General features: G+C 41.0%; 2 protein-coding genes, 2 long non-coding RNA genes and 26 other non-coding genes across 31 annotated transcripts; 14 read left to right on the forward strand and 16 right to left on the reverse strand.

Annotated features, from left to right (window-relative positions):
* Nucleotides 1-198: 198 nt before the first annotated feature.
* On the reverse strand, nucleotides 199-271 carry TRNAT-UGU (transfer RNA threonine (anticodon UGU)). Its single transcript has one exon. It is a non-coding gene; the product is annotated as a tRNA-Thr (tRNA).
* Nucleotides 272-400: 129 nt separating this feature from the next.
* On the forward strand, nucleotides 401-483 carry TRNAL-UAA (transfer RNA leucine (anticodon UAA)). The gene has a single exon. It is a non-coding gene; the product is annotated as a tRNA-Leu (tRNA).
* Nucleotides 484-628: 145 nt separating this feature from the next.
* Nucleotides 629-701, reverse strand: TRNAT-AGU (transfer RNA threonine (anticodon AGU)). The gene has a single exon. It is a non-coding gene; the product is annotated as a tRNA-Thr (tRNA).
* A 1,806-nt stretch (nucleotides 702-2,507) lies between these two features.
* TRNAL-CAA (transfer RNA leucine (anticodon CAA)) lies at nucleotides 2,508-2,590 on the forward strand. Its single transcript has one exon. It is a non-coding gene; the product is annotated as a tRNA-Leu (tRNA).
* Nucleotides 2,591-2,762: 172 nt separating this feature from the next.
* TRNAT-UGU (transfer RNA threonine (anticodon UGU)) lies at nucleotides 2,763-2,835 on the reverse strand. Its single transcript has one exon. It is a non-coding gene; the product is annotated as a tRNA-Thr (tRNA).
* Nucleotides 2,836-2,964: 129 nt separating this feature from the next.
* On the forward strand, nucleotides 2,965-3,047 carry TRNAL-UAA (transfer RNA leucine (anticodon UAA)). The gene has a single exon. It is a non-coding gene; the product is annotated as a tRNA-Leu (tRNA).
* A 145-nt stretch (nucleotides 3,048-3,192) lies between these two features.
* Nucleotides 3,193-3,265, reverse strand: TRNAT-AGU (transfer RNA threonine (anticodon AGU)). The gene has a single exon. It is a non-coding gene; the product is annotated as a tRNA-Thr (tRNA).
* Nucleotides 3,266-5,082: 1,817 nt separating this feature from the next.
* TRNAL-CAA (transfer RNA leucine (anticodon CAA)) lies at nucleotides 5,083-5,165 on the forward strand. Its single transcript has one exon. It is a non-coding gene; the product is annotated as a tRNA-Leu (tRNA).
* A 172-nt stretch (nucleotides 5,166-5,337) lies between these two features.
* Nucleotides 5,338-5,410, reverse strand: TRNAT-UGU (transfer RNA threonine (anticodon UGU)). The gene has a single exon. It is a non-coding gene; the product is annotated as a tRNA-Thr (tRNA).
* Nucleotides 5,411-5,539: 129 nt separating this feature from the next.
* On the forward strand, nucleotides 5,540-5,622 carry TRNAL-UAA (transfer RNA leucine (anticodon UAA)). The gene has a single exon. It is a non-coding gene; the product is annotated as a tRNA-Leu (tRNA).
* Nucleotides 5,623-5,767: 145 nt separating this feature from the next.
* Nucleotides 5,768-5,840, reverse strand: TRNAT-AGU (transfer RNA threonine (anticodon AGU)). The gene has a single exon. It is a non-coding gene; the product is annotated as a tRNA-Thr (tRNA).
* A 1,823-nt stretch (nucleotides 5,841-7,663) lies between these two features.
* Nucleotides 7,664-7,746, forward strand: TRNAL-CAA (transfer RNA leucine (anticodon CAA)). The gene has a single exon. It is a non-coding gene; the product is annotated as a tRNA-Leu (tRNA).
* Nucleotides 7,747-7,918: 172 nt separating this feature from the next.
* TRNAT-UGU (transfer RNA threonine (anticodon UGU)) lies at nucleotides 7,919-7,991 on the reverse strand. Its single transcript has one exon. It is a non-coding gene; the product is annotated as a tRNA-Thr (tRNA).
* Nucleotides 7,992-8,120: 129 nt separating this feature from the next.
* TRNAL-UAA (transfer RNA leucine (anticodon UAA)) lies at nucleotides 8,121-8,203 on the forward strand. The gene has a single exon. It is a non-coding gene; the product is annotated as a tRNA-Leu (tRNA).
* A 145-nt stretch (nucleotides 8,204-8,348) lies between these two features.
* On the reverse strand, nucleotides 8,349-8,421 carry TRNAT-AGU (transfer RNA threonine (anticodon AGU)). Its single transcript has one exon. It is a non-coding gene; the product is annotated as a tRNA-Thr (tRNA).
* A 1,799-nt stretch (nucleotides 8,422-10,220) lies between these two features.
* Nucleotides 10,221-10,303, forward strand: TRNAL-CAA (transfer RNA leucine (anticodon CAA)). Its single transcript has one exon. It is a non-coding gene; the product is annotated as a tRNA-Leu (tRNA).
* Nucleotides 10,304-10,475: 172 nt separating this feature from the next.
* On the reverse strand, nucleotides 10,476-10,548 carry TRNAT-UGU (transfer RNA threonine (anticodon UGU)). The gene has a single exon. It is a non-coding gene; the product is annotated as a tRNA-Thr (tRNA).
* A 129-nt stretch (nucleotides 10,549-10,677) lies between these two features.
* On the forward strand, nucleotides 10,678-10,760 carry TRNAL-UAA (transfer RNA leucine (anticodon UAA)). Its single transcript has one exon. It is a non-coding gene; the product is annotated as a tRNA-Leu (tRNA).
* Nucleotides 10,761-10,905: 145 nt separating this feature from the next.
* TRNAT-AGU (transfer RNA threonine (anticodon AGU)) lies at nucleotides 10,906-10,978 on the reverse strand. Its single transcript has one exon. It is a non-coding gene; the product is annotated as a tRNA-Thr (tRNA).
* Nucleotides 10,979-12,781: 1,803 nt separating this feature from the next.
* On the forward strand, nucleotides 12,782-12,864 carry TRNAL-CAA (transfer RNA leucine (anticodon CAA)). The gene has a single exon. It is a non-coding gene; the product is annotated as a tRNA-Leu (tRNA).
* A 172-nt stretch (nucleotides 12,865-13,036) lies between these two features.
* Nucleotides 13,037-13,109, reverse strand: TRNAT-UGU (transfer RNA threonine (anticodon UGU)). The gene has a single exon. It is a non-coding gene; the product is annotated as a tRNA-Thr (tRNA).
* Nucleotides 13,110-13,238: 129 nt separating this feature from the next.
* Nucleotides 13,239-13,321, forward strand: TRNAL-UAA (transfer RNA leucine (anticodon UAA)). The gene has a single exon. It is a non-coding gene; the product is annotated as a tRNA-Leu (tRNA).
* Nucleotides 13,322-13,466: 145 nt separating this feature from the next.
* On the reverse strand, nucleotides 13,467-13,539 carry TRNAT-AGU (transfer RNA threonine (anticodon AGU)). The gene has a single exon. It is a non-coding gene; the product is annotated as a tRNA-Thr (tRNA).
* A 1,802-nt stretch (nucleotides 13,540-15,341) lies between these two features.
* TRNAL-CAA (transfer RNA leucine (anticodon CAA)) lies at nucleotides 15,342-15,424 on the forward strand. Its single transcript has one exon. It is a non-coding gene; the product is annotated as a tRNA-Leu (tRNA).
* Nucleotides 15,425-15,596: 172 nt separating this feature from the next.
* TRNAT-UGU (transfer RNA threonine (anticodon UGU)) lies at nucleotides 15,597-15,669 on the reverse strand. Its single transcript has one exon. It is a non-coding gene; the product is annotated as a tRNA-Thr (tRNA).
* A 129-nt stretch (nucleotides 15,670-15,798) lies between these two features.
* TRNAL-UAA (transfer RNA leucine (anticodon UAA)) lies at nucleotides 15,799-15,881 on the forward strand. The gene has a single exon. It is a non-coding gene; the product is annotated as a tRNA-Leu (tRNA).
* Nucleotides 15,882-43,355: 27,474 nt separating this feature from the next.
* On the reverse strand, nucleotides 43,356-280,775 carry RIT2 (Ras like without CAAX 2). 2 transcript variants are annotated; one of them, XM_067545621.1, is made up of 6 exons: nucleotides 280,673-280,775; nucleotides 218,063-218,119; nucleotides 173,806-173,879; nucleotides 146,843-147,034; nucleotides 112,507-112,553; nucleotides 111,974-112,284 (listed from the first exon to the last, which is right to left on the reverse strand). In XM_067545621.1, exons 1-6 carry the CDS (start codon nucleotides 280,773-280,775, stop codon nucleotides 112,263-112,265), a joined length of 495 nt encoding a protein of 164 aa, XP_067401722.1. In that variant the 3' UTR covers nucleotides 111,974-112,262. The 2 variants fall into 2 exon arrangements, with proteins under 2 accessions (XP_067401721.1, XP_067401722.1); XM_067545620.1 differs by lacking the exons at nucleotides 111,974-112,284; nucleotides 112,507-112,553 and adding an exon at nucleotides 43,356-43,583.
* LOC137151261 (uncharacterized) lies at nucleotides 77,723-78,777 on the reverse strand. Its single transcript, XR_010919223.1, has 2 exons — nucleotides 78,599-78,777; nucleotides 77,723-77,993 (listed from the first exon to the last, which is right to left on the reverse strand). It is a non-coding gene; the product is annotated as an uncharacterized lncRNA (long non-coding RNA).
* Nucleotides 280,776-342,117: 61,342 nt separating the features above from the next.
* Nucleotides 342,118-354,299, reverse strand: SYT4 (synaptotagmin 4). Its single transcript, XM_067545623.1, has 4 exons — nucleotides 354,228-354,299; nucleotides 350,496-351,310; nucleotides 348,770-348,890; nucleotides 342,118-345,620 (listed from the first exon to the last, which is right to left on the reverse strand). The coding sequence occupies exons 1-4, from the start codon at nucleotides 354,259-354,261 to the stop codon at nucleotides 345,313-345,315; spliced, it is 1,278 nt and encodes a 425-aa protein (XP_067401724.1). The 5' UTR covers nucleotides 354,262-354,299; the 3' UTR covers nucleotides 342,118-345,312.
* A 64,672-nt stretch (nucleotides 354,300-418,971) lies between these two features.
* Nucleotides 418,972-439,735, forward strand: LOC137151263 (uncharacterized). Its single transcript, XR_010919224.1, has 2 exons — nucleotides 418,972-419,094; nucleotides 437,982-439,735. It is a non-coding gene; the product is annotated as an uncharacterized lncRNA (long non-coding RNA).
* Nucleotides 439,736-556,808: the final 117,073 nt, after the last annotated feature.

Genomic DNA, 556,808 nt, shown 5'->3' on the forward strand with positions numbered 1-556,808 from the left:
AGTGGGTTTAAATCCCACTGCTGGTTGAATTGGGACGTCAGCTCTTCTCCTTTGACCAACTGGTCCGCAAACGGCAGGCTGCGGCTTTTCTTTAAGAGAAGCCCCTTGCCCCTTCCCTGGAGAGAAGGCACGTGACTAAAAGCAAAGCCAGGACCTAGGTGCACGGAAGCAACAGCGCCCCCTAGGAACCTCCCCGCCAGGCCCCAGCGAAAATTGAACTCACGACCCCTGGTTTACAAGACCAATGCTCTAACCGCTGAGCTATGGAGCCAGAACAGCACCTTTCCCTGCGCGGCGCCCCACCAGGGAGGCTGCGCCTGCCATGGTCGTGCACTCTCGGCAGCTCGCTAAGAGGGTTCCCGAGCAGCGGCTGTTTGGCTGGGCAGCGCAGGTCGGCCTCACCAGAATGGCTGAGCGATTAAGGCGTTGGATTTAAGTTCCAATAGACGTTTGTCTGCGTGGGTTCCATCCCCACTTCTGGTAAGGGGGAGAGCGCTCTCCTTCCCCAGGGCTTGAGCTCTAGCCTTTCAGTCCTTTTGCCTCAGAAGAGCCTGCGGAAGGGCAACTCTTTCCACCCACCGGTGCCACTAAAAGGAAGGAAGAACTCCGACCCCTGCGCCTGGCAGCCAGGCTCCAGCGAGATTCGAACTCATGCCCTCTGGTTTACTAGACCAGCGCTCTAACCCCTGAGCTATGAAGCCGGGGGCTGAAGCCCCGCCCACCCGCCTGAATGCAAATGCCACTCGCTGCCAGGACGGGCTGCGGCTGGCCACCAGCCCAAAAAGGCTTGGATCCCCGGAGACAGGCCAAGACGTTCCTTCTGCCTCGAGAGAGCCTCGGGGGGAGCCCCGGGATGTCCGAGCGCTAAAGGTGTCGGGCTCCTGTTCCGCCAGGCGCCCGTCTGCGTGGCATCAGATCTCACTGCGGGCAGCGTGCGGCTCTGCCGGCTCCAGGTGGGCGCCCGTCCTCCTTTTGCTCCTCCCGCCCCGCAGAAGCGCTAGCTCTCTCAGACGAGCCTGTGGCGTCAGCTGAGGCGCCGGACGGCGGCCCAGCCCGGGGCGGTGTGTAATCTCTCGGGGTGAGAGGGCCTGAGCGCGTGCGAGGCTTTTCTCCCGGAGGGAAGAACCTCGCGCTCGCTGACGGTCGGGACGGCTGAGCGGGTAAGCTGTTGAGCCGCCCCGCCTAGGGGCCCGGCTGTCTAGCCGCGTGAATCCGGTTGCCCTGGGCAGCTGCCTTTGGACCGACTGGCAGGCTATTTCAAGCAGCTGCCGTTGCTTCCCTTCAAGCTGCACCCCTCCCGCTTCTCCCCCAAAGCCAAAGCCAAAGCCAAAGCCAAAGCCAAAGTCAACCAACAAGCACCAGCGAGCAAAGCCACCGTCACTGGCCGGGGAAGACCCGTGGCCCCAGAAGCTGCAGATTTGCCTAGGCCCAAGCAAGAGCGGAGCTCGTGCCCCCTTCCTGCCGAGACCACTGCCGCGGAGCGAGGCCAGGCGCCGCATGGTCACGCGCGGGGCCGGACGCGGCGCGGAGAGCCTCGGGTGTTGGGGGCGGAGCCGAGGCCGGAGCGAAGCCGCTTCTCAGCCGGAGCGCACCGCACGTCAGTGGGGAAGCCGGCGCTGAAGCCTCGGGGGAAGAGGCGAGCAGCCAGGTGCCGCCGGCCCTCGAAAGAGGGGCCCTGAGCCGAGACTCTGTCCCTTCCCCCACAGCTCAGCTCCGGGGGGGGCCCTTGCGTGGGATGGCAAAGGTGCCCTCATCGCGGGCTGGAGGTGGCTTCCCTCCTGTGGGCCCCCGGCGGCAGATAGGGGCCACAGGAGAATCCAGACGGCTCCTTTCTTCTTCCCAACTCTTCCGCCGGGGCTCTGCCCCCCTGCCGGCCCACGGGGATTTGGAGCCCGGCTCAACGGCCCTCGCCGCCTCCCTCTCCGTGCTCGGCTCAGATGCGGGCCCATTACGCTCAATGGGTTGACCTGGTGGCCGCAATTCTTGACGGCCGCGCTCTCCCCCCGCCGCACCCCACTCGGGACGCTGCTCCGCACCCCCAAAGGACGGGAAGGAAGGCTTAATAGTCCAGCCGCGGGACAACAAGCGGGCTCAGTCCTCAGCCTCTGGACGACAACTTGCACGCCTGGGGGGCTGACGGCCCTCGCGCCGCTTCCTCGCACCCATCGCCTCACAGCAAGACCCTCCCCGAGGCCACAGCGCTGCACCCAGCCACCGACGGCAGGAGCGCCTTCCACGGGACCAGCGCCACTCTAACCTTGGCTTTGGCTTGACACATTTCCACACACCTCTCTGACAGGGGCTCCAATTTCACCTCCCCCCAACTTCCCGAAAGGGACAGGCAGACGCAGCTTGCCAGGAGAACGGAAAGGGACCACTTGCTCAGCAAGCCTAGGACTGTCTCAGGCCCGCTGAGCCGCAGTCAATCGGCTCTTTGCCTAGAGGGGGAGCGCCGGCACGGGCCCAAGACCATGTGGGCGCAGCGGTGGCGCCCCACCCGCCCCTTCGCCAGGATGGCCGAGCGGTTAAGGCGTTGGACTCAAGTTCCAATGGGTGGGAGCCCGCGTGGGTTCGAATCCCACTTCTGGTAGAGTTGGGACGTCAGCTCTTCTCCTTTGACCAACTGGTCCGCAAACGGCAGGCTGGGGCTTTTCTTTAAGAGAAGCCCCTTGCCCCTTCCCTGGAGAGAAGGCACGTGACTAAAAGCAAAGCCAGGACCTAGGTGCACGGAAACAACAGCGCCCCCGAGGAGCCTCCCCGCCAGGCCCCAGCGAGAATTGAACTCGCGACCCCTGGTTTACAAGACCAATGCTCTAACTGCTGAGCTATGGAGCCGGAGCAGCGCCTCTCCCTGCGCGGAGCCCCACCAGGGAGGCTGCGCCTGCCATGGTCGTGCGCTCTCGGCAGCTCGCTAAGAGGGTTCCCGAGCAGCGGCTGTTTGGCTGGGCAGCGCAGGCCGGCCTCACCAGAATGGCCGAGCGGTTAAGGCGTTGGATTTAAGTTCCAATGGACATTTGTCTGCGTGGGTTCGATCCCCACTTCTGGTAAGGGGGAGCGTGCTCTCCTTCCCCAGGGCTTGCGCTCTAGCCTTTCAGTCCTTTTGCCTCAGAAGAGCCTGCGGAAGCGCAACTCTTTCCACCCACCGGTGCCACTAAAAGGACGGAAGAGCTCCGACCCCTGCGCCTGGAAGCCAGGCTCCAGCGAGATTCGAACTCACGCCCTCTGGTTTACTAGACCAGCGCTCTAACCCCTGAGCTATGAAGCCAGGGGCCGAAGCCCCGCCCACCCGCCTGAATGCAAATGCCACTCGCTGCCAGGACGGGCTGCGGCTGGCCACCAGCCCAAAAAGGCTTGGATCCTCGGAGACAGGCCAAGACGTTCCTTCTGCCTCGAGAGAGCCTCGGGGGAGCCCCGGGATGTCCGAGCGCTAAAGGTGTCGGGCTCCTGTTCCGCCAGGCGCCCGTCTGCGTGGCATCAGATCTCACTGCGGGCAGCGTGCGGCTCTGCCGGCTCCAGGTGGGCGCCCGTCCTCCTTTTGCTCCTCCCGCCCCGCAGAAGCGCTAGCTCTCTCAGACGAGCCTGTGGCGTCAGCTGAGGCGCCGGACGGCGGCCCAGCCCGGGGCGGTGTGTAATCTCTCGGGGTGAGAGGGCCTGAGCGCGTGCGAGGCTTTTCTCCCGGAGGGAAGAACCTCGCGCTCGCTGACGGTCGGGACGGCTGAGCGGGTAAGCTGTTGAGCCGCCCCGCCTAGGGGCCCGGCTGTCTAGCCGCGTGAATCCGGTTGCCCTGGGCAGCTGCCTTTGGACCGACTGGCAGGCTATTTCAAGCAGCTGCCGTTGCTTCCCTTCAAGCTGCACCCCTCCCGCTTCTCCCCCACCCCGCCCCAAAGCCCAAGCCAAAGCCAAAGCCCAAGCCAAAGCCAACCAACAAGCACCAGCGAGCAAAGCCACCGTCACTGGCCGGGGAAGACCCGTGGCCCCAGAAGCTGCAGATTTGCCTAGGCCCAAGCAAGAGCGGAGCTCGTGCCCCCTTCCTGCCGAGACCACTGCCGCGGAGCGAGGCCAGGCGCCGCATGGTCACGCGCGGGGCCGGACGCGGCGCGGAGAGCCTCGGGTGTTGGGGGCGGAGCCGAGGCCGGAGCGAAGCCGCTTCTCAGCCGGAGCGCACCGCACGTCAGTGGGGAAGCCGGCGCTGAAGCCTCGGGGGAAGAGGCGAGCAGCCAGGTGCCGCCGGCCCTCGAAAGAGGGGCCCTGAGCCGAGACTCTGTCCCTTCCCCCACAGCTCAGCTCCGGGGGGGGCCCTTGCGTGGGATGGCAAAGGTGCCCTCATCGCGGGCTGGAGGTGGCTTCCCTCCTGTGGGCCCCCGGCGGCAGATAGGGGCCACAGGAGAATCCAGACGGCTCCTTTCTTCTTCCCAACTCTTCCGCCGGGGCTCTGCCCCCCTGCCGGCCCACGGGGATTTGGAGCCCGGCTCAACGGCCCTCGCCGCCTCCCTCTCCGTGCTCGGCTCAGATGCGGGCCCATTACGCTCAATGGGTTGACCTGGTGGCCGCAATTCTTGACGGCCGCGCTCTCCCCCCCGCCGCACCCCACTCGGGACGCTGCTCCGCACCCCCAAAGGACGGGAAGGAAGGCTTAATAGTCCAGCCGCGGGACAACAAGCGGGCTCAGTCCTCAGCCTCTGGACGACAACTTGCACGCCTGGGGGGCTGACGGCCCTCGCGCCGCTTCCTCGCACCCATCGCCTCACAGCAAGACCCTCCCCGAGGCCACAGCGCTGCACCCAGCCACCGACGGCAGGAGCGCCTTCCACGGGACCAGCGCCACTCTAACCTTGGCTTTGGCTTGACACATTTCCACACACCTCTCTGACAGGGGCTCCAATTTCACCTCCCCCCAACTTCCCGAAAGGGACAGGCAGACGCAGCTTGCCAGGAGAACGGAAAGGGACCACTTGCTCAGCAAGCCTAGGACTGTCTCAGGCCCGCTGAGCCGCAGTCAATCGGCTCTTTGCCTAGAGGGGGAGCGCCGGCACGGGCCCAAGACCATGTGGGCGCAGCGGTGGCGCCCCCACCCGCCCCTTCGCCAGGATGGCCGAGCGGTTAAGGCGTTGGACTCAAGTTCCAATGGGTGGGAGCCCGCGTGGGTTCGAATCCCACTTCTGGTAGAGTTGGGACGTCAGCTCTTCTCCTTTGACCAACTGGTCCGCAAACGGCAGGCTGGGGCTTTTCTTTAAGAGAAGCCCCTTGCCCCTTCCCTGGAGAGAAGGCACGTGACTAAAAGCAAAGCCAGGACCTAGGTGCACGGAAACAACAGCGCCCCCGAGGAGCCTCCCCGCCAGGCCCCAGCGAGAATTGAACTCGCGACCCCTGGTTTACAAGACCAATGCTCTAACTGCTGAGCTATGGAGCCGGAGCAGCGCCTCTCCCTGCGCGGAGCCCCACCAGGGAGGCTGCGCCTGCCATGGTCGTGCGCTCTCGGCAGCTCGCTAAGAGGGTTCCCGAGCAGCGGCTGTTTGGCTGGGCAGCGCAGGCCGGCCTCACCAGAATGGCCGAGCGGTTAAGGCGTTGGATTTAAGTTCCAATGGACATTTGTCTGCGTGGGTTCGATCCCCACTTCTGGTAAGGGGGAGCGTGCTCTCCTTCCCCAGGGCTTGCGCTCTAGCCTTTCAGTCCTTTTGCCTCAGAAGAGCCTGCGGAAGCGCAACTCTTTCCACCCACCGGTGCCACTAAAAGGACGGAAGAGCTCCGACCCCTGCGCCTGGAAGCCAGGCTCCAGCGAGATTCGAACTCACGCCCTCTGGTTTACTAGACCAGCGCTCTAACCCCTGAGCTATGAAGCCGGGGGCCGAAGCCCCGCCCACCCGCCTGAATGCAAATGCCACTCGCTGCCAGGACGGGCTGCGGCTGGCCACCAGCCCAAAAAGGCTTGGATCCCCGGAGACAGGCCAAGACGTTCCTTCTGCCTCGAGAGAGCCTCGGGGGAGCCCCGGGATGTCCGAGCGCTAAAGGTGTCGGGCTCCTGTTCCGCCAGGCGCCCGTCTGCGTGGCATCAGATCTCACTGCGGGCAGCGTGCGGCTCTGCCGGCTCCAGGTGGGCGCCCGTCCTCCTTTTGCTCCTCCCGCCCCGCAGAAGCGCTAGCTCTCTCAGACGAGCCTGTGGCGTCAGCTGAGGCGCCGGACGGCGGCCCAGCCCGGGGCGGTGTGTAATCTCTCGGGGTGAGAGGGCCTGAGCGCGTGCGAGGCTTTTCTCCCGGAGGGAAGAACCTCGCGCTCGCTGACGGTCGGGACGGCTGAGCGGGTAAGCTGTTGAGCCGCCCCGCCTAGGGGCCCGGCTGTCTAGCCGCGTGAATCCGGTTGCCCTGGGCAGCTGCCTTTGGACCGACTGGCAGGCTATTTCAAGCAGCTGCCGTTGCTTCCCTTCAAGCTGCACCCCTCCCGCTTCTCCCCCACCCCGCCCCAAAGCCAAAGCCAAAGCCAAAGCCAAAGCCAAAGCCAAAGCCAACCAACAAGCACCAGCGAGCAAAGCCACCGTCACTGGCCGGGGAAGACCCGTGGCCCCAGAAGCTGCAGATTTGCCTAGGCCCAAGCAAGAGCGGAGCTCGTGCCCCCTTCCTGCCGAGACCACTGCCGCGGAGCGAGGCCAGGCGCCGCATGGTCACGCGCGGGGCCGGACGCGGCGCGGAGAGCCTCGGGTGTTGGGGGCGGAGCCGAGGCCGGAGCGAAGCCGCTTCTCAGCCGGAGCGCACCGCACGTCAGTGGGGAAGCCGGCGCTGAAGCCTCGGGGGAAGAGGCGAGCAGCCAGGTGCCGCCGGCCCTCGAAAGAGGGGCCCTGAGCCGAGACTCTGTCCCTTCCCCCACAGCTCAGCTCCGGGGGGGGCCCTTGCGTGGGATGGCAAAGGTGCCCTCATCGCGGGCTGGAGGTGGCTTCCCTCCTGTGGGCCCCCGGCGGCAGATAGGGGCCACAGGAGAATCCAGACGGCTCCTTTCTTCTTCCCAACTCTTCCGCCGGGGCTCTGCCCCCCTGCCGGCCCACGGGGATTTGGAGCCCGGCTCAACGGCCCTCGCCGCCTCCCTCTCCGTGCTCGGCTCAGATGCGGGCCCATTACGCTCAATGGGTTGACCTGGTGGCCGCAATTCTTGACGGCCGCGCTCTCCCCCCCGCCGCACCCCACTCGGGACGCTGCTCCGCACCCCCAAAGGACGGGAAGGAAGGCTTAATAGTCCAGCCGCGGGACAACAAGCGGGCTCAGTCCTCAGCCTCTGGACGACAACTTGCACGCCTGGGGGGCTGACGGCCCTCGCGCCGCTTCCTCGCACCCATCGCCTCACAGCAAGACCCTCCCCGAGGCCACAGCGCTGCACCCAGCCACCGACGGCAGGAGCGCCTTCCACGGGACCAGCGCCACTCTAACCTTGGCTTTGGCTTGACACATTTCCACACACCTCTCTGACAGGGGCTCCAATTTCACCTCCCCCCAACTTCCCGAAAGGGACAGGCAGACGCAGCTTGCCAGGAGAACGGAAAGGGACCACTTGCTCAGCAAGCCTAGGACTGTCTCAGGCCCGCTGAGCCGCAGTCAATCGGCTCTTTGCCTAGAGGGGGAGCGCCGGCACGGGCCCAAGACCATGTGGGCGCAGCGGTGGCGCCCCCACCCGCCCCTTCGCCAGGATGGCCGAGCGGTTAAGGCGTTGGACTCAAGTTCCAATGGGTGGGAGCCCGCGTGGGTTCGAATCCCACTTCTGGTAGAGTTGGGACGTCAGCTCTTCTCCTTTGACCAACTGGTCCGCAAACGGCAGGCTGGGGCTTTTCTTTAAGAGAAGCCCCTTGCCCCTTCCCTGGAGAGAAGGCACGTGACTAAAAGCAAAGCCAGGACCTAGGTGCACGGAAACAACAGCGCCCCCGAGGAGCCTCCCCGCCAGGCCCCAGCGAGAATTGAACTCGCGACCCCTGGTTTACAAGACCAATGCTCTAACCGCTGAGCTATGGAGCCGGAGCAGCGCCTCTCCCTGCGCGGAGCCCCACCAGGGAGGCTGCGCCTGCCATGGTCGTGCGCTCTCGGCAGCTCGCTAAGAGGGTTCCCGAGCAGCGGCTGTTTGGCTGGGCAGCGCAGGTCGGCCTCACCAGACTGGCCGAGCGGTTAAGGCGTTGGATTTAAGTTCCAATGGACGTTTGTCTGCGTGGGTTCGATCCCCACTTCTGGTAAGGGGGAGCGTGCTCTCCTTCCCCAGGGCTTGCGCTCTAGCCTTTCAGTCCTTTTGCCTCAGAAGAGCCTGCGGAAGCGCAACTCTTTCCACCCACCGGTGCCACTAAAAGGACGGAAGAGCTCCGACCCCTCCGCCTGGCAGCCAGGCTCCAGCGAGATTCGAACTCACGCCCTCTGGTTTACTAGACCAGCGCTCTAACCCCTGAGCTATGAAGCCGGGGGCCGAAGCCCCGCCCACCCGCCTGAATGCAAATGCCACTCGCTGCCAGGACGGGCTGCGGCTGGCCACCAGCCCAAAAGGCTTGGATCCCCGGAGACAGGCCAAGACGTTCCTTCTGCCTCGAGAGAGCCTCGGGGGAGCCCCGGGATGTCCGAGCGCTAAAGGTGTCGGGCTCCTGTTCCGCCAGGCGCCCGTCTGCGTGGCATCAGATCTCACTGCGGGCAGCGTGCGGCTCTGCCGGCTCCAGGTGGGCGCCCGTCCTCCTTTTGCTCCTCCCGCCCCGCAGAAGCGCTAGCTCTCTCAGACGAGCCTGTGGCGTCAGCTGAGGCGCCGGACGGCGGCCCAGCCCGGGGCGGTGTGTAATCTCTCGGGGTGAGAGGGCCTGAGCGCGTGCGAGGCTTTTCTCCCGGAGGGAAGAACCTCGCGCTCGCTGACGGTCGGGACGGCTGAGCGGGTAAGCTGTTGAGCCGCCCCGCCTAGGGGCCCGGCTGTCTAGCCGCGTGAATCCGGTTGCCCTGGGCAGCTGCCTTTGGACCGACTGGCAGGCTATTTCAAGCAGCTGCCGTTGCTTCCCTTCAAGCTGCACCCCTCCCGCTTCTCCCCCACCCCGCCCCAAAGCCAAAGCCAAAGCCAAAGCCAACCAACAAGCACCAGCGAGCAAAGCCACCGTCACTGGCCGGGGAAGACCCGTGGCCCCAGAAGCTGCAGATTTGCCTAGGCCCAAGCAAGAGCGGAGCTCGTGCCCCCTTCCTGCCGAGACCACTGCCGCGGAGCGAGGCCAGGCGCCGCATGGTCACGCGCGGGGCCGGACGCGGCGCGGAGAGCCTCGGGTGTTGGGGGCGGAGCCGAGGCCGGAGCGAAGCCGCTTCTCAGCCGGAGCGCACCGCACGTCAGTGGGGAAGCCGGCGCTGAAGCCTCGGGGGAAGAGGCGAGCAGCCAGGTGCCGCCGGCCCTCGAAAGAGGGGCCCTGAGCCGAGACTCTGTCCCTTCCCCCACAGCTCAGCTCCGGGGGGGGCCCTTGCGTGGGATGGCAAAGGTGCCCTCATCGCGGGCTGGAGGTGGCTTCCCTCCTGTGGGCCCCCGGCGGCAGATAGGGGCCACAGGAGAATCCAGACGGCTCCTTTCTTCTTCCCAACTCTTCCGCCGGGGCTCTGCCCCTGCCGGCCCACGGGGATTTGGAGCCCGGCTCAACGGCCCTCGCCGCCTCCCTCTCCGTGCTCGGCTCAGATGCGGGCCCATTACGCTCAATGGGTTGACCTGGTGGCCGCAATTCTTGACGGCCGCGCTCTCCCCCCGCCGCACCCCACTCGGGACGCTGCTCCGCACCCCCAAAGGACGGGAAGGAAGGCTTAATAGTCCAGCCGCGGGACAACAAGCGGGCTCAGTCCTCAGCCTCTGGACGACAACTTGCACGCCTGGGGGCTGACGGCCCTCGCGCCGCTTCCTCGCACCCATCGCCTCACAGCAAGACCCTCCCCGAGGCCACAGCGCTGCACCCAGCCACCGACGGCAGGAGCGCCTTCCACGGGACCAGCGCCACTCTAACCTTGGCTTTGGCTTGACACATTTCCACACACCTCTCTGACAGGGGCTCCAATTTCACCTCCCCCCAACTTCCCGAAAGGGACAGGCAGACGCAGCTTGCCAGGAGAACGGAAAGGGACCACTTGCTCAGCAAGCCTAGGACTGTCTCAGGCCCGCTGAGCCGCAGTCAATCGGCTCTTTGCCTAGAGGGGGAGCGCCGGCACGGGCCCAAGACCATGTGGGCGCAGCGGTGGCGCCCCACCCGCCCCTTCGCCAGGATGGCCGAGCGGTTAAGGCGTTGGACTCAAGTTCCAATGGGTGGGAGCCCGCGTGGGTTCGAATCCCACTTCTGGTAGAGTTGGGACGTCAGCTCTTCTCCTTTGACCAACTGGTCCGCAAACGGCAGGCTGGGGCTTTTCTTTAAGAGAAGCCCCTTGCCCCTTCCCTGGAGAGAAGGCACGTGACTAAAAGCAAAGCCAGGACCTAGGTGCACGGAAACAACAGCGCCCCCGAGGAGCCTCCCCGCCAGGCCCCAGCGAGAATTGAACTCGCGACCCCTGGTTTACAAGACCAATGCTCTAACTGCTGAGCTATGGAGCCGGAGCAGCGCCTCTCCCTGCGCGGAGCCCCACCAGGGAGGCTGCGCCTGCCATGGTCGTGCGCTCTCGGCAGCTCGCTAAGAGGGTTCCCGAGCAGCGGCTGTTTGGCTGGGCAGCGCAGGCCGGCCTCACCAGAATGGCCGAGCGGTTAAGGCGTTGGATTTAAGTTCCAATGGACATTTGTCTGCGTGGGTTCGATCCCCACTTCTGGTAAGGGGGAGCGTGCTCTCCTTCCCCAGGGCTTGCGCTCTAGCCTTTCAGTCCTTTTGCCTCAGAAGAGCCTGCGGAAGCGCAACTCTTTCCACCCACCGGTGCCACTAAAAGGACGGAAGAGCTCCGACCCCTGCGCCTGGAAGCCAGGCTCCAGCGAGATTCGAACTCACGCCCTCTGGTTTACTAGACCAGCGCTCTAACCCCTGAGCTATGAAGCCGGGGGCCGAAGCCCCGCCCACCCGCCTGAATGCAAATGCCACTCGCTGCCAGGACGGGCTGCGGCTGGCCACCAGCCCAAAAAGGCTTGGATCCCCGGAGACAGGCCAAGACGTTCCTTCTGCCTCGAGAGAGCCTCGGGGGGAGCCCCGGGATGTCCGAGCGCTAAAGGTGTCGGGCTCCTGTTCCGCCAGGCGCCCGTCTGCGTGGCATCAGATCTCACTGCGGGCAGCGTGCGGCTCTGCCGGCTCCAGGTGGGCGCCCGTCCTCCTTTTGCTCCTCCCGCCCCGCAGAAGCGCTAGCTCTCTCAGACGAGCCTGTGGCGTCAGCTGAGGCGCCGGACGGCGGCCCAGCCCGGGGCGGTGTGTAATCTCTCGGGGTGAGAGGGCCTGAGCGCGTGCGAGGCTTTTCTCCCGGAGGGAAGAACCTCGCGCTCGCTGACGGTCGGGACGGCTGAGCGGGTAAGCTGTTGAGCCGCCCCGCCTAGGGGCCCGGCTGTCTAGCCGCGTGAATCCGGTTGCCCTGGGCAGCTGCCTTTGGACCGACTGGCAGGCTATTTCAAGCAGCTGCCGTTGCTTCCCTTCAAGCTGCACCCCTCCCGCTTCTCCCCCACCCCGCCCCAAAGCCAAAGCCAAAGCCAAAGCCAACCAACAAGCACCAGCGAGCAAAGCCACCGTCACTGGCCGGGGAAGACCCGTGGCCCCAGAAGCTGCAGATTTGCCTAGGCCCAAGCAAGAGCGGAGCTCGTGCCCCCTTCCTGCCGAGACCACTGCCGCGGAGCGAGGCCAGGCGCCGCATGGTCACGCGCGGGGCCGGACGCGGCGCGGAGAGCCTCGGGTGTTGGGGGCGGAGCCGAGGCCGGAGCGAAGCCGCTTCTCAGCCGGAGCGCACCGCACGTCAGTGGGGAAGCCGGCGCTGAAGCCTCGGGGGAAGAGGCGAGCAGCCAGGTGCCGCCGGCCCTCGAAAGAGGGGCCCTGAGCCGAGACTCTGTCCCTTCCCCCACAGCTCAGCTCCGGGGGGCCCTTGCGTGGGATGGCAAAGGTGCCCTCATCGCGGGCTGGAGGTGGCTTCCCTCCTGTGGGCCCCCGGCGGCAGATAGGGGCCACAGGAGAATCCAGACGGCTCCTTTCTTCTTCCCAACTCTTCCGCCGGGGCTCTGCCCCCCTGCCGGCCCACGGGGATTTGGAGCCCGGCTCAACGGCCCTCGCCGCCTCCCTCTCCGTGCTCGGCTCAGATGCGGGCCCATTACGCTCAATGGGTTGACCTGGTGGCCGCAATTCTTGACGGCCGCGCTCTCCCCCCCGCCGCACCCCACTCGGGACGCTGCTCCGCACCCCCAAAGGACGGGAAGGAAGGCTTAATAGTCCAGCCGCGGGACAACAAGCGGGCTCAGTCCTCAGCCTCTGGACGACAACTTGCACGCCTGGGGGGCTGACGGCCCTCGCGCCGCTTCCTCGCACCCATCGCCTCACAGCAAGACCCTCCCCGAGGCCACAGCGCTGCACCCAGCCACCGACGGCAGGAGCGCCTTCCACGGGACCAGCGCCACTCTAACCTTGGCTTTGGCTTGACACATTTCCACACACCTCTCTGACAGGGGCTCCAATTTCACCTCCCCCCAACTTCCCGAAAGGGACAGGCAGACGCAGCTTGCCAGGAGAACGGAAAGGGACCACTTGCTCAGCAAGCCTAGGACTGTCTCAGGCCCGCTGAGCCGCAGTCAATCGGCTCTTTGCCTAGAGGGGGAGCGCCGGCACGGGCCCAAGACCATGTGGGCGCAGCGGTGGCGCCCCACCCGCCCCTTCGCCAGGATGGCCGAGCGGTTAAGGCGTTGGACTCAAGTTCCAATGGGTGGGAGCCCGCGTGGGTTCGAATCCCACTTCTGGTAGAGTTGGGACGTCAGCTCTTCTCCTTTGACCAACTGGTCCGCAAACGGCAGGCTGGGGCTTTTCTTTAAGAGAAGCCCCTTGCCCCTTCCCTGGAGAGAAGGCACGTGACTAAAAGCAAAGCCAGGACCTAGGTGCACGGAAACAACAGCGCCCCCGAGGAGCCTCCCCGCCAGGCCCCAGCGAGAATTGAACTCGCGACCCCTGGTTTACAAGACCAATGCTCTAACCGCTGAGCTATGGAGCCGGAGCAGCGCCTCTCCCTGCGCGGAGCCCCACCAGGGAGGCTGCGCCTGCCATGGTCGTGCGCTCTCGGCAGCTCGCTAAGAGGGTTCCCGAGCAGCGGCTGTTTGGCTGGGCAGCGCAGGTCGGCCTCACCAGAATGGCCGAGCGGTTAAGGCGTTGGATTTAAGTTCCAATGGACGTTTGTCTGCGTGGGTTCGATCCCCACTTCTGGTAAGGGGGAGCGTGCTCTCCTTCCCCAGGGCTTGCGCTCTAGCCTTTCAGTCCTTTTGCCTCAGAAGAGCCTGCGGAAGCGCAACTCTTTCCACCCACCGGTGCCACTAAAAGGACGGAAGAGCTCCGACCCCTCCGCCTGGCAGCCAGGCTCCAGCGAGATTCGAACTCACGCCCTCTGGTTTACTAGACCAGCGCTCTAACCCCTGAGCTATGAAGCCGGGGGCCGAAGCCCCGCCCACCCGCCTGAATGCAAATGCCACTCGCTGCCAGGACGGGCTGCGGCTGGCCACCAGCCCAAAAAGGCTTGGATCCCCGGAGACAGGCCAAGACGTTCCTTCTGCCTCGAGAGAGCCTCGGGGGAGCCCCGGGATGTCCGAGCGCTAAAGGTGTCGGGCTCCTGTTCCGCCAGGCGCCCGTCTGCGTGGCATCAGATCTCACTGCGGCCAGCGTGCGGCTCTGCCGGCTCCAGGTGGGCGCCCGTCCTCCTTTTGCTCCTCCCGCCCCGCAGAAGCGCTAGCTCTCTCAGACGAGCCTGTGGCGTCAGCTGAGGCGCCGGACGGCGGCCCAGCCCGGGGCGGTGTGTAATCTCTCGGGGTGAGAGGGCCTGAGCGCGTGCGAGGCTTTTCTCCCGGAGGGAAGAACCTCGCGCTCGCTGACGGTCGGGACGGCTGAGCGGGTAAGCTGTTGAGCCGCCCCGCCTAGGGGCCCGGCTGTCTAGCCGCGTGAATCCGGTTGCCCTGGGCAGCTGCCTTTGGACCGACTGGCAGGCTATTTCAAGCAGCTGCCGTTGCTTCCCTTCAAGCTGCACCCCTCCCGCTTCTCCCCCACCCCGCCCCAAAGCCAAAGCCAAAGCCAAAGCCAACCAACAAGCACCAGCGAGCAAAGCCACCGTCACTGGCCGGGGAAGACCCGTGGCCCCAGAAGCTGCAGATTTGCCTAGGCCCAAGCAAGAGCGGAGCTCGTGCCCCCTTTCTGCCGAGACCACTGCCGCGGAGCGAGGCCAGGCGCCGCATGGTCACGCGCGGGGCCGGACGCGGCGCGGAGAGCCTCGGGTGTTGGGGGCGGAGCCGAGGCCGGAGCGAAGCCGCTTCTCAGCCGGAGCGCACCGCACGTCAGTGGGGAAGCCGGCGCTGAAGCCTCGGGGGAAGAGGCGAGCAGCCAGGTGCCGCCGGCCCTCGAAAGAGGGGCCCTGAGCCGAGACTCTGTCCCTTCCCCCACAGCTCAGCTCCGGGGGGGGCCCTTGCGTGGGATGGCAAAGGTGCCCTCATCGCGGGCTGGAGGTGGCTTCCCTCCTGTGGGCCCCCGGCGGCAGATAGGGGCCACAGGAGAATCCAGACGGCTCCTTTCTTCTTCCCAACTCTTCCGCCGGGGCTCTGCCCCTGCCGGCCCACGGGGATTTGGAGCCCGGCTCAACGGCCCTCGCCGCCTCCCTCTCCGTGCTCGGCTCAGATGCGGGCCCATTACGCTCAATGGGTTGACCTGGTGGCCGCAATTCTTGACGGCCGCGCTCTCCCCCCCGCCGCACCCCACTCGGGACGCTGCTCCGCACCCCCAAAGGACGGGAAGGAAGGCTTAATAGTCCAGCCGCGGGACAACAAGCGGGCTCAGTCCTCAGCCTCTGGACGACAACTTGCACGCCTGGGGGGCTGACGGCCCTCGCGCCGCTTCCTCGCACCCATCGCCTCACAGCAAGACCCTCCCCGAGGCCACAGCGCTGCACCCAGCCACCGACGGCAGGAGCGCCTTCCACGGGACCAGCGCCACTCTAACCTTGGCTTTGGCTTGACACATTTCCACACACCTCTCTGACAGGGGCTCCAATTTCACCTCCCCCCAACTTCCCGAAAGGGACAGGCAGACGCAGCTTGCCAGGAGAACGGAAAGGGACCACTTGCTCAGCAAGCCTAGGACTGTCTCAGGCCCGCTGAGCCGCAGTCAATCGGCTCTTTGCCTAGAGGGGGAGCGCCGGCACGGGCCCAAGACCATGTGGGCGCAGCGGTGGCGCCCCACCCGCCCCTTCGCCAGGATGGCCGAGCGGTTAAGGCGTTGGACTCAAGTTCCAATGGGTGGGAGCCCGCGTGGGTTCGAATCCCACTTCTGGTAGAGTTGGGACGTCAGCTCTTCTCCTTTGACCAACTGGTCCGCAAACGGCAGGCTGGGGCTTTTCTTTAAGAGAAGCCCCTTGCCCCTTCCCTGGAGAGAAGGCACGTGACTAAAAGCAAAGCCAGGACCTAGGTGCACGGAAACAACAGCGCCCCCGAGGAGCCTCCCCGCCAGGCCCCAGCAAGAATTGAACTCGTGACCCCTGGTTTACAAGACCAATGCTCTAACCGCTGAGCTATGGAGCCAGAGCAGCACCTCTCCCTGCGCGGCGCCCCACCAGGGAGGCTGCGCCTGCCATGGTCGTGCGCTCTCGGCAGCTCGCTAAGAGGGTTCCCGAGCAGCGGCTGTTTGGCTGGGCAGCGCAGGTCGGCCTCACCAGAATGGCCGAGCGGTTAAGGCGTTGGATTTAAGTTCCAATGGACGTTTGTCTGCGTGGGTTCGATCCCCACTTCTGGTAAGGGGGAGCGTGCTCTCCTTCCCCAGGGCTTGCGCTCTGTCCTTTTGCCTCAGAAGAGCCTGCGGAAGCGCAACTCTTTCCACCCACCGGTGCCACTAAAAGGAACAAGGAGCTCTGAGCTCTCAGCCAGGCTCCAGCGATATTCAGCTGGGTAATCGAAGTAGTTAGTCCGAGGCCCCGTCTAGCTTTAGCAGCCTGCCCTGTTCTTCTCTGAAGCCCCTCTCGCTCCCAGCAGGAGCAGCAGCAGGTGTCCTCCTCCACAGGCTAGGTCTCTCAGCGTCCCCCTGCTTGCCAGGTATCGTCCTTCAATTCCCTGTCACCACCACAGTGAGCCAGGCAGTCTTCATGTTCACCGTCCCGCTTACCGTGGCTGGTAAGGGAAGCCGATCGAGCCCTCTACTCTGGGGACCCTAGGGCCTGCCGTTCCGGACTTTCCTCTCACCGCTCCCTCCCTCGACTCCTTCCGATTTCTCTCTTCATTTTGGGCGTATCAGCTCCATACCCTCTGCCCAGGGAGTGACTACCCCAGCCAGCAGCAACCCTTTCTCCGCGGCAAGCCGAAGCTTCGTGGCTTTCTTGGCCCCGCCTTCTCCTGCCCAGCTGAGCTTGTTTGCACTCCATGTCTGCTCCCCGGCTGTTCCTACAGGTGCAGCCTATGGCTTCTTAATAGTCCTACCCGGCCGCCTCAGCCCCCTCCAGTCCTGTGTGGCTTGGGCAGCCCAGTGCAGTTAGCCTCGCCTTCCATTCATTCGGAGGCCTCATGAGGGCAGAGATCCTGGGCGAGGCTTGTTCGTTTGGGGGCATGATGCTTGCTTTGGGAGCAAGAGGTCCCCACTTCAAATCCCGGACAAGCCCTGATAAGGGGGTGGGGGGGTTGGAGGATCTGCCGTCTTTCACGGAGCAAGTTTTGCCTTAGGTTTTACTCCACATTCCTGCCAAGCCACGGCTGCCTTACCATCTGAATTAGCTGTCAGCTTCAGCTAGCCCCCGATGGAAGCTATGGCTGCAGAGGGGAAGCCTGGCTATACACCTCCCCCGGGGTGGAAGGAGGGGCTTGAGCCGGCCCCGCAAGGGGACTGGGGCCCTGGGGCGAGAAGGGAGAGCCTGGGCGGGGGCCTCGCCTTCTCCTGGGAGCGGGAGGTTGAGGTGGCGGCTCGGGGTGTCAGACTCTCAGTCACCGATTTGAGCCATTTCACCCAATGGGCTGACCAGGTGGCCGGAATTCTCTCCGGCCGGAGTGCACTTCCCAAACGTTGCCCTGGAGGGTCCGTGCTTCCTGGCGCATGCCACACGGGGGAGGGCGGGGGGCTTAAGTGTCCAGCTGCAGCACAGGGTGGCGAGGCTTTCTAACGGACACCCCTAAAAAGGGGACAGGCTTAAGGGGCGGCGTACGGGGGTTGAGGCTGAGAGGTCCCTGGAGGCCTTCCGTTCACAGGCCAGAGGCACAGGCCCCCATCCCAAAGGCCAGAATGGAGCACCCTGCTCACCCACAGAGGAGAACTCTTGCCCCTTTCTTTAGCTTTCCTTCTACCTGCTCCCCCACTCATTTCTTCTGGGCTCAAAGCACTCCACCCCGGGTGGCGAAGCTGCAGGCACTGGATGATCACCACCCGTAGCCCACTGCACGCAAGGGAATCTTGCCCAGCATGTTGTGGCTCCGTAGGCGTGCCACTGAGAGGGGGTGAAACATGAGAGCTCCAGTCGTCTCTTGTTTTTGGCCCGCGACTGCTGAGGCCTGACCATTGCAGTAAGGGAGAACGCAGCTTGTTGATCTTGAGGTACGATTTTCACTACGGGCGCAAGAGGTCAAGGGTTCAGCTCCCTGACAAGCCCTCCCCAAGGGTGTGTTTGTTGCTCTGCCTTCACATTTGCAGGCTTGCTCTGGCTGCCGGTTCTTTTTTTGGCAACTCCTGGGGAACGTCGCTTTAGCGATAGTTCCCAAGGGATTTGGCAGACTAGGCCACGAGTCTACTTTTGCCTGAGATTTTCTCCCAAAATGGGGTGATGACGTGAGCTTTCTTAGGGTGTCAATTTGGTTTGTCGACTCAGGGTTGTGATGGAGCGACGGCGGAGATGACCTTGGGAAGGTGAAGCTAGGCGCATCAGTTTTCAGCTTTCTGGAGACAGCGGCCTGCTCTTTCTGTCGAGCTTCTGAGGCATGCCGAAAGCTTCCGCCACATGTGTGGCTTGTTGGTCTAGGAGCATGATTCTTGCTTTGGGTGCAAGAGAGCTGGGGTTCAAGTCCCGTACAAACCCTTGCGGCCACTTTCTGTACTGTTGGAGCGTGACTTTGGTGGCGCGTCGTTCTGTAGCACCCTCTTCTTTTGCTTTGCTTTGCGGGCCGGCATGGTCCACTCACCGCTGAACGGCGCCTCCTTGTGGCTCATCCGGGAAGTTGAAGTGGTCAGTCCTGGGTTTTAAAGGCCTACCTGCTTCCGATCAGATTTTGTCATTGTGGGTTCCAACCCCCGGGGTAGGGGGGGGTTGGTTCTCCCTCTCCATCAATTTCAGAGGGAGGCCACACCTCCCGGCTACAGAGGGGTACTCAGCGGCAGCCAGAGCCGTGGTGAACCTGGAAAAGAGCAGGGCCCTTGGGGTGGGATTGAACCTGGTGGGGGTTTTCTGTTATCCATCAGGGATGTGTGGTTAGTAACCAACTGAGACAGGAACATCCCAGAGTAGTGAACGTTTTGAGAGTTCTGTTTGGGGTCAGTGATGATATGGAGAACATGAACTGAGAGAGGCAGCTGTCAGCCTGTGCTGACTGGCTCGACCGGTGGAGTGTAGCCTGATTTTAAGGTTATTAATTTATTGAATAGGGTAATAGGTTTGCCAACTAATCTGATTAAAGGATTATGAGGTTCATATCCTTAATCGGGCTTCAGGTGAATTTTATAAGGACCCCGGGTACAACACAGGAAAAATTCCAGTGATAACCAATATTTGTATAATTTATAAATTTATTAAGATAACATAAAATAATAAATAAATGACTGATATAGAGAAAATAAAATGAATAATCAAATGGATAATGGATTAATACAGTCTTAAATGTAAAGACTTATTTGATATATATATCTATGATATGCTTTAAACTAGTATACTCACACCCTTCCTGGACTTGGTTGAAAGAGATGTCTAATTTCTCAAGTTGGAGTAAGAATGGAATAAGCACTGCTTCAAAGCTAAGAGCAATAAGCTAAGACTAACATTACAACATGACAACTTTAAGAATATAAAATGAAAGAATGACTCTTAACACTAAATAAAACTTCAAGCAGGGTAGCTGACAGTCGACTGCCCCGATGAGCTGGATTTGATCTTTCTTATACCCCCAAGAATATGGATCCTCCTTCCCGGCCCATACTTGGTCTTTCCACCTCCAAACTTTTGGGGTACATATAATCTATTGGCTACTAGGTTCGTACGTATTATTGACTTATTCACATCCTTTTCCAGGTGGTCTTTTATCTCACCTTTGTTATTTCTAGCTTATTGTGGGTTCTGTGGTGTTCTCATAAAGTTTCTTGGGCGTAACCGGGGACAGCCCCTTCCCCTTTTAATGTCTCTTGACTTGTCTAGGGTAAAGGTTATGACCATATATGTCTTATCCTGTTATACATTGATACTTATCTAAGCCAAAGGTTGAATATATATATATACTAACGGTAGCTGTCATCCAGTATGTGGCCTGGAAGGTACTTTGCATTACAGCTAAATAAGATATCTAATTTTATTATTTAATCACACAATCATATCAAAATATATATGAAAAATATCTCTAATAATAATAATGCAAGCAAGCAGGCTAGTTCTATAGGCTACAGGAGCAAGTGGATCTTGACAGTTGCCCAGAAGGTCACAATGCTCAAGACCTAACTTTTGGCTGTGGAAAATTTCCTCAGCCCCATATTTCCCCTGCATCACAAGTACTGCTGAAACTGAACAAAGTGTCTTTCCACTTCTTAGTAGGGTAGTAGGATGGCTATACTGAGGAAAAGAGTGGCTTTTCTGCCAGCGACAGACGGGGGAGTGGGCACGGTGTGCTTTGAAGCCTTTTACATCTCCATCTTTTTGGTTTTTAATTTTCAGTGGGTAGCGAAGCTGGAGGGCAGGACTGGCTAGAGGGGAACAGCGGGGCAGCCAGTCACACAGACTGCAACTGCTTGTTTGGATCTGCCCATCCTTTTTCCAATCCCACTGGATGAAGCATTGGGTCTGGGGTGGTCGGTGGTGACGGAGGGGGCAGGAGATAAGAAGAGCCCCTGCCCCTCTTGTATCCATCCACTTCCGGCTTATGTCCTATGAGCGTTTCAATGGGTGGCTAGGTGGAAGGTGCTCGTGGATCAGTTCAAGCCACAACAGTGCCCCCTCCACAGCAGTAGCAGTGGCTGCAGCAGCGAACTCCCTCCCACTTTGCCTGAGTCCTCATGGTGGTCTATGTACCAGTGGGTGATGCAGGCCAATTTTAGGGATGTTCCTCTGATGGTGAGCAACTGTCCCCAGCACTTACTGATGGAAGCCTTAAAGTATTTGCAAATGGCATGGCTGCCCTTTAAGTATAGGAACATGCGTTGGCGCATCTTCCATGGGAAACTGTCCAGTCAGGCTAATGTGCATGTCCAGCATGTGCAGAATACAGCCTGCCCACGGGCGTTGTATCAGGTTTTGGCACTGTAGAAGACTATGGACCACTTTTTAGTGGATTTTTTTTTATGTGACAGGTGTGGGGATTTCAGGCCATGCAATGGCAGCTGCCAGACTTGCCCAGCCATGATTTTATACAATTGGTTTTTGGCTTGTTCCTGGATGAATGGGGGCATGTCAAGGGGCAACTGTGACACACTGCACCCCCCACCCCCATGTATGCACTTATGGTGTGATTGTTTATCGTTCATGTTCATTCTTATAGTATAATTGTGTATTGTTTAATGCAAAGTGTGTCCTGTAAGATGTTTTTTGGAATGCTCATGGCATACTGAACATTATTGTTACAGTAATATGTTTGTTGCAAGGTTATGTGTATTGTTATTAGGCTTTGCTATGTAATATTCCCAACTATGTGTCTCTGTGGGGCTTGAAGCAGATTCAGGCAAAACCTTCCAAGAGCAGAGAGGCAGTTCATGCCTCATTAAGGCATACATAAAACAAACCAGCTCTTCCAGGAACAATGGACTAACCTAAGCATTGATAAGAGGATGCTCATGAGACTCAAGCATGGATGAACCCGTACAAGGGCATTGTTTGTCACCTGACCCTAAAGAGAGGGATGCAGGAACATGTTGAAAAGGGGAGACATTTTGCTGTTCTCTCTCTCTCTCTGTCTTCCACCTCCTTCTACAAACACTACCAAGCAATTGAAATGCTGACCCAGGGGAGAGCTTGGATTGCAAGGAGGCCAGCCAGCCTGTGGTGAGAATTTTCTAAGACTGTAAGGTTGCTGAAAGTCTTAAGCTTAGTTTAGAATGTGTTTGGCTTTTATTTGCTTTTCATCAAATCTTACCTGCTTTCCTCTGACTTATAATCACTTTAAAACTTTCTGTACTTAATACATTTGTTTGTTTGTTTTATCTAAAGCAGTGCATGTGGTTTAAGGTGTGTTAAGGTTCCATTTGAAGTGACAATGCTGATGAATATCTATTTCTTTGATGAATTGAAAAATAATGAGCTTGCAGTGTGCAGTGGGAAGTGCTGACCATTGTAAGATGGTGAGAATGAAGCACCCAGCTCAACTTGAAAGGAGAACTGTTGCTGCTTTTTTTTTCCCTTCTACCCAGTCTTCCCCTAGTGGATAAATGACTAGATTGAGACTCCCAACACCTACCTGCTATTATCAACTATTCTATTCTTTATAGGTTTTTATAAAGCACTCATCACTGTAGGTTCTGTTCCAGATCTGCCGGATTATGTTTAGCAAGTCTCATCTCCTTTTTGTGCCTCAGTTTCTCTATCTATAAAATGGTGATCATACTGGCCTCCTTTGTAATACAGTCTGAAATCCATGGATGAAAAGTTCTGTATAAAAGTTAAGTAGCAGTAGTACAGGATTTCTGTTAAAATGGTTGATTTAATAATACATTCATAATCTGTTACATGATGGCTATTCCTCCTCTCCCCAATTTGGTATCCTAAGTAAGTGCTGGTTTACTCTCAGTGGAGATGAATATGGGTTACTTTGGGTTTTCAAAGCTCTGTAAGGCATGCCTTATTGGCCTAAACTTCTTGTAGATAACATTTGGAAAGTCAATTTCTGACTGAGCCAGGATGTATCATCCATAACAAAGCTGCTGGACTATACAGCACTACTTAAGGTGATTAATTTATATAACTCTTACAGCAATGTGCTTTTATTTTTTTTTAAATGGTGCATCCTGTAGTGAATGAGTCCTAAGTGTTTGACAGTAGTCATTAAAGATTCACAGATAACACCTTAAACAAGAGTGGATTATAAAAACTAAATGCAGTGAGTCAGATTTGAACTTGTTTAATAATTCTGTCTACCTGACCTTTAAGGACCTGACATAAAATGTTTATGGTCAGCATATGTAGACTTCAAACCAGTCTTGTATTTTGCCTGTGTAGAAATGGGTGTGAAATCAGAAGCTGGGGTGGGAAATTCTGCCCTTGAACATTTAATATTGTCAAAAGCAAGGCCCTTATGGTGGGACCAACTCCTTTCCGTACTGGTGACCAATTACCATTGATTTCACTGGTATTATTTATGCAAGTGAATGCTCTCCCAAAAGCATTCCACACACAATCCCTAACATATGACAATATAGCTCCCCAGCTGGTGTGTATCAGTGTAATTCAATAGCTTTTAATGGGGTTGAGCTAATTTACCCCATCTGATGGGCTGGCCCAAATAATTTATTCCCCCTATACATAAGGCATTCCAGGAAATAAATGCACCCGGAGCACAGTTTATTGAACTCACTAACAAAGCCCTGTATGCTAAATTCAAGAAAAGACTGCAGCGATGTAGACTGACAGACTTTCTAATGTGCTTTTTTTATACATTAAGTAGAACACTGGAATGTTTCAGCGATTTGTCAAGGCAAATTGATGGATTTCTAATGGACAGCAATAAAGGGCATTGTAACAGTTTCAGAAGATATAGCTGTAAGGATATGATTCTTCCTTGATCTTGGAGTCCAGTCCAAAGTTTGAGATTTGCATTCCTTTTCTTGTAAAACTAATGGAAAACAGCTGCAGAAGTGGCTTTCACCTGCTCCCCTCTGTTTCAAATGATCAATGACATTCACATGGCTTTTGAGTAAAAGTTTCAATACACGTAAGTCTAAAAATGCCAATTATTTTTGTGGGGAATTTTGAAAATGTTCTTTTTCCCCCTTAAATTTTCTGTGATTTTTTCTTTCAGTTTTTCTAAGCAAACACATAAAATTGAGGGAGGGGGAAATAGTTTAAAAAAAACATTTTTGCAAGTTTTTTTTTCCCTTTCAAGTACCCCTACCCTCCATTCAACATCCTCCTCTAACATTTTAGCTGATCTTAGTTTTTCGTGATCTTAGCTGACTGTGGACCATTCCTTTGAGAAAAGTGATGGAAGATTCATTGCTTAAGAATTTTATAGCTTGTCAAAGTGCTAGAAAATACACTGTAGGGAGGAATCCTGTACTACCCCTAAGGGATGGAGTAATTGACCTGAACAGGTATGTTTCATTTGAATTTGTATGATCTCATGAATCAGAACCAAAGTAAAGTGAATATAATTGGAATAACACACTACAAGCCAGAGTTCGTGTAGAATAGGTCTTGCTTAATTAAAGATCAGTTTCCATACAACCAAAGTATCTACATTAAAAACATATGTTTTATTCCATTGGGGATGACATCTTTTTAAATGAGCTTTCTCAGTGGATAAATACATTTAGCCTCAGTACTTTGAACTCAAATGTTAATCATATTTCTTCCATGGCCCACAGAAGCTAAACTTCTATTACATCTCAGAACAGCTGCCACCATTCTCCTTTTGGAACTTGTTCCTATGTTTACAAGAGAACAAAACATAGATAAGAATCTTTGACAGAGACTAGTGTTTTGAAAATATGGTGATAATAATCTTGTTGTCCATGCTGGAATTGAATGTTTCTTCTATGATATGTACAATGAAAAACAGCTGCAACAAAAGTGATATGTCTTTGCTGGGTGCCTCATGAGACGTCTTGGGTAATTCCTACGAGTGGTTGCTTTGGTCTGTGATACGAGATGCCTCCTGCTTTGTCCGTTTCACATCTGCATTAATGGCATTGTGATATCAAATAATAAGTTTGCCATGAACATAAATAAGTCACTATCGTGGCTTATAGTAACTACATAGCTCATAGTTTAAAAATTATAGAACAAAAATAGAATACTATTCATAACCAAAGTTGGGGAGCAGATTCCATAACATGGGCCAAATTCTGCTTTAGCTTCTACTGAAGAAAGTAAATGAAAGTAGAGTTTGGTTCTAAGAATGTGTGTTTGCCCTTAATTCTCATGACTAGCCAGAGAAAAAATCTTCCCTTCCTCTTTCAAAAAGGTAATACTCTGACCAACACTGAAAAAAAACACCCTGCATACTTCAGTCCTAGTCAACTACCATTCAGAGCCAAACTTTCCATTCCTGAGAAAACTCATAGAGCTGCTAGCCAAAGACCAACCATAATGTCTTCTAAATGAAACTAATATTCTAGACTCTGGCACAATTTGAACTGGAATTCACATGGAACTGAAACCGATTTTATTAACGGAGCATAAGCAGACATCCATTCTCAGTCTCGTGGGCATACCTGCAGCATTTGACTCTGCTGACCGTGTGATATTACTGTCACACCTGAAAGAAATGGCAGGTGTCCAGGGTAATTTGCCAAAATAGTCTGAGTCTTTCTGAGAGGGATGCACCTAAAGTGTAGTGATGGAAACTGCACTTCCAGTACTACACCCCTCAACTATGGAGTTCAACAAAGATCAGTTCTCTCTTTCCAATCCTTTCCAGCAATATCTGCATACCGCCACTATGTGAGATGGTCATGAAACATGGACTCAAGTGCCAGCAACAAGCAGATGACACAGCCCAACCTATCTTTCACCTCATACAAGCATACCACAACCAACAAGATGGCCCCTTGGATGAGATCAGCTTTTGAATGAATAACAGCTGACTGAAGCTGAATCCAAGGAGAAGGTGAGGCTGGTGGGCAGAGGAAAGCATTTTGAGGAGTTTATGCCCGTGGTGAAGTCTCCTTTAGTTGAAGATACACATCCACAATTGGTCAATTCAGTCCATAGTTTAGGAGCACTATTGGTTCCTTGATGACAATAAGCTCTCACATATCAGCATCCATGAGCAATGCTTTCCACTACTTCTGGTTGGCTAGAAGTTTCTGTCCTATCCTGGCCTCAATTACTCAGGCCTTCAACATCTCTTGGCTAGATTACTTAAACTCAATACACCTAGGTGTGAGGCCTTCAGAGTTTAGGAAACTCCAGCTGGCATAGAATGTTGAGCAGAATCTCCTCAGGAACACAGGCTACCATAAGCTCATCAGACCTGCCCTTCGCTCTCTACACTGGCTTCCTGTAGACTATTCAATCAAGTTCAAGGTCTTGGTCCTACTCTTCAAGGTGCTGCAGGGATTTGGGCCAAGATAATCTGAAAGACCACCATGATGAAGACTCTGGCTGACAACTTCAATTGTCAGGCATAATGGAACTCGCTGACATAACAGTAAAACTCATCTGTGTGGGAGACAGCACTTTCTCAGGGGCCAGTCTGAAACTGGAGTGAACTCCCATAGGAATGAAGGACTGTCACAAATCTCACCACCTTTCATTACAAGTGCAAAGTGCATTTCTTTGACCTTGCTTTATCTAACATAAATTAATAGTTATATGTATGTTTAAAAATAAAAACAGCCCCCCAAAAACAAAAACAAAAACAAACCCCTACCAAAACAAGACTTCTCCACTTGAGGAGATAAGAGAACACATACAGATGTTAGTCATGTCTCTTAAATCATTACTGGAAGTTGCTCAGATACTACAGAGATGAGTGGGTAGAAGAACCTAAATAGAATAGAATAGAATAGAATAGAATAGAATAGAATAGAATAGAATAGAAATTAGTTTCTTGTTCATTCTGGCCTATATTTTCTACCAGAGATAAACATTTATTTTCCTTCAATAAGTAGTTGTCAAGTTCCTCTCAGCTCTATTCATTGTATTGTAACAGCAGCTAAGCCACCAGTCATAGAAATATGAAAGCTAGAGACAGGAATGATCTATTATGTTGGGACTGTTCCTTGCAGACCATAGCCCAGTGCTCCATCTGGTTTAAATATAGATGAAAAGGCTTCCACCTGTTCCTTTGGACGACTATTCCATCATCAAACATATCTTCCCATTTGGAAGCTTGTCAATGTATTTAAATTATATTTTATTTCTCTCTAAATTCATCTTAGTACTCTTGATTAATGCATATCCCCAGAGATCCTCCCCCCCCTGTGGGGCCAAATTATGCAATTTTGGTCCAACTTGTTTTGGTGAGTACTTACCATTGAGGAGTTCCATTAACTTTGATGGGACTACTTTTGTAAGTCGTCACCAGCTGAAGTGTCTGCATCCCAAGCAAGATAGTCCAATGACCAGCTGGGTGAGTGGCCCCATGGTTTCTGCCAGCCTAGTAATCTCAGAGGGGGCCAAAACTATGGCTTCAATTACTCCTATGTGCTTGGATTGCTCCCCCCCCCCTCCCCCCGCCACCATGAGGTTCTGTCCCTACTGAAGAGCAGGGACGAGACACATGGTAGAAGGCTCACTCACTCCACTAGGTCCCAACCGAGGGCCTTAGGGGGGGTTATCAAAGTGTACAGTTCAGTTACTGATCTACCCCAAATTAGGCTTCCCCCTGGGTCACTTCCTACCAGTATGGAGTTCTTCAATTTGGGGTGTGGTCACTGGTTTAGAAGACTCTCCTTGGTCTCTTAGTGTCCTGCTCAAGTGACCGCTTTCTGCTTCCAAAGAGGGCAGACTCGAAATCCCTACAGCTAGAGCAGCCTTCACAAAGCTGTAGCCTCTCCTGACACAGTTCTCAGCATCAGTGCTGTTTCCTTGTGCATCATACAGTTCCTTTCTCTGGGCTACCAGTGTCCTTTTAAACTGTTCCTCCACTTGGAACATGTCCTGTACCTGATGAGATGCATGGCTTCCCTAGCCTGGTATTGCTCTAGCCTCACCCTTAGTTCAGTGTGGAGCTGGAACACTCCATCACATCATCCTTCAGATCCTCATAGATAATTACTACAGGAATTATTTGGCTGCCCTTACATTGAGTAGTACCTTACTCTATGAGTAGTCTTCTTCATTTCAATGAGAATATTTGTAGAGTAAGGAACTCACTGTGAGTGAAAAATGTTGCCTCACATACTTAGAATTTAAGCATTTGCAGTAGAAAGGGGGCAATGATAGGTCATTAGAAGTTGCGGTCCATTTCCATAACATGTATAGTGTCTTTTACAAGAACACATTCCCTCTTTAATCTTTGCTCGTCTCCTGAGGTAAAAATGTGTGCATAATAAAATTCACTATTTTAATTCTTACATGTGTTTTCCTGCTCTGGTTTTAGTTAGGTACATTCCAAAATATATGAATTTAAAGAGGCAGATAAAATGCTGAGTTTGGCAATGTAGTGTATGTTTTCTGATGCCCAATCAGTCAAATAGCTCCTGGGCTGCTATAGGAGGCAAGAAGAATATGGCCATCTCTGAGACTATACATGTTTATTTTCATTCCCCTTCTCTTTAACCTTGGTTCTGATCACTTTGAAACCTTGCTAGCATATTTAAGGCAACAAAAATGTCAAAAACACTTATCATTTTCCTGTAGATTATCTAGTTCTAGTTTCTAGTATCCTGCTTTAAAACTAAACACACCTGCATAAAAAAGTCTAGCAAATGCCAGACATTTATGCTAACAGAGGTCACACATTTCCATAAGAAGAGCAAATGCTGCAGTTTCTGTTTTATGCTCCTGAAACAGAGAGAGATTCTTGCTAGATCCTGCACAGCTGCAGAATTGGATAGGAGGTTTAAAAGGGCAAAGAAGACTTCCCTTGCACTCATACAGCAGCTGGCCAAAAACTTGATGGTTCTGCCTTGACTGCTTCTTCCTAGCACCCTCATAGATTTTACCAGGTGGTGGATGATGAAAGCAGAGTCATGGTTCCATACTTTCCTCTGAACCAGCCATCAGAACTGGCTGGCAACAGGAAATGGGGTGTGATATGTCTTTTTATGGGATGGTGCGTCAGGCATGCTGACCAGACCTGACTCTCAATTGCCTTATTAATGGATTGTTATGAAATGTGCCATGAGATCTGTAGTGACTACAAGTAGTCAAAAGGACCTCAGTTTTACATCACATCCAGAACGCAAGTATTCCACTAGCCCAGTATGCTCTGACCCCAATGTGAAGCGCAGTAGTGACTCAGGAAGACCTACTGAATCACTACTGAACTAAATCAGTATTGTACTGACACCACTGTACTTTCTCCATTACTTAGGTTTTCAACAAAAGTCTTCAGACCTATTCTGAGTGGTTTGGCATATGAATTCTGATAAGAACTTAAGATGGAGTGCCTGCAGCCCAACTGCTTTTACACTAGAATGCCTCATCACCATGATGTCTCATTCTTCCTATCTATTTGATCGGATAGTCACTGTGATTCCTGATAAAGATTTCTTACTGATTAGTGGGGCGTGGATTGAAAAATCCTTAATGGATGAGCAAGAATTTAACCCAATGATTGTCTGCATGTACTAGTTTCTCAGCAAACCCTGGATATGTATCATGACTCCTGTGTTGTACTATCACTAGATCTTACAGCAGCATTGACTTATGCCTTCCTGAAGGCTACCATTGACATACATAGCAAATTCTCCCAGGTTTTGTAGTATTAAATACCTTCCCCTCGCCCCCCCAGGCTCTCATCTGTGTCATCAGAATCAATCCTTCACATATTGAAGAACTCTTCAAAGTACTCCTTTGAACAACTGCCTCTTTAAAGTCATTCCTCTTGTATTCGCTGATGACTTGGATCTCATCCAGTTTTGGTAAAGTCTTAGGAGCATTCAGAGGACACTTTATTAGCTAAACCATTGAGAAAAGCTAACCTCTCACATTTTTACACTAACATCTGGTTTGAAAATGGTAGGAGGAATGAATGTTCTGCATGAACTGGTTGCAAACCAGTAGCTGCTTCTCCAGATTAAAGTGCGTGTTTGTAATACCTTTTAAAACCTTCAGCAGAAAGCTATCATTCCATCATTTAGGTTAGTTATGAGGAACACAAATGGCTTTTGCAGCTACTCTGCCAAAAATATAGAACTGTGAATCCCACTTTTTTTTCTTTCACTTGAGAAAGCTGCTTTTGATTCCTACAGCTGTATTTCACACTGGAAATCAGTAATAAAACGGCACATCAGAAAGAGGCTTGCTTTAATGGGCCAGGATTACTGCTCTCTATAGAACTAACTAAGCTAGTTTTCAATGTAGAGATATCCTGTTCCACTCCTTCCATATCTGGAAGCTCAGTAAAGGCCTGATCCAAAGCCCATTGAAGTCAATGAAAGGCTTTCCCCTGACTTCCATGGGCCTTGAATCTGGCCCTAAATCCTGTTCCTTCCTGTTTAATATCCCCATATCTGCCCTTCCCTCCATCATTAAAACATTTTTAATACTGTGGCTCTCTCTCACCCTGATTACTGAAATTTTCTATTTGCTGTTTCCTCTCCACTTTCCAATCTGGCCAAAACACTGTTGCTAAATCCTCTTACTCTCCTACTGCTCTGACAATGACCCCTTGCTCTTTGAATTCCTCCATTAACCACCCGTATCTCACTGCATCAAAATAAAGCTCCCTTGCTTCCCCTAATATAATATTTCCCTGCCTACAGCTCCACTCCCCTTTTTCTCCATGTCCTTCTGTGATGGGTTCCCTGGGGTGCCACTTAGGACCGGGGTACCTATGTGCCCCTTTAACTCCCTCAACTGGCTTGTCTCCCACAATACTTTGCTAGTGACAAGTGGCAAACCACTCCAGATGCTGTTACCACTCAGCCAAACAGTAGGCGGAGCCTTATGCCCATCTAGATAGCATAAATGCTCTCATAGTCATTCACAAATCTCAAAGAGAAATGTCCCAGCCAGTCTGCCCCAATTCCCTGCCCTGCACCCAAAATTGCCCTGTCCTGCCCTGGTCAGAAGTCTGACCAGTAAATTTATCACCTGGTTCGCTCCCTCCCTCAGTGTGGAGAAGACACACCAACTTTTATTAACTGAGTGGGGATTTTTCAAACACTTCACAGAAACACATGGTTTTAGTTTAGAATATAAAACAGGTTTATTAACAATAGAAAGGTGGATGTTAAGTAAGCATAAAGGGTAGGCATAAGAAATCAGAGCTAGGTGCCAAAGGAAATAAAGATAAACATGCAAACTAGATCTTAAACCTTTAACTCTAGGCAGTATCTAGATTAAGCAATTTCTTCACCCGAGTTGGGTGTTCCCGTTCTCAGTATACAGGCTTCTCTCAAGTCTGGGTCCAGTCTCATAGTGTTCCAGCATTCCCATTGCTTTCAGCATGGATGGGGGAGAAGAAAGGACCAGGCATGCAGCCTCTGTTCCTTATTTTATTTCTTTTGACCATATGACCAGCAGACATTAGTCCAAGCACGTCCGGTACTCACCAGGTTGCTTAATCTTTCCCTGCAAGTGAGTCATAGAGTTGAAGAATCTCTATTGTATAGTCTTGTGCAATAGTCATTGTATTGTAAATCCTTTGTTTACAATGCCTTTGCTGATTGATGGCTGCTGAACCCCTCCTCTGCTGTTACTAGCAGGCTTATATCATATTGTAATAACAGCAACATCTTATAACTGGATACATACTAGCTATATGCATAATTGCACAGCATCTTATGACCATTCATTAGATATTTTACGTGGCCTGCTAAATATGAATTATTACAACTGTACCAAAATGATGAATATAGGGTTTACATTATGCAACTTTGGGGTACCGTGTGTCACATCATCTGAGTCCTCTCACCTTAGTCTTCCCTCATTCCTTTTCCCATTCTCAGATTTGTGATTTCTATAACATTGGCCTCTTCACCTTCCCAGTTTTCATGAACCAATCCCTTTCTTTCCTTCTTCAAACTTATTCCTTAAAACTCATCTCTTCTCATCACAAATAAGCTCCTCACTTTTTGTCTCCTGAATTGTGGTCTTGGGCTTTTTTTCTTTGGGTTATGAAGTTTGTAAGCTCTTTGGGGCAGGGAGAACACTCTGAGCTGTTTTATGTAGCACTCTGTACATTTCATAATGTGAAACATGCAGGATTGTCTGCTAGAAATGGATGAGTATCAAGAGCTACATCTTCCATTGCCCTCGATGGAGCTGCACCCATTTACACCAGCTGAAAGTCTGGTCTCAAACTGATTCTTTTAGATCTGCAGCTGCCTTCAGTGCTGTGAATCAGGAGGTATTGGAGATCATTCTACAGAATCTAGGAGGGGAGGTGAATTCTCTTTGGAGTACCTGTGTTTTTTTCATTCTATAAGAGCTGGGAGCGTTGACTGCTTATGTAACCTCAAAGTTTTCTTTTGGCACATAGCATCAGAGACTAATAGGAGGTTCAGAGAGGAGATGTTGAGTGCAGTGTTTTTGCTATGATAATGGCACCAAACTCCCTGTTGCACTTCTCTTGGCTGATGTAAGGAACAATTTACACAGTGTGTGAATGAGACTGGGTCTAGTTGAAACTCAACATGGTTTGTTACTTGTGTGTTGGGTGATTAAAAAGGGTGAATGGCAAAGATTGTAACAGTCCCCTTACTGAGGGAGAGACCTTGGAGGGGATACAGCAGAGCTATTCCAAAATTTTGTGTAGGTCCCAAGTCTGCTAGCCCTCCCACCTCACCTGCTCAGCACATTCTCCCAGAATAGAGAATTCCATGTATACTCTGTTTGACTTCAGTGCAGCTAACACAGAGCTAGGGCCTTTTCCAATGAATTCAATGAACTTTGGATTAGGCCCTTAAACCGTCCACTCAGTTAATGTGAAAGGTCTGAAAAGACACTGGTGTCTCCCCAACTGGTAAAAATTGTTTGTCAAGTGACATTCCATACAATGGGTTAAACCAAAGTCTTGCTTTGCTTTACCTTCCTGATATCATTCTTTAACTTGCATTCTGTTCTGACTGTGTCTGTGATCAATAATGTTCCTTTCGAGCTTGGTCGCATAGTTGTTGAACCAGTTGAAAGGCTAAAAGCACCGCAGATAAGACAATGCACAACAAAGCACAAGAATGGGAATGTCTCACTGTCACATTAATTATCTAATGACAGAAAATATACGGTAGAAGATGCAACTATTTTGGATGCTCTTGCCTTTATTACCTCTTGGGGAAGAAGTGCAAATCAGGAAATGAGTTTGGTGCTCTCGAGTCAACATTTGTCCTCATTGCATAGCAACCTCATAATTCAGAGCAGTGTAGCAAAATTGGAGCACTCAACTTAAGAAGGCTCAGAACCAGGAGCACAAGGGAACTATAAATCAGGATAGAGGTGCAGGGCAATGCTGCATGGGGTGACTTTCATAGCAGCTACAAGGCAATGCCATTTCCATTACAAATCACTTTACATCCCAAGACGCCCCATGAAATTGAAAAGCCTGTGCAGGTTAAGCTAAAACAATGTTCAAAAGAAGTTGTTTGGATTTGGGCTAAGATAAAGCTCCTATGCAAAAGCCCAAGCTATTTAGTGGAAGGTGGAAATTTTAAATCTGGATTAAAAGACACATTTTGTACTGTGGCTTCATCTGATCATTTATTGGGAGCTAGACTGTACCTCTAGATATAGCTCTGAGCAAGGGTTGGTGTGAATGCTACAATTTCATGGGGTTTTGTGTGCAAGTAACTGCTCAACCACATGAAGAATGGGGTTGGAATCCAGCTCTTAATTTGCACTTCATTTAAATGGACTAAATGGACTTGATTAAGTAACACAGGCAAGGAAGCTGGAGGACTTAGTGATATGGAGATATTCCCCTCTCATATACTGGTATAAATCTAGTCCAAACTGGTAGATTCCCACAGTTACTCTAAATGTTGGGTGACCAGTGTGAAATCAGTGACCAGTGATGGTCTGCTGTTTGCTTTGAACAGACAGGTCTCCTTATCTCAATGTAAGTATTGTAGGTGGCACCAGCTGATACCTTTATTTGTTGTCTTGGCAAAATTGTAGGGCCAGATAGTGACGCTCTTGCTCATGTTGAATTATTCCTTTACTTTATGCCATGAGAAGTGCCACTGAAGTTAATAGGACCACTTGTGGGTCAAATACTACTCCTTGTGAGTAATCTGGCTCACAGTGGTTGTAATACTCTTTCAAACTGGGGACGAAGGCAGGGGAAGGTATTAGTAGCGTAATAAGTACCAATATGGAGATGTTTTCATTACTGACACACATCTTGCACATATTCCATGCATGCCTCTGCACCTGCCCAGATGCAAATGTGGGACACCGTGTGTGACAAAGGGCCAAAATGGAGGGGGGGGGGAGTTATTTAGCAACACTTTCTGTTAATAATCCCAGCTACACAATTCTTTGTTTCTGATATACATTATTTTCACCAATAAATGTGATGGGGCATCAGATTTGTGTGTACTGTAGGTAACTTTGGGGCCAAAAGGAGTGATATCGCACCAAATGAGAGGTAGGATTCTACAAACAGAGCAGGCTTCTGTGTTGCTGACCCAAAGCACTGCCAAGAAGAACACATTTAAAGGAAAACCAAAATTGGGCATATACTTTATCTCGTTTTACAGCTTCCTCCAGAGATGATGACTTCATAGTCAGATACAGCAAGAGATCTGCCAAAGTTGGGAAAGAGGGTAATCAACTCTTAAATATTATATATAATACATTATATTATATATATAAAAGACACCAAGGATCCATTAGAAAAGTCATTATTTATTTTATTTTATTTTATTTTATTATTAACTTCCTTTAATTTTACCCCTGGAAGAATCTGAATTACACCCCAGCTGCATCATGGACTGACAGTGGAGTAAATTATAGTGGCCATCTTCTTGGGATTGTAACCACCACAGGACAATAAAATGACCTGTTTCTTTCTTGAAATCCCCCAGACATGTTTAGGGGAGAAAAAAAGAGTAGTCAGAGATGAGGAAGTATTTTTGACATAGAGCTGCTGTTTTCCAATTCTATCAGTCAGGTCTGACAGCGAAACACAACCTTCTCCAGTGATGGAGGCATAATGACTAATTAGGAAAAGCAGCAGCACCAGTTCTCTTTTTCAGTTATGACTTATGCTAGTTTCACTGCTTATAACCTCCATAAGCTCTGCTCAATTAGCTGAGGTTAAGTATTATAGACCATTGAGAACTCAGGTGATTGTAAATCAGGATGACATTCTCATTATAGAGGGGAAGGATGGCCATATGTTTAAGGGACAGAAGTTGGAGTCAGGTGATCTGTGACATTATGCCACAGACTTGCTGTCTGAATAGTGGGCAAGTCACTTAGGCCCAGTGTTCTAAAGGTATTTAGGATGCAGATAGACTCCTTGTGGGATTTTCAAAAGTGCCATGCAGGGTAGGCATCTATCTCCCATTGAAATACCTATCTCATCTTTAGGGGCCTAAATACGTTTGAAAATCTAGCCCATAAGGCCTGATTCTCAGAGGTGTGAAATCTGTAGCTTCACTGGGTCCAATAACATGGAAAATCAGGTCACATATTCAGGCTCAGTTTTGATATTTGTACCTCAGTGTATCTTCCATGTGGTCATCTATGCATGCAATGACACTCCTCTGCACAGAATACAGCATCTGGGCTATTCACAGAGGTGTCCTCTTATTTATTGTCTCACTGTTTCCTTGGGCTCCCCAAATCTATTTGATGCATCTTCTTGTAGTCTATCAGCTGATACATAGGACCTTGCTACAGCACGTAGCACACGTGTAACTACATGCCACAACGAAAGGCTCTGGCAGAGGTAGGCACCGGGAAAGGCTCCAGCAGTGGGGATGCAGCAGGATACTAGACTGCTGAAAATAGCAGTATAGACAGGTGAGGCACCACTTAGACATGTAGAGTCATGCTGGGTATATAACCTATGGTTCTGGCATATCTGTACTCTACTCGCCTAAGCAGTGCCTGACCATCCACATTGTGATTTAGCTAGCTGAGTGTGCAGAGTTTGTACCCTACATGCTGTCATCAGTGTAGACCTGCCTTTAGATTATATATTACTTGGGGTAGGGACTATGTGTTTGTTTATATATTTGTACATATATCCCAATAAGCCTGGACCTATAAACTCTGTGGCAATACAAATAATTAAACATTATAATAATAATACCTAGTGAGAGAGATGCCTTTAACTGTAGGAGACAGTGAACAAAAACTACAACTTAGCTTCTTGACTGGGTTCATTCCTTCAACACCACAATCCCAGAGCAGAAGCACAGACTTATTATTAAGCTTGGAACGCTGAGATTTTTATCAGTAAATGTCAGTAAACATCGATTTCACCATACACAAACCAATTAAAAATATTTACATTGTTAATAATAAAAATTTACAGACAAACAAAGTAAGAAAAACATTGCTTGAGAGCGTATTAGAGTTTGTTTACTGATATTTAGTTTGTATATTTTGATATGTGATTGTGATCGTTTGTGTTTTAACAGTTATAAAGCATTACGTTTTTGAATCTTAACATCTAAGCCATTAAGTAATTACTGTCTGAGCCCCCTATTGTCTGACCCTTCCCATAATTTCATGCAACTGTGAAAATTTAAATGGATAAAAATAGAAAAAATGCTTTAAAATAAACATTGATATTATCTGTCAAAATTAAAAAAAAAAAAAAAAAATTGAATTCTGCCACACCTATTTATATTGAACCAGATCTACAAAGTGTTTGCTTTACTGGCAAATGCACATGAATAAGACCTGTTGAAGTTGTGGGTGGGTTTTTCATTTTTTTAATAAAACCCCGTAAAATTTCAAAGAAAAATAATGTTAATGAAAATGAAAATCTAACAGGTACATATCCTTTTAATGATCTCGTTAATCATTGGAGCAGGGTCTACAAGGAAGGGGAAAGGTTTCTATCAACAGATGTTTTCAAAGATCATCAGGTAACAGACAACTCTCATTACTTTGTTTCATGGATGTTCTTTGATCTTTATTTTTAACACAATTTCTGCATGCTTTACCTGCAAAATTTATAAATGAAATCCATTTGAAAAAGAGGAAATTGAAAAAAAAATCAGACAAGTCAACGAGACTGTTCTATTTCGTGGCTGCTTTATTAAAATACAAGACCCATCCAAATGATTGATAAAATGATTCACTTGAATGGCCAAGGCTTGTGAATAAACAGTATCCGATTTAATATAATTCTGTAGTTTGTAGAGGACTGGATTGTGCACTACACATGCTGCTCCATACTAAGGCTGTTACAGAGCTGCACCACCTCAGTGAGAGATCTAGGCAGCTTTGTGGCTCCCACAATGCCTCCCTAAGCTCTTTCCTGTGCAGGGGAGTATGGCTGCTGCACTATTTCTTAATCCTCTGTGACCAACCATCTCTGCAGACTGGTGAGGAAGGGAGACGGGGCCTTGGCCCCACTCCTCTGTGCTAGCTAGCAGTGCTTGACTTGTGAATCCTTGCCCTGCCCAACCAACAGGAAGGACTATAAATGTACCAAGGCTGTCCAACATGATGCAAAGGAGGGAGGCCTTTGTGTTCCACCTGGCTTTGTGCACATGCACATACACACAGATACGGAGCACAATCTTGCCTTTAACCTGCAAATGTATATAAATCCTAAAGTCCTTAGCTACTAGTCCTTATAGAGGCAAACTTCTATTGAAGTCAACATCATCCTTTCATACCTGTGCTGGTGCAGAGCCCCATGTAAAGACATGGAGGAGGCAACATGTACATCCCATTTTCTGGAGCTGATGGGGACTGGTTAGGCATTGGGTGCCAGTTAACCCTTCCTATCCGGAGACTAACCAGGGCACAAGAATGCTTTGGCCATATAGTCAAGTGGCAGACACCACTGATTTGTTCAACAATGTACCCTGTATACATACATACACGTATTACATAATTTAAAAACATGCTATGTCTATTTTAAGATGGTGTATGATGTGGAGCTATCAAATAGTGTCGTTAACATAAAAACAGGGATAAACAATGACACCATCAACACATTATAATAACTACTTTGAAATATTTGTCTTTGCTTCTTTTATTTTAATGATTGTATGTCATTTCAAGACATACAACTGGATTTTATTTTTGTGACCTCAAAGCATAACAATAACAATCTATAGAATAAAATAACATCTAACTATAAATTTGTACAGGTATTATTGCAGTGTAACAGTGCTGATGACATTTCTAGTCAACATCATTATCATTTTGTTCATTATGATCTCTGTCAAGAGTGCGTGGGTTACCACAGTCTTCATTGCCTTGGCACGTGCACAGTTCTATGAAGGGAAGACTGTTTTGACTGCAGCCAGTTGATTGTGCAGTGACTTCTACTGCTACCAGCACAAATAAGGTCTTATAGAAGCTAAGACGCCATTGGGCCCTTGAAGAATACTGGAAGCAGTTCAAATTCCACATTTTTCCATCTATGTTGAAGTGATGATCCAATAACTGGTTTACCTATGCATGAAGACATCTAAATCTTTGTTTGTCAAGATGCCCTTTTGAAATGCTCTTCAAAACTGTCCCCACATGGTGGGAGTTTGGCCAGCAACTTGTCCATTTTGATGGCTAGATTGAGATGCAAGCAATTCAGGAACCTGTGGAGCTCCTTTTCTTTCTTGCTCAATTCATACAGTATGGCTACCAACTTCCTTGCTGTAGAAATTGCAGCTTGCTAGTCACTCTTTCACAATTTGGCAAGATCTCTGAAGCATTATGCTCCCATTGCTGTGACAACATTAAACACACGTTTTTTCCAATACCAAATAGGGATGACACAGAGTCACATCCTGTTAAGGCATGTACAGCAGGAAGTATGTTGCAGAAGTCAAGAGTGAGGGCGTCACAAATTGTACACACAAGTATGAAGTGACTCTTTTCAGTTGTGCTGGTAATGGTGCCTGTTTCAATCCACATTACATACATGTTTCATTTTTGTAAAGTACTGAACAGCAAGAACCAAAACATCTGTATGAGGTGACCTAATTATTATGGTTCCTTTGACACCAAGAGAACCAAAATCCATATTGGCACATACAGCATTCACCAGTAGCCTTGTGTCCACTTCCTTTGGAGTATTGTACAAGTCTTGGGCTTCTTGACCGCCTCTACTGGTGATGGACTTTGCTACTTCACCATTGGAAGAGCCTTCAGCAAAAAGGAATGTGTGTGTTGAGTGTGCGCCTACATTATCGGGTGCATTTTGAACCATGTATTCACTGAGCAATTTTATAAATGACTGCTTGTTGGATGCAATGTTTAGAAACCTTTTCCATAAAGAAGGTAGAGGGTGTTCACCAATCACTTGGTATTTATTCCATCCATTAGATCTTGTCTGGCACTATCTTTCTGCAGTTTTCACAGTTACTGTTGTCATATTTGTCAAAGATTTTGATTACAGAATTAACTTTGTCAAATCCTTTTACGATTTGCCTCAAGTACTCAGCAGCTACTTCATCAAAAGTGTGGAATTTGTCTCCAGCCATCATTTCTAAGACAGCCGTGGCAACTCTGATGCAATGAAGAAACCACAATGTACATCAAAGTTGCCACAGCTCATGGATTCTTTCAGCTTGAGTTTCCTAATTTAGCTTTGCTTGTTCTTCTCATTATTCCACCAACATAGAAGAGGACATAGGCATGGGTCCTACTAGGTGACACAACAGCTGACATTGAAACATCATCTCTGCATCTTGCTAAGGACAAATCTTGGCAGAAAGCAATTTCTGGCCTGATAGCTGCTGTGATTGCCCCTCTCTTGCCAGACTTAAATTTGGTCTTTTCTGTCTTGTCAGCAAATGTTTTGAAGCCAGATTTCTTGAATGAGCTGAAGAAGCCACATGTCCCACCAGAATCAAGTGCATCTCTCACAAACCTCTCCATTTGTTCTTCATCGATTTTGAGTAGAGAGTCTTGTACATCTGACGTTACGTGCAGTTCAGTAGATGTATTGATAATATTTATGGATGTGGTAGTGGGTCAAATAGGTTTGTCATATTCTTGATGACATGGCTGGTAAAAGCTATAATATGCTCTTCATCCCTCTTCAGTGCAGAGGCAATGACATTTTTTGTGGAATTTGTCATCACTACTTCTTGTTAGGACACATCTTACTCTTATAGTTTTTGCACATTTACTCAGGACATATCTTGTGAGTTGCCCATTAAAACTTTTATGACAGTTTTCTCTGTTCCCATGTCACTCCAAATTCCATTGAAAGAACCAGGACTCTGACACACAGCAAATTCCCCAGATTCAAAGGCACTATGTATTTCTTCAGGAAGATTTAAGCCATCAAGAATGTAGACTGGTAACCTCCTAGCATAGTTGGATCTGTTTGCAGTAAAGATGTTTGGAAGCATGCCACAGTGTGTGCATAGGTAATGTTTCTATTCACCTTTTTGCTCTGCAAAGTAGTAGAAATAGAAGTAGAATCTACATAACCTGGAGAAAATGAACCCAGAAATTGAATGTAGGAGACTGGGCACACCCCAATGAGTTACAGCATAATCAAGGTCTTTAATGATGTATTGTCATAACTCAGTTTCTTCGTACTCAAACACATTTTTAGTCAGCCAACATCGTGCAGACAATTGCTGGAACTACTTGAGTACTTGCTCCCTACTCACACAATTTAACAAATTAATAAAGTTTCAGAGCACTCATGCTTAAATGCTAGAGTCAAGTCATGCCGAGCATGGCTAAATTGCTTACCAGCAAGCATTTGATCTTCAGTATAAGCTACGTACACATCTCAATCAACAAGAAGTTCTATCGATCCTGTGTCTCCCCAAAATTTCCCAAAACATGCAATAAAACAGCACAGAATGTGAAAACCACCCAGACAAATCACAACGGAACCAAGTTCATTTGGGAGAGTCCATTTCACTTGTTGAGCAACAGCATACAACTGCTGATCCGTGGTGTGTATGGCATGCAGTTGTTCTACAGCTCTTGACATTTCCTTATGTTTCAGCACCATAGGATAGACTAGCCAAGGCAGCTGGTTTGGCATCCACAATAGGTACATAAGAAATTGCTGTGTAGGTGTTCCTCTTTATTGCAAGACTGTGGTTGAAACCAATCCAAAAATGAAATTACCTGAGTGTGAACTATATCAGTGTCATTTGGTATTGGCAGGACATCACAAAGTAGTAGTCTTAAAAGACACTGGCAAAGATCTTGGATAGCATTCATATGTCCTTGACAAGACTTTATTTTATCAAGTACTTTTTTATGGTGAGTCAGTTCTGGACATGTTCTAAATTTTTCAGCTGCTGCACACTGCACGCTTTGATTGCCTGGGGAGAGTAAGTGACTTTTCTTTCCCATACTTCAGTGATATTTCTTGTGATGCTGGACTATCTGTAGATTGTTCTTGAAAACCCACTCTAGCCTTTGAATGAAAGGTATTATTTCCATCAGTGATCTCTACGTTGATGTCTATATTATCTTCTCCTTCCTGGATGAGATTTTCATCAGCATGAAATAGTACAATTCCATTTGAAATGAACACGCCTCCCTGAAGTCTTTCTGCTTCATTTTTTGCAGCACTAGTGATGATGAACTGCCTCAGCTCACCATAACTGATGCATAAATGATATCAATTAAATTACAAAACCCAAACTCACAGTGTAGCTGTGCCACAAGACTTATGTGCAAAGGTGTAAAAAAATTGGAACTGTTAAATACTATGCTCTCCACAACTGACAGGCACTTTCTTTGAATGTCTTCTGAAGGATGTTACTCATTGCTGGTGGAATTATATGCCTTTTTATCTATTAAGCAAAGCACAAATTCCTGCACCAGCTGGGGCACAAAAATAGCAGACCTCTGTAAACTGCAATCACCTGGTTTTGGCTAATATTCAGTGGTTTTATTTTGTCTATTTCAGTCCAAAAGATTGAAGTAGCATTATACAAAACCACTTATTTTTTGAAAGCTGTTCACCAGGGTTACTCACTGGAAAAACATCCACAAAACATTTAGTTGACTTAAATTTCTGCTTCAGATTACTATCTTGGATAACATCAGCTAACGTTATTGTGCTGCATAAAACAATGGTAGACTTGTCTTGTCCATGCTGTGCATGGAATGAAATTGCAGAAACAATTAGTGTTTTTCTAATCTTGCCTGTAATTTGCTTTTGGACTAACTTGCAGTTTCTACATCTGAGGGAAATAGGGCTTTATAATTTTGTAGCAGCTTAACAGTCTTCTCGTCTCTCTCTTCAAGCAACTAATACAATGCAATGTCATAAGGTGACTATATTATTGATATATTGTGTAACTAGATGGTTTTGCTTTAAGATTTGTTTTACTCAAGGAGGAAGAGTGGGATGCTGGTTGATGAACACCATCCTTAGCCATCAAGTCTTGCACAACATGTCATCATCTCCTCTTTGAAGTGCTGCCCTCATTAGATTGGTTACTCTCTCAAATGTTTCTATTTTACAAAGTTTCTTGTCTTTCTTGCGTGTTTTTTTCAAGCAAACAATGCAACAGGACCAAGCAGCAGTGGATATATTTCCTCTGCTGGCCATGGAAGCAGATGAACATGACGCTTTTTGATCGGATTCAGCATCTGTTTTCATTCTTGGCTTCAATACAACTCTGATGTGCCAAATTTGACTTGTTTGTGTATTTCTGAAAGCAACTCCTGTGATAGAGTATTGGTGGCACATTATCTAAAATAGGGTACTTGGCAAATAACACCTTTTTCAAAGTTTGTGGGGAGTCTTTTTCTTTTTGTGTGAGTTCTAAGGGGCTTGTCTCCTCCATATCTTCACATACTGTAACTTCCATGTAGAGGTAAAATTCCCAAAGTATTGTCTTAGCATTACTACGGCCCCTATCACCATTTTTCATTTTGTACAAATATACAGACTTGTGCTAAATTAGATATAAATTAGATCTATGTGTTAATATCAAAACTGCCATTTTTGCTGAGTGAGCACTTTGATTGAAACCCAGTATGGAGTAGTTTATTGTCATCTTTAAACCCTAATACTGGCCTGTGCATAAGTGTCACTGAATTAAAAAGCTAGTTTCTAGAATATTTCAAAGGCTAGTCCTGCACACACAGACAGTTAAAAATTAAAACCTTCTACCAGGCAGACTAGATGCTGCTTTGTATGTACAAAAACTCACAAATGGAGAAGCATTACATTAGGAATTCACAAATATTTATATCTAGCCACTAGGCAGTACAAATTATGGGCATGCAATTTACTGCTACTGGTGCACACCCTTCAGTGTGAGATTGATCAAGTTGCAAATTTCAGCTGAAAATATCGACAACTATTCTAATCACTCGTGAGATACTTTGACACTTAAGAATATGTGATGTGAAAACATTTCTTGTTAGTATATTGCAAAATGTTGATATTCGGTCTTTTTGCCACATGCTGAACAGCTTAATTATTTCTGGGGGAAAAGATACTTGCCCATGGAAAACCAATACAAATATTTTAATAGATTGTTGTTTGGTGCTTTGAACAATAAACCAATAAACACCACATTAAGGTGTTGAAATTAACGTAAATAGTAAAAACATAGTCATGTTGCAGTGTTTCTGGAACTATGCACAACATAACACTTTCTCATTTAGGGAACCATTGTTTCACCTTGCCCACCAGCTTATGGCACCATTTGATAGCTCCACATCATAATTAATCAAAAGGTACATAAAATAAGTTTTCAAATGATATATGATTCAGGTGTGTGTATGATGGGTACATTAAACTCCAAAATATGGCACATTTTGGAGAATTGCTGCATGCCTAAAACACTCTTTCCTGCCCTTGCCCACCCTTGAATACCCCTTGTACTGGGGGATCAAGCAGGGAAAGGTACAAAGTTCACTCTGCTGCCTCTGTACATCACACAAGAGGCCTTCTGTGCCAAGGATGAGAGGGTGAGTAATTGACTGCTATGTGGTACCTTCCCCACTGGCAACACAGACATAAAGGGGCCATAGGGCAACCATAGACTGGGCCTCATAGAAGTTATTCCTGCATAAGGACTGTATGAAAGCAGAGAAAGGACTCCAGAACTGGGCCCTAAAGATGCTGTGTAAATGCTGCCTTAGGAATTGCTACAGATGACTGTGATCAACTCTCTAAAAGTGGCCCACGAGGAAGTGCCCTCAGGTTGTGCTTTCTCTTTTCTTCTTCAAAGATCCTTTCAGCATTCTCCACAGACTCTCCTTCCTCTTCAACTTTTTCTCTGTCAGGGGCAGCGAGGACTCTTTCCTGCGGATTTCCCGCACCAGTCCATGAAAGACATCATCAATGTAGAAGCGCAGGGCAGCTGAGGTCTCAAAGAAGGAGCATGAATACTCTCTGGCCAAGCTCATGCCTTCTTCAGTCGAAACCTACAACGAAAAAAGGCCATTTAAGGTTCATAAATGTTGAGGCCAGAAAGGACCCTTCAGTCATCTAGTCTGACTTGTGTAACACAGGAGTTCCACCCCGGGTGGATATGAACCAGCAATCTTTTAGTTAATAGCCAAATATACTAATAGATTGTGCCACCAAGACTAGGATGCATCACAGAGTGTCCACAAGCTGTCGAAATATAAATATCCTATATGTCTATTGCCTTCATCACCACAGTACCTGAGCAATTCACAACATCCCTGTAAGGCAGGGAAATACTATTACCCTCATTTTACATGGGAAACTGAGGAACAGAAAGACTAAGAAGGTAGCCAAGATCAAACAGGAAATCTGCAGAAGGACAGAGATCTGAACCAAGGTTTCCCAAGCCACAGCCCAGCCCCCTAACCAGTAGACCATCCTTCTTCTGTGGTAGCAAGTACTAAACTGTAAGGGTGAACATTCAGACTCGAATTCAAATTCAAGACCAGGAAACCCAGTTTTTATATTTATTTGTATTTAGATATCATGATTTATTAAAATAATTTTAAATCCATGATAATAAGACAAGAGAGCTGTGTGAGACCCCTGTCAATATCTGACTAAATCCTAGGTTGTGAGAAATATAAATTTCCTTTGACTACCTGAGGGCTAAGCCATGTTTTTGTTCTTCAGCCCAGGCACATTGAATCAGTATTCCAGTTAATTTTTTATTAGAGATATAAACCCTCATGCTTCATATACAAACCAGTTTCTGCCTGGTGTTAGGAAGAAACTTTCTTTATGAGTAGGTTAATTCATCATTTTTCTCTATTGGGCTTTTTGCACTTTCCTCTGAAGCATTTGGTGCTGATCACTGTCAGAAACAATACTCTAGACTAGATGATCATTAGAGTGATCCAGCCTGGAAACTCCTCTGTGGCTGTCACATCCATGCATATACTTTTTTTCGGCGAGTTGATGACTTTCAGACTCATTCACAGAGTTTAAGGCCAGAACTGGCCAACAGATCACTTAATTGGACCCCCGACATAAAACAGGCCATTCAATTTCACCCAGATACCCCTGTGTTCAGCCCAATCATTTGTAACATTAGCAGGATTGTATGTTACTTTAATCTTAATGTGATTACAAATATTGTAAAGCTAAGCAAGTCAGTTGTATGCTAACATAATACTCAATGACACCAAGAAAGAGTGTTATCACTTTACGACTGCTATAATTTCCAAACTTCAGCAAAAGGAGATGGGTAGCAATATGTGCTTTGCCTTTCTCAGGGCAGCTGTGTAAGCAAAGTGCATGATTCAGTATGTCTAATGGGCACCACTGAGAAATTGATTGTGTGAATAAAAGGCTTTTTGGCCTATTTTGTACTTTTTAATCATTCTCTCGTTATGCCTTGCTCTTGTTGAAGGAGGCATTCATTTTTGTTAAATGCAATTCTGAGCAAACCCATAAACAGAGATGTAATTTTATGGAAAATTTTATATATCTTTTACTTAAAATAATAATAATTAAAAACCCTAAAATAGTTATGTTAAAAAAATGTTAAGATTTCAAAGTCAAGCATTCAATGTTGGAAAATGACTGTTCCCATCCCCTTTACTTCTCTGTCCCTGCTTCACCGTCTTCATAGTCTTTTGGTGCCCTCTTCCTCCTTTTCCTCATACTGCCTCCTGCCTGGGGTCCATTAAGACCACAAGAGAGACTCTCTTCTCTCAGTTCTACTGCCTGACACCACAGAAGCCTCCACCAGACAGGGGAACAGTGACAGAAAATGACCTGCTTGGCTGGAGAATGGAGCATGCTTAGTAAGCTCTGTGTGGGTGTTGCATGTTCTGCAGGAAGCTCAGTAGGTATGGCGCATACTTAGCAAAGATTGATTGTTTAGAGAATTTTGCTGCAGGCCTCTAATAAACTCAGTGCAGCAAATTTCAATAGTTTATAACTTGGACAAATTTATTTGGATTTTCACAGAAACACCAAAGTCAGTTTTTGACTCCAGTGTGATCCCCTCCTTTAAAGCCTGGAGGTGTTAAAGCTTCTCAACAAATGGTTAGAAATTTCAATATTGGCATCATTTTTCCCTTATCTTCTATGCAGGCACTCCTGAACTGTTTTTATTGAAACTTTCCAAAATAACTCAGTCTGAGGCAGACACCCAATAATGGAAAATTTCAGCCCAGATGATTATTTTGGCAAAGTGAGAAGCAACTGAAAACAGGGTCTTCAAATAGAAGGTGTGAGCATAACTCTAGAATATCTATATAGTAAATTAACGTATAATTGTCTGTTTGCTGAAGAAATTTTAAACTCCCAGAAATGTGTAGAGGAAAAGTGCAAGATTTTTTATTCCAAATAATAAATCAATCATGGGATTGGATGGTTCTAGAGATTAGTAATAGGATATACTGCTCGGAATAAAGGCACTGGGGCTCAATATGACTGCAGGGGTCAGCCCTGTGTGCATCTAATTGCAGGGGTAGGGACTACATTGTGACATCAAATTCAGCCCAGGTCAGTACTAACCATAGGTTTGTTAACATCTCATAGTTACCTGGAGGCCCATATCATGGGATTAGGGGAATCCTAGAATGTAGATATGGAATTTACTAGAGGTAGCCCTGATCTGTTGTGACATCCTGGGAAGGGTTAAACTTACAGAATATGTTCCCTGAGAGACAAAGCTTGTAACCCCTCTCAGAAGGGTAAACTGTTTAGTTGATGAGCCTGTTATGGTTTGCCAGGGATAAGTCCTGCTCATACTGGACAAAGAATGGGTGGAGGCTTGTGCTATTGCTGGTGAAATATACAGATTCATAGATTCCAAATCCAGAAAGGACAACTGTGATCATCTAGTTTGATATCCTGTGCAATCCACTGATATTACCCAAATTCATTCCTAGAACGTATAAAAAAACATTCAATATTAATTTAAAAAATTGACAGTAATGGAGAATCTACCACAACTCTTGGTAAATTGTTCCAATGGTTAACCACTCTCACTTAAAAAATCACACCTTATTTCCAGTCTGAATTTGTCTAGCTTCAACTTCCAGCCATTGGATCATGTTATATCTTTCTCTGCTAGATTGAAGAGCCCATTATTAAATATTTATTCCCTATGTAGCTACTTCTAGACTGTAATCAAGTCACCTCTTAACTTTCTGTTTGTAAAGCTAAATAGATTGATCTCTTTGGCTCTATCACTGTAAGGCATGTTTTTTAATACTTTGCTCATTCTGCTGGCTTTTCTCTGAACTCAGTCCAATTTCTCAACATCCTTCTTGAATTCTGAATCCTAGAACTGAATATCGTATTGCAGCAGCAATCACATCAGTTCCAAATACAGAAGTAAATAACCTCTCTACTCCTACTCAAGCTACCCCTGTTTATGCATCCAAGGATTGCGTTAGCCCTTTTGGCCACAGGTTCGCACTGGGAGATCATGTTCAGCTGATTATCCATAATGATTGTTAAATCTTTTTCAGAGTTACTGCTTCCTAGGATAGAGTCCACTATCGTGTAAATATGGCTTTTTTTGTTCCTAGATGTATACATTTACATTTAGCCATATTAAAATGCATATTGTTTTGCTTGAGCCCTGCTTACTAAGAAATCTAGATTACTCTGTATAGGTGACCTGGCCCCTTCATTATTTATTATTCCTCCAATTTTTGAGTCATCGGCAAACTTCATCAGTAATGATTTTATATTTTCTTCCAGGTTATTGATCAAAATGTTAAATAGCATAGGGCAAAGAACAGATCTCTGTGGGACCCCTCCAAAAAACACACCCGCCCAATGATAGTTCCCATTTACAAATACATTTTGAAACCTATCAGTTAGCTAGTTTTTAATCCACGTGTGCCATGTTATTTTTATATAATTCTAGTTTTTTTAATCAAAATGTCACGAATCCAAGTCAAATGCCTGACAGCAATCTAAGAATTTGTCTACATGGCAATTAGAAACACTTGTCTGGCCCATGCCAACAGATTCAGGCTCACGGGCTGAGGGACTGTTAAATTGCAGTGTAGATATCTGGGCTGAGGCTCGGACTGAGTTCTGGGACATCCCACCTCTTAGTGTCCAAGAGCCCAGGCTCCAACCTGTGCCCAAATTTCTACACTGCAATTAGCTCAAGCCCTCTGAGCCCAAGTCTGCTGGCATGGGTCAGATGGGGGTTTTTAATTCCAGTGTAGAGATATCCCAACTATATTACCTCCACACTATTCCATTTATCATCCAAACTTGTAATCTCTTTAAAAAAGGCATCAAGTTAGTTTGACAGATCTATTTTCCATAAACCCATGCTGGTTGGTATTAATTATGTTAATTTTTAATTCCTCCTTTAGTTCTTTTATTAATCCAATCCCAAATCAGCCAGTCTGTTATCTTGCCTGGGACTGATGTCAGACTGACAGGCCTAATAATAATTTCCTGGGTTACCTTGTTCACTCTTTTTAAATAATGGCACACAGGAGACTGGAGGAGCAAGTGTGGGGCAATGGACAGAAAAGATGCATAGAGAGAGTTAAGGTGAAGGGCTGTTGCTTGCTTCAAGGGCCTGATCCAAATGAATTTTGGGTGAAGTGTGTACAATCTTTCTATTGATTTAAATTGGGATTGGATCAGGCCCTACGGAAGCAGCCATAGAGCCAGACGGGACAGTCAGCTTGAGCAGCTGAAGAGCAGGACTCAACTGAAGAGACAGTTGAAGGGGTGGGCTGTAGAGTCTAGGGAACATGACGTGTTGGGGTCAGGGGGCTGAGCTTGCTACTGCCTCACCAGTCACATTAGCAAGGAATGTGGCCCTGTGAGTCCATTTGGCATGCATGGGTAGATGGCTTCTGGTGGGGTATATATAGGTTTGCAGCCTCATAAAGCAAAGGGAGCTAAGATGAACTTGGGGAACGTATGCATAGCATGACCTCACACTGAAAGGAAATATTTACTGGCTCCAAACAGCATTTTACAGCATTAAAATTCTGTTTGTGACTTTTGCAAGCCTCCCTCGGAAAATTACAAGAGAGATTAAATGGATCGCTGACAGCATGCGGAGGCAGTGATGGATGAGCTGCCATCTTAATGACAGCCAGCTCTGTACTAAGGTCAAGTCCTGCACAGCCGAAAGGACAGCATGAAACGCCAAGGTTGGGTGCAGATGGGAAGGCACTGGCAATTACCGGGCCCCACTTGATGAAAAACACCGAAGTATATGTACTTTGGGATGGAGGAATGAAGAAACAAAATGGATCAATTTTCTATGTATGCCCTTGGATTGTCAATATTGAGAAAATCTCCTTCAGGATCAGTATGTGCTGTGTTTAACCTTTGCACCTTTGTCAGAAGACAAGCCGCAGCAACTCAAAGTGTGTTTCATTCAGAGAGTTAGCATTAGCAAAAGCAACTAAATCAGCATAGCAGGGCTGTTGGTGGTCTCCAGGCTGGAAAACAATATATCTTCCCTCACACATATCTCCCTGAAAAAATAAGACATTTCTACAGACATACTTATTAGAAGTAGGATCCTTCTATTTGTATGAAAATAACTTCAAGGAATAATTTGGTTTTCAATACTTAAAAACCAAGGAATTTATTTCAATTTTCTTCTGAGCAACAACAAAGTTTTGTTAATTTTTATCATCTGCTGCCAACAGATGGTTACAAAAAGATTTGCATGTAAAAAGAAGGCTGTGAATGTTGCTTATTTAGTCATGTTCAGGAAAAACATAAAACAGCCAAAAAACAAAACAAAACCCCAAAGGTGCATTGAGCTGGATTCTAACTACTGCTAAGGCAGCTTTGCATTTGCTTTAAATGCAGTTTAAACAGCTCTCTTTATTCTTACCTATCTAAACTTTCAAATCCATCATTATAATTATTTATGTATTTAGTATTTGTATTGCAGGACAATGGCCCTGATTGTGCTAGGCACCACACAAACCTTTGCGAAGATGTGATCTAACCTAAAATCGAAACTCTCCCTAATTAATATTATGTTATCACTACTGGGAAGAAAGGATTAGTATGATAGACATGTGAAGAGGAAGAGGGTGATGTATGCCTGGAGAACCAGAGAAGGAAGGGTAGCAGGAACCCAAAGTGAGTGTGTGGGTGAAAATTTGATTGATTGGCATGCCACAAATCTAGAACTAAAATAATCTCTAGGGTTGGAGTAAATTCTCTGGGGCCCATATTCATCAAAGTACTTAAGCACATGTCTAACTTTAAGCATGTGAATAGTCCTATTGATTACACTGGAACTGCTCACCTGCTTAAAGTTGTGTACATACTTAAGAACCTTGTTGAATTAGGGCTTGAAACATCAGGTTGGGCATGTTATGATAAAGTCTGTTCAAAATGCAGTAAACAGCATTGTGCATCACCTACATTGCCTGCTGCTTCACCCACTGCATGGAGCATAATGCAAATGCACCCTTCTTTATAGTATTCATAGCTAAGAGCCATTGAAGGCTTGACTTTCAAACAAAGAATATTTTGTTATACCTTTGCAATGAAAGGCAAAGCACAACAAAATTCTCCCTTTCTCCTCCACCTCCACATGCTGCTCATTTGTTGGGATTCTATCTATTCTGCTGAAGTGCGTATTCAGGGAGAGGATTTACAATGGATTTATATAGAACTGGAGTGCAATGGAATGGCCTTTTTTTCAGAAATAGTTTCCCAGAATAAGAGAGCATTGTAAATGTATGAGATATCAAACTGCCATTATACACATGCTACAGAACACATATTCCATCCTTCTACGTATTATTTGGGCTGCTTTTCAAGAAGAGAAAATTATTTGCTCCAAGTAATGGGGGAGGGTAGTTTAGGGAATACGCTGAGGTGGTTTTTTTCTGAAATGTGTAACTTCATTGTGAGGTTTTATTAATCTCTGAGTTTATTGGGAGGGTTAGTCAGATCCTTTCATTAAGTAGTATCTTCATTAAATTAATGCCATTGAGCTTCCCCCAATGATGGTACAAGGTAAGGCAAAATGTTACACTTGTACAGGATAAGAATTGACAGAAGAAAATTAATGGGAGTTTCACTTTTGTCTTCCCTTTTTATTTCCTTTCCTACAGGCTGGGAAGAGAAAGGGCAAGAAAAGGTGAGAAAAGGATCTTTTCTTAGGCAAGGTCTACACTATAAACTTACATCAGTATAACTACTTCGCTCAGGGGTGTGATAAAAATCCACACCCCTGAGCGACTCAGTTATACTGACATAACTCCTGGTGTAGACAGTGCAATGTTGATGGGAGGCTTCTCCCGTTGACATTACTGTATCTCGCTGAGGTGGATTAACTACACTGACTGAAGAAGCTCTTCTGTCAGTGTAGTAGGATATTCCTTGAAGGCCACAGCAGAGCAGCTGTGCCACTTCTGCATTTTAAGTGTAGACCTGCCCTGAGTCACAGGAACACAGCATAGATAGACCTGTGGCAAACACACCATAAGACGGACATGACAGTCATTGTATGAACATCTTCTGAGTCCCATTCATGGTCCTAAGAGAATACAATCTGCCTTTGTAGCGATTTTGCAATATAAGACTGCAGTTGAAAAAATGCATATGGAGCAGCCAGCGCTTAGAAATATATGTTCCCAGAAAGACAATTAAAAAATTGTAGATGGCCAATGGATTGGAATAGTTGTAACAATGCACTTTGCTAAGTGGGGCACATCAGCCAGATCGCATCTAATACCTTGCATGCTGCACTTGGTATGCACTATAGGTTTCTTTTCAAGCACCTGGCCTTTTATATTCCTAACGGATCTTGGAGCAGGATGTCTTAAGGATCTGCACCCTGTCTTGGTAGCTGTATTCAGCAGGGAAGCTTAGGCTTAATGAACTCAGAGTCAAGCTCACAGGGTCAAAAGCATGGCATTTTCAAAGCTAAGGGCCTTCAGATGTAGGAAGCCACTGCTGAAGAGATGAGGCTGAACCATGTCATGCCAGTTTCAGGGCAAAAATGCAAAACTAATCCTTCTAAGAAACTTGTTGGCAGAATCAGCCCTCTGATTCTCTTTTTATAAAGTTATAAAATTGACATGGGGCAGATAGCGGTATATAACCTTGTCCATAGGCGTGCGCAGCACATTTCATTAGGGTGCGCACCCAGTGAATTTTCATTTTCATCTTTACCAGGGGTGTCAAACTGAATTCCACTGGCGGGCCACATTTGAATTATCCACCAGCGGAATTCTCTCCGTGTCCTAGTGTCCACTGCAAAATCTCGCGGCTCCTTCTTTTTCGGCGGCAGCTCACTGTGACTGTCTGCTGAGAAATCGACTACCCTCTACTCTTTCGGCGGCAGAAACACAGCGAGATGGCACCGCGGGACACATCAAAAAGGTACACGGGCTGGATAAAACACCCCTGCTTTAGGGCACACCCGGCACACCTTGTTCACACGCCTATGACCTCGTCTCTTTCTGTGTTGAGGAATCTTTTGTTAATTCATATATTTGTTTGATGTATAAAAGATATTCTTCCAGTAATATATGCCCTTACCGCAATGATAATTAACAAATGTGTGTCATCATCCAATATAACTGACTGCTTATTCTCCCATAGATAAAAAAGTAGTTTACTCTATACCCCAACCCCCCGACTTCAAACCATCTCACTATCTTCTCTGAGGGATTTACATCAGTGTTGAATAGGAGGTGCCACAGAACAGAACCTGCAGTATTCAGCTCAATGTGAGAGGGCCTCACAGGCAGGAAAACAACTGACTCTACATCCTTTCAGACAGAAAGGAATAGATACATTCAAAAGCAACCTTTTCTATTCCTGGTGCTCAGCAATACTTTGTCAATGATACTAATGGAAGCTCATAGATATATTTAAAAGATCTAGTATGGAGCTTTTATCTCCAGATGAAGATCACCAGAAACTGTCTTTCCCTTTCCTCTAAAATTATTTAAGGTGACACTGTAGCTTTTTTTTCGAGAGAGGAAATAGTAGAGTGGTTAATTTGGTAACATGGCATGGAAGCTTTTTGAGCAATAACTGGGATTCCCTAATAAAGAAAATCCTGCCCTGGGTCAACTCCTTTCCAGAACTGAGCCTTTTCCCTTCCTTTGTGGAAAATTGAGAAATGTCCAATTTCAAAGGCAATCTGCATGGTTACTAGTTTCATTCAAACTGTGCATTAAGTATGTAGTTCTCATACCAACACAGACACTCAAGGGAAAGTGCATAATTTGAATTCACCCATGAGGGACATTTAGAGTTTTCCTTTCTATACACACACACACACACACCATTTTTTTTATAGTTTTTGTGAATATAGTGTTAAAAGCAACAGCTGGTGAATAATGATAAGAGCTCAAAGCCTTAACAGTTGCTGTCAGTAACAATTCAGGACATGTTATCACCCAGTTTATCCCATACAGATATAGAGCTAGGTTATTAAATGACTTAGAAAACTTCAGTTGCCTATGGTAAAGTTTTGATATAGTCAAGTGAAGGAATACCAATGAGTGTACTTTTATGTCTTCTATTTGCTACAGGAGGAAGGGAAGTTAGGTGTCAGTATGTCCATTTCAGGGACTTGACATTTAATGCAGTTATTATTATTTGTATTATGGTAGAAGCTAGTGGCCTCAATTAGTGGGTCTATTGTTCTAGAGGCAGCACAAAAACATATAGTTAGAACTCCTGCCTCAAAAAGCTACAATCTAAATAGACAAGACAAAGGATGAGAGGGAAAGAGAGGCACATGATATTAATGATTTTAAGTTTTGTTACACTTAGTTTAAATTTTGTATCCGGTAGAATTTATTGTCTCTCTTTTTTAATTAGTTTAATTAGAACCTCCAAATCTCCAAATAAAGAACAGGAGAGGATGGAACATGGCCCGCACACGTCAGAATCAAGACAAAAAATGGTTGAAACGCACAGTTCTCGCGCCACATGATGCCATTGACAACAAAGTTCATGGGCGAAGCCTATCAAAGTCATTGGAAAAATTCCAGGTAACTTCTGTTGACTTTGGATCAAGCCCTATGGCTGCAGCTAGATAACGAGTAGTAACTAGTCACTGAACAGGTGGTGTTTCTGAGTAAACAAAATGCAAAAAGAAGAGGCAGTGAGGGAGAGGCATGGATTAGACCATAATGGCAAAAAGATGTTTCAGACATGAGCAGATGAGGTTGTTTGTTCGCAATCCAGAACAGCTGTCCATTTGCATATGAAACATGGGTCCTAATAATGTCCTTGTGGAAAAGAAAGGGTTTGCCATTGGTTTCCCACCTCGACATTTATAGCAATACATTCATTTCTTTGAGATCTGTAGTGGAAAATAAATTACTTTGATCTATATCTATTAGTCAATATTTCCTTAGGTCTGGGGTTCACACTGTACTTTGCAGTCAATAATCTTATGGTGACACCCACAACACTGGAAGAGAAACAGATCAGAACAGCAATACCTCTGGGATGTAGCTTAAATGAAAACTACGCTACAAACCTCTCCACAATAAGATTTGCCAGTTTTCAATTTCCTTCATCTTTGAGGGATTAAGTGTGTCTGATGTTGTCTGTCTTTCTATTTCATTACCAGAGTCGTGTGCTACGTGGTCCTGCCAATCAATAGGATTACTCATAGAAAATGCAAATATTAAACTTGCCCCACCAGGATTAATAGCCTTCTTCTCTTAGGTAATGATCTCTGCCCTTATACTAATTTTCTTGTGCATTACCAAGAATTCATCTGAGATCAGCTGAATGCCATGTGATGAGTTTATTGTTAGACAATAGGGCACAATATGTCTCTTGACCAATTCAGATGCTTTGACTACCTAGCAGCCCAAGTTCATGTATACGTGGCTCTTTGTATGCAAATGGAGAGCTATGAAAGGTTGCAAGTGGAATTGTGTGCACTGTTGCCAGCTCTTGCAATTTCATCAAGAATCTCGTGAAATTGGTGTTTTTGTTAAAGCTCAAGTTCCAGCAGTCAAATGAAAATCTGAAAATTTCATCTTTCATTTAAAAATAATTAAGTTTCTAGTCCTTGTATTTGTTGAGAAAAGCTTGAAAATGTCACCCGAGTTTACTCAAAAGGCTCAGAAATCAGAAAGCACAGATAAAGAACCAAAATGTATTATTTATTTTAAAAAATCTCAGCATTTTTAAGTCAATTTCAGGGTTTGATGGGTGGGGGTAGGGTGGTCTGATTCATGGGTTTTGAACAATGGGGTTGACATATAAAAATAGTACAGAGAAGATACTCCATGAAATATACTAGGGACTTTCCTTTTGCTCTTGCTTTGATGTGGGAGGTGTTCAGATACTATGGGGATGGGTGGCAATATAAGATCTTATATATGAGAGAGATAGAGTCCCTGCCCACCTGACTAGTGGGAACAGTAGGTACATACGCTATACTTCTGCATGCCTGGTCCCACTGACCTGGACCACAAAAGTGATTTAGGAACTTAGACACCTAAGCCCATTGATTTTCAATGAAACTTAGGCTCCTCAGTATCTAGTCACTTTTGAAAATTGGACTGTAGGCTCCTAAACACTTTAGGTTCTTTTGAAACCTTTACTTCAAGATACAATGTGGCCCAAAATTCATATGCACACATTCAGTGGCTGGTTTGAGTAGCTGCAAATCTTGTCTTTGCTGTTCTGAGACTAATGAGCTAGGTTTCTGTCTGAACTAGCTGCAGAGATTTGATGCCAAGTGGCATTTTTCGTTACTGAGACAAAGCAGATGGGGATTTGTACAGTATTATCTGTTGGAAGCAAGAGATGGGGAGGGGAGGAACCTGTGAAAGACAATCCTTTCATTGGTTTACTTTGAGTCAGCATCTGCCAACCTCAACCTTCTGATCTTGTCTCGGGGAGCCACAGTGGCAGCATTTGGGAAGCTCAGATATATACTCAGGGCAATCTGTCAGAAGCTACTTTGTCACTTTTTCCAACACTGGACCACACAGAAATAGAGACTGTGGATTTAAAAAAGGAACTGCCTTATGTATGGGAGAGCCACAGCTAACATAGGAGCAATGCTCAACACCGTGTGCAGCTCTTGCCTTAACTTTTTTATACTGCTACGTTGCAGTCCCAACGCAGGTCACATCCCCCTTATGCAGGGTGCTGCACATACACAGAGGACGAGACAGTCCCTGTGCAAAAGAGCTCACAACAGAGCTATACAAGACAGACAAAAGGCAGAGGCAAAGCATAGGAGAAAGGTTGTGTTGTTATTCCCATTTTTACTGCTGGGGGACTGAGGTGCAGAGAGATTAAAAGACTTGCCCAAGGTCACACAGGAAAAGCTGGAATAGAAGCCAGATCTCCCAAGTCCAGTCCAGTGCCTTAACCACAAGACCCTTCTTTCTAATAATGCTTTATATGCTAATAATAGCTCCTTTTCACCGAGGATCTCAAAGCACTTTGCAAATAACAATTGATTAGGCCTCATATCAATCCTGAGAGGTAGGCTTTATACCATTTTACAGATATGTAGTGGCTTTCCTAATGATAAGTGGACTGGACAAAGCACTGGAAACTGTGCTGAATGAATAACACTGAACTGGCAGGGGTGGAATAAAACATTATTTCTTTTTCTCTTATTAGTTATTATTTGAATTAATGCAATACTTAGATGTTCCATCTCAGATTGGAACATCTTCCTGTACAAACACACAGGATGAGACAGTCCCTGTCCTGGATTGCTTACAATATAGTCAAGATAGAGAAAGGATGGGAGTGGAAATAAATGCACAGGGAAGTGAAGTGACTTGACTAAGGTCCCAGTAGTTTAACTGTAGACATGGAAATAAACCCAGTTTCTTAACTCCCCGCTGGGTGTCAGATCTACCAGGCCACACTGCCTCTGACTTGGATGGGTTTATTTCATTGTTTTCTTGTAATTCAAATCTAGTTGAATGTAGGTTCTCAAGCAGAAATGAGCTTGGTGTCTCTTCCTTGTACATATCATGAAGCAGACAGTTGGTCATAATTTAGCACACATGGGTATTTTTGCTGGAGAGAAGTTGGGCATTATAATAAGAGAGGGTAGGTCAGGACTGAATTTTCCTGGCAAGGGTGTGTCCCGGTAAGTTTGCATCACACCTGTCCAAACTGCTCCTGACTCCAGCCATTTTGGTTAGTCCCACTACTCCCATTAGGCATAAATTCACTCACATCTTTTAAAAGATGAATTTTAAAAGGACAAAGCAATGACTTGAGCAATATAATCTAAATGGCATGCTGCGCTGTGTGATGCTGTTTCCCTGTGCTCTGAGATTCATAAACTCATCGACCAGCCAGTTTGCCTCAGCAATATAATTTCTTTCGTTTGGTGCTAGAAACAAGCCGATCGTTAAGATAATTATCAGAGTCCACTCATCCTTCACAATAACATGACTTGCTGCATAAAAAGTTTATCCTGAATTTATGTAGGGTGAAATTTCCTGTGCAGAAGGCTAGCAAAAAGGCTGCACATTGCTGAAATCCCACTGCATCCAGAGGACTCTGTATGTAGATCTCCACCCCAACCTGCCCTCATCTCTACATGGTGAATATTTTTTTAAATTACTACCTATTTGGGTGCCTATTTTTGGATTCCTAGTTTGAGAAGCCTGGTTTTTAAAGGGGCCTGATTTTCATAGGGCAGGTTCTCAGCACTTTCTGAACAGCAGATCCCTTGAAAAGGTCTCACATCTGGATGCCCCAAAACTGAAGCCTCCCAAAGTTACTAGTAGCCACTATGGGTGGAACTTTCTAATGCACTCATCACTGTCCTCACTCTACTCCCATTAAACGTTTACCATTGACTGCAAAGGGATCAGAGTTAGGCCAAAGATAAGTGCTTTTAAAAATATAGCCATATATTATATACACACACACACACACACACACACAGTGGGGGGTTATTTTTTAACTGCCTTCATTGGGCTTCTGTCCTTTGCTATTATGAAATCACCATCAAAGTCTCTTTAAAAGCAGCGATAGCCATCATGCACAAAAACAAAACCTAACCTCCAAAACAAAGGTTAAAAATAAACATTCATTCAGGGCTGGCTTGTGCTTGAAGGTCTCGTGAATGTGGTAAAAATGACAGAATTAATTAGACTGCAGTGTCATGTTAAGGCTTTTATCAGAAAGTGTTTCATCTCTACTGTGTTTTTTGGGTTTTTTTTGTTTTTGTTTTTTGCTTTTTGTGCTATCTCTGTAATGTGCTCTACAGCGGAGTGCTTTGATTTCCCCTATTTTTATTTCCTTTTAAGATATAGAAAGGTACAGAGCCCAAGGAGAGAAAGAAAAATAGAGTATATCGGATAAACTGATTCATATCTCCAAGGTACATTAGCTGATCTTCGAAGCTAGGGACTTCTGCTAACGTGGCATCCTGAATTTCCTGTTGTAAGTAATTGTGTTTATCAGATGGAACAATCATCAAAAGGCCTTTTATGTACCATTGTTCTATACAAAGCTTGCGGCTTCTTTGTCACTAAAAAGAGAACTCCACAATCAACAGTTTTTATATCACCCCTTAGATTAAGTTCACAAATCTGCGGCTCTGCTTTTTCAGACTTGCAGGTATCTCTGTTGTAGCAACTCATCTCTCTCCTCTCCCATAAGGCAAACACTATAACCTAAATAAGTGAATCTCAATCACTCTTCCTTTGCTTGCAGTAATAACAATACTAATAACAATCCTTTGCTCTTATGTAGTACCTTCCTTCCAAGAACCTCGACACCTTTTAAAGATATGTATTCATAAACCTCAAATCACCTCTGTGCTGTAAGGAACTTTTACTATCTCTGTTTTACAGCTGAGGAAACAAAGCCACAGCAAGGCGAAGTGACATGCACAATCTGTCTATTTTATATAACCCCCTATTCCCATAGTATCTCAGCACCTCATAATCTTTCATGCATTTATCCTCACAACACCCCTTTGAGGAAGGGAAGTGCTAATATCCCCATTTTACAGATTCGTAGATTTCAAGGAACCATTAGATCACCTACTCTGACTTCCTGTATAACATCAGCCATATGATTTCACCTATTTCCCCCTGTCCTGGACCCAATAACTCGTACTTGGCTAAATCATGTGTTCCAGAAAGACACCCAGTCTTCACCTGAAGACCTCAAGAGATCGAGAATCCACCCTTTTTCTTAGTAGTTTGTTCCAGTGATTAATCGTTAAAATCTGTGCCTTATTTCTAATTTGAATTTGCCTGGCTTTATCTTCCAGCTATTGATTCTTGTTCTGTATTTCTCCAGTAGGATAAAGAGACTTTTACTACCCAGTATTTTTTTCCCTGTGAAGATACATATACTTTGTAATCAGCTCACCTCTCAATCCTTTTTTTATCTTTGTTTTTTTTTTTGTCAAGAGGCTGGGGGGGAGAAGCTAAACAGACAGAGATCTTCAAGTCCCTCATTTTGAGATATTTTCTTCAGCCCTCAAATAATTTTTTAATCTCTTTGCTGCATCCTCTCTAATTCTTCAACATCCTTTTTAAAATGTGGACACTAGAACGGAACACAGTATCCCAGTATTGGTCTTACCCATTCCATATACAGAGATAAATCATCTCCCCACCCACCCTACTCTTTACTCCCCTGATTATATATTCAAAGATTCCATTGTTCCTCTTTGCCATAGCATTGTATTGAACATGAGAACATAAGAATGGTCATACTATGTCAGACCAATGGTCCATCTAGCCAGTGCCCTGTTTTATGATAATGGCCAGTGTCAGATGCTTCAGAGGGAATGAACAGAACAGGGAAATTATTGAGTGATCCATCTCCTGTTGTCCACTGACAGCTTCTGTCATTCAGAGATTTAGGGACATCCAGAGCATGGGGTTGCATCCCTGACCATCATGGCTCATAGCTAATGTTGGACCTATCCTCCATGAACCGGGGTCCACAAACTGGGGGTCATGACCCCTCAAGGGGTCACAAAGTTATGAGGGGTGGTTGTGAGCTGTCAGCCCCTGAGCATGCCGGTAAGGGTGGCATGGCATGGAGGGGTTATCGTTTTGGGGGAGGAATCAACATAACCTGAAATATTTTTAAAGGGCATCCAAGCAAAAAAAAGTTTGAGAACCCCTGTCCATGAACTTACTGAATTCTTTTATGAACCCACTTATATTTTTGGCCTTTACAAACTCCCATAACGATGAGTTCCACAGGTTGATTGTGTGAAGAACTTCCTTATGTTTGTTTTGAACCTGTTTCCTATTAATTTAATTGGGTGACCCCTAGTTCTTGTGTTAGGTGAAGGGGTAAATAATATTTCCTTATTCACTTTCTCAATACCATTTATGATTTTATAGACCTCTATCACATCCCCAGTTTTCTAATATGAACAATCCGAGTCTTTTTAATCTTTCCTCACATGGAACCTGTTGCATATCCCTAATCATTTTGGTTGCCCTTCTCTGTACCTTTTCCAATACTAACATCTTTTTTGAGTTGGGGTAACCAGAACTGCATGCAGTATTCAAGATGTGGGCATATCATGGATTTATACAGTGGCATTATGTTTTATTACCTTCCTCTTTCCTAATGTTTCCTAATATTTTGTTAGCTTTTTTTACTTTCATTGGATCTTGATCAGATGTTTTCACAGAACTATCCGCAATGATTCCAAGATCTCTTTCCTGATTGGTAACAGTTAATTTAGATTCCAACATTTTTTATGTATAGTTGGGATTATGTCTTCCAATGTGCATAACTTTGCATTTATCAACACTGAAAGCTCATGTTCAGTTGCATGTCCACTGTGATCCCTAAATCCTTTTCAGAGTCACTGCTTTCCAAGATACAGTCTCCCATTCTGGAGATATACACTGCATTCCTTATTCCTAGATCTACAACTTGCATTTGGCTGTATTAGAAAGCATTATGTTTGAATGGGCCCCAGGTTACCAAATAGTCTAGATTGGTCTGTATAACTGGCCTGTTTTCATCAATCTTTTTTGATTACTAAACAAATTGAGTTTTTTAAGTCTCTCACTGTAAAGCATTCTTCCCAGCCTGCAAATAATTTTTGTGGCTCTTCTCTGCACTCTCCCCAAGTTTTCAATATCTTTTTTTTAAAATGTGGATGCCAGAACTAGATACAGTTTTCCAGAATTGGTTTCACCCATGCCATAATCCGATGCAAAATTACCTCCTTGCTCCCCTGTTTATACAGCCACAGATTTTTCCATAGCAGGTCAGATAGGGACCTGAGGTATAGAGAGACTAAGTGAGTCGCTCAGGTCACACAGAAAAGCTGTAAGAGAGCAGGGAATTGAACCCAGGATTTTTAAAGCACAAACCAGCACACTAACTGCACTCCACTCTTTTACCTACGCATACATGAACAGGTCTATGGCTCAACCAGGGCTAGAACCCTCTTAACTTCCTACCTTGCTTATTCTTCCTTTAATCGAGTCTTCCTCTCTGTGATGAGCTACACTGACACTGCCTGAACATGGGATTGCTTTAAGCTTAGATTTCCAAAACCATTCAACATGTATTCAGTGGAAGCTGCTCTGGGAGACTGAAGGGGTGGGTAGGATTCTAATGGAATATAGGGGCAATGCACCCAGAGTCCAGCTGAATCCCAAAGTGAAGTGCATTTGATGTTGGGTAGAATTTGGCCCATATTTCTTATTGTTACAGTAGTTCCTGGAGGCTCCAAACAAGCTTGGCCTAGCCTTTGTTTACCAACTCACAGAAAGAGACAGCCCCCGCCCTGAAGAACTTACCACCCAACTAGACAAGCCAGTCAAAGGGTGGGTGGGAAAACAAAGGCAGAGAGAGGTGAAGCGACTTGCCCAGAATCACATAGCAAGTCTGTGGTAGAACGGAGAATACAACTCAAGTCCCCCAGCTCCTATCTTAATGCCCTTTCTAATGGACTACACTGCCTTGCCAACTCAACTTTTGCTTTTGTGAACGTATGTCTCTTTTTTGGGATAAACACTGCTCCTTGACTCAAGGATCTTGCTGAGTTTCTTTTTTCTGAGTCATTGCATTGGCTTATATATCCCCTCAAGTACTGGTGCTTCACATACTTGTGGCTGAAAGATAACACAGGGGTCTGGAATGTTTCCCAAGCAGTTATGCATGCTCACAGAGCCTTAGTCACATTTTCCAAAGCACGAGTCGGGAATAACACAAGAGCTGCCATACTGGATCAGATCAATTCTCCACCTAGTCCAATATGCTGTCTTTCAACAGTGGCCAGCTGCTTCAGAAGAAAGTGAAGGAAAGCCTTAAGTAAAAAGTTATGGAATAAAATAATGTTGGGATTACCTCAGACCTTTTCTACTCGGCTTATCCAGAACATCTTGTCCAGTTCTGGAAGAACACTTCATCTAGTTCTCTTGGATCCAAAACACTCAGTTCAACTCTGGATTTCATCACTCAGGTTCCTTTATTTGTCATACAGCAAAGCTATGATGAGTTGATCACACTCAAGCATAGGGGGTGGGTATAAGGTGTACCACACATCCAAAGTTGCATAGACAATCTCTTCCTTTATATAGATTTACACATCACATTGCTTTTGCTATACATTAAATTACACGTTTTTGGATTGGCTTGCTTACTTTCCAGGAACCAATCCTTATTTAGCACGCTCTGTCCATATGCTGTTCAGTGGAACCTGATCATTACATTGCACTTTTATCTTGTCCATTGTCCAGTAGCATCAAGGTGTTGCTATTTATCTTAGCTAGCACAGACATCCTGACTCCAGTATACTGTTTGTCAAGTTCCTATTTACAACTTAACCTTCCATTCACTTTCCCAATTATGCCCACTAAAAAATGAGGCAAATTATTTACATCAAGCCAGGCCTACATTTCCACTCCTTTTCTTTTTTTTTTTTCTTTTTTTTATGTTAGTATCTCATTCCAATCTTCCTGTGCTCTTCTTTTCAAGTTTGTTACCTAACAATGCATGCCTAAAACCTACCCAGTGAGAAAGTTTCTTCCTACCTCCCATTAATTAGTGGCTGCTTTATGCCTTAAAGAAGGAGGGATTATATCCCTTCCAAAACTCTTGGGTTCTTTAAATCCTTATTACATTAGCTCTGAATGGTTCTTCTTGTTTATATAAACGTCCATACTTAATTTGAATCCTGATACATAACTAATGATGATGAGGAGGAGGAAGATTAAAGGGAGGAGGTTGCTGGCAGGTATGAATTCAGCAGATCTTGTAAAATGTTATTCTTGTAAAACAAAACAAAACAAAAAAACAGTGGAAGATGAAAGGAGAACCACTGTGCAATATAAAATCACATTATTGTCATCCAGATTGCAATGAAGATCTCTGCTAACCATCCCCCCACCTACCTCCAACGCTCCTCCCCCCCCCCCCCTTGAGTTTGCACATAGTATATACAGACACTTTTGTAGTCTGATTTTCCGATAAGGGTAGGGCAATGTGCAATGCTTCCATGAGCCAGGCCTGGTGCATATTTCCATTGTCCTCTGGACAAAGCACTAGTGGTGAAAAACAAAAGTTTTAGTACATTAATGCTTGCATGAAATATCCAAATTATGGGCTACATTGTATGTTCAGGCACACCCCTGGGCATAAATTATACCAGCCCAAGTGTTGTGTCTTAGAGACTCTTCTCTCATGGTTTTTATGCCACACTCATCACTGTTGTATCTGAGCAACTTCCAGTAGAGCAGTAAGTGACATCATAAATGTTCTGACATATGCAATTCATTGTCTCTCTCATCCTCTCCCCCGTGGGAAAATTGTGTGTGCCATGGAGTGTTTTGGTTTGTTAGGTGCTCTCTCTCTCTCTCTCTCTTTATGTACTTTTCTTGCTCTTTGTTCATGGCAGAGGTCGAAGAAGTGCACTTTGCACTTGGAGCAGAAGGTGGTGAGATTTCTGATGGTCTATCCTTGGCATGCTCATTCCACAGTCGCAGGCTGGCGCCTGAGGAAGTTCTGTTTCCTGCACACACAAGCTTCACCCTTATTGTAGAAAGCACCTTTGTTCATTGCTTCAGCTGCTCTGGGCAGCAAGTGGGGGGGATGTGTGGAACCAAGACCTGGTCTACACTTACGGTGACATTTGGTGGCAGTCAAGGGGAGATACTCAAGCTACATAGAATAGCTTGCATATCTTCCTTCGACTTCCTAAATTCTAATTAGCACGATGTCCCCACTATGCTGCGCCGATGGGAAATGCTCTCCTGTCAATGCAGCGTTACTTTTTTTCTGAGGGTGGATTTATTTAGTCGACTTCTGGATCAATTGAGCAGGTCTCTACTTCTGCTCAATCGATCCCAGAGAATCAATCCAGTGATGCTGAATTTGCAGCCGTGAGTGAAGACATACCTCAAGGCTCTGAATATTCCCCACCTCTTCCCACCCACTCCTTGCCCAGGAACAGGGTATTCAGTTGAGGAGGTCCATTCACTCATACACCCCAGCATCCAGGGCCAGATAGCTCATGGAGGGCATAAGGGGAGTTTTTATTCCTCTACATGGGCATTGGAAGTCACCACTTACCTCAACTTTTGCAACATTCTTCCTAGAAGCTCACACAGGCTGCTCCTGATCTTTTCCTTATTTGAAACAGCCTATCAAAGAAAATACTCCACTATGCACACTCCCTCTGATGTAACAACATTTGACAGGAACTTTGGGATTTGTACCAGTTTCCACTGCTGCTAAAAGAGATCCATATTAGCACATGAACATGAGCAACTCCAGTAGCAACCTAAACCCAATAAAGGTGATGGAATTGTTGCACTTTTATTATGGGAAACTATTTCATAATGCATGATATAACCTGAGTCAGATCCTGTCATTTATCAAGAGATATGTTGTTATTATACATTGTTAACCAGTAAAGGAACCCTTCATTCAACATTATGAGGAGTGAAACATGATAAATAATAATGGGGGGAAATAAATGTCAAACAATTTACAAATGATATGTTGTGGAAATATGGCACTTTGGCAGTTTCTATTATGAAGATGCATACTGGAGTAATGCTCTGAATCAGATTGCACTTTGCTTATTACAGATAAAATGAGTATAAATGGACAAATCTCAGTTCAGAGCACAGGTACACACTGAATACGCACACACAAGTTTTGGGGCAAGATTCTGGGCTGCATGTGTAGCAGGCATTGCACTGAACTCACAGTCCAGTGAGGCAGATGTAGTGACTTTAAATTCTCCCAATCTTGGTCTATTTGAGTGGCTGGAGAGACCCCGTCTAGTGTAAATTAGCCCAGGAAGCTTGGTTAAATCAGCTTATTGGCCACAGTGCTGCCCAGAATCTCCATGGTTCTGTATGCTGTGGTCCCAACCACAACATGCCCCTCCAGTTCCTCCTTCCACAGCATACCCCTATGTCAGGGCTTGTGAGGGGATCTTTGGGAAGCAGCTTTAAGACTATCTTCTCCAGTGCTTTAGCCTGGGAAATTTTCCCTTGGCCAGATACAGGGCTTTTAAGACCACTTTATGCTGTTTCAGTCCTTTATATGGTGTAAAGGGCTGGACTGGGGGTGACTCTTACTTCAGATATTTAGTCAAAGTATTTGAACTGCTTTACTAGCTAAATAGTGGGGGAGGGGAGCGGGATGAAAAATCAAACATTTCTGGAATCTCAAACGAGATTCAGATTCAGATCTGCTTTAGATTATCCACAAATTGCTTGGCATGCTTATTAGAAATTATGTTGGGTTATATTCTGAAAATATACTCTGCAAACCTGTCTATGTTACAAGTACAGCCTGGTGGAGTTTTCCTCTCACACACTCTCCCTCAAATTCTAAAACGGGGAATATTTGGATTAAAATCCACAGAATACATGCCAAACCAGAAAAAAAGCTGTTTTCCAGTTCTAGTTTCTCTCTAACTAAACTCTCATGAAAATGATCAATTTTGTATGGTTCTGCTTCTGTCAAATTCAATCCCCAACCTTACTCCTTGTTTGGTACCATAGGGATTCATCTTCAGTTGGTATATATTATTCCATTTTTTGTGGACTTCAGTGAATCTGTGCTGATGGATCTAAGGATAAACCATCTGAAGTTCTGGCACCTAATTCCCAACCTTAATCTAAATGTAATCTGAAGCCAAACACCATCTTCTAGCTGAATCTAATTCTAACATTATTGTAAACTTACTGAATAGGAAATAATGTACATGTTATGGAACCGTATCACATAGACAGTAATTGATATATACAGCACCAAGACACTTTAAGTGATACTCACAACAAATAAAATATAAACAAATAAACACAACCAAATCAAAATTTCTTTTTCCAGATCAGGGGCTAAGTAGCTATACATTTCTAAGATGATTATCTCAAAGCAGGGATTCTTCGGTTTGCAAACTGATTTTCTGTATTCCAGTTAGGATTTCTAAGCTACATGTGGAAATCTTTGAGTTGACATCTGATTTGCAGTTGACTGATTTAGGCAGAATTATTCTCCAGTCACCCAGGCTTAGATAGGAATCATTTGTCCCTCTGTCTAATCAGACTGATGGAATGTCAAAGAAAAACAAAACTCACAACATTAAAAGGACACGGTTCAAGGAACTTTATATGTGATAGGGATTTTAAAAAAAATTTCTTTATATTTGAAAGACTAAGATGTTCGTATTATAAATCTAAGTAACCACAGGATCTTGTCTTTACAACCTTAATTCTCCCTTCCCCTTTGTTGCTGCCACTCATTACATCCTTTATATATAGTGATCCTATCAGATCCACTAGATTAGATTGTTACCATTACATGAAGTCCTATTGACCGCACAAGGACTGAAGATCAGGGTTCAATTCCCAGCCCTCCCTTAGCTTTCCAGTGCAATTTTGGGAATAGTACTTAAACTCTCTACGCCTTAGTTCCTCATCTGTAAAATAGGGATAGTAATTCTGCCTTGTCTGTTTGGGCTAGAATCTAAATTGTCTCTGCCCATGTTCACCTCTGTGCCTACACTCAGACTTGTTGATGAGATGCCGTTGGGCAGAACTCAGACTGTGTTATTCAGGGCATGAACTGATTCTTAGCATCTGTAGATGCCTAAGTTGATTCAGTGGGGCCCGGTCTTGTTTGAGGCCTCTAAGTGTAACTTCAATACAACAACAAAGGTTGTCCTGGATTTTGAAAGCAAAAATAATAAGTAAAAACTGATGAAATGTCTGATCCACCCTTCTTGTAGTATCCCTTTAACATAAAATCAAAATATAGATTGAGGTTATGGTACTATCAGAACTGATGGGGGAAGATCATCATGCTTATTGTTTATTTTACAAATGCTTGACATCTGGCCTCTCCTATCTTATAATTATTCCAAACTGCATCTGAATTGATTTTTGAGTGGGTTTTTTGATTACTTGCATGCCCACAGATGATCACATTTTGCCCCAAATAAATAATCTCAATTTTCCAAAGATTTCACCTCACTGCTCTTCATGAAACCTTTGGAAAACCCTATATCCAGAATTGCAAACCATCCTGGATTCCATAGAATGGACTCCTGCATAACTTCCTTACTCTGGATTTAAACTTCCCAGAGTCATTGGAATTTTGGGGAAGGCAGAGGGCCCTGAATGTGATCACAGTATTGCAGTGTGACAGAATAATATGATGTTTCATGGTGACAATACAGTTATATATATATATATATATATACACTGCTTTGCAAACATTAATTGAACCTCACACCAACCAAGTGGGGCAGATAAGTATTATACACATTTTACAGATGGGCAAACTGAAAACTGAGAGGTTAAGTGGCTTATCTAAATTCACATAACAGGTCAAAGGCAGAGTCAGAACAAGAGTCCAGGAGTCCTTGTCCATTCAACTATACTAGTTCTCTAACATCAGGTTCTGATTTTTTTCCTTCCATACAAATCTGCTTTGAAATAATGGGGAAACTATTTCCACTCCTGCTTTACTCTCCCTGAAAAGACTCCAGTAAGGGGGGGGAGGTGACAGTCAGGTCCAGACATCCCAACGCGAGAAAAAAGAATTTGAACCCCAAAGAATAAGCAGTTGAATCAACTGGTTATATACAATGTTATTGTGTATAAATATATGTCAAGAAAGGTCTTTTTTTAATGCTTGTAATGTTCTGAATTTTATTGTCATTATTATATATATCTATATAATATAGATATATATAATGGTTATGAACATATGCATATTTATAAGTACAGGGCCTGGACTTGTTGACCTTTTGAGGTCCCTTCCAGTCCTATGATTCTATGTGTAGTACATTGTAATTGTAACTGAGATGCAACTACACCTCACAAGAGGGGATGAAGTAATCAAGTAGGGAGGGTCACCTTTCATGCTAGTTGTTTACACAAAGTTAACTGAAAGCACCTGGCATTGTACAATCTAGGGAAAGACAATGGTGAACCATTAAAGTTAATGGAAATACACTGAAACTGAAAAGAAAACCCCAGTGTTTGGAAAACTCTGTGTAACCATGAATTTCCACAGTCTGAGGCCTTGTCTACACTACAAAGATTAGTCGACCATAGGTAGATTTACAGCCACCGCATTAATTACTGCAGTGGCTGATCTCCACACATCTTCACCAGGAGCACTTCCCCTGACCTAAGAGGGGCAGTGTGGGGAGCTAAGAGTCCGGTCCCTCAGCTCTGCTGACAGCTCCCTGATGGGAGCTCGACTGCCACATTGGCTCTCGAGCTCCAGGCGGGCTGCCCCCCTCTACTCCCCATTCCCTGCCAGGAGCCAGGGGAAGTTGCCTGGGCTTCTCACCCCCCAGGGAGTGGGGTCTAGCTGCCCTGGATTCTTGTGCCCCTGCTCTACATGGGAACCGAGCATCTAAAATTGACAAGGCTGCCCTGACTCCCAGTGGGGAGTGGGCAGAGAAACCACCCAGGCTTTTGCCCTCTCCATTTAGTCCAGCTGCCCAGGTTTCTCATCCCACTCCCAGCCTGGAACAGGGTCCAGTTTCTCAGCTTTGCAGGGGCAGCTGGGCTCTAGGTGCCCAGCTTTCTTGGCACTTTCATGGCTCCAGCCAAGAGCTGATGTAAGGACCGTAGTGTCTATACTGACCCTGTCTCCCTAACTACACTGACATAAACCCTACACCTCTGGCTGAAGTGGTTTTATTATGTTGGCATTGCAGGGGAGTTACAGCAGTGGGAGGAGCATTTCAGTGTGTACAAAGCTTTTGTCGACAAAACTCTGTAAAGTAGACCAGCCCTGAGAGAAAGGGGGAAAAAAATAATCTGCAAACCCAGTTAAAAGGGAAAAGGATTAAGTAAAGTATATCCAGAAATTGAGGGCCAGTATGTAAGAGAAGTGCTGTCCATGGAACACTGGATCTCCTCTAGGACAGAGGGCACACTGCGAAACTGTTCAGAGGCAACAGGTAACTTTTATTAGAAAAGGGAATTTAACTAATATAAAAATGTAAAGCCTGAGATTGCATTTTTATGTTTATTTTCTGTGTAATGTGTGTGTGTGTTTGCTTTTTCTATTTCATCTTTGAATGTATGATTTTTCTATTAAGTAAACGTTTTGTTAATTTAATCTGGTCTCTGGTTTGCAAACTGTGGAGTTTATCCCAAAGTGAACTGATAATTGGGGGAAAGTTTCATTCCTTTGGGGGTGACGAACAAAGAAAGAAGAAAAGTCTGAGTTGCTAGTAGTTAAGAACTTGGGGAGACAGATTTGGGGGGGATAAAGGACTGGAAGTGGTTTTTGAGGTCACCCTGCAAGGAATAATTAGGATGGTGGAAGTCAGGGTTGAGACTTTTATGCTTGTAAGATGGCTAAATGGGTTCAGAGCTCTGAGCCATGGCACAATAGCATTAAGGCATTCAAAGTTTCAATGCAGACAGTGACAGAACTCTTTACTGGTCTGGGTGGTCCCCAAAAGATCACAGGGGGAAGGAAATCCCAGCCTGAAATCTAGATATATAAGATATGCAGGTACAGAAGTAAAATCCAGAACTTTATACAGTTTATATTTGGATAAGTATTGCTTTTCAGGTCTCAAGATAGATGGTAGATTTGAAAACACAATCCCATAGGAGAAGGATCATAAACAACATCCCATTAAACTGCGGTGCCACCAATTTACAGTCTTCAGTATTATTCATAATCTGTACAGAATGTAAAATTGGGAGTGGGCCACTTGTGAAGAGGAAAATTAATCTAGTGTGAACAAAGAGATGGATGGTTTGGGGCTCACAAGGTAAGAAGCAATCTGCCGTTAATCATGTTAATTTATTGCAAAAGTAAGTATTGTATATCTCGGTTCATTTCTGCAGAGATTATCAGGATATGGGGTTCTGACATGTTCCATTTAATTTGTCCATCCAACACAGATAGATGTTTGAGACATACATGGTGAGTAAAACACAGCCATGTTCTGGGTTTACAAGACCACTGAGCATTAAGGAACTCTGTTTTGGGGCCCAGCAATACTACACAGAGCACCAGAGAGGAAAACCAGAATGGAGTCAAATTTAAACTGGCTGTAAAGAGGAAAATATTCAGTATAATGTATTAGAACACAACCAGGCTCTCTGGTAATTTTAAATGGGTATTTTGTAGGGAAATTCCTTTTTTAAGTGGGACAAACTACAGCTCAGATAAAGGGAAGCTAAAACCCAACAAAAATTTTATCCAAAACACAGATTTAATCATTTCACAGGTTCAAAAATATTTTATTACTATTATTTGTAGTTTATATTGTAATAACCTAGAAGCCCCAGTCTTGGATCAGGACCCCCCTATTTTGCTAAATTCTATACAAACACAGAATAAAAATATGCTCCCTGCCCAAAAGAGCTTACATTCCAATGCAATGAGCTATATAATAAAATAATAATAATAATAATAATGATAATGAACTGACAATTATAATTCTTTCTTTATGGCATAAGGCCATAGACATGCATGTTCTCTTACAAAACAAATAAAATGCAGAATGCCTATCCTAATGAATTTGCAAGCTGTGGCCCACTCCTACAAACACGTATGCACAAGAATAATCAGTGATTGGTATCATTGAGATCAACAGTTTCAAAAAAAGGCTGAATACCAGCAGTGAAAATCACAGCTTTCCTTTTCTGTCCTTCAAGTTTGAAACACTGCAGCTAAATTAATGGCTGTCCACCAATTACTGTAATCAGGGCAGGTTCCCAGTACAGACAGAGTCGAGGTATTTCTTGAGTACCTTTCATATTGGTATCTGGGTATTTCTATTGGCATTGAAATAGAAAGTTAATCAAGAAAATGCTATGCTAAGAGAAAATATGACACTGACATTTACAAAGATCTAGGGAACTAGCTTCCCTCCTGTTCTTTTTACTGTTGTTATTTAGTGCAAAATCCTGAGATGATCACTGAAAATTTATTAAATAAGAATATTTTACGTGTTATTGCTTTTTTGCTTAGATAATCCATTTTCATATGTGCATTGCATGAGTAATGTCACCATTTATCCTACTTATGTCAATTTTTAAACCTGTTTTCTTTTATGTATCACTTACGGGCTCACTTACTAAATTCACTCACTCATTTATTTTACATAAATAAGGGATTTGCAAAGCTCAGCCCAGCACCATACAGCACTCTTCCCTAGTTATGCAGCCTTTTCTCTGCATTTGTTATCCAAGGAATGGGGGAACCAGTCTGGATATTATAAAAACAGCTCCAACTCTACACCTCCAAAGTTACATTATTTTATCATTGTTCATTATTAAGTATAAATTAAGTACCCCAGCTGCAAATATAACGATGGATGTAATAACAAATATATCATCAAAATAATTTTAAGAACTGGTTGAAAAATGTATTATATTTTCCAAGAAACATTTCAACAAAAATGAACGTTTTTCATTTTTGTCAAAAAAGAAAAGAAAAGAAAAAAAAACCCACACTTTTTTAACATAGAATCATAGAAGATTAAGGTTGGAAGGGACCTCAGGAGGTCATCTAGTCCAAACCCCTACTCAAAGCAGGACCAACACCAACTAAATCATCCCAGCCAGGGCTTTGTATATATATATATTTCCCCCAGTTTTTCAGCTTCTGGAAAGCCATTCTTCTTTAAAGAAAGAATTAAGATGAAACATTTTTCATCTTATAATTTATTTTCCTTGCTAATGTCTATCTGTTTGTCTTGTACTGACACCAATATCAATAGTATCTAAGTGAGTTCCAGCTGAATTTGATAGCGGTACTCTTACAACTGCTTACCACTCTTACCACTACTCCAACTGCATCCCACTCTCCTGGTTTTTGTCTTGTTACCCTGACTCCCTCTTTTCTTCAGCATAAATATGAAGCTTCTTTTCTCCTCCAAGCCTTCTCCATAATTCAACCACCCTGTATCTTGGCCTTCTTTCCCTCCTGAATCCCATCCTGGTCTCTTCGCTCTCCCAACCACCATGCCTAAGTACCTCTTGCACGTTTTCCATGCACTCCTGACCACAGCCAATCCAATTATTCACTTGAGTTTAATCATCTGATTAATTTAGTCCTTTTTAAAAATTTCTGTTTGTAAACAGATCCGGAATGAAGTCGTGGGTCATCAGTGTTCACCAGATGGAACCATTAACTTTTAAGCTAATGGTTTGTTCCTCAACTGTTTATTTCAGCAATTAGGTATTTGGTAATCATGATGTGTGACCTTAAATGAAATGGGACTAGATTGTGTCCTATCTAAGTGGTGATGTGCAACTGCTCTATCCTAGTGGGAGTTCCAGGATTGAATCATGCCTCAGATGTCTGTTTATGGGGCAGGAAGAAGATGCTTTTTTCAATCCAGTCAGCTCAATCAAGGTGATTAACAATTAACATGATTGGAGAGCCATGTAGACATGTGCCTTTACTGTAAAAAAGTGTGTGTTTTTACATTGAGATAACTAATTCAAAATGGCTATCTCAATATAAAATTCTAGTGGCAATGAGGAACAGGTACTTATTATTTCAGTGTTACACTGTTATTTCAGTGTTACACTGAAGCTAGCTGAGATCAGCATTATAACCCCACCTGCAGTTGACATCACTTAGCTAAACTACAGTGCCTTCTCTCCACTAATATTTTACAGAGAGAGCTCTCTCTAGTTAACAATCCTGATGTGAAAACACACCTTTTTGCAGTGAAGACAAAGTCACAGTTCAATACCTTCAAAGTCACATGAGCTGGTCATGATACCTAGTCTACCACGTGATCAGCTAACATGACTGAAAAGATATTAGACTGTGTCTACTTGGGCATTAAGCAGCCTTTCCAATTAATTTAAGATATTCTGATTGCGTTATGATTGAATAAAGCACCTTTTTTCCCCTTGAATGTATTTTTCTGTACATCTACACAATTAATAGTGTCAAATTTCTCTACTATTTCTTTTCTCTCCCTTCTCCTGGAAGGATTTATCAAAGTGGAAGGACATGCTAAAAAATACAATCTTCTTTTAATGGAATATTTTTAAATAAAATTTTAAAATCAATGCTTTCATTCTGAAGATCATTTATAGCATTATATTATTGCCCCATTAACAGTTGTCACCATGAGCAGCTGAAGCAGTGTGGTTGCAATACACTCAAGACATGTATTAATTGCCCTAGAAAGCATATTCTGTTTTGTGTTATTGCTTAAATTAAATGTAGTTACCATGACAACTTTTGAATCACATAAAGCCATGGTGGATTCAGCAGCACTAAATTTTCTGCATCACTTACAGAAATGTTAATGGGTAAAATGTACATTGCTTAGGAGTTGCAGTGGTTTATGGTAGAAACAAAAATGAGTATTTTCATGCATTGATTCAGCAGTGCTAATTATTAGAAGGAAACAATTCTGATCAATGTGTTTTCTTTTGTGTGGCTGCTGTTGAAAACTTGATACTTTTCATGATATTAATACATTTCTGACATATGGTGCAGAATAGGATGGATATAATGGGCAGTTCACCATTAGTAGTCAGAACTCCAATCATACACCCACAGAACTCATGGTGGGGAGTTGCTAATGCCAACTGTCACCAATAGAAGTTGTTCATCAATTGCTGTGCAGTGGCTATATTAAGTTCATCTTCTGACATTATGATTTAATATAAAAACTACATTAAAATAATGTTATTAAGGTTGCAAAATAGAGGAAATGCCAGAATTAAGATTGCCTACCCAACCTTATTTCAACCCCCGTTTGCATGTACATATCATACAGTTCTTAATTACACAAACACATATTTTTGTGTGTATGAATCTATAAACACACAGAGAGATGTACACACCCCCATATATCTCAGCTGGAAGATAAGAAATTAGATCTGATCTTGACCATAAGTGAGTTTTAGCAGAACTACTATGTACAGGACAAAAATGTGAATGATGCTAAAGAAAAGATTTTAAGTGGCTTGACCTTTAGTGAAATGGTAAGGGGCACAAGGGTAACAGGTTTATCATATGTGGACGATAAGTGAATATGTTCCCTGTGGATACGTACTCCCAGGAAAGCACTTAAGTCCATAAGTATTCAGATCAGCACTTTTTCATATGCTTAACTTTAAATATAAGTGTGCTACAATACCTGGAATTGAAGCATGCCATTCTGAATAGGGATGATCTCATGAATTGAGGCCCTAATAACCTTCTGGCACCTATGGATGCTGATGCACTAAGGACAAGTAATAACACAGGAGTCAGAAAATCTTGAGAGTTTTAGCAGGACATCCTGCTAATTGCCTAGTTTGGGGTAATGGTGGTGGTGTTTAGGTTGTCCCCTAATCATCCACATATTAAAGAAGACACCTGTAGGTAGAAAGATCATTTGGGCATGGGGATCTGGGGTGAATTAGCCTTCCCACATCTTTATTTTCACTGGATGAAATTCACCACTGTACACATCCCTGGCATTATGTAAACATGTTAAATAATAACAAACATTTTACATGAGTACTTCCTTATTTTCCACGTCACAATTAGTCTTGTGAAAAGTACTTAGTAGAACAATCAAATGTGTCCTGCGGGTAAAAAACAGATTTTAGCTTTTCAATATTATCAGGTTTCTCTGATGAACTTCTAAAGTAATCTAGGAGAGACATGTTCATTAGAGTCTCATTACTTGGCTGGGTAATTGCTGTTCATATCAGCAACACAAATCACAGGCAAAGCTTATTAAACTAACCTTTTAAATATCTCACACGGACAGACTTTATTATACAGTATCTGTAACTAACTCATGCAAATAGTATCAGAGAAATTACTGAATTTAAAAGCCTAGTTAGATTTTTTAGTTCCCTCTGTTTCTATATACAAGATTTTTCTCTGCCATCTGTTTCTGAGTGTCTTCTTCAGTTCAGTGTCTAGTGATTCAAGAGATGGTCTTTCCTTCCTTTCCCATGGAAAATAATTTTATAGCCTAATAGACTTTATTAGGAACTTTATTCTTCCTATTCAGTCTCTATATTTTTTGTTCAGTTTCATCCTATCACTCATTTACTCTTTTTATCCTTATCCATCTATCTACTATACTGAGGCCATCACTATAGAATTTGAACAGTTATCCTTGGAATCACCTAATCAATTCTTCTTCTTCCTTATATCCTTAAAAAATGCATAAGTGGTCATCATGGTTTTGATATACAAAGCCCACAAGATGTGTTTAGCTTTAAGCATCTGTTCAAGTCCATCCCTACTCAGCAAATCACTTAAGCAGGTGCTTAACTTTAAGATCACCATGTGACTTTTTAACACAGTTATCAATATAGTCCTGAGGTTTTCTACCCAAAGCTTTTATGGCTTCAGCAGGAATTTAGGAACTTAAATCCAACAAATGTATAACAAAGACCACATACAGAGAACTTCGGAGGAACCTTTTTCCCCAATGGAATTTCTTACTGTGTGATGGCTACATTTCTAGACACAGTAATGACTTTGGAGTCACACTTATAAATATGCCACTGTTGGACAGCATTTTAATCAATGATGTACAGTCAATGACATACCAAAATGATGTGGAAGGAGAAATTTCGGTAAATAATTGATGAATGTTACCATGACAAGGGCAGAGTTATATTTCTAAGGATGTTAAAGTTAACAAAGCAAAATTGCAGGGCTAATTTTTGAGCGTGGACATCCTGTTTCCTAGAAATTCCCTCGGGTATTGTGGAAACATACAGAAAGGTACAGTCACTTGAAGCTCGACTCATACTATAATTTTAAAAAGGGGGAAAGTAGTTGTTTGAATCTCATTGGCACTTTAATGCCATTTTAAAGCCAATGAAATAATAGATACAATTCCTGATTTCAGGATAAAAAATGTGCATTGCAGTATGGCTATTATGAGTTTAGCAACAGAACTTTGCTAATATATTATTACCATCTCTGATACACAGCTATAAAAGACAATCATTTGAGATTTTCTTTGTCCACATAACATACTTTATTTCTTCTTGGCAAACAACATATGAGACTAACATTCCAGTTCAATTCCTCTAATTTGCCAATTCAATCCTTATTTTTTTTGAAAAAAAAAAAAGTTTAAGTTAATAACACCACCACCAACATTAATAATAATAGGACTGAAATCTGAGAGAGTAGAATATAAGTAAGGCCCTCCATAATGTGGCCCAAGATAATAATAAATTAACAGATAAAAGCTTTCTGTAGCCTTTGAGTTATGGTTGTTTTCCATCTAACTATCTATGTACTTTTATTATCATATGATCACAGAGTATGATCACCTATTAGGTATGCTGCTATGTATTTATACCAAGGGATATTACAGTTTTAAAAAAACCCATCTACAATAATGGAAATTAGTAGATTAAGTCACTGTTCATACAGTTTATATGTGCAAGTGCAGGTGTTAAATATCATATTTCATATTATCCAAACAATCTTAACTAATCCACTCACTGCCCAGTTGCAACCTATAACTCAGTAATCCTCTTTCATTAGGGCATCCTACAGACCTCTCAACCATACTGCATTTTATAGTATGGTCTGCGTTGCTGCAGAATTAGTCTCCTTATCCTGCTTTGTCCCCAACACAGGCAGCTCTCCATTGAGAGGGAGTCACTAGCTGGTGGGGTGGAAACAAAAAAGAAGAGAATTTCCTCTATCATCTCTTGGCCCTCTGCTCCCTTCTTCCCCTCTTCTCCCAAGAGGAGAGAAGCCTCTAACAGAACGAGTCCAGCTGGCCGGGAGCTGATGGTTAATTTTGGTTGGGTGGTAGAAGGAAGGGAGGAATTCGGATGATACATTTTTCAATGGAAGTGTAGGAACAGGAAGAAGTGGGTCTATGGAGAATCCAGCACCTCAGCACCTGCTCTGCTCCCTCCTTTTCTCCCGCCTGCTCCTCTCCACTCACCCCCAGTCTCCTGTGAAAAATATCTGAATCCCAGCTTCTTCCTCCCAAATATCTTTAGTTATTAATATCGATTAACAGGCTGTTTCTTCTTTAAAGAAATAATTAAGATGAAACAGGCTGTTTCTTTCCAAAAATCAAGAGAGGCATGTATAATTTACAGACAAAGAAAAATCAAACAACAAAGCCAAGGAGCACCATGTTAATTTTCTGAAGGAATGCAAAGCAGAACAAATAGCAATGGGTTCAAATCTTCATGCCAGATCCATCACTCCACTCCCCCTCAAAGCTCAGATGCAGAACCAAACTTTGACAATCAGGCCCATCTCTAATGGGAAAAGGCCCTAAAGGTACCATTTAATGATCTGTGGCAAAGGGGAACTGAATTCTCTACTGCACCACACTAGATTTGCTGGGGGAACATGTGGCAAGGGAATTTCATTTGAGTAACTTCTGTGGTTCTTACTATAGAAGACAACCTGGCTATATAATGAAACAAATTATTTGGAAGTAATTGTTGAGTAAATGGATACTAACATTCACAATCCATGGTATTTTCCAACAATTATTTGACCAGCTCTAGCAGTTACCTTGCATAGCCCTTAATTAAAATTTAAAAAGTGAGTGTAAGAGCGAGAGAGAAAATTGAAACCAAAAGCTGACTCTGAGCCATATTTGACGAGATACTGCTGGTACCATCTGCTAATACTGCCCACAGGAACCAGGAAACTACAGAATTTGCTTTATGTGAGGGATTTACCTGCTTTTTAGGAAAGATTAAGATGGGCCAGTTGCAGGAGTGTAAGATTAGCACCCACTTAACTTGGCTTCTAGCTGAGTGTGGGGATAGCACCCAAGGATTCAGAACTCTATTCAAAAGTGTAGATGCTTTATATGAACCACACAAGTCTTGTTAGTCTGCAAAACGAGATAAGAATCCTAATAAGGGCACAGGCTTTCTTCTGAGATTTCCAGCTGTGCCACTAATGATCCTGACCCAGAATACCCAGAGAGCAGCTTTTCTTGCAGTACTACTGCTTCTTCACTGGCCAACAACCTGAAGCAAAAAAAAAATAAAATAAAAAAGTATCCGAACATTTCAGAGCTTCATTAAAGGTGAAGTCCATGTTTAGTTAAAATGGAGAAGGTAGGGTCAGTATTATTTCAAATCAAATTTTTCATATCAGTGTAATATACAGATCCTAATATTGAACTGAATAAAGCAATGGAAAGAGAAACTAACGGCACTCTTTTGATAGACTACAATGAGGTAGAGACTTAAAAAAAAATCCCCATAGCTCTATGTTGTCTGCCATATGAAAAATGTCATAACGTTGAGGATCAAGGATTTAGATGTGGAATATACTGCAGGCTGCAGATGGAATAGTGATATGCTAGGAAGGGACACAAAGCATCTTAGAATGATCTTGGAACACATCAAAACACTGGGCTAAACAGGATAAACAGAATGAAAACAGCTCTAGCCATAGCTGTCAAATGAGTAGGAGAAGTGATTAGAACACAGACTTGAGTAGAATTTTACTTAAACTATGAGATCAACCAAGGGAAAAAAAAGATTCAATCTACATATCTAAGATTAAACCCTGAGTCACATAAAACCCTGCTGAAATCAGTGGGAAATTTTCCTGCTTAAGAACTTACACAAAAGGCACTGCAAGATTTGTCTGTATCAGTATGTGGAAAAAGAGGCTTTACCAAGAAGGTAAAGCAAACAATTAAACCCCAATACACCTAAATACTACTACAGCCCTCAGTACTAATGGTCATTATCTGCCAATGACACTGTTTGAGACCAGTGTCAGAGTTCTAGCTAAACACCATTAGCAACTATACCAAAAAACCTCCCCCATTAGATCTCAGCAGTAAATTCAAGATAAACTGAAAGCCTGGCTTTTATATCCACAGCAAGCCAATCAGCACCTGGTGCCTGGCTTTCAGTTAGATATACAATCATCTTAATCCCACACCTGCATCCACTCATTGGGGGGGAAGGGGGGGGTGGTGGGGTGGTAATATTACTGTTTAATCTTACTGCTCTGTCCCTTTTCTTACAGAGACAGGAATTCAGGCCTATTTTACCCTGTTTAAGCCTATTTTTCCTCAAAACTAAAATGCCGATGGGAGCCCTAGGTAGTCACTCTTCTCAGAGAACAGATAAAATGCATAGTAGGACTAAAACATTACCTTTCAACTTTTCTAGTGCACTTTACACAGAGTAGTTTGGAGAGCTGAGATCTGGGGAAACTGACTAGTAGCTGTTTATAGCAGCAAAGGCAGAGGAGCTCACTGGAACTGAGTTATAGAACAGTTTTCCCCAAGAAAAAGTGAGTAAGATCACCTAAGGTTTCTTTCTTGAAAAAAATGACAAATTATGCAAATGTTAATATCTATTGAGCAGATTTACTAAATAAGTAACCTTTTAGGATTGGAGCCTTGCTGTTGTTTCATATGATTTACATACGAATGAGTCTTTGAGTTCTAAATTATTTCCTATAGAGCCAGACACAAGGCTTCTGTTGAACAAGAAATGACTCTCGGAAATGAAACTATTTACCACACTAATTACTAACATTATGATACCTTAGTCTAGATTGTGTTAATTGGGGGAAATTGTAACCTGGAATTCTATTCTTTGGGCTGAAGTTCTAATTTTAATGGTGGCTGCAAGATTCTTATTCCTTTTACTTCTCAGCCTTTTCTAAAAGATACATAAAATTATATGACAATCTAAGCATTAAGCAGGATAGATAATAACTGACATTTCAGCTCTGCTAATACATAGTTATAAATCAGATAATTTTATATCTCTGCAGATTTATTAATCTGAAAAATCCATTTGAAGCAGTGGGATTTTAATAATGATATTCATATTAAATTACTCTCCAAGGCTAACCCCTAGCTCAAGCTATGTTAAATCTTTTAATTTTTTTTTTATTAGAGAGAAAGGCACATGATAGGAAAAAAAACCCCTAAGAATACCAAATCTATCATGCACTTAATTCTAACAAGTTATGTCTATGCAGAATATAGCCATTTCCAAGGGAAAGTTACACCATTGCTTTTACAAGCTGTCTCTGCTATTCTAAGCTCATCCGATTTTGGCATGAATATTTCATAGCATGCTTTGCAAATTCCAGGTGTGAAATACTGGCCCAACTGAAGTCAATGGGAGATTTGCCATTGAGTTGAATGGGTCCAGGATTTCACTCCAGGAGTTTAATGTTGCATACCTTATTGTTTTGAGTTTACATATAGCCATGAGCAAGGGGTGATATATGAGTTGCTTCAAGCCAGGAGTAACCCAGGGAGACACTGACACCTGTAAATCATAATTCCCCCATCTCCTCCTCCTTTCCAAAGGGTAATAATTTGCTGCTAGCCTACACCAACATTAATCCCCCCTCCTTGCACCTCACACTCAGCCACTTTGTACTGTGATAGGGTAATTAGAGACAAGTTAGGCACCCTTTCCCTGAACATTCCCCATGCTTACTCCATCTCCCTGCTCTGGGAAAGAAATAAGCAGCTGGATAGCCCTGCTTATTTCTAGGCAAAATTCCAAGTAGCCTGTATAGGGATCTAAAGGAAGTTGCTACTAACGCTTATCCTCCTTTTGGAGTGTACTACAAGTCACAGTTAGGGCTGGTTGAAAAATTCCTGTTGAAAGTGTTTTTCAATAAATAATTGGGGTTTTGACTAAGTGATTTATTTTTTTATTTTTTTTTTTGCAATAAGTGTTTGCTTTCCATGGAAAATTTTAATTTTGGCAGAAAAAATGAAAGCCTGAAAACTGAAACTTTTTTTTTTTATTTTCAGCTGAAAACTGAAATATCATGTTTCTGAAATCTAGCTGTAGTGCCTCACAGGAGTTTTAGCATGGGAGACTCATGCTCCCCAATTCCTTTGTGGGTTGTGATATACAGCCAGGCTACATCTCTTATGCTGCACCATAGCCATTCAGCTGCTATGATGTGCAGTCTCTCCTCACAAAGACAGGAGACCCTTGTGCATTCTGGGAAATGTAGTCCCTATAGAGGAGAATGGGAGCATGAACACCCAAACTGCAACTCTACGAGGCATCCTGGTTGCATTTCAGAATCAAAATATTTTTCTTTTCAGCCAAAATATTTCAGGCTTCCATTGTTTGCCGAAAATCAAAATTTTCTTCAGAAAATTTCTCTGAAAAACTACTTTTTGATAGTTTTTGTTGAAATTTTCTATAGAAAAAAAAATTCTGACCAGCTCTAGTCAGTCTAGCCCTAAGAAATTAATTCACATTTTAACTGCATTTTTCCTTATGCAAATGTAATGCTCATAAAAACTGCCAGAATGACAACTCCAGGGATGAAGTCCTCTTTTCACAGGTAAAATATGGTGAATGATACCACAATCTTCCTCCCACTTCCACTCTAATGTGATTCTTGGATCAACCACCCCAAGAGCTGAGAGAGTCGTTCAGTCTCCATAGCCATTTACTCTTTGGCCCCTCTGCCAAGACTGACAGAAGGATATGAATCAATGCCAATTGAAGTGGTAGCTATGCTGATACAGCCATGGACATTGGATTGAAGTATAAAAATAATTTCATATAGGCCACTGAACAGTCATCAAATGGTAACTATTTTGGGGGGCCTGCCCATCTCCCACTGAAGTTAATGGAAGTCTTTTTTCTGTGAAAGCAAGAGTCTTGAGGCAAACATAAGAAAAGGTGGTGCATTCGGCTGAGAGGTAAAGCTACTGTTATTGGGTAGTGGCAGTGAATACATCCAAAAGGTCCAATGAATCATTATATTCACTACCTGGAGATGAATAATGTATTGTTGGGTGTAGTGTTCCCAAAAGGCCAGTCCTCATAAACTTCACATCTATAAACATTCACTAAAACTAGGGCTGCCAAAGTTTTTCAATGTGTTTTTGTACTGCACTGGAACAAAACTGAGACCTTTTAAAAAATTTAGTGAAAAAGCATGAGCGAGAGAGAGAGTCCAGAACAGCGAATAGCCCAATGGTTAGGGTACTCACCTGGGAAAATGCCAGTTTGTTGGTGAAACTGATTGGTTTTGATGAAAATGTTTCTTAGATCCAAGATGGAATTTCTGGTCAAAACCAAAGAGAGCTGGGATGTTGGAGATCGAGCTTCAAGTCCCTGGTTGGACACCACCATCTGTATCTTTAGATGCCTAAATACTTTTGAAATTTGGGCCCTTAGGATCCTCTTCGGTTAACTTTTGAAGATGGGATGTGATGTGGCCATGAGAGAGGCTACTGCGGTCCTTGTATGCATCAGATGAGGTATTTCCAGTAGAAATAAGGATGTGTTAGTACTGTTATACAAGGTCCTGGTGAGACCTCATCTAGAATACTGTGCGCAGTTCTGGTCCCCCATGTTTAAGAAAGATAAATTCAAACTGGAACAGGTTCAGAGATGGCCTACTAGGATGATCCGTGGAATGGAAAACCTGCCTTAAGTTTAGTGCCAATGTTGACACAAGAACTAATGGATATAAACTGGCCATCAGGAAGTTTAGACTTGAAATTAAATGCAGGTTTCTAACCATCAGAGGAGTGAAGTTCTGGAATAGCCTTCCAAGGGGAGCAGTAGGTGCAAAACAAAAAACAAAAAAACCCTAGCTTGTTTCAAAACTGAACTTGATAAATTTATGGAGGGGATGGTATGATGGGACAGCCTACTTTGGCAATTGACTGATCTTTGACTACTGATGGTAGATGTGCCAATGGCCTGTGATGGGACATTTGATGCGGTGGGTTCTGAGTTATTACAGAGAATTCTTTCTTGGGTGTCTGGCTGCTCAGGGTTTAACTCATCGCCATATTTGAGTGGGTGGGTGAGGTTCTGTGGCCTGCATTGTGCAGAATGTCAGACTTGATCTTATTGGTCGCTTCTGACCTTAGAGTCTATGAGTTTGAGATGTTCGTACACATTTTACCCATGATTATTTAAGATATAGTTATGTAACTCACCACTGAGTCTCTTTGCATTGATAGAAGGCGCTGTCAGCTCGGTCATAGTAAAGACCATGCACAGTCACCTTCTTAAGAGGGCACATGTTGTTTTCACAGCACTCTGCTGATATTTTAACCAGTTTCCCACTCTGTTTATCCACAGCAGCAATGTGGTGAGCTAACTATTTTTGTGCCAATAAGAAACTAACCTGACTGACACTGAAGGGGAAAGAAAACAAATGGAGATGCCATGATAACACTACTTATGGGCGGAGTGCTGCTGTCTCTTTGCTGCAAGACAGTCTCCCCAGTGGGAACACCTAAGCCTTAATTCTTTGTCCACTTAATATGCACCTGTACATTGAACAGAAGAGCAGCTAGCTGATGCCATAGTAAATGCACTGCATCTGAAAAAGCACTTTTGACATGTTTGACAGAAATTAGTCATATAAAAGGCATCATTGCTAAACTGTCTGAACATAAAATAAAGTTCACTTAATATTGCTGAATGAGCTGGTCTGATAAGAGTCCTTTAGATGTCCTTATAAGTGGAATCAGGAAAAGAATTATGGGAGTGGGGGGAAATCAGGCACAATGTAATATGCTTTTTTTTTTTTTCAGTGGAGCAGAACCTAGCAGTCCCAATATAGGGTCACAATCTTCATTCCTTGAAGTCCCTCAAAAATCAATGGGTGTTTTACCTGAGTAAGAGATGTCTGATCATACTCATAGTTAAGGCTGCATTGTTGTTTTCTATAATATAATCTAGTGGTTTATAATGCTTCTTGAAGCAACTAGTCCTGGAATCCAGAAGGAGAGAGGCAACTCTTGATTTAATACTAAATAACGCTCAGGATCTGGTCTAAGAGGTTACTGTAGCTGAACTGCTTGGTAATAGTGACCATAATGAAATTAAATTTAACATTCTTGTAGTGGAGATAGTACCAAAAACACCCATCACAGTAACAGTTAACTTCCAAAAGAGGAACTACACAAAAATGAGGACATTTGTTAGGTGGAAATTGAAAGGAGCTGTCACAAGGGTTAAATGCCTGCTAACACCATGGAGACTATTTAAAAACACCACAATGGAGGCTCAGACTAAATGCATACCTCAAATGAGAAAAGACAATAAGAGGACCAAAACAATGCCTCAGTGGCTAACCAGCAGAGTTATAGAGGAAGTTAGAGGCAAAAAGGCATCCTTTAAAATTTGAAATCAAAACCTGGTGAGGTTAATAGGAAGGTGCAGAAAATCTTTCAGGTTAGGTGTAAAAGGTTTAAGGCGGGCCAAGAAAGAATTTGAGAAGCAACTTGCTAAAGATGCCAAAATTAACAGTAAGAATTTCTTTAAGCGCATCATAATCAGGATGCCTGCCAGACAGGCAGTGGGGCCAACAAACAACCAAGCTGTTAAAGCAACACTCAGAGAAGGCAAGGCCATTGCAGAGAAGCAAAATGAATTATTTTCATCAGTCTTCACTGCAGAAGATGTGGGGGAGAGACCCCATCAAAACTATTCTTTTTGAATGACAAATCAACATGTTGCTGTATCATTAGACGAGATTTTAGAACAAATTGATACATTAAACAGAAAGAAGTCAGCAGGACCAGATGGTATTTATCCAAGAGTTCTGAAGGAACTCAAATATGAAATTGCAGAACTCCTAACTGTAGTATGTAACCTATCGCTGACATAAGCCTTTGTACAGATTTTTCTCTTCAGAGGATCTTTAGAGGAGATCCTGATAATTACAGGCTGGTGAGCTTAACTTCGCTACTGGGCAAATTGGTAGAAAGTATAGTGAAAAACATAATCACCAGAGACATAGATAAACACCATTTGTTGGGGAAAAAACAACACAGCTTTTGTAAAGGAAAGTCGTGCCTCACCAATCTATTAGAATTCTTTGAGTGAGTTAACAAGCATGAGGATAAGGTTGATCCAGTCCATATAGTGTTTCTGGATTTTTAGAAAGCCTTTTACAAGGTCCCTCAACATAGGCTATTAAGGAAATTAAACGGTTATGGGATAACAAGGAAGGTTCTAACTGGTTAAAAGATAGGAAACCCAGAGTAGGAATAAATGGTCAGTTTTCACAATGAAGAAATGTAAACAGTGGGGTCCCCCATGGATCTGTATTGGGACCTGAGCTATTCAACATGTTCATTAATGATCTGAAAAAGAGAGTGAACAGTGAAGTGGCAACACTTACACATGATACAAAATTACTCCAGATAGTTAAGTTCAAAGCTGACTGTAAAGAGTTACAAAGGGATCGAACAAAACTGGGTGACTGGGCAACAAAATGGTAGATGATAGATGAAGTTCAACACTGATACATTCAAAGCCATGCACATTGGAAAACAATAATCCCAACTACTCATATTTGATGATAGTTTCTAAATTAGCTGTGACCACTCAAGAAAGAGATCTTGAAGTAATAGTGGATAATTCTCTGAAAACTTCAGCTCAATTTTCATCAGCAGTCAAAAAGGCTAACAGAATGTTAGAAACTTCTAGGAAAGAGATAGACAGACTCAGAACTATGCCAGGAAATCCTCCCACTCAACTATAGAGGCTTTAAGACACAAATGGCCGCTCCATGTGGCCTTGGAGAAAAACTGACAAGAGAAGCCAGTGAAAGACTCCCACTGGTAGGATTGGAAGCAGCCAGAGGAGAGACCTTTGGATAGTCAGAGAACTTCCTACAGTTTTGACTGGACTTTCTATGCCCTGTGCTCATTGGTTGTTTACTCCAACCTTTTCCCTCCCCTTCCCTCATAATCTCTTTAACATCTCTTCTCCCCTCCTCTGCCCCCTGTATCTCTTTCACTTCCCTTTTCTTTCCATGTAATTTATCCCCGCCTAAATAATGCCCCCTCCCCTTCCAAAAAATAAAAATTGTCAAACTAACATTTGCTGCCATCCTATTGTTCACTTTGATGTGTGTTCTACCCCTTCCCACACTCTGTATCTCTCTTGTCTATTTAGATTTTAAACTCTTCAGGGCAGGGACCATCTGCTACTCTGTGTTTGTACACAGTACCTAGCAGAAGGGGTCCTATTTTTGGTTGGCCCTCCAGCACTACCATAACAAACATGATTAATAATTATTTAATTCATGAATAGCTCCATTGCAATCAATATTTTTCTTAACATATGAGTTTTGACCAAGTCACAGTACATTTCTATGTTAGGTTTTTATACCAACACCCATCACAGCAATCTCTGAGCCTCTCTTCTAATAAATAATTCAAAGAAAAGGCATCATAGCTCTTGCACAGGACCTACACAAAAAACTACATAGTGAAGTAGTTTTAATAGTGCTTATGGGAGAACAAGACAACTTTTTGGCCTTCCTCAAGAAATATATCCTTATGTGACCTGTCATTTTCAAAGGAGTCACAAAAGCGACAATATGGTCCAAAGGGCAAATTAGAAAGAACTCCGTTTGACTGACAAAGCAAAATCAGTTTTTGTCTGTCTTACCCACATCAACTTTGAACAATGAGCTCATATAAAGGCCAATATGAGCAAGAACCATGGGAATTTCTAGGCAGTTTCAAAGCTAAAGTAGTGCCTCAAGTTGTGAGGTCTGTACAGCATGAAATAAGTAACGCACTTGCAGAAATTCACTGTTCAGCTATCAAGGAACAAGCTGTGTCTTTGAAATGTGTTTAAGACACATTCCCTTCAAACATCTTGACTTTTCAGCTGTAGTTGCACCTCAAGTCAAAAGTAACTACCTAATGGACTGATCTGCTTGGTTTTCATTTTAGTTTTTGGATGAAACAAATAGCTAGAGCTTTCTCATACAATCAGATAATTTTAGATGTGGGGTTCTAACCTACAGAAATGGATTCCATGCATCCACAATAATCTCTAAACAGGTTAGCCTGGCATTAGCTCGTAGACATCAATGTTGCTATGAACTAGCCTGAAGAAGAACATTCAGGGTATTTAGTTAGCATTCCATTTGCCGCAGAATTTATGTGAACAAACACATTCTCATGTGTACAAAAGGCAATACATACAAAAATAAAAAGATTCTATGCCTTATACAGAAGCAACAACAAACTGGAAAAGCATCAGCAAACTTGGGCAGTGGGTGGCTCAGGGGACTATATTTAGTTACACAAATGCTATACATACTGGAGTAAATGAGATTTTCCTGTGCACATCTGGTGGCAAAATTTGGCCTTAATTAATATAGAGTAATTTGAAAATGCAAATTGCTATATAAATTTTGCTGCCATGCATCTTTTACCTCCTAAATCACCAGTTCAGATGCAACTTAGGTTTGCAGCTTCCAAGTTCTGTTACTTTCTGATGACTGTTTCAATCCAGTTATTACTAATTAACATTTTTATTGCTATGCTGTCCAAAGTCCTCACCCAGCATCAGAATACCATCATATTAGGTGCTGTGCAAGAAGATATGGCTCTGTCCATAAGAGTTGAAAATCTAATTTAAAGCATGACAAGGGAGAATAACAACAACAACGACAACAAAAGATCTGCATGGTAATTATATCCCTACTTCTTCTATGGTCCTAGGGAATGATAACATACTGCTAGCCTGCACCAATGATAAATTAATTCTCACACATGCTATGTTGGCTCAGCTACTCTGACCTGTGGTTGGAGAATAGAGTCAAGGTTCTGACCAATCCCTGCCCACTTGCCTTCCCTCCAAACCCACCTGTTACAAGAAGGAAGGCAGTAGGCAGGTAGCCATGTGAATTACTGTGCACCCAGAGTCCAGGTAGTTTGTGTATAATGGGATTTCATGGATTTTATCATCCATGAGTGGGCATATAGTTTGAGTCACAATCTAGCCAGTTGTCTCTAAGGGGAACAAACAAAATCTCGTTTTGTGGATGGTACTAATGTTTTAATTTTTACATAACATTCCTGCAATCCAGTGGTTAGCAACTGCAATGGAGGTTGCCTAGATCAATGGTTCCCAGCCTGGCCTGTGGGACCCCCTAGGGGGGAGCCAACGATTACAGAGGGTCCATGAGGCTTCAGTAATACTGAGGTCATTTTGCCCCCCCAAGCTCCATGCCAGGCACAGCAACCTCAAGTCCATGCTGGCCGGAGCAGAGGAGCACTGGCTGGTCACAGCCCCCCCAGCTCCATTCTGGCTGGAGTGGAGGAGCAGCCTTGAGCTCTGTGCTGGAGCGAAGAAGCAGCCCCTCCAGCCCCCTACCAGCTGGGTGCCCAGCCAGAGAGGAGAAGCCCTTTGCTGGTGGGGGCCTGGAGCAGTCAGCCTCGGCCAATCCGCCAAGGCCTGCCTCCATTACCCTCAGTTCATGAGAGACGGAAAGAGGCAGGGCCGCACGGGGCGTGCAGTGGCTGGCTGCACTAGGGAAGGCTTAGCTTCTTGCTCATGTAAAATGAATTTATTATTATTATTATTATTTAGGTAATTTAGTGTTATTATCATTATACGTATTTATAGGGGTTATATGTGCTTATGGCCGGTGAGGGACGGGTCGTGGGGACACATGTTTTACCTAGTGTTAACGAGTGGGGCTTTTACTCAGAAAGGTTGGGAACCACTGGCCTAGATAACTGATGCAGTTCAAGATGTTTCTCAGCTTGTAAACAACTTAAATATTGTGTGGCATATAAAAAGGCACCAAAGAGAAGATCAATTCCAAAAAATGAGAAAAACAAAATCCCAATAAAACAAATTAACAAAAATCAAGAAGGGCAAGTTCTACTGGTGACCTTAGTTGACCCCCATTAGAGGATAATTACTACACGATCAATACTCCTTTTGCATAACTATGGACACAACCAATCAATGGAAAGTGATAAAAGTAATCAATAAGCATTAGAGTCTGGCATACAATTGTCCAAGAAGAGGGAGGAAAATATCACCTTTGACTTCTTTGAAAGGACAGACAAAAATTGTGAATCTTCAAAATGGAATTCAGGAAACTTTCATGATGTAACAGACCATTGGTCCATCTAAAATCCTTTCCATACTGCAAGCTGAATTGAGAGATCTGCCTACAAAATGATCACTTCCCGATCAGTAACTTTGTAGATAGATGGGATCACTATGTTGTTGAAAAACTCATTCAGGCAAGCAGAGTTCCTTAGCATTGCTGTTTGGAGGGCTGCATTAGTGAAGAGAAACTTCTCCATTGGGCTGTTTGAGTGAAGTATCAGATGAGATAATTCGTTCTTAGCCAGGGAAAGTGCCTCTTATGTGAAGAGGAGATGCAAATTCCTAAATACAAGGGGTCTTTCTGTGGTGCCCGTGATAGAGGTAAAATTCCAGGGGACTGTTCCAAAGCCCATTGAAGTCAATGAAAAAACTCCCATTCATTGCAATGGGCTTTGGATCAAGCCCCAGAGAAAGACCTAACTATGAAACCTAATGTTGGGTTATTCTCTGATTGTTAATGGAGAACCACTATTGAACTGTCCATATGATTTACACCACATGTGTGAATGTTTCTAGTTTTCACTTCCTTCAGTATGGTTTATAGAGTAATATTAACATTCATTTCTGAGAAGCATGAGTCAGTCATCCGTACAAGACAAAACATATGTTTTCCAGAACTTTGTGCATTCATACACATATCCACACACACAACACCGATGGACATAATCATAGAGACAAAATTTTTGACAAAGTTTTGGATGGAAGTTCAATTTTTATATTGGAAACTCCTGAACATTCCTTGTAATCCAGGCCAGTTATTCTTAGTAGTAAAACCAGACTGGAATCAGAAATAGCCTCCTAAATGAAAAAGGTGGAAGGGCCATTGCTTAAATCATTTAAAATCAGGCTGAAAAACCAACAACATTAGAAATCATGGTTGTGAGAAAACAGCAGGATGTCTGGTAAGTAGTCCCCTATAGGGCCAGATCTCCAGCTGATGTAAATTGGTGTAGCACTACTGACTTCAATGAACATATGGTGATTTACCTAAGCTGAAGACCTAGCTCTGTGGTTGCCAGAACTGGATGAAAAATGGTGAAAACCTTTTGTAAAAAAATCTTCTCAAAACTTTAACATTTTGGAAAAATATTAATCAGTTCTACTAATACCAATACTACTAATTTATTTACTAATCTAAGACTTCTAATATCTGATCCCTATGGATGCTCAGGCTGGCTTGACCTGCCTCATTAACTTAATAATATTACTCTGGTGGTCAATTGTACAATCTTTGTGCATGTTTGCGAGCAATGACCCAGGTGAATAGTCCCAATGGGATTACTTGCATGAGTAAGGGTTGTAGGATTAGGACTTTAATGTTCACTCACGCACACACACACAAATCTTATTCTGTAGATTTGTTCCAATAAATTATATAGCTGTATGGTCAGAGTGGATAATTTTGGTATGGAAGATTTTAGAACATATCAGTTGATTGCTTCCTCCATTTAGTCTTTCAATGGTTAATTTGTTGTTACAAAGCGTCAGTTTACATCTGGACATGAAACTCAGAATGACACCAGTTTCTGAAATATTTTACCCTATGGTACTGATATTGCTCTGTTCCTCCATTACCCACATTATCTAAATTGCCTGAACACGTTTATGCACAGTTAATGGAATGTAGTATAAGGAATATTATTTTGACTAGACATAAATCTAGTTTTAGACCTCGTTCCATGATAAATGTGGTTAATAGCCTACACATAATTTGTTTATATCTCCACACAGGACACAATTTGCAGGCAGTATTGTAGGGGACTGATGGTATCTTTTTCACATTCGATTTAGGCAACCATGGCTTTTGATTAGACTCTGTTAAACTTTTCCACACATGCTGTTCACTGGTTTGGGAGTGATTATGACTACGAATGCTTCCTTTTCCCCAGGGTTGCATGTCTAGTGACCTGTCTTTTTCTTTGAGACGGCCACACTTCATGGCTCTGGTCTTACAAACCTTAATAAGAAAAGTAAAGTTTACTCAGGTGAAGCAACTTCTGGGTAAGCATTGCAGAATCCAGCCAAGTAATAATTCCATATTTGCTTGTCTTAGCTGTGATGTGTAAGTTTTAGTCAATTAATATTTGTAAGAGGCTAGACTGTTCTTTTACATCCAGATCGGTGTAATGGCAATACCAGAGTTACCAAAGGGAAGTAAATGTGACTCAGAGATCATTTTTCACATCAGAACCAAAGCACATTGGTGAGGCAATTTGTGGATGCTTAAATTGTCACTGCAAATGCTGTGTCTCAGTATTTCTGCATCCAAGGATCTCAGTTTAGGACCTTTCATCAGTATTACATTTATGAGAGCACCCTTTCATCTCACAATACCCGGTATAATAACAAACCTTCTTCATCTCAATCTACACTTCAGTACAGTACACTCTTATTTTGCTTCCAGTTCAGCAGAAAGCAGCCATCTTTGAATTTCTATGCAATGAAATAGTTTTGATGCCTTAATGTTTACAGTTTTATATGTGCGGGGAAAAAGTGAGCAAGTAGTCAGTCAAGATGCACAATATTGAGAAAGGTTAAACATCCTTGACACACCGTCATAATTCACCAAATATATCAGGCAATAAAATGCTCTGGTATCTCACTTTTCATGAGAAAACCTGTAATGAGAACAGAAAATAGGACAAATTTGTCTAGTCACTTGACATAGATTGTAACTAGAAAAGGGGAAACCAGTGCAGAATTAACCCATTTTTATAATAATCATACAGCTATAAACTTATGCTTCTCCTTGGCTATATTCTTTCATCTATTTTATTTATTATCCATCTGTGAAGTGTCCCCATACCTGCATGGCTTGGTGAGCAGTAAAGATGGACTGAAACGATAAAGAGATGGTTTGGAAACTCCTACATTTCTCATGTTTTCATAAACTATTTCCATTAAACAGCACAGCAATCCAGTTAATCTTAAACTAATGAAGTAGGGGGATATCAAAGAATTTTGTGTGTGCTTTGGTGTTTGGAAGCTACATTGGGAGATAATGAGGATAAAGTATGTTTGTAGGAGCTTTTTGAAATATTCACAATCTTGCAGACAAAGGCAATTGCTGGAAATTTGATAAATGCAGGCTAAAAATAAGGAACACATTTTTACAGTGAGCATAATTAAGCATTGCAAAAACATATGTGGTGGGCTCTCCATCACTTAAAATCTTAAATCACGACTGGATGTTTTTCCTGAAGATATGCTTTGGCTCAAACACATGACATGGGTGTGATGTAGGAATCACTGGGCGAGGTTCTCCAGTCTGTGTTATACAGATGTTCAGACTAGATGGTCAGAAAGGTCCTTTCTGGCCTAACAATTTATAAATTTATAGAAATGAATTCAGAAATTATGCACCCATCACCTTATCATCCAGCAAATCTCATATCCATAATGACACCTGCAACTAACACTGCTATCTGACAGGTGGCGAGCCGCACGTCATGTTCATTGTACTAAAATGTGTTTGTTCTAGAGTTCCCCATTCTTTTCTTGTCCCTATGCTCTGTTTCTTTATTCAGCCACTTGCTGTAATCTTGACTATAAACTTGTTGGAGCAGAAACTAACTTTTAAATAAATATTTGTACTCCGGCACAATGTGGCCCAGATCCATTTGTAGGTTTGAGGTCTTACCATAATACAAATAATAAACAATAATAATGTAAGGCTCATGTGACTTTGGAGTTTTATTGAAAACATGAAACTCAGACGAGATTCACTGAAAGATTCTCAAACACTTCAAGCAGTCTTGAGCCAGATACAGCCACTTTATACCTTCCCATGGACATCATGCAGAATTAGGTTTGCACGTTTTCATCTACCAAGTTTTCTTTAGAGAGTTTGGATTTATTTGAATCAGAAGATCAAAGCAAAATGTAAGTGTGTGCGCACACATGCAAGGAAAGCTCAGCTAAAAATGAGAATTCTTAGGGAAGAAAGTGCTTAGCCAGCCACAAAACAGGTTCAGTTCAGTTTAAGTTGTGTGCAAAAGTACCTGTCAATTATTTTGTCTGAATCAGTTTCCTCTCGCACAAGGAGTCATGGCGGCTGGGCAAAGCACCATCACTGAAGATGTGTAATAGGTCACATAAGGCATCAGAGGAGGTGAGCTATGGCTTGATTCTGCAACACAGTGAGAACTCCTGCAAGGTGTACTTCACTGACAACCTCAGTTAAAGCCTGTGAGAGCCAAAGGTGATTAGAAGTACCTTGAGGAATCAAGCCCATAATGATATATGATATTACACAACTTGTCATCATCCAAGTCTATATTTTTTGCTCATCTCTCTAACTGTTTATGGAAGCAGATATATCAATTACATATATACAGGAGGTGGGGGCAGCTTTGTGTTACAGCTCAGCTCTGCAGTGCAGATGACCTGGACTTTTACTTTTTTCCCCATTCCAAGGGAAGAAGAACTTAGAAGCACTATGCAGCTTCTTGGGATAAAAGGGATGGCGTACTTGGCATAGCTGCAAGTAACCTTTCTGTGGCTGGCAAAGATAAAGTACAAGAAGGGGGTGAAATATCCAGAGGGGGACATTTTTCCATTCATTTTTTTTTTTAAAGTTTTCTCAGTAAAAATGTCCAGTACAGTTTCTCACCCAGCTTCAACATACTTTGCAAATTCCCCATTGTGAAGGGATGGATAAGGATTTTAACTGTACAGCCTTGAGTAAGGGGCCGTGAATAGTTAGTTGCATTGTCCCACGAGCAGAACGGAGAATGAATGGTCACTAATCCTTGCCCTGTTTTCCCCCTTGCTTCGGCAGAGAAGTAAGTTACTTCACCTCTTTACAGAGAGCAGCTTAATCTCTGTTACTCTGGCTGGGGAGCAGGAGGGTCAGTACCAGAGCTCCTCCCATTCCTCCCCTTTCTCTGCCCTCCTCCCTTCCCTCTTCCTCACAGGGGGGAGTCACAATCGGACTAGAGCCAATCAAGGGTGGTTCCTTTGTGCAGCTAAATATGGTCTGTGACAATCTAGCCCTTCATGATTAATGGAAAGGCCTTATCTGACCTTATATTCCAAATCTTCCATAACTCCACAAATAACTGATCTCCAGGACATAAACAGCTGATTAACTTTACTGGAACGACTGTTGTTTCAGGGCTGCGTACTAGGCATGGGATTTGCCAGCAAAACCTCTCTCAAAGCACTGCTGAGAAACTCTGAATAGCTGCACCACGCAGCATCGAAGCAACCTCTGCCCCATCTTGTCATGGTACATCAAGTTGGCTTTTGTCATGATGTCTGCTAACGGCACATTACGAGATTGGACACGACATCACATAAAGGACAATAGGAGAAGAAGACAAACTTTTGTGACATGTAATGCATTAAAGAATCAATAATACAAGTAACTGATACATTTTCTATCTTCTGGGCTTGGGGAGGAGGATTAGACTCAAAGCTACTCACTTTTACGTGGCAAAGTATGTTTCATACTGGGCTAAAGTGAACGGTGGTGTGTGCAGACCAGCATCTCATTCATTTAAATGGAAGCGTGGTTGCGTGGCATCAGGGCTGGTTTTTGCTTACAGTATTTCTCACTTCTCTTGCCAGCTACTACTAGCAGCACACTACCCCTGATATCAAATGGGACTTGAAGTGATATCTGCTCCCTGCTACATATCAGAAATTTGCAAAGAAATATCACTCTGAATGAGCAGAGTAGTCCCCTCTACCTAGTTGCTCACAGCCCAGAGGACTATCAGGGCAACATTTGTCCACAGAGCATCATCAACCTAGGCCTAACAAAAGTCTGTCTTTTCAGGTGACTCTTTCCCTGGCAGGGGGAACTGAGCCAGGGAAAGAGCAATGGAATTGCATGTGTTATGGTTTCTGAGAAATTCTAAAACCACTTCCTGATTGGCCTCCTCAGTACATACATTCAAATGCAGTAAGGACCTGATTCAAAGCCCACTGAAGTCAAAGGAAGGATTTTAATGAAATGTGTTGTATTGGGTCCTACAATATATTCAAGGGAGCTAGACCTGGTCAGGGAATGGTTTTCGTGTCCCGTGAGAATTTTTGACATTTTGAAAAAAAATTCCCATCCCAAACTGGAGGAAATGTCAAAATCTTAGAAAATATTCATGAACTGAGAATCCCTCCAAATTTTTGGATCAAGTCAATCAAAATGTTTTAAGTTTTGGGTTTTTTTTGTTTTTAATTTGAAAAGGGGAAATTCATCTAAACCGACCCTTTTGTCTGAATAGTTTTGGTTTTGGTGAACTGGCATTTTCTAATTAAAAAATGTTTCATCAGAAAATTCCTGACCAACTCTAATGAAAACTTTTTCAATATACTGCAGAGGAGGGATAGGTATTTGTTCAAACCCACTGATAGTGCCTAGGATGTAATAAAATGTCTTTGTTATGACAAGTTTTTTTTTTTCACCAGTACAGCAACATGAACTCATATGGAGCGAGAGTTTAGTTAAAATTACCACTTCAGGCTAGTTTTCAAAATGTATGAACCAAAAAATACAATCTGACTGATAAAATAATTTTGATCTGTTGTTTCCCTACATCCGCCCCTGTAAAATTTGATCTGTTGTCCCTCCCATTTGCCCCCCTCCACTCCCAGCAGGGTATCCATTAGTGGCACAGCTGGTCAAACTATTTGTTACCAACAATATTCATTACAAACTTAATCCCTTCTGTGATTAGTGAATCATTTGCAAACTGTTTTCTTTGAATTCAACTGATTGTTCACAACAATTGGCCAAATAATCTGGACAAAACATTTTCAGACTGGGTTGTTTGCAAACTGTTTGCTTTTACTATTCTCTGTTCATAACCTCAGTAATGTGGTGTTATTTTTTCTCCCTGATCAGATGATTGAAATGTTTTAAACAGGAGAGTAATAATAGAAAATCACAAATGATGCCTTTTCTAATATGAACTTTCCTATTCTGAGTAGAACCATGCAAAAATGAAGGAAACTTTGGGGATTTGCAACCATTTTCACCAATATTTGGTGGATCTCTGAATCCATGACAACAACAAATAACCTGATCCTCCCAGTTGTAGTGGAATGAACATGATGCAACTAATTGCAAAAATAATTGTAAATACATTTTCACTGTTGTTTTTTTTTTTTCATTATTTAACCAGCTCTTGGTGTGAACAGGTGAGAAGTGAGGCTAAAAGAGTGAGTGCCTTCAGTTACTCAAGAAGTACTAGATACTATGGTGTGGATTACTGATCAGAGCAGGGTTTCTTTATTTCAGTGGTTCCCAACCTTTTTGGCTCGAGTGCCACAAATATCATTTTTACAACCCTGAAGGGCCACCAGTTTATCAACTCATAAAAAATATTGATATATACACCATTAAGGACTGCAAATCGCTACCTGTTTAAAGTAAACATGTGGATGCTACTGTGCTCATTTTTACATTCACTGTTTTACACCTACAAATTACTCACAGTATGTCACACACTCAGAGACTAAGCAGTAGTATAAATGAGTGACTGTCACTACACACTGAAGCACATGGCCTGACAGCTAAGTCACGTTGGGTGACCTGCTAAGTGCAAGCCAATCCAGAAGGCACTGATTTTAGATCCCTGCCACACCTCAAGCGTGGTGGGTCCTGGCTGGTTTGCCAGCAGCCCCTCCCACCCCCCCTCACTGCAACCAGATGGAAGGAGTTCAGCAAGGAGGCTGCCTCCTTACTGAACTCCCGTCCCCCTGGCTGCAGCAAGGAAACCACACGCGTCCTGTAGCCCTGTGCACTCCACCTGGGTCACTAGGCACTGGCTCCATTCTGCAGCCAGGGGGATGGGAGATCAGTTCTCCCCTCTCTCTGGCTCCAGCAGGGACCCCAGCGCCTAAGGACCTAAGCAGAGTGCTTTGCTATGCTCCCTTCTACAGCCAGGGGGAGAGGAATGCTCCCTTCCCTTTGGGTGCAGCAAGGAGTCTGCACTGGTCTTGTAGCCCCACGGCAACGTGCTCGATAGGGGTCCTTAAGCAGCAGCCCCCTTTTACAGCCAGCAGGAGGGGAACGGCTGGCCAATTTGAAAGACCCACGGGCCACAGGTTAGGAACCACTGCTTTATTTTATGGAATGGTGTGGTTGTTAGTCAGTGTATCCTTCTACTGTGAAAAATAGTTCCTTGTCAAAGGATAAGGGAAAAGAATAAAGAGCGTACAGGAAAATAGAAGGAATTTCCCCAAACATCATTATTATGTCCATATTTTCCCCATTTTTTTAAAAAGGTCCCTAGGATTCTTTGAAAAGTTTTCCCTCCTTCTCTTCCCAAGGAGCTTAGCTGTTCTTACAGTGGTTTGTGGCTGAAGAACATCTGTTAATCACTTTCTAAGTGCAAAAAAAGACAAAGAAAAGCCACCCCGATGACGGAACTGTTCCCACATGAGCTTTTGCAAAAGAAAGTGAGTTGAAAGTGTCTAGAGGGAAACACAAGGCAGCTGAAAGAGGGATTGCAGCACAGGGCAATTTAGGGAGCAATCTTATATTAGCACCTATTGGCACCAACAATGGTTAAAAGCCCACTGTGCTAGGTTCTTTGTATGTACACATCATAAGAATTAGTCCCTGTCCTGGAGCACTTACCAGCGAAATCGATAAAGGATGGGAGAGTAAGGAACTATTACAACAACTGTTTTACAGCTGTTGAACTGAGACTGCTTAAATGAGCTACCCAAGGTTACAAAGGGAGCTTATGGCAGAGCTGGGAATTGAACCTGTATCTTCTGAGTCTGAGGCTAGATCTATATTGTTCAGACTATGGGCGTGTGAATAGCAGTACAGACCAAAGTGCTGCCCCATGTGGACAATGATGGCACAAACTAAATGGTTTCTAGTTCACAATAATGTGGTTCTGTTTGAAGAGGACTATGTTAGTACAAACTCAGAACGTTTAAGTTTGTGCTTGTAGTGTCCACATGGGGGAGTTACAGTGCCTCACTTTGGTCTGAAGTGCTATTCATGCCCTTGTATTCTGAACTGCAGGATAATGTAGACAAGCTTTTAAATAAGTGGCTTAGCCACAAAAACAGCTGTGCTCTCTACAGCAACTTTTTCTCCTCTGGACTTTTCCTCTTTCCTCTTTCTCAGCAGCCTCTCTTCACCTCCACCAAACTCCCTCTATTGTATTTGCCTGTGCACATTGGATGAATGTTTTTTCTCCTTCCACTTAACATAAGGAATCAGACTCTTCCCTGGTATCAACCCATTGTAAACAATGGAGTCCAGCCAAGGATGTTCTTGGTCCAGTGACAAGAGCCCAGATATGCATCATTGACAGTTGTTAAATGAGTGGCTTTTTGATAATCAGTGTCCTTATCTGGATTCTAATTAGAGTTATAACTGAAAGGAATAAACTTAACTCATCATAAAACTCAATCATCCAAGCACTCCTTGTGAAGCTGCAAAATAGATGTGAATATTTATGTTAAGGTTTCAGCGTAAGCTTTGATCAGAGACTGTGGGCACTTTCAGCAGCTCATTTTCACCTTTAAAAAGAACCATTTATTTTATTACTTTTTAAATTCAGTGGTGGTGAAAGATGTAAGATTGACAGTCCCGAAGATAGAAGCTCTTGAGCCTGATTCTCCTCTCACAAAAAATAAATCTTAATCAGGAATAGTTCCAGTAAAGCTAGTGGAATTATCCCAGCATGAAAAGAGAAGAGAATGATGCTGTGTGTAGTAAAAACAATGAGAGTCCTGTAGCACTTTAAAGACTAACAAATTTAATTTCTGCAGGCATACGCTTTCGTGGGCTGTAACCCACTTCATCAGATGTAAGGAATAGAAATTAGATAGGAGATATATATATACATATCCAAGGGTAAGGAACAACAATGGGGAAGGTAGATATAAGCAAAGTCTATTCAGTTAGAGTAGTTAAGGCCTATTCACAACCATTGATTAGAAGGTGACAATGTGTGAACAGTGACAATTACTTCTTATAATGAGATAACCATTTCAAGTCCCTATTTAGACCCAGTTTGATTGTGTCAAGTTTGTAGATGAGTTCCAGCTCTGCAGTTTCTCGCTGAAGTCTGTTTCTGAAGTTTTTTGTAGAAGTATGGCACCTTTCAAGTCAGTTACAGAGTGTCCTGGGAGACTGAAGTGCTCTCCAATTGGTTTATGGATGTTACTATTTTTATGTCTGATTTCTATCCATTTATTCTTTTACTTAGTGACAGTCCGGTTTGGCCAATGTACGTGGCAGAGGGGCATTGCTGGCACATGATGGCATATAGTACATTAGTAGATGTGCAGGTGAATGAACTCCTATGATGTGGCTGATGTGGTTAGGACCAGTGATGGTGTCACTAGAGTCGATGTGTGGACAGAGCTGGCAACAGGGTTTGTTGCAGGGGTAGGTTCCTGGGTTAGTGTTCTTGTATGGTGTACGGTTGCTGGTGAGTATTTGCTTCAGGTTAGGGGGCTGTCTGTAAGCAAGGATAGGTCTGCCTCCCACAGCTTGAGCAAGTGAGGGATCATCTGCTAGGATAGGTTGTAGATCCTTAATGATGTGTTGGAGAGATTTTAGTTGGGGACTGTAGGTGCTGGCCAGTGATGTTCTGTTGTTTTCTTTGTTCCCCCAAATATCCAGTACTGCATGAGCAGTAGCAGTAAAACTTTCCTCATCCTGCAGCTGGCCAGAGTGTCTCAATACTATCCTTATGGGAACATCTCTTGGGGGTGGGAGACTGGGACAACCTCTTTGCTCAAAATTTTTTTGCCCTTTTTGGTGCATCTGACAAGAAAAAATCTTGTGAGGGTGGTTTGTATTAGGCAGGCATCTGCACACAAGAAAATGGATTAGCACCTACAATTCATTTCATGTTGGACAACAAAGAGCTGTCAAATCAATTATTCAGATTAGATTTACGTGGCACAAGGTCCCATTTCCAATCCCTTAAACCCTCCCATTGTCTTAGCAAGAGATTCTTAATGAACAAGCATTTTACTTTCTTTTTCTCTCTTTCAGTCTTTTTTTTCTGCCTCATATAGCCTCCTTCATCTTTTATCAGATTTTCTGGTATACAAAATATACTTTCATTCTTTGACAAAGAAAGAAAGAAAGAAAGAAAGAAAAAGAAAGAAAGATTTGCAATGGAAATAGTTATTTAGGGACTGATCCAATGCACATTTAACTCAATGGAAATATTCTCATTTACTTCAGTAGGCTTTGGATCAAGCTCTGTATGGTGAGAACAGACACAAATAAATCTGAATTTATTATAGCACTTTGGAAACAAAGTATTGTTCCCAATCTAATGCTGGAGTAGAAGCACAGTGAACAAATCAGAATAGGATTCACAGGTAAGACATAAGAAACAAGTGGGAATGTGTAACTGATCATTGTAAGCAATTTGGGGTGGATCGAGCAATCATTTGCTATCAGACATAGGACATGATGCAAGTCAATGGAAATATTTCCATTTAGTCAATGTGCTTGGATCAGATCTATAATGCTTAGTTCCACTGAAATCAGTGGGACCATTCATGGTTAGAGCTGTTTGGAAGACAGTGTTTTGTTCCCACAGAAAATTTAAAACAAACTAACAAAAAAATTGCTTTCATTTCCATTGAAATTTGCCATGGAAAATTCCAACATTTCATATATAATGAAATTTGATCTGAAATGTTTCATTCTGGTGGTATTTAAGTTTTTTGACAAAATATTAATTTTTTTGAGAGCAAGCAGACACTTTTTTGGGGGAAAAAAAAACATTGTGTCAAATGACCAATGTCCTGTTGAAAAAGTTGCAATAAAAATTTTACAACCAGCCCTACTCATGGTAGTAGGCACTGTGCTGGGAGTAAGTGTGTTTCAAGATTGAGCTCTAAAAGAAGAAAGCATTTGGGGAAGAGGGAGCAATCACTTGATATTTTTATGAACAAGATTATATGATAGAGTTGCCTATGATAGTGAGAGACTGCATTTGATAACTCAGGAGGTCCCTTCCAGTCCGATGTCCTACGTTCCTCATAGGAGCATTGTTCTATAGCTTTTAAAATGATCACTATGCTTTCTGACTAATTCCCTGGCCCCCTGTACCCTGAAAAGGGAGTGTTTTTTTCCAAACTCAGCTGTGTTTATCTACCAGTTATCCTGCATAGATACCTTTTGTCTGTAAGCACCTAGAGATACCAAAGGATCCAGCAGCATGTCTTGCAGATTCATGGCTATCAAGAGGCATTACCAGGATTTTCAATTTGCTTTTCAATTTTACCTTTTTCCACATTATGCACCTAAATAATTGAAAAAGTTTTGTGAATTACACATCCCAATGAAACTCCTGTACACAATAATCATTTAATTATTCAAGTCTTTCTGCTGTTGTTATCGTTAATGCAGTAATTGGAATTTCTTTTCTGCTGTGTATGCTCTGATTATATTCCTAAAAGAAGGGAAATCTTTTCTTTTCTTTTTCAGCTTGTGTCGTGTTTAAATTTTCTTGGTAATAGGAGCATACAATTGTCCAGAAGGCAAAATCTCCAGTTCATTCAGGGAAAAAAAACATATTTGGATAGTCTAAATCAGAGTCAGAAATGTTACTGCTCCATAGGTTCTGGGGAATAGTGAATGTAGTTTCACTTTTGTTTTTCAGCCCTGTCTTCTGCAGTGCTGGTGTACAATCATAAGATACAACTAAAAATCAACATTTGTCAACAAGTGCTAAACTGTTAGCTTATGACCACAATCATACTCCCTTGATCCATGTTCACAAGATCCTCATCAAGTGTTAACATCTCCACTTAAAAGGAAGGGGGTTTCAGACACTTCCACGGTAATGTTCCCTCTCTCCTTATACCCCTTAGAAGGCACTATATAGGTGCAGTCAAGAGCAAAGAGAAAAATCCATTTGCAGGGTGCTACAAATTTTATTGGTTCTACAAAACCCAAGATCTATGTTACATATTCTTAAACACCATCTACCGGCACCCAAACATTTCTGATTTGTCAGTGTGGCTTCAGGAAAGACAATAGACATGGTGTTTGCAGCTCATCAACTACAGGAGAAATGCCTGGAATAGAACTCCCACCTGTACGTGACTTTCATTGACCTGCCAAAGCGTTTGATACAGTCAGTTGGGATGCCTTTGGAAGATCATGGCAAAATCTGGTTGCCCGGATAAATTCATCTCAATGGTTTGGCATACTCACTCGTATTATGGATAATGGTGAGTCATCTGCACCGTTCCTAGTCACCAACGGAGTCAGTGTGTTGGCCCCAACTCTATTCAGTATGATGATTTCTACCATGATTCTAGATGCTTTTTATGACTGTGACACCAGGACTGGCATTCAGACACCAGATTGATGGCAAGCTTTTCAATCTGAGGAGACTACAGGAAAAGATAAAGGTTCAGGAAGTGACTGTTCATGATCTTCTGTTTGCTGACAACTGACCCCGATTGCCAAATCTGAGTCTGACATGAGCAGAGCATGGACTATTTCTCTTCAGCTTGTGACAGTTTTGGTCTCACAATCAACATCAAGACGACAGATGTGATGCACCATCCTGCACCAAGGAAGCCTTATGTAAAGCTTACTATCACAGTGAATGGCCAGATTCTCCAGGCAGTGGACAAGTTCACCTACCTCGGCAATACATTGTCACGTGCAGTTCACATCGATGATTAAACCAATGCCAGAACTGCCAAAGCAAGTGTAGCCTTTGGCAGCCTACATGCAAATGTGCGGGAGCACAGAGGCATTAGTCAACAAACAAAAATGAAGGTCAACAAAGCCATCAGATTGCCAGCTTTGATGTATCCATGTGAAACCTGGATGGTGTACAGATGCCATGTTATGAAGCTGATCACTTTCACATGAGCTGTTTGAGGAAACTGATGAGGATAAGATGGCAACACAAGTTTCCAGATACTGAGGTTCTCATACAGGCGGGTATTCTAAGCATCTATACTCTGCTGATGAAATGACAGATAAGATGGGCTGGCCATGTCACCAGAATTTCAGATGAGTAACTGCCAAAGAACTTTTATGGTGAGCTAAAAGAGGGAAAACACTTTCAAGGAGGCCAGAAGAAACATCTCAAAGACTCCCTCAGTTATCCTTGAGGACTTTCAACCTTGACCCAGAGTTTTGGTAAGATCTCACTCAAGATTATTCTGCCTGGCAAAGTTTCATCCATACTGGAGCCACAATCTATGAGCAGAGAACTACTGAGACAGAGCAAGTGCTAGCCTCGTAAATCTCCTAACAGCAGCATGTCCGCTGTTAATCAAGTAACCCATAGTGGCATCTTTTGTTCAGTGTGCCGCAGACAGTACAAAGCTCAAATTGGCCTGATCAGCCTCTCACGTGTTCATAGAAACCAAACCAATCAGTGATGTCATAGTCATCTTCGTACTTGAAGGATGAACAGCAGCAGCAGCAGCAACATTTGTAGAGCACTGCTGTGACACAGTCATCAGTGCTGGGCAAAGCAGTCAGGAAATGGGAAAGTCATAAAAGAAAAGGTTAAAGCAAGAAACATTCAGATAATTTTCCAGCAAAGAATAGGCAGGAAAGATTATACAGCCCCAGGCCCACAGTTATTTCCTATTCAAACTGTAGGTGGAAAATGTATTGTCTCAGATACTACTGTGTAGTAACCATTAGCAACACTGACCATTAAAGGAAGTCAATGTGTTCAGAATATATTGCTACATAATTCAGGCATTGTTTCATGACAATCATTTAAGGCAGATGTCTTTATTAGATACGGACAGGCTACCCAATCAAACATTAATCAAGACATTCATTACTTTTTCTCCATGTACCTCTCTTGCTACAATAGCAGCAATTATAGCTGCATATGAAGCATTTCTGCTAAAAACTATAAAATGAAATCCTATCATACCTATGTAATGGATAAGAAACAAAATTATACTTGACATTTAAAAATAGTGGGAGCAAATATATTAAGAACACTCAAATTATCATGAGATTCTGCTCATTTGTGAAAACTAAGACGTTAATGCAAATACAAGGGGAAATTACCTTTCCAGAGGCACATGATGTAGCCTTCAACTATCAGTAATCTAGGAGGAAGGCACTTTTGTTTGCTCAGATACTCTAAAACCCATGCTTTTATCGTATTATTGCTGTGTTGCTGCCTGACCTTAAGCTGTAGTTTTTCTTCCTCATCTCTGGACTCTTGCTACGCACAATCCAACACCCTCCCTTCCTTAAATCATAAACGGTAAAGCCAAACTCTGCCCCGAGGGTCGTCAAATCCTGATGTCTTCAAAAAAAGGAGTTGTGTTCACATTTTAGAGGGCAGATAATAGTCCTCCATCTCTGAGCTTGATTATAACTTGAATTTTATGAACATGCAGGGGAAGGAGGAGTAAAAATCCCCCCTTAAATTCCTGTTTAGGCAATCTGGCCCTATGTCTACTTGCTCTCCACCCCCTACTCCACAGGATTAGGGATTGGTGAGGTGTGTGGGAAATGGGTGAAGCCAAAGTCCCCCTTCGGAATGCACCAAAGCAGTAGAGCCACTGCAGGTGGTGTCACACTAAGCAGCAAATTACTTCCTCCCTGGAGCAAGGGGGAAGCTGGAAGGGAATTGTCACTCAGGGCTGCTCTACACATCATTCTCTGTTCCACTGTGTGCCTGAGGGCATAGTGTATCCCCACTGAGAAGAAACAGGGGACAGGAGGCAGGTAGAGGTCTCTTTCAGACACCAAATAGTCTTAGAAGTTAATCGAGTTGAGCTGGAGGTGCTATTTGTTCCTTTGCCTGCCATGGTTGACCCCTCTCTAGTTATAACGCCATCACATACATTGGCATTTGATAACTAACTTACCACACAAAACCACTCTACAGAAAACGGTAGCAGGAAACCAAACAAGACGACAAAATAAAGACACACAACACTGATTTCTGCACATCCCACCAATGTTCAGGAAACAGCTTGGAATAAAGATTTCTATTTTCACAAATACTTAGGCCCCTGTTTCAAACTTGTTGGAAAAGAAACTTAAATGAACAATATAGCACCCAAACACTTGATTCCTGGTGGCGTAGGGGTGTGACTCACAGCTGTAACGTTAGAGGTTCTGGGCTCAAATCCTGAGAATGCTCTGGTAGCAGAAGTAAATATTATGACTTCTTTACCTCATGGAAGGCTTTGTGAGGATGAATACAATAAAAGATTGTGAGGCACTCAGATACTATGGTAATGGAGATCATATGAGTACCTAAGAAAGACATGTGCTTAACTTTAAGCATGTTCTTTAGTCCTGTTGAATTCAATAGAATTTAAGAATGCACTTAACTTTTACTAACAATCGACTATGGTGCTAATTCTGCAAGTAACTTAAGCATGTGCCTAAGTATCTTGCTGAATTGGGATCAGAATGGGCTGTTAATAAAAGTTTCATTAAAAGGAAGAGATTTATTGTAATGTTATATTTGTATTTTCCTACCATACCACAAATGGAGATCAAATACCTGTGTGATGAATTGCACCACCATGTTATGTATTGTAGAAATGTGATAAATTACAGCGCTATGTGCCCCATGTGGCCATGCTAAAGTCATAACTTAACAGGACCTAGAAAATAATTCTTGAACATTGTCACTAAATATTTTATTTGAAAAAAAATGTTACATAGATTTGACAAATAAATATTTTAATTGTTTTCACAGCTCTGAGTGCTGTATATCCTTGCTTCAGAAATGGCCAGAGCCAAATAAATAACCAGTCTTGCAGCACCTGAACTCTTCTGATTTGAGTTTAGGTGAAACCAACAAATGTTGAGAAATGTGAAAAGAAAAGAAAAGAAAAGCCAGGGAGAGAGAGGGCCAGTCTTTCCTGTTGAAGCTGTTTCACTTTGTAGAAATAATGAAATAGTTATTAGAGATTTGAATCTGTGTTTCACTCCTCTCTAACTTAGATGGCTACCCACTCAGCTTCTGAGAATCCATTTCTTAAGTGCCTAACGGTCCCCATATATTGCACAGGCACTCAGGCTGACTAACTCAAGGTTGAGAATTCCACAAGGAAGCTAGGCATCTAGGAATTAGGCATTGCAATACTAAGTGTTGTAACACCTAAGTACCTTTATGAATCTAGTCCTATGAGTCTTATTTTCAGATGCTTCTGAGCAGCTGTTACTCCAATTCTGGGTGCTCAGCACTTCTGCAAATAAGTACCAAGTCATTTCCTGCTGGGCTTTTTAGAACAGAGCCACTTGAAATCAGCAACCGCTTTTGAACATGTGAGCTAAGTGACTTACCCAGAGTCAAAGGGTGAACAAATGAGACACTGGGGAGTTAACCCTGATCTCCTGCCTCCCAGTCATAAACCTCTTCCAACAGACCACATCTTGCTTCACAGAACATGGGCCTTTAAACACCAAATAATACACACACACAAAATCTCCTCATAAAGAAAAAAAGGCTCTTTTTTTTTGTCCAAGACATTTGTTCTCTGAAGATAAGTCTAAGCTGAAGGAGAAAAATATATTAAACAGAAAGAAATAGGCATTTCACTCACTTGGAAAAGAGAGCCAACTTGAGCTAAAGAAAACAGATATCAGGAGGCTGTTAACAGCTTGTCTGCTTACCAAAAAATAAAATTAAAAGAAAGTAGCACATTGAAAACTGCAAAGTATTTTCTTATTGGGGAAGAATCACATAGATGCATGCATGACTTTTCTGAGCCAACAGAAGAAAAAATATTTTTTTCCCTCCTTGGGGGATGAGAAGTTTGAGGAGAAAACACTGTGGTGACAGGAACACACGCAGCCCTTGGTGGCCTGTTGCCATTTTCCTTTTGATAAGTATTATGTTCAAACTTGAAGAAACAACTTCAAACAAAGAATATAAAATGAGGCCCAGAACTGTATCACACCATTCTCCCTCAGAGAGAGACTGATGGTAACAAATTATAAATCAACATAACCCCTCTCTCGCCTCTGAATTATTGAGCAGGAAACGAAAACCTTGGAGAGGCTTAAACAATCTATCAGTTGCTAAGCTTTCATTAGAAAATTAGCTCGTGATATGTAATGATCTTTCCTATACATTTTAATTCATTTTAACTGTTTAAATAGAATTTGAGTAATAGCTTCTTAATGTTTACCACAGAAGATAACTAAATCTTTAATGGACTCCTGTTGCAACCAGCTTGATATTGTAGTTTAATTGAGGTCCATGCAAAAACAAAACAAAAAAATAGAAGCATTTCCTCTTTTTTTTCTTTACTATTTAGATTTGCTGGGATTTTTCCCCCCCCCAAAAAACAATAATTTGAATTAAATGGCATTTTTCATATGTACAAAGCTGCTGTTTACCATGTGTTGGAAGTGCAAATATTACTGAGGAAGATTACTATTCCTACTTCTTTATAGAAATGTTTGCATTTTATGTCCATACATCAGGCATTGCGAGCCATGCCTACAGACAATTCCTGGGAGAGAAATTCAGTATATTAGGCATGTATGAAGTCCATGGAAATCTTATACTTTGGGGCCCAATTTATATGGCAACTGCATTGGGGTCTTTGTGATGTTGGAAAAAGATTCTAATTGAGGTTCGTTTACCCTGCACCGAAAAGAGATTCAAGCAGGTAGTTGGGCAGTCTCCAAACTTTATTTCTGCAGAGGTCAGACACTTCCCAGCAAGTGGTCAGTGTGAGACCCCGAAGGCATGCTCTTTTGCATATTTATACAAACAAGACAAAGAAATTACATATGCATAAGTTCTTGATGCTTATAGGTACATTCAAATTATTACTACTATTGCTATTGGCTTATACTTTTCTACTTTTACTAATTATAAAGGTATGCATAACATAAAACATGTTAACAGAAGATTTCAGCTTATCTATCAGGGCTGCCTGGTCTCTCTCTCAAGCCTATATAACTAGTTGGAACCAGTTGGGGCTATCTCCTTGCTTCTTCTAGGAACTCTTTCTCTGACCCTGGTACAAGATAAGCACTGTAAAAACAAAAGAGGAGGGGGCAGGCGATCTCAACAGAAAGCAGAGCACTAAAAAGAACTAAAATGGAGTAACTGTGGTCAAGCAGACAATTATTTTCCTTCGGTGACAATCTCAAAAATCTGCAAGGTGGTGCTTAGTTTTCATTCCAAAAGAAAAGGAAAATGAAACAAGTCCCTTCCCATCCTCCCCTAGGGCACTGCTGCTCACACAAGATGCAGATTTGTGTGTAAGATTATTTGAGCCATCACATAATTTCCCACATGATTTTTTAATTTGGGCCAGATTTTGCAAAGTGAATTCATCCTGAGCACCTCTTACTCATGCAAGTAGTCCCATTGACTGTACAGGGGTTACTCACATAAGTAGTACTCGGTGAATAAGGGTTGCAGAATCTGTCTCTGTGTAAAGTTGCTGGGATCTGCCAGACAGCTGCCACATTTCAACTCCAGGTGGCTCCATTTTATTGGTATGTAAAGAGACTCCTATGTATATGATACATATTTGTGAAGTCTGTAAAGTTTCTGAATGAAAAATGTGATCTCAGACAAATTCAAGACACTGATTATTACTATTATTATTGGCTAGGATTTGAAAAATCGCTCAGTCATGTTGGAACAACTCTGCCACCACTGAGGTCTATGGAAAACCCCCACCCTTGACTTTGTTACCTTACTCCAGGGCCAATTCTCATCTCCTTCTTGGTCCTCTTGACACTTCTCCAGGTGTTTGCCCACCATAGAATTTTGCAACACACCTGACCCAACGTCGGGGTTTTCCTGGACATAACCTCCTTTCCGCTCTCCCTCCGGGTATATTTTTGAAATAAGAGTCAAAGTCCAGGATTTCTGCAGAGCAGACTTCGCAGCTCAGAAAGAGACCTGGTTCCCAGCCCTGGGAAGGGGTCCTGAAGGGAGGCGCTGACTGACGGCTTGATCTGGGTTCCTCTACCACCCTGAGAGGGAGTGACACTGTCTGTTCCTCACCTCCACTGAGTACCCCCACTGCAGGTATCCCGTCCTGCATCTCCCAGGTACCCCCTCCAGCATCCCCAACTGTACCCCCATTCCAGCTCTCCCCCAGTGTCGTCTTTTTGCGAACATGAAATATGGTAACCCTACAAAAAATCTACTTATATATTAAATTATATTTAATATTATATATTAATATATTGTATTTAATGTCTTATATTATAATGTTTCAATGTTATCAACATGAACCATTGTGATGGTCTTGAAGTTTTTTGGAATTTTTCTTTCCTGGGAAATTTCAGCTTTTCATACAGATTGGGAGTGAAAACAATTTTTAAATGTTGATTATTTCTTGTAGAACAGAAATTCCATTTCCCGACCAACTCTCATCTACATATACTTTCCCATCACCTAGGGAAGACACCCCCATCTTCTAATCCAGTTTCCCCCCAGTTACTTGAACGCACAATCGTGTTTTGGACCTGCTCACCAAAGCCTAAGCAATCTCCCATTGAAATACAGCCACCTTTAATAGCCACCTTTCAAAGGCCTAGTGACCTATCTCCCAGACTGTGTTTAACAGCTCAGGCTGCCTGTCAAATAAAGTGGTGGCTGATAGACCATACACATCATTCCTTGAAGATGGTATTTTTGTCTGGCAGGGAAGTTTTAAAGCTTCACTCAGGCGCCCAACTCCATGGTTATTAGGAAATATACCTGGACACAGATCACCCCTTCAGAAACTCCAGAAAGTGTTGAATGCTCACGTGCATTTCCTCAATATGGCAAGCTACTTTGAGTACATCAGATTTGTCCTCTGCTCTCTACACTGTCTTCCCTTAGAATGTCCAGTCTTGTTCAAGATATCAGCCCTCATCTTCAAAATGCTCAGTTGCCCTCAGCCAGGATATGTAAAACATTGCGTAAAGCTCCAGGATGAGGCTGTTTGACAATCACAATGGAGATTACTACTAAAAGGGTAAAGCTTGTCTGTGCAGGAAATAGAACTTTCTCCGGGGCCAGCCATGACTCGGCAATGAACTCTGACGGCAGCTAAGAATCATCAGAAACCTCCCTACCTTCTGTTCCAAGCACAAAGCACACTTCTTTGACATGCCTTCTCTAATATAAATACAGAGCAGTGGGTATATTTTTTTTAAAAGTTAAACTAAAAAATAAAATCAAAACAAACCCCCACAAAAATAAATCACTCCATTGCACAGAAAATTCTCCTCCTTGGGAGGAGTCCCTTACTGCACTATTGGAAGGTGCTCAGATACTACAGTGATGCGGGTGGTATAAGAACCTATATAGAATAGAATTAAATATTACTTTGTTGACATACATATTCAGTCCATCACAGTCTTCAATGGGAGCAGAATTAGGCCAATGCTGAACACTTTTGAAAATCCAACCCATATATTAATTATAATTAAGGATGTCAATTAATTGCAGTTAACTCAAGTGATTAATTTATTTTGCATTAACTTGATTAAAAATTAATTGTAATTAATCACAGTTTTAATCGCACAGTTAAACAATAATAGAATACCAATTTAAATTTATTATGAATATTTTTCTACATTTTTAAATATATCTATTTCAATTACAAACAGAATACAAAATGTGCAGTGCTCAATTTATATTATTTTTATTACAAATATTTGAACTGTAAACAGGTAAAACAAAAGAAATAGTATTTTTCAGTTCACCTCATACAAGTACTCAAGTGCAATCTCTTTATTCTGAAAGTTCAACTTACAAATGTAAAATATTTTTGTTACATAACTACACTCAAAAACAAAACCATGTAAATCTTTAGAGCCTATAAGTCCACTCAGTCCAACTACTTGTTCATCCAATTGCTAAGACAAATAAGTTTGTTTACATTTATGGGAGATAATGCTGCCCGCTTCTTATGTACGTCACTGAAAGTGAAAACAGGTGTTCACATGGCATTGTTGGAGCCAGCATTGCAAGGTATTTACATGTCAGATATGTTAAATATTTGTATGCCCCTTCATGCTTTGGCTACCATTCAAGAGGACATGCTTCCATGCTGATGATGCTTGTTAAAAGGTAATGCATTAATTAAATTTGTGACTGAACTCCTTGAAGGAGAATTGTATGTCTCCTTCTCTGTGGTTTTACTCACATTCTACCATATATTTAATGTTATGGCAGTCTCAGATGATGACCCAGCACATGTTGTTTGATTCAAGGTTTGAGAATCTGAACTGCCTTTCAAAATCTGAGAGGGTTGAGGTGTGAAACATGCTGTCAGAAGTCTTAAAAGAGCAACACTCAGATGCAGAAACTACAGAACCCAAACCACCAAAAAAGAAAACCAGCCTTCTGTTGGTGGCATCTGACTCAGATGATGAAAATGAACATGTGTCAGTCCGCACTGCTTTGGATTGTTATTGAGCAGAACCCTTCATCAGCATGGAAGTATGTGCTCTGGAATGGTGTCCGAAGCATGATAGGGCATATGATTGTTTAGCATATCTGGCACATGCATACGTTTCAATACCATTAACAATAGTGCCATGCAAATGCCTGTTTTCACTTTCAGGTGACATTGTAAATAAGAAGTGGGCAGCATTATCTCCCATAAATCTAAACAAACTTGTTTGTCTTAGTGACTGGCTGAACAAGAAGTAGGACTGAGTGGACTTAGAAGATCTAAAATTTTACATTGTTTTATGTTTTAATTCCGGCTTTTTTTAACATAATTCTACATTTATACGTTCAACTTTAAAGATAAAGAGATTGAACTACAATACTTGTATGAGGTGAATTGAAATACTATTTTTGTGTCTTTTTTACAGTTAAAATATTTGTAATAAAAAATATAAAGTGAGCATTGTACACTTTGTATTGTGTTGTAATTAAAATCAATATTTCTGAAAATGTCGGAAACATTAAAATATTTAAATAAATATTCTATTATTGTTTAACAGCACGATTAATAACATACTTAATTCTTTTTAAATCACCTGATAGCCCTAATTATTAATTATTCTATTCTATTCTATTCTATTCTATTCAAGTGGGCCAAAAATGTGAGGGAAGAATTGGCTAAACTTTTAGATCAAGCTTTTCTTGGTTTTTTGTTTGCTTGTTTAGTTTTTCCACCAATATTTCATTGATAAATTTTATTAAAATCTCTAATTTGGGAAAAAATGCAACCAAGTGGCCAGTAAATTAAAGAAAGGAAGGATGTCCACTAGCTCAAATGATGATTTTTGGTGTTCCAAACCAAAATTGAAGGGGAAAATGTTCACTTTAAACCAATAGGAGCAGAAACTGCCAAAGTTTGTACAGTTCTAATTATTATTAAGTCGTTAGAAGGTAAGATGGTCCTCGGCCTTTCAGAGGAAAGAGGACTATGTTGCAGTGAAGGAAGGTCTGTTCTAGTTAAAATCATCTCTGAAGTTCACAGACTTCAACTAAAAATCCATGCAAACCTTAAAAAAAAAAAAAAAAAAAAAGGTTCACTTCATATGCTAACAATGAGTATCACTTGTTTTCAAGTTTTGGTGCAAAACTTTTGCTCAGCTCCGTCATTTACCCAGTGAACTGGGGTTATGAAACCTTAATTAATATTTGCTAAGAGTTGGAGATTCCTAGATGAAAGGCTCTAAATGCACACTATTAATTATTATTATTATTATTATCATCATCCATACCTGAGAAGCCTTTTATAGCTATTCATATCCGCAGGTTTAAGCTGGCTCTGTGAAAAAAAAAACTCTATAAGAAACAATTAATGAATAGCTTTTCAAAACAGTCCTTCTTAATAGTAGGTGCAGCTGGAAGGAAATTATCCACAAAGGAATTCTACTTTACCTTATTATTAATTTTGATTTTCTTAACAGATGGTTGCTGGGTACCATTCATAGCCTCCCTAATTTATCTCTGCCTATTGTGGATGTCCTTGATTAACCATCTATTGTGTTATTTTAGACTTTCCCAACATTTCACTGTTTATACAAATAATAATACAAAAATCTTAACAACATAACTGCACACTGTACATAAACCTTTTGTGAGGTGAGCGAATACCAATTTCATTTTCAATAGAGTTGTAAGTCCATATGATCATATCACAGCTTTTAAACACATTTCGGACCAGATCTTCAACTGGTATAAATTGGTGATTTCAACTGACCTAGACTGATTCATAGAAACTTAAGATCTGGTCCTATGCTTCTATTTAGCATTGTGTGCTATTATTGGGTCACTGTTCAGAAGGAGAGAGTGCAGATCTTTGTAACAACTGGGAATCTAGTAAGTGGCAGAAGCCCTATCAGGGCATATATTTAACATTATACTGGGAAAAGCACTAGAGAATACATGGTAAGGGAAAATCTTGCACTAAGGGAGAGAGACTAGGGAACTATGAGGAGCTCCTTGGAGGAGGAATAAGCAGTGCAAGTAGAGGTATACTTTTTACCTTTATTCTGAGGTTTTCTGTAAATACACAGAGCCAATATAAAGTATGTGCTAGTCCATTAGGGCCAAACAAAACACACACCACAGGACATCCCTCACGTAGGTCCAAACGTATGTTTCCCTACATCCAGTTGGAAAAATGCTTGACCCTCTTGGTCCCCTCAGCTACAGTCCCCTATGACCATGTTTCTTTGACACATTGGCAGATCAGACCCCATATCCTTATGGCATATTATTCTCATACTGTGCAGGGGGATTAATTTCACAAAGCGAGTCCTGTTCTTCATCCTGAAAATCCAGTGGTCTTCCTCCAACTAGAATGAGAGAGTTAACTCCTTCCTTGTCAACCACTTGATGGAGGTTGCATATACTCATCCCATTGATCTGACTTCCAATTTCTATTATTTTCTGCTTTTATATTCATATAGTGCCAAGAGTTATTGAGGCAAAATTCCTTTAGTCTTGAGTAGGATTGCAGGATTTGGCCCATTAAATAAAAGCAACTCTTTCCCAGAGTAATGTATTCCTATCAGCCTATGTGAACCAGGATGACCATTCAAGGCCCTCCAACAAGAGGGGTACTTGGAAAAAAAGAAACTTTGCAAACTTTTCTCCAGATCATTTTATGGTGATCACATAAGGCCAGAATCATCTACATAGAAACTCCCATCTTCTCTTGCAAAAAAAAAAAAAAAAATTCGACAGAAAATTTCTAACCAGCTCTAGTTGAGAATATTAAATACTGTGATAGTTACATAGGGGACTCAGGAGTTACTATGGTGGATCAGACCTGTGCCCTTCCAGCCCAGCATTCTCTCATTGACAATGGCCAGTACCAGGTGCTTCACAGGAAGGTGCAAGAAATACTGCAGAAGGCAGATATGAAATAACATGCCCACAGGGAAATTTCCTCTTCACCCCACTAGCTAGATACCTGCATACGTTCTGAAGCTTGAGGGTGTATATCTCTTCCAAAAATATAATTTACGTATTTGTTTAGTAATGATACTTATAACTGGATGTTTCTGTCATCCATATAAATGTTTATTTTCTTCCAGTCCTGTTAAACTCTTGGCCTCAATGCTGTCTTGCACCAATGAATCCCATAGACTAATTGTGCATTGTCTATTTTGAAGTTGCTGCTTTTTAGTTTCGCTGAATGTTCCCCTGTTCTTGTGTTATGAGACTGGCTGAATAGAAGTTTGTTTAACACTATCTATAAGCACCAGACCTACACTCTTTCCATATCTAGCAATATATAAAGTGAGTTCATGCATCACTTATTGTGTCTTATCAGCATGTGTAATATTATCTTGAAAGAAAAAAACAAAGAGTTTAAATAACTGAAAAGTATAGAGGGGTTGGCAGGACAGTGCCGAGGGTGTTCTCAGCCTTAAACGCTGACCACGACTGAGAAGATTGTTGAGAGGTGGAAGGAGCACTTTGAGGAACTCCTCAACCCAGTGAACACACCCTTCTTTCAGGAGGCAGTGCTGGAAACCTCTGGTGGGATTGAATCTATTTCTGTGGATGAGGTCTCTGGGACAGTAAAGTGCCTTCACAGTGGTAAGGCGGTAGAGGTGAATGAGATTTGCCCAGAGATGTTGAAATCACTGGACTAAGTCAGGGTGTCATGCCTCTTCAGTGTTGCAGGGAAGGCAGGTGCAGTAACCCGTGATTGGCAAACCTGGGTGGTGGTCCCGATCTTTAAGAAAAGAGACCAGAAGGTGTCCTCCAACTAAAGGGGGAAGACATTTCTCAGCCTCCCCAGCAAAGCCTATGCCTGGTGAAGAGGCTATGCCTGTTAGTTGAACTTTCTGATTCAGGAGGAACAATTCAGTTTCTGTCCCAGATGTGGAACAATGGATCAGCTCTTTTCTCTGTCACAGATACTCAAGGGGTCGTGGGAGTTTGCTAACCTGGTCTACCTTTGTTTTGTAGACTTGGAGAAGGCTTATGACTGCATTCCCCAAGATGTCCTGTGGGAAGTGATATGGGAGTATGTTGCATGTTATCCAGTCCCTCTATTCTCAGAGTGGGAGTTGTGTCCTCATTCTTGGCATTAAGTCGAGTTCCTTCATGGTGGGCATTGGAGTCCTTCAAAGGTGCGTCCTGTCCCCACTCCTGTTCATGATCTTCATGGACAGGATATCAAGGCACAGCCAAGTTGGTGAGTGTACCCTGTACGGGAACTAGGAGATGGCATCTCCGCTGTTTGCAGATGATGTTGTCCTTCTTGCTTCTTCAGACTGTGATCTCTGATGTGCACTTGAATGTTTCACTGCCAGGTGTGAAATGGCTGGGATGAGAATCAGCACCTCCAAATCGGAGGTCATGGTTCTTTACCAGAAGAAAGTGGAGTATTCTCTCCAGGTGAAGGGGGAGCAGCTGCCCTTAGTAGCAAAGTTTAAGTATCTAGGGATCTTGTTCATCAGTGATGGTAAGTGGAAGCATGAGATTGACCATCAGATTTGTGAGGCAGCGGCAGAGATGCAGATGCCGAACTGATCTGTGGTGGTGAAGTGGGAGCTGAGTTTTTGGACAAAGCTCTGAGTTAACAGGTCATTCTATGTCTTCATCCTCACCCATGGTCATGAACTTTGGGTAATGACTAAAAGGACAAGATCGTGGGTACACACAGTGGAAATGAGGTTTCTTTGCAGGGTGGCTCGACTGACTCTCCGAGATAGGGTGAGGGGCTCAGTTATTCAGGAGAGCCTTGTAGTATAGCCACTATTCATTTGAATTGAGAGTACTCAGCTGAGATGGTTTGGGCACCTCATAAGGATGACCCCCTTAGGTTTCCTTTGGAACTATACCAGGCAAGTTCCACTGGGAGTAAACCCTGAAGCCAACCCAGGACATGCTAGAGGCATTATATCTCCCAGCTGGCCTGGGAATGCCTAGGAATCCCCCAAGAGGCTCTGGAACCTGTTGTGGAAGAAGGGAGGTCTGGTCCTCCCTTCTCTCCACCATGCTGCCACAACCCTCACCAGGAAAAGCAGCATAAAGAAATAGAAGGGAAAGTATATGAAAAGTAGTTCGTGAAAATACAATAGTAGTTCCACAGCCAGCACATCTCCGTGCTGCAATTATTCCAAACCAAATACATTTGAGTTCAGCCAGTCATCCTTGTATTATTGACCATGGAATAATTAGAATACAACCAATGTTAGTATTATAATTATTTGTAGCTTCATTTTCTCATTGACCTGATATTGCTCACTACTATGGTTCATTACACTTGTTTTATTAATAGAGTGTGCCAAAAATTATGTTAACATTCATTGCTAGCTACAACATAATCTTCTGGTTCAACCACACACAAAATAGCATCCATTAAAGGAGGGAGAAAGTCTTGCAATAAAACTTAAATGCTCAGTTACCTTCTCCCTTCCAAAGAATCACAACAATTTACATAATTTCCTGAGCATTTTTCAACAGCTCTTCCTGACCAGTTACGGGTAGATGACTTGCTATGTGCTTCTGAAACATTCAGAGATGCTGTGTTGCATGACAGCAAGAGTTGGGCTAACATTAGTTCATAAAATCAATTATCCCAATCTGTTAATGGTTAGTCCTCTCAATACTTTGGTGTAATTGCTATTGAGAGTTATTAATTGTTGTTATGGAAATCTATTCATATACCACTAATTATCATTAAAACTCATTATTCTGTTTGCAATATGATGATTTCATCTTCTTTTCTATAAAAAAGCATCTCACTTTTTTGCAGTCTATGCATTTTAATGATGCTGTTGTGAAGCACACACCACAGAAGGCACAAATTAAAGGAATTAATTACAAAAAATAATCAGAAACTTGGCCATTAGAAATTACAGGAAGGGCTAATCAATTTCTATCTTAGTGCTCTGCTTTTCCATGTGTGTCACTTTAATCAAACACACACAAAGTATGTATTCACTCTCAGTGACATTCATTCCAGTGCAGGGGACAAGCATAATGTTTATGCATCACTTGAATCCTCCATGGAAGGCTTTAGCAGGACCTAAGTGGTGCATTAGTCTTTTGCTGACCCTTTGCATTTGGGAAAATTTCACTAGTTAAGATGAAAAAAAGTGGAGTTCAAGGTTATGATATTCAACATTACTGAGGCTTTTCCACGGAACAGAAATTAGATTTACAGGTGGACAAAAGCTGTTAATATAAATAATCAATAAAGTTAGCAGAATGTTGGGAATCATTAGGAAAGGTATAGATAATAAGACAGAAAATATTGTATTGCCTCTTTATAAATCCATGGTACACCCACATCTTGAATACTGTGTGCAGATCTGGTTGTCCCATTTCAAAAAAGATATATTGGAATTGGAAAAGGTACAGAAAAGGGCAATTAAAAGGATTAGGTTATGGAACAGCTTCCATATGAGGAGAGATTAATAAGACTGGGACCTTTCAGCTTGGAAAAGAGACAACTAAGGGGCTATATGATAGAGGTCTATAAAATCATGACTAGTGTGAACAAAGTAAATAAGGAAGTGTTATTTACTACTTCTCATAACACAAGAATTAGGGGTCACCAAATGAAATTAATAGGCAGCGGGTTTAAAACAAATAAAAAAAAGTATTTCTTCAAACAATGCACAGTCAACCTGTAGAATGCCTTGACAGAGAATGTTGTGAAGGCCTATACTATAACGAGGTTTTAAAAAGAAGTAGATTAGTTCATGGAGGATAAGTCTATCGAATGCTATCACCCAGGACAGGCAGGGATTGCTGTTTGCCAGAGGATGGGAATGGGCGATGGGATGGATCACTTGATGATTACCTGTTGTATTCATTCCCTCTGAAGCATCTTGCACTGGCCACTGTTGGAAGACACGATACTGGGCTAGATGAACCATACGACTGAGCCAATATGGCTTATAAATGTTCTTATAAATAATAATATTGCCTAGGGACCCAATCATAGACCAGGATCCCATTGTGTTAGGACCTGTACAAACACAGAACAAAAAAAAACAGCCCTGCCTTGTGAGACTTACAATGGCTTGTCTAAACAAACAGTTCACAACAAGCTGGGGTGTAAATCTGCCTCACACTAGCTTGCTGAGTACTAAATGTCCATGTAGACCCTGTTACCATGCACTAAAAGTTCTCTCGTGCATATTAACATACTTCCATTTCAAAGTGGAGTAGATAAAACCACAAAAGGGAACTTTTAGTGCATGGTAGCAGGGGCCACACAGTCAGCAAGCACATGGACCCTAGTGAGGGGTAGATTAAAACCCAAGCTTTCCACTCACTAACAGTTTGTTTAGACAAGCCCTAAGTAAGCATGTAAAGTTTGTTTCTAGATGGAGATGCAAACTTCCTCCGAGTTCAAGAGGTGCTGATAAGTGTTCCAGTCATAAAAAAGGGCAATGGCTGGAACATGTACTAGAAATACTGTTCCAGCTCTGCCTGAAAAAAAGTGCAGGAACGACATTCTGGAGCAATGCAGCATGACTCAAGCTCTGGTGCTGATTCAGTAATGTAGTTCAGATCCATTTTATATCGATGGGCCCAAGACATGAAGTTCTATTCGGAAACTGGATCCACATTCTGCATCCCAGTTCAAGGGAGATTGGATCCAATACTCTGGCTAAAGTCCACTTCAAGTTAGAATGAGTTAATATTCTTTTAAATTCTGCAGATTTCTTAAAATGATTCAGATATGGTTTGGGTACACTTTCAAGAGTTTGCATGCTTACTGGAGTTTATCTGGACAACCCATCTAATTGGGTGTGCAAAATTAGGGCTTGTAAAATCTTACATCTTAAATAATAATAAAAAAGTACACAAAATGTAAATAGACTAGCAATGGATCCCAAATTTATATTCCTCAATTCATATTTAGTCAACTAGAGTGGCCCGATTTTCAAAAATGCAGAACATCTGTCAGCTCCCATTGACTTCACTGAACCCATGTCAGTATAACACTGAAGTAGCGAAGCAGTAAATTAGGCCCATATAACTTCTGAGAGAATAATGTGATTCACTCTAATTCTTTGCAGCTGAAATAAAACAACAAATGACAGCTGCCTCTAGCTACCTCGTGGAGCAAGAAGTGACAATCTTTCATATCCAAACAGGCTGTCGTCTACAAAAAAAAGTCTGTCACATTTCAGGACAACTGCTCCTGTATTTCCCTCGTTGGTCCAGCCAAGGTAGCCAATCTCAAGGTTCCGGCTCCCCTGGATGTCACCTTTCCTGGGTGGAGACGAGCATCTCTCTCCTTTCTGACCAGGGTATATCCAGGCTGAAAAGTTCCCTGCCTTCACTGTGTTATTCCAAGCAAAAGACATGCTGCCTAAGCATGCTTCTCTTGCCTTCTTTTCAGAGATTAGTAACAAAGTAATTGCCAACAGCTATAAGTTACCACACAGCACTCCCCATGCAACCATATTTATTCTTAGGGTAAAAGCATTACTGAGGAAACATATTAAAAACAATAAAGGAACCTACACACATGCTAATAAGCTTATCAGAGATCTCCCCAATTGTCTCCAACGTGGGGTCTGGCAGGTTGAGTCCTTTAGATCTCCCCAGATGGGTCTCTTTTAAAGTCACAAGTTCACAAACAACATCAGTTCAGAACTAACACACAGTCTTATTGGGGCCTCAGTAGGCCTAGTCCTTCAAATCTTTCCTAAGGATGGGCCCATCTATGGAACAGAGGTCCTGTTCATTTGCTAGATGAGAACAAAGGTGCCGATTCAGCTTAAACTCACTCTATCTATTCAACAGTCTTTTCTTTGTTTCTTGATCCATGGAGAATCCAGATTGGGGCTTTGGTCTGTCCTCATGTAACGGGTGATCAGCCAACAAAATGTCCCCCATCAGGTCAAAGCTTCAAAGACTATGTTCTTAGGTGGGAGTTTGCAATACCTTCCTCTCCAATACTTCCTAGGAATTCCACATCCCACACAGTGTCCCAAAAGATCAATCATGTCTGCTATATTGTTCAACATGATCTTTTCACATTATCTCCCAGAGATTTCATTAATTCTTCCTCCTAAAGAAGCTCCGCAGAATTCCACATAGTACACAAACATTTGCATTTTCAAATCCAATGGACCCCATAGGTATTAAACATAAATCAATAAGGTTTAATTTAACTCCAGAAGGTTTGCCCAGGATATCGTCACATCTGTCACAACGTCCTTTCAGTTAATTCACTACATATAGCACACTTTGTACTGTCATGTTGATGACCAGAGTTTGATTTCCATTCCTGTTCTCTAGATTTCAGCATGTGGCTGTGCTAAGCGGGCAGCATACTTAGTCTTTGTTCTGGGGAGCAAGTGCAGTTCTTTCCTTTGCAACTTCTGATCTGTTTGACTCTGATCCTAAGCCCACTGTAGTCAATGGAAAGATTCACACTAACTTCAATAGACTTCAGAGCAGGCCCTATAGAAAGTAACACTCACAATAGAGATGGGTTATAGGATTTATGAAACAAAAATAAAGACATTCTCCCCCACTACAAATTTTCACCCTGTGATAGAACAAACTCAAACTGAACACTCTAGGTTTGATTTTCCACTCACTTACTCAACTTCTGACTCTACTGTTCAGTGGGAAGGTCACACTGGTGTTAAATATTATAACCTTTGTTTCATCTTAAAGGGAGAATGCACAAGGCCTATGCTCCACCGAAGTCCCACAAATCCACTGTCTTCAGTGGAACTAGGGTGGGTCTACACTACAAAGTTAGGTTGGCTTACTACATCACTTAGGGCTAAGAAAAATTTCACAACCTGTGCAATGCAATCAAATGCAATCAGCCAAAGGACCGGTGTAGACAACATTAGGTTGACAGAAGAATTTGTCCATCAACCGAGCTAGCACCTCTCAGAGAGGTAGATTTACTTCAGTGGTGAAAGAACCTCTTCCCATCCACACTACAATACTACACTGTAGTAATTGTCTACACTATCAAGGTGCATCTGCAGCACTTCAGCAAGGCTGCTGTAACATTTCTAGTCTTGAGTCATACTCATGTCAGTCCGAGGAGAATCTTAGTTCTGAAGTGTTCACTTACATTTGTTTGGTTGAGATTTTTCCACATCTGGTTTTGGCCAGAGCTAAGACTAATCAAACACTATGAGAAATCCCTTCTTGAGTTATATACAACCATGTCTGGAAGGAGACAGAGGTATTTGAAGTTTTGGTAAGAGAAAACCGTGGAGAGAACTTGGGAAGTTTCCAACTCAATTTTGGAGGCTCAGAAAGCTCAAATAAACTTTAGATAAGCACTAGCAATCTGTGATGTTCATCTTAACTGGATCTGATTTCAACCTTTCAAGGGTCACCAATGAGTCATTATAAAACTCCAAAGGGAATCCTACCAGGGCTCCCTTGTGGGAACGATAGCAAATATAGCATAGGATTTTGCTAGCAAAGGAAATATGCCTTGACTTTTCCCCCCTCAGATGCTATATAAGTGGGAGGATATTTCTACAATTCATCTGACATTTAGTTTTAAATATTTTCCCAACATCACTATAAATGTCTTATTTCTTCTCTGCTACAGAAAATAAACATTTTATGTTTTCCTAAATTAGCCCTCAGGTTTCAATCCAGCCCTCACTATCTTAAACAAATGGGGTCACATAGATCCTTTGCTTTCCATTTGATTAGCTGTAAATATTTATTTTCTGCCATTCATGTTTATGACTGTGCAGTAAGAGACAGACTTAATTGGCCAGTAGTCCAGGATGGGAAATCATCCAGCTAGTGAAGCATTGAGGACATTAAATTAGTGGCACTGCTGATCAGTTTTTCCCCCCAAGTTGACATCTGTTTGCACATACAGCCAAAAGTGTTCTAAAAGGCAATGTCAGCCTTAGGGTTTGGAGTTTGCCTCCTCAGATGCATCAGTTACCCTATCCTCCCTTTATTACTTGCTATTTTCTGTTGTGAAATGACAAGACAGATGCCATCAAGTTCAAGGGAGGCAGTGGTACTCATTGCTGGAACTGTTGACGGGAAGACAGGATTCCTAGGTTCTATTTCTGTTGCCACTGCTGATTCTTTGTGTGACTTTACATTTGTGTGCCTGGTAAATGTGTATAACTAATCAGAGCACAAAAAGGTTTCTGGGAAATTCACTAGAAATTGACTTAGCTACAGGAATACAATGCTTCTTTTGTTTTCATTTCCAGCAACCATTCCAGTGAATGAGTTTGCTAGCAAGAATCTCCCTGGAATCAGTAAATTTTAAAGGAAAATTAGAAAATATTGATAGAGTCATAGATTTTAGGGCCAGAAGAGACTTTTAAGATCATCTGTTTTGACCTTCTATATAACACAGGCCAAAGAATTTCACCCTATAAAGTCTGCATCAAACCCATAACTTGTGTTTTAGAGATCGTATATATTTCAAAAAAGATATCCAGTCTTGATTTAAATACCGTTAAGTGATGGAAAATCCACCACATCCCTAGGTAAGCTGTTCCAATGGTTAATTACCCTCACTATTCATGGAAAGATAATTTTGAATTTGTAAATATATGCAGATTTACAGGACAAATTATTTTAAGAGCTATGCTTTTCCAAAACAGGAAGAAGAAAAAACCCAGGAGGTCTGTGTGTCCTATCAAAATTAATCACCACAACTCATTTTTTTTTTTATTTCAATTACTTTCACCAAGCTTCTCACAAACTATTTACAGTCCCTGGATCTTTCACAAAAATAATTCTGCGAATAATTCTGCATACGGAATAAGTTGAGAAAACTGCTATGAATGATTTATTTGTCATTCCTCAATGCTAATCCTTACCTACCTCATGGAGGTAGTGTGTGAATTAATTATTGTTTGCAAAGCACTTCAAGATCCTAGGATGAAAGGTTTTAGATAAGTGCAAAGAATATTTAAGGAATGGGTGATAAAGCTGCCAACCACCTGCAGGGGTCAACTTCAGCCTTTGTCAGGGCTACCCAGGCAAACTGCTTGGCAGGACTGCTGTAATCAGAAAACAATGAGATCTGCAGGCTGGAGCACAGACATCTGAAATAATGAGCTGTCCCATCACACAACACAAACACACCCACTTGGCATGGAAGAGGAGGCCTATTGCTCACCAAACCTACCATTACATTTCCTGCAGCTGCCTCAAAGAGTGACCATAGCCACCCAGGATGGAGCCATGTTCAGAAAGGAGGAGTGCTTTCAAGGCCTTTTAGAGCCTATCTCATAATTACCATCAGTGTAGGCTGGATTTGAAACCAGGATGTATCAAGTAAAGCTTCCTCGATCAAATCTGCTTTAACTTGTGTATCTTCTTACAACATATACCATCGTCATAGAAATCAAGTCCCCAAATCTAAACTCCACTAATAGTTTGGGAAGTTTGTGTAAGATCCAAAACCTGCTCTGAACTTTGCACCTAGCTCTTATATTTATAATGAGCTGAAAATACCACCTAAGTCCAAATTTGCCAATTCAGATCCCAGCTTTGCAAATCAGCCCATCTCTCCCCATAACTGTATCAATTAAAGTCTCCTCACCACTTCCAGTCCTTCCTTGGTTTATTCAGGTTAGAAGTAACATAAAATGAGCCTCTTTCACTATGTCAGTGCTTCCTCCTCAAGATAAAATAAGGAGGGGTGGATGTACCCGGATGTAGGGGCATATGAGGCACTGGCCAATCTTTACAAGCCTCAGAAAGGAGTTTCAATGGCGAGCAAACTGGATATAAAGGATATTTGCAGTGGCTTTTGTTGACATCCACATTTTTGCACAAAAATTAAGATGTCAGAAGTGTTTTCTTAAATGCTAGTTCTATTTTCAACCATCTTCTGCACAAATTAAACATTGGGGAAGCAGATGATTTAATCCATTTTAATGGACTATTGCATAAGCAGTTTCTTAGTAATTGCTTGCTAGTTAATTTCAGGTACCATCGGATTTATTTTGTCTATTGCTGCATGTTAATGTTCTTTCTAACTATTAGTGTACTTTCTACAATACAATTTTCTCCTAAAGATTTTGTATTGGGATTTCAATAGCAGACATCTCCCTAATGGTTCTTCCCCATTTTGATAACTGAAGGAGTGGCCATTGTTCATTCCAATCCCATTGTGCTTTAATGCAACCCACTTCATGAGAAAAAACAGACTCTCTTTGCAAGGTACAGGAACCTGCTAATTATGAGAATGAAGAAGGTTTTCATAGTGCTGTAAAATTCTGGCATAACTTTAGAACTTTGATTTAAGTGAGGGAAAAAACCAAAGAACCCTATTAGAGGTCTCTTGTAGTCCTCTAAAACCCTTATTTTAATCACATCCTCTTTACCTTATGGTTATTTTACCTGTGATCTGTAAAAAGCAATTATTTTCTACCTGCAGATATTCTGTATTAAAAATGTCATGCTGTTAGGACAAAAATAAAGTTCTTTCCATGGGTTATGGTGCCGAAATGAATAACATTATGTCTGCTCCTTTGCAGAGTAAATTTAAATTACATTAAAGTTAATGGATTGACAGATCTGGGGAAAGAAGTCTTATATTTGCTCACAGAAGACCTGCGTGTGTCATGGCACATTATACTTTCCCACAAACCTCTGACAATGTGCTTCAACTCTGATCTAGGTGGAGCAAAAAGACAAACAGAAATGTAGTTCTCTTTCTCTTAAATCCTTCTTACCTCTGCTGAGGGTTGGTCTACATTGCAAAGATAGGTCAGCTTAACAACAGCTCTCACGGTGGCAAAAACTTTCACACCCTGCGCAATGTAATTAATTTAGCCAAAGCCCTCGCGTAGGCACCACTACATGGAAGAATTCTTTTGTCGACCTAGCTACCACCTCTCGAAGAAGAGGATTTACTCCAGTGACAGAAAAATCCTTTCCATCACTGTAATGAGGTCTACTGTGCCGCTGTAAAAGTAGTTAGAGCCAAATATGGTGGTGATGGTAGTGTTACCTTTTGTCCTCTTGGAAAAGGACTGCCTTGTCCAAAGCCCACTGAGGTCAATGGCCTTCCAATCAGGCCCTAAAGGCCCCAATTCAGCAAAGCACTTAAGCACATGATTAAATCTCCACAACTGTTTAAGTCTAATTGATTTTTAACTTTAACACTTGCTTTAAAGTAAGTCCATGTGTAAGTGTTTTTTCTGAATAGGAGTTATTTGCTGAATAACACCCTATGAGCACCAATTTCCCCCAACATCAGGCTCACAGATCATATTAATGTAGGACTGGAAGGGACCTCAATAGGTCATCTCACTAAGGAAAGACTAAGTATTATCTAGATCTTCCCTGTTCTTAAAAACCTCCAGTGATGGAGATTCCACTAGTTCCCTATGGTTGACCTACAATGGATGAAGTGAGAGGGGAAATGGCTATAGCACCAGTAGCAGAAGTCTCGTGCCAGAAGTCAGAATAATTGCAACATACAGAATTTTTTTAACTCTTAGAACGTGGCTCTTCTGGAGTTGAAGAAAGATTCTCTTTGCATCCGCCACAGCATCTCTAAGTCACATGCATGCTTTTTCTTTTAAGTCTGTTAGCTGGCTTCAATGCCATACACCATGAAGTGCTGCCAACACATCCCTACCCACAGCAGAGGAGATGAAGTAGCCTCAATTCTTTCTTTGTGCCAGATTCTGGTGTTTTGGGTAACTGCTTATCTACTGGAAGATTCTCTCAAATGAGCTACTGGCAGGTTCTGTCTTTCCCCTTCTCTTTTTCAATGTACACATGAATCCGCTGGGAGAGTTAGAACCTGATCTAACTCCCAGTGAAGTCAGTGGGATTCTTGTCTTTGACTTCAATGGGAGTTGGATCCAGTCCTTAGTAAAGGAATTTGGTGAGTGGGGTTGGTGCACAGTTCTGAACCACATTGGTCCAATCTCAGAGAGAAAAAGGCACTTTCCTCAGGCCAGAAATACATGAAACCATGGAGGCTGGGGGTGAAGAAATATTTACAAGCAAAGATGAACATTACTTTTCAATAATTATAATATTAATAATATTATACAAAAAACATGAGTCACAGCAGGGAGAGGAGTGTAAGAAATGATCCTGTCCAGCTGCACAGAGAAAAAGAGAGGGATTTGGTTGTGACAAAAATTATTAAATGTAGACACGCTCTCTCTGCAGACACCTTAGGAGAAGCGGAGCTGACTGCAAATTCCAGTGATTAACTATAAATCACAGGAACATCCATAAAGTTCCCTATGCTGAAGGTGCATGGCCTGCAATCCACATATTGTTGAACACAAATGTGCTTTTAATCAACATCATGTTTACAGTGGATGATATAAAAGACTGACGGGAGTTAAATCTTCTTTCTTATTAACCTTTTGGATTATATTAAGCAATAAAAAAAGAGAGAGATGTTTATTCAGAAGTGAACTAGTTATTCAAAATGAATTCAAATAAAACAACAAAGTTCCTGAGTCAATTCCCACTGAAATTATGAAAGGTTTTTTCATTTGCTTCAAAGGGAACAGACCTTAGGACCAATTTGTAGCAAGTAACACATCCTGAGTGAAGAAATTATAGAACCGACTCTGCTCTCACACTGTAAATCTGGAGTAAATCCACTGAAGTTAATGGAGATACACTGGTGTAAATAATGAGTCAGTGAGATCTAAATCGGGGTATGTAACAATAGTGCAGCTTTGGCACTTCAATTTTGCTGCTGTAGTGCCAGAGTGTGGATGCTTCCTATATTAATGGATGGGTTTTTTCCATCAACATAGGTAACCCACCTCTCTGAGAGGTGATAGCTAAGTCAATAGAAGAATCCTTCCATTAATTTAGGCATACAACACTGGGGAGTTGGATTGACATAACTACAATACTCAAGATGCAAAGTTTTTCACAGTCCTGAGCGAAATAGCTAGATTAGCCTAAGTTTTAGATATTAGACTGGCCTTCAATCTCTATCTTCTGCCTTGGGGAGGAAATGAAATTGCTGATATATTAGATCTTAAGGCTGTAGATTGTTAAAGCTGGAAAAGAAATTATCCAAACCTTAAAATGAAATATTATTTGAAGTTTGAAAAAGCTTACCTAACTCTTGCGTGTCCCATACGAACTTCTTATTTTAATGTTCCTTTTGTACAAGATTATTTATCTAGCAACATTGGTGCACATGACTTTGGACTCTGTGCCAAACTAATACGGGCTTCTTGCCCCACAGTGAAAATAAATCTGTGCAATTTGAAACAGAACATGTGCAGAACGGGGTGTGGTCAGTGTAGCAGGAATGATTCATAGAGGGAGTGGATTTTAAAAAGTGATTGTGTTTAACAGATTATTCCTGAGATAGGAGTCATGATAGATGTCTCAAAGTGTGGCATGGGGGAAGTAAAATCCTTCACAAAGATTGGAAAAATTTCCTCTTGTATAGGTCATAGTTCCTCAACCTCTGGTACGCGTACCCCTGTGGGGTATGCAAGACACAGGCAGGGGCTACCTGGGGAAAAACAGAGTGAAGCGGAGGCAGGCGGCAGCCCCCGGCTTCTGGGGGAGATGGGTGGCAGTCCCCACTTCTTAGCCAGTCACAGCTCCCAGCTGGGAGGCGGGCAGCAGCCGCCACAGTCCCGGGAAGCCAGGCTGCAGCTGCCTGCTTCCTGCCCTGTCACAATTCCCAGCTGGGAGGCAGGTGGTAGCTGCCAGCTTCTGGGGGAGGAGGGCAGCAGCCCCACACTTCCCACTGGGTCCCAGCTGCCAGATGGGAGGTGGGCAGCAGTCGCTGGCTTTTGGGGAAAGCGCGCGGCAGCCGCCCACTTCCTGCCTGGTCCCAGCTCCTAGCTGGGGGCAGGCGGCAGCCGCCTGCTCTAACTGAGCAGTGAAATTCACAACTATGATAGCCCCAGATTTTACCAGTTACCCTCTTTTATTGTCTCTCTCTCTCAGCCCTTCCTCCTCTCAAATCTATGGCAAAAAATTTGGCACGGCACTTTATGTTCCCCAGCATTGGCATGCAGCTCAAAGCCTCCTAGCTTTGGCCAACATCACCTCTAGCCCAGGTACATACTTGAGTTGTGCACCCCTGGTGTAAAGGTGGTGACCCTACCCACACGAGATCTGACATCTGTCATATCATGGCCTTATATACTCAGCCCTTCTTCCAACATATAGCTCACATGAGTCTGTAAACATAAAATCCCATGGAAAATGGAGTGTTGGGGTACTTATTCAAATTTTCAGTAGTTAGGGGTAGTTGATACTTAAAAGGTTGAGAAACACTGGTATAGATAACTCAATACATGTTACTTAGTTCCTCTTTTACCACCCCTTGACAGAGGTCCAAATAAAATCTACACTGTGTTGTTGGAAAAAAGTAGTTGTAGAATATTGTTTCATTCTGTAAGCAGGGCAGCCCTGTCTATACCCCCAAGGCACCTAGGAAATCATAGAATGATAGGACAGGAAGGGACTTTGAGAGGTCTTCTAGTCCAGTCCTTTGCACTCAAGACAGGAACAAGCATTATCTAGACGATTCCTGACAGGTGTCTGTGCACTCTGTTCATAATATTCAATGACAGAGATTCCACAACCTCCCTAGGCAATTTTTTTCAGCGCTTAACTACCCTGACAGTTAGGAAGTCTGTCCTAATGTCCAACTTAAATTACCCTTGCTGCAATTTAAGCTCATTGCCTCTATCCTTAGAGGTTAAGAACAACAATTTTTATCCTTCCTCTTTGTAAAGACCTTTTATGTACTTGAAAACTGTTATCATGTTCCCCCTCACTCTTCTCTTTTCCAGACTAAACAAACACAGTTATTCCAATCTTCCCTCGTAGGTCATGTTTTCTAGACTTTTCATAATTTTTGTTACTGTTCTCTGGACTTCCTCCAATTTGTCCTCATCTTTCCTGAAATGTGGTACTCAGAACTGGACACAATACTCCAGTTGAGGCCTAATCAGCGTGGAATAGAGCTGAAGAATTACTTCTCATGTCTTGCTTACAAAACTCCTCCTAATACATCCTATAACCAATGTTGGCTTTTTTCGCAACAGTCTTGACTCATATTTAGCTTGTGATCCACTATGACATCCCGATCCTTTTGTGCAGCACTACTTCCTAGGCAGTCATTTCCCATTTTGTACGTGTGCAACTAATTGTGTCTTCCTAAGTAGAGTACTTTGCATTTGTCCTTATTGAATTTCATGCTACTTACTTCAGACCATTTCTCCAGTTTGTCCAGATCAATTTGAATTTTAATTCTATCCCCCAAAGCACTTGAAACCACTCCCAGATTGGTATCATCTGCAAACTTCATTATTCTACTCTCTATGCCATTAACTAAATCATTAATGAAGGTATTCAAAAGAACCAGACCCAGAATTGATCCCTGCATTACCCCACATGATATGACCTTCCAGCTTGATTGTGAACCATAGATAACTACTCTCTGGGAACAGTTTTCCAACCAGTTATGCACCCACTTTATAGTAGTTCAATCTAGGTTGTATTTCCCTAGTTTATTTATGAGAAGGTCACATGAGACAGTATCAAAAGCATTTTTAAAGTCAAGATTTACCGCATGTACTATGTCCCCCCCATCCACAAGGCTGTTACTCTGTCAAAGAAAGCTGTCAGGTTAGCTTGACATGATTTATTCTTGACAAATTCATGCTGACTGTTAATTATCACCTTATTATCTTCTAGGTGTTTGTAAATTGATTGCTTAATCATTTGATTCATTATGTTTCTGGGTACTGAAGTTAAGATGACTTGACCGTAATTCCCCAGGTTATCCTTATTCCCTTGCTTATAGATTGACACTATATTTGTCTTTTCCCAGTCCTCTGGAATCTCTCCCATCTTAGAATCATAGAATATTAGGATTGGAAGGGACCTCAGGAGGTCATCTAGCCCAACTTCCTGCTCAAAGCAGGGCCAACCCCAACTAAATCATCCCAACCAGGACTTTTAAGCCTCACCTTAAAAACTTCTAAGGATGGAGGTTCCATCACCTACCTAGGTAACTCATTCCAGTGCTTCACCATCCTCCTAGTGAAAATGTTTTTCCTAATATCCAATCTAGACCTCCCCCACTGCAACTTAATACTATTTCTCCTTGTTCTGTCATCTGCCATCACAGAGAACAGCCTCGCTGCATCCTTCCTGGACACGCCCCCCCAGTTCAGGTAGTCGCAGGCCGCTATGAAATCCCTCTTCACTCGTCTTTTCTGTAGATAAATAAGCCTAGTTTCCTCAGCCTTTCCTCATAAGTCATGTGCTCCAACTCCCTAATCATTTTGTTGCCCTCCTCTGGACTTTCTCCAATTTGCCCACATCCTTTCTCTAGTGGGAGGCCCAAAACTGGACACAGTACTCCAAATGAGGCCTCACCAGTGCCGAATATACGGGAATAATCACTTCCCTTGATCTGCTGGCAATGCTTCTACTAATGCAGCCAAAATATACCATTAGCCTTCTTGGAAATAAGGGCACACTGTTGACTTATATACAGCTTCTTGTCCACTGTAACCTCCAGGTCCTTTTCTGCCGAACTGCTGCCTAGGCATTCGGTCCCCAGTCTGTAGCAGTGTATGGGATTCATGTGACTCTGCACTTCTCCTTCTTGAACCTCATCAGATTTCTTTTGGCACAATCTTCCAATCTGTCTAGGTCACTCTGTATCCTATCCCTACCTTCCAGGGTATCTACCACTCCCCCTAACTTACTGTCATCTGCAAACATGCTGAGGGTGCAATCCACCCCATCCTCCAAATCATTAATGAAAATGTTGAAATGAAATAAACATTAATGAAAATGTTGAAGAAAACCAACCCCTAAAGCACTGACCCCTGGACCTCTCTACTTGTTACGGGCTGCCAACTAGACATCAAGCCATTGATCACTTCCTGTTGAGCCTGATGATCTAGCCAGCTCTCTATCCATTTTATAGTCCATTCATCCAACCTATACTTCTTTAACTTGTTGGCAAGCATACTGTGGGAGACTATCAAAAGCTTTGCTAAAGTCAAGATATACCATGTCCACCACTTTTCCCTCATCCACAGAGCCAGTCATCTCATCATAGAAGGCAATCAGGTTGGTGAGGCATGACTTACTCTTGGTGAATCCATGTTGACTGTTCCTGATCACCTTCCTCCCTTCCCAGTGCCTTAAAATGCATTTCCTGGGGACCTGCTTCATGGTTTTTCCAGGGACTGAGGTCAGGCTGACTGGTCTATAGTTTCCAAGATCCTCCTTCTTCTCTTTTTTGAAGATAGGCACTATATTTGCCTTTTTCCAATCGTCCAGGACCTCCCCCAGTTGCCAAAAGCTTTCATAGATAATGGCCAATGGCTCTGCAATCACATCAGCCAACTCCCTCAGCATCCTTGGATGCATTGCATCTGGCCCCGTAAACTTGTGTATGTGCAGCTTTTCTAAATAGTCCTGAACTTGCTCTTTCAACACTGAGGGCTGCTCACCTCCTCCCCATTCTATGCTGCCCAGTGCAGTAGTCTGGGAGCTGACCTTGTCTATGAAGACAGAGGCAAAAAAAGCACTGAGTACTTCAGCTTTTTCCACATCATATGTCACCAGGTTGCCTCCCCCATTCAGTAAGTGGCCCACACTTTCCCTGACCTTCTTCTTGTTCCTAAAATACCTATAGAAACCCTTCTTGTTCCCTTCACGTCCCTTGCTATCTGCAACTCCTATTGTGCTTTGGCCTTCCTGATTTCACTCCTGCATGCTCGAGCAGTATTTTTATACTCCTCCCCAGTCATCTGTCCAAGCTTCCACTTCTTGTAAGCTTCCTTTTTGTGTCTAATCTCACTGAAGATTTCTTTGTTAAGCCAAGCTGGTCGCCTGCCATATTTGCTATTCTTTCTGCACATCGGGATGGTTTTTCTTCCATGACTTTTCAAAGATAATCGCTAATGGCTCATATATCTCCTCAGTCAGCTCCTTGACTATTTTAGAATGTATTTCCTCAGGCTCTGGTGACTTGTCTAAGTAATTTTTAACTTGTTCTCAATGAAATGTTCTAACGGGGTGAGGTTGTTTTTATGTATTTATTTTCTTCTGAACTATTTTTAAATAAGACAGTCTACAACTGCACCCTCTTCCCACAGCAACTCATCCTGCTACTCCTTCCCCAGGTGATGGCCCAGTAACATAATATGCACTCAGTTAACACCCTCCTTGTTTATTTTCACGTAAATTGAAAATCCCTTCACAAACACAGCAAGACAAGGATATTAGAAAAGAAATAGTGCATCCTGTAATTAACAACTAAATCACAATGCATATGCACAAGGAGGCTCAATTAAGATTGCACAAGTAACCTTAAATCCATCAGTAGCACAGTGGCCACTTAGTACCTCCTGAGTGTCCCCTCGTGGCCAGCAGTGCCTTCACACAGTGCCCTACACCTGTTATCTCCTACAGAGGATTCTTTAAACAACCTATACACTGTCCACAGGGGGTCCAAATTATTCAGGCCTCAGGTACACACTGGCCCTCCATATCTTGCAGAGGTGGATGGGAAAGCTCTCTCCTGTCAGAGTAGAGCGTCTTCATTAAACTCTACAGCGGCGCAGCTCTAACATTTTAAGTGTAGACCTGCCCTCAGCTACTTCTCTCAAGTACGTCTTGTCTGTAGCATACTGTGGCCTTTTAGATTTAAATCCCTGACTTGTCTCAGGTGGGGTTCGTTGTGTAATCAAGGCTGGCGTAGCCCGAGCTCTGCAGCCCATGGGCAAACCACTCCGTTACACTGGCACTCCCAAACTTTTGATTGCTTGACTTTGCAGCCCTAATACCATTCTTTTAACGTAATTTTATTGTATGCAATTTTCCAGGCTTTATTGAAATATTTATATGAAGTGACACTTATTTAGGACCCTAAACCATTATTTGAAAATCTCATTTTAGGCACGTATCTGACTGCCTTGGCCAGTGTTGTAGCTATTTTTTATTCTTTGTATTTTTTATTTTTTTCGTTGCCACGACTGCACAGATTTAGCTATGTCACAGTCATTTGTGTGTGAAGATAATGTTACTATTCTTAGCCAAGTTGGCACATCTAGAGAAAAACAAATCTCTCTAATTTCATCCTTTGTCTGAAAAAGCAAGCCTGTAAGTCAGGAATGGGAATGAGCCTTTAAAAACAAAAATGATTAAATAGATTAATCCTCTTTTCTTTTTTAAATGTTAGGTTGGGTTCTTATTTGTGACACCATAACAGTAATTAAGCTCTGGCAAATTTTCTTCTCCAAAATAACATGAATTACTGTTGTATTAGAACACAAGAAATCATTCATGCTACCTGAGATGGGCAAACTCTTTGCAGCAAACAATTAATTCAATACATTTTGCCTCTTCTGCTCACCAATCGTTGTTCTAACAGATTTTGAGGTTTACAAATGTGTTCATTTTGGCCCCATTTCAGGAAGGCATCCCTTTTCAAATACAGCCTAGCTTCAAGCACACACAAAAGTCCCGTTCATGTCGAACATGTGTTTAAGTGCTTCCTTAAATTGGGGCCATAACAAATAATCAATAAGAAGTAGGTAGATGGGCACCTTGCAAGAGGGAGACTCCCAAATAGTCTAGGGGTTAGGATTTGAACCTGACTCAAGTACATCCCAGCTGAGTGCTTTAACCACCAGACTATCTGGGTGAGTTGCTCTGGCTCTCATTTTTTCATGAAAAATTTCAAAGGGTCTCATTTTTTTGTTTCACATTAAACCAAAATTTGAGTCCTCTGTGTGTGTGTGTGTGCATGCGTGAGAAAGGGAGTGTGAGAAAGGGAGAAATGAAATTATTGTTTTCCAGCCAACCCACCCAACACAGACACCAGATTGTGATTGACGACCCAGTCCTTGTTTCCCACGTGCACAAGGTGGAAAATAAACTATGGCAGTTCTTTCATTGGTGCATCTCAATTCTCCATCCATGCTGACTGATATAGAGGGAGAATATGAAACCAAGACTCCACACTCTTCACCCCCACTTCCTTCTAGTAGGGGAAATAAGATCTCAATGACCCTTGTCTCCCTGCACAGACACCTACCCAGGCTGCTAGTGTGCTGAGACCACATTTGAGCATGCTGAACAATGGTGTCTCATTGTTTTCTTGTACTCCCATCTTGATCTATCTGTGTCCATCATCTCTTAGGGCATCTCTACACAATCAAATACTTTGAACTCTGGGGAATGCCAGATATGTTAATTAGCCAATGAGTTGTAATGCATAGCCAATTAACACCACCAGAGCCCTAAGTATTTGATCCAGTATATGCTACTGACGCAAACAGAGATCACACTAAGTATTCCTGTTTTTAAGGGCACTACTTAGCACAATCTCAAGCCTGGTCTAGTGTTAGCGAGCGACATTTGGGCTTATTTGAGCTATGGGTGGCGGAGATACAAACCTGAAAAACCCAGACATTTTCCACAAAATTTCTAGGTATGTTTGTTTTGCTCAGAGCGACAGATCAATCTACTGAAGTGATGCAGTCAAAATGGTCTTAATCTGTCAAGTTTTACCAAAGGTAGTGCTTGGTACCCACTAAATCTTTGGGAGTCCCAAACTGAGAACGGTATTTAAGAAAATGCACTGGGTTTTTTTTTACTATTGTCACGTGCCAATTCACAAAAATGACTAGAGGGTTTCCATTTTATATGCCATTTTATATGCTTTAAAGCTCCACCATGAACATTCTGTAAAATCCAAATGGCTATTTGGATTGCTTTGAAATTTGGTATGCCTCATGGGGATACAGGTTAGTATTAGTGACAGAGGAGTTCCTGATTTACTGTGCCCCACATCCGACACTCTTTCCTTTCGCTGCCTTGTACTGTTAAATAGAGAGATACTAATTGTTGGATAAATCACAGACCTCATTGAAACTGATGGCTGTGAACTCACCCTTCAATTAACATAACTAAGGATAAGTTAATCACAAGCTGCCATCTAAGACAAATGTAGTTTTGGATTAAGTGAATAGAGGTTGCTACAATTTGTGAATCATGGGTGGGAATTTTATTTTGCTGGGAATGTAATTAGACTTTGAGGAAAAATGTCTTTGGGGAAAAATAGACATTGGCATACTTTCTGGGAGGAAAGGCGTTTTAGGGTGTTGGGAAATATAGGGAGAGGTGTCTGGGGCTGCAATGAAGGAAGGATAATAGATATGGATGCATGGTAGGGGAGGAAGATTGGGCACCCACATGAGGGAGAATGGGAAAAGAGAGGTGGGGGTGAGTGGTAGTGACTGGGTATGGCGGCCACTCACACGTTTCTGGAATACCAGATGTTTCAGTACTTCTGGGAACATCATGGTCCCACCCCTGCCTGCATGACCTCATACACACAGTGCTTGCAAGATCACCCAACACAAAAGTGAGTCACTTTGCCCTCATGAGCCTGACCTCACACGCAGCACATGTGTGACATCATGCTGCTGGGGGCAGAGCAACAGGTTATTCAAGATGGTTTCTCCCATCTGATACCAGATGAAACCACATCTGATTTTGTCCTAGTGCTGGATGGGGGCCAAACCAGCCAAAAAGAGGACTGTCTGGTATAAAAAAACCCTGGATGAGTGGCCTCCCTAGTACTGGGGTAGAACAGGGGCAGGGGACCCATCATCCTCACCTTCTCCTCTCCTGAGTATGTGCCCACATCTTGGGTGCTCTTGTCCACCTAGCAGGGTCTGAGACCATCTCCTCCTTGCCCCCCTCATAAAACCTAGAAGGGGAAGAAAGGATTACTCCACTGGGGGTGTCTGAGCCTCTTGGGCTGACCCCTCTTTGACCTCACCTTTGTGCTGGTCCGCTGGAGCTGGCAGTAGCCAATGGGAATTATTTGCATATTCTCCAGCTGAAGTCAATATGTTTAAGGTAGGTACAAATAACACCTAACCGTTGAGGCAGTAATTGAGCCTGCTTGGTAAAGGTGTGTTTGTGATAGGAGGACACCTGCAGATTACTTTGAAGTGTGTGACTGCGCGGTGATTATGAGATGAGAAAATCTGTATTTTTCACCCTCTGCTGTGTATGAGCAAAGGGAAGAGATACATGTATATCTTCAGAATCTAGTATGCATCATTTCAATGCAGAATTCTGTAGGTTAGATCAGTAACAAGGCATATGGCTTTTCTTACAAAGGATATTGACAGCACTGAGGTGGAGCAGGAGAGGATTCTAATACTTTGATGATGGTTAAGTGAAAGTTTAGGTTGTGACGGTATCCAGTGAGTCAATGTAAGGGAGTTTTAAAAGGCTGTGAAGTGATTCTTAAGGTATACATGTCTAGTATTCTTTCTGGAGAATTGGCTGTGTGAGTGTAGACTAGGATCCAGAACCTCCTGAATCTTACAATGCCAAGAGCCACTGAGAGTATGTGCATATTGAGGGAAAGGAAAGGTGGTGTGGGTATTTTTTTCCCCTTTTTGTCCTTTAATATGGTTAGATGAAGTCCTGGGGTGAGAGTGAATGGGTAGCAAAAAGAGGGGAAGGGCTTTTGCATTTCAGCAACTGTGAGGGTGGCATAGTAAGGGTATGTGTGTTAACGAGGCACCTGAGGGCATTGCTGAAAGAGAGTGGAGATAGCAACACAGACGACCACCATTGTGCATTCCCTGGCTTTCAGACATTTGAGTTTTGCTCAACACAGCATTCTGCAAGGGGCCAACGTGCCACCAAGCAACTGTACCTCTTCTAACCTAATTCTTATTTAAGGGCAAAAAACTAAGATTGAGGCCCAAGTGCCCAAGCAAATGACTTTCTCTGCCAGCTGTGTGATATCATGTATTTGCTGTGTAGCTGACCCCGCTGCAGAGTGTCACTGTAAGAGAGTTCCTAGGTGCCTGGTAGCATTTTGTCTGTACCCATCCTCAGAGGCACAGCAGTAAGTGCTCCAAGGTCTAGGGCCCTCAGGTTCCAACCCATGGTGGATCCCTGAGCATTCTTACATATTTCAGATAAAAAGAAAGGATTCCTATTAGTGATTCCAGAAATAAAAAGTGGAAGGTCCCTTGACATGATGGCTTTAGTGGTTATACACTACAAATATACACCTGACAGTACACACCACAGCCCCTACGGGCAGTCTAGTCCAGGGGTCTAAAAGGAAATACAATCTGGTCTCATCCTTTCATAGCATTCTATTGCCTTCTGGTCAGAATCCGGTATCACCCTGCTATGGCTACTGCTAGCAAAAGGGTAGGTCACCATCCAGCTATCTGGCCTTCCCTTTGCAGACAGCTTCCAGGTTGCTGCCTCTGGCTGGACATTCTGCCCACATATAACCTTCCACTCCCTCCAGAGCCTGATACCCTCCAACCTCAACTAGCACTCTTTTCTTCTGTGCTGGAGAGATTACTGTGTCCTGTACTGTCTGGAGGTTGCACTGGGGGTTAACACTGTGCCCATCAATTAGCCAGCAGCTTTCTGTGCTTGGTCACATTAGCCACAGCTTAAGGTAAAATACATGCATGTATTTTGATTATGAAATATACAAGTATTGGAATGACAGATTAAGTCAGCATAGCTGAACAGTTGTTAGAGGGAAAGCTAATAATAGTGCTTCTTTGCACAAGACTGAAAATTGCTAAATAAAATCCCAGCAGTTGTCTTGGCAGAGAGAAAAATGCAAGATGTATTTTGTTATGGCAGTGGAGAAGTAGCATTGAAAGAGTTTATTACAATATCATAAGGAGAGCTCTCAAGCTAAAAAGGAGTGACATAAAATGAGATGAAAATAGTCCCTCCATCAGAGTATCATTTTTTATGGAATTAGATCTAATTAATTTAATAGAAAATAGAGATTTTAAAAAGGAACTTAGAGAAACTTCCAGATTTATTTTTGGGAAGACAGGAAAATGACTAAGGTGAGATAAATGTAGCTGCTACTTCAAAGCTTTTAGCTCCAGTTGTTCAGGGAAATTAGTGTCAAGACAATAGCAAAACAAAAACAGTGCTTTAGTTAGCAGACAACTTCAAGAGTGAAAATATATTCTTAAAGGGGTGGTGTTTTGTGAAATGCAATATATAGCAAAGGAGAGGTTAGTGATTATTTCAGATACTTTTAAACTTAATTCACTTTTTTCAAACATTGATGCTAGCCAAACGTTACCACACAATGTTAATTTTTTGTATTTGAAAATGAACATTAAACAGAGACAAAGTAGATTTGTTAAAAATAAAAAAAAACCACCAACAGTCACACAAAATGCTTTGCAGAATTTTCCCAGATTTACTATATTCTCCAGCCCTCCACTGATTTGGTTATGCTGGTTATGTCTTTAGTAGAGGTGTTTCCGTTAATTTTAAAGTCTCAAATTATTTAGGGAAAGCCTACAGAGATGCATCCTATAAGACTTTTATCTGGAGCGTCACCAGGTACTGTATCCCCATGCAGCTCTTATGCTGGATCATGAAAATAGAGGTGGACTTTAACATTTACTGACCCCAACCCATTAGGAGTTTTAAAGGTGGACTCCAAGTTCTGGAAGTGAATTTGGGACAGGATAGGAAGACAATGCAGGGATTGAGCACTGACATGATGTGGTTTACATTGCCTAGCAGATGGGCTCAAGGCCAGGTAGAGCACAATGCAACATTCCCATATGTAGGTGGCATAAACATGAATCACTGCAGCTAGGTTTGCATCTGAAAGGAAGGCTGTAGTCACTGTGTCAGACAAAGGTAGCAAAGGGCATATCAACAGCTACTATCAACGTTGAGGAGCAACAATAAATCCAGTGGGACATATGTATTAGGCACCACTTTGATGGCTGGATACAGTCTAGATTCTAATATCTGCTGTCCTCTTTCACCCACAAAGTAAAGTCTATACAATGCATTGAGATCCCTCATCAAGGAAGGCATTTTTTTTAAATATGAGCTATTACTATTGTTAACTGCAGCAAATGGTAACAGAGGCACTGGTTCCCTGCCCCTCCTCCTCACCCCAGTTACTGAGATAATCTGTTCAGAGTTCCACAGTACCAGTGATTAATAGAGGTGAAATGAAGTTCAGCAATTATTTCTGACATATATATGAATGAGAGAGAACACAAACTTCTGTTTTAAGTATCTCAAAGTGTCTGCCAGACAGCATGGGATATAGCTTGGAAACATTCCAGAGATGGTGATGAGATGATTGTACAGAAAAAGAAAAAAAATACTAAGCTCTGGTCTACTCTACAGAATTAATTCAGTATAACTATGTCACTCGAGGGTGAATAATGCACTCCCCTGACTGTCATAGTTATACCAACCTAAGCACCAGGGTGGACAGCGCTATGTCAGCAGGAAAGCTTCTCCCACTGACATAGGTACCGCTTCTCATGGAGATGGAGTTAAGCTGATGAGAAAGCTCTCTCCTGTTAGCTTACCAGAAGAGCTACAGCAGCACAGCTACAAAACTGTAAATTTGTAGTGTAGACCTGTCCTCAAAATACAAAGTTCAAACTGAAAGAACCTGGTCTTAACAGACAGCTGTTAAAGTAGGAATCCAAAAACTGGTGTTGAGGGTACATCAAAATCATAGACATGTAGGGCTCGAAGGGAGCTCAAGAGATCATCTAGTCTATTTCCCTATGCTGAGGCATGATTAAATATTCCTAGACCATCCCTGAGAGGTGTTTGTCTAACCTGTTAAAAGTCTCTGTGGAGGGGATTCTACAACCTAAACTGTTCCAGTGGTTAGCTGTCCTTAGAGTTGTAAAGATTTTCCTTAGATCTAACCTAGATGTCAATTACTTCAAACTAAGCCTATTACTTCTGCCATATCCTTGGTGGATATGGAGAATGTCATCCTCATTATAACAACCTTTTATATATCTGAAGACTGCTACCATGCCCACCTCAGCCTTCTCTTCTCTAAACTAAACTCACCCAATTCTTTCAACCTTTCATCGTAAATCATGTTTTCTAAACCTCTTATTTTTGTTGCTCTCCTCTGGACTCTCTCCAATTTGTTCACATCTTTCCTAGAGTGTGGTGCCCAAAGCTGGATATAATACTCCAGGTGAGGTCTCCCCAGCGCTGAGTAGAATTGAACAATTATCTCTTGTGCCTTAACATATGACATTCTTGTTAATACACCCCAGAGTGATATTTGCCTTTTTTGCAGAACCACCACACTGTTGATTCTATCTCATGATAACCTGTAAGCTCATCTTGCCCAAATTCAGGTCAAAAGCTTTAACATCTAAACCTGAACATCCCAAGAAGAGCTACTTAGGATCAAGAGAATTTTCTCAGGTGCCATCCTACAGATCTGGGTATTATCTGGGCACATGTACCCTAGAATTTAAATGTAACTACACAAATACAGTCAATGAACACAAGATCTGATAATGTTCCATTTAAGAGAACGCTCTCATGAGTTTCTAGTGGAGAGGTGGCTGAAGAAAAATATGTAATCACAGGCACTGATCCTGTAAAGATTTACACAGGAAACCAGTGAAAATAATCATGTGCTGAAAGGTATACAAGTGTGCAACTCTTCACAGGATTTGGGCTGTAGTTAGTAAAACTAATTTCTTTGGCTACAGGCTTGCTAGAGATGCCAATGGCTGAGTGAAGTATGGGCTGCCCTTGTAAACTAAGAAATAGTCTCTCCTGGTCAGAGTTAAGGCCCCCATTGTGGGAAAGGTTGACTGTATTGCTGGTGCCAGTGTTCCGGGCGTCAGCAGAAACAGTACGTAAATTCTTCAGTCTTTATCACCTACATTCTGGCAGCTTTCAAAAACATGACCATGTCTATGTTTAATTGTTTAAATGAATCAAATCAATGTCATTTAAATTAAGTGCACAATTAAATCAAGTGGTACCAGTTGTTATTGTAACTTTTGTACAGGATTCATCTGTTTTAATTAGATTAAATCTTTATCTATGACAGGTTTTAAACCTCATAAAGGGCCAGATCCTCAGATGGTGTAAATTTGGGCAGTTCCACTGAAGTCAGTGAATCTATGCCTATTTACTCCAGCTAAGGATTCAGCCCTTTATGTTTTTAATAATCGAATTGTACTTAAAATACATACACTGCCTATTTTTATTAATCTAAGTACTTAAATGTAAGAAGGCACTGGTATTGAGTTGGTCTTGAATTGTGCATTTGTTGCCCTGATTAAAGATAAGATCTATCTAAGACTAAGATTTAAACCAAGCCACCCAGCACCCGCCCAAAACACACACTAACCTAAAGCTATGCTCCAGAGCTCATGGGCAGAGTTGTCAAACATATAGCTGACTTTAGCTCCACTGCAGGAAGCACTTACGTACACATCTGAGTTGCAATGAAATCAATTAGACTAAAGCACATACCAAAGTACTTTCCTGACTAGGGATGCTTTCCTGAACTGGGGCATTTAAACAGACCAATAGCCTAGTGAAGTCAACGGGAGAATTTAGGTGCTTAAAGTTAGGCCCCAGTTCAGCAAGGTATTTATACAGATGCCTAAATCCTTGCTCAGGCACTCAGACCCAGATTTTTAAAAGGAATTTAAATCCTTTTTGAAAATAGCATTTAGGCTCCTAGACACAAAGGAACCTAAAATCCCACTGACTGTCAATGGGATCTTGGCTCCTACGTGCCTAAATCCCTTTAGAAAATGAGCTTCGATCTCCTAAGTCAGCTAAGCATTGCAACACTAGTGCTGTAACACCTAAATACTTTAAACAAAATCTGGGTTTAAGTGCCAGATTTTAAAATGTTTTTAGAAACCTGAAGACACAGATAAGCACTAAGTGGAGTTTCCATAAGCAGCTAAACTCTTAAAACCCTTTGCAATCAATAGGTAGTCAGTACCCAGCTTTCATTTTTAGGTCCATAAATACTTTTAGAATTCTGACCCTTAGGGCTCAGTCCTGCATGGTGGTGGGCAATTTAGCCTGATTCAGCAAAGCCTGTAGCACATGCTTAACTTTAAGCACATGGGTATTCAGTGATTTTTATGGGATTATTTAGGTGCTTAAAATAAATCAAGTGCTTCACTGGATCAGGCCAGAGTACTTAGAATCTTAAACAGGTATCCTGCCTTCTATTCTAGGTAGGGGGAATGATAAGGATATCTACCAGTTTTTGTAATCAAACTAGACTTGCAAAATATGATAAGAAAGCAGCAGTACATATTGACTCTATAACCTATCAATCAGTTGCTCGTGCTTTACATGGTGGATGATGTTTATCTTTTAAACTCCCAAAATTCCAATTTGTTTTTAAGAAGCAGCACAGATAAACCCATGATTTTAAGGACAACAAGACACACTTAAAAGTGACAAGATATGTTTAAAAACATGCAGCTGACGAAATGGGTTTCTGCCCACGAAAGCTTATGCCCAAATAAATTTGTTAGTCTTTAAGCTGCCACAGAACTCTCATTTTTTTAAAAACAATAATAATTTCACTGGAGGCTTCAGAAAGGAAACATTATTTTAAAATAATAAGCTCGTTTTTGGTAGTGTTGTTTCATATGCCTTATTTTAATTGCAGACTATTCTTGTTCTCATATCACCATTGATAGATTTGAGAAAGACGACATAGATCATTAATTTCATTGTTTAGGGGATAGCATTTCAATCAGTAGTTTTGCTGACCCAACTCCTACAGCCTGTCTGATTGTTATGAAATTGTGGTTAAATGGAAACAGCGCTAAGGAACATTGGAGTTAATGTTACTGTCATATTATTCAAGGCATATCCTTAATGACTTCAGTATGGGGAAAAAAGTCTTTAACAGAAGTGTTAGTGTTCGCCTTGTGCCCTGGCCAAATTCCAATTTGGGTAATTACATTCTGCCTACCTAACATTCCCTCAGTATCTTCAACTGGGTAGTTTTCTTTCTCACTCTTTGTGATAGTCGGTTTTGTCACGTTGCTTTGTACTGTTAAACCATTGCTGTACTTCTTCCCAGAGGGGCCTGTACCTCACTGATGGATGCAGTGATGGATCCTGTCTAAGTATTTTTAATATAGTCCCATGTATAGAATTAAGACCCCAGTTCAGCAAGCTATTTAAGCATGTGCCTAACTTTAAGCACGTGAGTAGTCACAGGTTCAGGCCCTGAGCCTGGAAAGAATTACGCACATAAGTAAACATACTGAAGTCCAATGGGACTACTACTGATGTCGTTAAAGTTGGACACGGGCTTAGGTACCTTACTGAACTGGGGCCTAAAAGAAGCATATTTCCATCTTGTAAAATACTTTTACTTCTGTTGTATACCGATAGCATAGATTTTACTCAGAAAGCCACCACATTATCCAGTGCTCATCTGTATGCCAGAAGGGAGATTTCTATGTCTTTCTTCTAATACCCTCCTTAATAAGGCTACACCTACACTATGAACTCGGGGTGTGATTCCACAACTCCCACACATGTACTGGCAGTAGTCCTGTGAGACCTAGAATGAGCATAAGTAGCAGAGGTGCAGTATCACAGGCAGCAGCAGCAGCACACCTCAATCTAGCACAAGTACGGGTATGTGAGCAGTGGAAATCACACCCCTAGCTTATAGTGTAGATTTAGCCTAGAGAAAGGTTTTTGCTAGGAAAAAAGATTCAAACTGTGTCTTTGTTCTAATCTCTGGTGGCAGGGATTTCTATAGGCAATAGCCCAGAATGTAGCTCAGCCGAGGACATCCTGTTTCAAGCATTGCAATGTTTTATCCTTAGTCTCTGGACTATCCTGCCTTACGCACTAGAGTGTTTGCTGAATATTGTAGAGGGGTCATGGAGGGAGAAGTTCTAAGGTAGATTGGTCCAAGCTTATTAGAGGCTTTAAAAAAAAAATCAGAATCAGGACCTTGATTCATGTTTGTCATAGCACAGGGAGACATTATTCGCCAATGAACGCCAGTGTGATCCATTCTCATCTAGCCAGGAGGCTGTTCCAGGCTGAAGTTTCTTGGTGGACTTTAAAAATAACTCCATGACTAAAGAAGGGACCACTGTAAACCTCAGTGGAGAGGAATGGGTACAGTCTCCTACTTAATTTATCTTCGGTCATGTTCAGCATATAAGATTGAACCTTGCAGGACTCCCAAATATGAGGTATTCCAGTGAGGAGAAGCATCTCCTGAGGTCTGCCCAGAGAGCATGAGCAAAAAGCATATAGATGTGGTATCACCCACTCCTCCTAGGTTTAGTATTTTATGACCACTGCTGTTAATGGCAGCTAATCAGTCTAATAACATTGACAAAGATGTTTGTCCACTGTCCATGGCTCTAAGGATATCCCTCACCAGAACAGTCATTTGGAAAGCAACCCTAACCTTGCAAAAGATACCAGGAGTAGAGCTGGCTGGAAAAACAAGTAAAAAAAACCAAACCTACCACTATGAAGTATTTCAAAATTTTAAAATTGCTTTTGTTTCTCAGGGCTTGAAGTGGACCCATCTTTGTTGAAATGAATCATATCAGCCTTTATTAAAATGGCTCTTGCTAAATAAAAAGTGTTTAAAGCCATTTTGAGGGGAAAACAGAGCTAAATTTGTCTCGAGGCTTGCCAGGGCTCAGCTCAAGCACCTTGTCTGTCCCTGGCATGCAAGGTGTGACCTCTCATGTACAGGAAATAGGACATCACACTGTGCAGAGGACACCATTGTTGATTGAACTCTAGCACTTTTCTCCTCAAATTAAGCACTAGAGGAAAAAAACACTAGGAAGCACTGTGAAAAAGGAAGAGTATCAATATTATAAAATAAATTTGCACAAAATCTTTTTAATAAAAGGCTATATTTTAATTAAAGGATTTTTAAGTCAAAGATTTTGATCAGGTCTAGTCCTGAGGGGGTAACATTTCCCAAAGCATTTATATGGTTTGGTAGCCCCCCATCCCATTTTCAAAAGTGACTTAGGCACTTTGAAAGTCGATGGGCTTTAGGCTTCTTAGGGGGTAAGTCACTTTTGAAAATGGGACTCTGGCTACCATGCCATTTAGGCACTTTGGAAAATTTTACCCAAGATCTTTAGTGAGCTGTAACTGTCAGCATCTCGTTCTTGTTCTCTTTGGGGTGAGGCATAACTCTAGCATCAGCGCTCCCAGCACCTCTCACTGTATCACTCTGGAGTTTCATATAAAGTTTGCCATCCAAAATGTTGACCACACTGTTCTTCCTAAGCGTCTGAGACCTGAGAAGATCAAAATCCAACGTGATGTAGTTCTCTAAAATGTACGTTATAAAGTTTCAACCATCATCCACTGCACACTGGCTGAAGTGATTTTTGTGACATTTGACACATTTATAACTGACCACAAATACATATTTTAAAATCGCAATATTACTAGTATCATTCTGGGTTTTCAAAGACAATGATATAACATTTTACCGATGATTCCAATTTCAGTGTTCAACAGCTGGATCCCAAATGTCATAATATTTACATCAGGAAAGGTTGAGTCCAGGAATTTGTTTTGGCCTCATACAGACATAAAGGACTAGTTACAAAATTCCGATCTTGGTCCAACATTCTTCAAAGTGAAGGGATATATGGATTTCTGGTTTTGTTTCAGGCCCAGCTCAAAATATTTTAGATCAGGAAGATTATTAAACTTCCTAGTGACAGGAGTATGCCAATTTAGCCCACTGACTAATGCAAGCCTGAATGCCCAATAAAACGTGAGATCAGAAACAGGGAACCACAGGGATGAAGGGGGTGAGGAGGATTAAAACCCTTTATAACAAACATCATTGCAAGTGGTGACTTGCTGAAAATTGATCTATAGATAACATTAGATAAAGAAATCAAATGTAGTAAATTCCAGTCATGTGTAATGGCATATAGTTAGTGGAATGAAAAGAATATACCCCTGACTAACATAAGTTTCACAGACAGCAGCGCCACTGTGCACAGTGCCATCGGTGGGAGAGAAACCGCCAACTTGGCTATTGCTGCTCACAGGGGGTGGTTTAATTATGCCAATCAGAGAGCTTTCTTCCATCGGCATAGACCATCTACCTGGAAGGCCTTACAGCTATGCAGCTGCAGCGGTACAGCGATGCTGCTGTAAGGTCTCGAGAGTAGACATAGACTTAGTCTAATTTAGAGAGAAAGTCAATGATCTTTAAATGTCCCTGGATGAGTAATCGAGCACCCCAAGACTAATTTCATTCTTAATGTTGCTTTGGATTTTCTAAAGAAGAGAAGAGGAAACACATGTGAGTAACTTGCTAAAAGGTGAAAAAGAGATAGATGCGCATGTGAACACATTCTAATGAACGAGAAGATAGCACTTTATGCTTTTGTATTTGTTCTATACACAAGTTACATCATTTATTTAAAGTGCATGTCTACTATCTATAAATGGCATGCCTGGGTTTCCATGTTTGATGTGTCAGTAGCTTCCAGAATAAATATGATCAGTTTACAAATAAAGAGATGTACGTTAGGAAACAAATCTGCTAGCTGTGCAGATGAGTGGCTTAGACTTCCTTAGAATGAAAAGGGTCATACAAAATAAACAGAACTATTTACCTTAATGTATTAACAATCCTGCGGCACTGCTCTTTGATCCAGGCCCATTCCTGTTCAATAATTCTCAACAGTACCATAGGACACATGCTCCAGAATCTCCTAATGTTGCAAAGGAAAAGGGGCAGGAAGAAAGTTCACTTACCTGCCTGAACTCCTCAAGATCTATTTTGTTTCCCACCAGCACCAATGGGATGTCATAGGTGTGCCGGACCCGATAAATGAGCTCCTTAAACTCTGCAGCTTCCTGAAAGGATTGGCGGTCTGTGATGGAATAGCAGATAATAAAGCCCTCTCCACCTCGCATATATTGTTCCCTCATGGCTGTGAATTCTGCCTGTAGAGTAAGAATGACATGCTGTATAATTTAGCAAACAAAATAATCCACCTATAAATAATGGACTTAGTGAGAGTTTTTCTAGGTAATTTTAGATTGATTGTTTACTTTTTTAACTAGTGCTTAGCAAAACATAGGCTTCCTTCTGGGACCAAGACAGCAATTTGTCTCTAGATAATTCGCCTTCTAGTTTTTCCTTAGGCAATTTCTTTTTCACAGATGAGTAATCTTATATTGATTCCTGATATTTCTCAGTCATGTTTTTCTAGCTCTTCCACAATATCTGTACGTTGGTCTATGTGGGAGATGCTTACTGCACATTGGATACCGAAGGATGTGAAATGAAGAGTACCCTTGTATTATTGCCTAAAGATAGGAGACAGGTCTAAAATTGTGGTCTACAAACTGGATCTGTCTACAGACTTGATCCAGAGCGCAATCATGTCAAAGGAAAGACTCCCATTGACTTCAGTGGGCTTTGGATCAGCCTCTAAAAGAACTGACACAGGGAAAAAAAATCTATTACAAGATTCTGTTTGTCATCTAGCACTTCAAAACGCACCAATTTCCATTCCAGCGTGGGACATTATCACTAACGATGGGTGAACTACTTTGAATAAAATAAGAATTGTTCCAAAAGTCTACCCTAAACTCACAGGGACCTTTTTTTTTTTTTTTTTGCCACATTAGCATTATTTTAAGATAACTTTTGGTTTGGAACCATTGGCCGTAGTCTTGCTCCCATTGAAGCTGATGGGCACCAACTCAAGGTTTTCCAAATGTGAGACTCCAAGTTTTGCTGTTCAAAAACCAGATCCATATATTGCCATCTGAGAATGTTTTTGGTTGTTTTTAAGAAACTTTCATTTTCAAATGCCTTTGTTCTTCTTGATCACAGCCTGGAATACAAGTGAAAAGGCCCCAAATCCTATGACAACAGTTGGTCAGAATTAGAATTCTCATGACAGAACCTGTTCTCATGAGTTTTTCCTACTCAAAAGGCTCTGATAAAGTTAGGAAGACACCTATAAATGTTCGAGTGCCTCTATAAACTGAATCTTTTACCCACCTGAGAATTTAAGCTAGGCTACTTTGAAAATCCTAAGAGAGGAAGCTTCCTAACGTTCACTGAAATTCAGTGGGTACTGAGCACCTAAAACCCTTATGCTCCTTTACAATTACCAGCATTAAGCATCTCTAAGGTATTAAACTTGGCCATATTGATTACCATTATCCACAACTGATGGCTCTATACTTATTGTTGACCATTATCCCATATTGTGATCCATCCTTTAATCAAGGGGTTTCTCACATATATTTCAGAGTATTTCATCTCTGCATGGGAAAAGTTCATCCATTTATCTCCAGACTATCAGACAGATAGGTGGCTTTTTGGGGAAATACTATGTCAAATTTACTAGAACTCGTCAAAACCTGGAATTTTCTTTCAAGATATTGTAAAACCACTAGATATTATGTATTATAAAAGTTGAAACAAAGTGTTTCAACCTTATCAAAATAAAATGTTTCAAACTTATCAAAATGAAAGTTTTATAATTTTTTCACCCCAAGTTATTGTATGTTCCCAGCACATGTTCATTTGACAACAGAAAATTGTTCCACTTGAAAATTTTCAACCAGCTCAAAATATACATAGGAGCAATACCACTGAAGATAGTGAGGTTTCACTAGGGTAACTAAGAACAAGACTTAGCTGACTGACAAATTACAGCATATGCCTGATTACTGGAGTAGCATGGGGGACATGGGTTTCATTCCAATTATGGGGAGTTTGGATAATTGAGGGAGCAGGAGTCATTCATCAGTTGGGCTTCCCCCATGGCCAGAAGCTCATCCTCTTGCAATCATTGTCAAGGGTCTCCATTCTGCCCCACCGGCACTAGAGCCTTCCTCCCTGCCCCCTTCACCTGCAGGGAACTTAATGTCACCAGCCCTGTAGCAGCATGGGGAACTCTGTGAAGCTTCACTGTCATAGCCCTGCTCACTCACTTCCAAGACAGGTGGGCTGCAGAAGGCTACCTGCACTGCCATAGGAGCCATTCTGCCACATGGTAGTCTCCCCTATGGCTGGGGACTTGTCCTCATCCTCCTCTCAGTCCTGGCCTGGGGTCTCTGCTCTATTATCCAAACCTCCGCATTTTCTGAATCCCTTCCTTGTGCCCCATGAATCTCATGCTGTGAGCAAGGAAAGGATTCAGATAGTCAAGGTCCAGATAACAGGGTTTCCAATAAACAGGAGTATACTGTATTACAGAAGTGAAACTCCAGGGGAAGTCTATGGGAGTTGCCACACACATGTAGGAGCAGACCTTGGCTCAAACCATAGGCCTTGGTCCTGCTTCCATGGACACTGATGGCAAAATTCACCAATGAGTTCAATCAAAATCGGACTGGGCCCACTGTGCTTTATTCAGGGTGACCATTCAGCAAGGCAAGTTTGCCATTGCCATTAGCTTATTTCAGGCAGTTTCTCAAAGCCTGTCCATCTTCCATCCCCTGCTGCAATTTCTTATTTCTGCAATTGCTTATCCTGACATGTTACTGCAGGCGATGTATTGGACTAACTGCCAAAACACCTTAGTGCCATCCTTGCAGTGATCCATTTCAGCATGCACTAATTATTCTATGCAAATTAGATTGGGGCAGTCCACCTGTTAATTGGCAGTTAACTCAATTAGTCAGTTTTTCTTGTATTTTTGATGCTGGCTTCTACATACCTCCTTCTCCCCTTTGGCTAATTAGGAGTCAAGTTAAAAAGAAAGAGACCTTTCTTAGATTTTCCCCACTGGTTTCCCTTAATTCTGCCTAGTCACTCAGAATTCTGACATTAGAAGATCTTCTGGATCTGTATACAAGACAGTATATACATTTTGGGGCACGGATAATTTACGATACACAATAGGAGACCAGTGTTAAATTTTACTAGCTATGAGACCAAAACCAAAACTATACCTTACCCCCTGGAGACACTGATTCAGTTTTAATTTGAGTTCAGATCCAATATCCATAGCTTACTCCATCTCTACAATGGAAAAGTTCAAAATCCAACAGACCTGGAATTTGCAAAGGTTCAGAGATGGATCAAGATCTAAGCTTTGTGGAGCCTGCAGATGTTACAAATAACTGTTTAACATTTTCCTTGGTTCATTTATAAACTAGATATTAACAAATTGTGTTCTGTATATCCTGAACGCCAATACCTCTAATGTTTTCTGCTGTAAATGTAATTTTTTGGTTAAATTTTCCAGGAACATTACTGATGCCATTTGTTATCCCTGAGGGGAAAAATTGAACATTTCTACATTGGTAAATGCAAAACAGAAGGAACTAGAGGAAGTTACATGTCCTCAAAATTCGCAGAATTAAAGTGAAGATTTGTCATGCATATAGGACTTGCAGACAATCAGTCTCCAATATTCATGTATATTATGACCAGGAGTTCATTGAAAAAATATGATAGGAAAGTGATACTATTTCAAGAGATTTCCTATTTGGGATGAGTGAAATGGTTCAGGTAAAAGACAAATAAACCCCACCTAAAAATAGAACCAAAACTTTTCTAAAGTTCAAAGAATGCCACAACCTTTTCCTTTAATTTTCACACAACAGATTGTATATGTTTTGTTCCCACAAATACCCCATTTAAAAAACCTAGATATAAACCCCCATACTTCAAATCAGTTTATAATTAATGGAGCTGAGGAAGAAAATATCCCTGTGGATAAATTACCCTATGATGGAATATTTTAGGGTTTCTTGCACCTTCCTTTGAAGAATGTGGTACTGAATATTGCCATAGACAGGATATGAAGTAGATGGATCTCAGGTTTTATCCAGTCTAATAATTTTTGCGGTGTTTCTGGTCCAACCAGAAATGAGATGTGCCAGCAACGATAAGCCTGTTTTTATGAAATATCCAGGTCTATTTTGCCCAGTAAGACGGGTTTATATATGTATCCAGACTTCTGGACTCTAATGAGACACCAATAGCTAAACTTCAGTGGTTGATGCCAGAGAAAGAAGGAATACAAGAGATCCATCCAGCAGAACTTTATGTTGCTTTTAATATACAAACTTAATCTGGAGTTTCTCAAAACCGTCTCCTAACATTATTCTCCTCTGAAAATGCATGTGGAACTTCCTTGATTCAAATAACAACATAAAGAACAGCCATACTGGGTCACACCAATGGTCCATCTATCCCAGTATCCTTCTGACAGTGGATAATGCCAGATGCTGCAGAGGGAATGAACAGAGCAGGATAATTATCAAGTAAGCCACCCCTGTCATCCAGTTCCAGCACCTGGCTGTCAGAGGCTTAGGGACACCCAGAGCACAGGGTTGCATCCCTGACCGTCATGGTCAATAGCCATTGATGGATTTATCCTCCATGAACCTATTTAGCTCTCTTTTAAACCCAGTTATACTTTTGGCCTTCACATCCCCTGGCAACAAGTTATACAGGTTGACTGCACATTGCATGAGGAAATTCTTCCTTTTGTTTGTTTTAAACCTGCTGTGTAATAATTTCATTTCAATTTCCCCTCGTTCTTGTGTTATATAAAGGGGTAAATAACACTTCCTTATTCACTTTCTCAGCACCATTCATGATTATATAGACTGCTATCATATCCTCCCCTAAATCATCTTTTTCCCTCCCACCCCCCGACAAACAGTACCACTCTTTTTATCTAATCATATGGAAGCTGTTCCATACCCTTCATAATTTTTGTTGCCTTTCTCTGTACCTTTTCCAGTCCTAATATATATTTTTTGAGATATGGCAATACAACTGAAAGTAGTATTCAAGGTGTGGGCATACCATGGATTTATATAGTGGCATTAAGATATTTTCTGCCTCATTATCTATCCCTTTCCTAATGGTTCCTAACATTCTGTTAGCTTTTTCACTGCTGCTGAATGTTGAGCAGATGTTTTTAGAGTCATTACAGTCATCTTGGCATCATTATCCACAATGATTCCAAGATCTTTCTTGAGTGATAACAGCTAACTTAGACCCGATCATTTTTATATCTAATTGAGATTATGTTTTCCTGATGTGCCCTACATTGCATTTATTAACATTAAATTTCATCTGCCACTTCTGTCCACTCACTCAGTTTTCTGAGATCCCTTTATAACTCTATGAAGTCTGCTTTGGACTTAACTATCTTGAGTAATTGTGTATCATCTGCCAGCTTTACCATCTCATTGTTTATGCCTTTTCCCAGGTCATTTATGAATACGTTGAACAGCACTAGTCCCAGCATAGATCCCTGAGGGATCCTGCTATTTGCCTATCTGCTCTGTGAAAACAGACTATTATTCCGACCCTTTGTTTTTTCTGCTTTTTAACCTCTTATCCCATGACTGAAAGTCCCAGTATGCTATATCCACTGGATCACCCTTGTCCATGTTTGCTGGCCCACTCAAATAATTCCAATAGATTGGTGAGGCATGATTTCTCTTTACAAAAGCTGTGTTGACTCTTCCCCAATAAATCATGTTAATCTGTGTGTCTGGTAATTCTGTTCTTTATGTTAGCTACCCTCCACTCATCTGGTACAGAGACTGGTACATAGGTTACATAACTCACTTTCTAGTTCTGTAATTTAATATTGGAGTTCCTTCAGAACTCTTGGGTGAATACCATCTGGTCCTGGTAACTTCTTACTGTTTAATTTATCAATTTGTTCCAAAACTTCTTTTACTGACACCTCAATCTGGGACAGTTTCTCAGATTTGTCATCTAAAAAGACGGGATCAGGTATGAGAATATCCCTCTCATTTTCTGCAGTGAAGACCAATGCAAAGAATACATTTAGTTTCCCCACAATGGCCTGGTCTTCCTTGAGTGCTCTTTTAGCAGCTTGATTGTCTAGAGCCCCCACTGATTGCTTGGTAGGCTTCCTGAGTCTGATGTACTTAAGCTAATAGCAAAAATAAAATAAATACATAAAATACAAATTAATTGTGTCTTTTGCTAGTTACTCTTCAGATTCTTTTTTTGGCAGGCTTAAGTATACTTTTGCACTTGACTTGCAAGAGTATATGCCCCTTCTATTTTCCTCAGTGGGATTTGACTTCCAAATTTTGAAGGATGTCTTTTTGCCTCTAACCACTACTTACTTTGTTGTTTAGCCAGGGTGGCATTTTTGGTCCTCTTATTTTTTTCTTTATTGGGGGCATACAGTTAATTTGAGCTTCTATTGTGATGCTTCAAAAAGTTTCCATGCAACTTGTAGTCATTTTACTCTTGCGACTGTTCCTTTTAATCTCCATTTAAACTAGCGTCTTCATTTTTGCATAGTTCCTCTTTTTGAACTTAAATGCTACAGTTGTGGGCTTCTTTGGTATTTCCTCCTGAACAAAGATGTGAAGTTTAGTTTCATTATGGTTGCTATTATCAAGTAGTTCAACTATGGTCACCTCTTGGACCAGATCCTATGCTCCATTTAGGATTAAAATCTCTCCTTGTGAGTTCCATGACTGCATCAAGAAGCAGTTGTTCGTCATGTCTAGAAATTTTGCCTTTGCATCCCTTTCTGAAATCCCCCAATGGAGATCTCCTCCCCATTTTTATAGCCTCTCTAATCTCCCTGAGCATTTCATAATCACCATCACCTTTCTGGTCAGGGAAGTGGTAGAAATTCCATGCTTGAATAACAAGACCAGTAGGAATATACTATCTATAGTGATTCTATGGTACAACTTGATTCTTCTAAGATTATTATAGTTGACTCTATGCTTTATTTCAGATATAGTGTCACTCCCCCAACAGTGCAACCTACTAAGTCATGCCTTTATATTTTGTACCCTAATATTACCATGTCCCATTGATTATCATCATTCCAGCAAGTTTCTGTGATGCCTATTAAACCAATATTCTCATTTAATTCCAGGCATTCAAATTCTATAAATGCAAGAAGTAGGGTAAAGTTATCAGTATTTTGTGGTCTGCCTTCATGTTATTTAATTGAGTCTCTTCAGCTCCTACCTGAATGTTATTGGCTTCCATCCTCTCCTCTTTACAAGGATTTGGGAATACCTGTTAATAGAGCTTCCCCTAAGGGCTGTCTCAGCCAACAGGTGCTGAGGAGCACATGGTTTGGACATTCTCCCAGCCCTTAAAATTTAAAGTCTGTAGAGGAAATTTTACACACCAGCAATCTGGTTCCATTTTGGAATGATTCGATCCCATCATTCCTGTATAGGGTCTTCCTTTCCCTAAAAGTTCCCCAGTTCCTAATACATTTAAAACCCTCCTCCATACATCATCTGATTCACACATTGAGACCCTGCAGTTCAGCCTGTCTACCTGGCCCTGCGTGTGGAATTAGAAGCATTTCAGGGAACACTATCATGGAAGTCCTGGACTTCAATCACTTACCTTGCAGCCTAAATTTGGCCTCCAGGACCTCTCTCCTATCTTTCCCTATTGTAAGAGGTAGGAATAACTAAGTCATAGGTTAGGGGACTATTACAGAAGTGGATGGGTGAGGTTTTGTGGCCTGCATTGTGCACGAGGTCAGACTAGATGATCATAATGGTCCTCTCTGACCTTAAAGTCTAAGAGTTTATGAATGGACAGTGTTATCTTCAAATTCTTAGCATGCAAATATGGTCTGGAAGAATGTTTTAAACTTTCCCACAGAACTGCATGTTATTGGCTGACTGGTTGGGTCATTTTCTCTTGGGACGTATCAAACAAAGAGAAATAAAAAGGCTGAAATTTTCAAAATTCACTAAATGATACCTGAATATGTTTCATTCTCAAGAGACCAGCCCAGTAAGGGAAAGAGCCAATTCCTTATATTGGTATACACAAAGATCAAAATGTACACTTCCAGATTAAAAGCATTACTACAATACCTAGCTCTTCTCTTCCACAGATCTCACAGAGGTCAGTATAATTTTCTAGATGGGGAAATCAAGTCAGAATGAGAGGAAATGACTTCCCCTTTGTCACCCAGCAAACTGATGGCAGAGTTAGGAATGGAATTAAGGATTCCTTAGTCCTACTCCAGGGCCTTATGCACTAGGCCACACTGTCAGGAGATAAGTAAGACAACAAGACAGATCAAAAGCAATCTCCAAGACCGTACAAATGCTTCTTTATTAAATAACATAGCAACTCTGAGGACAAAAGGATTGCTTCCATAGAAGTAGAATTCTTAGAAATTTAAAGGTGCAACACATAAAAAGCAAAGGCATCACAATTTCAGGAACTACACTCTACACATTTTTGTGTGTGATCTTGGCTTGTACCTCATTGGAAGAGATCAGAGACTCCCTAGGGAGCCCATACTTAATTTGAGAAATGCCCCTCTCTATAGCATCTTCTCTTGTTTTCTGCTTGACTTTAGAACTGGGGATCTGCTAATACATGTTCTTAACCAAAGCTGTCTGCCCGATTACCACAGGAGTCACTCTTATTAAGAAGTTATTTCACATTTATAAAAAAAGCCATGGTGGGGGGGGAGGTGTATGTGGAAAGAGCCAGTGCATTGTCTGTCTATGGCAATGAACAAACAAAGATAAAATGAACAAAAAGGATACAGGAACAACAGAAGGAAAAAACCCCTTCAAAGGACAAATGGGGGTGAGAGTGGGGTGTCAGAAGCATGACCCTGCACTGTGAAGACAACTGTGTGAAAATATTGATTTTCACTTCACAGATTTGCTTATGAGAAAGTTGACATTTTCTTAAATTTATAAGAAAATCATTAATTTGTTGAAGGTGAAGTTTTCTCTGAAAATGCATTTTAAGAACATTATGCTCACCCCATTCTACATGTGACCCCACTGAAGTCAATAGGGCTTGATGGTAAAGTTCTCATGAACACCATTTCCCCCCGTAATGAGACCCAATCTCTTTTTCTTTCCTTTCAGAGGGACTAGTCTCCTTGGAATATCTCAGGGCCTGAGACAGAGGTTCAGTCAAACTGGGGGCAAGTGGCCCAAAGTCATTACTTCATGTGTGGAGCTTTTCACAAGTGAGGCCTGCAGGCAATAGAGCAAGGAAAGTTTTTGTCAGACAAATAGTTTATTGGCCACAGTTTCGGTCAACTCAAAACACAAGTGTGTCCCCAGTAGTTAGGGCACTTGCGGGGGGCCCGGGAGACCCAGGATTGAGTCCCAACTCTGGAAGGGACTTAAACTCAAGTGTTCTACCTAACAGGTGAACACCATAACCACCAGCCTGTAGGCTAGTCCAGGATGGGTTGCTTTCACTCACTCCTGTTGAAATTGTTCCACTTTTTGTATAATTACTTAAATATTTATTAGGCCAAACAGAGATAGCGAGACTGACTCTCAAGTCTGCTGAATGAGGCACTCACCTGGAACCTTGGAGATTTGGATTCAAATCCCTCCACTGAATCTGACAGTTTCCATGGACACCCTTCCACCCCATCATGGCCTTCCATGTTAATCCATGCAAGACTGATATGGAAACCTTCTGTGATGTGGCCACTTCTTCCACAGCTTTCCCACTACACAGTTCTATTGGTGGGGAGGGCACTGCACCATCCTAGGTAATATGAGTGAATTTCATTCTTTCAGCACTCAACAAAAGAACTGGCACAAAGCAGCTTTGGTGAGAAAGTCTGAAAAGATTCTGTACCCTGCTGAAATGACAGCCAAGCTCTTTGCATCACAAGAGTCCAGGGGGTACACCTAGAATCTGCATTGGCATATTTACACCCAGTTGCCACCTGCACTGATTAATGCACAGTCTATCATCAGCTATCAGTGTAAGCAAAGCAATAAGAGTGTTGAACAACCTCAAAGCCTCATCACTTCATCCTTCTCCTCTGGCTTCTCCCTCTGACCAAAACTAATTTTGAAAAAAAAAAAAAATCAGAAATAAAAGCTGCTGTACAGTGAAGAAGAGTTTTCAGCAAGAGGTACCAGATCATCTGAGACAAACCAAACCATCTGCCGCTCAGCTGAAAGGGAGACTGGAGAATTTGATAAGAGCTCAGATATAGAGCAGAATGAGAACAGGGTCTGTGACTTAAACACTGGGGGGGATCGGGGGCTGATATTGATTTACACGAAGGCTCCTTTATGTTACTCCAGCAGTAAAATTACACCTCTTTAAAGGCCCCTTTACACCACTTTGGCAGGGTGTCAGAACAATGTGAATGGGACTTACGGTAAATCAGAATCAGTCACCGGCTCTGCAGTGGACGTGGACTATTGTTATAATCAGTCCATTGATTAACCATCAGTCTCCCTCTCTCCACAGAATTACAGAAAGGAATCTTTCGTCACCCCATTATAAAGAGGAGTGCGCTCTTTGCTACCTGCTAATTTGTGTTGGGAGCAGAGTATGCATCGGAAACGCTGATGTTGTGCAGCATGATGCTACCATGCAAAATAATCTCTGTTCCTGACAAAAGATTTTAAATTTGAATTTAGATTTGGTGACCTTTTGTAACATCTCTGGCATGATTCTCTTAACTCACTGAGGCTACAGCAATGTAAAAACTGGGGTAAGTTCTAGCAGAAGTGAACACCTATGGTTTGGAATGCAATACACAAGTTCAGATAAAAACCACACCCTCGCAGTCCATTGGGTGGGTAGGACACACGCACACTCCATTAAGCAGGTTTCTTGCTCTCAAAGAAGAAAATTAATAGTGCTATTGAAGCAGAGACCATCCAGCATTTAAAATGATATATGCATAATGCAAGACACACAGGTATTTTTCCTCCAGACCATGAAGAGCACAGTTAATGGAGCTGACCCAGACACTGAAATTAAAAAATGCCACCATATACATACACAGTAAAGAGGCCTTGAAATGGGAGTAAACGTAATGCCAAAGCAGTGTAAATGAGCCTTAGTAAAAGTGAGAAACAGGCCCATATATTTTAAAGCCAGAAGGGATAATTATGATCCTCTGATACCTGTGTAATACAGGCTGTAGAATATCACCCAATGATTAAACTTCAAAGCTGATCGAAATAAGAGGGAAGCAAGCTATGTGGTTTCAGATCCTGATAAATAACAGGTGAGCCTGTAACTGCTGGGAGTTCTGCTTTCATTTGGCTAAGTAGCCAAAGCTTATCCTAATCTTCTGACTCTGCAGGAAAAAAAAGCCACAAGTCTCATGCAAATAAGCTCTGTCTTGAGGTTTCTGCTATATCATTCTTCCTACTGTTTTCTGGTCGCAGTCAGAACCTGGGAGTGCTTTAGAGTTCCATAAAAGATTGGTTCATGTTTGGGTCTACAGATAGGCAGCAGTGCAGGGATATGCATTGTTGATTTTCCCCTCAGTGTAATGCACTTGTCCCTAATTCTGGTTATACACATGGAGTGGCTATAAGCCCCTCAGAGACTTTCTAACTTCAGAAGTCTGAAAGGAAAGTAGCCATCAATAGTAGGACAGAATGAACCCAGAGATATTGGGGTTCTGGTTCTCTCTCAAGAGGATCTTATATCACATCCATTACCACAGCCTCAGGATATTAGTAACAACTTAATCAGAAAAACAAAATTTTGGGACATTAAGTAGAGTCCAAACCACTTCTCACTTACTATAGTTTGTGATCTTGGTTAGACTCTCTTCCATTTAAACCAAGGTAGAGCTAGGAGTGTGGTTTCTTTGCTATAGTAGTGGAGGTCCTGATGGAGGCAAAGATTGATCTTTGTTGACCACATGTGCCTACACTAGAGATAAGCCTGAACTGGAACACCAGATCCAAATATCCCTCAACTTAGGAAGTATGGATGTGGATCAGAATCTATAGTTGATCTTTTCAGCCCAAGCTCATCCTTACTTACCATTTTCTCTTCCCAACATACCCTTTTATAGTTTCCAGCTACAGAAACCCTGCTGAAATAAGCCCCACTAATAGTTAATGGGGATACGTTTTCAAACAATGGTGTCATTACTTACATCTTGAATTGTTCGTTTCTGGTTGTGCTGCCCTGCTGACTGATGGAAGAACATTTTGTAGATATTTTTTCAGTGTCAGGGAGACTGAACAGCTACCCAGCTTATGAAGCAAGGGTTCTCCCACTCAATAAGGATGAAAAAATAAAAAGGATCCTTCCCACAATAGAGCAAAGAAGCAGAACAAAGCCATACAAAGATAACAGAAATTCCAAAACATTATCACAGGAGACCTTTGATCTGTTAAAGAACTTCCTAAGTAATTAGGTCTAGCTTTCAGATCTCTATTCCACAATGAGCTTTTTTGGACCCATGTTCCTATTTTTACTCTATCTCCTGGCCACAGATGAGCTTTATAAATTCAACTCTTCTTAAAGAGGCAAACCTCCCTGTTACACTCAACGAAAATATACAATCTCTCATCTGGGAGTCAACACAGTCCTTCCATTCACCCCAGAACAGGGTTGGAAGCACTAAATCAATTTTCCACACTAGCAATAAAACACCTTGAAGCAACAGTCTCTGACTCCGTGAAGTGTCTTTGTCTCTCATGTAAATGCTAATGGTTTCTTCTTTAGGAATAAACACTTTCATAATTTTCTCTTAAATGCATTCACTGAAGCAAGCTTCATTGTTAACGATCTCCAAACACCCCAGGTGCATTTCATTTATTGCATCCCATAAAACAGTTTCCCCCTCCTAATTTGTATTCAAGAAAAAATAAAACAGATTTTCACCTTTTATCACAAAAATGCATCATAACCCATAAAGGGAAGGAATGAATTGCTAAGTAAATATATTTTAGTAAACAACAGAATAACGGTAGTGTGTAGGTAATGACTGCAGCTGGCAGGCAAAGGCTCACCAGGGATTAAAAACAAGCCCATGTCAGCTCACAAAAGGAACACAGACTTACAGTTTTCCCCAGTGTGGCTCAGCAAAGGTGAAACAGGAGGTCATGGAATCAACACATTGATGTTCTGATAAGTGACTAATGACATTCTGGGCTTGCATATTTACTGCCTTATGATGACTTCCACATACATTTTGCTTACCTTACAAATTCTAAGAGAGGATTGTTTTTCCCCCTAACCATCAGAGCTTCAAACCTAACCTGGAATCTGAATATCATCCTGGTCTTTTCTTTGCCTCTTACAGCATGTCATCATCACGCATAGTGAAATTCCTGCCACTGAAATTTAGTTAAGCATTTTGCTGAGGCATGAACACCTGTAGTGTTCTACAAATCATAATAGTTGTGAATAGAAACTTTCAATGTAAAGAAATAGAAATAATTTTTCTATAGCTGTATTGATGTTGTGTGGCTCCCAGAATTAAAGTTCGTTATGATTCTTTGACACAAACAGCCTGATTTTTCCATTGCCCTACACCATGTGTAACCACTTACACCAGTGCAAAGTGGTGCCTGGTGCCACAATTCTTATATGATTGCATCTTGCACTAATGAGGTTCACAGGGAATAGATACTGTGGGCTGATTCTCCTCTCATCTAGCATTCTAAACTACCTCTCTGGCTATCTGTAGGTTTGATCTTCTTCTCTTCATCCCTGCACTCAGAGGTTTGTGCCATGCACATCACCATGAGATCTGGGCACCAGTGTAAATCAGTTTCTCTGACACTGGTGTAGGTAAGAGGGGATGCAGGTCCTATATTCCACTGTTAGGACAGGAACAGTTTTACAGTCTCATTCCCAACCATGACTGTATGTTAAAGTTAAAGGATGAGTTGCTCCAATCAATGAAAAACCTTTGCCTCCTGAGCTGTGATGGTGGACCTCTAGAAGTCAGGTGTGTGAAAGTGGAGATATCCAAAAGGACAAGGATGAAGGAGGAGGCTTGCGATAATAGAGCTTTGAAAAGCAACAGTGTCAGATTAAAGTCAAATCAATCCTTGTAAACAGCCAGTATAAAAAAACCTAACCAAACAAAACTGCAGGGTAATTATGAAATGATCAAACCATTGAATAAACCTAGAGCTGCACTCCAAAGAAGATGCAAATGGTAGAGTTGTCTAGTTGAGAGCCCTGTTAATAGGGAATAATGGTAATCAAGCCTCATCACCTGAAGATACGTATTGATATTGAGAGGTGACTGCGGCCTATAAGTGGTCTTGCAAAATCATGCAGGGTTTTCATAGTGTACATAAAGGAACTTAATGGTGCAGAAAAATAAAGTGAGCAAGATGTAGTGGAAGGATAGTCCAGTGGTGAAGGTGTTAACCTGCAATTCACGAGACTAGGCTTGAATTCCCTGCTCTGCCGAAGACTTCCTGTGTAACATTGGGAAAGTCACTGAGGGTGGAATTCACAAAATTACTTAGTTTCCTAAGTCTGGGATTTAAGCACCGAAACACCTGATTTAGGCTCCACTGAAAGCCACAAAACCATGCTCAGCTGATGCCAAATTTCCAGAGTAAAAGTTCCCTCAGAGCCCAAGTTTCTGCCTTTGGACATCTTCATTGTTGCTTCACGCTAGCTGTTTACCCACCTATCTCACATACAGGGTTCAGTCTTATAGGCATGTTTAGAAGCCACCTAGGGAAGGAGGTCCCATTCCAAATTTGGGTAGCAGAGGAGGTGCTGCCACCCACCTTGCAACTTCTATCCTATTAGTTAAAGCAGTCACTTAAAATTCGGGAAACTTAAGCCTGAAGGGGCTGGTGGGAGAAGGATTTGATTTGATTTGGGGTCTCCTACCTTTCAGGTGCATGCTCTAACTGCTGAGCTGTGGGATATTCTGAACTCCCTTGGTCTCCCCATTGAAGGTATTCCACTGTGGATAAATAATTAAGGAGTCATCGGGCCAGAGAGAACAAGTGAGAATGAGTCTGTAGTCTGGTGATTTTGGTATGGAGGTGGGAGACCCAGGGTCCAGTCTGTTCCAATATTTCTTTAATTATTTATACACGGTGGTACTGCTTCCCTGGGAAAAACTGAGGGAGTTCCACATCAGAATACCCCATAAGTGAGTGGCTAGAATACCCTCCTGAAAGGGGTGGGGGACCCCTGTTCAGATTCTTTCTCCCTCACAGTCTGAGAAGCAAAATGAACCTGGGTCTTCTGTGTCCCAGCTGAGTGCTTTAGCCACTGGGCAAAAAGTTATAAGATGGGGGGCAGCACCACCTCCTCCTCTTCCTGTTTTGTGTGGAGTGAGGCATCCTGCCTAACACATTCTCACAAAAAATGCCTTCAGAGCCTAAGCCTCCTGAGTCCGGGCAAGAGATCCCTGGCTGTGGATTGCTAGCAGAGACAGGTGCCTACCTCCAGCCTGGAATTAGGCACCTGTGTCCATGAAGGAGTGGGGCTTAGGTCATTACCCTGCCATCAGCATCTCTCATCGGCTAACTTAGGAGGCTCACTACCAAGCGTGCTGATTTGTGTGGACTATGTTAGAAGGTGACGACCTTTTCCCATTCATTATATTGGGAGCCTGGCCACGTGACTCGGGCTTTCTGAATCACAATGTTGGTCTTGTGATTTTCTAGGCATCTACAACTTAGGTGCTGAGAGGTTCAGCTTTGCACCCCTTAAGTCCCTTTGTGAATCTAGTCCTTAGTCTTTCTGTGGCTCAGTTGCCCATCTGTTAAATGGGCATACTAGTTCTTCCCTACCTCACAGTATTGTTATGAGGATAAAGATGAAGCTCAGAACTATGGTAATGGGGGGCACATAAATAATAAGAGAAGTACATAGTTTCCAAAGGATGCTGAATGCTGCTGAGGGTCTTCACACCTAGTGACAAATACTTGCCCCTGTCAGAACAACTTGAGGGACATGCTATGAGAAGAATCTTATGGAGTTTTCCTTTCTTCTCCTGCCATAAAATAGGGGGCAGATGCCAATTTGTAGCTAAAAGGAGGAAGATAAAGGAGATCAGAATTGTAAACAGATCTAACTTCATATTTAGGTGCAGTCAGTATATCTGCAGATAAGCTTTTGGTTTTTGGTTTTTCAAGACAAGCACCTGCTGAGCAAAGTTTATTTTGCATTCTCCCACTGTTTTGGTAATTATATAAAACTGCTGTGGCAAACAATGTATTCTCATTAGCTATTAGACCCTAACAAAAACAGAAGAGAAAATCTATCTGAGCTGGTGGAAGAAAGACAAATACAAATATGAAATGTATCTGGTGTAAAAAAGATCCCATATTGCATTAATAATTTTCTTGAAATAATTCCTCTTTTGCCCTTCCTCTCCCCTTTGGAAAGTCACCTCAGCCAAGTCAGGATTTCCCAGAACCAGAAAAAATGGTTGAAATGGATTGGATCAAATAAAATATTCACCAGTCTGAATAAGCAATGAAAACTCAAGCTGAAACATACACTGAGGTTTGCCTGTTTGTTAATTTCATTTTTTTGCACATCTTCCTGGTTCTGCTTGGGGGTGGAATTGAAGTGCTGAAATATTGTATCCTGAAAGAGAGCTTTTGCTTGTACTGTTTCCCATGATCATGAAATGGAAAATACAAAGAATCTCTTTAGAAAGCCTTTTCCTGGGAGATTCCTAGTGCTATCTGGCAGATTCAAAAGATTTGGCTAGTTCAGATAAGGCGTGAATAGGTACATCATCAGTGGCACCTAATACCTTTTTGCTTGAATGGCCCTCTCTTTTCCTTGGAGCCTGCTTTGGAGTCCCATCAGCCAACATATTGGTGGAGCATTCAGTGGCTATAGTGTAGCATGAAACGTTGCTAGCTTGGTTGCCTTGCACCAAAACATGTTTACACTCCCACTGATCCAAATCCTGCAAGGTGCTCACAACCCCTCTCCACCAGAGCCTGTACCCTTGGTCAAGTATTTCTACTATTGTGGCAGCCACCACCAGGCAGCAAAGTTACACATGATCTGAGTGTGTAAGCAAGATTTTACTCTTGGAAGGAATGCTTGTATTGTTGTGAGTTTTAGACTCATAGACTTTAAGATCAGAAGGGTCAGAAGTCTCAAGGTTCTGCTTTGAGGATGCTGTTGCAAGTAGCAAGAGGATTTTCTCACTGCTGGAATCAGTTGTCAGTGCAGAATTGGTTCCTGAGCAGCAGATATAAGTGTCTGGAATGAGACTTCTGAAATATGGGATTGCCTGTCTGCTGTTGTAGCCACATCTGTTCCAGGACTTGTATGCATGTGCAAATAAAGCAAGTAATATTTAGCATATACCCAGACTCTATGTCATGAATTCTCCTCCACTGAGAAGCAGCCCCCAAGGATATCTACCACTCATCAGAGGGGTAATGCTGGTATCGTCAATGGGATACAGGTGTCACTAAAAGGGACAGAACTACATAATGATGTGGTACTGTGAGATTTCGGAGGTGGAGTTTGGGTGATGGTAAACTCATTCCCTGTACAAACTATGCCAACACAGAATGGAATGGAACTGTTTGGAAAATGGTAAGTAATTTCCTGAAAAAATTAGAAACAAACAAAAACAGTCGGGCAGGGATAGGATACAGTGACTTAGACAAATTAGAGGATTGGGAAAAAGAAAGTTGATGTTGTTCAACAAGGACAAGTGCACAGTCCTGCATTTAGGATGGAAAAATCCCAGGCACTGCTACAGACTGGGGACCAACTGGCTAGGCAGCAGTTCAGCAGAAAAGGACTTGGGGATTACAGTGGACAAGAAGCTGGCTATGAGTCAGCAGTGTTCCCTTATTGCCAAGAAGGCTAATGGCATATTGAGCTGCATTAGTATGAGCACTGCCAGCAGATCGAGGGAAGTGATTAGTCCCCCCTCTATTTGGCACTGGTGAGGCCTCATTTGGAGTACTGTGTCCAGTTTTGGGCCCCCCACTACAGAAAGGATCTGGACAAATTGGAAAGAGTCCAGCGAAGGGCAACAAAAATCATTAGGGGGCTGGAACACATGACTTATGAGGAGAGACTGAGGGAACTAGGCTTGTTTAATCTGCAGAAGAAGAATGAGGGGGGATTTGATAGCAGCCTTTAACTACCTGAAAGGCGGTTCCAGGGAAGATGGAACTAGGCTGTTTTCAATGGTAGTAGATGACAGAACAAGGTACAATGGTCTCAAGTTGCAGTGGGGGAGGTCTAGGTTGGATATTAGGAAAAAGTTTTCACTAGGAGGGTGATGAAGCACTGGAATGGGTTACCTAGGGAGGCGGTGGAATCACTATCCTTAGACGTTTTTAAGACCTGGCTTGACAAAGCCCTGGCTAGGATGACTTAGTTGGGGTCGGTCCTGCTTTGAGCAGGGGTTGGACTAGATGACCTCCTGAGGTCCCTTCTAACTCTTATCTTCTAGGATTCTATGAATATTCACCCCAATTTTGTTTTTGGAAATTTTCCAGGTTTTTGTTGTGGTGTTTCTGTTTGCTTGTTGGTTTTGCAGGGAACAAACACAAACTGATGTTTTTGGAAAATCTATTTATCTGTCACAAAGCCACAAAATGTTGTGTGTTTTGGAAAAAGAAAAAAAAAGTCAGGGTCTCCTAGAAAAACAAACAGATCGGACATTTCAAATGAAATACATATTTCCATGAAAATTTTGTTTAGAAAAAAGTCTTTCTTGTAAAGGAAAAATAGTTTCAAGAAAAGATTGTCACCCAGCCCTAATATGGAACTGTGACCATGAACAGAACCTGTTTTGTCCTGCAATAAGAATCCTTGGGGAAGGGGAGTGGTGGAAATACTGGCTGACATTAGACATGATTAAGGGCACAATGCTGCCTTTGGTTGTCCCACTGGTGCAGTGGTGATATGATTTGAAACCCACTTTTTGTGGGGGAGTGGGGACATCAACACCTCTGGCATCAATAAACCCTGATATTCATTGTTAACCAAAATCTGTTTCCTAGAGCCATGAGTTACACTTGTCTGATGGAGAGGTAAACAGGTGTAGAAAGTTAAAGTGACATACTTGGTTATGCTGTGATTCATTCGATGACAGAGACAGGAAATGAACTCAGGAATCTTAACTCCCGATCACCTGCTCTAACTAGACAAACTGTCTTCATGCAACATAGGTCCTTCTCTCACTGAAGTCAGTGACTGCTTTGCCACAGATTTTAACATAACAAAAAGAAGCCCTCCATTGTTGTGATCTGTTCCTGTCACTGAATCTATGATTTACCAGTATATCTTTGTTTAATATGTTTCCCAAACCTCAAATGCTTCTCCCAAATTTTCCGTTTCTGAAACAACATGATTTAGTGATGAGATGGATTTTGTCTCTCTCTGTGAGACTGAGTGTCAAAATATAGACTAGTTTGCCACGATAAGGAATTCAGGAAAGAATTCAGTATGATGCTTTGATTTTTTTCTGAATGCCGGCATCAGCCTGCCAAACAAATAAATATAAAAAAAAATCAAATTATTGCTATTCACCTAGCACACTGAGTTAATAATGTTCACTACTTAGTTCACTAATAGTGCCTTAAAAATAAAATGAGAATACTTCATTTACACATTACAGTATATAAGAGAATGTGCATTATCATTATTTTCTCCATAAAAGAAAAAGCTCTAAAGGCCCATTAAAATATAATTACTGCCAAAACTGCATTTTACATTTCCTTGAGATAAGCTTCAGTAGTGTGATTTGAAACTCGACTTGCCCTGTTTCAGGATTATTGAGCAGCATGTTTTGATAATAACTAGAAGGGTCACAGATAATAATCTGAGTGAGTCATCAGACTAGATGTTTAGTCTCGGAAAGTGTGTTTATCTGAAGGGCTCTTGGGTAAATATGGTTCCCCCTTCAAAGCCTGAAGCAGAAGGTAAAAATCCTAGTCCTAGAGGTTGGCGGGATAAACACATCTTGTGATTTGCTACCAATTTGAGAGAGAGATTTCAGTACAGAGTGTGCTGTTGTTGTCAGGTTGGAAGTGCCTGCCTGAAAATGAATTCATACACAAAAAGCTCCAGACAAAGGAAATTCTCCCTTAAATAATATCCCATAGTCAAAGGTCAGTTTTTCAATCTGGAAGCCAAAGGTCAGTTTTTCAATCTGGAAAATATGCTTCTGTACCAACTGCATTTAAAAAATTCCACTTCTGGACGTGCAAAATTGGTACAATAATCGTGCATATGTAAGTTCTGATTCTCAGGTGCATTTACCTGTTTTTCTGTGCTAGTGTCCTCTCTGTTTACAAATGAGTTTGCCTGCCAGTCTAGGGTTTTCCAGGGTTCTCTTTCTGGAAGTAGGGTTCTGTGTAGAGCTTTTCTTTTTTAAAGCCCTTTGTGGAGACTCAGTAAGGAGCTTTGGATCATGAGCCATAAGGGACAGGAATAAGAGCCAATGTGTCCACGAATGGTGGAAGAACATAAAGGAGATAACTGCTGTGTGTGTTTATGAGGAGGTATTAAACAGGGCTGAAGAAGCAGAAACATGTTTTCAATTTAGAATGGAGAATGTGAAAGTGAGAAATGTGGTTCTGTGGGAAAGCTCTTTGTGAAGGGCTGGAGTAGCTGGAGTTTGCCAGTCACTGATAATCAGTAGATGGATCTGAGGCAAAAATAAAGGACTAAAAGCCTGAGTCTCCTTTCACTTACATCAGTATAATTCCTGAACCTTTCCTTTGAGATTAATGGAGTTATACTGTGGAAGACAAATTTACGTGAAAGAAGATTCAGGTCTTGTGGGTCAGGTAACACAGTGAGAACAACCAACAGACAGAGAGCAGCATACGGGTGATTTTCAAGGGAGATAGTTCACCAAGAAACATCTAGGAGAAAGAGGCTGAAAACTCACTTCAAATCTCCTTCCTAGTAATGGCTCCATCCTGTTCCCCCTGCTCAACTGGAGTTTTGTTATTAACTCCAAAGACACTAGAATCAGGCTTTGAGGCAACTGCAGCATGCAAATTAGAGATGTTAGAAAAGCATCCATTGAAAAGATGTTGCTCTTGAATACATGGTTCCATCAAAATCAAAGTTTTCCACAAGATTTTTACAAAATGTTTTCTTTTTCAAAGTCAACATTTTGAAACAAACCAAATGGATTCATTTTAAAATGTCAATATTCAACGTTTTGTTTCAAACTGACATTTTGACTTCCAATGTCATTCTTATATTATTTTAAGCTGAATTGCCAATTCATAGTGAAAACATTCAGGTTGTATAGATATTTCAATTCAATTTTAAAAAAAAAGTAATTTTTTGTTTCCTCATTTCCAAATTAAAATATTTCTGAACTTCAAGTTCTGGAAATGTTCCCATATTTTGACTTTTTGTCCCAATTTGGAATGAAAACAATGATAGAACTAGCAGTTTTCATGTGATGGAAATTTTGTTTCCAATGTGCTCTAATGCAAACAAAATGAGAGTTGGGCAAACTCCAAAACACTGATTAGCAGAAAAAGGAAATGTTCACACTAGGTAGCACAACACAACATTCAACATGTTGCACCAATTAGGGCAGAGAAGATAGCATAGAATTATACAATCATAGGACTGGAAGGGACCTTGAAAGGTCTTCTAGTCCAGTCCCCTGCACTGAAGACAGGACCAAGCATTATCTAGACCATCCTAGACAGGTGTTTGTCCAACCTGCTTTTAATCTCCAATGTCAGAGATTCCACAACCTCCCTAAGCAATTTCTTCCAGTGCTTAACTACCCTGACAGTTAGGAAGTTTGTCCTAATGTCCAATCTAAACCGCTATTTAAGCTCATTTCCTCTTATCCTATCTTCAGAGGTTAAGAACAATTTTTATCCTTCCTCCTTGTAACTATCTTTTATGTACTTGAAAACTGTTATGTCCCTCCCTCAGTCTTCTCTTCTCCAGACTAACCAATCTAAATTTTTTTTAATCTTCCCTCATAGGTCATGTTTTCTAGATTTTAATAACAGTTACTCTTCTCTAGACTTTCTCCAATTTGTCAACATCTTTCCTGAAATGTGGTGCCCAGAATTGGACACAATACTCTAGTTGAGGCCTATTCAGTGCGGAGTAGAGCGGAAGAATTAATTCTTGAATCTTGCTTATAACACTCCTGCTAATACATCCCAGAATGATGTTTGCTTCTTTTGAAGCAGTGTGACAATGTTGACTCATATTTAGTTTGTTATCCACTATGATATCCTGATCTTTTTCTGCAGTACGCCTTTCTAGGCAGTCATTTCCCATTTTGTACATGTGTAACTGATTGTTCCTTCCTAAGTGGAGTACTTTGCATTTGTCCTTACTGAATTTCATCCTATTTACTTCAGACCATTTCTCCAGTTTGTCCAGATCATTTTGAATTTTAATCCTATCCTTCAAAACACTTGCTGCAACCCCTCCCAGTTTGGTGTCATCTGCAAACTTTATTAGTGTACTCACCTTATAAACATGGACACACCTGTGGTAGGAGACAAGAAAGGAAGCATCGCTCCAATATAGCTCCTGCCAGCAGCAGGGAAGAATGACAGCAGAGAAGGACCAGTTGTGTACAGAGGAGGGAAGTTGGGATTCACAGAACATTTGGACTCTTTTGTGACAAGAGCTTGCTTGGGTTTGATGGTCTCCATATAAGGAGAAGGGGAAAACAATTGACTGGATTAAAAACTGCCTTAGCTCAATGGCTTGTTCACCTGTTTTTGTTTTAAACTAGGTGTAGAAGTTCAGAACCAGCAATGTATTTCTCAAATCACATCTATGTTTATAATGGTCCCAACCAACAACCTCCCCCCCCGCCAGTGCCCCTGATCTGAACACTCCAGACTTCGATACAAATTCAGATATATACCATATATAAGCTTTGCAGTCTGGGCCCAACTCTAGCATAAAAACATTAAATGGAAATGAGTCACAGCATTCAGTCAGAGGTAAAAAGTTACAATTAATGTATATGCACCACAGGCAAAGTGAAAAAGATATTTGAGATGGGATTTTAGGAAGTTCATATTTGCTACTTCTACCTCTGTCATATTATCTAATATAAAAATAATTCACCAGATTTTACTGGGAGAAATTCTCCTCCCTTTTACACTAATGTATATCTAGAATTAACTCTTCAGTGAAATTACTCCAATTTTACATTAGCGTAAACAAATTGGCCCTTTGTGAGGTGTATGTTCTAGCAAAGGGGTATTTTCAATGGAAATATTCTCTATGCATCTGATTTTATTCTACAGAGCATATGAAGTTGCTTGCCCTTTTATCAAACTCTTAATCCTGGCACTCATGGCAGGCATGTTATGCAACTTCAAAAGGCTCATGGAGTCATATGGTGTTCAAAGTTTAAATGAAAAAACCTTTTCAATTGGCACAAGAAAAAAGTAGCTAAGGCAGGTGACCACCTGTCCCTTATTTTAAGACTGAAATGCATTAAAGCTGACAACTACCATTTTAAACATTAAATTGAAGCTTATGATAATTCCATTGTATACCTGAGGGCAGTAAAAATGTACATTTGAGAGAAAAATACATGATATGCTAAGAGCAATGGCATTTTCATAAAATGTCCCTTAAAATAAAGTGGTGTTTCTTATTTTTCATATGGTTCTCCCTTCCTTCCATCCAGTCAAAGTGGTCACCCTAAAATAAGCTGTGAGTGGTCTGAAGTGACTATCTTTAACTGCTGAAACCGTCTTTTAGGCCTCAATTATATTTGCCTGTGAGATTATTCTTATATTACTGTGATGGGGTTTGCAGATACCATACTAAGGGCTTGTCTACACTCAAAATGCTACAGCAGCACAGTTGCGCCACTAGAGCACGTCAGCGCAGACGTCACCTATACCGGCGGGAGGGGTTTTCTCATTTGTGTGGCTAATTCACCTCCCCAAGAGGTGGTAGCTAGCTTCCCTCAACCTAGCACTGTCTACACAAGGACTTAGGCTGGCTTAACAACACTGCTCCGGGGAGTGGATTTTTCATATCCCTGACCAACATAATTAAATCAACCTAATTTTTAGTGTAGACCAGGGAGTTGTGGAGCAGTATTGGCCAAGAAGACCCTGCTCCTCAGCAGCAGCAGAACATGCTCTAAATGGATGACCTGCTTAAAAGGGGACTTCTAACAGTCAAGCAGCGAAGAGAGTGAAGGAGAGACTGTCTGCAGCCAGATTGTAATTTCTGGCCCTGAGGGATCTACAGGGGATGGGTCCAGACTGTGGGTAAGACTGGCCTTGGGGGCCAAGGTTCTGATCCCCTTTTCTCCCCTGCTTCTCCCTGCCAAGGGAGAGGAATTAGATACTGAAAGTGATCTAGGAAACCCCAACTGACTGCCTGAGTTATTGAGACTGTGTGAGCAGCCCTTTGAGAGGGAAGCCGAATGCTGGGATCATACTCCAAACAGAAGAGAAAACAGGGAAGGTCGGAAGTGGACCATGGCAGGCTGGTCTGTTCCATCAGCTAGAGGAGACTAAGACTGTCCTCACTTCTTCCCCCTTGGGCCCTGGGTTGGGATCTGGTGGAAAGGGGAGGCCTGGGTACCTGAACCCTTCCCCCCTCCTCTGCCTGACTGGGACAGTACAGGGAGCACTGGGGAACTGTGGACTGTAACTCAACCGCTAGGTCTTCAGATTGTCTGGCAAGGCCATTCCAAGATTCTGAGAGATCGTTGAGCCATGGCTTGATGGCCCCAAGTTCACCCCCCTATAATTATAATATACTACATTATATTATTATAGAGAATATAAGAAATAGAGAAATATCCTCCTTTTAGCCTATTTTAAAATAATAATTCTGATGCAACAACCCGCTTCAGTCAGTGTATCTCAGTGATGGACATTGAGTTATGCTCTCTTAAAACACATACTAATTCAACCACATATAATGCATGAGAAAAAGCAAAGCTAAAAATCTGGGTCAAATCTTCAGCTGGTGTAAATCAGCATAGCCAATGAAGTCAATGGAGCTGTGCTGATACGTACCAGCTGAGGTTCTGGCCTTCCGACTCAGCAATAACTCTAAACACTTCTAAACTGTTCCACAAAGATGTGTATATTTTACACTCTTTTTTTTTAATAGACAGGAAAACCGAGCTATGACTTGTCTATACACCACAGTGCATGTCAATGGCAGAGGTGACAGAAGAACATTTGTGTCCTGATTCTCAGTATGGTGCCCCCATGTACCAGACCGTATTCCTGAACCACTACAAATTAGCAAGGTGTGAGATAAGTGCACAAATGTGGGTTTCTGGGCCATCTTCTGAGGATTTTCTCCCTCATCTCTTGGAAATCACAGTGGCTGGTGAAACCTGACATTTAGGATGGGAACTTCAGAAGTAGTCCGTGTTGGTATAACTCTGGTCCCATTAATGTCAAATGCATTTTCCCAGTGACTTCAATGGAACTAGGGCTGACACTGAGTACTTTTGAAAAATCCCACTCTTAACTATTAAGTTTGCCTTTTATCTTTGCAATACGTGTATTAAAATCAATATTTTTATATATAGGAAATCACAAAAAATTGGCACTTTCAGAAGTTTTTACTTCCTTGTCCTTGCTAAAAACATGCAGGGGCTTCTCTTAGTAAGAACATGATATTTTGGGGTAGAGAACCAAACAACTGGAGTGACAGAGGGGACGGACCTCTGAGAATCTGGAGTGGAATGAAGCAAGCAATAGAATCATAGACTAATAGAAGATATGGGTTGGAAAGGACCTAGTCCAACCCCCTGCTCAAAGCAGGACCAACCCCAACTAAATCATCCCATCCAGGGCTTTGTCAAGCTGGGTCTTAAAGAACTCTAAGGACGGAGATTACACCACCTTCCTTGGTGACCCATTCCAGTGCCTCAACACTCTCCTACTAAAAAAATATCCTAATATCCAACCTAGACCTTGCCCACAGCAACTTGAGACCATTTGCTCCTCATTTTGTCATCTGCCACCACTAAGGATAGCTTAGTTTCATCCTCCCTGAAACCCCCCTTCAGGTAGTTGATGGCCGCTATCAAATCACCCCTCATTCTTCTCTTGTGCAGAGTAAATAAGCCCAGTTCCCTCAGCCTCACCTCATAAGTCATGTGCTCCAGCCCCCTAATCATTTTTGCTACCCTCCCCTGGATTTTCTCCAATTTGTCCACATCCTTCCTATAGTGGGGGGGCAGAAACTGGACACAATAGTCCAAATGTGGTCTCACCAGTGCCAAATAGAGGGGAATAATCACTTCTCTTGATCTGCTGGCAATGCTCCTACTAATGTAGCCCAATATTCCATTAGATTTCTTGGTAATCAGGGCATACAATAAACTTTCTCTGGAGTGCCCTGGGGCTTTCAAGCATGATATATAACATTATGGCCCTCATAGGTTTTCTGAACCATAGGTAAACTAGACTTCCAAAATCCATCTAACTATGCATTCCCTACAGACTGACAGAGGTGAATCCATTATGTAACTGTTTCAAATAGTGCTGGGTTTGATTTTATTCTGTTTTTTTCTTTAACCTTACTATATAATTTTACTTTATATATACGACACAAAGATCTGCTTACATAACGGGAATTTATTGATAATGGAATTTAAGATAGAGGGGGGAAATATAAATAAATGTAAAAGTATAAGATATAAGTAAACTACAAAATATTGCTATTATTGACTAAAGACCAGAGATCAGAAATATTAAGGTCAAATGTGCAGTAACATTTATGCATGTCTTCATTACAACACACTCTCCATGTGTATATGTGAAAAAGCTTTATTGTACTTATCATTTGAACTAATGTTGGCTATCTCTACTAGACAGTTAACTGAGTCACATTATATTTCTGATGCGCCCCTTGAGCTCTTTTGTACTAATTCCCACATGTTGTGTTCAAACTTTCGTTCCTGAATAGTGAGGTTTATCTCTATCCTTAGAACTCATATATTGGTGGTAATGGTCTTTGCTTTTATCTCTGATAGAAAGTTTTACATTAAGGCACTACTCACCTGTCCAGCAGTGTCTAGAATGTCCAAGTAAGCTGGTTCATCATCAATTCGTACCTGAGTTTTATAAGCATCCTCTGTAAAACACAAGGCAGTAGGGGCAGCTTAGTGAATAGAAAAAGAAACAAGTTTTCAGGCTCAGAGTGGGATTTTCAAATGCCCTCAGTGTAGGCTTGTGTTGACTCCCACTGAAGTCAACAGGAGTATTACCATTGATTTGAATGGCAGCAGAGCTAAGCCAGTGCTGAGGGCTTTTGAAAATCCCACCACAAATCCAAAGTGAGAGCTTATAAGGAATTTAGGAAAGAAGAAACGAGGCATCCATTTTTATTACAATTCCCCAGTACACTGAATGGGTGATATTCACTCTGTGCAGAAGGCTTGCACAAAGCCAAAATACCATTTAATTCCTAACGATGCATAAGTCTTCTTCTGGCTTTTCTATCCAAGGGTGGATTTCACCTTATAAGAATAATACTATGCATTTACAAAGTGGCTTTTATTCAGATACCTCAAAGCACTGAACAAAAGACCATTGGAATTAGTGGGAAAGACATCCATTGACTTCACTGAGCTTTGGATAAGCCCCTTGGTAGACATTAATTAATTAAGTCTCACTACATCCCTGTGAGGTAGGTAAATTGATTTACCTTTTAATATATCATTTCAGTATTCTCACCCTAAACCACTGTGCTTGGTGGACCATTCTATTCACTCTTGGTTTGTCAAATTAAATATTTTTAAAGGGCTAACTAATATTTGTATTTATTGTTTTACTCAAAATTCTATTTCATTCCTCTTTCATTATGTATATTTCCCTGTCAAGGTTCAATGGAGCCGAGGCATAGGACAATATTTATATTGGAAATAGTGGTAAACACTATCTGTGTTGTTTAATTAAAGAATAATGCAAGTGTGGTTATGCTGATGGATGGTACACCTTAGCTGTGCTGTGAGACATGAAGTGAAGACAAGTGCTTCCAATGTACCGGAGAAGTGTCATTAATCAGCATGACTATATTGGTCAGCAATGTCCTATGGCTTGATCGTGCAAACCCTCTACAGTCAGAATGCCCAGGGTCAGAAAACTTTCAGGGCTGGGTCCTGAATGGCATTATATTGTGGGTAGCAGGAAATATAATTAGTACAATCAAACTCCTTTCTTAGAGATGTTGGACTCCTCAGTAACACACATTATAATAGCTTATTCAAAAAGCATTAAAAGTGCAATTCGGATTGTACAATAAAACATTCACAAATGAAAAATGCCCAAAGTAAATGCCGCCTGCACAGCCTTAACTCTGCTTCCTTCTGTGCATGCATTTCCATTTAGGGTATGTGTACCCAGCAAAAGCTGCGCTCAGACTAGACTACCTGAGCTATCTTGAATCCCATTCATGCAGGTAACAAACAATAGGGAAGAGCACCGCAGAGCACGGATTTCAGGGTGGGCTAGTGAGTCAAACGTGCACCCTGGGCCCATTCCCAGACTTATGCTGCTTTTTTTTTTTACCCATGGTATCTGGGTTCAAACTGACTCAGGTAGGCTAGCCTGAACACAGTTTTTGCTGTTGAGGCATACCCACAGTCTTTAATGACATGATCACACATTATTATTTCCATGGAACCCCTACCTCTTTCAGGCCCCAATTCAGCAAAATATTTACACGCATGCCTGATTTTAAGCAAATGAGTATCCCCAGTGATAATGGAATTCCTCACATGCTTGAAGTTCAGTATGTGATTAAACACCAGGCTGAATCACGGCCTCATCATCCCATCCAATCTGCAGTGAAGTCAATGGATATCTTTCCATTGTGCACTGAATAGTTCCTCAATGAGCAGGCTGGATAATACCTGGTGCATTAAACAGCACAAAATTTTAATTACCCTATCCAGGTGTGAAGGGGAGGGTTGCATGCAGTGCCACTGCTATCTGTCAACCAAAAATTAATACAAAATTATTTATTTCCTCAATGTAAATTTAATTGTTAATATTTTAAAAGAATGTTTTAATACACATTGTATGTATATTTATGTAATATGTGTCATCCTCACAACCTCAGCCCTTGCTTTGTTGCTGCACTCTCCTCAGCCTGCATATTATGGTATTATGGTCCAATTTCTGCTCTGACTTGGACCAGTGTAAATTCAAAGTCCACTTATTTCAGTGCAGTTACATCAGATGGGCATTGTTGTAACTGAAAACAAAACTTAGTCAGAAATGAGGCCAGGGCCCAAAACACATGCTTCCAGAAATGAGTTGATGAGAGCCTCTTGCTAACAAAGCCATCCATCAGCTTCCATGAAGGAGAATCTCAGCTTCCAATGTAAAAAAAATAAATACATTAAAGGTTTGATACTCCATTGTGATACTCTAGTTTGATTCCAGTGCAATTTCGTTGGAATCAATAGGATTGCTCCTGTATAAATCTGGATCAATACAATCAGGCCCTATGCTCACAGCCCTTTTGCCTTAGGAAAGTAACACTGAACATGAAAACTAGTGCATTATTCACATTTATTCAGTGCTTTTAATCCAGAGGTCTCAATGCACTTTGCAAACATGAGTGAGAATTCTCATCCCAATCATCCACTGGGAAAACTAAAGCACAAGAAGTTCCATTACTTGCCTGAAATCACACAGTGAGCCAACGACATTCCATAACTTTCTATTATTTTCTATCTAATTCTTTATACATCCTAACATTTTCATAGTTTTTTTTGTGAATTATACTGCATATAGAGCAGAGGTTTGAGCTGCCCACAATAGTGACCAAGTGTTTGACTTAAGTGGATCTCTGTGCAGATGTACAGATCTACCCACATGTATCTGATTCTCTTAGTTTAAGATAAAATGCAGTAAATGGGTGAAACAAACATGTGACAGTGTGAAGTGGACCAGAGTGGGGGGATGGCTAACAGTAATTTGAACATAGACTATGTGCATGCAAAATTTGTAGATGTAATGAGCCAATCGGTAGGAGCAATCTCTAAATCAGCACAATCTAAATAAAAGTAGAAGTATTGTTAGGGCTAGTTGAAAATTTCTGTCAACTTTGGACAAAAATCAGGGTTTTCAACTAAACAAAAGGTGTCACTGAAAATGTCTGCTTTCTTTGGGGCGGGGAGAGGAGGAATGACATTTTTATTGGAAAACCAAAAGCCACAAAACCAAACATTTTAAGCCAGAAATTATTTTGGGGGGCTTTGGAGATTTTTGATGAACACTCAAAATTTCTCACGGGAAAAAAAAACATTCCAACTGTCCCTATTGTATTGACTATTATTAATTATTTTATTTTTAACTTTTTTCTTCCTTCTATTGATCTCTCATTTAAGAAGAAAGGAAACACTTTTGGAAGTAAGAGTTTAACATACTTTGTCTTAACACCACAGTTGTCCTTTGTATTCTTCACACATTCTTTATTTGTTTAGAAATACTTTTTGTGATTCCCATTTTCCTGCAAAGATTTACAGAATCTTTCCCTTTATATACCTCCCCGCCTCTGGTTTTTTTTTTTTTTTTTTTAACTATTCAGACTGTAAGGTCATAGTTCTGGAGATAGGAGCACATTAATTACACCAAATTGGAGCTGCAATAAATTATTAGCTAAGCATCAGATAAACTAGGTTCATAAAAATATATATCAGAGAGCTTCTTCTGCTACAAGCAGGCAACCTCTTTATGGCAAATTGACTTAATCAGCTTAGTCCATGGCAAAATTAATTTAGGATACAATCTAAAGGAAATTTGGAATGGACTTTTCATCTGCATCATAAAGACATGTTTCATTTCCTGAAATATAGGTGACCTGCCTTGTTCCTGCAGTAGCTAATGATGTTCACATCCCTGCCACCAAAATATTCCCCTTTCTTTTCCATCTTCCACACTACCTATCACATGCACTTACAAACAATCAGTTACTGCCTTTTATATCCAGCCAAATGGTGTTTTAATTTGCTAGTTGGGTGCCATTTGAGCAGAGGGTGTTCAGGCTCAGTCAGTCAGACTCTGCGGGTCTTCATCTTTTTGCTTTCAATGTGTGCTAAAAGGACAACAGATGACCCTCTCTTGATGTACATAGATTCCTGCTATGCTAGCATATCAGTTCCTGGATTCTTACACACATAGCGCCTGATTCTAAAACTCATCGTGTCATGAAAAGTCACATTGTCTCCAGTAAGACCTCCAGTAAGAGTAAGGACTATTCAAATAAGAAAGATGTCCAGCATCAGGTCCCAACACTCCATACCAGTCAATGGATGTAAATCACCCTATGGTGAGATAAGGTAAATATATCCTTAGAAATCAGTCAGCAAATTCTACAGGGCATGTAAAGTTCTACAACTACCTTGTGTATAATCATACTCACACAGCTATGTAAGCACTTCACAAGGATGAGTAAGCATAACTGTTGCCATTTTGCAGATAGGGAAACTGAGTGACAAATATCACCTTTTTATTTTTATGGGATATGTGCTCAGTGATAAACTGAGGTTGGCTAGCATGAAATTGCCTACTTTCATTGCCTTTGCCTTGTTTTTTGGTTAAGAACTTGAGTAGACAGGCATATCCTTAATAATAGGGTAGCAACATGACCATACTGATCTATTCAATAATCCATTCATTCAAGAATCCAGTTTCCAATACTGTTGAGTATCACATATTAGTGTCTATGAGTAGTTCAGATTATTCCTTCTGTTGTTCGTTATTTTACATTTGTCAACACTGAATTAGCTCTGCCCTTTCCCAAGCTTTGTTAAATTCCTCTAGACTTCATTAGTCTTTACCCTTAATAATTTTGTGTCATCTGCAATTTTTGCAAGTTCACTGTTGACTCCCTTACACAGATCATTAGAGAATATATTGAACACCTGTTCCTAGCAGAAGAATCTGGTTGCTAATTGTTTGTGTAATATACAAGAGATCACCACAACCTTCTGGTACGTGTGACCTCACACACTGAATCTATCTTTGCCATAACCAGACAGGCACTTTCTGTATCTCTGGTATAGTCTGGCTTTAAAATAAAACACAAATTGAAAAGTACTGTTGTGATCAGTGCAGTCAATAATACACTTCTAGTCTTAATCTGATCAACAGAATGCAATGTAGGCCTTGGAAAGACTAGAATGGTGTTAGGGGAAATAAAGTATAGTTGCATGTATTTTTACTAGTTATAAGGTCATATTGTTAATGGATTCGTACATTCCCTAATTATACTTATATATGATAGGCACACAGCACTTTCTATCTTCCTGTTTTCACTGTTAGGCGTTCACATTATCATAGTTTTATTTTCATATATACAGTTAAACTAAAGTCCTGAGCTCACACAATAAGCAAAGATTCTACAGCACTATTGTAATATGACATTGCCAAATTCAAATTTGGTTAACAGTAGAACATTCTGACTTTCCCTTTCAATTTGACATGCTGTTCTTTACTTCCTCTCTTTAAATGTTGTGCAGTGTTGTTGTGCATTCTTATACAGCTGCCATGTTCCACCCCAGAAATGGCTGTATTTTCAGTGGTACATGAAGGGATGCTGGATAATTTGAAAAATGTTTGGTGACCACAAGGTGTGAAGGCTGTATATATACATATATTATAACTATCTATGGAATATATATGGCCCCCATTATGATAGCTTCTGAGCACCTCACAATCTTTAATGGATTTATCCGTCAAACACCTCTGTGAGTTTGAGCAGCATTATTATCTCCATTTTAAAGATGGGAAACTGAGACAAAGAGAGACCACATGATTTGCTCAAGGTGTGATAGGAAGTCTATGGTGGAGAACGTGGGTCTACTGAGTCTCAGGTTAGCATCCTAACCACTGGACAACCAGTAATAGTTTAGGAATCAACTATCCCAGCTTTCAATTCCTTATCTTCTTTCTTTCTTTCTTTCACTTCACTGATGCTACAGCTGCCATGAATTCTACTCCCCTAGCTGATTTCTGTGATCAATCTTACTCAGGCAGTAATAAAAGCTAAAAGCTGCCTTCCTCTTAACTGGCCACTCTGTTCTGTTTCTCAGTTAACTACAATGCTCCCCCTTTAAAGTCATTATGTATCCTTCTTAAGCATCTGTTTTTAAATTAAGCTTGTTGAGCTGCCTAATGGTTCAGATCTGTGTACTGCAAAGCAAGACTGATAACACACAGCTGCTGAAGGAGCCTGATTGATTTGCAGATAGGTAACTCACTCCTTAATTTGCTCAGTGCCCCCAAATACACTCAGTGCCTTCCAAATTCTAGGATGTATTACCTGGCACACTTTCCATCTCAGTGCTGTCTGTAGATACACACAAAACTATCTTTCTCCCTCAACACCTTCTTGCAAATCCATTACTTTGGTTCCCTTTCTTTCTTTGCCAAAAGAAGTGTACACAACTTAGTTTCTCTTCTGGTGTCAATTTTTTGTAGTCATAAAAAGAAACATCATTAATGTTAATACCCAATTGGGGTATTTTGATTTGAGGGCTGTCTTCTCCCATTCTGCACTTGATCTCAGAAAGAAAATATATTACTAAGCAAATCAGAAAAAGAAAAACCATTTGCTCTGTGCTCACAACTGATGAAGGCACCCGAAATTCTGGAAGTGATCCAAGAAAAGAATGAATGTGTAGTAAACAGTGTGCAATGGGAAAAGTTTGAAGGTATCATGCTCATGAGAAGCGGATAGATAGATAGTGAAGGGAAGATAAAAGATTGTGTTGGACACACAATCCAATGAAAAAAGCTTCTTTTTCAGGTTACTGAGGTCAAGAATGTAAGCCCATGACTGCCAGAAATATAAACCAAGTACTACATTCTGGTTTTGTACAGCACCTATCACAATGGGGTCCTGGTCCATAATTAGGGCTCTCAGGTGCCACAACAATACAAATAATAAATAATCAAAGCTGTTTAGGTTCATGAGGGTGTCTAAATGGATATTTCCAGCGTATACTTAAAACTGACAAAATACCCAGCCCTAAAAAACAGAATACCTAAAATGTTGTTAACTGGAAAAAAATATTGATAAGATTTTTCTATACAAAACTACAAAGTTTTTGGACTTTGAGAAGAATAAAAAAATCCTGTGACAAATTAGTGTTTACAGAAGATAAGAAATGTAGACATTAAAGAATCATAGTGTGCGTGCTAAAATTCCCCATCTAATATATTAAAGGAGAAGATAATATACTTATAAAAACACATATTGATCTAAAACATTAATATGAAGGGTTGCTAATGATAAGATTAAAAGCTTTATTAGCTATATTTTTAATAAATTGTAAACATGGATATTGAGGAAGTATAGACAAGGTAACACGCAGACTGAAGCTTTGTTGGCAAGACAAGTAATGTGTCATGCTGGAAGATGTAAATAAGAGATACAAACATGTAAAGGTAAACAAAAACTCCCTTGTTCTGGGAAAACTTAGAAACAAGGTGACCGAGGGCAACATGACAAAGAAACTATAAATTCAGCAGGAAAATTGTAGGCATTAGATGATTTATGCTTGCAAATGCATAATGTATGGCTTATGTAAAATTCAATAGATAATGTGTTGAATGCTGATTGGAAGAAAATTAGGTAATGGAGAATGTGAACATGTATAAGAATACATGTAAAAATGGGCCCAGAACTGGAGAAATGTTGGACCAGAAGCTGAAAAATGAAACTGAAGGATCAGACCAGGAGATCAGGGGAAGAGATGACCATTGTGGAGCAAGGAAGGATTTCTCAGTACCCTAGTATGCAGTAACTTGAGCCACTTACCTGTTCCTTCCTGTCTATTATTATTTATCTGGCATACAGTAAAACATCAGAGTTATGAACACCAGAGTTTTGAACTGACCTGTTAACCACATACCACATTTGGAACCAAAAATGCGCAATCAGGCAGCCGCAGAGAGAGAGAGAAAAAAAAAATACAGTACAGTATTGTGTTAAAGGTAAACTACTAAACAAATAAAGGAAAAGCAGCATTTTTCTTCTGTACAGTAGTGTTTCAAAGCTGTATTAAGCTAATGTTCAGTTGTAAACTTTTGAAGGAACAATCGTAACGTTTTTTTCAGAGTTACAAACATTTCAGAATTACTAACAACCTCCATTTCCGAGGTGTTTGTAACACTGAGGTTCTACTGTATGTCCAGACACTATAGGTGATAATAATTCTGTCTGAAATTGTATTAAATAAAGGCAAAACTGATTAAGCCTAAATTCGGTGGGTGTGTTGACTTAGTTTCCTATTCTACACTTGCAACGGATATGCTTTCAAGTGTGGTAAATGCCACATATGGAAGGGATACCTGCAATGTGGAGATATACCCAACGCCTATTACAAAGGGCTCAGGACTAGAGACAGATTAAGACACAAATTTCCTGATTCAGATCTGAACTTCCCAAAGCTTGGGTGATAGATTGTTTGATATTGTCTCTAATCTCCAAGAAACCTGGGCTGGTTTCTGAGATAGATCCGGATTTCCAACATTTCATTCTCAGGCTGCAGACATTTTGCCCTAACGTTCAGAGTCAGAATGGGATCAGATGCCTGTGGTAATGTTCACAGGAATCCTGGAAAGCAGAAACATAAAGTGCCATCTCTTTTTCTTCTCAAAACATTGAACAAACAAGGACAAAAAGCCAAATGAAACCTGTAACGGGCATGTGAACAAAAAGAAACCATCTGGGGTCCTTGCTTCTAGGGGTACATTAGCTGATAGAGGTTTACTGGGAATATCTGCTGGAGACAGCTCATGTTGCTTCAGATCTATTACTGCACAGCAGTGACTAAAACAGCAGCAAAATGGAAAAGGGTAAAGTCCTTTATCAGACCACAGAGAACGGCTTCTGGGCAGCAGCTCTGGGAATTTCAGGGCATTTGCTTAATATTCAGTGAATACACATCTACTTAGGGGTCTCACTGAAGATATTATATGTGCAATTGAAAAAAACATGGATCAGAGCCTCCTCTTGTCCACATAAAGGGTAACAGCCTTCTACTGCTATCAGCTTGAAGCTTTACCCCTTTTATCTCAGGCAGTAGACATTTGAGCTACAATGCTGGAAATCCTGGGTTTTAAACCCAGGAGACAACTCATGCAGGGGCTTGTTGCACAGCTCCTTGATTTGAGAATGCACATCTAGTGTAATATTAAGGAGCTTATGTGAGTTACCCTTATAGTTTACTATTTTAGAGGCTCATGAGAATGTTAGCTCCTTGACACAAAATACATTACAGACGACTCCCTGCCTCAAAGTGTTTAGAATCTAAATTGTGGACAGACAAATAGGTGACAATAAAACATTCTCTATGAGGGAGATGATGAAGAAGGGCCTGGAGGTATGGAGATAGGATTATACAGGGCTTCAGTTAGTTGACCCTCCACATGGTGCAGAAGGACAGCACAAGTCTTGAATGAGGGATGCAAAGGTGAGAACAGGCGGAGCAGTCATGCTACGGACCAAAGCATCTTTCTGGGCTGGCCCCACAGATGTCACAATGGAAGGCACATTGGAGTAGTTGCCAGGGGTACCCAGCGTTGTGAGGCACTTCACTATCACTTGCCCTCGGCCTAAGGAAGCCTTATCTGTGCCTGGCATGGCTCAGTGCCCCAACTCCATTGGCCACAGGCAACACAAACACTCCCCGCTAGACCTAACAGGCACTGCTGTCACTCTACAGGTTAGCGACTGGCACACCCCAACCCTCAAGCTTTCTGACAGTCTCCCTGGAGCGCCAAGCCCCTGGTCGACTGGCCACTCACAGCATTCACAGACTCGCTGCTTCCAAAGAAACAGTACAGCTCAGTTTACCAGTTTCTCCCCAGCTCACTGCTCCACTCACAAATAGGGAAAGCAATTATCAGTTTATTTCACAAAGCACAGAGATTCAAGTGGTAGCAAGTATAATTATTGGAAACAAATGGCGACATATCAAATAAAATTGTAACACATTTTACAGCCTAGGCTTAATTAAAAAATGTTGTCATGTCTTGTAGAGAGCATTGCTCACTCCAAATCCTTGCAGTGCTTTAGAGCCAGGCTGGCTGTGACCTTCATTTTGCGAGACAAGCCTGCTGCCAGTTTGCCACCTAGGGGAAGGATTCAGTGTCTCCCTTTGCACTCCAAAATATACCTGACCAATATTTCTGTCCTTATTCATAAACACGTCACCCCTTGCTGTTTGTTTCTTCCTGTAGACTTTCCCTCTTGCAGACTTCACCATTTCTTAATTGGCACCTGGCTCAGTTTGCAACTAGGTATACCTTATGAGACACACAATACACAACCAGCCAGACAGGGAGATACGTGTCAGTTACTTCCTGCCAGAAAGGAACATCTCTGAGGTATGTTACCCCCCTGGTGACCTTCCTTCAAACTCCAAGAGCATAAGAACATAATTTTCAGTACAGAGACATAACTCCTTAAACAGTATCTGTACATGCATTTCTGACTGATTATGATTTCCAGTACGCTACTGGCTCTGAAACCACAAGTGCTTTCCTTCAGTAAACTATTATGCACATATCAAACCCAGGAGATCTCTGTAAAACCCTATGCATCCCTGTGTCCTCTGCCACTTGGCAGTGTTCCTGGATCACAAAGGGTCATAGGTTAGCTGCCCCCAGCTTATTGAATAACAGGGATGGAAGGGGCTGTGGATGCTATTCTAGCCCATACGCTATCCAAAGGGGTGGATTTCACTTCCCTAATGCCTCCATACTCCAGCCATATTGATTCCCATTGTGGCAGCTTTTCCAGTCTATCAGATGGATTAGCAGTTCCAGCTCCTCCATCCCTGCAGCCTAGGGTGACTGGGTCACAAGTTCCATGGAAAAGTAGTTCTATGGCCCCTCCTTTGGCCTACCTCCAGCCTGGCCTCATAATGGCTTTCCGAACCTGCCAAAGAAAGGACCTTGACTCAGGCTCCCAAGATGTGTAGTGGGCCCAAAACAGTGCCCATGTGTGGGGCTAAATGGTGCCAGGGTCCTTGCACTAGTTATCCCTACCATGAGTGAATGTCACTCTGCTGTACATACATTGATGTTTCCATTTCCGAGGAAAATTACTATTTCTTATTGCCTACCAGATGAATGGGATGCAATGAATACCAATGGGGGCAAAATTCAGTTTAGGTGTAAGCTAGTTGACTTCAAAAGAGCCTCTTCTGGTCATGGCAAAGCTGAAGTTACCCTCAAATCTCTCTCTCTCTCTCTAAAAAATATTATGCCTGTAATAGGGATCATTCTAAAAAAGAGTGTTTCCATTAGATGTGTTGTCTTGATTCTATTTTCACTCATGCTTTCTTGCCTATTGCTGACTCTGAAAAATAAATGAGTCAATATTAAATGTGTAGCTTCCTGTTAGAGAGGAAAAACGGTTATGCCTATTAGGAGGGTTTGATATGAATCCCATATACGGACGTTCAAAGAAGCCCTAAGCTGGATGGTACAGGATGTAAAACAAGATGATGTCCCAACATTTATTAATCATATTCTGCATGAGAAAGAGAGACATTTATTCCTCTTCAGCTATTTTGTTTTATAATGTTCAACTTAAAATTAACTCTAAGTAAACAAATCATATTGCCTGACATATTAAAACTAATTAAGCTGTCTAAATAAAGTAGGTCTCACACAGCTGTACAGCTTAACTAATTGATAAGAAAACAATGGGCATATAAATAGTTGGGGAGAAGAAAAGAAATTTTCAAGCGATAAATGAGCCACTTCAAAATTATCCTTGTTATCCTAAAAGCCTGTCATGCTGTTTCCCGAAGTATCTCAGAGATTGAGGGTAAAATTTAAAAGGCATGTAAGTGATTCCAGAGCCCCAGTCTCATTTTCAAAAGTGACTTAGGCACTTCAGAGCCTAAATCCCAAGTCACTTTTGAAAATGGTACTTAGGTGCTTTTCAAAATTTTCCCAGTAGTCTCTATGGGTGTGTCCACAGTGCATACTACCCCCGAGTCTGTGGGACTCAGGCTTGTGGACTCAGTGTTTCCAAGCCCGTCCTTGAGAGTCCACTTTGCACGGTAAACCTGGGTTAACAATTGCTGGTCCCGGGTCTCACACCCATGATAACACTTTCATGCTGCATTACACAAACCTTCCGACTGGGGTCGGTGGCTTGACCTGTGTCCACACTGCAAAATGATAGGGTTTACCCCGAGTCTCCGTGGGACTACGGCTCTCATCTACCCCCCCCCCCTCCAGCAGGGTTGTAGGACCCAGTCCTGAGTGCTTGCTAAGCCAAGGCAAACTGATTTGACATCGGCATAGAACAACTATTTGAGCGATTTTACAGTGGCACAGCTGCATTGGTACAACAGTGCTGCTGTAAGCTGTCTAATGTAGCCATGGCCTTAGTATGCAGTGTAGACATACCCTATACTTCTTCCTGCCAAGCCTGCATTCCCAGCTTTGCTACTGTCAAGCTGTGAGACATTTGGCAGGGCAATCTATGCTTCAGTTTTCCTATCTGAAAATGGGGATAATTATACTGACCTTTTTTTGGTAAAGCTCCTTGAGACCTACTGATGCAAAGCATTATATTATCCCTTGAAATCCACGTGAGTCCTTCAATTGATTTCACTGGGCTTTGGATCAGTATTTATGAGGTATGAGTAGAACAATTGCAAAGATGCCACAATCTAAGTCATAATATAAAAAAAACAAGGGGACTGCTGTTCAGAGAAGGCACTGAGAGCTGGAATCAGAGAAAAAGAGGTTAATCGTGTGTGTTTTAACCCTCATTCTCTATTAAATACCAAAAAAATTACATTCAAGTAACTAAGAAAGAGTTAATATGAATAATAACAAAAACTTTAAATAACAAAATAAATAGAATTCTATAAAAATGGAAATGGGATAGGATATGTAAAAACTAGCAATATTTAAAAGTAGAAATGATTAAGAATAGGGTCAAAATATATTTGAGAAAATTAAAGTAAAAGAGAGTCAAGCAACTAAAGAGGAAAATAAAATAAAATTGAGCTATGTGGAAAGGACACAAACTATCCAGAAAACAAAAGGGCAACAAAATAGCTTTAAAGGCACTTGAAAAAAAAAACAGTAGTCCTATAGGTAGATCGATGGATGGATAAATATAAAATGGGAATAGGAGTATTACAATCAAAATGATATATAAAACTTGAAAATGTGAATGGGATTAACAATCCATACAAAACAATTGAAAATAGAAAAGGGTAAGGAAAGAGAAGTAAGGGGAGGGTCAAAAGTACAATAAAATCAAAATTGAATTCTGAAGAAGGGCTTCAACAATGGTCATGAGCTAAGCAATGAAATTGGAAAGGGTAATCATAGCAAAAGAGCAAAACCAGGCAATAGCAAGGAAGACATATACAGAAGTAGTGGACAGGAATGAAAAAGAGAATAGATAGAATGAATATTGTGTATATTCCATTTCCTTTCTCCCCAGTTTGTCTATTTAGGCTGTAAGTAGCCCTACATGACACAATTTTGAACAGTGAAGATAATTAACCATTGGAGCAACTTACCAAAGATCGTGGTAGATTCTCCACCATGGAAATACTTTTTTTAAAAATTGAGATTGGATTTTTTTTCCCTAAAAGATTGCTCTAGTTCAAAAATGGAATCAATTCAGGGAAGTCCTATGGCCCGTGTTATAGAAGAGATCAGACTAAATAAGCAGAGTGCCTTCCGGCATTATTATCTATGCATCAATGTGGTCCTAAGCAGACTTTGATTGACGTCAGGGACTGCAGCTGCCCAAGTAGTTGTTGCTGATATAGTAGTACCAGGGCCATAGACTGTAAGCTCTTTGGAATGGTGGCCCATCAGCATATGCCTTGTGTAATGTTTTTTCATTGGCAAATTTAGATGCCTTTAATAATTTTAGGGGGTTATTGTATACTAAATTCATTTGGGGAAAGGTCTCAATATGAGACCTTTCTCCCCAAACAGTTAGACAGCACAGACAAGTGCAAGCTTTACCACATATAATTCAACCCTGTTCAGGAGAGATTTTTTTACTGGGAGCCAGAAAGGAGCTCAGCCCCAAGAGTTAATTCAGTCCTTGTGCCTTGTATTAATTCTGCCAACAAAAGTGATAAAGTCAGCTGAGATAGCATATTTTGTGTTCTGGGCTCCCATCCCCAGAGTGGGAAATATACCAACTGTTAACAACTTTTGGTCACTACCAGAAGCACTCATATAGTAGAAAGGTTGGAATAATGAAAGTGTTTGGTGAATAATTTAATTAAAAGTGACAAAATTTGTCTGAATAATTTGATCCACTCTGCTCACTACCAGTCTGGGAAATATTCAAAGAGGTGATCCAGAGTGAAAATGCTACATACACTGAATCATCAACTGAGCCATCTAATCCCCATTTATGACTTTATTCTATAAACGTGTGTAAGTAGCTTAACTCACATGAATAGTGTTATAGGGCATAATCCACAGCTCAGTGATGTTCCATGGATGTCAATAGATACTGGATCAGACCCGATAATACCAATCCTGCAAACGTTCAGTCTTATGCTAAGCTTTACTCATTGGAGTAGCTCCATTTATGTCAACAGGACTCCTCATGTGAGTCAAGCTATTCACATATGTAAGTTTTTGCAGGACCACATTTAAAAGAGAAAATGTGATTCGTTGTAAATGTTATTTTTTCTTCAAAGTGATTCATTTTTAAGGCTAACTCAGACTACGTCTACATTTGCCACCAAATTCAGCAGCAGTCGACGGGAGGTATGCAAGCTACTTATAGTAGCTTCTGTATCTCCTGTCGACTTCCTAACTCCTATTTACCGTGGTGTCTTCAGTTCACTGCACTGACAGGAAATGCACTCCCATCAATGCAGCATTACTCCACCTGGTGGAGGTGGATTAAGAGTGTTGATTTCTGGGTCCATTGAGTGGGTCTCCACTTCAGCTCAATCGATCCGTAAAAACTGATCTGACAGCGGTGAATTTGCCACCGTCAGTCTAGATGTAGCCTCAGGTGAAGTCTTGCTGTAACGTTTGTTCATCAGTCTGAATACATTTGCGATATAGATCGTAATAATAATAGTAATTAATAAGGCTATACCAGTATTTTCTCTACTGCCATGAAAGTGTCAATTAATTCAAAGATGTACATGAATCAAGTACTCTTGGTTAATCAAAACATGGTCATTAATAGGTGTATAAAAATAGCAGGTGGCAATTTCACTCTTCTTAAAACTCTACGATTGTATTAGAGAGTGGGAAGATCTAACAGCTAAGAATTCACTTATCATTTCAGGGGGAATAATTAATGATTTCATTACATATACCTGGCTATTAACATATATGGTACCTTGGATTTAGTCAGATGAAGAATGTTGCTGGCTTCTGTGAAAAGGATTAATCATAGAATCATAGAAGATTAGGTTGGAAGGGACCTCAGGAGGTCATCTAGTTCAAGCCCCTGCTCAAAGCAGGACCAACCCCAACTAAATCATCCCAGCCAGGGCTTTGTCAAGCCACACATTAAAAACCTCTAAGGATGGAGATTCCACCACCTCCCTAGGTAACCCATTCCAGTGTTTCACCACCCCCCTAGTGAAAATGTTTTTCCTAATATCCAACCTAGACCTCCCTCACAACAACTTGAGACTATTGCTCCTAGCTCTGTCATCTACTACCTCTGAAAAAAGCATAGTTACATCCTCCCTGGAACCCCCATTCAGGTAGTTAAAGGCCTCTATCAAATCCCCCCTCATTCTTTTCTTCTGCAGACTAAACAAGCCTAGTTCCCTCAGCCTCTCCTCATAAGTCTTGTGCTCCAGCCTCCTAATCATTTTTGTTGCCCTCCGCTGGATTCATTCCAATTTGTCCACATTCTTTCAATATTGGGGGAGACCCAAAACTGGACACAGTACTCCAAATGAGGCCTCACCAGTGCCGAATAGAGGGGGGACTAATCACTTCCCTCAATCTGCTAGCAATGGTCCTACTAGTGCGGCCCAGTATGCCATTAGACTTCTTGGCAATAAGGGCACACTGTTGACTCATAGCCAGTTTCTTGTCCACTGTAACCCCCAGGTCCTTTTCTGTCAAACTGCTGCCTAGCCAGTCGGTCCCCAGTCTGTAGCAGTGCATGGGATTCTTCCGTCCTAAGTGCAGGACTCTGCATTTGTCCTTGTTGAACCTCATGAGATTTCTTTTGGCCCAACCCTCCAATTTGTCTAGGTCATTCTGTATCCTATTCAGTCCCTCCAGGGTATCTACCACTTCCTGCAGCTTAGTGTCATCCACAAATTTGGTGTGGGTTCAATCCATGCCATCCTCCAGTTCATTAATGAAGGTGTTGAACAAAACCAGCCTCAGCACCGACACTTGGGGCACTCCACTTTTTACCAGCTGTCAACTAGACATCGAACCGTTGATTACTATCTGTTGAGCTCAATGATCTAGCCAGCTTTCTATCCATCTTATAGTCCATTCATCCAACCCATACTTCTTTAACTTCCTGATAAGAATATTGTGTCAAAAGCTTTCCTAAAGTCAAGGTATATCATGTCCACTGCTTTCTCTTCATCCACAGAGACAGTCATCTCATCACAGAAGGCAATCAGGTTGGTCAGACATGACTTGCCCGTGGTGAATCCATGCTGACTGTTCCTGATAACTTTCCTCTCTTCCAAGTGCCTCAAAATGGATTCCTTGAGGACCCTGCTCCATGATTTTTCCCGGGACTGAGGTCAGGCTCACTGGCCTGTAGTTCCCCGGAGCCTCCCTCTTCCCTTTTTTGAAGGTGGGCACTATATTTGCCTTTTTCCAATCGTCCAGGACCTCCCCCTGATTGCCACGAGTTTTCAAAGATAATGGCCAATTGCTCTTCAATCACAACAGCCGACTCCCTCAGAACCTTTGGATTCATTGCATCTGGCCCCATGGACTTGTGCATGGCCAGCCTTTCTTAATAGTCCTGAACCTGTTCTTTCAGCATTGAGGGCTGCTCACCTTCTCCCTATTCTGTGTTGCCTAGTACAGTAGTCTGGGAGCTGACCTTAGTCAGACATTAGTCCTGTGGGAACATATTTTGCACTAGGAGAGTTAAATTACTCATTCCTTAGAAATTATAAAATGGGAAGCAGTTCCATATAAATAAAGCTATGCTGTTTATAAACCATAAGGTACAGAGAAGTAAGAAATCAATATAAGAAACCATTTGTCAGGTCCTCAGCTTGCGTACATTGGCCTAGATGTGTTGACTCCAATGAAGTTATATAGGTTTCAGTCAGCTGAGGATGAGGCCCCATAGTATTATTTTGTTTTGAGAGCAACAAATCTTCGTTTTATTTTCCAAAATGTTCTGCCTGATATCTTTTAACTGAGTCAAAGCAAGCACATCAGTAATTGAGGTACAGGTCTTCAGCACGTTTTACTTGCTGTATTAGATTTAGATAACAAAAATTCAGGTTATGTACAACACATAATTTTTAAATATTTATTTTTATTCTGGGTTCAGTCTCTCTAGATTCTGATTATGGCAGAAACTGATATAAAAAAACTTTGATCATGCCTCTTTTCCTAAGAATATACTTAAGCAGAGCTCGGATTTCATTATATCTGAGCAGTTTTCTTTTTGTGCTCCCTAAGTTTTAAACTAGCTAATTCTAAGTACTAACTACTCTAATGAATTGTTATGTACTATTTATGATTTGGTTTTGACTGTTTATATCAGATGCACTATTAAACCAGGATATGTATTTAGAATTGAAGGGGAAAGTACTGTGTTTTGATTCTCTTTTGACATTTATCTCAGTTGGAGGAAAATGGAACACAAAGAGAAGACTATTTCTTAATTCTAACATAAACAAAGTAATGGGGGATAGATGATAGCAAGGAATAATAACCATTAATAGTTAATTGGTAGGAGTGAGATTTTCAGAGTGGCTCAGTAACATAAATCTCCCATGCCACCATGAAGAAATAAGAACCCATTTATGTCCTACCAAGACCAGCCAGATCTTGGGTCCAGTGGTAGTAAACAGGGCTGTTCATTCACTGACTCATTCCTTCACGTAGGCAGGAGAAGAGAAGCAGGGAAGGGGTGTAGTCTTAGCTCCATTCCGTATGCTTTCTGACAGAGTGGCTAAGCCAGTAGAAGGGGTGGGAGTAGTAATAATTTACAGCTGGAAAAGGCCAGTGATAAATTGCTACCAACCCATCCCTAGGTGCAAAGATTAGTCAACAGTCTGTTCTTACTGCCAAGAAGGCTAATGGTATATTGGACTGCATTAGTAGGAGCATTGCCAGCAGATCGAGAGAAGTGATTAGTCCCCTCTGTTCGGCATTGGTGAGGCCACATATGTAGTATTGTGTCCAGTTTTGGGCCCCCCAATACAGAAAGGAAGTGAACAAATTGGAAAGAGTCCAGCAGAGGGCAACAAAAAAGATTAGGGGGCTGAAGCACATGACTTATGAGGAGAGGCTGAGGGAACTAGGCTTGTTTAGTCTGCAGAAGAGAAGAGTGAGGGGGGAATTGATAGCATCCTTTAACTACCTGAAAGGGGATTACAGGGGGGATGGAGCTAGGCTGTTCTTATTGGTGGTAGATGACAGAACTAGAAGCAATGGTCTCAAGGTGCAGTGGTGGAGGTCTAGTTTGGATATTAGGAAGATATTTTTCTCTAAAAGGGTGGTGAAGCAGTGGAATGGGTTACCTAGGGAGGTGGTGGTGTCTCCATCCTTAGAGGTTTTTAAGGCCCAGTTTGACAAAGCTCTGGCTGGGATTATTTAGTTGGGATTGTTCCTGCTTTGAGCAGGGGGTTGGGCTAGATGACCTCCTGCGGTCCCTTCTAACCCTACTTTTCTATGATTCTGTGATTCTTCTGTGAAGCATTGGCAGTACTATGATTCTCAGTGGTGTCCTCTGAAGCCCAGTGACTCCTAGGTGTGCTCCCTGGACAGTTTATGCATCACCCCTTTCTCAAACCTAACCTCACATTTTATACTTTATACCACTTTCCATCCTAGCATCTCAAAGCACTTTGGATATTTTAATGGGTGTTACTACTGGTTGATACCACTGAATCCTCCACTGCTGAAATTGCTCCACGTCTTCTTAAGGGCATGAGTAACATGGTTGCATTTCTGAGATTGGACTGGAGAATGCCAGAGCAGAATTTCTGAATAACCTATCACCTTTCAGCATGTGCATTGGCAATGAAATGACAGTGGAGAAAATGACAAGTAGGAACAGCCTTGTTCAGAGGGATCTTACACCTGCTTTCACTAGAATGCCAGCATGTGTATTTGCCTGTCTCCTATCGTTTATATCATAGGTATTAGCAAAGGAAAAATACTATATCAGGTTGTATTTCTTGAGCATATGAATAGTCTGAATGACAGCTAACTGTCATTTGCTGTAAACAGCCCTCAAATAATTTGCAATGGTGTATATTTAACATGCCAATCCAATAGCAGACTGTATATATGGCCAGAGCTCTCAATGGATGTCTGGCTCACTTTGAATAAGCATCCAGAAGTGTCAGTGGATGTTTTGTTAAACGCTTCCGAGAAGTCTGAATGTAGTTTTTAATTGTGAGAATTCCTTTCATATTTGTGAATCATATGAGTTGCTGGTAAAGTACCTAAAACCACTTCTGTCTAAACAAATTGATTTTGATTGTAATTATCCCCAAAAACGCTTTCAATGATGAGTACACTTGGCTTGATCATAGAATCATAGAAGATTAGGGTTGGAAGGCACCTCAGGAGTTCATCTAGTCCAACCCACTGCTTAAAGCAGGACCAACCCCAACTAAATCATCCCAGCCAAGGCTTTGTCAAGCCTCACCTTAAAAACCTCTAAGGATGGAGATTCCACTACTTCCCTAGGTAACCCATTCCACTGCTTCCCCACCCTCCCAGTGAAAAAGATTTTCCTTTTATCCAACCTAGACCTCCCCCACTACAACTTGAGACCATTGCTCTTTGTTCTGTCATGTGCCACAACCGAGAACAGCCTAACTCCATCCTCTTTGGAACCCTCCCTTTAGGTAGTCAAAGGCTGTTTTCAAATCGCCCCTCACTCTTGTCTTCTGCACACTGCATGAAGGAAAAGTCCTCTCTCATGCATATACCTTACAGGGCAAGATGTAATCCTTCTCCTAATTTACTTCAGAATTCAGGCACCACCAGAAGAAGATAGAAAGTTTTATATCATAAATAAACAAGAATGTCTTAAATGCTTGTGGAATCAGCAGCTAAAGCTACAAATTCTTCCATGTTTTGGAAGATGGTGACCTTGGACTCTGGTAGATATACTCCAATTGAGGAACTCCATATTAATGATGAAGCCTGGATAGCACTTTTTGATGCTTTTTGATAGGTCATTCATGATTCCCTCCATCCAGTTTTTTAATCTATAGTTGATGCAATGAGGAATCCTTATGTTGATTTACCACTTTGGCCTTCAGTAATAGACAGTGAGGTCCAGTCATTTATTTTAGTCCAATGATGGAAAAAAAAATCCAGGGGAAAATTTTCTCCCTGATGAAGTTTTTCAGGAGAGTCTTGGTTGGTGGTCCCTGGTCTTGGCTAAATTACTGTGATATTTATTATCATTAATTATACTGGATGGATTCCATCTGGCTGATGTAGTAACATAGCTCCTTTAAAAAAAGTGGGGGGGGGCTAGAAAGAATCCTAATTTACATAAAACTATTAGTCTGTTAGATGTGGAAGGTAAAATTTAATCTAGATTTTTACTATCTAAATTTGAGATATAGACTTTAAAGGCTAATTTACTACATGAAGAGTAGTCCAGCTTTAGGGCTTATAGAACCACAATTGATTATTGTTTTATTTTATCATATATGATTTATAAATATACTGTGGTTAAGGGTACTAGACTGTATGTTACTTTCATATATTTAAATGTGCCATTTGATTCTATTAACTGAGACAAAATTTGGGTGCAATTATGAAGGATATGTATCAATTAAGACTTTGCATATTCTGGGGTATCTGCACCATGGCAAACAACTAAGGTAAGAACTAAAGTCATTGTAGAACATACTAATGTTTTCCCTACTTCTAGGAGAGTATTCTAGTGCCCATTCTTTTTAATTTATATATTTATGATGTAGTGGATGTTTTAAAGGAAGATAATTTCTCTCCAGTGCAAATTAAGGGTAGATCTATCTGGGTGTCATTATATGATGATGGCATGGTTGTTTTATCATAAATTTCAAGAGGCATTCATCAGTTGTTATCTCATTTTTCCTATTATTGTAATTCTCAAGACCTGGTTCTCAATTATAATATGTCTGAGAAACTACCTCTGCAAATTGAATGGAATGTTCATCTTGTAGAACAAGTCTCTGCTTTTACTTATTTAGGGATAAAGTTTCATCATTCAGGTCATTTGTTTCCTTCTCATAAAGAGTTAATACAGAGCACCCCTTGAGCAAAGTGAAGAGCCTTTTGTTTTACCTACTTATATGATGGGTGCCAAGTTGCCCCGGTGTTAAGAATTTTTAATGTTAATATAATATTGTAGATGCTTTCTGAGGTGAAAGTTTGGTTTATGGGCCAAATTTCAGGCTTAGAGCGTGTTCAAAATATATTTCATGAGATTTTTAATTCTCCCAAATTCTATTCCTGCCCCATTTTTACATTCCAAGGTAGTTTTTTTCTTCTGTAAGTAGTAGAGCTTTTATTGCTTTTCTTAAATTTTGATCTAAGACCTGTACTCTTTCAGATTATAGATGGCTCTGTCTTTGCTTTCAGGAGATGGAGGTACAATCTGTGTACTCCTTAGCTCTATGGTATAAAACATTGCAATTTATTATAAATAGTCTGGCCTTTTCTATTATTCATTTATTGTCCATATCTTTTGATCAACATAATCAATTACTCAAACAGAGATAGAATCATGAATCATAGCCAGATCTTCTTGTTGGATAATATCTATCAAAGGTTGCTTTTTGGTTTTCCATTTTGAGGATGGTCCACATTTTTAAATGAGTTATTAAATCCTCATTTATATAAGTCATGTACTCAGCTAAAATTCCTAACCAGGGAAACTGCTCTCCTTAAAGGTAGATATAGAAAAAATCCTTCACATCTTCATTTTTGCTCATGTTAATCTGAAGCATTGGAATATCTACCTCATCTTTTGGACTATAGAATTTTCCAGCTTTTGACAGCACCCTGGATTATACCTCTTTTATATAAAAAAGAATCTTTATTACCATCTCAAGAGATAATGTTTTTAGTATTTTCTCAATCGCTGCAGTAATGAAATATGTGGCACTTTTTGTCCTGTTAGCATTGTGCAGAAGAAGAGAGTTTTTATTAAGTTATGATTGATGTTTTAATATATTATATGAAAATTATATAGATGTTATTGTTTTAGATCGCATAGGTTTTTCTTTTTGATGCGCAAGAGACATAGGTCTCATGTGATCTAATAAAACTGATTGACTGTTGAGAAGCCTGCAGACCTCTTGGGTTTGAAAAATTGTCAGGGGTGGAGTGAGGCAGAATCCTGGGATCCTTCTGAAACAGTCTTCTTGGCAGAGCAATAGAGCACATATTTAAAACTCAACACATTCAGAATATGGCAATACTGCCTCATTTAGCAGGACAGTGGCTGACTCTTGAATGGGAGAAAAAAAGAGATCCACCTATAGGAGAAAATGAGGAAGAGCCCACCTTGAGAAAAGATGGCACCAAAGCTGGAGGACGTGTTTTACCAGGAGGTTGAAGAGGCTGGAATTTTGATGGATCTGGATCCAATTTGTCTTAATCTACTCTTGAAAGTTGGGATTTAAAACATGTGAGAATATTCTTCCAAGGGAAGTGATGGGACCTGTATTGCCAGTGACTTTTAAAACTAGACTGGATAAAACATAGAGAACAATCCCACATTGGCCATAGGGAGATAGATGGGATGGTATACTAAGTCTTTCCAATCTCTGTCTTCCATGGCTTCTTTGTTAATTCTTCCTTCAACTCAGGCCAGAAACAACAATAATAACAGAAACAGAGAAGTACCACTATGTTGAGTGTAAGGTCTCACTTTGCTTGTCCAATATCAATAACTAGCTTCTTTATAGCATTTTCATCAACAGACTTCAAAGCATTTTGCAAAGGAGGTTAATATCATTAACTCAGTTTTACAGCTATGGAAACTGAAGCACTAAGATTCAAAGCTACTTACTCAAGGTCAACCAACAATGCCATGACTAGAGGTCAGATCCTCTGAGTACCACTCCAAGGCTTTATCCAATAAGCCACAGTTCATCTAGGAGCCATGTTTGCCATATTTCAGCCCTACAACTTCTGACTGGTAGTCCAAAATGCAAAGACATGAAGTTGAAAAATATTTTCTACTTTTTAAAAGTTAAAAAAAAAGGTTCAGTTTGGGCTGATATGTGAATGAAGGTTCAGGGAGGCTTCTTGCTCTATCTGAAGAACTCCCCCACACTTATAAGTAGAAAGGGGAGTACTTGTAAAGGTGCTCAGGTACTATTATGACTAGCTCCATAGAAATACCTATAAACTCTACATATAAAGATGAAATCAATAATAAATAATAATAATAAAAAATAATAAAAACACGAATTTGGTAGGTTGGTTCAGATGAGCATCCAAAAATTCAGAAGTTTCTCCAGACCTCATAAGCATTCCGCACATATGATGATGAATATGGTATAGATAATCTGTAGTAGTCTACACTACAAATGATGTCAACTGAACTACATTGCTCAGGTCTGTGAAGAATATCATGTTTTGTATGACATAGTTAAGCCAACCTAAGCCCCAGTTTAGGCACCACTAGGTCAATGGATTAATTCCTCTGTCAATCTATCAACAATGTCTTTGAGAGGTGGATTTACTACTGCGATGGAAGAACCCTTTTCATTGCTGTAGTAAGCGTCTACACTGCAGCAGCACATCTGAAATGCTGTAGCTGTGCTACTGTAGCATTTCTAGCATAGGCATATCCTTAGATAGATCAAGAGACAGTTCTACACATCAGGCTTTTTAAAGTAGTCTTTCCTATAATATTTCTCATATTTCCAGGTTAGCATTCTGGTGCTTTCATTTCCAGTCCCAGAAGAAGATAATCTTACAAAAGAAAGAAACAAAAAAGGTTGAATTCAATTCAAATTTTTAGTATATGAAATCTGGTTCAACCCATCACCAATAATTTATAATTTAAGAGTAAACGATGATGGAGTAAAAGGATTCAAACCTTTATTAATCACAGACCTAGAGATGGAGCATAAGGAGCCAAACAGTGTTTTAGACTAGGAAGTACCAGATACTTCATAATTAACTGAGATCACCAGACATATTCCTAGCAGGCTAAGAATCTGAATGATCCTGTGTACGGGGGAGTTTTAGCAATCAGCCAGGTGTCCAAGCTACTGCCAATTATTAGGATGGACTATCAATTATTCTGCTTGCTGCTTTTAGCCATTTTCAGGCGTTTGCAGGAATTTAGCGTAAGTAGGAAACTTGGGAGAGGGGGGTAGTAGACAGTGTTCATGTGGAGTGGTCCTAACTCTGTGTGTTGTCTCTCTTTGAATATGCGGTAGCAGATGTCTGTGAAAAACAGGAAGTCTGGATATACTTTAGAACTGCAGCTATGGGGAAATCTAGCTACTAAGTAAACAGCTTAAGACTACTTGCTTAACAATTTTTTGTGTGTGACTTCTGCCCAGTGATTAATTTTGTTTGGTCAGCTATGTAACCTTTTCTTGATTGACGTGTCTCTGTAAATTTTGGGGTATAAACGGGATGTAGTTAGTCTGAGTCAGCGGATCACTTTGTGGACACATTGAAAGATCCCCTGGTGCAGATGGAAGGAGAAGCCATCCAGAAATCTATGACTGAATCACCCGAAGACTGCCCAAACACTGCCTCAGACTTGTAGGGGTAATATTAAGTTTTGTGGTACTCTAATTACCTATTATATGGTGTTGCTTAAGATAGATAAGTGGAGACAGTGGTGAAAGTAATTCTGAGGGGGATTGCTGGACATCAGAAGTAAAGCTCTTAAGTCATAAGCATTTGGTTCTGAGTCGTCTTTTGCTAACCATATAACAGGCAGATGCACTGTGTTTCCTTGGTGTATGACCTGATAGTGACTCACAAAGACTAAAAGTTCCTGGGTTAAGGAACCCTGGGTAATACCTGCAGTGGAAAAGCGGTGGGTTTCATGCTCTAATAAGCCTGTTCTATCTTTAGCTTCTATGATTCTGTCATGAATAGTGTGTTTCCCTTTGTCCCCTGCAACACCACTGTGGGCCATGGAGAAAAGAAAGAATTCACCAATAAGTAGATACATTTTTGCTATTTATATAAACTTAAAATATTTTGAGTTTCATATATGTCCTCTTTCACAAACCCACCCAAATATTTCCTTGGCCTTCTTAAAGACTGTTTAGTTATTTTTTTAATGAATTGGTAAATCACATTTTAACTTTAGTAAATCTTATGGAAATTTGCATTTAACACTGAAACACCTTGCTCTCCACCCCACCGTTTCAATTAAAATGTGATATCGACTCAACTCCTAGTGCCAGTTACTTGACACAATCTTACGCAGTGATATCTCATGAAAACAGGAAGCTGTTTTCACATTTCATTTGCATTATGTATTCATTTTGAGATTACTCACATGGCTAATGAGCATCTTGGAGGGTGTCCAGTTTGCCCCACCATGTCATGCTTCCCTTCCCACCACTTTAATGCATTAACTCTCTGTGATATTGCCAAGGATAGTACAGAGTATGAATTGCTCTTATCCATTTGTTCCAGAAAATGATCACGTCTACCGCTGCTTGGAAATTGTTTGTATTGTTCAGCATAATTAAATATTAAATATACAGCAGAAATCACTTCATTTTCTCCAAGTGCTAACCTCTGAATATTTTCCTGCATATGATCTATTCATCAGTACCAGACTTTCCACCTACCCTCTTACAAAATAACATGTTTCTGTCTGGAAATTAAAAACTGGAATGTTTTTGGACAGCCTGTAACAAATGACCATTATTATTGCAGTAGCGTGAAGAAAAACACACAGAGCCATACTTTAAGCTGCACCTAGAAAACTCTCTAACTTGGAAGTTCCTACATTTATTAAGATCCCCACTGCACACACCCAGTGGTCCTCTCTGGTAACTGTGAAGAACCAGGAACTTTATAACCTCTCCACATCTCCCTTTCTTTATAATAAAATTAAACAAGTAATAAATCAAAGTATATACACACACAACAATTCAAAATAAACTTCAAATTCCTTAAAATTATTTATACTACTGTTTCCTTTTATCAAGTCTATGAAGGGGTCTGATCAGTCTTCTAGACCATGTTTTCACTTCTGTTGAGTTTAAGAACCTGCAGGTTCCAGATCCTCTCTTCATTGTGTTGGAAAATATTGAAGATGAGCCAGATTTCTCCCGAGAAGTCCTTTGGTTCAAGAAGTATTTTTGTTCTTCAAACCAGGTCTTTCAGACTGAGGTTTAAGGTGTACCAGAGCCGCAGGTAAAGGTGTCCTTGGTCATCGTCACATCAGAAGTTCTGCTGAAGATAGTCTAGACACAAGCAGTAGTGATAGGTACAACAGGAGTGCTGTATGTGGATCCACTGATTTTTGCAGAAATGTTTTTAAAGTGTGCACTGCTCTCTCAGTTATGTGGACAACTAATATGATGTTGAAAATCAAAGTCCTGTGCAAAACGCTAGAAAAATTTCAGAAGCAAATTGAGGCCCATTATCAGATATGAGGACTTCAGTAACTCCAGGTCTTACTCTGATGAAGTCTATGTAAGTATAGTCAAGTCAATATATCTGGAGAAGTGATCAACTGCAATAATGTATGTGTCCTTTCTAGAAAAACAAATCTATGGCTATCTGCTGCCAAAATCTGTCAGGTAGATTTGTAGAGAGTAATAGTTCTGGTGATTTCTTTTTCCATGTTACATATTTTTCAGCCTTCTATAAAAATTCAGCCACCATATGGATTGTTGTGCTCATGCCCAGCATACACATGGATTTTAGAGATTCAATCCAAACTGCACCATTCAAAAGCCAAAGTGACTGCTAGAGCTCTTTCTTCTATTTGACCATACTGCTGCTCAGTTTTTGTGAAGCTTCTTGATCTGAATGCAACAGATCTCTGGTCTCCTTCTGTCTGCTTCTGTGTGCACATTGCTCGTAAATGCTATGAAGATATGTCCACTGATACTGTTGGATATGTTACCTAACATTGTGCCAAAACAGGTGGTAATGTCAGTAGTACTTTCATTTTATTAAATGTGTTTTGTTGTGGAATAACCCAGATCTACATATTGTGACCATTAAGATCTCTTAAGGGTTAGATGAACTAAATTTAGTAAGAATTTCCCCCAAATGATTTGTCATGACCAGGAATCTTCTTAGAGCAGAAACATCTTTGGGTTTTAATAAGGCAAGAAATGCCATCTGTGTGTCTGAATCCAGCTTGAATTCTCTGTTTGCTAATTATGCCTCCTACAGGCTTTATCTGCTTGATTCCAAATTCACGTTTCTCATTCAGAGTGAGGCCAGACTGTTGGAAGTGCCTCAAAACTGCATGTAGTCACTCATCATGTTCATTTTTGTAGCTGCCATATCCCAACACATCACCTGCATGGCAAAGGATGCAAGGCAAATCTGACATGATCTGAGAGATTCTCTTTGGAAAGTGTTCTGATGCTGAAGATATGTCACATGGAAGATGCTTGAAACAGTACCTTTCAAATGGAATAATGAATGTAGTTAATAATATAGCCTCTTTAGCAAGAGGGATTTGCAGGCAGCCTGCTGTGCAATCTAACTTTGAGAAGAATTTTGATTCTGATAACTAAGCTAATGTCTGGTCAATTGCAAGAAGCATGTCTCTCTTTCTCTCGCTCTCTCTGCACAGGTTTTTATTAAGTTGTGTAAGGTCCACATTAATCAGGATTTTATCATTGGGCTTTGGTGCTACAACTATCCTCACATACCAGATTCGTCTGTTTGGGGAAAAACACCTTATCTTCCATTCTCTTTAATTCTTCTTTGACTTTTGCCAGCATGGGTACATGAATGTGGCATGGGATTATGGGAGCAAAGGGAGTTGCTGATGACACTTTTTATTTTGTACTCCCTGGACAGTTTTCGTAGCCCTGTGAAGAGATCTCCTGTAGTTTGCTTTTTGCCATTAATGAATTCCAGTTTCTCTATTAGGTGCAGTCCTTGTATTACATATATTATTTCATGAAGAACTTGCAGTTCTTTCTCCAGTTTCCCAAGGAACTAGCCACAACCATCCAATGTATTGTTATTAGCCTTGTGTAAAATTTGATTTGGTCTTCACATTCTGGGATTGATGATAATAATTTATTTCTTTTTTAATTGCAGTGACTACTGCCCCACTATCAATTTTAAATGTACATTTTACACCATTTAGATATAAGTTTTGGCCATCTATGCTTGTGTACCAACGTGTTGTTTTGTTCTATAGAGAATATAATCACTAGAAGTATGGACTCATTGTCAAAAAATAACACTCCCTTTATAATAGTTTCCTTTAGTCTTGGTGACCTGCACATTATTGCAAGATGTCCCATTTTGTGGCATCTCCTACATTCTTTTTTTTTTTTTTTCCACTGTTGCCAGATGTGCCTTGGCTTCCTGCCACATCTTCCACAACTTTTTCAACCATCCCTTCTAGTAAGTGGGAGATCAAATAATCTGTCTAGTTGTACACTGTTCTTATGTTGTAAATTTGATCTGACTTCTCCTTTCACATTTGTATTTTTAACTCTTCGCTGTGTCAGTATTGTCTAATGATATCTTCCCTTTTCTGCTACCATGTAAGTCACATTGCAAGAAACCATAGAAACAGCATTCTCACTTTTTGCTATAGCTTTTGGTAGTGTGAAATCTGTGTCTAACTGAAAAACTATGCTTATAAACTGATGCTTCCAATGCCAACAGCTATCTTGCCTTTTATTAGCATTCCTTTTAACATTCCATATTTGCAATGTTCAGCAAGACTATGAACTGTAATAATAAAAGTCTCAGCTGTTTCCCCTTGTTCCTGGAACTTCCTATTAAATTTGGCCCTTTCATATATAATATTCTGTCTGCCTATGAAACTGGCATCAATAGCCTCTTTCACTTTGGAGTATTCAATCTTCCTCAGCAGAGAGGGGTATAGCATGTAGGATATCATCAGCAGCATCACATATGGCAAATATCATGGCATTTACCTGGTATTTTTGTGCTTTCTCCATTAAACCATAAACCAACCCCACACCCAGAAAACCCCCACACAAACAACACCCCTCAAATCTACAGATCCAGCAAGGCCAGCTGCCTGAGTTACCAAAATCAAACTTCTCTAGCAAAGCCATTTGTTCTATGGGCTCCTTTGCTGTGCTGAGACAGGGCTCTGCCTCCTTTCTGCTGCTGCTTTCACAGATCTCTCCTCTTATTTTCCACTTTCCCTAGTCATTCACTCTGGCAGTTCATTTCTTTCCATTACTCCTTTAGAGAGGGATTCACTCACTTCTGACACTCTGTAGTCTGAGGACATACAAAGAGCCATGCTTTGAGCAGCAGATAAAGTACTAACTATTCAGGCTGTTTCTTGTTTGCTAAACACCCTGCTGCAACACTTCCTGATCCTCTCTGGCAACTGTGGAGGACTAAGGACTCTGTAACCGCACCACAGATGCTTTGATTAAAATCTGGTAATACTCAAACAAATGACTCCATGCACATTTAGCTCCTGGGATTCTGTATTTATTTCTGCACGGTCTTTGAGAGCATATTTGATCAGTTTTCTAAGCAAATATTTTTATATTTAACTTCCAGCACTGTAAACTCAACTTGGATCTCAGCACAAAGACAGCCTTCTCACTATTAATCCAAAGGGCAGTTTCATAGAGTCTAAGTCCAGAAGAGACCATTGTGATCATCAAGCCTGATAGAACTTCCCCAAAGTAATTTCTGTTTGAACTGGAGCATCTCTTTTAGAAAAATACATCCAATCTTGATTTTAGAATTGCCAGTGATGGAGAGTTCACACACAACTCCTGGTAAATCATTCCAATGGGTAATTACTTTCACTGCTAAATATTAGTGCCCATATGGTCACAACTGCCGTAGTATCACATGCGGGAAAGATCATCTTAGGTAGATAGATCCAAAACCATTTGTGGCTTTGTAGGTCAAAACCTAGAAATCAAAGTATTGCCTGAAAGTTAACTGGTAGCTAGGGCAGCTCATGGAACATATGCTTGTGATGTGGTTACTGAAACACCATATACAGCAATAAGCATTTTGCTTCACTCTGTGCTAGATGCAATTTTCTAGGCTCAACAAGACCTTAAATGATATTTCAGAAATGTCACTGGATCATCAAAAAATGCTGAGGTCAACCTGTAAGGAGAATACCTTGTCTTCACACTTCAAGATGCATTAATAGTCATGAATCGCCATAGAAAAACAATGAATAACTGTGATAATCCCTGATCAGTAAAGCAGAACACAGGGGACTAATAGTCATGGAAAAGCCATGGAGGAGGTGAAAGTCAAGTGCCTGTAGTTCTCTAGTGATGTGACTATCTCCATAGACTATACAGCTTTTTTCTACCTGGAATAAACTCTTCATGGGGGGTGGGTGAGAGAAGAGACACTGGTACCAAGATGCAATGATAGGATTCTATTGTGTTGTTTTTTAGGTCAGCACAAATAAATGGTTGTCACTTTGGATTCCTATGGATCAGGTCACTATTTAGTCTGATTTTTCAAGGTAGTTAAGCATATGATTAACCTGACCACAGACCTAATGCTCATTGGAGTAAAAGAGATCACTAACACACTTAACATTAGATATTAGCACTTTGCTGGACTAGGTTTGAAGAACATAAGGCACCAGCATGATAATTGAAGCCAACGGCACTGCAGAGAGGTATGGCTGTGTCAGGTCAGTTGTAGGATTGGGATTTAGATATGCATTTGAGCCAAATTTTAGGGACCCAGCCTTGAAAATGTTGTCTGCCCATGATGTGGAAGGCCTACACCAGAGATTTTGTGAAATTAAAAAAAATAAACTCAAGCTGGCAATTTGTTTTCAAATGTGAGTAGAAAAAATACCAATGTCCTAGCTTGAGAAGCATTTCCTGCTAACCTCCCTAAATCAAAAAGTGATTAGCTGATGTGATTCAGTGGCATTTTTACAGGAATTTAGTCTTGTTTTGTTTTTTGTTGTTGGGGGGAGGGAGCCGCGAGGCATCCAGTGCAGTAACGCATCCGACCCTGGAGAAGCCGAAGGGAGCTCTGGGGAGAGTTCTCTTTTCTTTGTGAAGGGCAGGGTGCCCTGGAATGGTTAGCCCCAAGAGAAGGGCCTAAGCCTTGGAAAGCATCGCGGTTCCGGCGGCATCTGGTGAGCTCTCACTGGCCCTTGAAAATCCGGGGGGGAACAATGAGAGCCACAGGGGCTACACCGCAACGAGTAGGAGGGCCAATGTGGTGCACCTTGAAGACTAGGGCGCAGGCCCGGGTGGAGTCATCGCAGGTGCAGATCTTGGTGGTAGTAGCAAATATTCAAACTGTAGGTTGGTATGCCTTGGAAATAGATTATTTGACTCCTTATCAGGGGTATTTAGGGGTATTTCTCATCCAGAATCAATAGCTGACAAGCAAGGAGTCAATCTCTCTCTCTCTCTCTCTCTCTCTCTCACACACACACACACACACACCCTTCCATAGCAATTGGTATTGCACACCCTAAACTGAACAAAATTGATAGGATGGGCAAACCAGTTAGGATAAATTAGCAACCTCCCACCTTACTCCACAGGGCTTTCTCCCCAAACTTAGAGCAAATAGGTTCTGAGATTTCAAAGCTAATAGTAATTGAATTTATAAAGTGTCCCCAGCTCTATCAAGACAATTATTAGAAATTACCCTGCTCAGACTGAGCTGGAACTATTCTATTCACTTCAGCTGATGCTGCCTGCTTACCTCAAGGCTGAATTTGCACAGATAAATACAATTAGAAATTGGCTCCATAATGTTCCAGCCACATTCCTGGGTGACATCAGCAAGGAAATTAGGCACAGCAAATTCCAGCACATTGGAAAAAGGCCATAGTAGTTATCAGATAATTATTCCCCAGATGATGATGTAAATCCGCTGTTAATGTTAGTCCTCAGTATTTCTCATTTTTACACTCTATTGGCACTTCATTGGTCCAGACATGACTAGGAGTTAAACTAGCAAAATGTTACATGAAATATTGGCCAGATTTTCAACTTGTGTAAAAGACAGTTTCATTGATTTCAGTGGAGCTATCCTGATTTACACCAGCGGGGGATCTGCCAGTTGTCTTGGGGTATTTCTGTTTTCACTAAAAGCAAGGCATACAGATCTGTCATGCCCAGGGTACATCTGGATGGATGAACTGCTGTGTCGACTCTATTCTTCAACCTGGGGTGCTTTTTACACTGCTTTGCTGTGAGGGCTACTACTCCTGGTCCGCTCACGCACAGCCTCCAGCATTTAAATTACTCCCAGAAATAGCGTACAAGTGCTGCAGCCAGCCACCCTTGCATAATCCTGCAGAGCAACACCAGCAAACCTCAGGTCCAGACTTTCCCCAGAAATATATGTCTTGTACTGCCTAGGTCTCTCCTGGACAATACAAGCTCATACAAAGTCCGTCATTTTATTAATAGAAAATGATATGCACAAATCCTGTTATCTCAGCTAGAGTTTCCAAAACATTTTAATTCACCCATACGAGTTTAGATAACACTATAAAACAAGTTTAACTACAAAAGGGTAGATTTTAACTAAATATAAGTAATGAGGTATAAAAGTCAGAATAGGTTACAAGAAAATAAAAATAAAATCCAATTAATGACTAATTTAATAAGCTAAATGAATTCAAAGCGAAGTCTCTCTCACCACATGTTTCAGCAGTCTTACTGGCTGAATTTCTTTCAGTCAGGATCTCTCTGCTTCCTTTGTTCTTTCACTGTTGTGGATGCCATGGGCAGAGAGAAAGGGATGAATGATTTGGGGGCATCTGCTCTCCTTATAGTCAGGTCATGGCAGCCAGACCTAGTGGTCAGAGCCAGAGTCTGCAGTCACAGGACAGGATTCAAGAATCAACTGAGGAAGGATACCAGTTAGTCAGAAGCAGAAGAGAAACTGGAGATTAGACCCACAAGTCAGTAGTCAGAAGCAGGCCAGGTCTAGATACCAGGAATCAGAGGCAAGAGACAAATTGGAGATCAGGAACCATAAGTCAGATGCATAAGGCATATCACAATGTCAGGGACAGAGGACGGATTGATGCCTAGTTGTTCAGATAGCTTTCGGTGCCTGCTGCTTACTTAAGTACAGCCAATGGGTCAACCAGCCACTCTGGGACTCTACCAATCAGACCTCAGGGTGGAGCCTCACATTAGTCCAGGGCTCCATAGGTCTCAGGTAAGCTAGTGCTAGCACATTGTCAGGTGGAGAATTAGAGCGTGACCTTCTACAGCTGGCTTCACAGACCTATGGGTCACCGACAGACCTTTTACACCTGGGTTCAAGACCTATGGCTCATGCCACAGCCCAATTTTGCAGACTCCCTGCATCATTTAAACAGGTAACTATTGTAGCATTTTTGCATTTTGTATTGAATTTTTGTGTTGTGTTGTAGCTATTAATGTAGACTGCTGGGATATTGTTTTATAGGATGCACCCAACAGATTCTATAGAAACTCAATGGAATTGCAGCACTGGCATAAAATATCATGGAATATCATGATTATGTAGGGAAAAAGCCACCACAACTGTTCAAAAAAAGTCATACATTCTATAAATAAGCCCAAAAAATTGCACAGGAATAGGAACATTTTCTGTATGGGATCATGCAGATGCACAGCAAGCAAGCGTGGTGTACGATGGCTGCACTTCCAAATACTGACAAAAAGATAGCAGCTAGGGTTCACATAAATAGCCTGAAAAAAGGCCAGACATGGTAGGAAAGGGTAGCAGCCACATACTGATTGTCAGAGCAAGGATGGTCTAGTGGTTAAGAAGCTAGCTGGAGACTTGGATTCAATTCCCTGTTCTGCCACAGGCTTTATGTGACCTTAACTTCTTTGTACAACCAGGGCCCAAGCATAATTTTTTCAGGCCCAGTACAAACTTGTAACACGGGCCCCCTTCCACACACGTACCACAATCCCTCATCCCAGACATACAATCTCATAAGCCATGAACAATTTTTTCCTCATGGTAATGGGGGTTGCAGCCTGGGCCGAGCCCCCAGGGCCTCCGGTAAAGTGTATCCGTTTTCCCCCCGATGTATGGGCCCTGTGTAAACAACTCCCTATCTACTTTCCTATCTTGTGGATTGTTGTGAGGATAAATACATTAATGAGCATGAGGTGCTCAGACAGCATGGTAATATGGGGCCATATAAGTACCCTAGATAGATGGGGTGCTGTGGTCCAGCATATGATAGCTGGTAGATGGGTACTGGAGAGAGATCATTCAGTGGGAAATCAGCCATGTGTGGCAAGTTCCTTAAAATTTTAGAGGAGCTTCATCCACACAAGGAATGCCTGTCACTAACACAGGGACATCAGAGGGAAGAAGATGCTTTGTGCCACTGGAGAGGCCTAGAAGGGATTTAAGGTGGACTAGAATCAATCCCTCAGTTTCTTTATATGTGCATATGCAGTTTCTGCTGAAATAAAGTCACTGGCAACATGCGGTAACTCTGGCCACCTGTCTAACTAGTGTCAGCCAGACACTCTGTTCTTTTCAGACTCCTTCTCTCAGAGAGTCTTATCTCTTACAAGTGGAGAGAGAGACATCTTATTCTTTTTTATGAACAGCATAAAGCTTTCATTGAATTCAACTAGATAGTGCAATGTCTGTGACTCATCTTGCAAACTAACGCTCCTTCGGCTCACATGTACCCAGTAGTGTATTGTTCACTTGACAGACAAAGTCATTTCCCTAATCTGATAAATCCGTGTTTTGTCTGGACTGTGCACATGTGTATTGAATGAAGAGGATCCAGCTAAATCTTTTCACCTTTGGCTTTCTGATGGAAAGGAGTAAATAGTGGTGGGAGCTAAAATTAGCTGAAGTCACCCCTCCTTTTTTTTAAACATCTGTGGTCGTCATCAGCTAATGTAAATGTATGTAGCTTCATCGAGTTCAAGGGAGATATTCAGTTGAAGATCTATCAATTGGTCTCTTCAGTCACTACATTGTTCTCTCTTAATAATCCTATGCTACTTTATTTGTAAATTTCTTTCTTGGCAAATATAATGACAAATTAAACACTCAAATAGTCTAGTCAGCCTTTACATTCAGGAGCTGCTCCTTTTTAATATTATCCATTCTTCATGGCACAGCTGTAGCTGGTTTTCTGAACAGCCTACTGGGAATTTTTGAACATTCTCTTACAATTCAGACAATAATTATTTCTTTCATTTTGTCTCTGGTTGCACTTTTGACAACTGCACTGTTGGCCAGCACACCAGGGATTGAACTGGGATATCCACAGCTAAGAGCATAGATAGCTACAGCTTGAACTAAAGAGCCAACTCTCTGTAGCTGGGGACTATAACTACTCATATTCTTTGTGGATCAGGCACAGGGGGCACCTGTAATCCACACTTACTAGTGGGTTATACATGCTTCAGTTGGTTTGGAGTATGCTGAACAGGGAGCTTGGTCCTAAGGGAGTCCAAGGTCCCAGATGTGCCATAAAGTTTCCACTGTTTTGTTTTTTATTTACTACATATTCCATAGCAGGAATAGAAACTAAGCATTTCTCAACATGTTTTGAGAGGCAACAGTGTCCACTGGACTGGGTACTGAGTTCTATTTCCCACCCTTCCACTGACCTGTGCAACCTTAAAGAAGTTATTTCATTTCTCTGTGCCTCTATTCCCCTTCCTACTCTTTGTCTTATCTATATAGATTGTAATCTCTTTAGGATAGCAACTGTCTCTTATTATGTGTTAGTGCACAATGGGGTCTTGATTCTGACGGGGGCTCAAAGTGCTACCACGATACATATAACACATAATAATCTCTTCTTCGCTCACGGATAATTATTTTTCATATTTGGGTAGTGTCTAGAGGCCCACAATCTAGGATTATGACAAGACAATACACAGATAAACATGGTGTAGATGATGGACAAGTCAATGCTAAAGATGAGTGTATGTGCATAACTTATTGTTCTCAGTAGTTATAATGGTTCACACTTTCACTGTGGGGATTGAGATTCTCTTGTAGTTTAGTTTTTTTTTAGAGCTTTGTCCTTTATTTTGTGATTTTCTTTACATGGTCATAGAAGTCTCAGATATTGTACTGGGTGTATAATTTAGAAATATAAAAATGGTCTCCATTAAAATATCAACATCTACTAATGGCTATTACTCTGGAAATTCAGGGAAAACGTTGTGAGCAGCATTAAGACCTATATGGGGTTTCTGGGGACCTTCCCTTGCCTTTGACCGGGTAAATCGAGATGGCCTGTGGACAGTCCTCTGCAAGTTTGGTTGCCTTGACAACCTTGTCAGCATTATTAAATCTGTTCATGCAGGAATGCAGGTTTACGTCCTTGATCAAGGCTGCGTCTCAGCTCCCTTTACTGTCACCAATAGCGTAAAACAAGGTTCTCAGCATAGGCTACAAAGAGCCTGGGAGAGGATCTGAAGGACCTTGTGCAGTCCAGGTAAAATGCCAGAAATCTGCGAACAGGAGGAACCCATTAACCTAGACGAGGTTAGATTTATAACCCAGGAAGGTACCGGATCAGACACAAGAGGGTTTTGCAGGGTCAATTGAAAAACGATTGAGCCCGGTGGAATGATAAGGAGTGTTTATTCAGTTACAGCTTCTAATCCACTCATTCCCCTTTGCCTCACGACCAACAAAGTGAGCTCCGAGTTAACTACTTTACAACTTTTTATCTAAAATAATGTGTAAATACACACACCTCTACAATGCCCCATAAAACCCCTATTTGGTAATGTAAATGGTTATAAAATGAATATTAATCATTAATGGAGGTATATAATTATACCTGCCTCTATTTATTATTTACCACTTAACCTGTATGGCATATGCATTTTTGCCATGAATTTGGCTATCTTGACAGCAGGAATGACCATACATTTACTTAACAAACCAACTGCAAGGGAAGAACGAGGGGGAAGATATCCCTAGTTTTCTTTAACAGGCATGCTGTCTGAGAAAGCACTTCTTATCACCTTCTTTGTCCAGATGGTGAGGGGAGGAATAGAAGGCGGGGGGGACATTATAACCCCATTACCATGGAACCCCTCCCTAATTCCAAGACTAAGAAATTGCTGTGAAAGCAGAGCATGATTATTGCTTGTGTAGTACATGGTCTTTTTAGCCCAAGCCAGGGGTCCCGTGGAGGACAATTTGTGCCCATGCCTGGGTCCAATTCCCAGCTCCCCAGGAATGTGGCCCAGCGCTGACATCCTTTGTCCCTGCGCCCACAGAGGGTAACAATCTGATAATCAGGGAGGTGAGCAAAGATAGAAGAGCTGTCCGCTGGTGGCTATACTGCAGAGATGGAAGCCAATAGGACTTTCATTGAACTAACTGAAAAGCCAGAGGATTTCAGATACAATAGGCAGTCCAGAAGGTGTCTAACCTCTTTGCGATTGGTGATAACTGATGAAATTCCATCTTTTCCATTTTTCTGCATATGTAGCTCTGGTGGAATTTTTTCTGCTACTTACGAAGATGGCTTGGACATCATCGGAGCATACTATCCTGGGGTACTCAACCAGAGATCATCCATGCAATGAGATGGAAAAAGTGGATGTTTGAATGCAGAGACTCGTCGTAGTTTTGAGACAGTAGATTCTCAACTAGTGGTAAAGTTATGCATGACCAGATAACTGGTTGATGTAGGTCCATGAACCAATATCATCTTGGCCAAACCAGTGCCATGAAGATTAAGGTTGCTGTGTCTCTGTTCAGTTTCCTGAGCACTCTCAGAATAAGAGGGCCTGCATAAAATGCATAGAGCAGATGGTTCAACCAGGAAAGAAGAAAGGCATCCATCACAGAAACCAGGGCGTGGCCTGCCCTGGAGCAAAAGCTTCTGCATGTGTTGTTCAAGTTGGCCATAAATAAGTCTATTAATGGGTATCCTACAAGTCTAATATCTGAAAGAGAAAGTTTTTCCAGACTGACCACTTGTGCTGGTCTATAAAGTCCCTGCTGTGGGAATCTGCAATGGTGTTCCTCACCCATGGAAGGTGAAAGGCTTTTAGCTACACATTGTTTCTTATACAGAGATTCCAGAGGTAGATTGTTTCTTGGCACAGTTGAGGTGATCTTGTGCCTCCATAGGAATCATGTGGCCAGAGTCAATATGGCTGCCCTTTCCCTCAAGGCGGTATGATCTAATGGTCAGAGTCAATATAGCTGCCTCTTCCCTCAGGGTGGTATGAACTAATGCTGTACATGAGAACTTGAACCACATGTTTCCTGATGGACATGAATATCTTACAGGCCTGGTTCAATAGTTCAAAGTTCCGATGCATTTATGAAGAATGAGAGCACCTAAAGTAATAAAAGGGCCGGTACCTGAAGTTGAGTGAGGTGGTCCCTCAGCCTCTGATGGATGTGTCCGATACAAGTGTCCTATTTGGTTCTGGAGAAGGAAAGGGAACCCTTTGCATATGTTCAGAGAGTCCAACCACCAGTCCAGGGACTGAAGCACTCATGCAATACACAAATCAGCATTTCCAGTGATCGCCTTTTCAATTGGTACACTGAGTGGAGCCAGGCCTGCAGATAGTGGAGGTGAAGTCTGGCATGTGGTATCACATATGCGCATGAGCCCCAGAAGTTGAGACAGGAATGAACTGCTGTCTGCGGATAGGACGTGAGGCTTTCAGATAGAGACTGTTGTGGGGCAAGCATGCCCACCCCCGTTTGGAGTGGGTAGGGGTCACTATAGTCCCGCGGCTGTGTGTCCCGACCTGCTTAGACTCAGGAGGCGCAACTTAATGGCCAAATTCAATGTGGCTGTTCTCTTTTTCAGAACTGTATGGCCTAACGTTCAGGGTCAATATGTCTGCACCTTCCCTCAGAGCAGTGTGGCCCAATGGCCAAAGGCAATATGCTGGCCCTAGTGTTCAGGGTGGGAAAGGCTAGTGGCCATCCTACTGAATCTGGCCCTGGAGTTCCGGGTGGGAAGGCCTAATGGCCAGAGTCAGTAGGATGGCCCTGGAGTGCAGGGTGGGAAGGCCTAGTGGACAGAGTCAGTAGGATGTCCATGGTTCGCAGGGCAGCAAGGCCCAATAGGCAGAGTAAATAAAGCAGCCCTTTTTGGTTAGGGCAGTGTGGCCTAATGGCTGGAATCCATAAAGTCATCCACCTCTGTGGGATAATGTGGCCTATTGACATGTTGGGGAACTGAGATGCCACCTAGGAGTATGTGGCGCCTGGGGTAGTGTGCCTCAGGCCCTCCCTGCTCCTCCGAGCCCCAGCCCATTGACCTGGCAGTGGCGGAGTGTAAGACAATGCACTCCATGTACACCCTTATGGTGTGATTGTGTGTCATTCATACCCATATATTGTTATGATGTATTGTTTAATGCAAAGAATGTCATGTAAGGTATTTTTGGAATGCTTATGACATGCTGAACATTATTGTTATAGCAGTACGTTTCTTGCAACATCATGGGTATGTTTATGACGTTCTGCTATGTAATATTCCCAAATGTGTGTCTCAGGTGGCTTGAATAGATCTGGGCAAACAATAAAAGCAGAGGTAATTCATACCTCACTGAGGCATGCATAAAACAATTCAGCTCTTCCAGGAATAATGGACTGGCCTGAACATCTGATAAGGTGATGCTCAATTGATTCAAGTGGAGGAAGCCATGCCGGACAGGGCCAATCACCTGACCCCAAGGGGTGAGGAGGGGAATCTGTTAAAAGAAGAGGCATTTTGGTTTTTGGAGCTCTCTCTTGAAGGAACATCAAGCAACTGAAAGACTGTTCACAGGGGGAGAGCCTGGCTGAGGGAGTCAGCCAGCCTGTGGTGAGAACCATGTAAATACTGCGAGGTTATTGAAAGTGTAAAGCTTAGTTTAGAATGTGATTTGCTTTTATTTTTTCCTGATCAAATCTGATTTATATTCCTGTCTTATAATCACTTAAAATCCTTATATACTTAATAAACTTATTCGTTTGTTTTATCTAAAGCAGTGCATGTGGTTTGGGTGTGTGGAGAGACTTCATTTAAAGTGATGGATCTGGTGCATATCAATTTCTTTGATAAATTGACGGACTATCCAATGATGAGCTTGCAGAGTCCAGTGGGCAGCACTGAACTCTGTAAGATGGAAGATCCTAGGGTAGCACTGGGACTGGGGCTGTTTGCTGGGGTCATTCTATTGCATAATCCCATTAGTAGCTGGCCAGAAGCACTCACTCACTAAAGTAAGAGACGCTCACTTGAAGGAGGCTGTATGTGAGCTGACTGAGGAGTGGGGTGTTCACACAGTTGAACTAGCGCTAGTCAGGCTCTAGGAGTGCGCGACCGGGGTGACACAGCTATACACCAGTCCAGACTGCAGAGGGGAATGTCACACAGAGGTACTCGCCACCAATTCAGTGTCAAAGTCTTGCTGAGGAGTCTGCTAGCATCTGCCCACCCATTTGGCAGGTGGTGGAATGGAGACTGTGATCGACCAGAGGGTTTGGGCTGATTCCAGTAAGGCTTCATTAATGGGGAGGGGTCCTGTGTAAGGGGTCTGTAAGATATCCAGAAGCTTGTGTGGGTTATCTTGTACAATCTCTACCTGCACACCTAGGGATATGGCACACTTCTCATAAGGTCTAGGAAGATTTTAAGATCCTTTGGATGGGGACAGATCAGTTCCAGGGTGATGGCACATGCAGAGAAGATAAGATTATGGGAAGGAACATATAGGGGTTCCTCATTTATCCCCCCTTCCTCAGTAGGTTCCAAGAGAGGAGGCTGGTAGAAGGGACTTCTGTGGAAGTTTCTGGTATGGAAAACAGGGGCTTTCTCATTGAATGGGGCTGATAGTGGTCTAGACTCCTTTGGCACAGTCCAAGATACCCTGTAAAGCAATGGGAGTGAGTCCAGTCTTTGAACTGTCTATAGTGTCAGGCACCATATGGGTGTCTCCCAATAAGAGTGCCAATCTTGACCCTTAAGGTTGGTATCCCTAGAACAAGGTCTATAAGGTGATCTAAAAGATCTTGTTGGAGATATCAGTGTCTCACGGTCTGAATCCAAAGAAGTGATCATTTCTCTTCAGTAGATGGAAGGGAAGCGTCCGTCAGTGTTCATGGAGGTCTTATGAGCTGAAGATTGAGATTTTTATCACCTGTCAGAGTCAGATGAGCACTTTGAGGAGACCACTGTGTATGATGAAGAAAAGCATTATTCTCTGGATTTGTGCTTAGAAGCCAGAGCAGCCAGAGGGGCACTCCTCATTGACTCAGAGGCAGTCCTCTTGTAATTGGGGCTCTGTTCCAAAGAAGGACACATCACCTCCTCCATAAGCTGGAGTTTGTGGCAGAAATCCCTCTGTTTTTTAGTTCTGCTAGGGAAGGAGCAACAAATAGGGCATTTGTCCTTCACATCTCCCTCACCGAGACAAATGAAGCAACCTATATGCCTATCTGTGACAGGGATAACAGTCCTGCACACTGCTCAAAGCCTAGGGATATTTTCATTCTAAATCTGCCAGATTCTTGAAATTATACTAAACTAACCACTAATTTACACTGAGACTAAGCTAACTATATTCAATACAATTTTTTAAATGAAAACCAAAGCTAATGAGAAGCTCCAACTCTCACCACAGGTGGGTGAGAAGAAACTGAGAGAGAGGTAGTGGACATGCTTCTTTTATGCCCTTGGGTCAGTGCACAAGGAGAGCAGGCACATATGTGTCGCCTTCAACTCAAGTGCAATGAAAACGTGTACACATTGAGGGGAATTTGTATGTGCACAATCACTAAAAGGAGCACATCTTATTCCATGTACAGGCACACTGATATCAATGTACTTCTCAGTATAAGTAAGGGTGCAGAATTTGGCCTTAAATGGATAACATAAATATCCAGCCCTGGTAGTTTCTATCTTGATGAAAAGTGATATTTTTACTACTAGCATTCATATTACAGTAAGTAGGCTCAGCAGACATATGAGCTCTGAAGATGTACAGGAAAACAGTCCCTGCCCAAACAATTTTACAAATTACAATCATTCATGACACCTACAGCATGGGAGCTCACTGAGTATCAGTGATGGTAAGTACCAGACAAGCACTTTCAAAGATAGTCACTGTCTCTCAGAGTGGGAGGGTTGACCACCTCTCCTAATACATAACACAGTTTATGTAAAACCCAACTCTTTTTCTCTCTTGATCAGTGAATAGTAAAGCTCCTCAAGACCATTTATCTGCCTCATTAGTAAAGGTATAAGCCATGTCTTGAATTTAGAGTTGCTCAGACCATTGGACAACCATCTCAAACTCCATAAAGGACATCCTAAATCCCCCATTCCTCCATTTACCTGTTTATTAACACTTAAGGGGAAATCATCATTTATATAATTTTACATTGTGCATTCAAATATTTCAGTGAAATCAATCTGAATGAGACGAGGACACACATTCTGGGATGTATTAGCAGGAATGTTGTAAGCAAGACACAAAAAGTAAGTCTTCCGCTCTATTATACACTGATTAAGCCTCAGCTGGAGTATTGTGTCCAGTTCTGGGTGCCATATCTCAGGAAAGCTGTGGACAAATTGGAGAAAGTCCAGAGAAGAGCAACAAAAATGATCAAAGGTCTAGAAAACGTGACCTATGAGAGAAGATTGAAAAAAATTGGGTTTACTTAATCTGGAGAAAAGGAAAAACTTCCCCACTGTCGGGGTAGTTAAGCACTGGAATAAATTGCTTGGGGAGGCTGTGGAATCTCCACGGAGATTTTTAAGAACAAGTTAAACAAACACCTGTCAGGGATGGTCTATTCAACATCCAGTATTCCATTAAGAGGAAAAAATGCTCAACCTCTGTGGGTTGCTTTCCTACTTTCAAACCGTTTCTTATCACAATAAACACTGAATAGACCTTTTCCATCAGCAAATGCTGCCCTTGTTAACACATAGCAAGCATTAATTAGATTTCATGGCTCCACAGTATTTCAGGACTGACATTACAAACACAGAGCTGGCTTTGACTATATGATGGGTAAGGTTTTAATTCGTTCTGGAATAGCAATCTCCCCAGTTAGCAAAACTTCACCACAGACACAAGAGGTACATTGTTGATCTTAATAATTGGATAAATATGTGCATTGCCTGGCACCATTTGGTACAATACTTCAGTTTTCTTTAGGCTGATTGTGAAACCAAAATGATTAACAGCACCAGTGAAGTGATCAGTTATAAACTGAACATCATCAATTGACTGAACTGGTGCACAGTTATCAGCCAATAAAAGTTCCTTAATAAGTAAATCTGCCACTTCCGTATGAGCACGGGAACTGATGGAAACTGGATAAATATTCCTTGATCAATGTACTGAAATGCATCCATCAAAATATCTGAAAAGGGGACAGAAAAGAGTTTGGAAACCAGCATAAAATGTTTTCTGGTGCCATTGGTGACAGAGCAAGGTGTTGGCAAACACAGCATGCTGCTGTTAACCACTTTGAAGCAATACACATTAAGAACTAATGTGAAAAAGGTGAACAGTGCAAAGCAATGATGTAACAGCCTGCACTGGTCATGGAAATTCTGTCTGTCCTACATGTAGCAGAGTTTGTGACTCTTGTATTGATCTGACCTTGCATATATGTGCTCGTGCATAGTGTTGTCTGAGTCCTTCAACATCAACATCAACATGAGACTTCATCATTTCAGGACCAAATGTCTATCACATGACCATGACACAACCAAGTGACTATCAAGCAAATAGCATTCACAATATAAGAGTTATAACTCCCAAGAGGTTCCCAAAGAGTTGTCAGGTGGTTGCCACTGCCCTTACACTCCCATCTTGCTAAATGGAAGGGGAATCCAAGTATAGAAAAAAGGGTCCCAATATGGAACAGATTCAGAGCTACTGGGGTAAATCATACAGAGCAGCCAGATTTGATGGAATAAAGAAAACAACAATCTGTACTCACCTATGGTTGGATCATGATAATCAGGGAACCGATGACTTATGAACTGCATTGTCATTGCTGGGGAGGAGAAAAAAGGGAGAGGTTAAAAAACAAAACAAAATAATGAAGCAATATGGGGTGAAATAAAGCAGAGGGAAATGCAGGCAAAATTCACAAACCTAAACATCAGTCTTGTCATTAATGGTCCAAGCACCTGGCTGATATTTGCAATTGTACAAGTAAACAAAGCCAGATTAATTTTGAGTGGCTTTCCCTGCAGATGGTTTGCCCAGCCTTAGTAGATGCCAATCATCAGAATAATTTAAAACAGGACAAGAGGATATCCTCTAGGGAGCAGTCTTGTAACAGCTAGAGGCTGAGACAGGTTGATAAAAACAGCTTGTGAATGTCTTAACTTGGTCTTAATTGGGGCAACCCAGGGAACAATTACTGGCTAAATCATCCCCTTTGTGAAAATAATCCATGGAAAAGATTTCAAACAGTATGAATTTCATTTAGCATCATAGCACTGGAAGGGTCTGCATGCCCCAAAGAACAACAGATCCATGCACCAAAGGGACATGGGACTTCAGTCCTCCCGGGCCCCAGTCAGCTTTTGCCTTTCCACACCATTCTTCCCTAAAGAGGGATTCAACAGTGCAGAGGGAATGTTAGCTATGTTAAAGTTGGCCCAATCAGCATTAATTTACCCATAAAAATGAGTGGGGTTAATGGAGAGACAATGCTGCTTCTTGGTCATCCCCAGACCACGACCCTCAGTGTACATGGATTGTTAAACCCGTCTAACTTCAATAGTAGATTTTATACAGGCTGAGAGTGTAGGAGGAAATGATGCCAAAGTGCCTCATAAATATAAAGGTCTTTATAGGCTTTAACAATAATCACTTATGCTTGTGAGGTAGGAAAAATACTTTCCTTTTGCAGATGGGGACCTGAGGAACAGAGAGTTTTAGTGAAAAAATCTGTGGTATTGTGTTAATATATATTTAAATACAATAATGGAAAAGTACAATAGTAAACATTATGTTCACTGAAATACACCTCAATTTCTTCTTCTTTTAAACTTTATTGAGCAGCTTCTATATTAAAAGGTCAGAGATGACAATGTCATGTTTATGTAACACCTGGTTAAATTCTACATAACACATTGGCACTGGCCAAATATTGCCCTTAAGCAAAACTGTTGCTAATATTCTCCGAGTTATACAACAGTCCACTCTTACTAGACTTAGTAAGTGCTCCATGAGTTATATCAGTAAAGCAACCGTCATGATTGACCATGCCTTATGAAATAAAAGTAGTAAGAAATTATCATTAGAAAGATAAATTGTTTTCAATTTTGGAGAGAAAAATAAATGGGGACCAAGAGGAGTCCTTAAGGTGAATGTGTAACGGACTCTTCTGATACACACCTTTCCTAACAAAACCTCATCGTCCTGCATGAGTAATCCAGAACTGTACAAAGATTTGGTCTACACTACCAAGTTAGGTCAACATACAGGAGCTTATGTGGACTTAATCATATCACTGTCTACACTAGAAAGCTGCTTCTGCCACAGTAGGTGGCCCGCTACGCCGATATAGTAACTCCACCTCCATGCGCGGTGTAGCACTTATGTCAACGTAGTTAGGGTGACTCAGTGTCTGTGTAGACACTGCATTATTTACATCGGCTGTTGGCTGCCTGACCCAAATGGGGCTGATAGCTGGATCCCTCCCCTACCCTGACAGTGTGAGCTGTCCACCGGGCGTGGGCTCAGAGCTGTCAGCACCGGAGCAGGGGGAGGGAGGGAGCTCACAGCTGTGAGCCTGCACCCAGTGAACAGCTGGTGAGGCAGGGCATATGTGAACCCTGCACCTCCAGCTGAGGCTGTCAGCCCCATGGTTTCTGGGCTCCAGCTGACAGTGTCCCACAATGCCCCACTTCAGCTGATGGAAGCACTCCTGGTGAGGACGCGCACCACTGACAGAAGGAGCAAACGTTGACATGAACCACCACTTTCATTACTTTGGTGACTGTTTATCGACTTAAGTTGACTTAATTTTGTAGCGTAGATAAGCCTAAAGTCACGTCAACTGCAGTACCTGATCTGATATCAACTGCAGTACCTGATCTGGTGTTTCTTGCAAACATGAACTCTCATTAAATGTGATACAGGAGACAAATAATCCTTCTTTATACTGTATGGAATTGGTTTCCACTCATCAGATTATTTTATGCCTGAATGTCATCCACTAATGAAAGTTTTAGAAATATCATTTCAGCCAGCCAGAAACTAAGTCATATCATTCTGTGGTGATGGCATTTCCTGGGGGTGAAATTAATTTCTGTGCAGATGACCAGCAACCTGTACGTCACATGTAAGCCTTATTTTAAGGGCTTAAATGACACATAACCCTCATGAAGACAATCTAAACTGGCCTGAGTTTCACCTTGCTTTGGTCAATTGACATTGGAGTGACTTCTGTTTGCTAAGAAAGTCTGGATGGGATTTCAGAACCCATCAGTGCCACTCCTTGGTTAGACACACTCAGCTGGGTTACCAACTCTCATGATTTTATAGCATCCCACAATATTTGGTGTTTCATCAGTGTCAAAGAGGTTTCATGAGGACTTTGGCTTTCATTGAAAAGAAAAAGCAACTTTCTAGTCCTAATGGTCGCATGGAAAAGGCTGAAAATGTGAAGTAAGTTCATCCTAAAGCCTCAGAACCAGATGGCAAATAAAGAGAAATCAAAGTGATTTAAAAAAAAATTCTCATTACCTTTAAACCCATCCCATGATTTGGCAGGGGGAGCTTAACTTGTGATTTTTGAATGTTTGGAGTTTGCAATACTGCTTATTGTAGCATAATTATCCTTGGCTCTTATATAGCACTTTATACTAGCAGATCTCAAAACACCTTACAAAAACATTCTGTATCATTATTCTTATTTTACAGATGGGGAAAGCGAGGCACATAGTCAGCAAGCTGCCCAAGGTCACCTAGCACACCAGTGGTAGAGCCAGGAATAGTATCCAGGTCTCGAATCCCAGTCCAGTGCTCAGTCCACCAGGCCATGCGGCTTCCCCTAAGGCACATAAGATACACCCCCTTCCCAAGGGCTGAATATAGTAACTCTTCCCTGGTCCCAGCCACTATTATGGCATGTTAAATCAAAAATGAGATTCTAACCAGAATATCTTGAATGGCAGAGCAGATAGCCATTAGAGCATCCCTACTTTGAAAATTATTTTTGTAAATTAGTCTAGGTTTGTATTACTTTGTTGAAATATTTTTCCTGCTCTTATCTCAGGGAATCACGGGTTAATCAGATGCCCTGACAAAATGTTACAGAGAAGCAGGATTAAACATTTATTACCATGTTAATAAAATATTGCATATTTAGGGTAGACAAATACAAATGTTAAAGAGCAGCATTATAAATTCATTGTGTCACAGAAAGGATAACTGTTTAAAAAAGCTCATTTAAAGTACACATACCATGGGTGAATAAAATGACACAGAGTTACATTAATGTTTTCAGTCTTGTGTGCTATAAAATACATTACTTTTTGAGCACTGTATGTGTTTGGATACTTCCATCATCAGGCCATGTGTTTTTTATCCCAGCAAGGGTTTTAGACACCTCCATCTGGCAGTTGTTGGTGGCCTGTGAAAAATAAGTTGATGCCCAATGTAATGTCCTCAGTTTGTTACTAGATGATGGAACCACCGAGACAGCTCATAAGATTCAGACGGACAAACCTTTATTGCAGCTTTTCTGAGATCACATACTGTCTGCACAGCAGATGGATCCAATTAGTTCCACTCCCTTGTATGTGCTATTGCCGGGTCTCTTAAAGACACACTCTATTAATCCTGTCTTAGGGCAGGTCTACACTACTGCTTAAGTCGATCTAACTTACGTCACGCACAGGAGTGTGAAAATGTAACTTCCCTGAGCAACGCAAGTTACAGCGACCTAAATGCTGTCCACACCAGACCTATGTTGGTGGGAGATACTCTCCACCGACATAGCTTCTGCCTTTCACAGGGGTGGAGTAAATATGCTGATGGGAAAGCATTCTCCTGTCGGCATACAGTGTCTTCAACAGACACGCTACAGTGGTGAAGCTGCATTAATGCAGCTATTCTGATGTAATGCTTCTAGTGTAGACCTGCCTTCAGTCCAGTTCCCAGTGGATCAATGTCCATGTCACAGAAACTGTTGTGACAACTGAAACCATTGCTGGAATTCTCATCAGAAGCCAAGGACTCAGGATAAAACTTTCTCCTCTTCAGTGTACCAGCCCAAAAACAGTGCACCATTTATAGCCCTTACATATATGGAGGATTTAAGTGGAACTTCTATTGTTCACAGATTAATAGATTCTAAGGCCAGAAGCGACCAGTGTGGTCATCTAGTCTGATCTTCTATATAACACAGGCCATAGAACTTTCCCCCAAATAATTTCTGTTTGAACTATAGCATATCTTTCAGAAGAACATTGAATCTTGGTTTAAAAATTGAAAGTGATGTAAAATCCTTTCCAATTCCTGGTAAGGTGTTCCAGTGGTTAATTACCCTCACAGTTAAAAATGTATGCCTTATTTCCAGTCTGAATTTATCTAGTTTCAACTTCCATGGGTCCATAGGCATCAGATTGGCCAGGTATACGTTGTGCAAGAAGACTGGATTTACATTGTCACAACCAGACTTGGGTTCCTCCAGAAAAAGATTGAGGCATACTGGTGCGGGGAGGCACTTAAATGTGCAGTGGCCATGCCAAATTTGTTATGCAGCTAGAGAATGAACTTTAGTCTTTAGGAGTCAAATTTACTATAGGGATAAGAAAACACAACTCAGCTGGAGCTAATGAAATGATAACTGGGAATCATTTAAGAACACCTTACCAGATGCCCAAAAAGCCACAATCTCGCAACTGAGGAAGAAGGCTGTGCTGGTTAAAAAACTGACCTGATTTAAAGGGTAAGTGAAGGCGACTATAAAAAATTATATATAACAAAAGGAAGAAAGGGGAAATTGATATTAATTAATACAAATAAGAAGTTAGAAATTACAGAAAACTGATAAGGGAAGCAAAAGAACACAATTTGAAATCTATGGACAGCAGAGTTAGGAAAATAAGAAGTCTTTCAAATAGATGAGGAACAAAAAGAATCCTGACATGGTACTGGTCTATTATTAGATGGAAATGCTAAGCTTATCAATAATAATTCAGAAAAGATAGAAGTGTTCAATAAATATTTCTGTTCTGTATTTGGGGAAAAACAGATGATATAGTCTTATTATATGGTGATGATAGCACTGTTTCTGTTCCATTGGTATCTCTGTAGAATGTTAAACTGAAGCTACTGAAGTTAGATATTTTTAATCAGCAGGTCCAGATAACTTTCATCCAAGAGTTTTGCTGACCAAGGAGCTTGTTAATGTTGGTTTTCAATAAGTCTTGGAGCACTGGGGAAGTTCCAGAAGATTGGAGGAAAGCTAATATTGAGCCAATTTTTTAAAAAGGGTAAACAGGATGACCCAGGTAATTACAGGCCTGGCAGCCTGATACTGATCCCTAGCAAGATAATGGAGTGGCTGATATGGGATCTGGTTACTAAAGAATTAAAGGAGGGTAATGCAATTAATGTAAATCAAAATGGGTTTCTGGAAACCCATATTGTGTCAAATAATTGAAATATTTTTTTGATGAGATTACAAGTTTTGTTGATAAAGGTAATAGTGTTGGCATAATATAATTAGACTTCTCTAAGGAGTTTGAATTGGTACTGCATGATATTTTGATTAAAAAACTAGAATATAAAAATGAACATAGCACACATTAAATGGATTAAAAAGTGGCTAACAGATAGGTCTCCAGCTGTAATTGTAGATGGGCAATTGTATTCAAGATGTTGCGTTTCAGCTCTGCATGGATCAGTTCTTGGCCCTATGCTATTTAGCATTTTTATCAATGACCTGGAAGCAGGGCCAGATTTAGAGGCAGTCCCTTCAGACCTTGGAATCTCTGCATTGAGCCCCACTTGGTTTGCCCCTTAGCAGTCCCTGCAACAACTGAAATAAACAGGTTCTTCACTGAGAGTGGGATCTGCTCCGAAGTTCTTCTGCAGAACGAATCAATTTCACAAGATAATAAGAAAAACATATGAGTGTTCTGTGCTGCTTTAAGTAAATATTCAGCTGCCTCTCTTTTTCTCCTCATTAACTGCCTTCCTTACAAAGGTTTCTTTGGGGTTTTGGTAAATCATTGTAGATGATGGAGGCTTGTCAGCTTTCTCCCTGTCATCTACTCTGTAACAAGAATCAGTTCCTTTCAAGTCACAGCAGCTTTCCTCCTGCTTGCCACCTCTTCCTATGACTAGCTCTTCTTTTTAAGCTTGCTTCCTCCAGCTGGGGCAGGCTCTGCAGATATGTCTATCCTAATAAGGACTGAGCCCAGAGGCTCTCATTAGCTTTCTCCAGATTGGGATGGGGGAGTACCCCATCCCAGGCTCAGCACAATGAGCAATACCGCAACATTTTACAAATCTATACATTAGGAGCATTTAACTGTGATTTATTCCACACAAGAAGCAGTGTATTAAAATGAGTTTTTAAAATGGAATAATAAAAAGGAATAAATGGATAAGACTGATATTTAAATGAATACATATCCATGCAAAAAAGTCAATACAATATTTATTATAAAAATACTCCTATTTAATCTCTTCCAGTTATTATGAAACATTTTGAGTTGCAAGTCACCGTATAGATAGTTAATGAATATTTTATTAAGCTCTGAAGAGCACTCTATTTAAGTGGCACATGTTTATCACATGACAACCAGTATAAATAAAAGGGTCATTGTTTCAGATGAATAGGTATCTCTCTTATATCCATCTGTAGCTAAGTAAATGCACATTTTCTCAGATAAATGGATTGAAATGTATCAGTAGCTACCTAACTGTAATGTTCTCTTGTATTTTCAAAATAAAAAATATGTGCTTTTCAGAGCCTGGAATTACCTTTTATTTCTATTTCCAATTATTCTTATCAACTTTTTATTTATTAATCAATAATTAAATGTTAATTATCTCCCAATAGCTCTTATAATTGCTGTATTTGTACGTGATCTGCATATGCATTATGCTTGTATTGGCACTACACTGTATATAATTATTCTCTATGAATGATAAAGTTAATCCTATCTAGCTATTTCTACTTAGTTTCAACTCTCCTACACCTAATATTTATTCACCTATCCCAAGAGGAAATTACTATGTTTTAGAGAAATTTTAAGACAATATCATTTATTCTGAAATATTGCAGTTCAAAAAGAAGCTTTACTCATTTTGCTCAGTGCATCATCATGAAAGTTGATATGAAAGAGAGAGTCAAAGTGGGTGAGATAATATCTTTTATTGGACCATCTTTTGTGGGCGCAATAAAAGATATTACTCACCCACTTTGTCTCTTTCATATCCTGGGACCAACACGGCTACAACAGCACTGCAAATGATATGAAAGAGTCCAATAGCAATTGGTGCTTGTAAAGGACACTGTCTCAACAGCCAGGAGATTGAAGTTATCGATATATGGAGCAGATACAGCACAGTCATGCTGCCCTAATAATTCCTCTCAATTTCAATCTGTATGGGCCACTACCAGGGTAGTTCCATGTCCACAGACTTCCTGCTAAGACTGTAGTAAGGGTGCCATTTGTACCAATGGTGGTGGTTGTTTTTATGATATGGATACTCCATCTCTGTTTTCTCTGGTCCTCCCTTCTCACCCAGTATTCTACCCCTATTCATATTTTCTCCCAGCCTCATGTGCCACTGTGCCACCTATATTCATCTATTTCCATATTTTTTCTCTTCCCCTCACAAAGTTTACAATCTAAAAGGGGGGGGGGGAAGGGGTCAAGATAGTAATTGACCACAATGTGGTGATTCTGTTTGGTTGGCTTTGTTTTTGGTATTTTTAGATGTATACAAGATCTCAGTTGCTCCTCAGCTTAGCTTTACTAGTCTTCTCATGTCTTGGAGGTGTCCACAGTGGTGGAGCTAACAAGTAGATGGCAAGCTGACTGACCGCCCCCAGGAGCTTTTAGGTGTTTGTGTATTCAAGTATATTATACAATAGACAAATATTCACATGAGGTTGGAGAGTGACCATGCCTGCACTTATCCAGCCATGGCAGCACCTGTCCCGTGGGGCTGGGCCCGACTCCCTGCTCTAGGAGTTGTGACATGGCATGCAGTCATGTAGCATCAAGACCCCATGTATCATGCTGCAATGCCACTCACACAAATTTGGTGAGCCACTGCTCTGTCATGAGAGCCAGGCAAAACCTCAGTGGTGTTACAACCTGGTGCACCAGGTTGCAATGCCCGAAGTGGGGAGCCAGGCCCATCCCCACGGAAGAGAAGCCACTGCTTTTGTGTGAGTTTGGGTAGGGCGCACTTTTCAGCCCACTACCCCAATGACTCAGCACTCCACCCCATTTTAAAACCTGGATCTGCCACTGGTCACCATAGAAGTAGGCCTCGAGGAAGAATTTGAATGAGAACAAGTTAGTGGCCTGGCGGATGAGTTCACGAAGCACATTAGCATGGAAGAAATATGTAGATAGTAATTAGGATGGAGATGGGACAAACAAGGTATTGAGACTAGCACTGCACGTAGCACAGAAGGCAGTGGGTATTAGGCATGCACCACAGCAAGAGATAGGGGTGGGTAAGTAGTGTAAGGCAGAGATATTTAAATTGTGGGAGGGGCAGACTAGAAACTTCAACTCAAATATACCATAATAGACATTTTGCTTGTCTGTTAAATTTGTAAAATTAATGATCTATTTGAACTCTAGCTAGGACACGTGGATTATGTCAAAATGTTATGATTTTTGCTTGCTTTGTTTTCTATTATAAAAAAATGTCAAAAATTCCACAAAGGGCAAAATGCCACCTTTCAACAGTTGTGCAAGGGTTTTATTGTGTGCATCTGAAATATGCCAGGTTAACATGCAAATACTTGTAAAGTGGAAATAGACAGTTTGAACAGCTCTGGCATTCCTGATGGCTTTATTCCCTGAAGATCCAGGGTTTGTCATCCTTTGAAGTGGTCACAGTTAGAAACTGGAGCCTTGGCTTCTATTGCATTGGCTTAGAAAATAACAAAGGTGTTTATAACTAACCGTGTGGGAGTTCATTCCTTAACTTTTAGATTGACTTAACAGGTAAAAGCCAATCACAGCTATTCTTCTACCCATTGATTTCTTATCAAAAGGGCTTTGTGTAAGAACAGTATGCACACATATATATGATGAACAGCAAAAGGCACAAATATTGTTTCTTTCAGTATGCTGCCTGGTACCTGAATGTTATTGCCATTCTGAGAGCGTTTACACTGCTGAAGACAGTAATAAAGCCAGGAACACAAATACAGTAAAGATATTTAAACAGTTACATGTATTAGGAGGAGTTCTTGTACATTCAGTAGCTCCAGGCCTTCTGGTTATTATTCAATTTTGGTCTAATATGGACAGACAACTCTAGCCAGATCCACAAGTGATGTAGCTGATGGAAATAAAGGGGGAGTTGTCAGGGAGTTATGGCCCTATGCTTTTAAATGCATGAGAAGACCTCCCACTCATTTGCGTGAAGTTTGTGTATCATCAAAACTTATATTCTTGTATAATAAAGAATGACTGAAATAGCCTTATTTTGCTGATGTACTTGTATAGGAAAACAAAAGACTCTCAGAATAGTATGTATATTCATGTATTATTCATGCAATGCAAGTCATTAACTACCATAGTGCTTAATACTTAAACCTAATTAGATTGCATTGTTGCAATGATACATTGTATTTTCTTTCTTGTACCTTTGACCAAGAAGTCCGAAAACACAGCAAGCATTTCTTTCAGATGACAGTTTTCCAGGTCACTGGATTGCACTCACAAAACCCAGTTTGATTTATAGATACATCAGAGAATATTTTCTCTTTTTTATCTTTAGATGCTGGATTTGGATCCCGGCACATCCTTAGAATAAATAACTGGCAACACTAGATGTTTGACCTCAAACAAAAGGTAGCTGGATGTCAGATTACAGTTGGTATGTTCCACTGCTTCACTTCATTCACCAGTGTGAACCGATATAACTGAGCAATGGCTAAAAAGTAGAAGGGGACAGATGTTTTGATATGGATGGATTGCAGGAACTAGTCATAAACAGCAGGACTTCCATGATGTGTAATGTAACTACATTACATATGGGGATAGGGGAGAGACACCGATTCAGCAAAGCACTTAAATTTGTGTACAACATTAAGCACACAACTAATCCCACTGGAGTCAATGGGACTATTCACATGCTTAGAGTTACTCACATGCTTAAGGATTCCTAGTGCTCCAGTGTAGTGGCTGAAGGTTAGAACTACTGAGGGCATTCATCTCGACAAGGGCCTTGTTAAATTGCATTGCAAAGAGAGATGAGGCCCACGAGGGTCTGGATTGAGGGCTTTGATACATAATTTCATGACAAAAGAGTGCAAAGGATGGAGCTGCAATTATTACAAATTTTTTAGGTGTTAGAATGTATTATTTATTGAGCACTGACTGGAAAATAAAGGCAAGTTGAATTTTAGTTCTCTCTGCTTCACGTTTTCCCTACATCGTGGAAAAATAGAGTATTGTGTCCCGCTGCCAGTTTAGCACTCTTACCATCTTCCCATATTCCTCTATGCCATACAGCAAAAGGGAGTATAGAGGCTGAGATGACCCAGATACCATCGAGTTCAGTAAGATGGGAAAGCAAATGAACCAAATTAGTGGCACTTGTGGCATTGTATTTTGTCGTGTGAACACAGAAGTCCTGTCTACCAGGAATTGGACTGAGATCACCAGTTAAAATACATAGGCCCCTAAAGAGATCTTAGATGGCAACAACTTCTTGTTGCTATCACTTTCATCATGGTCTAGATTCAGAATGATGACCTGAGAGGGAAAGGCTCTATATCCCATTTAGTGTAGAAGTAATATAAAACTTAAACAGATGGCGGCCTCACGTAAATCCAGTCTGAGAGACAGGACTCATAGCTAATTGGGGTTCCCCTAGTGACTTTTCTAATATTAATTTGCATTTTGAGGGTGAAGGATGGGAGAAAATGTTTTCAAATGATAATCCCTCTTTCCCCTTGATATTTACCCCTCCACTAATCCTCATGAAATTCACAACTCCCCCAAAATTTTGGTAATTTGCTAAGCAGGAAACAAGATATATAGATAGAAAGATTGACACACAGACACACACACCCCTCAGCTGTGTATTTAAATTTTCTAATTATAAGAGTAATAAAAGCTAATGCGATTATTAATGGCCACTATTAAGTGGAAGAAAATGGGCTTCTCCGTTACTTATTAACTAATATTAAGTCACAAGATAAAGATGATGAAAGAAAAGTAAGTGCAAGTATAATGCATGTAATTAGGTTAAACCTCTTGTGATCCATTTGAGGATTCTGGAATCATTTGTTCTTTACACTGTTCAGCTAAAAAGAAATATTGGGCTGCTCAATATTAACTGTATACTTATTCAGACAAGGTGGGGGGCTCAAAAACTATTCTTTTACACTCAAAGGTATTTGGCCACCCAACTTACCGCTAAGCCTGTTTAAATAAAGTTGCTTGAGCTGCTGTGTTTGTAGCAGAGCCAATGCACTGCAAGGGCGATTTCAAATTCTTCTGTTGCATCCTATGCTCCACAGCTACTCATCGGAGCAGCCGTAGCTGAACTATTTGGAAATGCCCATCTGTGAAAGTAGGATTTTGAGGAATAGGTATCACCATGCAAACAGCATTGATTGGCCAAAGCTGTAGCTTCACTCACAGAATTCCACCTTTCAGGGGCTGTACTTTGAATAACGATGACATCATTCAAGGTGATTTCTTACTGCACTAGAAAGGGTTGGTTGTAAGGCATCCACAGGTGAGTTATATCACCCCCCATTCCCCATCTATGTGCAATTAATAACTCTTTAGGGCTTCCCTAAATACTATGCTTGCCTCTGAGACAAGCATAATAGCCCTGCTGCAGACGTAGACCAACGTCCAGATTTTGACTCACAGTTACAGTCTGGTCCCTGTTTCTTCCTTCTGTTTCAGGAGGAAGGGATGTAAGCTGCATGGAACCTATTCCTGACAAAGATTGCTTCCCCATCAATGCCCAGGTGAACTGGTCAGCATGTCCAGGGGAAGGGGGTAGCAGCCTTTTAATGGGCACATGAGGATAGTGCATACCTTTACAAGAAATACAGTAGTTATGGAAAATGGCAGTTTTAAACCAGACATTACAGCTATTCAGAAAATTTCTGTTGAAAATAACTTTCCAATATGTTTGCAATATACGTATACATTTCAGTTTCCAACCAGCTCCACTAAATATGAATAGACTCCAGAGCAGGAGCAATGAAAAATATCAGTGCAGGGCACTGTGGTATCTCATGACATATCCTAGTGATACGATCCAGAACACTCAGCAAGAATATGGTTTGCTCATATACATTCTGCTACCTGTGCCCAAGTAATAACAGAGTACAAAGAAATAATGTAGGAGAGGCATTAATGACTAGGACTAGGTGAAAAAAATTCTGAAAAAGTCAGTGTGTTTCATTTTGACATTTTTGTAATGAAATATTTCAATTTTGGGGTTGAAATGACTTTTCATTTTGAAAAATCCTTCAATTTTATTTTAAAAATTGCAAAAGAAAAAATGCTTGGAATCCAAATGGAAAGTTTTTATTGAACAAAATGTTTAGTTCGACCCAAATTATTTTTTTTTCAAATTTCTGATTCATTGAAAATTCTGAAAAAATTCATTCGAGTCAACCCAAAACAATTTGTATTTGATTTTTTGGAACTGGCAATAAACCAATAAACCAAAAAATTTGCACAGCTCTACTGATGACCACGTTCAGCTGCATTTACTGTCAGAATATACATAGGCAGAATTTACCATATTGTGAAATTCACTGACTGGTGTGGTGAAAAATGTTGGTTAATTTTTAAGATCTACAGGAGATCAAAATGACCTTGTTTTTATTTCTCAGACAACAACAGACAAGCACCATCACTGGCAAGATATGACCTCGCACACTATAATCGTGTATTAGATTAATACTGATTTTTTTCTCAGCATTTTTTCAGTACTATTTGTTCTCTCTGAGAGGTCTCCCATAAAAGTTCTGTACTAGCCCAACCCCGCTTAGTTTATAAGATTTGGCAAGATGCATTAATAGATAGCAATTACCTCTGGAAAATGGGACTCTCAGTGCATGTTACTACTGTAAGCGTTTCACCCATTATATTAGAAATGGCAAGATAACTTTAATGTCTATTCTACTGCACTCAGCTAGAAAACCCTATGGCAATAGGATACCTCAGCCAGAAAGCAATACAAAATTTAATGACATAAAAGGTTTTGAAAGCTTTTAGAGCAAGCTCTGGTATAATAATTCTTTTGGTGCAGAATACAGTGAAAAATATAGAAAGAATGCATATTTTCCATACATATTTCTGCAAATATGACAAATAACAGATCAGATCATCAGCTTGTATAAATAGGCATCTCTCCGTTAAAGTCAATGGAAGCTGATTTATACGAGTTAGGGATCTAGCACCATATTTTTAATATTCATTATCTTATAAATACAAAATTAAACAATGGGGGAGGGGCGGGGGAGAAAGCTGGTTCTTTATATCAGTCACTCCTGCTTCAAGCCAGCAGAGCCTGTGATATCATTAGCAAACTGTAAAATATACTTGCAAGAAAGGAAAAAACCTTGGAGAATCCTTCTTAGCCCACTGAAAGACACCTCTCACAAGTTGCATATATTTCTCCTTCTGTTTAACTGCTGACTCAACTCCATATAATGACTTAAGATGGTCTGACTTGGTTTACTGCTGTTTCAAGTAGTGGTAAATTGAGATTAGTACCAGGTTTACTAACATAAACTAGTGGTTAGCTCCTACGATACCATCTATGTAAAACTACACCCCATTCTTTAAGCAGTGATGAATTGGCAGTGACAGCAGTTACAGATTCTTGAGAATGGGTGTACAGTCATTTCCATAAAATGTTGTAGCTACATTTTTGAACTCCAAAACTGTGGGCTGGAAAATTGATGGCAGGTGTCAGGAGAAAACATAAATAAATTAACCCAATAAAGAAGTTATATTCTGGTTTTAAACTCTGTCCATCCTTTTGTGCTAAACTGGCAGCTTTTGGAACTGTCAAGTAATGAAATGACTCAAAAATGAAATGTTATACAAAACCCTGATGTATTGGACATTAAAGATGAGAACCGGTGGGGGAAAAAATTATGGAAAATGCAGTTTTATCAAAGTCAAAACATTTCCTGGAAAATCATTGATTTCATAGACATTTAATTGGGAATAAGTCAAAACAATTCAGTTTTATTGTTTCATTTTGATAATGTTCAAATGTTTTGTTTCGAATTTATCATTTTGACACATTTCAACTCTATATTTTATGTTATGTTATAATATTTTGATGTTATGGAAACAAAATGTTTCAATAATACCAAAACATTTTTTTACAATTTTTTTGTTTCACAGGAAATTTTCCAAATTCAGCTTTTTGAACCAATTCAAAATGAAAAGAAATCGCAAAATATCGGAATTTCCTGCAGAACAGAAATTTTATTTTTCAACCTGCTGTATTAATTCAGTGAAAGTTTTCTCACTGACTTCAATGAGCTTTCGGTCAGACCCTGAGAAATCATCCTAAGAATGCAAGAATAGTTTCTGACCATGGAGACAACGCTGAGAATTTACAGCAGAAGACTATGGGGCCAATGGACTCAAAGAACCAGCTACAAATCCAAATGCACGGAGAGACGCTGGCAATTGGAGCTCTGTTCCCGAGATATTGTCATCAAGGATTTATTTCATATATTTATAGTCACATGTATTTCAGTGGGAATTGAAGGTGCTAGACATCTCACACTATCTGTAGCTGGTTAGTTGAAAAATATATCTCACCACAAATATGAGTTTGAACAGAACAGCGAATTTTCCTTGTCATATCCCAATTATGTTTCTCTCTCACCCAGTTAGATAACACTTCAAAATGCAGTGTAATCCGGTCAGGGTCGTTTTAAGACCTTCGTAGGCCCTAGGCACACTTGCCTTCATAGGCCCCCCCGACCTAAATAACTAATTTGATTTTAAGCTATTAATAAATAGTTTAAATAAAAATAAAAAAATATATATACATTTTTTTTAGTAGGCCCTGAAAGTTTCATAGGCCCTAGGCACTGTGTCTAATGGATAATACGGCCCTGGATCTGGCACATTACCATCAGTCCCAATATGAGCAATACAAGTGTTTTGCACCTACCCTAGGATGATGTGATATTTAAGCAAGATCAGGGATGGCTGAGTTTGTTGGCCTATCTGAAAAGCTATTCTGAATTGTGTTCCAGAACTCAAATCAACCTTCTAACATACATTTAAGAAAGTCTCTGGAGACCACAATGTCCATCAGAGCAAGAATTGGTGGAGCTAAGGGCAGACACTCATGCTGCATCACCAACTTCACTAAGAAAAGAATTTGGCACTGGAGGTGAACATCACAGGGTAATAAAATTAATAAGGAATTGTTAAAACATGAATGTAATGGTTAGGAACTTTATTTTAGTTAGCAAATCATCATGACTGTTACTCTTGCAGTGACACTGTTAAAACATACAATTCACCTCTGGTATCATACATCAGCTGTGCAACAGAAGAATGTTATTGTTTCATAAATTGGCTGGGTTTCATTTAAGTTGTTTCCTTTCGGCAGGGTATAGGACAGGAAGAGTGGTCCAATGTTTAGGGTATTAGCCTGGGACTCTATTCCCTGTTCTCCCACAGACTACCCTTTAATCTCTCTATACCTCAGTTTCCCCATCTGTAAAATGGGGGGTCATGATACTGATCTCCTTTGTAAAGCACTTGGAGATCAATTAATGAAAAGTGCTATACAAGAAAGAGGTATTTTATTATATTATTAATTAATTGTGTATTTATTAATTATTATTATTATTTATTATGTGGATATATACCAGCAGAGGATCTGGTCTTTATCCCTTAACCTTAAGTCAAGTTAGGATAATAACAAAGAAGGAAATATGAATGAGTGAAACTGATCCATTTTCTCAATATGTAGCTTTCTGAATGAGATCTATCAAGATGTATGATAGTAAACAGCTTACAGCGTAGATATTAGTTACTGGTATTAGTTTTCAATGTGGATGAAAGGATTATATTGTATTTATGAAGGTGTTAGAATGAAATAGTTACATATCCTCTCCTTCCTCCCACAGTGTATCCTGGAGATGAAGTTTACATCCAACAAAAGGGCATTCTTACCATGTACAAGTTATATTATGATGATATATTGACAATATGGACAATTGTAAGACGTGTTATGGGGTGAAAGGTAGTATTCCAGGCACTAAAGAAGTGATTTATTGTAGCATTAATATGTAGCTGAAAAGGTCAGAAAGCTACAAACTCATATACAAAAGTTTGAGTGAGCTGGATTTATTTTCAGTGATTGAATCTACATTAGTTTATTCAGGTTTATACCTTCAATGTAAATAGCAAATTTTAAACCCATCAATCTTATCAACAAAGAAACATTTTAAAATTGTCAGTTCTACAGCTGGAAGGGATAGCTCAGAAGACCTGAGCACAAGGTTGCAAATATTTAGACTCTCCAGAACACTTTGAATCCCAGTCTTTCATCCTTCTGAGGTTGATGAATTGAATTGAATGCAGTTTGCACTGCACTTTGTGCTCTTGATTCTCTTCTTATTTATAACAGTGTGAATCCATTTATCTAACTTTGGGATTTAAACTGCCACCCATCACTGAACTATCTGAGCAACTTCCATATAAAATTGACAGCAATAGCAAAGTGCCTAGTATATTTCACAGAGTTTCTGACACTTTTCCCCTTTTGTGGTCAAAACTCTGCTTCGGGTCAGGTTTTGGGGGATAGGAGGGAGTTTGGGGTGTGGGCTAAGAAGGTTTGGCTATAAAAGGGGTTTTTGAATTGTAAGAGTCACTTATACTGGAAAGATCTTAAAGAGGAAGGCCTTGCAATATTTCTTAAAGATTGGCAGAAGTTGTATTTGCTTGATCTCCTCCAGAAGATTGTTCCACAGCTGGAGCCCCTTGACAGAGAATGTTTTGTCCCCAGGTCTCACATGCTTTAATCTTGGCTTTGTGATCTGCAGTGTCCCTGAAGAGTGCAAAGGTTACAGTGGTCATGGATTGAAATTCGGTCATGATCCAACTGTGGCTTGATCCATTAATTGATTTGAAAAGTGGCCCCAGATCCTAAACTGGCATCAGAAAATGACTAGAAGCCAGTGAAAAGACTTAAGCACATGCCTGGTGCTTATGGTGCCTGAGCCATTAAGGAAGTGGAAGCCATATTTTGTACCAGCTGGACCCTGTGCATTGTCTTCACATTCAGCATCAGATACAGTGAGTTACTGTGATCTGGCCTACAGATGACAAATGCATAGGTCACTGTAGGCAGATCCTTGTCTGGGTGGAAGGCATGATGTTTCCTAGAAAGCTGGAGGTGAAAAAGGGCATTTTTGGAAGCTTATGCAACCCAGTCATACAAATTTAGTGGTGAGTCAAAGAAGACTCCAAGGCTTCACACAAATTGAATGAATGGGAGCTGTATGTCTTAAATGAAAGGTAGAGACAATGTCTGGGCAGGCCTTCAAAGCATTTCTCTTTTCTAACCAGAATCACTTTGGTCTTGCCTGGTTTCAAGTAAGCCAACTGTTCTTCATCCAAGAGCTAACTTTCTGTAGGTGTTCTAACCCTTTAGTAGTGATGGTGGTTGCATCAGTTGAGAATGAGGTATATAGTTAAGCATAATCTGAATTCTGTTGGTAGCCAAGCCCATGGAATCTCATTCTCTTTCTTAGTGGCCTCATGTAGATATTGAAGAGAAACAGGGACAGTATGGATCCCTGAAGGATCCCACAGGAGGGGGCTGTTTCTCATCACCACTGAGTTTTGCTGGAGAGGAATGATTGGAGCCACTGTAGTGCTTGCCTATCTACTCCTGCTGTGTCTTGTTGGTGTGGTAGCAATGACTTGTGGTCCACTGTGACAAAGGCTGCAAGGAGATCCAGCATTATAAGCATGGAGATCTTATTCCTGTCCTTGGCTATGAGGGGGCTCATCATTTAGTGCCATTAAAGGCATCTCTGTGCTATGCCTTGGTTTGAACCCTGACAGTCATCCAAGTTGTTGGCTGATGTTGTATGATATTGGAGCTTTGTGATGACTACTTTCTCAATTGTTTTTCCCAGGAACAGGAGAATGGAGCAAGGGCAGTAGCTGGAGATATCTTCAGAGTTGAGTGTTGGCTGCTTCAGGATTGGGTGAACTATTGCATTTTTTGAGAAATTTGGTAGACGAGCTTTTCTGAAGGAGGCATTGACAATTTAAAATAGTAGTGGGTATAGTTGTTCTTCGTTGGCTTTTACTAGCCAAGAGATATGTAGATTCATTTCACAGGTTGAGGAGCTAATATTTTTCAATGGCTTCTTAAACTTCAGCATATGTAATGGGGCCAAACTCAGTGAAGACTGGTATGGAGGATAATATAGTCTCGTAAGAGGGCGGAATCTTCTTTCCCAGTTCACTCCATACATAGTCAATTCATCTTATCAGTGAAGTATGCTATTAGCTTTTCACAATGGTCAGTGCTTGGGTCTGGCAGCTGGCTATGCAGTCTAGGTTGATTAGCTGGTTCTCAATGCAAAATGTCTCAGCTGGCTATAGTTCTGCCACACTGATTGAAGAGGAGCAGAAATAATTTTTCCAACTTTAGTTCATTAGCCTAGACTTTAAGCGTTGTTTGTGCTGCTGGCAAAGGGCTTCATATTAGTCTTTGTGCTACTAGTGCTCTAACTTGCTGCCTGTGCACTTCATCTGCCATAGCTCATTTGTCATTCATGGTGATCTCGGTCAGAGTAGAGGAAATGAATGGCCTGGGGTCAAGGCATCAATGGTAGTAGACAACAGGTCCAATTTACTAACTCTTTGGCACTTTAGCCTTATGTGTGTGTGACTTGTTCTCCTAGGGAAAGTTGGAAACCTAGGGAGCTCAGGTATCTTCAAGGGAAGACTAGCTTTAGTTTCTCACTACCTGATAGAAAGGAGGGAAGGAAGGCTCAGATCTCTGCCTGAATAAGGTTGTGATCAGACTTGTAGAATATATTGTGACACCTCCAATATCCAGTCCTAGGCTGAAGGTAGGATCCAACCTGCATGTTTCACCTCATGTGTAGGTCCAGAAACAGCCTGGGAGAGTCCCATGGTTTCCATATAGGCCATGAGATCAAGTACTATGTTATGATTGAGGTTGTGTATGTGAAGGTTGAGAGCACTGAGGACGTAAGTTCCTCCAGGGAGTTGACAGGGTTTCCATCTGGAGGTCTGTATGCCACAAGGCATCTTATGTTCCTCTTGTCCTTGTGCTTGCAAGTCTAGACAGACTCCAGAATGCACCAGAAAAAAAAAGAAAAGAAAAGCAGAAGTGGGAGTAGGAGTCCTCTTCCCCTCCAACCTCAGATGCAGAAGACTATTCCCCCTTCCATATGGATACACTGTTTCTGGGATGAATTGAAGGAAAAATTGCAATGAAATATTCACAAACCTTCCCCCTGTTTTTAACTAGTTCTATAAGTAGTTACAACTTTTTGAATTATTGAAATCCTATTTTTTTGAATTTTGCAAAGAGGGAAAAACAATTTTGTCTAATTTCCTCCTGTTTTTCCCCTCCCCAGCTGTAGTACATTGCTCTATAGAATACTAAAAAGCTGATTTAATAAAACCATCATATTTTGGGGAAGTTCTATGGCCTGTGTTATATAGGTCAAACTAGATGATTATAATGTTCCCTCTCGCCTTGGAATCTATGAATTTATGAACAATTGAACTGAAAAATACACAGATAAAATATAATTACACTTTACACATTTATAGCACCTATTCTTGGCGGATCTCAAAATCCCATTCAAATACTATTCTTTAATTGTCTCTCATACACCTCTTTGAGGTAGGCAACCATTATTGCTCCCATTTATCATGGCTCAGTTGAAGAAGCATAGGTGAAAACTCACTCTTGTGGAATGGAAATTGAACAAACACTTATTCACTGGTAAAATCCCACCAAATAGCTAAAAATAGGATTTAAGTGATGCTGACACTTTGCAGAAGGGTGTGTTTCACCCTTAGTGAGCCCATTGAGAGATAGAGCTGATAATGAAATCAAGGAGGCCTTGATTCCCATGCTATTCCTCTAAGCACTAGACACAACATTTTTCTTTACGGTAACAATTCTCCATTGATAATGGACTCACATATAAGGAGAAATATTTGGTCAGTGCTAATAAAATCAGAACAGAAGAAATACATACATAGAGTAGAACTTTGCTGAGCTGGTTTCTCTTTTCAGTAGTATGGCCTGGTGGCTATTGTAATGAACTGAGACATAGGAGACATTGGTCCTATTCCTGGTTCTGCCACTGGTCTACTGGGTGAGCTTTCTCAAAACATTTCACCTTTCTCTGCCCCAGTTTCCCCATGTGTAAAATGAGGTTAGAGATACTGTCCTCATTTGTAAAGCTCTTTAAGATAAAAAAGCACCATAAAAAAACTAGGTATTATCATTTCATAAACAGTGTGATTTGCATATACAAATGATGTGCTCTCTTCACTTTCAGAAACATTTTAATAGCAGAAAGATCTCCTATTGCTAAGATGTAAGATTTCAGCAATACACTATAGTTTATTTAGTAATAGACACTTAAAATATTTCAACTTAGTCCAAAAGATTATTCTGGTTATTATACTAAATTATATTAGACTCAGAAAAAAAACTTTCAAAAGCCAGAAAACATGTAAGTGGTAGGAAGTCATATAAGTGGATTAAACTAAGACGCATTTCTCAAGTTACACATTTTATAATGCATTGTCATTGCTACTCTTATTGTGTTTGTTTGCTAAGGCCCTGGGTCTAGCCAAGCACTTAAGCCCAGGCTTCACTTTGAAGTAAGTCAGACCACTTATGAACTTGAAGTTAAGCATGTGCTTAATTGTATTGCTGGACTGGGGCATAACACACTTTTTTGGAGAATCCAGCCATCCACAACGAGCACCCCAATCATTAGTGTGCATTAGCAATAGTTCTACTATATTGAAAAGCTTTCTGGAGCTATTTTTCATGTTTCTAGATAAACTGCCTCTTAAAAAAATATTAATTGCCCTTGCTATAATATATTGAGAAATGATGAATAAGGGGTTTTTTTTTGTAAACAGAAACACTTAGAAAATGGCAAGCCTAATAACTGACCTGCCTTTTATTGCATCTTGAAAAAAAACTGGGGAAACAAACAATGAAGCTAAAGGAAAATTTCTTAAAATCCCCAAATCAAAAATAAATGTTGAATTCCATGAAAACTTGTGTGAGAAGGTCTCTGAATTCTAGGTAGCCAGATGTGGCCATAGGCATTTCTTCTCCAGGACTGTGCTTGGAAGCAATGTCCCCATTTAGCCTTAAGAAGGCAAGTGGCTCTCCTAAATTGACTTTTGCCTTTTTTAACTGTCTGGGCACGGCAAACAAAACAACTTTGCTTTTGTTTCTACAACAGAGGTTTAGACAAACAGAAGGTCTGTCTAACCAAGGAGGAGATAAATAACACCAGGCGTGGGGAGAGAAAGAAAGCTTTAGTATTGGTTTAAAGACTTCTAGTGCACAGTTTATAGGGAAGCCAAGTAACAAGCAGCAAACAACATGAAATGTTTATGCACGTCTGTGGAATCCAGCTATTTTTCTCTTCCCTTCCGTCTTTCCCTAATTTACTGTTCTAATCAACAGACTATTTTCTGCCTTTTTGGATACTACCATCTCCCTTATGGGCTGGCGTAAATCACAAACAGCTCTAGCCTTTGGCTTCACCAATATGAAACACTATATATAAAATGAGTTACTGCAAATAAGGCACGGGCTAGTGCTGTAAAGCTGTCACCTTCACCTCCAGGATTTTCTTTCCTAATAGACCTACGCTCTTTCTTGTTATCATACACAGTCATTTTTTAAAAGGCTGAAGTTGCTATTAAACAAATACAAAATCATTTAAGGATTGCACGCTAAGGTACGGTTTCTTAATGAACAATGGGAAAGATGCATTATAACTATCTAGAATTTTGGAGTGATTTCTGCCAGTAAGAGAAAGTCAGATTCTGCACTCATTGAAGTCAGTAGCAAAACTCCTTTTTACTTCAATCAGAGAAGAATCAGACTGAGATCCTTAATGCATATTATGTGGCAATTAGGAGGCAGAACAAATTGGATCCAAGGAGCCAGGTTCACACCTGATAAGGGCAGCCCAGACTGTTTTGCCAGACAGGGCAGAAAACCTTTATGGTGCAACCGCCCCACTTCCTCCCAAGCCAGAGAGCAATAAAAACCAAACAAAACAGCTGGCCCTGCCCAGTCGATCAACAAAGCAAAAATGGCTGGCTATTCAGAACGGAACAGAGAAAAAATGCAGAAAGTTGGCATCCAGGGCTCCTAGAACTGGCCCTGAGACCTCACCTAAGTGAGTGTAGTTCTGTTGCAGCTGTACCTGGTTGTCAGGTTACAGCATAACTCGAAATAGTAAGTTTCCCAGACTTGAAGAAGAACTGTGTGCAAGCTCGAAAGTTTGTCTCTCTCACCAAAAAAAGTTGGTCCAATAAAAGATATTACTGCACTACCTTGTCTCTCTAAGAACTCCAGGTGACATATGCCAGGAGGCCTTGACAGGACATTCTTGTGTCCTGGCATTTCTGTGCTCCTGCAATGGCCCATATGGCCAATGGTCATTCAAAAGAGTGCAAGATAAGCTCTTCAAGACTGCATTGGGGACTGATGTCTCCATCAGTGTCTGACTAGAGGAATGACAAGCTGTCTCCTTTCTTGTCCTGGGCTGGCACAGGGAGGAATCTATGTATGTAGCATTATATGAATAGTTACCCAATGGACATGGAGCTGTAGTTAGTGGTGGAGTTACTAAAACATTCCACAGAGAGACAGAAAATATTCCTTTCAAAGTCTCCAGTAGCTACATAGGTTGTCAATGTGAACGGCAATGGAGTCACAAAATCCATTGCAGATCCCTTACAACAGATTGTTCCTGAGAGTCTTCCTGATGTAAAAGACACCCTGAATTTCACATCCCACCTGTATCTAGTTTTTGTTGTAATTTACTAAGTGCTGATTCCCTTTTAGTTTATGTAGTTAGCTGTGTAATGATATCTACAACTGTAGTGAAATAAGATGAATGCTGGAGAGTACAACAATGAACATTCTGTGAACATTAGGGCTTCAGTTCAGCATGGCCCCCATTAAACCTTTTTGCATTTGTAAATTCACCATCCTTTTTTTGACTGGTCTGCATGGTTTGATGAAATACACAAATTCGGCACAGAACACTTGCTTTCCACCTACTAGAATGCATGGGTGGCCAAATCTGAAATTCATATGCCCTCTACCAACAATGAATACTTTGAGAATGGTCTAGTGGGTTGCTCTTTGTTCACTTGTGATATTCTTTGTATATTTCCAAATAAGCGGATTTCTTCATAAATGCTTCCTGAAGCTAAAAACAACCAAAAATAGACAAATTTCATGGTTTGGTATCCTGTTCAACCAACTCAATTGGTTTTAAGACATCGCTCTACCAGCAAAATTTCAAATCCTGACAACAGTGAAAATAGATTATGTGTAAACTGGTGTCCCTCATTGCATATATATTTAAAGGTCATTAAGCATGGATCTATAGACCAGTGGCTACAAAACAAAGGTCTGCAAGAATATGGGGTGCAATTTTGCAATCTGACACTAACAGGATTTGCCACAGTAATTTATTCCTTGCTAATACTAATTCCAAGTCTCCCTGTCTCAAGCCCTATTTTATCATAGCCATATGTCAAGGAGCACAATGTAAATGATGATGGATGTTCAGTGATGTCATTGCTTGCATACCATTAACTTTGTGCATCCACACCTTTGTTTTGTAAGAGGAATTCTCTGTAGAGCTTATACTGCAATACCATTGGGCAAGACAAATTATCTCATACTTAGGAGGGAAAAGTGCATCCCACTGTGCTGCTAATAAACAACAGTTTATCAGACAATATCTGGAGTAGGAGGTTCCAATCCACTGAAATTTAACTCATTATTAGCTGCCTGAGTAAACTGTTCAGATACATGATTCACAATATAATATTTCTTTTGGTTCTTGTTTTGCATTCATTCATGGTGCTCACACAGGAAGCCAGCACAGATGCTCCATCTCTCAGGTGTGAGTTGCCAATTATCCAATATATTTGAACCTCTAGGCTTAACAAATACAAAATGAGCGTGAAAGCCCAAGAGATATTGCTGTAGTAAAATATATGGGAAGAATAACTCTAAAGCTGTTTGTAGACAAAGCAGTTGATGGCATAGTTAGATTCAGATGTCAAGAGCAAGGCTAAAGTTATACTTCCACCACGTAAGGGCAGGGGTTGATGGCACAAGAGAACAAACAAAAAGTGTTAGCACTCCATTTACAAGAACAGTGATTTATAGACACGGGACATGGCACTCGTCATAAGCACGCAATGGGATGGCATTGTAAAAGAAAGTATACAGGAGTTCAAACAGACTTTTTAGTTAGCAATATGAATAACTCACCGGCCAGAGGTTTTTGCTGCAAACTGGAAACTCAGGCCAAATATGCTAAATGTTTTCCTAAGGACTGAAATTTTGTGATAACATGGAGCCAATTTTTATCTGGTCTTGGGCCAAACTTGAGAGATCCCTAGGCTGAGTTTTAAATAAACTTGAGCTCATTCTGGATTGGAGAACAAATTCTTCCTCATCTGCTCTGCTCCCTCCCTCACCTCCATTCTTCCTGCAGCTCCAGCTGCTCTTCACCCCCACTCTCAAGCCTACGGGGCTCAGCAGACTCCCCTCCCCCATTCCCAGGCTTAGTATTGCAGGGAGGGACAGGGACAAGCAGAGGATCTATCCTGTTATTCACAGGAGGAGAGGAGGTAGCAGAGGCACCCTGAGCTACTGGGATCTTTTTGCTCCCTTCTCCCACTTCCACTCCTGTGAGAAGAGCTCCAGCTCCTGAAGGGAGGGCTGAGAATTTTGGCTACTTCCTTCAGCAGCTCAGATTGGCGCTTTATACATCAGGAGGCAGGCAAATGAGGAAAGCACCCAATCAGAGGGTTTTTCCCCCAGTCTGTATTAAAAATATGTACTCCTCAGGGACCTGGCTTTCCACTTAGAGATGTTATTTCCTGGATCTGTGATCCATTACGACTTGACACACTTAAACCAGTGATGTCACTTGTCCCTAGGGACCCCTCTGAGCGAAGCTCATTCCATTTAATCCTCATCAGGAGATCACATGACTCAGGCATCTGCACTTTCCTCTCCCATTCACAGAACGGTCTGGTGATTTTTCCAGAACTGTCTGTTTTCCATGCCTCAGAGGAGGGTTGGATGGTCGCAGACCCTACTCATAGATTTCAAGGCCAGAATGGATCCTTCTGATCGTCTAGTCTGTCCTCCTGTATAACACAGGCCATAGAACTTCTCCAAAATAATCTCTAAATCATATCTTTTAGAAAAGCATCCAGTCTTGATTTTAAAATTATCAGGCATGGAGAATCCACCACGACCCTTGGTAAATTGTTCCAGTGGTTAACTAATCTTGCCATTAAATTTGTATGTCTTATTTCCTTATTACACCACAATACAGTAACCTTTGTTCTCTGAGATGTTAAATGGACATAAGAAAAACGTTGAGGCAAATGGAAAGGCTGGATAGAGGTGGTTTATGAATATTTCTCATTCCTGTATCTCTATAGGAAAACTTATTTAAGTGATAAAAGGTGATTTAAAATGGTGATACATGAATAGTTGTTAAAATAATTATTACTACAGAATAATTCGTGTTAATTAGCTATTATTATCATTACAGAATAAGGACAAGGAAGGAGAGTCTAGTGGCTAAGGCATTATCATCAGATTCAGGAGATCTGGATTCAACACCCTGCTCTACCACCAACTTCAAGTGTGACCTAAGCCAAGTCACTTAGGCCCAGATTTTCAAAAGTATTTAGGTGCCTAACTCTGGTGCCTAAATACCTTTGAGGATATGGACCTTAGCGTCCGTGTCTCAGTTCCCCATCTGTAAAAAAGTAATCACTATCTTGGTACTTTAAATACTAGAATAGACAGTTAGGAAATATACTGTAAATTACAATCCTGCATTTGTAGGGAGATGGACAAGATGATCTAATGGGTCTTTCCTTTTTTTAACTTCTATGATTTTTCCCCCCCGCTATTGTACTTTGAAGTAATACACATTTATTTTGTAGGTGACAAATCTCTTTCTACATCCCATTACTAAATGAAGCTATGTTACTCAGCAAGACATGAGAATTAAATAACGAGATTCCATTTCAGAAGGAATACTTGGTATCATCAAAAGAGATAGGGCTGTTCTCCTTGAAACATTTACAGAAGATAAGCACAGTGCTCCTTGGAATGATTGCTTTCCCTATTTCAGTCCATTTACCCTGTCTTTAATACTGAAATACATTTCACAAGACGGAGCTCATAGACCACTGAAAACTGTATTTCTTCATGTTCTTTTATAGGTTTATTTTAATCATAAGCATATTATGGGTGTTTATAACATTAATATTTTACATTTATGTAGCACCTTTCATCCCGAAGGATCCCCAAACACATTACAAACTATGGTATATACTGTACACACAGTGCCACGGCAATACAATTATCCCAGAGTCTGAAGGGAATATCCAGGCATATGTTTGCTGCACTGTCCACTGCACTAGAATGAGAGGAAAGAAGAGTTTGAATATGGTTATCAGTGCAATCCCTTGTTACAAAGAAGTTCCATGATATCGCTCTCTAGGACTCTGTGTTCGTACAGTGCCTACCACAATGGGGTTAGTGATTAAGCTACCGTAATAAACATGATCAGTAATTAATATCCATGGAAATTGTACTTCAATTTTCACTAACTGATAATCTGCTAGAATACTCTGCCCCTCACTGAAGTCATTGTGGGTCTGGTCCCAAGCTCATGGGAGTCAATGGGAATTTTCCCACGCGACCTTGGGTCCTGTATTTTTTTTTGTGCTTCTACATCCTCCATATGTATACATTCCTCACATATTATTATTATTATTTATTTTGTATTTTGGGAGCACCTAAGAACACCAGTAATGGACCAGGACCCCATAGTGCCAGGCACCGTACAAACACAGAACAAAAAGATGCTTAGAATCTAAGTAAAATACACAAGACAGCAGGTGGATACAGACGGATGGATGGGGGAAATACAAGGAAACAGTGAGGGAATAAAGGAGTTATTAATGGCCATTATATTATACAGTGCATCCAAAGCTAGACATTCACCAGTTTTATACAGCAGACAGAGTTTGTGTCATACCAGGTGGCTACACCCCATTGAGGAAAACCCACAGCAAACATACCCACATGCCACTATCTTTAAGGACAGCAATGATAAATACAATTTTAATTTGACTACCATTTTGATGAATATCCTCAGTATTTAAAAAAATGACAACACAAGGAGACATGCCAGTGCTGACTCATTTTGCCCTTCATCATCAGCCAGCATGTCAATCAATGAAGGAAAGAAATATAGGAATATTTTGCAGGTGACCCCATTGATCCGATTGATCGTCATATAAAGAATTGTTAATCGAGTTAGGTTTGATGGCTGAGCATTTGTCTGTTAGTCAGTTTTATTGTGTATTACTATTGATGTGATTGAATCACAATGCAATCTGAATGACAGAGAATACAGAATACTGTGCTATGGGACATACAGGGGTACGCAAAACGGAGAAACAAGCAAATGGAAGGATAAGAACATAAAAACCCTGTTGCTACACATTAGCAGTTCAGCACATGTACAGATATGTGATATATGCCCAGGGCAGCATACAGTGCTACTATTTTAGTGCCCGAGTGGAAATAACTCACTCTTTTAAATGTTGGATAGGTGTCCAAAGCAAGGTTTATCTGCTTTTAAACCAGTCTTTTCTTCATTACATAGCAAGGATTCCGTTTCTGTACTTTGCCTCCAACATATATTTCATGTAGGTATGAAGGTTTACTGAAGGAATGGAGCAAACTACGGGGTGGACAGATCAATGTCAGGGAGAAGATTTGCATGTACATAAGAGAGTAAAGGCTGGAGTTTTCTGGGTGCAGAGAGGACTTAATGCCTGAATCTCTTCTCACTTCCACTGGGGAAAGTCTGCAATGATTCCACTCAAATCAATGAGGTTACACTGGTTTTACACTGGTATGAGAGGAGAATTAGCCCCCAGGACAAATTGTAAAGGCACTCATATTTAAGATTCCTACCTATCACATGGCTGATCTGGATTATAAAAGGAAAGGGGAACAAAGAAGTATTATCTTATGGCATGGGTGTACCCACTCTCCTCCCAACTGAAAGAGCTTAAAAGGCAGACGGGTTATAACTCAGAGGATTCGAGTTGATTTGTTCTGCTTTTGAGTTTATGTTTTTGTAAATGAAGCTTTGAGGAAAGGGATAGGAAATGATCTGCAATTAAGACCTTATTTTTTCCTTCCCGATTTGGTGAGTCTGCACACCAGGCCCTAGGAATACCTGTACATTGCATTTAGACATCTGCGGCTGGCCCGTGCCGGCTGACTCGGCTTGAGGAGTCCCACCTCACAGGGTCCTAGATCCTGGGCTCCAGCCTGAACCCAAATGTCCACACTGCAGTTAAACAGCCCCTTAGCCCGAGCCCTGCAAGGCCAAGTCAGCTGGCACGGGTTAGCCACAGGTTTTTAATTGCAGTGTAGACATAACCTAAATGTTCATTTCTGCTCTGACAAGCCACTTTGTGCGAAGACGTATTTATTTTGTCTCAGCAATGGACCCTGTGCTAGGGGGACTTCAGAGACTGTTTTTTTCATGCACCCAAAGAGGCAATAACCACTGCCAAAAGGATGCTGTAGCATGTTTCTTCTCTCTGTACATCAGGGTTGGATTGTTCCCCCCGTAAATTGATCTACTTTTGGTTGTTGGTGCTCCATCCCACCTCAAGAATTGCTTCTCTGCTGAAACACAAATTGTGTCTGTGTTCACATATTATCAAGATTGCAATTTCCACCCCGTCTCTTGGAATATATCGGAATGGGATTGGAATAGGATGGATGTCACAAAATGTTCATGATCCTGCTGAACAGTGTAAAACCTTTTTTGAATTATTTCTGAGTGCTTCTGGACCATGAGCTTTTCATTAAAAGTGCACGACCACTGCCCTAATAAAACAATAATAGAATTATAGAAGATTAGGGTTGGAAGGTACCTCAGGAGTTCATCTAGTCCAACCCCCTGCTCAAAGCAGGACCAACCACAATTAAATCATCCCAGCCACAGATTTGCCAAGTCGCACCTTAAAAACCTCTAAGGATGGAGATTCCACCACCTCCATAGGTAATCCATTCCAGTGCTTCACCACCCTCCCAGTGAAAAACTTTTTCCTAATATCTAACCTAGACCTCCCCCACTGCAACTTGAGACCATTGCTCTTAGTTCTGTCATTTAGTATCACCGAGAATAGCCTAGCTCCATCCTCCTGGAATCCCCTTTCAGGTAGTTAAAGGCTGCTATCAAATCCCCCCTCATTCGTCTCTTCCGCAGACTAAACAATCATAGTTCCCTCAGCTTCTCCTCATAAGTCCTGTGTTCCAGCCCCCTAACCATTTTTTTGCCTTCTGCTGGACTCTTTCCAATTTTTCCACATCCTTTCTATAGTGGGGGGCCCAAAACTGGACACAGTACTTCAAATGAAGTCTCACCAGTGCCCAAAGAGGGAAATAATCACCTCCCTCAATCTACAGGCAATGTTCCTACTAATGCAGCCCAAAATGCCGTAACCCCCAGGTCCGTTTCTGCAGAACTGCTGCCCAGCCAGTCGGTCCCAGTCTGTAGCAGTGCATGAGATTCTTCCATCCTAAGTGGAGGATGGAGATATCATAGGGCCAGATCTGCAGTGGGTGTAAATTGATGTTTGACATAAATAGAGCAACATCAATTTATACCCGTTGAGAACATAGTACATTACATACACCTATGGCCAAGATTTTCAAAGTCACTAGTGATTTTGGCCATCTCTGATTTTGGGAGCCCAACCTGAGATACTTAGAAGTGGCCTGATTTTCAGAAAGTGCTGAAAAGGGCCCTTTCAGCTGTCTCCAGGTGGATGACCAAAAATTGAAGTACTCAAAACTCACTAGTGACTTTTGAGAACCTTGACCATAGACACAACTGTTGTGAATGAAGAAGGCAGTTCCTCTTCAGCAAAATGTAATAAAGACATTAAAATGAATAGCATACTTTAAATTCTTAATGCATTTGTGGTTTTTAAACAGCCTATTTAAAAATCTACAAAGATTGTCCCTGCCTTTTTTACACACAGGATCACAGGCAGGTAAAGAAATTTGCTGTTGAAAATATTGGCTCCATTTAGCATTAGACTTTATCTCAGGAATTCTTGTGCATCTGTTATTTTTACTTCATCTCTACTAAAATAACTGCCTGGATTTTTTTTTTGTTTTTGATTTAATATATGTGAAGCATATTCATTGCTGGAGAAATATCTAGGGTGAAGAAGTGGATGAAATTTGGCACATATGTATCTTAGCTGTGACAAAACAGATCAATGGAGTTTCAGGGGCAGACTTTGCATATAGTCATACTAACAAGATGGCCCCAGGCAAACATTCTTATTCCTACCCATAACTGCATTCACTTGGCAGAGCTTTTCCTGCCAACTGTGGCCTTATGTTGCACAGAGTATATGGAGGTATTCAAAGACACAGTTGGGGTTTTTGCTTTTTCTTTTGCCTTGAGGCCCTTTTACCTGCATGCCAGCTGCTGTTTGAACTAGAAGATTTCTTTTCTTTCAGATTCTTTTTATATGTGTGGGTGGCAATCTAAAAACATTGAAGGCAGGAGGAACATTATTTGAGCTTCTTTCACTTAATTTGAATTGAAAGCTTCCCCCCCCGCCCCCACACACTTCATTATTTAGTGCAATTGCATTTCTATAGAGCATTTCTACAGAACAAATCAGCATAGAATTTAAACACTGCCTTTGGCTTCAGTGGTCAAAATTTTAAACCTCTTGAAGCATCACTATGGATCTGATCCAGAGCTCATTGAAATCAGTGGGAGCCTTTCCATGGACTTCAATAGGAGTTGTATTAGGGCCTTAATTTGGGACTGCATAAAAAGAAGGGATGATCTTTTGGGGAAAACAAACATTAGCTAGCACAAAACTGTTATGTTCAAAATTATCCACGGTCCAGTTGAGAACAAGTGATATGACATTTTCCTGCTTCTACAGACATATCAGTGAAAACACTGTTTTCCAGCAAAGTTGTAACTGAATTTACAAGATATGTTCTTCTTGCATCCAGTATGTAGATATATCACTTTCTTAATATTTAATCTGTAATATTTTTTCACTACAGAATAGAATTGATGTTAAAAAAAAACTACTATGAGAACATGTAATGCTGTGACTGCATAAAGGTGGAAATAATGTTGTCTTCTGTTGTTGTCCTTTAAATAACCCACTATTGTCAAACTTCACTGTTGGGCATAACTATGAAAATAGGACCTTTGAGAGAGCGTGAATACTTCATTGTCCACTGACAATAAAAGGCTGCCCTGGGACTGTTTCAGTAGATCTGTATAAGAGATAGCACATCACTGAAGCCAACACCATCAACAGACTGGAAAGCTACTTTTCCATCACAATGAGCTTGGTACCATCAGTGGAGTATGTTATGGGCCAAAAGGTCCCAATTGCTAATGTCAAAAGGCTAATGATTTGTGTGCTGGTTTTCCATACCAAAGGCTAATAAATATCTGGCAGTAAGCTGAATTACCAAAGAGAAGATTAAATCACCAGCAAATAGCTCCCTCCTGCCCCTGCAAAATTCCCCCCCCACCACCACATTGAAAAGATTCATTTTAAAAACAGATTTCATTAGATGATGGGTTGCAGTTCATGCTGTGCTGTTGCCATATTTGTTTAGAAACACAAATCCATTGAATATAAAGGAATTAGCAAATACTTGACTTTTTGCAAGAATCATTTTGATCTGCGATAAGATTTGTATCCGGCAGATGCTGTTCAAAGCGTGAATATACAATTTATAAAAAAGCAATGAGACAAGTCATAGAAGAGGCTGTTATTATTTTTTCACTCTCCCTTGGTTGCAGGAGTCAGTCACTATCAGTTAATATTGTTTCAGGTCTTACTGTTCGTCAGAGCCTTCTATCTGTGCCAACTCTCCACTGAGAATCAAAGAGGCACTGACTTCAGCAGAAGGATAAGATCAACTGAAAATAACATTTGCTCCCAGCTCACACAAAGCAAATTTATTTCGAAGAAGGATAAGTTAGACCTGTGAGCTGAGGGGCAGCTATTATTGATTGTGTTATTTATATGAAACATGATTCTGCTGTTTAACAAACTGCTCATTAAATAAACCGGTGATTAGCTAATAAATCCCTTACATTGCAACATACATACCTTCAGGTTGAACCCATCACAGCAAGCTCTCCTTCACATAATACTCTGAGCAACAGAGACTGCAGTGAGCAAACTATAAGTTCACCTTGCTATTTCCAGTCACTGAGCTTTGTAACTTAGAGCAGGGACCTCTGTGATTCACACTCAGTTAGACGATTATCACTGTCTATAACCACACACTTGCAGTATCTCTGACCTTAGATTTTACAGTTTGTTTTCAATTGCTTATTTCAACTGTTTAATAACATGCATTTTCCTTCCATTGACTGAGATCTTTCCCTAATTTACGACCTGATGTAAGGCCTTGAAGTCAACAGAAACACTGGGTCAAGAGTATTCTGTTTTTTGTTTTTAAATTCTTCATCCAATTTAGGCCTCAGTCCTGCAGCGTGCTGGGCATAGGCAGACTCTTCTTGCCATGCAGAGCCCCACTGATGTAACTGAAGCTCTGGGCTGGTTTAGGTATCTACTCAGACAGAGCTCTTTGTGGGTTCAGGGACTTTGATCATAAACTGTAGCCAAAGACCTAGTCTTTTGACCTGATTTCAAATGGCCATGAACACTTGGAGTGCTATATAAATGATGTAAAACTAATGCAAATTATTAATTAAACTATAAACCTAATGAGTAAAGCATGGATGTTTACAAACAATTGCTCATATATACTGGAAACTGCTGCTATTTGATGTTCCTGGAGTAAAATACGTTTCCCCAGTGAGAAGAGCTTTTTTCCAAGTTACTTTCTGTTCAAAACCTCTTTAATTACAAATGTTTCTTTATCAGAATCCCATATCTAAACACTCCAAAACTTTTGGAGGAAGGCTTTGAATTCAGGCAGCTTCAGCTCATCTCCAGTTCCATATTTTTGTCTGTTAGGTGAATTCCATCTGTAGATTTCATACCCAACCCTCATCTGCTCTCTAACGTCTTCTCTGAGCCTTATAGCTCAGCTCTAGATATTATTATTAATTATTAGTGCTGCAGTCGTCCCTAGCAGCCCGAGTCATGGACCTCATTGTGCTAGGCAAACAAGTAGCTAATTATGGCTACTTCCCAGCACACAAGTACAGAATGCAGAAAGCCTTATGGGGTTATAGTGTGTCCAGTGCCTGCTCAGCTGTAAGGAGCAACTTTTTTCTTTTGTGATTCTTTTGCAGGGATGTGGGTACAATGAAATACTCGTGGGTTCTGCAAGAACTAATACTAGTGCTGGCACTAGCCTCTGCAAAGGAGACATGGAGAAGCAGGGTGGAGGTGGATTTATGGCCCAGAGGCCTGCCAAATCAGTCAGCAAATCTGGCTAACCATAAAGGAGTGTACATGCTGCATTCTCTCTAGACAATCAGTCCAAGTCCTTTGAAGTCAATGGCAGTCTTTCCACTGGTTTCAAAAAGATATGGCTCAGGCTCTTAAGGTAACACAGTGACTGCCTGCCATGGAAACTCTTAGGGGCATTGTGTCTCCTTGAGGAACAATGCCTCTTGGGATTTCCCACTTGGGTGACTCTGCACTGATCCAACATGGGATGGAGGCATAATTTAGCCATTGATGTGCATCCAAAAACTATACAGCAGCATTTCCAGAGGGACATATTGAAATGCCTGCTGTGTATAATTCTCATTAATGCCATCCTTTCATGCTAGAATAGTCTTGTAATTTCCTTGATAATCTTGATATTTCTGCACATGAATCCTTTATCAAGTACTTGCATTGTCCAGCTATGTTTGTTATGAATCTTATCCAAAGCCTACTGAAGTATTAGAGAGCCTCTGAGTGATTTTATCATGCCTTAGATCAGGCAGCAGCTGCCTTCCAAAGAAAGGAAGATGGTCCAGTGTTTAGAGCACTACCCTGGGACCTAGGAAACCTACAGTCAATTCTCTGCTCTACCACAGACATCCTGTGTGACCTTGGGCACAGTTTCCCAGGTCCAGATCTACAAAGGGACTTAGGTGCCTAAAATCCAGATTTAGGCATCGAAGTCTCAGTTTTCGGCAGCAGCGCGGTCCACAAAATCCATTTTGAGCTGCAACTAACCCCATAGGCACTTAAACTCATTCAGCATGTACATCTTCACTGCAAAAGTTACCTAGATGCCTATGTTTCTGCCTCTGGGTTATGCACTGATGCCTCAGGCAGGTGTCCAGATGTCTATCTCATGCCTAAGCTCAAAATGGTCATCAAACAAGGTGGAAACAGGTGTTGCCCTACTTCTCTGGCCTGCAGAACCTGACCTGGTAAGCATGCTCAGAACATACCAAACTGTACACAAAATGGGCAGGAGGAGGCAGATGACCCCCTTATAACCTTTAGCCTAGGGATTAGGGCGCAGTTCAGTGATTTTCAAGGCACCCAAAGTTAGGCTTTTCAATGCTGAGTATGCAACATCTAAGTCCCTTTGTAGATCCAGGCCCCTGTGACTCAGTTCCCCACCTGTAAAATGTGGATAACAGCATTCCTTTACGTCATAGGAATGTTGTGAGGATAACTACATTAAAGATTGTGGGGTGCCCAGATACTACACTATTGGGGGGCATAAAGGTACCTTAAATAGAAAATGAAGTGAATGTGTCGTGTCTATGAATTGTTCTTTATCGCTGCCATTCCCACTGTCAGTCTTTTTGCAAAAAATGTAAGTCACTGTGTTGTGTTCACAGAATACACACAGAGAAGTTAGATAAAAACATAAAATATTTTTGCTGGAAGATGGTAACAGATTACTTTATTTCTTAGAATTCAGAACAATAACACACAAGAATCCTAAAACAGAGAGAGATAAAGCAGGCTGCTCCCCTAAAACAGAGGCACAACTCACCCCAACTTGCTCTTGGTTGGTGTTCTGCAGACATCCTGCAACCAAGCCCAGATTGCATATTTCCATATAGAGTTCTACATCCTGCAAGCAGGACTAGGAAACCCCCTTGAAATTTAAAGGGACAGCTTACAATTTTAACACAGTTTTCTATACACCGCATACTGAACCAACTTATCAGTATGGAAGCAGAACTGAGCTTTCAGTAAATAATTGCCTATTGTTTATTTTAAAGAAATCCAACTTACTATGCAATTTATTCAACTTGATCATTTCTTATTGGAGAATCACTAATTCCTCCACCAACTGTTATTTGTGAGAACATTATCATAAATGATATATGGAAACCAGAATAAATTAAATAGTGGGCAAAATGATACTTGACATTTTATAGAAATATGCTAAGGTGAGACTTTTCCCAGTTATTTGCTAAACGTCTGGATTTCTGATTAAGCAACTTTGAATTGCAAGAGAAAAAATAATGGTGTTTCAGAAACTAAGAATCAGCCTTCTCAGGACAGTGTAATAGCTCACATATAGTTCTAGATCACATGTGCTCAAAGAGCACCCTATATGTGGAAGAGGGGTTGGTCTAGTTGTTAGATTTTCGTAGATTGATAGATTAAAAATACAGAAGGGACCACTGTGATGACTGAATCTGACCTTCTGTATAACACAGGCCATAGGACTTCCCTGACTTAATTCATGCTTGAATTAGAGCATCTCTTGATTTTAAAATTGCCGGTGACTGAGAATCCAGCACAACCCTGGGTAAATTGTTCCAATCTGATAGAGACAAGATATTAGAATTTTACCCAATGCTAGATAAATGTTGTTAATTTTTTTTTCTATTTAGTTACTGGATTCTTTCCTCTTCTTTCCTGTGTTACTGAGATAGTTGCATCCTCAGGTCTTTATCTCAAAGGAAGGATAGGCATGGCCCTCAGTATTAATGCTTCCTCATGGTCAATGGGGATTATTAGACATGGATCACCTCTTTCCATCATCGGAGTTCGAGTCCACTTAAATCACATGAACTCTTAATTTTCTCAAATGCAAAACCCAAGGAGGTTATATGTTGTCCAGGGCAGCTGTGTTCTCAAGGAGCAGCCTTTGGTGTTAATGGACCATGGCATAGGGCCTGCTTCATGGAGAACCTCCTGTTTCACCCAGTGGCACTAGAAACATAAAGAAGACAGATCACACTTCTTGGATGACTATTACTATGCCTGCCCTCAGATCTAAATAGATGTGATCTATTGCTTTGTCCAGGCTTGTTTTATGTCATCCTAGCAATGGTGATGGACAAAGCATTAGAATATACACTGTCTTGTATAAACTCTAGGGAACTGTCCATTTATTGGGGGAGCTAGTGTTGGGGGGTACTGGATGGCTTGATAAGTATTTCCCACTTCTAATTTATATGCTTTCCCCTAGTCTGTATTTGTAAATGTATAGAGGTAACCATAGACCATTACCATTAACCAAGAGAATAATTTAATCATTTTTTGTATTTGCAGTGATTTTCCATTCTGAGCAGAGTGGATAATGTCCCCCAGTAAAATCTGATCCAAAGCTCACTGAAGTCAATGGGATTCTTTCCACTGACTTCAATGGGCTTTGAATAATGCCCTAAGACTCCAATTCAGGACAGAATATAAACTCATGCTTAAGTCTATCTCTGTTCACCAAAGCAATGCCTAAAGATAAGCTCATAGTGACATGATTAGCTAAATAGGAAGAGATGGCTGAACTGGGACCAAAAAGCTTTTGAAGGTGTTTGTTGTACATTACGTTAAGCTGAAAAGAAAGAACTTTGACGTACTGAATTGTAATATTCCTCAGTTGCTTTTCTTTCCCCCTGAAAAGTTTTACTTTTCTCTCTTCAAAGAAACTATGAAGAGCAGATGTACCAAGCTAATATTCTTCTGCATTTTTATAACACTCTTATAAGAAAAGGAAAGAAAAGAAAAATAGGTTCTTTGACGATGATTGAATTTCATATCAGTCTGAAGCTCATTTCCTGTCTGGCTTCAGAGAATAAAGGGATACTGGCAAAATCCATAATATTTCAGTATCATTTTTTATTATTTATCCAGGAGAAGATCAAAAGACCTAAGCACCGATGGAGAGTAATTAAACAGATGTATAGATTAGTGGAATTTTTAGCACATGCAAATATGAAGTCTCTGGAGAGCAGTGGCCTGATCCAAAACCCATGGTAGACATGTGTCTTTTTATTGACATCAGTGGGCTTTGGATTTGACCTAGGTGTTGTACATTCCACTACATGAAACTTCATACAACTGACCAATTATCCTCTCAAACATTATATCAGATTGATTTGGGTACTGACAGAATATTCTGACTAATACAGAATTACTTTTCTTTGTGTTTTTTTTTAACATTGAATGTAGTAAGATCAGTTCCCTTAAAAAAATCTTTAAACAGAATTACTCACAAAAGTATTTTTTTCCCCTGAAAAAGTGGATATTTCAAAGTGGATAATGGTAAAAGACGAGCACACTCTTCAGTACATGTTTTGCAATCACTGAAATGAGAACATTTATATGTTCTCCTCCAGCTGCTACCAGCCTTCTGGCAGCTTCCTCCTCCTATGCTTCTCCCCCTCCCTTTAGGGAAGGTAGGGTTTAAGTACACCTGGACTAGCCCTTCATTGGGTCCAGGTGTCTCTAATTGCCCTGCAATCCTCTCTCCCCTGCTTACAGGAAAAAGGGTTTTTGGTCTTCTAGGGCTCACAGTCTGGCCCTGGTATGCCCTTTTGAGGCCCTCTGGCCTGACTTTATCACAATATATATATATATACGGTGATGGGTTCTAAATTAGCTGTTACTGCCCAAGAAAGATCTTGTAGTCACCATGGATAGTTCTCTGAAAACTTCTGCTCAATGCCGTCAAAAAGGTTAATGGTATGTTAGGAACTATTAGGAAAGGGAGAGAAAATAAAACAGAAAATATCATAATGCCACTATATAAATCATCTGCATCTTGAATACTGTGTCCAGTTTTGGTCACCTCATATATCAAAACGGTTATAATGAAACTGGAAAAGTTTCAGAGAAGGACAAAATAGATGAGCAACAGTATGGCATGGCTTCCAAATGAGGAGATAGTAAAAAAAATAGGGCTGTTCAGCTTAAAAAAGAGATGACTATGGGGGAATCTGATAGAGATCTATAACATCATAAATGGTATATAAAAAGTGAATAGAGAGATGTTATTTACCCTTTCATACAATACAAAACCAGGGGTCACTCAATGAAATGAATAGGCAACAGAATTAATACAAACAAAAGAAAGTACTTTTTTACACAATATGCAGCTCACTAGTGGAAATCATTGCCATGGGATATTGTGATCGCCCAAAGTATAATTGGGTTAAAAAAAGAACTGGATACATTCATGGAGGATGGGTTCATCAATGGCTATTAGCCAAAATGGTCAGGAATGCAACCCCATGCTAGGGGTGACCCTAAAACTCTGACTATCAGAAGTGGATCACTCCATAATTACCCTGTTCTGTACACTCCTGCTGATAGCTCTGGTACGGGTCACTGTTGGAGACAAGATACTGGGGAAGATGGACCATAGTCAAATCCAGTATCACAGCTCTTATGTTCTTAAAAGGAAAAGAGGATGAACAGGGAAAGGAATATAGTTGGTAGGTTGAAAGTGACAAAGGGGAGGGAGTGTACTGTACTACCTTGGAAAACTCCAGTAGTTTTATGGAATGCCTCTATTGGACCATTAATGAAGCTATGCCCATTTATACCAGCTGAGAATCTGGCCCTATGATAATATTCTCCTCTTTTCCTGAGCTTGTGTAAGACACATTGTAGCTTAAGTTATTTTGCTAAAGTGATCCTCATCAGCATTCTATAAATTGAGGTATCTGTGAATGAAAAAATGTCTCTACAGAACACTCTAAAATGACTTTGATGAAAATAAGTAGTGATTTCAAATTTCAACAAGACACTAGGCATGCTGTGCGAGGCAGAGGGTCAACGCACAGGACATTCAAATATTTGTTATCGATTCCACCATTGGAATATGACACAATCTCTGAATTGTAAGCAGAAAAATGTGTCTTCTTTTCAGAGCAGAATGAGCCTAACAAGGTTCATCTGTGTCATCTGAATTTACTGGGGCAGATGGAAGCCAGTAAAGCAAACAAACAAACAAAAAAAATGGGGGCGTGGTGACAATATGGGAGCAGACAAATGATTGGGTTAGTCTCAGCTATCATGGTATGTATGTTTAGATTTGACACGTCCGTGGTGGATGATATTTTTTGGTGTTGCACAAGATGATTCAACCACTTGTTTTTAGGAAAGTAATTTGCTCAGCTCAATTATTATACTCAGCCAGTAAATCCTTTACAATTACTTATCATTTGCCTATTATTCAAAGTTCTCACTTTTTTTGTCTCTTTGATTGTTTCAAATGCCATTTCATCTTTCAGAAAATATCATAAAAGGCACCAGAATGTGTTTATCTATGAGAACCAATGGGCCGGATCTTGAGGGGCATTTTGCACTAAATGAAGTACAAATTGGACAGCTACTCTTAGAGGAAAAGGATGGTCTTGTGGTTAAAGCATTGGACAGGGACTTGGGAAACCTGAGTTTTATTCCTTGATCCGATACAGATATGAAGTGAGGGTGAGATTTTCATAAGCACTCAGCACTGGCTTAACTCTGCTCCCACTAATTTACTGAACTAGCCCAACACTGGCTGTTATGGAAAATCTCACCCTGTAACTTTATGTGCCTCATTTCCCCATTTATGGAGTTAATGATAGTAGGAGGATCCTGATCTCAGAGAGTTGCTGTGAAAATTAATTCATTAGTGTTGGTGACATGCTCGGGTATCACAATAATAGGAGATTTACAGGTTGGAAATGTTTCTTTTAATTTTTCACGTGATTTAAAAATGAAGAAGATTCCTTTTTGAAAACCAGCAAAAAGCTGTCAGTCAGTGTCGCAGGTATATGTCTGGCTGGAAGTGTCAGGACATCAATTAATTTGCTTCACACCATTCCCCTCCCTTAGAGCAATTGCTTTTGATTATTATTCAGATAATTCACTCTGCTAGTGCACGTCATTTGCACCCATCATAACAGAATGGAAATATGGAACAGAAGTGCCAGAATTGTCATATTCCATTTGTGCCCTGCTCCCTGGAGAAAGTAATTGGGCCTAATCCAAAGGGGGAGAAACATCATAAACTACAAACTGTTTGTTGTCATATGATGAATCTTTCATGCCCTTGGATCATTGACCATGATAAAGGAAGAGGAATATATCAAGAGATCAATCAGGACAACCTCCAGCGAGAATGAGCAGTGGCACAGAAGATAGAGTGATGCTGATGTCAAAAAGTATGACTGTGCCCCATGAAGCACTGACTCATCTTTCACTGAGTCCTCTAAATATAGTGACACCATTTTGAAGCTGCTGAATACACTTGCTTTAGTGATACTATGAATATCAAGTAGAATTCTCTGTCTGAGCAAGGGCAAGAAACAGCTCAGCATCTTGTCAGTCAGCTCCAATCCAACCACCTTTTTAGGAAGCTAGGATATTATGTTGTTAAAAATGTCTCTACTTGAGAAGAAACACTGTCTGCTATTGTGTGTCTCATCTAAGAAAACATGTAGTAATGTGAAGAGAATTTGGGTAGATGCCTCCCACAAAGATTCCTGGTGCTTAGATACTACTGTGATAGGCACATTTAAAATGCTGTTAGATTCATGATAATTAAGATGAAGAGTCTAGTTTGAAAAATGAATGATAAATACAGGGTATCAAATAATGACCATTGCCTGACTACAGTTGGACTGAAACAAAGGTGAGGGTAGGAAAGGATCCAACACTTCCTGCATTTGTAATGGCTGCCATCTTGGCCAGCACTGAGGAGTGAACTAGGGACCTGCAGAGCTAAAAGCAAGAGTTTTCTACATCTTGAGCTAAAAAAGGAGGCTCTGTCAGTATCGAGTTATGGCAGACTCTCATCCTCTGTGAATGAGGCACAGCACTTGTGTTAGAGGGGGTCCACCCTCTGCTAGTGGTGCCTCATCCTGGCCATCCTGGGGATCAGCTCTGCCAGATGCTTCCCTCCTCTGGTGGTGTCACTACCCATCATAATTTCTAACCCCATTGGCTCCTCTTGCTCCAGGAACTGCAGCCTCCTCTTCATGACTCAGCCCTCCTGCCTGGTCACTACATGGTTCCCCCATCCAGGGGGTATCAAAATCCCAATATATAAAATGTCAGTCATCCCTTCATTTCTCTGACAGTGTCACTCCTCCAGTGTCTGGTAGGGGAACCCAGACCTATCCTCTACTCCAGGTTCCTGTCCCAGGATCCTATCTCCAGCAACAGTGGCCTGTTCACTCCACCATGTTGCTCTTTCCCTGGACTCCTTCCAAATTTGCTGCTTTACCTTCTGGGTCCCCACCACCCTCGGGTTTGCAAGCTCAAGCTCCCTCCTCTCAGGGAGTGACTGCAGACTACTTTCCTGCAGCCCTCATCTGTGGCCAGCTCCCTGGCTTTATACTTGCCCTGTCTGTTCCTTCTCAGCTGGGCACCATCAGCAATTAGATCTCAGCCCTCCCTGGCTTTCCTCCTGCTGCAGCTAACAGGTTAATTGGGCCTAATTTAACCTCTCAGTGCCAGTGTGGGGAGTACATAGGTTGACATATATTAAACTCATCAGTGGGTTACTCGTTATTCAGCATTTTGAACACAAGGTGATAATTAAAATTTAAACAAATGGTTTAATATGTTTGATCGCTTCTGAACAGAAATGATGCAGCTCTGTCTCTTGATCGATACACACTGAATTATTTTAGGTCTGTGTTCTCCACAGTCCATTGCCCTGAGATGGGCACCTTAATTCACAGAAAGAAGTTCCATTTATGCTGTATGCTTATCCCAGCCCTGTGGAATATGTTTTTGCAGGTAGTTGGGTGCCTCTGGAAGTACTGGTACTCAGTTCCTACCGGAGTTGGTTGGAAAAAGCTGGGAGGGGGAAATGTGTGAAAATACTGTCCAAATGTTTTCCCATTTTTTCCGCTGAAATTGTAGGAGTTGCCAATTTTACATTTAAACTTTGAAATTGATTTAAAAAATATCCACCACTTTTTAGTTGGCTGAAAAACAGGGGAAAATGCCATTTGCAAAATCTAACTGAAATTCCAACTTTCCCCCTTTTAAAAGGTGATTTGATCACAGTCTACAAATAGCTGCATAGTGAAGGGATTTCTTACAGTAGACAGCTCTTTAATCTAGCATTAAAAAAAAAAAAAAGGTATAACAAGATGCAGTGGCTGGAAGCTGAAGGTAGACAAATTCGGACCTGAAATAATGCACCAAATACGTGAGGTAGGAAAGGGACTCAGGTTGATGTCCTAAAACAAATCAGAGGTCCAGATGTGGCAGTCAGTGTTAGACTGGCCCTATTCCACTCAACTGCAGAATAGGAGGGTTACAGAGGAAAGGATAATGTAGAGATTAATATCAGCATATGCATCATTCTTTCAATGGCATTCAGATTTCTCCCTTCATATGCTTCAACTGCTAACTCAGTGGTACATAACAACTGTCACACTTCATGCAGCTAGAGCAATTTCAACTTCAATTTTTTTTTTATTTAAAAGTAAATCAAGAGGTCATTAATCATACTGATTTATGCATTCAAGTAGAAACTGGAAGTTAAATCCTCAGTCTGAGTCATATGGCTGCACTTTGAGGGGTAGGTTTCCCAAACTTTTGATGCAGATGGACAACTGGCAAAAGAGTGAGTGCATGTGTATACACAGATGTTAACACTATGCATGGACAGAAATGTTTACCCACACACAGAAAGGTCAAAAGTGGTGCAAATATGTGAGGTACAGATGCATGCATGAGAATTTATGCACTAAACCAGACAAAGTAGTGATTATTATGTATTTATGATTGTTATAAAAAAGGACAGAGATAGATCCTCAGCTGGTGTAAATCAGCATAGCTGCATGGTCCATGGAGCTTCATTCAATATTTACATCAGCTAAGGATGCAGTCTGGAATGTTGACTTGGCTAGTGGTTCTCATAAAAGGAATGTGTGCTAATAATCTCTGAAAATCACTCTGCAGAATTGGCCAGTCAGAGTTTCACAGGAGACCTAAAGAGTTGCCAAGAATCCTGATCAGGCCAAGACTGTCCCAGATTTTGCAAACACCACCTTGGCATTGATAGTCCCGGCCAGCATCCTGGAGCTGGTGACAGCTGCTGCCTCGAGGCAGTTTTGCTGCATTGTTAGGCTCCTGCTAGTGGGGTCTGCCTTGTGTAACAGTAAGGTTTTCTTTCGAGACTACCTCTCACCTGCCTCAGCTGCAGTCCTCTGTGACTGCTGATCTCTGTACGTGGATGCGACTGGCTCAGAGAAATCACGCTAAAAATGAATGCCAGAACTGTATGCTCCCTGATTTTAATTGGGGGAGGTCAGGAGAGATCCAAACACACAGCCAAATACTGTATTGGGCCAATCTCTAGTAGTGAGATTTAAAGCTATGGTGTAGAAAGTATTAGAAGACATAGCAGAGAGTGAGGCCCATAGAATCACTCCAAAGGCAACTGTGTAGGGCATGTTGCTCTACCAGTTTCCTTCCAGGAGGGGAGCATATAAAGATTCTAATCCCTCTGAAGCTGCAGAGACTCCAGCTGATGGGACAGAAAGCATAGGGGATAGTGAACCAGCAGTGGCACGAGCGGCACTGAGGCCATGGCATTTTCTCCACAGCTATATGAGGCAGATTGCCAGCTTCTTCTTGTGGGAGAAGCCCATAAGGGGACCTTTACTGCCCCAGCAGAGACTGATGCCATTGGGACTAAGATCCATAGGCCTTCCCCTGACTTTAATTAGTGACATCATCATTTGGACTACATGACAGTTATAGACACTTGTCAATGACTTCATGCAGCTTTGGACCAGGCCTTAAACCCCCAAACTCCGATTTGAGCAAGCACTGGACTCAGCATAAAACAAGGGATGGAGTCTCTGGAGCCAGTCTCTTCTTCGATCATTCCAAAACCCTAGTCAGCAATCTGGAGTTACGGCATTCTCACTGTTTTCACCCACCCACCCAATAGTTTTCCAATCAAATGTGCTCATTTTAATTAAAGCCTAATTTTTTCTGTCTTCCAGCCCCGCAAACCCAGCATCTGGAAACGGAGCTGTTCTCTTTCTGCTCCAGCGTTAAGGGCAAACAGAGATTCTGTAATCAGTGTTCAGTTTCCAGTTTTCTTTGTGATGCATGAAAGCAGAGCTCACTACAGCTTGCTCTTTCCCTATATCTCTGGTAGCTACACGTTCCAACTCTGCAGTGCTGAGCTGACAGTTATCATCGAGCAATATAGATATGACTCAGAAGACACAGAGAGAACAATAAGTCCCACTTTATCTGTAGTTAACCTGGTCCATGACTGGGGATACTACGCATTATGATAATATAAATAATATTAGTCACAAAGCCATCACTTACTACATGTGTGTAATTTTAAAAAATTCTAGAAATATACAGAAAATTTAGAGTCAGAATGGAAAAATGCATAGTACACAATTGTTTACAAAACTAAGTCCTTCAAAACCCACATATTTTTAATAAAGATATTAACAAGCAGTACACTTAAAGTAGTTTCTGAGACACATAAAAGGGAATATGAAAAACAGTGTGGGCTGCACACATTCCACTAACATAAATAGGTGCTATTTTACATCTACCATCACCCTCATAAATTCATCCATAGACTTAAAAGTAAAGTCCATGAAAAGAAAGGGCTTGGGGCTGAGGAGGGAAATGAGAAGCAAGTGCAAATAATTCCACTATGAAGCACTTCCTGATTTTTCATCAACAGCTTATGCACTAGATTCAAAATGAATTATTCATGACAGTTTGTCCATTACATTGAACTTGAACCAACCTTTGATCAACACTGTGAATCCATTTGGGAATGTTCCAGTAGTATTTGTGCCGTTATGTATTCTGTTTTGCCTGGGTCATTATCCGAGCAGTCTTGGTGTCATAGCAAAGACCATGATAACCTAACCTAATTTCTCTCTTGCTCTCAGTCACACACCATGCTATTTATTCTGCATATATTAGCGACATAAATATGAAAGGCTTCCCTTTAGGTCCCAGTGCTATGAGTATCCTCAGCTTCATTGACTTCACTGAAATTGAGGATACTCAAAGCCAGATAGGAAGAGGTTAAAACCTTGCAGAATAAGGCGCCAATGCAGGATTCCTAATTCCTGTTTTTTTCTAAGACAAAGCCCTGAATATAGGGAATGTCCCTATAAAATCGGGACATCTGGTCACCCTATGTAAACTGGCATAACTCCATTACCTTCAGTGAAGCTATGCCTCTCTACAGCAGGTAAGGATTCCAAGCTGGCTAAGGAAATACTTGATTAAGAAATGTAAAAGACTGAGATTCATCCGGCAGGGACAGTGAAGCATTAAAAATAAACACTCTGATATTGTAACCTAGCTTGATCCATAGTCCTTTTCAAGCGGATGACATTGAGGAATGAAAGGCATTCAATCACCAAATATTCTATTCCTTTAATATATTGTCACTGTCAATCAGTGGAAAGTAGTTATCTCACTGGGTTTGGCAGAGTCTTCAATAATTCATCCTTGACTAACACCTCCGGGCTTTAACAACTATTTTTCATTAAACAGATGAAAATGTGCTTTAATTATTTTATATTTAAATAAATCTTACTTGACTATATCAGGGAAATGTTTTGTTTTTTTCCCCCCAATGGTTATGGTCACTCGCAATTTATTTTTATAGCTCTCCTTCCAGCCATCTCTCCCCATTTTTAACAGAAGTAAGTTGATGTGAGTTTACTGCAAATTTAAATAAATGATAAGAAAAAGGAGAATGAGTGTATCTGCTGGATTATTTACAAGGAGGGATAAGAGAAGAAGAGAGACAAATGAACATTTTTATTTTGCTTCTTGGCATTTTGCTCCTATGGGTTGGGGACAAATGGAGCCTGATTGTAGTTTCAGGCACTGCAGTGCAGGCGGGGGTGGGGGAGGGGGGGACGATATATCTCAGTAGTAATATGATCCTTTATTTCATTTGTACTCAGCAAATGGGTTTGGATGGGTGGGGGACTGATCCTTCAAAGCATACAGACATTCCCATTGACTTTGAAAAGCACTTGGTACTACTCAGAATTGATCCCTAAATGCTCCCACACCCCACTTTTGGAGGCATGTGGAGGGTACACAGCAGAGTGAACCACTGCTCTCTAAGACACTGCATTTACATAACCTAGCAACACTGCGAGAGGCTGGGTGAGTTGTTCCCAAGCAGTGGTAGGGATGGAAGAAGAGGACTGTGATCTGGAAAGGTTTGTGATTCATTCGCTAATAGTGGCAGAGTGACCCCTACTTACTGTCAACAGTGATCATATGGACAAAGTCTACTGGGAAGCCATCCCATTGGAAGGGTTAGTTCTGGCACTGGGAAGTGTCACAAGCATGCAGCCTTCAGGAAGGGCAGTGGTGCAACTAGCACTGAAGGGGGTAGATGTGGTAAGAACAGAAAGCAGGGATCCATTAATCTTGTTGTGAGTCCTGAGTAATTCTCACTGACCTTAAACTCTCACATCATATTCTTCTTAATTTTGTTTTTTTCTTATCCCCATCCAATGTTCTTCTGTTTTCATTATTTCTCTCTTATTTGTGTCTTTTATATTTTCCAGCATCTATTCTCTGTTCTGTAGTGTTGTGCTCTCTATTATATAAACTTCTTTCTCCCCCCCCCCCCACCCCTGCCACCACTAGTTTTCTTCTCTTTATAAATCCTACTCTCCCACTTCCTTGAGTGTCCCAATTCAGACAGAAAAAGTGTAAGCAAATGCAGAATACCCAACGGTTAGTAAAGTTACCTGGAATGTGAGAGATTGAGATTCAAGTTTCAGCTCCAACTCAGACAGAGTAAGGATTAGAATCTAGGTCTCCCACATCCCACTTCAGTACCCTGACCACTGAGGGTTGACTATTTTTAGAGGGATCTTTCACCCATGTTTTATCAACAAAAAATTGGAAGGTTTTGGTTTCATTCCAGTGCAGAATGAAGGCAACTTTTGAAACCTGCACAATTTTACGTGAAACAGAATTGTTGTTTTCCATCTAGCCCCAATTTTGACTTCTCATCTCATCCTCTTCCTCCACAGATGAGGAAGAATTCCCACTACACAGGGGATTGTTCAGATAGAGTATTTTATTAAGTCACATAGAAAGGGACTGTGAATTTGCTTTCTAGTTACCCTTAGTACAGATAGATAGCAGAGAAGTCACGTTTCTCTTAAAGCAATTCAGCTAAGGGATTAAGCTCTAGGCACCATAACTCCATTTAAGTCAGTCTGGCTATGTTGATTTACAGCAGTAAGCATTTTGAGTTAAAAATCTGCAGCTCTGTTTTATTGTTTTGCGGACAGTTAAGGAAAGTTGCAGTCAAAACATTGTAGATTTAAGCCACTGGCATGAGCTAAGCATATTCCACTCAAGGGGTATCCAAATTCCAGGACAGCAACAGGAAGCCTTCAGAGAATCCAGAATCTCATGGGGGAAGTATGAAACATTGTAATTATTCCTGATAAAACAAAAGTTTTTCATTGTGCACCATTCCACATAACCCAGGAATGAGATTCCACTCATGGTTCCTTTGCGCTGCACAAAGCAAACAAACTGTGTGAATTGGCTTGTCTGTAATATAAAGCTTTGCTGTGTTTGAACACAAATTGTTAAGAATTGAGTTAGATGACACAACACCAATCATGAGTTTGTAGGTCAGTGTAGGCCAGGAGAAAACTCATGCATCATCATGTTAGCTGATCATGTTTAAAATCTCCTGTGATCAAAAACTTGGGGTGTGGATGGGGAGGGGAAATCCAATGAATATTGATTACAGTTTTCAAATTAAATTTGGTTCCCACTTTTTTCTTTACTTTCTATGAATAGTCAAATTAATGATCCTTACCAGTGTGAACACATGGGTAAAGTAAGTTATATTTATTGCAGAAAATTGAGTTGCAAACACCACAAACCCAATGGAATTATTCTGGGAATAGAGAGACAAGGTTGGTGAGATAATATCGTTTATTGGACCAACTTCTGTTGGTGAGAAAGACAACCTTTGAGCCACATGAAGCTCCTCTTCAGGTTGGGAGAAGGTACTTTAAGGCTTTTCTACATTGGTACTTTTGTTGGTAAAAATTTTGTCTATCATGGATGTGAAAAAACACACCCCTGACCGACATATGTTGCACCAACAAAAGTGCTGGTTTGGATAGTGCTATGTTGGCGGGGAAACATTTTCCATCAACATAGCTACTGCCACTCGTTGGGGGTGGTTTAATTATGCCGGCAGGAGAGCTCTCTCCTGTCATCATAGAACGGCTACACGGGAGACCGTAGGATGGTGCAGCTGCAGTGGTATAGTTTTGCTGCTGTAAGGTCTGTATTGTAGACGTAGCCCAAGTATCACAGCAAAATGAAATGTGGAACAGATTCTTTAGTATAAGTATTTAGCACATATGCTAAGGACCATTCAGAGTAAAGTGGCCCATTAACACCACTGAAATTATAGGACAAAAAGAGGGGGTAAGTGGGTTACAGATTGCTTTGATAAGCTATAAATCTAGTCCCTCTCTTCAGTTAGTGATTTTTAGTGTCTAGCAGAGTTACGAATTTAAGCTCTCAGGCTAGTCTTTTGAAAGTGTTGTGCAGGTTTCCTTTGACTGAGTGGCTAAGCAGCAGTTCTGCAGAAAAGGACCTCGGGGTTACAGTGGACAAGAAGCTGGACATGAGTCAACAGTGTTCCCTTATTGCCAAGAAGGCTAACAGCATATTGGGCTGCATTAGTAGGAGCATTGCCAGCAGATTGAGGGAAGTGATTATTCCCCTCTATTCAGCACTGGGGAGGCCACATTTGGAGTATTGTGTTCAGTCTTGGGCCCCCATTACAGAAAGAAAGTGGACAAATTGGAGATTATCCAGTGCAGGGCAACAAAAATGATTAGGGGGCTGGGGCACATGACTTATGAGGAGAGGCTGAGGGAACTAGGCTTATTTAGTTCACAGGAGAGAAGAACAAGAGGGGGATTTGAGAGCCCCTTTCAACTACCTGAAGGGGGGTTCCAGGGAGGATGGAGCTAGGCTGCTCTCAATGGTAGTAGATGACAGAACAAGGAGCAATGGTCTCAAGTTGCAGTGGGGGAGGTCTAGGTTGGATATTAGGAAAAACGTTTTCACTAGGAGGGTGGTGAAGGAGTGGAATGGGTTATCTAGGGAGATGGTAGAATCTCCATCCTTAGAGATTTTTAAGGCCCAGCTTGACAAAGCCCTGGCTAGTATGATTTAGTTGGTGTCGGTCCGTCTTTCAGCAAGGGGTGGGACTAGATGACCTCCTGAGGTCCCGTCCAACACTAATCTTCTATGATTATATGAACTGATAGGTCAGACATAGACCTATCACATTCCCCTTGCATTTAGCTGTCACGTGCGGAGTTCCTTCCCCAGACCTGAAGAAGAGCTTTATGTGCTCAAAAGCTTGTCTCCCTCACCAACAGAAGTTAGTCGAATAAAAGATATTACCTCACCTAACTTTTCTCTCTAATATCCTGAGACCAACACGGCTACAGCTATGCCGCATACAATTCTGGGAATACACTTAAATGGAATTTTGCTCCCCCTACAGCTTTTGCTTATTTATATGGGAGAAGGCAAACAAGCAAAGTGACTTTGACATGAAGTATTTTGAGCCTGCTCCTCAGCTGACATCAATAGGTGTCACTCCACTGGGATTGGAGCCCACTGTCAGGTATGTTGTGAGTAAATTGCAGCAATGTTGCTTCTCAAGTCGGTGACAGCTATGCATCTAAGCCACTGCATATTGTGCTTTGAAAGCACGCAGAGCTGGTCAGTAGAACTGTGTGGGTCCGAAGACTCCCCTGGTTTTTCTTTATACAGGAAGAACAAAATAAAAGCTTTGCCATGCTTCCAGTCCTAAAGGATAATTTATTACAGTCTGTAGAGAAATTAAAAGTGGAAAAGAATAAGGGCAGGGACAGGGGAAGTAAAAGGGAAATTATAGAAGGAGAGTAGATAAAAGCAGCAGAAAACAAACAAACAAAACACATATTCTTTCCTAATTGTGCTTTGAAGGGTCTCTCTAATGAATTCCTTTCTCATCCTAGCTACAGCAGCTACAATGTGCTGTGAACTGCAGATGGCTTGGCTCAGCAGCAGGGATGGGTTAGAATGGAAAATGCAGCCCCCATGGCTGCCTCACAGATGGTGTACAGAGCAAAGGGACTGACAGCGTCTAATCATTGTCGCACAACCATGTTTATTTCCTTATTTCAGAGTTTACTTGGGACCAGCAGAAATGCTTCCATATGGAGGCTTTTGTAGCTAGACTCCTTTTGTTGTGTAAACAATTCAACAGTCAAAAGGTTTCCTTTCCTTAATAAGAACCAATTAGAAGTGAGAGGAAAACTGGAGCAACAGAGTCCCCATCTACAGTAATGACTAGATAATGGGAAAACTCTTTGAATCAGTCTGCATGTGAAACCCAGATATGCTCATGTAACCCATTGGTGAGATACATTCACATCACAGCATGATAGAGCAGCTGTGGGTTTGAGTGATATGAAAACCCTCAATCAGCAGAGCATGAGGATGAACCAAATCCCCATGTCCAAATCAGACAACTACCACAAGAATTGTCTGATTTTCATTTTTCAGTAGTGCCATACAGAAGCCTGACATGCAGCATTGTGAATCTGAGTCACTGAGTAAGGGCTGAGCCTGTAAACACGTAGACGTGTGAGTACCTTTACACATGTGAGTAGTCCTGTTTACTTCAAGTACCTAAGTGTTTGCAGGACTCTCCCCTGTGGCAGAGAGGAACATACAATAGTTATAGAAATTAGAAACTGAAAAGCTCTTCTAGTCACCTGATCCATTTTCTTTCTGGTACAAGACTGGTCTCTACAGTTCATTCTCCTGCACTCGATTTAGCTCAGTTAAAAATGATTCAAGAGCTGGGCCTTCCACCATTTGGGAGACTATTCCACAATCTAATCAATTCTTAGCAAATGTTTACAGATAGATATCCTTCCTAGAATCCACAGTACGTGAACCCCATATAGAAAGGCTGAATGTTCATACATGTTCCTAGCTTTAATCTAAACATTTCATTCCATTATTCCAAGCCAAATGCTCATGAATGCTCCCATCAGTTCCCGCAAGCAGTTCTTCTCTTCCTTGATATTTACACCTTTCAAATATCATAGACTGTCATGTCCAAAGTAGACATTGGGCCTCATTCTCAACTATGTTACGCCATTTTATCCAGGTGTAAGTAACACAATGGAAAATCAGGACCTACTGTTTGACCAAGCTATATAAATATGGGTCTTTTACTTATCTGTCAGCATAAATAAAATTTTCTAGCTTTTTAATCATTTCCGTTGATCTTTTCTGAACTGTCTCCAGTTTGACAGCAGCTTCCAGGTATTGAAGGCACTAGAACGTCATACAGTTCTTATGTTCTTATGACTTATTTATGTGCATAAATGCTTCCTTGATTCAGGCCCTAGATGGGCTACTGATCAGTGGAAGGGTGAAGCCTAGACAAGGAGGATAGGTCCATCATTGTTTATTAGCCAAGATGGTCAGGGACCAAAACCCATGTTCTAGGTGTCCCTAAACCTCTGACTGCCAGAAACTGGGACTGGATAATCAGGGCTGGCCCTAAACCAAATGGCACCCCAGGCAAGGAGCATCATCGGTGATACTTCACCCTTATGTGATAAGTTTTTGAATACATTATTTTCTATTACATTTGTAGTCCATTCCATGACTTTGATGCATGATATGCATACATGATTATTCCTCATATGGAACACCTGAAACATTTTACTTCAAACATTCTATTTTCCCTTGTGTCACTAACAAAAATAAAAGCCCCCCAGCCTGCTGCCACCTAAGCCTAGCACCCCAGGTAGTTTCCTGGATCATCTGCCCCCTAAACCTGGCCCTGTGGATGAAAGGGGATGGATCACTTGAAATTTCTCTGTTCTTTTCATTCCCTCTGAAGCATCTGGCATTGGCCGCTGTTGGAAGACAGGATCCTGGGCTAGATGGACCATTGGTCTGACCAGTATGGCCGTTCTTATGTTATGTTATTCTGTACAGCGTTCTCAATTGGTATTTGACATCCAGAAATCATCCTGTAAATGTACACACGGGAACTGCAATGGAATGATCCTGCTCTTCAGCTACTGAATTATATGAACAGCCAAAATAATGAAATGTCTTTAAGTCTCATCCCTGAGGCAAACAACTCTGTCCACAGTGTCTGTCCAAATTCATAAAATAAGTGAAAGAGCACTGTGCTTGATCCTGCCGAAGGGATCACAAACACGTTACCTTTCTTCGCGCAGGAAAGAGAGGAAATATTTATATTCTGAGGGATACATCTATTTATTAATCCATACATGGATGGCTCAGTTTACAGTCAAGTTATGAAACACAGGAGTATGTACCGCAACAGCAACAGCAGCACAAAAGTAAATACCAAAAACTGTTATTTCAAATGGATTCTGAAACAGAGAGACGCAGTCAGCCACCATTAATTGCAATCTGCTAGATGTGTGCACACTCAATGGGTCACAGTTTTTCAACATAACTCATGTTGACCAGTTCCTTAGTTCTCCAACTGTCTCTTTGAGATCAGTGTGACTCCCTTGCCCAAGTAGGTAGTCCTCAGTGTGACCACAGGCTGCAGAATCTCACCCACACTTTAATCTTAAAACCTCTCAGAAGCCATTTGTAGCTATATTGTTGTTTTACCGAAAGTCTAAGTAAGGGGAAGTGTGTTGTACTTACTCAAGAACAGACCAGGAATGAGGTTGTGTCTAAGGCCACGTCTGCTCTTTGCCAGTATAGGGGTATCAGTATACTATACCAGCAAAGCACTCTGAATGTGGATATAGCATATACTGGCAAAATTGAGCTTTTGCTGGTATAACTTATTTCAGCCCTACTTCAAGTGAAAGCTTATACACAATTCACAACCCTAGAGCACCCCCTTGCAGCATAGTGTGGTATTGCAGCCACTCTGCCTCAGCTTCCCCACCATGTTCTTTGTCCTACTCCAGCTGCAGAAATGACTTGAACTTCCAGCCAAGCCACTTTAGAGCATTCAACCCCTCCCAAGGTAACAGAATCCCTTAGATAAAGACCAGCAAAAGCACAAAAACAAAGGAATCTTCAACCCAGCCAGGTTCAGCATCCAAGCCCCTTCCTTATAGGCAGGCCCCAGGGGCAGCAGGCATTCTCAGCACTCAAGAGATACATGGACTGTGGTCTACCAATCTGGCCAAGCTCACTCTCCAACAAAGGGCTCTGGATGGCACAGACCTCACACAGCTCCTTGCCCTCAATCAGGCTTCCTACCCCAATGTAGGAGAAGGCTCTCTGCTCTCCTCCCCAGTCAGCCCCCAACTGCTGGTCTTTCCTTCTTCTAAGTCCAACACCCAGCACAGCCGCTGCAGGACACAGCTAACTAACAGGACTGGCTGGTGCCAGGACTGACCCATTCCACACTTCCCTCTTGACCCTAGAATCTTCCCCTGCCATAATGCAAGTTCTATAATCTAAGTCCCCTGCTGTATTCTTCATACCTGGTTTATTTTTGTCTTCTCCCTCAGGGCTGTGGGATCTGTGCTTGTAGATGTTCTAGCTTCCACACAAGTGTACTGACCATTTAGATTAGGAGGCTCCTCTCCCTTAGAGTCTCCTGTTGCTCTTATACCAGTTGCCCCCAGGTATGCTGATAGGGAGAGACCCAGTCACTACAGTCCCCACGAGTCCACCATCTGGGGTCCCACTGCACATCACTTGGCTTCTTCAAGCTTCTGCTCCTTGACCTTTATTTTTACCAGAGCTCACAGCACTCTTTCACTAGACTACACATTACTTCCTCTTGGAGCTGTGGGTCCTGTTCTGAGGTAGTCGGAATTCCTTGAAACTGTTCAATCAACAAGACCTGGTCTCTAAACCCAGCCTTCTCTGGCTTCCCATTAGTTGGAGAACCCAGCTTTTTCTTTCCAGCCACCAATACCCTCTCCCCTTCTAGAAGGGAAGCTCCGTTTTGAGCCCCTACTTTCCAGCACTTATTGCTGCCTGGAGCAGAGCCAGTTCCTGCTACTGCAATCACTTTGCCATCTGAGTTTGAGGGCTGCTCTGCAGGGCAATGACCTCTTCCCCAGGGTCATCAGCCACATAAATCCTCTCCTGAGACCTCACCCATCTGCTCATAGATGAGTCTGTGGAGTAACTGAAGGGAGGGGCTAATGTCATCCCTGGTATATCTGTCCCATACACCACCTCTGCAGGTGGATTGGTCTTTTGGATCCAATCCCTCCTTCATATCCCTGGACAGGGAGAGAACTCTTCCTCTTTAGCCCAGACACCCAGCATAGCTATAGCAAGGCAGAGCTAAATGAACAGGGCCGGCTCTCACGGCCTTTCAAGGGGCAGGCCACCCTGTTACAAACTACACTGGTAAAAGTGCAATGTTGCCATTATAGCTGCATCTATAATAGGGGCTTTTGCCAGTTAAGCTATGTTGGCCTGGGATTTCACCTCTTCACACCCTGACTGACACAGCTATGTCAGCAGATGTCTGGAGCATAGACATGGTCTAGAAGTCATGGTCTAGAAGTCACGGTCTCTCCTCTTGTACTCTCCTCATCTCTCCTCTTGTACTTGTGGGCAAGCCACCTGAGTAAACTCTCTGTCTGGTACAGATTATTGCTTCCACCATGCTGGCTCAGCTGAGCCGGCTGGCACTTTGGGGGCTCAGTCAAAGCTTTGCCCACACACACCACCCACATGGGGGAGAGGAAACAGCAGCCTCATGCTACTTGCTGTCTCCTCTGTGCTGCACCCCATAATGAGTAGCCTGGCAGAGAAGCAAAAATTATACCCCTGCAAGGGTCACTATCATGGCCCTCGGATTTTCACTATTGCAGCTGCTTTCAGTGTCATAGAATCATAGAAGATTAGGGCTGGAAGGGATTTTAGGAGGTCATCTAATCCCACCCCCTGTTCAAAGACGGATCAACACCAACTAAATCATCCCAGCCAGGGCTTTGTCACACTGCACCTTAAAAACCTCTAAAGATGGAGATTCCACCACCTCTGTGGGTAACCCATTCCAGTGCGTTACCACCCTCCTGGTGAAAACGTTTTTCCTAATATCCAACCTAGACCTCCTCCACTGCAACTTGAGACTATTGCTCCTTGTTCTGTCACCTACTACCACTGAGAACAGCCCAGTTCCATCCTTCCTGGAACCCCCTTTCAGGTAGCTAATGGCAGCTGTCAAATCCCCCCTTATTCTCCTCTTCTGTAGACTAAATAAGCCTAGTTCCCTCAGCCTCTCCTCATAAGTCATGTGCTCCAGCCCCCTAATAATTTTTGTTGCCCTTCTCTGGACTCTCTCCAATTTATCCACATCCTTTCTGTATTGGAGGTCCCAAAACTGGACACGATACTCCTAATGTGGCCTCACCGGTGCCAAATGGAGGGAATAATCACTTCTCTCAATCCTCTGGCAATGGTCCTATTATGCAGCCCAATATACTGTTAATATGTCACCTAAAGTCTCTCCTGCCCTCTCCCCCCTCCACACACACTTCATACCATAACCATTCAAATTTATTAAAACAACTAAAGAAATGGTTTAAACCTGTAACTAGTGACATGCCATTCCAGTCAGGTGCAGCAGAGCTCCCATTTGTTGACACCACAGGCTTGGTGCAAGACCAGTTCGTCCCCTTAGACCTTCTCTTAAAAGGGTAGGTTGAAGGTGGGTTGGAAAGGAAAGGAGACAATGTGTACGGTGGGGGAGAGTTTTGCAGATTGATCTAAGAGAATCGTGTATGGGTTCTTATTATTTTTCAATATTTGTGGCATCCACAGAGTGCTCCGCACTTTCCACTCATAGAAATCAATCCATGTCTCGAGCAGCTGCAATCTGTTGTATAACACTTTGTATAGTGATACAAAGGCCCAGTGCTGTGTTGTGATCTGTGCAGGGAGAACATTGCCCCTGTGTTGATCACAATGCAGGATTAAGACCTAATGCTGTGTAAAATGTAGTACTTCATTGTGTACATTGTATATGTTTTGTGTCATACCAGTCTAGTAAGTCTAAATTCACTGGAGTTACACCAGAGATGAATTAGGCCCAATATTTGAAGTGCAGATATGAACTTTGAAACCAGAGTTACTAGACCAGATTCTCCAGTCCAGCAGCTCTGCTTAGCCAGAGCCCATAGTGTTACAGCCAACTTCCTCACCCATCCCCCTGTGCTGGGACTGTAGGGCAGGTGGTGTAGGAGCTGGTTATGCTGTCACTATATTTCCTGGAGATCCCCTGGTAGAAGCACACATCAGTTCTCTGCTCCTTTACACTACCTGGACATGGAGCAGAGCAAGACAAAGAAACTGCCCCACTAAAAGGTTGTTTATAAACTCGAGTGATATTAGTTTGTGGTTGCAATGCAGTTCCCTGAGCACATGTTTTCACTTCACAAAAGCCAGGACCCCAGTTAGCAATTTGGTTCTGATTCTGCAAACAATATCCTGAAATCAAGGAGACTAGTCACCTGCTTCAATATTTGTAGGACTGGGGCATTTATGCAGCTGTCAGCATCAGAGAAAATTAACAGAATGAATGGACCATGGAACAGTGAAAATACTTCTGATTAGATCAGGTCAGGAAATGCATTTTTCTTTGCATGTGCAAGTTAATTTTTTTTTATTCATTATGTTTCTGATTTTTAGTTGAACACCTGGCAATGAAAAATCGTGTCAGTTTTCTGGAAGAAAATATTTGAGTTTTGGGATTGCCAAACCCGTGAACATTTAGGTTGTGAGGTTTTGTTTTTTTTCCACTGACAACCCGAACATTTCTCAAACATGCTCATTTCATGAAAGAGAAATTTTTATTTTTCCATCTTAAAAAACACTTTCAATGCAAAGTTTTTGAACATCTCTACTTCTGACCTTTAGCTCATCTGAGGGGGCAGCTCAAACTGTTCTTTCCTCTGCTTTATCTGTTCTGGGGACAAAAATACTATTTTGTCTCTAATGTGTTCCAATCCAGATTCGATTGGCTTTGTCTAAATGGTATTATGAGTAACGCAGCTGATTTTCTTCATTCAGGAACGCAGGTGTGACTTCTTTCAGGACATGGAAAAAACTGACCAGCATTTGAAGCATCTTTTTGGAAATAACATCCCTCTTAAGATAGTTATTTTATTCACACGTTAGGATAGCTCAACTTTTTTGTTCTTTTTACTATGCTTAGCAACAATTAGCTGAGAGCGTTATGCAAATATTTCACAGAGTATTGTAATTAATTATTATTAATGTTGCTAAAATTAAGCTTGAAATGAATGGCCTCCAGATTTTAGAAGCTTTTCTGTTTATCTTTTGTGTATTACTGAATAAAATAGGTGATTAAACTAAGCTGCCGTGCTCGTTAGATTGTGTTGCTTAGCTGGGGTCTGTCTTGGAACTAGATTCACCACTCAGGGCCAGAGCCATGAAAAATGTTTATAAGCAAACTGAGTATCTCTGGTTTAGGATATAATTAAGATTTGTTGAACCTTACAAGTCAACACAGGATCAGTTTGATTAATGTTGTGCTGATTTGTGATTTGCCATCAGAACTAGAGAAAACTCAATCCATGAAGTTTACATTTGGATCTAAACATTTTTTGGGGGGGGGAAAGTTAGAAGAACTTGGATTTTGGGTTTTAGTACAGATCACTACAGAAGAGGGGCAAATGTAAAGTTTGCTTCCAGGTCCAAATGGCCTCAAAGGTAACAGGGTTTCCAAGGGCAGAATCAAAGCAGTGACATATTAATGTCTTTACTTGGTGTCAGCCTCAAACTGGTTGAAATAACATTTTAGGATTCCTCTGGAATTCAGAAAGGGATCTTTATTATTAAAACTCATAACATCCAGCACTCAGCTTCCTTTTGAAGGACACATTACTTCCTCACAAACTACAAGTGACACTGCTTGCCCAGTCATCATTTACTTGATGTAGTTTTGTTTCTGTACCTTAATTAAAATAAACCCACAAGACTAAGGTGACTTCCTTCCCCCCTTCCCCAACTATAATAGATGCAATTATTGTTTGTTGGATGAAATTGCAAATTTGGGAACCTTAAATTCAGAATCCTTAAAACCTTTTGAAGTTAACACATCACTATTCTTAACCAGCAATGAGCTAGAAGGTGATGTTCAGACCTGGTTTCAGTTGGGATTTAGGATGGGAATTCGAGATTTAGGTTCAGGAGCTAGGGTTTAAATCTGGATGCCCCAACATTAACATCTCATTAGCTACTCTTGCAACATTTCTGCTACACTGAATGGGACAAATGTTCTGAGATTCGCTGTTCTAAGATATCTGTTATCCTAGGCCAAAATCTTGCAAGAAAAACATTACAGCAATATCCCAATCACAATCAGAAACTAGGTTTCTGCCAGTTTTGATTTGCAATCTGGAAACAAACCCACAGTGACAGGTTTTTATCTAGAGATTCAGATCACAAAGATGACCCCACCTAAAAACTGAAAGAGTCCAGGTTTGGCATTCCAGTCATGGTTTGTCTCTCCGTGGACCAGTATTTTCAGCAGGAATTTGTCAGTTTTATTGGTAACAGCTCAATTTTCAGTTGACGTCTGTTCTCATTTTCCCAATGGCTTTGTTACCATCTTCACAGAAATTTGTATATACACATTATAACTGGGTTTCATCCAAAAGGGTTCACAACATCCACATTTCAGTTTGAGGTTCAGGGAAGGAACAAAACTCACCGTATTTCACTTGTTTTTTCCCTTCCAAAACCATGATTAACAGCAAATTTCACATGATTTCTATGCAAGCCATAAATCATTCCAGGTTAGTTCAAAACTGCACCTAGGTTTGATCAAAAACTTTTGATCAATACCTGGTGCAAGTTCTGAGTTAGCAATGAAACTACAAAGCAGGTGATTATTTTGCACAAAGGTAGGCATTTTATTGGATATATTTTTCCCAGCACTTGTAAAGTTGGGCCACATTCTTCTTTTATTTATACCAGTGCCTCTAATGTGGTTGTAAATGAAAGCAGAATGGGGTATGAGCCTAATAAAGAAGCACCTTAGTGATAGATAAAGCACATACATTTGATTATTGAATGTATTGTGTTTAAGATAAGCACCCAAATGTCTTGGCTTTGCAAAACTGGGTGGGAAATCTTAAGGCAGCAGGTTTTTTTGATAGCTAGCTCTCTGCTGCTGCACGTTTTTGGTCATGTCAGAAAGCCATCCTTTTTTAATATTTATGCCCTCCTCCTTATAGATCATTACCAGGACAGAAGCGGGGATGATTAAAAAAAATAAAGAGAAAAACTTAGCTGCAGTTTTTTTACATCAGTGATTTCATAATATACCAGTGACATCAAATGAATAAGTTTCCAGCCAGGAATGACTGTGGGGAAGTAGAGGTTCCCTAGCAGCCAATTTCTGTGTTGTTTGTAGTAGGGATGAGTAACCCTGAAGTCTTTAAATCATGATTTGAGGACTTCAGTAACTCAGCCAGAGTTTGGTCAATTACAGGAGTGGATGGGTGAGGTTCTTTGGCCTGCAAAGTGCAGGAAGTCAGACTAGATTATCATTATGGTCTCTTAGCATCTAAGAGTCTATGATTTGTTTTGCATAAGCAGGGCCCCCACATGGGGGGGAAGGGTACACTTTACTTGGCCCCAGAGACCCTGGGGGGCCCGGCCCAGGCTACAACCCCCATTACAATGAGGAAAAAAAATGTCATAGTTCATGAGATTGTATGTGTGGGATGAGGGATTGTGGTATGGGTGTGGGAGGGGGCCCATGTCACAACTTTGTACTGGGCCAGAAAAAATTTTCCTTGGGTCCTCTGCATAAGATAAGGAATTTCCTGAACTTTATCTTTACCTCAAAATTGAGCCAAATCTAAGTCTTTCCATGGTCAATACATGTTCATTTGGGGACAGATTGTGAACTCCTTAATCATGTAGAACAATAATTTATGACATGAGTCGTCTCATGGAATTTAGTGAGGCTACTTATGAAGTAAGGCACTACTCAGTGTGAGTAAGGGGCTTGCAATATGGCCCTTAATTTTCCCTCTCCCTCTGCCACTCCATCTGCTTTCCTTGTTTTCAGCCAGGGCTGGATCAGGAAATGTCAAAATATTGGAAGAAGTCTTGTTTTCATGAAACCATCAACTTAATTCCAGACCAAGAAGATTTGGATTAGTTGGAATAAGCTTCATGTAGGCATTGTGACCTTTCAGATGCTAGAAATTATGAACCCTTTAAAGTTTCCTTAATTTCATCTCCCATAATCCAATTCCATTATGAATATTGCAGCATGTATATCTTTACTTGTAAATGTCACAGTGGTTAGGGAACTACTCTTTTGAAATAAATGGTGCTTGCATAGACAAGGTGAAAAAATTTGCTGACACAATTTGCATTCTCTCACCTAAAACAAGTACGGTTTGTTGAAAGTTACAACAGAAACATATTTCACAGAGATCTGGCTTACTGCAGAAAAGTAAATTTACAAATGCATGCAGTAAAATAGCATAAGAAGCCCAATTGTTCTTGTTTTATGTAGCGAACAGCAATTAAGTCTAAATATAACACTGCAAAAATTGTCGCCTACTTGGTTAGATGAAAATTGATGGGGTATAGTTCCCTTAGATGAAGGATGTAACCCAAAAACTAAAACCAAATGGAACACTAGATACAGCATATGGTTATATAGAATGATATTCTCACTGCTTAAAATGTAAGTATCCCCATCTAGTCTTACCAGGTAGGTCGCAAACAGAACTTGGTTTATCTACAATATCAGTACAGTTTAGTTTTACTGCTTATTCTGCCTGCCCTCACACTTGCATGGAGGCTAGACTGTAAGATACTGTATCACAGTTATATAGTCATTTACAGAAGATTTAATTATATGTTGTGCTGTGTTAAATATGCTGGCTACCAAGACAGACACTGCAGGCTCAGCAAAGTCTTTTCTTTTCTTTTCTTTTCTTTTTTTTTTTTTTTTTTTTTGTTTAAAGATCAGGGAATGTTAATGTCAGTGAGAATAAATCAAAAGGTGATAACATCTGAGAAAAAGAAAACCTTATCCAGGGAAAAATAATAGCTCCTCTGAAGAGATGCTATCACAGACAATATCATGCCTTGCCAGCACTGGACAGAGATATTAAAATATGCTGGGTATCAACCTTTTCACCTGGAGAGAGACTCAGACCTGCATCCTATAACTTCCCAGACAGGAGGTGCAAGTATCACCAGCAGAGCCATAATGACAGAGTAAAAAAGTAACTTAGAAGCTGTAGGCTTCCTCCGCACTTTCCACTGCAGAGTGGACTTGGTAGTCGGCTTTGCAAGTGGTCTCTCTCGCATGCCTCTCTCTGTGAAAGAGGATTTACAGGCCCACAAGTTACACTTACACTGCCCAATGTACCAATACCCCTTAAAAAGTGCTACAATGGCATTGCCACATGCAGAACAGTAAGCTAACAGCAGCAGGTTGACTCTACCCCAGCGTCTGCAAGGGAGAGCGAAGGCTGGTTAAGAGGGGAAAAAAAATAGTACAACATTTTTCTCTGCAACAAAATTAAGCTGACTCATGCCTCCAATCATTAATTATTATATTTTTTAATCCCAACCATCTTCAACAGAAAAGGGAGTAGGGGAGAAGCCCCTCATCAAACCATTCTTTTTCTCAGAAGTTTACACTCTGATCAACCCCCCCACCCACTATTAATTAAAAAGCTTACCGCTTTTGCCAACTCCCCCAGCTCCCAGCATCACCACCTTATACTCTCTGGAGCCTGCTGAAGAATTGCTGGAGGAGCTGATCATTTCATTTGCTAGCTCCATCTTCCACAAGGGACTAGAGGAGAGTGAGAAGGAAGAAAAAGCAACTGACAGGTGCTTGCTCTGATCTTAAACAACTATAAAAGCAGCATAAAAAAAGAAAAAGGTACGATACAAGAGGTACAATTTATCAGCCTCACGCTCACTGCTGTTCCTGTGGTAGCTGGAGAAGGTCTCATAGCAACCACTTTAACAGCTTCCAATAAAAATCTCTCTCATCCCCCTCCCATCTCTGCATCGTTCTCTCTTTGTATCTCTTCCTGGACAGAAGCAGTTTTGTAAGGCTCAAGGTACCGATGAGTGTTGCTGTATCATTAGATTTTAACTAAGTAGAGCCTCCGGGGAAAAAAAGATCATATATCTCTTAATTCTTAAGCTTATTATTCGGTGCAGCATTTATTTTATTTTAAAGAGAGAATGGAGGCATGTCAGCCAGTTGCTTTGCACCTGTGGTGTTAACCTGTGTTGAGTGAACTTTCCCAGATTTGTACTCAGTTGAGTCATCCATTTCTAGAAAAAAAAGAGCTTTATAAAATACTCCTTTTCTACTTTTCAGCAGTTTCACAAATAACACAAACACTCCATTTTAGGATTTTCCATAGCATCCATTGTTTTAGTATCATCCACAGACAGAAGTACAGAGTTTGGTTTAATATGATTATTTGGAGAAAATTTAATTTTTCTTCCCAGAAGAAATATTTCATTAAAATGGCCATTATTTGAGGAACAGCATTAATTATTTGTGAGTGTTCGGACAATGGCTGGATAAGCATGGAAATATTTGTAAATCCCAGAAGTTTAATACATTTTAGCAACCAGGGATTATCTGGCCAAATTGTTTTACCAGCAGCTCATTATTTATTATTCTCTTTTTTAAAATATTTTGGTCAGCCACTCAGGAAGCAGGAAAAATACTATGTGACTTATCTGACCAACTGAGCAACCTAAATAATGAATAAGAAATAGGCAAAACACTCAGCATGAATACAAGTCAGATGGTTTATAAAGGGAGAGAATGGGACTAGAGGAAGGACAAAGGTAGCTCCAGAGATCATTGGGTTACTCAGGAAGGTGCATGCACATGTGGAAGGCTGTCTTCCTACTCCATCACTTCTTGTAATTGTGTCACAAGATTTAAGCACTTGGTAGAAAGTAGGATCCAGGCTTTAAAATGGAAAAAAAATAAATAGGAGAAATGGTTAGAAAATAGGGGTGGGAGGAGATGAACTGGGAGGGGAGTGTGTGTGAGGTGGAGGGAACTGATTTTTTCTCAAAAAAATGAAAACTTAAAATTTTAAGCAGACATTTAGTTTTTGGCTGAAAATTATCTGTTTTCAGTGTTTTAGTTTTCTGATGAAAACTCAAATTTGAGCAATGCAGAATCTATGTAAAATTTTGTTTAAATCAAAAACTCAATTTTCCCTGAGCAAAAATTGGGATGCAAAATTTTTAGCCAGATCTACTCAAGAAATCCTGAGGTTCATTTGAATTAAACTTTAAAGGGCAAAGTTTATAATAGGAGTCAAAATTTAAATCCTTATTTAGACTCCTAAATAACGACTGATTTGCAAAACTGGGTGAGCATCCAGCAACTATGGATACATAGTCCATCTCGCTCCTCCTACTGTCCAGGGACCTTCTTAGGGTAGGGAAGTAGCTTCAGACAAAGAATGTGGCAAGGATTTTTGACCCTTTACTGACACATGTGGCCACACAAGAAAAATGTCAGTCAGTCCTTAGTTTTCAGCTCATTGTGCAAGTATTTAGACAAGCAGTTCAAAATAAGGCAGCAGATGTAAATTCGTGTTGAAAACACAGCAATATCATGCATGGAACTGAGAATGTACTCCCAATACATTCTGGAGAAAACATAACAATCATTGGATCAGAGTAGGTAAATAATTCTCTAGTGCAGCTTTTCCATATAGATAAGCTGAATGGTTGTAGTGGAACATGCCATTAACACTGTATCACACTGCTTTGTAAAGTGAATAACACTGTATTCATCTGAAAGTCCAGTGGGAATTTAAGGAGGCAGAATGTAATTACTTAAGATGGAATTTATCCAAGACACTGACATTAACTCAGCTAGTTATACAAAAAGTGCCATGGGATCCTTAATGAACACAAATGATCAGGACCTTGATTTCACATGGCATCCAAAGAAGAACAGCTCCACCAGCCCATTCAGACTAGGCACAATCCAACTCCTGGTAAAGTCAGTGAGAAGATTCCAATTCACTTCTGTGGGCATTGGATCAATGCTATTGTCTTTTAAAATCATATTTGAGTTTTAATATGTATTGACTCAGAAGGAAGAATGCTACGTATCTTCACCATATCCTGAAGCATTTGGGTTTTCCTGGTGTCTCCCATCCACATAATCAACCCATTCCTCACGAGTCTTCACTGGAGAAGCTGGCAGTAAATCTTGGCTGATACTGAGATTTATCATGATTAGTGAAAGAGGGTGGGTGAGTTCAGAGAGAACATTCGAGAAATACTCCCACCAGGGCTAGCGATGATCACCCAGAAATAATCACATTCCTTCCCATGATCCAGAGCTTGTTCTAGTAGTTTGTAACTGGAACCCACTTTTAGATTTACAGCCTAATCTTGCTTCCATTAAATCCTGCACTATTGCAACCTCATTAATTTTAGTAGCACAAGATCATGCTTTTAGACCCTAAGAAGCCATAGGTATTTTATGGCAACACTATGTATCTCCCCTTTATCACTTAAGCAGGAGCCTGGGCAAACAAAAGGGACTTTTGCTCTCAGGCTGCTTCTGAGAGAATTGCACAAGGCTGCTGATATGAAACTACTCATTGAAATCCACATACTGTACTCCAATGTAACTACCCTAATAATAATAACAAAAGGAAATTGCAGACCTACATATCTGATACTGTGATTTTCAGGCCTTTACAATTTTTGGTGTATTTTATGATAATCTGCAAATTCTAAGCTTGCATTAAAAAAACCCTCTCTATTTATTCTATTTAAAAATACATTTGTCAGGATATGAATTAATAGAAAAATGTCCCTGGCCAAAGAAGAGCATCTGCAAGGGTGGAAAAGAGCTGGTCAAATAATCCACAATGAATAATTTATTTAAAAAGGTTGGCCTCTTTTATAGTCATACTATCTATATCTGTAGAATAGATAGCCAGACTGTCAGCTTTTTTTCTTCAGGATAATTTTTGCTCTGTAATTTCTGGAAATGGTTGCAAGCAGTTCATTGCAGGCACTCAATATTCAAAATCTCAGTTGGTTCAACTGAGTACATTTTGCAACTGTTAATACTGTAAGTTGTAGTATAGACAAGATTGTGCCTTCAGGCATAACCTTCAGTAAGGAGCATTGCTCCAGGGGAAGGACTAGAAGAAACCGTGTCTCAGAGAACCCTGAAAAGCAGTAGTCCACCCAGAGATGCCTTCTTGCTCTAGGGGTGTGGAATAAAATAATCAGATGGTAATGCCACATGTGAATGCTATGTGATTGCTGCCTGCAGCACTTTACCTTTGAAAGGCTTTCTCAGTTAGCCTGGATAAGTATTCTTGTCACTAGCAGAGAACTTGGATGTTTAAAATCTTGAGTCACAAGCAAAATGTAAATCTTAAGTGTTTTGTGTTCCAGTAAATGATGGGTTTAAAGACATGTGAACCATTTAATAATGGGCACATTGGGGACCATTCCATTAAGGAAATACTGACTGCTTTTCCACTCCTCATGTTCTCATCTTACCCACAGAATAAGAAGGAAATGTTTAAAGAAACACACAACAACAAAATTCTTTGGAGGGGAGTGAAGGGTAAAATCTACCTTCAGGGTAAAGACCAGAAGTCCAGCTTCATGAGCTGATGAACTAAATTGCGGATACAAGAAATCGAGTACTATCAGTGAAATTACTGCACAGTGATGGAGCTTTGATGAGATTCTTTCCTGAGAAATAGTGTGTTTGACATATTAACTGACCATGATCACTTTGGTGAGATATAGCCAGTATGATAGAGGAAGTGATAGGGAGAGAATGAGAGATAGGAGTCCAATTCAATTTATATCGTAAGGGAATGTGAGCATCTTCAAGTCCTCTTGTTAAGGGATCTCGATACATTGTAGAAGATATTCAACACATTATAAATTGGGTCGTTATTAGAAACAATGCACAATGATTAAATTACTGATATGCCATAGATATCCTGAATTACCTTAGATAAATCCCTTCCTTTCCTCTTGCCTCAGTTTACTCATCTGTAGAATGGGGATAATAAAACTTCCCTAATTCACAAGGTGCTGCGAGGCTTACTACATTAGGATTTGTAAAGTACTTTGAACTCTTTCTTTGGAAAGTCCTATGCAGATGCAACATTGTTATTAACTATTTAAATAATGTTATATGTTTATATGGCACTTTAGAGAAATAAAGTGGCAAGTTCTCGGTGTCACACGTCCCACTCTATAATGTAAATTTGATTTCTCCTACCTCTACAGCCTGGCTTTTCAGATCAAGTTGTTGAGGCATATGCCTTTAGCTTTAAAGACTTAAGTTCCATCCCTAATGTCAACCCACATGTTGTCCATTGCCTCTGCTCCAATGAATTCACAAAATTATACCAGCATATTAATAGCAACAGCAGACTAGGAGAGGAGAGATGAGACTGGATCCAAATAAGAAGATATTAAACATGTTTTGAGTAGGTAGAGTGAAAGAACAAATTTTAAATATGAGAATAAAATACATCCACAGAGGAAGACACATAGCAGCGCAAGCCAGCACTACCTGAAAGAGGATTTGAAGTGATAGAATAAAATTACTTTGTAGACAGGAAAAAGGTTAGCTCCAGGAATCCAGGTCATCATCATCCCATTTGCTCGTCCCTATTTTTAACTGAATAAATAATGCAAATAGCATCAGGAAGAACAAATTAGAATGTGTTTATTCCACTCTAAAAAAACCCTAAACATTTTCCAATTTATTCACTGCAGTGGCACTATACATTTGTAAGTGACTGATCTTCAATTCCTTTAGAATATAAAAGTTCCAGGTCATATCCCAGTGTATGTTACTAGAAAAGCTATTTTCTCTAGGTTTCCAATACAGTCTCACAGAAGATTTCTGATCTTACTGGCATGAGGTGTTAATGATCTCAGGTCACTTCTGGATTTGTGTAGATTGACTAGAATTTTAATTATGTTTAAGAATAGATGTAATTATTATATATATATATTTAAATGTGATGTATCGACATAGAAGATATGCAAAACTTAAAGACATAGTTCTGCAACAGCATGTGTTGCACATGTATGAATATACATATACACACATGCTAGACCCAACTGTCTTCCATTGCTTCTTCTGGGGACGCAAAAGATGAGTTGGAAGGTATTGCTTGAGACTGGGAAGATGCTGTAGGATGTCTGAGTCTTTCTGGTACAAACTACGGATATAGACTTGCTTGAGTTCCCTCATAACATTTTACTAAAATTGTTTCATACATGTTTTGTAGTGCATTTAGAATTCGGGAGAGAAAAAGTGCACAACTTGGAAAGTCAATACATACCTACTAGGTCTAGGAAAGCTGTTACTTCTTTCCCTCTAATATTTTGTCTAATCTGTCTTGAATTGACAGTGACAATACCTCAAAAGGTTCCCTTGGGATTCTTCCACTTCCTTATTCTTATTCTTAAGAACGTTTTGCTATTATCTAGGCTAAACTTTTCCTTTCTTTTTTTCTCAGGCGATCACTTGTCATAACAGCTTCTGAAACAGTATGGTAACCTCAAAGCTATTTATTGATCATGTTATAGCTTGTTTCCCCCTGAGTCTTCTTTCCTAAACTACATAAATTTAGTTCCCTTAATCTCTGCTCAAATATTTTATACTCGGGCATTGTAACTTTTCTGTTTGGTCTTCACTTTATTTTCACACCTGGGATATGTAGCAAAGCACTATACACACATACACACACACAATAATGCAATTGTGGAGGGAAAAATCATTTTCCCTCTTCTTGGATGGATGTCTATATATAGGGATTTGCATATAAATGTATGTGTGTGTTTGTGTATGTGTGTGAATGTAGATACACACACACATATATATGTATGTAAATACAGAGACACATGCATATAAATGTGTACACACACTTATGTGCAAATCCCTATATATACACATGCATCCAAGAAGAGGGGCAGTGAATTCCTGTCACACACATAATCACACCATGGCTCTCGATCTTAATTAGTTCATTATTGTATCTCTGACTTGCTGCTTTTCATGTGGCTCTTCTGCTGTACGTATCTGCAATTTATTTCTTTTCCCTATGTGTATTTGGATTCAATAAACATCTCATTGCAAGTCACCCCTTGTTCTAATATCTCTAGGTTAATTCACTGTTTGGATCTGCTCTCTAGAGCATGTGTTAGACCACTGAATGCAATATTGTCAGCAAATTTGTTCATAGTTGCAGTTGTGTCTTGCCCTAGGTCATCATTGACAAAAGGATAGCTGGCCTCTGTGGCACCCCGTTTGATGCTGTTCCTCACTTGAACATCATATTAATTCCTTAGCCCTTTAAGAGACAAATGTCAGTTGTACTTTACATAGAACTACAAATGATTCAATGATGAAGTAGCTGATAGTTATTCTTTGTTTTCTGGTTTTAAGTAGCATTTTTATATAATTGGTTTGTACCAGTTTTCTAGTAAAATTATTATTAGAGCTCATTAAAATATTTCAAACTAACATTTGCAGACAAAAGGGAGACTTTTTAAATGAAAAATGTCCCATTTTGCAACCAACTCTAATTATTAGGAATTAACATTTGCATTTTGAAGAACATATTTAGGAATACACAATTTATCCCATAAATTGTGTAAGTCAGTGGTTCTATCTTTGGCCCAGGGTTAGATGCTGAATTTAGGAGTCCTGGACACTGCAGAATGGAAATAGGGGAACATAGTTGTTCATTATCATGTAGAACCCTACTCAGAAAGATACCTAAGTATGTATCTAACTTTAATAAGTATATACATACTCCAGTTAGTTTCAGTAGAATGACTCACAGACTTAAATTAGACATGTGCTTAGGTACCATACTGAATTAGAGCCATAATTTCAACATAGATCACTATTTAGAAAAACCTTGTATACCTAATGCAGAGAATGTCAGCTCAATTCTGATCTGCCAGGACATTACCTGTTATTCATTCAAATGCCTCCTGAAAACTCATTTTTGACATTATCCACAAGAAATGAGTCTAGTTAGCTAGTGAAGTAAGCACCAACGAGGTTGTATACTGTTAGTTCCTCGTCTGGACTTCCCAAGGTTCATTGCCTACTGTGATTCTCCCCTACTTAGACTGTAAGTTCTTCAGGTAGGGACTATTTGTATAGATTGTGTTTTAGGCAGCTCTGATCTCATTATCAGCTCCTAATAAAAACCAATACCTCTATTGCTAAGTGTCTGCAGATGCTGGACATTACAGGTCAAGCTTTCAGAGTGCAATTTTGAAAAATGGTACACAAAACTGGACATGAAGGAAACAGTTACTTTCAGAAATGTCACTGAAGCATGTGTGATTTTTATCGAACATGAGCCTATTTTCATGAACATGCAATTCACATGCATAATGGCACTTACAAACTATGTTCAGATTCTCTGTGAATTCAGGGAGAATTGCAACTGCTCAGAACTTCCCACTGATCAATGTCCCGTTGCTCATAAATATATATGTCCCCCCTAATTGTACTTCTTATACTTTAAAATTTACATAAGAAACAGAGTAGAAAGCTAACAATGTTTGGCTACAGTGGGTTTTTTTAAATATTAAGTAGAATTCTTAGCTATTCTGCTTATTTCAATAGTTTCAAATAAGACTAATTTTGCCTGCAGATAATGCCATGAGACACCCATTGAAGTCAGTAGAAATTGTGTGGGCAGAAAAATGATACATTTTACATAACTTTAAGTGAATCCGCCCAATAAGCCCTGCAAAATGAATGCAGAGACAGATCACACACATTGATTTAGCAAACCCATATAGACTTAGTGGTTTTTGTCTGTTCATATGTGGGAACTTGCTGTATGTTTGCAAGTGGACAAAAAGAGGTTAATACTATATAATCCACAGCAGATACAGATGATTAAAAAGAAAGGAGCCACTGGCATTTTGAAAAATATGGATACAATTTTAGACAAATTAAAAAGCCCAACTAGGTAGTTATCAAGATTTATATGCATTGATTGGTTTGAGTCCTAAATGGCGCAGTTACAAAAACTATTGAAAATGCTGCTGTGGTATTATTGGGTACAGAGAGGAAAAGCCAGAAGAAGACTGAGAAGGAATTATCCCTCTGAGAATTTATAGACCTGAGTACTCTTTGGAAACTCTGTTACTGTGAGAGAATCAAAAATATAGATTTGTTAAAGAAATCATTAGATATCAGTGCAGAGCTTACAAGGAGATTTAGAAAGTACAATAAAGAGGAGTCATGCTGTAGTGGTTAAAATATCATCTGCCCTTGACTTTCGATCAAGATTTAGGATCCATCTCTTACAAAGCTATTGAAGACACTGCAGTTTGTCACTTGTTACTGGATTAATCATTTTAAAGATGCTATTCTTACAAGAGCTGATCAATATATTAGCTTTTCTTTTAGGCTGAGATATCTAGAATGAACAGCAAGTAATGCAATAATTTTCTGATGTAGTTAATTCACCAACAAGTGAAAAACTGCATTTCAGGGCTTAATCCTGCAAAGCAATGAACTTTAAAGTGCTTAACTTTATGCATGTGCATAGCCTTGTTCATCTATGTCTTGATCCTGCTCCCATTGAAGTCAATGGCAAAAATCCTATTGACGACAATGGTTCAAGATTAGGGCCCTAATTCACTTCAGTGGGAATTAAATTCAATGGGAAGTCAAGTCAGTGGGAATATCCACAATGTTTTGAAGTATTAGGTATGTGCCAATCCAAAGTCAAGACACTGGAAAAGACAGACTATTGGTCCAATCTATAACAATTTGTATGTTTCTATGAAAGCTGGGTCCTATTCTATTTAGTATCTTCCTCCACCAGAGACTTCTGTGTGTCAACTTCCCCATCTGGAAAACTGGGCTAATAATACTCTCCTTTCTTATACCACTAATGTTTATAAAGCATTTTCAGAAACTATGGAGGAAGGTGCCAGATACATGAAAATTATTATTATTAAAAAAGATGTTACCTGGAATTCAGAGGAAAAGGAAAGAGACAGACTAATAATGGTACTGGAAAGCAGAAACTAGAACTGATTGATATTTTTCAAATACATACGTTGTTGACAGAAAATGACTATTTTTCTGAAATGAAAGGTTTCACAAAGTAACAGTTGTTTCTTTGAAAATGTTCTTGATTTTTTTTTTAATGAAATAATTATTGAAATTTCCAGTTTCCAAATATTATATGCATAAAATAACTGTAATAACCTAAACCTATAACAATTATACTGTTTAATAACCATTTTTGCATCAATATTGAGATCTACCTCTACAGTTTTAGGGAAAAAACATATTTCTAAAAAACATAAAACCAGTTATTTTTGCATTCCTGGAAAAGGAAAACATTGTGGAAGTTATGAATTTATTGGTGACGGGTTCTTCCCTTCATCTCCCCCATTTTTCAACGAGCTTTAGCAAATCCTAGGGAAGGTTTATCTGTGAGCCAGGTTTTGTAAGGTCTGTTTGCATTTAGCCCTAATTGAACTTTGCTGAATATTGTGAAGCACTTTGCTTGTACCTGTTTAACTTTATAGGCCCATTTTTCAAAATAGATCTTCTGTGCACATGCAATTACTTGTGTGTACACATTTTGCACATCATCACTTCTGTATACAAATGTCAGAACTTCCATGTTTAAGACAGGCTTGCATGTGTCCATAAATTCTGTCCATACATGTAATTGTTAATGAGCAAAAATTACATGTGCAAGTGATTTTTATATTCAAGATTGCAGGTGCAACAAAGAAGCCCTGGTGAAAAGTTCACTGCATTCTTTCTAGTACTCAAAGCCCCTAGGACTGGAATACTGGATCTGGCAGCCTACGTCTCTCCATATATATCTATTTAGATATAACTATATAAATAGAGATTCTGATGGACATGAGCATCCTAAACAATCTTCCAACTGCAGCAGAAGTGCATTCTGAGTCCCATAAAAATCCCCGCATCTGATATTGCAAATATTAAACTCAGGTTTCAGGAGTCTGGAGAGCCTGGATTGTACATTACCCTGTATTTCCTGAAATGTTTGTAAACTATTCTTGGCCTGTTGTAATTTGCACATCATAGCAATTAATTGTGGATTATCTTTATGGGATAAGGCTGAGTGTAATGAGTCAACTTTAATTGACAACCTGCTGGAATTTAAGGCAATTTGATTTTCTAGAGTTCTGAATTTTTGAAAACCTCAAATTAAAGACAGTCAATTGAGATTAATTAAACAAGCTTTGATGGTATCAGCCACAATGCATTTCCCATTGCACTTATGCCACAGCAACTACTAAGTAGCATATTGCATCAAAGAAAACATAATGTTAAGTGCATGCATGACTTTGCTTTTAACTTTTAGTACAGCTGTACTTTTATTTTCTTTCCCAAATCTGTGATACTGTGGATGATTCCTCCTGGCTTGTTCCCTTTTTTTAAAATCAGTTATGGGTAAATCTTCAATATTAAAATTTTACTCCAAAGTACTTGTAAATGAATTTAACACCCAAACCATCAGTACTATCTGTAACACAGACACAAAAGTACTACATATATTATTCTTCCCATTATGTATCATTGGAAAACTGGATTGTTATTTAATGGATGAGCAAACTAGGATGCAATCTTCTACTTTGTAACCTGTTTGCATTAGGTTTTCTTTTAGCCCTATGGTGAGCCTGGGCCTCCCATCTTCTGGGTCCCCTTCAACATGCCAGGTCCTCTGACAGGGAAAGCCTGTGGTTCCTTGGCAGCATGGGCTCCCAAGGGATTTCAAGGTCTGTAGCTCCCCATCAACCTGCCAGGTGGACTATTCCTGATCCAGGGAAATGAGGGCTTCCAGGCAGGTCTGCAGCTACAGGGTAACCTGCCAGGTAGTCTGCTCTGGAGCCAAGGCTTAATTCCATTTCATGGAGAATTGAGAAATGGTTGTATTGAAATCCTCCGTGAAACATAATGATCTTGCTCCACTCAATGATTCTACTAAGTATCTCTTCTTCAAGTCCTCTATGGAAAGCTCAACATTGGGTAGACAGCATGTACACAGATGACTGAAAACAATCAGAATCACAAACACGCAGCCATGGGCAGAATTTGGCCAGTAGCCTTGTACAGACAGTAAGGAGGACAGAACTTTCAAAGGAACTGGAGCCAAAATATGGACTCTTGGCAATAAAAATGACCATGAGCCTCACTGGTTTAGGAATTAAATAGAAAGCCATTTATTTGACTTAGCTTTCTCTCAGTAGTTGGGTCCCAACCTACTCACACACACTGAAGATGACCTAGTAGGAGGTGGCGGTGCAGAAAAAAAAAATTGCTACTTTTCTAGATGTGCCCGAAGTGACAATGTTCCCAATCTTTACCTTGTAGAAGCCTGCATAGCTTCATTAATTGAATTATTTTCTTTAATTTTGGGAATTAAAGTTAATCATGTGCATAGCGTTAGCAGGATCAGTTACTTAAAAAGGACGTCTTTTGTAAAGAAATGTCTACCTATCTAGCCATAGCTTTAATAACTAGTCACTCTAAGAGATAGAGGGCTGAAAGCAGACATTGATTGCCAGGTCCCAGGAGAGCTAATATGGTCATGGGGTCTATGCAATCTTATGGAGCAAATCTAAGAACAGCTGAGAGCTGTGTTAGAGATGGCTTTTGACCTATGCTGCTCATGATCTGAATGCATATGTTGCGCATTCACTAGTACGCTATTGCAACTTTGACACAGCACCTGATTCAAAGCCCACTGAAATCAATGGAAGTTTTTCCATTGATATTAATGAGCTTTAGATCAGGTCCGTAATGTAATGAATTAAGAAATACAGCTGAGGTTACCACTGTTGTAGCCAGAGATTTTTTGCTTTAGTTGTCTAAATGGCCAAAAAATGTTGAAATAAAGACTTGCAGAAAAGACTCAAAGGGTTTAAAAAAAAAATCTGAGATAGATGGGTTGAATATTTGGGTAATTGAAAAGAGTGGTATCAGTATCAGGACATTTTGGAGTGTTTTAGGAATGGGATTCTTAGATAAGGATTAGTAATAAGAAAGATCCAGCAAGTGACAGTTGAGAATGGCAGTTGGAAAGGGGATTCCCTCTTCCTCACTCCTAGCCCCGCCCCTATCCATTTTGACGTTCTTGGTCCTAACGTGACCCCTCCCCTACCTGAAACTGATAGCTATATATATAGCCAACTGTTAGCGGGCAGTTTGTAGAGAGCTGGGATCACTTGAGGAGTAGAGAGCTGAACTCATGGAGCTGACCACCTAAAGAAGAGAAAATCAAGAGCTGGAAAGAACCGGCGGCAAAAGAAAGGAGCTCTGTGGCAAGACCTGAACAGCGGTAAGCATCGCTGAAGCAAAGGCGCGCTTTAGGCAACCAGGCTACCTGAGTCCCCGCTCTGTATCTGAGCCTAAAATAATCCTGCACAAGTGCCTCTGGGCTTATAGGCAACTGGGCTACCTGAGTCCCCGCTCTGTGTCTGAGTCTGAGGTAACTCTCTTAGCAATTTTTTGGACAGAGGTCAATTTTTGTGCCCTGACGAACAGACGGTCGTTTTAAAGGTTGTGTAAGTAAAAGGCCACTTGAGTCTGCATGTCAATACAGTTGGATGCTTGTGGTCTGAGGTAGATTCTCCCTCTTTACCCATCCAGCAACCGCTTGGCCTAACACTCGATGGATAATAGATTGTTAAGGATTTGTAGTGATATATGTATAAAATGTTAAGTATGAATGTATACAATTAATTAATGTATTGTTAAATTAATAGTGATAAGTTATCATAGTGTTACATTATAGTAATAGTATTATTTCTTGTACCGTATAATTTCTAATAGTTTAAGTATTCTCTGTACCGTATATCTTCTAAAAGTTGTATTCTATTAAGTATATATAAATTGGATAAATTGTTATATGGTTACAAGTCATGCTTGATTTCTATCTCTTTCTGCTTAAAGTAACCATTTATTTCTAAATAAACTTTTATCTGTTTTTGAAGTATCACAGCTTGTGTAGCCTATCTTGACTGGAGGGCTGTATCTATATCCTTTCAAGGGAAGGCAGGTTGTCTCCCTGGAAATTCCAATAGAAGGGACCCCCACACCAGCAGGTTTTAGGGGTAACACCTTATTCTAAATTCTCTCAGTAATAACAAATTGGCTTCCCTAAAATCTTCTGGTAACGCTGTGTGCTTGTGTGATTTGACATCGGGCTGCCCTTTCAATGTTGTGAAGAAATAATGACTTATTTTTATGCTACTTCTGCAATCAATTCTTCTATACTGGGACTGGACACAGTGAACGTGCATCAGGCATGGTAGCATCAATATAAAACTCTTTTTAAATCTCCCCTTTGGCAGTTACATAAGTAGCCATAGTGGTGTAACAATGGCAGAACTGGGGTAATACAATTTATGATTTCCTCCCCACTCCCAAAAAAGTCAAGACAGTCAATAAGGTTGGAGTTTTCAAAAGCACTCAGCATTGGCCCTTACTCAATAGTAAAGTCCCATTTATTTCAATGGGAGCAGATTCAGGCCAATGTGGAGTGCTTTAGAACATCTCACTCCAAAGATCTGATCCTGCTCCCACTTAAGTCTATGGGAATATTCTTATTTCCTTCAGTGGGAGCAGGACCAGGTCTCAAATGCACGAATCTATTCTTCCTAAGAACACAGCCCTACGTACTGAAATATGGATGAATCAAAATCAGCCATATACCACTAAAAAGGAAAAGACATTTAGATCCAAATTATAGTACGTCTCAGCTCATTTGGTGCGAAGCTCTTTTTTACACTTCTATGTAAGAAGAGATTATTTCTTCACCTTGCAAGTCTTAAAGCTTTTTCATATTTACAGAAGGAACTGTACAAGTTTTTCTCTACCCCTATGACATGAATTTTTTGTGTCGTTTCTATGCAGTGAGAAGTGAAGAAAGGGAGAGTAGTGAAAACTCATGAATTTCACTAAGGCAACTGCCTAATAATCCCTTTCTCCAAACTTTGGATCATCTAATTAGTTCATGAATTTCAAGCATCTAGCAGTTCTATGTGCAAGGATTCACCCAAGCTGGCAAAGATGAGGACATGAAACTGCAGCTGTGTGTGTGAGGGTGAGAGGGGTGGCAGTCTGAGACAGCTTCTTGGATTCTGTATGAATTCTTGACAGGGTATTAATTTTAATTTTAACTTCAGAGAGGCCGGGGGGAGAAGTCGGGGGTGCTTTCTGAGTATTTGACAGAAATAGACAAAACATAATTATAGAAAAATGAAAATGATACTTTGTGTGATATTAACTCAAAACTCATAGGAGGAAACCAACTATTTAAGAAGGAGCTCTTATTCCTGATCAAACATAGCTATTGACAAATGTGTCAAGGAATTATTTCTGAAGAAAGCTGTCATGTGTACTTATTGCAGCCGTTCGTTTGCATCTGACACGGGGGCCGCAGTGTAAAGGAGGAGGAATTGTCTTGTGGTTAAAGCTCAGGCTGAGAACCAGAAAAAAAGGTTTCTATTTACGTGTCAACCACAGGCTTCCTGGGTGACTTCTCTGAAATGAAGGCTGAGGTTGCTGCCCAGCTCTCAAGGCTACTTGGAGACTTCATTCAATATTCTTAAAGTGCTTGGAGGAGGCCATTTTATATTAACCTTCAGGATGCTGTAATCTGCTGTGGGTGACCAGCGTGGCATGGAGGCATCTGAGGATTTGGAGGGCTGCAAAAGCGTTCTAAAGGCAAGCCCCCGATCTCATGCTATAGCACATCTGTACCAGAAGATCTAGCCCATGGCCACTAAGATGAAAATAAGAAAAAGAGGTAAGTTTAAATGTTGAGACTGCTCTCAATCATCTCCTGTAACACAGTCACATACACCTGAACACCCACATTCAGATTCCCTACACCCTCACACCCCACTAACCCAACGTTTATGGGAAGCTTACTTGGAATATTTTTTTAAAACGTCCTAGCAAGGCTGGAGTCAGAAATGTCTATAAATCACAAACCAATATGGTACACTTAGTCAATTTCTAGAAGCCAGGTGTCCCGGGAATTACCTGAAGTGCTCAGGGACTCAAATACATGAAAACATGACAGGTATGGATTTCAAATTGGAATTTGATTTTATGTCTGACACTGGAGGCTGTTCTCCAGTGCAGAATAACAGCATCAATAGAACTTCCTGAGCATCTGGTCCAACATAATATGTGATGAGTCCCTCTTTTTTAAAATAGCATCTCCAGAGAGCTGAAAAAGAATACACCAGACCAGATCTCCTATAATGTTTCACTGAAGCTCTGGTACAGTTCACAGGAGTCCTTACTTTTACCTCTTCATCATTATCCTCATCATCATCATAACTTTTATTTGCAAAGCACTCTGGGCTCTTACTGAATGAGAGGCATCATAGAAAGGCAAGATATCAGATTACTCATGCTAATTGTAATGTGTTTCCACAGGTTATTGCAGTGGGAATGGTAGTCACCACTATAATTAAGATTTCATATACAGGGCAGTGCCAGCCTGTCTCTGAATAGATTTTGTTAAAGGTATTTAAGTATTGCTTCTCTCAGCATTGTATGGCCTAAGGTACTTACATATCTAAGCCCCATTTTCAGAAGTGACGTAGGCATTTAGGTGCTGTGAATCAGGCACCGAAGTCCAAAATTTAGTCACCACTAGCATTAAAAAAAACAAACCAACAACTTTGCTTAGCTGCCACCTAACCCTGGAGGCACCCACATTTCCATGGTTAAAGTCCTCAAGCTGACGGAGTTTCAGCATCTGAGCATGTGCTCAGCCATCTGAGTCCTGACACCACCCAACAGCTCAGCACCTAAGCCCTGGAAGTATTCACAGAATAGGCATTCCCCCGCCTGTCTTTCCTTTGGGGCTGATATGGTAGGTGTGCTCTGAGTAGGCCTATACCCACACAAAAATGGCTGGGAAGAGGAGATAGCAGCCAGCTTCTTCTAAACTTTTATCCAGTGGTTAGACCACTGAAGCAGGATGTGGGAGACAGGTTCAATTCCCCCCTTTTGCCTGATGTGGAGGAGTTGAAGCTGGAGCTTCCACTTCTCAGGGGAGTACCATAACTACTAGGCTATCAAGCCACTCGCATGATGCCTAGTGCATATTTAATTATTTAATATCATGGAACAGCTTCAGCAGGTGAAATTGCCAGGTGCCCCACTGCAAAATATTCCATAGCCCAGCAGATATTGCACTCACCAATAATATGGGATAGCCATGTTCAAAATTTGTGATTCATGTCAGCTGCGGGGCAGAGGATTAAATGTGGGTCTCCCACATCTGGGGTGTGTGCCCCCAACTACTGGGCTAAAGGTTATAAAAAGTGGCTTAGTCACCTAACTCCAGGAAAGGATTTACAGCTGTGAATCCAAAGCAGAGATAGGTGTCTAACTGCATTTGGGGGGCTTAAGCCACATCCCACTACTTGACATTTCCTATTGGTTATTTTAGGCTTAGCCTGCTGGCATCTGTAAATCCCATTTTCAGGTCACTAACTCTTCCCATGTATTGTATTGGGAACCTGGGCTCCTAACTCAGGCCTGTGAATTCCACTTGGTAGAAGGGGATCTAAAGGTTAGGTGCTGCAACACTTTCTCACTTATGGAAGATCTGTAAGATTCAGTTTGACCACTTTGCAAATTCTTCAAAGATCTTAAAGAGACTGTGTTTAGTGACATACAGGCAGGTTTAAAAAAGGCAAAAACTCAGCCACAACTTAACCAGCCGCACAGGAACCAGTCTAGCAGGGGATTCGCACACAGATGGAAAACACTTAGTAGTTATCTCTATGTTTCCTACCAAAGTATGGGCTACGTTTAAGCACAGGCCTGAGCAAGCAGCGGTAAGCTGCACCACATCCTTAATAGCCCTGGGAGTCATTGTCCTCTGACACATCCTCCTGAGACACCCTTCCCCCTTGCTCTGGTGTGGGGAGAAGGGCCTTCTTAGTTGCACTGGCCAGCATATTTGGAGGGTCTGCGCCAAGGCTCTGTCCATTACCTGTCCCTTTCTGTCCACCTGCTTCCTAATTCTCACCCACCCACTTGTGCACACGCGGACCTAAAGACTGAATAATCTGTATAAGGATGGAGGGCTTCTTATTCTCCCTTATTCTTCTTGGTTAAAGTCACAATACAGCAGGATATGAGTATTTTTATGTACATATTTATGGTGCTGTACAGAGGTCGTTCGATGTAAATTAATGCATTCAATACTGTACAACATTATTATATTCAGGTTCTAATGTCATTTCCATCAGTAGAATCTGAGATCACAATCTGAAGACAACAGAGTAGACGAGATAGACTGCGGAGCCCAAATTAGAAAATTCACTAAGGTTGTTGTTAATATTATTTCTGACAAATTTCTTGTCGGCATCATGGAAGCAGTGAGGTTTCATGAAGATTTTGAGTGGAGAGAGAATGGTGTCTTGGCAGGTTAGAACAGGAAGGTTGTTCCATGCACAAGAGGTGGCATGGACAAAAGCATGGAGATGGTTGTGGAATCAGTACATGAATGGGGCACCAAGGTTGGCATCATTTGCAGAGGAGGTGGGATAGTTCCCAATTTCTAAGGCTTATATTCTAAAGACATAAGAGAAGAAAAACATTGCAGGACACGTCAGAAGAATCTATACACAGAGTGGACAGTAGTTCTTAGAATTTGGAATAGGTGAGCTGGACTAAAATCTTAAGGAGACAATAGACCCATAAACCTAATCACCACACATCAAAACTCTAGCCAAGATTCTGACAATGCCATTGCAAGCTGTATGTACAAGGTCATCTGCCACCTGATTAATTAACTCCACTAGCAAATTCCATATGAACAATAATGTGTGTAGGTTTATTGGCTTAATTTCATCCGTGATTTATCTCATGTCCTTAATCTCAGTAGATGATCATCTTCGGCAAGGCAAGCTGAGACTCCAAATTCTTTGGCTGCAGCTTCTACAAGTGTAGCCCAATCCTCTATAATGCTTAATTATTAATCTTTTCTAAGAACTCATTCAGTATTAACCCCAGCACTCACTAGGGAAGTCCTACTCTTTCCAGTTGGTTTTTACTATTTTAGTTGAGCCTCTAGCTGTTTTAATCAGAAGGAACAAATCTGTATGGGTTATAAATGCTGGAGGAGAAAACCATAAAGTATGTTTATATGCCAGTGACAATACATTCAATTGATCAAACACAGCCACAGTCATTTAAGGCAAAGATAATTGATTTATGAAAAAATATGTCATGCAGCTTTGGTAATTCAGATGTGTTGGACTTTACTGACAGCTCAGGTTGATCATTTTAAATGCTGAGTTACCATCCAAATGGTCACAGAAAGGGATCGAGTAGTTGGAGATGAGAATCAGCCTTTGGTAACCATTTGCAATTAAAGCTAGTTGGAAAATGGTAAGTATTCCCCATAGGGGCAACAAACAAGTGAACAAAAACTAAAGGTAATCACACATTTGAGGCTTTTCCAAAACTTTTTTTCATAAATTTACCAGGGATTGAATGAAAAGGGATGAAAAACTAAACCCTGAATATTTTCAGTTTTCTGTCATTTAAAAACACTTTTTGAAAACATTATATGGAATTTACAGTTTCCACTATCATTTTCATTAAAAAAAATTAAGAAAAAAATTTCTATAAACTCTAATTGCAAGAATAACAACCCTTGTTCTGGTGGATGGGGGGGATGGCTCAAAGAGCAGAACTTCTCTTATTCTAATGTCCAAGATTTCTAACTCACAGATGGGAATTCCAGGTCCTCATACATATGTGCTATTCGTTCTGTTCCTTGTCATACAACTGGTAATAGCACAGTTTGTCATATTTCTCTAACTTATTATTCTAATCTTGACCCGGTGGCTTTTATTTCTTCAGGTACTATATTTGTTATTCTTAAATGACGGCCACATGTTCTGTGCCAGCTGAGGAAGTCTGTGCTCAAATTGGCAATATGCTTCCCTGTGTGTTATACAAGAGCTACTGCCACTGGTAATATTTGGTTTCAAAAATAACTAACCTCTCTTCAAGCTTTTATAGGCCTGTCTTGATTAATTTTGTAGGAATGTTGTCTAGTTCCACATCAAAAAAGATTCTCAGAAGGGGCTCACTATAGGAGATTTTCCACTGACTTCAATGGACTCCAGATCAAGACCAAGGGTGAATTTTTGAAGTAGAGTTTGGAGATAGATGAGAATCCTATTGACTTTATTAGGACTCATGTGTCTAAGACCTCAGGCACTGGTATGAAAACTTAGGGCTATGCCATTGATTTTTTTTTTAAAGGCTTGGTTGCTAAACTGATGTAGAGTTTCAGCACCCCATGCCAAATCTCATATCTCAACATCAGCATATTTTTTCTCCTTTGTTAAATCAAACAGATTTTTAAGGATACACAACTGATTAGACATAAAGCTATCATTCCTTCACAAACTTGAGCTTGGTATAGATTTTCTTACAAATGCTGACAGCCTTTCACACCCTGAAGAGAGTAGCTTAGGCAAGCTAATCTTTTTTTTAACACAAGCACCTATAGTCTGAGATTCAACACTGAATTATCTGTAAACTCTGGTTAGAACCCCAAGAGTTTTGTATTCATGCTGGGCAGCAGACATAAAACACTATATTTCCTCAAAACCTATTTTCTAAGCATTATTACAAATCAAAATGAATCACAGCTGTGTATTTATTTCTTTTTTTACAAATTTCTCTAGAAAATATTTTCCCCTGACTATATAACAATAAACACACTTCTCTATCCATAATAGGTCTCCAAAATGACTCTTTGAAGCCTATTAGATCTTGGATCAATTACATTTTTCCTTGATTTGATACTGACATTTGTTTAAACCCTAATCTCATAAGGGTTCTCTCTTCACACAAATGCTAATAATGGTACAGACTGACAGGCAGTTTATCCTATACACAAATAACAAAGAACAACTACCACTTAGTGGTAATTAAGATTGCAATAGGACACAGTTCATCCACAAGAATGGAAATAAGAGGCTAAAGGGATTTTTTTTTGCATTCCTTTCCATCTTCATGTTGCCTACAACCTTATCACTAAAAGTCTCCAGCAATCACAAAGTTTTCATCTTCATTTCCAGATAACCAAAAGTAATATGTACCTTTCAACTTTGTCACACTTGCTCACTTATGCAAAACCTTAACAGTGTCCTCAAATGTTTTTTATAACAGCTACCGGTATATCAAGAGATCAGCACACCTGACTAACACTCACTAGGCATTTGGGAGATATGTATCGCTTAACACTGCTGGGAATCACTGTTAAGGATTTGCATTAGAGCACAAATAGAACTTTTAGGAACCATGGTGAACTGGAATCACACAATTCTAAAAAGACCACTTTCAATAAACATTGCAGCTATACACAGGAAGCAAAATTAATCTCTGGAATATCTCCATTGATTAGAACGGCTATATATCAGTGATTAATTTTGACCTAATCTACAAAGCTACTCACAAGTAGTATAAATGCTGTCTCCACCACTTCACGAACAAACTGTAAAATTTGTTTCTATAATAGTCGTTCTCATCATGCATGGGCAACAAAGTGATTCAAATGCTAAATTAAATAAAAAAACATTTTATATTGTGGCTTGAAGATTGAAGACCATCAAAAGAAACAAATTCCAAAGATGAAGGCCTGCAACTCAAATCCTGTCCAGTTGGGTTAAACTTTAAGTTCAGCAACCTAGTGCTTGACTACTGTAAAGTAAGCTAGTACAGAGTATTGTTCTCAACACCCGTCATCTCTGTGGCTCACCTCGCTTAGAAAGCAGAAATCTGCTCCCTGCACTAGGTGACAAGTCCTGTTGTGATTGGAGTCAATGGCAAAAGTCTTGTTGACTTCAGTCATCCTGGATCAGGACCCAAGCTCCAGGCAAACTTCAGAGATAGCCCTACATAAATTGCAGTTTATTAACCTAACATGGAGATGACAATGAATATGCACCATATTGTACAATAACTGGAACAACTATATTATTTATATTTACATTATTTCTAAATAATAATAAATGTTTTCTGTTAAAAGCCATTTTTAATGTATGTGTTTGCCAGTTGTATGAGTTTGAAGCTCTCTAAATAGCAGATAAAGTTACCTGTGGAAGGAGTTCTCCACCCCAGTTAGAGATATCCCTAGTGGATATCAATGGCTATTAACTTGTAACTTGAGAGTAGGATGAATGTTATTCTAAGTAATAGCTGTAGAATTGGCAAATTATTATCTACCATAAATAGAGTAACCTTGGAAAGCTGGAGAGCCATAAAAGGCACATCACAAAGACAACTCTTTGGATGAAAAAGGACCTGGTATTAACTAGCAACAGGGAGCCATCAGTCTTCCTGATAGATGGATGTGGATTAATCTGCTGTTCACTGGTTCGTAGCAAGCCATGGAACAGCTACCTTCCCCCACACTAAAAATGCTACTCCCTTTACTTGTCAGCCTTTTCTCTCAAACATAAATTAATCTCTTCTCTCTTTTGGTGATAAACTCCTACTCTCTAACTTAGTTCAACGGTAATAACTACATTTCATTTTTGTTCTGTCATGTTTTGCACCAGCAACTTTCACCAAATTGAACAGGGGAAAACATTTTGTTTTCGGGGATTTTTTTTCGTTTATTACCATAAGAAAATATTTGATCACATCCTTTTTGACATGGTGGGTTTCAACTTGCATCCTCAGACTCATTTAAAACACTTTTCTCCTTTCACTGTAGATTGTCAGGTCATCAGCCATGTTAATTGCCTTAGATTTATCAAGTCAGTCACAGTTTAGCAACCAAATATACAACAGGATTGTGACATAGAACCCTGAATACAACTGGAGGTTTCTAATTGGCTTTCACTAATATCATTACAGTGTCTATACAAGGTTCTGAAGCTTCATGGAACCTAATGATTCCTTACTTTCTAACTCCTGTCAACTAAATGTGGGTCCCGAGAATGAAGTTAAATTCTTTTCTGGTCATATATACTGACCAATAATAAAATTTCCACATGCCAAATCCAACCCTTATTCATATCTGCATACCTGCATTTTTTTCTAGATTATGTCAAAGGACACTTGTGCAACTCCCACTGCTTTGAATATCTTTGCAGAGTTGTAACTGGCAGAGTTAGTAAACAGTTCTGTTGACGATGTACAAGTAAATGTACAATTCCCTCCCCCAGAGCTATGTTAGCTTTTGCAGTACACTGTGGCCATTACTTCAAATTAAGTATTAAATACATATGTTAATAATGATACAAAATGTAAGTGAAAATTCTATACTTCGTTCAATTCTTCATTTTCTGCTGATTAGGGATAGATTTGAAAAGAAACCCCAGATCCAACTCTCCTCTTATCACTTTCCCACTGTCCTTTTCATTCTAGAACTAAAGTTAGTTATTTTGGCCATCTGAAAGCCGAAGGTAGAAAATCCTACACCTTAAAGGATTAGAAGTATCCACTTTGAATATTGGGGCCAAGCAACCCAAATAGTTTTAAAATAGTGCTCTATAAATTTGTGAATAGAATTAGCAATAGTAGGGGCATAGAAAAGTGATTCACCAGTTGGCACACCCACTCACGGCAGGACACAGCCCGGTAGGACCTTCACTTTCATTGCCTTTTTCTGATGACCATTCAGGCCCATGGTGTTCTGGTTCTCCTGGTGACTCAGGCCTCTGGCCATGTCATATTCAGTCCCACCCCTTCTGAGGTAACAAAATACTACAAAACAATAATCCAGTGACTTTACACCAGGTCTTTGGCCTGACTCTTGGTTCAGTAGTCCTTACAGCCCTTATATTAAGAGGCTTTCACATCAACTTCCTCAGTAGCTGGTAAGGGAACTCGAGTCTTCCGTCTAGTCTGTGTTCCAGTCCAGGGACACCATGGCAAGCGAGAAAGATCTGCTTCCACGGAGTTCTTGCTGCTTCCCTGGACTACTTCCTACCTCAGTCTGTCTCTAGGCTTTTTTTCCCCAGCCTCTTCACACTTTCCTGGGCTCTGCAGAGTTCTTTCTGGCTCTTTTACCAAGCAAAGCCTCCCTGCGTTTTCTCCCTGAAAGACCAGCTCCTTTTGTCCTCTCCCAAGGCCCTCTGTGTGTTTGTGTCACTTTCCTCAGAAATCTGAACCCCAGTCTGCTTCCCTGGGGTCTTGCAATTTTGTACGGGGTCTTGTGCTTTTGTCCAAGCTGACCACAAGAGCTTGCAATGTTCCTGTGGCTTCTCTGTTTCTTTGCTAGCCCTTTGCCAGAGATCCCTTCTTGGGAGAGGAACACAAGGCCTACTTTCCCCTGACTACCTTTCCTAGGAAACAATACCAGGACTCCTAGCCCCTCAGTCTCCTTTTCACATCTGCCTTGAAGCTCTTCCTTTATATTAGCCATCCAGCTCCTCTCCATATAGTTCTCATTCCTTAACAGAGCCTGATGCCCTGTAGTTGCCAACAGGTGCCCTAATTTTGCTCCCCAGCTCCCTTTAATCCTTTCAGTAACAGCACGGGGTTATATACACCATCACAAGAGATATGGACTAGTGACCCAGAAGGTCCTTTCCAGTTCTACGTGTTCCTTTATTATTAAAACTGGTTGAAAACTGGTAATTGTTTTTTTCCAGAAAATGTTTTTTTTTCTGTAGCAAAATTTCAAAATAGAAATCTGAGTTTTTTCCTCTCTCTTTTTTCCAGTGGCAAAGAGGAAGGAGGATGGAGGTGGGTCTACTATTTGTAAAAAAAAACAAACAAAAAACAAAATCGTAAATGAAATGAAAATTTCCACTTAGAAAAAAATGTTTCCAAACTAAAAAAATTCACCATCTCCACTTATTATGTAAGAGGACATATAATTCTGTGAAACCAGACTTCCTCACAGTCCTTACCAGCCAAGCATTGTTTTTTTTTTAAAAAGACATTTCCTGCTGTTTTCTTATATATAGTATTACCAATAGGAAATTTGAAACTTGGTGGCCTTATGGCAAGACCCATGTGTCTGAGTTTACTTCCTCCAAAAACTGATTAGAGTTGTTTATTGTTTCCTATGCTCAGGATTCAAGTAATTGTATTTCATATTCAATATGATGGACTCCTAGCCCAGTCATTTTAAAGCATTTCAGCAAGTAATTCCTCAAAATACCAGAAGGAAAAAAACTGATACAATATTTATAAAACTTTTATTGTTAATATAGCAGCAGATTTAATAGTCAAAGTTCTCAATTTAGAGTCTTCTGATTCTTCTCCCAATAGTTTAGAATATCTTTCTTCTTTATTTATAGTCTGACAGTAAAATATGCTCCATGCTATTGACACAATTAGAGCTGCAGCAGCTAAAGATCTTGCCAGCAATCCAAACTCTAGTGAACAATCCCCTTCCAAGCTGTGTTGCAAAAGCTCATGAATATACTGCTCTTTGCCTGTTTGGCTAACAATCGTGTTGTAACTTGTCAAGCCACTACTCAGATGCACCAGTGAGGGAGCCAATAAACTCTCTCTGCATGCCAAGAATGCTATAATGTCCAGGCTGCTGTGTGCTGAGGCCACAGACTATCATGATGACCAATGTTTTTAAGGTTCAGTAATGTTATGTGTTATTAAAAAAAAGGATCATTTGACAATCTGAACCTAAGCAAGTGCCCCACATTCCATTGAAATTCACTGGATCCTTTGAAAATTGCAGCCTTATTTACTATTCATTTCCATACATCTCTTCACTGCCTGATATTGTGGAAACGGTAAATGCCAGAATGCCATAAAAATATTCTCTTTCAGAATTCCCAGCCCAAATGGAAGCAGGATGTAGCAGAAAATGGCACCAGATCTTGTTTTCATTCAGATTTCCAGCCAACAATTTGCGGATTGAAGAAGCTCACTCTGGAGCTGATTTTCAGAACTTAATTATGTTGGCAATATCATCAGTATCTTCCAGTATTTAAGCTATGCTTTATGAATCAAATCCTTCCCCCGCACAGCATCTAGCCCAAATAAATTATCTGGATATTGGAGAGACATGAGAAGGAATCTTTCTACCAAGACCAGGGAATGGCAGTGGCGTTTACGTGCTAGACTTGCCTCCATGGCTTGTTAAACCTGCTCTGTGTGAGGAGGAGTGGGAGGAATGATGTAAAAACTCTTTTGCCCTACCCTCAATCCTAACCTCAATGAGTCACTGTACTCAGCAGCACAGGGAAGTTAGTGGGATTGTGTTTCACACAGCATAGAACGCAGACTTCTTGCAAAGCACATATCACAACCACAGGGGAACTGTAATGGTTCCTTTGTGTCGGTGGCCTTAGGTACCTGTCAGATGAGAAAGGGATTTGGGTCCATGTAAATAAATCCTGCTTAACACCCGTTCCCTAAACAATCTTCAATCCTTGAACCTCTTCCTCTTTCATTACTATCTTGTTCTCATTTTTCAGTCAAAGTTACACAGGGGCAATTCTTACCCTTTTCCATCCCACCCTTACCCTCACACACATAAACCCCAACAAGTAAAACTGGCTCACTCTGCACTGTCTCATGCTCAGCAATCTTCCTCTTCACCAATTGCATGCAAAATTCCACATGTGGCTTGGTTAGTCTTTATATATTGCTAGAATAACTTTTCCCAATTAACCTACTACCATTATTTACACCTCTGCTGATGGTATTATTCCTGTTTCTGGTGCCAATCTTTTAGCAGATGGTTTTAGTTCATTATCCATAATCCACTTCAAGTTTTTTTCCAGCCTCTGGTCTGTGATCTGTATTCTGATTTCATTCAGGTACAACAAGTTGTATTGTGGTTATTTTTAATTCCAGTTTCATTACCATACATTGACTTATCACTTCAACTGCATGAGCTACTTATCAGAACAGAAGCCTAGTTCACAGAAATTGCTTTGAACTGGTTTTCTCTGTTTCTACTCTTCAATTCTGTGTCATCAGCAAAGACAGCCACTTTTGAAAGGATAGCCTTGTTGAACTCAGAAATGAAAATGAGACTCAATTTGTTGGCTTGGCACACTCTAAATTTGAATTCTTCCTTTGCCATAAGATGCTGCTTAGGGCATGAACATGGCTCCTCCATCCCTGGTTATCATGATGTTTAGAGGAAGGGCTACTTTGTTGTCTTTCGATAATATAATTTATTTATTTATTTAATGAGAACTGGGTGTTGCCTTATCAATCAACTCCCAATTTGGTGGGCCAATGGACTGCTTTCCATCTTGTCCCTTCCTTTTGACCCATCCAGCTTGGATGGACTTATCAGGAGTTAGAACTACTGTTAGCAGAGCTTCTGTGGTTATTGGAACATATAAGTCTTTCCACCCAATCAAGATGAAGTTCATAAAGAAAGCTGCACTCTCCGTGCTGTCCTTTTAATGTCACTTTCTGTCTTTTTCCCATCTTGATGCTTTTTAACAAAGTTTCATAGTACGACTGAGGAGTTGTACCATTGCAAATTAGGTGTCAGCAAAAGGAGAATCAAACCCTATGTTCCTAGGACAAAAATGAGTCCCCAGCACTGTGAACTAATTCATCTGGGTGCTTTTCTCTGGTGATTCTCAACCAAGGGCTAGAAAGTTATCCACAGTCAGTCTGACATTGATCCTATGCAAGATAATGGAGTGGCTGATGCAAGACTTAATAAAGAATTAAAGGAGGGTTACATAATTAATAACAATCAACATGGAAATAGATCTTGTCAAAGCAACTTGATTTTTTTTTTTGAGATTACAAGTTTGGTTAATAAAGGGAATAGTGCTGTACAATATACATATCCTTCAGAAAGGCATTTGATTTGTGATTAAAATGTAGAATGATATAATATTAATATGGCACACATTAAGTGGATTAAAGGTTGGCTAACTCATAGGTCTCAACATTTAATTCTAACTGGGAAATCATCAATGAACAGGTGTGTTTCTAGTAGGATCCTGCAGGGATTGGTTCTTGGCCCTACACCATTTAACATTTTTATCAATTACCTGGAAGAAAGCAAAATCATCATTGATAAAGTTTGCAGAGGACAAAAATTGGGTGAGTGGTAAATAATGAAGAAGAGAGGTCACTGATATAGAGGGATCTGGATTGCTCGGTAAGCTAGGCACAAGCCAAAAACATGCATTTTAATATGGCTGAATGTAAATGGACCAAAGAATGTAGGCCATTCTTACAGGATGGGGGAATCTACCCTGGGAAGCAGTGACTCTGAAAAAGATTTTGGGGTGGATAATCACCTGAACTTGATTTCCCAGTGAGATTCTGTGGCCAAAAGGGCTAACACAATCCTTGGATGCAGAAGCAGGGGAATCTTCAGTATAAATTGAGAGGTGATTTTACCTCTGTATTTGTCAATGGTGCGATTAATGCTGGTATACTGTGTCTGGTACCAGTGTCCACAATTCAAGAAGGATATTGATGAATTGTAAATGGTTCAGAGAAGAACCGCAAGAATGATTAAAGGATTAGAAAACCTGCCTCATAGCGATAGACTCAAGGAGACCAATCTATTTAGCTTAAGAAAGAAAAGGTTAAAGAGTCACTTGATTACAGTCTACAAGTACCTACATAAGGAACAAATATTTGATAATGGGTTCTTCAATCTATCTGAGAAAGGTATAACATGATCCAATGGTTAGAAGTTGAAGCTAGATAAATTCACATAAGAAATAATGAATATTTTTTAACAGTGAGAGTAATTAATCACTGAAACAACTTATCAAGGATTGTGGTATATTCTCCATCACTGGCAATTTGTAAATCAGGATTGGATGTTTTCCTAAAAGATCTGCTCTAGGAATTATTTTGAGGAAGTTCGATGGACTGCATTATACAGGAGATCAGACTAGATGATCACAGTGGTCACTTCTGGCATGGGAGTCTTTGAATCTAACATATAGCATGAAAATTACTGGAGAATGACATTGTGCACTAAATCATGGTCGACAAGGAATGGGTTAAAGAGAACAGGACTCTTGAAGACAAGTTGGAATTATTTTCTGACACATCATGTTGTGATGTTTCAGATTTTGCTATATTAGTCACAACATCGTATTTCACATAGTGTGGCATATTCGACACGATATAATGTGACATGTCCAAAGTAATGTGAAATGGAAAATAAAAAAGTGGCACTTTCTAACCTCAAAACTGCTGTTTATTTCAATTTTATTTAAAAAGACCTACTTTTGTGGATTCTGACCACATCCCACCTCCCTTTCACATCATAACAAGAAATTGCTATTTATCCTTCAAACTAATGAAAGTTAAACTGATCTGTATGAAAACGTACCGAATGTCAGTAAGAAACCCTCTCCCTCCCAATTTTGTGACAACTCTGCCTTCAACATTTATAACAATTTGGCCTCTGATACCATCTCTCATCTTAGTATCCCAGAGCACTTTAACACACCACTGAAAGTTGGGAATATTTGGTGTTACATTCACTTTATTGATAGATAAACTAGTGTTGAAAGAGTATAAGACTGCTTTTTGCAAAAGCAGGCTCTGACCTTGGATGACTGAAATTGGGGCATGTCTTAAACTGGCAACTAAAATCTGAGCCCTGGTCTACACTTATCTGGAAATTCAGCGGCAGTCAACGAGAGTTACGCAAACTACGCAGAGTAGCTTGCATAACTCCCGTTGACTGCTGTGCTTCCCTTCTGCACGCCATCTTCACTGCACTGCGCCGACAGGAACCAGATTCCCATAGATGCAGCGCTACGCCACTTGAGGGGGTGGATTATCAGCGTCAACTTCTTCATCGATTGAGCGGGTCTATATGGGCCACTCAATCGATTCAGAAAGATCGATCTGATGGCAGTGAATTTGCCACCATCAGTATAGACATACCCTGAGGCCACTTATGAAGATGAAGATGAAAGTGACAGATGCCTTACCAAATGTCATACAGCAAATCAGTGGCAGAGAGAAATTAGCATCTGGAAGGCCTAGTGGATGTTAACCAATCCTGTGCCTCCAACCACTAGAAACATTCACTCCCTTTTTCCAGTTTTACCTCAGCTTCCTTGCCGGTGTGGTGAAAACAGAAAGCAGAATACAAGTGTCGTGTTTCTCAAAAATCCGGTTTTGCCACAAAAATAGAAAATGAGAGGAAGTTCACATTTTGCCAGTATCACATTCACCACAAAATTAGTAAGTCATACCCTAGATCAAATTCATGACATTTTGATAAATTATAGACCTGTTTCCTTATTTCCCATCACCTCTATTCATGACATCTTTGGCTTACTTCCTAAACATAATGGCCAGAAGAGAACTAGTGCAGACCACACTACTTCACAGTAAAGAGGGAAGTCAGATGGACTTTTTCCCAAGGACTCCAGGGTAAACTCCAACTCTTATGGGATCTTTAATGTTCATGCAGAACAGTCAAGATTTCAGTTTTTAAAGTCCCATGCTCACTAAACTGGAGAAAACTCAGTTTATCTTTCCGGGAACAAGAGGAGCTGTATTGATTAATAGTAGGCCTCTACTGTAGAAATGTATGTATTAAAAGCACATCAATTCTAGATGTGTGCCTTTTCCTTTATCATAGATATTTTACACAGATATTTTGAAAAAAAAATGCAAGGGCTGTCACAGTATGTTCTGTTGCAATGCAATGAATCCCACAATAATTTTGTATCTCTCTAAACTTATAAACTTCAGGAGAAAATAAAACTGAAGACAAGAATATGGGAAGCAGAAGACAAGAAAGAGTAAACAGCTCAGGAAAAGCATCTCAGAATTATAGATAATGAACACAATACTGATCCTTTTTTGTACCTCTTTTATGTTGGTGTAACTCAGTTGAATTGAATGGAGTTACTCCAGATTTATATGAATATAAAACAAGAACCAGGAGTAACAACTTGGTTGTTATTGTGCAATCATTAAAATCAGAACATATGCATCTCTGCATTTCCATGGCCAAAAACTTGTGTGTGTGTGTAAGTGGTATTAAGACATGGTTCTGTGTTGCATAGTGTGATTAGTTCTTACTGAACAGAGGTTGCTTACTTCACTTAGCTTGATCATGTTGCATTACATAGTTGCTAGGAAAACAACTGCATTAAAAATAACAAGCAAACTCCAGGCTTTGTAACTCAAGGCAGAGTCCCACTTTATGAAATTACACTGACATCCTCTTCTCCAATAAAGAAAAACAATGCCTTTTCCAATCCATGTAATGAAATTGATTTTTTCCCTCTTTTATGAGGAGCTGGATCTTCAAAACAGTGGCTGCTCTGAGTATTACTCATCTCTACTAGCTGCAGAGCCTAATGATTTGGAATCGGCCCAAATCATATAAAACAAATCCAATGTATTCACCTACACCACCAGGCAGCCCTCTAGCATCTTGAACAAAGCAAATACAACAGCACCAAATAAATCCCTGAACAACAATCTGAGCATTAGAAACTTTACAGCCACTGGGCATACTTCCAAAATAGGGATCCAGCATAACCTTCCCCCACTACTCTCTCGACCCATGCCCCCTTAGCTTCTAGTTGCTATTGCAACCCCTACTATGCCCACTGTCACTATTCTTAACCTTTCTTTGTCATTTCCGTGGGGTTTCCTAGGTGCTTAACTTTCTGTCTCAGGGCATGCACAGTGCTGTCTCAGGCAGGTGCCCAGATATCTATGTCACACTTAAGCCCCAGGGCAAGCCTCAACCCAGGTGAAAATAGGTGGTGTCTTGCCTATCTCACCCTAGGGGGCCTGATGTGACAGGTGTGCTCAGGGCTGGCAAGTGGGATTAGAAAGAAATAGCAATAACAGCTTCCCCTTTAGTCCAGTGGTTAAGGAACACAGTGAGGATGTAAGAGGGCCTGGTTTGATTCCCTCAGGAAGACACAGGATTTTGGTAAGGGTTTCTTCTCTCTGAGGTGAGTGTCCTACTCAGGGGGCTATGCAATTTTTAGGTTTTTCTTATTCTCTCCTGTTTAATTTATTCCACTTAGCATAAAATAATTAAATATGCATCAAGACAACAAGTAAGTGAGAAAGACTCTATAGCCCAGTGGTCAGGCACTCAGCTAAGAGATGGGAAACCCTATTCAAACCCCTTTTCTTCCTCAGTCAGAGGGGGAGAATTGGACCACATCTGGAATGAATTCTCCAGCCATGAGACTAAAGGTTATAAGGGAGGTTGCTACCTTCCCCCAGACTCTTTTGCATGGTGTTAGGTGAGTGCCATTACAGCAAGAGATGACTTAGGCATCTTACTCCAAGTAAGTGTTCCCAGCTATGGACCTCAAGCAGTGATAGACCCCTCCCTCAAGGCTGCATTGAGGCATCTAAATTGGTGAAAGGGGCGGGGCTTAGGGCACATCTGTCTCATTGCATCTGCTATTGGCTAGTGTAGGCAGCTCCTCGTTCAGCATGCTAGCCTTTGTGGATTCCATTTTCAGGTAGCTATCTTTTCCAATGTATGGTAGAGGGAGCATAGGTGCCTAATTCAGCATTTGTAGATTCCACTGGGTGTCTATGCACGTAAAATTAGGTGTTGTCACTCTGTGTTGAAATGCCTATGTCCTTTTGTTGATCTGGGCCCATATGACCAACCCAAATCTGTTAACTCATTTCAGGTTCCAGTGCCCTTACCTTATCACAGCTGATTTCACCTAATGAGAGATGACTGTTTCAAGACATGAAATCCCCGAGATCAGATATTGAAGTTAACATATATATTTTGCTCCTCAGTAGGTTACATATATTTATTAAGATTTATAGAAATGCTAAAAAAGCATGTTTTCCCATATGTTCCAGGTACCTTTGACATAACTTACAAACATATCCTAAGTGCAGCAGTACAATTTAATATAAACTATACAAAAATATACAGACTCAAAGAAATTTAGGGCTGGAAGTGCACTTGAGAGGACATCTAGTTCAGCTCCCCTTCTGGAGGCAGGACCAAATATACCCAGACCATCCCTGACAGGTATGTTTAACCTGTTCTTTAAAAAAAAAATGTGGTATTCCACAACCTCGTTTGGTTGTACTTAGCTATCTTTAGAGTTAGAAAGTTGTTTCCTAATATCTAATCTAAATCTCCCTGGCTGCAGATTAAGCCCATTACTTTTACAGTGGACGTGGATAAGAATTGATCTGCATGTCTTTATAACAGCACTTAACATATTTGAAGACAGTTATCAGATCCCCCTTCCTCCCCCAGTCTTCTTTTCTCAGAATTAAACATATCCAGTTTATTTTAAGGTAAAAAGTCAGATTTTCTAAACATTTTATCAGTTATCATTTATTTTTCATCATTTTTGTTGATCTTTCCTGGACTCACTCCAATTTGTCCACATATTTCTTAAAACGTGACACCCAAATGTGGACACAATACTCCAGCTGACACCTCTTCAGTGTCAAGCAGAGTGGGACAATTACTTTCCATGTCTTACATATAACATGCCTGTTAATATTTTCCAGAATATTATTAACCTTTTTCACAATTGCATCACATTGTTGACTCAGGTTCAGTTTGTAATTCACTATAACTCCCAGCCTCAACAGTACAACCCCAGCAATACTACCACCTACCCAATTATTTCCCATTTTGTAGTTGTTCTTTTGATTTGTTCTTCCTAAGGGTAGTACTTTGCATTTGTCTTTATTGAATTTCATCTTGTTGACTAGGGGACCGATGAGCTAGGCAACAGTTCTGCAGAAAAGGACCTGGGGGTTACAGTGGATAAGAAGCTGAATATGAGTCAGCAGTGTGTACTGGTTGTCAAGAAGCCTAATAGCATATTGGGCTGCATTAGTAGGAGCATTGCCAGCAGATCGCGGGAAGTGATTATTCCCCTCTATTTGGCATTGGTGAGGCCGCATTTAGAGTATTGTGTACAGTTTTGCCCCCACTCCCCCACTACAAAAAGAATGTGGACAAGCTGGAGTCCAGCGGAGGGCAACAAAAATGATTAGGGGGCTGGAGCACAAGACTTAAGAGGAGAGACTGAGGGAACCAGGCTTGTTTAGTCTGCAAAAAAGAAGAATGAGGGAGGATTTGATAGCAGCCTTTAACTACCTGAAAGGAGGTTCCAGGGAGGATGGAGCTAGGCTGCTGTCAATGGTAGTAGATGACAGAACAAGGAGCAATGGTCTCAAGTTGCAGTGGGGGAGGTCTAGGTTGGATATTAGGAAAAATGTTTTCTGTAGGAGGGTGGTGAAGCACTGGAATGGGTTACCTAGGAAGGTGGTGGAATCTCCATCTTTAGAGGTCTTTAAGCTGTGGCTTGACAAAACCCTGGCTGGGATAATTTAGCTGAGGTTGGTCCTGCTTTGAGCAGGGGGTTGGACTAGATGACCTCCTGAGGTCCCTTCCAACTCTAATATTCTATGATTCTATGATTTTGAAAGTGCTTGCAAAGTGCTTGCAATCCCTTTAGGTTGGTGTTATTCACATATTTCATAAGCATACTCTCCACGTCACTATCCAAGTCATTAATGAATATATGGACTAGGACCATACCCAGGACTGACTCCTGCAAGTCCCCTCTAGACACATCCTCTCAGCTTGACAGCAAATCATGCATAATTCCTCTTTGACTACAGTGTTCCAACTGGTGGTGCACCCACCTTACCGTAATTTCATCTAGATCATATTTCCCTAGTTTGTTTGTGAGAATGTCATATGGGAGTGTGTCAAAAGCCTTATTAAAATCAAGATACTTAACATCCACTGCTTCCCCCCTTCCCACTAGACCAGTAACCCCATCAAAGAAGGAAATTAGGTTGGTTTGGCATGATTTCTTCTTTAAAAGTCCATGCTGGCTATTCCTTATAACCCTGTTATCCTCTAAGTCATTGCAAATTGATTGTCTAGTCATTTGTTCCAGTATCCTTCCACTTATTGAAGTTAGGCTGACTGGTCTATAATTCCCCAGGTCCTCTTTGTTCCCATTTTTAAAGACAGGTTATATGTTTGCCCTTATCCAGGCCCCTGGGGCCTCCCCCATTTTCTATGAGTTCTTAGAGATAACTTCTAATAGTTCCGATATTGCATCCTTAAGAGATAGGTTCCTTAAGAGAGAGGATCTTTAAGTAATCTAGTGTGAATTTCATTAGATCCTGAAAACTTAAATATAGCTAACTTTGCTAAATATTCTTTAACCTGTTCTCTTTCCCTATTCTAGGCTGCATTCCTTACACCTTGTTGCTAATATTAGTTGTGTTAAGTCTTTGATCACCATTAGCTTTTTAGTGAAGACTGGAGCAAAATAGGCATTAAACATCTCAGCTCTCTTAATGCCAACTGTTATTAATTCCCCTTCTCCACTAAGTAGTGCACGTACGTTATCCTTCATCTTTCTTTTGCTCATATTGTATTCATAAAACTTCTTATTGGCTTTTATGTCCAATGCTAAGTATAACTGATTTTGTATTTTACCTTTGTGATTTTTTCCCCCTATGCTTCCGCTATTCTTTTAAATTACTCCTTAGTACTTTGTCCATGTTCCTACTTTTTGTAGGGTTCCTTTTTGATTTTCAGGTTGTTATTGCGTTCCTGATGGAGACATACCAGGAGCTTACTAGTCTTCCTATTTTTCCTTCTCATGGACTAGTTTGTAATTATAACTTTAATATTGTCTCCTGGAGAAACTGCCTGCTCTCCTGAACCCCATTATTCTTCAGATTTCTTCCCATGGAACCTTACCTACCAGTTCTCTCTATGAATATGATTAGAGCCAGGTAACTCGAAATTCAAATTTCTTTCCAGTTCAAGAGTTGTCCATCCTTACAATCCCTTCCATATTCGAAAATGACTATAAATAATATCGACAAGCCCATGAATCATGAGTCAGGCCCCAAAATATCATGAGGTCTTTTGTTCTGTGATAAATTTTGAGTTCTTTTTGTTTGCTTTATGGGTTTTGGGCATTTAGAATGCAGTAAGATCACATTTTGAGGTTTTTCTCCACAAACACGATGGCTCGAAAGTTCCTTTAAAAAAAAATAACGTATGTTCAGATTCTTATGAAGCTGCATGACTGCAGAAGCTGGCTTTGAAGAAAAACACCAAATACCATTACACTTGAAAAAAATTACAAAAGAAGGTTACACTGCACATTGTATGTTTTTAGGCACCTTGGTCTGAATGATGTCAATTATCGCCAGAGACAGCAGAATGCAATTCAGAGATAGTATTTGTCACATCACTAATGATGCATCCCTCTCTAGCACAGCGGAAACATATTAAACAATGCAATACAGTGGAAGATTGTGAACTTGGTCCAAAGCCCCTCAAAGTTAAAGGAAAGCTCCTTACTGATTAGAGTGAGCTTTGGATCAGGCCTATAAAGAGGAGGTCAGTTTCCAGGAGTGTTAGAATACTCTTAAATTGAAGTAACACGGGCTATTCTCTGTGCTGAACATAAATGACCAGCTCCTATTGTGTTTATCTGCTTATATTTTGCAACAAGGTCAAGAGAGAAAATTGTAAGGGTTTTGCTTTTCTTAGCACATCAAATTTGACATTTCCCTTTAATATACTGTGAATATGCATGCTATAATAATCAGATTGATTTCAGTTTTCAATGGCACTGTGGGTTCCAAGATTTATACAGAAAGCTTTCAGTTATGTGAACAGAATTATTTTATCAATGTATAAAGGTATTATTATTTTTCATTTTAGGGGCTCTTTGATAGGGTTTTGTGCAATAGAGCTGCTGTGGAAAGGAGATATAGGTAATAAAGTAAAAAGAACCACAATTGATCTGCTTTATATTGTAGCAGATCCTGAAAACATATATTGATGAAATGTCAGGAGAAGAAATGTATCAGTTATTATTACTACTTTTTCATTTTTAGTAAAATTGTATAAAATTTCCCACATTTCGCCTTACCACTTTTCCTGACCAGGTAAAAGCATTATGCAAAGTTTCAGAAAAAAACCTCCGAAAATTTTTTTCCAGTTTACTATGCATTTGTATTCACTATACATTTGTAAATTCACCATTGTTCTGGAGTCACTTCAGGGATATGTGCTACAGATCTCATACTACAGGTCACTGAAACTTGTTTGTAGGCCTTAAGGGTATGTCTACACCACAAAGAAAAAACGCAGCACTGAGTCGAAGAGCCCGAGTCCACTGACTTGGGCTCACAGAGCTCAGGCTACAGGGCTAAACATAGGAGTGTCGAGGTTTCCACTCAGAGACCGGCTCTGAGATCCTCTCCCCTTACTGGGTTTCAAAGCTCAAGCTCCAGCTCATGCTCAAACATCTACTACTATTTTTAGCTCTGTAGTAGAGGTCTTGCAAACCAAAGGCATTTGACCTGTGCTCAGACTCAGTGCTGAAGGTTGTTCTTTGCATTGTAGACTTACCATGAGATGCCATACATTTTCATTTGAAATGCTCAGCACTAGCCATCTCCTTTTTTTGCTTTCTTAAGGCTTCATCAAAGGACCATTAAAGTCAAAGACAGGAAAGCAGAAGATTGACACACAGACTGTGAATATGCCTATACTGGTATCATTGGTGAGAGCACAGCACATGTAGACATACTCAATCTAGCTTTGATCTAACTAGCTTGAATAACAATAAGAGTGGAGTTATGGCAGAAAAGGTTATACAAGTCTGCCTATGACCTTGGTTATGTACTTGAGAGGCAATACCATGCTTCTGTGGTGTCACTGCTATTGTTATTTGAGTTAGTCAGATCAAAATTAGCTTGGGCAAGTCTATTCACACAGCAGTAACATCTCAGATTGCAGTGTAGACAAACCCTAAGTGACTTGCCCAAGGTCAAGCAGGAAGTCTCTGGCAGAGCTCAGAGTTAAACCCGCATCTCTAGAATGTAAAGCTAGTACTTTAATTAGAAGACTACCCATCCTCCCCAACAAGAGATCATTCTTCTCATTCCTCCATATTTTCTCTTTCTCAGTCTCCCTGTGAAAATGAGATTAGTGAATATTAGTCAGAAGCACATGTCTGAATTGGAGCAACAACATTTATCAATGATCCTAGAAACAAGGCTTCAATGAATCCTTACACTTTCCAATTTAGAACTACAGTTCTCTTTTAGCAGTATAAACAAGAGTATAGTAGTTTGGAAAGAAGAACTTTGGACAAAAACAAAAACAAAAACAAAAAACAAAAAAACCACCCAACAAAGAAGCTGGGTAAGTGGAGAAATGGTGAGGCTTTCATTATTTCAAGTCTCCGAGAACCTATTAGAGTAATTCCCACTGACTTCACAAACACCTAGCTGATTAAAGAAAAGCTGATGTGTTGAAGGCTTCCCAGCTGCTACGCTCACTCAACAAGTCACTGATGACTTCAACAGATGGTCATGCTTTTAGATCATTGAGAACTTTATGAGCCATGTATGCTCCTTCAGGCAACTCATCGATTGAAATAAGGAACAGAATGATGTACTAATGTGTTGTATTATAAAATGCTTCAGGACGTATCTTTCCTGAGCAGCATCCAAATATCCTCAACTTGAACATCATTGTTATGGTCTGAAAATGAATGACGTATTAAAAAAAACCCAACAACAATGAAATTTTTTTAATAGTGATGCAGAAACCCTAAGAGCTGTGATGTCCATGAGGGCAATAAGGTTGCACAGAGATTTAATTAAGGAAAGTAGTTGGTTGTATTTGTGAGGTTGTCACTGGGAACAGCCCATTTTATGAGCAGATGCTAATCCCCAGTTTACTCACACTAAATAGTGGTTTATTTCACAACTAGCTCCATTGACTTCAATAGGATTATTCAGACTGACTGGCACTTTACTTCAGAAGTAGTCATTGGGACTGTGGGTGAAGTATCATGCCACTCAGTCTGAGTTATGGGATCAGAATCTAGCCCTATATCACCAGGGAACTTCTAATGTCTTTTTCCACAACACCAGTTATTGCTGCAAAAAGTCATCATGAGTAAAAACGAAGGAAATTTTTGTCCAGTGGAAAGACTCTGTTGTATTGGATGCTCCTATATGACAGACATTTTTTCCAAGGGAATTCTCATTAAAAATCCTCATATCTTGAGTGCAGTGCTTTTTTGTAGTGTGCTATAGGAAGAACGCATCAGTTTGATGTCTATATTATAGGGATGAATTCTCCATAAATAAAAAGAAGTATTTTAGGCAAGGGGCTAAATTCTCCTTTTTGTTGTAGCAGTGTCAGTCAAGAGTAACCCCACTAAATTTAGTGGGATGATTAAGATTAAAGTCTGGTCCTGCATGGTCTTGTTGGAGCAAAGACATAGAGGTCAGTCTTGTATTTTAGTACTTCAGCTTCTCGTTCCAGCCATAACTAGGAAGTTAAAAGATATAAAGAAAGTACTTTCAATGGGATTACTCAAGGAATAAGATACTTCTCAACATGACTGAGGGTGGCAGAATCTTACTCTTTCTGAATTTCTATTTTTTTATTATTATTACTACTATTTGTATTGCAATATGGCCTAGGAGACCCAACCATGGATGATGACCCCTTTGTGAATGAATGGTCCCTGACCCCAAAGAGTTTAAGTTTATTTTTAGGATTAGATTTTTAGGATTAGATCTTCCCCTGCTTTTTAAAACATTCTCCAAACTAGCTGTTATGAATTCTAAAACATACCTGACCACAGGGATTGCCTTGTTTTATGACTGCTGTGCTTCTCAAATACTTGGCAACCCTTTCCATTTTCATATTGAAGTTGGCTGTCTCCTGGGAGTCATGTTACAATAAATACATATTGTAAATATATATGAGGTGATGCTCAATCCTACATCCATTGGCATTCATAGCAAAATTCCTCTTGGCTTCCACTGCAGTGAGATATAGGGTCCTTGCTTTGTGGTGGTGAAGCTTGTTTTTTAAGGCTACATTGAAGATGCAGGTCAGCATTTCAAGCATGTATTATTCATAAATAATTCATTCTATATTATTGAGCGTATAAAAAACAAAAAACAAAAGAAATCAGTCAGGGACCGCAATGTGCTCTGGCCTTGCATGAAAAATTCCCACAGACTATTTTATCGCTTGTATATGTTTGTAATAATGTGACCGTAATCAAACTTGCTACAATGTTTCTGACAAGCTATTTGTTGCTTAATTCTTTTTTTTCCTGCACCAATAAAAATGTTATTCAAAACATTCACAATTGAATAATAAAAGCCTGCTGTGAAACCCTTCTGACTGATTGAAGGCTGATTATTATTTCCATATTGCAGCTGTTGCTATTCCATGTTCTTAAACTTTGTCAGTATAATAGTACCGCAAATATATTTCTCATTTCAGATCATGGCATTTTGGGGGCTGCAATCCATGCTGAGCTATTCTTTCTAAAGAATAAAAATGTGAGCTTTGCTTAGCATATAACAAATTTGACAAAGTTCTAACATACACACACATACATACATATATATAGATATATTGTGACAAAGCTCTTCCTCTACCTCGGTGGGTCCCAACTCTTCCTTCAAGTGGTGGGTCAGGGAACTGTTTCACCTCTTAGTTTTCTTCCACCCTCTACTGGCCTCTCTAAGATGGCCACTCCCTGCTGGCTCCTGGTCCTGTCTCTAGTTCTCACAGGCCCTTGACTCTTCACTGGGGCTCTTGTCCCTCCAGTGAATGGCTGGTAAGAGGTGGGGGGGCCCAGTCCCACCCTCAGCTTCAGGCCCCACCCCAGGGACTCTACAAGTAGCAACCTCGTGCTGTGTATTCAGGAAAGCTGCTAGCATCCCTGGGTTACTTCCCCATGCCCCTTGACTTAATGTCAGACCTTGCTCAAACAGGGGCCCTTCCTGCCCTCCTTGCAAGGGCAGGCTCTTGACCTCTGACAGCCCCACTGGGCATGGTAGTGCCGAATCAAATGTCCACTTCTATCTTCCCCTTCTGGCAGGGTCTTTTCCCTTAGGCCTCCAGGCCTAGGAAAGGTCCTTTGCCCTCTTCAGGCAGGGTATTTCCCTCCCCCAGTCTTTGTACCTGCAGGGTTCTCTTCTGCCAGTGCTCTGCTGCTTCTCCTAAACACTCCTGTTTCTGACAGCATCTTGCCTGCTCACACAATTTGGTAGGTAACCTCACTCTCGTAACTCCAGCCACACCCTTTCTCTGGAGGACAGGCTTTTAACAAGTCCTGGGCAGGGCCTTGATGGGCTCCAGTGTGTTAATTAACCTGGAGTAACCCCAGCTCAGCTACCAGAGGAATATATAAAGTCATATTATATAGGATGTATATAGTCCACTAATAGGACTCCATACAGTTATAGAGGTTTTTGCAGGACTGGGGTCTTAGAAAGACATTACTTCAATATGAAGCCAGTGTTACTTCATTGGTTTCATTCCATTGACCTGTTTGGATTGATCTCAGGTTTTGTTCTTACAGTTTGTCAGCTGAACCACCCTACTAATAATTGATTTACTATTAAAATATTCACATTTTAAAAGACTAATACATACCTACTAACAATATTTAATGTATATTAAATCAATCATGTCACTTGGGGTATCTTTTTTTAAAACTGCTGAAGTCCCAAACTCCCTTTTTGTAGATGCAGATTGAAGCTTTTGCCCTAGGACCTACTTCCCTTAGTCACACTAGGGACAATATTGCTTAGTCATAGTTAGGACTAGATTGCGGCCTCTCACACTAAAACCCCTGGGAGGGGGCTGAGAGGTAGGAAAACCCATCAAGGATTCCTTTGGAAAGTTCATTCTCAATCATTTTGTCATGGGTGGTGAGTTTGCTCTGCTTTGGAAAGAGCCTCAGGACCTACCTGTGAACTTGGAGGATCCCCAAGGAATCACCTGGATTGCAGTTTATCATCAGGACAGATGGGCTTTCCACAAGCCCTGTGCCTTCCTGCCCAGTTCTCTGTTCTCATTGCCCCTCCTTTCAAGCACCCACCCCACTACCTGCAAAGTAGCTCTAATGAAGGAATGCTGCCAGGAACTGCCCCTGTCCACTAGTGCTCCAGGATTCTCCTTAAAGATGGTTTGGTGATAGAGAACTCCTTGTGTGGATCAGGAAATACAGTCCCAAGCTGTATTATCTATCCTTCCAGGGTAATCTTCCTGCAATGGGAACTCCCCACACGGGATGCTAAGAAGCGTGGGCAGTACCACTGAATTGGCTGATAATTCTTTCACATAGGAGTGAAACTGCCATTAGAGGATCTTCCTCCATTGACTGCTCAGGTTCCAGTTCTCAGATTTGCAGATGCAAAATTAAATTAAGTCACCAAGGAAAGAGATAGGTACATATTTTGCAGGAGTAAATTGCACCCACAAAAAGATAGTTCGCTCTTTTGAATAATTGGCCTTTAAGCATTTGCCTGCTTCTTTTCCTGTAAAATGGTGTAACACTACTGAATTATAGGCTGGCATTGCTATCCTCATTTTACTAATAATGGAACTAAGGCACAGGGGAATATACTACATGGGCATTATTACCTTCTACGTTACAGGGATAACAACTGCTTTATAAATGTTATTGTTTGGGGTTCATTATTTCTGATAGATATTTCATTCATCCAGTCCCAGTAGAGCACAATATAGAGCAGGGTCTATACTTGAGACCCTCTATTAAAGGGAATGTCAGACTTGCCCAACTAGTTACATATAGGTCTCAAATAAAGCCTGACTCACAGTTGTAATCGCTGTGTTGGTCACCGATGTTTATCAGTGTAGGCTGCGTGCATATGTCCCTGTGTAGATGCAGTCCCACACTGATCAAGAAACTGAGACGGCTCTCACGATCGAATGAATCGACACGACCACGGATTAGCTGAGCAACGAAATCACCCAGGCCACGTTTATTGCGTGCGGCACAATGAGAAGTGACCTACAGAGTATCTCTGGGTCAGTTTCACATAGGCGGCGTTACAATGGCCACGGCCCAACGGCGGGACTTTCCGTTATCCCCTAGACTGGACCCCGGTATTCCCTCTGACACCCTCTTTTATACATTGTTACATACACTTTCGTTCTGCCCCCTTTGACGTAGGTAGTTGCCACCCTCTTGACGTAGTCTAATACCACCTTTTTCCGTTGATTGGCTGATTTGGGCAAAACAACTTAATGTATCACATTTTGTCATTTCTATCCATGAAAGAGTCATTTTAGAGAGTTAGTATCTTGGTACCTCCTATACCTGCTACATATTTTAGTAATATTTTGGCAATCTTGCAGTATCAGAACTTTCCTATGCCAATTTCAGTTAACTTGAGTGACCCCTTATACTTCTGTTCACTCGGCTTTTTCCGTTTAGGCCTTAGCTTGTTTTACAGGCCTTAAGCACTTACTTCTTACTACAACAGTCATGGAAATCCTTCAATTTACTTAGGACAAGCTTATGTTGGCAGAGATAAAGGGTTTACGCTTTCTTTTCTGTAACTATTTGGATGGGTGTCAAGTGTGATGTCTATGGATGGGTGCAACCATGGATTATTGCAGGTTTGCTTCATACCATGCCCTACAACATTTTAACATCACCCATAAACATAACTCTGGTCCCAACTATATGTGTGTTCTCAATGTGCCGGGTCTCCAATTAATGTCTGGGTTTTCGAAGTGAGAACAGTTTTGTTTTATTGCATTCAGCTTTGAAACGTATCAAAGTCAGGTCCAAGTCTATAAAACTGCATCCTGAAGGTTGAAAATTTTAGAAAATTATGAGCAAGTAAGTACATGGAGTTATAATGAAAATGTTCCCAGAGCCTTAATGGTAGCTGTTGCTAATGCTCCGGCTATAAAATCTAAGTTCAGTAATATGTTGTTTTGTATTTGTTCCTTTGTAGAGCATACCATTGATACTAACAGCACATCGGCAACTAATGGGTAAAAAAAAAAAAAAAGTATAAATGGATTTGGATTATGGTGAAAGAAATGTAATTGTCAAAGTACAGCTACAGTAGATTTTTTTATATGTAATGGTACAATTTCACTCAAGATTAATATGAATTATCATGTACTCAGCAAGCATTATATAGTGTTGTTGTCTTTTTTATCACCAAACTCATCCTGAAAGCCTTTCTGAGAAACGAAGTATAAAACTATGTTGTAAAATGAAACACTCTTTTTATTATTTATATTGATGCAGCATCTAGGACTGCCAGTCAGGGAGCAGGACCCCATTGTGCTATGCACTGTACAAACAGATTAAAAAGAAGCTATATAATGTTTTTCATCATTTTTATAGTGCCTAGCACATATGGTTGTGAAGTAGTTAGGCTTGCTACACATGTAACATACCTGACCTAAATGTAAGAAAAAATGTTAAGACAACATAGGGTATGTCTACACCATTGAATCTATGCCGGCATATCTATGTTAGTGTAACTATGCTGGCATAATCCTGTAATCTAGATGCAGTTTACACGGGTGGAAGGGTTTGTTCCATCTGTTCAGGAACACCACTTCCCCGAATAACAGTAATTATATCTACACTGTGGGGTAGGTTGGCATAGTTATTTCACAACTGTGACTGACATACCTATGTCTATCTAACTTAAGTGTAGACCAAACCTTAGAGTACATACCCTCTTTTCCACCCACAGGTTTTACCAGAGTCACAGACTGTGCTACAACCTTAGTTCTGCCCCTTCTGTATTCCTTTCTCCTTTATCAAAATATCTCCTCCCAACACTATTAGTTATGGACACTTGACATGTTTAGGCATCTAGATTCTTAATCTGCAGGTCACACCAAGAACTAAAACCAATAAATTGACATCAGGTGCATCCCAAAATAAGAGAATTTCAAGAAATGCAGCCACAAGAATTGCAGGTATTAAACATGGTGGTTTGATTAAGGCCCAGACTGTATGATAATTAACTCACAATTAAATAATGAATATATTAGCCCTTAAAATATTTATGACAAAGTGTTCATTTGGGTTTAGATTTTTGAATAGCTTAAATTGTTTCTTGAAAGGTCCTGCTGAAAGAGCATACATGATGGACTAGCAAATAGCACACTGGATTTGGATTCACAAGAGCTAGGTGCTATCCCTAACTTTGCAAATAACCTTTCTGTGTCTGTTTTCCTCTCTCACTCTTTGTCTATTCAGACAGCAAACTTCTCAGGAAAGAGGCTGTCTTCCACTAAGAGTTCATACAGTACCTACCAGAAAAAGAAGCAGCAAATAGGAGAGTTTTGGAGGGAATAGGGGAGGCTTTACTTCCAGATTCAGCTCTATGTGTGATTCAGCAATGGCCAGCAATGGAATAGTGCTGATGACCTGCAACACATGTGCCATGTTTTAATTCCTACTTGAAGGTAGAAAGGATTTCCTGTGCATAAAGTGCAAGTTGGTAGCTGTGTTGGAGGAAAAGATTCTTGGATTGGAAGAGCAAATAGAGACACTATTCAGAAACAGAGAAGCTGAAGAGGTTCTAGGCAACCATGTTCAGGAAACATCAATATCCCTGGTTTAGGGAGTCAGAGAGAGAGAGAGGCCTGGCAGTCAGAGCAGGACCTGGAAGTTTATAACTACTAGAGACAGGAGGACAGAGCAGCATTCTACATGGGTGGAGAAAAATGAGGATATGGAGGCTGTGGCCACTAGAGAAAAAAGGACCAGGAGGAATTCCACACAGCTAGAAATTTTCAATCAATACCAGACCCTCAACCTGGGAACTGTGGAAGATACCGTTCAAGATCCAGATGGTCCAAAGGAACAAAGATGTATGGGACATACCTCTGGATGGCAGCTCAACCCAACTTGAAAGAAAATGAGGTGTCTTCTTCGAGTAATGTCGCTGTGGGTGCTCCATTACAGGTGTTGGCGCGTCCTCGATCAGAGATTTCACCAGCAGTGCTCATCTGGGTCGCACATGCGCCGTCCCTGTCTCGTGGTGCCATTGGTGCCCTTTTTTGGCACACATGATGTGGACCCCTCAGTTCCTTCTCAACCATCCGTTGTCCAAGACAGAGCTCCCAGCAGTTCCTTTTAGCCCACTAGCAATCTTCGATAAGTCTTTTCTTTTTCCTAAAGTTACTTAGTTTTGTGTGTAGGTTAGTGTACCTTACTTAATTCTTCCCCATTTAAAAAAAAAATCCCCTCAGTCATACCCTTCCATTATACCTAGGATTATGTCAGGTTCCCCACCTTCAAACACTGTACTTCATGCAGGGACACTATGCCTTCTTCGGATGGACACTCCAAGTGCATCAGATGCCTCAATGAAGTACATGTTGCCTAGAAATGCATCCATTGTACAAACCTAAAAGCCAGAGCCAGGCATGACAGGGACCTCCGCCTGAAACTAATACTCATGAAGCAATAGCTAAGACCTGCCTCAGACCCTGGGCAGAGAAAACATCAAAAAATGGCATTCTACTCCATTTACAGTGGAGCATAGAATCATAGAATCATAGAATATTAGAATTGGAAGGGACCTCAGGATGTCATCTAGTCCAAACCCCTGCTGAAAGCAGGACTAACCTCAGCTAAATAATCCCAGCCAGGGCTTTGTCAAGCCACACCTTAAAAACCTCTAAAGATGGAGATTCCACCACCTCTCTAGGTAACCTGTTCTAGTGCTTCACCACCCTCCTAGTGAAAAACTTTTTCCTAATATCCAACCTAGACCTCCCCCACTGCAACTTGAGACCATTGCTCCTTGTTCTGTCATCTGCCACCACTGAAAGCAGCCTAGCTTCATCCTCCCTGGAACCCCCTTTCAGGTAGTTAAAGGCCACTATCAAATCCCCCCTCATTCATTTCTTCTGCAGACTAAATAAACCTAGTTCCCTAGTAACAAAGGTTCTTCGAGATGTGTGTCCCTGTGAATGCTCCACTACCCACCCTCCTTTCCCTCTACTTCAGAGTCAAACACATGGCTCTACAGTAGAGAAGGAACAGCGGGGTCCACATTGTGTTCACCAAAAGAGCGCCAATGTTGCCATGAGACAGGGACGGTGCATGCATGACCCGGATGGGCACAGTTGGTGAAATCTAACCTTCTCTTCCCCTCAAAGAGTTTTCCAACCATATAAGGAAGACAGACTATCCTTTTTGGGGATTCAGTATTCAGAAGAATCAAGAGAACATTCTGCAATGGACAGGCAGACAACAGGACAGTGTGCTGCCTTTCTGAAACCAGCACTTGAGATTTCACTCCAAGATGGGACAGACTTCCAAAGATAATGGATCAGGGTCCATTGATGATGATTCAGATCATCAATAATGACCATGCATCAAGGCACATCTTGCAGATAAAAGATGGCTTCAGGAAACTCAGAAGCATGGTGAAGAACAAGAATGTCCAAGCGATCATCTCGCAGATCCTTCTTGTCCCATGAGCAAAGGGAGACAGAAGAAGGTATTATAAAGTTATTATGGACTTGTTGGCAAATCATATAATGGTGGTGTATTTAGCTGCAAAGGACACATCTGTGTATTTCCATCCCCCTCCCCATCAGTGATCTTGGACTATAGTTTTCACTAGAATTTCTTTATTTGCAAACATTAATACCATTCCTGCAAAAAAAAAAAATTCTCTCCTGAAAGCCCTTTTGTTTTTGTTAATCTACAAAAGTAAAGAGAGTGGCATAAGGCCAAATGCATTAGCCCTAATGTGTTAGTTTAATGCCAGGCACAATTTAAGCCATTTTATGGTTTGGTTCAGTTGGAATTTAATGCAAACACAGTGGCTCTTTGTAGTTTCAATGATAAACTCAACTGTTACAGAAAAGGGCTTCATGAGGGATAAAAACAAAGGAATGTGAATGTAATGTTCGATAAACAGTCATTTCTCTTCAAGCACTGAGTAACTTCCCTATTTATCCCTGCCATAAAAAGGATGCAAAGCTAGTTGGTTCTCTCTTTTTCATTTGGTCATAGACAGAATAAGCTACATTTTCAAAAGCATGCCCAGAATGTGTGATTATAGGGACAATTAACCACCAGGAAATTGTGAACTCTGCATGGAATTAAGTGTCACATACACTGAACTACATGCTCTGTGTGCGCTACTTATATGCAGTTTCCAGAACATTCTTAACTTCTAAAGTTCCACAGTCTGATCACTTTGAATGACATATTTTCCTCTATGTAGTGTAGTTGTAGTCTTGTTGATCCCAGGATCTTAGAAAGACAAGGTGGGTGAGGTTATATCTTTTATTGAACCAACTTCTACTGATGAGAGTAAAAACCTTATGGAGCCACACAGAGCTCTTCTTCAGGTCATACTTCTTCAGAGTTCCTTTCCCAGACCTGAAGAAGAGCTCTGTGTGGCTCAAAAGCTTGTTTCTCTCACCAACAAAAGTTGGTCCAATAAAAGATATTACTTCACGTACCTTGCTCTCTAATATTTTCCTCTAGTACTCTACATCAAACTTCTTTTTTATTTTTTAAATTATATGGGTTGACTCATTCTGTTTTCCAAATATAGTATAAGCAATTGTACTCACCACTGTCTGCTCCATCAGACATGCTGCTGTTTCCCCGGTCCACTTTCTACCTCCAAGCCCCTTGTGCTTTTTCCCTGCAGCCTATGCTTAACATAGCCTCCCTCTGGTTCTCAGGTCTCTAGCTTCTCTCTAGGTCCTTCCAGTTCTTTCTTCCTCTGCTGGAATGCCAAACCCTTCTAGACTGCCTTTCTGTGTATTGCCCCCTTTCCAGGGCCCATCAAAGGTATTCATTCCATCCTTGTGACTTCTTCAATTTGCCTTCCCCAGGACCTTCCCATAGAGAGGGAACTCCCTAGCTCCTTTCTCCTGAGTCCTTCTAAGTGGGTTCTCCTCCCTATTTATGTAGTCTTTCCTACCCTTTCACATCTAGGGTCACTAATTACATTATCCAATCAGAACTTGCTGAGGGATATCTGTTAGGTCACAGGCAAGGCTGCATACAAGTCCCCTTAAAGTAAAGTATTTACATGCACACTAGCCTATCTGAGCATACAAATATTATATATTTTCAACCTATTTAGAATCCCACCTTTGGAAATTTAGATCAGTTCTGTTTCTAACAGAATGAGACTGAAGGGAAGATGGAAGCCTTACAACCCATCTAACTCATCCACTTGTCAGCCAAGCACCTGTATCCTGTCTATTTCTTCCTCTAAGGGCCTATCTAACTCTTTTTCAGATTATGTTCATGGGGATCACTGTGGGTGGGGCAAGGTGAAGCCTGAACTCCTGTCTGGATTTGAGTTTTTTAAACTGGGCCCCTCTGCAGGATTAAGATAAAAAACTAGAATCTTTATTTAAATGTATAATTGCTTCTTGAACTCTCCCGCACCATGTAATAAGTGTTTGGCAGGCCAAATTATTCCTGCAGTAATTTCTCATTTGCCAACCCACTTTTTAATGTGTTTACATAGGTGCAGCTGATTAGAATTGGTAAACAGATCCACTGATGATGCATGACAAGGATCAGAAACCAGATCACTCCTTTTTAGCTGTGTTGCCTTGGCAGAGTTAACAGGAATAACAAACGGTAAAAACTCGCTTTAGTCTGTGCCATTTTTACTTAGTCTCTCCTCATAGACAAAATGTACTTTAATCACCTTTCCTGGTTCTTCAATATCCTGCCTGTAATATGTTAACCAGAATAAAACACAAAGCATGAGCTGTGATCTGATTGACCCTTTGTTCGTGGCATCAAGATCTATTCTAATTGACTTCAGTTTCCTCTATTTATTTAATTCAATGCTCTGTCTGCATCTGAAACTCCTGCCAGACATTGGGAGAATGGATTAAAATGTATGTCCACCCTTAACTCACATCCAAGGTCCCTTTACTCATCAGTCTTGCAGTTTGGGACCCCTGAGGGCAGAATCTCTTTTCTTGCTTTTGGGAACGATTCTTAAAGTTTATGTATCTGCAGATTTTCACACCCTGCTACTTAGCCCTCTACGTCAGATCTCTGATGTATAGTTTGAACAAGATGCTGACCTATTGCTTCACTTATCACCTCCCTCCCAGCTGATCTCTAACCAATTGCAGTCACATAACTGTGACCAAGGCCCAACTAGAAATATGCACACAGACATTTTAAGCTCCTTACTCACACACTGATGAGCAGTTGAAATCAATGGGACTACTTGTGTGTGTAATTGCTTCCATATGTAAGTTAGGGGCTCACACTTTGGCCCGTTATCTGAAAGCCCCAAACCAAGATGGTTTTAATAAAACATCATCCAGATCCAAACTGCCGCTGATTTTATTTGTTCACCTCCCAAATTTAGCAGATGATGTGTTGCTAATGAGGCATACAACGAGGTTACGCAGATGGTTTTCCATTTTGTTCTGTCTCCGCAAGAATGTAAATTGGTGATTAAGGGACAAATGTTGGCACTTATCACTGCCTTGAATAGTGGGCAGTGCAAAGCTGCATTATCCAAGGGGAAGTGCAGAAGGGAGGCACCATCTATGGTCTCATTCCCACACCTTGAGCAGCCTGGCGTGCAAGGGGACACCTTTGGAATGATGCAGATTGCTCCCCCATGTATTGCCAACCTGCTTGGTGGCTGGTCCAAAGGGTTATAGCACAACAGCATCTCATTCTCTCTGTCCCCTTTGGAATGTCATGCTTCCTTATGGGTGCAGCAGAGTACAGCAGTGGCTGTAACGGTGAAAGACCTTTTCCCTGGATTTCCAAACAGGATAGGCTTTTTTCAACATTTTCCCCAGTCACTCATATACAGACATAAAGGCCAGGAACAAACTAGCTCAGAAAAAAACAACAGTGTTTTGTCCAATTCATTGTAAATCTGAACAAAGAGTCTTCTGCCATCCCCATGAGAAGAGTAGTTGCCATCACTCCATTACTGGGCCAGTTTTTAATCCCATGGATTATCATTGATATTGTAATTGCTAACACTGGATGTTCATCTTCGCTGTGATGCTATAAGAAATGGCTTCTTAAAACCAAAGTAAATCATAGTCACTGCTGCACCCCTGTCCGCACTCCCCGTCACTTCACTGGGAAATTAATCAAGCTTATTAAACATGACCTCCCATTTTGTAAATTTTAACTGACTGCACTAATCAAGCTGAATCTGTCCAAGATCCTTATCTAAGGCCTCAGAAGTCAATGAAAAATCTCCCAGGATCAGGACCAAGTCCTAGTGATTGTCTCACTATGTCTTTTACTAGGATATGGAGATGCATTTCTGACAGCTATATCTTTTAGCTGGTTCTCCTGCAATTTTATTTATTAATGTTTCTCATATTTCTTTGATGCCTTTCCTACTCATTTCAAGATGCAAACTCTCATGCTTCCAAGAATAAGCCAATCACTTATACCACCCCACTATGGACAAATTATTCTATAATTGGCCAATTTGGGATTTATTGCACCTTAATCAGAGAGATGATAATAAATGAACCACTGGTCAGACCTGATGTGGCATTTCCTATGGAATTACCAAGTGTGACATGGCTTGGAGGTTTCACTGTGAAAGATTCACACAGCTCCAATGATGACTCTTCCCAAAACTACTTTTCCATTTTCAACTCTCTCTTCTGCATCACTCTGAACACCGATGATGATTTCCTACTCCCCCCCCCCCCACTCCCTCATAACTTGTAGTGTTAGATAAGTGGGATCTCCACTGGGAACAATGGTATATTATGATTTTGCTTCTATCTCATCTCAGGGTTACAAAGTCACTTGTGGCTTCACCGTTCATGGTGCTTCCAAATATATTGAATCAGAAAATAAATCCCCTTGTAAATAAAGCTCCCTTGTTAACAGCTATTTACAGAGGTCCGAAAAATGTTTTTCCACATAATTCACAGGAGAAAGTGTTGCTCTTCTGACAGTGAAAAGTATGTCCAGACTCCCAGAGAGTGAGTGAGAGCCTTCATCCAAGAGGTGAAAGGAATGCATGTGAAATGAAAAAGATTTATTTTATCTCTTCCAATGAGGGGTGTAACCCCCTTCTTTTTCTGGGTTACTTGGGAGTAAGCAACACTCACCACTGTGCAAGGGCACCTAAGGTTGCTGACAACAAAGGAGATCCTGAGTATCTCAGTGATGATGTAGGATGGGGGGAATCCTCTATCCACCCCTCTGCTGCAGTTCCTTTATACTCCGAAAAGAATTTAAAATTGGTGATGCCTCCACCTGGCTGGACCCTGCACACACTCAATAGCGAACCTTGGGAGCTTCCAGGACTAAACCTAGCCTAATAATTATAATAATCTGTGACGTGGGTCTAACTCAAAAATTCCAATTATGCAAACTAAACGTTCAATATACTTAAATTAGAGTTCACACACCTTTACTTAACAAATTAAGGAAATATGGCATAACGAACTGAAATTAAACATCACTACTATTTTAAATCCACGGGGGCAGTTGAATACATCAATTAATAAATATAGTATAGAGTAATAAATGAAACTTATCTAACTGGCATTTACACTGCTACTATTTACGCCACCTCCAGCGTATACACCTCCCTAGAGTTTAGAGCCCTAACCCCTTGCTTGCGTGGGCGCGCTTGAAGATCTGAAGGAGGAGACAGCACTCTGTTGGATCAGTGTACCAGTTCAGCCAAAGTATCAAACTGAAGATTTCTAGTTGGCCCAACCAAATGTCAGCAGTCCCATTCCTGCTTGAAGAGTCTATCTCTCTGCCTCTTCTCATGCCCAGTCAAAGTCTCTCTCTGTGCCCCTTCTTTTACAAGCCCTGCTCCAAACAAAAAAGGCGGGTGGCACTCACACCCCCTTCACTGGGGTCCACCTCAGTCAGTTCCAGGCTCAGTCCCTGCCCTAGCTTGGGCAATGCCGCCAACCTCAGAAGCTCCCTGCTCGACCAAAAACTCCAGCAGGCGCTCAACAGCTTTGGAACCACCAGCAGCAGTCAGCAGCAGCTTCCAGCATCAGCTGTGCTCCACCGCCCCCAAAAAAATGGAGTCCCCACATGCTTTTTTCTGAGCTCCCTGAAAAAGGAAGAGTCTCTTTTCTTTTTCCCCTAGGCATCATGGGAGTTGTAGTCTCCCAGGATCTTCCCAACTGTAAAACTCCCAATTAAATTCCGAAGCCCCTCAAGTACAGGGTGCCTACATGGGTGTACACTGGTAATCTGAACTACTTCATGTGGTGTTCGTTCAATGGCCTCTCAGTGTAATGAGAAGGCAGTGAATGTGATTTCAAAGAGATAGCACCATTTCAAACTGGTCTTGGCTGATCCCCAGTAATGAATGAGAATGCTTCCTGGATATATAGACCACTGAGAACTCAGGCCCTAAGCCCAAGGAAGCTGAGAAGTTTGTAGTTCATGCTCACCTGTGCTAGTGTTTAAGTGATGCAGAAAGGAAGATGAAGAGGAAAGGTATGATTGATACCATGTATATCCATGTATACATTTTCCCCTTTAAAAGTCTCTGGGGAGGCAGCACATAGAAAAGGCAGATTTTCTCCACCCTCCCTCATCTCCAGTTCCCTGAAAGTAACAGGCACATAATTGGCTAATGCATCTATTATTCTTTTTAAGGATCTGTCATGACGATTTTAAGGCAGAGCAATGGTTGTAGATCTGTGGTAAACTTTAAGGAAACTGCTGTTTTAGAGGAATGGGCACTATAAAAGATTTAAATTGTGGCAGACAGTGAGGCCAATAGAAACTTCTATTGTTTATGTCCCTTATTCCTCCCCACAACACATTTCTTTGCTTCTATTCAGCTCCTGTTATCAAATCCATAAGCACAGCAAGCACGTATATCCTTTCCTAGGTTTTTACTCCTTTTATCTGTGACAAAGCTTTATCTATCGTGTCATCAACTTGGAAAACATTTGGAGGTTACAGCATTATCAGAAATAACCACTAAAATAACCCTGTAAGTGGCATTTCTTTTTCATGGTGCATTTATGGGATGTAACCTGTCGTGACTGTGAAGCACTACAGGAGAGCATAAAGATCCTTCTCTCTGGACTCTAAATAAATACAGAATATGGCTGAAGGTCCAACAGCATCACCTGCAAACCCACAGTAATATTATAGGGCCAGATCTTGGTGTCAATCACCATAGCTCCATTTGAATTCTGCACATCTGGCTCATAATGCACTGCCTAAAACATATGTGTACCACTGCATTCTACTGGATAGAGTCAAAACTGCTTAACTGTTTATTGCTGGTCCCACACAAAGGTCCTGTGTAGATTTTTGTCTTCTTCAAGTGGCAGGGGCAGAGTAGCCAGACCTAAGGTCTATCTCTCTTGCCACTATGCCGTTCTGAAGCCTTGGCATGCAGCACAGTGGCACCTGTGGAGTTCCTTCATAACCACCCATTTGCTACAAAGAATTATATATATCCCTTTTTATTCAAGAATTTCAGAAAGCTTTTCAAAGTACTTGAAGGCTGATTTATCCCACTTTACAAAAAGGGAAACAGACATGGAAAATATGAAGTTACTTACCTACGAGGGGAAAACGAGCTACTGACAGAGTCAGGAACAGAGTCTCAGAGTCCCCAGTCTGGCACAGGTAGCAGCAGAACACATTGCTTCTTACTCAAACATTGCACGCTGAGGTTATTGCTATAAAGGAATGGGTCATAATCCCCTCAAAATCATGTGCTTATCCCAAAGTTGGTTTTTTGTTTGGTTGGTTTTACTACTGCTACGCTTAATGAAAAATAATAAGCTAATTAATCCAAATACCACCCGGAAAAGGAGATCATTACCAGCATGTGTCTCAGCATGTGTCTTGTGGCTGAGTGGGGCATAGCAAGCTTTCCTTCATTGGCAACTTGTGTGGACAGCCGCTCCAGCCTGCAGTGGTCTGCTTCTTCTTGTGACTCGGATGTCACATACAGTCTCACCCCTTCTGGGGTAAACCAGTACCCCAACAACTAATAGTCTATCAACCTTACGTTGGGCCTTTGGCTCAACTTCAGACTTTGTAGGGCTAACCCCTGGTATCAGTGGGCTTCCATAGTCCTTACTGTCTGTCGGGAGGTTTCTGTTCCATCTTTCTTGGTGGACCAGTGAGGGGAACTCAGGCCCTCCCTCTGCTCTGGGTTCCAGTCCAGGGACCCTTGAATAGACAGTCAGTCCTGACTATACAGATCCCAGGCTGCCTCCCTGGACTACTTCCTACCTTGCCCTATCTTGGGTCCTTGCTGCAGCCTCTTCCCAGGCACTGCCCAACTCACTCAACTCAACTCAACTTAACTCAACTCCCTGGATCTAACTGGGCTTCTCTCACCGAGTGAGAGCCAGAGATCTGCCCTCCTTCCCAATCAGCCCCCAGCTGAGCCAGGTTCAGCCCTTTTAACTCCTCCCTCCAAGTTTGACAGCTACTGAAAGTGAAATGGAGCAGGGCTGATTGAGCCACCAGTTCTCCTTAACCCTTTCAGGCTCAATGTGGGGTGGGTACACCCCATCACAGTAAGGAAGTGTCAATTTAGAATGGTTCTGATTTTGTTTGCTGGATCTCCGAGCATAGTGATAAAGAAATCTTTGCCTCTCCAAGAGCCCTCAGTCCTCTCAGCCCTCTTTACAATGTGCGTGTTCAGCCACCGGGAGAAGTTGTTAAGCAATGTGGGCAGAGGTGATAGGAAAACAGAAATTCTGTTCCACAGAATATTCTGACATTTTGGAATTTGTTGTTATTCCAGATTGGAGCAAAAAAGGCAAAATTTCAAAAATTCCCACAAAACATAATTCTGAAAAATGTCAATCCCGAACAAATGTTTGTTTTTATAATGCCTTATTATTTTGTTTCAATAATGTAAAAATGTCATAACATGAAATATTAAATATAATATAAATATACAAGATAGATATGCTTCAAATGATAGTTAATATTATATAAAAGTCAAAACTAAATGAACTGAAATGCTAATCAAAACAAAACATTGTTACCTTATTTAAAGGACACATTTTGACATTATTGAAACAAAATGAGATTAATGGTTAATGAAATGAAATGATTAATTGCAACATTTTTCCCTCTAAAATTGACAGATTCCCATGAAACCTTTCAAAATGTTTCAATGTTGTTCTGAAATGTTTCAAAATATTTCATTGTCAACGAAACTGCATTTTCCAACAGAAAACTCCAGTCAATACCATTGCAACTAGCTCTAAATAAGAGCTACTGTTTAATCATAATAATACTCAGATCTATGCCTTCTCGTATACTTGTACCAGCATGTTGAATACATACACTGCACACATCCCTAGCATGGGTATAAATAGCAATGTAGAGGGTGAGGCACTGCTAACTAAGATGAGTAGAAGTAAAGATTCACCTGAGCCCTATAAGTATGTATCCTATATGGATCTCTACACACCTAAGCAGCATTTTCCCTGTCTACACTGCTATTTTTTGCAATGTAACATCCTGCCGATTCCACACTACTGAAGCCTTTCCTCACCCCAGGTTCTGACACGGGGGAGGCAGAGTTGCTAGAGCCTTTCTCTGCTGCATCCCTCTGCTGGAGTCTTTCACTGCCACATGTAGCTACACACCGCCGTGTGGACGCAGTCTGATTTTCACCCTGGCATGTAGCTACACCTACCCTACACGCTGCCGCCAGTTTAGACAAGGCTGCAGATGAAGCCATTCGAATCTCCAAATACCAGGCCTGGATGAAAAACAATTGTCTTAAATTCAACCTGGACAAGAGATATCTGGTAGAGGAAAGTATACCCATCTCATCATTAGCCTGTCTACTGCTGCTCAGTTCAGCTGTAAGACCAGACAATATATATGTGCATGCCCTTCACCAAGGTTCTTCTGCTTGCTAAAGCAATTCATGTGTTCTTATGTAAATAGGGATTGTGAATTCATGCTAGTCAGTATGGTTCAGGGAAGGCTGCAAGAGGCATCATTTTTTAGCTTTGATTGCAAGGGAGCAAACAAATGATGAGTATGAACTACAACAAGGTAATATAGCATGAAGATTATAGGAGAACATGTTTGTTTTCAGCTCAGATAGTAGCTACCAATTCAGATCATGCATATTTCATTTAAATTTATTGTGTAGAGTAAAAATGGTATGAATGCTGCACAGCGTAGCATAATTCTCGGTCTCATTCATTACTCTAAAGCAGTTTTGGCATTTCTCTAATACAAAAGTACAGGGGGAAAAATAAAACAAATTGGTATTAGGGACCTAAATGACTTACTGTAAGTAATTTGGTAACATTTCCTTTGTGCGTGTTTTGAAGCACCTTTAGGGTCCATATTTCAGAGGAGATTCATGGTGAACATTATCTGCCTTATATAGGCACCGTTTATTTTAGATTTGAGCAAGGGACAAATTCAATTATGGACATATGGATTAATGATATTTTCAAGTGCCATGCACTGCATGATAAGCGCATCATCAAAGGAATTCTACACCAGTCAGTACTATCAAATACAGTTTTTATTTCACTAATTACAAATGTTGGTACTGGACCACAGTATTTTCCTTTTAAAAATATTGCTCTGTTCTTCAGTAATTAAGAAGAAGGAGGTATTTCCATACATTGCCTCATCATGTAGAGAGAAGAATGCAGGGTAATCACATTAAATACTAATTCACAGCAGTTTTCATCTACAAGGTGCTTTAACAATGTGATTTAATTGATCCTCACAACAGCTCTCAGACACTGGTCAGTACATATTATGTACCCATTTTATGTATGGGTTGTTGAATGACTTCCCATACATCACAGACTGAATCAGTTGTGAAAACCAAGGTTGTAATTCAGGAATACCTTGGTCCGATCTTATTCTCAGGCCAGTAAATGACTGACTCTCAAATTTGAGTGTTTAGCCTGTCTTTCAGCATTTCAATTTTTTTACCAAATTCCCATAGTGTCCCTCATTGTAGAGAATAAACAGGACTCAGTGTAACTGATATATAAAAGGGATTGTTCACTAAGGCCACATGACCATGTAATTGTCTCTAATTCTCTAGCTTCTGGAGGTTGTGCTTTTTAATATAATCACACAGGGTCATCATCTTAAATTCTGGATTAAGCAGTCATGGAAGGGGCTGCTGATTAGAGCTGGGCAGGAAATGGTTTTTCAGATCTCATTTTTTTTGTGTTCCACATTGAAATAAACCCAAATTATTTTGAAGTTTTTCAAGGAAAAGCAGAGAGAGACCCACTAACAAATAGTTCTTTGTTTAGGGACCTCACCTGGGATGTTGTAGACTCAGGCTCAAGTCCTTGTTCTGTGTCATTCAGGGCAAGGACTTGAACTTGTGTATCTCTCATAGTAGCTGAGTGCCACTTAGATTATTTGTTAATATGGGGTGGGGTGTGGGAGTGTTTTCTGTTGGAGCTGCTCCATTTTGTATAAATAATTAAATATTAATTGGGCCAGCAAAAAAAAAAAAAAAGGCTTTGTAGCCTGGTGGTTAGGACACTCACTTGGGATGTGGGAGATGCAGGAACTTAAACCATTCAATCAAAAAATTCCTTTCCAGCTCTACTCTCAACTATGTTGTACCCTGAATACAATCTAGATTAGTGGGTGGCTGTGTCACCCCTGCCATCTAACCTGGGGGGGCTTTTACACTGCTTTCCTGCTGTGACCTCCAGAAAGGGGTGTTCACAAACGGCCTCCAGGATGTATGTCACTCCTAACTATGTCTGTGTGTTCTTGGATCCTGCTAGTCACACCAGGCTCTTACCAGCCTGAATTATACTGCAGGGTGGCCCAAGCACACTACCAGACCCGCTCCTGGACAATACAAGCTCATATAAATTCCATCGTTTTTTAATAAAAATTATATGCACAAATCTTGTTTGATTTTCCCAAGCACTTCACTTCCCAGGCACTTCACACAGGATCAGATAAAACAGTAAAACAAGTTCATTAATTACAAAGAGAGAGATTTTAAGTGAATACAGTAATGAGGCAGAACAATTAGAAATGCTGATGAGAAGAATAAGGATAAAACCCAACTAATGTTTAACTTAAACTATTATCAATTTAAAGCAAAGTTTTTTCTCACCACATGCACTCAACAGTCTTACTGGCCAGACTTTTTAGTCCAGGATCCCTTCTTCTGTGTAATGGCTGCTTCTTTGGTTCCTTGTCATGGACAGAGAGAAAGAGAGAGGAGTAGGAGGGGTGCTCTTGGGTGTCTCTCCATTCTTTTTATACTCCTCTCCCTCCTTTGAGAGTCATCTCCAACTGGGAGCATGGCAACAGGCAGACTGTGCAGATGGGAACTCCATGCTGTTTCTTTCCTCAGATATAGCTTTTCACCCATGCCCCTTTTCCTGCCAATGAATAGCCACAGACTGCAAACAAACTCTTCTGGGATGAGAGAAGGCCTAGTAGTCTGGCTTTTAAATTACAAGGTTTTCTATTGCAAATGAATCTGAACATGAAAAGTTTCCATTCTTCTGTGAGGTTGGTTGGCAAAATTCTGTTTCTTCTCAATAGAGAGTGTTTTGATATCATTATTCAGGGGATTGTCATTTTGTCACTGAAAGCTACCACCCTCTGAGATGTGGCACAAGTTTGCTTTTGACCTATGTGCCTTTTTATAGTTTTACTCAGAGACTGGTGAACTTTCATTTGTGAAATTTCAGATCTGCTCTTGTTTTGTGGGCTGAAAGTTTCCATTGAGCATATAAGGACCATTTGGGCATTGAGATCAACCCTGTAACACTGTGAGAAGGAAGTTGGAGTTAATGTTAAGCCACTAAGTTACATTCCTTCCCCACATCTCCTTTCCCTTGTAAATTGGACTACGTTGGATAAATGGCTTGAGAAAGTAGTAGAAAAGCTGCCATAATCCATTAAAACCCAGAAAGAAGCATTAGGGGGCTAGGATCTAGGAACCAAGAGGTTTGGCTCGTAGTCTCTGTCCCACAAGGAGACTGGCATGTCAGGAACTGAAGCCAGTGATATTTTGGTACCTATTAAAAGAGACAGGACTTAATACCTTGGGGACTTGTGTAGAGCTTTAGAGTTGATTCAAAGTAGATGTAGGGCCAAATTCAGAGGTGACATATTGTGAGTTTCACATCAGAGTAAATCACCATCAGTTGCCATAAATCAGCATAAATCGATGTGAGGATGTGTTTAATGCACTCTCTGAGAAGTCAAGGGGGTCGTATTATAGCAGGGAAAGCAACCAATAGAGGGTGTATAACAGCAGTAGCAGCTTTAACTTACACCTGCTTCATTTTACATCATGATGTCTTCTCCTACTACTCCAGCCCCTCCTTGAGAACATTATACTGACAGACACTCACCTCATGCTGATTTACTATTCTAAGACTTTCACCATTGCTTAATATCACCTCTGGTTTTAGCTTGGAATAGCTATCCGTTGTCATACACTGACTTCCTGATTCACATTCTTTTTTCCTCTATATATATCCACTGAACAGTACAACCCTAAGGAATTTATTAAAGGAAAGTGTGGTACCTATAGCAGCATTACAGCCCTGGAGATTGATTAAAAAATAATAATTAATTAAAAAGTTAGTAGTTACTGTCCTCGCTGTTAAATCTTGTCCTATGCCACACACACATACATTCATATACTCATACACACACCCCTTCTTTAAATGAAGTCTTATACAGGCTCCCTTGTCCATGTATTAATGTTCACCTTGGAATTTTCATTCACACCATCCTAGAAGCAATCTCATTTGGAGGGCATCACTGAAAAGAAATCAATAAAGCTATCGATATCTGTGAAATACTTCTTATTTGTTTCCTTAAAACCAATTGTGTTTTCAGAGTCATGCTAAAATATTTACAGCATCTGTCAGAGAAAATAGATGGCTATCTCTGTGATTCTCTTCAGGACTACATTAAATCTTACAGTCAGTTTGCAATATGTTCGGCTGGCTAGAAAACAACAGAACTTCAGAAGCCATTATATTAATGTTGGAATAAGTGTGCCTTGTTCTGAATTAGTTTAATTCACTTTCATAGTGGAGTAGGCTAATTTGAAATAATGCACTCTTATTCTGGAATAAGAGCATCCACATATGGAATTAAAGAATACTTAATATACTTTAAATTTGCACCCTACCTTAATCTGAGTTAATTTTCATGTGTAGACAAGTCCTAGGAATGGCCCTTTCTTTCATTGCAAACAAAAAAAGGAAAACTATAAACCAACTGTAGCTATGTCTTCCATAACGTGATTGTTTGAAAAGCTGGAATAAAACCAAGGATGCACTCTCAATCAAGAGTGAGGTGTTGAGAAATGTGGTGGTAGATGGCTGTGTTGATTGATAATGGGCTCAAGACTTTTCAGCTCTTGATTGCTATTTTGAACCTAGCTCAGATCATTAATGATTGAGAGTTATCTCCATCTGGCAGACGTTTGGTAGCCTATGTCATACAGGTTGGTGTCTTCAGTCCAGTTCCTTGTGGATGGGCCTCATAACACAGGACAGTAATAGGCCTCCTAGTTGGCAGTATTAAAAGAGAAAATGAGAGAGAGAGAGAGCGAGAGAAAGAGAGAGTAGATAGGCATAAAAACTGTACTCCTCTCTCATCTCCCAAAGGAACTCCTTCCAGGGTACAGCTGAAGCACTTTTGCAAGAAGCAGTGCAGAGAATCTTGCATTAACACTGCTTGAGCTGTATCCTTTCTGTGGATAAATGGAAAAGGAAATTTTTCATCAGCACTAGAGATTCTACCCCATAATAGCCCTGTCAGACATTATGACTCAGAGATACACTTCTGAGTCACAATTTCCTTCCAAGAGGTAATAATTTACTTCTGGTAAATTAGCAGGGGGAATAGAGCCAAGATTCCACCTATTCCCCAGCTGTCCCTTTCCACTTCCTCTGGATAAGGAATAAATGGGTATGGACCCCTGTTTACTTCTGCACCTCTTTATCCAAAGTCCTGGTAGTCCACCTAGGGACCTAAACAGGCTCTTATGTCCTTGTATTGAGGCCAGCTCAGAATCTAGCACCAAATACATAATCCAGTTTAAAACCAAATATGGTAGAAAGATATTGTGGATTTACAATATGAAATAAAGATCTAGGTGGGAAGAGTATGGTATATACAAAAAGTCTTTGGTAAAATGAATTGAATCAAGTGCTATTTCGTGGGTGGGGATTTGGAAGAAGGAATATTAATTATCTGGTGAAGGTGTGAAAGCAAAGACCAAGAAAATAAGAAAATAAGGGAGTCTATTGAAAACATACATTGGTAGGATATTTGTGCTGGAATGGGATGAATGAAAGCAGCAGTTTATTCTTGTCTTACATACATGGCACAACATACAGAGCTGGCACAAAAACTTACAAAACCTCATACACCATGCTTCCTCCCAAAGAACTTCTATCAAGTTACAACAGCATAACAAATCAGTTATTTAGTTACAACAGATCTTCAAACATGGATAACCTCCCATTCAGATTTTTTTTATAAGCTACTTAGACAAACATTATTTTACATGTTTAATACAGTACAGTATCCTTAACAGACTTCAAGATATTCACATTGAGAATTGAATACTTTCTAAAATGGCAAAATTTCCCATTTCAGGGCAGGACCACTTTTACTCCTGTTATGTCTGGTTTACGAATGGGTCACAAGTCATTTTTACTCAACTTTCGAAGCTAAACATTGCTTTAAATTAAAAACAAAAATCCTATTTACATTTTTTTCCAGTGTAATAAAAAGTTATTTGCTTCCCACCCCTTTATCTTCCCTACCGATCCCACCCCACCCCCAAGAGCTGTCATTTACCTGGTAGAAATATTAACCCTCAGGCTGCTATAGAAACTTTAAAACATCCTCCTGACAACATCACATTGGAAGGCAAAATGAAAGATGGCCACAGCCCATGGCTGACTTTTTAAATACGTTATTTATTTATCTGTTTATTTATCTATTTTACTGAATGAAAGACTTTGTATCCACTAGGAACTGATGCTAAATCTCACCATTTGATCACATTAACAAAGATGATGCGCTACCTGTGGGCCAGATTGTAATAATTTTATTCTTGTTTTAGTTGTACCTTATATTACATGGCACCCCATTGACTTCAGTGGAATTACTTTTGTGTAACATTCTTTTTGACATTAGTAAGGATATTGCAGTCTGGCTCTATAATACTACTCTCTTTGGGCTAGATTCTATTACCATTAATTATACTGAGTGGTAATTTATTCCATAAATAGTCCCATTGGCTGGGATTATTCATGAGTAAGGTACCACTATTCAGTCCTGAACCAAAGCCCACTAAGTCAATGGGATTTTTTCTTTTGACTAATTGGGCTCTGAATCAGGCCCCATGTGTATAAGGTTAGCAAACTTGAGCCCTGACATATCTAATCAGTGTCTAAACAAACAAAAGGTTTCTATTCTTTTATACAAACAATATGTATTTTTTTACACTAAGCCTTGTCATAAAAAGCATATATAAGTTGTTTTGAAAATGCATTTTATAGAACTTTATAAACATTGTGATATCAAACACATTCTCAAAAACTGGATAAGGTACTGACAAAAAACCTGAAAGAACATCAATAGAATTCTTCCAGTAGTATTTGTTTCTTTCTTGCATATTTCACATTCCAGCCTCCTCCACTTGTCATTTTATGGCAAAATTATGATCCCAGTGAAGCCAACAACAAAACTCCAGTAATCTTCAAGGATCTGTCCTTCACTAAGACTCTAATACAATATCAATTGTTAAAATGTTTTCATTGTGGTCTCATTCTGCAGCTCTTCTTCACACTGAGTAATACCTTTATTCACAAGCAATCTCATTCATTTCAGTGGGATTACTTGTGAAGGAAGGGGGTACTTAGGCTGAGCAAGTGTATCAGAAACTGACCCTGCATTTTTAACATCTCTTTATTTCAACCACTAACACTTTTTTTAAAAAATATTCTTTTTTACAAAGCTTGTCATTCAAAAGGAACATAGGACAAATATTTGCAGATAACCCTGTATAAGAAATCATTGTATCCAGTGTAAACATAAATACGATTAACAGGGGTCAAAAGTTTTATTTTATACTCGTTACTTTGTGTTACACTTATTCCCCCAATCCGGCACTGTGATCACATTTAAATCACATCATACATACATGTTGCACACTACAGTGAAATCCTGATGTTATTTCCCTCTCCTTCCCCATTTCTCAATACAATCAGTCATGGATACATGAAAATGGTCTAAATGAAATACTACTTTTATATTGTTCATCTAATGTGATTTAGAATGTGTTATAATGCTAGTTTGGGCCTCAATCCTGCAAACACTTAAATATCTGTTACATTTTATGCATTGCAAATAGTCATTGATTTCATTGAGACTCCTCACAGTGCATAAAATTAAACATACATATGTTTTAAAGGGATTGGGGCTTTGATTTCTGCAATACAGTAAAATACAATTTGTGTTTTCTTTTTAATTTTTAATTTTTTAATTTTGTTTTTGTTTTAGTGAAGCAAATAGAAAAAAAAACGGGAGACAAGTTTATTTGCGATATTTCCAACCTTTTTTAAAATATAAAAGGTGAAAGACCATTCATTGTAATATTCTTCACATTTCATTATCTTGATAAAAATGTTTTACCTTCATTAGAAATGCTTAATGTATAACCTGTGTGTGTGTTGGGGAGTGGGGAATTGCGGGTCATGCTTAAAGCACAAATTCTAACCATACTGTAACATGTGCACTCATCTATATCTAAGCCCTTTTTATAAAACTATTAGTTTTAATTTGTTCACTACTTTTAGAATGTACTTATTTCATCCAATGTAATAGTAATAATAAAAATCCCAAACGTAAATGATTATACAATATTTCACACATAATTATTTGTACCTGATGTGATATGCAAAGCAAGTTGTTGAAAATTTCTTGTCTTTGGGTTGTTCAAAGTATAAGTACCCTAAACTTATGAAAATTGGTTGAATTTCCGTAAGAGGAGGTTTCTGATACAGTACTAAGCCAAACAAAATACTCCTCCTGCACCTCAATTGACTTGTAGTCTACTTTTTAGACTTAACAAAAAGAAGTCTGTCTCTGGATCTAGCAATATACATATTAATGAGGTTATCATCTTCTGCATGGAGTAGTAATCTACAGTTTCCTGTGATTTATTCATAAAAGATAGACTGTTCTTACAGAAGTTTATACTGCTTCACAAATCTGACTATGTAAACTCCAGCAGAATATGAATATCTTATGAAATTATGTTTCTATGGATTAGAAAGAATTTTGTTTAATGTGAAAATTTAGTTACCTTCTGTTCCGATAATTCGATACAGTCTTAACAAAAAGATGTCTTATTGTTACAAGCCTGTAATTATACATTGCAAAGAAAGAAAATTTCTCCTTGCCTATGGAAATATTTGTTAAGTTCCAACCCATTTCTAGGCTGCTAACCATCACACAGCATATGCCACTTGGCAATTTGTCTCCTAGGATATTCACAGATTTCCTTCCAGTGCTCTCCACTTGTTCCTTCTGCTGAAGCTCCCAGGGTTAATTGGCCAATGATCTCATTCCTGGACCCCCTATCTGAATCCAAAACCAAAAATTCGATGCTGATATCTTCAAGGCCCTCACAAGGAATGTCAAAGACAAATAATTCATTGAATACTGCATTGGGTGTGCATTTCTTCACATGGGTTTTCTTTTTAGAGATTCTCTTCTTAGCATGGTAGAGGTTCACTTTGACATAAGGATCTGCAATGACAAGCAAAAAAACCAAACAAACTATTGACTGTAGTCCAACAGCAATTAATTGTAAAATATATTCTACCAACATAATGACAATACAATGAGAAGTGTTGCCACAAGCAAATAGATGTTGAATAAATGTTCCAATTACAAAACTTAACCCTAAGCTATGTTGTCTATTTTTTAAAAACTATGAATCTTGAACAACTGAAGCATAACTGGTAAATATTAGATCTGTTTTTTTATTAAAAGCATGAAGGAAAAAAACTCTCTTTGCCTGTTGGCAGAAATATAAAACTCTGTATTTATGATAAATATGAATTAGTTATTCATACTTATTTGTATAGGATAAGCCACATTTTAATGAGAATTGTGCAAGCAAATGCATAGGATTAAAAAAAGACAGAAAAAAATCTTCTTTAAGGAACAGTTGAATGAGCAACATTTATTCCTAGTGTAATTCCAGTGATGTTAATGGACTTGATTAATTTAACCCCACAAATATTAGCCAGATTATTTTGAACCAGCAATTCCAGATGTGGCGATGGATTTGTTGGTATGCTATATATGCCCAGGCTTACACAATTTTATAACTGCTTTGCATCACTGGAGCATCATGAGGTAGCCAATAAAAAGGTTAAATTTAGTCTATATTTTATTAGTCCTGTTAATTGACCCAACGTGTGTTTTTTCAACTGCTTTCAAACTCTGCTTGACTCTTCTTCCATTGAATTCAGAGAGAGTTCTACCAGTTTGGTGAACAGAATTAGAATTGCTGGGCCAAAGACATCAAATGGGAATATCTGAATGATGACATGGTTACTTGTTCCATTTGACCTGAAATAAATTTGTTTTGGTATTTGCAGAAAAAGAAAAACAAATACATTGTGCATACGCAAGTGCAGTACGACAGTGAAAAAGTGAGATAAAATATATTTCCACTTTCATACTATACTTTCATAGTTAACTGATACTTAAGGAATAAACCTCAAATAATTAAATAATTAACTGGCCTTTTGAAGCACAAACATCACCCCAGCATTCTGTATATCAAAATCAATACCGATCGAAGAGCCACTTAAAGCTCCTGATCTCTGGCCAAATAAACATTGCTGGTTATCATCTCCCAGCCATAGATAAGTCTAAAGTGTACCAGTTTGCTTCTCCTAGGTCTATCAGAAACCTTTGATATCACTGACCAGGAGATTTTGTTAAGGTGCTGGTGAGTCATATTAGTAGTATATGGAGTCAACTGAGTGAATCACTTCTTATCTTGCAGAGAAGGTAAAGGTGAACAATTGCTTATCTGACCACAGAGGTGCTTTTGTGCAGGGAATCACAGGGGCCTACTTTGTCATCCATCTTCTTCACTATGTATATCAAGCCAGTGGGAGGGTTATTAAGGAGACAAAGGCTGTGATGCATTCCTTATGCTGTCAACATCCAAAGTTATATCTCTATCAGGTCTGACCTGGCTGGTGCAATGGGTTTGATAACCCAGTATTGAGATGAGCTTGCATGAAGGCTAGCTGTCTGTCACTCGGAGAACAATGGCACATTTACCATAGTTAACAAGGCTGGGCTGGAGGAAACAAAGAGACACAACTGGTGGAACTTATATTTTGGCCCCTAACAGAGGGAGCGTGACTGCTGTTTGTTAATCAAATGTATAGTTTAGGTCAGTGTTTCTTAACCTGGGGTTTTTGTTAATCAAATGTATAGTTTATGGTGTTACAGTAGTTTGGAAAGGTTAAGATCCCAGACTGCTCCTGCAGGACAGGTAGCAGCTGAGGCCAAGAGGGCTTTTAGTTTCACCTCTGTCTTGCAAGAAAAGTATGACTTTTCTCTCCAGAATGGACCTTCAATATGCCTTGTTACCTTGAGATTACATTGCTGTAATGTGCTCCATACTGAGATGGCTCAGAAACTAAAGCTGGTGCCCTGTGTTTAATGAAGTGTCATTCTAGGAGCACATTATGTATGGGAGCTGCATTGGCTGCCAGTTCTTTCTGGTTAAAATTGAAAGGGTTAGTGGTAGACTAAATGACTTGAACTGAACTACCTGAGAGATCACCTTTCTCCCTGGCCCAGACTCACACAACTCAGATCAGAAGAGGTGCAAGAGGCGGAAATCCTTCATTGTAAAAATGGGAGGCATCTTCAGCTTTGTTCTGCCAAAACTAGGATGTGTCAGCCTACTGAGTACACAAGAGGCCCATCTTTTCTTTTGGGCATTCAGGAAGATAGTGATTTGAGGGCTGGAGAGGTTTTCATGTTATGCTCAGAAGAACAGTCCATTGCATTGGAAATTTGATTGTGAAATAAAATTACATCAGGGTGCTCAATGCTTGGATATGCCATTACTTACAGATCTTTCAAAATAAATATAGTATAAATAAATATAGTATAGTGTCTGTCTGTGTCTGTGTGTGGCTACCATTGGCTTGGATATGCCATTACTTACAGATCTTTCAAAATAAATATAGTATAAATAAATATAGTATAGTGTCTGTCTGTGTCTGTGTGTGTCTACCATTGGCTTCAATGGAAGTTCCATAAAAGAAACAGTAGCAAAATAGAATCAAGAGAATAGATTACAAAAGCTATTTTTCTTTAGTGCATCCCAAGGACACCGCAGTACAGTGCACAAATATCATGTTACCAGTGACTTATACATTTCAAATACCATATAACTACCTAATGGGGCAGATTCAGGGCTGATGTAATTGCCTGACTTCACTAGGGCTATGCTGAATTACACCAGATGAGGTTCTGTCTCAGTAGATTATTTGTTATTTACAATAAAACTATAATTCTGCAGGGTTTGCCAACAAAATGCCTTGCTGATGTCAGAAGAGTCCTACAGAACAAAAGGGCAAAACTCATTGATTTAATTGGGAAGAGGATTTCTTCCATGGGAACTGATGGTCACTTAGTTTCTTGGCAAATACTATATAGGAACAAGCTCATAACATTTGTGATTTAGAAATTAAAATATTACCTGTCTCTGTGAATAAAGAAAGAATGAATTGCCACTCATGCAGCCCATGAATACATGAGTGATCACACAGGCACTATCTTTTTATCTGCAAACTCCCAGGTTTAATATGTTTCTACAACCCTGCCTATTGCACATTCATAAATAAAGACATTACCTGATAATCCTGAAATGTCAGCTTTGGGTAGGTGTCTGGCTTTTAAAACAACCACAGTTAGAGTGTTTGTTGTAGATTGGTAACAGAGAGAGATCAATAATTCTCCACGCCCAGATGACTTCTAAAGAAATGAAAAGAGAATATTTATGAGCAATATCTTGATCATTATCTTAGCTGTGATTTGCAGTCAGTAGTAAACTTTTTTGGAATAGTCATATGAGACCAGATGCTGCTGCAAATTAGTGTAGCTCTAATGGATCTATTATTAATTATTATTATTGTTATTATCACTGCAGTGCTATGCTGCTTTATGTCACCAGATTTGATCCCATGAATTCTGGTTACAAAACTTTGTTTACGGCTTGTTAGTAAACTGATCAGAAAAACAAGGTAAAAACATATATTGTGATAGCAGCATTTTGGAAGAGACCTATTAGTTCACTTAGTCAATAGTAATATAAAGAATTAACATGATTTTGAAACACCTACATCAAAGGAAATAAATCTCAGTGAAAAGAAAAGATAACAAGCAGAGCTAAAATAGAAAAGGTACATAAAAAACATGTAATTCACCAAAATCTGCAATGAAATCTTTTGACAAATATAGACTCAAATTATTATTGAAATTGTGTCCCTAATACTTTCTGAAGGACTGTAATTTAAATGGAAGAAAGAAAAGACCAGGTTATTCTGTATAATTATTTAATTTGAATTTGCAAGAACAATGGAATCACTTAAAAGAAAAGAAAAGAAAAGAAAAGAAAAAAGTCTGAAATTTCTGGTATATTTCTATATACAGTTTCAGTAAGATGATTACAGAGCTGTTGTGGTGCAGCATTAGAACTATAAAATAATGATATTGCTGATAGGAATATTGGCTGGCAGACATTAATTCAATTTGATGTAATGCTTGATCTTTTGAAAGCAATTACATTAACGTCAATACACATGCCAAATCCTCGGGAAGGGCTGGTGGGTATAATTCATTTGTGATGGTTTTGAAATATCTTTTCCTTCTGAACCAGGATAAGAAATACAGGGAGAAATTGTGGCCCCACTGAAGCCAATAGGAATTTTGTCAGATTTCAGTGGGGCCAGGATTTCACCCATAGTGTTTTCTTTTTCTTAGTAGATCTGCAGCCTGTGTTACAATACTTAAGATACAGGATACAAAGATACAGGACATAAATGACAAATAACACAGTTTTAATCAAAAAATGTATTCAACAGTGTAATTTTGTGACTGGTTTCAAATAAAATATTGGATACATATTTTTTTGTCTTTAAGGGTATGATCTAAATCTCACTGCAATCAACTGAAAGGTTGAAGTCAAGGTTCCCATTGACTTCAATGAGCTTTTGAGTCAAGTCCTAATAGCCCACGTTCAATACAGAATGGGAAAAGGAACCGTGCATTCTGTTCTTGCCAGCCTGATTAATTTAGGTCAGGGCCTGCTGACCTAACATAAGTGGTTCCATTAAAGTAAATTGGACCAGTTGCATAAGAAAATAGGATTTGGTCCATTAGCAATTTCTTATAACAAGCTCACTGTACTGATTATTTATTGCACTTGTATGCTTGTCTCCCCATAATGTCACCATGTAAAGCTTCTTAATGATTGTTATGATGAACTCTTTCCCTGGTTTTCTAAGATACTAGTAAAATAATAACATAATAATAAATAATAGAAACACAGAACTTTTAAATGTATTTAAAATAGATTACCCTAACATTTCTTTTGATGATCTCCCTGTTCATTAGCATCCTCCCTTCAGACAATTCCATCCCTGAGAGTGGAAAGAGGACTTCTCCAATGATGTCATCTCTGGAAAACCTGTCAAAGCTCAAGATCATAAAGTGAAGGATTAAATCTTGGACTTGGCTATAGGGGATCCCATAAAATGTGAAGGTTTCATCGAAAGCTGGATCTAAGGTTTTTCTCAGCACTCTGGTTTTCACCTTGTGCTTCTTCTCGGGTAAGATTGTCATTTTGATGTAGGGATCAGAAGTCATTGACTGTTCATCCATTGCTGGCAATCCACGTGCTTCTTTGATGTTCACCACAAATGCCTTCTTCTCAAAGTTGTACTCTAAGGAGAAAAAGAGAGTCCCTAGCTTGTCTTGTTTCTCTTCAGAAGACAGTGAAGTGTTGGACTTTAAGCTCTCAGGGGATATTGAATCTTTCTCCCTTTCTGCAAAGTGCTTTGGAGTCAAGTTCTCAAGATCTGGAGAGCTTTGGATTTTGGGGGTTGTTTTGGGGAAGTTGCCATTCAAATCTCTCTTCTCTAGGTCGAGATGGAGAGAATTCTTTGGCATCACTGATTTGCTTTTTGCTTCACTTTTGTCATCTGCTCCAAACTTCTTCTTACTGTTGAGGTTCTCTGGATAAATGTCAACCCCCTTCAGCACGTGGACAAATTTGTAGGGAGGGGTCTTGTTGGATTTGGAAGATTTACGCTGGCAGCAGATCCAAGCAAAGAGGGAGACTGTGAAGACAAGGCCAAAAGCACTAAAGATCCCAACTACTGTAGGAATTTCGTCTGCAAATCAAATTAATAGTAACAAACATGTAAACAGCAGTGCTTGAGATGACAAAGTGATATATTAGAAAATACAATCAAAAGAGATGGCACTAGCTGGAACCTGGACAGTCTGAAATGCTTTTCATTATACAAATTGCAAGAGATCTGTATAAATTTCTCGCCACCTGCTGGTATAAATGTGTATCTACACAACAAGAGGGACTGCATGTTAGTACTTTTCCATATACAAAGAGTGATTGGAAGGGAAACAGTAGGACAATATAATATCATTTATAATTATTCTGAAATGGATCCTCTGTCTATGTGCAGTTTCTAAGTTCACTTAGAACAACTGCACTGACAGGAACCCATGAGGCAAAAGCATTTTGACTCACTCCTGGAGCTTCTGCATGGAGTCTGCAGATTTTGTTGCTTAATTTAAACAGAATCTGAAATATGCGTTACTTATATGTACCATCTACTTTTTATATTGCTCCCTGGACTTCTCTGTGTATGGAATGAGGTAAATGTTTTATGCTTTGATTCCATAAAGACTTAGAAATATCTCATGAAGATGCTGAATTTAATAGGAAGTGATCAGCTTCTTGCAGGAGTGAGTCCTTCAAACAATAATTATATATATGAAGTCTTTTACCTGCTACCTGGACATTATGCATTCATGTTTAACTCTAAAAACAAAAGAACACCCCCTGTATTGCTATCCATTAAGTATTGAACCCATCTGACTATTAATCAAAGCTACGGAGAATTACAAAAAAAAAAAAAAAAAAAAAAAAAAAACTATAGAGAGAGGGTTCTTGTTTATTTTACAATATTTCCTTAGATCATATATTATAGCAAAAACATTAGAGCTAAACACCTCTCCCGCATTCATCTGAATCCTGCATTTGAAAGTTACATTTCAAAGGCGAACACAGTGCAAGTGCTACAAGCTCCCTTGGCATGTGGATAAAGTGGTCGCACATAGAGTGTATTGTTAGTATTTCAAAAGCATGCAGTGAAGGGCCAAATGAGCATAACTACCTGGAAATCCAATTTTCCCCATAAGTAACAAGTTTAAACATCCCACAATATAGCAATTAGAGCTAAATCCACATCACTGTAAGAGTGAGTGACTAGTAAAATATTAATGTGATGACATTTTGTATGGATAAAGATAATTATGTTCTTTATGTAAGAGGGCTGCTTCTTTAACACATGATTAGCAGACCTTTCTGGTTGAGAAAAAGCAGAGTTATCTTATATGACTGTGTCTGTTACATATAGCTACAAGCTAGGCTGATGGAACTAATTTGCACTTACTGTCATATCTTTAATTTTTTTTTTATTGGGGTGACTAAAAATGTCACTAAAAAGAAATATTAGGAGATAAACTTCCAGGAACTAAAGGGTTAGGCCTGGCTGTTCATTTTTTCTGACAATTGTGTCATTTTCTCTTCCACTCATACTCTGTATCATTTGTTATAATTAAATATAAGGACTCAATAAAATGACTGAAAAATGACATATATGATCAATAAGTGAATTCATTTTTTTAAAGTTAAGCACATGGCACTGAGTTTAGACAATGCCTCGGGGTACAGAAATGGCAATTGTATAAGATTAAATAGTAGAGAACAAGTTATGATATCATAATTATTATCACAGCTTAAACAGGTTTTTATGTATCAGTTTGCATTTTTGTTGCACTTTTCATTAGATCACATTTATACAGACTGTTTATAAAAATGTGAATAATATTACATGTTATATTTACAGTTTCTGATAGCATTGATAGGACCAAATTAGTACTTAAAAATTAATTATCTTAATTAAATAAGTCATCAGGTGAGCAAGATGTCACAAATGTAGTTAGAAAACCCAGGTGGGTGGGGTGGGAAGGGAGATGAAATGGTAAATAACACTACTATACATTTACTGCCAATTAGATAACAATCTGTGTTTGTTGCTATTTTCATATGGCAAATCAATTGTCCAGCCATTCAGAAAGGGTAGATTGCTTTGAAATACTACCTATTAATATTACGGCATATTCTGTTCTCAATAACACAGCTGTAAATCTGAAGTCACTCCACTTAAATCAAGTGAGTGAGTTCAGATTTACACCATTGCTGTAGTAAATATTTTGTAAAGCATAGTTCAGAAAAACATTATTTTTTAAACTCTAAGTAAAGACATATATACACATGCACATGTATGTGAATGTTTCTGCAACTCCTTTGCTGTAATAAAGTTAATCCTATAGTCAACAGAATTTGAGTTTAAAATTGAATTGAATTTAAAACTTATTATTATTATTATTTATTATTATTATTATCATCATCCTCTTATACTAACATCTACTGTGCCTAGATTTATCTAAGGAGTAAGATGTTCATTTAAAAAAGTGGAGATATCACACATTTACCTGCCTAGCAACAGCAATTAAAAGAACATATATATCTCTGGATAAGATTTTATATGTCCTCCTCTTTAAGGAAACAGGGGTGAAAGCTATTCCAAGAGAATTTTGAACAAGGATTTGATCTTTGGCATGGAATATACTTGAACAACCCATCTCTGGGGCATGCTATCTTCACTAGAGAGAAAAGAAATAATCGAGGCATCCTTAATACACAAAAAAAAGTCCTAAGGATTTCCAGTGCATGGGATTCAAAAACAAAACAAAACAAAAATTGCACCTCTATGAACTTCAGAGACACGGGGGGGGGGAAAGGGAGGGGAAGAAAAGATTCAATGTTCAAATGATTCCTTTGAAAGAGATACAAGGAAGCTTTAGAGATAGGCTAGAGAAGATTACATGCATACCCTTAGTATAAAATGTTAGCTCTCCCAAGACCATGAAATGAAACCCTCATAAGTCTTACGGATGGAAATCGCCTGGTATGATAAGTTTGAGATAGAACTTGCTTACCAAATTCTTCTCTGTTAGCTGAAATCGGAGCCATTTTTGCTGCGTGCTCTGTCCAAGGTGCTGAAAAGAACTTCCCCTCTTTAGCCCAGCTCTTAGCTTGCACAAACCCAATGGAGCCTTATTTTCCAGCGTGGTGAAAACACAAACATGAAAGATCGGGAAGGTTTAGGAGGAGGAGGAGGCTGTGGGGGGAGGGGGGGAGCTTTTAGACCTTCCCTCTTCCCAGTGATATGCAACCCCCTTCCTGTTTTGGCTCTTCTGAGTAGCTCGGCTCCGAGCCTGAAGACGTGGTTGAAACTCAAATTGACGCAATCCTGACGCTACAGGGTTGAAATCAGCACCTTACCCACCCCCCACCCCTCCCCTCTTGGGGATTCAGCACACACTCATCAATTATTTTAACTGCTCTGCTGCAGGAGATTAGCTCACATTCTCAGTCTGACACAGACAGAGATGCTAATTCCTACGGCCAGACATACCCTTGTATAATCCACAGTGATATATGTTTCATTAAGTATTATTTATTAATTTGATATCCAGATTGCAATGATGCAGTAGATGGAGACGATGCAAAGTCTTTGGGTCAAACGACCGAGTTCCAATCTCAGGGACGTGTTTTCCCTGTTTTTCTGATATCATACACATAATGGATTTGAATCACTGAATGTTATGTGTCCACCCCCCCCCCCTTCCCCTTTGAGGGTGCAAGATCATCTGTGTTCTCTTCTCCTGACCTTCCTTCGGGACTGGGTAAAAGGCGGATCTACCTGGATCCTGGCAGTTTGGAATTTAAACTTTCCGGATTGTACTGTTAAACAAAAAGAAAGAAAGAGAAAGAAAGAAAAAAAAAAGTCTGCTGCTAAAACACCCACAACTACTGAATCTGCAACAGTGCTGTAAAGCCTGGCACATGACTCCTGCTGGATCCAGCCAAGTTTTGGCCCCCATCCCAATTTCTGCTGCATAAATGGAGAACAAGGGAAGATACTCCTGTTACAACAATAAAATCCAGAGACAGATGGACAATGATCCAGGTCCCTAGATCCTGATCCCGATATTTCTTTTTATCCCACCCCGCAACTGCTGCTGCTGCTGCTTAACTACAGAACAAATGTAGCTGCTTCTAACACCAGCACATTCAATCAATCTGGAGGCTGCACCCTGTCAATCTGAGGTATTGATAATCCCAATTCCTCTTCCTAAACAGAGATCATGTTTAGCTGCTTCTGCTGTACTTTAACAATCCTGCCCCTTCCTTCCCCCTCCTTCCCCCTGCCCATCTTCTCCATCACACTGCAGCTGTTCTACAGAAACTCAAATCCAGAGTGTGGGACCTGCTGGATCTTACCAAAATTTGGTCACAAATTCAGAAATGATACCATAAAAACAGAGGATAGGTGGACACCAACACATGCTGGTATAAAAAGGTGGCAAAAACTATCATTTGACTCCTCTGTTTATTTTGACTTTGGGTATCTGAGTTCAAAGACAGGCAGGATCCAGGTACATCCAGCTTTTGCCTTTCACTCCCTTCTTTTCGTGAATGGCAACTTTTGTTTTATTTTCTTTTATTCTGGCCGCACAAAACTTAGTCTTGTTCCAATGTAAGTGCTTGGAAAATAATAAAGTTTGATTTTAGACTTCAGAGCAGACAGACATGCTTCCAACTATGATAAAAATATACTGAATGTTTAACGAATTTAACCAGAGAGTATATGGATGCTATCCCTGATCCAGTATCAATAGTTTTTTGTTTTGTTTTGTTTTTTCCTGATGAAATCTGGAAGATTGTCTATTCATATACACTGGGATTTCTGAGCACATGGAACCACCAGTTACTGACTGTCAAAGGTTTCCTTCCCTTCTGGTTTCTTAAAAAACATGGCACGCAGTCCCAGGGATTCACCATGTAAAAGGCTATTACACAGGAGTTGGATAGTGTCTGGGGACCAATTTCTTTCAGCATTCATCCACTTTCCCAGAACGGTAACACTGGTAAAATGGGGACAAGAGGGAGCTGTTTTTCACAAAGTCCACAGTAGTTCAGCCATTTTCCTCCCTGTACACGCACACATTCATGCACATGCACACACGCATATACACACAAATTGTTGTTAAATTAACAAACAAGAAATTTCCCCAATTATGGAATATCAATATTATTATTTGACATTAATATTCAATAATATAATATACCTAGAGACCAATCAGATTGAGGCCACATTGCACTGAACACTACAAAAATACAGTAAATGACCATCTTTACCCTTACTTTTATCTCATGTTGGTACATATATGGCTCATTCAAAAACTACAGAAGGTGTTTCTTTCACTGCCCTAACTCCCATCCTTTAGGTTTTCAAGGAGATGATGGTGATAAATAGACAGGTATTTTACAGCTATTTTACAGCTATTTTATAGATATAGCTAATCAATGCTTTATTCCCATAGTCTACTACTTCTATGACATGGTAAATAAGCATCACTTACATCAGTCATGATCCTTCTGAAGTTAACTATATGACTACACTTGGTACACAATGTGTGTCACAGAAAATACCTAAGGAGCAGGTTGAGTATTGGGATGCTGGAGACAGATGTGCTGTTTATTCTCTTTGTTGTGCAAGCACCATCTAGTGTACACCTTAGATCCCTCGGTGCCTGAGGAATAGCACACATATAAATGCTTACGCAAACATACATAGAACTACACCAATAATCAGCCTGTTATTTCCATGCTGTATTTAAGTCAAATGGCAGAAAAGTGATCATCGTTTTTATTTGTTACCTGGCTACATTTCAGCCGAGCCCCACCCAAGTAATGAGTACTTTTTCTCTCCTTGTGGTTACAGATACTTTGGAATGCCTCCCTGACCTGAGAAAATATACTGAAGGTTTCAGAAAAGATTCACATTTTTACAATGCCCTTTTGTAAAACTCATTACTCAGTCTACACTCTCATCCCTTAATTTGATAAGTAAACAGATGATCGTGATCTGAATGCATCAACCCCAGACACAGTATGCACAAGGTCAGGGAGAGCTGTTTGAGATCTTGGCCACTGTACAGAGTTAAAATGATTTCCTGTGAAAAATGTACAGACCAGCTGACTGCATCACAATGAGCCTTTCTGTGGATCTAGAAAACAGATTATCAATGCATAGGCATGCGCAGATCACCCTCCCCCTGCTGAGAGAGTGAGGAGTGTGGTTACTAAGCAACAGAGACCATACAGTTCCCTAAACAGATAGGCCTCAAATGAGCATTTGGGGCTAGAAAATAATGGTTTCTCCTTCCCTCCCCACTTATCAACAGACAGTTACTAAGTTTCAGAGTCAAAAGAGCTTGTAAGGAGGAGAAAAAAGACTGGCTTCCCCTATAAAAAACAAAAACAGCCATTATTTAAAAATATAAAATAAAGCTCCAATGCTTTATATGTAGGAGGTGAACACAGGGAAATAGTTCTTTTCCATCCCAGCAAAAATTTTCCCTTGAGCTAAACAGTGAGGCTATGTCTACACTTGGAGCCTGGGGTGTGATTCCCAGCTCACATAGACAAACCCATGAGGTCTGGGTGGGTTTGTACTCAGGGTGGCTAGCCCATGCCACAGACCATGCTACCACAGCTACACTATTTTTAGCACCTTAGCTCAGTTATGTCTATGTGAGCTGGGAATCACACACTGCAAATCCAAGTGTAGACAGAGCCAGAGGTTCACGTGTTCAAAAGCGGCCTCAACATAAATAATTAACATAAATCATTTTCAAGAACGCTGAGCACCCGGACATCCCCATTGACTTCAAAGGAATGAACCCAGCACTTTCGAAAATCATGCCACTAATTTCGAAGTCTAAATATCCAGTGGTTAAATTAATAGACTAGAACTTGGGAGAGCTGATTCTAATTCCCTGCTCTGCCACAGACTCCCTGTGGAACATTGGACAAGCCATATAGTCTATCTGTGCCTTTTGCTCCCCATTTGTAAAGTGGGAACAATAGCATTTCCTCACCACACAGGAAAATTCTGAGGATAAATACATGCTCAAATACTATGGTGATGGAGGCTATGTAAGAACCTAAGATAGATAGAGAACATAAATTTAGGATCCTGTTACTAGGTTCCTATCACTGAAAAAATCAGCCTTGGTGTAAATTTGAGGCTTTATCTGGGAAAAAAATAATGGCCTGAGATAATTTCCCAGCGTCAAGAATCTGTAGGTACTAATGACTTTGTGCCTACTAGCTTTTCCAGGAAGAACACACATATAAGCAACTTACATGCAATACCATATAAGTAACATATAATATCATATTGACTTTGTATGGGACATTTTGACTACAGTTGGTTAGAAAATGTTTTGTTTTGTTTTTCTGAGGAAAAGGTTGATTTTTGGTAAAAAAATTGAAAACTTTTTTCAGACAAACACTGAACATTTTTTACTGAAAAACAAACAAACAAAGCCTCAATTTGGAAATGTCATTGCAATGCCTCATGGAAGCTGTAGTTTAGATGAATCCATTCTGTTCTATGGCCTGGGTTCCCTGGTTGAACTACATCTCCCATGATGCACCATGGTCTCCTCTGTCATTGAGCCATTATGGTGCACCATCCGTGCCCTTGGCCACAGTACATCCTGGGAGATGTAGTCTGGCTGGGGAACCTTTAGAGGAGAATGTGGAAATGAGGCAAACCAAACAACAATTTCAAGGAGGTACCATGGAGGAATTTCCAAATTTAAATTCTGTCAAAACCAAAAAAGTTTCAGTTTTCAGGTGTTAGTTTTTCATTAAAAAGTTGAAATTTTCACAGATAGCAGATGCATTTTGTGAAAAAAAATTCTTCATCAAAAAAGCAATTTTCCAATGACATACAGTTTTGAAAGAAAATTTTTGACCAGCCCTCATTTTGACCTATATTCAAGTGGTTCTTTCATGTATTACACTCTATATACATAAGTAACATATTAAAACATATAACATACTGTATATGTAGATAGGAGACATGCAAATATGTCCTTTTAATATATAATACACTACTTCAGAATCACATGAACATAACTATCAGTGCTGGGTGCACCAGAACAATGCTGGGCAAACAGCTGAAGAGGAAGGTGGCACAACAGGAGGATTTAACCATCTTTCCCTCCACACCCTCACAATCTTAAAGGCTGCTGGAAGTTGAACCAGCCTTTGTCACAAATCAGAGCAGCCTTAGAGCTTCTATAACTAGCACCAATGTATAATGGCTTCCAAGCAGTCATGCTACCAGCTAGGATTACCAGAGTGCATTCATTTCTAGTTCTTCCCCATTTCACAGTTGACACATCCCTTCCCTTCTGCACCAGAATGCCCACCATATTAGTGGACCAAAAAGCTCATCCTACTTCAAATAAGAATTATCCTACAGGAACCCTCAGGTGCTCCCTCCAGGCAGCTATAAATTCCCTTTGTGTTGGGGGACTTAGAGGAGGCTAAGGATCTGATTCATAACCTTGTTCTCCAAACTCACAAGCCCCTATCACTCAGGCTACAAGAGATGGGCCTATCTTTTTGTGTCCTGAGTTCCTGATGACATCAGTGAATTCTCGAGTGGCTGCAGACTCCTGACACTGGAAGTGCATCTCTCCCCCCTCTTTCTATTTTTGGTATTTTGCACAATCATCTGCTAAATATATTATGATGTGTTCTTTTATCTCCCTCTTGAGCTTTAAGACCTTAGTGCCATTTCGTACTGTGGAGGCAGGGAAGAAAAGGAAAAAAGGAAAGCTGACTGTGATGAATAAGACATTTGGAACAAGGCTTCTAAAGACCAACCCTCTGGTGGTTAGAGACACATTTACGTAATGCAATATCAGGAAGCCTGGCTGTGGAGCTGGCTATTACTAATACTTCCTGTGATTTTTTTTTTTTTTTAAGGTTAGTTTTTTACAGGCAATTTCTCTCTTCATGAGACAGCTTTATTTTGATAATAGCTAGACTCCACTGCTTCTGGTGTGTTAAAGTTCAAAGACTGTAGTGTTGGTGAGCTAGGAGAATTACTGTCTCTGTATACATTGTATTGGCCTTGCAGTACAGGACAGTGGGAGCAGTTGTTATGCTCAGCAAGTTATGCTCACAACAACTCTGGGAAAGGGAATACTTTTTCACCTTGGTGGCCTCTGCCTGTTGAGGAAAACTAGGCTGTATTTTATATTCAAGATGTTGTAACTAGGAAACAGTATCGAACTCTAATTAGTGACAAATATATTTTACTTGTACTTATATTTTTTAAATTGATTAAAATATTAATTGAAGGGAAGGAAAAGGTACAATTTAGGTTCTACAAAGGGGCTAGATGAGCTAGCCAATGGGAAATGGGTGCCTAATTCCATTAGGCTGCTTTGGAAATCCCAGGCTTAGTTGATAGACAGCTCAGTTTCTGTGTGCAATGGCCTAAAATAAGTGTCAGTAACTGGGATCACTGGTAAATAAATCAGGATCAGAAATGAAAGAGAGACATTTCTTGCCGGTTTGAAGAGCAAGAAAAAAGAGATGAGGAAAATTATATAAAGTTTCATCCTAAAATACTTTCTAGGGTCCTGAATATCTTTCCAACACTTATGCATGTGATTAACTTTATACTTATGAGTCCCACTGAGTTCTTTAGAACTGAAGTTAAGCACAAGTTTTAATGTTTCCAGGATGTGACCTCTACTTTTAAATCATTCATTACTTTGGCAAAACTCCCATTGAGTCTAATGAAGACCCAATCCTGCAAGATAGATAATACCTCCCCAAAAGTGCTGAATGCCTTCAGCTCTCACAGCTTTGAGTAAGGATTTCAGGGTGTAGCCCATACAGAATATGATGAGAAAATAAACAGTACAGAATAAAACATATTGAAATCTAATAGCATTGAAATTTCAATGGGCCAGTTCCTGAGGGGTGATAAGCTTCCAGAAAGTCAGTCGATAATGTAAGTGGTAAGCAGGTACACAGCTCATTGTAAGGAATTTATTAGAATTTAATTTAGTCAGATATGGTGTGAGGAATTCTGGACCAAATTCATGGTGGATCTTTAAGGAATTGAGTGTAAATCTGTCAGGGATTAATTTAGTGCTCCCATTTTCAACTGTTTTACTTTTCCATTGCTAATATAGTAATTCATCTGCCAAATGATCAACCCTTTTAGAGCTTTTTAGTTCAGTACTGTCTCACAGGTGCCTAATAGTTCACCTTTACTTCAGAAATTGCTTCATCCCATTGCAGTCTGTTAATTAACTTCCTTTACACTGATCACACTTTGGCTTGTTCTGATGTGACTGGCAATGTGTGGAAATGCTGATTTCCACCTCACCAATTCTGTGGAAATTTCCAAATTGCAGTTAGGAAACAACTGAAAGCCTGAATACAGGCAAATTTTCATGGAACCTAATATACAAGCAGAGCTCAGCAGCAGGTGAGGATGTGAGAGTGAAAGATACTGTTCACTATGTAGTACAGCAGGGAAACAAAATTAATGGTGTATAGGTGCAAGTAGTGACAGACAAACAGATATTGAAATCTATTCCTCCAATTCTGTTTCCTTGGGTTTCTCCTTCTGGTTTGCATCACTTCTGAGTAGAATCTCTCAGAATACCCACTATTACTTCAGCTCATGGGCTACTACTGATGTTGATTTCTCTTTATGTTGATAGGTTTAAAAGGGACAGCTGCTAGAAAGAGAGAGGAAAAGAAAAAGAGAGAAAGAGAGAGACCCAGGAAGTCTAGAAGTCCACATCTTTTTACATAAAAGTCACAACAATATTCAAGTTGATAAAAGAAGAAAAACAAAAGTTGCTCTGTCCTCCAGTAGGATCTTGAGGTGGGGCAATGAGGTTTCATATGTGGAATACATGCTGTCAGAACAGGAAACTAGAACAGTGCATCTGACACAATAATAAACAGCTACAAATTATCAAAATAGTTCTTGTCTGTAAGTCTCATCAGTTTACATACAAGCCTTCTTTCACTATGTAATGTGAGCTAGAGAGAAAAAATTCCATCCTCCAGTTGTTAAGGTTTTCAAACCATATAAAGTATTTCTGTGCAGGATTGTGGTTCCTATCTCTTGCCTGTTAGTTAAATTTGAGGTGGACAAATCCCCAATATGGACTCCCCTAGTTTTTATACCAAATCTGAATCTGATCAAAATTTGCCAAGTGATATTTGTTTTTATAATGAGCTGAATCTAACCCCCAGATCTGAGCTTCTCTGAACTCTGAAGCATCCAACATAGAGATCCAAACTCTGCCCATTGAAGTTAGTTACAAAACAATATCAAAAACCTTTATGAAATTAACCAATAATTCATTACACACAAAAACTATGTTAAAAGAACATTAAGATTGCAAAGATAATCACTCAAAAGTTAGGAAATGCCAGAATTAAGGTTGCCTGTGCAATTTTAATTTGGTTATCCTGTGCACATGCATTATGATACAGTCTTTCATTACATAATCACACAGAGGATGGATGGTGCTCACATAATGAGAAGCTATTCAATATTTTGTTTTATTCTCATTGTTCAGTGTGTGGCCCCAAGCCTTATTTACTGAACACAATGATCAACGCCTGCTCTGAAAACAGAACAATCAATTTCCTTAGGAACCCATCTCTATAGTATCTGAGTGTTTCACAAACATTAAGTTATCTTCACAACAGCCTTGTGAGTTGAAAGGGTATTATTATTCTTCCAATTGTACAGATGTGGAGGTCAAGGAATCTATTAATTTTGGGTGCCCACTTTGAGACACCCATAATCTGATTAATATAGTATTTTATATGTTCAAAGCACATTGATTACATTTACAGCTGTGAGTATTTAGCATTTCTGCAAATCAGATACCAGTCACAAGTAAGGCATCAGAAAACAAGCAACACAGTGACCATTTGTGAAAAGTTTAGTTTAAATGATTTGCCCAGCATTACACAGTAATTCTGTGACAGAGGCAGAATCCAGTTTCAAGGACAACATTCAGCTGTCTGAAATAGTCACCCCCACCCGCACAATTCAAGACATGTTTTTCAGCTATCAGTAGAGTACCTGATAGCAGTAGTGGGTTGTCATCCTCCATGTAAAGCAGGAATAAAGTGGCATGAGACCCGCACAGTTTGCTAGTAGAGTTCACAGCTATTTGTTGACAGCAGAGGAATGGTGAGACTCAGGAATCATGAGTTCTATTCCAGGTGCTTGAAAAAAGTGCCTTCTAGTTCCCTCTCCCAGCTTGAGCTATACTGTCCCCATCCTCTCTTTCCCTTATCCCTATTCCAATACTGAGTCTTCTCATAGAATCTTAGCAGATTAGGGTTGGAAGGGACCTCAGGAGGTCATCTAGCCCAACCCCCTACTCAGAGCAGGACCAACCCCAACTAAAACTCTCAGCCAGGGCTTGGTCAAGACGCACCTTAAAAACCTCTAAGGATGAAGATTCCACCACCTCCCTAGGTAACCCATTCCAGTGCTTCACCATCCTCCTAGTGAAAATGTTTTTCCTAATATCCTACTGAGACCTTCCCCACTGCAACTTGAGACCATTGCTCCTTGTTCTGTCATCTACTACTATTGAGAACAGCCTAGCTCCATCCTCCCTGGAACCCCCTTTCAGGTAGGTAAAGGCTGCTGTCAAATCCCCCTTCATTCTTCTCTTCTGCAGACTAAATAAGCCTAGTTCCATCAGCCTCTCCTCACAAGACGTGCTCCAGCCCCATAATCATTTTTGTTGCCCTCTGCTGGACTCTCTCCAATTTGGCCACATCTTTTCTGCAGTGGGGGACCTAAAACTGGACACCATACTCCAAATGAGGCCTCACCAGTGCCGAATAGAGGGGAATAATCACTTCCCTTGAACTGTCGGCAATGCTCCTATTACTGCAGCCCAATATGCTGTTAACCTTCTTGGCAATAAGGGCACACTGTTGATTCATCTCCAGCTTCTTGTCCACTCTAACCGCAGGTCCTTTTCTGCAGAACTGCTGTCTATCCAGTTTGGTCCCCAGCCTCCTTGCCCAGGGCTTGTTGTCAAAGTCCCAATCCCTCTGCACACCGAGTGTCAGTCCCCTGTCTTCATAGCCACTGAGTTACTGTTCTCTCATCTCATCTCCTCATCCAGTCTAGTTAGTAATAGGATCTGTGAGGGGATGGAACATGCTTAGTTAGCCAAATTGTTCTAGTTTGCAAAATTATGAGCAACTGAAAACTGGGACTTTTAATGGGAAGTATGGGACAACCTTAATGATTGGCAGCACTACCAGCTCCATCTACAATATCAAATGGCTAGAGCAAGTGAAAAGACAAAGCAAAGGAGAGAAGATGTTTTCAGATGAAGGCCGTTTCAGGGGTGCTTGCATAATAATTGAATAAAAAGATGGGTTCTGCCTAAAAATTGATGTCATGCTGTGAGGAATTAGTAGTGAATCTAAAGATGGAAGACAATTTTGGTGAAAGTGATCATGAAATGATGATTTCATTATTTCAAGAGAAGGAACGAGTGTGAGCAGCAGAATAAGGACAATGGATTTTAAAAAAACAGAGTTTAACAGATTCAAGTAATTAGTAGGAAAGATCCCATGGGAAGAAAATCTAAAGGAAAAAGGGGTTCTGGAAAGCTGATAGTTTCAAGGCACAACTGAAAAACTATACCAATGTGAAGGAAAGCTAGAAAGAATAATAAGAGGCCAATAAGCTTCCAACAGGAGCTCTTTAATGACCTAAAATCAAAAGGAAATAGACATGATATATCATGATTTTAGTAAGGTTTTTGACAGTTCCACATGAGATAATCAGAAACAAACTAGGGAAATGTTGTCTAGATAAAATTACTAGAAGATGGAGCAAAAGTGATTAAAATACTGTACTCAAAGAGTAGTTATCAATGCTTCACTGTCAAACTGGGAGGATGTACTATTTTATAGTTCTGCAGGGGTCTGTCCTAAGTCTGATACTATTCAATATTTTAATTAAAGACATGTGAAACCCCGTTGGGGTTAGAGAGCATAGCCCCTTTAAAACCTGGTCCTTGTTACTCCTAAAAACCCTAGAATAATTTACCTATTGCCCCTTTAGTCTGTCTTTCCTAAGGTATGGGTCCCCAGGATGGTTAAGGAAATATATGAAAGACACAAATACAGCTTTCCGATAAATGATTGACACAAGAAGTATTCTTTTCAAAACCAGCCATTTTTTTTTAAATTGGTATAATCAATAATACCTAATACAGTAATAATCTAGAAAGACAAATAAAACACAAATCCCTTATTAATGTTATAAAAACACAAATCACTTACAAGTTAAAGAACATTTTAAACTGCAATAACATACCGTTCAAATTATTCTAAGTGGTTGTGCTCTGTCACAGATGGACAGTCTGTCAAACAGTGCTGATAGCAGTTGGTAACAGTTCTTTAAATGTTAGATATATAAAATCTTTTTACAATTAACACACAGTTATACGTCTTTATTAATACACACACACACTAACACTAATCCTCTACTCTACTCTATTTTACACTACTCTACTCATAACTGGCAGGTTTAATTTGTCTACTGGATTCTGCTGCATTTGTTACCACTGCTGCTTTCTGCTGCCACCATCAGCTCCTTTGCCACAGCTCCTCGTGATCAAGTCAGGACAACTCTTCCTTCTAGATCTCTCTATCTCCTCTCCAGGCTTCTGATGCACAACTCCTCTCAATTTCTCTCTCTTCCCTAACCATCTGCCTTTTATACTGTGGTAGCTGTCAGTTCTTTTTTACTATTAGTTTTTAGTCTTAGCATTCATTGGCTATCTGTCCATTCTATTTTTATCCTCCAATTGTTGTCTACCATTTTCATGACCGTTATGTGTCAATCGTTGTTTACCACTTTTGTGACCTTTCGCCTACTTGGCTGTCTGCCAATGCATTACCTCATCATTCCACTCATGGTCACTGCCATTATTTACCTCAGCATTATGATCTGCTGATCTTTCCTCTACTTTTTACTGCATACGAACAGAACTATCATGTGACCTGCAGTTTTCAGTGGTGGAATGACTTTTGCTTATTCAAAATGGAAGATAGGGATACAAAATGGAATACGAGGAATTTCTCTAGTAGCCTCTTGAGCCAGATGAAATGCTGGCTGTTCCAGGGTGTGGGGAGAGAGAGAGTGACAGAGAGTGTGTGTCAGTAGTTTTAGCAAGAGGGCTACAGCAAGCAGGACTTCATATAGTGAAGCAGATAACAACCTGCCCAAAGCCTGGTAGGGACAGAGCAGAGAACTGGGGATGCCCCAGGACAAGAGCCTGAAGGAGCACTGTGCCAGGGAGAAATCACCCAAGAAGGACAAACCAGAGCTGATCTCAGTATCACTGTTGCCCAGAGCTGTATGGGGCCTTGAGTACTGGGGTTTATTATCTTGCATTGGGAATAAGGAGGGCAACTGTAGCTAGTTAAGTGGGGAAATTGTCACTCTGTGTGGGTTTGTATAGAGCAGCAGAAAAGGGCACCAAAGGAGTTTGTTGTTGAAAGTTTACTGGTGCCAATGATGGCCAGGAGCACCCATGACTCACTGCTGGACTTGAACTTTACCCAGGGCTCCTGAACTCTGAGTCCAGATGCATTGCTCTGTCTCTGCCCTTTCACACTGTGGTACCACTTGGCCTGTGGGACCTTCTGTTGGATGTAAACCTGTTTTACCACTCCCTCTATCTTCCCCTCTGTTGTTTTTTCTCCATTCATCCCTCTGTAAATAAATACTTCACTTTCCCATATTCATTGTACTATTCTGGTGTGTGTGTGTGTGTGTGTATACATTTATTCCAGGCGGTGTGGAACAGGTGCCCCTGGGGTGGCAGGGAGTTTCCCTGTTGTATTCCTGCATGCACCTTTTCTTGGCCATAGCAGCCTGCAGAACAGAATCCATCTTGGGCACTAAAGTTACACATCAATAATGAAGTGGAGAGTAGGCTGATAAAATTTGTGGATGACACCAAACTAGGAGGGGTTGCAAACATTTTGGAAGACAGCATTAAAATTCACAATTATTTTGACAAATTGGAAATTTAGTCTAAAATCAACAAGATGAAATTCAGTAAAAACAAGTTCAAAGTGCCAGAGGGGTAGCCGTGCTAGTCTGTATACAGCAAAAACAACGAGAGTCCTGTAGCATTTAAACACTAACAAATTTAATTTCAGTAGGCATAAACTTTTCTGGGCTGCAACCCACTTAGTCAGATGCAAGAAATAGAAATCAGATAGGGGGTATATATATACATCCAAGGGTAAGGAACAAAAATGGGGAGGGTAGGTGTTAGCAAAGTTAATTCAGTTAGAGTAGATGAGACCTATTCACAACCATTGATTAGTAGGAGAGAATGTGTGAACAGTGACAATTAGTTCTTGTAATGAGATAACCATTCCAAGTCCCTATTCAGACCCAGTTTGATTGTGTCAAGTTTGCATATGAGTTCCAGCTCTGCAGTTTCTCGCTGAAGTCTGTTTTTGAAGTTTTTTTGTAGAAGTATGGCAACTTTCAAGTCAGCTACAGAATGTCCTGGGAGATTGAATTGTCTCCAACTGGTTTATGGATGTTACCATTTTTTATGTCTGATTTGTGTCCATTTATTCTTTTGCATAGTGACAGTCCGGTTTGGCCAATGTACATGACAGAGGGGCATTGCTTGCACATAATGGCATATATTACATTAGTAGAAGTGCAGGTGAATGAGCTCCTTATGGTGGGGCTGATGTGGTTAGGACCTGTAATGGTGTCACTAGAGTTGATGTGCGGGCAAAGCTAGCAACGGGGTTTGTTGGGGATAGATTCCTAGGTTAGTGTTCTTGTTGTATGGTGTACGGTTGCTGGTAAGTATTTGCTTCAGGTTGGGGAGCTGTCTGCAAGCAAGGATAGGTCTGCCTCCCACGGCTTGAGCGAATGAGGGATCATCTGCTAGGATAGGTTGTAGATCCTTAATGATGTGTTGGAGAGATTTTAGCTGGGGGCTGTAGGTGATGGCCAGTGGTGTTCTGTTGTTTTCTTTGTTTGGTCTGTCCTGTAGTAGGTGACTTCTGGGTACACGTCTGGCTCTGTCAATTTGTTTCTTCACCTCTCCAGGTGGGTATTGTAGTTTTAAGAATATTTTATGGAGAGAAAGGAAAAATCAAATGCATAGCTACAATATGGAAAGTAACTGGCTAGTGCTAGTGCTTCAGAAAATGATCTGGGGATTATACTGGATCACACATTGAGTATGAATCAACAATGTGATGTAGTTGCAAAAAAAGCTAATATCATTCTGGTATGCATTAATAGGAGTATTGTATGTAAGACAAAGGAGATAACTGAACCACTCTACTCAGCACTGGTGAGGCATCATCTGGAGTACCCTGCCTAATTCTGATATCCATACATATAAAATACTACACATATAAAAAGATGGGGTCTAAATTAGCTGTTACAACTCAAGAAAGAGATCTTAGCGTCACTGTGGATAATTCTCTGAAAACATCCACTCAATGTGCAGCAGCAGTCAAAAAACTAACAGAATGTTAGGAATCATTAGGAAAGGGATAGATAATAAGACACAAATATCATATTGCCTCTTTATAAATCCATGATACGCCCATATCTTGAATACTGCAAGCAGATGTGGTTGTCCTATCTCAAAAAAATATATCGGAATTGGAAAAGATACAGAAAAGGACAACAAAAATGATTAGGGGTATGGAACAGCTTCCATATGAGGAGAGATTAATAAGATTAGGACTTTTCATCTTGTAAAGGAGATGACAAGGGGGGATATGACGGAGGTCTATAAAATCATGACTGGTGTGGAGAAAGTAAATAATGAAGTGTCATTTACTCCTTCTCATAACAAAAGAAGTAGGGGTCACCAAATGAAATTAATAGGCAGCAGCAGGTTTAAAACAAACAAAAGGAAGTATTTCTTCACACAACACACATTCAACTTGTGGAACTCTTTGCAATAGGATGTTGTGAAGGACAAGACTATAATGGGGTTCTAAAAATAACTAGATACATTCATGGAGGACAGGTCCATCAATGGTTATTAGCCAGATGGGCAGGGATTACTGTTTGTCAGAAGCTGGGAATGGCTGATGGGATGGATCACTTGATGATTACCTGTTCTGTTCATTCCCTCTGAAGCACCTGTCATTAGTCACTGTCAGAAGGTAGGACACTGGGTTAGATGGACCATTGGTCTGACACAGTATGGCTATTCTTATGTTCTTATCCAGTACTGTGTCTAAGACTTTAGGAAAGATGGGGACAAACTGGAGAGAGTCCAGAGGAGAGCAACAAACATGACAAAAGGTTTAGAAAACCTGACCTATAAGGAAAGGTTAAAAAACCCTAGGCATGTTTCCTCTTGAAAAAAGAAGACTGGGGTGGGACCTGATAAGTCTTCAAACATGTTAAGGGCTGTTATAAAGAAGACAGTGATCAGTTGTTCTACATGTCCAAAAAAGGTAGGACATGAAGTAATTGGCTTAATCTGTAGCAAAGAAGATTTAGCTAAGACATTAGGAAAAGCTTTTTAAATATAAGGGTAGTTAAACTCTGGAATAGGCTTCTAAGAGGGGTTGTAGATTGGCCACCACTGGAGATTTTTAAGAACGGGTTAGACAAATACCTGTCAAGAATAATCTAGGTTTACTAGGTTCTGCTTCAATAAGGGAGTTGGACTTGACTACTTCTCAAGGTCCTTTCTAGGACTTCATTTCTATGATATTGGGTGAAACCCTGACTCCATACTATGGGAAACCTCCCATGACTTCACTACGGTCAGGGTTTCATGCTCCATTGTTTTTATATTTCTACACGCATGGTGCAATATTTTACATGCTTTTCTTTCTAAACTGTCCCAAAGTGCTTCACAAACTACAGGAGATGCACAATACAACTGGGGTACTGCAAGAAACCTTTTGGCTAAAGATGTTTAGTGCAAATCTCTCCTTTTACTAAAATGTGTCATGACATCTTTTATGTGTACACAGAGCATATAGAAACATTGTCTACAAGGCCAGGTCCAAATAGCTCATGCACACTAAACTGCATGGGACTCAGTCTAGGTACTTCAGAAGGAAAAAGTGTTGAGCGAAGCCAGTCTGGATGGGATTTCAACTCATTTTTCAGAAATCCAGATTGTCTCCTGCCATGGCAAAACCTGTTGGAAGAGATTAGGTAGCCTGGAGTATGGGGCAGGGAAGAACATTCTGTGAGATTGCCTTTGTGTCATTTTCCTTGTAACGTCTCTTGTAGGTGTTGAGAGCCATGAATTTTTGAGGCCATGGTCCACCTTACCACCTAGACTGCATATCCTACATAGCCTGACCTATAGATTATATCGATTACTTAAGAATCTCCAGTTATCACTTTGAGGGTTGGCAGGTTCTTGTCCCAAGATCAGGCCCAGTATTATTCAAATTATTATATAGTTGGGATCCCGGATGAGCACAGTTACAACACTCACACTATAGGATCTCTTCTATAATTGCAAATAAGTTTATTAATAAAGTTAGCACAGTCACAACCACCCCAGCTCAGTAAGCTAGATAGAGATACTATAGAATGTACATCTGCACATCCATATACTCACACCATCCCTTGTAGAACAACCTGAAATGTTAGCCATCATCTTCCTCATTATCATCACCCTCTCCTTCATCATCAGTGGCCATCATTCTAGCAACTCTCAAGGACTACGTCTCTTTCTCCTACTGCCCCAAGGTTGGGATGTAACTTTTATAATATGATATGCTGATGCCACTATGTTTGGTGCATATTCAGTAAGGGTTTTCCCCTTTTCCCTCTCTGTATTTTCTCACCTTGCTAATGCTGGAGTGTTCTTCTCCTATAGGTTATTATATCAATTATCTCAATTTATTATCACATACGTCAATTTGTTACCATGGCCCTCTTGTGGTTGGGTATCTGCAAATGTAGCTCATGTACCTGTTATGTACGTCAATTCATTGCCGTGACACTCTTGTGGTTGGATCATGTACCTGTGGTTAGAAATTCTTCTAAAACCCTCTATTTTTAGCTCCCCAGTAGTTGGCGGTTTTCTTTGGGCCATTTTTCTGTTCAACGTTTATCTGTTCAAAGTTCATAGGCCTTAAGCCTTATGTTAACTTGCTGAAGCTATTGTCTTATAGTATACAGGCCTGTAGCTCCTTGCATTACTGCTGAATATAATGGAAAGCAGTGAATATAATAAAGGCAAGCTATCCTATGGGATACACCTGGGAATCCCCAGGTACATAGATGCAGCAAAAAGAGCACCTCCACATAGTTTCTCTGCCTGTATTCCACCTGGCAACATTGCTCCAACAAGATCTCTGTTACCATTGTTTTGTCTCCCTGAAGTGGCTCAGCAACAGCTGAAGCAAGCAGAAGTTAACATTGTGATCTGAATTCATTTGCAGCTGCTTTTACAAGCAGAAACCCAGGGGGACTTTGCCTCATAGAGCATCCCCCGATCTACCTTTCATCTCAGGCTATGTCTTCACTGACGGTGGCAAATTCGCCACCGTCAGATCAACTTATCTGGATCGACTGAGCAGTCAGTGAAGACCCGCTCACTCGATCCAGAAATCGACATATTAAGACCACCTTCTCAAGTGGCATAGCGCTGCGTCGACGGGAACCGGGGCGCAGTGCAGTGAAGGTGGCCCGCAGAACTGTAGCACAGAAGACGACGGGAGTTAGGCAGGTTTTTTGCATAGTTTGTGAAACTCCAGTCGACTGCCACCGAATCTCTGAGGTAAGTGTAGACAAGCCCTAAGTCCTCAAAACTGTGCACAGCACCTTCCAAATTGGGGACCCATAAAGGGGCATCCATAGGGCTCTGGAGGAGGCAGTCAGTGCCATAGAGGTGGGGCAGGCAGATGAGGAATCATGTGAGTAGGATCCCCTAGCCTCACAGGATACGTCTACACTACCTCAAAACATCCACAACTAGCCCCTGTCAGCTGATTTGTGCTGGTGGGGCTTGGTCTGCAGGGCTATAAAAGCTCTGGGACCTTGTGAAATGGTAAAGTCACAGATTCTGGGCTCCAGCCCAAGCCTGAATGTCTACACTGAAATTTTATAGCTCCATAGCCTGACTGCTGCCAGCACAAATCAGCTGACATGGGCCAGCCAAGGACTTTGCACATTGCAAACCTAATGTTAAAGTTACCATTGAGATAACCTCTCTGGCTATATTCGCAAGAGAGTGAATCATCAGGTGTGGCTCATCATCATGCCTCTGATTAAAATTTCCCAGACCTTTATGTATTACATTAAATGACTAATAATAAAAGCAGGCCATCTTTTCTGGATTTTGGAAGGCCAGCAAAGATAAAAGATTGGATTTTCAAAGGAGCCTAGAGGAGTTAGGGCCCAGCCAAACTGCGTCCCCAATTCTGATAAGGATGGTGAAGACTACTAAGACTTCAAAACCTTGGAGACATAGGCTTTGGAAATCTCTGTGCCACAGTCTGATTTACTAAAACAACCCTCTCTTGCAATCCAACTTGAATTTCTAAGAGGCTGCTACACAAACTCATGATCCTCATATTGTTGACATCTCATGTTATCCAAAGTGAGTGAAAGTGTTTCCTGTCTTCTGCAAGTCGGCTGGGAGATGCCAGCTCCTGGAATAATGTGCCAGCCGACATATATATAAAAAGGTATCAGTTCATCCTCTGAAATTAAAATGTTCATTCTAATTATCATGTATCTTTTTATTCATTCTGTGTATGCATTGATATTTATAGAATCCATATGTAATTTGGTGTCAGTATATTTAATCATAATCAGCACGAGCGCAGTATTTAGCTGAACATATAAAATGTACTATAATGATTCTAAAATGTTTAATTTAAGAATTGCTGCCTCTGTGCATATGAATCAGAGACCTGTGTTTAATTATTGATAGCAATTAGAGCATAGAAGCAGACAAACAGCATCTGGTGGCAGGAATAATTCCATAGCCCAGCCTTTACTCAGAGTCCCCTTTGGTACCAAAGCCATGCTTCACTGATTGATTCTCTGCACTGTAAAAATTTGGTTTTCTGTTTCTAAATCACCTTCTGAAACCATTCTGCCTTCTCATGGTCCCTGGAGTTCTTATAGGTTTTTGCCTCTCTGGGTTGAGCAGATGCTACAAAGGGATACGGTTGGTAAGACATTGGTCTGATGTAATCAGACTCCAAAGATTATTCCTACATAAGTTTTCTGTTTTCATGTATGGTCTGTCATGTGAATGCTAAAATGTAAATATTTCATTGGTATTCAAGCCCAAAGATCAGGGGATAAACAGAAGGATGCTCTGGCAAATACCAAACATGAACACTTAAGCAGAGATAGCCAAACAATAAAAGTAGCATTTGCCAATATTTTCCCAATTAGGTAGCAAGAGTTTGATCCTGCACCCGCTGAAGTCAATGGGAGTGTTGCCACTGACTACAATGATTGCAGGAACAGACCACCAGTTCCCTTTCTTGTGATTCATGGGGTCATATTATCTCTTACCAGCAGTAATCAGACAAACGCCAAGGGTTTCACAAATGACATTGTGAAAATGTCATGAATCCGGAAAGTTTCACATATTTGAGCATGAATGATAATTCATCTGAAAACTCTTTCTAGGAGTGATTTCTTCATTAGATATGGGGGAGGGGTAATCACAACATATTTTGCAGAAACTCCTCCCCTTCCCCCCCAAAAAAAAATTCTTTCAAAACGTTTCAATCGGCTACGAAAGATAAAACAAAAAAACAAAAAAAGCCAAAAAATCTATGGAAAATGTACCTCCAGTTTCCATTGACACTTGTTATTTTCCTGCTTAAAATGTTTCAGCCATTCATTTAGGAAGTGGAAACAAAGAATGTAACTTAGGGGAGCAACCATTCAACATGGATAACAAACAGTCAAAAGCAGAATCATGAATAGTTCATGAAAAATCGATAGCCTGAGAGTGATCCATCTGAACTAGTTGTCAAACAGGTACAAAAATGAATACATTAGAGGGAAATCAAGATCAGTTTGTAAAGGATTTGTGAACCTAGACAGGAGATAAATGCACAAGGACAGTTTGTAATTTACCCCTATATAGCCACAGGGGAAGTAAGGACCACAACAAGATCTGGAACCCCTGTCACAGACCTTATCCACTTTGGGAGTCTGGGCAGGAAGGTGAGAAGATGAACCTTTATGAGATTGCTGTTCCCCAAGGTAAACAGGGGAGTGGGGACAAAGCAGAGGAGGTTAGGGAGTGGGTGAAGTCTTGACTCCGTTCTCCAGTGCACTGGCTAGGAGTGTAGGCAGGGCACAAGGGGGAAGTAATTTGTGCATGGTCAAGGGAGCAAGGGGAGAACAGTGAAGGGATTGTGACTCAAAGCTCTGTTCTGCCCCTTACTCAGAGCTAAGAACAATGTCTCTGTCTAGCCCACAAAAGATATTATTCATGCTGAAACCTTTGTCTTTTTCTGAATATATATATATGTATATATATATATGTATATAAAAGTGAAGTGACTTCTGTATTTGAAGGAGGGATTGCTTTCCTCCTTCCAATTCACATGGAAAGAAAAGCCAAAAGTGACATTAGTCAGAACATTCAGAAGAAAAATAGCATAGGCAAGAGGGTCAATTGAAAAGAAGGCATTAGCAGCAGCAGTATTGAACCAGGTTCTGTTCATTAGATGGTGGAGCCTGTTTGTGATATTATTGCATGGTGAACAAACACAGGATCAAGGTCTGCTTTGACTCCAGTAGGACTGCATGATCAGGGCAGATGTTGGCTCATATTGTGACTAATGGGAGAGGGAATGTAAATAAAGGGCCAGGTTCTCGGTCAATGTAAAGTGACGCAGCTCCACTGACTTCAATGGAGCTCTTCTGCTTTGCCCCAGCTGATAACCTGGCCCAAAGAGATGAATATACAAAATGGCATCTTTAAATTCTAAGATGTCTTGAAAATCATTAGGCCTCTGGCGCATCCCACTGCTCCATGATGCGTAGGAGGGGGAAATCCATAGAGAAAGCTGGGGTAACATGGAGAATGTATGGGGGGGAAAGATGTTCACAAAGGATAATTAAGTAGAAAATTGCATGCTGGGAAGTGTAGTATTAGCAGATCTTATTTTTATATTAAAGATGTAGAATGACTCTGTAGCCCACAGACTGCTCATTGGTCACATTTATCTTTAAACTAAAACGCCAGTTTTGAGTAAAATGTATCAAACACTTTCTAATAAGCAAAAAACACCAAATCTCTTACTTTCGGTCATCAGATACTAATTAGCATGGATAGAATTTCAGTTCCCGACTATGAGACATTGTTAGTGAATGTGAACTAGTGAACTTGTACTTTCTGTATGCCAAACACTGACATGAGTGATCTATTGGAACTCCTACGAAAGATACTTCAAGTAAAGTATTAGTGATTTAAAAAAAAAAAAAAATCAGTTATAATCTGGTTCTGTACCTGTGCTACTTCCAGATAGGAAGGTTCTGATTAATTGTATTTTCTTTATCATACATATTATTTTTTTAATACCACTAATGGCCTTGATTTGGAAAGTGCACGTACCGGATGTAGTTTGTATTACAACAGTGCATGCCATACGTATATTATGCTTTATAGCAATACTAGAAACATTCTGCTATTCAAAGAAACTTTTGGGGCCTGATTCTCATTTACACTACAGCCAGTTTACCATGCTCTGGTATAATAATTTAAGCCTACTTTAAAATCCCTTTAAGCTGTACAACAGGGTGAACTGGCCCTTTAAGGAGCTTGGTCCTCAGGTGCAGGTGTGTCAGACTTTGCTCATCTCCTCAAGTAGAGGAGTGACAAAGGGTCAGTTAGGCAGCAGCCTTGCTGGGCTCGGGGAGAAGAGCTGCCTGCAGCTTAGAATGAGGCCAGGAAAAGTAGGACAGACTCCAGGGAGAGTAGATCTGGGAGTCAGTGTTCTACCAAGAGCAGGAGGCCTGTGAGTCTGGAAAAAAGCCATGGAAGAGGTAGGGCAGGAGAAGGCTACAGGGGGGCAGATAGCCCAGTTGTTTGGGGTACCAAAAGCTGAGAACCCAAAGTAGAGGGTGGTCATGGATTCCTTGTATGCTGCCATCCGGTGAGGGGGTACAGTGACTCTGCTATTAAGGAAAGAACAGAGAGACTGTTGATTACTCCAGAATAACTCCTTCTTTTTAGTAGTATTACAGAAGCTCCTAAAGACCTCCACCAGAGATTGGGGGACCATTGAGCTGGGTGCTTTAGAAACACATCATAGGAGAGAATCCCTACCCAAAGGGCTTGCTGTCTAAAAAACCAAGACCAAAAAAAAAAGGTGGGCCAAAGAAACATGGTATAGAGGACGGAGAACTGAGGCACAGAGAGCTATAGGCTGTGTCTGTACTATGGGCTGGAGTGTGATTGCCAGCTCACGTAGACATACTGATGCTAGCTTTCATTAGAGCTAGCATGTTAAAAACAGTAGTGAAATCTCAGCACAGGCAGTAGTAGCAAGAATTAACTGCCCCAAGTACAAACTGGCCTGTGGCAGCACATGCTACCGCTGCCCATGCTATCACGACTAAACTATTATTTTTAATACACTAGATAAGATAAGAGATAGCACAAACATGTGTATGAGTATTAGGAAACACATCCCTATCTTGTACTGTAGACAAAGCCTACATGATTTGCCCAAGGTCACAGAGGAAATGGGAGGCAAAGCTGGGAACTGAAGCCACATTTCCTGAATCCCACTCCCATCACTTAACAACCAGACCATCCTACACTACCCTCTATTGAGTCAGCACTATGGTTTCTGTCCTGCAACTTAACTCTCTGATTAGAGCTGGGCAAAATTTTTAGTGTGGAAAGTTTTCCTGTGAAAAAAATATGTAATTGGGAAAAAAAATGTTTTTGGGGTTTTTTTTTTGGTGAGAATAAATCAAGCCCAATGAAAAATTTAAACTTTCTAGAAAGAAATGTTGAAACAAACATTTTCACTGCAAATGGACATTTCAGAATGAAATGATTTTCAGTTTGTTTTGTCCAAAAATGTTTCATTTTCGTTTTTAAAATAACTACAATGATATTATATTTTACATCAAAATATTGAGAAAAAAGAAATTTTCTAATTCTATAGAAAATACTGACATTTTTAATTTCAACATCTCAGTTAGAAACATTTTTGGAATTTTCATTCTGTGAAAATTTTCAATATTTCAACTTTGTGCTTCCAAGTTTGAATGTTGAAATGTCAAAATTTCCTATGCAATGAAAATTCTATTTTCCAAACAGCTCTACCTCTGACATCCTTCATCAATGTCTGAAATACAGTTCAGGACCATTGTTGCAAATAAATTTTATGAGTATTTATTCACATTACTAATGATTTTATTTGATCTAGACCTTTATTACAATTGTGTTTTGTTTTGTACATGACTGTGGAGAACTGGTAGCAGCTCTTTTGGGCTAGGGATAGGTCATCACTTACTCTAATGCAAGAAGTCATTTCCATGGGCCAGGAAATACTGAACATAATCGTTATTGATAAGCGGTTTCAATGGCTGTTACAGATAGAAAGTGTGGTTTATGGAGAGACAGAATTCCCTCCACCTTTTGGCATACAGGTTATGCAGTACATGAGGGTACAGAATTCAGCTTATGGTATGAAGTCTGTAACTAAATTCACTTCTATCATTCTTAGATACTTACATCAGAACAGAAGAACCGCCATACTAAGTCAGACCAAACAATATCTTGTTTCTGACAGTGCCAGTACCAGACCTTCAGGAGGAGTGTTTGGAACAGGGCAATTTTGGAGAGATCTACCCCGGTCTTGCCCTCCTGGCTCCTGGCAGTCAAAAGCTGAAGATCAACCCAAGCTTAGGGTTGCATTCCTGACAATCTCGGCTAATAGCCATTGATGGATCTATCCTGCATAAACTTATCTAGTTCTTTTTTTAACCCAGTTATACTTTTGTCCATCACAAAATCCCATGGCAATAAATTACACAGGTTATTTGTGCACTGCATCAAAAAGTACTTCCTTTTGTTTATATTAAACCTGCTGCATATTAATTTAATTAATTCCATGATATTCATCATCATAGTATCTGAATGGCTCACAATCTTTAATATATTCATCCTCACAACAACCTTGTGAGACAAGGAAGTGCTATTATCCCCGTTGTTCAGATGGGGAATGGAGGCACAGAGAGACAAGGGCTAGATCCACAAAGATGAATTAGGCTTAAAATTGCAACACCTATCTGTTAATGCACTGCCACTCAGAGGAATCTTCAGGCTCTCTATAGAGCATAGGGAGAGTTAGGTGCCAAAGCAAAGGATTTACAGAAGTCCACAATTAAATATTCATTAGAGAAAAGACTGGACCCTGGATTTCCCAGGAGAGTGTGCTAACCACCAGACTATTGAGTCATTCTCACTCTCTCTGTAGCGCACTGAATATTTAAATGTTTTATACAAAGTGGAACAGCTTCAACTGGAAAGACTGAGAAAGCCCCACCTCAGAATATCCCATAGCCTGGTAGTCTGGGCTCTCACATTGGAGATAGGAGACCTGGGGGAAAGTCCCTACTCCTAAACAGTCAGAGTGGGGATTTGACCACTGGGTGTTCCAGATGAGCAGTCTAACCACTGGACTATTATGTATAAGGAGGTGGGGTCACCACTACCTTCTCCTCTGTCTGTATTTTGTGCAACACCTAAGCCTCTGAGAGCATCTAGTGATTTGGGTCCCGCAGGCAAGATAATGCCTATTTTGAGGCACCTAACAGCTCATCATTGTCAGGACTTAGGCACCTCTGCACAGAGACTAGGTCCCATTGGAGCTTTACTGGCAGAAATTTAGGTACCAGCTGAACAGGGGCTTTGAGCATCTAAATTTTGGATTTAGGCATATAGCCCCTTTGTGGACCTAGCATGAAGTCTAACATGAAGTCTGTGGTAGAGCAGGAAATCAGACCTAGATCTCCCCATTCCTACGCTAGGGCCCTAACCATTGAACCATCTTTCCACTTGGGGGCCTGAGGGTAAAACAGTTCCCTTTTAACGTGGGACCTTCCAAGCTGAAAACACAAGTCTCCCTAAGCTAGAAATATAAACTTCTTACGTGGAGCAGCCACTAGGTGTGGACAGAGATAAATCTTCTCCTAATGTGAGTCACAGGTTTACACAAAGAGTTTTGTGCAGATTAGGCTCAGTAACACAAAGTTCAGATCTAGAATTGGGCTTCCCTGAAGTTCATATATGTTCATGTCCAATATTTTTGTTCAGACCTCTCTCTTTCTAGTTTGAGTCTTTGGAAGTTGCCTGGAAGCCTGATGACATCAAAAAGACTAAAGAGGAGAAAAATATATAAGTACCTGCCATGTGTTTTACAAACCTTGCTGTTATTATTAACATTGTTCGTTTTTATGAAGCTTGCATTTCATAAAAAGACAGCTTTTCCCTTACCAATGAGCAGTCAGCTGTTTTATTCAGGTGGGTGTACTTCATGAGAGGATTTCACATGGTGTGAACATGCATTGTTTTATGTTATGTTATCCTTTACATATCTTCCGGAGTTAAGCATGTAGGGTAAAATTCACCCTCATGCAGAAAGATAGCAGAAAGCCAATACACAATCTAAATTCTTAAAATAGGGCCTAAGTTAGTTTATTGTTGTTATTATTATTTAATGTTTGTATTACAATAGCACTGTACAAACTTAGAAAGCTTACTGCCCCAGAAAGCTTACTACCTAAAAACAAGAGTCAATAGATGCAGACAGGCAGTCCAACAGGGAAGTATAAGAAACACACAGATAAGGTCAGTACATGGACTATTATACTAGGCAGCATAGTATGGGGAGAAGGTGAGCAGCTCTCAGTGGTGAAAGAACAGATTCAGCACTATTAAGAAAAGCTGGACGTGAACAAGTTTATATGGCTAGATGCAATGTATCTGAGGACAATGAGGGAGTTGCCTGATGTGATTGCAAAGACATTGGCCATTATCTTTGAAAACTCATGGTGATCAGGGGAGGTCCCAGACAATTGGAAAAGGACAAATATAGCCCATCTTAAAAAAAAGCAAAGGAGGAAGATCCGGGGAACTACAGACCAGTTAGCCTCACCTCAGTCCCTGGAGAAATCAAGGAGAAGGTCCTCAAGGAATCCATTTTGAAGCACTTGGAAGACAGGAAGGTGATCAGGAACAGCCAGCATGGATTTACCAAGGCAATCATGCCTGACCAACCTGATTGCTTTCTATGATGAGATGACTGACTCTGTGGATGTGGGGAAAGCTGTGGACGTGATATACCTTGACTTTAGCAAAACTTTTGATACGGTCTCCCACAGCATTCTTATTAGAAAGTTAAAGAAGTATGGGCTGGATGAGTGGACTATAAGGGGAATAGAAAGCTGGCTAGATCACGAGACTCAATGGGTAGTGATCAAGGGTTCAATGTCTAGTTGACAGCCAGTATCAAGCTGAGTACCTCAGGGGTCGGTCCTGAGGCTGTTTTTGTTCAACATCATAATTAACGATCTGGACGATGGGATGAATTGCAGCCTCAGCAAGTTTGCAGATGATACTAAGCTAGGGGGAATGATAGATACCCTGGAAGGTAGGGATAGGATACAGAAGGATCTAAACAAACTGGAGGATTGGGCCAAAAGAAATCTGATGAGGTTCAACAAGGACAAGTGCCAAGTCCTGAAATTAGGACAGAAGAATCCCATGCACAGCTACAGACTGGGGACCGACAGGCTAAGCAGTAGTTCTGCAGAAAAGGACCTGGGGGTTTCAGTGAACAAGAAGCTGGATATGAGTCAACAGTGTGCCCTTATTGCCAAGACGGCTAACAGCATATTGGGCTGCATTAGTAGGAGCATTGCCAGCAGATTGAGGGAAGTGATTATTTCTCTCTATTCAGCACAGGTAGGGCCACATCTGGAGTACTGTGTCTAGTTTTTGGCCCCTCACTAGAGGAAGGATGTGGATAAATTGAAAAGAGTCCAGCGGAGGGCAAGAAAAATGATTGGGGGGGGGGGGGGGCTAGGGCAGATTACATATAAGGAGAGGCTGAGGGAACTGGGCTTATTTAGTCTGCAGAAGAGAAGAGTGAGGGGGGATTTGACAGCAGCCTTCAACTACCTGTAGGGGGGGGTTTCCAAATAGTATGGAGCTAGGCTTTTCTCGGTAGTAGTAAATGACAGACCAAGGAGAGATGTCTCAATTTTCAGTGGGGGAGATGTAGGTTGGATATTAGGAAAATCTTTTTCATTAGGAGGGTGGTGAAGCACTGGAATGGTTTACCTAGGGAGGTGGTGGAATCTCCATCCTTAAAGGTTTATAAGGCCCAGCTTGACAAAGCACTGGCTGGGGTGATTTAGTTGGGGTTGGTCCTGATTTAAGCGGGAGGTTGCACTACATGACCTCCTGAAGACCCTTTCAACCCTAATCTTTTATGATTCTATGAACAGTGGTTGGCACAATAGGAGGTGGTCTCTGCACACCTATGGCCTAAGCAATATCGAGTTTTTTGTAGGCATCATGGCAAAGGAGAAGTTTAAGGAGGGATTTGAAGGAGAATAGTGATTTGGCTTTGCAGATATTTACAGGAAGTACCTCCTAAGCATGATGGGCAGCAGGAGAGAAAACAAGAAGTTGAAAATATAACAAGTGGGCGATGGAGGCTGGCATCATGAGCCAAATAGAGGTGAGAGTCAACCTGTCAATATTGATATGTAGGGTGGACATATGCTGTGAAAGGCCTTGAAAGTGAAGACAAGTATGTTATTATGTTTAATACAACAAAGAAGAGAGAGCCAATGGAGGGATAAAAAAGGAGGAGTGACATGGTCAAAGCCACAGGCTAGGAAAATGATCTTTGCGGCAGCATTCTGAATAGATATGAGTGGGGCAAGACTGTATTTGTCAAGACCAGAGAAAAGGATGTTACTGTAATTGAGATGCAGGATGACGAAAGCCTGGATGAGAGTTTTAGCTGTGAGGTTAGGGCAAGGCTGTATCTTAGAGATGTTATGCAGAAGATAGGCCCAAATCAAAGACCAGAGTGACAGGCAGGATGGAGGTGTTGTCCACAGTGGATGAGAAAGGAGGTAGAGGGAAGGGCTCAGGAGGAATCATAGAATATTTAGGCTGGAAGAGACCTCAGGAGATCCTCTAGTCCAACCTCCTGCTCAAAGCAGGACCAACCCCAACTAAATCATCCCAGCCAGGGCTTTGTCAAAATAGGCTTTAAAAACAGTTAAGGATGGAGATTCCACCATCTCCCTAGGTAACCCATTCCAGTGCTTCACCACCCTTCTAAAGAATTTTTTTTCCTAATATCCAACCTAGACCTCCACAACTGTAACAGCAGACCATTGCTTCTTGGTCTGTCATCTGCCATCACTGAGAACAGATTAGTTCCATCCTCCCTGGAATCCCCCCCTCTTCCAGTAATTGAAGGCCTCTATCAAATCCCCCTTCACTCTTCTCTGCTGCAGACTAAACAAGACCAGTTCCCTCAGCCTCTCCTCATAAATCGTGTGCTCCAGCCCGCTAATCCTTTTTGTTGCCCTAGGCTGGACTCTCTCCAGTTTGTCCACATCTTTCCTGTACTGGGGGGATTAAGGGCTCTGTTTTTAGCCATGGTGAGCTTGAGCTGATGGCTAGACATCATGAGGAGATGTCAGAGACAAGCTGAGATTTTGTATGGACAGAAAACAAGCCTTCAGCGGATCTCTATGCAGGGGTGCATTTCATTCTTTAGATAATATGAAGATTCAATGCAAATGTAACAGGGTTTAAAAGAATATCTGAATAAAGATCCAAGAAATATATTGGAAAGGGAGGGAATAGTGATATTTAATATAGGCAGAGCTGACTGTATTAGGAGACCAATGTCAAAAAAATCTTACATAAAATGTCTCTAATTGTACTTTCCTATTAACTGCACCATGAAATATGCTTTTAAAGCTTATCCGGGCTGATTTCAGTGACTCTGGATGTTCCTTCCTTTAGGAAACATTCAATTAATTTAAAAATTCTCAGAAAAGAACTGGGTGAACCTATCAATGCTTGCACCTTTCATTTTGTTCCCCCAGAGTTCAGACAACAGTGCTGCTATGAAACAGCTGAACAGGAAGAGTATTCTGCATATACAGAAATGCAAATGAGCTCACTGAGTGTTCTACTTCACTGCCAATGTCTCATCTCCAGTAGTGACACAACAAGCAGTTTATCGGCTGGGTTCAGAAGTTGTGGGGCAGTGCTGGGGTTAGCAAAGCGAGATACTTGAGACCTGATCATGCACACAATGGCATATTCATATGCTGATTTTATTCACAGAAGTGTTTACAAGACTGTGCTCTTGATGTGCTCATTTGTTGCCATTTATTGACCAGAATGCTGCAGCTACATGGACTACTGTGAGCTCATCAACATTGTCCTCTGTTCTCTACTTTGGGCCTCTCATAGAACATCAAGTTAAGTCAAGGTCTTGGTCCTGATCTTCAGGGATCTCCATGGGCTGCACCCAGGATATCTACAAGATCATATAAAGCTCTGGGACAAAACCGAAGGCTGACAACTCCACCTCTGAGGAACAATGGAACTTTCTACTACCACAAGGGTAAAGCATGTCTATGTGGGACACAGATATTTCCATTGTTCAGAACAGTGGAACCAACTCACACATGAACTGAGGACCATTCCACACCTCACCAGCTTCCAGTCCAAGATGCATTTCTTCAACCTGCACTCTCTAATATAAACACAGAGCAGTGTATACATTTAAAAAGGTTTTAAAAAGCACTCCACTGCACACACAATTTTCCTCTGTTGAGAAGATGATAGAGATTAAAAACCACACATGTCAGATGTTACTCAAGCCACTTTACACACTACTGGCATATGCTCAGATACTACAGTGATGAAGATAGTATAACAGCCTGCACAAAATAGAATAGCTTACAGGTTTTCCTATCCGTGATACTGTTGCAATTATGAATATTATTGTTGTTGTTGTTTGTAATATGGGCGTCAACGAAAACCAGGGCCCCATTATACTAGGAACTGTACAAAACACAAAGTGAGAACCAGTCCCTGCTCCAAAAATCTTACAGTTTAAGCAGTCAAGACAGGTAATGAAATGATTGTTCTCCTCATTTTATACATGAGGGGAACTGAGTCACAGAGAGATTAAGAGCCTAATTTTCAGAACAGCTGACCATCCTTAGCTCCAATTGAAGCTACAGATTCTCAGAGCCTCTGAAAATCACGCCCTGTATGGCTTGCCCAAGGTCAAGCAAGAAGTCTTTGGCAGATCTGGGAACTAAAACTAGATTTCCTGGGTCCCAGTCTATTGCCTTAAGCACAAAACAAATTTTCTTTGGGAAGAGACAAAGATCCCACAATTCTTTTTTGCATGCCTTGCGTAACAGAACTATGGAAGATTCCCCTGATGTATGCAACCACACACACACACACATACCCCTTTAACCTCTAGGCCTTCTGTTGTGTACAGTCACTTAGAAAAATCCTTGCCAACCCAAAGCACCAGGTGCTAAATCAGTCAGCATGGCAAGCAGACTGTTCAAGGAAAATGGAAATAAATTTTTACAAGGAACACAGACCTTTTGTAACCCTGGCATTACCATTTAAATGATCCTTGACAAGGATCTTATTTTGCTCCATTTTACATTCATGGTTAGCAAACAAATACCAAACATTCATTAAGCAAATCCGCTATAACAAAAAGAAGTGCAATGACTCCAGGAATGTTATCACATTCTATGTTCTCGGAGTGATAAATAATTAAACACCTGTTGGCATTTATGTGTGTGTTTTTATGTTTTATGTATGTATATGACTCCATATCTACAGCAATGCAGGGAAACTAACTCCCGATGCAAGACCTTATTACTTGTTTACATTTGGAAAGCAAAGGCCTGATCCTTAGTTGGTATAAATCGGATCATGCCATTTAAGTCAGTGGAGCAAGGCTGATTTACACTGACTAAGGAACTGGTCCCAATCTTTTAATTACAGCATTTATCCATCACCATAATTTTAAAAAAATATATAAATAAAACAACAACAGAAGCCATTGCCAATTGAAATGACTGTGTTTTTTATTCAAGAATGAGAACTAAATCCTTTGTTTTTGTTTTAAATATCTTTTTGTTTTTAATTTTCAAGGATCAATTAGAGGAGGAAAAATCCAGTGTGCTGAGGTTCAGAGTACCAAATGCAATCAGATTTTGTTTTACACAGGAATACAAAGTAAATCCTCATGGTTATATATTGTAGATAAACACTAGAAGTAACATTTTCAAAAGCACCTACATCACCTATGACCCAAGGTCTCATTGAAAGTCAGTGGGACTTAGACTCCTAAAATACTTGTACTTTTGAAAACTGTATTCTACTGGACTAAAGCCTTGATAATCCCCTCAATTATGCACAAGGGGCAAAATTTACCCCAATAATAATTACCCCCTTTCTTGAGAAATTAAGTGGGAATTAAGAGGTTCATAGGTCTTTGCACTTGCCCTCTGCCTGGGGTGAATTTCATCCTACAAGTGAGAACCACAACTTTGATTATCCAGAAAACACAGGTGAAACTGAATAAATTTGGATAATCAAGGTTTTTCCTATTCACAGCAGTTTCCAGTTGTTCTGGGGAGTGTCAGATAAATAGGGTTTGGATAATCCATCATTTCTTGTTTTAAGGTTATGTAAATGAGAGATGCAAAATTCATTTCTCTGTCATTAAAGTTATACAAAACTCAGTATTCTGGTGTTCAGGAAACAGTGTGCATAACAGAGGTATGCAATATTCCAACATGCCTGGGGGGAGGAGGATGGAAATGCATTAGTTTTTCAAATGGATAACACTTGTTAAAAGGAAGCCATTAACTTGCTTTTCCATTGGATTAGTCAAAAAATATAGGTTTAAAGGGAGACTTAATTAATGCCAGTTTGGGGCCATTTAATTTGCATTCAATCTAGACACCATTCATAGCCTCTGTATCAGTGAAGGACAACCATTTCTTCTCTCCACACTCTTCAAACAGTAAAGAAAAGAAAATCTGATAGGGCACAGACTGTTGATTCAAGATTACCAGATAGCACTATTACTGTTAATTCCATAGAGTCTGTTGAACTGTATGAATAGAGAGTTAGATCTTGGAGAAACGCTCACTGTTAGTGGTGCAATTTTTTTTAGAAATAGTGGATACCACCAGTAAAGTTTGTTCGGTCTGAACCTCTCTTTGACAGAATTATTTAGTAGATGCAGAACTGCTGCCTATAGGTTACACACATGGAGAGCAAATAAAATCAAAATATGACACTATCAAAAGTTAAGTGGAAAAGCAACCTAAGAAGAATAGTTAAATGACCAGAACTATGGAGTGTGATGGAGTTCAAATGTCCAGAAAGAAATGGAAAACATGAGCCCTCCTAAGCAGTGGAAAAATTCAACTCACTTTCAGAACTCCGTTTCAGGGGTATTCTGATATCAGAAAGTGAGACTGGAAATTGTTGCTATGTGCTAATCTGGGTTGGAGAAAGAGATAGAGACATTTATAACTCTCAGATCTGGGGTGTCAGCTGATCGAAAAAAGAGTTGAGAAGGTATTATAATAGGCCTGGTGAATGTTTCTTCAAAAGGTAAGCTGATATTTGCATGCTAGACATTTTAGGTTTGTCTACATTGCAATAAAAAACCTGTGCCACCGAGTCTCAGGGCCCAAGTCAGCTGACTTGGGTTTCCCAAGTCTAGAGCCGCGAGGCTAAAAATAGCAGTGTAGATGTTCAGGTCGCAGAGCACAGGCTCCAGCCCACGTCTGAATGTCTACACTGCTATTTTATAACCCTGCAGCCTGAGCTCCGTGAGCCCAAGTCAGCTGACCAAGCCTCAGCCATGCTGTGCATCTCTTATTGCAGTTTAGACATACCTCTGAAGGCCAGTATTATACAGGATATCAGACTAGATCATCTCAATGGTCCTTCTGGCCTTAGAATCTATCAATAATAATGTACAGGCCCAATGATCCCACAGAATGGTTTGTGACAGGGGTAGAGCTTCTGACCAAGAACTCTGCAGTGAACTGGGGAGAAAGACCTAATCTTTAGGTTATGGTCTCCCCTTATGCCTGCTTTTTCACCTAAGTAGTAACACATAGCTTTTAACACAATGCTTTACACACATTGATGATCAAGCACTTACAGCCAAGGTATCAGAATCACCATTTTACAGATAGGGAAACTGAAGCACAGAGAAAGGCTGTGACTAATCTAAAGTGACCCAGCAAACAAGCAGCAGAAGGAGGAATTGAAGCCAGCTTTCCTGAATTCCAGGCTAGAGGTCTGTCTACTAGGCCACACTACACTGGGATGGCAGAATCCCATCAGAGTTGCAACAATTTACCATTCACACTGATGACCCAAATTAAACAATTACAGGCACTTTCCCATACAGCATATAACTGCTCTACAATGTTGTAATAATACAATGGAGTGTAGTTAACATAATTTAGTTAGTGGGCTTCCAATTCCACTAAGTTTCAAGTATGCAAACAGCTTCACACTGCAGAAATATAATGCATTAGGAATCTTAACATATGGAATACATCTTAGAAGGCAGTTATTGGCAATTTCATACTGTTGATAGTGCTAGCACTTTTGTGAATCAGATAACAATAAATGATATTTACTATTGTGCTTTTTATATTGTTATTCATCTGAAGTGTCACATAAACCAATCTTATCCATATTTATCAACTATAGGATTTATTGAATATGGCATGTAAATGGAAAAATTTAGAATTTAAGGGCAAATTAATGGTTCTTTAAAACCAGAACTATTTAAAAATAAAACAACTTAGTATTAATAATAATTTCCACAGCATATACAACTAACTAAATGTAGAGGGTGAAAATCACCCCATTCAGAGAGCTACACAAGAGGTACAAGCTGATGTGCAGAATGCCCCTGAGTTTAACCCATATCTTGAGTAGCTGTTGCCTCAGCTCTGAAACAAATCCTTCCAAACCTGCTGTGATTAATAAAACAATGGACCAGACTGGTGCGTACACCCTTTAATAACAGAATTAATATAGCACTTATTGAACTCAAAGAGCAGAGATATGAGGTATTTTAAATATATTTTACATGTTTCAGGCTATGTCTTCACTGATGGTGGCAAATTCGCCACCGTCAGATCGACGTCTCTGGATCGACTGAGCGATCAGTGAAGACCGGCTCAGTCAATCCAGAAATCGACATATTAAGACCACCTCCTGAAGTAGCATAGCGCTGTGTCGACTGGAACAGTGTTCCCGTTGGTGCAGTGCAGTGAAGACGGCGCGCAGAAGAGAAGCAGAGAAGTCGATGGGAGTTACGCAAGTGTTTTGCGTAGCTTGCGTAACTCTAGTTGACTGCCGCTGAATCTCGGAGGTAAGTGAAGACAAGCCTTTAGTGATTAACTTAGAATCTATTGTGGGAAAACGAAAGAGAATTCTATCATCCAAAAACCTTTTTTAAACCCCAATACTTAACTACCCTTATAATTAGGAAGCTTTCCATTGTATCTAACCTAAATCTCCCTTGCTGAAATCTAAGATGAGTACTTCTTGTGTTACTTTTGGTGGACACAGAGAACAACTGATCATCATCCTCTGTATAACAACCTTCTACGTATTTGAATCAGTGCTATAAAATGCACAGAGACTGCAATTCTTCCCACATGCTACTGGATAGAGTAGCAGAGTAGCCAAAGGTATTAATCCTCAACTGTTGGTAGAAGTTGCTCCTAAGTTTTTCCAGTTACTGTACTGGCATAGTGTGGAACTGTCGTAAGCAGCCACAAGAGCAGGACAGCAAGTTCCAAAGCGGCAAGAAAATCATTAAAATCACATTTCTCAGAGCCAATGACAGTAGAGACATTTACCTCGCACACATGTCTGGAGATTTCTCTTAATCGCAGTTACTCTTCTTCAAGACCCATAAAATATTGATTGCACTCTACTGAGCATGCTCACTTGCTGAGCATGCTTGTTCTATTGGATATGCTTTCTCAAGTGTGAGCTGGCCAGGTATCTCACGTGTCCCTTTTCCTATAGCTCAGCATTAACTTTGGACTGGCCTTCTGCACTGGGGTCAATTTCATCCAAAATGAATGGACTTTAAATTCCAAAAATATCGGGCCAGATCTGCAGCTGGTGTACTTCACTGAAAGAACTATCGCAGATTGCACTACTTCGGTATCTGGCCCATGATCAGTGTCAGTCCTTTAGAATTAGTAACATCTCAGGGACCTAGATCTGAGAGAGACCCCATGTGGCACATGAAGATGGTGCTGAAGCCATTGGAACAGCAAGGTGCCGCAGTTCGTCATGAGCAAATGTGAAAGGCATGTCTGCAAGATCTTACCCCTGCTGCTCTGGTAATACGACAATGGTTGTTAGCGGGACACAGGGATTGTTCTTGGCAGCTGACAGCACAGGAGGTGGTAAGCTAAATATTACATTCCACGTCTGCACTAAACATCTTCATAGACCTGCACCATTCTGAGACCACAATGTGCAGCAACGGAGCAATAAAACTGCTTACATTTGGTTATCCGAAAGATATACAGGGTCTAGTAAATGAGTATTGCTACAGACGTTAACTGAAGCAGCAATTAACGGATATGGAAAGGGTTGGACTGAAAAAAACAAGCACTGATTAAAACTATGCTGTTTTCCTCTGTAACCTGTTTGGTTACCAATGGCCCACTGTGTGACACGGCTACTGGGTAGCATTGTCTCATTTGATCTCTTTGACCTATTTCCTGACACTGCCACTTGACACCATTCCTTGACACTCTGACAATTGTAGTGATATCACACAACCAGTGCCAAGTTGTATTATCATGTGTTGCTATGTGTGTTTATAATTGTGCGAGGGGAGCAAAAGGCACCTCTTTGATTCTAAGGACTACCCCATACAAAATTTCAGGATCTGGCTGCAAAGCACAGAGTCACTAGAATGCATGAAAAATGTTTGGAAAAAATATCATAATGGGAAGTGTTAAGGAATCTAGATACAGGGGTTGGTGCTGCTGCTCCCCCAACCACTTACATATAAATAATATAGAGTATTTATTTGTGGTGGATTTTCCAACATTAATAACACTCATTTAATACGGTTATTTTTGTATGTAGTGTATATATAATTACATGCAAAATAACGATTCTCACACAATTAATATGTAATGACCTGTCTTATTATCCAATTATGCAGTCATAAAATCATGGAAATGGAGGGCTGGATGGGACCCTAACAAATCATTTAGTCCATCACCCTGTGCTGAGACAGGATTAAACCATCCCTGACCAGTATTTGTCTAAACTGTTCTTAAAAGCTTCCAAGGAGAGAGATTCCACAACCTCCGGAGGTAAACTGTTCCAGTGCTTAACTATCCTTATAATTAGAAAGTTTTCTATAATATCTAAGTTAAATCTCTCTTGCTGCAATCTAAAATGGTTACTTCTTGTCCTGTCTTAAGTGGACACGGGGAACAACTGAACATCATGCTCTTTATAACAACCTTTTACATATTTGAAACAGTGCTAGAAAACGCACACAGAGCACAATTCTTCCCATATCCTGTTACATAACCTCCAGTTTAAACTACTGGTTAGAGTAGGGGACTAGGACCCTAATGTATTAGTCCTTACTTGGGCCTCGACTTGCTGTCTGACCTTGGATATGTCACTTAAACTCGTTTTTATTCAGTTTACCTATTTATAAGACTGTTATAATGATTCTTACCCACCTGCCAGAGATTATTGTTGTTTACCAAGGAGAATTTGTTAATGCTTTGAGATCCTAGGATGACAATGGGCAAGGTATTTTTACTATTTTAGCTGCCTGGTAGAAGAATACAATACCAAAGAACACAGACCTGAAGTAACCATAATTATAAGTGAGCTAATCACTATAGAGTCTTTACATAGTATTTTGTTTATAAAAATTCAGCTATTGAATATTGATAAGATTTTTAAGTAATCAGAGTTCTCTCTCCTGCTATTCTACCTGCTAGGATATCTCCACAGAGGCTTTAATAGAGAAGATTTTGTTGGTGTCATATTTGTTGCTGTAAACATCTAAGCTGGGAGGCAAAACATTACCTTCTGGAAATAAAATTTGTATTTATGCTAAACAATTCTGGTAATCTGCAGCCTCTCATAATTGGTTTGCAGACTATACACATTTCATTTCACTTTGCTTCATGGGATGTCCTTCCTCCAGTCAGGCACACAGAATAAGAACCATGTCTGTAAGCTAAAAGACATAGTGTTATGCTAGGGGCCACACAGCCCAAGGGAGAGTTCTCTAAGACTCTCAAAGAGAACATCCACTGTGTCACCTTTCTAGGCCTCATCCGAAGCCCAGTGAAGTAAATGGGAGTCCTTCCATAGATTTCAATGGAGTTTAGATGAAGCCTCTTGAGGAGACTCAATGTCCCTCAGCTTTATTGGCTGGTGTGGAAGCTGATGTAAGCCAGGGCACACTGAATAGCATAGCATTGACCTGATACTAACCCTGGAGAGTCCTTCCTCTTTGCAGACACAAGAAGTGGTCTTGTTTATACCACACACATGGATATGCATGGGAGAAAGAGAATGCAACAAACCCATTTTCTTCCGTCTCCCTAAATTGCACACCTAACAAGCAGCAGACACGATCTACTATTGAAATCTGAGCTCATCTTTAAACAGGGGTTGGACAGGGGCTGTGGAAAAAGGGTTAGAATTTTTTATTATTTAATATTTGTTTTGCAGTATCGCCTAAAAGCCCCAATCATGGAGCAGGACCCTATTGTGCTAGGTGTTGTACAAACATACAACATGAAGATGGTCTCTGACCCAAAGGATCTAGGGCTCATAGTGAAGAAAAAACTCAACATGAACTCCCACTGTGACAATCCTTGAATGTACAAACAGGGGCATAGGGAGTAGGGGGTACTCACAGACAGGTGATTTTACCTCTGTGTATAGTATCGATGAGAACAATACTAGAAGACTGCACACAGTTCTGGTCTCCATATTTTCAAACGAATATTGAAAAACTGAAGGAGGTGCAAAAAAGAGCCACAAAGTTATCCAAAGGCTGGAGAAAATTCCTGACGATGAGGCTTAAAGAGATCAATCAGTTTAGTTTATCAAAAAGAAGGTTGAGAGATGACTTGATTACAGAATATAAGTACCTTCAGGAGAAGAAAATACCAAATCCTAAAAGGCTCTTTAATATAGCACAACAATTGGAAACAAGCTCCAATGGCTGGGAGCTGAAGCCAGACAACTCAAATTAGGCAAAAGGCACAAATACTTAACCATGAGAGGTATTAACTATTGGAACAAACTACTAAAAGAAGGAGTGGTTTCTCCCTCTCTTGCAGTCTCCAGATCATAACCAGATGCCTTTCTGAAAGATATGCTTCAGTCAAGTACAAATTATCATGCTCAACAGAGAAGTATCTGGGTGAAATTTAAGGATGTGTGATATACAGGAGGTCAGACTTGATCTAACATTCCATTCTGGCTTTAAACTCTATCATTGAAAGAGTTTACAATCTACTCATGCTTCTCCTACAACACAACTCAACTCACAAACAATCCCAGAGGTATGCTGACACTGAAATTGCCTTTAGTAGGCTTCTGACTCACCACCCCTCATGGATACATGCATATCTATAAATATATTTACATATGTAATGGGAGTTATCTTCATGTATCAAGGGAAGGATGGATTCCCAAGGCTTAACTAAATTTAGACTCTCCCCCCCCTTGCTTCTCAGACTAAATTGATGAAACCATTTTGTTCCTCACAAGCAGGACCATTCTCATACGAACAAATTCCAAATCATACTTAATGAGACAAATTCAGAAGTGGGTCTAAATCAGTGTGGAAAACAATTGGTGTAACTTTTATTGTCTTTCGACATGTTAGCATAAAGGCTCATACTTGCCCACTTGCCAGTACAATTATCAGTTGCAAATAATTTATCTGAGAGATTATATCATTACTTTTTGAATGACTTATTGGCAAATACTTTTTCCATTATTTGTCCAGTTCTACTTAACAACATGTGAGCATGTAAAACCCTTCCATATCACCCTCTGAATTTTGGCCCAGAGTGTCAAGAATGTGTGTGCTAAAACCAAGTAGCTGACTGAAGAAGGAAACTGAGCTCTACTTTGTATGCTTCGAACTGGGGATCGAAAGAAACCTCTTAAATGTTCTGACATTATGAACTTGTGTGATGGCGACTCAAAGAGTTTAGAGGGAATTTTCAGTGAATATATGCCAAACCCCAGATTTTCTGGGTTTGGTCACCTCTACAGAGAGACCAAAGACTGAACTCTTCTGTGACAAAAATTCTTCTCACATACTCATTAAATTCAGAGCACTCAGTCAATCGCAGTGGAGTTACCCTAGAACTGCATCAGTGTAACTGTGGTGAGAATCTGCCGCACGTGTCTGAACTACCCTCTCACTCCTAGAAGTGATCCCTCCAGACCTGAGGTTGAAGCAGAGTGACAGAGTGTTCTGGGAAAGTGCCATTGCTGCTGCCAATGCTCTAACTCTTATGTGGATTATATTTCAGGATTCCCATTTCCAGTGCTCTCAATCTGACACCTTTCATAAATGCTAAATTCACTTCTCTGTAAAAAAAATATTACAGTAGTTGCAAAATATAATAAAATAGAAGGATTTTTTGAATTTCACTGTACTTTATAATCAGCTGGGGGGCTTCAAGCACTAAATTTCTATCACAGAAAGGATGTTTTGAGTTAACTAGTAAACCTGGCTGGTTTATGACAGGCCTTTTGATTAAACCTGGACATGTTTTGAAGACCCATTTACTTTCTCCCAAAGCTTGGTAGCCTTCTATAAAAGTTGCTTTTGCTTCATCTATCATGGGATAGATACAGAGTTCACAGAAAGTTATGAATATTCCACATTCCTATAAAAGCCCTGAGCACTTTGCTCAGATGATTTTGGCAGAGGACCTATCTCATGAAATAGATATAAATCAGGTTGCTAAAAGGTCTTAGTCACCACTATGGAAACAGCACTGAGGTGTATCTCATGCCTTTCCCTTTCATGGATAAGGAAACCCCAATTAATATAGTTAAGCCCTAATTAATATAGTTTACGTATAACCTAAAATGTTAATTCAAAGCGGAACGCACATGCAAATGCTATATGGCCATTCTTATTTTGGTATGGGTGGCTTTTCTTTTCTTTTTTTTTTTTTTGGGGGGGGGAGGTTATCTTAACTCAGTTGGGAAGAGATTTAGTTTAAAACAAAATAAACCACTTTTAAACTGAATGAAGAGGTTTGAGCACAGGCATTTTCACTGGTTTAACTACATTGCTTTTAAAACTGGTTTAATATGTGAAATTTTCTCATGTAACCAAGTCCTTAATATTCAACAGCTCTGCTTAGATTACCATATTCTCCTGGTACACGTTTACTTGTTGACTTTGCATTTCAGTAACTCCTTCCATTCAAGGATCATTGTGTATTTTCAAATGGTAATTAATGTATCCTGACAACATAACCTTACTAGGGAGTAGGTTTAATTAGCCCTGTTTTACAGGGGAAATGAGGTATATAAAGGCTAGCTGACTTGTCCAATGAATTACAAGAAATGGGTGGTCAAGTAGGGAATAGATTCTAGATACCTAGATCTTCATCTCTGGGTTTTAACCACAAAACCAATCTCTTGGAAGTTCTACTTGTTGCTTAGGAATATAGGCCCAGATACACAAAGCACCTAACTCCCATTAATTGCAACGGAACCTAAATACCTCTGAGGATCTGGGCCATAGACATTTTCATGCCAGGTCAGACCAGTGGTCCTTCTAGTTCAGTATCCAGTCTCTGAAAGTGGCCAATACAGGATGTTTTAGAGGAAGGTGATAAAAACCTGTAGTAGACAATTATGGAATATCATCTCCAGAAGGAAAGTTTCTTCCTAACTAGCTCAGTTAGTGGTTGATTTATTCCCTGAAACATATGGGTTTACGTCCCATCTTTTTATTAAATCCCATCTAGTGTAAGTCCAAATGTTTCCATTTTCCATGTAACTGCCTGCACCTTTTTGAATCCTAACTAACTCTTGCTTTCAATAGTATTAAGTGTCAATGAGTTCCACACATGACTTATGTGTTGTTTGTGTAAAAAGTATTTTGCTTGGCTGATGGCCGGCTTTTCTCAGTGGGTCTCGCACCTTCCTGCTTGTAGTGGGCCAGGAAGTTGCCCGTCACCCCGTCTTCCCACAGGGAGGGGGTAGGGACCCGGGCCCACCCGCTCCTCCGGGTCCCAGCCCAGGGGCCCTATAAGAAGCAGCTATGTGCTGCTGGTACTGCTTTCCAGACGGCACACTCTTCCCCTGGGCTAATTTTCCCCCTCCTTCAGTCTTTCTGGCTTCTGGAGCTGGTACCTTCCTCCTCACTGCTCCACCACAGCGCTCTGCTCACCAGCTCGTTCCTCGGCACAGCTCCGTACTCCTATCACCACCGCTCAGCACTCCTCTCACCTCACCACAGCACAGCACTCCTCTCACCTCACCACAGCACAGCACTCCTACTTCCTCCAGCTCGTGCACTGTGTGTTTGGGGCGGAGCCCTTTTATGGAGCACCTGGCTGATCACTAATCAGCCTCAGCTGCTCCTAATTGCCCCCAGTGGTTCTGAGTGAGTCAGCAGGGAACAAAGCCCGGAGCATTCTGGGGCTCACATATCTCCCATCCAGCACTCTTCTACTGCCTTCTGCCTTCACCATATCACACATCCCCCCCCCTGCGCAACACCATGGGGTTGGGCTACTTGGGACGTAAGGCAGTGCTGGCGTGACAGGGCGTCAGCGTTGCCATGTTGGCTTCCGGCCCTATGCTGCACCCGGAAGTGGAAAGGCTGCAGGGAGAGGAACCATCGGGTGACACGCGCATTCTTCTCCTTGTTGGTGTGCATCCACCGGAGTGGGGCGTGGTCCGTCACCAAGGTGAAACGTCTCCCCAGGAGGTAGTACCTGAGGGTTTCCATGGCCCACTTAATCGCCAGACATTCTTTCTCGACCACTGCGTACCTCTGCTCCCTGGGGAGGAGTTTCCTGCTAAGATACAGGATCGGGTGTTCTTCGCTGCCAACTAGCTGTGTGAGTACAGCCCCTAGTCCTGTCTCGGAGGCATCCGTCTGGAGGATGAAGTCCTTGTCAAAGTCTGGGGTAATCAGTACCGGGTGGCCACAAAGGGCTGACCGTAGGTCTTGGAACGCTCTTTCAGCCGCGTCAGTCCATTTCACTATATCTGGGCCCCGAGCTTTTATGAGGTCAGTTAAGGGCCCTGCTCTAGCAGCAAAGTGGGAAATAAACCTCCTATAATAGCCCACGATCCCTAAGAACGCCCTGACCTGTTTCTTGCGGACCGGTCGGGGCCAGGCCCGGATGGCCTCCACCTTGTCCCACTGGGGCTTGACCAGGCCTCTCCCTACCACGTAGCCCAGGTATTTGGCCTCAGCCAGTCCTATCGCACACTTAGCCGGGTTTGCCGTGAGGCCAGCTTTCCGGAGGGAGTCGAGCACCGCCTCCACTTTCCCCAGGTGCGTTTCCCAGTCGGGGCTATGGATGACCACATCATCCAGGTAGGCGGCTGCATACTTGGTGTGGGGTCGCAGTAGGTGGTCCATCAACCTCTGGAAGGTTGCGGGGGCCCCATGGAGTCCGAAGGGGAGGACGGTATATTGAAATAGGCCGTCAGGTGTGGAGAAGGCGGTCTTCTCTTTGGCATCTTTGGCTAGGGGGATCTGCCAGTAGCCCTTTGTCAGGTCCAGGGTGGTCAGGTAGCGGGCCTTGCCCAACTGATCTACTAGCTCATCGATACGGGGGATTGGGTAGGCATCGAATTTGGATACCTCGTTCAGCTTTCGGAAGTCATTGCAGAAGCGCAGGGTACCGTCAGGCTTGGGGACTAGGACTATTGGGCTGGACCACTGGCTGTGGGACTCTTCAATTACCCCGAGCTCCAACATCCTTCTTACCTCCGTCCTAATCTCTTCCCTCTTGGCCTCTGGGATCCGGTATGGTCTTATCGTCACCCGCGCCCCAGGGTCAGTGATGATGTGATGGTGGACTGTCGTTGTCCGACCGGGCTGTTTGGAGAACACGTCCTGGTTCCGCTGGACCATGTCGATAGCCTCGGTCCGTTGCTCGGGGGTTAATTCAGGGGATATTCTAACCTCCCCCTGTGGAGCATCTGTCTGGGGGGTCGCTTCTCGGGCGACCAGGCATGCCTCCCGGTCCCGCCAGGGCTTCAGTAGGTTAATGTGGTACAGCTGCACCGGCTTCCGGCGGTCTGGCTGTCTCACCTTATAGTTTAGGTCTCCGACTGCTTCCACAATCTCATACGGACCTTGCCAGCTAGCCAGGAGCTTGCTCTCTGCCGTTGGCACCAGCACCATCACCCGGTCTCCTGGCTGAAACCTCCGTGCCTTGGCCCGTCGGTTATAGTAGGTCCGCTGGGTCTCCTGGGCCTTCTCCAGGTGATCCCGCACGATGGGAGTTACCCGGGCTATTCGCTCTCGCATCTTTGCCACGTGCTCGATGACGTTTCGTCCTGAGTTGAGCTGCTCCTCCCAGTCTTCTTTGGCTATATCCAATATACCCCGTGGATGGCGACCATACAATAGCTCGAAGGGAGAGAACCCAGTGGATGCCTGGGGACCTCCCGTACTGCAAACATCAGGTAGGGTAGTAGGGCATCCCAATCCTTTCCGTCCTGGGCCACTACCTTTCTTACCATGCTCTTGAGGGTACGATTAAACCTCTCAACCAGGCCATCTGTTTGCGGATGATAGACTGAGGTCCTCAGAGCCTGGATGCGGAGCAGGGTGCAAAGGTCTTTCATTAATCTGGACATAAAGGGGGTCCCTTGGTCTGTCAAAATCTCCTTAGGGATGCCCACCCTAGCGAAGACCTGGAGTAGTTCCTTTGCGATCGCTTTGGAGGTGGGGTTCCTTAATGGGATGGCTTCAGGGTAACGGGTGGCATAGTCCAAAATGACGAGCACGTGCCGATGGCCCCTCGCCGATCGCTCTAGGGGTCCCACCAGGTCCATAGCTATCCTCTCGAAAGGAACTTCAATGATGGGTAGGGGCACTAATGGGGCTCGCAGGTGAGGCCGGGGGCTGTGTAATTGGCACTCCGGGCAGGAGAGGCAGTATCTTTGGACCTCCGCCCGTATTCCTGGCCAGTAAAACCGCCTCAGAATTCGGTCAAGGGTCTTATCTACCCCTAAGTGCCCTCCGAATAAGTGGCTGTGGGCCAGCTCCAGTACTGCCCTGGTATGCTTTCGTGGCACCAAGAGTTGTTCTACCTCCTCCTCCCGCATCTGTGTCACCCGGTACAGCAGGTTGCGCCTCAGGATATAGTATGGCCCCGGGCCCTTGGTCCGGCCCTCCACAGGCACGCCGTCTATTTCCACTACCTCCCCCTCACATTCACATATAGTGGGTCGTTGGCCTGGTCTTGCCCAAAAGTTTCCCGCAGGGGCCCCAACTGGCCGTCCCTTAGGGGCTCAGCCCCACCTTCGTCCTCGGGGCCGCCCCTGCTGGCACTGGGGCCTGCCTCTGGCTCCTTGCTAGTTTGGGCAGTCTCCTGGCCTGCTGAACGGGTTCGCCTATTAGCCAGAGCAGCTTTCTGGGCCCCAGCCAATATTTGTGTCCCTAGGTGTTTAGCCGCCCTTCTTTCCCGCCGGGATTTTCGGGGCCTCCCAGGGGGTGCAAATACTTCGGGAGCAAATTCGGCAAACGCGGGGGCAGGGCTGGCTGCCTGCGCCTCGGTCTCCGGCAGGGGCCTGCCCTCCACTCCGGGCTCTACTGGGGGAAGTAGGTCCTTGAACCCAGGGAAATCTCTCCCAATCAAGACTGGGTAGGGGAGTTTAGGGACCACCCCTGCTGTCACCCGGGTAACACTCCCCTGGATCTCAATCTTCACTGGGATCGAAGGATAGAAATTTACAGTCCCATGTACGCAGGTTATCCCAGTGTGTCTGGCCCGGGTCAGCTGATCGTACCCCACCAGCTTCCCAGAGACCAGGGTGACCGCACTCCCCGAATCTACCAGGGCAATGGTTTTTATGCCATTCATTTTGACCGGCCTGGTGTACCCATGGGGGGCCTCTACCACCCCTACCAGGCCAATGAGACCGCAGCACCCTTCATGGCCACCCAGATTGCATTGCATGGGCTCGTCCCCATTGGGGCACTGGGCTGCTATGTGGCCCAGTTCCCCGCATCCATAGCATCGGTAGGACCGATTAGTGGCCCCCCTCTGTCCTGGGCTACTTGGCTGGCCACCCCTGTCCTCGCCCCCTGAGTCCCCCAGTCCCCTTCGGTCCTTGGGCCGGTCCTCAATGACTCGGCGTTCGGGTCCCATCCTCTTGGATCTCCCGATCGTCCCAGAACTGGGGTTGGTGCCCGGCCTCTGGGCCCGCCAGGTCTTCTCCTGGGGAGTCAGGGACAGTTCACGGGCTGCCAACTGTCTCTCCACGAGGGCGACCAGTTCGTCGTATGTAGAGGGATCGTTCTGTCCCACCCAGGCTCGGAGGCCTGATGGCAACCCCCGCATGTACCGGTCTACCACTAGAAGTTCCACCATCTTCTCGGTGCTGAGGGCCTCAGGGCGTAGCCACTTCCGAGTTAGGTGGATTAAATCGAACAGCTGGGACCGGGGTGCTTTGTCCTCCTGGTACCGCCATTCATGGAACCTCTTGGCCCGCATTGCCACGGTCACCCCAGATCGGGCCAGGATCTCAGCCTTTAGCTGGGAGTAGTCTGCAGCAGCATCTACCGCCATGTCATAGTAGGCCTTCTGGGCCTCTCCCCCTAGGAAAGGGGCGAGGAGGCTGGCCCACTGGTCTTGGGGCCAGGCCTCCCGCAGGGCTGTCCTCTCAAAGGCCAGGAGATATGCCTCCACATCATCCTCCCGCGTCATTTTCTGGAGGTAGTTACTGGCCCGTATGGCCCGCGCCCCATCTGGGCTGCCCCCTCGCTCCACCAGGACTTTCAACTGGCCTACCACCTCTTGGAGTAGGGCCCGGTCCTGGGCAGCCTGGCTCATCAGAAGGCGGTTGGTCTCCTGCTGTAGTTGTACGGCCTCCCGCTGGGCTACTGCCTGGACCCGGGTAGCTTCCTGCTGGGCGGCTGTGGCTTGCACCAGGGCTTTCACCACATCCTCCATCTTAGTAGCGGGGTGGGTTGGGGTCTCCCTGGTTCAAACCCACTGTGCGAACATCCCACTTCTGACACCACGTGTGGCTGATGGCCGGCTTTTCTCAGTGGGTCTCGCACCTTCCTGCTTGTAGTGGGCCAGGAAGTTGCCCGTCACCCCGTCTTCCCACAGGGAGGGGGTAGGGACCCGGGCCCACCCGCTCCTCCGGGTCCCAGCCCAGGGGCCCTATAAGAAGCAGCTATGTGCTGCTGGTACTGCTTTCCAGACGGCACACTCTTCCCCTGGGCTAATTTTCCCCCTCCTTCAGTCTTTCTGGCTTCTGGAGCTGGTACCTTCCTCCTCACTGCTCCACCACAGCGCTCTGCTCACCAGCTCGTTCCTCGGCACAGCTCCGTACTCCTATCACCACCGCTCAGCACTCCTCTCACCTCACCTCACCACAGCACAGCACTCCTCTCACCTCACCACAGCACAGCACTCCTACTTCCTCCAGCTCGTGCACTGTGTGTTTGGGGCGGAGCCCTTTTATGGAGCACCTGGCTGATCACTAATCAGCCTCAGCTGCTCCTAATTGCCCCCAGTGGTTCTGAGTGAGTCAGCAGGGAACAAAGCCCGGAGCATTCTGGGGCTCACATATCTCCCATCCAGCACTCTTCTACTGCCTTCTGCGGCCTCCAACAGATGCGTTATTTCACAGACACCATAAAGGTCCATCATCTGACTCTCCCTTGATTAGATTTTGTGATTGCATTGATATAATAGGCTTCATTGTACATATAAGAAACAAGAACCTTGCCCTATCTCCATGTCTTGAAAATTGGTGCCAATTAAGTTGTACTTTTGGGTGGCCCTGCATTCAAAGCCAAGAAGTGCAATTGTAAAGCAACGCACACGCTCAGTTATTATTTGTATTGCCTTGTGTAAACTGGGTCAGACCTTGTTATTTTAATGGCTCTGTCTCAGCAAACATGGCAAATTCCTTAAGTAGTTGTCTCTGCATTGGAAGAGGAGTAGTAGTAAATGCCTCAGGAGTTCCTCAGTTGCTACTGAAATAGCTTTAATACCTGACTTGCTTTAAATATCATCCAAATCACAGAGACATCTCATATTGAACATGGTTGGATAGTGAGTTTTTGGCATGGATATCAAATATCTTTTCATGTGTTATCATAAAAAAGAGCAACATACTCTTGATCCATCTCAAATATTTTTTAGTAACTGCTCAAATGTGTTGAGGCAACGCCTCTCTAGTCCATACCATAAATATAAGAATAGACACACAGTATTACTTCCTAGGTGTTCATCATCAAAACAAAACAAAACACTGTATTAAAATAACTAGCAGATTTATATAATCTGTTTTTCTGATCAAAGTGTTCAAAGACGCCTACCTCCTGGCATACATACTTGCCACGTCATTCTGATACTTTTGGTCCAACATGACTTTATAATTGAAGTTTCCTTTTGCAAATATAAATTTCTGGGTCAAATCTATAGAATCAAAGAAAGCTCATGAGGTCCAACTTTTGAAAAGTGAGCACCTGCTTGATGTGTACAAAAATGTTCACGGCATGCACTTGTGTATACATGAATTTGGCATTTTGCTTTTGCATCCTTGGCATGTACAAAAGTGCATGTTCATTACTGCACATGCATTTTTCTAAATCCAAAGCCAAATATTGAGCTGGGTTACCTTCTACCTGCATTTTCTTTAGTAAGTTTTGCTGAAAACAATAAATCTTTCCCCCTTTTATTTATAAGAATGTTTATGGTGCTTATAACCATGGTAGCTGAGCATCATCCTTGAATTTATTCAAACAGCATGTGTGTGAAGTAAAGAAGTATTATTATCCCATCTGTTTTACAGATGGAGAAAATGAGGCCTAGAGGTTTTAGTAATTTGCCTGAGATCACGCACCAAGTCACTGGCACAGCTGAGTTACAGGCTTAGGCACAGCTTAGGCATCCTTACTCCAAATGTTGATTCTCAATTATAAGACCAGCCCTCCTGTCTTTATAACAGCTCTGTGCTTGCTCATATCACAGTAAAGAATGGGTAAAATCAGTCAGGTGAAGCAAGGGCATAGCCTCCCTTTACCCTGATCATTTACCCTTTAATGATCTGGGGGATGGGGTAGATTGCACCTTCAGCAAGTTTGCAGATGACACTAAGCTAGGGGGAGTGGTAGATACCCTGGAAGGTAGGGATAGGATACAGAAGGACCTAAACAAACTGGAGGATTGGGCCAAAAGAAATCTGATGAGGTTCAACAAGGACAAGTGCAGAGTCCTGCACCTCGGACGGAAGAATCCCATGCACAGCTACAGACTGGGGACCGACGAGCTAGGCAGCAGTTCTGCAGAAAAGGACCTGGGGGTTACAGTGGATAAGAAGCTGGATATGAGTCAGAAGTGTGCCCTGGTTGCCAAGAAAGCTAATAGCATATTGGGCTGCATTAGTAGGAGCACTGCCAGCAGATCGCGGGAAGTGATTATTCCCCTCTATTCAGCATTGGTGAGGCCGCATTTGGAGTATTGTGTCCAGTTTTGGGCCCCCCACTACAAAAAGGATGTGGAGAAGTTGGAGAGAGTCCAGCGGAGGGCAACAAAAATGATTAAGGGGCTGGAGCACAAGACTTATGAGGAGAGGCTGAGGGAACTAGGCTTGTTTAGTCTGCAGAAGAGAAGAATGAGGGGGGATTTGATAGCAGCCTTTAACAACTGAAAGGGGGTTCCAGGGAGGATGGATCTAGGCTGTTCTCAGTGGTGGCAGACAACAGAACAAGGAGCAACAGTCTCAAGTTGCAGTGGGGGAGGTCTAGGTTGGACATTAGGAAAACGTTTTTCACTAGGAGGGTGGTGAAGCACTGGAACGGGTTACCTAGGGAGGTGGTGGAATCTCCATCTTTAGAGGTTTTTAAGCTGCGGCTTGACAAAACCCTCACTGGGATTATTTAGCTGAGGTTAGTCCTGCTTTGAGCAGGGGGTTGGACTAAATGACCTCCAGAGGTCCCTTCCAACTCTATGATTCTATGAACCTTCTCAGGAAACACAAATATAAATGGTGTGGGGGTTTAAATAAAGTTATGTTCATCATTCCCCCCATGTTATGTTTTATTTCTAGTCACTTTTGTACTTCAAAAGTGAAATTCACAACTGTCATTAATGACTTCAATTCCGTCTGGGCATAGACACAAATGCAGCACTATTGCTGTTGTGGTGTTTCTGACCTGACTGGTGGCAGAATGTGCTGTATAGGTAATCTCAGAAGAGGGCCTGTTATTTCAAGATTTTCAGGCCCAAAAGATGCCAATAGTTTAGCAAAGGGTCAGACAAGCACCTGGACTTATTCAGTTATTATCCAAAGCAATTCAAACCAAACATCCCCAGTCTTTGAAACTTCACCTATTACTAGTCACAATTATGTAGTATTGTATATAGTGAGATTATAAACAATTTCAAAACTGGACGTAGACGTAATTAATGTGGGGCAGTTAAGAAGGTTATTTTGCAATTTGCTTTGTTTACAGTAAGTGAAGATTACAGGCTATTTTCAGACTCTGTGGAACTGGATCTGTTTCTCAGGAAGCAGAATAGGAGACTGAATTGTGACCCCATTTCTATTCGGTGTGAGACAGAGCTATATAACTGAATATGCAACATAATGTGCCACCAACCATTTAATTGACCAGCTTTGGTCACATCATAAACTGCAAAAGCAAAAGCTACAGTGATCTGCTCATGTGTCAGGACCCTCAATATTGAATTACAACCTTAGTTTACATACCTTTGTTGGGTATGGTAAATGTGATGATGATAATAATAATGATCTGAATTTCTACAGGTACTATCTTTGATTATTACAATCTGATTTAAAAACACTTATTATTTAAACCTTTCAACACCCTTGTGGGGAGCATAATTGTCCCAAAATGTGGCAAGTAGGATCAAACTGGTATATTAGAGGGAATTTTGCTCTAAGACTTGTAGGTTATCTCTAGCACTGAAAATACAGCATATAGCTATTTTCTTTTATATATATATATATACATATAAATATATATATATATATATATATATACCTAAATATAACCATTTTCTTTTCTCACTTATGATAATAGAGCTAATAATTCACAATAAACCATTTATTCATTGAATTTCGGCTCTTTTGTTTGAAAAATGTTCACAAGCAGATTGCAAAGTTCCTTAATTTATTCATTATTTGATGTTATTTACAAGTTTTTCACCCCAATATGAACAACTCATAAAGAAATCAATCATTAAGGGGAATATTTAATATTTTAACTTTCCTGTTTGCTCTGGGTTGCTCCCTTTTAGAAGCCATCTGGCATTATTTCAGTTCCCTGGCTAGCTGATTTTTGTAACTAATCAACACAGCTTGAACTGTGCATTTTACAGCCAAATACTAAGTACAAAATTCAATCATGGTGAATATTCAAGTATATGAGCTCAAAAATCACTTTTCACAAATACACATACCAATAAAGTTTGACTGATCAGACTTTCATAGAAAATGAACCTGAAAGGGATGTGAAAATAGTTGAACCAAAATTTATGTCCAAATTTAACTAAATATTAAGAATGGTATCTTATTAAAATGGAGCATTTAGTAATGACCCCTTCTTTGATGCCCTCATGAAAATTTATTAGATCTTAATAACTCACTTTAAGTGCAGGGTCCCCTCTTATAGGATTTTTTTCTCATACCTTTCTGTGAGGCTGACCCTTTAAATTTGGCAGAGACAAGCTGCTGCTGTCTAAAGCATCCATTTGCAACTGGCTGTTGCATTTCATTCTCCTCTAGCTGATAAGTATTCTGAGCTCCTATTACGAATTCCCTTATTTAACTTGAGAAGATGACTGATACCTTCTCACATTAAGGATGCTTGAATTGTCATCACAGCATGGTCATACATCACCTCTGGGACTACTGGGCAAATCTGTGGAAAACAGTATATGGCACGAACCTTCATTTCTAAATAGTCTAGGGAGCGTGAGGTCTGCTTGTTCACATATACACAATAGACTAAGCCTGCTTTTCACAAATATAGCATCAATGGGAATATAAGCAAACCAGGGAGTTATGGAAGCATTTAGAGCAATTAAACACAGAGTACAATATTATGTTCTGATTTACCCCTGGCCCATGCAACCCCATTTACTTCCAAAGGAATGAAGGTTTTGTCAGAATCTGGCCTAGAGGGTGAGAGTTTTGATTTCTGATATTGCAGATCCTTAAAAAAAGTACAATCTTTTCAATAGTTTGCTACTATTTTAACATTTAACCAAGGAGAGAGCCAATAGATTTTTCCCCCTATGTCAGGGATTTCTTCTATATCAAATAATGAAAATTAAGCTAAACTAGCTACAATATTCCTGAATATTAATATAATCCACAACTAATTTAAATGGTATAAAGCAAGCCCATTTGCTGATTTGAAAAGTGGCTCTGTTTTGTTCCTGATCTCGTTAAATTAATCCCACTGGGTCACTTTCACCATTCCATGTATTTTAGCATTATAAGAACTTCTAGCCTAACTACCATAGTAAGTCATTTCTTAATTAAGATAAGTGGAGAATAAAGAGTAGAATCAGATCCTATTACAGGTTTATATTTGGTAAAGCAGGAGGATTAAACATGACATAAGAAACCGAACCAGTTTCCCTATGTATGCAAAAGAAAAAACAACTTCCCTATCTATTTTGATCTGACCTAAATAATCTGTCACTAGGAAATGTGACTTCACTGCCTTTAATGTGATTTTTAATGCTGTACTTCACTACATTTAGTCAATACTAACCACCTAGTTCATCAGAATTCACCAAAACTCTTCCTGTATTAATATGGATAATGCAGAGATATTTAAAATTGGGTATTGAATGATAATGATCAGTATAATTTGAAGTGACTCGAGGTCTTGAACTCGGCATATATCTGCAGTTGATAGCTCTAAAAGCATACAGAATTTCAAGTAATTCATATTTTTACAGGAATACCAATTTCCATTAGCTATTGTGGACTGAATTAATTTAAATACAGAAAGATTCTAGTAGAACAAAGACTAGCTGAGTTGATAAGAGATGGGGGTATATGAATGGAGTCATAGGTTCCTGTGATTGTGTTAGTTATGAAAAAGAAAAATCCTTGCTAAAGTAGGAAATGAATGGTACAGCAGAGAAAACAAAGAAACTGGCAGAAAATTGTATAATGGAGGTGGGAAAACGCAAAGAGAGGAACATAAAGTTTATTTAAAGATGATGAAAAGAAACCCAGAGTCAAGAATATAACAGCATTCTGGAATGTTACTCAAGTGTATGCTTTACAAATAGCAAAAGTAAATTATTTAGTAGAATGTCTTCTAAAATGATTCAAGTAGAAATTAATGTATTTTTAAATTAAAAAACACGCTCTAACGCCAAAGGGAAGATTGCATCAGTAAGGAGAAGCCAATGACTGCATAGACAGGGTTTAATTCATCCTCCAAGTTGAGGGAGCATCCTGCACTGAATTACATATTAATTCCTCACAGCCAGGAGCTGGAAGTAGTCTGTAAATTCCAGAATGTAATATATAACTACAAGCCTCGCTGATGGAAGGAGCCCAGGAGAAAGGCCAAATCAACACATCTCCCAGCCAACCTAGCTCTGCTCCCAACAGACTGGTCCACACACTTCTGCAGCTGTGTCAGGTGTGTCCTAGAAGCTCTTGCGGGAAGCTTTGGATACTGTGCCTCTGCTCCAAGATGGCTTACTGTCACTGGGGTCCTGCAAGCTGGGTTGCACTGAACCAAGGCCAGTATCTGAGCCATCTATGATAAATGAAGATAGTATGGTAAAGTCAGGCCAGATGGCTACAAATGGGTATTTGAAGGCAGGTATGTGAACCCTAGAATGTCAAAGGCCCTTTTCCCTGCAGGCAGGGGAGAGGTTACTGCAGGTCAATTAGAGGCACCTGGGCCCAATTAAAGGCTTCTCCAGGCCTACTAAAACCCCACCTCTGCTAGAGGAAGAGGGAAAGAGAGAGAGAAGCTGCCAGAAGGCTTGTGGCAGTAGGAGGAGAGATTTCCCCAATTTAGGAGATAGCGCTTCTTCCCAGATGGGGAGCAGCAAAAGAAAAACCCAGCTCTGACCTCCAGGGTGACACAACCACATCTAAGCCCCCTTGAAGTAGCCAGAGAAAGGTACTTCCCCAGGATCTGAGTGATATAGACTGACCGGCTTATCCCCTACTCCATGGAGTGGAGGGACATTCTACAGGCCCAAACCGAGGCCCACCCCGAGCATGCTAACAGAGAAGTGCCAAGGAGAAAAGCAAAGGACTCATTTAGGGTGGGGCAGATTTACCCCAGGCCTGTCCCACCAGAGGAGACAGCCGTTGTCCAGCAAGACTGAAGGCGGGGCTTTGCCACATGTGGTGTCACGGGAGGGATAAGCACAGGTGCCAAGAACCACCCCGAGGCAAGGTAAATCAACCTCAAAATGGACAACATAGTGAGAGCTCTGGTGCAGGCCATGGCAGTCCAGCAAGAGGCTACGCGGCTTCAGATGGCCGCCCAGCAAGAGTCAGTGCAGCTACAACAGAAGACAAATCAGCTGCTGATCACCCAGGCAGCTCAGGACTGAGCCACCCTACAGAAGGTAGTGATCCAGCTGAAAGCCCTGACCAGTCTGATGCATAGCCATGATGGGGTGCATCCCCTAAGAGCCAACAGCTACCTGCAGAAGATAACAGTGGCGGATGATGTGGAAGCGTACCTGCTTGCCTTCGAAAGGCCAGTCCTGCAGGAGGCCTGGTCCCAAGATCAGTGGGCCAACATCCTTGCCCCTTTCCTGTGTGGGAAAGCCCCGAAGGCCTACTATGACCTGGCAGCTGAGGTTGCCTCAGATTACCCTCAGCTGAAGGCAGAAATCCTTGTGAGGTCTGTTGTGATGATAGCCACAAGGCCCCAGAGATTCCATGACTGGAGGTACCAGGATGGCCAGGCGCTGAGGTCACAGCTCTTTGACCTGACCCACCTAACATGGAAGTGGCTATGTCCCGAGGTCCACAGTGTGGAAAAGGTTACAGAGATCCTAGTCCTGGACTGACTCATGAGGGGGCCGCCAGAAGAACTACAGGGGTGGGTTAGCCAAATAGACCCTCCTCATATGATGATCTAGTTGCCCTCGTGGAGAGACAGCTAACAGACAAGGTGCTCTTGCAGATAGCCGGGGAAGAATGGTGCCAGAACAAGAGACCCATGCCTGTCCCAAAGGTTCAGCTTCCCGAGGTATCGGGCAAACCCATGCTGGGGAGAAAGGAGGCCGGAGAGCAACCTGAGTCTGTGAAGGGGTTTGGGGGAGAGGGTCTTGGCATGAGGCCTGGCAGCCCAAAGAATAGAGGGATACTCCGAGCAGGTACAGATGCTATACCTGAGCGGAGCTAGGACACATAGCAACCCTATGCCCCAATGCTGAGGAACCTATGCAATGCGGTCTGGGTGATCTTCCTGGTCCCTGCAACCAGATCTACCTGGTGGGGGTGGCAGAGACCCCACATAGTTACACGTGGCTAGTTAAAATGAATGGCATAGAGACCACCGCATTAGTGGACTTTGGGAGTGCCGTCACGCTGGTCTCTGGAAAACTGGTAGGCCAGGACCAGTTATCTCTGGCCAAACACACAGGAATAACCTGTATGCATGGCATGATCAATTATTATCTGACCATTCCAGTCCGGATCAAAATTCTGGGGAATACCACAAGGGTGACAGCAGGAGTAGTCTTTAAACTCCCATAGGCTGAGACTTCCTGAGGTTTGGATGCCTACTCCTGGTGGGGAAGTCAGAGACGGGCAGTGACCCTGGGATTGGTACTGAGGTCCTCATAGATGGCTCTCTCCCAGTCTTCTCTGAATTCACCCAGGACCTATTTCCTGCCATGGAGAAACCGCAGAAGACTCGGCAAGAAAGGAGAGTGGACAAAAGACTGGGAACCAGGATCCTGACCCAGAACCAAAAGGCTGTGCTTATAGGAAGGCAACCTCATCTGACAAACAGGGAAACAGCCCAGACTGTCGACAAGGCAGAAGTTGGACCTAGTTCTGCTGGAGCCAATTCGAAGGAAGAGACTGAAGTTACCCCCCTTGAAATTGAGAACATTGGGCATGCACTTGGGAACTTTGCTCAAGACCCAAGCCAATAATCCACTATGCAACAATATTAGGAAAGAAGCAGTGGAAGTAAATGGGGTCCCTGTGGAGGGAAAGACCAGAGGCCCTGGGCCATACTTTGTGATCAGAAGAGACTTGTTGTATAGGGTGGTCTGAGTACTAGAGGAAGAGGTGGATCAGCGTCTGGTACCACGATGACACCAGACAGCAGTGTTAGACCTAGCACATAGTCATTTGTTTGGAGAACATCTAGGGATAGACAAGACCCTTGATCAAATCCTGCGGATGTTCTTCTGGCCAGGGGTTTATATGGAAGTTCGCTGGTATTGTGCCTCCTGTCCAGAATGCCAACTCCACAACCCTTGGTTGTACTTACAGGCCCCATTTGTACCCTTGCTGATTATTGATGTCCCATTAGAGAGGATTGCCATGAACCTGATAGGCCCATTGGAGAAGTCAGCCTGTGGCCATCAATATGTGCTCGTGGTTCTATACTATGCCACCTGATAGCCAGAAGCCATACCGCTGCATAACACAGCATCCAAAACGATAACAAAGGAATTGCTTCAAGTTTTCTTTAGGGTAGGAATACCCAAAGATATTCTACCAGACCAAGGAACTCCCTTTGTGTCCAAACTGATGAAGGATATGTGCATGATGTTCCACATACAGACACTACAAACACCAGTCTATCATCCCCAGACGGATGGCTTCGTCGAACGCTTCAATAGAACGCCGAAGTCATGGAGATGATTGAACGAAACCAGAACGTGTTCTCAGCAGAGCCCTGTAGGACCACTGAGGCTTTTCATCACATCATCACTGATCCTAGAGTAAAAGTGAATGTTAAACCATACTGAATCCCAGAGGTGAAAAGAGAGGAAATTAAGCCCAAGGTTATGAGGATGTTGGAGCTGGGAGTCATTGAGGAGTCCCATAGGCAGCGATCCAGTCTGATTGTTCTGGTACCTAAGCTGGATGGCAGCATGAGAGTCTATAATGACTTCCGGAAACTAAACAGTGTCCCGGTTTAATGCCTACCCCATACCTCGGATCAACGAGCTGATTGACCAGTTGGGGAAAGCATGGCTCTTGTCCTCCTTTGACCTGTACAAAGGTCATTGGCAAATCCCTCTGGCCAAGGAAGCCAAAGAGAAAACTGTTGTTTCTACACTGGAGGGGCTGTATCATTATACCATCCTCCCTTTTGGATTACACAGAGCCCCTGCCACCTTCCAATGGATCATGGATAAGCTGTTATGCCCCCATGCTAAGTATGTTGCCGCTTATCTCGATGACGTGGTGATACATAGCCCAGACCAGGATACTCATTTAGAAAAGGTTGAGGCAGTGTTAAATACCCGAATAAAAGCGGGTCTACCTGCAAATCCCTCCAAATGTGCAATGGGGTTGGCGGAAGCCAAGTACCTCGGATACATTGTGGGGAGAGGTATGGTGAAGCCCCAACTGAACAAGCTAGAGGCAATACAATGTTGACACCGACTGATGTGGAAGAAACAGGTCTGGGCATTTTGGGGGATTGTTGGGTAGTACAGAAGGTTCATTCCCCACTTTGCCACCTGAGCCTACCCGCTGAAGGACCTGATAAAAGCCTGTGGTCCAGACATAGTGAAGTGGTCTAGCATGGCCGAAGAAGCCTTCATGTACTTGAAAACCACCCTCTGTCATGATCCGGTACTGATAGCCCCAGACTTCAAGATGGAGTTTATATTACAGACAGATGCTTCGAAGGTCTGGCTGGGTGCCCTACTGTCTCAAATGCTGGAAGAGGAAGTGCACCCAGTGTTATTCCTCAGTAGGAAGCTGCTGCCCAAAGAACAAAGATACACTGTGGTGGAGAAGGAATGCCTGGTGATAAAGTGGGCCATGGAAATCCACCAATATTACCTACTCGGACGGAAGTTAACCTGGTTACAGACCATGCCCCCCCAAAATGGATGCACCACAGGAAAAACCGAAATTCATGGGTAACATGATGGTTCCTGTCACTACAGCTCTTTCACTTTAGTGTACAACATAAGGCAGGGGTCAAACATGGCAACGCGGACGGCCTATCACGGGTGTACAGTTGCTTGACCCAAGTAGCCCAACCCCATAGTATTGAGTGGGGGTGGAGGGGAAATGTGGTAAAGTCAGGCCGGATGGTTACAAAAGGGTATTTGAGGTCAGGTATGTGAGCCCTAGAATGTTAAAGGCCCTTTTCCCTGCAGGCAGGGGCGAGGTTACTGCACGTCAATTAGAGGCACCTGTGCCGAATTAAAGGCTACCCCAGGCCTACTAAAACCTCCCTCTGCTAGAGGAAGAGAAAGAGAGAGAGAGAGGCTGGAGGAAAGTGGAATGATATGGCAGTGAGTGAAAGGACATAGCCGAGAAGAGTAATAGAGCTCTTCATAAACTGGTCGATTTTTTGGAATTAAGATGGATAAACATCCAGGGGATGAGTAGCTCTGGTTATTGGTAATGGCATTATTTTCACCTTAAAAAATTCTATAAACCATCTAATCTATATGTTCTGCAGCAATTTTCCTTTCCTTTTGTTCTACCACCCATCTAGTGATAAAAAATAGAGGGAAAATCATTCCTTTTGCTTTCCAAGAAACTGAGAGTCTATTAAAGTTTTTTTGCTTGACCGATTTTAGCATTATGGTGCTCCTTTGTCATTTGGCAAAGGAAGGGATGGAAAGTGGAAATTGATTTGAACTTGGGCTTCCTGTAACATAATCTACAGCTCTGCCAGTAGGGCACTAAACTAAATGACTGCACCCTGGGAATGTGCGATCTTCATGTCCTTAGAAAATGCACTTCATTGGGTCGAGGGACACAGCAGGGTGGGTTAATATATAATATCCTCCTTCGAGGTTTGGCTTACACTTTCTACTGCACACCAAAGCCAAAATATTTCACTTCAAAATCCAGTTTATGCTATAAAGTGGTACCTCTAAAGACATCTTAATCTTACATTGCCCTCAGAAGAAAGATACACATATTATTATTATTTTGTACAAATAATTGCCTATTCCATTAAACAACCTTACCTCTGACCTGTGGATTGTTTTTGGGTGTATTGTTTCCACTATCTTGATTTTTTACTATGAATAATGGTTAGGGATACTTGCAAGATGGAAATATTTTCATTTAAAAAGATGTCAACTGAAAAATCATACTTCTCTCCAGAAAATTTTATACCAAATATTGTTACAAGTGATTCTTAAGATTACTCTAACTGAAAGATATAGAGGAACAGATCCTTGGGTTCACTGACTTGAAAGGAGCTACAGTGCTTTACACCAGTTATGGATTCGACCCATACAGCATAATATTTTTCTCCATTTTTTTCAGTTTGTTTTCCTCGTGCTTTTGTCAGCTCACTGTAGAGTCAGTTTCACAGTTTCTTTTATCCCATCTGTCAGTTTCTCCTTTTGTTTGTACAGGTCTTTCACACAGCATTATAGGAGAGATTTTTTTTTTTTTTAAATAGCGGACTTGTATTGTATAATCAAAAAAATCAGCTGTGTAATTTAGGAGGCAGGCACTGTGTCTGAAATCACCTGTGATTCATTTTTGGAAATTAACAACTTCAGGCTGACTGTGTACCTGTAATACATCCCTCAACTGATAGTAAAGTTTTGGTAAATTATTCTATTTGGTTCAGAGAGGGTAGTCTACCAGCATCTTTGAAAGAGAGGGCCAGTTCAGCTGATTCTCAGATAACCTTCTTCAAAATGAATGTTCTTCTAAGCTATCGCCTTGTCTCTAACTGTCCCTTTTAAGGTAAGGTTATTGGGAAGTGAGACCTTCTCAGTCAGGCTTCTGAAAAGAATATAGTGGTGGTGGTTGCAATGGCAGATGATCTCTTTTCTGTTAGAATCCCATCAGCAACTTTCAGCATGATCAACTGTGAGATACTGTTGTGTAGCCTATGATCTGTCTATCCATCCATTTCTATTGATATCATGGTATCTTGCAAATTTATAGGCAGCAAAATAGATGGTCCAAACAAGAGGTACTTTATTTTTCCTCATCTACGTTTTCTTGGGAAGAGGAGAAGGAGGGATTGATGGCGAAGAGATGGATCTTCCAGCCTTTAACTTTTGTTGGAAAGGAGTTCCACAACCATGGGCCAGCAGCCAAATAGAACTTGTATCCCCCTCTCATTCCCAGTCTTGTTAATAATGTCATCATTCCTGAGGGAAACAACTGTTGTGGCAAACCTTGGTCAGAGAGGGAGAACTTTTCTCTGAGAATGACTGAGCCCCAGACCATTCAGAGGTTGGAAGATTGGGATCTTGAATTTATTCTAATGAATGGGTAGCCAGTGTAATGAGCATCAGAATCCTGATTTCCGAGCATCCCATTATAGTCCTCAAGAAGGCTTCTGCATTTTGCATCAGCCTCAGTTTTTCAAGTGACAGTGGTTTTATTCCCAGGTACAATGCGTTGACTTAATCCAGTCTGGAGGTTAAAATACAGGGATGGACCATGGCCAAATCAGCACCTGTCAGAATAGAACAATTACTATTGCAAAACATCCACATATGTTTGCAGTCATTTCATGAGTAGGGCTAAGTTAATGAAATAAATTGTTCACTGTGAACAGTTCACAGAGCTCTATACCCATATTTGTTTGCCTTGTTGCTGTAGCTGAAAGATTACAGAAGATTTAAAGACTTAGTGGAGTCTCATTAATTTTATAAACCTTGTTTTGATTTACTGAACCAATACAAATATTATTGTACTTTAACTTTACTATAAGCTCCTTTAAAAATGTATGAAAGCAAAGCTCTCTCCTGCTATAACAAGACACAATATACTCTGGCTATATAAAAATGAGTCAGTGAAGTACTTTCTTCAGAAAATAGCTAGTGCAAATGTAGACTTTTGATCCATTGTTAATATGAGCTTCCCATAAAAGTTCCAATTAAACTTTAAATTACAAATATATATATATGAAGCAAAAGGGGCTTTCTAACTTTTTCACTGGGAGCTTTTGTTGTTACCAGTATACGCTTATTTTATTAGGGCTTATTTTACAAGCAGCTCTTTATTGGATCTGCCACTAGCTTGTAGCCCCAAGAGGGTCAACTGCTGATGAACAAAAGCCCTTCAGGGCTTGCTTGAAAAATCTTAGAAACTCATGGTTATTTTCCTGATAGACTCCATTCAGAAGACATTTTTAAAGAGACCTTTTAATCTCTGGAGCTCTTCTACTCCAGATGAGAAGTAGACTGACAAGATGGGAGACTCAATGGTTTTATCAGATCGTGTGCCAAGTTAGGAACAAGGTTCTTTGGATTTGGGAAGGAAAACAAAAGTACATAATATTTTTCTCTATGAATTATTCATTATCTTTATTTAACAATTTCTTATGATTATATACTGAGTGTGAGAAAGTGAAAGAAGAATGTGCTTATACGATGTGTTTTTCCAGGAGATCATAGCTCTCTATACTTTGTTGCCAAATCATTAGGCTTAATCACTGGACACATAGGGCTTTATAGTACCAGAATTACTCCATTAAGGTCAAGTGAGTTGCTCTGGATTTAGACCATAATTAGGTCCAATGAAGTCACACTAGGGTAAAACTGGGGTAAGACAGGCTACAACTTTCCTTCTGAACAATCCATGTCTTTAGAATGCTGCTGCCACCTAGAGATATGAACTGGTATTGCCTTTCTGCTATGTAGACAGCAGTAATTTTTTAAAAGAAACAGCAATGCAGATATGAGATCCTTTCCAGAAATTCAGATCACTTTCTTCTATGGATCTCTATGTTGGACATTAAACACCAGCACCCCCTGTAAGAAATAGCAAATATATGAAAACTAATCAAGCTATGTGATCTACCTGTTCTACAACAGCTGCACTCCCTTCCCTATGTCTCCTCTTTCCTTACCTACCTACTAGGTTCTGTTGTCATTCTTCAATGTGTAACTAATCTATCTCAATCTATTTGCAAACTACTTGGGTCAGGACCTTCACTTGTACCTGTGGTGCTCTATGCACACCGATGGTGCTCTGTAAATAAAGCGTGAAGTCAATGGGTGTGGTGCACATGCATTTCAGGGCAGAACATTGCCTCAAGTGTTGCAAACAGCATTTCTATATCTTCTGTGAAGTGCCTAGCATGCACCAAGATGCTATGAAATAATACTAACATCTAATAATAAATATGGCCTGCAATGAAGCCCATGATGGTGTATCACATAGAGGCAGAAGCAGATACTCTTTTAGCTTAGTGGTTGAGATCTAGGCTGAAAGTTTAGGATTCCAACCATGTTGCTGGTACATAGTGCGGATTGTTATAGTTACACATAAGAGCATTTGTTTGTTGTGCGAAATAGCTCAAGGGGTAGTGGGTTTTGTTTGCATGTGAGAGGTCTCAAGTCTGATTCCTATATTCTCTCACTTGCTGCTGCCTGGGACACTGATACTTTTTCATACCAAGGGAAGTGGAGTCTTTAAACACTGATTTGGTGTTTCCTTTTAAAAGATCTACTTTAGTTCAGCCACAAGTTACTCGGTTTGATGCAGGCATCACTGGCTAAAATTCTGTGGTTTATGCTATGCAAGAGGTTCAGGCTAGTTGATTATAATGGTCCCTGCTGGTATTAACATCTATGAATCAGTTGTGCTATCCAGTTGTGCTATATTATACACTGGGGGAGAAATTCCTTCATGAACCCATCTAGTGATAAGTTACTTCCCAAAGGATCAAAGGAGATCAGTATAGTTGCATTTTTAATTCTTTTTTTGTTTTTTATTTGGCTGGTTGTGAGTGCAGATGCTGCTTTTATTCACATATAACAAATTCCAGTTTTATTCTGTGCCAATGAGTTCCACAGGTTAGTAATTACATGATGTTAAAAAAGCAGGTCTCAAGCCTTTCAAAATACAGCTTGCTGCAGACATGAGTGACTTATTCCGTCACTCCTCATTCTTGTTTAAGTTCCTTGTCACCACCCATCATTTGCAGAAAAATCCGAACTTCCAGGGCTCAACCTTTTCTAGCTTGTATGATCTCATAATCCATATTTAAACATAGGTCCTGTGACAATACTGAGGATGGGATCTATGAAGGGATTTAGGAGTTGCAGAGTGGAGCATCACAGCACCTATCATTTAGAAAGGCACAGAAACAACACTGTGATACACCAAGCCTGAATGAGGCATCTAGGATCCCTATACAATGAATGGGGAGAGACAGGTGCCTAAGAAAGAGATCTGCAAAAGGCAGCACGCTGGCAAGGGAGCTGCCTAAATTAGTTAATGGGAGATGCTGATAAGACGGGTGTGCACTAAGCCCCGCCCCTCTCTTGGAGTTAGGTGCCTAAATCCAGGCTGCCGGGAGGCACCTATGTCAGCTCAGTGATCCCAAAACAGGAACCCACTGCCTTGAGTCAGGGAGGTTAGGTGCCTAAGCTGCTTTTTAGAGGGAATGAGTTAAACACCTGCCTCACCCCACACCAAGTGGCAGGCTGAAGAGGTTCCACCCCCCCCCCCACGCTTTTAGCCCAGTGGTTAGAGCACTTCCCTCAGACATAGGAGGCAGAAGTTTAATTCTGCCCCCACCCGAGGGGGGGGAAGGATTTTAAAAGGGCTTTCCCACTTTCAGGTGAGCTCTTTAACCATAGTCTGATGGAGGGCAACCCCAACCTTTCCTGTTTCATAGATTCCAAGGCCAGAAGGGACCATTGGGTTCATCTAGCCTGACATCCTGTATAACATAGGCCATAAAACTTCCCTAAAACAATTCCTAGAGCACTGCTGATGCTGTTGCACTCTGCATCAGTAACAACAGTGATTGGAGGTTGGGGACTAGACCCAGGGTCTCCTGTGTGGGTGCTTTAACTCTCTTTCTCCCTCTTGCCCAATGACTTAACCACTGGGTCTCTGAGGTACTACGCCCTTGTGGCTAGTCCAGAAGGGTGTAGTTTATGCATAACCCCTCGCTCACGGCTGCATCTAAAGACAGAAATTGAGCATTTAGATCAGAAGGTTTATGGGCAACCTGCATCCTTTTTCTCTGCAGCAGGAAGGAGAACCCTCCTCACGGTGGTGTTCTTTCTCTTTAGCAGATGTACAGTGCAGTAAACAGCTCTTGCAAAGGCTCACTCTGGGGCCTTGAGCTAAGGTAACAGAGGACTAGGGCTAGGCTGTCTTGAAGCCTCTCTTTCCAAGACTCCCCGAGACACTTGAGTGAGATGTGGGAAAACTCTATACTTTCCAATAAGGATTTGCAAGAAGGTGATTTAAGAACCTCATAGGCAGGGTTTGCTTTGTGGGCTGCAGGTGAGAAATGACATTGATAATTTTCTAGACAGACAGCCGTCTTTCTGCAAATCTGCAGGCTACGTTCTTCTTTTTCTTTTCCCCAGTTCTTTTTTTTTTTTCCCCCCTGATAATTTGCTTCTTATTCTAAAGCTACAATCTGTGATTTTGGGGGAATTTTGTGCCCTCCCACAGAGATCTTCCCAGGAGTAACTGCTGTTGCTGGAGTCTGCTATGCTGTGATTGCTTGTGAAATAAAGACCATGAGAAATTTAAATTCAACCATGAGTAATCCAGGGAGGTTAATGGGACTTTGCACCTGCTCACCGCAGGACTTTCACATGCAATGACATTAATAGATCCCCATCCACTTGAGCCCAGCCTGAATTTGGGCCCATGCCTTAAAGGAGATCAAATTAGCAGAATCTTCTGTCTCTCCTCTAGATCCCATAGCAAAAGGGAAGAAAGAAAAACTCCATTTTAGCATAACTAAATATATGAAAGCAACATTAATGGCTGCATTTTCTGTGTTGCTCAGGGACTTAGTTCCAAGTTCCTATTAACTTCATTAGGAATCACCTGCCTCCAGGTCCACACAGCTTTTTGAAAACATGCCCCAGGGGACTTACCATAAACCCACAATGGCAGCAGTGAAATGCAAAGGAAAAGCAAAACCCCTCTGCTTTTGCCATATTGGGGGGGTCTTTTAAAAATGGCTGCTTTGGGGCACTGTGATGGGGTGGACTAGGACGAAAGGCCCCCTGCTGGAGGTCTCAGGGTCCTGCCACACTCATTCCAGGACGAGAACAAAGGAGAAGTTCTTCAAGTGGGCTAGAGTGGCTGCAGTGAAAACAGCCAATCAGAGAGGTTGCAGGAAGCAGCCAATCAGGAGCTAGGAGGGCCCTATAAAAAGGAGCTGTAGCAACAGGCATAAGCAGCCTCTTTTAGGAGCTGAAGGAGTGTGTGTGGCTGACCAGAAGGACCTCAAACAGGCCAGTATGGGCAGAAGCTTGGGAGAGCGAGAAGGAACTCTGAGCCAGTTGCTGGGACTGCACAAAGACAAGGCCTGGAGGTAAGGGTGAGAGTGAAAGCAGTGGGGGGAAGTGGCTCAGGGAATTTGAGCAGCAGCATAGCTAAAGAAAAGGGATGTGGCATTAGCTGCAAAACACATGCCAGAGTCAGTTGCCCTGTGCTCTGAGACTCTCTGCTGTGGGATTTTTTTTTTTCCAGTGTAGAGATAGATTGAGTCTTTGTTCCTCAGTTCTCCAACTGTGAAATGGGTATAATAGCACTTCTGTACCTTGCAGTGCTGTTGTGAAGCTAAATACATTGAAACATTGTGAGGTGTTTAGATACTATGGTAATGAGGACCATATAAAGAACACAGATAGCTGTTCTCTGACAATGCTGTCATAATCCTAATGTTTCCAGCTCTCAGGATTTTATCGTTCCTTGTTCTGAAGGTGCTGAAATCAAGAAATTGCATAAGAATCCTCTTTGTTGTAAAGAAAAGCTTAAATGTGACCCCTGCATGACAAAGACCCAGAAACCAGAAGGAAAATAAAAAAACCTCAAATTTATATAATCATAACTTTCAGACTAATTTCATGATCCGTGGGGAGGCCTCCCTTGTGAATTTTGAATGCATGAAGTTTGAGACTACTGTAATCCCTAGTTGACTGAGTCCTTAGGACTTAACCTGATATATAAACTCAGCTCCCATATACTGGTGGGTCGCTGCGTTGGGTTCTTCTTGATGTGACTGTTATAATCCACTGAAAAAAGTAGGAATTGTGATGGAAAGTCAAACTGGTTGAAAACTATTGACACTGTAGCTCAGGATAAAAGATATCTGGTAGGATTCAGAAGTAATACGTTGTAAAACTCATGTTATAACCCTAGTCCTATAGGCCTCTGGCTTGTAAAATATTTAGCTTAGCTAAATTAGGTTTTAGGGTTTAGGATAAATTAGCTATGTTGTAAAGATAAATTAGCATAAGTAAAGTAATAAATCTGCTGAGTTTGTCTTGTGTTTGCGATATGCTGATGTTTCGAAAATAACTGCTGAGTTCAGATGATAATGTCTAGGAGAGATCAGTAGACACCACAAGATGACCATTGATTGCCAAGGTGAAATATTAGACACTTAAGGTAACCTCCTGTTACTATGGTGATAAGGTGTCATGAATTTTAATGAGTGTTAGGGGAAATAAGTTAACCTATGAAAAACAGGGCATGCAAAAGTAGTGGGGTATGGAAGTTCACATAAGAAATGGGTTAAAACCTTCATAAATATGTATAAACTCCAACGGGCATCAGCATAACACATTCTAAAAGCTGTGTCCCTGCCGACGTGCTTTGGGCACAAAGCAAGGATGACGACCACTGGTGGTGCTGGTGATGATGATGAACACGTCTGCTTTTTCAGCAAAGGCATGGTGTGGTAGCGCAAATACTGTGTGTTTAGTACTGGTCTCGCTCTTTTACTGGATTGCAGTGTTTGTATTGTTTGGCTAATCAAAGTACTACAAAAAGAGCACTGTTATCCATGCTGTGCACTAGGGGGTCCCCTTTCTACTGATAACCTCTATTGTAGTCAGTCTTGGGGCTGAAATCTCAAAGATTAAAGTAGGTGTAAACCCTTGCCTTGGGGTGGGTAATTGGTTAAAGTAAACAATAATTATAGATAAGACTACAACTGGCAGTCATCACTCTAATAACTAATGTTTTCGAGTCAGCAGAATTTGCCAGCTACGCAAGGAGCTCACTAACGATCCAATAACAACGAGAGTCCTGTAGCACTTTAAAGACTAACAAATTTAATTTCTGCAGGCATAAGCTTTCGTGGGCTGCAACCCCCTTCGTCAGATGTAAGGAATGATCTAATGTTACTCACCAAAAAGTATTTGCACAAACAACATGTTCAGACACAGACATCATGTATGTGCAGATGATAGCCACGGGACAAATGGCATCATACCTTTGACTGCCTGACCTGCACTCTGCCTACTAATCCAGCTCTCTTATAAATTATGCTAACTGACTTTAACCCACTAGAGTAATGTTTGGGGCTGAGAGGAAGGACAAAACCAAATATTAAAGTCTCCCAAAATAATAATTGGTTTGAGTCTCAGGTGAGGCAATGTTAAGTCCTAAGACAGTGAGTGACCTTGGGGTGCTATATTTCATCACCTTTTAGGACTAGAAACAGTAGTTTTATGCACATGGAATGGGATGAGTCCCAGCTTCCTAACAGGACCCACAGAACCCTTTCCTAGATGTGAAAGGTTCTAAGGTAGCTGTCTTGATGGCCTCTGCCCTCATTAGGTAGAGACGCCGTTTTAGTTCATTTTAAAGGTATTTTAAATATGAATTCTTTTTTCTCTCTGGACTCTGTATGGGTGATCTCATAGTAACTAAGGCATCAGATGTTTCAGGTGGATGGAATACAACAAATAATTCAAATATTTAAAAACAAAAAACCTCTCCGCAGATTTTCTCAGATAGTTACTCCATTAAATAGGTGGTATAAACACATGCCATGGTGGTGTGACATGGACAACTAGATTTCTTGTTGGTCCTTCTTAGCGCAGACAGCTCTTTACTCCTAGTAAGAGCTAACAGCTACTAGTCAGTCAGCATAGTTCAAACTAGAAATAAGATGCCATTTTTTTAATCAGAAGGGTAATTAACTATTGAAACGGGTAAAGTCAATTCTCGATCACTTATTCACAGTCTTGAACTAAAGACTGTCTTTCAAAAAGAGGCCAAAATTCAACTACAAATCCTTAGACTGCTTGGGGGACCTCTATGGCCTGCATTATGCAGAAGGCCAGGCTGGATGTTCAAAATGGATGCTCCCTTCTTCTCTTAAAATTGCTCCCTTCTTCCCTTGACTGTTGGATCATCTACATCAGTGTTTCTCAATGACCGAGTCTGTGGATCAGCACTGGTCCCTGAGATCTCCTTGACACCATTTAGGAAGGCTGCAAGCTGGTCCCTGGTATCAAAAAGATTGAGAAACACTGACTGCTTGACTCTTCAAGCCTCAGTACAGCACCATGTATCGTAGCTGTGCAGATAGTACATGATGCTGTGGTTTGATATAAAGGTTTTATTAGCATGACCTTTGGATGTCCACATTACTCAGGACTGGAAAAGTTACCAATGATGTATGCATAGCATCACAAATGAGTGCCAGAAGAACTCCATAATACCATGGAGCATATAAACACCTATGTACATAGAGCACATTTTAATTTGTGTGTATATAGTCAGTACAAATTCTACAGTATGAGTATGATAAATGCAGATCATTCGAAAGGAGGGTTTTAACATGATCTCATTTAGTAAGTTCTTTTCTGTGTGGGTTCAGGTGTGTTGGATCTTGTAGGCAGCAGCACAGGCTTTTTAAAAATTTATGTCTTTGTTCATTTAGCTATTCCAAGACAGAATGAAAATCATATTGCTAGAATACACTGTCTCCTTTTTTGTAGTTACAAATTAAATTATCAGTATTTTTTTTTTTTTTACATGAGGATAGATTGCACAATAATATTTACAGGGGAAAAACACCAGAGGGTAGTATTTATTTATTTTCCAAGGTATTCTAGGATAGAGTGAAGTATGGTGGCATCAGAATAATACTAGAGGATTTAAGTGTATACACAAGTTCCACACAACGAATTCTGGTAAATTTCAATACAATTCCACTGGTGAAAAATTGATGGCCATCTGGGGTTCAGCCCACATGAGCTATCAGAACTGAGAAGCATAATGTCATTAAAGATACTGAAGATGAGGGAGAGTTCTATGCTGGCAAGCTCTGCCTCTTTACCAGCACTGAATTATTAAAATCACAAAACAGAAGTGATGAAATCTTGGGTGTCACTTTGTAAAGTTGGAATGAATAATTTAGAGGAACTATTGTTTAGTTGCCTGCTTATTTTCATGTAGATAATTGGAAGAGACTGAAAATGAGGGCCATAAAAGCAAAGGCATTCAAAACCATATCTGGGCTTTCTTCAAATTGTCGTGGGTCAGCAAATCCAAACATAGGACAACATAGCATTTTCAAGACCCGAGCTCAGTGTATTTTTGGGTATTTATCTGTCATTTCTAGAGCATCCATCCCTATAGTAACTAAAGTCCCTTATGCACATACCAATTGGTTATATATGCATCATACTATTAGTTTAGTCTAACACAATGACCAAGATATTCAAATACAGGAACTTAAAGGTAGCTCCTAAAATCCATGTATTGGTTCATTTTATCCAAACTTTTCAGATTTGTCTGCTTAATTATGCATCCACATGGCTTCTTCGCAAATGCTCCACGTCGAGGTTCAGGATGAACCAAGTCCCGAGGACACTGGATCTGGATCCACAAAGATACTAATACACACAGACTTAGGTGCCTAATTACCATTTTTAGGTGATGCTGCAATCCACAAAACTCCCACTTAGCTGCTCCCTAACCCTGTAGCTGTCTAAATGCAGTTGGCATTTGTTTTTGCAGTAAAAGCTCTCTAGGTACCCCTGTTTCGGTGTCTGAGCATGCATGCATGCATGTATGCTGTTGCTACCCGCTAAGCATGCAGAGCAAGCCACAAACCAGAGGAAGATAAGAGCTTGTGTGTGTGAGAGAGCAGTAGGGGAACTGATCAGAAGGTACACTCAGGGGCTGCTTAACTCCATATGAAACATTTGGGGTAGGCCTCCTTTCTTGTAACCCTTAGCCCAGTGGTTACCTGACTCAGTTATAATGTAGGAAATTAGAGGTTCAAATCCCTTCTCTGCCTGATGAGAAAAGAATTTGAATAGAGATCTGTTATTTTTGTGTGAGTGCGCTACTGACTGGACTACAGTCATTCTCTTCAGTTAATCAATTATTTTCTTCAACAGGAAAGAAAGGGAACCCTACATAAAATATCCCATAGCCCAGAGATTAGGGCACTCAACTGAGAGATGGCAGAGCACTCTTCTTGTCAGACAGAAGGGGAACTTGAACCCTCAGGCAGAGTGCTCTAACCACTGGGATAAAGACTGTGAAGGAGCTTCTGCTTCTCTTTTCCCCCCACAACTGTTTTTTGATATTAGGTGGGCTCTGAGTGCACCTACCAAATCAGGCCCCTCAGGTGCTCCTCAGATTAATACACTATCTTCCCCAAGTTCTTTATTTCATGGCAGAAAGAGGCCACTCTGCAGCCCAGACATATCTGGATGTGGTGGGAAAGGGCTTAGGATTCACTCCTCACTGGCATTTTCCTTTGGCTAGCTTAGGTGTCTCCCTGTCTAGCATGCTGCAGTACCTGAATCCTAGAAAAAGAAGTGCCCAAATGCACTTCAGGTACTTCCGCACCAACATCATAATACCAGTATGGTACTATGGACTAAGGGTCAGTACCAGAATGCTGTTTCAGTGCCTCCAAAAAGTTCCAGAACAGTGTTCTGGAGTGTTTTTGCACAAGTCAAGCCCTGGGTTTGTGGATTGCATTCTAAAGGGCTTATCTCTTCCCATGCTGTAGAGGAGCCTACGCACCTAACTCAGGCTTTGTGGATCACAGAGTTGTTACTGTGATTTCCTAAGCATCTAAAAGTTTAGGTTCCATGACCCTGAGCACTGACACACCTCAGTCCTTTTGTGGATCTGGTTTTTGGTGCATATCATGAGACTCGCCACAAGTCAGGTTGCTGCAGTAACTAGACACACACAATGAGGCACAAGAAGTTTTTGACAGGCTGCTACTGCTACACTCTTCTGTGTCAGACCAGCCCATTTGAAAGCTCAAAGGCCACAAATGAGATCTTGAAATTATGGGGTTGTTAATTTTGCACTGCACCAGAAGTGAAAATGCATTATTTTATAATATTATGGTAAAGTCCAGAGACCACAGTCAAGACCTGGACCCTGTTGTGACAAGATGCAGACAAGATACTGGACCCAGAGAGCTTACAGTCAGCTGTACTGTTTGTATCTGCCATTGCCTGAGGTCACAGTGTTATTGCTTTGTCTACATAAGAACATTAAAAGGCACCTGGAGGATGCTACCACAACAGCCCTACTGACCATAGAGTTGGATGAAATTGAGCATAGCACTAAGCATGGACCCAAGTCATCACCCACTCATTTTCATAGTTATGAATCTGCTGATGCAAAGGAAAGAGGCCTTCAAGCATACATATGCTGAAAAGAAACTGCACTTCCTGTAGTTGAGTTCAGGGCTATTCTTTGGATTTAAAAACTAGTGGTAAAGCTTGCATGCCAAACTGTTCCAAGCTCTGACACTCCACTATGAATCTTACCAATAATAGCTATTACCAGACAATGTTCTTGGACACTCTCCTTCCATCTTGTTTGTTTCTGTTGGAAGATATTAGAAGATGGTAGGGCAAATTTGCCATGGGGCGTCTACTTGTGTGCATGCATGTTAGGCATTCATCTGCACTTAACAGGTGCAAGCACTCAGTATTCTAACATTCAGCCATCAGCCCCATTAAGAAGGGTTAAGTGCATGCAAAATGCACGGGCCAAGGTATTATACACTTTGTTGTGTATGCATAAGGTGCTTCAGAAAGGCACATATATCCAAAAGCAGTTTTGTGTCCCATATCCGGTGGAAAATGTACTACTATATTATGGGACATTGACTTAGGTAAGGCAAGATGGACAATGTGCATAGCACTATGATCTAGAGGGACATGATCTTGAAGGACAGCCAAACTCAGAAGTTTCTTGCAGCAGGAAGTTATTTTTGTGCATTGGATGAGCTGTTTGTTGCTCACTGGTATACTGGTTTTACCACATGTTCACTAGTAGTTGTCCTTTCTCTCTTGTGTTCATAACAAACGCACAGGGATAATAATCACTTACCTTACAGGGGTGTTGTGAAGATTAATTAGTGAATGTTGATGTAGTGCTTTGAAGATGAAAAGCTCAGCATAAGTGTTAAGTATTTGTATATTCATCCATGTTAGGCATATGCTCTCCCTCCAAGTAGGATGAAAGACCATTATCTAACTGTGCTGAAATTTCAAGGGTAAAGATTTTGTTTGCAACAGCCTACAAAATTCTATTTAAAAATGTGACTAACAGGAGCAAAGAGCATAAATAATCCTTGCTTGTGTTTTTATCTTTTTTTTTTTTTTTTTTTCCTCTGGCTAATGGAGTTCACAGGAAGCTCCACTAAAAGAGAAGAAAGAAAAGAGAAGATCTTGCTTCTCAAGATTAAAATTAAAAGTATGAGAAGACAATGGTCAAACCAAAGAATGGTTTCAGTGAACTTCGATTGTTTTTTCCTCGCAACCCTGACGCTCTAAGTTTCTAAGTGTCCTGTCAGTGTCCTAGGGGATGATTCAAAGCTCTGTGATGTGAATGAAAGTATTTCCATGGACTTCAATGGGTTTTGGATCAGGCTGTACCTTGCTGAAGTGAGACCATCTTTCGTAGATACAAGATTAATAACATTAAACTAAACTAAAAATTAAACTATGCTGCAGTGTAAAATGGTGAAGATAAAAGCCAAATCTCCCAAATATTTGATGTACATTATTACTTCAAATACACATCAACAGAAATCATTAGTGTAGTAATTGCCCCTCGATGATGTTCTCTATTTCAGAATGTTATAAAAGTGGATGTTTGAATTCTTCGTGACCAGAGAAGACCCCAAAAGAGCCCAGAAAATCACTACTATTTATTACATAGCTCAAATAATGGATTATGCTTCAGTATTGTGACAAATTGCCGACTCTACTATGGTGGGTCCCGTGCTTTTCTCTCAGGTGGTGGGTCGGGGCACCACCTGTTACTCCTGTCTCTGGGCATCAGCCCCTCCATAGTGCCCAGTGAGAGAGGAGAGGGAAGAGACCCAGGCCCACCCTCTACTCTGAGTGCCAGCCCAGGGGCCCTATGAATAGCAGCTATGCACTGCTGACAAAGCTTGCAGCTGCACTTTTCCCCTGGGTTATTTTCCCCTCCCTGATCTCTTGTCCCTTTCTCATTGCTCTTCTCTGGTTCCTCTGGTCAACTGCAACACTACTGCCAACTCTCATTGTCTGGCTGAAGAAGGGGTTTTTATCAGGACTCTAGCTGGGCCTTAATTGGCCTCAGGTGCTCCTAATTAACCAATAGTAACCCCAGCTCAGTCTACAGGGAACAAGGCTTTGATAATTCTGGGGCTTATATATCTTCCTTCAATGATTCTTCTGCTTCAAGGAGCAGTGCGCATTGTCCGGGGTTCTCTTCTCAGTGTCCCCTTCTGGTTCCCTCTGACCCCATGAGCCTCCCATGCCCATTCCTGTTTTTTCATTAGTTGTTCCATGGAAACAGTTGAGTCCTGGGTCCAATGACTCCTCCTCTTAGGCTGGGGGAGGGACCTATATTAATGGACGAGCTCATGCCTGCCCACTTCCTGGATCACAAATAGGATGACTCTTCTGCTACTATCTGGCCCTGCTGTCTCACAGTACTAAAAATAAAGTAGGTACTATTAATGGTATCAGTGAAGTCTAAACTTATTGGGTCAAGGAATCTCTAAGTAGCATCTGACAAAGCCAAGTATTCTAAGGAGCAGTGTAGTCTAGTGATGACTAGATGACTGAGGTTCAGGAGCTCTGGGTTCTATTTATTGATCTGTTATGTAACTTTTGGGAAGCTACTTCACCTCTGTCCTTCCTTTTCCCTCTAATCCTTTATCTGCTTAGGTTTTAGGACAAGGATCCTCTCACTGTTTGTACAGCACCTAGCTCAATGAAGTCCTGTTGTGAGATGGGGTCTGTAGGTGCTACTGAATTCTATATCCTAATCTGTGCTGATTATTATAAATGTGTGTGTAAATGCTCCTAACTTTAAAAATCAACATTTAAATTTAATCTGACCATAGATGTGGAGAGAATAGAGATTTTATTAAATGATTTTTCAATTGTTCTCAAGTGTATTGAGTCATATTCTTGCTTTATAGAGTCAACTCATTTTATACTGCCTTGTTTTCTTTCATTAGCCCTGCAGTGCCAAATCAGTTACTGAACAAGAGGAGGCACTGGAACCTGTTCTTGCTGAAATATTGCTAACAGGATTGTTAACTAAGATCAGCCTCTACCATTGAGGATGTCAAAGGCAGGGAGACTTCAGATTCACTTTCAGGCATGTGGCTGTATTTTCAGGGATGACAATGAAGAAAAAATCTGTTTTACTTGTAAACTGAGCAATCTGGATCTAGAAGTTAATGAGGCGATGACCAACATACTACCCTCTCAATGCAATTTTTGCATTTCTTGTGCAGACTATAATGGCTAAACATTAAACAAGAACAATTGAGAGCTTGGGTGAACCTCACTTTGAGGTCTGTGGAGCTCACAAAAGTAACAAACATTCTGAAAATTCGCTCCTTCTAACTCCAACTCTTCAGTGTGATTCAGTTGAGAGTTTTGATTTTTTTTTTCCAGCTAAAGAGGAAATCATCTTGAGTAAATGACTGGGAGTTTTTTAATCTGCAGTGCACTAGTGTGACAATCCTCGCTTGGGGGCTGGTTGGTAAGGTAGTGTCACCTAGTGGTCAAGGTTTAGGCCTATGGCTTCTCTGGGGGTTGTTGGTAGGAGAGCCTGGGCCCTCTCACTTCACTGGGCTCTGACCCAGGGCCATTTAAGGGCTATCCGTGATCTGACAGCCAGGGGATGCTAAAGGCTGCCCATTCTGGGCCAGTTCCTATCATCCCCTGCGATAGTTCCAAAGTCACCGTCTGTGTTAAGGCAGCATGAAGGGTGGCCGCTCACTACTAGGCACCTTCTGGTAGCTGTGTGTAGCATGGTAACTCTCTTCTCTCAGGTGGCAACTGCTGCTTCTGCAGTAAGGCCCATCATCCTGAGACAGATCAGTCCAACGGCTTTCCCCTGCTGGAGTAATCCAAACAAAATAAAGGAGATTAACAAAACTCAAAGACCAAATGAGAGGGAGAGGGGGACGCTTCCCTCTCTGGCTGTCTCTGTAGCGAGTCCTCCCTTTCTTCAGGAAGGGACCTTTGGGCAATGGTTGTGGAGAGAGATTCGGCCTTTCCCTGAGCCCTTCTCTACTGGAGTTGCAGGTTTCAGGTCTCCTCTCTTCCCTGGTCTGCCCCAGGTGAGCTATTCCCCTGCCTCTTAACTCCTCCTCCAGTTGGTGCACTTCCTACAGGTGGGATGGGGCTTGCTGAACCCAGAGCAGTTCATTAACCCCTTGTGGCCCAGTGTGGTTTGTACACCCCATCACAAACCCTTCCCTTTCAAGATGGAGCCAGGGAGCTGGAGCCATTGGATTGCTCCCCTGCATTCCTGGAGAAATCAATGTTCTGTTGAGTTTTGCCTGCCCAATGCTGAATTTGGATGGTGTAGGGCTGGAGAGACATGTACCAGCACATAAGCTGGAAGTTTGTGTCCTCCATGGCATTTAACCATTTTAAGGGGGCATGGCTGGTGACAAGCTTGAACCGGTTTTCCAAGAGATAATACCGGAGGAGGTCCAGGGCCAATTTTTATCTCAAGGCCTTCCTTCTGTATAACGGAATAAGCCTGTACCTGTGGGAAAAGTTTGTGGCTCAGAGTATTGGGTGTTCCTCTCTGTTTACCTCCTGAGACAGGGCAGCACCTAGTCCCATGTCATTCATCTTACAGACAGATGCATCTTTGGAAAAGTCGGGACTGAATAGGACAGGCCCTTTACATAGGAGCTCTTTCAGCTTTTGAAAGAGCTTTTTGCAGGCCTCAGAGCAGTGTATCCTTTGGGGACTGTTTTTGATAGTGGCCCATAATGCACCTAGTCATCAAAAACCATGGTCTAAACCAGTGGTAGTAGCTGACAAGTCCCAAAAAGCTCCTGATCTCTTTCTTCATGGCTGGGCATGCAGCCACTTTGAGGTCCTGGTCCTCATCTATAAGGGCAACAAAGTATATCCCAAAGTATGTGGTTTCTTCTTTCCCAATCTTATACTTTGCAGGATTTACTATTAGTCCATCCTGCTATAGGGACTGGATTATGTCCACAACTCGTGCCAGATGTTCCTTCCATGTTTGGCTGTAGATGACCACATCATCTAAATAAACTGATGCATACAAGTTATGTAGCTGTAAAACCTAGTCCTTGAGGTGTTGAAATGTCATGGGGGCCTGGTGGAGGCCAAAGGGCATAGTTCAAAATTGAAAGAGGCTGAACAGAATGGACAAGGCCGTTTTCTTCTGTGAGTCTGGTGTGAGTTGGGTTTGCCAATACCCCTTCAATAAGTCTAATGTTGTCATATACTGGGCCTTGCACAACCTAGTAGTTCATCTACTTGGGGCATGGGATAAGCATCAAATTTGGAGATGATGTTGAACTTTCTGAAGTCTATACAAAACCAGACAGTGCCATCTGACTTTGGGACTAATATGACCATGCTCTGACACTCATTGTGGGATTTGTCAATGACCCCCTAGGTGTGGTAGGACAGGCATGGCTGAGCGCAAAGCAGTTTCTTACCCACAATGGGCAACAAGGAGTTATTGTATACCCCATCACAACTGGGAATCCAGTCAAAGGAATTGTATTTACCTTTTCCCCACCTTTTCTATAATGAGCCAGGGATAAATATCAAATACAAAACTTTCACATTTTGCAGCTGATTCCAAGATGTCTGATTTTTCCATGGCTGTGGCCTCCAATTTCAGTTGCATTGGAGGGACAGTACTACCTTTCATTCTTGAAAGTAACAATGCAAACTCTAATCGCTTGAAGGTGACATTAGACCAAATGAACATTATATATTTAAGGGCCACAAAAGTCTTCAGTTTGCACATCAACCTTCCATACAGTGAGCTATATATCCTGAACCGAAATGTAACCTAGAAACTGTAACCACAGTCAGACTGAGAGCTCAAGAGGGTAGTTGAGTATATTATGCGACAGGCAGACTAGATGGCTACCAGAGAGTGCTACTGTTTGAGATTTGGGAATTGCTCTGTTAAAGGCCCCTCCCCCAGCCTAAGGGGAAGAGCCACTGGACATGGGATTCAATTGATTTTGTGGGACAACTAATGAGAACAGGAAAGGGTGTGAAGGTCAAAGGATCAAACAGAGGGAACTGAAAGGGGACACCAAGCAGAGAACCCTGGACAGCGCCCCATGTTCCCAGAAGGTGGCTAGGGAGTCAGCCGACGCTGCCTAGAGGAACTCTGCCCAGATGCATGAACAGATGGAGGAATGGAAAAAGGCCCCACAGTTGGAGAGCACCCCCTCAGCCAACCTCCTCTCTCTGGTGTTATAGATGGCCACTTTGGCCAGCAATAAGAAGTTAACGAGGAGGTCCCGCAACTTTGTGGGGCCCCGGATGGAGTGTGCATAGAGGAACAGGTGCAGGGAAAAGTGCAGCCAGTACCTCAGGAGGAGGCTCTGGAGGAGCCAGAACAGGGGTTGCAGCCTGGCACACTCGAGGTAGACGTGCGCCAGGGTTTCCCACATGCCATAGAAGGGGCAGGTGTCAGGGCGACGGGTAAACCACGCCAAGTACATGCCCATGCTCATGGAAACTCCTTCACAGAGCCAACTGATGTCCCTGGTGGGCCGCAAGGTCAGAGTGACCGGAGGCATTCAGCATCTGGAGAAAGCCCACAAAATGGGACCCAAAGCCAAACACCTGCAGGGTGTCCAGGAGACACCTGTGGTCCATCCTGTTGAACATCTTCTCCTGGTCCAGGGCCAGGAGGGTGAATGACAGACCATCCTTACACCCAAGCTCCAATAGATCCTGGACCCAAATAGAGGTTGTTGAAGATGGTACAGCCTGGGACGGTGTAGGTCTGTTTGGGATTAACCACGTCCTTCAGCACAGTGAGATGGCCTTGGTTATGATTTTATAGTCTGTGCTGAGAAGTGAGACAGGATGCCATTCAGAGGTCCCCCTTCAGCAGAAAGACAAGCATGGCCCACCTGCACGAGAGGGGGAGGACTCTGCTGCCTTCAGACTCTGCCCAGACGATGGCGAGGTCCAGGCCGAGGACATTCGAGACCACGCAGTAGAACTCCACGGTCAGCCCATCCATGATCAGAGATTTATTGGTGGGCATGAGGAAGAGGGCTTCCAAGAACTCTGCCAGAGTGAGAGAGAGCTCCAACTGGTCCCGCTCACCCGCACTGACCATGGGAAGTTCATTTCAGAGCACCCTGCAGGTGGCGGCTTCGGCTGGATCCGGGAAGAAGAGCCTTGTGTAGAAGGCCCTGGCCCTTCCGCACATTTCCGCTGGAGCTGTGAGGGGCATGCCATCCTCTACGAAAATGCAGGTGACATGCTTTTTAGCCCCCCTCCATTTCTCCAGGGTGTAGAAGAAGCATGAGCCATGATCCATCTCCTGAAGGAGATGGATGCAGGATCGAACAAAGGTCTTCGAGGGCCCAGAGTTCCTCCCGCTTCTCCCGGCATGGGCCGCAGAGAGATGGATCCTTGGTCCTGGTGACCAGATGCCTCTCCAGCTCTAAGACCTCCCACTCCAGCTGCTCTATCCCCAAATCACTCTGCCGGCTGGCCCTCCTCCCCCGTGTAGTCACGGCAGAAGAGCTGGGCGCACACCTTCCCCCATATCCCACTGGCGCCGCGCCAAGGGAAAGGCACACCTCTGCCCTTGCCAGGCCAGCAAGAATTTCTGGAAGGATGACACACAGCCCATGTCCTCCAGCAAGGTGGTATTGAAATGCTAGGAGGCCATCCCTGGCCTCTCTGCAGTTCGAGAGGCCATCAGAGTCACCATATGGTGAGCTGAGAAAGGGGCTGGCTGGATGCTGGAGGAGTGGGCCCGCAAGAGATAGTAACAGGACAAATAGATGTGGTCCAACCAGGAGTGTCGCGACTGATCTTCCCCCACCTGGACAAAGATGAAGGTGGAGACATCTGGGTGGTGGTCACGCCAGACGTCCACCAGGGAGTGAAGCTCGATCTCCCTGAGGATGTCTGTGACTGCCCAGTAGTACTCAGTTCCCATGAGCTCCTGTTCCTTGAAGGTGGTGTTAAAGTCCCCTGGCAGGACCAGGCACTCATGAGGATCCAAGGTGCTGTGGAAGGTGGATGCCTGCTGGAAAAGTCACACCTGCTTCAGGCCTGAATTTGGTGCATAGATGTAGACCAAATTCAATGCTAGCCCCTCCCCCTGGAGGTGCAGCCGGTGACCCTGCATGACCTCAGCAACCTCCAGCATCTCTGGCTGTAGGCTGGGGGGAGAACAGGGTAGCCACTGCCACCACTCGGGGGGAGAGAGGGCTAAAATACACCCTGTCCCTCCCCCCTACACCTCCAGCAGCCAGCTGGCATCGCAGGCTGGATCCATATGGGTCTCCTGAAGGAATACCACAGAGTACCCTCCTTTCTGAAGAAAGAGTATGTGGCACCTGCGGAGACCCATCCTACATCCCCGGGTGTTCAATGTAACAAAGGTGGTTCAGGGTGCAGATGACAAGGTGGGCAGGGGGTAGCTCCCTCCAAGGCCTCCCCAGGGTAATCTAAAAGGGCCTCCAGGAGGGGGGCTCTGCTGCCCCCTTTGCTGCTGCAACTGGCTCCTCAACTGGCATCTCCTGCTGGGCCTTGTCAGGTGGTGTGGCAGAGGCCCCCATCAGCGGCAACCCCCCACAAAGACTTTTCGGGGACTTCCTCCCCACCTGAGGTGGCAGGGAGGTTCTGGGCCGCCTTGTGCTTGCCACACTTCCCCTCGATGAGCTCTCAGCCCTCCAAGGTGTTAGTAGAGGGCTGGCCAATGGGGTGGGGTCAGGGGGCAAGAGCAAAGATGTCGGGGCGGAGGGGACAGGGCGACAAGAGGATAGGAGACCTCCCCCTCTGGTGAGCCCTCTCCTGGACCCGAGCCCAACCCGGCTGCCCTCTCCTCTGTACGCCCTGCCCCAGGATGGATGCTATTAGAAATGTTACTCGGGGAGGCGGTGGGTGGATGGGTGGAAGCTACCTTGTTGTACGCTCGGGGTGTTGAGCAGGAGCACCCCCAGAGCTGGGAGAAGGGAAGGGGGGGCTGTGGGTGATGGCGGGGCCACAGAACAGACAGTGGCCCCCTCCCCGGGAGGCTTTGCTTTCTGGGTGGGGTTCTTGCCCTTTTTCCCCTGGCTCCTTCTGCTGGTCGAGGAAGTCATAGCAGCAGAGGAGGAGGTCTCTCCTGTGCCTGCCGCTGCCGGTGCCCCAGTGGGGGCATTAGATCCAGCAGCGGCGTCCGTCATAGTGGTAGCCACGGGAAGGGGTGGAGGAATGGGCTGGAGATGAGATTGACCCAGCGAGGAGTTCTCCCCCCCACAGTATCCCCATCCATTTGAGAGAGGGGACAGGAGAAAGCACCGAAGGGGGTTGGCAAAGGCAAAGCGGGGGGGAGGAGGGCTGACCTCTCCTCCCTGCTAGGCTGCAGGCAGGGGAGGAGGGTGCTGATTAGGAAGGGTCACAAAGGCCTTGTTTGGGGTGGGGTGTGCTAGCTCCCCCGGGGGTTACAAAAGCATCAAGGGGTGCACTGAGCAGGGTCACAACAAAAAAACACCAGGGGGCTCATGGGCGCTTGGGGAGCGTGGATGCACAGAGCAGGTAGGGTGGGGCAGGGATGAGCAGCAAAAGGGGATGTGCACCACAAGGCGTGGATGGAGTAGAAAAGAACAAGGGAACCACAGGGGCTGGGATGGGGCAGGGGAACCAACAAAAGCCGAAGGGCTGGGGCGGGGCAGGGCAGGGCAGGGCAGGGAAACCAAACAACTCCTGGGAAAAACAGTAGCAGGGGGAGGGGGATAAAGTGGGCAGAAGGGGGTGGGTGGGGCAGGTTGTGAGAGGAAAAGGAGAGGGTAAACTGCCTCAGAGAGGCCAGAGGGCAAAGTAGGGGGTGGGGAGGGAGCCCTCCAGTCCAATATAGCTGGGGAAGAGAGGGAAGTCCAAGGCGGGGAGGGGAAAGGAAGCACATGCGCCCACATGTGCCTGGGTAGTGGGAAATAAAGTCCTTGCTGCTGCGACGGTCCCAGAGGGTGAGGAGGCAAACGGCTGAGTTACGGGGTGAGGAGGTGATGCAGCTGGTGGAGGGTGTCTGGGGGCTGTGGAGGGGGCAACAGCAGTAGTGGGGGTGGGGAGTAGATGGATCAGCGGGAGGGCTCCACACTGCCCCCTCTCTCCCCTCCACTCCCATCCCCACCACCACCACAGAGCAGAGATGACTTTACCATCCAGGAACAAACAAACCCCCTCCACAGACTTCTTCACCCCTCCAGTGTTCTCCCCCAGTGGCAGCAATGGTCTTCCTCCTCCAGGCAACAACAGCAGCAGGTGGCTCCGGGGTAGCAGCAGCTGCAGGGTCTAGCTGGCCAAGGAAAGTCCCACACAGGTGGTAGCAGCAGCAGTGGTGGGGCCCCTCACTCCCCTCAGGGAGACCAGCAGAGCCCCCAAATGGCAGCAAGGAGTGCAGGGGGGCTGGCCCCCACCAGAGTGCTAGCTCGAGGGCCATTGGCTCAGCCCTAGAAGGAGCAGCAAGTCCCTTTTCCCCTGGTAGCTGAACTGGGGTTACTCCAGGTTAACACACCTGGAGCCAATCAAGGCCCCACCCAGGAGTTGTTAAAAGCCCCCCCTCCAGAGAAAGAGCGTGGCTGGAGTTGTGAGGTGAGTTACCAGAGAGTGTGAGCAGGCAAGATGCTGTCAGAAACTAGGAGGATTTAGGAGAAGCAGCAGAACACTGGCAGGAGGGAGCCCTGCAGGTACAAAGACTGCGGAAGGAAATACTTTGCCCGAAGAGGGCAAAGGACCTTTCCTAGTCCTGGAGGCCTGAGGTAAGAGACCCTGCCAGAAGGGGAAGATAGAACTAGACAGTTGGCTGGGCACTACTATGCCCAGTGGGGCTGTCAAGAGTCAAGATCCTCCCCTGGAAAGGAGGCAGGAAGGACCCCTGTCCGAACAGGGTCTGACATTAAGTCAAGGGCCACGGGGAAGTAACCCAGGGAAGCTAACAGCTTTACTGAAGCCACAGCATGAGGCTGGTAATTGAAGGGTCCCTGGGTTGGGGCCTGAAGTCGAGGGTGGGACCGGGCCTCCCCACTTCCTACCAGCCATTCACTGGAAGAGCAAGAGCCCCAGCAAAGAGGCAAGGGTTTCTGAGAACCAGAGACAGGACCAGGAGCCAGCAGAAAACGGCCGTCTTAGAGGCTGTATTACCCTCCCCCACCACTAGAGGGTGGAAGAACACTAAGGGGTGAAGCAGTTCCCTGAGGTACAGCTAGAAAGAAGTGTTGGACCCACCAAGATGGTAGAGCTTTGTCACCATACTTAAAATAAAAGTAGATACCAACATCTGTTGACTGAAAAATCAAATCCCTTTTATGTAACTTAACTTTTTCAGGGAATCATGTGACCGTGTGCTTGGGTTGTCAGCAGGGATGCAATATAGGACTTCCAGCCGCAAACACAGATCTATACTGTTTGAGCTAATGGTAGAAGCAGCAGCAGGGAACAGGGAAACAAAAACAGTTGTTTAATGTGTTATGCTGCTTCTGATCAGAGATGCTTGTCCTGTGCTTCTAAGGTGCACAGCAGTTCAAGTCCATAGAGGCCACGACTTGGAAGAGTCCCATAGTGTGGTCCGCGGCAGGGATCAAACCCAGAACCTTTAGCTCCAAAGAACAGATCTTGACTGTCAAGCAAAAAGATCAACTTCATTCCCGGGGGAGCAATATGAGGCAGCTTTTCTTTATGGATCATCCACAGGCAGGGAGACAGGCACATTTGGCTGGTGTGTTATACCTGGGGCTTTCCATCACCAGCAGCAGCACAGAGTTCTAAGAAATACCTGGATCCTTAGGACTACAATTTCAGACTGGCAGGGTCATCAAGACATCAAGGTTTGGACAGTTCACATCTGTGTCTTTGTTCTGTAGCCTTACTGATGTTGGCTAGACCTTGCTGACTTGAGCAGTTGTGTGGGCCCAGTGTATTACCCAGCAGGAATAGAGCATAAATTCAGACCATATATGTGGGTGTTTGTTTGGGATGAGATCTTCAAAAATCAAGGTTGTCTGCTCTACATGGACATAAAACCTCCCATGTAAGAGTAGGCACCAGGAGGCTATTCCAGCTAATGCCAGCTCTGAATTCCCTTAAAAGGGCTGCGAAATCACTGCAATACAGAAAAGTTCAGGCCATACCTCATATGAAAACAACTAGGAGAGTAGTGAGGGCATTGGAGCTGCTATCCCAGCTCATAGACACTGGAAAATCCCCCTACATTGAGGAGATCACCTAGGGAACTGGCTAAAGCAATTTAGCAGGTACAGTGGCACAGCAGTGCAGAATCTGGCTGTAAGTGGTCACCCTAGTGACATCGGACAAATCTTTTTTCCTTCCCCACATTATTGTCCGCCTTGACCATACACTACATTTCAGTGACGCTATATGTGTATTAGCATGCCAATGGATTTGAGATTCTCTTGGGATAAAAAAAATCTATATCTACATGTTGCCTTATTTAGATTTTTGTGCTTTTTTTCCAGACGTCAAATGACTCTGATCAAAGATAATTTTGTGCCTCAAAACACACACAATAATACGATCGGCTGAAAGCTAAAAAGGCACTGACGTACAAAGGCAAATGATTTATGTTTGCTTCCCCATTGACATGTTCCCAAATGTTTTCATACTTTGTGGTATCCTTTTCTCTTGCTGAAAAGGTCAGTTATCCTTCACATAAAGGCAGTCTATAGAGCTTGACAAGGTAAATATTATGAAAATTAAAGAACTTTGTATTACCATGATTCCTCTGAAAGTTTGATAGGGCACTGAAGCCAAACCTGGCATTTTTAAATATGAAACCCTTTAAGCTGCTTTAAGGTAATGGTGCAGCATGAATCACTCTAAGTGTATAAATAGGAGTGTAAAAGCCTTATCTCTGGTTGCCATGCCAATGACGTCTGGCTATCGGTTGACGTAACTTGCTTTGTTTTATAAGCAGGAGTGAGTCCCCCACCAGCTATCAGTGCAACGAGAATTCAATCAACAAACAGCATCGGGTTTTCAAAAAGCCCCGCAGACTGATATAATGTTGTCTTCAATGTCCAAGCCCGCCCTAAAAAGTGCTATAGAAAGCATGCTAACTTGGACGAGTTTCAAAATCAGCAAGCCAGCTCCTGACGATAAAGGATCACTGAAAAACCGGGACATTTTCAACATTGTTGTGACTCCAGATCGCATCCCAAAATTTTTCATCCCCTCTCTGGATGTGGGGCATGTTTCCCTTCAGTTGGAGCCAGCAGAAGACAAAGAAGAGCATTCTCTGGAGCGAAGAATCTTTGAACTAGTCAAAAAACCCAGACCAACCAGAAGCAAATCTGAAGCTTGTATCCAAAAAGAAACTGTCTGCAGAAGAGGGAAACTGTTCAGAAGAGAGACTCTGTGTTCTGCGGATGGAGTGGCTTCCTCCAGGGACTTGGAGAAAGCATCAGACCACTCTGATCCCGCAACCAGGGCTGCTCTGTCTTTGCCCCATCTCTCCAAAATCACCACCCCATATGGGTTTCTCACATTAGGGGAGAGTCCCAACATCAGAAGGAAAGAATCTCTCTTTTTTGAGCATGATTGTACAGAGCTTAGAACTCTCCTGTCCCAAAGGAAGAAGGGCACCTGTCTTTCCAGGAGTCCATCTAGTCCCCTTAGTGAAGAGTCCATGGGCTGCATAAAGTCTTCAGCCACTCCGTTTAAGAGCAGAAGAACTGTATCTTGGGAAGCAGTTTGCAGCAGCGAGCTGCCTTCTCTGCATTGCACATCAGACTCTGAAAGGTGCCCTGTGAAATGTGAGAAGAAAAAGTTTCAGAAGTTGATGAAGAGTCACCTGTCCAGTATCAAACATATGCGATCTCATCGTGGGGCTATGGAAAAACTGGTTATGCCTGCAGATAGGACATGAAGCAAGCCCGTTTCCTACCTCCTGTCCAAAATCTGAAAGAGAATGTCTTCCAGGTTGGTGCACAAACTTTCAACCCTTATTATACATTCAGCCTTTCAGAACTCTGGACAGGGGCCAGTGAGACAGTGAGAAAGAACAGGCTGTACCAGACAAAGTAAAAGTCTCTGGTGTTTACAAACCTCCTGCTCTGCAGCTTTGAATCTCTCATAATGTAAGCGAAAATGGACTGATTTAAATAAGTTTTTTTCCTAAATGAATGTTGTCTGTAAAATGCAACATAGTTTGTCATTACTCCTATGGGGAAGAAATAACTATGTGAAAAGCAAACTATTGGAAAGTGTGTATTTTTAAAATATTAATGTTGGTTTCAAACTAATAACTTAAAAGTCTTAGTGTAAGTTTTATTTCTTGCCATTTAGCTAGGGAGTGTTAAAGAAGTTTGTATTCTCTTTGCCAGTATTAGAGCATAAACAAATTTTTAACTAGTCTTTATTTATCCCATGTTATTAGGACAACTAGTCGAAAATTCCCATTCATAACATCTAGCCAAAATGTGCTTCTGGAGATAGAAAGAGCAAGATGACTGGCTAATTGGAAACAACGCTGCTGTTTTTCTTTTTTTGTATAACTGCTTATTAGGCACCTACTATAGTTAACATTTCAACAGCCACTGTAGGGAAAAAAGGGAAACTGATGTGAATTTGTGTGCCTTGATGAAGTTTTACTGTAATGCTGTGTCATTTACAAACTTGTTTGTTGTCATTCCACTCATAGCTAACCCCAATAAAATATACTTTGTTTAACAGTGTTTGAGCTTTTTATAAAAAACATTTTCTAAAAGACCTTTACTTACCCAGAAGTTAGAAGGGGAGGTATATCAGACAACTGACTACTCAATATTTGTAGGACAAGGGTTTCTGATTCCATTTGTTAACCTAAACTGTTTTTTGGGGTATTGATATTCTAGTGCATAAAACACACCAATATAAAACCACTGCCAACACCTAGAACTGTCTTATGATATCTGAGCTCTGAGGTGAAACTTCTGTTTGTGTTGAATGACCACTGTTTTCAGGAAGCAAAGTTTACATCAAATTCAATACAAACCAAAGACTACATAGAGTGTACATTGAAAACTTTTACTGTGGTGTCAATTTTAATTTGCATACAGAACAGTGATAGCCAGGGAAATAATTATGGCGAAATCACTGGGTTTATTTTATCATAGATAACGAGGCCTGTAATTGGGATGAAACCAACAATGCATGTAATAAAAAATAGCCACTTGAACTTATGGAAAACTTATGCTAAATTTTGGAATTGTTACAAATATCTGACTCAAATAATTGTGCACTTTGTATAGCGTGCTTTATAAAAGTTGTCTGCTAATAGTAACCGCAGTGTTATAGTAGTATGTAGAGTTACAAAAGAGATCTAAGCCCCTTTCTGCTAAGTGCTGTACATACATATAGAGTTAACTAATATATGCTGGCTATAATGCATATTATGTGCCCATCTCTATATGTTAGTATGCATTCAGCACTAATATCAGTAAGCTAAAATATTGTAATAGTGATAGAGCTTCAATTGGTTTATGCCATAATCCTGTCCACTTATGCTATGTATTCCATAACTCCTTGCATTTGCTGAAGTAAGCATTTGACATAAGCAGATAGGTAACTTGTCAAAATCAAGATACATTTGTTCTAGTTCTTAGTACAAGCTACTGAAATACCTTCCAGGACCAGTACATGGAATGTTTTCAAAACAAAGATAATGGGTACACCATGGTGCCAGAAAAACAAGATAAAAAGATGATTGGGTTAATCTAGTTTCAGATTATGTATATGGTACCTTTTTGCGGGTAAACAAATAGGGTACAAAAAGATGGCTTTATGGATGTAATTTTGGGAGCACACCTTCTGCATAAGGTGAATGTAATAACATCACTGCAGGAGATGGCTTCTCAGAGACTAGTATCATATAGAATCTTTTCCTGTATTGTATTAATAAATATGAGTGACATTAGTTATTTGGTCTCTTGAGTAGATTTCATAACAAACCAAAGTGTGATCAAGCAATTGACTATACAATTTATCAACTGTCCCTGCAATCTAAATCGATGAGACAGATAAAGGACGTTTTATCATCCCTACTTTACAGATGGGGAGCTGAGACACAAAGAGAAGAAGTAACCAAGGACTCTCTGAGTATGAGAGAGCTAGGAATTGAATCCTAGCCTCCCAGTCCAGTGACTTATCCATAAGACTAAACTTTCTCTCTAGGTAAAACAACTAATTTTGTCCATTATATTTTGGTGAAACAAAGTTTCTGGTGAAATAATCCTGAAAATTAAGCAGATATATAACTGCTTTAAAAATATCCTGGACACAGAGAAGGAAAGACACCTAAGGACCCTGTTTGTGCCTTGCTAAAGACCACACCCCTGCTATTAAACTTGCTTCTGTTTAAAGACTTTTTAAAATAAAATGGTTTTAAGAACAAATCCTCAAATGATCACACTTTCAAGGCTAAATTTTGGCTGCAAAATGCATAGGACATTGCACAGCTAAAACTCACACCACATATGTAAACAGGCCCTTGATTGTACAAATTGATACTTACACATACAACTACTCAGTTATACATACAATATATGTGTTATGGCCACAAATAAAATGTTTGCAAATAGGACTCATCTCATATATGCTTACCTGACAACCTACGGTACCATACTCCCAGCAGCTCTAATAGTCAGAGCAGCCCTACATACAATAATAGGATTAAGACCTTGTCCAGATTTATGGGATGATAAAGAATTGGAAGCCAAATCCTGCACTTTCCATCATAACTAGAAGGCCCTAAGCACAGTGGCTTTAGTACAATTCTGCTACACAAAAGGGTACTGTGTTTGACCCCAGTCAACAAGGCTACATCCTCTGTAGCCATTTCGCTCTGCAGAAGCTCCTCCTACTATACTGTATGTGTCCTTCAGAGGGGAGCTGGTGCAGTCCAGTGGTGGAGCAGGGTGGAGTCCACCATCACATTAGTCCACAGGTCGTTTCCTCCTAATGTAGCAGGAGAAGCAACAGCTGCTGTTAGAACACCTATGGAGTGGTTTAGGCACCTGCAGGGTTTGGTAGCAACTGAACAGGGATTTTGTGGAGCACAGTGATGACTAAGAATGGGACTTAAGGGCTTGTCTACATGGTACAGTAATGCATATTAGTGGGGTGTGAATTTGAATATGCCCCAACATGTTGCACAATAACTGTTGGCACACACTAAAATTTCCCTAGTGTGTGTTGATGTACTCCTGTTTCAAACCGTTCTGTGTTAATACACACTAAGGAATTTTTAGTGTGTGCCATCAGGGTCTATATGGCTAGTTAGTGCATGACACATTGGTGCCCATTAGAATTTACACCCAATTAATGCACACTAGAGCACCACATAGACAAGCCCTAAGTCTGGGGGCTAGGCTCCTAAGTACCTTGGCGGATCCAGGCCAGGGTGCCTACCTGATTAATGCAGACTAGTGTCCTCTCTGAAAGGGTCCAGTTTGCACTACCTCTTACCTATGACTCACTGTTACTGACCTGTGCAGTGGAGGGGTATGACTCTTGCCCTCTCCTTGTTCCTTTCCTCCCCACTCCTTTATAAAGGACCAATAGTGTTGGGTCTAGATTTGTAGTAGTTCTTTCACCTATGAAATATAAACCTGTGACTGCAAATAGTCCCTGCACGGGGGCACAAAGTGGTAGGTTGGCTTCTTTTGCCATGTCTGACCTCTTGCTAGTCTACACCAGGCTTCTCAAAAACCAACCCATAGAGGGTTTTTTGTGTGTGTGTGTCTATGAGAATTCATTTTTTGTACAACTTTCTCCCACTGACTCAATTTCCCTGTGCAAATAACTCAGGGACTACACTGGCAAAAATTTCTAGTGTACTCAGATAAGGAAAAGCATGCCTGGGAGATGGTATATAACTCAATATTTTCATAATAACGTGTGGGGATGTCAATTTCTGTTAAAGGGAGTGTGACTTGGTATTTAAAATCCTGTGAATTGTTTTGAAAATGTGCCTTCTTATAGCTGTGCTTAAGACCCTTAGCACTCTGGTCACTGTTCCACAGAAGCCGTCAAGTGCTACATATTGTACAATAGTGTCAGTTAGAGTTGGGAAATGTACATTGTTTTCAAGGTTATTCTCCTTTTTTGGAAAGTTTTAAATTCAAAATTTGAAAAGAAAAGCAGTCAGCTGGTGTTGAAAAATGGAGAACACATTTCATGAAAATATTACTTTCCCCCGTTTTTGTGTAAAATATTGTTATTTCATCAAAATGTTAACAATTTTGAGCAGCTTTTATATAAGGATGACCTGACATAGTTAGTGTATGAAGATTTCCATCCTAATCCAAAATCTAGCTGAAGTATTACTTGCTGCCTAACTACATGTTCCCCTACACTTCCAATTGTGGGTTATATTTTTCTCCTAACTCATTCTGTACTGGTCTGCACTATTCAACAACAATCTCATTTCATCACAGAGTTGTCTGCATTTTACTAGTGGTTACTTTATTCTATTTATAAGTTGTAAATCCATTTCTAAATTGCTTTAGGGTTTCAAGTTGAAAGTTGCAGTATAAATGTGGCTCATTATTATTATGGTGGGATTTCTCTTGTGTTTTAGCACCTTTTTTTCTATTACACAAGTGAAATATAATGCACATAACATCCTGAAGACATGGCACCAGACAGACCTCCTTTCCCAGAACAATTTTGGTCCTGCTTTCTCTCTGGATATATTGTTGCTAATACAATAATACACAACGGGTAATGTAATGACCTCTATTCATTTATAATAAGTTACACACTGTTGGAAAGTCCATGAAATATTTAACACTAATAAACAGGATGATCATTATTTTAATGTATAATGAGAAAGTAAATTAAGTAACTGACATTTAAATAAAATATAAATACTTTATGCAGTTTCTATTTACCACATTAAGGAAGTAATACATTTAAAGTCAGTGAGCAACTTAATTGAATGGTTGGTGTAATGGAAAGAGTTTCCTTTAGATACTGTCTTTGGTGGGAATTCATTTTTACAGTGTGTTTTTATTTTTAGGAACTTATACTTTCCATAAACATCTGAGTATTTTTGCAACATTAACTCACAACATCTTTCTAGACAGGTCATTTTTGCAAAACACCTTTTACATATAGAGGAAAAACGAGGCACACAGAAGTTAAGACTAATGTCACATAGCTAATCAGTGCAATTAACAAAACCCAGGAAGCCTGATTCCCTGCCTTCATAGATTCATCGTTTCTAAGGCGCGGGGTCATCTACTCTGAAATCCTGTAAGCACATGCCATAGAACTTCCCCAAAATAATACCTAGGTCCGATTTTTTAGGAAAAGTATCCAATTTGGTTTAAAAATTGCCAGCGATTGAGAATCACTTGGTAAATTGTTTCAATGGTTAATTACCTTCATTGTTAAAAATGTATGACTTGTTTCCAGTCTGAATTTGTCTAGCTTTGACTTCCAGCCTTTGGATCATGTTATACCTTTCTCTGCTAGATTACTGCTTTGTACACAAATCACTGCCCCACACTAGATAGGAGGAAGGAAGGTTTAAACAGAAGATTGCTGGAAATAAATGTGTTTTCCATGCAGTATCATTTCAGCTGAACTCTTTTTGGCAATAAAAGGGCTGATTGTTTGTGATCCTTTTGCAATGCACAGCGGCAGGGGAAAGATGCAAGGATCCTTTTGGTGGGAGACGAGTCAGGACTATTTTGCCTGCCCGCAGGTACAGTGCCCCTGGGAGCTCAGAGGGCATGACCACAGGGAAAGCATAATCTTAGCAGAATATGGCATGCATTCCCCCGGTACCAGTTCATACACACAAAGACGTTAGATAAAAACATAAATAATCTTTCTTGAAGGCTGAAATGTAAACCTACTGTGACAAAGTAAGGCTGGATGGCTGTGAGAGTGTGGTGGAAATATGTGGCAGGTATATCAGCCTTAGAAAGACAATGATCCTTTTTCCTATAAGCTGAGGAGGGGTTACCTCAGCTCTAACTAGGGACACTTTAATACAATTAAGGACTGCCTGAGACCTTTTAAACCCCTCCTCTGGTGAGAGAGAGGGAAGAGAGAGAAACTGCTGCAAGGCTGGGGGCAGCAGGCAGACAGGTTTCTCCAGGGTGAGAGGCTGCTCTCCTCCCCATAGGGGAAACAGCCAAAACTGAATGCCTGTTAAGGGAAGGACTGATACCCCAGGGCCAGCAACTGGACAACACTCCTCCAACAAGGCTGTAGGAAAAGTTATCCCCTTTTGTTTTGTGAGTTTGTTCTTTTTGTTTGATGGAGGAATATTCCTTGGGCCAGTCTGAAGACCTACTTTGAAACTACTGGTAAATAAATGCAGAATGGGAAGACAAATACTATCCAGAGTGGGGCTGATTTATTCTAGGCCCTGCCACTATCAGAGGGGGAAACAATAAGCACAGCTAGATGGAGGAGGTGCCTTGCCACATGGCTTTATTTCTTCTCATTTGAACACAAGGAACTAAAAACAGAGAGAGAGAAAGAAGGCTGCTCCCTATAACAGAGAGGCACAACTCAGCCCACCTAAATCTGGTCTGGCAGTCTGCTGATTGACAGGCCCAAATTGCACTCTTCCCTACAGAGCCCCCTGGCCTGTAAGTAGGACCAGGAAAACAGTGACTGCCTACAATTTTAACAGAGTTTTCAATATATCACGTGGGGCAATGAACTCTCCCCTGCCTTCTTCTTTGCTCCACCCCTGGGATTTTTTGTATCACCAGCACTTCTAGACTGGTCTGTTCCTTTCACTCAAGAAGAGTAAGGATGGGGATTGAACCCTTATAATGGTCACAATGGATAGGAAGGCCTCCTTCTTTTCTCTTTCCCTTTATTTATCCACACAGAGCTAGCCACAATCTCAGACTGGGATTTCCACAGGCTTCTGAAAGAGTTAAGCCTCCAAATCCCATTGGAATTTTCAAAGGCTCAAAAAGGCTTGAAAATCCTAGCCTCAGCCACAGTGGTGCCCAGAGACTATGGTGATAGATGCCCATCAAAGTATACAGAGAGATAGAATCCAGCTCATGCACTGAATAGAATATAGCATGACCTCAACCATTTTTCATTAATGACCAAAAGCAATAAATATTTGCCTGACTCGGAGCGCTTCCCAAAACAGAAATCAAAGGAGTTTTTAAGCCACCAGCATGCACCTGCCTTCAAATATTGCCAAAGAGGAGACTTGTAACACAAGGGTTAGATATAAATCTCAACTGCTCAGATGAGAAGTGATAGATGACAACAGAATCCAGGGTTTCTATTTGGGCAGATAAATCATCTTGAATCTCAGTGATCTCCCTTGGCAGTTAGAAAAAGAATATAAAGTCCAGGAGCTGATCCTGCAAGATGCTGAGCCTATTAAGATCCATGAATATTTTATGTTTCACTATTTTACAGCATCCAGTGGTGCACGAGGCACCTCCCAGCACAGATATGAAGACAAGGTAAGATAAGAGCTTATTCTCTTATTAGACATGCTGCAATTAATGGGGCTACAAAACAATAGTGAAGGGAAATGGGTGGGAAGGTGGAAGTTGTCTTTGAACTAAAGAAGAGCTGAGGGTGCTGAAGAACTCACAAAAAGCACTGATCAACTTTCGAGATGAGGCCCATACCCATTTCTGAACCATCCTCTAAAAGATCTCTATCCCCTCCCGGGGAATCTCTTCCAAAGAGAAGCAATTATGATTCTTTTCCAGATGCCTGACTCCATTCTTGGATGTTGCCATCACAATACAGCGAAGCATCTACTGAATTTCCTATCACAGAAGCTCAGTCTCTGCAGAGCAAAGGAAAGGCAAGAAGAGTGTGCACCATCATATCTAGTTTTGTGCAATGTGCTGTAATTTGCTCATCTGCAATCCCGTTGTAGTACACCTATCTGCAGTTAAAATGTATGGAAAAGGTAGAGGATTTGAATAGAGCTGGTTGGGAATTTTTCAATTAAATGATTTTTTGTCAGAAAATGCCAATTTATCAAAACCAGAACTTCATAGGAAGGGTCAGTTTTTGATGAATTTCCTGTTATGAAACTTTTTTGGGGGAAAAAATTTCAAAATCGTTGAAATATTTCATTTTGCCATTTTCAAAATGAAAAGTTCCATTTTTTCAATTTGAAATGACTTTTTTCCTGCTTTCAAATTTAAGTTAATTTATAGTAAAAGTTGTAAAAAAAAATAAAAAAATAAAAGTTTGAAATCAGAAGAAATCACTTAGAAATTATCAAAAGAAAAGTTTTGATTTACCCACTCCAATTATTATTTCAGTTCATGAACATTTTTGAGATTTCAACTTTTTGTTATGATCCGAGACAGGAAAAAATTCAAAATTTTGAAAATTCTTCTGAGATGGAAAAACTCTTTCCTACCCAGCTCTAGATATGAAGAGTGCAAAGATGAAATTGTTATTAATAGTATTTTAGTAGTATCTACAGGTATCAACCAAGAACAGGAGGACTCCATTGTGTTAGTCCATTGTGGGATGATATAGCTGAGGTTAGTCCTGCTTTGAGCAGGGGGTTGGACTAGATGACCTCCTGAGGTCCCTTCCAACTCTAATATTCTATGATTCTATGATTCTATGACACTATCTACACATAAAAAGAGACAGTTCCTGCCTCAGAATGGTTACAACTGAGATAGACAAGACAGAGAAAAGAAGCATTATTGTCCCCATTTTACATATACAGAACTGAGCCACAGAGAGACGAAGTGTTTTACCCAAGGTAATTTGGGACATCGGAGGTAGAGCAGCAAATTGGACCCAACTCTCTAGAGTCCCAGTTCAGTGCTTTAATTGCACAATTATCCTTTCTCTCCCTTTCTGACACTTGAAATTTGTGTACCAAGTATATATGCAAAATAACCTCACTTATTTTACTGGGCATGTTTTTTTTCATTTTATTTTTTTTAAATGGCAGCAATTAGCACAATGATAGCATGACCAGGGCTGGCTAATTACTATGGATGTATTTGTATGGTGGAATGATGTGGCTTTAATTAAGGATAATTGACATATTTATAGACATTGTAGGGAATAGTAGATATACGTAGAAAAGCTATTAACTCCATATGGCATTCCATGAAATGATGCTCAAATGAGGTATAATGAGGAGAGAATAATCCTCAAAAAACATTTGGAATCTTAAAAACAAAGTTAGGTGCTTGGACAATCTGGGAGATACTTCAGAGCTCAATATCTGATGATTCATCTAAGTACTTAGGCCACTAGGCAAACTGCTGAACATGGCAATGAGAAGAAGTTATGTGATCTGGGAATGTGTTCCGGATTCCTTTAGTTAAAAGAGAATGCATGTATGAATCACGGCTCTTCTATTGTCTCAATGCCACCAGAATGTGTCAATAATTTCTGAACGTGAAATCAATGGCAACAAACATTGGCCATTTCTACTAGGGTGTGGTTGGAGACTTCAGCGTTCATCCTTTGCATTGCAATGCAAAGCTCCATGAATGCTGAACAGACAAAGAGCTGAATGATGCCATTGCCAGTAGCCTCCAGTTTCTATGATGTTATGTGGATGTAATGCTAGAACAAAATTATTTGTTTGCTGAACACAAACTATGATTGTGTTAAAGTGAAGAACAACAACAGAGGGATGAGTATGCTGTTATTATCTTTCTTTCCACTGATATTCTCCTATCAGTTTTAAGATGGGATGCATTTACCCTGAGAGATTTTCCAAGCTCTGTGAGTTTATAGCGTCTATTGCTCATGCTGCTGCTGCTGCTGCTACAGGTTGCACTAGAACTACTTTGCGATGTTTCTTCTCTTCCTTTTAAACTCCACATTCTGCACAACCCTAGGTACCTCAGTTATACTTTGGGGGATCAAGCAATGGAGCCAGAAGCAAGGAAAGAATACGTGCAAACACTTAACAGATTATGGAGTCTGACCACAGTTTAAAAGACCTTCCTCCTAACAGCAGGCCAGCACAGTGAGGTTTAGCTGAACCCAACTTAGCACAGCTCTCTGCTCATCTGACAGAGTTGCTGTATGCAGAGTGTGAGGACCTCAGTTCACATGTCAGCTGCAGTCATGTGCAATGACACACACACAAACAAACAGCGTAAACCTAGTCATCAGATGGTAAGTTCGACATTCAGTTGTATTCTACTCTCTGTGGTCTGGCAACTGGTTGACAGACCCAGAAATCACAAACTGACAAGTTTGCTCTCAGCTGTACCAATTCAGGTTGTCTTCTTAACACAGCTCATTAACTAAGCAGGTTGGGCTTTGATCAGAATTTCTTCAAGGAGAACCAAGATACTGAAGGAAATGCTGCTGGTTAGTCACTACTCAGCAAATGCGCCAGCATGATGGTAAAGTATATTGTAACATATGAAACATAGGAGTTACTATAATGGATCCAGCCCAAGGTCCGTCTAGCCCAGAGTCCTGTATCTGACAGTGGTCAGCACCAGATGCTTCAGAGAAAGAAACTTTGTGTCAGGCAGATGTGGGATAATCTTCCCCCTACATTACGTTTCCTTCTGGTTCCTAACAATTAGAGATAGTCTTCAACCTTACAGAGATTGTCTTAAATATGTGTTGTTGGAGGTTTTACATTTATCATGTGAACCCCAGTTTTTGTCCCCTTGTGGCCATATAATATCTCATCAAATCCTTTGATTCTGTAGCAGTGTTAACCCGTGTCCTGACAAAACTCCAAGTTGGGCAATAATATTCAAACTAACTTTCCCTTTTTCATTGCAAATGGATACATATTCTGCTTCACTGAGCTCTTGTACAATATCGCTATGTATGACTGTAAACTAATTACCAAGTTTCATCATATTAATAGTGAGAGAAGTGATTCCTAGATACAGCATAAACATTTCCTATCCAGTCTGCAGTGTATTTCCACTGTTTGACTGAAGAACATTAGCCCATAGTTTTTTAAACACTGTAGAGGGTTTGGAAGATTCTTCTAATTGAATGAAAGCCACTAATTAGAATGCGTAAATAAGTCATTATTATTCTCATCATAGTAATCAGCCTGTTTCCCAGGGCTGGCAGGGGGAGTTGAGGGCACTTCCTTTCCTATGACATTGTTGCCAATATATTTAAATGTTATTTATTTCTCACTTAGAAAGTACAGTGCCCAGATGGCTTAGCATGTGTATTCCGGATCCATTTAAAAAGCTATCCTGGTATCCTTATTACTATGTCTAGAATCATAGAATCATAGAATATTAGAGTTGGAAGGGACCTCAGGAGGTCATCTAGTCCAACCCCCTGCTCAAAGCAGGACTAACCTCAGCTATATCATCCCAACCAGGGCTTTGTCAAGCCTCAGCTTAAAAACCTCTAAGGATGGAGATTCCACCACCTCCCTAGGTAACCTATTCCAGTGCTTCACCACCCTCTTAGTAAAAAACTTTTTCCTAATGTCCAACCTAGACCTCCCGCCCTGCAACTTGAGACCGTTGCTCCTTGTTCTGTCATCTGCCACCACCGAGAACAGCCTAGCCCCATCCTCCCTGGAACCCCCTTTCAGGTAGTTAAAGGCCGCTATCAAATCCCCCCTCACTCTTCTCTTTTGCAGACTAAACAAGCCCAGTTCCCTCAGCCTCTCCTCATAAGTCCTGTGTTCCAGCCCCTAATCATTTTTGTTGCCCTCCGCTGCACTCTCTCCAACTTGTCCACATCCTTTTTGTAGTGGGGGGCCCAAAACTGGACACAATATTCTAAATGCGGCCTCACCAATGCCGAATAGAGGGGAATAATCACTTCCCGTGACCTGCTGGCAATGCCCCTCCTAATGCAGCCCAATATGCCATTAGCCTTCTTGACAACCAGAGCACACTGCTGACTCATATCCAGCTTTTTATCCACCATTACCCCCAGGTCCCTTTCTGCAGAGCTGCTGCCCAGTTTGTCGGTCCCCAGTCTATAGCTGTGCATGGGATTCTTCCTTCCTAAGTGGAGGACTCTGCATTTATCTTTGTTGAACCTCATTAGATTTCTTTTGGCCCAATCCTCCAGTTTGTTTAGGTCACTCTGTATCCTATCCCTACCTTGCAGGGTATCTACCACTCCCCCCAGCTTAGTGTCATCCGCAAACTTGCTGAGGGTGCAATCTACCCCATCCTCCAGATCATTAATAAAGATGTTGAACAAAACCGGCCCCAGGACCGACCCCTGGGGAACTCCGCTTGTGACCGGTTGCCAGCTAGACATGGAGCCATTGATCACTACTCGTTGAGCCCTATGCTCTAGCCAGTTCTCTATCCATTTTATAGTCCATTCATCCAACCCATACTTCTTTAACTTCCTTAGACTTACTATTACTTAATATTCTGTTATTGTTTCATCCACACCAATGACCACCCTTGAGTAATGTTTTGTTTCTGTTGTTCTAAACTCATGTTGATTTAAATGCAAAGATCAACTCAACCATAAGTGTGGAACCATGACCATGGTCATGTATCATCCTGTGTTCTTTCTCTTTTTAATAATGTCTTGAAGGCAGGAACTGCAAGCCAAATTCTGCTCTCCAATATAAATTAACTCAATTTTTAACTTTCATGTTTATATGGCACATAGCACATTTCAGGAACTAGAGGAAACTGTATTTGAACTGTCTCTTGTTCATCCTTTTAAAATATAAGGTCCTCAGGAAAGGAGGTTTGTCTTTTCCGTCTGTTAGGCTCACCATAAACAGTCAGAAAGTAATTATTCACAATAGTTATACCACACTCCTGACAATATTGATCCATGGGAATGGCCGAAGACATCTGAAAATGACTAGGAAATGGTCAGTAGAAAACTGATATAATATAGGTTTGAACTTGTCTCCCAAGGCCACAGAAGGTCAATAGCAGAGCTGGTGATAGAACCCAGGAGTTCTGTTTGGGACAGACTTGTTCGAACAAAGAGATCACACTCCCTTTGAAGTCCTTAAAGAAGGATTCACCTGAGACAGGTGGGCCCCGGAGGAAAGTTTGCCCTTATGCCATTGGAGACGTTGAGGGGGCTTGTTAACTAGCTTTTTGCAGTGTGAAGAGATTAAAGCATCCAATTTTTACTTCTTAGGCTTTGATTAATTAAAAAAAAAAAAGTCTGATAAAAAGGAAGGTTGATTTTATGGTTATGGTCAAAGGACTGGGACTCAGGATATCTGGGTTCAAGTCTCAGCATTTCTACAGATTTGTTGTGTGATCTTGGATAAGCAACAATCTACTTTGTGACTTGGTTTTCTGTCTCTAAAATGGGGATAATAAATAAACTTGCTTTGTCTGTCTCATCTGTATAGATTATAGGATTTTTGGGGGACAGTCTTACTGTGTGCATACATAGTATGAAAAAAATGGGGTCCTCAGCTCAACTGGGGCTTCTAGTCCTACTACAGTGTGTTTGTGTATGTATGTATGTATATGCATTTGTAATTGTATATATGTATATAGGATATATGTATAAAACAAAGGAAAAGAAAATGAAAACAAAGAGGAGAAAAGGGTATCTTTTCAGTATTAGGGGAAAGGATATTATCCTTGTATTGTTCTCACTTTTGGGAGGTGCTCAGATAAGAACATATAGATGCTCTGCACAAGAGTTCATAGCTAGAGACAACCTTACTGGAAGTCATCAGTATAGATTAATAGATTTGAAAGGGAGAGGGAACCATTAGATTATTTAGTCTGACCATGTGAATTGCACAGACAATAGAATTTCACCCAGTTACCCCTATACTGGGCCCAGTGACTTGTGTTTGACTACAGCATATCTTCCAAAAAGAGCCTACATAGAGATGTGATAAAGAATCTATAATATAAGAACCTACAGAGAGTGAGAGAGAGATTATGTACTTTTTAAGGCTGCAAATGTCAACTATTAGGTCCCCTATAAAATCTGCCAACAAAATTAATCCACAGGTCACAGCTCAGTGCCCAGTCTTGGCCTACTTGCTGAAGCAATGTTGTTTCCAGTAAATATGTTGGCTACAATGTGATCAAATTACAATCAAACACTTAAATGCCAAAGCTTTTTATCTGAACCGGAAAAGCAGAGGAGCACACTCTGTACTGTTTGAATTCATCATTTGAAATGAAACATAAAAAACAAGTATGTAACCGACTATTTGTTTTTGCTACAGAAGACTCCATTAGTCTGCAGTCTCTTAAGCATGTTATGGGTTTCTGTGTCAAATAAATCAGGCCATTGCAGTTTAAAAGTCTTTTTTGTGATTGAAGGAAGATTCAATACACAGTTGTATTCACATGAATCAGTCTACCTTGTACATTACTGAGTAAAGGTCCACCACCACTTGATGTTTGCATGGATGCCAGAAAATAGACAACCAATTAGTTATCCTCCCTATAATGAAAAGCCATGATTAAAATACAAATTGTTAGCTATAGTACATGTTTTGAATGATGGCATAGGCCAAAAAAATAACTTCTCTTCCGAAATGGAATGCCACAATTCCTTGGGGTTGGCTCAGTACCTGGCAGCTGTCTTCTTGGATTGTTTGAGGTATTGGAGGAGTTGTGCATTTATAACACACATGACTGGCATATACCCTGCACATCTCCACAATGCTGTGCATTGAAAAGCAGCTGGAGTTTACCAGAAAATGTGCACAAATCATTCAGTAACTTGTGATCAGAAAGCTCTTTGTTTGTTTGCTGTTGTGACATTTTCATTTCTTTGAAATTTGCCATCCTCCACTGAAATTTCAAAACAGATTTGGTTATAATTTTTTTTCTGGTGGGGCAAAATCTCAATCTCATTTTTTAAAAACTTTATTCCTGTTCTAAACAGCTGTTCCAAATGGTAAAATAAAGGTACCAACTATTAAAATGCATATGAGGAGAGGAAAAGTGGGTTGGAGAATTTACCACTTGCATTTAAACTCATGTCAGAAATAGATTTACTAGCGATAGATTTATTCAGGTTCATCTGGAAATTATTTGAGTTAGTGCTAACGGGGAAGTGATCGACAGCACAATTTTTTGGAATTATTGCACTTAACTGAGACTCCAGAAGAGTTCACAACTATAGAAAGTCTAATCTTTGCATAGCAATGCCCTACTAGTGACTTAATTTAGCAATGTGGAGCTAATTCACAATTAAGGGCTTAATATTTAATCCAGTTAACATATAATTGTACATTAATTAAACAACCCTATGAGAAAGCTAAAACACCTCTTAAGATCATACTGAAAACCAAATCTTACCGCAACATACCAGGGTAATGTCTCCTCCACTTAATATAGTCACAAAAAATAAAATTGAGAGCTGATAACAATAAGTCTTCCTGGGTTCTTAATTCTATTTAAATAAATGATGAGCTATTTGTATCTTATTAGCAACGTTTTTACATTAAGGTAAAAGAGCATTTAACAATCCCCATATTGGCAAATGCAAGCATGTAATGATATTGTGCTCCTGGCAACTTACAGGTACCATTAAAAAAATAATATATACATTTAATATAGTAAAATTGGCAAAGAAACAGCAGCTTTCCTGATGTCTAGTGTGGGAAAGAGTATCAGCATATTAATGATAATTATATCAAGGGTCAACAGGAAAATAGCTGAAAAGTGGCAAAAATCCAACCTTTTGCCCTGTGGTTATTTATTTATGTATTTATTTATTTTTGCTAACATAGGAAATTCCAGATATGGAAGGATTTTGGTGCGTGATTTTACCTCAACTATTGTATATCACTGTTAAGGAAAACTAGCTTCCAGTCCTGTGGTAAAGATAAACAGAGATGAGTGTACACTGTACACAATGTGTTTATTCTTTTTTTTAAAGGAAGCGCATGTATTTAGATTGCAAGTCGTTTTGGGCAAGGACTGCCTCTGACTGTGCCAAGCACAATGCAGCCCTGATCTTGTCTGGAGCCTTCAGGTGCTACTGTGAGGGCCACCATCTTGGTAGACATACTAGGGATTGAAGCAGGAATCTGCAGAGCTAAAAGCATGAGTTACTGTAATTTGAGCTAAAGCACTAGGTGTTGTAACAATGAATAGCCTTCGTGTATTGGCCACTCACCAGTGGGTTAGATCACCATAATACTACTAATAACAGGACCCATCTCCATAAAAACCTCGTTAAAAGTCTTTCCCTTGGCTTTGGATCAGGCCCTTGTTGTGGCTTCATTCTTATGTGCAACACCTCTATTTCAGACCCAGTCTCACAAAATTCTAATAATGCCAAATGCTCTGTGATGGTTTTGTGACAGGCTATAATATCTGCTTCATGATGGATAACCTGAAGTGTCAAATGCATCTAAGATTCTGTTCCGATATATAAATGGAATTTACATGTACTGTTCATTAATAATGTACGCTCACGATACATGTTAGTAATTGTGCAGAGAACAATAGAATCATAGAAGATTAGGGTGGAAGGGACTTCAGGATGTCATCTAGTCCAATCCCCTGCTCAAAGCAGGACCAACCCCGACTAAATCAACCCAGCCAGAGCTTTGTCATAGGTGTATGCATGCCATAGCATTTGAGAAAGGGAAGGCTAGATTCCCCAAATAAATTATGACAGCATTCTGAGTAGAATGTCCGGGGAAAAGCACCATTTATCGCTGGTGCCACATCACCGTTAAGCAATATCTTGTATATACCATTTTTTACATATAACAGACCAAGGGGAATTTTGAATTGACTGATCTCTAGCTTCCTGTAATCTGTGTTTACTAGCACACAATAGTTGCAGCTTGTGAGGATTACAGGACTTTAACTCAGGCCTGCCAGGTTCTGAACTGCTGGTGAGACAGACCCTTCCTTGCTCCTGGTCCTGCTTTGTCACCCTGCCCTTGGTTCTTGGCTGTTGATTCTGGCTTTACTTCCTCCAGTCTGAATATCGTATAGCTCTAATCCATAGACCCGTCTACCCAAACCTCAGTCCCTGACGCTGCATTCTTGTATATGCACAGTCCCTAATTGGCATAGGTGTGGTCAGACCCAGGAGCAGCCTCTGATCAGGTAGCTCTGACATCTGACTAGGTCTGATGTGTTGTTAATTAAATCTATTTGTGTAATCAGCACACACAATTAACATAGATTAGCAGCACAGTTAGACAAAAGGATGCAGAAAAGACACTTAGACCTCATGCAGGTGCCACCACAGGTTATGAGGTATAATCCCTCCTGGTACAGTACACATATTCAAGGATCTGCCTTTATGGCATAATCCTGACTGAAAGGAAGTAAAATTAACAGAATAAACAATACCCTTGTTGTCAGTCACCATGTGGTGCTTCTGCAATTACTGAACGTATAAGCACCTAGTTCTTGGGAAGTGCCTATTGTTAGCTGTGATGCAGTTCTTTCTGGAAGGTGAGCATATAACAGGAAAAAAAAGTTAGTTATCCTTGCCTAAATATCTCGGTCTTTGTCTTTCTCCAACAACCGCTCTTGTGGGGGTAGTGGTGAGCTGCAGGTTATTACATCAAAGCATGCTTTAATAAAGAAAAAAAAAGTTGTATAAAAAAGTTACAAGATGCCCATGGGAAAGTGGCAAATAAGAACTCAAAACTTAGAGTTGCTTTGTTTGGATAGACATGAGCCAAGTATTCCTGCAACCTGTGTAAAGTGAAATAAATTCTTTCTGCATTGCACTAAACTCTCAGATAAATCAAGTGACAGCATTCATGGACCACAGCCTCCTTTCGAATACTTAGAATGTGCTAGTCCCTTGCTTGATCCTTGTATTTATTTCCAGTATTGTTCTCATTAAACACTTTCATGTCCTATTTATTTTTATTAGAAAACACATTTATACTACTTCACACTAATGTTTTGTTAGGAAATCAATATAAACAGTAACAAGTACATTTTATTGGTTTCCAGCATGATGAAATATTGAAGTGAAGTTACAACTATTCAGAAACACTAATTAAAGCCAAAACTGACCTTTTAATTATTTCTGTGTTAAATATATTGAGCCAAATTCATTTCTCAGACTACTTCATTGATTTTAATGGCGTTTACACCAGAGATGACTTTAGACCATTGATCTAAATTCAGATCTGGAACAAATGGTTATCACTGGGGCTGAATCCACAGGTAAAATGTTGTATGTGCAACAGGATGATCGGTTGTATTGTCGTTGCTTCTTATGGAGGTTACGAAGGGGTGTCTGGGAGCCAGAAGCCCAAAAAAAGGGACAGTGAAGGGTACAGAGGAGGCAGGACATGACCCCATGCTAGCTTGCAAAAGGGAAATGCAGCCTGTGATAGGATGGTGCATTCTGAGCTATTCCTGTGTGCAGCTGGGACTACCTGGGAATGACTACACATTCCTCCTTTCTCCCATGCCAAAACAGAGCCATAAAGCCACAGAATGGCCTACCAAAGCTGTTTGCAAATTTTCCATCAAAACTTTTTTTTCAATGGAAAATGCCTTCGTAATGGAACTGAAAATGTTAAGTGACAAATATTTCTTTTTGGGTCATTTTTTCCTTGTTGACAAAACAAAATTTAAACAAATGTTTGTTTAAGTGATGGTGTAAAAATGACTCCCTCAGCCTTTTTTCCATGGGAAAAAACTGAAAAAAGTCAAAAAATGAGAAAATAATTTCTTTCTTTCTTTTATTTTTGCCCCTTCCCTCTTACCTTTTCCTCAGGAGAATCAAAGTGCAAGAAAGTGATTCCCTGACACAAAAATTAAATTATATATATTTAGAAATGGTTTTATCAAAAACAAAAAAACAAAAATGGAAAATTTAAAACTAAACAACAAATTCTATTTATTTTGAATGTTTTCATTAAATCTACTTGCATTTTCTTGACCAGCTCTGTTGCCTATGTTGTCTATGTGTGTTTTGAGGTCGAAAGGGGAAGAGGAGTTGTTATATCTTACACCATTTGTTACATTTTTCTGCCACATTTCTCTTCCACTTGCATTCCTATGCTGCATCATGTAAATTGCATTCAGTTTGTAATTCATTGGATGCCAGATCGGTTCAAGGTGTGGAATACCCCTTTGCATCCATTATCTACACTCAATATGTTATTGTCAGTGCTACATTCAGCTCATTACATTATTTTCAGTTTACAATTGCTTTTTGCTTTGCAATCAAAGAGTATTACTTTCTTCTCCAAATAAAACAAAGGCAATCCTGTTAATGAGTGAGCGTGAGAGTTCCAAGGTCCAAGTGGAAAGGCAGCTAGGATTACATTTCAAATGTCACCTCTCTCTAAAGACCATAATGCAGGAGGAAATAGACGAAATCACCACATATTTCCAAAGTCAATATTTCTGCATTCACTTGTGCCAGTTAGAAGTTTATTACCCTGTAAAATGTACGTAGGTTAAATGTATTGATCTGTGGGGAAGAAAATAATGTACAACTGTCCTTGGCAAGAAAAGAAGTGTATAAAATTATTCAGAAAAAGGAAGCAGATTGTAAATATTATTGAAGAGAAGAAAATTGCAAAGGTCATTTTACAATAGGAATAGATGTAAAAGGGACATAGGAAACAAGAACAGAGCTCAGTGAAGTCAAAGCTAAGAAACAAAAGAGATTTTTGTCCGAAGAGACAATAACAATGGATATAAGCAAAATATCCGAATACAAATGTCCAGATTCTGGTCCTCACTTCTTGCCTGCTTTGCTTAAGTCCAGCTGTGAAAGTCAAATGGAAATCTTACTTAACTGGCTACTGTGGGAATTTCTCCTGATCCTGGAGTAGGAGATATGTTAAAGAGAAGGCATGTTCAGAGTTCCACTACACTGGTAATTCTCAATCGATGTGAAGGAACTTTATGGCTATTATCAGCTGGTACTGCTTAGAGCTTGTGTGAATGGCATAAGAGAAAATTAAACTTCAACTTTTCACCCAATCAATCAGTCCTACATTCACTCACATTTTACTAGTAATGTGTTGGCCAAGGGCTATGAGGCCCAGAAAGGAAACACTGAAACCTTCCTACAGTTCTCTAATCTTCATTATCTTTTACATCCTCGCAAACTGCTTCCTCTTCATGGGAAATTTAAAGTCCCAGTTGTTTCTCTTAACCCATCTCTTGATTACAAATGATAATTATCCACTCTGGGAACAGAAACCACATGTGGCTTATTTGACTTATCGTGACCAACCAACACAGCAGAAATGTATATATTAATGTGTATCAACTGAATGCAGCAATCTGCTTTAAAAAGAAAACAAATTTTAAAAATCCCAAAGCCTTATTAAAAATGTTCATTAATAAAATGTATTTGTTTCTAATACATATATAAAAAGTACAGTCTGCCCTGGAAAGTTCTATTTAATTAGAACAGTAAACCATTCTCTGTGAATTATTCGTTCAGGTCTAAGAGCTGGGAGTTATTTGTACAGCTGTAACATCATAGCCACTGGAACACATTTAAAAGGAAAGACTGCTTTAGAGATCAAAGTACTTAGGAGGTTGCAGGTCACACTCATACACACTCCAGTCATCTGGTTTTAGTATCAATAACCGATATTTTGAAGTTTTACTGAGCTATTTCAAAAGAATTCAATTTTTACATGTGCAAATGTAAATAGAATAGAATAGAGATAGAATTTCATACAGCGTAAGTAGGAAATATAGCCCAGAATCTCTGCCTTATCAAATGCATCTACCTTTCTATGACTGCTTGTGAAATTCTTTAAAACAATAGGCTTAGCCTGCATGTGGAAATATTTTGTGTGCAAAAGTCTCAATTGAGAGATCTGTGCTATGGCTCAACTTTAAATCCTATTAACCTACGTAGATTTTGATTTCTCATCATGCATCACATTTCTGATAGAAATGTCAAACCATCAAAATAAAAATGATAAAGTCTTGCAAAGTACAGTGCTTCATTCTAGGTAATATTGCCAAAGCAATAATAAAACACTTTCCCAATCAACCAGTTAATGACCAACGTGAGTTGTTATAAGATATTAGGTGATGCTGACAGAGCTTAATTTATGAGGCTGGTCATTAACTCAATAATAAAAGGGTTACTAGTAGAGAGTATAAAAATGGTTCATATAAATCTTGGTTACGTTACTATTAAAAATATTCAATTAGTTTGCTAAAATAATTTACTATATCATCACTGCAATATAATAGCAGTGATTTATCTTGAATATTTTATTTCTGTCAGTATTGGCCTAATAAGCAAAACTGTAACCCAATCACAATCCTGAATAGAGGAGATAATGTTATGATTATGGATTTGTTTCAGGAGCCATATACTCTACATGGCTATTCAAATTGCACAGGGGGTGACTATTGATCCACTGGGGTGCATAGGTTGTAGATTGCTTCCTTCTGGTCTATAGGGGACAGGCAGGAGAGTCATCCTTGTGGGGAGGTCTCCATCAAAGGAAGGCATCTCAAAACTATAGCTGGAGGATTCCCAAGCAGATGTGCTGAATCAGCACATCCTCTGTCAACAATGACCTTTCCTTGGGGAGACTTTTCCTGGCTGGCACCACGTACGTTGCTGACTGTGGCAGCCAGCTCCAGGCTGAGCTATGAACCCAGAAGCACAAAACGTGGCACAAAGGATGCCATATACAGAGCCGTATTATCCATTAGGCACAATAGGTACAGTGCCTAGGGCCTACAAAACTTTCAGGGCCTATGAAAAATTTTGTGAACTAAAATAAAATGTATCCGAAAATTTGAAAAGCAAACAATACAATATCTTCTTAAATTAAATATATTTATCTAAGGTACAAATTATTATTATATTATTACATATATCCATTGTAAATTTAATTTTGTGACAAGATTTAAAAGTTTCTAAGCTTTTAAGGAATATGGTTACAATATTAGCAAAAGGGAATGTATTAAATGCAGGTTTCAATTTTGAACAATTTTTATTTGACATTTTGCTCAGAGTGGCATAACTAGGGGCCACAAAACCTCACAATTAACGTGCTTAAATTAATAGCTTAAAATCAAATTAGTTATTTCGGTCGGGGGGCCTATGAAGGCAAATGTGCCTAGGGCCTACGAAGGTCTTAAAACGGCCTTGGCCATATACTGGAGTTACTTGTGTTGTGAAGCCAAAAGGATGGTGTGTACAGGGGGGACACATCCATGGAGGTCTCAACATCTGAATTGCTTTGCAGTATTGGGACCTTAATCTGTCAATACCAGATAGTGAGCTGTATTGTGCCCCCAGTAGTTGACTCTGAGTAGATCCCAGGTTAGGATGATGTCGACACTATGCTGTCACATTATTGCTAGGAAGGATACTTTTATCTCCCACTTCATGCGTCATTCGGTATGACGTTTCATACCTAGTATAATTTTCCTTTTTATTGTAAAAAATTGAGTAAGAACTGTATAATATATATATTGTGACAAGGCATAAAAATACAGAACAGAGGAGGAAGGGAAACTAAGGAAATTTTAATGTATCCAAAATACAGTTAGAAATCCCCTTCCAAATGGATTTAATAAGCATTCATACCTGATGAAGGCTTTAGTTAAGAAGCTAGCATATGAAACATCAGCTAATTTCCTAATTAAATCAACATGGAATTGTAAATTGGTTGCCAGCAAATTGGTTGCTAGTGTCACTGTGTCTTGTAGGTGTAATGCATAACTTTTAATAGTCAATTAGTAAATTCTTCATAATCCAGACTGTTACTATTCTCTTGAACAGTTAATTCAATAAGACTGTTAATCTGGCACATATTATCCATTGATGAAAAATTATGAAAACAACAAATAACAGAACATTAGATTGGAGGAGTCCAATCCAGAATCATTAGAGGAACTGATTTTGAATTGCAATATGCTAATCTGAATCCAGAATTACTCCAGTGAATCCATGAGGTTACACTATATTTACATTACATTACATTAAATACATTACATTACATAAATACATTAAATACATTGTTAAAGAGTACATTGTTAAATACATTAAATACATTGTTAAAGAGTTCAGAACCTGTCTGTCTACCTTTGGTATGGCTCCCATTACCGTAGCAGCTGAGTTTTTAATTTATTTATTCTCACGCTATCTCTGTGAGGTAGAGAACTAGTATTATCCCCCATTTTACAAATGGGGAACTGAGGCACAGAAAAACTAGGGGATAAATCCGGAGAGTGATGTAGGTGCCTAAATGCAAAATTTAGATTCTCAAGATGCCTGCTCTTACGTCACCTAACACCATATGGGCATACATTTCCAGCAGAAGAATTTCTTATATGCTTGAAGTTCTGCTGCTGAGCACTCCCCCAGAATGTGAGGTGTCCCTAGCATCAAGGCATGGCTCTGCTAGATGTGAATTGGGGATTTGAACCCACCTTTCCAAGGTAGCGTCTCCCCACCACTGGGCTATAGAATCATTCTTTCTTTTACTGTGTTCCAGTGGTTATAAGTACGGCATACAAATTGACACGGCTTCAACAGGAGAGACCCACACTAGAACAGGACAGGAAAGAGACCTGGATTGAAATTCCTGCCTCACATTAGGCCAGGGGAAAGAGATTTGAACCTTGGTCTTCCACAGCCTTGTACAAATCACTGGACTAAAGGTTATGATTCTTTCTCCTCCTCCTCAGTTTTCGCAAGAGCTTAGGCACAGAATTTCCAGAGAGGCTTCCTGGCTGTGAATCACAAGTACAGGAAGTGACTCTCCTTCCAGCCCAGACTTCAGCACCAAAGTCACTCTGAGGGGCAGAGGTTAGGTTATACCCCTGTCATTGGCATTTCCTATTGGCTATCTTAGGTAGCTCCTTACTGGCCTTTGTGAATCCCTGGGCATTGCATAGGGAGCTTGGCCACCTAACTCAGGGCTGTGGATTGCACTAGGAGGCAAGTTGCCTAAATGTTAGATGTTGCATCTCTGAGACTAAGTCCTCTCTGGGAATATAACCCTAAGTGACTTGCCTAAAGTCACACTGTACACGCCAGGAAGATCAGGAACTCAACTCTCCCCACTCCTAAGCTAATGCTTTAACCACTGGACCATCCTTCCTCTAGCATGCTAGAATGCTCTAGAGTATTCTCAAATGGGGCCTTTTCTGACTCAGTTGTATAAACAAGCTCATACAAAAATATAGCACAATTCAGAATAGCAGCCGACTCATACAGGAAATAGTTCTTTATAGTGAACTCTTCCACTGGCATGAAGTTCACTGTACACAACATCTGCAGCCTCAGAACAGGACACAAGTGGTGCCTACCCTTGTGCTAGCCCTCTGACCAGGGCCAAATTTCTCCCCATGAGACCTACTCGCAGGGTATGTCTACACTGTGGAATGAAGTCGATTTGTTTTAAATAGACTTTCACCCGCTGAATTTTAGAAGTCGCAGGAGCGTGATCACACAGTGCTCATTGCGTCAGGGTATTGCATCCCCACTAGCTGTGTTTGGGTTGAAATTCAAAGCAGTGCACCGTGGGTAGCTATCCCACAGTGCAACTAGACGCAGAGGCTTTTGGGAAGATTGTTGTCCTCCTATAATGCAACGTGCTCCCTCCCCCTCCCTTCTTGTCCCAAATAAATGCACAAATGCTTTTTCATGCCTTTTTTCTAAACCCTTCAGTCTCTGCCGTGTGCACGCTGTTGCCAGAGAGGCCTGGAGCTCGCTCAGCTCTGCACTATCATTGTGAGTGTCACAAACACCTCATGACTTATCCTGAAGTACTTTCAAGGCCCAGACAGGAGCCGCAGTACAGAAAATTGCAATGTTACTGAGACCGCTCTGCTACAAGCCATAGAGCAAAACAATTCCTGTTTGCTGCAGGCTGTCACACAGCATCTTGAGTCGGTGTAGCACCGGTTCTGGTCCCGGGAAACAAACACTGACTGGTGGGACCGCATCATTATAAAGGTGTGGGATGTTGATCAGTGGCTGCAGAACTTTAGTATGCGAAAGGCCACTTTCCTTGAACTTTACACAGAGCTGTCCCCAGCCCTGAAGCACATGAATATTCACTTGAGACCTGCTCTGACAGTGAAGAAGCGAGTGGCCATCACTCTGTCGAAGCTAGCAACTCCAGACTGCTGCTGGTCAGTTGGGAATCAATTTGGAGTTGGTAAATCCACCATGGGAGCTGCTGTGATGCAAGTGTGCTGGGCCATTAATAGACTTCTGCTGAGAATGGCAAATGTGCTGGACATAGTGGTTTGCTGCAATAGGGTTCCCAAAATGTGGGGGGGGGCAATAGATGGCACACATATCCCTATCTTAGCACCGGACCACCTTGCCACAGAGTACATAAACAGGATGGGATACCTCCCAATGGTGTTGCAGGCTCTTGTGGATCACAGGGGACATTTCACTGACATCAACGTGGAGTGGGCTGGAAAGGTGCATGATGTGTGCATCTTTAGGAACTCAGGTCTGTTTAAAAAGATGCAGGTGGGCACTTTCTTCCCTGACCGAAAAATAAATATTGGCAATGTTGAAATGCCAATAGTGATCCTGGGGGATCCTGCTTACCCCTTGATCCCCTGGTTAATGAAACCCTACACAGGGCACCTGGACAACGAGAAGGAGCGTTTCAATAATAGGCTCAGCAAGTGCAGAATGGTGGTGCAATGTGCCTAAAGGCAAAATGGCACAGCTTGCTCACTAGGTTAGACCTCAGTGAACACAACATCCCAACTGTTATCTCTGCCTGCTGTGTGCTCCATAATGTTTGTGAAACAAAGGGGGAAAAGTTCCCCCAGGGTCATGGAGGTTGATAGGATGGCTGCTAATTTTGAGCAGCCAGATTCCAGTGCTACGCTAAGAGCCAAATGTGGAGCACTGCACGCCAGGGAATCATTGGAAACCCATTTTTTGAATGAACTGCAGTAATGTACGTTTCTATCGGTGCTGTGCCTTCCCTTCCGATACCTTAATCTTGCACCATTGGCCCCCTCCCTTTCTTTCCCCACTGACAATCCCCAAGATCTCAATGAATAAAGAGGAATGTTTTTTTAAAGGATTACAGCTTTATTTGTGACCCGTTTCAGTGTGGGGAAAGGAAGATAATTTAACATTCTCATCAGGCTGCTTGGTCATCCAGAGCAAAGTGTGACTGTGCAAACAGCAAAGCACGCACATTCCCAGTTCTTAAAGGGTCCATCGCCTCTTTCTGCTTCCCTCCACTGGCATAGAGTGGAGCATGTACTGCACCCTGATCAACCTCCTAGAGCGCTTGGGGGTGAGGGCAGGTAAGAAAGTGCTTGTTGATTGAGCCTTTTGCAGGGGCTGCAGAAGGAGTCTGTCTTGCCGCTGCTCTTCTTGGAGCTCTACCAGATGCCTCAGCATATCAGACTGATCCCGCGTAATACGCAGCATCTCCCGTTGCGTTGCACACTCCTGCTCCTGTGCTGATTTTCTGTGTTCCATGTCCATGTTAGTTTTTCTGACAAGGATATCTTCCAGGCTCTGAACTCTGTGTCAGCAGCTGTGGAGGCCTCCATTAGTTCATTGAACATGTCATCCCGTGGTTTTTTTTCTGCTTCCTAATTTGGGAAAGGCACTCTGTAGGAGTAGAAGATGGGGTGAAGGCCGAGGTGTCCACTGTAAGGCAAGCAAACAAAGTTGCCATTGTTAGCTGACCCCATGAAGTAAAAAAAATGTTACAACGTAAAAAGAACTCCCTTTCATATTCACAAGGCAAAGCCAGACCTGCATGCCAATCTGTACCTATCACATCGGTTGGACTGGCGTTCCAGACATGGTAAGTAAGGGGCCTTTGCATCCATTAAGGGAAGTCTGTATAGCACTAAATACCCCAATCCACACATAACCAAGGAGAAGGATCACTGGGCTCCCCTTTACCATCCCAAAGACTGGTTTGGGAGGAGGCGGTCAAAAGGGATTGGAGGAGGATGTGGGTGAAGTGTAGCTGGAGGAAAAAAAAGGGGCACAAGTCCCCAGACCCATAACGCTCATGCCAACAATATAATTGCTAGGAATTGTCTGTTTAGGGGCCCAGGGACTCCAACTACAACAGGGGAATAACATGCAGTGACTATATTGGTCGGGTTCTATAACTTGCACCATCTTATGTAGATAACCATGTATGATATCAGTCTCCTGAAGATAACACAGGTGGAAAGAGAACATTTCCTGCAAGCATTGGGGTACAGGCCTGGCCCTTATGCTGCTATGCTGTGTTCCACAATGATGCCTGCTCATTTAATAACAGAGTGGCAGGGAAAAGTGTTCTACCATGGCAGACGAAATAAGGCTGCGCTCCCCAGAAACCTTCTGCAAAGGATTGCAAAGTACCTACATGAACGTTTCCTGGAGATATCCACAGAGGATTCTCGGAGCATCCCTGTGAACATAAATAGCCTGTTCCGGGAGTAACCCTCTGCTGAAGTTTACCAACCTTCAAGAAGCTCATCCCCATGAAAACACAAATTCCTTTTTTCCCAAAAATAAGAAGCTGGAATGGGGACATAACCACAGAAATAAGATTTGTTTTACATACTCACCAGATGTGCCTTCCCCAGCATCTTGGTCTGTAATGCTGTCCTGTGCCCAGCTGTGCTGCTCTGGGGTAACAAACAGGTCCTGGTTCTCTGAGAGAATGGATACTCTGCTCTCCTGTCCTCTGTTCTGCTCCTCCTCCTCCTCCTCCTCATCCACAGAGTCCTCCTCATTCATCCTGGATTGGCTTTCTTCAGAGGTATCAGTGATGCGTGGTGGCACAATGGTGGAGTCACTGCCGAGAATCACATGCAGCTCCTCATAAAAGCAGCACATCTTTGCTGACAAGCCAGAATGACTATTCCCTCCCTAGTTTTCTGATATGCCTGCCTCAGCTCTTTGATTTTAACATGGTACTGCTGCATGTCCCTGTTGTGGCCCTTCTCCACCAGACCATGTGATATCTTCTTGTAGATATTTAAATTTCTTTTGCTGGCTTGGAGCTGATCCAGAACACAGACTCTTCACCCCACAGGTTGATGAGATCCAAGACCTCAGATCGACTCCAAGCTGGAGTGCGTTTGGGGCATGCAGTCGCCATGAGCAGTTCAGCTACAAAGTTCTCTTCACGCTGAACAACAGGAAATGGGAATTCAAAATTTCCCAGGGATTGAGGGGAGGAGCTATTTCCTCTTAATGTGGCCACAGTGCAGCAGAGTGTGAATGTCCAGAGCAGTCACAACAAAGCATTATAGGATACATCCCAGAGGCCAATGATGTTGATTTATGTTGTGCTCTGCCTACATTGATGCTCGTTCGACCCATAGAATTTGATTTCAGTGCTATGCCACTTGTGGAGGTGGTTTTATTAAGTTGAATTTTACCGCGATTTAGGCCAGCGGAACTGACATTCTAGTGGAGACACATACTTTAGGTTGTCGATGTAAGCCACATTATGTCGACTTCCATTGTCAGCGTAGACCAGGCCTTAGGTTGGTTCACAAGATAGATTGCTCATTCTTTTCCCTCGCACCTCTCTTGCACCTTGACTGAGTTTGAATTAGACATGATCGCCCAGATCCTGCAAAGACTTATGATTAATCCATCAAAGACAATAGTTTGAACCTTATTTCTTTCCATCCTTCTTCCCGCTCATTCTTCTTGTGTAGCATGGGCCTCTTCTTCGTCCCACTAAACAGTCTCACCAATATTGGTGAAAAAGTCTTCTCCTCTGTTGCCTTCTGTAGCCACTTTCCACCTCATTGACTTCCTCTCTTCCCCTGATTTCATGTTAAAACCTATTATCTGTGCCTCTTAATTTCTCTCTCTCTCAGTTATTGGCTTTGTGACTGAATGCTTTAATTTAGTCACTACATAATGTCTGCAAACCATTTTCTGTGATTTATTCCACATGCTGTCTTGTATTATCTAACTCCATTAAGCAACACTGCAATGTGGTGGAAAAGATGCAATACTGAATAGAATTGTATTCTTAATAAAGTCAACAGGAACTGATGAGTACTCAGCAGTTTTGAATATCGGGCTGCTTATATACAGGTCTGGCTGGAAAAAACAGCAGATTTTTCCAAGTTTGTAATTAATTTTTTTACTTCACATTTTTGTATTTCCAAGATTTTGACCATGCTTTTAAAAAAGGTAAAAATACACCAGAAAAACTGGTTGTGAAAAGATTTTTTTGGGAAAAAGAAACAGGTGCCTAACTCTGGATTTAGGAGCCTAGCTTTAGTTTTGAAAATCTTGGCCATGAGAGCACTTATAGGCATGCCCCATGTTTACACAACATGATAGATGTACATGAAATCCAGGCTTGAACTACCCCAGGCTTTTGACAACAAAACCGGACTGATGAGGATTTGTAAATCAAAATCAAAGTCTCCTTGGCCCAGCTCTATTAATTACCTGCAATCTTGCTCAGGATCATGCAAACTATCAGGGCCTGTTACTTAACACTGATGCCTGCCTAGAGCTGAGTACCCTCACCTCACACTGACATTAACAGGTGATAATGCAGCTCAGTGACTGGTAGAATCAAATCCAAAAGGAGCACTCACTTTTGTTTCATTTGCATCTGAACGGTGGAGATCTATTTCTCCATTTTTTTAATGTATGCCAGTTTGCAGTTTTTCAACTCTCCTTTCCTTGTGAAAAAAAAAATGTTATTATGGCGCCTCTAATTTATATATCACAATGTTCCCTATCCATTTGGGAGGCTATTGCTAAGATATAGGGGATGGGTAATATTTGCAAATTAGAGATATGTGACTATCTGAGAAGCTAAAAACTATGAAAACAGAGGCTGAATAAAAGCAGCTTCTGTCTATCAAGCACTATTTACGTCTATGTTTATATATCTATATCTAGGTCTGTGGGCCTGATTTGAAAAGATACTGAGATGCCTAAAAATGCAATTAGGCACTTAGGGATTGGTCCACCAAGAGGATTTAGGCTTAATGTCGCAATGTCTAGTGGAATCCACAGCCCTGAGTCAGGCATCCAGGCTCCCTATACAATGCATAGGGAAAGTTCAGTGCCTCAGAAATGGATTCACGGAAGCCAGCAAGCTGAGTGGGGAGCAACCTAAGCCAAGGAAATGCCAAAGAGAGGGGTATGGCCTAAGCCTTGCCCCTCTTGGGGAATTGGGCACCTAGTTTGGGTTGAAGGGAGGCACTTCTTGACACCCAGGATCCACAGCTGTGAACCCTCATCTATGGCTAGATGCATAAGCCAGGTTAATCTTTGGGCAAAGTAGTAATCCTACTCCTTCTTCTAGCCCAGTGGGTAGTGCGCTCCCTCAGAAGATTGGAGACTAATGTTCAAGCACCCACTCTGTTTGCTTCAAAGCAGTGACTTGCAGATGTGTGCCCTACTTGCCGGGTGGGTGTTCACACCGGGGGGCTACTCTGAGGTGGGTCCCTCTCTCAGTCTCTTTTTCAGAAGGTCTGTTTTGTCTGACAAAGAATGGAATTCTTGTTTTAAACCTTGAAAATGTTAGTGGGAAGGGAAAATCTTTTTCCACCCACCTATAAATTGAACACTGTTAAGGACTAGGTCAGCTGCAGTGGCAGGGGCATTTGGAGAGAAATGGAGGTCCTGTCCATTCACTGCTCTTCCTTGCTTACTCTCCTGGCCCACCTGCTCTGGAGTGGGGAATAAATAAATGTGCAGCACTCTCTGACATGGACTTCTGCGACATTGGGTCCCAGTATTCAGGAACTGGGACAGAAAAAGGTTGTTATTCCTCTGTATGGTCATGTAGGCAAATCCAATCTAGCTCAAAGTCACTACCTATTATATGTCCAGTGTGTGCACGTGCATGTTAACTCCTAGCTCCAAAACAGAGAATAGCTCTTTAAAGAAATATGTGGCATCAGTGGATTCTGTGAACATCTTTAATGTGTGTATTATTCAGGAAAATATATAGGCTAAAATCAACACACATTTTTCTCATGCAGTGATGGAATATTTAGCATCAAACTATCTTGCCATGTTGTTTCCCTGCCATTTTTTAATATGACCTGCTGTTATTCAATAAAAGGAGGAGGGAGGGAGGAAAATGTGGGTGGAGATGACAGATGGGAATAGCTATATGATACATATATAATATTGCAATTAGCTACTGTGAAATTGGAGCCTGCAATAAGACAAGGTAAAATAAAAGAGAATCCAGCTGAAGAAAAGAAGCAGCAGAAGTAGGACTGGACTGCTGCACTGGGTGGAACAGCCAGGGCCACCCCTTTCACCTGGAACCAGAACTGTGAGTGGGGAGCCCCCCCACAACACGCTCTGGGAGCACTAAGACCCAGGAGGTACCTCCCCTTCCATCTGGTCTTAGAGAAAACTGCAGAGAGCAGACAGCCAGAAACTCCAGCAGGTAAAACAGAAGCAGCCAAAGCTGGAATCCCTGGGCATCAAGATCGAAACCATAGAATTTTCTGACTTTCTCTGTCCTGTGCTGATGGATCTAACATGATGTTTGCTGCCCTCATGTTTTTCACTCTGTTCGTGTGCTCTACCCTTTCCCTCACCCTCTGTTTGTCTCATTGATTTAAACAATATGGTTCCACTGTTTCCATGTAATCCCTCATCTGTCTGTGTTTATCTGTTCTCTCTGGTCTCGTACCTATATTGTAAGCTGTTTGGGGCACAGACCTCTTTTTGTTCTGTGTTTGGACAGCACCTAGCACAATGGAGTCCTGGCCTATGACTGGGGCTCCTAGGCATTATGACAATATAATATTATTAATAAAACAGTTGCCTATACATCTAACATTTTTCTTCCAAAAGAGGCACCAAATCTTTATTTCCCTCTGCACGTAATGGAAACATAGAAGGAAAATAATTACAATCCAGGTTTTAATCAATTACTTTTAATTAGTTAATTCCAATGGAGTGTTAGTATCTATCTATCTCACTTGTCACCTTGGTATCTGAGTAGAGCTGTGTATACCTCTGGAGTTTCATTCACCAGATCTTCAAATCTTTTTTTCAGTTTTCATTTCCACGGGTGTGTTCACCCTGAGTTATATTTTGAATTGCAAAACTTGCTCAAAGCCATTGAGTTTCCCTGGATTTCAGTACTGCAAAGCCACATGGGCCCAAGAGTTCATGAACAGGGCTGGCCTGAAATACAAATTCAGTTTTGCAAAAAATTATGAGGCTTTGACAAATTGTCATTATCTGATGGAAGAAAAATTTTGTCAAAAAATTCCAGACCAGCACTCCTCATGATCCCCAGCAAATATCTTGATGGTTGACTTTCAGATTTGTAACTTAATAAGAAACAAGGAGGATTGTGTGTGATTTGACAATGAGAGTTTTGAGATACTCTGATTCTGATATACTGCACTGACTTCTCCCTTCTGTGTGTCTTTTCATAGCAAAGTAGGAAAACCATCATTAGCACTGTGATGGGGTGTCCATTCAATGCCAGACTTGAAGGGGTTAAAGTGGCCAATTAACTCCCCAGGCTGCACCTGGTGGAGGCACCAAGGAGCAGGGATTGATTAAATGACACTCAGCTGGGCAGGAACAGGAGGGACCAATATAAAGCCCAGGAACTGAGCGCAGAAGAGGGCTACAAGGAAGTAGTATGCAGTTGCTCCTGGGAGAAGAGATATGTGTGGGACTAAAGAGGGTAGTCCACAGGTACTCACTGAGAGGCTGGAAAACCCAAAGAGGGAGGAAGCCTGAAAGGTGGGAAAGGCTCAGGGGAAAAGCAGCAAGGAATAGGAGTGCAGTACTTGGCTGCTGATTAGAGGGTCCCTGAGTTGGAACCCAGAGTAGACAGTAGGTGTGGGATCTCCTACCAGACCAATCACTATTAAGGAAGTGGCACTGGCTGGGCAGTGAACAGGAAGACTGCCTGAGCCCATTTTTCAAGGGACCCTTTGGTATTCCAGGAGGGGGAAACCAGAGGCCAAGTCACAAAGAGGAGGCTGCAGGACCCAAAGTGAGAGAGGGGCTGCAGAAAGAGGGAGGGCAGCAGCAGAGTGTGATGTAAGCAGTCGAAATAGCTGGAAATTAGCTGGATATAGCTGATTCCCCACAGTGGCCAGGAGGAGACCCCTAGTGTTGAGTGGACCCCATGACAAGCCCTCATATTTGAAGTCTTAAAAGAGTTTCCATATGAATAGAAAGATACACATGCTAACACTTAAGGATTTCAATGTCTTGTCCACCAAAGCACTGGGAGTGACCGTCATCTCACTTAAACTGATGTAAATCAGGGGCGGTTACCTTGAAGTCAGTGTAGTTACATTCGTGTAGAAATAAAAGGCAAACTGGGGCCAAAAGCTGTAAGATAGAAATAACTGAGTGCAATAGCTTTGAATTGGGAAAAGATCAGACTCCTCATTTAGGGGAGAAGAGAATTTAGGGTTGTCTACACAGTGTGTTAGTGCTCACCATCTGGAGTAAAATTTATCTGCGCTAGCATGTCACACACTAACTGGCCAGTGTGAACTAAAAGTTCCCTAGTATACTTTGACATGGTACGGTTTGAAAAGGGACTATATCAACACATGTAGGCAACTTTTAGTACACCAGCAGGGTCCACATTGTCAGTATGCAACATACTGGTATATAATCCAAGATGTAGTTTAACTAATTGGTGGAAATGCCAAGATGTCTCCATAGCATATGGAGCATCTGATAAAGTAAACTGATCTGATAAAGTAAACTGGAGCATCTGATAAAGTAAAGCATATGCACCGGCTAAATCATACCATAATTTCCTTTCAGCCAGCTATAAACTCTGTCACCACAGGATTTCGCAGGACGTGCAATCCAGCTAGAGGTACCTGACACTGAAAACATGTTGATGTATTGATTGATAGGCATTAAAAGAAATGGTAATGGTTAGCCAACAGATTTTCCACATATGAGTAATTTGCATTTACATTAGAACTAAAATGATTTATAAACACCAAATGTGCCACATTTTAATTTAATGATATACATCTGTTAGGAAGTTTCCTGGAAATACATCAACTCTGTGTGTCTTGGCACTATATTTCATATGAAGAAAGAAATGGGTGATAAATTAAATCTGAATCACAAAAGAATCAATGGCCAATCCCATAGAAATAAGATTGTGTTTCTAATCGTTATTGTTGTCAAAATCCTTCTTTGTATTCTGAAAGGGAGCTGGTTTATGTGATGATTGGGAAAGTTTTAAAGTATTTGTCACAGTGCTCAGCTGTTTCAAGTTCACTTGCAGGGTTCAGATGCTGAGATCTGAGATAATGAAAATATTTTCAGTTGTGTCTTTAGACTTCAAAATAGATTGAAAAGTGTGCTCTGATCAAGGAGACTTTAACAATTTCTCAAATATAATTTCCCTCAGCTTACCTTCATTGTTCTTTCAAAATTCAAGCCATGGCATCAGTTTGTAGCTGATTTCAAAGATGGAAGGACATATTTAAAAAGTCTATCTGGTCAGAAAATTGAGTAAGGTAGGCAGATAGGCAAACCAATTCCTATACAACAGACCAACGAGGTATGACCAAAATGCAGCTATTGGGGAGAATGTGACAACCAGAGTTATTTCATTTTGGTGTGCCATAATCTTAATCTTTCATGTGGTGTTATGGTGTATGGAGACTACTGATTTCAGCATGAAAGGTTTCATCTCAGAATTAGAAGGCAAAGGCTTCTTGGATAAACACAGAACACTGCATGCCTGGGACTGCATCTGCTCCACTGTATGAAGATTCTACATCCAGCCTGGTTTCTGATTGCTTCAGAGTTCTGTGTGACCAATCATTCCTTTAGCCTGATGACTGGTAGGTTTAAAAGAAGACCTGGGCTAGTTTTGTGAATGAGAACTCATAACCCATTTTGAATCTCAGCTAGAAAGGAATGCTTTTACTCACTTACCCACCATAACTGCATTTCCTGATTCCAGTGAGAGCTAGAATTAGAAGTGCTGAAACACCCCAAGAAAAGCTGCTGGTGCAATTAGAAACAGGAAGTCTCTAGATATCCCCAGAGAGGCTCTGTCTATTATTGCAAGGTTTCTATCTACATTTTACAGATCCAAGAAGTCTTGAGGTAAGAATCCAAACTAAAAGGGGCTTCTCTGAAGCAAACCTTCCAATATTTTGTTGTTTACCCATCACTCATTTGTCATTTGGATTCACAAAGGAAATGATGTGAGTGTCAAATATCAACTCCATTTTAAATATGAAGACAATTTACAAACTAAAGGTTTGTCACAGTTTCAGGGCAATTGCACCTGTTTTCCCCTGGTCCCCTGTTTTCCCGTGGTCCACTCCAGGAGTACCCAGTCAGGTCTCAGCCATCACCTGTTTCTAAGCAGGGACACTTGTCCCAGTCCCTTCTGACCAGGGAGTTTTAAGACTGCACAGCTTCCTGCCTTACACAGTGATTTCTCCAACAAGCCAGTATGGACAGCGTCTGTGCATTGCTTTCTCTCCGAGGGCTCTGAACAGTGTATTGGTAGCAGTTGTTAAGTTGCCATGTAGCTTTTTCTAGGCAAGCACATATATTCTTAAGGTAAAAACATTACAAGGAAAACCTATAAAAACAACAAAAGTTCCTAGATGTGTGCTAAAATTTTACTAGAGGTCACCCATCAGTCTTATGGAACTCCAGTAGGCCAGAATCTTTCCAACCCTTTTGCAAGCTTTAGCCTCCCCCTTGGACACTAGGTCCCGTCTGTTTGCTGGATCAGAAAAATGGCCCCCAAGTCAACTTAAACACAATCATTCTATAGCAAAAGCCATTTTTTTGTCAGCTGATCTCTGGAAAAAACAATTTGTGCAAGCCTTTCCAAGGGGGGGTGGCACCTTATGGGTGTTTACCACCAAAGAGATTCACCTTACTTGCCCCCTCCAGCTTTTGGTTCCTGGATGAGCTGTTGTAACCAAGCACATTGGAGTTGCATACAACCCCCGGGCCACAGTGATTCATAAACCTAATACACTATGGTCCCCAAAAGTATTGAATGTGGTTGCAATATCTTTCACAAAGCCATGAGGTAAAATCCTGGCCCTAGTGAAGTCAGTAGTAAAACTCCCAGTGAGATCAAGATTTTACCCAAGAAGCATAGTAGAACAGTTCCCTACCCTTTTTTTTTTTAATTCAGCAAATTTTGACGAAAACTCCAGTTATTCTGTGGTAAAATGATTAATAATTATGTTAAAGTGAGACAAATATGTATTCTGAGTGATATGCAGACACTGCTCTGCTAATTCTGGCAGCTCAGGTTTATGATTCATGTCAATAATGGGTGATAAAACAGAAAAGATGATAAAAAGCACCAGGAATTTTTGTCCTAATTAAAATACAGGAAGGGCTATTTTAAAAGATAAAGATAACTTACTTAGTTTGAAAGATATCTTGGGCCTATTCTGCAGTGGGTCTCAATCTCTCCTCTTGAAACTGTTCCACTTTCAATAAAATACTTACATAGTCACTGGAGAGGAACTGGAATCTGGATCTCTCAGGTGCATGCATTGACCATTAAACAACAGAGTCATTCTCACTCACTCTCTGGCCGAATCAATATTTAAGTATTTTATACAAATTGGAACATAGAATCATAGAATCTTAGAGTTGGAAGGGACCTCAGGAGATCATCTAGTCCAACCCCCTGCTCAAAGCAGGACTAACCTCAGTTAAATCATCCCAGCCAGGGCTTTGTCAAGCCACACCTTAAAAACCTCTAAAGATGAAGATTCCACCACTTTCCTAGGTAACCCATTCCAGTGCTTCACCACTCTGCTCGTGAAAAACATTTTTCTAATATCCAACCTAGACCTCCCCCAGTGCAACTTGAGACCATTGCTCCTAGTTCTGTCATCTACTACCATTGAGAACAGCCTAGCTCCATCCCAGTTCAGCAAAATACTTAAGCACATATTTAAATTTAAGCATGCGCATAAATCCCGTTGTAATTAACTTCCTTTACTTAAGGAAGTCAAAGAGGACTTAAGCATGTGCTGTGCTGAATAAAGGCCGTAGACCTTAAATTCCATCTCATTTTACTGTCATTGTCTGTCTCATACTGGTCTCTGCAATCATGTAGTTTTACCCCTCTATATGACAGTTATAATAATAATTATCAACTTGTCAGAAGTGCTGTGTGACTAAATTTGTAAAGCAGTTTGAAAGCATAGGATGAAAGACCCTAGTTGCACATCTATTTTTGTTTATCCTTCCATTTAGTTTAAACTGAATTAGATCATGATCACTCGAACCAAGGATGTCCTCTACAACCAGTTCTTCTATGAAGTCCTCACTACTCACCAATACCAAATCTAAAATGGTTACTGCTGTCTCTGAATTAATATCCCAGACCTGAAGAAGAGTTCTGTGTAACTTTGAAAGCTTGTGTCTCTCACCAAGAGAAGCTGGTCAAATAAACAATATTACCTCATCCACCTTATCTCTCTAAATTTCTGGAACCAATACAGTTACAATACTGCACGCAACAATGGAAGATATCATTTAGATATTATCATTTTGACATGTATTATAATAACAAACTGAAAATTGTGTCTTAAAATGGAAACATTGGACAATTTTAATAATAGATAGTAATAGTTGTTCCATACATATTATAATTATATTTTATATTAGTTGAAATGATAAAGCTGATCTTATCAAAATGAAGAGCTTTGATAAGGCTGTTGTTAGATTTCCAATATAATTTTTATAAGAAATGTTTGTTTCTTATAAAATTTTGAAATTTCGGATTTGTTCTGATTTGAGACAAAAGGAAATTTTGATATGTCAGAATTTCCCATAGAATGGAAATTCTGAGTTTCAACCAATTCTAATCTGAACTGAACCTTTCAGAAGGCTGTGAAATGTTCAGCTAACTTCTCTTTTTCTATGCTTTACTGGTTCCAACTAGCACTATTATTGGAAGGCCTGAAATTTCACGAGATACTCACTGAAAGGGGACATAACTGTTTAAAGGTACATAAAAGCTTGTTAAAAGGAGAAGGAGGGAGAAAAATTGTTCTTCTTAACCACCAAGGATAAGAAAAGAAGCAATGGACTTAAATTGAAGCAGGGGCAGTTTAGGTTGGACATTAGAAAAAACTTCCTAACTGTCAGCGTAGTTAAGCACTGAAATAAGTTGCCTAGGGAGGTTGTGGGATCTCCATCGTTGGAGATTTTTAAGAGCAGCTTAGACAAATGCCTGTCAGGGATTGTCTATAATACTTAATTCTGCCATAAGTGCAGACTGGACTATGTGACCTCTCTGGGTCCCTTCCACTCTTACAATTCTGTGATTCTTTTTGAGCCTTGGACATATATCCAAGCCTTACTGAAATAAGGAAGTGCCAGAATATTTTGCAAGAAAGCCTGCTAAAATGGCATGTCCACTCAAATGCTGCTGACTTCCAGGGTCCAGACTTGAGCTAGTGCAAGTTGACAGTCAATGAAGCTATGCCAGTTTGCACCATTTATTATGTGTACTGTGGTGATGCCTAGAGGTTAAGGACCCCATTGTGCTGAACATTCTACAAACACACAACAAAAATAATCCCTGCTCGCAAAGAGCTTTCAAACTAAGTCTGAGACTATGGAAAGCCAGGTGGTTACAAAAACTAGATGGAAAGAGCAGGAGGAAGCAATTTGATTATACAAATCACCATGATATAAGCAATGGTCATAGCCCACTGGATGTGTGCCTTGAAGCAATAGCACTGCAGTGGCATTGGTGGGTAGTGCATCTGGTCTCAGATGTTCAGACAAACATGCTAGCTTTTGGAGAAATCTCCAAAAACGTGGATGTTTGTTTTAATTTCTCATTCGCTAGCTGATAGGAACATAACCCAAAGGTAGTAAGTTTTCCCAGGGCCAGCAGCCATGCCATTTGTTCCAGTGCAAATCTGGAGCAGTTCCATTGATTTCAACAGAGATTGTCCAGCTTTGCATCTGAACAAATAAGAGCAGAATCTCAACCCAAGTATGGAAATTCCTAGTTGTTAACTCGCTTTATTTCTATTACAAAGTTGCAAAAACTGTGATTTCTGGTCACATCTCTAATCCTTTTCTTCTGCAACTGTTATATTTAATACAAACACAATATAGGGAGATTAGACAGTTTAATTTTTTAAATCCTCATAAAAGGGAAATATGATAATTCTTTGATATCTATTTGTTTTGGTTAGCAAATAAGTTGACGATAATTTGAACAGGCTATAAAATGAATATGAAAGTGTTTGGTAATGGATAATTACATTTTATGGCCAGACATTTTTTCACATAATTCAAAACAGTTTCACCCCATTGAATTTAAGAAAAAAAATCATTATGCATGTAATAATTATAAGATAGTCGGGTACAGATGATCTGCTTAACAATATGACCAAGGAATACAAATTCACTTGCGTTAAATATGCCGGATGTTAGAGTAGCCAAAATACTGGCATTTGAATATGTTCTTTAGAGGATAATCAAATATTTTTTTGAATAGTGGCTGGCTAAGGGGACTGGCAATGGAGCCTTTTACACATTCAGATTCTGGTCATGTAATTCAGGCCCTGTCCAATATGGGCAGTCAGCAATGATCTATGGGACAACTGCAGACCTGGTGTAAGCAGAGTTCCAGTGAAGTCACTGGAATTGCACCTGCATACACTTGGACTGATTTTGGCCTGGGACCCAGAGTAGAATCTGAAGTGTCATCTCAGTGACAGTTGAAATGGAAAGCAGAAGTAACATAATGATGTCCAATGTGGGCTGTTTTTTTCCTAGTTCTTTTGCAGCTGCAATGTGTGTGTGGGAAGGTAAGAAAGCTTGCTCATCTCATGCTCAGCCCACATGCAAGATCTCTGGGGCAGGGATCTACCTTTTTAGTGTGTGTGTGCACAATGCCTAGTACAATGGGAATCCAATCCCTAAGTGGGACCTGTAGGGTCTACAATAGTAAGGACCATGCTGAATTGCAGTCCCTGAGCTCAGGTAAGTGCAGAGGCTATTCCCTAAATACTCCCTTAGGATCAAAGAGGAGTATAGAGAAGGCAGAGCCATGGCTCGACCTTGCCACATCTTGAAAGAGTGCCATGTTCCCTGTGTGTTGGGAGGCACTACACAATAATCCCAATGAAGGGCTGTGACTACGAGGCCCAGCCAAGCCCTTAACCACTTTTAGCATCTTGTTTGTCACATGCATACATATGAAAGTCAAAGCAAATGGTAAATTAAACAGGTACAGGTATCAGAACAGGCTGAGCAAGCATCTTCATCCAATTATCCTTCCTTGGGAGCCAGCCAGAGCTAAAAAGAATTATTTCTTTGGAAGGAACAGAGAGAGACTGGGTAATTTTCCTCCTCTTCAAACTCTCTTCCTCTCTACATGCTCAGCAACTTGCCAGCCAGGGATTATTTTTCTACTTCTCTCTTCAATTTTTGTGACTCCCCTTATCAGTCTCCTCAGAAAATATGCACTTCAAGTTTTTATGTGGAGTTCCCTCTCTAGGAATATTACTGATAATCCCTAGAAATCCTCCTTAGGTTGCAATATTAAAAAAACCTGTCCAAAATAACTGTGCAAAGTGATCTAGTGAGGACTCTTTCCTCTGTGCCTGAAGAAGTGATGGGGTAAGCAGTTGATATATACTTTCCAATCGCCAGTACCACCAGCTGGAATTTCTCAAGTAAGAGTGGAGCAGTGGCGCTTGCTCTTCTCCTCTGCCAACTTCATTTTATTGTTACCTCATCTTCCCAACCCATCCCTACCCTGTTTGTCTGTTTCATTCACTTATTGCTTCCTAGGTAACAGATTTTATGCTCGTGTGGTAAGGCCTGTCTGTTACTTTGTGTATGATGTCTATTACAAATTGGGCCCTGATTCTTGATTGGGCTTCCCAGACTTTACCCTAATTTAAATAGTAAGTAATAATAACATGAGGTTCTCAGTCAAAACAAGGAGCTGGGCCCAAACAGTTCAGACCACAGTTGCAATTGTGACAGCTCCCTTTTGACCGAGACACCTCAGGGACCTTCAGTAGCAACAAACATGAGCTGTTACAGCATGAGCTATAGCTCTGTATCTGGGGCTCATAACAACTCATATCCTCTGTGGATCCTGGCCAAGGATTCCCGCAACACACACTCACCCATGGGTAACACAACGACACAGCATGTTTGTTTCGCGGCAGCCAGCACAACACCAAATCAGCTCTGAAGACCCACTCAGATATAGTATGTAATAGACCAATCTCAGGGAGCAATGTTTTAAGTGATGCAAAAGAATAAAGGAGGCTTTTCAGACCTGAAGGGTTTATTTGCATAGAAGTAAAATATATATGTACAATATTAAGGGGATTAAATAATGAAATACTTTTTACTTTGACAGTAACTGTCCCTTACAGGGAACCCACACCTTTCTCAGTACTCCTATTCCACCTCTTGGTTCTACTGCTTACTCCCTTCTAATTCTTTCTTTTCTTCTTTGCTGTTCCACAAATGTTGAAAGAACAGCTGCAACCTGATATAATTATTTTAATTGTTTGCATGCTATAAAACTGTTTAAAGCAATTTTAATTTTAACAGTAAATAGGTTTTATTGCGAGCTATACTGTTGCTTATAGCTATAAGATGGCAACGGGTGGTTGGGATTATATTTGATTCTGCACAGTTATGTCTCCAGTATCCACTATATAATCAGTGAACTGGCACTATTTTGCCCACAGCATAGAAAAAAATGTTAATGGAAGCAATTAAAAGATATGAATAAGACTGACACCTCTTTATTACCTTCCAGGTGCATTCAGAGCTACCTGACACATTAAGTGGTAATGAGGCAGTTAGCAGTTATTTTCCAATTGACATGATTAGTTCTGTGTGGTACGACTGCATTTATTTTGTGCTTTGAAGTCTTTCACACCGAATTATGGGATCTGGAAAATGAAGGACATAGATGGAATGATCTGATCCCTAGTTTAAAATGAAGAAAAGGGTAGCAATGGCATTCTTGTGGGTAAGGCATTAGACCGGGAGTCAGGGCTGTAACGTCAATTCTCACTTCCACCACAGACTCAATGTGTCACTTATGCTGAAATATTCCAAACTGCTTTAAGTTAGACACCTAAATATAGATTTTCAAAACAGTCTAGTGGACTGAGACATATATCTTCCTTTAACATTAAAGGAGGATAAGTGTCTAATTCCTCTAAGCTGCTTTGAAGATCTCAAACTTTAATTTGCATTTAATAACCTAAATAAATGGCCTGGTTTTCAGAATCACTAAGCCACCCACAATATTGGTCCATCAACTTCAGACAGATTTAGTTGCCTAACTTTAGACATCCAAGTTTGGAAATTTTGGCCTTATGTTCCCTGTATTTAAATGAAAATGGAGATGATTATACACACCTCATTGATTTTAAATCATTCCTGTTTGTAAAGCACTTTAAATTCTTAAATATATAAAATATATAGTAGTATTATTAATAAATTTTATTTTATTTAATAAATTAATAGATTATAATGCCAGAAGGGAGCACTGAGACCCCCTAGTATGACCTCTTGCATAACACAGGCCATAGGACATCTCTGAATGAATTGTATTTGAACTAAAGCTTCTTTTTGAAAAAATATCCAATCTTGATTATGATAATCCGGTGATGGAGAATCCACAACCTTCAGTATGTTGTTTCAATAGTCAGTTACCCTCGTTGTTAAAAATGAGTGCCTTATTTCTAATTCAAATTTGTCTAGCATCAACTTCCAACCACTGAATCTTGTTACAGCTTTGTCTTGTAGACTGAAGAGCCCTTTGTTATCAAATGTCTGTTTGCGGTGTACAGACTGTGATCAAGTCATCCCTTAGCCTTCTCTTTGTCAAGATAAATGCATTGATCTTCTTGAGTCTATTATTATAAGGCATGTTTTCAAATCCTTTAATCATTCTTGTGGTTCTTGTCTGTACCCTCTCCAATTTACTCCGACCAGCATCCTTGAGTCGTGTGGACACCAGAACTGAAGACAGTGTTCCAGCGGTAGTTGCACCAGTGCCAAATACAGAGGTAAAATATCTCACTTCTTCTACTCTAGATTTCTCTGTTTATGTTAATCTATGAGTGGCCAAGTCAAGAAATTGCACTCAGACTCAGCCATTGTTACCTATGAACTGTGTTACCAAGGCCTGATTTTCAGTATTGCAGAGCAATCATAGCTACCATTAACTGCTACTGAACCAGTGGGTGCTCAGGACTGTTGAAGATTGGATCCAAATTTGTGACTACAGTGGGCCCTGTGGGCCCCGAAGAGATTAGGCATTGCAAGTGCATTCATCTGAGTGGTGGGAAACCTGTGTTCAAATCCTTTCTCCTCATCAGGCAGAGGGGGGAATTGATTTGGGGCCTCCTATATTCCAGGTGAGTGTCCTAACCACTGGGCTAAAGTCTGTGAGGGATACCTCCTCCTCCTCCTCCCCCACAGCCCATTTATGTGGAGTAAGGCATGCTTTGAGAACACCTACCAGACCAGGACTCATGGGTTATATAGGCATTGCCCTGCCTATCTTCATCTGACTTGAGAATTGTGCTGGGGCTTAGTCATGAGACAGGTATCTAGGCATCTATCCTGAGGCATTTTGAGCATATCTAGCAGGAGAAACATAGGTGTCTCGGGGACTTTTAGAGCAAAACTTTAGGTGTCAAAGGGTTTTAGGAACCTCTAGAGCTCAGTGGAAGCTGAGAAGAGGTTTTGAGGATCTCCGTGGTTCCTAAAAGTTGGACTTAAGCACCTAACTCCTACTTTAGACAGCTAAGTCCTTTGATGGATCTGGGTCTATGTGCTGATTTCTTCATTTTCACTGACACATTTCTTTTCTTTCTTTCTCTCCTTCCCCCCGGCCACCCCAGTATCACTCCCTACAATCTTTCCTTACCATCTCTTTACTTTTTCCTATCCCATTTCTCCCATACTAGAAATTCCCCTCAGCCCCTCAGTTCTTCAGTATGTCATTTAAACTTTAGTAGGAATGGACGCTTCTTCTGATCCTTTAATGAGTCAGTCAGAAGAACCTCAAGGAAAGATCATTACATTTCAATGTGATTCATGGGGGGAGTTTGTCCTTATTTTAAAACGCTATTCATCAACTACTTGCCAAGTAGATTTATATGTAATAAACATGAACATATACTTGTTTTAAAGCTAAATTCAGAGAGAATGAACAGTCTTCTGGGAAATATTTTATAGAATTAACCAAAACAATTCACCAAAGAAGGAAATCAGCTGTTCATATTTTAAGTGTTTTTAAATTTAACTCTATTTTATTATGTGCAAATACTTGTTGCCTTTGAGTATTATTTCCATGATATTATCAGCAAAAGGCAGCATGACGCACACAATGTTTGACTTTTATTACCAGCTGCCTTGCTGTCAACAACCAATGTTGGGTTGTCATGGTAAAACATGGGCTATTCATTTCAGGGCAACAGCACAGCTTTGTTAATGCAAAGAGGCAGAGTGAATGTAGAGTAGGCTTAATTCAAGATTTATTTTTCAATTTAGCAACAAAAGTTCTTTTAGAATAAACAAGTGCATTGTATAGGTATCTGAAGAATATCAACAAGGGAAGACGGAATTATTTAGGGTGGTGCAAAGGTAATGAAACTGAGCAAAAGTCAATATAAGTTAAATATTAAGATGCCATTCTATTCTCATTCTGAGATCTATTTGACTGGAGAAGTGTTGCTCAAGGACAATGATGGAAGCCACATTATTTGTGTAATTTAAACTTGAATGCACAAAGGGCACAGTAATAACGTATCTGAAACAATCTTACATCTGTTGAGCATGAAGTATGGTTCCTATTCTGCAAAGTGGTTATTCAGCATGTGCTCATATTAAGCAGAATTGACCAAATAGTTCATTTACTTAATTTATTCCAATTACTAGAATAACAAAAAGGCATCCATCCCAAAAGCTCCAGAAAACCTGCCATCACTTTTGGTAAATATGTGTCAAAAACACTGAATTGTTTCAGTCACGCTCCCTCCCCTTCAAAACGGCCATACAAATCAAGCATTTTTTTCAACCTTTTCTCAAAACTATAACACAAAGAATATATTAATTTTACGGGAGCTGAGTAGTAAGGGAAGTTCCATTATAAAGTAAATCTTGTGGTTGGCTTTGAGTTTAATATTCTTGAGATCCTTTGTGAAAGCTCTAAAGAAGAATGGGCTGTGTTTAGATATAATATATTTGACCTATATTAAAGAGGGTGGGACTTTGGGGGGTTTGTGAATTTGCAGAGAAGTATTGGCTGAGTATTTTTTCTCTATTTGCACTAAGATGAAAATTAAATTAAATAGCATCCCAAAGACAAGATGTCTCAGAATGAAAATATTTATTTTTCTGGAACCCTAGGAAGGACTCATGAGGATTATTTGGAAAGGTCAGCCACTAGTTATGCTACATTTCACAGTATCAAATATACACATTCAAAGTATAGGAAATAAAATGATACTCCAGTACTACAGTCTGAAAAGAGGTCAATGTTGTGTCTGTTCTGATATGATGAGGATGGCACATTTAGTGAAAACTTCAACCACAGTCTTTTGGGCTGACTTATGCAATTTTGACAAGCACAAGAAAAGGCCTGTATTGGAGAAATAGCTTCCATTCTTAAAAACTTTAAACCTGCCAGCAAAGCCAGGCGAATAACTGATTTTTGGTTCACCAGCAGTTCTGAAAAATAATAAAAAATGACTTTTTTTGAATTTTTTGTCAAACTGAAAAGTTGAAAAAAAAATCATTTTGGTCAAATGTTTGGCTTTTTTGTTTTGATATTTTAAAGTTTTTTTAAAAAAATTAAATTAAATCAAATTTCAAAACAAAAAGTAATTTCAAAGTCAATTTGGAACATTTCATTTTGAAAATGTCAAAACATTTTAATTTTTTTATTTTGTAGAATTTTTTGAGGATGGGAGTTGACAAATTCAACAGGAATTCACGAAATATTTCAGTTGACTCAAATCTGCACTTTTTCTCCAAAAAATGCTTTAGTCAAAAACTTTTGCCCAGATGTACGATCCAGAGAAATGTTTTCCTCCTTCCTCACCAAACCTTGGAATTAATTCCTCTCTCCTTTAACCTGCCACATGTATATATTATCCATGGTCCAGGATAGGTAGGATCCAGTGCTGGAGTGTGATAAGGGTTGAGAAGTTTGTTTGTCCTGTCTGGGTAAGGGATATGTGAGGACAACTGAGGGTTGAACTTCTTGTATTTTGGTGTTGGTTTGGACCAGGTGTTATGTGAGGGAGATGTCAGCATGTCTGACAGAGGAAGGGCATGGTAGGATTGTGGATGGATGAAGACATAGATGGTATTATTTCTCTCATCTCCATTAGTCCAGAGTACGAGTAGATGTGGCTGACATTTTTTTATTTATTTTTTTCTGATGAAAAACAGTCATTTTCTAAACAAACATTTTTGCATATAATCATCATTTTTTTACAAGAATAAATTCCCAAACCCATCCTTTTTAATCCAGTTTTTAACCTTCAAGAAACAACTAGAATCCAAACTATGTTGACAAAATAATATTTTTAATTGGGATCAGGAGAAAGGTGGGATTTTCTTTACTCTGACTTTTTGTTTGGTTTCCCTTCTTTTTTTCATTTCTCCCTTCTCCCTGTCCACCAATTTCTTTTGGGCAGCGTTTGATCACATAATAAACAGTTCCTAGAAATGTATGTTTCATTATAAATGCAGTGTTTGATAGCATCCAGGAAAGGAAAAGTGAGACGTTAAATATGCAAATGAATTATCTTCTTGACACAAATAAGAGTTGAATCATCTCAGCACAAAAATTTCACACTGATCTGATTAGGCTTGGAATAATTTTTATATATATATAAATAAAAATTTGAACATATAGATCTATATTTATTTTAAGCATTTTTTATTTTTATCAATTTAAATTTTCACAGTTACATAAAATGATGGGGCATCAGACAAAAATAATTATTTAATGACAACAGACACTGAGAATAAAAAAGTTAAAGAATTAGGACTATTAAAACATGAATTGTCATGAAACATCACGTCAAAATATACAAAGTTTTAAATCAAACTCTAATATGTGCTCAAGCATCGTTTTTCTTATCTAGCTGTCAATATAGATTATTAGCAATGGAATTTTTTTAAATCAATGTGTGTGTGAATGGTGAAATTGATATTTAACAACATTTACCAGTAAAAAATCTAATCCTACCAACCCTACTGATGATATAAGAAGTAAAAAATAAAAGATTGGTGAAGTACAGTAGATTACAGTAATACAATTAATTTACACTGATACAGAGCCTTTCCTCTGGAACAGCCCAAATATTGATGACCCAAAATCTAAACATTTTATCCAACTCTCTCTCCTTGCCTTCAGTGTTGGTGGTTCAGATAAATGGAATCTAGAACCACCCATGTCTTGGTTCTGCAAAGCCCAACTGATGAACTTTTGCAAAACCAAAATATGGTACCCCATTCCCATCTTTAATTCAAAGATGATTAACAGTACTGAGTGTTTGTGTAATTTACTTATAAAGACTCACAAGTGCTTGTGGGAAAGGGTGCCCACTTTCCATTTCTAGCATTGCAGGGTGAAGTAACACTTTGTTCCTATTTTTTAAAAGACATTCCTTTGGCAGGAAAAATGTACAGCCAACTACTACACTACCAATAGGTGCATGTTGCCATCTTGTCTACATCACAAGAGATTGAACCAGGAGTCTCCATAGCCAAGAAGAGTATGCATATACAGTCTAAGCTAAGCCCTGTAGCTGCGGCTGTAACCAACTCATATCCTCTCTGAATTAGGCATGTAATATGCAATGACCACTATATATATGCTATTGCATATGCTGCAGGTCCTATGGACTGATGTCTTGGAGAAGAGAGTTAATTGCATCCCTTTGTATGGGTATGGCGCAATTGTACGTAGGCTATTGCATTCAGTTCTGAGCCCCTCATTACCAGAAACATGCTGATAAATTTAAGGGGTTCAGGTAATTCTAACAGAAACGATCAGGAGGCTGGAAAGACTGATTTATAAGAAGACATTTAGGCTATGTTCAGACTGACAGCAGCAAAATCGCCGCCGCCAGATCGATGTTTCTTGATCGATTGAGCGGTCAGTGAGACCTGCTCAATAGATCAGGAAGTCGACTGACTAAGTCCACCCCCTCAAGTAGCATAGTGCTGTGCCGATGGGAACACTGTTCCCGTCGGCTCAGCACAGTGAGAACAGCGTGCAGAAGGGAAGCAGAGCAGTCGACGTCAGTTACGCAAACTACTCTGCGTAGTTTGCGTAACTCCCGTTGACTGCCGCCGAATCGCGCGGTAAGTGTGAACCAGCCCTAAGAACTATGAATCAGACTTTGCTTACAATTACATATAATTATAATTGTAATGGTGCAATTACATTATAACTCTGCTAATTTGGACCGAATCACTCTGGATTTGAGCTAGTGTAATATGGAGCAGAATCAGTTCCTTAATATGCATATTTTAATTAATGGTCTAAGTCTCTCCTCCTCACTCAAATTAAAGATGAGTTTGTCTTCCCAGAGAGAAAGCAGTTACACAAGTTGGAGCATGAACGTAATGGGATGAGATTATGAAAGGGAAAGGTAATAATCTAATTTGTTACTTTCAGAGTGTTTTCCATTTGAGGCTATATATACACTACAACCTACAGGTGTGATTCCCAGCTTGGATTCACTTACCTGTGCTAGCTCGCATAGCCATGCTAGCACAGGAAGCAGCTTCATGGCTGAGCTGTGCCACACACAAACCTGCCTGAAACCAGTGGGTACGTACTTGGCCCGGCTAAACTGTGAAAGCCACCACCTGTAGCTACACTTCTTATACTTTCACTAGCTCTCAATGTGTGCATGAGCTGAAAGTAACAGCAGTAGCCTATATAGATGTAGCCAGAGAGTCTCACAATGTTTATCTGTTTAGCTATTCAACACCTCTGCAAAATGGGTAAGTCCATTTTACAAATGAATTAAATGATCTAAGGAATTCAGTGACAAAGCTAGCAATAGAACCCAGTCTCTTGACTTCTATGTCCGTGCCTTAACCTGAAACTCATTTTCACTCCGCTAAATAGATATTTAGGGCCAAATCCTCCTCAGTGTCTGACATCTTCTGGGCTCAGCAGAGAGAAGCTATCAGGGAGCTAGTTACACTTGCTAGAAGCAGGAACTTCTCCTTGTATGACAGTGTGCTGTTCTGTACTGCTATTCACTGTGTACGTGACCTTTTTTGCACACCAGATAGTTACGTGTATTTCCAAGCACTAAGTGTATATCAGGGTGCAATTTATTTTCTTCAACTGATTATTATTTTTGTTTCACCTGCATAAAAGGTTCTTTTATTATATTCAAATATTTATTTTACTATAGTTAGTGGTTTATATGCATGGCTGTTTATTCTTTGATCAAGTTGGAACGTACAGCCTTCCGCTACGCATATCATTTAATCAATCAGTTAATCAATAAAGCTGTCAATCACTTTTTTATTTGTATACAGCTACATCTGGCATGGCAACTATCTCAGAACAATTCGAAAGAGTCTGTAGGAAGAATTCAAAAGCCATTTCTAAGTAAATAACAAAAAAACAAAAAACAAAAAAACAAAAAAACCAAACACCTAACCTAATCCAAACACTTGATTTAAAAGAAGAAAGGTCTTTGACCTAGATTTAAAAACTGACACAGATGGAGCAGATTTAATAATCTAGAGGACAAAATTTAGTTGCCAATCAGTAATATCATTTAGGTTTGCACAGCTGTGCAATGGGAAACTATCAGAATTCCAATCAAAGATACCCAAGCTGTCTGGAAGGCTGGAAAACACCCCATTAAAACTGAGTAATTGCAAGAGGCTTTTATATTAAACTGGGAATGATCAAGAGTGTAAAAGATGATAAACAGTATGAAAGGGTACCATTGATTTATTCTTATCTCTCTCAATTAAGCATAAAAAGTAGGTTGCCTAGGTGTTAGAAATTCCCTCCTGATTGCCTGTTAGATGCTATTTTTGTTCCAGAGTCAATACTCCATAAAGTCTAAAGTCTCTCTGGGTAGGTTCTAATCTCTTGAGCTAAATTCCTTACACACGTTTTACACAGTACTTCTTTGGGCAAAATTTCCATCCACTTCAGTAAGTGATTTGCTGAATAAAAACTGAACATGTTCTTCAGGATTGGACCTCGTAATACGTTTAACCACCGTGTCTCTCTGGCAGGGAAGTGAGGGCTAAAGACAATACCCACACAGCCATCAATCAATGTAACCACTCACTGACTATAATTGAAGGTTAATACCTGTAGTTAGTAACAAGTGTTAGAGGAAGGTATGTCTGCACTGCAATCATGCAGCAGTACGATTGCAGCATGGATAGACATGCCCAAGCTAGCTTTGATCTAGTGAGCGTGACTACCAATATCAGTGAAGTCACAGCAGCAAGGATTTCAGGGTGGCCTAGATACCCAAGTAAGTACCTAACGTCATGGCAGGCTTGTACAGACTGCTCTGAAGTGCTAGCTAGATTCGAGCTAGAATGGGTACATCTATATGTGCACCAGTAACATTTCCCATTGCAGCGTAGACGTACCTGAGTGGGGCTGGCTAGTAAGAATTCAGTAACAGTGCCTTAGACAGCATAATGATAAACTGACTGGCTGTGAAATATGCTCCTACAATTGCCACATGCCAGTCTTGTAGCAACTCTTAGTGAAATGGACTATAAAAGACGTGTGAGTAATGGCTAGGGAACTTTTTCATCTTTACCATAAGCTGTTAATTGCCCATCAACTAGATTAGACCACTTGCCTTCTCAATTATCAAAACTACCTCAGACAGATAAACTTATTTAGCAAATATGCCACATCATGACCATGTTTTCACGGGAGGAAAGAAGGGAGAAAAGAAATCGGGGGTAACAGTATGAGCCCATCTTCAGGAAGTGGTCAGTCCCGAACAAAATGCTGTGGCAAAGGCGTATGGAGTCGTGCTAGCACTGATTACACGAATGATCCTATTGATTTAGACAGTGTTTAGAACATGGAGTGGACTGATCCATCTCTAAAGCACAACAGAATTTGAAGCGCATGGGAGGATGACGAAGTCCTACAGTCAGTACTGACGTCTGAGTCACTGCAGCAGGAACCATTTGTGTTGCGTTATTTTCCCACCCTTTCTCTTTTCATTCTCTATTTTGACTCAATAGTTTCTTAATGGAAAATAAAAATCTAAACCTAAGTTGTGCGGGAAAGGGGTGAGTGTTTTTATTCCTCCAAGGCAAAGAGACTGCAGGGATCTGGGCACTATTGGAAAAATGTCAGAAAAGTATTCAAACTTTGATTCTGTTGGAACTGAATATTTGTGTTTTGCCCATTACTATAAATAAAATACAGCCATGCCATAAAATATGGTTGATACTGTCAGATCACATAAGCTAAGAAGGCTTTGTGCAGCGCATCTCTGCTTTAATTCATTTATTGGCACACTAAAAGGCAGGGGTAACTTTTACCCCAAAAAAAGGTTGGGTTTTTGAAAATTTAGGCCTAAATCATCAATGTTTAAGACCTTTTTAGATAATTTATGCTGCCTTTCAAGTACTCTATCATTTTTCTAAAGCAAGGATGTCAAATATTACAGCCAATGATCTGACTCCAGCCCACATGGTGTATTTAGGTGGCCCACATGGCATGATCACACTGGGCAGAATCTAAGCTTTCATGTTAAAAAAAAAAAAAAGTTTCTAGCCCCTTAGCTGCAGAGAGAACCCTCCAAACATGAACTGAGTGTAAACTGATGCCATGATGAGTCGCGAAGAGTATGAAATAATGACTCAGAGGGGTGATCTCCCCTGTCCTGTATTGATCCCAACTCTAAAAATGACAATTCAGTGTTAGTAGTAACTGTTTCATTGCTGATCAATTTAGCAGACAACAGGCCAACCGAAGATGGATTCAAATCCTTCAGGGGAACAAAAACTGGGCATACATGCAGGGAAAGAAAATCAGAGGAGACACATAAAGGGTATACCTATCCTACAAGTGAAGGTGCGATTATAGTGGGGACTGCTGGCTTTCATCTAGCTAGCATGGGTAACAATAGTAGTGTAGAGAGCTGACACAGGCTAGCAACTAGGGATATAACAGGCTAAAAGTTTAAACGGCGAGCAGTAGTCTCCCCAGTTATTGAATTAATTAAACATTACCCTCCATGAAAGCTGCACTGACTGAGTGAAAGCTGCCCAGCTGCATGTCAGCAAGTGTGTGCCGAGGTTGGGGGATTCTGCACTGGGTTTGGCTTGTCCCCGCAGAGTGAGATCCGCCCAGCTGTGTTAACACATTAACTGCCCCAGTCAATAACTCTCCCAGTCATTAACCCACAGGACCCTGCTTGGCTTTCCTTCCACCCAGCTGAAGTCACAGAGGAAGGAGCTTAGAGTGTTTATTTATTTAAACCTTCTATATTTTGAAGTTTAAATGGATTGCTCATTAACTACTCATTAACTACTAGCAACTACTAGTTAACTACTAGCAACCCAACTAGAAACCCATCAGGGATTTGGGAATAGGCTTGGTTTTCTAGCCCTTGCTGCCATGCCTACACTATCCTAGTACAAATAACTGGGGATCTTGGGTATGTACTTCTGTTGCCACTTCGTGCTCTCATGTCTACACTATTTTCTCTGTGCTAGCTAGATTAAAGCGAACACAGGTATGCCAACCTATGCTACAATTATTCTTTCATTTGCAGTGCAGACATATCCATAGACAGAGAAGAGTGAGAGAAACAGTGAAAGGGAAAGGTGGGGAAGGAATCAAAACAAAGGGCAGAGATAGCAGTTGCCCACTAGGGAGCAGATTTTATCATTCAGTGTGACAATAAACTACTCAAATAAAATAATTAAGTTAATTAAGAATTAAGAATTAAGAATAAAAGTTAAGCTACTACATGAAGACTTCCTTCTCTGCTTCCTGATGCTCTGTTTTACATGTGGAATAAATAATCCCGATTAGTGAACATTGTGCCCTAAAGATACCTGCATGGCTGCAGAACCTAGAGAAACCCAGCAGTGGATGCATAAAGTATAAGTTGTCATTAAGTGGCCTTCCCAGCATCAATCCTGCTTATCAGCATAGACTGTATGGCAAATGAGCTCTAAGAGATGGGAATTCTCCAGATACCCTCTAGAACGGGGCAAGTTAACTGAGCCAGATCCTTAAAGAGGCTGCATAGCCCAGATAGAATTCTTCTTGTCCAACAGCTGCAAAAAAAAGCTCAATGAGGACAGAGACAAGGGGATGTATATTTCTACATTCATGGTGCCAATTATGGACAGCAAGATGGGAAAACCCACCCAGCACAGCAGCGGGGGCAAGTAGTCCCCAAACACAACCTTCTGCCCATTAAACTTGTTTAGATTCAGTTATGTTTTGGGTTTTGTTGGGTTTCTTTGCGGAGGGGGGGGGTCCTTTAACAAAAAAATCCCACCCCAGTCATTGATCCATCAACTTCCCCTTCATGCAGATGTGTAAGGCAATTACCAAAGCCCAACTGCTGTTGGACCCCCTCAGTCCCTGCACAGATCCTGTGGATAGGGAGACAGTAGAGTGACAGGGTGAGAGTAGGAACTAGGACAAAGAACCTCAAAGGGATTTAGGCACCTAACTCCAATTGAAATCAACAGAAATTAGGCACCTTTGAGGTGCTGGGCCTAGATTTCCTAAAGGAGCAGGAAGTACATTTACAAATGGAACTTTGCTTGCCTCTCTCCCAACACTGGTGGTCTGATTGTCATTTACACTTTGGGCCCCTTTACACCACTGTAAAGAGGCTTTGAAACGGCAGTAACTTACACCTTCACCCTCTGCCAGGGCTGGGAAAAGGGACCTTAGTATAAATGAGACTCTGGCTGTAGAGCTCTTCATCCACCAACTGTCCTATCTGCTGTACAGACCAGCCCAGTACATAGCCAGCTATGTATATCCAGGATTCATATGGCCCATAATGTCACAGACCTGGGATTCTACCTTTAGAGACAAGGACCTCATGGAATTAACTGAAGCAAATCTGGGTCCCACGGCTGACTTTGGCAGTTTTGCCATTGACTACAATGACATCAGGATTTGTCCCTTTAATATTCCAGTTCAACAGGGCACGAAAACATGTGCCTGATTTAAAGCATGTGAGTAAAGTCATTGAAATCCGTGTGATTGCTCATGTGCTTAAAGTTAGGCACGTGCATACTTAAATACCCTGCTGAACAAGGTCCTTAATCAAGACAATAAATAAGAGCCTCAGTCGTTAAAACTATTCAAATACAGAAATCCTGCTCCCTGTTTCCAAAGGGAAAAACCGGGCAAAGTTTGAAAATATGACTCTTTGCTCTCACTTCTAGCTTTTCCTTTCAAAGTACCTAGAATCCCTTTATTAAATGACTGTGTAGGTGTAGTACATGTGTAGGAAGGGGAATGCATCTGCTGAGTACCGTCTAATCTATTTCCTCTGTCCAAATGAAGTAAATAATGTCTGGCTTTCATTCAATGCAAAAGGTATTCTTTCCTCGCTCTCTGAATGTACTCAAGAAGATGATGGTAGAGCTGCATATAGCAATAAATAAATAAATAAAGACAGCTTCCTGTAAATTATCTATCTTGCATTGCATTTGTGTCTGGATTTAAATTTAAAACCATCGGTGTTATTTATTGTTAAGACTATGCACCAAAGGCATACAAACTATACTATATGAGTCTGAGTTTGTTTCTTTGCTTCAATTAATTCCATGGGTTTCTTTTTTCCCTTTACCATATGATAACACTGCATCCACTATTTAGTTATTTTGTTTGTAATAGTTTAACAGATTAAAAAAACAATGGGGTCTAATTCTTCGCTGGCATGAACTCCATTTAAGTCAATAAAATTACACCAGCAGAGAGTATTTATAGAACTGGTTTCAAACTAGAGCTGCAAGAAACAAGTAACTATAGCAAGCTGGTGGGGAAAAAAAAACCTCACAATGATTTTTTTGAAAATAGTGCATAGTTATATGATTAACTAAATCCTATTTATGTGAATATTCTGACAACTGCATTTTTTACATTTTTAGCACAAAGAAATTCAGCTGGTAAAAAAATGTTTTTTATTTTCCATGGAAAAGTTAAATAATAAAAAAAAGTTTGTCGAAAAACAACATTTTCAGTTTGGACTTTTCAGTTTTCCAATTGAAAAAAAAAAATCAAGGAAGGGAAATACTTCCCATGAAAATTGTCTTTGTCCAACTTCCCACCAAAAAAAAAAAAAAAAAAAAAGAAATTTTTGACCCACCCAAAAAAATAAAATTAATACCTAAAAGTTCACTATTTGTTATGCATCATTCTTCCGGGGTCAAAAGCTTCATCCTTACAGGGAGTGGAAACAACATCACACTATTTGGGCAAGCAATCACTTAACAAGAATAACGAGTAGCAAATACTCAAGGCGAACAGTTTGTGAATGACCCATAGGCTGAAAATAAATCTGTTAATTGATTTGATTAATATTTAGGAATAATAGATGGAATTGCAAGAATCAAAACTCTTCACTTATGTTGCACTAACAAAGCTGTGGCTTCAATTAATCTTATTTGCAAGTAATCATTCAAACAGTTCTACCCATCCATGCAAAACTCACTTGGCTCGCGGTTTTTTGATGCAAACTCCCAGGGTTGTGGTAAAGGTCACAAAGCTTTCAGGTGAATCTGGGAACGCACGTCAACTAGGGCTTGATATCAAAACTAGGAGAAATTCAGAAATATAGAATATTTTGCTTTGAGTTCTTGATTCATCTGAACTCAGGTAATTAGAAATCTCTGAAAAAAGTCAATTTCCAGAGAAAAATATATCCCTTACATTGAGCTTGTTTTGCTTTGAGAACTGGATGTGGTTTCATTCATTTCTTAAGTCACGTGGTTGGGAATCCATGTTTTATAATAGCATTTAATTTTTTAAAAACAAAAATCTATTATGTGACTAAGTTTGCACCCAAGGACAATTCATATGCTCACTATATAGGACTGAGTCTCTGGTCTGATCCACCACATGAGTTTTCATTGCATTTTGCTTCCATTTGCATAAATGAAAATGTCTTGCTCAGAACATGAAACAAACTGTGTGGAAAACAAAACCTGTGTCGGGCATCCCAGAGGCGAATACCGCAGTTAGAAATCATGCTGCACCATTGATACGTCTTTACTTACCCCTTTGTTCCTTTTTCCATTAGCGGAAATTATCTGCACAAAAGATGTCTGATGCATAATACAGAGTTATTTCTTCTCCAAGTAAATGTAATGTTTGTGATATATATTACATTGAAAATCTTGGAGACTGACATAATCTATTAATCTACTGAAGAAGTAAGGTGAAAACCTGACTCCACTGAACTGAAAGGGAGTTTGATCTCTGACTTCAAACGGAACCAGGATTTTCACTCACAAAGTACAGACAGCGGCAATACAGGTTTCCTTACACTCTCTTGGGTATATGCCCAAATCCCCACCTGTAATGTCCTGAAAAGACAAGGAGGAAGAGTCAAAGTGGCCATTTTATTTTGAATCACATTTGAATCAAAACTCATTTGAGATGTTTTGGTTTGGAGAACCTACCCAGAACACGTCTGGAAGCTTGTATACAGTGAAAGACTGACAATATCCTGTAATATCCTGAACAAACCTTACGGAATTAATGTAAGTTTTATTGAATTAAGTTAATCCTTATTGAATTTGGGTTAATACCTTTGGGGTAAACTGTATTAAAAATGCAATTGTGAATGTGTCATGGTATCATGTGTACCTTCTCTGGTAGAGAGGGGATTCTAATGAACTTTCTCAGTTTTCAGCATTTGAAGTCCCCCCATCTGTTGTTCCGACGAGCTTTTCCATAGACCCACAGCCAAAAAGAAGACTTTTGGATAAAAACCCTGAGTTGAGGCAAACTCAGGGCCTTCTTCATGGTCCAGCAAATAGACAGGACCGACCCATGGTCCACAGAGGGTCCCAGTCCTAGGGGAGGATTGGAAGGACTTGATCTACTGAGGCATCATAAAACTTGGGGCTTGTTCTGAACTGAAGCTCTGATTATCTTGTGACCAAAAGGAAGCTCCTAGAGTGGGGTGTTGAAAGATGGCTCTTGCCAGAGCCAGTACTAGGATTAACTCTAGTAAGCTTATTATCATGTATTCTTTTATTGTTTTTAATGTGTTTTCTGTGTAATGCTTTTTGCCTTATGAATAAAGTAGGCTTGCATGGGAAGTGCTGCGTGGTAACTCATATCTGTAGCAATCACGCTGTTATCATCTCTGAAGAGAAAGCAAGCAGGCCTGTTAAGGCGATTGTCTGGGAAATGACAGTGTTGGCAGGGAACTTTACAGTCTGGAAATGCCCCAGTCAGAAGCGAGAGAGGTGAGGCAATGGCTGGGGTATTGGAAGCTTGAGGATGGTTGCCCTTGGTAGACCACTGAGGGGAAATACAGTTGCCCTCAACTGTAACCTGTATACCATGTTAGTGGGTTGTCTCAAGCATTATAGGAGGGAGGAAAAGTGGACTTGGGACCTTTGTTTTATTTCTAATTGTTACCAGTGTCCAGTGTGGTCTTAGGCAAGTCACTAAGGCCCGGTGCACACTAGAAAATTAGGTTGGTTTAACTACAATGGTCGGGGTGTGAAAAATCCATACCCCTGAGCAGCGTTGTTAAATTGATTCAGTCCCTGTGTAGACAGTGGTAGGCTGACAGAATTCTTCTGTCAAACTAGCTACCACCTCTCAGGGAGATGGATTACCTACGCCAATGGGAGAAGCACGCCCATCGGTGTAGGTAGTGTCTACAATGAAACACTACAGTGGCACCGCTGCAGCATTTTAAGTGTAGACACGCCCTTTAGGGTGAGATCTACAAAGGTACTTAGATGCCTAAACCCCAAATGTAGGCACCTAAATCTTGGATTTAGGCACCTAAGTCCCAGTTTTTGCTCCACTGCCATCCACAAAACTCCTGTTGACCCTTTGTAGGTGCCTAAACTCACTTGGCTCTTGGGCTTTTCAAAATAAAAGTTCCCTCTGCGCATATGTTCCTGCTTCTGGGCATGCACACTTCTGCCTGCCTTTAGGTGGATGGCTGTGTCCAACTTAAGCCCCAGAGTGATTCACGAACCTGGGGAAGACTGGCGTTTGACTGCCTGAGTCACATGCAGGGCTTGATCTAGTAGGTGTGTTCATAGGCTTCCAAGCTGAGGAAAAGGAAGTGCTCACCTTTTAACTTAGCCCAGTTGTTTCAGCATTACCTGGGATGTGAAGACCCAGATTCAATCCTCCCCTCTTTGCCAGAGGAGGTGAAAGAATTTGAAGATTCCCACCTCACAGGAAAGTTCTCTAACCACTCAGCTGATATTCTGAGGTTGGGCTCACTCCGTCTCTACTGCTGAAGATGTTCCACTCTGGATAAATAATGAGTGGTTGGAGCAGATGGACTGGACCCAGGGTTCCTTGCCTCCTACGTGGTTTCCTAGCCAGTGGACTACAGAGTCTTTCTCTCTGGTCCAAAGACTGTTCCACTGTGCATAAATAACTACACACCTCTCATCTGAGCATCTCCTGCCTAGCATGTTGACTTTTGTGAAGCCCATTCTAAGGTGCCTATCTCTCTCCATCCATTGTATAAGAAGCTTGGGTGGCTAACTCAGGCTTTGTGAATTGCAGTGTTGCTCCTGTGCATTTCTAGGCACCTAAAAGTTAGGCATGACAATATTCAATGTCACAATGCCTAAGTCCCTTTATGAATCCAAGCCTAAGTGCCTAAATTACTTTTGAAGGTGGGACCTAGGCTCCTAAGACCTGGTCTACTGGTTTGATAGCACAGCTCCATTGGTTAGGAATGTGAAAAAACCAGCCCCTGACAGACATAGTTATGCTGGAAAAAAGCCCTAATGTAGATGCCATTATACAAGCAAAAAAGTTATTTTAGCTTATTTCATTTAGTGAACTGGCATAATATCAGCAAAATTTCTTTTACCAGAATAAAGTGTGTCTCCTCTAGGAGGGTTTGCCAGCAAACCCATTCTAGTGTAAAGGACCTGAATCACTTAGGCGCTTTTGAAAATGTTGTCCCCCGTCTTTATTTTGTGTCCTGCTGTACAGTGCGGAACACACTATCAGGGCTAAATAATTATTACAGAATTTGACTTTGTACAGAAACTGCTCTTGGAGCAGCAAAATCAGAGACTCCGGGTTTGAGTTTCAATAGAAAGTGTGAAATAGCTGTCGTTTTAAAAACTGTGTTTGTCAATGTGCGTGTTTGTGTGTGCATGTGCATGAGTTTGTGTGCATGGAAGAGGTTGTGAGACCTAAATTTAGTGTTTTTCACTGACTTTCTCATTAATGTGATTAAAAGTGACATTGTCCAACATACTGTATTGTTACCGGATCTGGTGTTTTGAATTTGTGCTAACTGCAGAAATTAAATACCATAGATATGTCAGTTGTATAGCCCAAGTTTGTGCTTAGGTCTTTGTCTTTTATTTTTATAAGCACTATCATGTTACAATCTTTTCCATCATACCGTATTTGCCAGGGATAAAATTAGTAATATTATTAAATCAACTAATTTATATAAATTGTGCAATCTTCCTGGGGAGTGGGATTAGAAATAATTAGTTACCGTATATTGGGCAACTTCAAAAGTGGTATGCAGTTTACATCCATTTACAATAACTTAGACTTCCTATTGATCAGACACCCCCTTACATTCCTTCCTCACAGCCCATCCTTCCAAAAGAAGGTTAGTTAAATAATTGTTTTGGCCTAAAACATTAAAGAATTGTTATTAGTTTCTGAATGCATTTGTGGGACTAAAGTCCCCTACAACACGGTTAATGTAACTTTTTTCATGACTGGATTTTGAATACAAATTTTCCCCCCAAAACATTAAAAAAAAGTTTTTTGGTTTCAGAATGCATTTGAGGCACAAATTTCCCCCACGACATAGTTAATATAACTTTTTTCCAGCACTGGATGAAGGATAATTGAGTTTATTCTATTTTAGGTATTTATATATCACTTTAATATTTCAGCACCTCAAAATCTTTAATGCATTTATCCTCACAACACTTCTGTGAGGTAAAGTAGCACTGTGTCCCAATTTTGCAGATGGAGAATTGAGGAACAGAGTGATTAAGGATTTGTCTTCACTGCAGTGTTAGCTTGACGTGTAACCAGGGGTGCTGGAATTAGGGGTGTGGAGGGAGTGCTGCCACATCCCAGATCTTGAAGTAGTAATAATAACCAAAATACGTGGTTTCCGCCTTAAGCACCTCCACTATAAAACCTGTTCCAGCACCACTGGGTATGACTCAAGTATGATTTCTCACCCAGCTCCCATCCACACAAATATCTCTAGCTCAAATGGTGGTATAAGCTCCAGCTAGCAGGCCCGTGGGGATGGAGTGGACTGAAACTCAAGTGCTGCTAATACAGTAGCGCAAATTAGCACAATTCATCAAATGCCAATCCAGTCACTTTGTTCTACTATTCAGAACTCTCTGTTTGGCTCTGGCATTCTCACTCTTACTCATGCTAGCTGGAACTAATCTGCTGTAGGGGAGATAAGCTCCAAGAGTTTTGCACAAAGTGGGAAAGGAAGTCTGTGGTGGAGCAGGCAATTGAATGATGGTGTCCTGAATCCCAACCTAGCACCTTCACCACTGGATCTGCCTTCTTTTGGAAGGATGGTCCAAAAAGAAGGAATATAAGGGGGTCTGATTAGTAGGAAATCTAAGTTACAACAGTAACTGGGTGTAAATTGCATATCACTTTTGAAGTTGTCCCAATATATGGTAACCAGTTAGAGAGAGAAATCCTTTTTAATTTATGGCTTATCATTTTATGTGCCGTACATGCATCCTTCTCGCAAGTTGCACATGATGTTATGTTCTTCAGGATCAGAAAAGAATTCACATAACCTGTTGTATTGTCAAGTGTTCTGCCATGAAAGTTTGAGCAGGTGAGTTGTGATTTATCACCCTCTGATTTTCCATATCTGAGAGTAAACATGAAACCCTGCACCACGTTGAAGTGAACTTTACTCCTAATTGAACGAGACAGCACGTGATGTGTGTTTCTGGAACTCAGCATGAGGGATTGGTATGCACCCTGAAGTGCACCATATTCCAAAATAAACAGCACGCTCCATTAGGAGCTAAGAAAAGGGGACTGATAAAGAGCCTGCATTCCTCTGATGATAAACACCTATTGACTTTGTGGGTAATAGTTCAGAGAGGCTAAACGGATTCTTGACATTCACCCAGTGCTTGTTTAATGGTAACAATTGAAGATTAGTTTCTGCTCCAAATTACTGCTAATTGAATCCTGTTTTGCACCTTTGTTTCTAGATTTATCTAATTCTTCATGCATATTTGCAGCTCCGTAAATGTAATCACACTCATTCATAATCTCTGGAAAAGTTGACATGCTTCACAGATCCTGTCCACTATCTATAAGTTTTCCACTTCTAGTTATTTGTTGTTTGGTGTTTTATTTTTAAGGGTCTGATTCAAGGCAAAAATATCCTAGATTTGAACCCAGTCCTCTTTAGATTCTCATTCTAGGGAGACTGAGAATAGTATTCCAAGCGTGAAACCAAAGTCATGACGTAAGTGAATTCAATTCTTATGGAAATTCCTGATCCATGTTCAGACAGGTACAAATTGGTCAGAAAATGGTGGAAGCAATAATCTCCTGAACCAATGCTCTAGTTGAAACAGGAATTAATTCAGGCAAGTTATATGGCCTATGTATATATAAGAGGTCAGACTAGATGATCATAGTAGTCCCTTTTGGCCTTAAAATTTATGAATCTATGAATTTGCAATTCAATGGGAGTTGAAGGAAATTAGGTCCTCTTGATGGATCCTTCGCACCTCATGTGACCAGAAACTTCACACACATGCATATTGTGCCTTTAAAATTGCTGCTTAAAGTGCAGCATGGGTATTCACATTTTATTTTCAAACTACATGCTCCAAACTTCCTATATCACACATTGTGCTGCTGATCATGGAATTTACATGTAAGCCATTTTAAGTTCAAAGGTTTGGCTTTTCTTCAGATACTCCACAAAATACAAAAAGGAACAATATTTTGTATGCTGGAAAATGATGAAATAACTGCATTATATTTGATGGCAGCCAATCGATTCACATAAAGATATTAGCACAGACAGATGATGCCATCCAGTACAATAGAATGCATTGCATGCATAAAGAAAGATGTGAGAGCAGGTTATCATTGTAGATTCAGTTAATATTACTGATGCCTCCTTCTCATCCTTCAAATTAATCTCTGCACAGAATATTTCTAAGCACTTGACATCACTTCTGTGTCTAGAATCTACTTCCATTGTCTGCATTCAGATGAGTTCAGAGTCTGCTTTGTGGATCAGAATTGCATCATCTTATGGTCTCAAAACTGATGGGGAGAAAATGGCAGAGCCAACAACTTTAAAATCAAATGGTAAGAAACAAAGGGCACAAGGAAATGTTTCTCATTATTTCTAAGTGTAGTGTTTGGGTTAGGAATATAGGTGTATTGGGTATCCATCTGTGGGAGGAGGAGGGGAATGCAGAGAATTGCCTGAAACAAAGAATATGGTTTGTCTCATCAACTCTTCCTACGAAGGATGGGGCTTGTTAAATGTAAAACTATTATTTCAACTTAAATATTGTTACAGACTGTAATTTAAGGAGGCATCCTTATTTCTCTTCCCTAGTGCAAATAAAGCAACAACTGTTATCCTTTTCAGAACAGTCTGCAAGTTCATGGACAGTTATGGTCAACCTTGTGCCTTCATCTTACCATGCAAGCACTGACTGTGGCTACAGAAGCTGCTATCCTATTGCATCCTGGCAGGCCAGTCTCTGAAAGGGAGAGCAAAAAAGTCAGGTATGTCCTCATCTCTCTCCATAGAGCTGGGAAGGAAGTGCAGTGAGGGTTGCATGTTAAGGTTGTAGCAGCAGGATTCCTCCACACAAATATAGAATCCAGGAGGAATTCTGCATCTCTGAAACACAATCTGCCCTGGAGCACCCTTAGGATGGGATAGAGCAGAGCACTGTACTTTATCAGGCAAATTTGAGCCTGTTATGGGCCTGACCCAACTTATTTTAAAATCAATGGGAGTCCTTCCAGTGATTTAAATGGAAGTCAGATCAGGCCCTATGCCCAAAGCAGTGGCAAAAGCAACAGGCCATGGATGCTTTGGATATACAAGTAATCAGTATATGTGTGACACAGACAGGCCATGTATTGATAGCAAAGATTTTTTCTGGAATTGATTCCCCATCACAATCTCCACTTGCAAATGTGACACTGGAAGCAGTTAGATTCTCAGATAAAGTATCTGTTCCTGTACAATAAAGTCCCATGGCTACAAAGAAAGTCACTCTTGAGACTATTTCATCTGCCATACAGGATTTAGAATTAAGATTTGATACATTTGAATCTTAATTAAAGTTGATGCCACTTACATCTAAATTAGAAAATAAGAATGAGACAGCAGGAAAAATTTCTTGAGAAGACCAAGATCCAAAGGGTCCAAGTAGAAGTGAGCCACAGACCTACTGAGAGTCACTGGGTGAGGATAACAAGGGAAAAGAACAGTAGCAACATTATGGTGGTGGTCTATGGTCTATTATAGACCATCAAATCAGGAAGAGGAAATGGATGAAACATTCTACAAACAAGTCATGAGATTAGTTAACACACATGAGATAGTATTAATGGGGGATTTAAACTTCCCTGATATCTGTTGGAAGACTATAGCACTAAAACATAATATGTCCTGCAAATTCTTAGCATGTGTAAGGGACAGGTTTCTGATTCAGAAAGTTGAGGAAACAACTAGGGGGCTGTCCATTTTGGATCTGGTTTTGACCAACAGGGATGAGTTAGTTGCAAATGTGAAAGTGGTCAAGAACTTGGAAGGAAGTGATCATGATCTCATAGATTTCAAGATCCTATGGAAAGGAGGACATGAGAACAGCAAAACAAGGACATTGGACTACAGAAAGATGGAGTTCAGCTGACTCAGAGAAATAGTAGGCAAGGTCCCATGGAAAGACCAACTGGGAAGAAAAGGAGTCGAAGGGGGCTGGCAGTTCTCGAAAGATGTAATATTAGAGGTTCAACATCAAGCTATTCCGACGCAGCTACCATTTCAGATTTCAACTTCTTCTCACCACTTTCAAAAATCTACATTCACTGTACACACGCACACCAATGACAAAATATTTTCATCACTAATAATCTAAATTTACAGGTAGGCAAAGTAAGAAAAATGCTGTTAGAGAATGTACTAGAGTTTGATTTAAGGCTATTTACTTTGTATGTTTTGACATATGATATTGATAATTTATGTTTTAATGGTTATAGTGCTTCAGCTTTTTTAATATCAATGTCTGCCATCATTAAGTAATTACTGTCAGACTCCCCGCCCTCTTGTATGAGCCCCCATAATTTCTTGACTCCCCCATAATTTCTTGTAACTGTAAAAATTTAAATTGATAAAAATAAAAAATGCTTAAAGATAAACATCGATATTATCTGTTGAAATTATAAAAAATAATGAATATGCCAGAACTATTTATATTCTGCCCCTTCTTATTTATGCTCCCAGGAGCTTTATGTCACACTCTTCCCTCTACACTTTGTTAATGTTCCTAGAACTAACCCTGATTTGTTAATTTCTCACCTCCGTACCTATTTTCACACAGCTCTCTAGACATACTACAAGACCAAGGTCAGACATGGTACCTATAATGAATTAGTTGAACCTAATTCTTGTTCCTGTTCCCCTAACTTCTGTCTCTCTATTCTTAGGTTCTTCTTTGGGACAGAGACCATCCCATTTTGAAAGTCTGGAAACCTTCTAGCAAGGTGTAAATGCTACTCTAAACAAATAATTTGGAGGCTCAAGAACACAACACAAAATAAGTAACTAGGATTTTGAGTTAAGAGAATCCCTTTTGCACAGAAAAAATTAGTCTTATTAGAGGCATCCCAGAGGTATTGAAAAGGACAAATGTCTTTCTGTTAAATGTACTTACCAATTTGGAGCTTCCTCTTTATATATTACAGTTTTTTAAGATTCCTAATAAAAGGTTTTATGTCTCCATCTTCAATCAAATCTGTGCATCCTCCTTTTACTATGAAGCCTCTCCCCCACATCACTTGAAGATCAGGAAAAGGTTGTGGTGAAAAAAGTCAGAAAAAAGAAAGTGAATGTTTTATTTGATGGCAAAATTTGCACCTTTCCAGACATTTCAAAGGCTACACAGGTATTAAAGGGATCAACTTTTTTCTTTAGAATTCTTTGCTCCTGTATAACTTCCCACAAAATTAAGGCTAAGATAAAATCAGAAACAGCATTTGCTTTTAGATCACAATAATGCTTTGTCTCTTTTTGACTGTAGGCAAGTCTCTGCTGTCAGTAGTGAAACCGGAATAGATGCAGGATTATCTCATTATTGACCACATAACTTTTGGATAACAGTGTTCCAAATTGAGGGTTAGATCTTTCTAATTAGTCATTATTGAAAACAGGGGATGGTGCAGAGCTATATAGTCCTATGAGTAGGGATAGTCTTTTGGTTTAAAGCACTGGGAACAATCCAGTGTTTTAAGCACAACCTATCCATCCTTTCAGTGCCTGCAACAGAGTTTAAATCCAAGATCATTTGAATTAATTTATCGAATAAGGTTTCAATTACAGACTTCGCTAGTAGTGAGCCACAAGCAAACTTTGCCTATGATAAGTTAGTTGGCAGACTCTCTGAAATATTATTGCAATTGGATAGTTTTTTGACTTTTGATACCTTTGCCTGGCTAAATATAAATTCAGCCTGGACAGCTGATCCTGCTTTTGAAATCTGCTATCCAATCAAATGAAGAAGCAAATTTACACAAGAGGGTTGAATATCATGCAGCTAATCAAAATGAGCTAACAGGAATAACTTGTTAGATGAAAAAAAACACATCAACTTGCCAACACTTGGTAACCATGTGAAGTGAGCATATGATAAAATGTTATCTGGCAAACAACATTTATCAGTGTTTTCTTGGTAATCTGCCACTGTCCTGCTAATTTCCTCCAGGATGTAGTGTACTACTGCAGTAATGCTATAACAACAACAGGCCTAAATAACATTGCATGACACATGCATTGGTTTAAAAGGTTTTAAAACATCATTCAGTGCTGCCTCTGCCACTGACTTGCTCTGTAACATCAAACACCCTGTGATGTCTTACTTAAAAATGCAGCTTACAAAAAAATTCCAAGGCAATAAATGTACATTCTCTGAAAAAAGATTTAAGGAGCTCAATCCATTTCGTCTATCAAAAACAAACTCAAAAGGTGACTTACAGTATAATTACCTTCACATGGAAAAAATACCAGTTATTTAAGGGCTCTTTAAGCTAGCAGAGAAAGGAGATAAAAAACTAATAGCTGTAAATAGAGACAACTGGGGGATAACAGGCAGATGTATTATTATTTTTATTACTGGAGCAATACCCCATTCTTCTAGGCTCTGCAGAAACAGAACAAAAGACAGAGTCTCTGCCCCAAGGAGCTCAATTGCACAACAACATTTGAGGGTTCCGAATTTGTTTTCATTCCACATTGGAATCAAAACAAAACCTTCCAAACTGTTTTGTGGAACAGGCTTGTGTTGAAACATCAATTTTCCAATCACAAAGCTCAGACACATTCAAATTATACATAAGGTATGGTCAAAAGCAGTTTGAAAAAACTACCAAGGGAAGTGGTGGATTCTTCATCTCTTGGTGTCTTTAAATCAAGATTGGATGCTTGTCTGGGAGATATTGTTTAGGCAAACGTAAGTTATTGGGCTCAATAGAGGGGTAACTGGCTGAAATTCCATGGCCTGTGTCATACAGGATATCAGACTAGATGATCTAATGGTCCCTTGTGGTATTAAAATGTATGAAAAATATTGAGATTAATTAATCAACCCCCATGTCACTTCTAAGATGCAGAAAACTATTGTTATACCTGTTATTGAAATGGGAAAACTGAAGCACGGATAAGTTAAGGCCTATTTCTTCAGACTTGGCTGTGTAAGTGAAGCACCGAAACTCATGCTTAGAAACCTAAATAAGTGACTTGACTTTCAGAGGGCTGAGCATCCTTAGGCCCCACAAAATTCAATGAGAGCAGAGCAGGTAATCAGCCAGTCTGATCATTTTAGGACTTGTCCACATGGCCGCTTAGTGTATCGGAGGCTAAAGTGCTGTAGATTTGCACCCCAGCTTTCCGTGCACTAACAGACTGTGTAGATGAGCCCTTGCATAGATGCACAAAGGGGCTGAGCAGCCTCAGAAACTGACAGCATGCATCACCTGTGTGATGTGCACCTTGCAGAGACAAACTCTTAAACTGACGGACACTGGTTTCAACTGAGCTGTTCTTGATCGACACCAGTTTAAGGGAGACCAGAGTCTTTGGTTTTGTTTTGTTTTTTAAAAGACAAATTCTTGCCCTGAGGATTTAAAACTCTGGGTAAGAGGTGCAGCATATAACTCAGTGTTCAGGGTGAAGAGCAGGCTATAGAGGTGTTAAATCACCTTTCCGCCCACCCATCCTTGGGTGGCTCTGAAGCTGGAGCCTTCACCATAATTTAGACAGTCCTGGGAGCCGGTCCAAGTTAGGGCAGCTTGCGTGGGCTGCACACTACTTTGAACGTCTGCAACCCTGTGTTCTGTGATCCTACCAGTAGCATACCCATCCAAACACACGTATGCAAGGGGTTGCAGGACAACCTTATGACAGTCCTTCACAGTTTCTGCACTGGGGGAATCCTTCACCAGTGGGAATATGTGGCTCCTAGAGCCCCTTCAGGCTACTTCAACTCTTTTATCCAGCATAAAGGGATTAGGGTGATAGTTAGGATATCACCCTCTATGCCCCAAATTCCGCTAAAGGCTCCATCTACATGTCTCATTATGTGCCTGCACAGAGTCAACAGAAGTCAGGAATAATGGTCCAAATTAACCATAGATCACTTTACAAAATCAGGGCATAATTTTGACCTACAGCACTAAAAGAAAATAACTAAATTGTAGGGATTTTTCAACTGCTTTGGGAAATTTTGGAATGAAAGACACCCTGAACATATTTATACATAAGATATATTATTATATGACTATATTATATATATGTGTGTGTGTGTGTGTGTGTATAACTTTTATTTTATATATATGTATTACCAAAATTGAATATATTTATTACCAAAAAGTGAATCTCTAGGATTATTATGACATACTGTTAGCTTTATTAAGAGATAGTTTTTCATTGCCTTACATTAGACACTACAGGCCACAGATTAGACACTACAGGCCACAGATTAATAATAAACTTCTAAATAAAAGACACATACTTATATAAACAGAAATAGTAAAAATATTCAATATACTGGGTTGCAGAATGGGTACCTATGGCAAGAGCTATAGAAATTCTATAATTGCCTAAAGTAACATTTTGTGTTCTTTTTGTTGGATTATATTTTGATTCCTGGTGTCAACATTTGCTTGGTTAGCTCTTACGGTTCCTAAACGCTCAAATGTATTTGTCAGAAATTAATAAAAGGATCATTACAGAGCCCGACCAATGCAATTTCCATATTATAATCTGCTTGAAATCCAGACTGAACTTTCATACTCACATGCTTTCTCATCACATCAGATCCTCTGCCTATCATGAATATCTGATAAGATTTTACTATGATTAAATGGTAATATTACTGAAGGGAAATTATCCTTTGAGAATGAAACAGAAATATTCTCTCTAGTGAAGCATGCTACCATGATATTTGCCTAACTAGCATCATCTCATATACAGCTGTCTGGAAAACTTTTGTTGTTACTTTGATCCTTAATACACACTACACACTAAATGTGGAGGGATACGGTATAAAGGGCATTAACTCAGATTCTTTTACTAAATATACAAGGCAAAACACATCCAGAAGCCAAGACATTACAGAAGTAGGAGGCAATGGGTGTTCAGCTATTTTGAAAATCAGACCTATTATTAATTGTCTAACTACTGTTTAAAAATCTTGATCTTTAGATTATATGTAAAACCCTTTTAGATTACCAAAATATCCATGTAACATGGATGGGAAACATAATTTTGGTCCAGTCATGTTATAAAATAGTTTCTTGTCTGTCAGGACAGAAAAAAAAACCAAACAAGTTAAGAAGTATGATGTTTTATCCTATGTATCATCCAATGTTATAATATGGATCCTCAGCCTAATTATATTCTGTCCACTTAGGTTAGGAGAAATTATGTTCTAATATAAATGGAATATCTCATGTTTAAACATAGTTGTTTTTGTAAAGCAGATAGTACCAATCAAAAACTATTTTTCCTTTTTTGTCCACCAGCACCAGTTTTACACAGTAAGCAGCCTGTTGATTATTTTCAGAAGATCTGGGCCTAATTAAATCTGAGGTATAACTCTACTGATTTCAGTGATGCTAATCCAGGAATGCATTTAGCCTACTGTGACTAAAAAGACAGTACCCGAGGTGGACTGAAATGAGGAAATTGATATGGTCTTTGTAGCAAAGTTAACCAAAGCCAACCCATTCACTAAGCCTACAAATGGATAATGAAACCCAACCTTTGGGGTGAGTGTGTATTCTTGTGGCAGGTACTGTGAATCAGGACTCGTGGGTTCATGTCCCAGCTGTTCCACAGATTTACTGTGTGCTTTCAGCAAATCTCAATTTATCTAGTTCTTAGTTTGCCCATATAGATGTGAGAACACTGTAAGAGCTGTTGTAGGGTTTAATTACCATAAAATGCTATAAGATCCTTGATTAAAATATGATAACAAGGCTAAATAAGTGCCAAATATTATTATTACCCAAAATACATCTATTTAGCACATTTCAATATAAATTTAGAAGGTATTTTAATTGTTTTACCCTGGAATACAGAACATATTATACAGAAGAAAGGGAAATATTCCCACCTATAACTATTACCTACAGATTAATGGCACAAACTTTGCAAAAAGCACGTATGTCTAAACGGATACTGTATAACCTTGGGCATGTAATTAAAGTAAGTTGTAATTAATATAAGTTGCCTTGATCTTTTCCTTTAAGCTAGCTGTGTGTTAGCAGAGATAAAGCTAGCTGGATTCAGCATAACAAGTTCACAGCTGGCACATGAATGTCAACTCCCAAAGGACATATGTTAATCTATCAATGTGAGAAAACTACTGCCTTTTTTTGCTGCTGCAGGTGTGATTCAAAGATGAATATCCTGACCTTTTCTCCTGAATAAACTTTCAATGGCAAGATACTGAGGCAAATCAGACTCTTATGCAGTCACTCTGCAAATGTTAGATAAGAAGAATCTGAGTAACTTAAAAAACATAATGGCCAACAAATTCAACCCTACAAGCCTAAAGTTAGGCACTTACATCTATATTCAGGCATCTAAAATAAAAGTGGCCTGATTCTTAGATCATTCACGTTCACTTCTGTGGAAGCTGCAGGTGCTCAACACCTCTGAACCCAAAGCCCGTTATTACTAGATGTGAAGGTTTTGCCTATTGGATCTAATTAAATTCCTGTTGAAGTGTCCAGTAAAAAAAGATATGTTTAGAAATACCTGAAGCACCTGGATACCTGTGCAGTTATCGCCAAAATATTTTGGGGCAATTTGTCACAACAGATACCTACATCCCCCAATGTGTCATTGTCATTGAAACATAGCCTCTTCTTTAGGGCGTTACCATTACTCAACAGTTTAGGTCATACCTTTTTCAGGTCACTGGCACCTCTCTTCTAATTATTTTTTATTATTGGCATTACTTTAGCACCTAGGAGCCTTAGTCATGGATCAGGACCCCATTGTGATAGGTGCTGTATATATTCTGTGCCACCTAGTGTCATGCTGGTCCATTACTTCAATGACTCAATGGGAAACATGCTAACTACTGAATCACCAGGACCATTTCCGGCAGCAGCTGCTATAGGTCTAAGAATATTCCATCCAACTACAGACCAAGCCATTTAGCACATGGATGCCACCACAGATATGGATATGATACCCATGTGTTAAACTGCAATGCTACTATATGAGATGAATTGCATTTATCATGCTCTGTTCACTTCCTCACCTGCACTTTGCTCATTATTATCCATCTCTGCTGGGATATATTCTAACATTTCATCATAGAAGTTTCAATAGGCACCATATGTTTTTTTAACAATCTGCCTGAAAAATGTTTTCTTCTTTTTCCAGAATATAGAATAACCTCTCATATTTACAATGACAGAACGGCCAATATCTACTTCAGGATCAGTAAGAGATTTAAGATAGCCAGGGCTAGAAATGAGAGTTGTATTCTGTTGAGAGATTTATAGCTGTCCACTAGGATGCACACTTCTATTCCTGGAATCTTCTGAGATACGGGACTATAAAACCATAATACTTAGCATCTTCACTTTGCAACCTTAATATTCTTTTAACATGGGGAGAGGGAGACGTTATGGAGTATCCTAAATTTTTACAAAAAGAAAAAACCAACAGCACTCAGAAATTCCATCATGTAGAACTAATTTCTAGCCAGCAGCAAAATGGATTGTCCTGCACAAGATGTTTACTCAACAGCATGCACATTAATAGATCATAAAGAGTTGTTCCATATGCACCTTTGTGTATACTATAAAATTGAGGCTGGGGTCATTATTAGAGCCTGCCTGACACTTTCTCCCCATTTCTCAGTTACTATCCCTGCTCTCAATAGAATGCTTGAGGAAGTAATCCTCTCTCATCTGTCCAAATACCTCTCACACAACAATATGCGTCACCATTTTCAATCTGGATTTCATGGAAACAACTCTCTTCTAGGTAGTTAAGTTCATTTACTGTGCTGCTGAAAGCTACTTCTCCTTTAATACTGTAGACTACTTGCCATCTTCCTAGACCCTAGCTATAATGATATCTTTGTGTCCTTCCTCTCCTATTCCAGTCCTATTTCAGAGTGCCCTCTTGTCCTCTGTGTTAATATCCCTTACCTATAGAGCATAAACAAATAATCTCGTGAGTTCATCCCAACTTCTTTCCACTAAATATATCAAAGACAGAAGCTGTTGGACAAGACAAGCAGCATGAAAGTCCACCTCTCCCTGTCTTGTCTGCATGATAAGTTACTGCACTGCAAGCCAGGATATGAATCTGCAGTGCACCAGTTTGCCAGGTAGTAACATCCCATGTGGACACTGTTCCAGTGCATTGAAAGGCCCATAGCACAGCTTGGCATACTTTGCTTCCAAAGACTAGTATGTTAAGCTGCACTCTGGGACTTTCATTGCCCTATAGAGGTGTCCACACAGAAAGTTACTGTGCAAAAAGCTGGTGCACCATAACCTCCCACCTTGGCTTTCTGTGTAGCAACTTGCCACACAGACAAGCTCTTTGGCTCAGACATTCCAGTTGTTCCCACTGCTTGACACAGATAACTACAACAGTTAATAAAGGCAGAAGATTATATCTACATCTGTGCCTATATCAAAGATTACAAAGCTGATTCTGAAAAAGAGAAACAGACTGGATATCTGTGCTGCTTTTTGATTTTCATGTTCTCTTCTTCGTATTTACTCGTCTGCGGAAACTGAGGAAATGCTAATTGTCCGTTCAGGTCTGCCAAAAATAAAGTTTCTATTTCTCTGGCATACTGCTCGCTAATTGAAGTTTGATGGTGTATAAATCGGTTTATATATACAAGCTTTCTCCGAGTGTTTTCTTTTGCTAATTGGAAGCAATGTTTAAATGTCCCACTTCCAGAAAATCATATTTGTGCAATAAGCTTTTCCAATTTGCTGAAAGGAACTAAAAGGCTGTTTTGCAAAATCAAAGTGTGACACAGGTGACTCATCTGTAGAAATGTAAATTACATAGTATTTCTTTTTCATCACATCTCTAATGTGTACGTATAACTCTTAGAGCACAGATGCTTTTAGAGCTACTTGAGGCAGGAGCAATAATTAAATGCTGTGAACCACAGGTTAAGTAGTTCACATTACGGCTCAGTGAATGGAGCTGCAAAATATTTCAAGGCACCTAAAGACAGCAGTTTCTGGTGCCATGTCTAGTACTACATAATTTCAATGCTTTTTTAAAGTGCCTTTTTCTGGTAGACCACAAAGTAGTCAATGGCTTTTTCAGATGTGCACCATTTCTCATCAATGCAAATATGCAGCTCCCCCTTCAATTTTAATTGATGTTAGTAATAGACTTTTAGAGGAGAAGAGATTTCTCAATAATTTAATAGCTGTCTCAGCCCTCTTTTCTCTGCCCTCACCCTCTGATCCAAGGAAAAGGGATTTTTTTTGTAAGCAACTGTGACTGTAATTTTGATAGTTTTCAGAAGACTGATGCACCAATTACAATAAGTGAGCCAAACTTAAGCATCATGTAGCAACATGCATACTGCACAAGTAACCCAAAAAGAAGCCAGGAATGAACAAAATGGGTCCTAATGGGGAAAAAAATACTAAAACAAAAACATTGTATTAATTGTTTCGGAGAATAGAATGACTTTTGGCCTAACTTCCCAACTATGCAGAGCATTTTAATCATTTACCTACCAACTGTAGTAGCACTAGAACCCTGGATTTTCAGACATTCTATAGAATGCTGGCATTTTTAAACTGCTACACATACCTACAATGTGATATTACATTGTGTGCATTTCCCATCATGTACACGGTATAGTATTGAGATTCAGCAGTCTACGGGCTATTCAAAAGAAACATGTGGGGGATTGATTTTATTAGCTGCTTTCCCCCACCCTATTTTTCCTAATTACACTCCATATTTAAAACATATTTAAAATGCTTTTTTTCTTCTTCAGTGTTTTTCTGAAGACTCTGACATGCTTTAAATCTGCGTTGAAGGATGCTATGCAGAGCATATTGTAAAATGAATATATGTATAGGCAAAGCGTGCTCAGACATGGATTAGAGATCATAATAGCCACTCAAATAATCTTCTAGACAAAATCAGAGGGGAAAATAAATAGCTCTATTTTAGCAAGATTCATCAAAACATAAAATGTAAAAATAGAGTACAAAGTATCACTCATACCTAATCCTTAATGGTGGCGATCTGCAGTGCCACCCAACCAAAGACAATTAGTCTAAAATTCCAGTCACTAAGTAACTTGTTTCAAGAGAGAAATAAAATTGCTTAGCTATATTTTGGGTGTACACTAGTGGAACATAGTTCTAAAAATTTAAAAAAAAAAGAGATAAATGAATAGTTTGATTTAGAGGACAAATGATGGCAGTTACCAAGGCAGAAGACTTGTGATAATTAGTTAGTAATTAAATTGTAGCAGCATCCAGAGACAACTATCCAGAATCAAACAACACTATGATGTATGCATTCTAAGAATACCTCTATCTGCCCTCACATCAAATTTAAGCTTCTTGTCTTCACTTTCAAAACTCTATATAGTTCTGCCCTTCCCTGCTTATTCTCCCTTTCCAAGATTCATGTCAACCACTGCCTCCTCCACTTCAATAAGGCCTTGTCATTACTAAGAAACAAAGTGTTTTCTTATTCAAAGTTACCAACCAATTGGTAACTAACATCCGGTGAAATCCTAGTGAAGACAAGACAATTGTGGATTTATCCTGTATTAGCTAGATTGAAGTGAACCTTCGGCTCCCCATTTATTTGTATTTTATTGACAAAGAAAAGAGAATTCCTGATCTAACTTCTCTAGACCATTCACTATTTTATATACTTTTATCATATCCTCTCTTGCTTATCTTTATTCTCAGGTTATTCCAGCCCTATATTTTCAGTCGCATCATGTTACGTTTTTCTAGGGCTTTGATAAATCTCACCACCTCTCACTAAACCTCCTCCAGTTCTGTAATATTATTTGTAGATGGGGTGACCAGTACCACACACACAGTATTCCAAATGAGGCTGTATGAACAACGAAAGAAAACAGAAGTAAGGAAACAGAGGTTACCAAAGCATAAACTCACAAATGGCCTTGTAAATAACATGTAGTTAGTAAATAAAGAAATAATAAGAAGAGTAATGTGTGATAAGGTTACAGTTGCAACTTTGCCTACTTACATAATCTGCAGCAAGTGGACAGTTCAGAATCTGGACTGGTTACAAAAATTAACAGACCAATCATAAAGTGTGTGATATGATGCACTAACCAATAGTACTGAGTGTGTATATATAAGCCGATTCATGATGATGTACACTGGATGTGTGGTATACCTTGTACCCACCCCCTACATTTGATCCTGATCAACTCAAGTATACTTTAATTGTATGCCAATAAAGAAATCTCAGCGGTGAGGCTGGAGTGTAATTGATTTCATGGATTCCAGAGAACTGGATGGAATATTCTCCAAGAACTGGATGAGGTGTTCTGGGTAAGCTGAGTGGAAAAGGTCTCAGAGGGAATACCAACAATATTGGTGCCAAAACCTGGAAGCCCCTCATCGGGAGTAGGCAAAATAACCTCAGTGATGAGACTGGAGTAAACTTGGGATCCACTCCTCTGGAGCAGACTAAGTATACACCCCTTAGTGTGAGGGTCACTACCTAGCAGCAAGGGAAATGGCATTCGGAACGTTTAAATGTTTAAATATGAGGAAGTTAGTACCACTCTGGGGTAGTGGGTTGAATTTAAAGGTGGACTCTATGGACCCCCAAGAGAAGTATTAGGGCAAGACTGGGACTGGTGAAAAAGGAACTCCAGAGATAAGTATTAAATTAAAATTCTTAGCACAGCATGTCACTGGCCTGCTGAATGCCATAACTAAATAAATTATTGGCAGAGCACAGAAAAAGAGCTGCCGAATGCCCCTGAAATTTCCTAACAGGACCCTTTGGCAGCCATGGAAAAATGTAGTGTCTAGTTTTTATTATCCTAAGGCAAAGAAAGCCCAAATCAAAGCAGCAATTTCACACGGATTATTTCTTATGGCTAGAATTTTGCAAAGAAAATATGCCACCTTGAGGGGATGAATGCAAAAAGCATAAGAAGCAAAGCTGCAGAGCAAGAAACAAACTAAATGGAAAAGATTCCTGAAAGGTCAGGGAGAAAACAATGACTGTTTGCATAAATGCAAGTAAAAAGCAGCTGACCTTTAAGTACTGTATTTAGTAAATATATCTTTGCGGGCTGAGTGTACTAAGTTGAGAAATAAGAGCTAAAAACAGAAGAGAGAAGCTCAGAGCCGCCCCAAGAAAAAGTCAGCTGAGAAATGAGTTTCTCTAGGAGATAAATTAGAAGAGTTACAATCCCAGAATTTAACAGCTAGTAAGATCTTGGGAAGTACCTTATTAAACAATGAAAAACTGCAGTGAATGTTTTAAGAAAAAGGTGTGTGCAGTTAAAAGGAGCTTTTGCACAAAGTAATACTGCAGAGCTTGGAAGGGACTAGATAATCAGGAATAGTGGAAGGATAAAATGTTTAAGAGTATGTTAAAGTGTTAAAAAAGAGACTGCTTGGTTTCATAATAAAACCCAGTTATGGTAGTACAGCTTGGTGCAGTCATGTCTGGTAAAATTCTTAGTAATCCAACAAATTATGCAAAAGGGAAGACAGGTGGTAACAACTACCACATCTATGCTTTTTAACCTGATAAGCCTTTATGGCCATTCAAAAGGAAATATGTTGTTATGAATGAAATGAATAAGTCTGAAAATAATCAATTGTAAATGAAGCTGCATGCACAGAGTGACAATTTGATTTGGATTACTGGAATATGGATGATTTAGTTGAAATCTCTAAAAAGGAAATAGGAATTTCTATATTGCTTGATGGCTTCCAAATGTACTAGTGGGATGTCACCTGTGTACAGCTGTGTAGAAAATAATTAAGAGCAATCCAAGAAGCATTGATCAGCTCAAACCACAGAGTGTAATAAAAAAAAGGGGGAAACAGCTACTAAATTGAAGAAAAAAAAGTCAGAAATAGAAAATTCTAAGTGTAACAATTAACTTACTAAAATCCCAGACAACTGAGATATAGAAGGAAAATAAGGGAGTGAAAATAGCAGTAAAACAAAAGATTGTTAGAATGCAACAATTATCAAAGCCCAGGCCAAAAAAGTTATCTTATCTGTGAAAAACATATTTAAAGCTTAAATATAAAAATAAAATTGCAGTTTAGAAATGTGAGCAACTTAAATGTGTTATCTGCTCACACCTTGCAATTTAGAAGAGGAAAACTTCAGGCGTATTAAATCATTTTCAGAAAGAAGATTCAAAGGATCAGTTGACAAGGCTAAGTGGAGCAAGTTTCCAATATATATTTGGTCTCTCATAATAAACAGGCCACAGCACAGCAAGGAACTACAGAATTTAAAACAACACGTACTTTAAAAATGTAAGAAGTATGTGTAAAATAAAGTGACTTTTAAAAGATTCCACTTAAAAATGTATTCAGATCTTTCACTCAAGTTTGCAGAGATGACACAGACACTCTTTGGGGGGCAGCCAATGTCTTCTGGCCGTCCAAGTTTATTAGTTAACACTTCGGGTGCCTCAAGGCTTTTACAAAGTTTAAACCCCTTTTTTATTTAAAAAAAAAAAAAGTTATAAATGTTAAATATAAATTTGTAAATGAAAATAGGGACTAAAAGGCAGGCCAGAACCAGGATAGTGGGGTGAGACCTTGTATGTCTTTTTTAGTATTAAAACAACAGCTGAAACAACTGCAGAAGAAAATTATTATTATTATTATTAAATTGATATGGCTAATCCAATGTTATAGCAAATAAAACATGGAAGGTAAATTAAGAAAGAAATATGCATTCTATGGGACATGCAGTGTATACAGTAAAAGGGGTAAAGAAATGTAAATAAGACATGCTACTTAATTAAAATCCTATGAGGGCTCCAAAGAAGGGCCATGACAGGTTGTGTTTTCTTTTTCAGATGGCTGTATGTTTCAAAAGCAGAAACCAACCCAGCACCAAAATAAATAAATAAATAAATATAAGAAGTGACGCCCAACCACTGAAATCCTATCTGGCAGTGCCAATCAAATTCTGTTTTCTTTTAACAGGTTATTAATTATGCAGCTACTTTGAAAGGTGTGGTGGCCATTCAAAAACATGTCAAAAACCTCCAACTATTGAAATCCTATTCAAAAGTTCTACTGACTGTGTTGTAAAAATAAATGTTACTAAGGGAATAAAAACCAAAAACTATATGGAGGAATTCTGTAAATAAATAAATAAATAAATCTAAAAATATGTCCTAGACTGGAAACAGGTCCAAATGATTTAGGGTTAAAACCCATTAAGGAACTATTGTACATAGATGTTCAGCTTATGTGTCAGTATTATGTCAGCTTATGTGTTAGTATTATTGTATTTTACCAATTTGCAGTTATCTAAAGGATTCTCTCTACTGGAGTTTGGTGGAACATTGTTAAAAACTATAGAAAGGACTGTCTGGACAAAAATGTTTATTTCAGAATGTGTAAGACTGCCAAGACTGGGGACATCTATACTGAAAGAGACTTAATAGGATTGACACATGAACTGGACTCTTTCACACTGGTATGTTACTCTGAAATCAAGCTGACATAAAGATGCTCTGGGAACACGACCAAATATTTCAACAGAAAATAGTAGCAAAAGTACTGCGTGCATTGAATGAGCAAAACCAAAGACCCATTAATGAAGCTTTGTTAACTGTATATAATATACATGGTGTTATAACCGCTTTTAAGGAAGTATGGGATGAAATCAATGTGTTCTAATAATAATAATGCATGGCATGTGGGATACATACTATGCAAAGTAAAAGTGACCTTAAGTGATAAGGAGCAAGAAAACTTGTCCTCTTTTATCACCAGAGAAAAGTTAAAAATTTGGTGCAACTGAGTTGACTCCAGTTGGTGCAGGGTAAGGAAATGAACAAGGGTCCAAAACCATGAAGTTAAATGTGAAACCACTGTAGACTATATGATTTGGAAGGGGTTTGTTGTCCCTCCTCAATTATTGTAGAAAGTAAATGTCAAGGTCTGGAACATTCCAGTTTTATACTGCTGTTTGCACCTGGGGGACAGTAACATATGCAGGTGTAATGTATTACAGTCACCCAGTGGCCAGCATGTGGGTTCACTCTGAGCGAACAGTCTGAAAATTGCACTATACATCTGAGATGCTGGGAAGCTGATAAAGTAAAAACTACCTATATGGAAATGGCAAGTATTGTGTGGTGGTGGAAGGAGACAAATTCTGGTATGGATCCAGGGAATACCATTTCAATTGGCCTATGTGCTGATTCAGACCTGAATTTCCTGTGGTGCTAAATAAAAACATTATCTCCTCTACCAATTTTTATAATGTAATTCAAATATAGGCAAAGTTATAATTGTAGGAGGATGCTTTAAAAGCATTATCCAAGCTTGGGCATCATATTCCTCCCTTAAACTGGCATCTTAAAAGATTAATGGCCAGAAACTCTGAACACCTTCTTAATAATAATAAGGTGTTCAAGACAATTGCATGTGATATATACAGTAATAAACTTGTTATTCATTTGGTTCAAGGAATAGAAGAAATAAAACAAGGGGTTGGTAGAATGCACATTGGAACAACTGATACCCGTTACCCAACTCATATCCGAACAAAATAATGAGGTAGATACCGTATTTGCAAAAGCAATTAACTCACAGTGGGTCATTCCAAAGGAAGTAAGCCTCCATCCTATAGTTCAGACATTGTTTGCTTTTAATGGTTGTACAATTAGTGACCACCGCTGTCGTTGCTGGGTAATAGGCCTTAGAAAGCAGGCAGAAGGGGAAAAGAATATGTCTGAAATGAAAAAGAAAAAAGGAGTGGAAAAGAAAAGAAAAAGAAAAAAGGAGTGGCAATGTAGGTCTTGCATGAACAATGAAAGAAAATAGAAATAAGGAAACAGAGGTTAACAATGGACAAAATATAAACTCACAAATGGCCTTGTGAATAACATGTAGTCAGCAGATAAAGAAATAGTAATAAGAGTAATATGTGATAAGCGTACAGCACACTAGCATATGTTGCAGCCAGTGGAGCATTCTTGATCTGTACATGAATTGGTTACCTAAATTAACATAATGTATTAATCACTAGTATTACTGCATGTATATAAGCTGATTAATGATTATGTATGTTGTGTGTGTAATATACCCTGTATCCGCCTTGAACATGTGAGTGTGATCAACTCAAGTGTAGTATGACTGTATTCCAATAAAGAACCCCAGGGACGAATCTAAAGTTGAACTGAGTTCTTGGATTCCAGAAAACTGGATCAAATGCTCTCTCAAAAGTGGATGAGGTGTTTTGGATAAACTGAGTGGAAAAGGTCTCGAAAGGAATCTCATCATACCCGTGATTATACAAAGGCTTTATAACATTCACTGTATTATTCTCCATCCCATTCCTTATAAGTCCTAACATCCTGTTTGCTTTTTTGACCACAGCTGCACATTGAGCTGAGGTCTTCATTGAGCTGTCTCTGGTGATACCCAGATCCCTTTCTTGAATTGACTAAAATCTAGCAGATCTGTCCAACCCTTGAGATCACTTAATACTGAGTAGGGCTCTCAATGGCCCCTTATCTTTAAAAAAAAATTCATTGTTCACCTGGGGAAACGAAATAATTGCCTCTCGCTCAGAGCAATAATATTCAGCACTTTAAAGGGTGGATGGGCAGGGTGATAGCGAGAGGAGGTGTGGGATGGCAGGAAAGTGAAGAAGTGAATTGCTGCAGAGATGCCGACATTGGAAGAGGAGCACTGTGACAATGAGGAGTAACTGTTTTGATGTGTTGTGCCCAGAGGTGTAGGTTGAAGCAGTGGGACTAAAACCTGCTTAAAAATAAGCAGAATTTAGGTTGCATTAATTCTCTGGATCCATTGGAATCACTGTAATCTGAACAGACACTAGTAATGTTATACATTGGTTCTCACACCCTTTGAGACACAGTTCAAGAAGGAAGAGTAAAGTGTGACATTTCATTTTAGAAAATTAAATTGCCTAGGCAGTTTCCAAAGGGATTAACATTAGGATATCATTGAAATATGGTCAGCCAGGGCATCTTCTCCTTTTTAAACTGCTAGCCTCATTGCTTTGGTAAAACAAACCTGAAGTGTGGTATGTAGAAGTCTTCCATGACAATTTTTCATAATAATGGATAGATTTAAAGAGTAGCTGATGGTACAGCAGACGCATGGTACAGATCAGCAGCTTTGTCAATGGAGATATCCAACATTAAAGTTCTCCCCACACTGTGGAACCTGTTTATAGGGAACCATGTTACAGGGAAACTCTGCTTGGAAGAAACAGGAAGTATTTGAGTTGCTGCCATACAATTTAATGGACTTCCACTCCTAAAGTGAAACTTCACTCCTCTGTAGTCTCATTCATAGTGCTTTTCCTTTTGAAATGCTGCAATTAACCAAAATTGCATAGATTTTAAAGCCAGTAAGGGACCATTATGATAATCTAGTCTGACCTCCTGCACACATAAGCCATGGAATTTCGTCTAGTGATTCCTGCATCAAACCCATAACTTCTGGCTGAGGTAGAGCACATTTTGATTTAAAGATAGTAAGGGTCTGAGAATTGTAAATTGTTCCAATGATCAAGTACCCTGCCTGTTAAAAATGTGCACATTGTAATACCAACCTCTCCTCTTCTGTTCTGGTTGAAAAAAGGATAAGTGGATAGTGAAGAACTGTTACCATTGTATCCTCTTGTCCAGAGAATTAAAGTGAAGCTGGACCTTTCTGCAGCTTCTCCTAGGAATGGCTGAGAAGAAGGTAGCCTGATATCGCTATCATTGCTCCTTCTGAGGAGGCCATATGGCCTCCCTGAGACACCTTCCACAGTTAAGAGTGCACCCTGGAGCTGTGGAGATGAGAGGCTAAAGTAATGTCACCCCAAAACAGGGATGAATGAGAACTTACAGCTCCTGATCCAAAGCTCATTGACTTTGGCTTCAATGGACTTCGAACCGGGCCCATAATGGCTGCTGTCTCTTGTTACTCCAATACAGTGTTCAGTGGGTGGACAATGGTAGGGGGAGGGGAGGTAATAAAAAAACCTATCTGGTGAATCGGTTCAGTAAAGATTCAAACCTTCAGCCATTATCTGGACCAAACTTTTTTACAGTTTGGGTCATTTCTGATCATAAAATAATCAATAATATCAAAGTTTTACATAGTACTTTTCATCAGTGCAGTAGCTCAAAGGCCCAGAGTTTTAAAAGGTATTAGACACTTAAAAGTGAAGACAGGTGTTCAGTAGATTTCTCAATAGATGCCTAATGCCCATTGATTTCAATATGCACTAGGTGCCTAGGCACATTTAAATATCCCACTAGGGTCCTATCTGCGTCTTTGGGCATCTAAATACCTTTAAAAATCTGGTCCTAAGTGACTGGGATGGCTGCAGGCTTGTTTATATGAACATTTAGTTTGTGGTAAGCTGGGGAGTGAATCTACCCTGCTGTGAACTGACTATCCCTGTGGATCCCACTGACAAGCATTAATAGTTCAATACGATGCTTTGATCTACCCCTTTTTGAAACCAGAGAAGATTAAAGCATGCTATGAACTGTTAATCTGCATCAGCAGAGTCCATGCAGACAGTTAGTCCAGAGCAGACTAGTGCAAGTAGATTCACACCCCGGTTTGCCGCATACAAAATGTTTGTGTAGCTAAGCCCTAAATCCCATTTTCAAAAGAGACGGCGTCACTCAGGTGCCTATGTCCCATTGAAAATCAATGGGACTTAGGCACCTGAGTCACTTTTGAAAATGAGATGTAGCTGTCTCAGTCCCTTAAACCTTGCAATGCTGAGCAGAGCAACTCCTACATACATTCACAATTGCAGGCCTAAGGGACAGATGTTTAAAGGCACTTAGCCACTGAAATCAAAGGGAGTTAAGTGCCTAGGTACTTTAAAAAATCTGGCAGTGAGTGCTTATGTAACGGGCTTGGGGAAAGCACGATGCTAATATTAGGTATTATATTTTTTTCCCTTTCCCCAGCTTACCTCTCTGCTGGGACATAGACCAGAGTTTAATCTTTTCAGGCCTTTAATACACATGCCTATATGTAGTATGCAGAGTTAAATCACTGAGAGAATGAAAGTGACAGAAAATATCTAAAGGAAAAAAACATTTATATTCTCTCTCACTCGCTATAAAACTCATAACAGTTTACTTACAACCTGCGTAACAATTGTGAGTATTGTCACTAACAGTTTTTAAAGGTAATTTTTTCAGGGCATTTCCCCTGAAATTTTAGTATTTGTTACTAACATAAGTTTAAATGCAACATTTAATTATGTGTATGATCAGACATACAGTTTCTTAGGGCTCTCCTCTTCTCAGTCTCTGTGAAATGGTGTCCAAACCCTCTGTAGAGCACACCAGCTCCTTAAAGTTGGGAAATGAGTCCTACTACAGTCTCCTTCAAACTCCCCCTGAGTCTCTACAATGGAAGGCTGCAGTTTGCATAGCTTATAGACATTCTAGTCCTCTGCTTCTTCTTTTTCAGTGGGGTGAGGGAATCCATAGGTTAAATCCAACAAACTGGCAAAATCCCTGAAACTCAATCCTTACAGCAGAACCTTTTGGTTCTTGCACTACTCCACGGAGTCCAGGTCCAACAGTCCAGCTCCCACTCCTCCCATTTATAAACTCCTCCATCCCTTGAGTTCGTTTTAGAGTGGTCCCAGAGAGTGACTCTAGTGTGTTCTGCCACATTGCTTGCCCACAATGAAAATCACCAAAGTAGCTTCAAACAGCAAATGAGCACACCTCGGGCTGTACGGGTTGATTTTGATGGACCGGTAAAAGGGTCAGAGACCACTACCAATCGTGTAATATTGATTATCATATTTGTTGCTAACAGCAGCCAAAATCAGTAGGTCTTCATTGGCCTCTGCAACAGCCTCAACATATCCAAGCAAGAAGTCAGGAGAGGAGAGGGTTAAGGGGAGAGCCAACCCTGTGTCCTTCCTGATAAGATATCTGTTGAAGTGCTGGGATCTGTGTTTCAGGAGAAAAACAAGAATATTATCTCTATTTACCTTTTGAGATGTGTTTGTCAGGGCCTCAAGGCATGTGGATTCTGCACGAACACATCTGGCCATCTAACAGTCACCTCACCTGCCTCTGGTAAGTCTGCAGGCACACAGAGCCCATCTGAAACAAAAAGCTATGTATCCTCTTTCCCATTTCTTCCCTTATTTACACCACTACAGGCTGCAACTAAGCACAGGAGTTACACTTGTATTACATATGAGAAAACTATGGTACGAAGGTATGCCAAAGATCACAGAGCAAGCTAGTTTCAAAGCCAGGCTGAGAACCCAGCTTCTTTGAGTACCACTCCAGAAGTTTATCCAACAGGCTACACTGCTTCCTTGTGCCTGCATGTTACTCAGCTCAGTTTCTACCATAATTAACCTCCCTGCCACATTTGCTGTTCTCTCCTGATCCAATCTTTGACCCCCAACTAAAGATGAATTAGAGGTGGTGGGTACTGAGCAACCCATTGAAAGCTAAGCCATGAAAATTTTACCAGTCAAGCCCAACACCTTAAACTCCACCTAGAAAACTACCAACAGGCCATACAGATTCCAAATCATCAAACCAACTTCTGATCAACAATTCCTAAATTCAGATCCCATTGGGGTGAATTCCCCAAGCACTGGAAAATTAAATAAAAAGGGATTAAAAGAGCAAAATCTCTGAGGAAGAAGTCTCTTCACGTATGTTATTATAGAAAGGAACTGTTTTAAAACTGCTATGCTGCTTTTTAATGTACTTCATGGGGATTCACATGATAAAAAATAGCTGTTTTGCTGTGAAGGGATTTCTAACAAACTGCTGCGCAGAGATCTTAGTGATATACCAGCATTGGACAACTTAGGCACTTCTTAATGCTCAATTGCCCCTTGAGGTTTTATTAGTATAATTGGAAGTGGAACATTGAGCACTATTCAGGATTTTGTCATAGAGGCCAATTATATACTGTATCCTTAGGAGTATCTCGGGACTGGAAGGGAGAACTCGCAAAGGAGATTTAAATATTTAAAAGCACTTCAATTCTGTGGCGAAGGTAATCTTATTTCTGCTACCTGCTCATAAGCAGTTGACTACTGAGCAACTAAACAACCTATTTGCTGTAAGATTTTCCTATAAAAACCTATGCAAAATACATAACTGCAGGATTAACTTTAAAAAGTGAATGGCAGTAACAATATGTGTGTTTATTTTGTGCATTCCAATTAGAACGTTAACTCTACCCCGCAAGACATGCTCACAAACTCCTTGAACAATTTACTTGTTGAAGGGTCTGTACTTATATCTTATGAATCACATTTCAGGTGATTAGTGGAATTGCCACATCACTATAGCCATTAACTGCATGTACGTATACTAAGGATAATGGAATATATTGCAAATGACCTGAACTAGATATCTCCAGTCTTTTCAATGCTTAGAGGTCTTTATTATGGTGATGCTGCAGACACATATTTTTCACAAAGGCTACATTAATTACTTCAGCTATCCTAACGCTAAAGTTAATCAGTTTTTTGTGCGTGTGTTTGTAAATTTCAGAGCAGAGAAAAGTAGCAATGTGTGAAAAATAACAAAATAACCCTATTGGTCAAATCAACAGAAGTCTGCCTAAACAAAGTAGGCTGAGATGTGCAGATGGCCAGGATATTAAAAACAACATCGTGCTGCATAAATTTTTAATAACCATTAACTTTTTCTGTGTTTATTTGTGCATTTTCTCCACTTCCCTGATTGATAAGTTAAAACAAAACCCAGTTTATTCACATGCCCTAAACCTCAGTATAAAAAAGCAATTAGGGTATTTTTACTGTGTTGCAAATTCATGTAGTTTGTATGGCATTTGCCTGAAAAAAATTGCATGGTTTTGCTTTTATTTAGTTATTTAAGTCAGTAAGGTGTAACAAAGATAGCATTTAAGTAAAAACCATTTGCTGCAGCTGGGATTGTTCATGTTCTTTTAACGCTGGGTTTAGGAGTAAGAAAGATCTTGATAGACTTATAGTGATACAATCAAAGAGCTCAGTCTATTTAGTTTAACAAAGAGAATCTTAAGCATAGGTGGTAGATATCATAGGCTGGAAGAGGCTAAACCTCCCCAACCAGCCGCTGCCAGAAGCTCCTCCATCTCTTTGCCCCGCCCACACTCCACCCCTGCCCTCCACATGCCACTGTGGGAGGAGTTGGCCCGCCCCAGTCCCGGCAGCCGATTATGTGAACGGTAGACCCCAGCCTGGGACGAGCCATCAAGACGCCACAGCTACCATCCTCCAGCTCCACAGCGAACTGAATGAGGGGCCCAGCATGGGGGGGGGGGCCTGAGCTGTGCTCCTGGAAAGCAAAGGGTGCCCACCCTTCCTGCCTGATTGCATGGAGCCCAGCTACTGTGGGGGGTCCAGGCAGGCCCTGCTCCTGCTCGGGTCCCTCTTCAACCTTCCACTTGCACCTTTTGGGGGAGAGCGTGAAAAGGCACAAGGGCAGGTGGGAGATCCTTAGAGTAGGGGGCCAAGAGAGATTGGGGTTCAGGAGAATAATTGTTTCCCTCCTCCTTGTAACTATCTTTTATGTACTTGAAAACTGTTACCATGTCACCCCTCAGTCTTCTCTTCTCCAGACTAAACAAACCCAGTTTTTTTCAATCTTCCCTCATGGGCCATGTTTTCTAGACCTTTAATCATTTTTGTTGCTCTCCTCTGGACTTTCTCCAATTTCTTCACATCTTCCTTGAAATTTGGCACCCAGAACTGGACACAATACTCCAGCTGAGGCTTAATCAGCGTGGAGTAGAGCAGAAGAATTACTTATCGTTTCTTGCTTACAACACTCCTGCTAATACAACCCAGAATCATATTTGCTTTTTTTTTTTTTTTTTTGCAACAATGTGATGCTATTGACTCATATTTAGTTTGTGATCCACTCTGACACCCAGATCTCTTTCCACAGCACTCCTTCCTAGGCAGTCATTTCCCATTTTGTACATGTGCAACTGATTGGAGTACTAAGTGGAGTACTTTGCATTTCTCCTTATTGAATTTCATCCTATTTCTTTCAGACCGTTTCTTCAGTTTATCCAGATCATTTTGAATTTTAATCCTATCCTCCAGAGCACTTGCAACCCCTTCCAGGTTGATATCATCCACAAAATTTCTAAATGTACTCTCTATGCCATTATCTAAATCACTGAGGAAAATATTGAACAGAACTGCATCCAGAACTTATCCCTGCAGGACCCCATTTGATATGTCCGTCCCACTTGACAGCAAATCACTGATAACTACTCTCTGGGAATGGTTTTCCAACTCATCTTATAGTAGCTCCATTTATGTTGTACTCATCTTATAGTGCACTCATCTTATAGTAGCTCCATTTATGTTGTATTTTCCCAGTTTGTTCATGAGAAGGTCATGCGAGACTGTATCAAAAGCCTTATTAAAAACAAGATATACCACATGTACTGCTTCCACACTATCCACAAGGCTTGTTGCCCTGTCAAAGAAAGCTACCATGTTGGTTTGACACAATTTTAATGGGGAACAAAGATTTAATAACAGGCTCTTCAGTCCAGCAGAGAAAGATATAACATGATCCAATGGCTGGAAGTTTAAGCAAGACAAATTCAGCATGGAAATAAGATGTAAATTTTTAAAGGTCTGAGTAATTTACCATTTGAACAATTTCCCAAGGGTAGTGTTGGATTCTCCATGACCATTTTTTAAATAAAAATTGGATGTTTAACTAAAAGATATGCTCTAGGAATAATGTAGGAGAAATTCTCTGGCCTGTGTTATATAAGAGGTGAGACTAGATGATCACAATGGTCCTTTCTGGCTCTGGAATTTATTAATCTGACCTGAGAAATTTAGTACCCCTCTTTATAATTCAATCCAGCTGTGGAACAATGAGTATAAGTAGGATATTACTGCACAGCAGATCCTCTGAGCTCAGTGTTGTTGGATATATAAAGAAGACGCTATAGTCCATTCTAACCAAGATTAAAAGTTGTTTTCTAAATGCTTTCCTCCACCTGCAATAGCATCTTCCTTATGATTACGGTATTAATCTAGGGTTTGTGAGACGACAGTTCAAGTCCCTGGTCTCCTACACACTTCCGGTGTGACATTGAGCAAGTCTCTCTTTGCCTCAGTTACCTATCTGTAAAATGGGGATAATGGTACTTCCCTACCTCTCAGGAGTATTGTAAGGATAAATACATTAAAGATTGTGAAGTGCTTTGAGATCTACTGATGACAAGCACTATATAAGAGCCAGCTATAACATTAATATTATCGAATGTTCTGTTTGCCTTTACTATATGTTCTTCAATATGTTATTCAAAAATTCAATTTAATCCCAGACGGACATTTAGCAGAGCACTCAAGACTAAAGATGGTCCCAGCTACAAAGTTTGGATCCAGATTTAAATGAAGTATGGGGAAGAGTTCAAACCTAAAATTTTGGCTTGGGGCCCATGTTCACAAAAAGGTATAAGTAGCGGAAAATCCCCAGGCTTCACCATCACATGCACACAAACACACTCTTGCATGCACACATATTTTGTACATCCACAAACAGACAGGCAGACCAATCTACTGCATGGCTCAGGGATAAACAACAAATTGCTAGGAACTTCAGTGAAAATTGAACACAAAGGGCCATTCTTTGTTTTCTCTTTGCAGAAAATAAAAGACAAAAAAGGCCCATTAATCAAGCAACAACCATAAAACAAACAGCCACCCACACATATCACCACTTGAAGATATATAGCTGTTAAAGTTGCTAACCAGCATTCAGGAAGAGCAAAAAGAAATAATTCTCAGACTCTTCAAATGATGGGTAAATGACAAAGCAGACCAAGGGCCACTTCAGCACTTAATTTCATGCAATGTTGGTTTAAAAAATGTGGGCTCCCTTGTTAATCTCGACGAAAAGTAGCAGATGGAAAAACTGTCAAATCTGGGCTACTTGCCAAACTCAGGGAAAAGCAAGTTTCAGCTGGTTTTGCAAGTTCAAGTTTTTTCTTGTTTTTTCTTCTGCTTTGTTTTTTTGTTTTAGTTTGTTTGTTTGTTTTTTAAACCTGGATCAAGCAACTGCAAAAATGAAACTTGAAAGTGACTTTGATACTAAGAAAAGAGCAAAGTAAAAGTTATTGCGATGGTGGTAATGATCTAACTGTTTAGTTCAACTGGCCAAAACTTTGTATGTTAAAAAAACATAGAACATACATCTAATTCGATATATTTGTTAGTTTACCTAATTGTTGGGGGTACTCTCTGCAAAAAAAAAAAAAAAAAAAATTAAAGTGATGCTTTGCATTTTCTATTTTATATAGCCATCATATGAACTTATACGTCCCAGTTATTTTAGGATCTGAGCACATCATAATCTTTAATGTATTTATCCTCACACTATCCCTGTAAGATAGGACAATTCTATTATATCCATTTTACAGATGAAGCACTGAGACACAGGCAGACTATGGCTCACATGTATTTAGGTACCTAATTCCTAATGATATCAATGAGAGTTAGGCACCTAATACATTTATAGATCTGCACACAAGTGACTAGCTCAAGATCACACAGGAAATCTGGGGGAAAAAATTGAACCCGGGAACTAGGCCAGCACCTTAACTAGAGAACCATCCATCCTCCTCTACTGCATTCTCAGGGTTTTATTTTTTTGTATTTTTTTCTTGGACAGCTAAGTTGTTTTCCAGTTTAGAATGCAAAGTTTTTACATTTTTATAATATCTGGTAGCAGATATATTTCCAGTTATTTCTGATAACGATGTTCAGAGTATATGTAATATTATGTTGAACTTATTTCTATTTTGGTGAATGTCAGCATAGAAGGACCTGATCAAGCACACAGTAAAGCACTTAAGCATATGTAATTATGTGTTTTTCCTAGTATGTGATATCAATTTTGGCCTCACTCCATTGCAAGACCAGAGAAGTCTTGCAATGTTCATCTTCAAAATAACATGCAGTAGACCAGCATTTGCCATTATACTCCACGTTTTTATTCATTCATGCAGATGTAGGGCTGGACATAGGAGTCGGGCATCAACAGGATGCACTGTGGACTGGTGAAAGTGCAATCATTTCAGGATCTGGTCCTGCGATAATCAACTTTTATAATAATTGTGATGTCTTTTACTTTGATTTGTCTTACACATAGGAAGCCTAATATGGCAAAGAAAGCTCGCTAACCCCAAATCTTCATGTATCTTGCACATAATCAACTTGGAGTCATTCACTTTTACATGTGTCTGACTTCTGTACATGCAGACTATGATAGATATACATAAACCTTGGTTTATGCAGAATGCATTTATCTATATGTGTGCGCAAACCAATAAATGCAGAGTCTCATTGGCGTTTGCAAGTGCACATCACCCTATGCCAGCGGTTCTCAACCTTTTTTTCCCAAGTACCACTCGGGAAAAAAAGGGGGGGGGGGGGACTTTCGGCGGCAGCGGCAGCGGAATTTCGCGGCGGCGGGGGGGGGGGGGGGAACTTTCGGTGGCAGTGGGGTTTCGTGGCGGGGGAAATTTCGGTAGCGTATTCGGCAGCGCTGTACGGCTCGCATACCACCCAGCCTTCTTCAAAGTACCACCGGTGGTACACGTACCACCGGTTGAGAACCGCTGCCCTATGCATTATTTTTTATGTTATAGTAGCACCTAGAGGCCTATGTTGAGATCAGAAAATTATTGTGCTAGACCCTGTACAAACACACAGTAAGAGACAGTCCCTGTCTCAAAGACTTTACAGTCTAATTGGAGAGACAGACGAAGGGAAAGAGAAGAACAGAAAAGAGGAAGTGACTTGCTCAAGGTCATTCAGTGGGTCAGAGCCAGAGATAGAAATAGAATCTTGGTCTCCTGAACCTCAGCCAGTGCCTTATCCTAGGCCTCTTATGGACACAAGTTATGTTCCTTCTATGCCCTTCTATTGCTGTAGAATAAAACATTAAAAACAAACATATGTGAATCCACCGATGCTAGTGGTCCAGAACTCTGCACATTTTGCACTTGTATTGGTCAATAGCAGAACTCAGCTGCCAGCAAGAATCCTGTTTTCAAGATCTGACACTTAATTTTTTAATGATTTCTTGCTGCTCTAATTTTTCTCCCTTGTAAATCTTTATTGGCATCATTTAAGTCCTGACTATTCCAACGAGTTTGATGCGCTTTTAAGAAGTGAAAATTATCCCAAGATCTCATAGCATTCAGAAAATCCATGGACTGCTTGAATTAAGCTATCTAAGTTTGATATTGTTACACAGATCACTGGAGCGAAAAGATACCTATTACAATCCCATTTGCTCTTCATTTTAAAAAATAATGTGGGGGGTAGAAAAACTGTTCCTTTATTATCAGCATATGTATTGTGCTTCATTTTCATTGTTCGATTTACCAGAGTCAACGTCTGGAATACAAGCAATAATCTTCAGCTTTTAGTGGTCCTAGTTTTTCTTATACAATAACAAGAGAGAAGAAGCATGAATACACATTTGTATTTGGAAAGCTCTTGCTCTTTGCACTGGAGTGGTCTGATAAATATTTCACCTTTCTAAACATAGCACTCGTGATTTTTAACAAACAGGGCTCTATGGCAGCAGATTAACTCTGTTGCAGATGACTTGCAAATTCACACTGTATACTTCCCAGGGGTACATTTTCCAGGAAAGTCTTGGACTGTGAGGCATCATGCTACCACCACCCCTTAGCATGAGGAAGTTGCTATGGATCAGCTCTCTGACTCTGTCAGTCTCTGGCAACCCAAGCACAACCTTCTGGGCCTCTGCTGAACTCTCTCTCTCTGTACAGATCAGCAATTGGCACACACAAACCCCTGAGTCCCTCAAGCATCATTCTGAAGTGGCCAGTCCCTGTTCCACTGAACACGCAAAGAATTCTGAGATTTGCTATTCCCAAAGGAATAGTACACAAAATTCAGCCCTGGATCACCACTCCACTTAACACACAGCACTTAAACCTATCTATAGTGAAAGGATAATACATTTATTATCAAAGAACGGATATTCAAATGATACAAAGTAAAAATATTGGAATCAAATGGTTACATGTAAAACAAAATCATAACACTTTCTAGAGTCTCAACTTGACTCACAAGACATTCCCTGAATCCTCTTCCCAGGCTTGTTGAGAACCCCTTTTCATAAGATCTAGCCTGCTGGCAGTTTGTCTTCACAGCTGGAAGGATGCCAGGGTGTCTGTCTGCACTCTCACATATACCAGACCAAACCTTTGATGAAATAGGGTCTCATTTTCCTGTTAATTTCCTTTTGAAGTCTCTGCAAGCTCTTCATTAGCATTTGACTCAGTATGCTAATAGGCTTCTGTTGTAAAATGCTCAGTACACAGAGGTCCACCGAGGAGATAAGTGTTTCCCACCTCCTGCTTGAAGAAGTTTGTCTCAAGGCACGCTGCCTTTGATTGACTTTAACTTCAAGGCCTAGAGAACATAATTTTCAGTCTATATACATAACTCCTCACATATCTTCTGTACATACCTCTCACAGTGGTTATGGTGATCGTTGTGACACAGGCTTTCAGCAGAGACCTTACATGACCCCTATTGGTGAACCCAGGGCCCCTCTTCCCTTATGTTCCCCTGTGCCCTCTGTCAGCTAGCATCAAGAGATCCTTGGATCACTTACCTAAAGACCCAAGTGAAGGTAACTCTCAAAGGAATGAGTCAATTAAGAATGTCATAATCATCCCGTCAAGGTTGTAGGTAAAATCTGATATTGTTTCGAAAATTTAGGAAAATTACTTTTCCAATTACATGTGTCTTCAATTTCTCATCCAGGAGGAGTTCAAGGATTTGTTTAATTCTTTTCTGACTTTGATGGCTGGCTGTCCTATTTTTTTCTGATCCAGATGTTCCACCTTCATTTTGGCAATTTCAATTAATATTTTGATGAATCATGCAAACTCATTCTTTCTCTCTTACCATCTCATTGATTTTCTGCCATGGGCTGATTCCATAGCTATTTTCTTGATCAGTCTCTTGCCCTGATTTTCCCCACATTCCTTCTTTCTCACCTCCATTATTTCCTTTACCATTGTTCATTACCCAGGTATCTGTCACTCAATCCACCAGCATCTCTGAATTCTCCTCCGCTCTCAGCTTTCTGCTTCCTTATTTATCCCTTTACCCAGGAGGAGTTCCAGAATGCCCAACATCAAAACTTTCTGTCCACTCTTTCTCCACTCTCCCATCATCTGTCCTCCCCATCAATCCCCATCCTTTGCTCAGCCTTTTAGCCACTTCTTCTGTGCTTGCTGAATGCCTCTTGAGAAAAATCAAGGGACCACAAAATCACTTCAAACTTTAACTTTCTTCAGCTCTGCCATCTTCCTCTCAAAATTGTTCCACCTCTCCTCCCTAACTACCCTTTTTCCCTACACACTCCGACAGCTCATTCCTGAATTAGATTCTGTCCATATCCCCTTCATCTCTCTGATCCTCAAAAAATCCGTCCCTCATTTGGCTCCTTCCTCTCTGCATGCAAACAAGTTGTCTGTTCTTTAAACTCATTCTTCTCCCCTTTGCCTCCAAGTATTTCCCTTTTCCAAGGATGATAGGGTTTGAGTATAACCTCATTTAATCAAAAATTTCAATACTTAAAGATTTAATTAGATAATGCTCGTACAGCATTTGAAATTTGCAAAGTACTACATAGTGCTAAGTATATTAGTGCTAAGTACTATTTTAAGGTCAAAAAGTGGCCACATCATATTCCATATTAATTATTCTGTATTAATTTGTATAAATATTAGCAGGCTGTTATTCACATCTAAATGCAAAGAAGGAGCAGGGAAGATATACCTGCATAATTGCCATTAATCCTGATGAGGTTGATTTGTGTAAATCTCCACCATACTAAGGAGAGAGAATATCCTTATTTAATATACTAATAGGTAATAGAAAGGATCATTTCCAAGAATTAATTTTCTTCATAGCTTCTTTGGTTATAGGGGCAATGCCAAGTTAAAATCATGAGGAGGGAGAATCCTGACTTTAAATTATTACAACTGAAATAAGGCATAGCAATCTAGGGCCAGATCCTCAGCTGGTGTAAATCAGGTTAGCTCCATTGATTACACCAATGAAAGGTAATATAGGGACCAGATCATTAGTGAGTGTAAATCGGCTTAGTTACAGTGATTTCCATGGAGATATGTTAATTTACACCCACTGAGATCTGGTCCCTAATTTACTTATTTATTATTGATGATTTTGGTTAAATGTTTGTATTTCTGTCTGCTTGGATAATGAAACTAGACTGATAGATTCTGTTTTCTGTTTCTAATCAATTTCACTTTATATATCCTAGCACAAACCTGTTGCATTTGAGTTTCTGACAATGAAGGGGATACCTATCTTGCCCTCTATCAGACAAAGAAAAACAAACCTACCTGTTTTTCATTTATATTTATAATTTAATGAGGACATTCAAGGTAGACTTTGTGAAAACTAACTTAAAAACAAATCCAAAATGTAAACCTTTTTAGGCCTAAAATAATACAATATTTGAATATTTCAGGAATATTCAACTAAACATAAGTGATAGGGTTCCTTTATCTGTAGACTGGATCTCAGATGGTATGACGGTAACAGCTAACAGGAAATCTTTTTAGTTGGTGGCTATCCTTGTGCTTAGCTCATGACCTCGTACCAAGAGGGTGTGAATAGAGAAATGCAAAGGAAGGAAGGCTACAGTTTTTCCTGGAAGAACAAAGTGATGATAGGTAATTATGAAAGACAGTCAATAACTACCCAATATTTTAAAAAGAAAATGAAAAATGCATATCAGAATCTTACTCTCTTCATTTTCATGCCACTTGCCTTTATATGCATTGCAATGTTAGGAAGGAAATTAGTAATGCTGCATGTTTTGTTTTTAACTACCCCCATATTGTTATATACAAAATGAAGAATAAAGGAAATGAATGGGTATGTCCCCAAAAGGACACAAACGGTGGCTAGATAGTAGGAATATGAGCATATTACAAATGCCATGAATTAGAATAAAATAAAGGGACTGTAGCTAGGAAAGACAACAAGTAGGCAGAATATAGTGTAGAGTAACACTACTTTTTCTGCCACGTAAGGTGTATCCTGGGCTGCTTTACCAAAGTAAATAATAGAGACAGAGAATAGCAGAGAGCAGCAGTGTAGCCAAGGCAGCAGACAAGTTTTCAGCAGAGACTTGAAATGACATGGAGACACAGTTAAACAGAAGGGCTAAAAGAAGCCTATTCGAGAAGGCAGGAGAAACCATGGAACCCTTGATCCATCAATTATAAGATTGTGCAGAGAATCAAAGAGAACACTAATGCTCAAAGAGTAAAAGGAGAGAGTAGAACAATAACCTGAGGTCCCTTCCAGCTGTATATTTCTAGGAGTCTGAGACTGTTCACAAAGTCAACTGGTAAATGTCTGTGAAGGGTGCTAAAAACAATTACCTCAGTGGGAAGGCAAGAGAAAGCTGAGCTTTCGTAATATGTTTCATAATATGTTTGTTTACCTGCCAGGCAAAGGAGAAAAAACATAGATATTTTAGTGAATCATGCTGCAAAGGTCAGAGGAAGCTGAGGTCTGAATGGATGTGTGATTCCTCAGAAACAACATGTAATATTCTAAACTAGAGTGTTCCTTTTACCATGTAACAATGGGAAGTAAGATTTTGCTGACCTATCAAAAGAAAGGTCTCATTGGTAAAAGTGAAACCAAAGTAGCACTGTAGGGTGTGGCTCTGGCCTCCTGTATCTCCCCCTCCCTTCTTGTAAATAAACCTTGTATATAGTTAATGTGACCTCATACAAGTATAGCCCTCAGAGAGTCTACGGACTTTGGCTATAGACCTGCTAATCACCGAGGCAGAGGTCAAAAGTTCAGGGCAGCCAAACTGCCATACCCGAAAGGGATTTAAATAAAAGACACCAAGGGACAAATCAGGGCATCCAACAAGACCTAGGGTATCGTGTGCACACATCGATAGTGCCGTGTGCAATATTGGTGTCGTGTGCACACCCTGGCCAAGAGCGGGAAACTCCCAGCTCTGTGATTGGCTCGGGGAAATCTTCTAGAAGTTATATAAGGTTTGAGCCCACGACAGTGGGCTGCTGTTACTCTGGGGTGTGATCGTGTGAAGAACAGTGTACGTGTGTGGAGGGAGGTAGTATTGGTTGTAGTGTGGGTAGGAGTCATCAGGACCTGGAACCGAAGCAGACGGTGAACATCAGGGACGAGAAGCAGAAGGACCAGATCGAAAGGACAACACCAGGAAGGAGAGGAACAACTGTGAGGAACTGTTAACACCAGAGACATTGGGAGCTCCGTGGGTAGTTTTGGGACCTTGGGTTAAACCCTGTTATTGTTCTGACCCTGTTTATCCCCAGATAAATTATACATTTGTTTTGGAAAAGAACTTGATAGAGTGGTTTTATCCGATCGCCTCGAGCCACCGATTGATGGTGTGGAGGAACCCTCGAAAGTGATTTAGGTTGCTAAGTCACTTCCCTTGTTACACCGGTAACAGCACAGTCTGAGCAGATGGGTGATCCCCTCAGCTAAAATAGCTGGCCAGAGTATCATGAAAGAAAATTCATACTCAGCCAACTATGAAATGTTAATATCCTGATTTCATTTTCCCAACGGGCTTTAGAAAGAATCTATCTAGGGATCAGTTCGGTCTTTTGATAACATCTGTCTACTGACATCCGTCTGCCGATAACATTGGAAAATAAGAGATGTGCAGAAAATGTTGATTTTGGGTCCCTTTAAAGAGTTATTGAATCATTTCTTGGTGGAAATATATCCTCAAAAAGGATGAAAAGAACTGGGCCACAGGACTGAAAAAGGAGGTGAGATTTCAAAAGGAGTTAAACCGTATCCAATTTAAATAATATTGCTATAGTTCAGAAATGGCAGCCATTTAATTCAAAGTCAGGCAAAGATAGCTGTATTCAGTGGTAGGTGAAATATTTCCACTAACCTATAATCTAATGTACAGGTTGCATCCTCAGATGGTGTAAATTGGTATAGCTTACAGGCTGCCTTTTCCTGAATATTTACCAAAGTAGTTGAGAAAAATATAAAATTTCTATCATCCAAATATCAAAACAATAAAGTTACCTTATCAAGACAGAAATGCTTGCATAGCTTTCACTAGGGAAAGAGGCTTTATTTCTTTTGCTTGTCTTTTGTGGTGAAAATAAAACACCTTTAACAGCAGCTAGACAGGGCAACATCTGTCTAGGTTGTCACGTAAAACTTTGTGCACAAAGTAAAAACATCAAAGTAACTTTTAGTTACTGTGCCATGAAAAAACCACCATCAGAGGAAAGAACAGGTTATCAAACACCGCATTAATAAAATAAACTTTATGAATAATTTTTTTTAAATGTGGGTACCTAAAGTTAAGTATCTGAAATGCATCTTTTTATGCTTCTCCTTTACTAAATGTTAGATTGCTGCTGTTTAGCCACTAGACTGCTAAAATAAAGTGTGTAAGGGTGGCAGGTTGGTCTGGATTATTTTGATCCTGAAGAAAATCTGTGTAGGTGGAATTTCTACAAGGCCACTTCAAACTAGCTCTTCTCAGTTTACAGCACTTCCTTCCTCCATCTTCTATATGTGTTTAGTTCGTGATAAGGTAAATATTATTTTGCCAGCTCCCCTTCCCACTTCTAAACATGCTATTTCAAATGCAGCATATGACAATAAGAAATATAATCAGCACAATTCTTGCTGATTAAAATGATTGATATTTCATAGGGGTGATCAATGAATGTACCTTCACAAGAACTGCTCCAAATTTAACTTTTAAATCAGTTGTACATGATATGACAGGTTCATCTGGAATGAATGGAGAGGGATTTTTGTTGATGTAATGTTATATGGACATCATGTAAAACATGGACATGTCATATAAACTTCTTAAAGAAGTTTAATTTTTTAAAAATGTTTAAGCTTTAAAAACTTCAATAGCTTGAAGAATTATTTATTTATTTCCATTAAGGGTACATTGAAGTAAGTTGCGTTGAATTTGGATACTGCTAACACACCTCTTAATTCACTAGAGCCATTCTACCAAAGCATCCAAACAATACAGCCAGTTAGGTCATCACAGTTATGGAAGAATCATACTATTAAAAGACCCCATTAAATATATTGTTTTGTTCAGAAAGCATCTATGTACTGGGCATTATCTATGTATTGAAATATTCTGAATGAGCAGAAGAATGAATATCCTAAAACCTATATGAGATCCAAACCTATGTATGAACCTATATGAGATCCTTTATTTGTAAAAGCACAGGAATCTTTCAAATGCTCGGGGCTAGACCTGTAGAAAAGAAATAATCACTGAAGTGATCACCACAGATACCTTTATTCCCTAAACAATTTCTCATTCATACATTTGTACAATGGCAAACAAAAGTGTATAATCTTCTTTCTCAGAAATATAATGACAGTGTGGGCTAACTATATTCAAAGCCAGTATAAACTATGGGGCAGATTCTAATTTCATTAACGCTGGTGTAAATTCAGAGTAACTCCAATGACTGCATTGGTGTTACTCAACTGTAACTTCAATCAGAATCTAGATCTGTACGAATATACTTCATATGTGAGTGTTTGAAATAAATAAAAATAATTTAAAGATCAGCAATGTTAATTTTCTCTAAAATACTCCAATAATTATAGGACATATGAAAGATCTTTATAAACTCCAAAGATAACTCTGATGCCAATTTCTTTTAGCTTTTGGGTCACCATAAAAATCTGGTAATTGATAAATTTCTCTGATTTTTATACATTATTTATGCATTAATCTAATGAAAGTGAGGCATTTTCTTCTTATTATTCTTCTTTTAATCAAAGTCCATTTATCATTTCTAATTTCTGTCTTTGTCACCACAGCTATCTTCAGTGGTCTTCAGAGTTGACTATTTATGTAACCACTGATCTTCAAAATCAGTGTAACCAGATATGCAACTAAATACATATTCACAGTTGTCACAGAGCATAGAAAGTGTGTAGGAGGCTGTTTGTTAACTTTACTCTATAAGAAGCTGTTATGACTGTTCTTTTCTACTGTTGTTGCTGTGTTTTTTTAATAATATTTCAAAGAGCAATTCGAAATATAGATTAGGAGAGTAAAAGATCCAGAAATTCAGTTCAGATACTTCTTTCTCCATGGTCTTAGAAATCCAGCTTGTTATATCATTTGAATGGATTTAGTAGAAAGATTTCCAGTCTTTCCTCATTTGGGCTGGGTCAAAACCTCCACAAAATCATCTCTCTTTGAATGTGGACTCAAGTCTTCAAGATAACATCCATTTGTTTAGTGAGAGTTAAGGGCCCTCAACATCTCCAAGCATAGGGTTCTAATCTGGGTATCTCCCCTTCTAGTCCTGGCTGATCTCAGGAAATGGAAAAGTACATGGAGATGAAAACAATAATAAAGAAACAAAATAATTGGACTTTGAATATTAGAAAAAATTGGGTTTGTTCTGGTTTCACAATTGGGCAAAGTTTTGCATTCAGAGAGGAAAGGATGATCTTGTGCTTAATATAGGGTAAGATTTAGGAGATGTGAGTTTGATTCCCAGATTAGACACAAACTCCCTTGGGAAAGTATTTAATCTCTTCATGACTCTGATCCCCTTCTGTAAAATGAGGTGATTGTACTTCCTTTCTCCCACTCTTTCTATTTTGTCTATTTAGAATGTAAAACCTTTTTGACAGGGATTGTCTCTTACTCTTTTTTATGTATAGAGCCTAGCACCCTAAGGTTCTGGTCTTGCCTGAGGGCAATACATTTTCATCTTATTTGAATCAGTTCAACTATTCTTAGTAGAGCTGGCTGCACAATAGAAATACTTACCTGCCAAAAATTTCACACCGTTGAAAAAAAATTCATCCTGAACCGGGATAGAAAGTCAAAAACACATTTTAAAGGGTTATCCAGAAAAAAACACACCCATTTTGGGAGAACTGAAACTGAATTCTTTGGTTTAAAGGTTGCCCACTGGAACACTCTTGTCAATTTTGTTTTCTCTCCGTAGGAAGAAAGAGATGTTTTAAACAGCACTAGGTCAATGCGCAGTAGGAAAATGTCAGTGCACTGCAAGAGGGTATATGGGAAGTTAGTTCAAGACGGGCTGGAGTACGGTAGATTTACACCACAGATTGCTTTATCATAAGTGCTCATATAGACATGCCCTGAAAAACACCATTTATCTTTACTCATTATTGATGATATAATTTCTAAAACTGGAATCTTTCTGTAGATATGTAAACAATTAACATCCCATAAACCAGCCAAGACTGCTTCTCTCTAAGCCCTTTAATATTTTGCTCTGCAAATGCACTTTCTCTATCCCATTCCTGCTGTATTTCACCCACTCATTCATTGATTGCTGCACTCATTCCAGGACTGTACTGGTGTTGAGAGAGCAAAGTTATTTAAATGTACAGCAGTTCACTTTTTTTAAGATAGTGGCTCTTGATGCATATTATAATGAGAAGAATCCCGGCATCCTTAACATGACACCAAAAGGAGAAAGTATCACACTTCCTACAGCATTTCATAAATAATGTAATATCTATGATTACAGAATAGTAATTCCAAATGGAAAATCAAATGAAAGAATCCAAGTTTCAATAATATTTTAATTTACCTAATTACTCCATGGTAACATTGATAGCTACAGTAGGTGCAGATTGAACAAAGTTGACAGTAGTTGGGCCTGAACCAAAATCATGAGATGTGACTCACCATTGCATTACTCAGTTCCACACCAGAGTAGAGCCATTGATTTCACCAATGCATGGATTTCAATGGATTTACACAAGTATAAAACTGGAATAATGTAGTGGTGAATCAAGACCAATGGATCCAAACAAATTCAAATGCTGGGGTGTTTGAAACCCTAACCTGAATCTTTATAAGTGGCCAAAGCAAAACCCTGGGTCTGACAATTCTAAGCCTTGGAGTGTTTGAAATCAGGGTTCATATTTGGTAGTTTAAGCCCCTATCTAATTTCAGTGCACACGGTTTAATGTACCATACAGTGACTTGAAAATGAGAATATTACCCTGCAAGGCAGAGCTGTTTTTCCATAGTTCCCACCTGCAATAGGAATAATATACAATTAATATTTTATAAAACCTCATGGAGCATGTTAAGCAGCAATTACTGTAGCTATACTAATGGGCCAATGAATATGTATGATTTAGGATTTTCAAGATCACACTGTACACTGATGACCAGATTAAGATATATTAGAGAGAGAATATGGTGACTGAAAATCATGACTTTTAAAGCATTTCTGTAGAAAATGCTGGGCCAATGTGCAATGTGCAGAATGCAGATTCTGGTAACAGAATCATCAAATTCTGGACAATTACTTCAAAAAACCTTCTATATGATAAACTAGGTTTTTATTTTATTTTTTAAGTTCCAGGACTTTTTCAGAAACAGGTACAATTATTTAGAATAGCTCTCAGATTAAAGTGATCATTCAATCCTTGTTTTTTCATGTTATACACAAAGGAAACCATGTGTCACCAGGTGGCTGGCACTGTAAATAAACTAGGTCCAACTCCCCTGTGCCAGAAAAGGTGCTCCCATTTGGTCAACTAAGAGGGCAAGGTCAATTAAAGAGATCAGGAAGAACTTGAGGTAGGGTGAGACCAAATGAGTCACAGAATCATAGAAGATGAGGGTTGGAAGGGACCACAGGAGGTCATCTACTCCAACCCTCCAGTCAAAGCAGGACCAACCCAACTAAATCATCCCAGTCAGGGCTTTGTCAAGCTGGGCCTTAAAAATCTCTAAGGATGGAGATTCGACCATCTCCCTAGGTAACCCATTCCAGTCCTTCACCACCCTCCTAGTGAAATTTTTTTCCTGATATCCAACCTAGACCTCCCCCACTGCAACTTGAGACCATCGCACCTTGTTCTGTCATCTGCCACCACTGAGAACAGCCTAGCTCCATCCTCCCTGGAGCTCCCTTTCAGGTAGTTAAAAGCTGCTATCAAATCCCCCCTCATTCTTCTCTTCTACAGACTAAACAAGCCTAGTTCCCTCAGCCTCTCCTCTTAAGTCATGAGCTCAAGCCCCCTAGTTATTTTTGTTGGCCTCCACTGGACTCCCGTCAATTTGTCCATATCCTTTCTCTAGCGGGGCCCCAAAACTGAACACAATACTCACAACGTGGTCTCACCAGTGCTGAATAGAGGGGAATAATCACTTCCCTCAATCTGCTGGCAATGTTCCTACTAATGCAACCCAATATGCCATTAGCCATCTTGACAATAAGGGCACACTGTTGACTCATATCCAACTTCTTCTCCACTGTAACCTCCAGTTCCTTTTCTGTCAAACTGCTGCCTAGCCAGTATGTCCCCAGTCTGTAGCAATGCATGGGATTCTTCTGTCCAAAGTTCAGGATTTTGCACTTGTCTCTGTTGAACCTCATCAGATTTCTTTTGGCTCAATCCTCCAATTTGTCTAGGTAACTCTGTATCCTATCCTTGCCCTCCAATGTGTCTACCACTCCCCCCATTTTAGTGTCATCTGCAATCCACTCCATCTGCAATCCAGGGTGCAATCCACTCCATCCTCCAGATCATTAAGGAAGATGTTGAACAAAACCGACCCAAACACAAAGCCCTGGGGCACTCCACTTGTTATCAGTTGCAAACTAGACATTGAACCACTGATCACTACCCATTGAGCCCGATGATCTATCCAGCTTTCTGTCCATCTTATAGTCTATTCATCCAACCCATACTTCTTTAGCTTGCTGCTAAGAATACTGTGGGAGAACACACCAAAAGCTTTGCTAAAAACAAGGTATATCACATCCACCGCTTTCCCCACATACACAGAGCCAGTCATATCATCATAGAAGGCAATCAGGTTGGTCAGGTATTACTTGCCCTTGGTGAATCTATGCTGACTGTTCTTTATCATCTTCCTCTTTTCCAAGTGCCTCGAAATGTATTCCTTGAGTCAGTCTGGGAGAAGGTGACTGGCAGAAGATGAAAGCTGCCAGTGTGAGGTGTTTCCTGAGGGAGGACTGAATGCAAGGAGAGCAGCAAGAGGGTTTGCTGGTGGACCTCCCCAAACCAGGAAGCCGGGCGAAAGGGTTTAAGAGAGCTGGAGGCTGGATTAATAGCCAAGGGATGTGCCCCAATCTCTAATCCAGAGAGATGAAGCTAAGGGCAGGAGATGGTTGAAAGTAGGAGAACAGCAGAGTGGCTTACACAGTGATGTCTCCACATCAGAGAGCTGATACCAGGGAAACAGCGAGAGGGCCAGGAGGAGTGAGGGATGTTCCCTTGGTCAGGATGATGTCCAAGCAGAGAGGTTGTGGGGGGTTCCTACTGGGAAGAGCAAGGTTGTACCCTAGCTTGAAGGGATAGGCAGAGGGACAGAAGTGGACCAACACAGTCCAGGTGTAGAAAAAGATTCCAGAATGCAGTATGTGTTATGTCAGTGGTTGAGAGGATATGTGATTTTGAGGGACTATATATATGGGGTAGCAAATGAACATTGGGGACTGTCCTTATGGTCTGATTTGCACTATGGTTTTCATAATAAACCAGCCCCAAAGACAGTTATTTAAAAAAAAGACCCTGAAGTGGAATCCTTGACTGGGAGGAGAAATCTTGCCTCCATCTGGCTCAATAGAAGGAGATGAAAACAGCTGATGACAAAAGGGGCTACTGCTTAAGGCACTAAGTAGTTTGGCCAGAACACAACTAATTCAGAAGATTAATGAGGATTTCCCTGGTTACAAACATGGATTAGGATGAAGGCTGTGTGTATGGAAGAGAGAAAGCCAGGAGGAGAGAGAAACCAGTTGTTAAGGGGAACTAGGTGATCACAATGACATCACTAAGAAGAGGTGGAGTGTGCATTCAATACGAGCTTTCACAATATGCCAGTTGCTATGATTTGTTTTCATCAAGAATTAATGGCTATCTCCATGGATTTGGTGTGGATTAATTAAAGAGGTTATTTTCCCCTGACTTTACATCTTTCTGCCCACTGAGAATTTACTACTCTCTACTCCAGAGAGCATTATGTTTGTTATCACTCTTGAGTGTTTCCCGATATGCAGTATATACATCTTAGTCTGGCATTTTTCTGGCACTCTGAATAGATTTCTTGTATTTCTAATGGCTGCATTTTATGCTAAAGCAGAATAAATTGGTCTTGAGCAGCAGATCTATTGTGGGGCGGGGTGAGGGGGTAGCGAAGGACCTTGGGGTGAAGAACACCAGCATAACTTCACGATGCAATTTGCTCCCACACACACATCCACAGGGGAGTTTGGACCAGTTGATTCATATACAGCCCCACTAAGCCACTTCTTTGATGCTGCAGAGAGACAACAGATATGTTAGCCCGTGAGTGGGCATGGTTGGTAGAACCTAGGCTTTGCCCACTCCCAACCCCTCTTGGCTTGTGCCCACCTGCTCCTGGGAGACCGTAATAAAAATAACTACACAATCATCTAGCACTTATATGGCAATTTTCATCAGCAAATCTCAAAGCACTTTACAAAGGAGAAGCAGCATCACTAAGCCCATTGATTAGATGAGGACACTGAGGCACCGAGCAGTAAAGTGACTTACGCAAGGTCATTCAGTAAGCCAGCAGCAAAGCTGGAAAAAAGAACAAAATTCTTCTAAGATCTAATCGAGTGCTGTACCCACTAGGTTTTTTAAATTTATTTCTATGCACTTAGACCCAAGGGCTGGGTAGCCTGTTTAAGGAGATAACAGGGGTCTTTATATGAGTGCATGGTGCAAATCCTGTATAAATACAGTCTAGTACCTTACAATTTTTCTACAACATTATCAACCCACTGTGATCTGAAATGACAATGATCTCAACTACACAATTGGCTATGAGTGTCTCCAGTGCCACCTTAATTCTGGCAAAGCCACCAGGAACAAAGTAATACTATGCTGTGGTGAAACAAAAATGTATTTTATGAAAAGCTTTCCTGAAACTTAATCTGAGACCAGCAAAGAAAGGAAAACACTGGTGGTGGGTTAAGGATTAGAAGTGTATGATTGATAATGAAAAATACATATAAAGCTAACAAGCATGTGTAAATTAGGTTTTATCCACCCCTTTTCTTAACACAGGCTATAATATTCCATTTCACAAAATGATTCTATCAGAATATTAAATTTTTCCATTAGCAGGATTAGATTAGGTTTTAATATTAAAGCATGTACGTCAGTCCTATTAAACAAGATACTTCTCCCTACAGTGCTCTCCTCCGGGGTATTATTCCAACTAAATACCTCTTTGTCTCATTCAGCTGCGATTTGAACAGGAAGCAGGGCTGAATATTAGGTCCTGGGTAACTGCTCATAACGAAGAGCAGCAATCAGTAGACAAATCCCTGCAGTCAAGCAGGCTTAAACACAACAACATTTTTATTTAGCACATTATATAAAGCACAGACCACATGGCTTTAATGACTGTGCCTTTTCCAAACCATAACCAACATTGGGTTTCTTTCTTTTTTTACAGCACAGCCAATGCAAATTAAATTTGCTCTCAGATGCACTTCTCAGAATTATTATCTCCATGTTGTAAAAAATATGCTCCCTAATCAGAAGTTCAGTGAGAGTGTACCAGGTGCGCTACAAACAGCTGAGCCCTACTGGTGAGTGATGATGATGGCCCCCGTCTTGGCCACTCACTAAGAGCCACCAGAGCTAAAAGCATGGCTCTACAGCGGGTGCTATAACAACTCATCTTCTTTGTGGATCAGGATGGGCAGGGGACCTGTAACACACACTCATCAGTGGGTTACATTATGGTTAAAGCTGGTTGAAAACTGGGATTCTGCTCCCCCTCCATCTCCCAGACTATTCCATTTTTTCTTCAAAACAGAAAACGTTTGAAACAGCCAAAGGAGGTATTACAGGTAAACGAAGCTCAATGGTCAGAGATAGAAAATAGTGTCTGTAAGAGAGTATGCTTCATTAATTAGTCAGGGGGATTCTGAGGCGAGTCTAACTAAACTGATCCAGCATCAGATTAATAAGGGTAAATGGACAGCCTAACGAAATGGGTCCAAGGCAGGTACCCAAGACTTCCAAATGGAATTTGGCGAGAAGTTTGTTGGAAATACAGATGCCATGTCTTGCATTTGAGACAGAATCAGAAGAAAATGTTGCAGTTGGTTGGTTGGACTTGAGAGGTGTGGAGTAACATGTCAGGGAATGGTGCTGGAGTATGAGCAGGATGGAAATCCTGTTTTACAATAGACTAAACAATTGGTTAGGAATGAGTAATCAGCAGTAACAGATAGTTATCCGGATTCCTGGCATAAGCACTGGAATAATATTTGGGATCACTTGCAAGTCAAAGGGGGCCTCTTAGTGGGTAGGCCATACAGAAGAGGTTCAAAAGATAGAAGAAGAGTCTGTTATTCCTCTTGTTTTATTGACCCAAGTGTTGCAAATGCGGTGTATCACCAGGTGGGAAACATCTCGGGATAGAAAAGCTCACAGCCAAAGTATGACCAGGAAGGAGAGCAGTGGTTCCCAACCCACAATGATTGTGACACAAGTAAATAGGAGGTCCCAAGCCCAGAGAAACACAAGTGACACAAGTGACATTTCTTTTTGAAAGGTAACAATCGATATATTGGGCCGCCAGTTTGGCCTACAGATTACGTGTTTTCATAATTTCTTTGTGTGACCATTTTATTTGTTGTGTGTACAGAAAGATGTGTCTCTTTCAAACAGGGAAGCAGTGTGACAGTTACTGTGCCAACTGGATCTCTGTGTGTGTGTGTGTGTGTGTGTGCGCACAAGCATGCCACATCTACAGTCCTTAAGAGTGGGTGGCTCTTCCTAGATAGGAAAGACCCTGGTCTTAGGACATAATACTGAGAGGAAGTGGAACAGTGTGTGCTTTAAGCCTCAGGGTGAGAGGGAAACCCTTTGTACGAGCAACAGGAGGGAAGGTGCCTTTGGCCCATTCTCTACTAAAGAATAAATGTTGTTTTGTTATTAAAGTGAGCTTCTGCCCATGTCACCTTTCCACAGATTGCATGGCTAACCCACTACGCAGGGTTGCCAATCTTGCATTTTAGTTTTTACTGACATGAAGACCTAAAGTTGATTTTTTTTTTAACTGACATAGTAAACTTTTTACTGACATCACTAAAAATACCATAAACAATACAATAATGTCAAAAAGTGTATACTCACTCCTAATATTCTATACATAGGAATTCGGAATTACGCAATTGTTTTGGCTGCAGTTAATTGATCAATTGGGTTCTTTGGGTGTGTGCAATAATAGAAAACAGGAAATTGATAAAGTCATAGTCAGTGGCGTTTTATGATACAAGAAGTGATTCTGAATGACAACAATCAATGTCAAAATACAATATGTTTTATTTTTACATAGATTCACAGACATTTTCATTTATTACAGGTTTATGAACAGTGTTAAAATTTTATATTTTTTTACTGACTATCTGTAAATTTGCGGACGGTTGGCAGCCTTACCCACTAGTAAGGAGAAACGAAGACACTATCATGCTAACTCGATGTAACTAAATGAGGGGCCTTATTCTTTTCTCATTGGTGTAATGACATTTACTTTAACGGAGTTACTGTTGGTTTACACTAGTGTAAAGAGAATCATGTGCAGGGTCTTTCTACATCTTGGCCTGGTGTAGGCAGTTATGAAGGGGCTGCTGACTGCACTGTAGTTCCACATGATCATAGCATGAACTAGCAGCATTGCCAACTCTCAGGATTTTGTCATGACTGTTGCAATATTTGGGGTGAAATCATGGTCCCAGTGAAGTCAATAGCAAAACCCCCATTGACTTCAAAGAAGCCAGAATTTCATCCTGCATGTTTTTCTTAAAGCTTTAGTTCCTGGAACCATGTGAATATGTGACAATCTCACCATTCAGTTAAATAAAAAAAAATTCTACCCCTCATGGTTACGGAGGAAGGCCTGAAATATGAAACAAGTGTATCCTACAGGCTCAGAAACCACAAGGCAAAAAAACAACAGAATCCTAAATATATTTTAAAAATATAATCTCATGAATCATGATTAAACTAGTCTTGTAATTTTTGCAGTCCCAACTCAAGGTTTTTCATTGCTTGGGTTAGCTATACTAAACATTATACTTGCAAAGTTTTGGAATAGATCATTTACCCAAAATGTATTAACATAGCAAGCAATCAGCTCAAAATTGGCCAGGATAAACATGTCTGTTTGCATAAAGTCTGTTCATTTTCCTTTCTGTAGGTATGGCTTATAACCACCCCCCTCCTTAAGCACTTTTTCTATTAGCATAATTAAAAGCCACTAAGCAGAATTTCAGTTCACCAGCTCCAATATCACTAATGGATCCAGTTTGTTCTCAATGAACTGTTGATTATGGATAATATTTCTCTAAAGAAATGTCAGAAGCATATCCCAGAGTAAATTGAATTTGTATTTTATGTGCTGTAAATATAAATACTGCACTGGAAATGTTTATCTTGTTTATGTTTTCATGAAGACATAGTCATTAAATCTGTATGTTGTGCAATTGATGACATTCACTCAAAAAGAACGTTGTACATATTATTTAGTCTATATGACTATGGAGACTTGCCTGCTGATTTTCTTTTCATTATTAGTAGTTTCCCTGATGGATTCTAATACTCTTAACTCCATCACGCTTGTGGTGTGTACAGCTCTGATATCTTACAACTTTTCTGTATTCTACACTTTTAAATGGTGAGACATCTGCTTTCTCATATACAGAGACAGATGTCATTTTGTGTTGGAATTGGAAGTGGTCAGATTTTTTTTGAAACATTATTTCATTGAAAAATGCCAGTTGGTCAAAACCAAAACTTTTCACAAGGGAAAGGGTCAATTTAAAAAAAAAAAAAAGACTCTCAAATAATTTCAAAAAAAGTTTCAAAATGGTCGGTGTTACATTTTGACATATTCCAAATGAAAAAGTGTCTGGAATATAAGATGTAAACATTTGAAATGAGGTGCCTCAGCGTATTCTAGGAGTGACAAGGCTTAGTAGACTCAGAAGAGACTACATCCATAGAAGACTGAAAGTACAGTGCATGACTACAGTCATCCAAAAATCATCCAGACATCAGTTTGGCCAGGTTTCTAGAATCATCCCATGCTGACTGCTACAATTGTTCTCTATTAGAAGAGTACATGGAGAGAGAGGCTGTGGATGTCCATGGAGATAGTTGTTTAACACTTTATATAAAACATCCAAGCAACCCCTCCAACAGGCTCAAATGCTGGCAAAAAACAGACGTGGATGGAATCTGCTCATAACCTTGGCCCTACCCAACCTTGGCGTTGGAAAAAGGAGATGATGATGAAATGAAAAATTCTGAGGGGTTTTCTTGGTTCAAAATGACTTTTCATATAGAAAAGTAAGCTAATTAGAATTAATAAAAATTTGAAAGGGTCAAAGTTGAAACTAAACATTTTGAAATTGTATAAATGAAACATGCTGATTGATATGAACTGATTTTTTTTCAGACTTTGGATTCATGAATTTTTTTGAGATTGATTTATCAACCTGATTTGGGATGGAAAATTTTTTGATATCTCAAAATATTTTCATGGGTTAGGGAAACAATCTCCCACACAGCTCTGTGTCTATGAAATATGGTATATACAGGTAGATATCTTCAATGGATTGTCAGCAGCAGACTGCGGCATCCCACTTCCTCTCCAATATCTATACAGATATTTAAAAGGAAGGAACTTAGAAAAGGGAAATTAGAATTGGGATGAAGGGGCGGGTTGTTTATTTTTTACATGCTAGCCACAGTTCAGAGAAGAAACAGGTAAGGTGGACAGCATAGTTGCAATGCAAATACATTGCCATTTCCCATGATGAACCTAATCTGTAGACTGAAGTCCTCATAGTGCAGGGCTGTCAGCCCAGAATACATCACCAGCACTGATGCTTTTTGTTTGTAATGACTTTCTCTGCATAGGGGTCTCTAGTTTTACTGTGTTAAACTCTGGCAGACTTCTTAGGTCCCTAGAATAATCTGTCTGTTTATCTGATACTCATCTGCAGAGGCTTAACTCTGTGACTTTCCTGTCAATATTCTTAATGGTGTTAGTAATTGTCTGGCATAAGAAATAAAAGTGCACATCAAAAGCAACTCTCAGCAGTGTTAATAATACATCTCCTGCTTCTACCTTTTTGGAGTAAATAGCCCAGATCCATTGTAACTGAACAGAGTAAGTACCTTTGACTTTATCTTGCAAAGGGAAAGAGACATTCAGGTAACAGACTATTTCTGTTAGAAGACAGCAGATGTTACACTTCTCCATCTCCATTGTAAATGTGAGAAATTTCAAACACTTTTTCTTGAAGGAAGTTGATTCAAAAGAGTGTTTTAATATCAACACACCCAGGAAAGTTTTCTGTTGCACCACAGTAGAGAGATCGGAAGGCTTGAAGTATCTTGAATGCTTTATCATGGCAAAACTATTCTGATTTATTTGCTCTAAATTACTCTCTTTTGGCTATGGTTCTGAGAAGTATAAATGTCATAGACTGATTATATGCAGTCTGTCAAGAGGATGAGCTATACAGTGGTACTTTGTTTTTTGAAGAAATAATTTTTCATTCGAAGTATAGGTTCTCTCTCTCACCCCACCACATCACCCTTGATATATGACTAGATAATCCTTATGTTGTTTTAATTTCTGGAGCTGCGTAGAGGAACTTCAAAACAGAGCTCTTTTTCTAATGAGCCGATTGGATATATCCAATTTAACTTCCTTAGCTGGAGAGAAAATATAAATCATAATACTGGGCACTTTGATAGTGTCTTTCGACTATGAACCTCTAAAGGTATCACAAAATGACTCAGCGAGAGAGAGAGAGAGAGAGAGAATGATTCCATAGCTAATGGGTAGAGCATTCACTGAGGAGATTTTTCCAGTCCCCCTATTCCACTCACGCTTTCATTATTTATCCAGAATACATCAGCTTCAACAGGAGAGACTGAGAGAGCCCCACATCAGAATATCCCATATCCCAGTGGTTCGGGCACTCACCTACGTGGTGGCAGCTCCCTGTTCCAATCCCTTCTCCCTCTCAGACTGAGAGGGGACTCAAAGATCCTAGCTGAGTACCCTAACCACTGGGCAACAAATTATGAGGGAAGCCTTTGTCTTTCTCCTCCTTCTCAGAGAGCACCTACCAGCTCAGGCCCCACATGCAACTTAGGCAGAGGAATGCTGATCTTTCCCTGGTTTCTGAATTACTGTAGCTTAGGCAGAAGAAAGGTGCCTGGGCATCTAGAGAGAGGCAGAAGTGTTCATGCTCTGAGGCAGAAACACGGGGAACTTTTACTGCACAAACTTAGGCACAATGAGTTTAGGCACCTACAAAAGGTCCAGAGGGAGTTTTGTGCATCGTAGTGGTCCCAAAAGAGGGACTTAGGTGCCTAACTCTTTTTTGTGCATTCGGGCTTTAAAACCTTTCCCTACTGCTTCTGCTTTACATAAAAGGGGCAGAGAAAGCCACAGTGATGTAAAAGTTATAGAATAACCATTTATTAACACTGCAATTGTATTATACTGTAGTATTTTTAATAAGGGATAAGTGAGGTATATTGCTTTCATTATGCCATTTAGAAAGCTGTTTAGAGGATGCTAGAGCTTTTGTGAAACATAAGTTCCCCTATAGGGATTCTTGGTACACATGAGTACCATATTGCATTGGCCAAGAAAATTCTAACTGAGATGTACTGCTGTTGCTGATTCTTAGTCCACCTCAGTGTATATTTCTGGTTAAATGTCCAGGAAATAACACATAGGTAGCCAAAGTTCTGTAAACCATTTGCCTTATTTTTATAGTCAAATCCTCCATTTCTTTGTGTATAAATGGGTGTTGTGCCCAACTACAGACATACAGATGTGAGAATGATAGATTCTTGATGAAATTCTGATCCTCTTGAAGTTAGCACCAAAAAATTCCCATTGGTTCCAATGGGGACAAGGATTTACTTTCTGTGTAGAAGGCCAGTTTTGAAAATGTGGCCTGTTGACCTTTATGATTAACAGGAGTAAATAATGCCACACTATGTACAGCATCTAGGATAGATACTTATCTGTCTTGTATCCACAGATACTGCAATGGACTTTCTCTACAAGGACCGATGAATTACCATTTTAGCATACATATTAGTATAAAGAATTTAATTCCTACCTTCTATGAGATGAAGCTCCCTAACCTTTAATTAGAGATCACTCTCTACATTGTAATTAAATAAATTCACGTTAAAAACTTTTTCATTCATCACATTGGCACAATTAATAAAAAAAAATTGTAGGTGGTTTGTAGAACTAAAAATTACAGGCATAAGATATTTAGGTTAAAAAATCCAACAGTTTTAAGATTATTAATAGTTCTTTGCTTAATAAGTTGATTAGAACATCTGGAAGGGTGATCAGAATTAACCTTTGCCCTCCATTGGTAAGCAGAATTACCAGCCTTCAGTGCCTTAGAAGTGCTCACTGTTGTCAGAAAAGTAACTGAAAATGTTACCTTATTATGCAACTATCTCCTGTTTGTATGCTTTTAAGTTATATCTTGGGTTTTGGACAAAAGTAGATTATACTTCTGTTACTATTTATTACTTAGGTACTACCCAGGTGTTCAGTCAATAAAATAAAGAGAGTTCCTGTCCTAAAGAGCTAGAAATCTAAGTGAAGACAAGAACTTGAGGAGATAACAAAAACAGGAACACACCTTAGGTGAATGAGGGTGAAGAGTATGATTCTGGTGAGTAATGCATATTTCTGGATGGCTGCACATTTTAGAAATGTACAGCCCAGATCCTCAGCCTTGTCAATTGGTATAAGTCTATTGACTTCAATGGAAGATAAGACTAAAGTTTGTAAAATTCCTGGAAGCAGTGTGTTTTAGGAAGAAACTTAAGGGAGGTGAGGAAATGGAGCCCTGAGTTCATTAGCTTGTGGAACCAATAGAAGAATGAAAGAGCAAATTGGATTATATTGGTTTTATGCATCATTATTGGGATTTTCAGCTAAATTTTGATTTTAGAAACTCTGCTACTGATGAGGAATAAGACAAAAGGAACACCATCTTATTTTAAGATCATGGGCTGTGTTTGCAGCACTGACAGATATAAAAATGAAATTTGACGCGTACATTGAGGAAGTTTGACTTGGAAGTCATTGAGAGGGAACCACCGATGACACTTCTAGAGTTACTTCTCTGTTGCCAACAGCATTTTAACTGGAGGCTAGTGTTTCTGTTGGAAACAGTAGTGACTGAAACTGTTCTAGAGTTCTGTTCTAAAGCAAGATTACCATGGATAAAGATAAGAAATCCAACGTATAGCTGTAAATTCAGGTCTTAATGATTATATGCTTGATGAAGATAGAGTGGTTGAAGTTGATTCAGAATATATTCCATAAACTTCAGAAGAAACATTTTTCTATAAATGAGGATTTCCTAATAAATAATAGATTAGTATTAAAATCAGGGCATCGGTTACTAGGTATAAATCTTAAACTTATTTCTGCTTTACTCTCCTAAACCTTAAATGCAGTTAAAAAAAATAATTAAATTCAGACAGAGCATGTTAAGATCTCATTGACTGTTTTAATCAAAAGTAAAATCCTTGTTAACTAAAATAGGTAGCAATTAAAAGCCTTTCCAAAAAGAAAGGCTTTTGATAATGAAAAATGTACTGCATAACCAACCCATCATCAATTTGTCAAGCATAAAATATCAAAGCCGTTGAAGGTACCTAATTGACATTATCACCAAATTAAGTTAGAACACCAGAGAAAATAAGCAAAAAATCTAGAAATCATTTCATTTAAATTCTATACCACCCTGATGAATAGATAAAGCTACTTTAATTAAGGCTACTTTAAGTTCTTCTTATGGAAAGCTCTGAATTGCAGTGTACAGTATATCAGTCTATAAGGAAAGATCAGTTGGATATGGCATTCTTTCTCACTATATATATATATATATATATATATATATATATATACACATATGGTAAGTTTGACAGTTTTACCGATGGGTAGATGAGGCAAAGAGGCTAAGTGACATGTCTTAGGTCACAGGTGGGGTAATATCTTTTATTGGACCAACTTCTCTTCATGAGAGAGACAAGCTTTCAAGCCACATGGAGCTCTTCTACAGGTCTGGAAAAAGTGGTTCAAATCTTGTCTCTATCAGCAACAGAAGTTATTTCTTCACCCACCTTGTCTCTCTGCTATCCCAAGATCAACACAGCTAAAACTACACGTCTTAAGTCACACATGCTGGTAGTTCTAATACTGGGATGTATGGTATGCTGCCCTGCTGTGAATAAATAAAATAAAAGTAAAACAAACTGATCATCATAAAACTATATGTCATTCTAAATTTAGCTCTTCTGTGATATGTTAATTCTGAGAAGGTGACACACACAACTGAACAGTGTATTTGCACACACACACTTATTGCAACTGCACATGAAAACTGGGTACAGACATGCATATATTTTTTCTGAGAAGTTCAGACTTTACATATGTCACTCAACATATAAAATAGCCATTTGTGTGGTGGAATGCAGTAGCTGCTTACAGGCACATAGCAACATTATACAAAATGTTTGGGGCTATGATGCAAAGAAAAATACTGTGTCCAATCAATTTGATCAGATGAAGAAACTAGATGTTAAAATTCACCTTCTTCTGTAAGGAAATTTTGAAGAAAGAAATTATTGACATATACGTACATAGACACACAGTCTGTTGGTTATATTCTTCTTTACAGTATCTGATGAAGAGCAAGGGAATGTGATAGAATAATGTTTACAAAAGGGGTTGAAAAAACTCCATGTGCTGTTGGAAAATGAGGTTTCATCAAAATCAAAACATTTCATGGGAATGTGTCCATTTCAAAGTAATTTTCAATGTCAATTTCAATGACATTTTCATTGAATAGTCTGGACTTTCTCATTTCATTCTGATAACGGTGTTGTTTTGATTTTTTCATTTCAATTAATTTTATTTTGCTTTTTATAGTGTATTAAAATATAATATAAATACATATTTAAAAAGATTTTCCTTATTTCAAATGCCACCTAGCAGTCCCCTCACAAAGACTCTGGATATGCCATCTTTACTCATCAAGTCATCTCACTGAAGCCCACAAGACAGTTTGTGGTGGAAAGTACTAATCAGTGTGAATACAAGTGACAGAATAGGGCCCAAAATGATACACAAGATCCGAGGCACACGTTCATTTCAACAACCAGCCCAAAGTTCCTCCTCAGAGAAAAAATGACTCACTCATGATAGGTGTTAGTCATGTTGCTTAATGCAGTTTTGGTCGGTGCTCAGAGACTACGGTGATGATTGCAGGAGGAGAGCCTGTATAGAAAACAAGAGAAAAATAGACAACTGCATTAAAAGTCTGTTGATTTTAAAATTCAGTTCGGCATTAGCTTCTGCAGCTCAAGAGCTCAGGGGGCGAGGGAAAGGAGGAGAAACAGAAGTTTACAGGAAATTCAGGCAATAAGGTAGATCAAATCTAGATGGATGGTGCCTTAGTGGCTGTATTTGAAAGGGAGTTAGGTGGTATCACGTTACATTTCACAGATACTGAGATAACCATGAAAGTACATGTTAATTTCCATGGAAATTACAACAATAAAGTACACTGAGATCGTATCCTTCATGCAAGCGAGGTCCCAGGGTGCTTTACCATTCAAAACAATTTAAAGAAGCATCAGACCAACTTTTCCATTTTTGATTTAAAACTTTCAATAAAATCAGCTGGCTGAAATTCTCTTTATATTTTCCACATGCACAGAAAGCTGTCACCATTGGACTTGGATATGCCAAACACCCCTGAATGCTATAGTTTTTTCAGACTCCTCTTTTGGTAGCACCACTAAACTGACTCTGTCTGTCAGTGAACATTAGCTTTGCCTAAAGAGCTGGCTTGCACTGTGCAGGACCTGCCAAGTAGTCATTAACAATGTCTTTTCTTTTGTGTCCCATTCTATTTCTGCAGAACCAAAGGTCTGCCAAAATACAGTTCTTCAGTGAAGATGATGATAGAATACTACTCTGTGGATATTGGACTTGATCCTCAAAATCATATAGCACATGAATAGTCCTTACGCACAGGAGATGACAGATTACACCCAATGTGACCACTCCTGTGACTCAGAAGTTTTCAGGATTTGCCCTACTGGACACGGTCACTAGCAAATGTATATTAATGTCACATTTTATACAGCACCTCCACCTTCTTCTGCGCCCTGTGTCTCTGTGCATTTTTATGTCATACCTTCCCTTCTACAGTGACATGTACATTTTGCCAGAGATGACCTTGGAGGCAGGAGCGACACCTAGTTGTTCTTTTCCTTAGTTCTTTAATATATTTATTCCTTGCTTTATTAGCTGCAGATCTTTTCCAAATCTTTCTGCACATTAAGGAGTTGTCTACATGTCATTGCAGTCCAGACAATGGAGTTCTGAACTGTAGAGTGCTCAGACTTGCTGTGGTCTAGCTGCTCCTGCTAGTGTGAACTAAAAGGTATCCAGTTCGTATTGATATAGTCCCATTTAAGTCAGGAATACATTAACACCAACTAGGTTCCTCTTAGTGTCAGCAGGGTCTACACAAGGCAGTTAGAGCTCAACACTTCAGACCACTCTACAAATTCAAACACCCCCATGGTCCAGGGTGAGGTGTTGTATAGACAAGCCCTAAGTAGGTGTGTGATTGGGGGTGTGACCCATAGCTCTGAAAGGGTTAATATGGGCCTGGGAGGCTAATTATGTTACCTAGCTGCACCTGGAGAGTGGTCCTGGCTTAACTGATGCTGAGGACCAGCTAGGAAAAGGGCTGGCTGGGGACAATAAAGGCAGGAAGTTGAAAGCAGAAAGTGGGGTGCAGGTAAAGAGTGAGGACTTCTGTAGTCACTCTCTGGAATTAGAGCATAGGGAGACCAGGAGGATCCAGGAGGCAGCCCTAGGGGATAGTTGGCCCTGAGAACCTCTCTAGAACAGAGAAGTCTGGCAGGAGGCCAAGGGAGAGAGACTAACCAGCTGCAGGAAGGGAAAAAGGCTCAAGTGCTGAGTCCTAATAAAAGAGCAGGATCCAGACTTTCAGGAAGAGAGCGCTGGAGAATGTTCAGAGGAGGAATAGAGAAAAAGGGAACTGAAGAGCCCTAAAAGGGCAAGCTTGAGGAGAGTGGAAGTTGATTTAAGTTTATACATTTAGTTTGGGAGTTTGTCAAGGGATTCCAGGGTAAGCCCCTGAGACTTCTGGCCCTAAAAGAAGGGTGAGCCTACAGAAGTCCTGAGAAAGGCTGGATAGGAAGAAACTCAGGGATGCAACAGTAAGTTGTGTGGAGCAGACCTTGACTGCTGATTATAGGGTCCTTGAGCTGGTATAGTGCGATGGGCCTGGTTCCCCCACCAGCTACCAAGGGAGGTGGCAGAAAGTCCCCCTGATATGAAAGGATAAGGACATTGGAAGGCCTGGGGAAAAGGGATGCAA

Source organism: Emydura macquarii, unplaced genomic scaffold, assembly GCF_026122565.2.
Source record: "Emydura macquarii macquarii isolate MOO-44397 ecotype Brisbane River unplaced genomic scaffold, CSIRO-AGI_Emac_v2 contig_1045, whole genome shotgun sequence".
NCBI classification, from domain to species: domain Eukaryota; kingdom Metazoa; phylum Chordata; order Testudines; family Chelidae; genus Emydura; species Emydura macquarii.

Excerpts from the sequence above, each read along its gene's own strand:
- SYT4 (XM_067545623.1), bottom strand. The coding sequence starts at position 354,261 with ATGGCTCCGATTTCAGCTAACAGAGAAGAATTTG. Across the intron at positions 348,891-350,495 it reads TCATCAAAAGAAATGTTAGG|AAGTCATCTGGGCGTGGAGA; the intron begins GTAATCTATTTT and ends TCATTTCTTTAG. Across the intron at positions 345,621-348,769 it reads TGACATTTCAGGATTATCAG|ATCCTTATGTCAAAGTGAAC; the intron begins GTAATGTCTTTA and ends TTGTCATTGCAG.
- RIT2 (XM_067545620.1), bottom strand. The coding sequence starts at position 280,775 with ATGGAGCTAGCAAATGAAATGATCAGCTCCTCCAGCAATTCTTCAGCA. Across the intron at positions 173,880-218,062 it reads TTATCATGATCCAACCATAG|AGGATGCTTATAAAACTCAG; the intron begins GTGAGTACAGAT and ends TGTGTTTTACAG. Across the intron at positions 43,584-146,842 it reads ATCTTGAGGAGTTCAGGCAG|GTTTCGACTGAAGAAGGCAT; the intron begins GTAAGTGAACTT and ends TTTTCGTTGTAG.